Raw genomic sequence first — 548,598 nt, 5'->3', positions numbered from 1 at the left:
AACAAATGGATCATGAAACAAATAAGTCCCTTTGAGGCATAAATGATCAGGCTCAAATTATCCTCCTCTGAGGAAGACTCTGATGCAGGGGAAAGTGGAAGGGAAGGGAAAGAGAAAGGCTAGCAGCAAGGGAGATGGGCACAGTTGCAGTGGAAATGGGTATAACTTTGGAAGACTTGAAGGACCAGCTTAGGAATAGACCATCTATGTCAAGGATGTCAAACTCCAGGCCCGCGGGGTGCTTAGATCTGACCTGCAGGGCCTTCCTGGAAACAGCAAAAGTGCCTCTGCCAGTGAAAATGGAGCTCGGGAGGCTGCAATGGCTTCCTGCAACCCTCTGCCACTGAAAACGGAGCTCAGGAGGGCCGTGCGCAGTGCCTCTGCCAGCGAAATCAGCTCAGTCACCACAGGCGCCCCCCAACACGAGTGATGTCAAGCTGGCCACGCCCACCCAGCCCCCAAGATCAAACCCAATCCTGATGCGGTCCTCCATGAAGTTGAGTAGGACACCCCTGATCTATGTGGTTCCTAAAGGTTGGTGGTGTCATGATGGCGCAGAATCAGTGGTGAAGAAAAGATTATCACTGCATTAGAAGAAGAGTAATAGGTGATCCTATGGAACTTGAATAGTTGTCAGAGATTTCTTCTAGAGATTTTACCCATCTGCCCTGCTGTATATCCTTCCTTTTTTTCCCCTTTGATGTTATGAATCTATTGCATGACATCTTGAATAGTTTTTAAGCAAGTGAAATTGTGAATTGAACAAACTGTTATTACAATACTGAGGTTATTTATTTACAGACAGGAGGAATTCATTGAATCACATCTCGTTGCAGGACCAGTTGCTTCTACTTCCCAGGTAGATCTGTCCCATCCTGTTTAAGCTGTTCTTCCTCCAATCCCACCCTGTCCAAGCTTTACCCCATTTTCTTCCCTGGAAATACTATACGTAAAACCAGGTAAATATGTATAAGTTTTGCTGCCATTTTTCTGTCCATCCTCCCGGTATATACTGTTTCCTAAAAATGGAAAGCTTCTGTGGTGTATTTTTTCCTCTAAAAAACTTTATTCGTATCAATATTTCATTCAAGATACAACCATTTGGGTAGGCCTAAAGTGAACTCCTCAGACCCCAGGACCATCATATGGTTTTTGAATATCTTAATGAGACCCCTCCACTGAGATGTTTCCCAATTATATTTTTATATCACAGAATGGGAAATTATTGTATTATTAATTAGGTTTGTATCCCACTTTATAAGTAAACCAAGAGAGAGATTATACTTAATTCTTCTACAGTTCTCCTAATTCTCTTCCCCACAACAACGCTGTGAGGTGGGTTGGGCTGAGAGAGAGTGACTGGCCCAAAATCATCCAGCTGGCTTTCATGCCTAAGACAGAACCAGAACTCTGATTTCTAGGCCACCACCTTAACCACGCCACCAAATGGGCTCTCGTTATTATTAAACAAGGTAAAGTTGATACATGATAGTTATTACATATACGGTATTTTTTGTAAATTTACTTCAACTTTAAATGTACATTAATCTTCATTTCTCATCTTTCCATTACTTTTTGGAAGGCAGCTCTCCTCTCTCATCCCCCAACAAACCAAGACATCATGACTGTGGGCTCATTGCCAGTTTCCAAGGGAATAAAGATATTACTGTGGTGACCAAAAACTGCTCAGGTGTTTCAGAAAGAAGGGGATGCAGAATGGAAATTGGTGAATTGTACTATGCAAGATCCCAGCTGTCTTCAAATCCTACTCAGGGCTTTGATCAGTTTAATGACATTCTTTTTAACAGTCCTGATTTTGTGTCTGATGAATCCTTGGAGCAGAGAATTAACGTATCAAAGCTTTTCATGTATGAAATGACTGAAGCTGGATCCTAATGTTGCAAATGTCCTGGTGTATCAAATGCGATGTCCATATGAACACTTTTTATCAGCAACCAACTCTTACCTACTAAGTACCTAAAGTTAATATTTAACCTTTGCAGGTTCAAGCATCCATACCGAGATTATCATCAAAAGAGAGAGGGACGGAGGGAGAGGGAGAGAGAGTTCCTATAAGAGAAACGGAGAAAGATTAGTTATACAGACCGTGTTTAAGGAGAAGGACAGGATTAGAGGGTCAGGCAGGGGCAACGAGTTCCTCTCTAGAGATGATGCTATCAGGATAGGCTTAAATACCTTGTGCAAACAAAGAGGATTGTCTAGGAAAAGGAGATCTTAATGTCACAGATTTCTTGTTGCAAACCTTTCCAAGAAAAGGAGCTGTTAGTTTATTTTTCCCAAAGAAGGACAGATATACATGTGGGTAGAGTTGTTTCTATTCCATTTACTAGGACTAAGAAAACAAATAGAAAGCCTATTTTTCTCCAAATAAATATGGAGCTCTATAAGTGCTCCCAGCAAAAATGTCACAGCACAAAAAGACAATGTAATCCCAGGATTTAAACAGAGTCGTGAAAGAAATTTTTACCTCTTGGTTTATAAAGAAATATTGCTCGGATTGCAATCCCATTAAAAAAAATAGATGTACCACAGAGAATGAATGAATGTTTAAAAGAAACTGAAATTACTATCTTGAAAAAAGATACTAATTCTATGAAGGTTTTAAAACAAAATTTTATAAGAGAAGATCCTAACTTTTCAGGGATTGGGAAAATATTAATAAAGCTTATTTTTAAATTAGAAATAAGATTTTTTCCATTCAGCAAACTGTATCAGCAATGGCCACAGATGTGATGGGGTGAATTTTTCAATACAGCTGACTTCCAAAGCAAAAGTGGGATCCTACACCATCCTTTAGAGATTAACCATAAATGGGTAGTTATTGGCCAAGTAAATTCAAAATTATTTCATCAGAGTAAATGAAATTAATATGTAATTTCCCTCTCATTATTACTGGACCATAGTTTGTTAGGAAGTGTGTAAGAATTTTCAGGGTGCTGGCTTTCACTATCATTCACAATGGCTGTTGTTTAGGCTATTTCTGAATACAGATACTCTTCTGGAATAATAAAGGAGCCCAATAATTAGCTCTGGTGTGGCACAAATGTTTTGCATGGGTAGATTAAAAGGGAACCTAACTTGCAGATGATCTTCGTATTTCTTTTGGACATAGGTTTCAGCTGTTAATTTCTTAAACCTCTATCCAGAAGGGTGCAGGAAGCATGCCTTCTCTGTTGTGTTGCCTGTCCTTTGGAACAGTTTATCTCCAAGATTCAGATAGCTCCAAGTCCAGCATATTGGTGTTTCATAAGGCTCTGAAGAATTGCTTCCCCTTGGGCACTGGACCAGAATATGGAATGAATCTCTAGCAGGCACAGTGGCATATTGATTAGCATCCTTTTAATCTGCTTTGTTTTGTTCTGATATACATTGTTTTTATAATGTAAGGTGCACACCACAAGAGAAGAAGGGGACGGCAGAGAATGAGGGGGCTGGATGCAGTCGGCATGAGCTTAAATGGACTCCGGGGGATGATAGAGGACAGGAAGTCCTGGAAGAACGTTGTCCATGGGGTCGCAATGGGTTGGACAAAACTTCGCGACTAACAACAGCAACACACCACAGTTGTTATGAAATGGGCAGCTATCTCAAATTGACGGAATAAATAAATACATTTAAATAGGAAGCAGTCCCCTTTGAATGCAATATGCATAGTATTTGTGCTGGCCAAGGACTGATCGTTCATCTCCAGTTGAATTCAACTGTCCAAAATACTTTCACCCAGTTAGAGGGAGTTTTGACAGAGGCCAAACCCAATAACCTAGCCATCTGTGAAAACGTGTCTCCATCCCCATCCTATCCCACATTAAGGAGAGTTATGATTCCCCGCTCAGCAGGTGGTAACATTTGGTTTAAGAGAGAAACAAAGTCATGGAATCCATTACTGCCTTTAATACAGCATATCCTGTTCATTGTCATGATTAGCCATTTGTATAATAAGACTCCTGTAAAAAATAATAATACTGCATTTAAGATTACCTCAGTTAAGTAGAAATTCTGTTTGTGTCGTATCTATGGTATTGTATTCACATATGCATTTCGCTACTTGAAGAAATGAATATACACATGTGAACTAGCCTTGGGATCTGCAATCATTAAATGTATTTATATTCATAGGTATTATCTAGAGCATAAGACACCACAGTTTTAAGGTCAAGGTTACATGCAGATGCGAAGGAGAGAATTTGAAGAGGAAACTAGGTATGGTCAAACCTCACAGTGTGTAGTATATCCAGAATAAAATCGCATTTCTCCATCTTCTCCAGCATATCAAAAATCATCAGCAGGAGGAAATTCCAACATTGTACTTCTTTGTATAGAGTAAGGGTCTCCAAATTTGGCAGCTTTAAGACTTGTGGACTTCATCTCCCAGAATTCCTTAGTCAGCCATGCTTCTATTTTTGCCATTGTGCAAGAGTAAAACTGAATATAATTCTAGAAGGTTCTTACAAATGAATTGCCTCCAGTAAATATAATGACTCTAAAATTTAGCATTGAAGTAACGTCCCACTTTGGATCTCAATTTGTGAACTAAGCAAAACTCAAGATTGGTGGATCCCTTATGTATCTATAAGCAGGAAATGTCTTTTTGGAGTATCACAAGAGTCTCTCTGTTAAATGTTGATCGAGCTTAACATGCTCCCCATGTGTGATGAAGTGGAAAGTATGGTACTGCAACGAGGAAAGAAGGGAATGGAGAATTAAACAATAATGAGGTTCAGAGAAACCAATGTCCTACTGAAAAAAAGTGCACCATTAAGGTACTAAAGGAGAAAAGCTGAATTTAAAAAGAAATTCCAGTTAACAGCTTATTATTTTTCACAATTAACATTTATCAAACGTTTTGAAAAGAATTCAGCTGAGCTATATATTACCATCTAACTTTCGCATAAGTTTTTAATTTCTCAAGTGTCTTTAAGAGTCAGTTTGTTATAGCGGTCAAGTGGGTGACTTTGGCCCAATCATTCTCTCTCAGCCCTAGGAAAAAGGAAATGACAAACCAGAGCTGGAAAACCTTGCCAAGAAAACTGCAGAGATCAGTCTAGGTATTCCCCAGGAATCAAAAGTGACTCAAAAATGTGCATGCGTGCACACACACACACACACACACACACACGCACCATGGGTCTTTGCTTTATTTCTGTCTTAGATGCTTAAAAAGTATTTTTCTTGACACAACTCTACCCAGAATGTCCAATCTAATAATCATGTGAATGGTGTAAAGTCCTAAAAAGCACCTTTCAGATCTTGTAGAATTTCTGCTTGTTACAGAAGATATGGGGCCAAATTATAACATGAAACTAAAGATACTTTCTCACCTTGGGTGAAGATTCAGGTTTCCTTTAGAGATAAAAACATTAAGTCTTAATAAAGAGAGATGGACCACCAGACCAAGAGCAAAAACAAAAACAGAAAAATAACATGGATGCTATGATTATGTTGTACATTTCATTTTCCTCTCAGTTAAAAACCGAGAAAACAGAGGATTAACTAGTCAGCCTTAGCTAAAATGGACTTACATTTCCAATATAAATTGTTGTGTTTTTCTGTCATTTTTTCACTTTTCTTTTAAACATCTCTTTTATTATTTTTTTGCATCTTATTTATTTTTGCCACTTTTCTTAATTTGGAGATGTTGATATATTTTTGCCTATTCTCCCAATCCAGCAATTTCCAGGCTTTAACATGAGAAAACAGATGTACACCTCAGTGATTTGAAATGGACAATGAAAAGCAGCATCGCCTGCAGGCTAGAATGTCTCGATTGAAGCTCCAGAGTTTTGCTAATTCATGTGTTCAGTAAATCACCCACAACTGTGGCAGGAGCCCTAAAGGTTCTTTGATAAAGTTTGTTTAGGCTTCTTTTTAAAATACACACACAGGTCTCAAGTTACAGTTTTCCTCATAGTGACATTTGTCTGAACCTTTCTGTCCTGTCTGCTTTTACATTTGATGACTTGAACATGCCAAACATTGTAACTCTGACGGTGACTGTTTCTCTAGGCAACAGCTTCAATTCCTATATATGTGGCTAATTCTGTGAAATAGGAATTAGATTGACTTAAAATAATTATAATTCAAAGTGCTTGCTAAAGAATTCCATACTTTTTTTTTTTTGGTAAATTGTCTTCATATGCACTTTTTTAACTTACTGTTTTTATATGCTGCAAGTTAGATGTGGAAGGGATGGTAGGTATGAATGGAATCTAATAATTCCATTATTTTCTCCTGCCTGAATATTGACTTATGTAATAATATAATAATCTGATCATTGGCCGGTCTTGGAGATCCTTGTCTATTGTAGCAATTGTTTCTGTCCATAGTTTTATGAACATAACAAAAAACTTATTTTCCTGTTTGTTTTTTAATGCTTATATGATATTATACTTATGCCTTATGGCTCAGCGAGAATCTGCATAGATGAAGACTTCACAGAGCTGGATGCCACCCAGTGGAACGAGAAATGACTCTTAAATATGCAGAGATGACTAAATACTTTATCCCCAAAAGAAACAGAATATTTAATAGTATCAAAAACTGGGAAATGGTCCTTTAGATCAGTGGTCTCCAATTTTTCTGGCTTTGTGGACTGGCGGGGGGTGGGTGGGGGAGGAAGAGAGGGGATGGCTCCACATGAGTGGCAGGTGGTCGCCCATCCTCATGAGTGTGCACAAGTGGAACTGCACATGTGTTCGTGCTTGCCCACTGCTTCTGCAGCCCAGTTCTGAATAGGCCACGGGTCGCGGTCCAGAAGTGGGCTGTGGCCAGGGGGTTGAGGGCTCCTGCTGTAGATCCATTTCAACCTCTAATCAATGGGAAGTCCAACTGAAGGCTCCTTGGACAGATAGTAGTACACCTTCAGTTTCAACATATCCAGTGAAAGGATCCCACCACCTCTAAAGTAATTAGTTACACTGTTAAACCAGCCTTATCTAAACCATTAAACTAGGCTTATTCTTAGGAAACATTTTTTTAAAAAATTGTCTGTAAATATATAGTAGTTTCCCTTCCACATGGAAGCAGAGTGCTGATTAAATCACTTATTGGAAACTGCCTCCTTGTAGAACTACTAGACTGCATGCAAAAGTCAACCCTGTGACAAATGAAAGAAGAAATGTGACATTGCCCCTCTATGCACCTCCCGCATGGTTCATTCCAGATAAATGTGCAGGGAAGCAATCATTACCTGAATTATTTTGGGAATAGATATTAGGAAATGGTATTTGTGATCCTCCATCCTGACCCTGGAAAGTTATTGGCTCGCTTTGAAGTTAGATTAGACTAGACTAGACTAGACTAGGATAGGATAGGATAGGATAGGATAGGATAGAATAGAATAGAATAGAATAGAATAGAATAGAATAGAATAGAATAGAATAGAATTCTTTATTGGCAAGGGTTGATTGGGCACACAGGGAATTTGTCTTGGTGCAAATCAAAATCCTTGGTGTTTATTCTGGAATCCAACATACAAGCAGAATGAAGAAACGCCGGTACATAAGTACTGACATTTTCACGGGTGATTCCCTGCTCTGAAAATGCCAGCTATTGTGTGTTTTCCTTCTAATAATCAAAGCAAGTAAATGAAGACTTGCTCCCATGAACGGCTGTTGCTGCCCCGAGGCCATGTTTGTGCTGTGGGTACAAACAACAAAGTCATTCCCATGGAGCATGCCCTAGAAGGCTGGGGAGGGAACACTCTTGAGCCTGGGAGAGGCAATGTTAATTGGTCTTACAGCCTAGCCTGCGGGCAACTGGGAGTCACCCAGCCATAGCAAAGTTGTGCTGTTATCACTAAAGTGTTCCATTAATTTGGGTCTCCTTTTGTAGAGGTGATGGGAGAGATCATTGCCTGTGCTGTGAACTCTGAGATTGTTTTTGTTGACTCAATCCCATCAGTTGTCCAGGTACTTCCTTGCCTAAGGTATACATCTACCTTGATTTCCATGTGTCCCACATTTTGGCTTATTAAGGAAGAGGCGGGGAGGCGGGGAAGGGAAAAATATAACAGTGGCCAAGATGACCAACTGTCATTTGAGATGCCTAGTCTTTGGTTGAACTGGATGTCTGTTTTCAGATTGCCCTTGGAAACTAGGTGGGCCAAGGCCAGCCCAAGGTTTCTTGCTGCCCAAATGATACTTCCCAGCCACCCAAATGTAAATTAGCAGAGCCAGCCAAGGTTTTACACAAGGTAGCAAATCCTGTTTCTTACACACACACACACACACACACACACACCCCTCATGCTTCTTCCTTTGGGGGTTATGTAACAGGAAAAGGGTAAGAAAAGAGAAGCAAAAGAAAATAATTATATTTATATATATATATATCATCCTATTCCCCAATTAAAATTGACCTGATCATGTGCTAACTCAAGGCCTGGAGGAAGAACCAGGTTTTTAAGGCTTGTTTAAAGGTAGATAGGATAGGGATCATAAGAAACTCTAGGGCAGAGGTGTCAAACTGGTGGCCTGCGGGCCGGATGCATCATGTGCAGGCCACACCCACCCCAGCTCCGTGAAGGGGGAAAACTTCACAAAATGTCACGTGATGGCAACGTGACGCTGCGGGTTTGACACCCGTATTCCAGAGGGCAACAATAGAGAAGACCTATTTCCTGGATCCTGGGTCCTTCATGTTACTGCTTAACTGAAAAGATCTGAAGTAAGCCAATTCTGTTGCATTATAAGAGGACAAACAGAAGCTATGGATGGTAAATGGTCCCTCAGGTAACTAGGCCTATGCAATGTAAGGCTTTAAAGGTAACAACCAGTACTTTGAATCACAACCAGAATCTTACTCCTAACCTGGCCTTTTGGCTAAGATCAAGTGTAGTAACCCAGGGGTCCCCAACCGCGGTCCATGCAGACCCGGTGCCGGGCATGGAACAAGCCTTACCGGGCCGCTGGTTGCTGGGCGCCGCCATCTTTTTGGTAAAAAGCGCTTCTGGTGAGCTTTTCCGGGTAGAAAGCTCACCGGAAGCACTGTTCGTCATAAAAAGATGGCGGCGCTAGCGCTTCGGTGAGCTTTCCGGGTAGAAAGCCATTTCTACCGAAAAAGCTCACCAGAAGCAGCTGCGCCGCCATCTTTTTATGGGCAGCTGCGCTTCGGTGACGTCACCGGAAGCGCCTTTTCGTCATAAAAGATGGCGGCGCCCAGTTGACGCTGATACCGGGCGCGGCGCCCAGCTGATGTCGGAACCGGGCGCGGCGTCGAAAGGTTGGGGATCCCTGTAGTAACCCATGTAGCTCACCAACAGGAAAATAAAGGCCTCTGAAGGTAAAGCCATCAGAAAAAGATCATACAAGCTCAATTACCTCCAACCCCCATGCCTGGGAAAACACCAAGATCTTAAGGGATTTATGGAAAGCCAGCAAGGTCAAGGCCAATCAATCTTGAGTGGAATGGTTTTCCAAAAAGCAGCAGCAGCGAGAGAAAAGGCTGGCTTCCTGGCTCCCATCAGAGGACACTCTTTAAGTGTCACTCCTTAAGTGTCAGGGCCTGGAGCATGCTCCCCCTGTCAGATCTAACGAAATGGGTGAAAACCATTGGGAGATAAGTACTCCCTTAAATATCCTGGTCCCATGTAATAAAGGGCTTTATAGGTGACAACTAACATCTAGAATTACATCTAGAAACTGTGGGGATTCAGTGCAATTCATGAACCAAAAGTGTCACGAAAATGTTTTAAGTCACACCAATTGCTTTCACGGTATTCTTTATCAATTGCATATGTTCTGCACGGTTTGCCCCATTGCATTAAGCTAACATATCATTCATGCTGATTCTTGTACAACTGAAATGGAAACCAGAGAAGTACTTAAAATGAACTGAGTAAAACTTGAGCTTGGCAACACTAATTATTACAAGAGACGGAATCCACTCTGGGTAGCATGACATAAAATAAGGGAATGCACATAACCCATTCTTTCCCATGATTGTGATTCCTACTGAACCAGACTGAGAGACCATTTAAAGGCTCAGGAACCCTTTGCAGGTGTTCTGGCTTAATTAGCTGATTAGAGTGGGACACTTTGAGCCTAGAATATTGCACCTTTTCACAATATTCTAATTTTCTGAGATGGTGGATTTGGGGTTTTCATGAGCTGTAAGCCATAATCATCTCAATTATGACACATCACGGCTTGAACTATCTTGCTTTGCATTTAATGAGTCTATCTCATATATTAGGTTCACCTTTTAAGCTGCATTACTGAAATAAATGAACTTTTGCACGATACTCTAATTTTTCGAGTTTCACCTGTATATTGCAAAAAGCTTTAAAAGGGAGCTAAACTTATTTGAGTTTTAGAGTTTGCTTTTCTTCAAGTCTGTAAAATGTCTTTAGAGGGGCATGAGTGCCACCTGGTGGACAACAATTAAGCTTACAGCAAGAGTACCTTATGCAGAAAACGGTAAAGCAGCCTTCCCTAACAATAGTGATTTCCTTATCTTTGGTCCTGTTTACAAGAGTTCTGTATAGGTTTGACTTGTATACAGTATTGCTTGTTTTCCCTCCCTTATAGCCATATCTTCTGTTTTCCAGCACTTCTCATTTCTCATAATGCATTTGGTTTGGGTTCTGGCTGTTTTGACCACTCGAAGATCTTTTTCACCATCAGGATGCATGGGCACATATATATATTTATGAATCTTTTATTCACAAAAAAAACAATTACCCAGTTCTTTTTGGACAATTTATTTTTATTTATTTATTTTTATTTTATTTATTTTTGTCAATTGCTTACAAGATAATAGGTATAAGTAAAAACATAGTTATGAATACATGGATACCTATAAGAAAAATAAAAAAATATATAAAAGAAACAATAGGACAGGGACGGTAGGCACGTTGGTGCGCTTATGCACACCCCCTACAGGCCTCTTAGGAAAGGGGGTGTGTAGGGTCAATAGTAGACCGTCTAAGGTTAAAGTTTTTGGGGTTTGGGGAAGAAACCAGAGAGTCAGGTAGAGTATTCCAGACATTGACCACTCTGATGCTGAAGTCGTATTTCCTACAATCAAGTTTGATGCGGTTAACCTTGAGTTTGTATCTATTGTGTGCTCTTGTGTTGTTATGGTTGAAGCTGAAGTATTCATTGACAGGTAAGTCATTGCAATGTATGATTTTATATACTATACTTAGCTCAGACTGAAGGCGGCGTAGTTCTAAGTTTTCTAGGTCTAGAATTTCAAGTCTGGTGGCATAAGGTATTCTGCAATGAGTAGAGGAGTGGAGAACTCTTCTTGTGAAATATTTCTGGACTTTCTCAACTGTGTTAATATCAGATACGTAATGTGGGTTCCAGACTGATGAGCTGTATTCGAGTATTGGTCTAGCAAATGTTTTGTATGCTCTAGTCATTAGTGTAATATTACCAGAGAAAAAGCTACGTAACAATAGGTTAACAACTCTTAATGCCTTTTTGGCTATGTAGTTACAATGGGCTCTAGCACTTAGGTCATTAGAGATGAGTATTCCAAGATCCTTGACAGAGTTTGGATCATCAACAAGGTCTTGACTATTCAGCCTGTATTTTATTTTCTGATTTTGTTTTTGCCAATATGTAAGACAGAGTATTTATTTGTTGAGATTTGAAGTTGCCATTTGTTTGACCATTCTGATACATAGTCAAGGTCTTTTTGAAGGGTAGTAGTATTGTCTGTGGTATTGAATAGCTTTACATTGTCAGTGAAGAGAACGCAGTTGCTCTTAATATGAACACAGAGGTGATTTATGTAGAGTATGAAGAGAATTGGTCCTAAAACACTGCCTTGGGGGACACCATTGTTGACAGGTACAGGATTTGATAGGACGCTCCCAATTTTGACCATTTGTTGTCTGTTTGACAGGAATTCTTCTATCCAGTTATGAAGGTGTCCAGAGGTGCCATAAGATTTTAGTTTTAGGAGTAGTTTGTCGTGTACCACTGAATCAAAGGCTTTACAGAAGTCTATGTAGATTGCATCTATGCTTTTAATTTTAATTTTATTTAATTAAATAAAATTATTTATTTAATTAATTAATTATTTAATATTTATTTTTTTAATTTTAATTTTATTTTTTTAATTTTAATTTGTCATTGTTTAACCATTCAGTTGTTTTTGGCTCTTCAGGACCTTCAGTATGATCAGAATTTATGCAGGGCTGTCTCCCATTAATTGCTTCTTTAAGTCTTTATAAGCTCTTGCTTCTGTCATCAGTGATGATAGTCCAGATTTTAGTGATTCTGCCAGCACACAATCATAATAATAAATATTTGGAGATTCTGAAACTGCAACAGGACCTGCCTGATATTCCATTAGTTCTGCTGCCAGATGTCTATTGCTAAGACTGCCTGGCAATTGTAGTTCATCTCTATTGGTCAATGGGACAAGCGTAAGCACTGTGTGGTTACAGTAAGGAAGACTGTCCTTTGCTGGGAGGTTTTGTCGGTGCATTTTGTACTCGACTTGATTTTCTCTCTTTTTTTCCACCTCTAGCTTTTTTTCTTGGAAAACCGTCACTTAACTGGCACTAACTGGCACTCAGGTTTGACTGAGTGCAGGTAGTTTGTCCCTGTGCATAACTGGGTCTACTAGGAGCTACATTTAGAAAAATTGGGTGAATGGACTAATTAACTGTTTCTGGTATCTCCATAACAGCCCACTGTTTTCCCTTTGTCCCTGAAGTATGTTAAGACAGGGACGCCTTTGTATTTCCTTGGACATTTAAATACTTTATAGTGTGTGTGTGTGTGTGTGTGTGTGTGTGTGTGACATGTCCTCCTAAGCTTAGGACTGAGAGAAGATGACTGACACAAGGTTACCCAGTTGGCTTTATGCCTAAGGCCAAACTAGAACTCACAGTCCAGCCTGATATCTTCACCACCACACCAAACTGGTTCTCTAACACATGTCATAGATGGATTGTTTCATACTTTTTGTCTCTTCGGGGTTACCCTTGCTAGAAACATTCTTAACTGAAATAAGTCTCACAGTCAAGAGAAATCAGATTCCTTAATTTTACCTAATTGCATATTTAAAATTTTTGATATCCAAAAATTCTGTAATACTTTTACCTCCAAAATGGAAATGAATCCAAGACAATACTTTATTAAGCAAAGTAAAACCTGAGAGGGGTAGACTTTGAACCTTTTTTTTATCTGTCAATCCAAAATACTTTTCTACTAAATATATATATATATATATATATTTTCTATATAAATATATATATTATATATATATATATATATATATATATATATATATATATTCTATAAATGAAAATGTGAGTCTCGTTTATTTGGGAGTCAAAGGAACAAAGAAGAACTGAAGCAAGCTGTGCCCTTCTTTTGCTCTTTAGCGCACTCTCTCTCTCACTCTCTCACTCTCTCTCTCCCTCCCTCTCTCCCTCCCTCTCTCTGAGACTATGTTAAGGGGGGGGGGCAGGGTACCAGTTCTTTAATCTGTCACTCATGGCTCAGGCTGACAGGAGCTGTCCTAGTGGCAAAAAGCACTGATTGCTGATTTGAGGAAACAAAATAGCAGTTGTAATTACGGGCCTTGATAAGATAAGGCCTTATGAAGGGAGGAGGGGAGAGCCCTGAGCCATCACCAGCCATTTACACTGAATTAGCAGCTGTCACTCATTCCACCCTGAGCAGGAACACAGCGGGAGCACTCTTTTTTCCGGTAATTTATTTGTAAGGGAGCTAGAGGGTATCTTGGCCACAGAAGAATCCTCTTTTCCTTTCCAAATTCTGTACAAGTGTGAATGGTCCCACACCTGACCTATGATAAAAAAAAAAATAGATAGATGGACTCTCTCTCTCTCTCCCCCTCCCCCTCTCCTCACCCCCCTTTCTCTCCCTGAGTTAGGTGAGAGACCTTTACTCGAGTTTCACTAATTCACTGACACTCATGCCACTGCCTCCTGATCAATGGTAACACTTGCAATCTGCAGGTCCTCAAGGAAGCTACCCTTAATCTTTCTTAAGCGAGTGAGAACCATCCTCTTCCTTTCGTTGCTCCCCCCACTGCCAAGGGCTTCTCTTGTTATGGGCCAACCTGTGTTTAAAAATTAAGGGAACCATTTGCCTTAACAAGGGGACGTCTATCTTAAAGCTTTCTGAAATCAGTGCAGACCTGGATGACCTGGGATTTATCAAGTGCTGAAAGAATGACTTGGTGCTGTGCAGTCCAGTTCTGCAGGTCCTAATTTCTGCCTGAGTTGAATGGGATTAACTCCTAAGTAAGCAGGCAGAGATTAAAATCAAAGTGGTAGTTAGCTAATTAGCTGGAACCGTAACAAAAAACATTTCTCATGTTTTTGTGGTATGGCCCTCGCTGAAGTCTTCAGCTTCTCCTTTCATTTCTTGCAAGTGTTTTAATTATCAGTGCTTAGCATATCTCCATGAGGTCATTTGCCATCTAGTTCTGAACAAGATTCTTCTCTGGTTTGATCCACAGCAGGGCTTTAACAGAGAGGTTCTTGTTCAAAATGTGTCTCTTGGTATTTTTGCACTTCAATGTTTTAATGCCTCTTTGCTATTTTTTTTTCTCTCTATTTCATTTTTTACACAGGACCATCTCCTGTTGGCAAGTCTTTTTTTAAAAAACAACAACACCCTCTTCTTTCCACTTAAAAACAAAAGCACTAATCTCATACTGCCATACTGGGAAATAAGCTCCACTGAACTTGGCGAGACTTAATTCTGATTAGGTATGCCACTGATTAAGCATTTAATTTCTTGTACGTAGGCAAAAGAATACCCATTCAGCAACCAAACTTACAACAGCGCTAAACAAGTGGTAGATACAACCAGATCTCATACTTATGGCTGTTGCAATATTCTAATTAGTTGATCAGAATATAAAATAAAGAAATATAAAGAAACATGAAAACAATGGGAAAATAGAGGAAGAAAAGAAAAGGATGAAAAAGTGAAGAGGAAGAAAAAGTGAAGGGGAAGTTTCCAACTCCATTTGATGCAGTAGAATAAGGTAATAGCATACAACTCCAACTTTTTTTTCTTTTATATACTAATATATATTAACCATTTCTCTAATAACAAACTTACTTAATCAGCAAAGCTCAAAATCAAAGAATATGCAATCTTAAACATTAAAAGCCTGTCTAAAAGGAACAGTTTCATATCTTCAACCTTAAAAGAGATTGCTCCATCATGCTAGGGCTATTGCAGAGAAGTCATGCTTTCCAGTTGATACTCATTCCTCTTACTTCTGGCTCTTGAAATTCCTTTACAGAGCAGACAGACGCAGACTGGACAGATGGTCTGTTACATACACTTGTGCTGTGACATTTATGGGCAATTTCTAGTTCTGTTTGCAGTGTATATGTATCATGCTCTGTAATATGAATGGTAATTCCGTATGTGGAAGACATTCATCCCTAATCAAAGAAAGAAATCAAACCACAATTAATGTTGTATTTAAACTTTGTTTGGGTTGATATGTCTGTCTGTCTGTCTGTCTGTCTGTCTCTCTCTCTCTCTCTCTCTCTCTCACACACACACACACAGATTTGCTTACCAGCAGGAAATACTGCTGGTTCTGATAACCTGTTTCCATAATGTTTTCCTTGTACATTGAATTAATGTCCATTTCTTGTCTAGTATAAACATTGTCTATTCTAGCCACCCATCAGAAGTCTCAAAATGATGTACAATATGACTAACTCAGTAAGTGGATACAGTATATATCAAAAAAGTCTCATTTTTTAATGTTTTCAAATGATAAAATTTCTAATAGCAAAAAATACCCTAAAAAAGAAGCAAAGCTCCCAAAACACGATAAATACAAAAACAAACAAATTAAAACAGAATGATCGAGGCAGACAGTTTTAAAATGCTGCACCTGAATGAGAACAAATGAACCCACACAATGATTATTTATTTTGAAAACTTTGGAAGGTTAAATTTACACCTGCTTTTTGAAAAATGTTGAAGATATCACACAGCCCTGTTTGAATCATTGAAACAACTTCCAGAGATAAGCCAACTATACTTTTATGCTGTATGAAATATGGAGTCAGGGAGTCCTTGGTGCTCTCTGAGCTTGTTGTTTGCTGGCAGACATTTTATTACCCAACCAGATAACACCGTCAGTGCAGATGAGTGTGCGGTTTGTTCCCTATTTATACATACCGGGAGTAGCCAGTATGGCTACTAGAAGTATAGAGCCAATAAGGCTATTCCCTTCTTACTGAAATATGTGGATTTCTACTTACAGACTGTTCTAGTCAGCACAGCCCATTTCTGAGAGTGTATATATCTCAAGGATATTTAAATTGAAAAGGCTGGAGTAAATATTGGAGAAGTTACTCTAACATTTCCTTTTAATTTTCAATTAATATTAACACTCTGATTCCTCGCTGGTGTTTTCTCTAAAGAAATAGCTGGTTTAACTGTCATCCTAATAGTAACTGGAAACAGCTGAAATGTCATGTTTTTAAAAAGAAAATTATATGGCTTCACTTATATTCCTATTGGGATTAGATTTAAAATTTAAATATTTAACGCATTTTAGTTAGAATTCAAGGTATCACTAAACAGGTCATCCATTTATTTTTTAAAGGCAAGTTGATAGCAAAACTGTACAATTGAAGTTTTGCTCCTTTTATATACAGCATGTTACATGTTAAATAAGAGCAGAAGTTCAAGTGTACAATTGACTTTTTTTTTTTTTTTTACTATATCATAAACTGTCCCAAAGCTGCTTTTTCAAGAAGCAATTGGACTTTCTGGAAGGACCAGTTGCTTCTTGAAAAAAGTACCTTTGGGAGAACCATGACCTGGATGACTGAGAATTTAGACATATATCACAAACTGTTATGAAGGGATATCCAATGTGTAACCCCCCTCAAAGTAACAATGGACATCCTTAGAGATAGAATTCAGTGCTCTGAATTCACTTAAATGGAAATACCTTTCTTTTTCATTTTCTTTGGGTTTTGTAAAAGTTTGTAAAAGATTTGACAGATTAGATAGTTAGACGATAGAGAGATGATAGACAAATAGATAGATAGATAGATAGATAGATGACAGATAGAAAGATGATAGATAAATAGATAGATAGATAGATAGATAATAGATAGTTAGATGATAGATAGATAGATAGATAGATAGATAGATAGATAGATAGATAGATAGATAGATAGATAGATAGAATAGTTAGATGATAGAGATAGATAGATAGATAGATAGATAGATAGATAGATAGATAGATAGATAGATAGATATGATAGATAGATAGATAGATAGATAGATAGATAGATAGATACATAGATACATAGATACATAGATAGATAGAGGATGGATGGATAGATAGACAGATGATAGATAGATAGATAGATAGATAGATAGATGATAGATAGATAGATAGATAGATAGATAGATAGATAGACAGATAGTGATAGATAGATAGATAGATGATGATAGATAGATAGATAGATAGATAGATAGACAGACAGACAGACAGACAGACAGACAGACAGAGATATACTTTACAAATTACCTGGAATACATAGCATTTATAGAATAACCCACCTACACCCTTTTTTAACATCTGAGATTCATATGCCCCAGGTTTGAGTTTGGAGCAGAATAATAAGAAAACACCTTTCTCATTCAATATTTATTCCTTTATCCATCAGCTGTGGGAAGTGACCAAATGTTTAGATAATTGATTTGGATCAAGAGAGATAGCTGTTTATAAAGTGTTACCTTGGCAAAGAGAAAATAACAATGAAGACCTATCCTAACCTTAAAAGCTATCATTGTGGCTAATAAAAAAGTTAATCTTTAAGGCAACAAGCCTTTTATAGCTGTTGCAGGTTGACCCAATGGATCTTTCTAAGAGTTACATTTCAGTCTGAACCATTTAAAACTGAATATATGCTAGATCTGAAATTTTGGTTGTTCCTAATATAAAAAAAAGCATAGCTATTTGCAAATGCAAAGTTGTCTGAAAGAAATGTCCTGTATTTTAGATGTTTCCTTACTTTCCTCTATTCCCAATAAAATGAACAAGGCTGTCACCATTGGCCTTATCAGCGTGCTGAGCAGATAAAGTTACCTCTCAGACAGAAGCTGCGCTGCTTCTGTTGTTTCTGGCCCTCTAGCTAACTGCATCCTTGCTTGATCTTAGCTTCAGCAGACAAGAGGAATTATTACTTTGGAACCCTTTAATGGTTTTCTAGGTGTTTATGCCACCAGTTTTCTCCCTCATCACAAAATCTGGCTTAGGCAGCCTTAAAAGTAGAATGAGAGAAGTCGGGTAAGCGGATAATGAGACTTAGTACAGATAATAGGTTTGGTGGCTTATTTATTTGTTTAGTAGCATGTTTTTCCTCTTCCGAAACTCTTGTTCTTTACTCTAATCCTTTGAATGTCTATCACTTGCTGTAGGTAGCTTGTGTCGACTGTCTCAATCCACAAAACCAGATTTCCACAGCTCTATGCATAATGATTCAAGTCCAGCACCTTCCTTCAATCTGCTCCCGTGGGGTAGGAGCACCCAACCAACCCAGTCTAGGACCGTGCCAGATTCCTATCATCCTTAATCTGCACTGTGGGTCTATAGAAGGTAACGTTCAAAGCATCTGGGAGGCCACTAGAGCAGGAGGCTTACAACATAGCCCAGGTTAAAATTGCAGCTGATGTTGCCTGTGAGTGTTGAACATGGCAAGCCATTTGACTGTCAATGTGTGAACATTTCCTCCCCAAACACTTGACTGCTCTCATTATCAGAAACAAAATTATAATGGGAGGGGGAGAAAAAAAAACACCCAATCACCTACTCCAGAAAGTCACACTGTGGATTCTAAATTTCAAATTAAGGAATTGCGTAAGAAATTGTTATACAGTCATGGAAAAAAATTACAGTACATCGGAACACACCACCCCATCATTTAATGAATGAATTCTTAGATGCTTTTTATAGAATGGTCCTTTGACAGATGCTGAGTTTATCTTTTTTTTTTTGTACAATGTTGTTTAGTTCTGAGGTTCACAGCATGACCTGAGAAAGTGATTGTTAAAATATCAATTTATTGCAATTTTATTACTGTCTACAGTCTCTAGGATTGATCCATGACAAAAATCCTTGTTTCTAGCAGCCAAGCAGGGCAGTCTCCAACTTGTGCCTTCTGTTAACAGAACTGTAGTTGGATACAAGAAGATCAGATTTCAATAAAACACAGTTGCTTCCCCAGAGTTTGGGTGGTGGTAGTGGACGAGAATGAATGCAAGCTTCTCTTTTCCCAACTTAGTATCTAGACCTGTGAGACTCTTACTGTGATCAATTTGGGAACTAACTGTGTCTTCTTCATAGTTACAGATGTGTTATCTCTGGATATAGTGACCTAGCTAAGGATGGGGTTTCAGGACCAAAGTTCAAATCTGGGGGGTGGGAGTTTGCAAGAGAATTGCAGGAGATGGACACACATGTCCAGACTGAGCTGTCAATTGGCAAAGACATGTTGGGTTGCATTCTAGCAGCTGCTTGCTCTTTCCCCTTTCCCCTCTTTCTTCTGTTATACTTGTGATTGGTAAGTATATCACGTACATAGTTGCACGCGCTCCTCTTAACACTTTTGTTTTAAAAAATATATTATTTCTTCCCATAATTAAATGATGTATATTCCGAAATAATGTGCATGGCTATGTAAAAGTAGGGTAGTGGGGAGGCAGGGAGATGATAAGTTATTGGTTGCATCAGAGGTTGGACGTAATTCTTAATGAATGATTTCAGTTTTAAACAGAAGGGAACCTATAGTCTGATATTTTTGGATTCCAATTCTCATCAGCTTTAGTCAACATGACCATTGCTTCAGATTGACCGGAGCTATTGTCCAACAACAATGGAAGCATCTACATCAGGGGTCCCCAACCCCTGGTCCGTGAACCAGCACTGGTCCACAGCATGCCAGAAACCAGGCCATGCAAACAAGTGAAGCCCCACCCACAGGATGCAGGCAGCACGTGAAACCACGCCCTCCCTCCCGGTCTGCAGAAAAACATTTCTCCACAGAAACGGTCCCTGGTGCCCCAAAGGTTGGTGGTCCACTGATTACATCCCATCTTTCGGCTGCAAACAATCTGGAACCAAGATAATCGATGGGGTTCCTACATAAAACCTCCTCTTTTTAAGGATCAGCTAATGAGGGTTTCCTCTGGGTTTGAGCTTTGAGGTGGTGATATTTAGTTAAGCGTAAACAAACATTTTGATTTTCATAAGCTTCTTCTGACACGTACTTGTTTGTGCCATTTAGTTATACCGTAAAATGTTCTGCTCTTTGAGGTTGCTTTGCTTTTATTGTGGCAGGGTCAATATTGTTGGATCAATATTGGGGATATGTACTGTGAGTCAATAGTTTTGGAAAGGTAGCATATTATAGTATGAAATAATAAGAATATTTCCCCATATTCCTTTGAACTCTTTCAGAATTTACTTGGAGTTGTGGTGTTTCTTTTTGAGCAGGAGTAGGACACCTTTGGTTGGCCAAGGGCTGGGCTTAACATTTGGTTTTTGTTGTAAGATTTGCAAATTCTGAGGGACCACATTACAGGTGTGGGCAGAGCTGGATTTACAGGTGAGTTTGGGGTATTTTCTTTCTTTTTTTTAAACTTTGGGTACTTACAACTGTTTTCATTTAATTCTTAAACATAAAGGGAGGCTTCACAGTTTTCAGTAGTCAAGGCCAGACGGGACTCTGAGAGTTGCAATTGCAGGTTGCTCACCCACTTGCCTTATGAAGTCTGACCAATTCAATTTGTGGAACTACAGCTCCCAAAGTTCCTCCCAGAGTTATATCTGATGGAGATCCTCTGTTGGAGAAGACAATATGTATTGGAAGGAAGATAGTTCCCCTTCTCTCTGCTTTGTCATCTAAGAAAATGAGATCAGTCTTCTGAGTCATGTACAGTAGAACCTCTGGTCATGAACGCTTCTGATTACGACCAAATCGGGTTCCAACCAAAAAATTTTTTTTTTTAATCTGGTCACAAACACACACTCGGGTGGCAATCAAACATGATCCCTGAGCCAGAAATTCCTGAAAAGGAAACATTAGAAGATGAAGAAATTGCCAAGGTTATGGAACAAATTATGGTGGTGACCACAGGTTCTACCTCAATTGGTCACTTGTTACCTCGGTGGCTCAGACAGCTTCAATAGGCCTCAAGGGTCATTCGTTCCGGGCACTTGGTCTTCTTCAGTGGACATCTTTCTCTGCAGACTTCAGAAATTGCAAGATAATCTTGCAATAATAAAATTAAGTCATTTTAAATTGGATCAATTCACAACATTGTACAAAACCATATTGTGGTTTATTTGCTTTTGACTCAGTATGATGTGTGAATCCAATCACTATGGCTTGTTCGAGAACTTGTTTTGCCCTGATCCATTTTTAAATCCTAGCTTAGCATTACATATGAATGTAGAACATGTATGAAGTCCTCAAATTCAATTCTTTTCTTTTTTTTCTAATTACTATCTAATGAATTATTTTGCTGTTTTTGAGCCAAGGGAATTCAGTGTGCTTCACTTTCTCCCCATCTTTTTTTTTCTCCTCCTGTCCATTTAGAAAAGGTGGACAGGAGCTGCAGTTTTACCATTCTTATTGTATTTTAATCTTCAAAGCGATTAATTTCTGAAATGCAGACGCGTTCAAGCTGGGACGGAAGCTCAGCCTCCATTCTCCTCCCTGCTTCTTTCCCTGGGTTACTTAGGCATTGTTTGGTCTGTCCTGGCTTGGAAGCACTGAGTGGTTTCAGGTGTCTTATGGCTGCATACCACCATTAAAACCAACCAGGGCTGAAGGGCAGGTGTGTGTGTGTATGTGTGTGTGTGTCTGTCTGTCTGTCTGTCTGTCTGTGCGCTTGCGAAGGTTTGTGTTCCTCTATGTAGTCCTAAGGGGATGAAGCCATCGCTGGTCTTTATAGGTATTTGGTATTGCTCCACACATGCTAACTGTTAACAAAGCACCATTGGTTAATCAGGTACATAATGCGTGGGCATGCATGTTCGTATATCTGCGCTACCTGGCTTTATATGTACGTTTTAATGCTAAAAGGGAGCACGTTGCTTTGAGGAATTTCTCTGCCGGCGTTGGATGCAAATGGAGGGAAATGCTAAATATTCAGCCGCTCTTTGGAAAATCAGAAGTATCCGAGTTTTGCCCTGGCGTTCCTTCCCTTCCCCTTTTGCTTCTTCGAAGCTGCTTCCGAGACGCAACCCCGAAACCCCGGAGGAAAGCTGGCATTCCCTAGCCGCTCAGGTGACCTCTGCCCTGGTACTTTCGCGGGGATTTCTGTATGGCCTGGTCTCCCTCTTTTACTCATTTTTTCTCTGCCAGGCCTCTGGAGTACTGCCCACTTCTCCAACCGGGCAGGCGAAGCAGACGCCCGGCCACACTTGGCAGACGTTCCGCGTGCGTGCCAACGTTGGGCAGAAAGGAGCGCTCGAGCTTTTTAGCCGAGCTGTGGTGCGCGCAGTACTTTCAGCGGGAAATCCCAGCAGCCGTCTCCACGCAGGGGCTCGACAAGAGCCACCCCCCTCAGATTGGTTCCGCGCCTTTTTCATCACGGGGGCTGCAGGTGTTAACGCCGACAGGCTCGTGGGCAAAGTAGGGGACCCCAAAGCGTGTCCGTAGCTTCTTTCTGCACCAAAGGCCATAACCGCGCGCCCGAGAAACACGCGAGGCGTTCGCAAGCAGCCTCCCCTTCGGCCAAGCTGAGGGGGTGAACGAAGTTGTGTGTGTGGGGAGGGGAAGAGTCCCTGGAAGCCAGCGCATCTCGGCCAGCGGGATGCTTCCAAGCGCTGCTGGGCTGGTCCCGTCGAGAGGTGGATGGGGGACGGTCTATGTTGGGGGTGGGGGAGAGAGGTGGGGAGGACGCGGGTCTAGGGACATCCCCGGATAGATGAGAAGGGGCTGGCACATTGGCGAGCAGTACACAAGAGGAGGGACCAGGGCCGGGCTGCTGCGTACCTCGGGCGCTCCGGGAGTGGAGCGCACACCCACCCGGCCGAGTGCTTGCCTCCCCTTCCGAGTTCCGCAGCCGCCAGCCTCGAAACGCCGGGCTCTCGTGCTCCAGGCGCGGAGCTGTCAGCGGAGCCTCGTCCTTCTCCGCTTGGCCCCGAAGTCTTCTGACAGCCCAGCCGCCGCAGCCTCAGGCGCGCCGAGCCGGCCGGCCGGCCGAAGCTCCGGCTGATTCTCTGCCGCTCTGCCGGCTGCGGGACGCTCCTCAAGGGATGGGCTGGGAGCGCCCAGGGAGCCCCTCGCCCTGACCAGGGAGGTTGAGCCTCCTCGGCGGGAGACGGTCTGCGGGCAGAGCAGCGCCTGGCGAAGGGAAAACGACGCCCGCGGAGAGAAACCGAGAGCCTCCCCCCCCCCCCCAATCCCTGCTCCGGACTCGCGCCGGTTAACATAAGCCAAAGCAAACCAAGGAAACCACCCGAGCCCGCAGCGCCTGCTTCTGCGCCCGGAGCCAATCAAGTCCCCGCGTGTAAAAAAATCTCTCAGGATGAATCTCTTCTCTTCCATATTCAGCTATTTGTAAGTATTGAGTCTTGCCGCTTTCGATTTCCCTCCCCCTCCCCGAAATAGCCTCCTCGATTTTCCATCTTTATTTCTGCTCCATTTCAATGGCAAAATTCATCTCACCATCTACTTTGTTTTCCCCTCCACTCCCCCTTTTCCATTATTCTAGGCTACTGCACTTGTTTGCTTTCTGCTTGCAGGCACAGGTAAGGAATTGTTTTAATCCTTTCTAAATAAGATGCGATGGTTTTTATGATACGGGATAGAGCCAAGTTTTTCTTTTCCTCTTTACTCCCCCCACCCCTTTTAAAAACTGATGTAATAAAAGGAATCCCTGTGATTAAGAGACTAAGTGTGGGGTGTAGAGAATAAAATGCAAAATGTGGGAACCAGCGTTGAGTTGAAGTAAGAATAGATGTACGCTGAACTCCCCAATTGTACAGTGTTGAAGAATCCCCATGGGAAATTGGTGATGATCTACTTAAATCTAAGTAAACTGTTTTCCCATCCAATTTCCAGACTGAAATAAGAGCACATTCCTTCCATTATTATGCTTTGTTAAAATTATATTTAAGAGATATACATTAATTATAGGAAAGACCTTACTAATACTCTTGCTTCCTAGAAATTAGAAACCTCATTAACATATGGAGCAACACAGTCTGATACTCTGGAATTTATAACCCTTTTGGTGTGGTATTGATTGCAAGCCCAGAGAGTTAAAGCCAAATGTTTGCAGAAACATTCCCCTGCAAGGGAACAGGTGTAGGATTCTGAATTAAATTTGGAATGATCCCCTATAAAGCTGAGTAAACAAATTGAATCCAGCGGACCTGAGCGTAAAGGGGTTATAGGCTCACCGTGTTGTAATATTTGGGGACATGAGATGGAAATCAAAGAGCATTATGGCTGGCCACATGGTCTACCCATTAGAGCAGGCAGAGCAATACAGAAATGTTACGGAAAGAAATGCCAATAGGAAACCCATGCGTCCCTCTGTGTGTGCATGCACACACACGCACAACGCAACACATACAAAGGATAAGAGAGATACAGGATCAAGGGAAGACTTCTATGAAGTCTATCTTTCAGGAAGAGCTTGCTTCCCTGCGTCTTTTGGACAACTTTAGAAGCTGATATGGGGCTGAAGATGGGCGGGGAGGCAGTGAGGAGGGAGGCTTTCTTCATGCATTACCACCCCGTGAAGTTGAAAGGAACAAATCTCCTCAACATTTGCTCAGAATACGTCTTTATAAATGTCAGGGGCAAACTAAAACCCTTCAGACTTAAAAGGGGAACTGGAGACATATTGGGGGTGGAAGAAGAGCAGCCTGAGAGAGGAAGGGAAATAGACACACGGGGCCCCCGTGGCAAAGCCCAACTGCATGGTTGCAGTTGGAGCTCAAATCACCGGTCGCTGAACCTTCAGCTAACAGGTTAACGATAACTTTGAATGCGGGCGCGGGTGGGTGGGGAAACCACGGCAAGTTTCTCTGCATGGAAGGGCCTCATAAATATTTGTGAGAGGCAATTCTGAACTGCCTGGACTGCTGACACAACCGATCCCTCTTTAAGGGGATAAAACACAGCTATCCCCATCCCACCTCCACCCCCCCATCCACCAATCACTCTGGTCCAGGGCATGGAGCCACAGGACGAAACTCTCAGATGGACCAGTTGAAATAGCTGGGAAGCCGATATCAAAGCAATAGAAACAAATCCAGGAACCGAAAGCCTGATTTCCAGGCAAGTAGGACGCATCGTATTCCATGGGATTGTATTTAGGCCAATTCAGGATTTAGTCGTGTGTCTTGCATGATATCGTTGTGAATGATGGGCATCTTCATTTGCGTTTTTGTTTGCCTTGTGGAGCCTTCCTTGATTTAAAAACGTCACAAAGAGGATTGAGAACCTAGTTTAAATCTGTGTAAGTCTAGACACACCACTTTGAAACCAAAGGAGAGCCATGTTAGTACTTGATTCCGAGCCAGGATCATCTTTATTCCCCTCTCGCATACTTGTTTTCCAGTAATGAACTCCTGGGCAGCCCAGTAACTTTTCAGTCACAGCTAGAATCCTGGTCTTTACTATATCAACGCAAATAAGAGTCTCGACTCTACACTGCACCAACTTGGTGCCCTCTCCAGATACACCAGGAGCACACCAAGATAGCCTTTCTCAGAGGAGTAGAGATTATAATGGTGTGTTGTATATTTTTTAATTTCCTAAAGGTAACTGTTCAGTCCCCACCTAATTTTACACAGCATGTGAGGGAGCAGAGCCTGGTGACCGATCAACTAAGCCGGAGACTCGTCCGGACCTATCAGCTATACAGTCGAACCAGCGGGAAGCATGTTCAAATCCTGGACAACAAGAAAATCAATGCTATGGCAGAAGACGGAGATGCTCATGGTAAGTCTGTATGTGTGGGCAGGAGCATTGGGAGAAGACTGGGGGGTGGGGAGGGCATGCATGCAGCCCAGTAATTGATGATTTCCGTCCCCTTTGTTTGCCAGAAATCATTACAAGCATTTGGAATGCAGAAAGCTCCTGATGGAAGAATGTGGGGATCAATATTTGTAATAACAGTATAATGCTTTCCCTTTGCGGATTGAGTTGGAGCTTCTGTGGAGGAGATTGGGCTGGATTTTACACCTGATCACTGACCACGGGAATGGTGGGATGAATTGCAGATTTTACGAATTCAAATCATGGGACTGTGGGAGAATAGGTGTCCTCTTGCAGTATGTTCCAGACTAACAGTGCAGCGGAAATAAGGAAACTGGGAGCATGTTGTGATGTTAAACCCAGGTTTTCTAGAAGCATAGGCAAAATGTGCCTTTAGCTAAGGGAAATAAGCTTTTATGATGCACAAAATATCTTTCCCAAAGAGAAGAAGATGTGAGAATAGAAGACCAGCTTTAAAGTTTTAAGTGAGACTTAGTTTTACAAATGATCAGTTTATATTCAGTTCATCCAAAAAAAAAAAAAATCACATAAGTCCATGTTCTCCTTTCTAACTTTAATTATGCTTATGAAACACTGTATAATATTAAATGAGATGCTCCATAATTGCGTTGTCTTCAATTTGTGGTCTGTAATGCACATCCTAGTATTGAATCTCCATATCGCTACAATTTATGTATCATGACTACAATTATTGACCTCTCACATTAACCACAATTTCCCCCTCTCACATCAAACTCTTATCTGAAAATCAGGCAGGCTTGCTTATATTTAAGCTGGCTGAAGATTTTATTAACATTTTTAGCAGGCATTGGTAGTGAGGGCAATGTTTGCATGTGTATAAAGTATGCAACTTAGCTTTCAAGAAAACTGTCCCAGCCATAACTGAAATATACAATATAATTTGATTCTAAATAAAGGAAAAAATATGCATCCCTTCTTTAAATATATCATTTTCTAAAAAGTTACTTAATGTTTAAATAACAGCATTACAACACACAGGAATGAATGATTTGAAAAAGAAAATATTTCTATTAAAATGGTTAAGCATAAGAAGCAAACTCAGCAGCGATTTAAAAAGAAAGAGAACACAAGCAATTTTTCAGATGTAAGGTTTTAGGAGAATTGCAAGTCTGTAAATGTTAAAATAGAGGTTCAGGATTGTTCTATATGAATCTCTGGAGAGACCCCCATGTCTGGAAGAGCTATTAAAACTCTTCTTACTTTCACCTTTTTAAACATTTCCTGAATACTTTCTCCTCTTTGCAGTCCAGTTAGGGGATCAAGTGTGCCTCGCTGCATTTTTTCTGCATCTACGTAGCCACTTTCCTTTCAAAGTTTGAGCATGAAACATAATTTTTACTGGGATAAATCTGTCACTGAAGGGAAAGAATAGAGTTGGAACTGTTAAGCTTTCATCCCTTCACTAACAAAACCAACTTTTCACACCCCTCACATCTTATGTTATGCTTCAAGTTGTTTTGTTTTGCTTTTTAGTTATTGTTTTTCTTTCTTTCTTTCTTTCTTTCTTTCTTTCTTTCTTTCTTTCTTTCTTTCTTTCTTTCTTTCTTTCTTTCTTTCTTTCTATTTCTTTCTTTTTCTTTCTTTCTCAAAAAAGTGATTTATTTCCACCAATGGCCATTTTCTCCACTGTGACATTTTAATAGCTGATTTAAGGTCAGGTCCATTTTTCTTGGTTATCTGTCTTGATTGTCAATGTCTGACTCAGTTTTCTAATTAGGAGTGAAGCCTATGGATCTTAAAGCTTGGTATCCTTCTGTCTTGTATAGCAATCTGTAATCTGGCTTTGAATCATTATGAGAGGAAGTAGTATTAGAAATGAATGATAATTGTTGCATTTGTTTTCAGTGGTGTCTTTTAGGAAATTTTGCAACCTCAGAAATAATAATAATACATACAACTTTTATATTATTATTATTATTATTATTATTATTATTATTATTATTATTATTATTATTATTATTATTATTATTGGATTGGAATAGACGTTTTGCTAGTTTGGCTTCTTGCAAGCAGGTTATCGTTTTCTCTCTGACATTTTCTGCTCTGCTTTCACTCTGTATCTCTGTGCCAAAGCAATGCAGTTGAGGTTGTCAAGGCAGCAGCATTTCAGTGTTAGAGGGTGAGTCCCTGAAGAGGCTCGTGTGGTAAAGCTGACCAACAGGCAATAAATCAGAAAAAGGCCTTTGAAAAGGTAGAAGAGGAAAAAAGCATGTGGTGTTCTGCCTGTGTTTGGGGCTGCTTTTCTATGCCTTTCCACCAGTCAGCAGAGGAAGAGCATGAAAACTGATGCTCTTTAAATGTTAACTGCTCTCTTGATCGACCTCCCTTACTCGTGTCCCCCAAAGAGAGATAAATAAGGGAACCTTGTCTATGCAGTTCAATGAAAAGGAGTCAGGGGTCCAATTGTCCTTGGGCAAGGAGGAGGTTACAGATGTTAATATTTTATAGACAAAAAAAGCAATAAAGTTAAAGGGCTCATAATAGGTTAGAAAAAGAAGTGATGTGATGCTGGAATTTAGCAGTTTTCAACCTGGGGATTATAGTTGGCGAAGTCCGAAGCCAGTTTGGAGAAGGCTGCAGTAGTTTAATCCATATATAGCTCAACATTCACCCAGGGAAAAGAACTGATCTTACGCAGTTTCAAACAGCAAGAGTTAAGAGAGGCAAAAAGAGGTGATGAGGGTGAGGGTGATGACGTCAGGTTAGATGGCTTCAAAAAGATGGATTTATTAGGTTTATGGAAAAATTGGTGTCCAACTGAGTGGCTGAATTGGTACCATGCAGAAAATGCCCTGCATGCTTCTGCTAGTAGCATCCATTTCCAATTATAATATTAGTTCAAAAAATACAATTCATTTTGAAAGAAGCTCTCAAGGAACTGGGTAATGAAGTAGAAAAACAGAAGGCTCTTGTAAAGGAAAAAAATGCTGTTGATAAATTTCAAGTTAGCGGTTTCTGCATTATTATTAAATATCACATTATTGGACTTGGCTCACCATTATGGGAAATGGAGTTTTGTTCTAGACAGACTTGATCTGACCTAGCAGTAATTGTGGCTATGCTTTAATTAAAATAAGAGTAGAATAATGTATTTTTATTATAGAACAAATTATACTTCTTTAGGAAAGCATATAGATCACTTGGATAGGGAAACCAGACCATAGTTTGTTTGAAACCTTAAAGGGATTCCTTACCTGATCGGTTTTGTGCCCCATCCTAGTGAGAGGGCAGACTAGGATTTTAATATTCCAAGTATTTAGAATATTTTGGAGGAATTCATTGATGGGAAACCATCAATGTTCTTTTAATCTTATTGAAAAACTGCAAAGTAGTAAGACCTTATAATAGCTACCATCATTCCAAGAATGGGGTTTTCATCCCAAAAAGAGACATGCCTATATTTAAAATATGTTCACACTGGTGACTTGTAGCATCTTCTCACATCACCCAGCCACCTCATTATCTCTTTAGTGACTCCTCAATAGTTGGATGTCTCCAGAAGATGTTGCAAGTTCCTGAGGAAGATCAGGAGAAAGTTCAGTCATAGCGCCCACGATCTTTGCTCTATAAAAGGCATGGTCTACTTTGTGACTGGAGTCATTTTTTCACTTTGGCTGCTGCAAGTCACAGGATATGGCCATCATGACTATGCATTAGTTGTGCTAGAGGAGAATGGAATTCATCTCATTTTGGACTTTTGAAGTAAAACATTAAAGAAGTAAAACAAAATCTCATCAAATTGCACTTAATAAACCAATTAGTTTACTTGGACTGTTTTGTGGCATTTCTCAGATGAACATTGACATTGGAACTGTGGCCGGGGGGGGGGGGGAAGCGTTCAAGAATTCAATAAAAAGGAGCTACATGTAAGTCATATGTTGTCCATCTCTGTGACATAAAAATGGAAGAGGCAGATTTGGCATGAACTATAGAAACCTGTGAACTAACGTATCCGAAAAAGTATTATAACCAGCTTCTAGTAATAGCAAGCTTCTATTCATTCAGGATACTCCTGGGGTTATTGTCTTGATGATAACAGTATCTTGGCTCCCATTAGTTTATTTATTTAGCCCAGTAGAGTGGCAGTTTCTAGCCAACTCATTGCAGGGCTTGTATGTGGACTATGGAGCAACTGATGCAGTAAATAACAAATGAACAAGTTCTTGCATTGCAAGCTGCAAGATGAATAAAGTGAATAAAACCCAATACTTGATAAAGGTATCGAGTTTTCGTAGACACAGAAGTTGTAGAGGTTGTTTCAGTGTTAACATAGTAGCCTGGGCACTAAAATGATAATACCATGTAATCTCTCCCTCTTTCTCCTACCTGGGAAAAGTAAATGGTTTGCACTTAGTTTGTTGCATGGTGTAGGTTCAAGAAGGCAGGGCAGAAATTATTTTTAAAAAGAGACTGAAAGATCTAACACACCTGTAGAAATGTTTGTTGTTTGTGGAGAAGGCATATCATTAGGCTGAGCCTGACAGTTTAAAAAAAAAAAGCCTTCCATTGATTACTTATCAAATATGCACTCATCTTTGTTGCAAAGAGATCTTTCTTCTGCTTGAGGCAAGCATATCATATCTTCAGATTTGATAGAATAATTGATGTGGTAATTTATTGTTGCTAGAAAAACAAGGTATCCCTCCCAATCCAGCATTCCTCAGACAGTCAAAATTCTTAGAAGTTGGGAATTCTGGGAGCTGTTGTCCAAATGTATATAATTGGGCAAAGACTTTTGTAAGCAGAACAATTGTGAAATGTGGCTGTCTATTATAATGATTGGTTTAAAAAGAAGAGTTCCTCCCAAACATCATGGTGGCAAGTGAGACGGTATGGCTATGGATGATTCAACATGTGTTAACAAGAGCAAAATAAATGCAAGATTATTGGAGAGAAGGCAGAGATTAATGGTCCAGGACTCATAAATTCTTCCCAATGGCTATCAGAACTGCAAAATTGTGGATGATGCTGACATGGCAACTAAGATACTCTTTAAAAAAAAAATATCATTCAGCATTTACTAGAATTTGTAGTGCAGTTCTAATAATTTTATTTTTTCCCTTATACAGAATTATGTCTTATGTTGGAAACACAAGAAATAATTACAGAAATGATGACTTAAAAGATTGAAGTGAGGGAAAGATCATTAGGAGAATGGATAAACCAGGGTTAAACAATTTGTGCAGTTTCTCTTATGCTCATGTGTTTGCCCTTATTGTGTACTTCTATTTTTGTGCCACTGTTAGAAATAGTTTTTTTATATTGAAGACTTTAGCTGAATGTAGTATTTGGGATAAAATGGTGAGCCTCTCCAAACTTTATACCGAACATGTATACTTCTAGCTGTTCTGCTTGTCCACCAGCCTGGTTTTTCACTGTAATGCTTTGACATCCAGTCTAAAAAGTAAAATACAAAAAAAAAAAAAAGATGGTAGGGACAACAATGAGTATTATGGAAAGCATTGTGGCTTAACTCCATTGCAATTCCTCTCTTTCCCTAAAATTAATTACAGGTAAATAGTGTAGTACTACTTTTGAAAGGACCTTGCAGATAACTATTCTGCAAAGGCTGAAGTGCCATAAAACCAATCATCTGGTTGGCTGACCATGTTTGTGTTTATATTTGTCCTAGTGTGATTAGCACAGTCTCAGTGAAGTAGGATTTGCATTAATGGGTGCAAATTCAGGATCAAGCATGATGCACAAAAGTTGTTTCACTGTAGCAACATACTAGATCCTTTTTGGTAGGATATAGGTAACTTTATGCTCTCCAGATATTTGGATTGCAACTTACTTCGGTTCTAGTTGTCATGGCTATGGCAAGAGACACAGTCGAAGACTACCTGTAGTGAAACTCGTATTCAGCATTGTTGTTTCTGATTGTAGCTCTGCAGTTCATCTTTTTTATTCCTAACATATCTTATGCCTTAAGTATGGATATGTCATGTTTTAGCCTAAGCAAATTGTGGTTTGTCACAATCTCATGTCCTCTGAACTCCTGTAGAGAATTGGTCATACTGAATGTGAATGAATACCTTCCATGGACTCATCACAATCCTTACTCATAATGGCTAGGAATACAAATTTGTAGGAATTATAGGGGACAATATTTGGGAAGGATAGAAGTAGCAACGTAGAACTTTTTATATCTATATACTACTAAATCTTTTGTTATCATGACCTTTATTGAATGAAACAGTGTATCCTAAGACAACATTTTTTTGAAGCAAGGTACCTCAAATGAACTAACTTATAGAATGCATCCAGAATCTGAGACCCATGACTTTGAGGTAGTGAAATTTGGAAAAATTGTGATTGCTTCAGTGCTACTGGCTATTGCTGCGCTGCCGGGTTACTGCTGTGGTCATGTGATCTTAATTTTCAATGTTTCATGACAGTTGCCCAGTCAATCTCATAATTCCTTGCTCCCTCCCTCACCCAGCCACTTACCTGCCTGCTGAAAAGGGGAAAGAAGGATGGGGGAGGGGAGGGGAGGGGAGAAGGAAGGATTTCTGATGCTCTTGGTCATTCTGTTTCTCTGTTTAGGTGAGGAAATATCTCTGAAACCATTACCCAATAGATTGTCTATTTCATATTAAAAACAGGTCCTTCATAGAAGGGGGTTGGGGAGACTAACAGAAAAGATCAAATATGGACCATAGAAGAAGAGTTGTTTTATCTCTACAAAATATGATGGATTCCAATCACTAGTGTGGATATTGTTATAAAGTTACAAAATTTGCCCTTTGTCAGCAAAAGGCTTTGTCTGCAATGACTCAAGTATTATCAGAAAAAAAGGATGGGATGCAATTTAGAAATATATCATTTTATAATCAGAAATGGCAAGTAAGAAGTCCAGTTCTTTACAGAAATTTTGGGCACCCTGAACCCTTAATAAAAGTTCCACATAGAATTCTTTATTTCTTTCAGACACAATAATATGGCAGAGTTGGAGTGCTGAGATAGTTCTTGGAGGACAGCTGGCTCCAAATCTTGGGGTTTATGCAAAAGCAAGAAGAAAGGACAAGCTATTGATCTGTAATTTACATAGCAGCTCTATAAGTCAATCAATGCCCATTAAAAAACTGAGATTAAATCAATATACCCTCTCAACTCTCACAAAGATGAAATGCATTAAGGGGCCAGCTTTTCTCTGCAAAATCAGCAACCATACAAGGAAGGAAGAAGTGGAGAAGAGTCTTAAACTGTCTTCTGGTCCTTCATGGCCTACACAGAATAGAGATGCAATGAAGATAAGATAATGAAAGAAGAAATTATACATTATTTTTGTTGCACAGACCATACCGCTACATTTAGAAGATACCATTATTTTAGTATTTATTGCTGACCTAGATTTTGTATTAACGTATGATTTTCTTGTATCTCCATATTTTGTGCTTTCACCATTTGCACCGATTGTGACACAAGCATGTGCAGGCAATATTGGTTTTTGTGTGTGTGTATTCCCATGATGTTGCCTTCATCTTGTCTCCAGACTATGATATAGACAGGCTTAATCTCTTCTTAGATGTTCCAGTATTAACATAATATTTCCCTTTATTTCAATATTGTCCAAGGTTAGTATCAGGTTATACAAAATCTATAAGATTATGTTACTGTTACCTTGGAAGGTAGCTCGATGACTTGAAACAGCAGTATAGGGACCTGCTATGGGGACAGCTAATTTCATGGCAGTGTACATTTTTTGTTTTTTATTTCCTAAATGAAGAATGGAAAAAGAATATTTAAATTCAACAGTCATGAAAGACTATCCATCCGCTTTCTCCTCCGGTTAGTTAAATTCTAAGTTCTAAGTTTAAGAAAATATAAGAAATTTAGAATAGTCACATTTTTTGCTTTCTTTATTCTACCTTTTGGACAAAAGGCTGCTGTTACAATAATGAAATGAATTATTTTTTTTTCTGTTGCGGGGTATATACAACAGGGAACAATGCAAAGAATAAACTTGTGATGCCTTAAAAATTAACCAAGTTATTATCACCTAATTCTTCATGGGTAAAAAAATTCCCCAGTCTTTCAGTGACAAGTGGAAAAACATATTAGTGCTATTGGTGTCATTTTTTCATTCACTCCCTTACCATAGGGAAAAAGTAATCTACAATACAGCTCTTGGTTCCTTGTAAAACATACTCCTTTTTGCCTTTGCTTCAAATGGAAACCCTTAAATGAGATTTGGGTGTGGATGGACTTTCAGCAGGCAAGTTGCTCTGTGTATTGAAAAATAAATGTATGTGATTTTACATCCATACTCCAGACTTTTATTCCTTATCACAAGAACAGCACACAATCCTGGGTCCCCTTTGGCTCCATTGTCATTGTACACAATGCCCAAACGACATGGACTATCACTACTTTTCATTGTACTATAAGTCTTGCTACAACTGAAAAATGTTATTCTGTTTGGCCATTTTTTTTAATCTCTGGGACTTCTATATGATGTTGATTTTATAACTTGACTTCTTCCTTCTGTTGCCTTATTCTTTCCAGCTAAGCTCATTGTGGAGACTGACACTTTTGGGAGCAGAGTAAGAATCAAGGGAGCAGAGACAGGCTTCTATATTTGCATGAACAAAAAAGGAAAACTGATTGGCAAGGTAAGAAGACAGAAAATAAAGTTTTGGGAAGATTGTAAGAATATGGCTGAATTGGCTTTTGATGAGGCAGCAAACAATATAGCCTTATGCGAACAGGAGGTTATGTGACTGAAGCTAGAAATTTGCTCATTTGCATACTTTTATGTGTTTTGGGAAATCTTCATGCAGTAAGTTTGCCTTAACCCCAAGAATCCAGTGTTTAAAGTAGTCAGTTAAACACACTTTTAGAAGGTGGAGAAAAGAGAAGATGCTTAAATCAGTATTAGGTAGGTGACTTTTTTTGGATTAGAGGAGTATTTGGATGGACAAAAATATATAGTGGATTTCCTAACTAAATAGCAATAGCACTTTATACTGCTTTATAGTGTTTTACAGCCCTCTCTAAGCAGTTTACAGAGTCAGCATATTGCCCCCAACAATTTGGGTCCTCATTTTACCCACCTTGGAAGGATGGAAGGCTGAGTCAACCTTGAGCCTGGTGGGATTTGAACTGACAAATTGTAGGCAGCTGGTTGCAGCATAAGTGAGCTTGCTCTACGGCACTCTAACCATTGTGCCACAGAGGCTTCTTCTAAATAGTTAGTATTGGGATATAAAATTGACTATTTATAAAATGGCAAATGTGACCCCTCACAAAACACTTATTTCGATAATCCCAATAATTGTTTAGCATTTTGTTTTCTCTCTTGCTTCTCTTTCCTATGTTATTGGTTTTACTGATCATAAATAGTCAAGAAACATTTACACCAGTTTTAGATGCAGTGTAAAATATAAATGGATGGGAAAACACTGTACGTGACCTGGCAGCCATCTTATTTCATGATGAGATCTATCACAAACATGATACTTCAGGATTTTTTTTTCAACCACAGACTATTCATTTTAAAAGATCAACCATCTTAACCTTAAGTCTGTGCAGGCTGGCTGGAGACCAAAATTGTTTGTATTCTAGGCAAAATTTGTGATCTTGACCCTTGTAGAAATCCAAATGAAATATCACTGGATTTGTGAAACATCTTTTTCAGTCAACATATATGATGAGGAAAGGAGAACAGGGTTTGTTTAATTAAGAACTCTGATGAATTTAAAATGAGAACATTGAAGGGGTGATACTTCTGCTAATTTTTACACAAATTGCCCATGAAAATTCTATAACTCAAAGGTCTTTTGTAAGAAAACCTTGAAAACTGTAGCTTATCTTTTTTCTATGAAAGAAAATCAGGCTTGGTACTATAAAAATAGTGACTTGCAGAGTGTACTAATAAGAAACTTAGAATTTGCCCCTTTAGAGCCCCTTTACCCAGCCTGGAAGCTATTATATTTAACACTACCTTAAATCACAGTATTATAAAGCATTCTGTTTTTTTAATTCTCCCCTTTTTCTATATTTATATGAAGTATTTGCATGCTGTTTATTCCACTAATGTTCCATAGAAATATAATTAAAACAAAAGTACCTTTGAAGACAGATCTTAAAATGTTATTAAAACATTAAATTAAACAGTTCAGAACAATCAAAATAACTTAAATATATTTATGAATAGTATCTTTGACAGCAGTCTAGTTAGGGGCAAACTGAGTGGCACACCCAGATCTTTTCTTCAGGGTTTACAGTCTAGGCTGCCTGAGGCAGTTAGTTCAGTCTGCTTGATGGTAGGGCCAGTTCCTTCCGATTAAATCCTGAGGAGTTAGACACAACATCAGCATCCTGATCCTTGGGGATTAAAGACGACACTGGGCATGACCATGCAGCCATCAGAAAAAGATTGAGGAAGGCCTTGGCCCTGGGGCTAGACCAACCTATATTACTGCCTGAAGTAGAAGAGCAAATGCAGTCTTTTCCCAGAGAACATGTGGGGGTGGATAGGTGGGAATGAACCTTGGCCAAGTTAGTTGGCACCTGAGGCAGAAAACTCACAGACTTCTTTTTACACTTCTGTGTAAAAATACAGTAGCAATATTTTTTTAAAAAAAACAACACAAGAATTTTCTTTCTTCTCATGAAAACTATGAAAAGGTTTTCCATGGATGAAGCTAACTGCAATTCCAGTCCTGGAGAGATATTCTGGGAAGGTTTAATATTTTCTCCTGTTATGCTTTCCTAATTCAGATATGTTACAGGTGGGATAATTCAGTCTGATAGATTACATAAAGAAAGAACTTAACCTTCGGTTTCTTGTCAGAGCTTCCAATGTCCTTCAATTTTCCATTCAAATTATGAGCCTAGATTTACATAAGTAGATATATGGTCTTCCATGATGACTCTTCCTTTTCAATTTGGTCGTCTTTTAGATCCCTCACTTTTGCTTTGCATGTGCCATCTCTTTATGGTTAGAAAGGATCAGCAACAGAGATGATGAATTGATGAATCTTGTATTGAGATGCCCATCTTGGAGCCTAACTACCTCTGTCAATCAGGAACCATAACACCACTCAATCTCCAATGGATATGATGTGGTGTATTCTGTCTTCTAAATGAATCTGCATTCTTCTAGTGGCAATTATTCTTTGACATTTTAAGGGGAACATTTCATCTAAACCATATAGTAATTATACCCACTCTAGATGTTTCTGCTTTCTTTTTGACAGAAAATTTATTATATGTGGAGGACAAGAAATTCACAGTCAGAGTGATTCCTTTTGGGCCCCCTCTGGATTTGCCAGTTGGTGTAAAGGGTTTGTGTTTGGTTTCCAAACACTCCTATTTACATCTGTAATGAGTGAGGCTGCATTCAAATGAAGTGACACTAATTAGCGGCATCCCAAGTCTGCTATGTTTGTAATAAGCGCTAAGGATACTTGGCACCTTCTGTGAGGTGCCATCTTCTGCATCACTTTAGAGTCTAAGTATTAAGGCAGGGAAAGATCCACTCTATCTAGATACAGCTTTATTAACTAAAACATAATGAAAGGAAAGAGATATATACAAACTATAATTTATTCATGTATGTATATGTAAGAGAGTGAAGTAAATGGGAGAAAATAGACATAACAAGGTCATATCAAATTCCTCTTTCAGTTTCTCTAACTTTACATTTCTAGAAATATGTGTTTGTTGAATAGAGAGCCAAATGAAAATTACAGTGTTTGTGCTACTGAATACATCCAACGTTAAAATTAATAGTCTTATTGTTAACAGACTGTAAATTTCAATCCTAGTTCTTGTACAAAGTAGGAGAAAAAGTTTGAAACGACATGTAATACATATATATAGGTTTGTAGGTGGAATCTAGTTCTTAAGGCATTTAGCTGCACACATGGTGGTTGAAGTATAAACAGATTCATCACTATTCATAGAACTGTTGCTATTCTGATTATACACAGTGATTTTGTTGTGCAACAGTAAGTAAAAATGTTTGTCTCTTTCTACTTAAATTGGAGCTTTGGGTAATAACAAAAGAAAACTCATTGCAGTTGTAGGGATCAAAGGATAGTCAAAGTATAATAAACAACAAATAATCATAAGAATGAATATATGAAAACTCTATATAATTCTTATAAACTTAGTTACTATATCAGCCACTGCTATTTACTCTCTGAATTTATGAAGAAAAGATTTTTCTTCAGTCATGAAATTATACCATATCACCATCATTCTGGTATTTGCTTCAGTAAAGCTGCTTGGCATAATGGAGCATAGAAGGCTTAGGTAAATGGAAACAGGAGACACCTAAAATGTTTTATTGGAAGACGCTTATCCTCAGTGTGGGTCTGCTACCTGCCTAAAGAGGCTTTAAGGACAGCAGAGATGGGCAAGACAAAAGATCTCGGATTATTCATTCTTTTTCACTTGCAGAGCAATGGCAAAGGCAAGGATTGCGTCTTCACTGAAATTGTGCTGGAGAACAACTACACAGCATTACAGAATGCAAAATACGAAGGATGGTACATGGCCTTCACCCGGAAGGGACGTCCCCGCAAAGGCTCCAAGACTCGTCAGCACCAGCGTGAGGTGCACTTCATGAAGCGGCTGCCCAAAGGCCACCAAACAACAGAGGCTCATAGACGCTTCGAATTTCTCAATTATCCTTTCAACCGAAGGAGCAAAAGGACTCGAAACTCCAGCCCAAAGCCATCGCCCTGACCTGCCTCACTTTGTCCCACTCAGGACCATTTTCCTTTGCTGGAGGACATTGTGCAGAGACTCAGTTGATGGACAATAACTAGAGACTTACCTATGACGATGACTATAAAAGGGGATTGGAGGAAGAGGGAGAACAAAACTTGATTTAGTTGTTTATAATTGTTCTATGTTTTTTTAAAAAAACAAAAGAGGCTCTATTTTTGTATTCAAACTTGAATGCTTTTTTAAGAAAAAGCAGTATAATGTTTAAATACTCATGGAAGGTTGCTCTTCACTTCGGAAGATTTTGAGTTCTTTGGGAGGGGGCAAGCATTTTGTTTTGTTAGATTGCTTTTTAACTTGGGGTAGGGATTGGTAGGAGGTAGTTGATCTAGGCATAAGCATAGAACATGCCCTCTTCAATAAATCATACACTTGGGACCAAATTTCTACCTCAGATAAGATAAGTAACTTAAGAGGATGGAGTCCATCCCCAATTTTTTTGTACTAGGAGCTTATTTTGGTGTGTTTTTTGCATACATGTGAAATGTCTCTGATACTTGCAGATGGTAATCTTCCTTGAAGTCAAATTTGTTTAAATAAGTCTTTTAGGTCCTACCCAAATGGGACATGTTCATTGGTCATCATTTTTGTGTAATGAAGAAGAGATGATGAAAACATAGTGACTGCCCTTGCTGAAGGAGATGCTTAGGGTGCTGGTTTGCTTTGTTCTTTCAATTGTAATCATTTTTCCAAAGGTCTGAATTTTTAAAAAAGGATATTCCATAAGATTGAATACAATTTTCTTGTATACTAGGGCTATCAGAATATTTTCAGTCCCTAGGTAATCCAGCAGACAAAAGAAGCCTTCTTTCCAGAAGGTTGGCAACCTCTGAAGTCAAGTCCTTGAGGATTTTTTTCTTAGTCTTGCAATTTTGCCATTCTAGAATTTGCAATTTTATTTGTAAGCCAACTTCCCAAAAAAATACTTTGAGGAAAACTAGCAACTGAACTGATTTGTGATTATTTTTTGTTGCCATGTTGTTAGCACATATCAGTGGTTCTGAACTTGTAGCTACTGATGTGTTGGTATTGGTATTTGTGTGTGTGTGTGTGTGCTCCACATGAGGTTCAATTGACATATTTATGTCAGGTGGAAAACTATCTAGGAACATTTTCTGTTTTCATCATCTTGTCCAATTGTCACTGAACAAACATAGCTATTAGGTTATAATCTATTGGGGGTTATGGTTATGTTTTCATACAATGCTCAGATTTAAAGATGGATTTTTAAGGCAATGTTGTAAGTTTATAAGTTTTTAACAATTTCCATTATACATTAATTTGATTAAAATTGAGGGGGAGGGGGATCATGCAAGTCTAATTTCTCAAAAACCTTTCCTGACCAAGCAAGCTTTGCAACAATATTAGATTTTTCCCACTATCCTCATGACTGTTTCATTCAGAATTTACCAAGGAATATTATTTGCCATTCTGTCTTGATTAGACTTCAAATTGATTACTATGTGAGATGTTGATGTTGTCTACTTCCTTTCTGTGCCCTGGTTTAGTTCTTTATCTGGACAAAACAGGTTTTGATACAGTCCTCAAATCTGCAGTGGTCTGGAATGATATGTCCTGCCTGAACAGGGATTTCAGAAGGCTTCAGCAACTCTGTGGAATGAGATTCTATGTCACATATTTGATTGGAAAAATGTATTTTCAAAGAATCATTTAAAATAACACCAATAGAAAAAAAGTATGTTAAAAAAAGGTTGCTCTAACAACCTTGCTCTAATAGCACATTTTTCTCTTCTTGCTCCTTGAGGGCTTAAAAAAGTTTACTGTATACAAATTGAAATATGAAATTGTTGGAAATATTTATTTAATATGTGCATTAAAATTTCTACTAGTACAAATGAACTTGATGTTTTGACTGTGTGATTTACAGTAGGAACAAGGATCTCATAGGAATGGAAGATGAGACTGTGGGGAACAAATCTGCAAACAACTTTGTTGAGAAAAAAAGATTCTGGGCTCCTGATTTTGGCTCTGAGGCATCACAGCAGCTTGGCTGTACTTTCTGCAAATATTCTAACTATACTTTTCCACTCAGCTGGGGATAATTTTAATGACCCTTAAAATGTTTAGAAGAGTGGTATGCATCAGTGCAGGAAAATTTCAAATCCTTACTTTCAATAATTGAGAATTGGTGGTAATATTTTTGTAAAACTTGGTAATTTAATTTTTAATTTTTTTTCTTTTAATTTTTGGGTTACTTTCATAAATTATATTTTAAATGATATTATTTAATAGCTTGTACTATATGTGTTAAACTGAAAAGCTATACTTACTTGGAGGTAAATTCCATTTAACTGGGTAAGTCCTATAAATAAAATTACTCTATTAAAGAAGGTAAATATTCTTGTACCTTCTTTAAAACTATTGGATACAGTCATCATGCATAATTAACTTACAGATTTCACTGTCAATAGGAGACAGCTTTGAAAAACTAGAAAAATGGCTTTACTAGCAGCCTAAGTTTTTATATATGGCAAAAAAAGGGAATATGCTAATACCAGATATGAGTGGGATGGGAGTGAGAAAAGTTACTGTGTGAGAAGTCACAATAGGCTTACACAATCCCAATAAGAAACATTTAGTCTAAAGGTGTTGATCTGTGGGTCCTTGGAAGTCAAATACTGAAACACAAACTGGAGATCTAGAAAGATTAAGCAGCATGCAAACATTGAAGCCGAGATTAAAATAAGTGAAAACATATAGTAGGTTTAAAAGAAATAGTTACAGAAAAGTACTTGAGAACCTTCTAACTGAACACTTTCTGTTCCAGTTGCGTTTCAAAGTATAGTCTTCCTTTAGAATATTGCTACTGTATATCCGCTGAGATAAATGACCATCATTGCACTTAACTTATAGATGAATATTTATCTCAATGAATTCTGAACATGAAACAGGGATTGGATATAATTCATTTGGAGTGTTCTGCAGGTGCTTAATTTGGTTATTTATTTCAAAATTCTCTAGTATTTTCAACAGTGTGTTTTGTTAATAGTAAAGAAACAAGGAATAAAGATAACTCTGGTTCACATGACTTCGTTTTCCAAAGTTAAATACAAGAAATGGAGACATTTCTTCTTCTTGGCTCGCTGGATGAAGACAGGTGAAGGCAGGAACAGTAAGAACGAACTGCAGACAGATTCAGAATTGGCTCTGGGGTCCCTTTCAGGGTATGAGGGTTGATGATTGCCAAACTAAGTCCACCACCATCGGTAGAACCAGAAAATAGCTCAGTCAGTCTTGCTAAATAGTAATAATACTAGTACCTACTTTCATTAACTTTCCATTTGAAGCCATGGATTTTTTCTGATGATTCTTAGTATGTGCCCTTGATAAATGAAGTATAATAATGTACTCTCCCTAACGCTGTTTATGAAGGGCAGTGAAATAATATTTACTGGCAACAAAGATGTGAGAAAGAGGTATTACTGTTCTGAAGAATATTTCTTGGGAATATTTCTTTGTAGATACCCTGGACATTGTCTTAAACAGAAATTCTTGGAGGGAAAACTGAGATTTGAGTATGAAACTATAAATATCCTAAAGACAATTTGGCTCACTCTTCCCTATCTTAGTGTGCTACAGACTGTGAGATTCAATCTCTATAATTCCCAATTTGCAACTATATGAAGCAGTAAAAAGATCGGATGTTCTGTAAATCAAATTAAAATCAAATGAAATAATAACAAATGATCAGTTGAAGTCTTTTGGGAATTTTCTTTCCATGTTTTGTGTAAGAAAGAACACTATCATAGAACTACCGCAGAACTGGCATAATTACTATTAACAGAAGCTGATAGACTGGCCATTACTAAGATTCCTTTTCCTCTCTCCCCATCCCTTTTAAAAAACTCCCTTCGGGATGATAATTATGTGAATAACCTTAATATACAGTATGAAGTGTATTAAACTATCTGAAACAAACAATATATTGTTTGTAAGAAGAAACCATTAGCATGTTATGCTGAAACTTTGGTAGGACTACACTTGGAGTACTGATCACCACAATACAAAAAAGATGCTGAGACTAGAAAGAGTGTGGAGAAGAGCAACTAAGATGATTAGTGGGCTGGAGGCTAAAACATGATGAATGGTTGCAGGAATTGGATATGTTTAATCTAACCAAGAGAAGGATTAGGGGTCACATAATAGCAATCTTTCAATATGTGAGGGCCTGTCACAAGGGAAGAGAGGAGTCAATCTATTCTCCAAAACACCTGAGGGCAGGACAAGAAGCAACAGATGGAAGCTTATCAAGGAGAGATCCAATCTAGAACTAAGGAGAAATTTCCTGACAAGGGAACATTCAGTGGAACAACTGGCTTCCAGAAATTCCGGGTGCTCCATCACTGGAGAAATTGGACAGTCATTTGTCCAGAATAGTATAAGGTCTCCTGCTTCAGCAGGGGATTGGACTAGAAGACCTCCAAGGTCCCTTCCAATTCTGTTATTCTGTGAGATTCTGGTCTAGCCAAAGTCATATATAGATAATGATAATATTTCATATTTCCTCGTGGCCCATTTTTTTGGTGAAGAATTCATGATATTTTGAGTGTTCATTGCCTTTTGAAGGCAATCTTGCTTTCCTTTGTTACTGTACTGCCTTTAGCCCAAGCAAAGACATATATACTAATTGATTCCATCAACTTCTCTTGCTGTTTAATGACATGAAGGTTTTTCGGGCTTGACACATAACTTTTTTGTAGGCACACTGACTCACTGACACTCAGCTTCCTCCTAATGTCCTATTCTTTATGCACTGAAGCCCTTACTGAACAAAATGGATCATGGTGCCGGGACTGAAGATGGAAGCTCTTGAGTTGAATCTCCCAGGTGTCCTGACTACAAGAACAGGCCAAGAACATTTGTTTATTGCTTAGGGCTCAGCTTTCAAACATCTTCCCTTTAGTCCTGTGTGTCCTGCTCCTGCTCCATTGGCCCTCCCTAGTCCTTTAATTAATTCTAGTTACAAAGTGCTGCTTTATTGTACCATAGAGCCAAGGGCTCCCCGTGGGAAAAGTCACACCTTCTGAACAGCTTCTGATGCCATGCAAATGAAGGAGAAGTCCAGGAAACGCTTTCATCTGGGACTTGTCCAACCCCCTGCTCCATTAATTACACATGTTTCATTTGTTTGAGAGCAATTCCAATTGATGGGGGAGGGAAAGGGAGGTAGAGAGGGCTTTGGGTTTGCTGCTAATTTCTTCTGCATTTTCTAAAGGCCTCCCTCCTTTTCAAGAGCTAAAAAGGGATTGTAAAAATCCCACCTGGAAGATTCCATATTAATTCCCTTTTTTCCATTCTCCACTTCAAACTGGCTCAACTCACAAACTTTTGCCCCACTACGGCTAACTGCTAAATGTCCTGAGAGCAAACTATATTCTTAGCACCCGTCAAGATAGAACCACCAAGTAGTTCTTATCTTCATTCGTAAATTGTCACTTTTAAAACCAAGGTTAGGAAGATACATCTGAAATCAGCAGACAAATCTTTGATCAACATTAAAATTGGTGTGTGCCAAAAGTCATGAAGAGACCAGAATGTATTTCAGATAGCTTTTTAAAAAAAACCTTTCAAGGATAGTAGAAAGTGGGGAAAAAGTTACTAATACATATCTCTTGGGTGGGATGGGTAAGGGAACAGAAACTGTATTTAAAGTGGAGTTATCTGGCATTTAAACCAAAGACCAGATTATATACCTTATGCCACCAGACTTGAAATTCTAAAACTAGAAAACCTTGAATTACGCCGTCTTCGGTCTGACTTAAGCATGGTATATAAAATCATACATTGCAATGTCCTACCTGTCAATGAATACTTCAGCTTCAACCATAACAACACAAGAGCACACAATAGATACAAACTCAAAGTAAACCGCACCAAACTTGATTGCAGGAAATACGACTTCAGCAATAGAGTGGTCAATGTCTGGAATACTCTACCCGACTCTGTAGTCTCTTCCCCAAACCCCAAAAACTTTAACCTTAGACTGTCTACTATTGACCTCACCCCTTTCCTAAGAGGTCTGTAGGGGCGTGCATAAGCGCACCATCGTGCCTACCGTCCCTGTCCTATTGTTTCTCTTATTCTTTTATTTTCTTATATGTACCCATTTCATGTATTCACAACTATGTATACACTTATACTTATTATCTTGTAAACAATTGGCAAATCAAATCAAATAAATAAATAAATAAATAAACTATTTAAATCGAATAGCTTTGGAATAATATATGGATAGAGGACATTGCATTTCCCTACTAATTCTGAAGAAAACTATTATCTTCTCCCACATTATGCAAACCAACAAACAGTGATTTGGGTTTGGATTTCTTGAGCAACTAGTTTAACCCAATACACAAAAATATATATTTGCCTAGCCAGTCAAGATGCACTTTCTTTGTTAATTCCTTTGATTTAGGTTTCCTATCAAGGTCAACACCCATGTATTGAAATCCTACCCAAATCATGATCAATGGTGCTTCCATTTAGATGGTTTCCAGTCCCTAGCTCTCAAAAGATATTGGATATTTATTCCAACTACTTCTCATTAACAGATTCCCCCTCTTTTTTTTTTTTTACTTGTATGCGTGCCAAGAAAAAAGACAAAAGAAGTGCTGGGGAAATAAAGAAAAATTACAACTGAGAGATGCTATCTGGATCTCCATAAAACTTCAGGAGTAAAAGAGGTGGTTGCGTGATAACCTGCTTAGCAAAAGAACTCCAAGACTTGTTCTTCACATCCATTGCATTGAGAACTTCTGGCACTCAGAAGTTCTATTCTTAGTCTACCTTTTAGTTTTGGAAAGGTTGCTGATTGATACCTCAAGGACTAGGTACCCCTTCATAGGTCTCTACAATGTAGACAATTCAAAAAGTGATAACTTTGCGCAATTAAACTATTAGCTAAATTGTTTTGGTGCATTTTAAGCTACCTTTGTGAAAACAGTCACGTGGGGAACTTGGCCAGTGGTAGAGGGGAAGATCCAAGGAATGAGACCAAATGAAATTTCAATTAAGTATTCTCTGTGGCCCCTAACAAGTCATTTTTGTACTTGCTGGTACAAGTGAGTTTGCGCTGGCAGACAGATACAGTAGTCTATTCTAGTTAAGAGGAGTCCAAGCACGTATGAGCAAAGGTGTCACCCAGACTGGATTCAAACAATGTATATTGGAAGCTGCTTCACCCAGACTATATGTTATAATCTTTCACTTGTCCTTTCAGTTTTCTCTATTGACTAAGTTAATGTATTTTCAACTCTTTTTCACTCTTTGTCATTCCCTCTTAGTTCTTCAAAGTAAAGATGTCCTGCTATGGATTGGAGTTTTCCTGTAGATGATAGTGGAGCAGCAGGAGGCATTACAACCAGGGGATTTGATTGTTGGAGATGTTGAACACGCTGGGTTTTCACAGCCACTTTACTAACAATTCTTAGTGTTTCTAGTGTAAATTAAAAATACCACGCTATCATCATCTAATTAATAACATGATTTTCACCCTCTTCTTGAATAATGAAGGCAAAATAGAATTAAAGTAGGCACGCGGACAATTAGTTCTAATTTCTACCCATCTCATGCTCAAGTTCTAGATGTTTTCTTTCCAAATTGTACTTCTGTTACATGGATTTTATGGCATGTATTGGAAAGGTTTTCCTCTCTACTCCAGTCAGTGTATTATTGCAGGCTTATATTGGAATTTTTGTTTTAAACATTTATCCTGCTTTTTTTTCATGTATAATTCAAAGTGGTGAACCCACAACAACACCCTGATGTGAGTTGGGCTTAAGAGAGTGACTGATACAGATATGCCACTAGTAATAGAGACAGAACTCAGTTCTGTATCATTCCTATATTTCTAATTTTTTTTTTTTTTTAAAAAAAACCTGTTTACATTTTTAAAATGACTGGGCATGTTGCTACACTGAACTAATCAAATAAGCTTTCAAAAAACTCTGAATACTGGAAATTCACATTAGGCCTAAGTATCATGTAGAATCTAAGGTAAATTCTAGTGTAGAGTGTAATTCTAACACCTGCATTCAAAAATGGCTCTTAGGACCTTCTGTGGTAATAAAACATGGCTCTCATTGGGATTCTTCTGTTGCTTCCAGTGGGTTTTCCTTGTATGTTCCAAGCAACTTTGATTCTCTCCTACTGTGTGTGAGGTGCATATAGCTTGTCATTAGCCTAAAAAAATCTGTACAATCAAAGGGAGATGAAAGAGAGATGGAAATATAAAAACCAATCAATCACATCTTTGGTCCCTTTAGTTTCTTTAATTTAGGCCAAGATGTGGTAGGATCTCAGTTCTTAGAAACTCAGGTTGATGGGTGGCACTAGTTTAGTGAAGATATTGGTAGAGTATTAATTAAATATAAGCTTTTTTTATTTGCCAGTAGCCTTTCCTGAAGACACAGACAAAATGAAACAAAAACAGGCAGTTTAATAGATTTCCAAATATAGTCTTCCCTTCAAGTGGCTGGCATCAGGCCAATGGTAGACTAACTTCAGGGAAGGAAATGGGTCCCAGTATATTTAATCATTTTCTAATGCTGGACAAAATATTTTAAAGAGGCAATGCTTAAGCTGAATATGATAATCCAAAGGTGATCTTACTTGATTGAATAATCCACAATAAAGTCATCAAGCACCAGGTTCATCTTTTCTCATGAAGACATTGATTTGTTGCTTACAGTCCACGTAAAGTGATACCCAATAGGGAGAGAAAGACCTTTTGCTAATCGCTTGTGAACTTCTCTTTATTGCCTGTTATCACAGCCCTGCCTGCTAATTTTAACACAAGGTAAATTGCTGAGCATCTCATGTCTCTGTGAAGCAACTGCTGGAAACCAGCTCTTATTGCAATTAACCACCAGTTGGTTTCAGTTCAGTCTGTTAACTATCAGCCTGCTATCAGGAGCTAGTAATGATTGATTCTTCAATAGTTGCAAATGGATGGAGAATGAAGACATGGAGTGGTTTTATAGTTTTTGCCAAAATACCCTTTCCATAATTCTAACCAGAATTACCAAGTGAATTATGAGATGAATTTATTGCTGGGAGTTAAGGGGTTTTCTATCCATATAAACGGAAGCATTTTAATTTCCAGATTACACTTTTGCGGAGTTATGGAAGTAAAATCTGATATAACTGAAGAATTGCAGATTGGGAAATGTTATACTATTGAATTTTCAAATATGTATTTCTTTATCTCAGTATTTATTAATACACTGGATTTTTGTGCACCCGCTATTCTGCTAATGCAGAGCCCTTACTTTTTTTTTTTTTTAACTGCATCAGGGCATAAAAGGAAGTTTTATATTTGAACTAGAAACTAAATCAATAAAAATAGTTAGGCTCCAAGATTCAAATCAACGTTTCCTGAGTTGGTAACCTTCAAATATATTGGAGTTCAACTTCCTTAGTTCCCAGTCAGCATAGTTGGAAATGGTGGAAGTAGAAGTCCAATAAATCTGCTGGGCCTCGTTCTCTGGGAATTATGGGAACTAACAACATTGATATATATTAACAGAGTTGGAGGATATCAATTTGGGAAAGGCTGTTGAATGTGCTGGACAACTGATTGAAGGAGAAACCTTTTTCTTGGGAATCTAGATGGTGATATGAGGTCCAGGGAACATGTAGTACCCCAAATTTCTTAAGAATTATCTCAGAACCCATTATTTATTTATTGCATTATTATGCTGTAATTTTGCCTGTTTCCTGTGGCCATTCAGTCTGTTATGGTTCTGGCTTACCCAAGAATAAAATACCATAAAATTTTCTTCTTAGAAGTTTAGCTTCTTCTTTCAGTCATTTTTACCAACTGCAAAAACCCTTCTCAAAAAGCACCTCCAGGGCCATTAAATAGAGAGTTTATATTAGTATTTGTATTCATATTAATTTTTACATGTTGCATTTCTATGAAATTTCTTAGGGCTAGTTTAATTTTACTTTTAAATAATTGCCATATAGTTGTTAGAGTGACCTCACAAGATAGATTTGTATTATTTGATATACATACAACCTGCCTTCAACATACATAAACTCCTTTTAAGTGAAATATTCTTAATTAAAATATAAGACAAAAATTGATATGGGATTCATAATTGCAAAGATTGTAGTAAGGGAGGCAAAAGACACTGAATTAAAATAACTATTGTTGTTTGCTGACATAGAAATGTTCTAAAATAATAGTGAGTTATTTCTTCAATTATTTTTATCATCCTTACTACAGGTATAATCTGTATAATTCTTTTCTCTAGTTTATCAACCATTCTATAAAACAATTAGACTAAGACAGAGCAGTCAGGAGAAAATAGTTAAAAGGAATTTTGAATTCAAGTATCTCAAAGTAGTCCAAAGTTCCTGGTTTTTCATTATATTTCATTAAGATATTTGCTTGTTGGTAACCCAAAATTCCATTATGATCTTGAAATGCAATTGTTTTTAAATGGGGGGAGGGGGGGGTTGAAAATGTCCATACACCTGAGTAACTAGGTAAAGCTCTTAAATACTTGGATAATGATTATTTTGAACAAAATAAAAAACCCAATATAACATCTGAGATGTTCTTATGTTTATATTTATGCCTTTCAGATGGATTATCTATTGCATGCCAAACCCTGTTTTATAAAAGAGATGGAAATTGTGACCATCAATTGACCAAAAAAAAATAATATCAGTGTGTTAAATAGGTTTATCTCATGAAATTGCTAGAATTTAGAAATAATGGAAAATTCAGTTAAAGGATTGTCTATGTTTATAAATCAAAGATTTTCATTCTTTATTCTTGCAAAAAGAGATTTATAAATAAACAGACTTTATAGGTAACAGGGTAAATTTTACACATTTTCATATACCGTTGAAAAGGGCACTGAGCATAATAAGCTATTGGTATAATTGACCTACCGGTATGTATGAAATGTAAACGAGTTTAAACTTTCAATATATTTATTTGGAATGTGTGTATAAAATCTATATGACCAGAAACAGATTATTACAAAAGATTCTTGCAATGTTTAGGGGACAGATGTGATTCCAATGCGGTTATTTGTTTTCCCAGGCTTGTTTTTCAGAAGATACAACAAATATTACATATTTTTATTTAAATGTAAAAATCTTCTTTTAATATTAAAAAAAAGAGTGAATTTTTAATGGGGGAAGGGAACAAGGAAGCTTCTGGCCAGCTACTAATCTGCCCTAGTCTATCGCTTTTCTCTTGTCTCTAGCAATATCTGATCTATCTGACTGTGAGTCTAAAGCATTGTTTCTGGTACTTAGGAGCTTTGCTTACATGTATGATCAAAGCTTCTGGTTCAAGCTGTAGCATGTAAAGGAGTGGAAAGAGGCTGACACCTGTTTGAAAATATTTAGAAGACAGAGAGAATGTGCTACAGTGATGGAATATCCCTGACCTTATGAAATGTAAAGAGATAATGCAGATGTTCATACCATCATGACCAGGGAAAGGCTAGCAAGTAGATAATGCAAAGATTGAACTACAGTATTAACTTCTCTTTCAGGAGCTGGACTTATAGGACACTGTCTTTGTCAGCATACAGTCATGTTTATGGATCATTCTTGGGGAGAGGGAATAAATCTGCTAAGCAGTTTGTGATTTCATTTGAGCAGAAACTATTACGCAGATTTGAAAACTGCTATACATGACATGATAGCAAACCCATAGGTAAACTCAGTACAGATAAAGTGCCAATTTCTGTTAAGTCCATTCTGTGATGAAGAGAGAGTGAGTTCACTTTATGTTGTATTTGTGTGTTCCTTATATTCCCCATGACTTATTCATAGATCTTCTGTTGACAGAATGTACTGAGGTCATATTGGATTTCCAATTAGAATTTTAGCCCTCAAGAAACTATGTTTTGAAAGCAGTAAGTTATTTAATCATATGCCAGTATACTTAAGGATGAGTAGTTGAGGCAGTGCCCTTATGGAATCATATTATGGGTTAAATTTCAATAAGGATTGAAGAACACAATTTCTTCATCTAACAATATTAGCATGTATTCAAATTATTTATATCATGCCTTTTATATCCTACCAAATTGTCTTATAAGCAATACAAATCATTGTAAATTAAAATACACTTGTGTACATTTAATGAGAAATCAACCAACTTCTAGGATTCTTCCCACAGAGTAGTTGATGGCAATGGCTCTACCTGTTAAAGGTAACATGAATAAAGAGTCCACATATACTATTTAATTATTTAAAGGAGCTGCAGGGCCTACCATCCATTTTGCTTTGGATTTGATGATGTAGAAGTATTACTGAGAACTTCATACCCAATGAAACCATTGGGAGCATAAGATTTGCATTGAATGGGATTTCCTCCGAATAGAGAATGTCTGGTTTGGTCTTTGTAAAAATGCTCCCATTTAAAAATTATGTAACATAATCCTTCAGATGAAAGAGAAACAATGCAGGCGCTCATATGTCTTGGCAAGTAATGTCAAAAGGAAAGGAAACAACTGCAAGAACAGCAGCAACATGACAACTCCATAGCTTTCTGAAGCATAAAATCTTTGCCCCCTCTTTCTCTCCCTCCTCCTCATTCTGGAATTGGCTTCTTCCTGGAAAAAACAAATCTATTGGATTTCATCCAATTTTAATAATATTTGGTAACTCAACATAAATTATTATTCAAACAAATTGTGGAAACATGTTTCTAGGCAGAGAAAGGATTAGTTGAGTCTCTCAGGGATCAGCCTTCTGTTACATTCAGTAATGATATGCTGTGGAAAGAGAGTGGGCTGATATAATAGAATCCACAGATAACTTGGAAACATTACTGTTGCAGGGAAAGAGCAGGAAATTAAGCAGGATTGGTACAGATTATGTCATGAATAGGAGAAACAGAAAGCAAATGCAACCCAACCTAGTAACAAAAAAAGTAAGTTCATATCCATTTTTTCATCATTTGGGTGCTCATCTGCTTGAAAACCACAGAGCAATGAAAGTCTGTATCATTGTCATGATCGAAACATGGTTGGGGAAGAAAACCCAACCGATTGGACTCCTGATAGTTAAGCATTTTCAGAAAAGAAAATCATTTTATATATGTAGACATTTCTCATTTAACAATGCCACAGTGAGTGTTCCTTCGCAGTTATGATTAAAAAATAACTTTGTGACCAATCTTAGCATATAAAATCTTCACAGGTCTGCAAAGCAAAGCAAAGCAAAAGCTGAAGCACAATTTTAAGCACAGTTGCTATTTCACTTAGCAACTGTTTTCTTTAATGACTGAGGTGCCAGTCCCAATTGTGGTTGTTAATAAGGACTAACTAGAATGCAGTAGTAAAGCTGTGATTAGGTTCTTGTAGGCATAGTGGAACAAAATAGATAAATTCATGTGGCAAAAGACATACATAAGGCAGAAAAAGAATGTTAAAATATAATTTTGGTTGTTTTTTCTACTTTTTAATAGCTTAAATTCTTTATCTTGGATTAAAACAGGATGAAGATATCAAAATCTGTCTTGTCAATGAATACACAGTCTAGAAATGTCTCAGCAAATACAATCTTTAGATACCATCATTTTCCATTGAAGTCCCTCCCCCAGGTAGGTTGAATGGAACATAGTCTCCTAGGTTTGGAATATTGTCTTAAGGTGCTACAGTATCATTGGACCAATAATATTACAAAAGAAACAGCTACTGCTGATCAGCAGAAGACAGTAGCCCAGCAAAAAACGGCTGCACAGGACAGTGACCAACTGCTGGAGGGGAGTATGTGTGATGGCCATCAGAGCCAGTCAGAGCTGGGGTTGTTACTAGAATGGAATGAAGAGCTGGAGACCATCCTCCCTGAAGGGCTTAACATGGCTCATGTTGGCAGTTTTGAATTGAACCTGGTGAGGGCTGCTTGAAATGGATTGAGAGTGGGAGTAGTATGACATCATCTGTTCCCGAACACAGAAAACAGGGAATAGTTGACTTTCCCTTAATTTTCTGAGTTTCTGATTGGTCTACTTTGGATTACTGAAAGGACAAAAAAAAATGATTTCTTTCCCTTTGCTTTGTTTCAGGTAGCGTTCTGGTGACTTTTTATAAATTCAGTTCAAAAGAACATATTTGTGTAACTCTTTTCAAAATTCTATTTGCATTAGTTTGTTGCAGCAAAAAATAATGAATGCATAGAATTGTAAAAGTTACGTTGTAACACATTTCTTGATTTTTTTAAAAAACACCACAATATTCCTTGTTATTTATATGAAAAAACTTTTCTTTCCTGGCAGATTGTCTTCAACAAATACAGAACAAGGAGAAATTTAACCAATTATGCTTTATTCAATCTTTTAACTGTATAATTTATCCTTGTAAGAAATCTATGAAAGGAATAGGAACTCTGGAAAGGAAAGGAGATATATACTTTTTCTAAAGAAAACATTTAAAAGCAATGCATATCTCCTATTTTATAATTTACAGTAGCATTAGGGTGCATAGAAATGAGAACAACTTATTTTAATTCTGAAGAATCTATCAACTTTGTAATATCAATATATGTAGATTCCCCAGAGCACATGCTGTTTGACTTTTACATGTACACACACATCCATCATTTACCTACAACATAAAATATATCTTATGGGAACCCTATATTATTTTCAAATGCCCGTGAAAATTTTTTTGAGAATGAGAGATGCCTGTTTTTAAAAACACAGAAAATGAATCTCTCCTACTTGGTTGGTGCTAAGTGGAGATGGAAACTCTAGTGGCATTTGAAAAAAGTCAGTTATCTATATGCAGACTAGAGGAAGGACAACGGGGGAACAACTAAGCACAGAAAATTCACTTCAAAGGTAAACAAGTGTCAAAGTCTCCTGGAACGGAATGAATTCCTATGGGTGACAAATTCAGAAATTGAGCTACCAAGGGTCAGATGCCTCCAATGGGGTTTTGTATGACTGAATTTATTCACCATTTATTCAATAAGCCATACTTTCATTAAACATAATTTGTTGAATTAGTCCTAAGTGGCCGGAAAATTCTGCATCTCTGTAAGAAGGTACTGGGGTTGCTAGTGTATCCACAGATGCCTTTCTGTTTTCAATAAGGCCATATTTGTTTTTGTTTTTTAAATGTTAATAATCAGAAAATTTTCCTAAAGCAAAATTTTATTTTCAAGAATGCTCCCGGACCCTTGAGATATTCTTATATTTAAAAAATGCTAGATAATTAAAGCCTAGTTTTTTTTTTAGGAACATTGCTTGCCTGTTGGGTGAGGTGGGGTAATAGCTGAAATGGGAGCAAGAACCTTGCAGATTTAGAGAAGGCAGCCGGAAGCAACCTTACAAATGTTTTCCTCTGGTAAGATGTTTCATGGATGGCATGGTCACCATGAGAATGCCCACAACAAATTCCCAAAATTCCATTTGTGTCCACTCATCTCTAAAGTGGAAGACTTCTGTACGAAACTATAAATTATGGTCTACAAACTACATTGGTTTGGTCCTTACTATACGGCAACCCCAAATCAGCCACACATTCTAAGTTAATATAATGCATCTTATCCACTATTATAGAATGATAAAAAAAATCAAGATTGTCAACTTCACGAATGAAGGCAAATTATACATGTTCCAGGAGTCCATCTTCAGGGAACTTCTCTCTATGGACTATTCTGTGACTCGTGTTTATGTGGTGCCTTCCTATTGGCTTAGGAAAGCACCACATAAATCCACAGTATAGCCCAAAGCACATATTCCAGTAGAGAGAAGTTCCTTGAAGATAGGCTCCAGCATGAGTCTGAAAGCTCGAAAGTGTAAATTTCTGGTCTGCGTGACTGACCCAAATTCAACTGTCAACCTCACTTGTCCTTTGGTATCTAAGAGTTTGCCAGTTAGAGGCAATCTGTAGATGGATAAGTGCCAGATGGATTTTTCTTGAAAAAAGAAACTAACAATTTTATTATATATCTAGGAGTGGAGAAACAGAAACCCCTAAACTATTTATGGTTGATTACAAAGCCATTTTTGCATCCATGTCTAGCTAGAATTGCTAAAAAGTGAAGAGATAGTTGCAGGAGAAATGTTCAAAATCTGTAGTGTAAGCTTTGAAATAAGCTTGACATAGCAGAATATCCCCAAATTTCCTACAAACCCAAGAATTTCCCTACATATCTTCAGTTTCTCTACTTAGCATCATTATCCCTGTGGCTCTTGGATATCCCAGAAATATTAAATGTGGCTCCAAGACTTCAAAATATTTTCCAACCCTGTACTACAGTATTGTCTTTTTCCGTATTGTTACTGAACATAAGCAGCACAATATGAGTTCTGCCATTCATTCAATTCCAGCTGGTTACTAATTGAAATACTTGTTAGGTGAAAAGCTTATATGCTATGCTACGACAGAAAAAAGTTCCAAAGAACCTTAGGTTGCAGTCTAATGCTACTTTACATGGGAAGTGAGCCCCTTATTCAGTGGGTATCCAGGAGTACAATGAGTGCATTGTAAGATGTATAAATGGGATTCTCATATCATGCTGAGTCATAATGTAATTTGTCTGGTTTTAGCATGATGTGTGAACCAGACAACTATGGCTGATGATTTTCTATGGTAACACCAGTACCTTTGTTTTTGTTTTAAATCAGGATTGCCGAGCCTCATGAGATTTTGGCACCATAGGCCCTAAGCCATATAAAGATTTTGAGAAAAAATGAAATCATGCAAAATCTGACAAAATTGTGACATTTCAGCTTTTTTTAAAAAAAAAAAACAAAAACTTATTTTGAAGTTTCAGAGATGTCATTTGGGAATGTTGTGTGCAACATGGTGCTGATGGGCACGCATAGCCAATTCCTGAGGTAGTGGGATACATGACCCCAGCAAGTGGATTTTCACTCTTAGTTAATTTTCTAGTGCAGCCTCTCCAGTCAATATTTATTAGATATTTGTCACATCTATTTTACTATATGTTCTTGACATTTAGACTATGGAACAGATTATTGTCCACTAGTTGTTTGTTGCTGTTCTTTTTATTTATTTATTTAAAGGCATTTATGAACCTGTAGAACTCTGAAGTTTCCTTTTATTTGGAAAGGAACAGAGTTTGGTACTGGTATATACATGATGATACAAAGACATGTTAGTGTCAGGTATGAAAGTGCCATTCATCCTAAGGTAGAAATCATGGCCAGCATATCTCAACACAAAAGTTAGCCTATTATGCTAAATCAGGGTTCCTTCAAACTATCTTACCAACATTGATTAGCATACTCATCAAGAACTGATAATGGTTTTCTCACTCTAAGCATTCCTTTCTTGAAAGAAAGAAAAAGAAAGATGTATTTTTTATGGCAATCAATGTACATATCAATCTTAGTAATGCTACATGCATAAACCTGCCTCTGCCTGCTAAGAGTCATGACCCCCAGTGATTGGAGCCTTCACCCTTCCACTCAATATAAAAGCTGCATGGTTTCTCATCCCTGCACTAGTCAAAACATATCATATTATAACTTAATATGGTTTATATGAACCTAGTCAATGTTTTCCAGTGTTTGGAATTAGCTTTCCCAATATAATCTATGAAAAGCACATAGAATAGAAAGGAATGTTCTGATTCCTAGAGCTCAACATTTTAGGACTTGTCCTTTAGCTCAAATAGTGATCCCAGTAATGCAAGTTATTTCACTTTGTCTTAGTTTTTGTCTTTGTAAAATGAAATGTCAGAGAGCTACTTCCTCTAATGATGATGGAGAAGTGTGTTTGGAATACATTTTAGTGAAAATTTATCAAATTTGTTCTTTTTTATAAAGTGTACAAAATGCACCATATTTTTATTATGTGTTCATCTTGTATGCTGCTCAGAGTTATACTGAGTTGGCGACTTTATACTTTTTGAAATAAAGCAAGCCAACAAACAAAGAAATATGTAAACTATAATGCCGTTATATACCAAAATTGCCCTCTCCCCCAAATTTACGATGAATGAACAATTCAAGGGGGACAATGCACACAAAACTGTATTAGCAAAGCTTATTCATAAAGCACTTGTAATAGGCACACAAACACACATCTATTAGACAAAACTATGGTTAATAAAAGGAACACATTAGAACATATGTAAACAAAATACATGTGGATTTTCATATGGATATTTAGAAAATTCCAAAAAATGATTTATCATTGGAAAGATGAGAATCTTTTGCTAATCTCTACTTCTAGCCCTGAATCTAATACAATCCCTTCCTGAAAAATGAAGTTTAAACAAAAAAGCCTTTGTTTTTACATTCTTATGAAATTTAAGATATCTGAGCCACAGTATGAAAATAGTTTACCATTGCCATCTTCAAGGATTTTTTTTTAAATACTCCCCAGTCTAGCCTACAATCCTAGAATTTTCAGTGCACTAGGGATCCATAAATCTGATATTTCATTATTGCTCTTTCATGATAAATGTGGGGAACATTGACTCATTTTTTGTACAGTGCACATGGCAAAAAGACTGTCTGGATACACAGAAGTTGCCTTTTCAGTTTGTTCCTATTGCACATGAAACAACATTTATCCACTATTAGTTTTTCCCCTTATGATCCCTGCTTTAATATGAATGCACTCCATGGTTAAACACCATGACTATTTTTTGAGAATTCCAGATGCCAAATGGTAAAGATATATCAGGTAATATTTTTCTTAGATAGGTTTTTAGTGTAGCTGGGAGAGTATAGAGGAATGTCTGGGGAAATGAAAAACTATCTGCTAGAAATAATCTGCTAGGAAAAGCAAGAAACCAAACCAACCACAGCCATAGCTTTCTGCCAGCAGAGGGAGCAGCACATCATTAACAAATACATTGTTTTCTGCACTGAAGCTTGCAACTTGCGAAGCAAAGGCAAGAGAAATCGAGATAGACCATGAGCAAAAGACAACTGTAAAACTACTTGATTTAATGTTGTGCACTAAAAGTAGAATGGATACAATGGAAAAAGATCAGGAAAAAGAGGTGATGCTGATAGTGTGAAATGTAATCAGTTAAGCGGGAGACAGAATTTAAGACTATGAGAAACCAAATAATGTGGAACTCCCCTTTCTTAGAAACTAGTTCTGAGTTTCCTAATGCTCCTCATAGTTAGGCGCTATTAAGATAAATCTGATTCCTGGTGAATGCATGGATAAATGTTCATCATCTTGACCCTTCTTCACCAATAATTCAAAGCTCTTCCAAGGACTTTCATCAATGTTACATTTTTAGCTACATTTTACCTATAATCTATAGATATGCTGGATCCCAAAGACATCAATTAAATGTTTTCGGCTTAATAAACAATTCAAGGACTCTTTGTGATTTATATAAGTATAAACTGTATAGGCTGTACAATTTTAATAAGTTTTGGTAATTATATTATATAATTATCCAGAATAACTATATTATAGTATTAGCATTTAAGAATAATCTATCTTCGGTGTCAAGTACCAGCACACTTAATATCTTAAGACTATCTTAACAGAGAAAAACAATGTTCATGAACCAAACTAAAGATTAAATGAGACCAAAAACACTTTGTTAGGTGTTACGATTAAACTTGATAGGTTTATTGAGCGTCGTTTTGATTGCAATAGCATAGAAAAACGTTAAACAAAAAGAAAGCAAATAGAGCCATTGGGTTAAGCTATCACACTGAAATCCAGTGTACAAAAGATGGTAGAAACCTGTTGTGAAGGTTTATTTATTTCATAAATTTGACCTAAACCATATCAGAGACCTTTTCAGTGTATAATTAAATTAGATCATCTGATTCGAATTTATCTCCTTTGATACCAAAGAATCTATCACTAGGCAGCTATTACCAGATGCTTGTCTATATATTTTTTTTAATAAACCCATACTAAGATGGGTGATTATAAATGGTATTACTTTCTGCAGCCTCTTGCCTAGTGTTGCAATTAATATTTTAGTATCCATGTTGAGCAAAGATATTGGTCTATAATTTACACATCCAGTAAGGTCTTTCTCAGGCTTTAATATTATTGTAGTACAAGCCTCATAAAAGAATAGAGATTAAATGATTGATTGCAGACCTCTAACAATATAGATGCCAATTGGGTTATAAAAGTTCTGTATCATTCAGCTGGAAATCCATCTGGCCAAGGGTTTCCCAAAGTTCATAAACTGAATTGTCTCTGTAATTTGTCGTTCAGTTACAGAAATCTCTGATTTATATAGCTGAGTACCACAATCATAAAACTGAAAATTATTTAATTGTGTCAATAAATAACTGTCTATCAGCAGTCTGAATTCTAAATAAAAATTGTATTGCTTTTGTCATTTCAAATGATAAGTAATAATAACTAACTTTTACAGTTACCTTTTACTGCTTTTATTTATAAACCGCCCAGAGTCACATAGGTGAGATGGGTGATACAGAAATTTGATATATAAATAAACTTTGCAGCTTTTTCCCCCTGATAATTCAAAGTACATTCAAATTCTTCTGAGAACAATGGCCACAAGTTAAGCTTTGCTGCTATAAATGTTTGACATGATTCATCAGTGTAGGGATATCATCTTGAGTGAATCTAGATAATATTCAGAAAAGATTTACAGAACCTCTCTTTCATCAGGATGTAAAATAGGGAGATACAGGATAATCAGGTTGCAATATTCTTATTATGGTCTATCTCAACAAACTATAATTCCAATTTTGAATGTATTACTGCAATGCATTTTTCATCCTTGAAGACTACAGCTGATGTAGAATGCAGTGGCATGTGTACTTATGGTTGCACTTTAATCATAACCATATGGCACATCTAAGAAACACTGATACTCTCTGCAAGCTGCACTGGTTACCATTTGGTTTCCAGAGCAATTCAATGTGTTGTTAATCATCTATAATGGCAAGGGCCTATCGCCCCCGCCCCCCAAAAAAACACAACTTTCGTTTCTATCTGTCACTACTGTAGCCTAGTCTAGCAAGTTGTATGAAGGCAGCCATGAAACAGTCACCTAAATGAGAGGTGGCCAAACCTTTTATCCCAAGAATGAACGTAGCTGATGCACAAGATGAAATCAAAGGCATTCCTGGCTAGTTCTACTCTCTGACTTTGCAAGAGCAATACTGGATTCAAAATCAGCAGTAAACTGAGCATTCAGAGGAATGATACTACAGACTCAAAGAATCTTTAGTGGCTACACAAGACCTTTGACATTCTTGTTATTTGATCACATGGAATGTCTGGTGTGCAGATATTCTGGGTAAGTTTTCTCTAGCAGTTTCAGTTATTTGGGCCTTCACATGATCACCAGTACTGTATTACCCTTTGCTTTGATCAAGTTCCAGGAGATGTAAAAGTGTGAACAACCTAGGAGGCAAGTATCAAGATGTAGATGTTTCAAAAGCATTTTAGGTTGTCCATTGAATATTCTACAGGGTGGGGGCAATGGCAGAGAAGGCTCTCTTTCTGGAGCCTTTCAGTCCATATTCTTTAGTTGGTAGGGTTCACAACATGCCTTCCCTGCCTGATTGGGCGGGCTGGGCTGATGTAATGGGATAAAGATGATTCCGTAGGTAGCCTGGCACCATGCCATATAAGGTTTTAAAGGTTATAACCAACACCTTGGATTAGACCTGGAAGCAAACTGTCATCAATGCAGCCCACGCAGCAAAGATGTTATATATGCCATTCTTTGGGTACCCAAAATTGTCTGTGCAGCCACATTCTATACCAGCTGAAGCTTCCACATACTTTTCAAGGATAGCCCATGTAGAGTACATTTCAGTAGTCCAAAACGGAGATGATTGAATGGCGAGCCTTCCTAGCCAGGAAAGGGCATAACTGGCACACAATATAAAATCATGGCTGCCACCTGCTCTTCACGCAGGTTGGAGGTAGTGCATCCATCCTTGCCCTACTTTGACTTTACAGCTGTGAAGGATTGGTTCAGAGGATTGGGAGTTGATGGGAGTTTTGTTGGTTTGTCTCCTTCTTTCAAGGTTAATTCCAATCAGTGATGACTGTGGAGGAGGGGTTCTGCCCTCAGCTCCTAGTATGGGAGTGCTACAGGGTTACCCTTCCCTTTTAAACATCTATATGAGACTGCTGGGTGAGCTCATTCATTGCCATAGGGTGAGGTATCATGAATATGCTGATGGTACCAGTTATATCTCTACTTCTGGACGATTAAGTGATGCTGTGAAGATCTCAACCTGGAAGCTGTGGGGGTCTGGATTGAGAACAATGAGCTTCAGCTGAATCCAAGCAAAACTGAATGGCTCTGGATTTTAGGGCCTACTGCTTCCAGTACTGTGTGATCATTAGTACTAGAGAAGTACCAGACAGACCCAGTGAGTAATCTTGGGTTGTCCTAGTCTCCCAATTCTGTTTGATGAGTAGGTGGCAGTCATGACTAGGAGGGCCTTTGCTAAACTTTGTCTTGTGTGCCAGTTGCTCCTGGATCATCAGGCCCTGATTACAGTCAACACCAGATTGGACTACTGTAATGTGCTATACATGGGGCTGCCATTGAAGACTACCTGAATGGATAGAGTTTATCAGCTGATAGACAATGCAGCAGCATGGGCAGTTATGTACATTCCTAAAAACAGCATGTACAACACCTCTGCTCTAAGTTGCATTGGCTGCCAGTTTGTTTTGGGGTCCAATTCAAGGTGCTGGTTTAAACTTTAAATGCCTTTATGGCATGGGACCGGGCTATCCAAAGGGCTACCACTCCCCAGTCAAATCAACCCACCCCATTAGAACTGGCAGAGAAAGCATGCAGCAGATACCATCAGTTCGGGACCTACATTTGGTGGATGACAGGAGACATGCCTTCTCTGCTGTGGCACCTGCCTTATGAAATATGCTTCCCCCTGAAATTAGATTAGCCCCATCTCTTGTGGCATTTCAGAAGTCCCTCAAGACCCAAATATGTAATCAGGCCTGGGACTCCCAGGGAACTGGAGACATGCTACCTCCATGAGGTAGTCATTCTTAACCTCTGTCTCAGGTTATATTGTTTGTTATATTGTTTTATAATATTTGCTTTGTAATGTGTTGTTTTTATATCTGTTGTTTTACCTGACAGATTATTATTAAAACACATTATATTTTACCTTGTTGTTTTTCTATGAACTTTGAAAAATGCCTTGAAAAACAAAGAATGTTTGTTTTTTTTTATGAACAGCAATCAACTGACATTCTTTATTTGGAAAATAGTTAAGGTTGTTTCATAATTGCTTGGTCCTTGGAATTTAAGCATATACTCTATTATTTGTAAAATACTCAATTAAAGAAACAATTGAATACAGTATATGGTATAAATGGCATGGAGGATACTTAAAATACATATATTGATTTTTGCATTAGAGTGGTAATGCTTGATGATTTTTATTTTTTCCATTATTTGTACTGTATCTTGTCAGATTTCTACATAAAGAATGTTGGGTCATCAAAATGATTGTAAATTTATTTCATATTATTAATACATCACTGAAATTATAATTCCACAAGGGCAATCTTATATTTTTTTGATATTGTAAGAAGTTCTAGGAGTGTGAAACAAACGCTGCAGGCATTTTAAACAATAAATAGAAAAGACTGTTCTTCACCAAGCCCCATGTATTAGACCCTATGTAAAGATCCACTATTCTTCATAAGCCAAACTGGAAGTGAAATCAGTTGTGTTCCTTGGAAGATGAGTTCTCTCTTTTGGCCTTTAAGGCATATTGTAATTGTGTCAGATAGTCCTGGAAATAAGGCAAACAGAAAAAAACCTTTAATCTATAATTAATTAATATAAAATACTACAGATATGACTGTCTGTTTGCTAATGTACTTACATATCTTAATTCTTATATTCTATCTACTCAAAGTTGGCATAAGATTGTCTTCATGCAGCTTACATTGTGAAGATACATTTGCTTATTGTCTAAAGAGCACAAAGAAATATTTGGGAGATATTCAATTTACTGTAATTTGGAGATACATTGTGGGTTCACACCTCATACAGGTGCTTGAATCCTTCTAGTCCTCACTGGTCAGCAGTAGTTCTATCACTGTGAGAAACACATTGGATTAAATGCCCCCCCCCCCCAATGAATGGCTTAGCTTCTTTGGGTGGAAAAGTTTGTCCTAGGATTAGAGCGTTTTTTCCTACTGATTGCTGGATCAGGATAACTGTACGTTTAAACACAAACAGTGTTCTCCACAGGACGTTTGAATCTCTTTTTATGAAATACAAACTGTTTTTTTAAAATCACTTTTTAGCCCAATGATTATTCACTGGGCCATTTACTGATTCATTGTGGAACGCTTTCAGCTATTCTGGTGGGAGCATGAAACTCAGCCTGGCAGGATGGAAAAGCAGCAGACAAATGATCGTCCAACCTGACTTTTGAAAAAGAGGCTCAATTTCTTCAAGATAAAATGAGCCAAAATGAGCTGGAATGCCTTGCTAACCCCTCGAGACCATTGCTATGATAACAGTTGTTGTCCTGGAAATCTAATGCCTGCAAAAGGGTTAAATGCTGGCCAATGGGCAATATCAGTGACATGCCTCTGAATTGAACATGCTCCTAGAGTGAGACTGTGGACTGGTGTTTCTCAATGAATAGGGGCCACTCCAAGGGAGTTTTCCCTTGAATGGAATGGGGTCAGAGAGCCGCTTTGGGGAACAATGGTTGCCACCAGCAAGCTGAATTTCTTACAATCACACACCATACCCCCTGATCAAATAGCTCCTTTGTCAGGCTGATATAAAAACATGTCATACAATGATGATCTGGAAGAATGACATGGGCTAGCCTTTCATGGAGATCAGAAGGGCTTGTTATGCACAAAAGGGAGCCCCTGTCAGAGTCAAGAATGGGGGAAAGAAACAGAGAATAAAAAGGAGCGAATGGAAACAAACATTAACAGCCACAGCAGCAACAACAACAACAGAAAAGAGAGTGAGTGGGGAAGTTGTGCTTGGTTCTGCTGCAAGATGCTTTGGGGGACTGAGAAAATTGCTCTAAATCTGCTGTGGTGTCAACAGATAATTCTAGTGGGTTCGGTCCGAAGGGCTCTATTGTCATTCTGCACTGGGACAGAAAAAATTGCTGGGTGGGAAAAGGTCAGTAGGCCCAACAAACCTGTCCCAACCTTATTTTTTAAACTTTGCCTCAATCTCTGAGAAATAAGCAGTCATAGAATAACAATAAAGCTGATCAAAAGGAAGTGTTATAGAAAAAGAGGGAGAATGCATTTATTTTTTGGGTAAAAGGGCAAATTTCTAGTATTTTAAAGCCGAATATTAAATAAAAGTGAAAGTCAACATCAAGAACACAGTTGGAAACAAATAAATAATTGCCTGGGGATAGTCTGAATGTTTCATCACAGGAGATTTTAAAGAAGTCTTAAATAAGTATAATTGGAGATTCTTGTAAAAATCAATGCAACATATAAAATGGACTATTATAGCTATTATAGCATATTACAATTACCTTTGGCAATAAAGGTAGGAATGAACCATATGAATATTCTGAACTTAGTTATCCCTTTTTATTTCCTACATGGGGGAGATTACATGTGATTGCAACATTATTTGCTGATGTTTTAAAATTTCTATCCACTTTTACTTTTACTTATCTTTACTAACTTTCAATATTTTTATTTTCCTTTGTTGGCCTAATACCAGATAGTCCAATATATTTTGGCATCTGAAGCAAAAAATAAAATAAAAAATACAATGTTTCTTCTTTCCCAGTGATAAAAAATATATAAAACAACATCTGATGAATAACATTAGTTATTTATCTGATAACAATAACTTAATTCCATCAAGATGTATCAACTGCATTTACTGAACAACTCATTTTTGCACAATAGCACAATTTGACTCTTGATAACTGGGATGAAGTAAAATGTTAGTAATAAAGGTAGGCTATAGGAAGAAACCTTTTACGGGGCTGTTGTGTTGATTGCATTGTAGCTTCAAAACTAAACCTTCTGCAGATAAGGCTAATCTAAAGTAATTTCTTAATATCCATTGGATAGCTGATTGTTAACAGAAGCTACTGCACTCTACATTAAGTCTGCTAAAAATATAAAGGAATGATTGTAATTCAGGAAAGTACAACTGTTGTATAAGTATCAGGCTTCAAATTTAGTTACTGTCATTTCCATGTGTTGGGAAAGACCTTGGAGAAGACAGTACTGAGCTAGCATAATATGTAATGTTAGTTCCTACCGGATTTGCTATTATCACCTCAGGCTTCTTTCTTTATACTTTTTCCTATCTTTGCAGATGAACAAAGACTACTGCATTTTGATATCTATCTCTTCACTCTTAAGAGTATGCACAACTATTTTTTTTATAGCTGTGGAACTTTTTTTTTCATGGAAACCCATCAAATCCAGAAATATGGGAGGGCCTTTAGTGATGTGGTTAAATTATTTAAAAACTATAGTATTTATTATGTAATTGAACATATATGGGGTATATTTGCCTGTTAACGTATTAGTATACTGTGTGTGGTAGGCTAGAAATAAGGGAAAGCAGAAAATATAAATCAAAGCTGTACCATCATTTTAATACTGTCTTGTCTTTCAAAACAGGGAGCTGATTCTGATAAGTGCCATACATACCACATCGATTATAGTAAATATTTCATCCGTATGCACTTAGAAAAGGAAAGAACTAGCATCATGTAGCTAGTTGTATATAGCTGTGATGGTGAACCTATGGCACGCATGCTGGAAGTGGCATGTAGAGCCATCTCTCTGGGCATGCCAGCTGTTGCCTGTTGCTCTTCTGGGCTCCAGCGTGCGCATGCGCATTGGCCAGCTGGTCTTCTGATTTCCTGTGTAAGCATGTGCGTGAACACTCCTGTTTTGGCACTCAGTGCCGAAAAGGTTTGCTACCACCGGTATATAGTTTCAGAAACTACTGTAGCTCCGAAGTTTCTGAATGATTGCAGGGATAATGATACCCATCTTATTTCCTACCCCTCCCTTTTCTTCACTTAAATAATAAACACATTTATGTAATTAATAAATGGAAAAATCTGAAACTATAACCATGGTAGCCTAGTTAATCCAGTCATCCCAAACTAAGTTTATATATAGGTGGTGGCAGAGTAACTTTTCTTAACAAATTAGATCTGCTTTTGCATTAATACCACAGGAACAAGTTGATGGGATCACTTCCTTCCTTTCCAGGAATTGAAGAACAAGAATTCTGCAAACTCAAAATTCCTTCAAATTACCATACTATACTCATTTAGCAGAGAAATAAAAGTGAATCAGAACAAAGCATCTGAACATAAGGAGACTAGTATATTTACCGTACTTCTAAAAATATTCTCATGCTTCAGTATCAGATATGTGAGCTTACAAGTTTTAATATCAAACTGTTAGTCAAATTTAAGATCCATCCCTTGCTACTGATGCTATATCTATTATACAAAATTCCAAACTGTAAAATTCCGACTACTTAGTTCCTACAGTTGAATTCTTAATTAGATTTACTCAGAAGTCCAGTTGAGTTCAATGGTGCTTACTTTGTGATAAGTATCCCCCAAAGTTCACTGCATATATCAGTACACACATACACAGCATTGCACATTTGTATTCTTGTAACCTGGCAAGTAATTTTCTAGTAAATCTGATCTCCAGTGCTGTACCACAATGGATACCTGGTGTCATGTATTATATTAATACAAAAGCACTCAGATACCATGGTGATAAGTGCATTAGAAATCCTTAAAACAGCTGCATTCTTATTCTGCAAATTGCACCCCTCCCAACTGGGCATTTTGAATTGACGGGGCACTTGAAACCTATGAAAAAGACCTTGTGTTTTTACAAGAAACAGAAGCTGCTGGACAGTTCATTGCTATGGGGATGTAACTAAACTGGACTTGTTTAAGGCAGAGGGCACAAACTAAGAACAAAAAATAGACACAAGAGGGGGGAGAAGGAAGGAGCTGCATTGATTTCAGTCTGTTCAGGTCTAGCTAGAAAACACAATGCAATGAAACGGTCCCTTAGGCGGCAAATCTCTTTAGGGAGTTTTTTCCCAGGGTTTGAAGTAGAGTTGGAATGGTGCAACAGAGACGAGGCAGAGATGTGAAGCATGTCTTACAGAAGTGTAAAGTGCTATCTTTCTGCTTGTGCTTTTGTATTTGTTTGTTGGCATAAAGGTGAAGCAGAGCCAGGTAGATAAAGATCTGAGTCTTGTCTTATTGTAGGTGCAACTTCTAAAAGTTCTAATGCCTTTGAGAAAGTCGATAGGAAAACTGATTTGATCAATTCATGAATCCTGTTCTCTTTGTTATTCTACAGCCTGCCCCATACTTCCTTCTATTGTTTAATTTCCACTCAGATCTCCATATTTTCCTTTAATGTTTATAGTAGATGCTGTAGAATGCAATGTACCTTTCCTTCCTCCCCTCTTTTTCTCTTTGTATGACCCTTTAATCCACGGGTGTCAAGCTCAATAGCATCATGTGATGTATCCTGACATTTTTTTCCTTTGCAGAGCCAGGGTGGGGAGAGTTGCCCTTTGCATTATTTTATCCAGCCTGTGGGTTGCCAGTTTGATAGGCCTGCTTTAATCCCTTTCTTTGGGGTGGAGTTGGGGCAACTGAATGGAGTTGAGTGTTTACTAGCTGGATGCCCTTCCTGATGCCTAGATGGAGTTCACAGCAGATATTTTCTCTTTGCGTCCTGATAGAGAAACATCTGCTACTACCTAGGACTGAACTCTCAACCTTCTGAGTCAGAGGTGAGCATGTTCACCTCTTGGTCATCACATAGCTCTTTCTTTCCTCCCCTCTGCTATATGATTATTCCTGTTCTCGACACACACACACACACCCAGTATTATCAGTTGTTTTATATTGAAATGAACAATTATTTATCAGGCTTGTTTACAAAGCTACATTAGTTGAACTGACATATCATGCTAAACCATTAATGTGCTAAACCAGGGGTCGCCATCCTTTTGGACCTCAAGGACCACCAAACACATGATTTTGAATCCCATGGACCAGAGACCCTGAGAAAATCCCAAAATAAGTTTTCAGGAAAATTCCCCACCCCATTTTCCTACCGATCAATCGTTCTTTATTTGGGATCGCAGGATACCGTCTCCAGCTTTGTTCTCGGAGGGGGGGGGGAGAGAGAGACTTTTGGCTTCATGCAAGGAAAGCAGAAGTCTTTCTCTCTCTCCCCCAAACTCCATCAGAAATGAGTCTTTGCCGGCGCAGTGTCTTGGAGCAGGATGCCTTGCAGGGTTCCAAAGACTCATTTCTGGCGGAGTTTGGGGGAGAGAAAGAAAGACTTTTGCTGCTTTCGTTGTGTGCAGCCAAAAGCAGAAGTAGAAAGAAGTAGCCCTGTGGCCAGGCCAGGTGCGTGGGGCAAGTTCCCCCCTTCTGCCCTTTCCCCCCTCCCCTCACTACCTCGTGTTGTTCGCAATGCAAGCGACACAAGCCTTGTGTTCCTGCGCAGCCTGAATTAATTGCTTTGGGGGGAACAATTCTCTAAGGACCACCAAAATTTTCTTGCGGACCACCAATGGTCCCCGGCCCACTGGTTGGTGACCACTGTGCTAAACCATATATGTGAATCCTTATACTAAAACTGCTTTCCATCCAACTTTCTCCTTTGAAAGTCATAATGAAGTAAAAAAACCTGGAAATGTCTATTTTTTTTACTGGCCTTCTTTGAAACAGATAGCCATCTTCCTTTAAATTTATCTATGCCTAATTTACAGTTATGTCATCAGCTGGTTTATTTTTATTTCCTTCATCTATTGAATGAGTCAGAATGAAGTATAATCAATATGTCAATGAAACTCAATTCTGTAATTTTTATCATTTCAATCAGGGAAATCCACACCGGTATCTGGTCTCAGGAATGAGCTAAATGAAGCCAATGAATTAAAGTTAAATCCTGAGAAGATTCAAGCCCCGTGATTCACTAATTCATTTATGGAAGTTGGGTGTGCAATTTAGACAGTCTTGTGTGCACCTTGAAAGTTTGGTAGACTTCCTGGATCCAGTATTGTTATCTGGATAGAGCTGACTTTTGAGGTTCAAAGTCCTTTTATCAATCATCAGCTGATTTAAAAAGCATGTCAGCTCTAGATCAGAAGTTGTCTGGTCATATTTATTTATGCTTTCATAGGTCCTTAAGTAGCTTACAGTACTGATTAAAATATAAGTCAGAATGTTTCACTACTGTAGTATGAAATGTTTATATATATGATCAAATGAGATAATGTATTACATTTAAAAGAGCTGCAGTTGTTGCCAGGTTATTTTTGTGGCCAAAGAAAGGTACAGGTGATTTTCTTTAAAATATTAACTGTTTGAGGCTAATAATTTAAAGAAACATTTCTCTCTATTGCTGCTTTCCCATATTTCAAGACCTTCCCAAAGTACCTTTTGCTCATTATATTATAATGGCAATTTGTAAAATATTTTTTCCCCAGAGAGATATCATTGCTCTGTTAAAATCAGTCTTTTTAAACTGCCATCCTTGCCCAATATATTTTCTTGTCTTTTAATGTTGATTTGAATTGTATGTTATTTTATTGGATTTTAAAATGTTATTTTCATGTCTGTATACAAATAGAGTCTCTTGGTACAGAAGATTGGTATAGTCTTCCGATCAATATTAAACTTCACAATTAAAAACTGGCTTTGTATTTTTGATTATCTTACGTTGCTGCTATTCTTGTTGTTATTGCCAGTACTATTTAATGTTTATTAAAATTAATTAAAAATTAAGTGAAATTATTGTATGCACAAAGATGGAGCAATTCAGCATTACCCACAATGGAGAAATGATTGGTGAAGAGGATGGAATATGCAGAAATGGCTAAATTTACTTTTTTGATCAGAGAAAAGACAATGTCTACATTTATTGCTGACTGGAAACACTAGATTTTTTTTTGAATGAAAGAGGAAAAGGAAACTTATCATTTAAGGTTTTGATAACTAGACAGGAATAGATTATATGAAGAAGGGAGTGATGCTGTAACAACAGAGTAATTGGGCTTCATTGCTGTAAAGAAAATCAGGAGTTACTTCTTTGTTTTTTTCCCGTTTTATTTTTCTTTTCCTTCTTACACTTTTAGCTTTCTTTGATTTTTTCTTTTTCTTAATTTATATTAGTTTGTATTAATTTTTATCTTCTCTTTAACAGAACAGAGTTGGAAGGGATTTTGGAAGTCTTCTAGTCCAACCCATGGATGTCCAGTCTCTTCTTAAAAGCCTCCATTGATGTACACATAATTTCTGAAGGCAAGCCTGGTTAATTGTTCTCACAGTGAGTTCTTAGTTTTCCTTAGTTCTAGGTTACTTCTCTCCTTAATTAGTTTCCATCCATTGTTTTTTGTCTTGCCTTCAGGTACTTTGGAAATAGGTTGACCCTCTCTTTTTTGTGGGAGCCGCTCAAATATTGGAACACTGCTATATATCACCTTTAGTCCTTCTTTTTGCTAGATTAGACATACCAATTTTCTGCAACTGTTCTTCATATGTACAGGTGAAACTCAAAAAAAATTAGAGTATCGTGCAAAAGTTCATTTATTTCAGTAATGCAACTTAAAAGGTGAACCTAATATATGAGATAGACTCATTACATGCAAAGCAAGATAGCTGTGATGTGACAAAATAGAGATGATCATGGCTTACAGCTCATGAAAACCCCAAATCCACAATCTCAGAAAACTAGAATATTGTGAAAAGGTTCAATATTCTAGGCTCAAAGTGTCCCACTCTAATCAGCTAATTAAGCCATAACACCTGCAAAGGGGTCCTGAGCCTTTAAATGGTCTCTCAGTCTGGTTCAGTAGGAATCACAATCATGGGAAAGACTGCTGACCTGACAGTTGTGCAGAAAACCATCACTGACACCCTCCATAAGGAGGGAAAGCCTCAAAAGGTAATTGCAAAAGAAGTTGGATGTTCCCAAAGTGCTGTATCAAAGCACATTAATAGAAAGTTATGTGGAAGGGAAAAGTGTGGAAGAAAAAGGTGCACAAGGAGCAGGGATGACAGCAGCCTGGAGAGGATTGTCAGGAAAAGGCCATTCAAAAGTGTTGGGGACTTTCACAAGGAGTGGACTGAGGCTGGAGCCAGTGCATCAAGAGCCACCACACACAGACGGATCCTGGACATGGGCTTCAAATGTAATATTCCTCTTGTCAAGCTGCTTCTGAACAACAATGTCAGAAGCGTCTTACCTGGGCTAAAGAAAAAGAGAACTGGTCTGTTGCTCAGTGGTCCAAAGTCCTCTTTCCTGATGAGAGCAACTTTTGCATCTCATTTGGAAACCAAGGACCCAGAGTCTGGAGGAAGAATGGAGAGGCACACACTGCAAGATGCTTGAAGTCCAGTGTAAAGTTTCCACAGTCTGTGTTGATTTGGGGAGCCATGTCATCTGCTGGTGTTGGTCCACTGTGCTTCATTAAGTCCAGGGTCAACACAGTCGTCTACCAGGAGATTTTGGAGCACTTCATGCTTCCTTCCGCAGACGAGCTTTATGGGGATGCTGACTTCATTTTCCAGCGGGACTTGGCACCTGCCCACACTACCAAAAGCACCAAAACCTGGTTCAATGACCATGGGATTACTGTGCTTGATTGGCCAGCAAACTCGCCTGACCTGAACCCCATAGAGAATCTATGGGTTATTGCCAAGAGAAAGATGAGAGATGTGAGACCGAACAATGCAGAAGAGCTGAAGGCTGCTATTGAAGCATCCTGGTCTTCCATAACATCTCAGCAGTGCCACAGCTGATAGCTTCCATGCCACGCCGCATTGAGGCAGTAATTGCTGCAAAAGGGGCCCAAACCAAGTACTGAGTACATATGCATGCTTATACTTTTTAGAGGTCCGATATTGTTCTATGTACAATCCTTGTTTTATTGATTGCATGTAATATTCTAATTTTCTGACATTGTGGATCTGGGGTTTTCATGAGCTGTAAGCCATCATCATCACAATTATGACAAATCATGGCTTGAACTATCTTGCTTTGCATGTAATGAGTCTATCTGATATATTAGTTTCACCTTTTATGTTGCATTATTGAAATAAATGAACTTTTGCACGATATTCTAATTTTTCGAGTTTCATCTGTATTAGCAAGAACACTTGCAGGAATTAAAATGGTTAAAATATTTAACAAAGTGATATAAAAATTAATTAAAATTAGAGAGTCAGTTTGGTATAGTGATTAAGGCATTAGACTAGAAAACAGGAGACCAGGAGTTCTTAGGCACAAAGCCATCTTGACGACCTTGGACCAATCAGTCTCTTTCAGCCTTAGCAGGCAGTGGCAAAGTACTTCCAAAATCTTGCCAAGAAAACTACAGGCATTAGTCCACTGACAGGAAGGAAGGAAGGAAGGAAGGAAGGAAGGAAGGAAGGAAGGAAGGAAGGAAGGAAGGAAGGAAGGAAGGAAGGAAGGAAGGAAGGAAGGAAGGAAGGAAGGAAGGAAATAGTACACTGGATTATTTAATAGGAAATTTTCTTTGTACTCCAAATATAGCTTGCATGTAACATTATTTAAGTGATCATTTACAATTTTTTTTTTTGGGGGGGAGGGTAAAAGCTAACCTGGGTTAATTTTTCTAAGAACAGCATAATAAAACTGATCCAAATGCATGAAATAGTTTGATAAAAGAATGATGCATTGTTGGGATCAAAAAGAATAAAGAAATTGATCAATATTTAGATCAGGTTAGATTCAGTACTAGATCTATAGCATTTTGCAAATATTCAGAACAGAAACTAGAGAAGAGTGGAATAGAGCCTTACAGAATTCAGCATTCTGCCTCTGAATTTATGTATTCTTTACTGATTCAGAAGAGAGATTTAACATAGTTGAGTCTGGACTAAGAAAGGCAACCTCATTAATTTCTTTCAGAATATAATACAGTGACATACAGCACATACATATATATTAAAAAATGTGTGACCTGGCCACCCATTTACTGGATTGCAGATGTTAAAACTATCAAAAATGTAAGTCCTCGTAGTTCTGAAGAAAAATATTTACTATTTAAGAAAGGGCTTTTTAATGTAAATAAATAAACCCACAAAAATAGCATGCTTTTCTGTGGCAAGATTGACATATTACATGATGTAATCCTAACAAAAATGTTATATTATTAAGAACTCTTAAATGTACTATCAAAAATATATTGCTTCAATGTCGTTGATGAAAATTTATCGACAACAAATTGCCCCTAAAAATGATAGTTCTATAAAATCTGCATAATTTGTCATAAAGGATAACTTATTATTTAATTAATTCATATACCTCTATTTTATAGCTATAACAAAGACTGCATATCTACCAAAATTATAAAAAAGAACGGAATGCAACGTTTTTTTGTCTCTGATCATGGCTTACATAGATGTTTAATAACTTGCATCCCATTCTTACTGAAAATAACTTATAACTCTATCCTGTTGCTACTCCATCACACAATTACACTTAGTACTAATATAAATTATTATAATAAAATGCAGACTTCTCAAATGTAAACTTATTCATTTATTTAATAGTATATATTCATGTAATATAAATCAGTCTTGAAAACACAATCTTGTAAATCATAAAGTCTGTAACTAGATGTTAAATTAATCATTATTGTATAGAAAGCATAGAATAAATGTTTAAATATATGTGTTTGCTGTTGAATCTACATGCAATATTTTAAATGATACTGCCATTCTAAACACACTTATCTGGGAGCAGCCCCCATTTATTTCAATAGGCCTTACTTCTGAATAGATACACATAAATACAATGTTTTCCATCTTTCATCTTAACACATTAACTTTTTTTCTTTTAAACTGTAGAGGTTTTAAAAGAAAAGGAAAGGATAGTTGATAATATAAGCACCTTGATCAGCAAAGATTATTGTGGAGAATAAAATATATATATACTAAGATATACATTTCTAGCAAATATTGTATACTAAATCAATTTGTACCTATCATTATAGGGGATTTATTGTTTAATTAAGCAGAAAAGAATTTGTTGAACATGATTTTACATTTAAAGGACACATGTTTGAGGATAGTAATGCAAATGAAAAGCTTTAAAAGGGCTGTGAATCTTGTATGTGTGTTGGGGGGGGGGAGAGTCATATTATGGACTGTTTCTTTGACTCTTGCCTTTGCAGTAAATAGAAAGTAGGCTCAAGCAGTCTTTCTATGAAGTTCTAATTGTTCATGACAAAAGCTTTCAGCAGCCCACAAAAAATGTTCACTGAAATGGGCCCAATTCTGCTATCAAAGGAGTAGGTGGGATTTTGCTATTGATTTCTAGAAAAGCAAGGTCAGGCTTCAAGTGTGAAGGGGGGAGGCTTCTCTTAAAATAAATATCTTTGTAAGAGCCCACTAAAAAGACCCAGGATTCAAACACATTCCTTCTGGAGATCAAGGATGTCCGGCCTTTGAAGCCTGAAGGGTTGGGGCGTTTCACAGTCTGTGTGGCAGTCACACTGTGGCATTAGAAATTGTGCATTTGGAATTGTAAAGCATTTTAAATGGAATCTTTCAGAATTCCACAGCTGGCTGGTGACTGACAACCTGATATAGCCTGGGGCACAGGGAGAGATGACATTGCTTGGATTAAAGTTAAAATGATCTCCTTGAGGTGAAGAGATACTTAAGAACATTTTGGTTAAAAAGGGGGAATAAAATAAAATTCAAAAACAGGGCTGAATGTTTTGTATGGTAACAAAGAACTCTGGTACAAAAATTAAACGGATATACTGGAAACTGAGCTGCAATAATAGTAACACAGTCCTAAACATATTTGGTTAGGCGTCAGGGATATTGCATTTTATGGGATTTATAACTATCTAGACTGTTTTTTTGAATAAACCTTACTGAACTAAATTAAAGTTATTTTTGTACAGAAATTCATAGTAGACATTTCAGTCTGCTTAGTAGAAGCTATAAATTGATTTGTGGATTAAAGTTAATCTTAAATCACCACAGAAGTAATATTGAATGTACTGGATGGAGCAGATACAAACCACTAACCAATCAAGCTTGCTGCATCAGATTTTGCTACATCTCTCTTTCCTTACCTTTAAAAACTACTAATATTTATCCCTTTTTATTGTCATAAAAGAGCAATATTTCTTTTAAAATATTAAGGAGACAGGGATGCTACCAATATGGTTAGGTTTCATCTAAACTAAAGGTGGAACCATATTCACTGAACATGATTATTTTGTTCTCGTACAGAAGAGAAAATTGGACTGCAGGCATTGCTTGTCTTGTTCTCTTTATGCTTAATTTATGCTTTATGCTTCATATTTCAAACACTCAAATATTTTTTAAGGTTGCACCTAGAGGCAGAAGCTGAATAGCTGGGTGATGATAGGTACTCCTATAAGAGAAATTATATCTTGGTTGGACTAGCTGATAAGATTCTTACTAGAGTAGGATCCTCAGAGAGCAACAGTAGAAAATTACTGAACCTTTTATTGATCCAATGTTCTTTTATAGGAGTATTCCATTTTTTTTTCTTATGGTCAGAACGTGATATGTATTTCAGATTTCAAATCTGCTGTGTTTGAAAGAAAAGAGCCTTATAGTCTTAATCTTTTAATAAAGTTACTTAGATCTGGGAAATGGCTCAAAAGGTCAGAGGACATGGCTTTGGGGCTGGTTTGTGTCTTAATAGTTATAAATAATACTTTTTTTAAAAAAAGTCATAAATGCAGAACAGTTCTCACTCTCTCTTTTTGCTCTGATTTGCTTTGCTACTTCTTCAGAGTAGTGAAATCCATGAAGCATAATTTGGAGAAGACTGCACCCCAAATTCAATGCAACCTTTTTTATCCCTCTTAATCCTTTGATAATTTTTTGTGCTTCTCTAGTAGAAAAGCAATTTTGCTAATCACCTTTGTGCCGATGCCTGCATTCCTGACAATAGCGTGAACAACTTCCATCAAAGTCTTTGATGTGGGAGAGACACGCATGCACACACATATAATCTGAAAACAATTCCATTCCTCGCCACTCAATGGAGAGCACTCTGCTTTAATAGAGAGCCGATTCTGTAGAAGTTTCTAATCCTTTCTGCCAAAGAAGAGAGGGACTCAGCCAGGTAGCCCACCTTATTCAGGAGTTAAAATAACATGGTTTTGCTCTCAAGAGAAAATCAAAACAACTCAAGATCAAAACCAGATTTTCCCAACCCTAACAGGGCAGCCTCTCTACTCAGATAACTCTTGATCTAAGTGTGTAACAAGTAACTGGCTTTAATCCCTCAAAGTGATGGCGTTACAGATAAGTACCTCACTAGTATCAGAGGTGTCTTGAATTTCAGGAATACACAAAAGTGTTAGTTGGAAAGAAAAACAAAAGAGAAAAATCTCATCCGCATGTCTAGTGTCATTTGCTGAAGAGGTAAAAAGCTTGAGCAGCATAAAGAGCAGGTCTTTGAAAAATGAACTGCAAATAAAAGTGACAGTCAGGTAATGAAGAGGTAATTCTTCAATATAGTGCCTGGTGACTTTTGGTTGCGTTTTAATATCTTTCATAACTGGTTGCCCTCTGGGTATATTGGACTTGATATTATGCTAACTAGGAAGATGGGAAGCTTAAGCCCAACATTGTGAAAAGCAGATTAGGCATAAATTTGTTCCATGTTCTGAAAACCACCTTATGCAATGCATTACATAAGCGTATCTATGTAAATTCCTGAACACCTAACAAAAAGACTGGGAATCACTGACATATCCAGAGAAACCTATTCTTGAGAGATAGTTCACATACGATCTAATAACTTCATTATCACATTTATTCAGTTAGAACACATGGAGTGATTGCTCCCGATAATTGAGATTTTTCTCTCCCATCTGAAATCTTGTTAGGTTAGCTGTCCCGCCCTCCCATCTACATGTTCTATCCCATAGACCTACATGCCAACCAGAGAGGGACTAGTCCCTGCAGATGGACATTTATGCCTATCAAAAATACCTCATCTTATTTTACATAACCCGACTTTTCATAATAATGGGTTTAAATTGTATTCACATAACCTAATCACATGGATTGAGTTTGAAGAAACTTAAGACTGAACTGTAATAGGCCGAATTAAATGCAGCCTAAAAAGGGCATAAACCAGGGAATGATGGCTTGGTGTGTGTACAGAGGCAGGAAAATCTTTAATTGACACATTGCATTTACTTCCGAAATTGGCTTCAGGAGAAACACCAAATGGAATACTATACAGTATAAGGGTTTCTCCAGTCAAGCTCCATGACTTTTGTTTGAAAGAGGGCCAGTCCTACAAGAGAGAAGGAATCTGGGTCTATTCAAATTTTCTCAACTATAATTTGTAATTTGCATAACTGTAAAATTAGGAAATAATTATTTAAAAAATCAGAATTTTTCATGGAGTGTGTTTTAGGAATTCAAATATATCTATTTAAGCAGACATGATACTAAACTGACTAATAATTTACTTCTTTTCAGTTATTTTATAAAAGAAATTCTAAGCACAGACAGTCTGTTAAATGTTGAGATGTTTCATTATACAGTATGGAAAAGTCTGATGTTTCCTTTTTTAGAGTATCCTTCACATTTCAATGCCTTCCAAGTCCTGCTATATTGTCCCATTGTGGTGATGATGGGTGTTTTGGCAGAAGTGAGCACAGAACGCTGGAGTATATGCCAAGAGCATATAATGGCATCAAGGATCCTGATGCCCGGTGTATTAGGCAATGTGATACTATATAGGAAGATGTTGGGGGTAAACGATCACTTTAGTGACAAAAGCAGTAGCATCATTTCATCCTGCTTTTGAGAAGGTTATGGTAAACCACTCCTTTTTTTTAAACCAAATAATCACATGGACACACATTGTGATAGACAATATATGGATGATGAGCCGCTTACGTTGAACGCTATTGTTCTGAAGCAGACTGAGGATATTTTACAGTACTAATGGAGTTTACAACATGACTATGTTAAAATCTTTGGGACATTTAGTTGCTGATGTTGCTAAGCAGGAAAAGAAAATCCAAAGCTGAAAAGGTAGAATTAATGGGAAGAGGTAATGTAAAAATCATGAACACAGTAAGCTCAATACATTGAAAGATGAAATGAATCTATGAAACAAAGATAGCTGTTGAACTTCTTAGGCATCATCAAACTGAAAGAGACTGAAATTTGACCATATCCTTTACTACTCACAGCACACACACAAAATGATATTTCTTGGCAAGATTTTTCAGAAGTGTTTGTCAGCCTTCCTAAGGCTGAGAGAATGTGATTGGCCAAAGGCCACACAGCTGACTTTGTGCCTAAGGCAGGACTAAAACTCATTCTCCCAGGTCCTAATCTGGTGCCTTAACCATTTCACTAAGCTGGCTCTTGTAGTGTTGGCCTTAGATGGTATTGCTTTCTTATAAATACTTCTAATACTGGAAGATGAAGACAAACCAGTACTGTGGTTATTACCAAGGTAGAAGGCTAGCAAAAGGGATGAAAACTTTGCAGGAATATGGTAAACAACAGAAGAATCTATAAAGATTCTATAATCAACTATTCCAATAAATCTGGAGAATGACACAATGGTCAATTGATCTGCGTACTATTACCAAATAAAGGAGTCTTAACAGAGTGTGCAGATTATCACGCAACATCCTTAATTCCTTATGCAAGCAAAATAATGCTTAGGATCATCCGGCAGAGATACTAGATGGCTTTAAGAAAGGCTGAAAAACAAGAGACATCATTGCTGATGAATGCAATTCAATAAAGAATGAATTGAAAAAGCTAAAAGAATTCCAAAGAAGTCAGAATTTGCTTATAAAAAGGTCTTCAATTGTGTTGATGTCAAGCTGTGGAATGTATTTAGAAAAATGGGAATTCCAGAACATTTCATTGTCCTCATGCAAAATTTATACACAGGTTAGGAATCCTGTCTGGACTAAACATGATGAAACACACTGTCTATGGTTTAGTAAAGAACTGAAACAAAATTGTAAATGCTCCACTTATTTATACAACATTTATGCAGAATATATATAGAGGAAAACAAGACTGAAAGATGAGCATTGTTTAAAATTGGAGGAAGTGTAACCAATAACCTAAACTATGCCAATGATACTGATTTAACTGAAAATGCAAATGATATGCAAGCTTTAATAATAAAAGCCAAGGAGCATAGTGAAAAAAATGGATTAAGATTAAATATAAAAAAGCAAACAATTGCCAATGAAGATGCTGAACTGATTAATACAAAATCTCCTACCTGTGGATTGACTGCTACAATGAACCAGCAATCAACTTTCAGTTCTTTACATTGTAAGCCATTCAGTTACCTCAAACTGTGAGATGGGCAGCATATTAATAATAACAATTATTATTATTATTGAGTGCCTTACACCTTCTTTGGAGGAATTTGTCAGCTGTATGGTCCTCATTCATGTTTTCTCTTCTACCCTGATGTATGCATTCTGCCTGGGCTTTCAAAGTTGTTGCTTTAAACAGGTTCCATGTACTTGAAGGAAATTGGGCCTTACTAATTTTCCTCCCAGCTTTCTTTTAATCAGTTTCCTTTGTATCTTACCTGATTTCCAAAATTCTTCCTTCTCATAATAGTGAAGAAATAAAATTATGTAATCCAGGGGTATCAAATTCAATTTCATTGAGGGCCATATCAGAGTAATGCTTGACTGGGGGGGGGGCAGGATGGGTGTGGCTAGGATGGGCATGGCCAACTCAACATCACTCATGTCGGGGACGCTTGTGGTGGCCAAGTATTAAGGCAGGACTTCCCTCAGACCCTCCCTCTCATTATAATCTCCTTCCTTCCTTCCTTCCTTCCTTCCTTCCTTCCTTCCTTCCTTCCTTCCTTCCTTCCTTCCTTCCTTCCTTCCTTCCTTCCTTCCTTCCTTCCTTCCTTCCTCCTTCCCTTCCCTTCCCTTCCCCTTCCCTTCCCTTCCCTTCCCTTCCCTTCCCTTTTTCCTTCCTGATAGAGGCACCATGGGCTGGTCCTTTGCTGTTACCAGGGCGGCCCTGCAGGTCAGATCTAAGCACCCTGGGGGCCAGATGTGGCTCGCAGGCCTTGAGTTTGACATCCCTGATGTAACCAATCTGTAAATGTAATCAAATCCATTTTGATTCCGCTGGTGTGCAATAGCAGCCTGCTTTCTTTATCTGTGAAAGGCATTTTATTTCATTAGAAGGTTCCATGGAATTACTGTCCATAATGACAGCAAAAGCCCCACAAATGCTCAGTGCTCTATTAGGCCCTGTATGCTTGTCTTTAATTTTGCAGATAAAATAGAATTAATGTGTAGTCAAGTGAAAGAGAAAAAGGCAAACTTATTAACCTGAGAAAACACTTAAATAATGGCTGGACATCAGGAAAAAAAAAGGAAGCTTGCAACCACAGGAGACTAAATGCATTTCAAGTGTAGGATAGACATGATGCAAATTTGCAAAATTTGATAGCTTTTGGGATTCATTTCATTTGGAAATAAAAATGAATTTAATTAATTAGTTGTACATTTCCACCCAATTACTTGCTTTTAGACTTGAATTCTAGCATGATTTTTGGCTTTACTTTATGATAACTATGATCTAACTGGTTTGGCATTGCAGTGTATAACCAGTATCAAAACGTGGACCAGAGCATCAGTTATCTATGTCTACGAGAGTTACTTGTACAGTGCATCAAAGGCATGGAACTACAAATCAATGTAAGTTTTTTTTAAGGAGTATCAAATATGGAGACCAAAGCTCAGCCCTCCTATTATTTTAAGAACCTGACTCTACCCAAATTTTGGAGTTTTTTTAAAAAAAATAGCCTAATGTAATTTCATTTTCTGTGCTAAAGGGAAAATTCAACTATAAATTGCATCAGGAATGTGATTTCCTTTGTGGGTCAAGAGCAGATTGAACATTAGGCATCTCCTTTTATATTGCTCCTTTTGGTAGGAGCAATATTTTTATGGAATTTATTTCATGTCTACTGCTACTATTATTACTACATCATCCTAGGTACTCAGAAAATTAATATATTTTACTTCTTTTAATGGATAAGCTCCCCAATATCATTTATAAGAGGGTTGTATTCAGTGTTGTATTCAGTCTCATGGAAGCTCTTGATGGATTTTAAATGAACTTTTGTTATAAAAGATATTTTATAATAATCTAAATAATAAACATATCACAACTATGTAAAATGCATGAAAAGTGGCCTTGGACTATAATAGATATTCTAGTTTGCAAAAATAAGAGCAAAGAATGCTCTTTAATGAATATATTTCCATATCTGTGAAAACTTTATGGAATACAGCTTATCATTGTTAATTTATTTCATTCAAGAATTACAATTGTTTATAATTGTGTATCTGTTTCAAACTAACAACTTTTCAACTTCAGCTCCATTCTATAAACAAAGAGGTAATCTGTCTCAGGTATTTATTTATTGGATTACTATTCAATATAACAAGATCCCCGATTCTAATTATCACTAGATTCTCTGACAGTATGGACACTAACTGTATCCCTTCCCCTTATAGTGAAGGGGGGAAAAATTGTATTGCTCGCAAAATCTGTAGCCCATATTAACTATTGTTATTAATGTATTTCTTCCAAGCTCCAGGGATTTTGCCAACATAAAAATAGCGTCTATTCACATATCCAATTGTTTCGATGATGATACACATTTTGTTAAATATATTTTTCATTCATTTGTTTGCCCTCTCCAGCGTACATGAAAAGATATAAGAAATGAAAAACATGCAGAGATATAAACAGCAGTCAGTTATATTTTCAGATATTCTGGAGATGGTAAATATGGAGTGTCTGAGGACAAATTAAATGACTATACTTAAACATATATTTATTTGCACTGTTCCTGAAAGTGTGCTGGACTGTAATAATAAAGTCTCTCCATGATGGACAGATGGATGTTTCTGAGATGTTGTATGAACATCTGATTCTTCTTAATGCATAATAATTCTTATTGCTCTTTATGAGGAGACATATCTGGAAATATACACACACACATATAAAATTCTGTGCAGTCTGTTTCCTTTCATGACAATTCAAAATAAATAGACTAAGTTTGTAAGGTAGTTATATGTATGTACAGAACCTAAGCTGCATATAGGGTCATTCTTTAACACTTTACCTGAAACACTGGTTAATAATAGATGAGAATAATAATTCCATCAGAATATTTGCGATATTATTCTTTAAATTTAGATCAATATACTAAATTTTCTAACAGTATCCTCTGTAAAAAGTAAATATCCTTGTGCTTTTAAAAAGTTATTTCTTATGATTGTGTTATATCAGGATACAGGACAAATGAAGATGTACTACTTGCATTTTATAGTTTCATAAAATGTCTGGGATCATAAGACCTTCTTTTCTACAGGATTGTTTGGTTAAGTATTGCAATAAGGCTATATTATATTTATCATCAGTATAACACTAATTAAAAGTAACCAGATATAAGTCCTTCATTTTTTCAAATATGGCAGTTCCAAAATATGAAGTGGCTTAGAGAGAGATTTTCACTTAGGAACTAAGGACCTGGATTTTTAGTAGTTGTGATGTTCCTTAATAAGAAAGTTTAGTTTGGAGTTCAAGTGTTCAGGGATACTGTCCATAGAACAATTATCAATTTTCTTTCAAGTGCTTTCTCAATACATATAAGCATAACTTTTCTGAAATGACAATGTGGCAATTCAAGTAACACATAATTCTTTAGGAACTTTTCTACTTCTTTAGGAACCAGGAAGATACAAATCTATTTCTATTGTCTGTATAAAGTATAAGGACGTTACAATCCTGAGGAAGGAAAATATGCAGAAAACTCCTGCAGAGATAATAAATCTAGCATGAACAGTTGTTTGCGTAACATATTTACCCATTATTAATCGATCCGTTTTCTGGGCTTATGCATTAATTAAAATAAGTGCCCAGGCTAGGTTCTCACAATATGCTAGACTACGTGTAACTATCCTTGCCTACCAGCTCATTTGTAGAAGTAGGCCTACCTCCAACTAAGTCTATCCTTCCGAGAAACATATGCTTAGCCCTGGGGAGAAAAGAGTATCCGATTGTCATTTTCCATCCTGAACTCCACGCAGAGCCAGTTCAAGCGTTTAATGCACTACCGAAGACCGGTCTTTGGAGGGCCGGGCGCACTCATGTGACCGCTCCGGCAGGCGGGCAGAAACAGCCGCCCCGAAGAGCGACGGCCTACCCGGGCCCGGCAAGCAACAGCAGCAGCGTTCCCGCTGTTGATTTTGTCGCTGCCGGGCCCGGCCGGGAGAGATCACCCCTCGATGGGGAGGCCCAGCAGCCCTCCGCAGGCCGAGATCCGATCTCTGCTGTGGGCGTTGCCGGAGGAACTGCTGCTGCTGATCTGCTCGTACCTGGACGCGAGGGCCTTGGGCCGCCTGGGCCAGACCTGTCGCCGCCTTTTCCGTTTCACTTGCCGTGATGTCCTGTGGAGGCGCCTCGGCCGTTTGTGCCTCAATGCAGGCTTCAGCGCACTGGGCGCCGACCTGTAAGCGTCTAGGCTGGGGAAGGCTGGTTGGGAAAAACAGGGCGTGCGGCCTAACAGGGCGTTGCTAAGGCCCGCCCGCTCGATAAGGGAGGAGGGCTGTGCTTGAAACGGCGTAGTCGCGGGGCGGAAGGAGGGGAAGATACTGCTTAAGGTCCTGGCTTTGCTTTGTGCAGGTGGGAGTTCTCAAGTCTGGGTTGGGTCGGGTCCCGTGCTGGCTATGAAGGAGCTTTGAATTCAGTTGCTCAAAAGGGAAACTTCCCGTTTTACGTTCCCTTGGAACATACTATCCGACTATATTGGATACGAGATTGCTGGTGACTTTTATCACTCCGGTTTTTTTAATATTTCCCCTGCCCTGAGTTCCAATTAGAACCATCATTAAGGCAAATCCGAGATTACTGATTTCAGGACAAGTTTAGTTGGCTCACTTTAGAGTGAGTCCAGGGAATAAACCGTGGCAGTTCATTTTGAGGGTATACCCTGTTTTTACATACCTCTAAAAAAGATGGGGATGGCATTGTTTACTTTACCCAGTTATTTGTGAGTGAAGCTGGGATTTGCTTTTTTTAAAAAACCCTAAAAACGTTGTTTTACGAATTCTGCGGTGTTCGTATATTTTTCCAATCCGAATAATTTTAGGCTGCCCAACTGGTTCTTTAGAAGGTGTGCACAAGTTATTTGAACCAATAGTTATATTAATTTTGAAGCCTAAAAATGTTTTTTATTGTGTTAGAATGTGAGTTTCCATAGGTCTGCGGGGTTATGTGAATTTGTAAAGTTTTTAGATCGTGAGGTGAATGAAACTAATAAATCTGCATTTGTTTCAACATGTCTGAGACCATTGATGAACAGAACAAGTATAGTAGTAGCAGTGAAGGTGCTTTCTGACCTTTAGTATGACAATCACAGATACAGCATTTCTGAATTATGTTAATCTAGAAAGGAAAAAAATGGCATGTCTTCCCTGATCAGTTCAAAACTGACAATGGTTTGTCATTGCCTGCTTTCTAGGGCTGAACAAGAGCAACTGGCCCAAAGTAACCCAAAGTAACCTGCCTAAGGGAGGGTTAGAACTCACAGCTCTATCCTCATACTTAACAACTATACCATATTGGCTTGCTGTTGTTAAATTGGTAGTATTTAAATGTTTCATGGAGTAGCTGGATGCTAAAACTACTATTAACATTCTAATCAATTAACTGTAAAACAAGTTTATCAATAGCATTAAAGAAAAATTGTAGTTAATATTGGAGGAACCATAATTTGATGGTTGAATATGCAGAAGGTCCAAGTTTAATCCTTAACCTTTCAGTACATGATCTGAGCATAGGGATTGTTCAGTAGTGGGAAAAGCCCTGGGATGGGGCCTACACTAGGCCTTCTAGGGCCTCGTCCACCCCTGAGGCACCATCTAGGCCCCTTAATGATCCATGTGTTTGCTTAACAGTCAGATCAGGTGCAGCATACAGTCTGGGGCTGTTAAGCAAGGCGATCTTGTTTAATGGCCATTACCATTTGTGATTGTAATGTGGAGGCTCCATTACAGTTGTAAATTTAGGACTTCCTATATATACATTTTCGAAGGTATATTAATAGTTCCTATTTGATTTATTATATTGCTCCCCATAGTCCACAAAGAAAAACAATCTAGTTTGCTTTTAGGCTATTACAAAATCTGTTTTGGGGAAACATAATTTTCTAACAGCTAAACAAATTGTTCAGTTTCTTCACCTCTTGCTACCACTACTTATATCTCTTCTTATTTGGTGCCCGCTACATATGTTGCAACTACTTTGGGAAATCCCACAATTATGATATTACCAGTTGCAAATAGACATATTATTTAATATACCGATATAATGTAATGTACTTTATTTTGGATTACCATACATATGAATTTAGTCATTGTAAGCTCGTGGTTTTTTGCTTCACAAACATGTCATGGTTTAACTGTAGTTAAAACAAACTTAGGTTTAACTTCATGGCCTAGATTGTAGCTTAGCCAAGTCTTAATCAGTTTCATCTGTTTCAGGCTGTATTCTTATTCACTGAAATGGAGATTAGAGTTGATTATAATAGATTGTAGGAGAATTATACATTATTATTAAAACCCTCAAGCAAAGTCATTGGAGTACAAATAGGATAAATAATGAATACATTATTAAAAATGCACATTGCTAATCAATCATTATATGACACTTAGAATTATATGCCGTTTAGAATGACAGCATGCGATAAGATACTTCTTTCCCATAGGGTTAGTGTGATGTTTTAGGGTGTAGACAATGTAACATATTCATGTATAGCTTTATTCCTATAAGTATTCTAGTAACCTGAAATAAATATAGACTTGTTTATTGGGTTAATAGTACCAATATATGATGGAGATAATGTTAGCTAATAAATGCTGTTTGAAGTTACATATTGAATGAAGTGAATGAATATGTAAGGCTCAGAAATGTCAGGTTAAAATATAACGGGAGAAAAAAACGCAGAATAGTTAATATGAAAGATTCTACATTGTAGTAGTTGATCATCATTATAACAACTTATTTTACATCTATGGTTAAAGCTTATCTGTTTGAGTCTTATAATTTAATGGATTTTAACTTTTAAGTTTACAAGCATTCTTGGAGAGACCATTCCCATGAATACGCAACATACCTATAAACTACTATGTCAGTCACTATTTTTCTCCCAATAGTTTTTGCTCAGTTACTTTATTCATCTGCCATATCACCTAGATTGGAGTTCAGACATTTCTTCTGAAGGTGAAATATCAAAATACAACTGTCAGACTCCCAAATGGAAACATTTGCCTTGAGTATGTTGACATTTAAAATCTTTCATGGCTTGGGTCAGAAGTAACTAAATGACTACCTAGCAATTTTCTATGTTGCCACATATAGAAATAACCATTTCAGAGACTGTATGTATGCTGACCCTGTAGTAGTCTCCCTAGATAAGATATTCTATAGTCATCTGACTTTGATACCCATCAGAGATTTTTCCAAACTACTGTACATATGTTCTTTTTATAAATTTGTGTCTTTTTGTGTGTTTCTCAGTCATGGAGCATATAGTTGAAGGGCAAAATGTAAATAGTCATAAAATAAAATAACTCCTTTAAGGAGGGGACATATTTTTCAATTGATTCTCTGGTATCTATGTGACCAGGAGAAGACTTTTAGGTGAAATAAATCTATATGTTTTGTGTAAAGCTGATCCCATGCAGAGGAATGCAGTCAAATTATAATGGTGACAAAGTGCCGGAAAAGGGAGTGGAACTGAAAAGTAAGAATAATTGAGCCACAGGCAGTGGGGAAAGAGCTGGGAATACTGGTTTGGCCAGGCCTCAGGGCCAGGTTATACATTCTCCCATGCATTAACAGCCACAAGAGATCTTTGTTTAAAGGGGGATTTCCCCCCCCCCATCTTCTGGGCACTTTGTCATTTTTGAAACAATAGTAGTGCTTGGGAAAAGAGGTAAGAAGGATAACTGTAATTTTTCTACAGTGTCATTTAGTGGTCTTTCATGTGTCGTAGTTACAAATGTGGTCTTAACTGAATTCACAAATAAACCCTTAGTCATTAGAATATATCAACTCATCCTTTAGTAATAACAATAATAAACTATTCAATGATTATCTGATTTAACAAAGCAAGCCAAACACACAGACGTGCAGACACAAATCCAGAATACACTTATTATGAATTAAGCCCAATAAGCCCAATTGAACGTAGGATATAAATATGATCACACAGCCTATGCCACTTATTTTATGTCAAACAAATTTTCAACACAGTGGAAAGGGGTTCATTGTTAAACAGGTTGGAGATGACATAAAAAAAATCTCAAGGCCATGAAAATTAACATACAACTTTCACTGTTTTGAATTGGCATGTTTAAAAAAATACGCTATGAAATAAATATGATTTTAGTTGTCTTAAGACTTACCACCCAGCGAGCAATGCTTAATGTCCCTTTAATTCTAACATAGCCTTATTGAGACACAAAAAGAAAACTGTTTAAAAGCACCACTTTTTGTGTGTGTTTCTATTGTTTTAAATGTATTATTCATGATTTTTGAGGTCTGTCCAGTGATGCATGAAAAGAGCTTTTTCTTTGTTATCCCTCACAGCTAATGGGAAGTTAGAGATCTTCAGTTCAGCGTCATGTTTGACGGATGGAAAATCTCCAATTGCAGCCTTTTTGTTTGTTTATTTGGCAGCAGAGCCTAGTTCATGTTTCCACTCCTACTTGTTTACTTATTTACATACTTCTATGATTATTTCTGTGATTGTGTAGAGCAGGACTAGTTCTAGTATTGAATTTCCAGTTTAATAAAGAATGAAATATGTCACAGAAAACTGCTATGTATCTCTCTGCTTTAAAGTAAATCTGTGATGGACAAGGATAGATGAATTATGTTGAGCTATAAATGCTTACATTTTGTGTTGTACTTTGTAATGGCCTTGGGAAGCAAGCTTACTTAGGGTAGTGGCCTTGAAAAAGAAAGTATTAGCCACTGATATTCACTGTTGCAATCTTGTTTTAAAGGGTAAAACTAGACCATGAGTAATAGAAAGTAGATTTTTGTATAAAAATTTGTACAGAAATGTTGCATGCAGAGGTGAAGAATTGGTCTAGATTAATATTACTTTTGCTAGACTTGCCATAAAGATTCTAAAGTTACATATAATGATACGGACTCTCTCCCCTTCAGACTTACTGTATCATGGAAAATCTGAGAATTTTGGTTGAGTTCCTGGAAGGAAATATTTAGAATGATAGTGAAAAATATGTACAAGGAAAGCCTGGAATGTCAACATATTTGTCAGTGGATCAACATATGACAAAATGAGCATTATTGGACAAATATAAGTCATTATTACAAGTAATTTTGAGGCCAAAATTTAACAATAAGGATGTCCAGAATAATAGGAGAGGAAAGCGTAAAGTAAGGGTAATGAACGATGGAACATGCAGAAACACCTGCTTAAACTAGACTGTTGAAGTTGACTGTAGCTAATTAGCCTGAACTCACCTTTCTAGCTTCATGTGAACAATATCCTTTCAAATTTGTGTTAATAATAAACAGCTACAATAACTCTAGTTTTGCAGCTTGCCGGGAATTTGAGGGGTCGGTGACCAAGAGCTTGGTGAAAGAATGCACAAAGCCTTGATAAAAACATTTCTGAAGGTTATTCTCTCACTCTTATATATGCTTTTAAAAGTAGTTTGATTTCATGCAGAAGATTTAGAGCAGGGTTGTCAAACTTGGGGTCCGCGGGCCGGATACGCCACATGCTGGCCACACCCACCCCTGTTTTAGCAACGGGGAAAAAAGTTGCAATACGTCACGTGATGATAGTGTGTCATCCCGACTTTGACACCCCCAATTTAGGGAATGCTCATTCTTTACTTTGTTAGTCCATCAAGTACTAAATTTAAACTCTGACCTCTTGATAGTGCTGGTTAAACAAAACCTCCTTGATGTGTGACTGATTTTTTTCATTTTTCATTTAAAAATAAAATGCTGTTTTCCTTCCCTCTGTACTCTTTTGGGCAAGTCCTGTTTGCTCTGAACCAGTTTATAGCTTTGAGCTATAGTTACAAATGTATTCCTCTGCATGAGGATTCATTGTGAACCACATGCTTTCAAATGAAAATAAATTGTAAGCAGTGACTTGGAAAACAGGAATGAGAAATGACCAGGAAAAAAAGGTCTTAAGTTTAATATTGACCAGAAAAAGAAGTTGCCAGTTTATTAAGAAAATAATATTAAGAAAAAGAAGTTGCCAGTATATTGACCAGAAAAAGAAGTTGCCAGTTTATAATAGCCAGTTTATTAAGTGGACCCCTCCCATATATAACCATATATAACAATTTTAAGCACTAATAAGACACATTCTTTTTCAAATTCATATTTAAAACAATTTTAAATAAAGATACATCCCAGCTTCCTAAAATGGTGCACCAGAGTGTCAAAAGCATATGATAACTATGGGCAGAAATATTGTTCATTCACATTTCTAAATTAATGGAAAATAATGAGATGCATATACCAAAATCTGCTAAATTGCTGGAAGTATGTACTGTACAGTCGGTGTAATGTGTTAGAAAATTTCTATCTGGAAAATTTCAAAGAGTTTAGTTGCTTGTATACTAGGACTGCAAGTGTATTCTATTACAGTAAAGTAGATTACATTGTTTTTCTTTTCCTTTAAAAACTGGAACTGTAATAAAATCACCATGAGGTATTTAGGCCGCACGATAATTTTCATGGAGTCCTATCAGGCCCTGACTTTAGATTGTCTTTTCTTCCCACAGAGCGTTAGGAGTCCCAGTAAAAGAAAGGGTCAAAGTTTCTCAGAATTGGAGGCTTGGTCGCTGTCGAAGAATTCCACTCCTCAGATGGAAACGCAAGCAAGTGATTCCTTTTCTTTCCTCACCCTACTATCTACAGCTAGAGTTACCTTTCTTTGGAATTCATCCCATTTTTGGCCTCTATTGGGCTGTTAAGTTGAATTTGGACATTTTGCAATTGCTTATTGTAAGGCTCTGCTAGCTTATATCACTAATATTTTTCTAATATTCCAGTTCTCAATACATCCTTAGTTTTATGCTATCATTTTCCTGTTACCTAAATGCAGACAGTGGTGATTATTAATTTTAAATAGGACTGAGTAAAGGCTAGTAAGAAAATAGCCTCTTTCATTACTTCTTGCTTCCAAGAAAGGTAAAGATTTTTCCACTACAACAAATAGATGGATGGATGGATAGAAGGATAGATAGCGAAAGAAAGAAAGAAAGAATTTCAGGTAATAACAGACTTCCACAAATAATAAGACAATATTTTCTGTTTCCCCCAAAATAGGTATTTACTATTATCTGTAAATTAGGTTATCTTTTGTGTGAATCTGTGTTGGGGCTTGAAAAAATTCCATTTGCTACTTAACAATTATTCAGCTTTAAACTCATACAGGATATATTATGTATATCTATGTGTGTTTGTGTGTCTGTGTGTATATTTGTATGCCTCCGTATCTGTATTATCTTAATGCAAACATTATAGTATTAACCCAAATTGGCAAATGTATCCTTCATTACCATTTTTTCACATTTTTGGTAGTTGTATATATTTTTTTCTGCTGGAGCAATCTCCCATAATGCCCCTGATCATGTTTTGTAATAACAAAGCTGGCAGTTAGCATCAAGAAATGAACAATTCTTTAAATTGTGTTTGTTAATATAGCATAGGAAATTGAGCAATGAATCAGCAGCAGGAAAACACTATTAACTGATTTTAACTATTTCTTTCAAAACTTTCAACCAAAAGTCTTGGATATTGATTGACCATTGCCTCAAAAGACAATAATATAAACCATTTTGTCTGTAACCTTGACAAAACACTCTGGAAAAATTAGAATTTATAAGATTCAATTTTAATAAATTGTAGTGCTGCTCATGAATTATCTTCTTGGTAAGTCAATTCTTGGTAATTTGATGAATTGATTGAAAATGAATTCTGTGCTGTAAAGGGAACAGTGAACTTCATCAAGTTCAAATCCCAAATCTTCACAAAGTTTTATTAATATTCCAAGAGAAACTAGTATGCTTAGGGTAAAAGTCTTATATAATGATAATGACTTTCCCTTGTTATTAAATGAAGTAGATATGAACCATTAAATGCTATAAATAATCTTAATTGATGAGATCTATATATTTTAAAAGGAACAATTAAACTGGTCCAGACCATTTTGCGACTTGTTAGGTTGGTATATTATTTCTTTTTTAGATTACTTTCCACTTCCTATAATGAACCACTTTGTTGCTTTTAATTTTTCTTGCAATATTTGCCTTTATATAGAAGTCTTCTCTGTCACAATATTTTCCAGTATAGTTTTTTCTGCTTGTTTTCACATCTTTTGTATGGAAAAGCTCTCTTGCCTACCGTATTCACTGCTCTCTTTATAGCATAGAATATTTTGTTTTAAGTTTGCAAAATAGAAGCATGAATACACTCCTAAAAAGGAGGTTTCTTCTTAATTTGAGTTGATTTTATTGGGATTAATACAAAATACAGCATGAATGCTTTAAGAAAGGACAAATTTGAAGTTCTAAAACTATAAAGTGCTAATTTAGGATTTCGTTTCACTTGCATTTGAAATCAAACTGATTTTATGTACACCATTCAGACTAACAGCTAGATTGAATATCAAGTCTCATTCAGATGTTGTACTTTACCAATGTTATGGTATGGTTTTAGATAGAAAATGCATTTAAAGATCTATTAGTTGCATAGCAGATTACAAATATGATATATATAACGTTTGCATTCATTTTTCTACATTATATTTTTTGTATTTGGTATGAATAAATACTACATGAAACCATTACCAAGTGGAAATTGACTGATTTATTTATTTATTAAACACGTATATACGGTTACCCCAATCACACACACTGATTTCTATTTAAAATATTTTCTTCTCCAGTTTAATGCCCTGGATGCAACTAGATGGTGATTATCTCTATCTATCCCAAGCAGAAGACATCCACCTTTATTGGCTCCACCCTAAAGATACCAATTTGTTATGGTATCCTCAGACCGTTTTTTCTGGTCACCGGGAGGATGTGTGCCGTTTTGTAGTTGATAATGGCCATGTTATCAGTGGAGGAGGGTAAGTTCCTTGTTGAAGAGAAACTGGAGGAGAATGAAGATTGTTGAGTGATTAGCATTGATATATAGATGAACTAGAACAGGAAGAAGTGACTTTCAGAACACCTGAATTGTGTGATTGTTATGAAGAGAGCTTTATAGTAGCGAGCTATGTACTGTAGTTCCTTGCCTCTTCCTGTTACACCAACATTCAAATAATTGTACCAATAAATAAGATGTGTATGGAATATATAATACTGAAATAAAGGAAGATTCTGAATTTTATTGAATAGGTATATAAATAATCTGATTTTCTCTGTGCAAAATAGAAATTGAGTTTGCATAATAATGCAGTAATCTTTATTCTTTGAAAATTTGTCATCAAATGTGTCAAACTATATCTGTATAGGCTGGTAATTTGCATGAAATTAAAACTGTAGACCTGATTTTTAGAAAGAATATATACCCTGTGAAAGGTATATTTTAAGATCAATTTGTAGACATCTTTTTGTATACAGAATTTATTAGCATTTTAAATATATACTGAACAATATGTTATTAAACTTGCATACTCCTGATATCTCTACTGTAATCCCAGCTAGAGCCCGAAGAACTATTAATTCCCCTTTCTGCTGTAATTTTGTGCATATCTAGTAACTGCAGTCTAGAATAATTTAAAGCAGAATCAAATAAATTGGCTTACTTATAGAATAACAGGTCCCTCATCTGGATTTGCGCTTCATCATATGCTACAGTATTACATCTGTATGATCTTATCTGAGATGGTAATTTTCTTGCTTGTGATTTTATTTTTTAGAGATGGGAATATTGCCTTCCATAAACTTAATGGTTCCTTCAGTTTTAAGATCCTTGGGCATCAACAGGAAGTGAACTGTGTGGATTGCCAAGAGTCTATCATTGTGAGTGGTTCTCGAGACAGAACAGCAAAGGTGGGCACATCCATTATACTGTATATTTGTGGTATCAGGTCAATGTACATAAAGACAGTTGATGACTGCGACTAATATGTACTTCTTATATTTAACTTTGCAAACAAATAAAAACCCAATGCCAAAGTCCTGCTAACTCCTAGTCCTTGGATAAAGGCACCAACTGTTTAGAAACCCAGCACAGAACAGAATATTTTATTTGTTTCTCTTCCTTAAATTTCCTAAAGATGGGACAAAAATAATCAAAAATCAAAAACAGATTGGGAAACCTCCAGTTTGAAGTGTGTGCATCTATTTTATGTGTGAGAGCAACATTGTAGTACATTTATTAACAGGAAATATCTAGCTTGTTTTTTTAAAATAGTATTTTCCCAACTAAAAGAAAAGTACTGGATCAAAATGGCAATGTAATCATTTTCTTTAAGTATGAATGTATTTCTTAACTGTGACACTTAACTGTGACACTCATAATATGTTACAACATCTACAGCATATCCCTTAAGTGATTTGTATAGTCCTAAAGCTTTGAGAACATATGATGTTTTAGGCCTCTGCAATGGTGAAACAATGGAGGGGAGCAAAAAACAAGAGGAAGAGTTGCATAACATTTTCTTCATTTTTTAAAATTTCCTTCTTTCTATTTCTCCTCCCAATGCATTGAGATAATTATTTTTAGAACCAGGATTTATTTTTATCATTTCCTATATATAGATCAGAAATAATTTCTGCATTTACTGAAAAACAGTTCTGTGTAATTTGAAAGTTTCTGTATTTGTCTCCAGAAGCTGTTGTAAAAAGCATAGTTAAATATGTGTTACTGTTACAGCATTCATATGATATGAAATGGGACAGTAACCCAAACCATATAACCATATTTCTGGAACTTGTCTCAAGACAGCATACTTTAAAATGGGCCATTTTCTATTCGCAGTTCATCTTGGAGGATTTTACTGACTTAACAGAACTGTATAAAAGCATACCCAGTGTTCATGAGAAGATAGATAACTATTTAATTATGATGGATAATCCACCATGCAGAATTCTGTAGCATCCAGTGTGCTTGCTCTGTTACTCTGAAGTTGAAGGCATCCCATGACCTTGGGGGCATTTTGAAAGTCATAGAGAATTTTCCTTTAATTGTCTTCATTGTTGTTTTTTTTCAAGGCAGAAATGGAATCTGGCTCAACTAACACTCTTCAAGCCTGATCCTTATGAGCAGAGAATTGCTTTTATTTTTACCCTGACATTTTCCTTGTGTTAACTCCTAACTTGAAGGGAATCCCTATTAGGTCCCCTAATGGGAGCTGTAAGTGCATTGGGTGCTTTGGAAGGATAGTGAGTGTTGATTAGGGTTGAGCTTTGAGTAGCTGCTAATGCACATTCCACATTGATAGGCACCAGATAGCATGCTCCTAGCAATATTTTTAACCTCGATGAGATAGGGATGCATTAAAAGAGCTAAATTTTTTCTGCTGCTTTTGCTGACATTAGGTGCCAAATTCCTCCCTGACACTGAATAGCCTGCAATCCTAAGCATTATCAATGTCAACAAACAAACACAAATAATATGCCAACATTGAATACCTCTAAGATTTTGAATGGGGGGGGGGAGGATAAATGGAGTGAGGAAAAGATCTTAGCATGTGAAAAGTAGAATATCAATTTTGGAGGGTGCAGAGAAATTTTGGAATTTGAAACAAGTTCTGCAATGCAGATTTAATCTACTCTGTACCTCAATACCTGTTTTTTGTAAAATCATTCACACACCGTTTTAGACTGGGAAATAATATATAATGTGGTACAATTACTATTAAGTGTATGGCATTCTATTATTTCATTGCTATAAACAAAGTTATTCTCCCAAAATCTTGTAACTAAAATAATAGAATGGAGGTTTTACATTAATTTAAGAATGTGTTCAAAGTATCTCATTGGGAGGAATATTCTTTTTGAACACAAAATACATCCATCTTATTATGCATCATTCATTCTTTTTCTCTCTTCAGATTTGGTCCTTGTTATCGGGCAGGGCTGGGCAGTGTCTACATACAATACAGACAGAAGACCGGGTCTGGTCTATTGCTATTAGTCCATTATTAAGGTAACAAAAAGGACATTGAAAAATCTCTCTTCAGTATATGTATACCTCACATCCAATGTAATGTTTTTTGTTCATAACATTGCCTATCCTACAATAAGTAGAAGTTTAAAATATTGTGCCATAATAGAATCGATTTTATGATTCAGAAGCCTTATTTTACAGTTACTTGTGGAGAAAAAGATGTGAGTGGCTTGAACAGTATTCCAGTTGTATATATTTTTCCCCACTGAACTGAACCCTAAGATTTGAGAAATTGAAAGTTTTGATTTATTTTTTATTTATTTCATTTGAGATGGGGGTGAGAATAAACCTTGAAATAGTATGCAGTAGTTGTTTAATAAATGACCAAGCAGTCAGTTCTGCTTCTTACTTGAAATTACAAAATCAGCTTTCGTTTCAGCCTTTTCCCCAAAACCTTACTATATAGCCATTCAACGTAAGGAGTTGGTTCTCTTAATAATAGCAAATCTAACCTTCATATAATACATATAAGAGCTGTACATATTCAGAATAATTTATAAAATAAGATTAAATATGGGAAAACTATTAATACTTAGTATTGTACTCCGTCTCCCCCCCTCCCCGCCCATTATTGAACTATCTGACTCGCTTGCACAATGCATTACATCTTCACAATTTCATGGTCCTTGTGCATCTTTTCTTTTACTTCCCAATATTTTTTAGATCACTTCAATTAAGTTTGTTTATTTGTTGATGTTTATGAGTAGTATTGGATTTGCTTTAGCCAGTAATCTGATTCCTGGTAACTATTTCTAAATGATTTATGGATAAGGAAGTTGTGATTTTCTTCTGCTTTGAAGAAGTGGTGTGGCTCACCAGGCTTCTTTTAGAAGGTAAAGGTTCTATATATACCTGCAACAGTGAATAATCATACAAATGTTTTATTTTCGTTTCTGCATATTTTGATGTGAGCACACATTCTAATTGAATAAAAAGCGCAGTCTCACTTCATTTTCAAAATTCCAGCATTATTCTTATAGCTGATGTTCCCATTATAAGCACTAGTTTGAAAACACACCTTTCAAGCTCTTTCTATTTCTTCCACAATTATGATGCTATGCATTCTATAACACTTAATTCTTGTATTACGGATGCATGAAGTACAGTTCTGTATTCAATATGTCCCCATATGCAATGGGTCTTTGGAAATGGGATCTGCATGTATCAATTCTAATTGGTATCGCATTTCTATTACAATGTACTGTACTGTCCAAATATTGGATTATTTAAAATACAAATACAGAGCCTTGCTAAGAAGATGAAAGTCAAAACTAGCATGAAATGAAAAATTGCATTTGTACTACTTGACCTTAGAATATTGCGATACTAAGTATCACATTACTAATAAATATCAGTATTAATTACAATAGCCTCTAATAAACTTCAGTATTAATTGCAATAGCCTCTGTGTATATATTTTGTATTCTGTATTTCTTAAACTGACAGTATTACTGTTGAACAGTGTCCCTTCTAATTTCTAATGCTATGTGAGAAAAAAATAGTTTTGTGCAACTTGTCTAAATAATTTTTGCTTCTCAAGCTGAGAACATGACTAAATTGCAAATACATGAAATAACAATTGTTGAAGTCTTCACATATTTCTTAGTTAAAATATAGGAACTGAAAATATAATAATTTGCCACATGCACAGGTAAAAGTTGTTCCACCAAGTCATTTTTGATTCCTGGCAACTGCCTCCAGCATTGTTAGAAGTGGTTTGCCATTGCTTCCCTTCTAGGCCTCAGAGGGAATGACTAGCCCAAAGTCATCCAAATTGAACTTGTGCAGAACCAGAACTCACAATCTTCTAGTTTCTAGCCTTATGCTATAACCACTACACCAAAATATCTCTATACATACTTGCTTATAACCTGCTAGTAAAAACCTGCTAGTTACTGATAGCTATAATCAGTATTGTGCAAGTACTTACAATTGTTTTTTTTCCCTTTTTGGAATTTGATATTGTAATGAAAGAAAAAATAGAAAAAAGAAAGACATTATGCAAAAAGATTTTACATAGCTCCTTCTTTTTCATTATTTCCCCATTTTTCCTTCTTTGAATGTATTCTGAACTCACCGAAACTTTATTAATTAAATTGAAATGTTTATACAGTTAAATGATCCCAGACCTTCTTCAGCCCAAAACTCAATAGATATTAAATAAATCTTTTTGGGGGAGAGGAAGGATACAATAATTCAGTAACAGCATAATAGAGTTGGAAGGGACCTTGGAGGTCTTATAGTCCAGCCCCCTGCTCAAACAGGACATTCAACTTGTTTTGGAGGGAGGCAGGAAATGAATGCCTCTTTTGTGCATTGGAAGCTGTGTGGTATGGAGCTGGTTGACTATAAGACTGGGGAAGGACTACCTGACTGCTGTGCCAGGGAAAAAAGGCCAAGCTTGCCCACATGCCTTACTCGAGGAGGGAAGGTTGCTTACTGACTCTGTGGCATAGACCTAATGAATTTGCCTGCCACATTGCCCGTCACATGGTGTTTCCACTCAATCTGCACTGCTGCAGTGTCACGTGATAGTCACTATTGCTGTTAGGATGAGATGGCAAGCTTGTGCAGGACTCCTCACAAGTTGTGAGCTCAAGAGTTTTATATGGCTACATTTATTTAAACTTAATTTTGTGTTCACTTAATGTGACTCATAGAAGTCCTTTCTCTTTGGAAAAATAAGAGGCAGCTGGAGTTTACAGTCAGAGATATACAGGAATGGCAGGTTTTAAGAAGGAGCTCATGAATTTGTGAAACTGATCAGTTGCATTTGTTTGGCAAAATGGGTGAGGCTGGACTTTTTATGCTAAGTTGTATGCTTGCTTGTTTGTTGAGCATATGGACTTCGGTGGGGGGGGGTGCCTTATAGTTGGAGACTGATTCCCTGGTTAGATGATCAATCAATAGCTTAGTCCCAGGGAACACAGAGGCAGAAAGAGGAGAGGTAATTGGGATCTTGTGATCAAGAAAGCAAATTAGAACAAGGGTTTTAAAATGTAATTTATTTATTTGTTTTGCAAAGGAGTTAGTTGGGGCAGAAGAGTGGGGAGGAATAATTTTCTTCTGACACTAAGCATCAAGGAGTGGAGGACACAATTGCAAAATTAGTAAAAATATCATGTAGGGGCTGTCATTAAGATTAGAATTCCTAAAGAGTAAGCAAATCAAGATAATAATAATACCTTGGAGATAAAAATCAACAAACAAGTTAAAAGGATAAACAGGCACCAACAAAATGGTACAACTCAAAGAAATGCAACAAGAATGCAGTTTGGATTAAGGAGGTGAATAAGAGTAAAAAACAAGCTTAAATAAAAGAACTTATAATAATACCCTGCAAAGTAATGGGCAAAGAGGCACGATCAGAAATGATCATCAGCACCAAGTGTAGATGAACTGTGACTAAAATCCAAACTCATTTGAGGAAGGCAATTAAGACTTGGGCAATTCCAGTCATTGAATACATAGCTGGAATGGTAGACTGGATTCAAAGTAGAACTAAAAGTCCTGGATAGGAAAACCAGAGAAATAATGACCGTGAATAATGCCCTTCATCCCTTCAGCAGTATTGACAGACTCTACGAAGGAAAATAAGTGGGTATGGGACGTTGCAAGTACATCAGGCAGTTGAACATTACTAAAATACATCAGAGTACATTTAATATAACTGGATTTCTGTGAACATAGTCTGGAAATAAGCTCTAAAGAAAATTCAAATGTTTTGGTAAGTGTTTTTGTTTTTGCGTTTCTGTTATAATATGCATTCTATCATGGTAACCAGGTAAAAGAATGGTAATGCAAAAAACAATCACTGCAACTTGAATAGTGTATTAACTCATTTTTTATTTTGAATTGCAGTGTCTTTCAAAGTCAAAACTTTTGTGTAATAAACTTCTTTTAAATTTGGAGCAATGTAGAATTTTTTAAAGCCTAAATTAATGGTGGGAAATTAAAACAATGAAATACCCTGGGCTCAACAGTTGAACATTTTTTTTCTATTCTGTATTTTGGTATTTTATTATTTATTAGATTTCTGTGCTGCCAAATCTATTATTGTCCTTACCTAGGGCATAGAGCCTGGTTACTTGAAGGATCCCCAACTCCTGTACTATCTGTCTGGCCATTAAATTGGACATAGTTGATGTGTTCTGGGTCTCTTCAGTTAGAAACCTGCCTTCAGTATTGTATGCCTGCACTCTGGAATGAGATTTCTCCTGAAATCTGTGTGACTCCAATCCTGCTGGCATTCTGAAAAGGCTTAAAGGCCTGGCTTTTCTCCCAGATCTTGGGTTAGGATGGTTGCTTATTTCTCTTTTTTCATAATTATAGTAGTGTATTTTTATTCTGTTATTTCATTCTACATTGCCCATGGTACATTTGGAGTCAAATGGTGCCTAAATTGAATAATTTGCTTCCTAATTCACTTCAGTAATTCGAATTAATGAGCATGTAAGGGAGACCTGTTTCTTTCCATACTACTAAGTGAGTATTGTTTGATATTTTCTTTGAATATAGAGTTAGAAACTATCAGAGCAGCTCAATATTATTTCCAGCACCAACAGTGAACAGTCATTTAACAGATTTTTTTTTATTAGTGGCACAATATTAAGAATCTTTGAGCTGCTTGTTCAGAGCTCCTTCTAGAGTTTCAGGTGGTAAGCACTGAGTGAATTGCTATTACTGTGCATGCTCTTGGACTGCACACTGTTTTATCTTCCTAAGTGATGACCTGCAGGGCTGGCCTCTTGTCAGAACGCTAACGTCTCTCCCTGGAGTGAACACACACTCTCTGTCACAATATTTACCTAGTGTGTTTTTCCCCCCACTGGGTGATAAATGGAAGCTTGCAGAGTGGCTTCTCCATCAGCCACCAGGTTTGGATCACTTGCTTGTTTTATGAGACGGCTGATCCCATCGCATTTCTTTTTCCTTCCCACCCCCAGTATTAGAGACGATTAGCCACGTCATTAATTCTTCAATTTGATGGCTGATATAGCAAGGCCTGAAACACACTGCTGACCCTATATAATAGAACCGTAGCTCCTTAACATATTAATGATGGGAGAAGTTAATTAAAATTCCACAGAGAGAAGGTGTCAGTTAACCTATAAACCTGTCAGTTCCAAAAAAAAAAAACCAAACAAAACAAAAACTATTGCTGCTATCCTAGAAAGAAGAAACAGTTTGTGGGGTGGGGAGCAAGATTGATATCGGGTGGATTTTTCTTCATCCAACTTAGGTGTTTTGAGTAAAAAATAATTTTAAGGTGGCTAAATATCCTAATCTGGTTTTTGATTCCTGAACTTCTTTGCTCTGAATAGACACATATTTTAAACAATAAATTATTGCCTATATAATGGAGCATACATTTTAATTAATTCAAAATTGCTGATATGTGCTCTGACTGATTTTTTTTCTTACAGTATTTTAGAACTCTAAGGATTTGTGATAGCACTTCAAGTACTTCAGTAACCTTATTCTTTTATAGTAGAAACAGGTATATCTGTGTGCAGGGTTGAAATCAGAAGCACCTTGAATACCAAAATGTACACTATTGTACAAGATAAGCTTGGTTGCCTCCTTGATTTCTATGGAACAGATGGAAAGAGGCAAGAAAAGACTAAAGATCTGCTTTGGGGTTTACTAGGGCTACATGTGTCTAATTTTCATCATGTCCTATAAGAGGGGTGTCAAACTCAAGGCCTATGGGCCAGATTCCGGCCCACAGGGTACTTAGATCTGGCCTGCAGAGCTGTCCTGGAAACAGCAAAGGACTGGCCCGTGGTACCTCTGCCAGAGAAAATGGACTCAGGGGGGCCATGTGTGGGGGCCTAGGCCCTGTTTTCACTGGCAGAGGGCTGCAGGAGGCCATTGCACCCCAAAATGGAACTTGGGAGGACCACGTGTGGCTCTTGCAAGCTCCGTTCTCGCTGGCAGAGTGTTGCAGGAGGCTGTCGCAGCCAAAAACAGAGTTTGGGAGTCTGTTTACATTGGCAGAGTGCTTGGGCCACCACAGACACCCCCAACACTAGTAACGTCAAGCTGGCCATGCCCACCCTAGCCATGCCCACCCCGACCTCCCAAAGTCAAACACAACTCTGATGCGAAATTGAGTTTGACACCTCTGCCCTACAATATTAAGGCTTGCCTTTGGTTATGCCTTCAGTTTTATAATATGCTGTTAACCAGTTAATAAGAGAATGCACTATTCTATTTTATGGACTATTGTGTTGAATTTAATTTATATCACAGCTTGCAAAATTTATTGCATCACATTTTTGAAGATTCCAAATTGCACTACCAAAATTCCATAGCAAAACAATGATTTTTGGTGGTATAGTTTTTATCTTTATGCTTCTCTTGTTTTGGGATGATTTAGGATTAAAAATAAGTATGATCTTAGTAGTTGACAACACCTTTAAAAAAATGGCTGACAGTTGTGTTCCTAATCTGGCCTTTTGTTATCTCCTGTGTGGCATTATGAAGATGAACACTTCTTAAAGTGTAATCTCCAAGAAGAAGAAAAAATAATCAACTTCTGTCCTAATATTCTGAATCCTTGTGATTTATAATACCACAAACTTTGTAATGTCCATAAGAACATCTATATTTGCATCTGCTTTGTGGAACCTACTTCCATGTGAAGGAAAGCAAAGTAATGAGTCCCCATAGATCATCCTGCAACATCTAACAGAGAAGTACATGCTAGAGCTGGATCTGCTTTATTGACTTTAGGTCCACCTTTGATTCAATATTGAGAGCTAGGCTATGGGACAAACTTGCCAATTCCACCAAAGGTGGGTACTTATCTCCTGAGATATCTGCTACCTGAAAATTCTAAGTCAGTTTATTTTACCCCACGGTGTTTAATTTAAGGAATCATCTCAATAAGAGGAGTTAGTCAAGGCTGCACACTACACTGTCACAATACAGGTAGTCCTTGAGTTACAACAGTTCATGTCTTGTGCCAGGGAAATCAAAAGATCCAGGCAGATCAAATGAGTATAAAAAATTTATTTCAAGCTGTAAGTTCTCTACAAGAATCTGAACTACTGACTGTGAAAGCAAATTGGCGGTAGATAAAACTGAAAGGAATTCAAGATGGTCTGGAGTTAGATCTCTTGTAGGCACAAAGGTACTCATGACCTATGATGATTTGAACCCTCCCGTGGGCTCAACTGATCATCTATAATTCTGTCATGCTCCTATTGGAGCCCGAGGAGGAAGATGAAAAGCTGACAGGGAGTGGGAGTGAGGCTCTGTTGGCTGTGGAGGAAACTGGGGAAGGGCAAAGTCCGGCTGGGCAGAGCAGGGGAGAGGTAGAACAAGGGAGTTCAGAGGAAGACCCAGGCTCACCCCCTCTTCATCCTAAGGCACGCAGGGAGGAATGGAGCAATGTGGGTTGCGTGGCTTACAGGGGAGGAAAGGACCCAGCTGGACTTTGCCCTTCCCCAGTTTCCTCCACAGCCAACGGAGCTACAGTCCTGCTCCCTGTCAGCTGTTCGTCTTCCTCCTTGGATTCAGATTCAGACAGGGGCATGACAAATTCATTTAGTATTTGAAGTTGTAATAGCACTGAAAAAAGTGATTTATGACAAATTTTCACACATACAGTGATTGCAGTATCTCCATGGTCATGTGATCAATATTCAGACGCTTGGCAATTAACTCATATTTATGACGTTGCAGTGTCCTGGGGTTCTGTGATCACCTTTTGAACTTTCTGATAAGCAAAGTCAAAGAGGAAGCCAGGTTCATTTAACAACCATGTTACTAATTTAACAACTGCAGTGATTCGCTTAACAACTGTGGCAAGAAAGGTCATAAATGGGGCAAAATTCATTTAATAACTGTCTTGTTTAGGAACAGAAATTTTGTGCTCAATTGTCATAAGTTGAGGACTACCTGTAACATACAATTTTTACATAATTCTGTCATTGATTATCAGAACAACCTGACTCCTCCCACCCCGAATTAGTCCACAGACACTTACCCATGATTTTAAATGCTAATTATGTTCTTCTGTCCCAGATCTCAATTACACTAAAATGTAAATTCATGCAAGGTTGAATAATTAGTATTAAATTAAATTAAATTGAAAGAAGCACAAAAGTCTTCATATTTACTAAATGTCCAGAATCCACAAGTACCAATTAAATTGTCACAATATTGAACAAATCAAGACTTTCAAATATTTTGGAATTGTTTTTCCAGTGGGAGAAGTATTCACTCAGATTAAGTAATCCAAAATAGCCAAAAATCAATCTTGGCAATCAGAAATCTATGTTGATGAAAGAATTCTATCAATCAAAGATTATTCATTCTTACTGCTTTAAAGTTATTTTCTGACAAAGTATTCTCTCAGCTTCTGAATTGATGTTCACTTAGGGCCATCTGGTAATTATCCAAAATTAGAATCTACAATCTAAATTTCTACGAAGCATCTTTCAAGTTCCCCACTGTGTCTCAAACACAATCCTCTGTTGTGGGGTCCATGTAATTAAGATTGAAATAAAGTTTTGACTAATTTTCTTTCTTATTGTTTAAAATTAAAATTTCTGCCCATAAGCCTGATGCCTCTCATGCTAGCAGATAATTTTAGTGCTAGATGAAGGAGATAACTTATCTGAATACATAAGTTTCTGTGGGTTCTCCAGAAAGGCTCTCCTTTTTCTAGGTATCAACAGACAAAAAAAGTACTGACACAATGTGTGCTGGACATAGAAAAAAAATGAGATCAAGCTCAGCCACCCAAATACATTTTCTTAAGTAGTTGATCTTCCTCTTCCAAACCTGTAGAATACTTAAAGTTTCTAAGCTCAGTAGGGTTTTATTATTAGTTCAACTTAATGTTCTGCTATCTGTTGTACTAGATGGCAGATATAAAAGAGTACCTTATGCTTCTAATTATGACTTTGTGACATGGATGCTATTGAATCTACTGCTCATGTTTTATTACTGTGACAGCTTTTACCAGGATTCCAGAATTCACTTTATTTACCTTTATGTGGCAAAATATCATGCCCCCCCCTTTTACCCTAAGGCCTTTCCTTTTGGATCAGTCAGACTATTTCCTTGGATGCTACTAAATTTTGCCATAAAATATTAAAATTAGGTAGGGTTTCATTAACTAATTTGTTCAAAGCAGCTGTTTTTTATATTTTTCATGTCAGTTATCTTACTGAATATTAAATTATCTGATTCTGAATATTTGAAGGCCACATTGATCCATGATTTTTCAATATAATCAACTTTTTTCATTATGCTAGTAAATAGAGGAAAATAATTCAAACTTTAGTTATGTCAGAATTGTTATATAATTTAATAGATTTCCTTTATTAAAAAGTAGATGAGAAATGTGACTTAATGGAAATGTATAATTCTTCTCTTATTTTGATTATCCTGTTTTTTTTCTGGTATTGTAGTTTGTAAGATTTTAATTACTTCCAAGGGCGGAGGTGCTTCCTGAAAGGTTAGGAGAGAAACCTATATCTTATACCATAAGGACAAAATGCCCATATTAGTTTTTCTTGTCACCTTGATTACATTTCAGTCATAGGACTGCAGGTTTCCATTTCCAGTCACTGATCTTTTCCCTTCATTTTTCAAACATTCAAGGGGAAGAATGAAGAAGGTAATTTTCCTGGGCCATGGTCGCTGTTTACTTTTGCTTGACTGTGCAGCATGCCTTTGTTTTTCCACCTTTGATCAGTGTCCCGCCAGCAGATAATTTAGCAATTGCATCCCAGAATGGAACTGTGGAGTTAATGTTAAAATTGGCTTTCCTTAAAAAAAAAAAAAAAACAACTTTACTGGTTGAAGAAGCAGGGATTACAAGAAAGGAGGCAACAGAGGCCATAAATTCTACTACTCATGTGGCTGTTGCAAAAAATGAAGCCTTCTGATGTCTCCACAGCACTTTCATTAACATTTAAATTAAGGGTTTGTTTTTCAGCAACGAGGCCTTTCATGGCCTAAATCATGCAAAGCTGTTTTTCTAGTCAAGTACAATAGCAATCACTGTTTGTTTGTTTAAAACTCTCTGACAAATGTTCAGGTTTTTTTTATTTATTTAGCATATGGTTATGTTATATTAGCCAGGAGACTACAATGTGAGTACAAAGAAAATCCACAACAAATCTGCCCAGGTACCAAGGCAGCTCTGGTTGCTAGCTATTTTCTTACAATTAACGTTATCCATGTTCCTTGCCCTTTTCCTCTTGCCTCTGGTCTTCAAAGACTCTTTTGAGGCCCATTCGACTTGTGATTGCTTTGGGTGCATGAACATTGGACAACTTTCATGCTTTAAACAAGAACTTAGTGGGGGTAAAAAAATCTATAAGGGAAGTGGAAAACAAATATGGAACTTTCCTAATAGCACCATCTGTCCTATTTCTCTTTACCACCGCCTTTACTTTTGAATTCTTATGTTAAAGCTCTTGGAGGAAGGTGAGCTTCTGGCTAGGTGGGTGGGAATGTACTGTATTATTAAACAGAGTTAGTGGAATGAAAGAATTGGGTTTTGATGTGTTAAATTTGCTCAAGAATTTTGATCATCTTCAGATGATATTTAAACATAGAGTATTGTAGCAGATTATGTCATATAAAACAGTCCAACTTTTTTGAAAGCAGGACATTGTGTGCTCAGTGAAAATGGGGAGGGGGGGGATTAGTCCAAAGATTTAAGTGGCAGCCTATAGCATGTAGCTTTTTCTTTCCAACTTAATAATCCGTCTTATTTTCATATATGTTTTGTGTCTGAGTCCTGAAAGAAGACTCAACCTTAGAAGAATTATATAACTTCTTTTTTGAAGAATAAAAATGTCTGTTTTAACTGTCCATCATGTAAATGTTGTGGTACAAACAGCAGCATATTTAAATGATAGTAAAAAAGGATTCTACACACCCTTTTTTTACTTACTTACAGCATATATTAAGAATTGGGTATATACTGAATTTTGAAGTTATAGTTGAGTCAAGTGTAAATCATAAAGAGACTTTGAAGACATAGTGTGATGTTAAGTATGTACATTATCCTTTTTTATCTTCACCTCTTGACTGAGATGTGATAGCACTTGCCCTCCAAGAAGGTAAGTTAGTTGTGCTATGTGCCCAAATTACTTTAGTAGCTTACATGTTGCATCAGTTCCAGGAAACCTGATCAGTATTGCAAGCACTTATAGTAACAAGGAGGTGAAAGCTGCCAGCCTCTGTCTCTCCAGGTGCTAGCTGTATTGAATTGCAGGACTGCTATTAAAGCTACCCTGCCTGGTGATTAATGTAGGATGCAGGGAATATGCATTCTTATATAGTGATAACTTTCTCTGAAAGCTAATTCTCTAAATAATGTTTTTATCTGTTTACCTTGAGAAAATCTTATTGAGTATCTTTTTTCTTTGATGATATGTTTTAGTTTTTTCTGTTATATCTTCAGTGGTACACTGTTGCTGAACAATATGGGGGCATTGTCATGCTACATTTTCCATTAGGAAATTTATTTTCTGGTGCATAAAGAATTCTATGGGAGAATCTAATTCTTAGAAAAACCAGAATCTGAAGCTATGATTCTGATTCCTGGCTTATGTGGAAAAGACAAACCAAAAATCCTGATCTATACCTAACTTTAAAAAAAACTTTGGCATTCAAGATTGCTTATATGGGTAAAAAGAAACAGGTAGAAGGAATTCTTTATTTATGATAAACAGAAGTCTAAAGGGACTGGCTTCGTGTTGCATGACAAGTTAAAGCTGCCTCTTACAATTTTACGAATATACATGGATCTAGGGACTTTGATATTTATATTTTCTGGAAACAAATTATTATCTATCTGATCTAGGTATTGAAGGAATCAGTAATACTTTGAGTAAGGGATATTCACAGATATGTATGTGAGGTTCATGTGATGAGGCTTTGCTTGTTTCTGTTTTTGTCTTTCTATGTTTCTTTTGTTTAATCTTGATGGAAAATTTTGGTCACTTACAGTAGTATAAAATAATTGACGACCCTTAGAATGGATTTTAGGAAGGCTCAATCAGTATGTTAGCTTTGAACCATTGTTTTAAATTTCTGTCAAAATAGAATCTGCTTGTCTAGTATGGTTATGTAAAGAGGGCCTGCTGTGTCTCCTCTCCCAGCAAGATATATGTGTACCTCAAGTAACAGTCCTGCATGGTGACTGTCATTCTCTGGCCTACTCCAATTCCCTTTTTCTAGAAGCAAATTACTCTGGTAGGCTTTTGTCCCTTAGTTGAATTTGGGCAGCTATGATAGATGGTTTAATATTATTATTTATTGTATTAATGCATTGTATTTTGGAATTTTTATTTGCCAGTCTAGAGTTTGTAAGGCCTATGAAACCAATAATATGGGAGCTAGCAAAGGATACATAAATAAAGTTAAAGGGTGTGCTGTCAGCTATTTATGTGACTCACTATCATAGGAGAGGCCCCATCCTATTCCTCAGGACTCTTATAATCTTGGAAACTTCTGTGTTGCTGGGAAAAGAAGTAAATCTATTCCATGGTATCTTGCAATATCATCCTTGTCCAGTGGCTTATAAAGGTCCAGTGAATCTTTTATTAGATGTCATTTTTTTTAATACTTTGACCTTAATAAGTGGAAATGATTGGCAGACAGTCTTGGCCGAAAGGGTGACCAGTCCCTTTCATCTTCTGTGGTGTAGCTTGGAGACAATAAGCTCAGCATATTTTCCTTGTTGTTCCTCCTTTGAAAAGGGCCTGGTATCTCTACTAGGTACCTGTGACACGGGGGTCCTGATTGGGGTCTCATAAAGGGCTTTGCCAGTGTGTCTAAAGGCCAAGAATACAAAAGAGATCAGTGGGTGGGGGCCTCAGCTGACCGCCAAAGAAAGGAGGGGAGGGTCCTGAAGGCAGTGAAGGGAGAAGCAGACCCTGTTGGGAATTCTTCAGAAGAGGAGGGAGAGAGGAGTGGCCCATTTTTGTCCCAAACTCATCAAGCACATCTGCAGAATTGTCCCAGCTGCTGCCTCCCAGTTTCAAAAGAAAATGATCGTTTGATAAACCGGCCTGATTTGCCGCTTTCTCACAAGAGAGGGAGGCCCACCTTTGACCTCTATGATTTCACATCAGACCCAGCTTTTCTTTTCCTTTTCAGTTCTTGGAGAAACTTTGAAATACATCCTTTGCTTTCTCTTTCTATCCCTTTACTATCTCTGCCTCCTTTTTCTCTTGCTTTGTTAAAGAGAGTTGGTAATGGAGGGAACAGGCACGCAACGTTGCATTTTACATAAGTAATCAAAAAATTTCCTAGAGTAGAATAAGCTCAAAGTGTCTATCCAATATATTCTCTCTTTTGTATATGTTAGTGGGCACCTAAGAGAACTGATGACATTCTTAAATATCTCTCAAGCTGGCACCTTCTGTTTGTAGCAGGAAACAAGAGCACGTATGTGTTTTTGTATGTGTCTGTATTTTCACAGAATGTATTTTTTAGGGGAAAGGTATATGAATGAAAGACAGTAAGATCAGTTGGAAATATTGTACAAACAAACGTTTGTTTACAAACTCGATAGAAAGCAGGGAGAAAAAGAGAAAAGCGTGTATTTGTGTAAATTAATGGGAGGGGAATATTATATGGGAATTTGGGCACTGGATAATTTCACTATTTTTATGGCACGAGGATGCTCTAGTGAATCTTATTACACAATCCAATAAAGTAATTTTGTGGGCTTGAATTGCTGATGGCAAGAGTATATTTCTGCTTTCGGTGTACAGATTTGTCCTCGATTTACAGTTGTTTGCTTAATCATGGTTTGAATTAATGTCAATTTCTGAAAAAGTCAGTTATGACCTAAATTCAAACTTATGACTGTTGGCTTGCCCCAGCAATCCCCTGATCACAATTAGAGTGCTTGGCAGCTGGCTGACATTTATAACTGGTTGCAGTGTCCCATGGTCATGTCTCGTGATTGCAATTTACAATGTTTTTTGTTGGTTTCTGGTAAAAAAAAAAGAAGGCAAAACCCACTATTGGTTAAATTGGATTTGCACTTATAACCATGTTACTCAGCTTAAGATCTTGGTGTTTCAATTTATGACTGTTGTATTAATGGTCATGAAATCAGGTCTGGTCACATGATCTTAGCTGATTATCACAATGACTTATGAAGGAAATTCTGGTCCCAATCGTGGTCGTCAATCGAGGACTACCTGTAATTGTGCAAACAAAAGTGCATTAATAGGCTGTTATAGTAATTAAAATGTGTATGTTGCAACTACTGCATTTATCTTTAAGACTAGTTTTTGCCCACAAAATATTTAAAATACAAGTTTTTTGTTTACTCTGTTTTCAGAATCAGTTTTATATATCACCTTCCTGAACTTAAATACCTTACAGATGCATAAACTCTGAGAATTTGTAGCAATGTCCAGGCCAGACTGAAAATCCTGGTGTTGAAGTCTGTACATTTTAAGGTGCTTGTGGTGGAAAAGGCAGCCATATAGAAGAACCAAAGAATATTTCTACAACAAAAGAGGGCCAGGATGGAGTAGTGATTAAGGAGTTGGATTATGGATTATAAATACAGAGACCCAGGTTCTCGTCTTTCCCTGAAGCATGGATGGAAATCAGCTAGATCATCTTGTCAGTCCTAATCAACATCAGGGACTACAACTTGGACTGCTGTTTGTCAGAAATGGTGTAGGGTCTCCCGTTTGGGCAGGGGGTTGGACTAGATGACCTTCAAGGTCCCTTCCAACTCTGATTATCTATTATCTGTTAACTAGCTAGCTGAAAAATAAAATTTTTTGCTATAAGTACTTGGACTGCAGTGCAGAACAAGTATGGGAGGAACAACATTTCTTTAATGAAAATAAAGCTGAACCGCATTGAAAGGATTTGCATTTAGTTTAAGAATTTGCCATATCTAGTTCATCTAATTGGAGGAATTCCATAGAGTGTTATGTTAAATGATCAGTTAACAGTGTTGAGGAGACCCAGTTCAAATCCACTTTCAGCTATGGAAGTTCATTGGTGATTTTGAGACACTTTCTCTTAGTCCAGTCTACTTTAGCATCCTTTATGATTGGGCATGTGCAAGTTGTCTTAAACTCTGGGAGAAAATATGGGATAGAAATCTGTTAAATGGATAAAAAAAAAAACAACTCTTTTGCTTTTACTCTGCCCAGGAGGAGTCTAATGTGGCCCAATTGTATCCATCCCTATCCTGTACATACATGGGTAGTTGTGGAGAAAATAGAAGAAGGAAGGCATGTTGGCCTTGAGTTATCTGTGATACTGTTTGTAAAAAAATAAAGACGGATATGAATAATTAAATACAAATATCCACAATTCAGCTTCAGTAGAGAAAATCCTCAAACTTTGCAATACAGAAAACACTTTCAGAATAAGATACAGAGCAAGAGTTCATGTTGCTGTTTGTATAGAGAAGTAGAGTGTGGAATAGATCATTATCTGGAGGCTTCTTACAGTTCTCCGCTACTTTTCTAGAAAAAGGATAGAGTATGACTCTTGGCATAGATCATATTTTATTATCTTCGGATCTTGAAGAAAAGCACTTCTGCAGAAAGTAAAATGGGATTTTAATTAGAACATTTTTTTCCCTAATGTGTATAAATATATCCAATGAGGGCTTTTAATCTCTGTCTCTTATGTTTTTAATAATTTAGTTACAATTTTTTTTTGTTACAAATACTTTTGTTACAAAGCTGCAGTGCTACTGTGCTAGTTTGTAATCATTGTTCAATGAAAACAGTATGTGTGTGTTGGCACTTTCTTTAAAAGCTCACAAGATGATCGGGTATGGTTTTTGGAGATTTAGAAGTGGATTTTAAATGCAGCACCATGGCTTACTGTACATCATGCAAGTTCCCCCTTCTTTTTATTCTGCTAGGCAATCCATTGTTTCATACCCCAATTCTTGGACACATGGCCAAGATACAATTGAGCACAGATACAGTGGTTCCCTGTAATCTCTATGATATTTTTTTCTAAGCTGTTATAAAACTAGCAAAGTTAATAGCTGCAGCAGTGGCTATTAACTTTGATAGCTTTATAACAGCTTAGAAAAAAAATCATAGTGAATAATTATATGAATAGTCAGGATGACAGAATTGGAGACAATGTGCATCTCAGTACATTTTGAGAAATTTGAGTGAAAAAATGTTATTGATGCTAATGTACACTTTGTGGACCTACCATAGGTCTTGTCTCAATACTACGGAAACAGAATTCTAGGAGGGAGGGATCCTTCTCCGGTGCAACACAACTCTTGTGTAAACGTCATGTCCTGAAAGTAAATTGAAATTGATTAAGCAAATTAATATAATCTACTTTGATTTATGGAATTGAACTTCCCTGCCTCTCCCCCTCCACCTCCATCCCATTGGATTATTTTTAGAAGAATGCATACTTCATTTATTCTCTGGTGTATTTTAGTGCCTGAAATGATGTGTTCATGATGATTATTCAAACAATTTTTTAGCACTAACATATTGATACCACAAGAAAATTGTTTGATTTCCTCTGAAAGCAGAAGGAAGCATCAGTGATGTTTGAAGAACTTGCATTCGTTCTAGAATAGGGAATAGTTCATTGAAAGTGGCAAGATTGTGATTATATTAATGATTATTTTTCTTCAAATTTTCCTGCTTGTTCTCCCCTGTGCTCCTCTATTGGGCAGGGGGAAAAGCTTTGATTTTTGTTCAAGACAGAGGTTAGAAAGGTTGCAGGGGGCACATAGCCCTCTCATAGGGGTGTCTTGTCAGGGCGCAGCATGAAGGGGACAAACAGATCATAACCTTTAAATGAAAATGCAATGGAGGGGAGAGATGAAAGCATTGAAACAAATTAGATACATCTATAGGGAGTGCTCAACTGGAGAAAATTAGCATTTCTTCCTAATTGGTGTGCAGGGCATTCCATTTCAAGGATTCATTACTAAGGGAAGAGGGTGCCGGGCCTCTTCACAGAATGCTTTCTTTAAAAAAAAATTCATCTGAGTTTATACATTTATAAACATTTAAAAATAATGGACAAAGAAACCTAGTCTTGAGCTATCAGTGTTTATAGATTAATATACACAGATGCACAATATATGTTTTGTTCTACAATCCAGTTTTGGAGCTGTAGGCTACATTTGAAGAAGTGCATTATCCGTACTGCTTTTTTAAAGTTTTAAATACTAAGGTTTCCATCAGGTTATGATAATGCTGAAGAAAATGCTTAAAGAACTAAACAAAATATTCAGCATCCATAATCTTTAACTGAGCATTTCTCATACCTTTAGAAATGAAATAAGATAAAGGGGATTTTCATGTATCACAAATAATAAGAATGAAACTTCCTGCTGACAAACTGCAATGTATATGAGAAAAGCTTAGATCTGGTGCCTGTAATTGCCATGTATCTGAATCCCTGTATAATGTTTTGGGCAGAATTGAAAAGTGTATCAAGTCAAGAATGGGATTCATATTCATATGATGGCAGTTTTTGTGTATATGTATGAGCTATTTCATCAGAATTATCTTTCATGAGTTATATACAATAAAAGGCACAGCAATGATTAGGCATTAATTAATGTTAAATAAATTGTTTAGCATGACAACAACAACAACAGTGAACCTCAGATTTAAACTTCCTCTCCTTTTCCAGGAAAACTGGAGAATTTACATAGAAAGTGAAAAGAAATAAAAGTATAAAGCAAGCAAGCAGACAAAACAGAAAAGAGAAAGCTGAAAACAGTACAAAATATTATAATGTTTATTGCATGGAACTCAGTTTTTAAATACACATTGAACTTAGATAGAATAATAGACCATTTAATAACCATTCTACTTTTTTTTGAGAGAGAGAAAACCAGTTAAAATATAGAAAGTGAACACAACAATCCAGAATTGTAAATCCGAGGTAGTACAGACCATCATAATGATTTTTTCCAATTGAAATAGCTTACAAAGTAGTTAAATATTTGATGTTTGAGAGCCATGTGTTAAAAAAATCTTTAATAAAGTTTATGTACTGTTCCTATTTTTTACCTATGCATTATAATTTTAGTAAAAATAAGTGGGGAGACTTTCTACTCTAATCGATTCACATAACTGATTCTGGGTTAGATGGGATACAGCATAAATGATTAAGAGTTTGATGCGTGGTACAGAAAGTTCAAGTGTGATCTCAGCTGTGAAGTTTCCAGGTGTTTTTTTTTTAAATCCAGTTCTTTCATTTTCTATTGAGAATATTAAATAATCTGTTCACCCAAGGCATGCCTGCAGAAAGTGTTTGGTGAGATTCCTTACCTGCTGCAAAGTGTAGGAAGAGGGGACTCAGCATTTTTGCAGGAACTTCCTCCTATGAAATACCCTTCTGCCTGATAGAAGAACTGCATCCAGAAGGGTTTGTTTGCTTTTTGAAAATGTGGCTTTACCAGGATGCATTTTGGCACTGATGCATGACAGTTGCTTACTTGGGAGTAGGAAGATTGTTTCTGATAATGTATATGGCTAAATTTTGTGATTATATTAATAGATTATTATGATATATTTTGATGTCGCTTATGATTTATTTGTATATAATTTGGTATTTTGCTGGTTGCAAGCTGCTTAGAGACCATATTATTGAAGTGATATAAAAACATTTATAATAAATAAGCAAACCTGCTGTACAGGATGGTTGTTGAATGCATGTACGATTTTTTAAAACTTAAGATACAATATGTAAATATGAAGTATTATTCATTAGAAAAAGAAGTAATTGGATGATGGGCCTTTTAAGTTCTGGGAAACTTTGGAAGACATGGCAAAATGAGAGAAATGTAAACTCACAGAAAAGTTTTGATCATTTTGAAATACTAATGATGGTATAGATTGATGCAGGAGATAGTTTGAAAAGAGGTTTGGGGGAAAATAGAGTATTTTCACTCTGGTTCATTTCAATCTAAGTAATGTCTTCACAAGAGCAGGTGTTTTATATATATACTGTGATGTTCAGATTATTTGAATGTATGTATGTATGTATGTATGTATGTATGTATGTATGTATATATGTATATGTATGTATATATGAAAATGTTTCTTAAAATATATTTAATTCAGTTTTCTTCTTCCCTAACTCATAAAGTTCAGTGCCTGCTTTGAACACCTTTTTTCACCTGTTGAAAAAAGTTAAATGAAGATTGTTCCATGGTTGGCTAATTGGAGGAGAAGCCCATTTCCTCTGAGTAGTGGAGACTGCATAGAAGTGATGGATGGTTTAAAGATTTATTAGCAAATGTTTGGTGCTTAAAGCCACCAGCAGCAGATTATTTCCTTCAGAAAAGGAATCAGGAGTCAGTGCTTGTTACCTTTCCCCACTCCAGAAAGATAAAGAAAAAAAGGATAATTGGAAAGAGCAGTTTGTTTGAAGGCTGCTTTTCATTTTTTGACTCTCTTTTTTAGACTGATCCTGAAATGTCAAAGTGGAAGGCAGCTGTTTAATGGCACACCTGTTGCTTGAATCCTTGCTTCTTAGAATCCAACCATATAGCATCATTGGAAGATGCAAGCATTTCTTCCATTCTGCTTTATCTATGTGTTTCTGCACTGACCTATATACAGTAGGTGGGTGTCTTTTAGAATTTTTTTAGAATTTAGATATATAGCTTCAAATCTAGACAAAAACTTAGGTCTATATAGCAATAGCAGTGCTTTACAGCACCCTCTAAGTGGTTTACGGAGTCAGTGTATTTCCCCCAACAGTCTGGGTCCTTATTTTACTGACCTTGGAAGGATGGAAGGCTGAGTCAACCTTGAATCACTCAGAATCAACCTTCTGGAGTTAGCAGTGAGTTAGCCTGCAGTACTGCATTCGAGCCACTTTGTCACCACGGCTCTGTGTTAAATGTCTTGTGGATGTGCTCAGAGTACGTGGGTTATATAATGAATTGGGATGGACAAGGGACAAATCATTTCTGTATATATCTTGGGCACATCCACAAGATCTATAACCTACAAAGATCTGAATTAATTGGAAGTGTTAATGTCTCTTTGCAAAAAGAGTTTTTTGTTTATGCTGAAAAAAGGCCATATATATTTTTCCTTGTTCCATGATAATGGGGCAATTATAAACCATACCATCTCTAGTTAAGGAATTTGAGAAAGTATAAAACATGCCAACCTATTGATTTTTGCTTGCCCCATCAGAACTGTCAGGTTGGAATGCTCCTGGTTCCTTCTACTACTAAGGAATGTCATCTAAGGAAGCCTAGGAATTACTTCTTTCACTGTTGCAACACTTGCTCTATGGAACATTCCCTGAGAGAAGTGGATGGCCCTGATCCTTTTTTCCTTAAGTAATATTCCTTCAGACATGTGGCATGGAGATTAAGTCAACCCTAGTGGTAAAATTGTTTGCTTGGTCTTTATGGGTTGAAAAATGGAATGTTTTTTATCCAGGCATATGTTTATGGGGGCTCCTTTGAGCTCTGTGAGCTTGGTTGTTTTCTTGCAGATGTTTCAGTACCAAACTAGATAACAATTCATCTAGTTTGTTTTTAGATTCAAGAAACAACAAGGATCCCACAGTTCAACCCTGAGCTACAGATATTCTGTTCTATTGGTTTATGTTTATATTTAGTATGTTTATGGCTTGTTCACCTGTGTTGTGAAATGGGCAGCTGTAAATTGCTTAAATAAATAAACAGAATCAGTATATTGATTATTTGAGTCTGCTTTCATTGTACTTCTACCATAATAGTGTTATAGAAAGTTCTGCTCTCTTTCTACACTGCGTGTTGATGCTGGGCCTTTCCCATATGTATTTCAAATCTGGCAGAATCCTTATGACTAGTCCTAAGTGGTTGAGAAGAACCATCCTGATGCTTGATTTGCTTTTTACCTAATCTTCATCTAAATACAGCCAGAATCTAGCGATTGAGAGATAAAAGTGGAACCATGGTGGAGTGCTTTAGCAACTTTATAATCAGTTATGCCACCAAAAAATCCAGGAGTAACATACTGTATTTCTGAAGCTGACTTTGTGTCAAATCCAGGTCTAAATCAAGACTAGAAAAGTCAAGATAATCTGTTCAATCCGAGACTTCCTTGGATTAAAATGACACCATTTTCTCCATCAGCCTGACTAAATATGGAATGTTGATGGTAGTTTGTTAAGTATTTAATAGGATTATGATTGGTGTGGTAATTTCAGCTTTTATTTCAATAAATATTCCTAATGAATTAGATAATTTGCTAGGTAAAATTAAATGGGAAGAGTCTTAGATTTAACTTCCTTACAGTTATTTGTGGGGGGATGGGCATGCACAGAAGATGATGAACAATATCAAAATGGTGGGCACCACCAGGGTGATAGAAACTCCAGCACTGTAGATATCCTGCTGTAGAGGAACGTTTCTGATTGTGTGGACAGCTAATAGCTAAGTACACTCTTATTATATTTGCTCTTGGAGGCTAAAATAATATTTATGATTTTTGAATGTTTGAAATAGGGTAACGTAAGAAGCCTGATTTTGAGGGGTCCATTTTATTTCTGGTGGTTCTTTCATAGCTGCAGAAAAACAAAATAGACACACTTTTTAATTTGTAGAATGTACCTGCAGTCTGTACTCTGCAGTCTTAGTACAGAGAGGATGCATGCATTACTGAAGGTCACTACACACAGTGATTTCCGCCCCCGCCCTGTATGTGCGGAGAATGTACATAAGAAATCAAAACTCACTGTAATGTGTAACCAGCAATAAGGGTTTTTAAATACTACATAGAGGCATCATTTTTTAGTCTGTAACATAGTCTGCTCCTTTTACATACCTGGATGATTTTCCTAATTTGACAATGCAGCCTCTGCCATCAAATTTTGCTGGCAGGGTTTCCTGTATGCTTCTAATTGCTGCATAACTGCTAAATCTTCATGGTAAAGGAACATCTCCAAACTGAACAGAAATTATGAGCTGAACACTATTTATGAGCTGATCTTATCCGTGGGAATTGGGATTTGTCTTTGTTCCTTAGCCAGTTTTATGCAGAACTATGTACATTTTTACAATGGAAAATACAAACAAAATTGTATATATATGTATATGTATATATGTGTATGTATACGTGCAGTGTGTGTGTGTGTGTGTGTGTGTGTGTGTGTGTGTGTGTGTGTGCATCTATTGCATCAGTGATTAAAGTTTCCAAGTTTCCAATTCGCATAGCAAAATAAAAGGCAGTGAGGCAGTTGAGGTTCCAGTTGATGGCTAGGTGACTATGAAGGCATACGGAGCAGAAAAGGAGTTTAAAATGATGAAAGAGAGAGACAAAGTTGTGAAGGACACTTGACATTCCACTTTATGCTTTTTCTTCAAAAATTGTCCTCATGTTGTTCAGCATTGCACTGAAAATAAGTCCAATAAAAACTGGAATGGTCAGGATATTTTATTTCTTTCCTTTCTTTTGCCTGCATGTCTGTTTGCTTTAAATAAGCATCCCCTGTATGTGTCACAGATAATGGTAGATGGATGAGTTAGATTGTTCTTATGCATCTTTCGCATGCTGGGACTTACGGTGGTATCTTATTTGACTCTTTCGTGGGACAGATGTCAAGAATAAAATTGAGGATGATTTTTTTTAAAATTTGTAACATCCTAGTACACGAACAAATTCCTAAGGAGAAAATTCCAAACAAATGGTTCATTTTAATTTGTATGTGAAATAAACTGTTTTTCAATCTTTGGGCTAGTAGCACTTTATGATAAATTCTGCCTTGGGGTGTCAAAGTAATTAAAGTATCCTAGGAAAATAGACTTTCTAATACAACCGCTACTTTCTTCTTCATTCTGTTTTTGAGCTTGGGATAAGTTGTGTAGCTCACTCTAAAGATAGGAGAGCCTGCCTTTTGTGATGGTACCTGTGCTTCATCCTTTGCATAGAGAACTCTCTGGTTAGAGGTGCCATTTCTCTTCACTCCCTCAACATGTTGATCCCCCAAGAAGCTTTTGTCTGTATCCTGCATGCATGTCTGGCGTTGCTATTCCCATATGGGGCACCCTCCCTTGGCAAAGTCGCACTATTCAGAGATGGTGGCTGAAAGAACTTTGGCTAATTATGCCGGGCTGGAAATTACCACTTTGCCGTGCACTCCTGCTGCTGGGGCTGTTTATTCAGGGGCTGTATTTAGTGGGAACAAAGCCATCCTGCAGAGCGGGTTCAGTCCTAAGTATGAAGCTACAGGTAGAAGCTTTAAAATAAAGGGGGTAATTACCAGTGTCTCCAGGTGAAAGCCCCTCTGAACTTCAATAGCTCCATGTAGCTGGTGTTGGGGGGGGGGGCAGAATTCCCATTCCCTAAATAAATGATTCCCACCAGGCAATTAAGGGAAAATAATTTTACCCAGTGAAGGGTTAGCAAGCTGCTGCTTAGAAATTGTGGGTCTTTTTTCTCCCCTTTGCCCTTGTTTGTCATTGCATGAGGAAACAAGGTGGGAGGAATGATTCCCACATATATACCCCAATTTCCCTGGTTGTTAAGTGGCTTGAATGTACCTAGTGGGGAACAGAGGAGGGAGAGAACAAATAAAGCACAAAAAGGAATCACTGGAGCTTTACACCTGAGCAGGCTTTGAAGATTTTGACAATGCCATTCACAGCCTCTTGTAAGATATGGGTGTGAGTAGGCATCTTAGCAAAGAAACAGGAATGGTGTTCTTTTTCCACAGTGTGGAAGACATAGAACAATCCACATTCCACTCAGCTGTTAGAAACCTGCAGGGGAGTGAAGGAAAAGTGGCAGAAGATGACACATAAGAAAATAAACAGAGCTTGTTTATGTAGTCTATCACTCAGCAAGGACCATTTAATACTCTCCCTTGATTTTCTGGGTAATTCTATCGTTTTTTTAAAAAAACAGAATCCCTGATATTGTTTTTGACCAGTACTTTCTGGTACAGTACTTTCTCCTTTAAAACAGGAATGCCATATTTTTTCTCAAATTTTAGGAATCAGGAATATGCATGAATAGTATTTTGAAACAATTAAAAACTTGAATTTCCATCAGCTGTGCTAGATATAGTTATATTGTTTATACAATGACTTGACTAATTCTTCTGAAAGGTTGCTTCTTTCAAGTATTAATTTTCATACATTCATAGATCAAAGATAAATCACAGTTTAAACTATTGCTTTGTCTCAAGAGGCTGTTTTACTGTGAAAAAATTTAGAAAGCTAAGTAAATAGGAGATAAAAATATACAATGTCTGATTGATCTTAATATTTTCCTTAATGCAATTAGAGATTTTCCTTAGTTATCAATGATATTACTGAACCTTGGCCATTCCATAGGAACAGTTTATAGCAGGGGTGTCAAACTCAATTTCATTGAGGGCTACATCAGGGTTGTGTCTGACATCGGGGGACCGGGTAGGGGCATGGCCAGGATGGGAATGGCCAGTTCAATGTCATTCATCGAGGCTCCATTTTTGGCCGTGATGGCCTCCTGCAGCCCTCTGCCAGCAAAATAGAGCTCAGGGAGACCGCGCTTGGCCCACTGGGGCTCCGTTTTTGGCCGTGGTGGTCTCCAAGCTCTGTTTTCACTGGCAGAGGCACTGTGGGCTGGTCCTTCGCTGTTCCATAGTGGGCCTGCAGGCCAGATGTAAGCACCCCGCAGGCCGGATCCAGCCCCCGGGCCTTGAGTTTGACACCCCTGGTTGTCAGAATTGATAGCATTGTGTCTAAGCACCAGAACCCGAGAGAAGAGTCTTTATACCTTCTCTTGACCCAAGAGAATAGTGCAATTATAGGTCGTACCATCTCTGGCCAGCAACATTGAAAAAGTAAGTAGCTATATAATAATATCATTATTATTATATTATTATAATATATTATTATATTATCTAGAGGGTGTTAATTAGATCTGTTTTAATTGGCGATAATATAGTTTGAGGTTGTTCTGGTTTTTTTCTGGACTTCTTGTTGATCCTTGGGCATATGTACTTTGCATTATGTCCAGGGATGGTTTGGCGTCATAGTTGCTGTCTCTATGACAGTTGATGCATATGACATCATGAAAAAGCTTGTTATTTTTAACAGACATAATACCAGAGTTGAAAGGGATCTTGGAAGTCTTCTAGTCCAACCTCCTGCTCAAGCAGGAGACCCTATTTCATTCCAGACAAATGGACATCCAGTGTCTTTTTAAAAGCCTCCAGTGATGGAACACCCACAACTTCTGAAGGCAAGTCATTGTTCTCACTGTTAGGAAACTTCTCCTTAGTTCTAGGTTGCTTCTCTCCATGATTAGTTTCCATCCATTGTCTGTTGTCTTGCCTTTTAGTGCTTTGGAAAATAGGTTGATCCCCTCTTCTTTGTTTTTTATTTATTTATTTATTTTAATAGCGGAGAGGGGAAATTAATGAAGTTTTCTAGATTATAAATGCTACAGTACTCATGAATATGTGGGTGTCAGTTGCTGATCTAAGTAACTTTGTAAACATAAAAACCAGCGAAGTCACATTAAGGGATCTTACTTGAATTTTCACTTCAGGAACTGATCTTCCTATTGTTTAGATAATTCGTAGACTGTTTAATAATTGACATAGCTCATAGAATCATAGGGTTGGAAGGGAACTAGCCCACCCTGCCCCTGCTCAAGGCAACAGCCTTCATTCCATATCAAACAAATGGTTATCCAATGTTTTCTTTAAAACCTCCAGCAATAGAGCACCCACAATTCTGGAAGTCAAGTTGTTCCAGTGCTTAATAGTTCTTGCTGTCAGGAAATTCCGCCTAATGGGTTCTTAAATTATTCTATGTGATTTTTAGAAAGATCTTATTTGCTTGTTTTATTTGGAAAATATAATATCTAATATATATGTGTGCACACAGACACATAATTCACATACATACATATGCACCCACATGTGTGAACAACTATTTATATATCTCCTTTATTATTATTATAAATAGCCCAAGGCAGTAAATATACCTAATATTCCTTCCTATCTTCTTGACAGCAACAACCTTATGAGGTGGGTTGAGCTGAGAGAAAGTGATTGGCCCAAAACCATTCAGCCTGCTTTCATGCCTAAGGTTGGTCTAGAATTCGTGGTCTCTTTCTAACATGGTACTTTAACCAAGGGTATCAAACTTGCCATGTCACCTTGCCATCATGTGACGTTTCATGACATTTTTCCCATTCACAGAGCTGGGGTGGGCATGGCCTGCGCATGATGCATCCGGCCAATTTGACACCCCTGCTCCAGTCCAAACAGGCTCTTACAAAAGATAAACTGGCCCATCTAAAAGTGATGATAAAGTAAACTGAGGTAATATGTTAGAAGAAGGTTGTTCCATTTTAAATAATGGAAAGTTATTCTAATAGTAAGATCAATTTGACAAGTAGAATCATTGACCACGAGAGACTGTGGGCTCCCTTCCACTAGGTAGTAAGATCAGAGGTTGAACAGGTATCATCTACTACACTGACCAAATTAGACCTGTTCTCCTAATCAGATTTTTCCAACTTTTGATTCAACTGAGTTTTTGGTTGCTTTCAGATACAATTGTTTTAATTTGCGCATTTATTTAATATAACAAATATTTTTGTGATATGTTTTTTCACCTGTTTTGCTGTGTTCTCACCAATCTTTTCCTGATCATTCAGACACAAGGTTGAATGTGGCTCTCAGTCTTAAAGAGTTGCTCGCTTATTTTGTCCAGCTACCAACAGTTCTATCTTTTATGGTAGATAGATGTTCTCATACATATCAGCAGTTTTGACATTTCTCTTTTCTAATTTTCTTCTAACAGCCACTTTAATTCTTAGAAATATTTCCAAAGCAACCAAATTAATAGCAGATTCTGTTAAACTGAAATAATAACCAATTCTGGATAAAAACTGGATCTGTGTCCAGATAGGCATTTTTTTTCTCACATGTTCCTATGTATTGTCTTGTTCTTTATAGAATAACAATTATATATCTATACAGCTTATAAATGTTGAGTGCTGAATCTCAGAGGAATCTGTACTATATCTTTCATAAAAGTAAAGGCAAAGGTTTCCCCTGTGTCCGAGTCTTAGGAGGCAGAGCTCCTCTCTGTTTCTTAGCTGAGAGAGCCAGGGTTGTCTGAAAACATTTATGTGGTCATGTGGCCAGCAAGACTATACACCAAGGTGCATGGAACACTGTGCTCTTCCCATCTTTCATATCAAATTGAAATCATAGTTGTATGTTCTTGGACTTCTGAATATTTGTTCTGAACCTAAAGCTGTACCTGAACCTCTCTCTTCATATCACTCTTCATTCTACCAAGCAAGGGGGTGGTTTTGAGCATACTTGCAAGCATTTGTTGTATTTGCACACCCATTCTTTTTGAAGACTACTTTGTGAAAAAAGTAATTTTATTTCAAAACACTCCAGCTATTTATTTGTCTGGGCTGACTCTTCCTACGATAATACTCTCATATTTGTATTTCTGTATTCTGTGACAAGGAAACAAACTTTTTTGCAGTGGGCAAGATGGATAGAAGGAGGCAAGTCATCCAATATCTTTCAAAATGGAACAGATAATTTTAAAAAGCTGCATGTATCTTCATATTAGGTAACTAGTATATTAGTTAATTCTGCAATTGATTTTAATTATCTATGTGCACCTTCATATTAATTAGTATATTTAAGAGATTAAAGGATGAGAAATATATAAACAGTGAATGTTACCACAGCCATCAAATCTCTCATTTCCTTTCCAAAAAAACACCATCACTTTTGGAAAGTCGTACTTCCATATATTACCAGATACAGTAACAATTTTTCCATATTATAGAAAAAAAATGGTAAAGGGACTGTTGACCAAAATATAATGCATGGATGTGTATAAAAATGATGCAATGAGCTGTTGTCAGTGCACATTAAAAGTCCATCTGGAAGTAATTCAGGTTGATATTACATTTTTGAATGCTTTTATCTTAAAAAGAAAGTAAGCCAAGCAAATAGGGATATAGCCTGATAAGGAACAGAGACAAGTATAACCTGAGTCCCTGAAGTATTTTTTTTCTGCTTGGATTCTATGTGTCCATGGGTGGCAGGGAGAGAGACTATGCAAAAGAGAGGTCAGTGAACATTCTTAATAATATTCCAAAAATGCTATTGTACCACCTGTAACTAATTGATTCCTCTAAATATGTAGACAATGTCTTACTTGAGTTAGTAGCTTAAAAATTAGTAATAGTAATAGTAGTAGTAGTGGTGGTATCTTTATTCTGGGCATTAACAGCCATAATATAACATTCAAAAAATAAAATTATGGTTGTATATAATTTTTGTTGCTGTAATAATCTAATCTGCATAAGATATGACTAAAATTTAAATTACCAGCACAAGGTAAGCATTAAATATTTAAGATTAAGATTATAAAGATGATGATATGCCATCAAAAACAAAAGTAAATACAGAATAGATTTATGTAATTTTGATAAAACTATGGGATAACAATTAAAATAAAAATAGCTAGTGTGAAATATAAAATCTGCAGGCAAATTTATTAATATTAATATTGTAAATATAAAAATATAGTAATGTGGTTAAAATAGTGTATAAAGGAATGACAGTGACTTAAAAGTCTAAAGAGTTAAAATGGTTTAAAAAACACTAATATACAAATTTATGGGCATAGTTATGTCAGCCTGATGGATCTAATGACTATGGGTAAGTGAATTACATCAGTGTAATCATGGTTCATCATATATCATAGAAAAGTACCTAAACTATATTATTAGTGGTTATTAACCATCTGTGGGAGGAGTATTCACATGATATACACTGCTCAAAAAAATAAAGGGAACCACTTAAACAACACAATGTAACTCCAAGTCAATCACACTTCTGTGAAATCAAACTGTCCATTTAGGTAGCAATACTGATTGACAATCAATTTCACTTGCTGTTGTGCAAATGGAATAGACAACAGGTGGAAAGCATAGGCAGTTAGCAAGACATCCCCAATAAAGGAGTGGTTCTGCAGGTGGTGACCACAGACCACTTCTCAGTTCCTATGCTTTCTGGCTGATGGTTCGGTCACTTTTGAATGCTGGTGGTGCTTTCACTCTAGTGGTAGCATGAGACGGAGTCTACAACCCACACAAGTGGCTCAGGTAGTGCAGCTCATCCAGGATGGCACATCAATGCCAGCTGTGGCAAGAAGGTTTGCTGTGTCTGTCAGCGTAGTGTCCAGAGCATGGAGGCACTAGCAGGAGACAGGCCAGTACATCAGGAGACGTGGAGGAGGCCCTAGGAGGGCAACAACCCAGCATCAGGACCGCTACCTCCGCCTTTGTGCAAGGAGGGACAGGAGGAGCACTGTCAGAGCCCTGCAAAATGACCTCCAGCGGGCCACAAATGTGCATGTGGCTGCTCAAACAGTCAGAAACAGACTCCATGAGGGTGGTATAAGGGCCCGACGTCCACAGGTGGGTGTTGTGCTTACAGCCCAACACCGTGCAGGACGTTTGGCAATTGCCAGAGAACACCAAGATTGGCAAATTCGCTATTGGTGCCCTGTGCTCTTCACAGATGAAAGCAGGTTCACACTGAGCACATGTGACAGACGTGACAGGGTCTGGAGATGCCATGGAGAACGTTCTGCTGCCTGCAACATCCTCCAGCATGACCGGTTTGGCAGTGGGTCAGTAATGGTGTGGGGTGGCATTTCTTTAGGGGGATGCACAGCCCTCCATGTGCTCGCCAGAGGTAGCCTGACTGCCATTAGGTACCGAGATGAGATCCTCAGACCCCTTGTGAGACCATATGCTGGTGCGGTTGGCCCTGGGTTCCTCCTAATGCACGACAATGCTAGACCTCATGTGTATCAGCAGTTCCTGCAAGATGAAGCATTGATGCTATGGACTGGCCTGCCCATTCCTCAGACCTGAATCCAATTGAGCACATCTGGGACATCATGTCTCGCTCCATCCACCAACGCCACATTGCACCACAAACTGTCCAGGAGTTGGGGGATGCTTTAGTCCAGGTGTGGGAGGAGATCCCTCAGGAGACCATCCGCCACCTCATCAGGAGCATGCCCAGGCATTGTAGGGAGGTCATACAGGCACGTGGAGGCCACACACACTACTGAGCCTCATTTTGACTTGTTTTAAGGACATTACATCAGTTGGATCAGCCTGTAGTGTTTTTTTCCACTTTAATTTTGAGTGTAACTCCAAATCCAGACCTCCATGGGTTGCTAAATTTGATTTCCATTGATAATTTTTGTGTGATTTTGTTGTCGGCACATTCAACTATGTAATGAACGTATTTAAGAAGAATATTTCATTCATTCAGATCTAGGATGTCTTATTTTTGTGTTCCCTTTATTTTTTTGAGCAGTGTAGTAGAATTTTACTACATTTACAAAAGTAAAGTTGTTATGTTAATATGGTGTTTAAAATAAATAAAATTTATCAGTGCTTAATAAATTTAAATCAGACTCTAAAGTTCCTGTAAGAATGGGGATTATGGGGGATATGGACTGCATTTTATGGTACCTATAACACACAGTGCTGTGCTTCAAAAGAACTTCTATATTTCCCCTCCAGTAATGCTTTGTGGTGGATATTAAACCAGCTCTGAATTAGGGAATTGAAATAGATAAGAAGATGATTTAGAATCTGAAATGTGATTTTTTAAAATGAATATATCATGTGGAAGAACAGCAAACTGGGCTCAAGATAAACATCCCTGGGAAACCCACAATAATTCAATTTCATTAGTGTGATATCCAAGAGGATATCAAGTTGTTTGATAAAATTAGAAGAAACAAGCCAAATGGGTTACAAAGTACCTTTAGCTAAGCAAGTAAAAATATTTTACCAGAAGCTAGATTCAACTTCACAGAGAAGAGACATTTCTGAAAAAATTGATAGGACAAATTGATAGTCTTGTTGCTATACAGTCCTAATTGAATCAAATAACTTGATTGCAGTAAGTGTAAACTGTGTATCTTAGGCAAAAAAATAAAATAAATTTAAACTGCTGATTTCTGTGCATTTGAGCCACAGAATCCAGATGAGCATTTTGACTGCCACAGGCTAGTAAAATTACTGTTTAAATATCTTGACCTGCTTGACGGTATGCCCACCTAACTGCCAGATTCACTGTTTTGGGTACTAAGATATATGGATCTTGTCTTGGAAAAATCTATTGTTAATTCTGCCTTATTGCAATATGAAAAGAGTGATCTCAACACTCTTTTAACTGACAAAGATCAAAGGCAAAATTACTGGGCCAATAGACATCCTTGTCTAACTCTTCTCTTTTAGCTAAATATATATTTATTTTTGAAAAATTCAGTTTAAGAACGGCATAAAAATGTTTAAAACTATAGGCTTTTAAACTCCCAGAGATGTTAACACTAATGTAACTACCTGAAATTGTAAAAGGAAAAATAAAATTATTTCTTTAAAAAAAAAACCAGAGGCATAACAATTTATGTATACAGCCTATCAAGAATGTAGATAAAAGATTAATTGCATAGAGCTGTAAAATAATGATACAACTGAAAGAAACAGAGATGTACCATATACATTGTGAATAGCATTAACATTAAATGATCTTATAATCTTATACAAGTCAATAACTAGCAGTAGATAAGTAGTAGAATATAATTTTAAAAATCCATGCTATGCAAAAAAAGTAATATTGAAAATAAAAATACATATAAATGTTGTATATAAACAGCATACAATACTTAGCCCTGAGACCAAATCAAAGGAAAATGTAACAATACAAATGTTTTTTATTATGTTGCATTCTGATTTTCCAGAGTATCTCTCAAATATTCTTGTTGCAGTAACTGCTGGTGGTGTTACTTCCTCTTTCCATTCATAACTATATGAAAACTAGAAACTGCTCTATCAACACTAATCTGCTGATTGTATATTTGCTGTTTGTGTGAGGTTTCTCTGGAGAGAAGAATGTTTTCTCAATGTCTAGCCATCTCATGAGAATATGCAGACATATGGAAATGCTGCTCAATGCAGACACATCTTGAGACCATTTGCTATGCAATGCCTACTTCTTTCCTACCCTTGACTATGTTTCTAATGTTAGGACCCTCCTTCCATCATTTTCCAGAAGGGAGGGGGTGCTGCAAGTTTGTGTGACCTTAGCACTAAATATAACTGTAGGAATTACTTTCCATAATGATGTCAGCTGATTAGGTTAGCAGGTTGATGGCAGCTACAATAAGACATGACATGTTCTAATGACTTATTTTAGAGAGAAACAGGACCAGCATGGAGGAAGATATAGGAAAGACAGAAGGTCCACAGGTGCTGACAAAGACTTTAACCTTTGTTGCTATAATATCAGTATTTCACAGGCCAGGCGGTTTGGTAACCCACTTCCAGACCATCAAAAATTGATTTAATTGCAATTTCCCCCCAATTCAAAGTACTGAAGCTTCACTAATTGGAGTAATAGAGAGTAATAAGGCTCTGATTTAAAAAAAGCTTTCCTTTGCCTCCTTTTGTATCTTGTGTCATTGCCTGTCAGAGGTCAGGGAGCCTGCATATTCTATGAGACTGAGTTGCCTTCATTTGGACAAATTAGTTTACCCAACAGTAATTAAAATGCCAATGTGTGTTGGGAAAAGCTGAGTGCATTGATGGGCATGTTGGTGAAGGATCTGACAGCTTTGGTGGTTACTCTCGCACTAACGTGTTGGTGCAGACTCAAAGGCTGCATAAGTTTACGTCTGTGTGGATAATGCAGTTCTGTGGTTGGAAGAGGCTCTCTTGTCAGCATGCTCTGTCCCTCTGTTTCTTTTTTGACACTTAGGTTCATTCCTTCCCTATATCCAAACCCTTTGTCCAAACAGATGTTGTTAACCTACTTTGTCATACACCAGATCTGTTCCTAAGAAATAGCTTTCTCCTAGCTTTCTCTTGCTTCATTGATTCTTTATATACAGTAGTTTTGAGAATGGGACAATTAGAACTAATTTACAAGATGCGAAGATGAGAGAAAGGACTCAGATTAAAACCTGAATATGTAATCCAGATACTGTAGTCCAGTATATAAAAGACTGTAGTCTCAGATAAAATTATTGATTTAAGATGAGACAAAAACTAAAGATTTTTTAAAAAGTTATAAGGAGAACCTTAGATTTTATTTACACTCTACGACTGAACTTGCTGCTCAGTCAGGCTCTATTAGACCTTTTTAAAGAGATTACCATCCAGCCTCTGCTTGAAAACTCCAGAAAAGAGACCTAAGGTACTTTTTTTTTTTTTTAAACAAATTTTATTAATTTTACAGACAAACAAAGCATCATTAAACATTAAAGACATTGAACCTCTTTCCATTATAAATTTTACAAGGCAAATAAAACATTGTTTTATACAATACAATTCTAATATATCCCATTTCCACTTAAATATTTTTTAACAAATTTCTCATTATTTCTCTTTACTCTTATTCAATTACATTTCTTCTATATTTATCCATTTTATACTCATCATATTCATATTTCCCTCTGCCTTGTTTACAAATATTCCTCTCGCTTTCTCCCAAGGTTTTATTAAATCTCAATCAGACATACACACACAAAACACAAAAACATAAAACTTCTTTTTAAAAAGTAGCTTGGCCCCGGATTACCTCTCTTTGTATGGACTTCAATTAAATTCATGTTCAGCTTATATGCCATTACCTATCTTATTACCCTTCTATATCTTTATTATAACTTCTCCCCGCTTTCCACTCTTCTTAATTCTATTTTATTTATTTCATCTTAATTTAAATCATTATATTTATATCTTTTGTCCATTCTTTTCAATTATCCATTTATCTCATTCATATTAACAAAATATTTCTCCTGAAATCACCAATCGAAGTATGATGCCTTTCCATTGCTCCCCTACATTAACATTTAAGGTAACACCTAATTCCTTATCCAATTCTGCTTAGTACATTCTACTTACTAAAATAGTAAATCCATAAAGTAATTAAATATATAATTAAACATTAAATCTCATAGCATTCCAATTATCTATTTCAAAAACAAATACCATAATAGGTACTTTTTCAAGAGGCAACTGGAGTTTCTGGTTTTTCTTTGAAGACGTTTCACTTCTCCTTTAGCAATACATCCAGAAAATTCCGCACTTAATGTGGCAGCCAGTTGTTCTGCTGGCAGACTGTTTATAATCAGGAAATTATTTCCAATATCTAGCCTGAGCATATTTATCTATAGTTTTAACCCATTGATTCTGGTCCTATCTCTGGATAATATAGAATTAATCCACTCCCCCTTCTATATGACAACTCTTCAGATATTTGAAGACTAATATCTCTCCTTAGATATATAATTGGTAGCAAGCCAGATCTCACTCATGCTATATTTGTGCCTTTCATTTTTTGTTTGACCTAGATGTAAAGCTTACATTTCTTCTTACTAAATTCAGTTTATTCATTTCATTGCATGTCAGATCCGTAGTGTTAGCCATCCATTCTAGCTTTATATAACCTGTAGACATGGTAAGCATTCCCTCAACACTTTTGTCCAAGTCATTGATAAAAAATGTTGAGCAGTATAGATCTCGGACACAGCCCTATTGAACTCTATTTGATGACTGCTCTCCCATGTTGAAGTGGAGGCATTAATGAGCACTCACTGGGTACAGTCAATCATGTCTTCAATTTTCAATGTTGCCTTCTTGTGGGAACCACAACTTCTTGTGGTTGTTTCTTTAGTACAGTATTCTTATTTTGTTGGGTTCCATATCCTTTCTGGGCAGTTTCCTTTTTCTTACATGCAAGGAAAGGTACCGTATATACTCGAGTATAAGTCGACCCGAATATAAGCCGAGGCACCTAATTTTACACCAAAAAACTGGGAAAACTTATTGACTCGAGTATAAGCCGAGGGTGGGAAATGCAGCAGCTACTGGTAAATTTCAAAAATAAAAATAATTAATTTGGGAAACGATCTCACTATCATGAAAGGTTTAATTGATTCACTAACCCAAAAGAAGAAGATGATGATGACAGCGGGAGGCAGGAGTCACTCTCTTCCCCTCCCTCGGAGGCCCCTGAGTCAGGAGTCACTACCGCCGCGCGCCCCAGTCCTCGCCGCCTCGGGAAGGGAAAGGCAAAGCGCTTTTGCCTTTCCCTTCCCGGCTGGGGCTGTTGGGAGTCGCTGCCGCCGGAGGCCACGACTCCACACCATTTTTTTTTTTCAGAGGGAATCTGACTCGAGTATAAGCCGAGGGGGATTTTTTCAGCACAAAAATTGGGCTGAAAAACTAGGCTTATACTCGAGTATATACAGTATGTTCATGTAAGCTATACAGTAAAATAAAACACAGATAGATAACCTGATAACCGCGGTGTTGTGGATTATATCACTATATAACTCTGTAGTGTGGTCAGAGTTACTGTTAAGAACATCTGAGCATTAAGATTGCCTACATCTTATATGAGGTGGGCACAATTGTTTTCTGATTTTACCTTTCATATCTATGCTCCTAAAATTTCTTGCCCCATGTGCGCTTCTGCCACATACCTGGCTCGATGATGGGAGAGGAAAAATATTGAAAAGGGAATTATAGTTTGGATTCCTGGCACAAGAAACGCAGAGTAAAATATCTAATTAACTGAAAAGGCTATTCAAACATAGAAAGATTATAGAAATCAGCTAATGATGCTCATGTTTCCAATCTCTATTACAACAAGTTCATTTGCAATAGTTGCACAAGCTCATCCTGAATCTACTGATTCTTTGGAGTCTGAAGTAAAGGGATCCTGATTTGGGGAACAAGGCCACTGGTAGGGTTACTACAATAGAGAGATGTAGCACCCTATGCCCAAAGCTGTGGGAGGAGCTTTGAAAAATGGGAGATAAATGAAGAAAATGCAACATTAAGTTCTCCTTGCTTGTTGTTTGTTCTTAGGGGGACAGAGACAATTCTCCTTTGCTTATCCCCTACCCATCCCTAAAGGGAAACTGTGGAATGGAAAGACTTGCTGAATAAAATGTAAGTGTTAGAAGTTCTCTCAGAATCTTCTGTCTACTTTCTGTAGGAGATAAAAAATACTTTTTCCCAACCATATTTCCTTGTCAGTTGTGGAAGATTTGTCGAATAAAATAATAGATGGAGATTGAGGGATATTTCTAATTTAGAAGATTATTATTGTACCTGGAAGGAATTTGTTTGGAATGGGTTGTTCCTTCTTAAACACTTCAAACAATAATAGATGAAGATTGAGAGGCATTTCTAATATGGAAGATTAAATTAAACCAATTTAGGATTGAGCAGATATGAAAATATTTGAGATACTTATATTTTCCCAAAATCAGTTTGCAAGAGATGAGCAGGAAGAAATAGATTGATATTGATAGTGGCGTCTTCATTATCAATATATTTAGGAAGAATTAGATGAAGTGATAGTAGATATGCCATTCTTTGCATGAAGAATTTATTTGGAGAAAATTAGGATGCAGCAATTGTAAAAAGAATATGTGGATCTAAATATATCCAGGGCATGTAATTCTATTGCTATTATTCTGAAAGTTTTTAATCCCAATTTTACTTCTTCATAACAAAACAAAGTATATAATGTTAGAGGAGCAAATGACATTTTCTTCTTTGTAATTACAGGTCAGACATTTTAAAAATAAATTTTTGTGCTAACAACAAAGGTTACAGTTGTGGAAGTGAAATGCAACATAGGACCTTATATTTGCCCTCAATATTAGAAATTGTTTTTATTTGAATTATGGGGACTTTCGGATTCTTCTAGAATGGGAAGAATTTGTGGTTCAGATTCTGTGTAGTTTGCTGGAAGTGGTGCAATTTGCAAGCCAACCCACCAAGAAATTTCTAATCCCAATCACAACAGGCTATACAAGCAGAATAGCGGGGATTAGTGTTGATGGTCTCCACCCCTCTCTTCAGTCCTATTGACATACCTTGATGCTAATTTAGACCTGTGCAGCCACTGGAAGGATGTTGCATACCTTCTTCTGAAAGACCTGTGTGTCTGTGTTGAGCAAGGGAGAGAGAGAAAAAGCAAGACAGAAATCTTAAAAACTGAATTGCCCACTTCAGTGATTTCCAAGCTGCTATTATGTTTCTAACCACGGTAATTGGCTTTACCATTTATTAATGGCTTATGCTAAAGAGACAAAAAGAGACAAAATTCAGGTTTTTTTTTTTAGTTCTGGGCTCCATTGAGTACAAGACTGCTTGCTGACTTGGGGGATCAATTGATGTGCCGCCCTATATTTAAGAGCTTGCAGATGTTCTGAAGACTTATCTTGGGTAGCCCATGAGGTATGGAATGAAATCTTGTGTTTAGACATTTGGGTGAAAAGAATATGCTGCTAGCTGATGCATAAAAAGCAGTCTGTTAGCTCAGATTCTTGGCATTCTCAATGTAGATCTTAACGAAGCAAAATCCAAAAAGTTAATATGTTTATGTCCTGAAAATGTGATGGAAGACTTATAAATGTTAGAAATATGTTTGCCTTTCAAGAATATGAGAATTGTACTCCAGTACATCTAAGCGCAGCTACTTAGGGATGGGTGGTTTAATGTGTGAACGGATTACATTTTATCAGAATTTCAAGACTAATAAACATTTTGAATTGAATTTCTTTGAATTTATCTCTTAGAGAGAAGGAGGCACACTTTCTTCATAAATAGTTGTGAATATAATTTTTTAACTTCTTTAACTACATTACATTACCAGTAAAATGGATGGTCAGTTCTGATCCATATAGTGCTATGTAATATAGTCGCTTTTTAGTTTAGAGAGAAGGGCACTTGTATGTAAAAATCAGTAGTAAAGAACAACTCTATAAAATTCCATCCAAGTTATGCTTTGAGAAAGAACTGGTATAAAATGTTTTAGTGAATCTATCAATAATAGCCAAAATAGATAAATCATGCAGCAATAAATGTTGGAAGCTCCACAAAAGAAAAGAAGAAACTCCAAGAAGAAATATTCTGTCATAATGTGGGGACATATAACCCGCACCCCCACCCACCCAAAGTATTGGAGAAATATTGACAGCACTACTCAGAAAATTTTAGGAATCAAATTGGAAATGAAACTTCTTTTTTACAAAGAAATTAGGCATGGTTCGCCTTTTGATGTAGTGATTAAGGCATTAGGCTAGAACGCTGGATTCAGTGAGTTTTGGGCTGCCGCATCCACAAGGGAGCTAACTTTGAGTCAGACACTTTTTATCAGCCCTAAGAAGGTGGCAACTGGAGTGTATTTATGATGGTTGCAGTGTCTTGGGGTCATGTGATCATTTTTTGCAACCTTCTGACTAGCAGATTCAGTGGGGAAGCCAGTTTCACTTAACAGTGTTACTGGCTTCACAATGTCAATGATTCGCTTCACAACTGTGATAAGAAAGGTTGTAAAATGGGGCAAAACTCACTTAATAACTTTCTTACTAAACAACAGAAATTTGGGGCTCAGTAGTGTCCATAAGTAGAAGACTACCTGTATTATTTTTAGAGGCACTTTCATCTTTTTCTTCTTTTTTTGACATTTATAAACAATAACGTAGTGGAGATGTTGACATTAAAATTTATACTTTTTATGTAATAAAAATTTCAGTATATTCTGCATGAAAATTGTACTAATATTACATTGAGCAATAATTGTGCAATCCCAATCAAGATCTGTTCATTCATAAATATTTCTTTTGGAAATACATCTTTGCTTTAAATTATCAATACTATACACGTTTTTTAAAAAATAAAACATACAGATTGTAAGACTAAAAACAAAAATTATACAAGTGTAGTTAATGTACTTCTTCAAAGTCAGAAATGTTATAGATTTATATACAGTATATAACTAAATATACAAATATATATATATATATATATATATATATATGTATGTATGTATGTATGTATGTATGTATGTATGTATGTATGTTATTCAGCTTTGTTCGGGTATTTTCCCACGTCATTATAGTTGTGCTTTTAAAGTTGTAGCAACGTTTTGGCAGAATCTCATCTGCCATCATCAGGCTTCTGTATTGTGTTCGTCAGTTTTCTTAATTGGAAAAGGAAAGAAGATCATTGTATTAGCAGATTATATTTAGAGAGCTTAAAGGAAGTGCAACATTCCATTTAATCTTTCCAATCCAAGCTTCAGCTGTATTCCTATGTAATTCTCCCTACCAGTCACACATCTCCCTCAGAGAAGGACTCTGGCTACAAACAAAAAGGTTAAAGCATAAAAACTGAATATAAAATATTTAAAATGAAGACAAGGATTGCTAAAATTTGATATTAAATATAAATTAAAAGGCAGGGGGAGGGCCTTCAGGGCATCAACTAACTCTATCGCTGTATGCTCCTCTTTTAGCCCCACGCAGCATGAAAGGGCCAGTTCTTTAAATATTTCTGAAAGGCCAGGAAACGGGGGTGGTGGTGGTGGTGGTGTTCCTCCTCGCCTCTTGGAGAATGTCCAAAATGGAATAATGTTGCAGATATTAGGATGATTCATTTTGAAATAGTTTGCTGACAGATGCTTTCCTTGTTTTAGGAAATCGATATCATATGATCATTATAGCACAGTTATGATTTTGCCTATATTATTGTTCTGTGTGTCAGAATTGGTATTAAAAGAATAGTTTCCCGTATTCCTTATTCCAGTTCTCTCTAATCTGCTGCCCTCTGGTGATATTGGACTTTAATCTAATAAACTCAGCTAGCATGGAGGATTATACAAATTGGAGATGGTTGTCTGACTTAAATGACTTGACATGGACTTCTTGAGATTTGTACTGTTCTTTCTTTGTTGAACTGTCAGGCATGGAAACTCTTATTCACAAGTCTTTAGCATATTCATTTACTTATAGCACAGATATTTAATAGTGATACAAATCTAATATTCCTTGTTTTCTTCTTTAATAGTTCATTTGTGACTGGAACAGCATGCTGTGGACATAATTCACCTTTGAGAGTCTGGGACTTAGGGAGGTAAGAATGGCATGAATAGGAACTAATGAACTCATTTAGTTTTTCTAAATAGGGGAAGAACCCTATAGGAGCCCTGGTGGTGCTGTGATTAAAATGCAATATTACAAGCAAACTCTGCCCATAGCCTGTAGTTCGATCCTGACAGGAGTCAAGGTTCACTCAGCCTTCCATCCATCCTAATATAAAATAGTAACCTTTTCTATGCTTTGTGTCTCATTTCCCTAGTTATTGGCAATGTGAGTCTGCAGGACCTTTTTTTGTCTATTCTGATATAATGCTAACAGTTGGCTTGCCTTCCCTTTCTTTTCTGTCGAACAATTAAATTATTAGTATAAATTTAATGCCAATAATCCATTTTATTGGCATAAATGAACCTACCTATATCGAGAAGTGACTTATGCACCTAAATTTGGTTATTGCTATCATATTTGGTAACTTATTGTGGATTTTTGCCATTTAAATATAAGGAATAAATACATGACATGCTTTAAGATTTCTAATTCCCTGAGATGTAAGTGCAACGATTCACAAAAAAACGTTATGTACACAGAAATCTTTTTGCAGAGCAGTATGCTTATAAAATTAATTGATAATTCTGTGCTACAGAATAATATTATTGTTTCTTTACATTAAGAAGGCTTAATCTAAATATTGCATTTAAATTATGGGAATATGGTGTTCAGTTTACTTCATATAGCCAGCCTCCTTGCCCATGAACTTTTTCTGGGTTACTGCACATAGAAATAACAATTCTTACAAGCAAATAGGGAGTGGCTATGTCACCTTTTCTGCCTTTCCCAAGGAAGCTTCCACAGATAATAAAGCTATGTAGAAAATAGGATTAAGGTAATGAACAGGCAGGATGGAGTTTGATCTTTCAATAAGGCAAAAGCCTGACTGACAGGCAAAGCTAAAGCCTGGGAGGCTACCCAATGAGATTCTTCTTATAGTGGGTGCAAATTCATGATCCCTCCCTTTTCAGTTGTAGTGGAATGCAGTATACCACTGGGCAGCCCCTCTTGGGCCTCTCAAATGGGGAGGAGTGGACATGGCATAATTTAGATATAGCTATAGTTGGTTGAGCATCCTCACGTGAGGAATAGTGCTGGTGAAAACTGGGCCTTTACACAGAAAAAGGATCAAATTAGGTGTGTCTGTACCTCTCTATGCCATCCTTTTGTACCCCGTTTGTCTTTTTCTAAGAGTGTCTGAGTTGTTTTGAACAGGGCAGGTGGGTGAGAATCTGAAGACCAAATAAGAGTGAAGTTTGAATTTGGGCTTTGCAAATCCAAGGATCTCACAGTCAGAAACTGAGAAGAGGCTTCATATGAACTATCTTGTTCAATACTCTTTTTTTTTTTTTTTAAACAAGTTTTATTGATTTTCAAAACACACAAGTCATCATTATCCATTACATGTTTAAACCTTTTTCCCTTATAAATTTAACAAGTCAGATAAACTATAATTCTGTTTTAAACCATTTCCATATAAACATACAAAAACCTCTTATCCAATTTCCCTTTATTTCTCTTCACTCTTATTCAATTTTATTATTATTATTTCATCTATTTCTTTCTGACTTAGTTACCATTATTCTCATTCTATATTTCTACAAGGTTTTATTAATTTCCCCCCCAAAAAAACAACATAATCACACAACACACAAAACATAAAAAAGATCTTTTTGGAAAGTAACTTGGACCCAGGTATCTCTCTTTTCATGGACTTCAATAATATTCAGGCTCATCTTACATATCATTACTTATTTTATTTACCATTCTAAGTCTTCTATATTAACTTCTCCACATATTTCACTCTTCTTGATTCTATCTTAATTAATCATCTTAATTTGAGTCATTATATTTATATCTTTTGTCCATTCTCTATTATACCTTTGTCTCATTCCTTTTAAAAAGAAAGAAATTTCTCCTGAAATCACTAATCAGAGTATGATGCCTTTCTATCTCCCCACTAAATTAATCAAATTAATCTTTAAACTACCCAATCCGATTTTGCTTGGTACATTCTAACTGAATAATACATCTAAAACAATTAAATACATAGTTAAGCAATAGATTTAAATATTAAAAACAAAATACTATAATGAAAGTTTTATAATAACATCAATACCATAATCTTAATAAACTCTTTAATTAAAGTTTAATATTCTAAATCTCCCCTCATATTATATTTTCAAACCAATCATTATTAACATTCCAACATTTTAATCTCTTATCAACTCTCAAGCCATTTAAATTTTCTATTTCTGATACAATACTACAATATCATCTTATGTACCTTGCAAAATCTCTTTGAAGAAATTATACTTATCCTTTATCCCTAAAAAAATTTTCTTTTTTCTCATTTAATTTCAAAACTTTGTAGCTTTTCTCCACCTTTTCCCTTTTTTTCTTCCCCCAACAAACCTTTCTAGCCCCCCTTCTTCTAGTCTCTGCCTTACTGGCTTCTCTTCTCTGTCGTATTCCTCTTCCCTTTTGTTTACCATCCTTATATTGATTTTACACCTTGTTTTTCCCTTTCTTAAATGTTTTTTTAAATCTTAAGTCCTTTATTTCTCTTCTTTTTCCTCTTCCTTCCCTCTTGGTCGAGTTCTGAGATTTATTAAAGATGGCTTCCTCTCTTTGTTCTTCTTCTGCTGTCTTCATCTGTTGCAATGTTTGTTGATAATTAATAAGCGCCATTTCTAAAAAAAAAAAAGGCTTCTTTCAAACCAGCTTTACCATTTTGTTTTGCTTGCTCATAATCTTTTCTCAGTTCCTCGATAGAAAAAGCCATTATAAATCTTTTCTTTTCTTTTCTCTTACAACAGCCAGAATATTCCAAAGGAAAAATAAGACAATCCCAAAGTTCTCAGTCAGTTCAAACCAAGACAGAGTTCCCACTCTCTCCTCCTGGGGTAGTATCAATTAAAGAAAAAGAAAGTCCAAATCTGTTTCTTAAAATCTTATTGCAATATATTTTAGTCTTTTAATCCTTAAGGCATCTTCTCCAACAAGGTCTTAGCATACAATTTTTTTTTTTTAGTCCTCTCTTTTCCCACTCACCGCTTATAGCCAGTTTTCACCTAAAAAAAATAGGTTTCTTAATGTTCACTTTTTATTCCGTAAAAAAAGAGGGTAAGCTATCCTTTCAGCACCATTAAACTGCCGCTTTTTTCCTCTTCTCGAAGGTATCATTCAGAAAGTCATACTTTTCAGGAATTTTGTTAAATATGTCTTAGAGTCCTAGGAACCAAGAAAGACTTTCTCCTCTCAAGCACTTTCTCCACTTCCTCCTGCGCATTCTTACCCGGCTGCCAGCTTCTTTGTGGCGGCCATTACGGACCGCCGCTGCACCGTCCTGGGAAAAGGGGGTTCTGCCCCGGCCGGGAGGGGGTCTGCAACACCCCAAACCCTTCTCCGGATCCCCTACCTTCAGCTGCCCCTGCAGGGCAGCCTAGCTCCGTACCCGTCTGGGTCGGAGCCCCAAAACGGCTAGCGGCGGCAGGGATCGCGCAGCTTCGCAAATCCCTGCCGCTCGCGAAGCCGAACAAACCGGAAACTTCTTGTTCAGTACTCTTATCCTCTCCTTTTTTCAGAGATTGACCAATGTGACATGGAGCAGCCTGCCAGAAAACCCCCAAGTCCTCTCAAAAAATCCTCAGACTCCATTGAGTGTCTGGAATAAACCATCCTAATTGCTTCATCACCCTTACTGTCTTGACTAGAAAGTGCTCTGACCATTGGCAAAAATAAGACATTGCAATTTTTCATGTTCAGATTATATCAACCACATCATGCGTATTTCCACCAACATAATTTGGGGGTAGAATGACTCAGAACAAGCTTCTGGTTGTCCTTGTCTTGAATTTCAATGTCAACTCAAATTCCTTGCTCAAAGTATGTATGTTTTAGTCCCTTAATACTAATAGTCTCAGGGATTTGAACATCGTTTGTGAAATGCTGCTGTTGGGCAATAGCCCAGCTAATATATCAACCCAACTTTACCCATATAGCCCAGGTTCATATACAGGCATTCACAACCATTAAAAGTTAATGTTACTAATCACTGCTGAATCTGCCTAATGATCACAACTATCCCTTATGGTTTCTACAGAAACTTTAGAAACTGAAAAACTCAGAAGGACAAGCTGGAAATGACCAAATAAACTTTGAATCTGTATGCTGCTAAATAGGTGTAAACCAGGGGTGGGATTCAACCGGTGTTACTACCAGTTCAGTGATTATGTTTTGGTTCTGTACTGCTGCTCTTCAGATATATATATAGTTCTATAGAGCCGGGCAGAACTGGTAGCATCCCACCCCTGGTGTAAACACTTGAATATATGTGCTTTCTTCTTTAAACATCTGTGGTAATAAAACTAGCTGCTAATGAATGTTAAGCCAGAATAAATGTTCATCTGATCAAGGAGTCTTTTCTTCATACTCTATTATATACTCTGATATCATAGCTCAGTGTCATAAGGCTGCGGGCAGGACTTAAATGAAGTCTGCTTCAGAGCATGTGTGGTTGATCAAAGACCACCAGTTGGCAACTTCTGAAAGGAGTTGCATTTCTTCTTGGATTGCACAGCTGCCCTTACAATCTGAAGCAGGATCTTGGGAAAAGATGTGTTTGGTTTAAGGAACAGTGAATGAGTACTGTGCTTATGGCCATGCACACTCCAAAGCACCTTTCCTTCTCCAGATTTGAAATCCTACACATCCATCACATTTAAATGTATTAACAAAAAAATGGTTCTTTCCCATTCGTATAAATGCTCTTTTTAAAAAAAGTAGTTGTGACTGCTTTTTTTCTTTTTTCTTTGAAAAAAGGAACTCTATAATCTTTACATTTTAATTCTCAATATCCTTAATGCAGTGAAACTGGCTTCATGCCATCTGTGACCCCAAACCAATGCCTTGGCATTGCCGTGCTTCTTACCCCTTTCTACCAACAGATGTGGACATTTTGTATCCCTTTTATCTGTCCCTCTTTAACCTCTTCCTGTAATTAATTTCTCTTGTTAGTTGTGCAAAGTGGGTTGGCCTGCTACCTACTCTACCTTTTGAATCATTGTGACTGAGCACATATGGATGCTTCTGGTTTGGAAAGGTTCCACCCCACTGCTACCCCCAAGTAACAGTAGTGGGCAGAAGGATAAAGATTTCAGTTATTTTTCTTTTTCCCAATGGAAGAAGAAAAAAAGGAAATGGAATGAAGGAGAGCCTGTGTGAAGAGAGAGAAGTTACCACTGACACCACACCATCAAAAAAAAAGTACTGACAAAGTTCTGATAGCCACCACCTTCCCCATATGACTACATTTTGGGCCCTGCTAAGAAAATTGCGTGGGTTGGCAGTTGCTGGGAGTTATGACTGACTTCAAGATGCACCTGACCCATATAGAGCTAGATCTAAACATTTTCCAAATGTTTTAATAGGAATGGTCAACATGTCATATATAAAAGTGAAATCTGTTTTTCTCTCTTTTTCCTCTCCCTTTTTTCCTTTCCCTTTCTCTTCTTTCTTTCTTTTTTTCTTTCTCATTGAATATGATAGCAAATCCAAAATATAGTTATTAATTGTGGGAAATTGCTTCTCTGTAATCTTTTCTTTTTTTTTTTAAAAAACAAGTTTTATTAAAAGTTTCAACAACAAACAAATCATTACATATTGAATCTTTCCCTGTCTTTCTACAATAATTTCCCCAATATTCTCATAAAACACAAACAAACACAAACAAACATAAAAAAATCTTTTAGTAAAAGTACCTTGGCCCCAGTTACCTCTCTTTGCATGGGCTAAAATAATAGCACATATCACTCTTCACATTTCTATCTTATTTAATCCATCTTAATTAAATCATTAAATTTGTATCTTTTGCCCATTCAATTATCCCTCTATCTCTTCTTATAATAAAAAAAAATTTCTCCTGAAATCACTAATCAGAGTATGATGCCTTTCTATCCTCCCCTAAGTTAGTAAAATTAACATTCAGCATAACAAATACCCAATTTGGTTCTGCTTGGTACATTCTATCCACCAAAAATGTTTAAATACATTGTATCCTCCTTTCCTTCGATATTTTATTACATTTTAAAATCAATCATTATTAAAAACTTCAACATTTTAATTTCTTATTAAATCTTAAACCATTCTAATTTACTATTTCAAATATAAATGTTACAATACCATCTTCTGTACCTTAGCAGAATCTTTCTTACAGAAAATTATATTTCATCCTTTGTCTCTAAAAAAATCCCTCTTCTCCCATCCAATTTTAAAGCTTTGAGGCTTTTCTCCGCCTTTCCCCTTTCTTTCTTCCCCACCAAATCTTCCTACCCCCCTTCTTCTTCTAACCTCTACCTTGCTGGGATCCCTTCTCTGTTGTGTTCCCTTTTTCTCTTGTTTGTTATCATTATATTTACTTTGCATCATATTTTTCTCTTTCTCAAATGTTTTTTTAGATCTTAAGTCCTTCATTTTCCTTGCTCTCTTCCTTCCTTCTTCCTTAGATAAGTTTTGGGATTCAATGAAGATGGCGTCTTCGTCTCTTCCTTGTTGTTCTTCTTCCGTTTCCATCTGTTCCATTGTCTGTTGATAATTGACCAGCGCCATTTCTAGAAATAGAAAAGCTTTTTCCATGCCATCTTTGCAGGCTGCTTTTGTTTGCTCATATTCATCCCTCAGGTCTTCAAAAAGGAAAGCCATTATAAATAAATCTTTTCTTTTCTTTATTCCTCTTTCTTCTTACACCAACCAAATATTCCGAGAGAAAGGCAAAACAATCCCAAAATCCACAGTCCTCAATAAATCCAAGCAAGCCAAAATTCCCCCTTCCTCTTCCAGGGGTGGTATCAAACAAATAAAAAAAAGAATCCAAGTCTATATTTTAAAGCCTTATTAAGATTGTATTTCTGTCCTCAAGTCTTCAAGGCATCTCCTCCAACAAGATCCAAATTAATATATTTTCTTTATCCTCTCCCTTCCGGCTTAATTCCGTCGGGAGGGAGAGTAAACTTTCCCTTCAGCACCTCAAAATAGCCGCTTTTTTTCTCTTGTGGAAGAAATCATCAGAAAACCATCTTTTCCAGGAATTAAATTAGATAAATCTCAAAGCCCTGGGTCGACCAAGAAGAACTTTTACTTTCAATAACTTTCTCTTCTTCCTCCTGCGCATACTTGCCCGGCTGTCAACTTCTTTGTGGCGGCCATTACGGACCGCCGCTGCACGATCCTGGTAACAGGGGTTCTGCCGGCCAGGAGGGGTCTGCAACACCCCCAAACCCTTCCTCCGGATCCCCTTACCTTCAGCTACCCCTGCAGGGCAGCCTTGCTCCGCACCCGTCCGGGTCGGAGCCCCAAAACGCTAGCGCGGCAGGGATCGCGCAGCTCGCGAATCCCTACCGCTCATGAAGCCGACAAACCGAAACCCTCTGTAATCTTTTCATAGTGAACTCTTAAGTTGATAGAAGCTTGCAAGATTGTACTAACAGCAATAGCATATATATATTGATTTCTTTTGAGTTTGACAATATAATACATTATCCATTTTCAGATGCATCTTTTGCCATCTCTCTTATTTTCTTTTAAAAAAATCAGACTTGCTTCCAATTTGTGCCTTCTGGCAAACTGCAGTTTTCTTGGCAAGAGGTCTCATTGCTTTTGTCATAGATCTGAGATAGTCCTTCCTTCCTTCCTTCCTTCCTTCCTTCCTTCCTTCCTTCCTTCCTTCCTTCCTTCCTTCCTTCCTTCCTTCCTTCCTCCCTTCCTCCCTTCCTCCCTTCCTTCCTCCCTTCCTTTCTCTCCCCCTTCTCTCTAATTTGTTTCCCTTTCTTTTCCCTCTCTCATTCTCTCCCTCCGTCATTTTCTTATTTCTCTCTCTTTCTCTCTGCTTTTCTTCTCAATTTTCTCAATTTTCTGTATTTCCCCTCCCCTTCTCTCTCATTTGTTTCCCTCTCTCTTCCCTCTCATTCTCTCCCACCAGCTCTCTCATTTCTCTCCCCCCTTCTCTCTCTCTTATTTGTTTCTCTCTTTCCTCTCTCTCATTTTCTCTCTCTCTCTCTCTCCCCCTTTTCTCATCTGTCTCTTTCTCACGCGCACATACACACAAGTGAGATACCCTCCTGGGCTGGGATCATGGTGGCAGTGGCAGCAATTCCTTCTCCAGCTGCTGCCACTGCATGTTCAGGTGGGTAGCCGGCCGCGCTGCACAGGAGAGCCGGAGCTCTTCCTTCCCTGCATCTGGCGGTGGCAGCTGCTTGTCCCAGTACCCCTCCTTTCTGAGCTGACACGAAGGGGACCATGGCTGGCACTGAGCTGCCCGCGAAGGACGTGGAATTGCAAAAAGCAGCCAGTCGCAGGCAGTGCGGAGAAAACACTACGGGCACTTCAGCCACGTGGCTCTGTGGAGAGGTTTGCGCCTTCTCGGGGCAGAGAGCAGGTTGCGTGACAGGTCGGCAGGGAGCTGCAGGAGAGGAGTCACAGCTGTATGCGGCTCTGGAGCCGCAGGTTGCCAACACCCGAGATATGTAATCTTTGTAATCAATATTGTTGATAATAACAATATATACTTATTGGAATAAGTAAACCCCTACATTTATCACTATCTAAAATATCTAAAATCAGGTGCACCAGGAGCAGATTTCAGCTGCTGTTCCAAAGCATCCCATTGCAGCTCACCTATCAGACCTTGCAGCTCGTTGATTGAGCACAACAGTGAGAGTAAGAGCGACTTGAACTTCCTGCCAGCTTCTCTATTGACTTTGCTTATGGGAAGCTGGCAGGGAGCATGGAAAATCACTCCTGTTCTTTAGTTGACCTTTGCAATTACCTATCATTTTCTTGGGAAGAAGGGAAATAAAGGGAGCCACAGATTGTGAGGAAAATTGCACTCCCATCCCAGCATACCCCTAAGGTCCGCCTACCTCCAGGGTGGAAGAGGGCTGACCCATTGACCGGCAGCATCCCCCAGCCAGCCTTATCTCACCAAGAGGCATCTGAGTCATCACCTCATTGTTTGCTTGCTGCGCACTCCTGTTAAAGGATTTCAAATTTCAGCCTTGGTTCCGAAGTAGCCAACATTGCTTCCCTGTTGAACGTTTCTGCCAGTGAGTTGGGTGCGGAGGCTAGAGGGAAGCGGGGAGAGGGATGTGGATATACCCCTCCCTCCTTCCCTTGTGCCACATATCCTATGGGTTTTTGGGAAATGTAAGACAGAATAGCACCGAAGCAACCATAACATCCCCAAATTTCATTCCCACGAGAGTCATGGATCCCAGCATTTTGTAAGTCAGCTCTTTTGAGTTATTTTGATTCAGTAATTGTTACCCTACACCCAGTGATGGCAAAATTTTGGGGCTCGGTGCATCAAAACTTAGGAAAATTCCTAACTTCATTGTTACTAGCGTGTCTCTTTCATCCACAAATACACCCTGAACAAAAGAGAAACATTTGTACCTCACTCCCAATCCTTAAATAGAATTTCACTGATTTCTGTGAAACATGTTTTCAAGTAAACAAGTACTACCACCACAGCTTTAATGTGTCCTGGGGAGACTTGAACTTTCTTTTTCTTAGCTGCTCTTTGTGGCATGTAGAATTCTTTTTCTACACATAAAGAACTAGAATGCCCTTGAGTTTTCCTTGAATTAATGACTTTTGACCTCCTCCATTCTTTTTTTGGCTCCCATTCCCTTGCTTACAGAGCATTTCTATGACACCCTAAATAAATTATCTTCCACTATATATGAGAAGAGGCTCTTTGATTCATGTTTATAAAGAATGTTTTCTATTTCTTTAGATAGCAAGAGCATCACGAAGAGCATCAAAATATGGTACAAGAACATAATACTTTTTTCCTAGGTTTAGCTCAATCTTTTTCTCTTTTCTTTCTCTCTCTTTCTCTTCCTCTGAGACCTCCAAAGTGCTGACTGTTCAGAAAGAAGCTATACAGTGGCTTATTCTCACACAACTCCCTACCAATTCTCCATACTACGCTCTCCCCATTTGAAAGAATTCCCCCACCTTCAAGACATTCTTCACATTCTTTGCAGAGAAAAAGGGTTAAACGTCTGAATTTGGGGGTCACCATGTTATACAAATTGCAATCTAATAGTTTTTACAAGAACACACGTGTGCTTAAAAAAAGGGACCTTGGGTAAGAAAGGCAAGGAGACAGACAGTTTGCTTTGTCCTTTCTCTCCTGAATGTTTCTTGCCATTGTCATATTGCTGTGTGTCTCTTCCCGCTTTGCTTCTGGGAGGGAGGGAATTGGTTTGATAGTTAAATTGGCCTGTAAAGCAGAAGGACTTAGTGCCATTTCTGTTTGTTTTCCCAAATAAAAGCCCCAGAGGGGACTCTTTTGCATCATTTTGGCTTTATGTGAGGAAACTGTCTTTTTCCCATCGCTAGCTTTGTCAGTTTATCCTCTGAACTTAACCTTACGACAACCAGGACAACAAAAATCTCCAGGGTCTCAGAGCCAGGAAAGGTAAAGAAATTGTATCTCTTTATTGGATCTTTTAAAGTGTGTGTGGGCTAATTCAGAGTCACCAGAAGAAAAGAGGGCAAAGGCTTTCTCTGTCTCCATCAGTGCAGCTATCATTATGATCCTAGCCAAACTAAAGACATGTATGCCTCCAGCTGGCAAAAGGAAGCATTATAAATGAAGGGCTGTCTAGAGTTAACTTTTCTCAGAGAAGAGACTGCTGTGGAAAACTGCAGTAGTTATTGTTGTGCCCCACATTGCTTTTTATGTTTATTCTTTTATAAACAGTCTTGGAGTACTTGTTAATTCATTAATAAACTTTTAGGTAGGAGTTCATCAAAGGAATAGATTGCTTTTTCTTCTGATTTATTGTTTCTCATGAATGTCTTGTACAACCATAAGGTTTATTAGAAATAGGCATTGTAAATAAAAACAAACAAAAATGACTTTTTCTCATTGTTGACATGTGCCAGGAGAGATACGTGGTTTTGAAAAATGGCACAACATGGACATATATAAAGTGTTCTATTTATTTATATACACAGAGAGACATATGCCCCTGGAACGTGAGAGATCCTGGCTCCTGTTCACTGTTGTATTTGATGTAGAAAATACAGTGATTTCTATATTTCATGTACTTTAACTAAATGGTTCCTGCTCTCTTTAACTATACTTTCAATGTTTCTTCCTCAATACAGGAACAGGAATCATTACTAAAAAGTAAATGTCCAATTAGAATTACAAACATTAATCTATATTAAAAAAATATTTATACATTATAGTAGTGCATATGAATGAATTATATAATTACATGATTGAAAATGAATGAACTATATGATTACATGATTGAAAATATTTAAGATGTGAACTTTGGGTATGACCACACAGAATTAGCTTGGTGGAATTCTTACTCTAGTGCTTTATCCTTTAAGAAACTTGAATGAAAAACAATTGTAGGAAAAGTGATGTTGTCTTAATGTTCATATAAGACAGGTTTTGTTTCAAAACTTATTTTTAATTTTTGAAATGTTGTAAAAGAGATACATTGCTAATGTTGACTTGTTTATATCAAAATTACTATTCTTAGGTATTCACACATTAATAGTGAATTTAAATCAAAACCATATCATTGGGTTATTAGTACATCCTGATAATGAAAATAAAGAACAGGACAAAAAATATTTTTATATATTCAAAGAAGTACATTTGTTTTCCAATCAGAAGAATTGAAAGGGAGAAAATGCAGGTGACCCTCCAAAAGTTTAGAAAGGAGAAAAGGGTATCTTTCATGTTTGCAAAATTGTACTATTCATTTGCTCATCAAGATTAAATAAAAGCTGTACAAGGTATATAGACATCTCACAAATAACCCATTGATATTTTACTTGACCAACCACTGTGGGCTATCTAGAGATGTGGAATTTAAAAGTAACTGTATTAAAATAGGTTTTTGTTTGTGAAAATACATGTCTGTCTGTGAACGATTGTCAGATACTATAAGACACTCTATTAATGTTTCAGCAAATGACTAGAGCTCACCTTTACAAAATGAAGTATGTGTATTCAACAACAAAGAAATCCAGTAACAAAGGATAAGAAATCCCGTAACAAAGCTTTTACCAACTCATTTGATTCTGTTCTGGTTATGAATAGTATGCAATTTTTTTCAGTTAGCGAAATTTGTTGTTTAAGCACCATTTCAAGAAGAATACTATTGTGGCAAATTAGAACAAACTGATTCCTCCTACAGATGACTGTGTATTCAGCACTCCAGCTATTGAGCAGGCAACCTTTTGACTTTGTTAAGATGATAACTATGCCACTTAAAAAGAACTTGGGTGGCAGTGATAGATATAAGAGCTTCTTATCAACTGAAAAGAGACATTATTGGTAGGGATTCGGGTATTTTTGTAGTATTTATGAACAGAAAAAAATACTTTAAGTGTAGACTTAAGATAATTTAAGAAACTTCCCTTCCATAGACTAGTCAGATGATTTTCAACTAATATAGGATGAAGTGGGATTATGATTTGCCTCTCTGTGAGCTATAGAACTGAAGGGGGTGATTGTTTGTGGCAGCTGACCCACATGAGCACTTTATAAGTACTTACTTGAGTGGTTAAATCAATTTGTCAACTGGATCTTATTCCCAAGGTTTACTTTTGCCACAGAATACCATAATAGCTCAAAAGACAAATGGACAAGTGTCCAAAAATAATACTTTGAAGAATTGTTAGATGGAAGAAATGGCAAGCTGCTTTCTCTCTTCCATCCATCCCACAATATCCAGAGCAATAACTTCTCCAGTTCTGTTGCTCTTAAAATCCCACTTCCTTGCTGACTTAATTTTGCAAAGAAATCTCTTGGGGTTGAATCCTACCTTGTAGCCATGCATTGCATAGATCTGCAGCACATTTTGGTTTTTTTTCTTTTTTCTGTGGCTCTATTGCATATAACTGTGATTTTGGTCTGCTTATTTTATCTCTGCCCTAGTGCATTTTACATATATTTGATGAAATGGGCTCTATAATAGTTTATGATACAATAATCCTATTCCTGGAAAGATTATTGCATTTGCAGATACTATAGGTAACTTTTCTGAAATAATTTTATACATAAATGAGAGGTCTCAGGGTTAACTCTTAAGGAAATAAGTTAAACTGTTTCCATCTGCCAGCATCTTTAAATTTTATTCTTTTGCCACCTGGAATGTAGGTGAGGTGCTGATGAGGAAGGCAAGCCTGGGACACGAGAAAATAAGCACTTGTAAATGCTGCATATCTCTTGCCAGGATAAAGCAAGTTCCTGTGGACATAGTTAGTGTAGACTTCACAGTAATGGGATCTTGTAAATGGAGGAGTAGAACATACCAATGTTATGCTTCCAAACTGAAATGTTTTCCCTACTCCAGCGGCATGGCCTCTAGCACTCTAGATAACGGGTGTCAAACTTGTGACATCACATTGCCAACATGTGACATTTTGTGATGTTTTTCCCTTCATGGAGCTGGGGTGGGCGTGGCCTGTGCGTGACGCATCTGACCAGTGGGCTGCCAGTTTGACACTCCTGTGCTAGATGAACCTCAGTCAGCATCTGCCTGTCTTGTCTGAAAATAAAGAAGCTTTCTGAAACTCTCTGTCACAGAGTTTTAAAATGCTGTTTTCCTCCCCCCCCTTCTTTTTCTTTGTAAGAAAAACTCTTAACAACTTAACAACTCTTAAAAACTCTGCATTTGTGAATCTTCTATCATACCAATTCTTGCTTTTAAACCGCTTGGTAACTTGGTAACTTAAACTAAAAAAAATATCCTATTTTATTCTATTTCCTATTTTTTCCATTCTGTTGAATACTGAAAAGAGTAAAGAGTGATATTCTTTAAGCATATCTAACAGAACAACAGTGCCAACTGAAATATTTAGATATGTAAAAGGATGCCTGTTGCCCTCCTGAGATGAACTATAGTTCCCATCATCTCTAACTATTGGAGCAATTGGCTAAGGCTGCTGGGCTTAGGAGTCCAACATAAAGAGGGTCCCATGTTCCTCATCCTGGATGAAGAGGCGTCTGTCTGCTTTAGGAGCAATCATGTACAAGGCATTTTGGACTTTTTTTTTTTTTTAACAAAGTTATTTTTTTCCCCAGATTTTGGAACTGGAGTCTGGATATCTGATAACTTTCACATTTCCCCTCAGATCGATCCACTTGGTTAATTTAAGCAGATAGAAAACTGTTTTTAGTTCATCAAGATGCTTTTGCCCTATAGATAAAGAAACACCCCTATTAGTAGTTTCCCGTTTTAAGGGAATAAAGAAAACCAAGGCTAAACATTTCTAGCACTAGGCAGAGGAAGGAAGCCAGGCTGCACTAAGATAGATGGCTCTGTGAGCCTGTAGACCTGTGACCACCATTACTGGGCCTGTTGCCTAGGGTTCCTATCATGCCTCAGTTTTCCCATTTCTAACTCGATTGTAAATTTTTCTTCTTCAGATCCTCTTTTTTTCTAAAATGATGAGAATTCTACTTCTTACTTCTTTCCTGAATTATAGATGCCTTTACTTCTTGACATAGGTTTGTAAAGAAAACTGGCTATACTTCTTCCCTCCAAGAGTTAATATTTTAACAGCTTGTCCAGCGATTCCTGCCTTGAGAAATACAAAGTAATAACACAGCACCCCTGGATTCAGGTTTCAGAATGGGGGAGAGAGATGAGGATTAATTCCTATACTTGATGTTAAAGCTTGTCCGAGTGGTTTGCTTTGGGGGGAGCATTGCTAGGGCCGACTGGTCTTGCTAAATGGTTGCTAAGGCCCTGGCATTGAGGTCCAATGGAGTGGCCCACAGTCACGGTCACGGAGGGAATTACACAGCCACAAAGAAATTTGTTATTCTCTGTAATCTGCTCTTTGGAGAGTGACTGGGGGAGATGGACTGGTCCCAGCATGCTGTCGGTACTGTGATCACAGAAGCGTGTTGGCTCTAGTGAACGGGTAGGGCTCACCTTCTGATCTGGGGGATACCAGTGCTGCTTGGTACTAATCTGCTTTCTCAGCAATTTTGCTTCTCTGACACAACGGTGTTTACTTGTTTGAACATCTCCTGGGACTCTATTTCACCTATTGTGTGGTCTTTATCCCCACCCCCTCACCCCCATGGAGCTTTAGCCCAGATTACAGATGGAATTAGGCCTCTGGCTCGGGTGCCCCAGAAAGACTGATATGGGATCAAGGAGCAGAAAGTAACAAAATAACTGGGGGGGGGGGGAGTTGTTGCTTTAGGGAGTGGAGGCTGTATTGTCCCATGAAACGAAGGCCAGTGCACTAGTCTGAAAAGGCGTTCAGTGCTTTGTGTCCAATTCTGATTAGACTGTTAGGGAGGAGGAGGAGGAGAAGGGCTGGGAACATGGGAGTCTTTAGTGGCTGAATGAGCTTCATTGGATGCTGTTGTCTGAAGGTTAGTGAGAATTGTGGCAGCTTGGCTTTCTCTTGTAAAGGAGATTTGGGGAGGGGGAGGACAGATGGGACATGTTGGTTCTCAATTAGGAACATGCATCAATTAATCAGAGAATCCTGTGCCAGACAGACCTTTTAAGGAGCCTACTCAGCTGTCTTTATCCCAAATCCCCTGTTCCTTCCATTCTTTTGTTTTGCATATTCTTTGAGTCTACCTCAACTTTTTATAGTGTTGCATTCTTGATTTGCCCCGGGACATGTAAAACCTAACATGTATCCTATGTCTGACCTTTCCAGATTAAAATAATAATAATTAATAATTATTATTATTATATAACAACCATAATATCTGGCAATATAGACGGATCGTCATTTGGAACACAACATGCTAGATATTACGGTTGTCGAGGGCCAAAGTGTACAATTTATTGATATTGCTGTACCAGGAAACTCAAGTCGAAGAAAAAGAACTGGAAAAAAAAATCACAAAATATCGTGACCTGGCCATCGAAACTACACGGTTATGGATGAAACATGTAACAGTGATACCCATTGTCATTGGGGCACTTGGTACCATGTCCAGGAATTTTACAAAACATATTAAGAAATTGCAGCTTCCTGCAATAACACCAGCGGAACTGCAAAAAACTGCGCTACTCGGAACATCGTATATTTTAAGAAGATACTTGGTTGATACCTAGGATGCTGGCAGCAACCCATATCAACCATTAGCACCAGTCATTGGTATTTATGATACATTTTTAAATGTTCCGTTTGACTGGCTTTCATGTTTAATGAATAAAAGAAATAATAATAATTCTAGGGAAGAACTTGAGTGTATGAAAGAGAACACCAGGTAAAGAACTGGCAGCTATGACTTCACATTGTTGTGATAGTAATAATAAAATTAAGATTAAACATTTGAAATAAATCTTCAGGTTCTGCAATTTATGCTTTTTAAAAATGGTACAGGTAATCCTTGATTTACAACCATTTGTTTAGTGACCACTTGAAGTTACCACACTGCTGAATGGATGACTAGTACACAAAATTCTGGCCATTGATGTGCCCTTGTGATCACATGAACAAAATTTGGGCACTTGACAACCAATTCACACTTACATCATTTGGTTATGTGACATTTATGATCTTCTCTGCCGGCTTCCCACAATCAAAGTCAATGGGGAAGCCAGCGGAGAAGATTGCAAGTTGGCTGGATAAGATGCTTCCCTGCCCCACTGGCCTTTCTTTGCTCGCACATACACACCTTTTCTCGCTGCACAAATCAACTGGCACACTTGTTCCCTAGACCTCTCTATACTAACAGGTATCTTACTTTTGTTAGCCCACATGCATCTTCTACCTTCCTTCCTGGGCCTGCCTAAACTCACACACCTGTGCCTCCTTCCCCAGCCTCCCTGTGCTTATGCCACAAAACAGCATCTCCTCCCTCAACTCACATGTGGACTGTGCCACGCCACTCCAGGCCTCCCCACCTTCTTGAGGCACTCCTGCAACCCTTACCTGAGACTCCCACTGCTTCCCACTTAATGACCCACACACAACAGCCAGAGCTGACTGGATTGCTGTCACTAAATAATGTGGTTGTGTGATTGCATTTTACATCCCCTACTTAGCAATGCCATCCTGGTCCCAATTGCTATTATAACTCAAGGACTACCTATAACTCTGCGGAGAAAAAAAAGCTCTAAAAAATCCTGCAAACTTGAGCGATGTTGATGGAATCGGTTATTTGTGCCAAAATAGCTTTTCAGTGAATTATTAGAAATCCTCAAATGATATTTTCCATTATATACAGCGGGAGGACAATGGAAGGAAATTAATACTATTGATGACTTTGTTCCTTCCAATGTTAGCTTCATTATTTCTGCAACCATTCTAAAATCAATACTCACACAGGATTATAAGAAAGAGAAACTTGCTTAGGTCCTTCAAAATTCAAGTACTATAAGGGTCATCATAGTTTCTTCAGGAATGTTCAATTTGGAGAATTTGGAGGGAAAAACAAAAACAAATACTGTCATTTCTGTTGTCAATATTACATATAAGAAATAGGCTGAAGAAAAAGATTTTCTGAGACTATAGAATATTTAGAGTTAACAAACTGTATATCTGACCTTGAGCAGTGTATATATTTGAAAATGCATGGGAAGGAAAAAAATTTGAAGAAAATAGACCTTTAAAATAAGATTTTTCAGTTTTAAACTCTTAATATACATATCATCAGTGACTTCCTATCATATAGTAAATTTGATTTCTCCTTTTGTTGGTATTGATAGATAAAAGGGGATAGTTGCTTGCATTTATGCCTTGTTCTAAAGACTATTAACACAGGAATAAAATCTAACTGTTTCCAGTCTGTGTTAGATTTTATGTAGGAAATTAATGTACTTTCAATCTATTGGGGATTTTAAAAATGAGCCATTATTTGTTGAAAATTATTATCCTGAGTAAATATTATTTTCTGGTTCTGCTGCACAGCATGCCATTCATTGGGTAAATGGTCTCCCTAGTCCAGAGGCAGCATAATGGCATGGGTAAATGTGGCAGAAGAGAACTTGGAACATAATATAAATATCCAAAATAATTATACTTCTCACACATGGACTACCAGTTACAGTATAATAAATAATACTTTTATTTTCTATTTACTATATTTTCTAAATTTAACAGATCAACTTAACTATATAAGTAGTACTTGTGCTTGCTTTTCATAAAGGATGCTTAAAGCCTGAATAGTGCTAGAAACAGAACTGAGTAATGGCTTTTATAATTTTAAACTGAAAATGGATAAATTATTTGGATAAATTTATTCTCGGACACAAATTGTTTCAACTCCTTCCCTCAAAACAATACTATAGAGCACTGCACACCAGAACAACTAGACACAAGGACAGTTTTTTCCTGAAAGCCATCACTCTGCTAAACAAATAATTCCCTCAATACTGTTCAACTATTTACAAAGTCTGCACTACTATTACGATTAATTTTCTCATCACTCCTTTATCACCCATCCCTTCCCACTTGTGACTGTATGACTGTAACTTTGTCGCTTGTATCCTTACGATTTATATTGACTGTTTCCTAGTATGATTTTATTGCTTATTGTATCCTATGACTATTATTAAGTGTTGTACCTGATGATTCTTGACTCTTGACAAATGTATCTTTTCTTTTATGTATACTAAGAGTATTTGCACCAAGACAAATTCCTTGTGTGTCCAATATCTATCTATCTATCTATCTATCTATCTATCTATCTATCTATCTATCTATCTATCTATCTATCTATCTATCTATCATCTATCATACTAGTTTAACCTAATATATTTTTGTACAATTAATGATTGATATTTTTCCCTAATCCACACTTACTCTACTTCTTTATTGCTACTGAAAATATATGTGAAGATAAAAACCTTGGGTAATAGCCATGATACATAGTTAGTAAGCACTGGAATTTAATTTTTGTTTGTTTCTCTCCTCAGTGGGCAGCTGATCACCTGTCTTGGAACAGATTTCCACCGAGGAGCTGGAGTCTTGGATGTTTTCTATGAAACACCTTCAACTTTGCTCTCTTGTGGATATGATACCTACATAAGATATTGGGATTTAAGAACAAGCACAAAGTTAGTTTGGAACCTTGCTTTTCTTTTAAGAAATGGAAGTATTTATTTGATAGCTGTTTCAAGATGACTTGTTAAAAGTCCACATTAGTGACAAGAATGTCTTTGTTGGTTTGTTTGTTTGTTACCTTCAAATCAAAATAGACTCCTGGTACCTGTGTGGATCAAGCCCCTACAGTTTTCTTGACATTTTTGAAAGTATTTTCCCATTGCCCCCTTCCTAAGGATAAGAGGGAATGCATGACCTAGTTACCCAATTGCTTTGTGATTAAGGTGGGTCTGTTTCCCTGTTTCTAGCCTTAAACACTGCAAACTGGCCCTTGTCACAAGAACTGACAGTGTTTAGTGAAAAATATTCTAACATTATCTCACAGTATTTGTTACCATCAATTTCCCAGGGAATGTGTGAAGAAATGGGAAGAACCACATGACAGTGCCCTATACTGCATTAGAAGCAATGGAAATCATATGATTGCAAGTGGCTCCTCTTATTATGGAGTGGTGCGTCTTTGGGACAAACGACAAACAAGATGCTTGCAGGTGAGGCATCATCACCATATTCCCAAACGTTGATTATGAAGAGAACTGCCTTACAAAGACTAAGTGGGATAGTGTGTTCTTTTGCGTATTCCTAATGCTTTCCAAATAAACATGATGGATAGAATGGTAGATTTGGGCAGAGAAGATGTGAGTTAAGCATTCACTGGCATAAATAATGAAACCCATGATTGTGGATAATAACAAGTAGACTTAACTTGCAAGTGCAACTGGGACTGGAATTTCCATTGTTAAATAATACAGTCGTAAACTGCAATTCTATTGATAAGCAATAGCAATCCCTGCAGTGCCAGTTGCCATCATTAACTGAATCCCATGGCCATTAAGTGAGTTAACTTCCTACCGGCTTCCCACAAGCAAGGCAGTGATTAAGTTGGTAAGAAGTTGGAAGTCACAGGTGGCTTGCAAACAGGTTGTCAGGCAGGCAGGTGAGTCAGGGCAAGGATGCACAAGGGTATGAGGGGTGCAGCAAGGCTGGAGGAGGGCATGTGAAGGTGTGAAGAAAGTGCAGTGAGTGCACAAAGGTTGAGGGGGATTTGGGAGGCTTGGGGAGGGTGTGTGAGGGGACAAGGGAGGCTTGGTAAGGCTGCATGAGGTTGTGGGGGGGGGGGCTGCAAAGGGTCTACAGGGGGCTTGAGGCAGCAAGCTTAGAGAAGTGCAGCACAAGCCCAAAAGGACTGAGGGAGTGTGCAGGGGTAGGAGAAACTTACTCCAGCATCTTGCAACCTTCCATGCCAGCTGCCCTATGACTTTCTAGAGAAGCTAGCAGAGAAGGTTGCAAATTGTGTTTCTATGATTGCAGCTGCTGTAGCCAATCATGTGAGCCAGGTGTCAGGTGCCCAAATCATAATCACATGACTGAGGGTGGGTGGGTGCTAGGATGGCCAGAACTCTGAGAATCATCATAGCCACAATTGATCAGCACCATCATAACTTTGAACAGTTGCTGAACAAATAGTAATATTGAAGACTTCCTATAAACAGTGTATTCATATTCAGTGTAGCCCCAGAAATATTAGTGAAGATGTTTATAGGTATGATTGCTATTGCTTTGAGATAATTCTGTTCAGGAAATGGATTACTAATATATGCTGTCTGTTGCCTTAGCCCAGTTCTATTGCTTCTTTGCAGTAGAAAAGAATTACAAAATTTGCAATAGATGCAGCTTACAAAATTGAATTGTGAAAATGCTACAATTGCCATTTTGTCACCGATCCTATTAAAATTTTAAATAGCTTACCTAGAAATATTTTTCTTACTGCTTTTGCAGAGTTTCTCCTTGTCATCACCTATCAGCAGTCCTGTGTATTGTCTACGTTTCAGCACCACTCATCTCTATGCGACACTGGCATCAGCACTGTATGTCCTTGATTTCACTACCTCCTGACACCGATATGCTTGGACTTTGAGACATGACAGTCAGCTCAGGGAGCACAAAGAACATGTAACATCTTTGAGACAATAAAACAGCAGTTGGTAAAGAAGATCCCATTTCCGCCTTCTGGTGTCAGTAAAATCTAATGTATCTTTCTAACCAATATTTTGTACACATTTGATTTGGATTACCTTTCTTATTTCTAGAAAGGCAAAGTCACTAAGTTTTAGGAAATGCATATTCTTTGGTACCAGCATAGTTTGGGCTTCTGAATGTTGCATGTTCATATATTTCAATATGATAATTTAATTGAAGAGAAAGCAACTATAACTGGACAGTGAAGTAGAAGAAAATATTTTACTTCTGCTTTACTGACATCCAGATTTTTTCATGAATAAATATTGGGCTATAAGATTGAAAAGTTGGTTGGCTCTCTGTAAAGTATAAATATTATTGTTTGGCTCCATATAGAAACTGCTTTATTGGATTGATGCTGACAGGCCGGGCATTGAATAAATTATTAAAGTAGAATACAAAAAGTATCTTTGATTTCAAAAAGTAACTGAATAGTCACAGTGCATTTGACATGATGCATTTTATTCAGTACCATGATTGACTTTACTTGTCTATGACATACACAGCAAGCTGAGAATAAATATTCCTGAACAATTATCACAATTGTGAAGATAAAGAAGGATTTTTTTAACTTAATATTTGAAGAAACACCTAACCATGCATAATTCTGAGAGAAGATGCAAAAACATGGGGTGGTATCCTGGCCTCTGTCATCACTTTCACCAAACATCTGTATTTATAAATGATATACCATTAATACTAATACTTCTTTTTCTAAAGACAGTGTTCTGTAAACCCTACAGTGTTTCTGAACAATGCACTCCGCTTCTTGTACATATGAGTTTAAATAGGATATTCTATTTAAGGTAGGAATATCATCAAATAAGAAATTATTAGGGGACTCAAAAGTTTGCAGACACACTAAAAATAAGAAACCAGTATGAAAATATGTGAATGGAATTAGAATTGGCTGGCCAAAACAACCAACAGGAATGCTCCCACACCTTACTTTTTATTCTAATTCTAATGATTAAATTGTTAAACGGTGAAGTCTGTGTAAGACAGAACTGTGTTCTTTTTGTAGAATTGAATTAAAAAGCAATGTCTGAAACATAAACATTTCTTTATTTCAGTGTCTGATATATAAAACAGTGTAATTGAGACAAAGGGATTTTTTTTAAAAATGGGAGATGAACAAACTGGATTATAAACTCTGAATATTCTGCATGAGGGATTGGGAAACCAGGACAATATCATGAATATCTATTTTAAAACAAAATATTTGGAAAGGCTTATCACTGTCTAGGATTCAAATTTTGATATGCTATAACAGATAAACCTAGTAGGGCATTAGTATATGTAATAAAAACATAATACAAGTCACATACTGTGGTATAAAAAGTGGCTATGTAATTGTGTAAACAAGCTTTAAAAGCAGATATTAGGAGGTGGCACTCAAATTGACTTAGGGATTTACAGGTATGGCAGTGTTGACAGTGACAGAAATGGAACAGAACTTTTGAGTTATTCTTGATCTCCCAATCTTAAAACAACAGGGAAGATTGTGGTACTGTACTGGAGGGAAACTAGTTTGATGGGACTAGATTTGGAATATCAAGGGAAGGCCTTTCTCCATTAAGTGGCCAGATTGTAGGGCTTCATTGAGCTGGCAGAAGGTGGGGATTTTTAGGTCTCAGACCTAAAACAAAGAGCCAGCAACCATGTAACCCACCAAACTTGTGGGACTCGCAGGGCGTGGCTCACCCGACTCTTAGTCCCAAACCCAAACTCTAGACGTCTTGACTCCCCTTTTAAGAGGTCGTGGGGCGGAGCGCCCACGTGCCCCGTTCTTGTTTCCTTCTCTTTGTCCCTTCGTTTCCACATACCTTTTTCTGAACATTGGCTAAATAAATAAATAAATAACAAATAATAAATATATATTATTTACCCAAAGCAACTATTGTGGTTGCCTAAGAGTGTGCCTAAGAGTGGCTAGCTGGCAGAAAACAGAATGTGATGCATTCAGGTTGCTGGCAGTCGAAGAAGGGGCCTTGGCACCACACCTAAGAATAATGCAGTGGGTAATATGGTGCAGATACCAAGCTGACCATTTCATGGTATTATGGGCTTGTCCACATATTGCATCTAGTTTTTGCTTCAGACCACTTTAGATCTGGATATGGAGAGTATAACTATTATTCTCGTCATAGTCAGATCACTTCCTGGTCTAGCATAAATTGATGGCTACCCACGACTTCCAAGGTGATGCCCATTTAGAGGATCCATTCCAGGCACTTTTGGATCTGGGTAGTTTCTGGTGGGTACTTGATTTTCCCAAAGATGTGATGTGTGAGTCTATCGAGTGCCTATTTTGCTGCTCTCAACCTAGGCAACAAGCCCTCATGGGCCCTCAGTGAAACCATTTTTAAGCAGCTGCTGTTGGGCCTATCCTTAGTGGCTGATGGGTTTTGGACTGTCAGTGGGAGTTGAGGCAGCAGTGCCCAGAGAGTAGAGGAGTATGAAGAATGAAATTGAACACAATTATGTGCCCAGATTTGAGCCTGCACCAGTTATAAGAGAATAAAGCATTCCTACTTCTCTTGTTGCCTTGGCATGTTGTCATCCAGAAGCTCTTTGCAGAATGGTTAATTCCCTTTGGAGAAGGAGCCAGTTGCAAGAGTGATTGTGGTGACCAGTTAGCCATTTTGCCATAGATTTGTTCAGATTCTCCTGGCTGTGCTTTGGTATTACCTAGTGATTTGATTGGAATGTCTTGCCAGGTTAATTGGGATTCTTTACATACCCTCTAAGATGCCCTCTATTATCTATGATCTGGACCTCTGTCCCTCACAGCTGTTTCAGCTACTTATATCAATGTAGACTCTAATTGATTCTGGGCTGCTCAAGCATAAAACAATACAACAAATATGTAATGCAAAGAGAGACATAGCAATAAACAAGGTAGCGTCTCTTGTCAACAATATCTATCATACACGGGGAGGGGATCCAATCGCCTTAGTCCAAAGCCTGGGAGCATAGCCAAGTCATTAAGGCCTGCCAGAATGCCATCAGGATGGAAGCCCTCTGGATCTCAAGAGAACCTCATCCTGGAATGCAGGTGCCATGACAGAAGTCATGATCCTGAGGTTCCAATATGGTTAACGAAGGCCCCCATTGGTTGATCAAAGGAACAAGTAGTAGATTAACTTCGCTGGATTGACACCCTCCAGTAACAAGCATATTGAATTGCACCTAGAAACAAACTGATAACCAGTGCTTGGAAGGCTTGAGTGCTACTGCCACATGGGCATACTGAGGATAGTTAGGGGTAGGTGAGTCTTATTTCTTGGATTTGGAAGATTACCAATGTCTCCTTACCATAACAGGTGTTGCTGGGAGCCATAAAGTGATATATTCCCTCCTTAAGAGGCCCTTTTTGGATTTTTGCATTTTCCAGTTGGTTTTGTTTTAGGTTTTTAGATACTATTCAATGGCAGATTTTAATGTTTGCAATCTGCCAAGAGTTCTGTAGATTGTGGCAGGGTATAAATGAAATGAATGAATGGTTCCTGTTCAGCGCAATTATTTAATAAAAATACAGACAATGCACTTCACATTCTTGACTACTGTGTCTTGCAGTCTCCTTCCCCATTATTAGCAGCTTTGATCTTCTTCAGTTCTTTTTGCAGTTCCTCTTCTGCAGCTAATATTTCTGTTGGCTTTTGATACTATAGGAAAGAAAATAGCTTGAATCTCTGTAGCTCAAACATAAATGCTATTAACAAAGTGCCTCATTTGCAAAATTGAAAAAAGAAGCAAAATCATTGGAATGTCATTCTCTCAGATTCATCTTTTTCAGCTATTTAAGATATAATATCTAGAACATACAGCAATATCTCACATTCATTGTAATGCATATTTTAGTTCAAATTTTGAAATCTGTCTTATTGTATTTTTTGATCCTGTTTATCCTGCTGCAGAATGAAATATCCCATGGCAAAATGTGCACTTGAACTTTTCCAATTGTTCATTGGATACCTCCCTGTACTCTGAAGTATTTCTGTTCAGAACATCATTAAAAAAGACAATTATTTTAGGTTAGAAAGAAAAATGTGCAGTTATTTTTAAGACTTTGAAGCAGAAATAGTAGTGTTATTTTTTTTTTTCATCATAAGCCTTACTGTTATAATTTTGAATTCTTAATTTTCATCCAAAGGCCATTTCCCCCCATGTGTATTACCTCAAGTTTTATGCAGTTGGTCCTTAATTTACGACCACAATGGAACCCAAAATTTCCATTGCAAAACAAGTCAGTTGTTAAGTGAGCTGTGTCCCATCTTATGACCTTTTCTGCCACAGTTGTTAAGCGAATCACTGCAGATGTTAAATGAATCAGGCTTTCTCCACTGACTTTGCTTATTGGAAGCCAGCTGGGAAAGTTACAAATGATGATCACATGATCTCAGGACAGTGCCTGCTGTCATAAATACATGCTTTTTTGTCAAGCCCCTAAATGTTGATCACGTGACGATGGGGATGCTGCAACAGTTGTAAGTGTGAAACCCAATCTTAAGTCACTTCTTTCAGTGCCATTGTAACTTTGAGACGTAATTAAATGAATGGCTGTAAGTTGAATACTATCTCTAAAGGCAGTATAGCAAAAGAGGACTGAAAACAGTAATATGCTAATAGTGTCAGATTAGCTTTATGAGAACTTACTGTGATGATCAATGTATTATTGGCATGAGTAAAATTCAAAGCTGTGCTATCCAAAGGCAGTTGGAATCTGTCCAAATCAGGAATAGTGAATTTCTTGTAGTATCTGAAAGTAAATGTGGACATAAAAATAAAGACTATTCATTTCTTCACTAGTGGAAGATAAAAAATACCTAAAATATATTTTTACATAAAAGAAATTTCAGGACCATTCCAAGAGTTAGAAGATGAGCATCTTCCATTCAGGTTATAAGATTCCACTAAGAATTCTTTTTAATATACTCTGTAGTAAAATACATAAATACATAAACTAATAGAGTTATATTTTAAAAATCTGACTGAACATATCTCACTATTAATTTGACTAGTAGGTTTTGTTTTTAAATACAGCCATATACTAAAAGGTACAGCTACCTTAATAATTTGAATGTCAGTTTAGTTTTGATCACCTTGGTTATGCATGGTGCCTACAGTCTCATATTTATCAGGCACTTACTGCAGAATGATCCATCTTCTGCTATTTTCAGTTTAATCTAAGATGGAAGCCCAATATGCTTTCCTCCCATGAAGCATGACTGCCATTTAGTTCTTTTCGGAGGCTGGAACTTTTCCTTTATGAATTATGCTCCACCCACAACTGCTGTATGTTTGGTGCCCCAAAATGAACAGGATGTCAAACCTATGAGCAATTCTTTTCAAATAAGTTAGTTTTGTTCAGAGGTTGACTGGTTGAACTAGTGCTACACAAACCACAAACCCTTTATTTTCCAAGCCCTGCTGAAAATGCACACAAAGGCCAACCAGCCAGGGCTAACTTTGCCTGCTAAAGAAGAATGTTACCCCAGGGCTTGGAGCCTTTTGCTTATATTTGGGAAAGGTGGCAGACATGGATAATAATGGAGATGTCAAAGGTTAAACAGCAAAGATTAGATGAACACAAAAGACAAGTTAAGGAAGTGTTAAGTTCTTACTGATTGAGACAATAAAAAAGCAACTCCCCAAAGTAGCCCAGTGTTTCAAAGAGCCTATGAAGCCCACACTGAGAACACCAACTTTATCCCACCCACCACCTACCAATAGGGCTGAGGCAGTGGGAAAAATACCTGATCTGAGCTCCAAGTAAAATCTGTGAAAGATCAAAGGATCTGCTGTTTTGCCTCTTCCAGTGTAATGTTAACTGCTACCTTGTCTGCAATAATTGAATCTGCTGTGGCCATGGATGCTTTGCCCGTTTGGAAGTTTGCTTTAATGGATTTGTTTTACAGCAATAGGACTGAATCAAATCCCACTTCAGCAGCCTTTTGCTGTGGCTAGAAGGGGCATTGTTGAATGAGTAGCAGTAGGTGACAATATTTTCTTTTTAAGTTCCCCTTCTCTTCCATATTTACAATTGCAGAGTAGCCATTGACTAATTCCAGGTTTCTTCTCTTATATCTCTGAGAAAAGCCACATCTGCTAAAATTCTAATTGTCATAAGCATTATGCCGTTGTCTTCTCTTTTCCTAAAGCCAGAGTAAACAGCTTTCTCAGAATTGTAGGCCTCATCTTGCTTTTCCTACCAGCTGAAGATGGCATCAGAAGAAGAGATGGGGCCAAATTTTCAGCCTATACAGTACTTTATTTCTATCCTGAATTCCTGACCCTCACCCTAAAATCCTACTGCTTAAATATGACAGTAAATAGCTGAATTTAAGTGATACAATTTTGGATGGGTTTGGGAGGAATTTTGTTACCTAGAGTTTCCCTTCTTCCATTTTCATCTCTATCCTTAAGGGAAAAAAATAAAAATGTTGCTGAAATGGTAATTTTGGTAACCATTTTAGTAATATATCTCAGGAGGCTGAGGGAAGTACATGCCTATTTCTGCCCTAAAGGACTAACTAGAATATCTCACATGATTAAGTCACAAGCACTAATGGGAATTGAACATTATGTAATAATCGGGATTGGGAACCTGTGGGCTGGTCCCAGATAGAATGGGAAGAGGTTGCTTCAGATCCATGAGCAGCCCCGCAAAGGGAAAAAATTAATATTGCTAGACATGTCTGGAAAAAGGAGAACCTGGCTAGCAGTTTAGCAACAGATGGAAATCTCCAAGTTCCCATGTAGACTTCATAAAATCCCAGTTTTGGTAAAACAGTAGAATAATTTATGGAAGAATGAATAAAATGTAGATATACAAGTGCTGCTTCTGTTGCTTTAGCAAAAAGGACAAATATCTGAATTGAAACTATTTCATCTTCTGCCTTCCTCACAATAAACAGCATGCTACAATGAATAATGGTATATAATAGGAAAATCACAAAAGTCACATAATCCAAGTTTTATAAAGAACCTAGCAGTTTTGTGGTGGAGCAATTTTTGTTATAACACAACATAAATGAAAAAAATGTGTATTCCTCTGATAGAAGCCAATTCCACTTCTGAAGCTAATAATTGAAATGTTTTCTTAAAGACCGCAACTTATTGAAAGGCATGAAATACTCTTTGAGACATTAACTTTGTTCCACATGTGGGTGCTAGGTTTTTTGTTACAACACTTGCATTACAAATAGAACTTGGAGGCTTGGTTTTAGTTACTAATGAATTCTTGCTCTGCTCTTGATTGGATATTTAGATGATAATTTTCTTTCTGCCTTCCAAAATTTCAGTGAACTGCATTGACAGTAGCATTTTTAGCTACACCTCATGCAGATATCCATTGTTAATGGCTTAGCCTGTGAATTCACCAATTATTCAGCTTTCCCGAATTGCCTTATCAGTGAAAGGGGAAGCATATAAATTTAATAAACATATTTCCATTTAACCAATAAATCATAATTAAACCATGGCTTAGATAAACATGAGATTGAACTAAGTCTTTTGTTCCACCACCAACCAGCCAGAATAAATCATGTAAAAGCTATTTATTGCAGCATTAATCTGACTTTTCCTGGTTTCTTTGATAGAATAATTGAAGTTTACTTTAGAATTTTTACTCAATCATGTCTGGAATTTTCAACAAGCAAAGCAAATGTAAAATGTTTATGCTAATTAAGGTATCAATCCCCCCCAAAAAAAAACAACAACAACTATATAAATGTTTGTATTTTATATGCTAGGAACAATGGCATCATTGCTTCTGAATTGTCCAAAACATGTTGGACTGTCTAAAATATACTGGGCTACAGTAAACAGTAAATTATTTCTTATTGGATCTGTTACACAGTTAACACTATCTTCTTTTTAGTATTAGCTGACAGTCTCAAGGGGGATATGAAAGAAACAGTTTCTCTTATTCTCTGCCTATCAGCAACTATAATTTAGAGCTACTTATTACTATATCCTGAGTTTTTATTTAAATATTATGTCTAACAGACTGACTTGTCATTATTTAGTTCTTTTTGAAAGGCATCTTATTAGTAAACCCAGTCTATGTCATAACGGTAAAATTTATGCTTGTGTTTTTATGCAACAGAACTCTATCTTAATCTACAACAAATCAAATTCATAGGTGATCCTGATTTAAAATGAGACTCTGCAGAAGGCCAACCATATTTAAGAACTGCTCAAATCAACAAATATGAAATAATATTCCTATCTATCAAGAGCTGAACTTCAGGAACCTGATTCTGTACCTGTCAGTTCCAGTTAGATAACAAAAATGCTAAGTAGAATGACCCATAAGGTTAATGTAGTCTGGCCTTTATTGTAAAATGTTTGACAAGTCCTGACCATGTCCCTAGTTTTTTATTGTCATTGATTAATTATACTCTTTGCCCTCAGAAGAACTTTAGCCTAACATAAATGGTCAAATAGAAAATAAAAGTTCTTGCCAACAGCACCACCTCTGGGTAAATATTAGGGATTGCATAAAAATGGAAAGAGTAGGAAAAACAAATGCTCTTTGTTCCAGGACTATAGCTTGATTCATACATAGATTAAGACGTATCGATGTTTGTTTTTGATTTAGCATTGCATTCAAACCTATCCATTAAGGATTTGCTCAAAATACAATACAATGGCTTGTTCAAAAATCATACTCTTCACAGTGTTATATGTGAATACAACAAAAAGCTCAGATTATGGGCTGTTGGTTTGTCAATTCAAAGCGCAGTGACGATGTCTCCTCAAATGGTGACGAAACGTTTGCAACCAAATTGCCAAGCTTGGAGCTCAAATCAACAGCCCAGCTACCAACCTGAGCTACTAATATTCAAGTACATTTCAGCTCAGATTATTTTGCTGTTAGGAAAAGTTCAGAATATTACAATAGAGAACTAACATCATTTCCACGTCCTACAAGCTATCTGCAAATACACCCAAAGTTATCCCACCAAGAGTGAATCTGTTTACTGACTTCTTATTTGTTGTGTGGACCACACAGCAGCGCTGATCCTTTTCTACTGAAACACTGTAGACATCCTTAGGATATGGCAGGTTTCGGATCCGCCACTGAAAACTGCTTTTGGTGTCTTTGCGCATAAAGACAGGCTAAAGAAAAGAGAAATGGAATTCAGCCCAGTGTTGTTCAGCTCAACTAGACAGCAGATGTAATAATTGTACAACAACAACATGACTAAGAATTGCCAAACTTATGCGTGCAAGTGCTGGATTCTTATCTAAATTGAAGCAACACTGGTACTAGCATCTTTAAGTTCAATACCTTTCCCCATGAGCTTTTCTCAATTTATATAATAAATTTATATAATAAATCCCTCTTTTGTGGGATACACTAAATGTATCGCAGATACACAAATTATAATAATGAGAAATGTGAAGGAAAGTGCTACTAGATTTAGGAAAAATATAGACTGAAGTAAAAGATGGTTAAGGAACAAAAGTAGTCTCCCACAAGAGGGAAAAATCCATTTTATAAAACACTACAATCAAGCAAACATCCATTCAATAAATAATTACATTCAAGACACAGAATAGAAACACTGGGCTGATGTACATACATATTTCACAAAACTCTAAGAATTAGGTGATGGCACACACTGCCAGCAGAGTGATGGCACAAGAGAAAAAAACTGCCCCTGTATCTAGGCATGCAATACTGTCTTGAGGGAAGGAGCTGAAACATTTTGCGTCCAGGATGTAAGGGATCTACAGATATTTTCTCAGCCTTCCTGACCCGCGCAATATATAGGTCTTCTATGGAAGGCAGGCTGGTTGCAATTATTATTTCTGCAATCTTGACTATCCTTTGGACTCTGCACCTGTCCTGTTTGGTTGCTGTACCATACCAGACAATTATAGACTCAATAATTCCTCTGTAAAACTGCATCAGCAGCTCCCGGGGCAGTCTGAACTTTTGAGTTTATGCAGGAAGAACATTTGAAAGAGATCCTAAATTTAAGGCAGAATCATAATACAGAACATAAACCTTTTATAAAAATATTATCTAGCTCTTGGCATTTTTGGCTAAATTATAGCCTGTGTCAGGGAATAAATTGTCAGTAGAATTAAAGCATGCCTCCTCATTACAATTTAGGAAAGAGCTGGAAACATATTTACTACCCAAGGGCTTACAATTTAACTGTTTTAGCTGATGTGTTTTATATGTGTTATGCTTTATACATGTTTTTATAGGTGCTTTATTGTATTTTGGAAGCCACCCAAATTGCCCAGAGCCATAAAAAGATTGGAGAACATTTACATTCCCTAAAGCAATCAATATACCACACCAGTGTTGCTCAAACTCAGCAATTTTAAGATATGTGGACTTCAACTACCAGAATTCCCCAGCCACACATTTTTAAAATGCTGAGGATGAGAAACACAACGCAACAGTATATCTGGAAGCACACGTGATTTAATGAATGGCTACCAATCTGGTTCTAAAAGCAGAGCTACCCAACCTTTTCTGCTTTGCGGCCCAGCAGGGCGGGAGAGGGGATGGTTCTGCGTGAGCAGCGGGCAACCGCACAACTCAATTTGTGTGAACGGCAGGCACGTGCGCCCACCACTTGTACAAATGGAGCACGCACATGCTTGCCTGCTGCTTTTACCTAGCTCAAATACACCCAGTGACCTTCCATGGCTAAGAATGGACTTGAACATGACTCTCATAAAGGAGTCATATTAAACTCTTCATAATTAGAAAATGTCTCCATGCAATGTTAATTCAGCTCTTTTTGACCATAGGTCAAATTGTAATTCCTGTTTAAATTACATTGAAATTTAAAGTATGGTTGCTATCGCTTAATTCAACTTTTGTCATAAACATGTTGTGAGGAAAAATTGGAAGAAGCAAATGCTTAGGTTGAGTTAAACTTGTAGGAATGGCATGATGACACATTTAACAAATAAACCTTTATATATAGGAAAAACACAGTGCCAAAGTAGAAAGGAAGACCATAATGGACATTTCTAATATTCTGAATTATTCATGAAGCTTGGTATAGAAAGAAAGCCTCACTATTTTCTAAATGAAAAAAAAAATCAAGGTAGAAAAATTGAATGAAGTATATTTTCTCTCATGTCAAATGCTGAGGTATAAATATTGTGTTTACATTGGTATTGCTCTCCTTTATGAACTCACGGTCCAGTGCTCCTGCTGCAAGCAATGTGGGTTCTCCCACTTCAACCTCCCAATTACCATGTGCACCCAAGGCATTCTTCTCTCTCCATTTTCTTACTATACAGAAATGACAAGGATAAAGAAAAACAATGAGATATTTATTTTTTCAGGAAAATATTCCCAATTGGGATATTAAGAAACTAGCGGGTAATTGCTATACAAGTTAAGTCAAATACTTTGAATTTCAATTTATTTTTAATTATGCCTCTTTTTGCAGAAACAGAATACAGGTGGATTCTTGGCTTCTGATCATTCATTTAGTGACCATTCAAACTTGCAAAACCATTGAACAAGGGGGAGTTATATGTCCTCAGAATTTTAGCTGTTTGCAGCATCCTCATAGTCACATGATCACGATATGAGTGCTCAATGCCCAGCTCATGATTCCAATATTGCACTGGGCTGCAGTCACATGATCATACTTTCCAACGTTCCCTGCTGGTTTTTCACAAGCAAAATCAATGTGGAAGTTTGCACGAAGTCGGAAGTGGTGATCACATGAGATCCTTGCTTAACTTCTACACGGTCCTCACATATCAACAGCAACGTGAACTGCTAGGACTCCCATAGATAAGCAATGCTATCCCATGACGTCACACTTTATCACCATGTCACTTAGCAGCAGTAGTTCTGGTCCAATTGCTGTTGTAACCCAAGGACTACTTGTAGACCTTTTTACATATTAATAACATGAACATGTATTAAAAGAGCATTTAAAACTGCTGGCTTTGAGCTTCACATTATGCAACTTACTAGCTTTGTCCTGATGGTTGTGCAGCATTTCAGATCCAAAAGCAAAAGTTTGCTTCAGAACACATAGCATCAGTCCAAACCACCGCACAGAGTTGTTATAATGGAGAAAGTAGGAGGAGGAAGGAGTATTATGTAATATGTTTGCCAACTTGAGTTATTTATTTAAAAAATAACAAAAGGATAAAAATAAATAAATAAATTTGCATTTAAATCACATGAATCTTTTCCCTGGGATTCTGCCATAGTTAAATAGGGCAATTGCACTATTCTAGGAAAAGGCATAGTTGTTTTCAGGAGTCGTAGACAGGTGTTATATAAGCATACTAATGCATTCCAAAACAGTTTTTTTCCTCAGATCTGAAACATTGCATAAGCTTAGTCACATAGGCCTAGAGAGCCAAGTCATCTAGGAAGTGCGGCTAATTCATCCAGGTTTCAGTCCTATAGATACCAAAACATATTGATACTTTCCAGTTCAATTCATGCTCAAGGCACTGATTTTGGAAATGCTACCCCACAGTGTGAAAAACAGTTTTAAAAACAACAACCTGATTAGTCTAATTTGTCCAAAACAAGGGGCAGTTGGAATTTCCTCTCCCCCTCCTCCTGGATAACAACAAGCTGTTATTACAGTTATATTACAGGTAATCATCACTTAACTACCATAAGTGGGCTGGCAACTCCATTGCTAAGCAACATGGTCATTAAGCAAAACATCTGATGACTGCTCAGCTTAACAATGGCAGTCATGGCAATCTGTTATTATAGTTATAGTTATCGTTCAGTGGATCACATGTGGTCATTAGAAGAGGACCCATCCATATCCAAGCCATTCTGACTGTCTCCACTTTAATTCCCACCTCCCCATTCCCCTATTTTCTATCCATCTCTGCCCTGTAAGTCATCTACCTATCTGCTGCTACCAGCTGCCCTTGCCACTTCTTTTACGTTAGTGTAGCCATGTCCTCCTTTCACACTAATAAGGAAGATGCCCAAATAAGACCCTGGCCATCACACAAAAGAAAGCCCTGGCTGGTGTGAGAAAGAAAGGACCTGGCCAGCATGCGAAAGAACAGTGCAAAAGAAGGACTTAGTTGGTAGTGGTGCATGGTGCCACAGCAGAACACACACCCGCCTGTTCTGTAGCTCTCATCTGCTGCCTTGTGGAGTGTTTTCATGGCACTTCCTCTGCATGTGATGAGCCCAGCAGATGGAGGCAAGCAAAGATGATGCAAAGGTCAGCTGGTGGTGGGGGTAAGGCAGCAGGAGACTGGTCATAAATTCAGGCAGGCTGAATTTTATTCATTTGACCACAAGGGCATTGTGATGGCTAGAACTTCAAAGACTAGTCATAAGCCCCTTTGTTCAAAGCTACTGTATTTCAGAATAGTTGCTGAACAAATGGTTGTTAAGCAAGACTACTTATATACACCTGGGACAGAAAAGTACAAGAATTTAAAGCTTGATTTTACTATAAATAGAGCTTTGATCTACAGCAGGTGGTCAAATTCTTTCTCTCTATCTCAAAAAAACAAAAAACAACAACCAACCCCATCACAGCATTGTGCCCTGAAATTCCTGTTTACATTTGCTTGTACAGGTTTTGTCAAGAGAAGCATGATAAAGTCATGCAATCTCAGGAGCAGTACAAATACAGTAAGTGGATTAATTTTTAGTTTCATCATATACTGTAGTATAACTGAGACATCAAAGTTTAGGGTTAATGCTGTGGATAAGGAAAAAGATAAGAATGTAGCCTAGCCCTGTAGTCTCAGAGGCAAAGCCAACATTGATTTCATCGCCCTTTCTGACTATGGATCTTTTTCATGGTAAAGTTTGCTTTACTGACCCGCAGAATGTGCAATACTATTAAAGGCAAAACCTGTATTTCGAATCTACCTGGACCATTTGCATTTCCAATTTTTAACTAGAAGTAAGAAAAGTTGTCTGGCTTACAGAGTAGCTGGTGTGTTTTCAGGTCATATTCTTCTGCCATCTCCTTTCCATCCTCAAACAAGTAATGGATTTTTCGTTTACCTAAAGAGAGCACAAGATAGGAGAAATAGGAGGAAATCCCCATTTGGCCAGAGTGACTTTTAAAGACTCACAGCTCTCCATCCATACTACTCTACTAAACCAAGTTTTGATGGAAATAAGTACCAATGTTAACGGGTTGATTTCCACATGCTCCTCACAGTGGTGAATCAGTTAGAAATAAAACAGTCTCGGGAATGTTTTCCATTACTTCTTTTAAAAAAAACTTTAAAATGATTTTTAAGTTGGATCTTCAGTGTATCCCTACTAGATCGCCCCGGGGTCGCCGCATCCAAAAGCGAAGGCAGCCTCCTCGCCACTTGGGAGACCGGAACTGCACGGCTTCTCCCACTTTAGAAAGTTCCCCAACTTCACACGTTCCCCATTTGCCCAGGTCATTTCCCCAGATCGCCACTATCCCAGCCCCAGCCATCCCGTTACCATCGGCGAGCAGGGCGGTCTTGCGAGCGGCACGCAACCGCTCCAGCCAGCTGGTGCCAGCCATATTGCGGCTCCGCACGTTACCAAGGCAACGCCTCCCGGTCTTCCGGCCCTGACCCGGAAGAAAATGCCGCAAACTGGTCGCTCTTGTGTCACAGCTATACTCTCGGTAAGGGAACGTTGCCCTCTTCGGTATCGTTCTCCTCGGCCTCTCTTTGGACGCTCCGTAAGGGCTCCCCCTCTTTCTCCAACCAGAGAGGCATCGTAGGTGGATGGGTGGGTTAAGGTAGCGATGCAGGGCGGCGCGGCGCCCCTCAATCGCCTTGGAAAAGCAGCGGCGGGCAGCAGCGGGCTACAGAAGCGTCGCGGTGATTTGGTTGGCCCTGGCTGTTAAGGAGCCTTTGGCTCGACCTCATCCCACCTCTCAAATTCAGACACTCTTAAGCGGGTGGTCTCTGGACTGCAGTGAGCCGGGCTCGGATTAGAGTACCGCTCCGAAGTGATGCAAAAAAATTTCCTCTCTTGGTCTCTCTGCTCCCTCTAGGAAGGAGTCCCACAATCTGCGTTGATTTCAAGGGCTATAATCCTTGGCTGGCATATTTTGTAAACCAGAGTTTATGGGAAATGCATCTGAGTAACGCTAAATTGGGGAAGCCTGTCCTGGGTGTATGCATGAGAGATTTATTTGTAGACACTTTTATTTGAAATCAAATTAACCCAGTGCTGATACCTTTTACTTCAGCTCCTGATCAAATTGGTCATTAAACATAAAAGGTTGTGCCATTTGGTTTAAAACCTAACATAACACTTAAAAGTAACAATATTGATACTATTATTATTATTTTTAGCTGCTATACTTTTCATCTGCTGTTTTGTCACAGACTTTGATCACAGTTTCCTGGCTAGAGATTGCAGAATGCAAAAATACAAATTTGAATACAAATTCATATTCTCCAGTGAAGTATTTTCCAACTCTTTAACAGTTGTCTGTTCATTCAGCATGGCTGTTCATCATCCTTTTAATTAAAGAGGTTGAACATTGAATCTAGGATAGAAGAACCATAGCTTATAATGTTTGAGCACATGCTTTGTGTTCAGCAAATCTTAGGTTCAGTCTCTGTGGTCTTTACTAGGAAAATTTAGCCCAACAGTGTTGACACTACTGGACTAGTGTTCTGACTCATGTGAGTTCTGAATTCATAAAATACTTCCCACCCTAATGCTCATATTTATGGATCATAAATACCATATTAACCTTGTTCCCTCCTAATTTTAGGACTCCATTCTTCTAAAGTAAGGCCAGCCAGATATTTCAAGGAAAGTTACAATAAGAACTGTTTCATATATTATACTGTTCCTAAACAGGAAAACAATATACAGTTTATTACTTGTAATGTATATATGATGCACATTATAATATATATTACAGTACATTTAAGTATATTACAATTTTACTCTCAAGAAAAAAAAAATTCTATGTGATATCCTAAGGAGATCTTGTAAAATTCCATGCTTTTCTGTACCACCCATATGTAGATGACTGATTTTCTATCCCAGACCTATTCTCTCTCTGTTTCCAATTGTTTCCCCAAGTGCGTCTTTTCTAACCTTCAGTAAAATAACATTTCCAATAGCGCTAAAAGATATAAGCTGACAATGGCAAAGAGATATAAGGAAATAGTTATATATAGTTACCAGGTACAAAAATTATGAAATGCTAATTTTACCAATCTCCAAATGTATTAGATTAGGCACGATGAAAAGGGTAATTTCTGTGATTGACTGAGTGGAAGATATACTAGAACTATTAATCTGTTCTAAAATGATGGAACATTGACACAAGGATTCCTATTAAGAATTACCTGTCATTAAAATATATTGTTATTTCTTTTACTTTTCCTTCCTACATCTTCAGCAAATCTGCATTCTCCTGTTAGGGAAGGAGACATCTATGGTCCATGGAACCTCAAGGAATTGTCAAAGCTTTCCGCAAACGAAAGAAGTTGAAAGATGAGGTACACACTGCGTCTTTAAAGATTTGGAAAGAAGAAACCAGGAATCAACAAGGTGAATTTTTTTCTTTCTGACTTTAGTCATGTGAAGTTCTCATAGTGTGGCTTGCATTGCTGTTAATTCTTATTAAACCACAATTTATGACAAATGGTTCATTTCAGAGAAATGACTTAATCTTTAAAAAGTTCAATCTCTACAATGCAGTGATATAATAACATGACTATATGTCATAAAACACTAACTTTCGCTATATTTCATCAAATGATCAGATTTTCTTCATTCTGAAAATATTTGTAACCTAATCTTATCTTGCTGATCATCTTTCTCTGTGGTATTTTTACCAGGGTGGTTGGAGCCAATCACAGCTTATGTGTTGCAAGCAGGAATTGGCCAGGCCAGGGCTGAGATCTTCTATAAGCAGATCATCCAAAATGGAGGACACATCTGCAGCCAGGTTTCCCCAGATGTGACACATGTAATAGTAGATGAAGACATGGATTTTGATCGGGCTTTTCGGCTTCTCAAACTCAAAAAGTTACCTCAGGGATTTCAACTAGTTAAGGCATCATGGCTGAGTTCTTGTATTACAGCACAGCAGATCTTGGACACTACTGACTATAGACTCATCGTTCCAGAGAAGTAGGTCTCTCACTTAAATACTTTATCCAGTTTGAATGGGGAAGGTTTACGTAAAACTGATCATCCATCTTCAAAATGCAATAGAAAAAGAATTTCATTCGATATTTTTACTGTAACCGTCGGCCAGTCTGAAGTATCCTATTTTTTGATAAAGTGACTGAAAAAGTGATGGCTTTGATGATTTGGATGCTGATTTTCTGAAGTGATTTTACTGGATATTTCATCTGGGAAATGACACTGAATCTAGTTTGGTTACTGTAGTACCGTGATGGCAAACCTATGGCACACGTGCCGGAAGTGGCACTCAGAGCCACTTCTGCCGGCACGTGCGAGGTCACCCAGAAGAGCCCCACTGCGCATGCATGCACCCTGCCAACCAGCTGATTATTGGGTATCAGCCACGCATGCACGGGAGAGGCGCGCTTGTGGGAGGCGTGCATGCATGCGCAGTGGCATGTGGCGTGTGTGGGGGTTATGTGGGCATGCACAGAGGCGCACGGTACACATGTGCAGGGGGAGTGGAAATCACGCGTGCATTGTATCATGCGTGCAGGCACGCATGTGTGCGTGCACACTTTTGGCACGCAACATGGAAAAGGTTAGCCATCACTGCTGTAGTAGATGAGCTAAGAAGGTAGTCCTCAACTTACAACAGTTCATTTAGTGACCTTTCAAAGTTAAATGGCACTGAAAAAAATGAGTTATATGACCATTTTTCACATTTACAACAGTTGCAGACTCCCCATGGTCATATGATAAAAATTCAGATGCCTGGCAACTGACTTGTATTCATAATGGTTACAGTATCCCAGGAGAAGGAAAGTCAATGGGGAAGCCAGTTTCACTTAACAACTGCAATTATTTATTTAATAACTGGCAAGAAAGGTCGTAAAATGGGGGGGGAATCTCTTAATCAATGTGTCACTTAGCAACAGAAATTTTGGACTCAATTGTGGTTGTAGATCGAGAACTGCCTGTATATTGGTGGAATGTAAACTGCTATTTCTCTTGGACCTCTTGATAGCTTCTGTAGCATTGATCATGGTATCCTTCAGATCAATGGGCTATATGGCAAGGTTGAGCCTTTGGAGCACTGTTTTGCAGTGATTCCAATTCTTCCTCTTAGAATTAGCCCAGAATATGATGTGGGGACATTGCTGTTCAAATATAGATCATTCACATACAGTGTTCCATGGATTCTGTCTTCTCCACTGTTGTTTCACAGTTTAACATCTACATGAAAGCAGTCAGGGAGTTTAAAAAAATATATGCTGAAGTATAACTGGATATTTCAACAAGACAGCTGTCCAAAGCATGCTCTAAATCAGATATGTCTTTCTTATTAAGTACATATTTGATTTGTCTGTTGATTTGTTTGAAATGGGCTCCATATTCCACAACGATGAACATTATTGAATATGTGTAAGGAGTCTCAAAAATACACCATATGCAAGGAGATTAAGAATATTTCTGAACTAGAAGAAACTAGAACTAAAAGGAAGAATGGGAGAAAAATTCTCAAACAAGAATAAAACCTGCAGGAAAATATTTGGAAGCTGTAATTTTGGCCAAAGGAGATGATATAAAATATTGAAAGAAAGGACACTTAATTTTTTTCTTTGGCCATATTCACTGTTTGCTTATTTTGAATCTATAAGTAAGTGCGCATAAGTAAGCATTCACTTTTTCAGAAAAATATGTTCGACTTCTGTTACTTTATGAATTCATTGGAATTTTATAATTTGACAGGAATGCCTAATTTTTTCCACTGAATTATACCATGTATGGTTGCAATGATGAACAGTGTGACGTAGTTGAAAGGGAGGCCAATAATATGTATAGGAGGCCAAAGAATACAGCAGAAATCTTAGAATTGCTTCTGTATAATTACAAATATCTAGCTGTGTGACTAATGGAATGTAAATACATATGGTCATCTTTTCATTCCAGTATGTGCCTCTTTAATGTAAACAGTAAACATTTGGAAACCAGGATAGATTATTCACTAAAGCAAGCTCTGAAAAAAAAATCACATCTTTTGGAAGAATATATCTTAAATGAATTTCCTAGCCTTTTTTTATATTGTTCTTCATCTGCCTTTAGTTGATACAAGAAATGCTCCAAATTCAATTATTTGTTGTTTCTTAATTCTTGGCAGATATCTGGATGAGACAGGCTTTTCAGCGGAACACTCGCCATTACTGAATGAGGATAAGATTCACCCCAAAGCAGAGAGCACAATTATGGAACCGAAAGAAGAATCAAACACTGAGATCAGCTCTTTCTGTGAAACTGTACAGGTAGTCTTTGACTTGCGACCAGTTGCATATTAATTGTTTGAAGTTACAACAGTTTTGGAAAGGGTGCTTTAAAGCAGGGGTCCCCAACCACCGGTCCGCGGACTGGTACTGGTCCGTGGAACAAGTCCTACCGGGCCGCTGGTTTGCTGGGCGCCGCCATCTTTTTTTGATGAAAAAGTGCTTCCGGTGAGCTTTTCCGGTTAGAAAGCTCACCGGAAGCACTTTTCATCAAAAAGATGGCGGCGCTAGCGTTTAGTGAGCTTTTCCGGGTAGAAAGCCATTTCTATCCGGAAAAGCTCACCGAGCGCTAGCGCCGCCATCTTTTTGATGAAAAAGTGCTTCCGGTGAGGTCACTGGAAGCACTTTTTCATCAAAAAGATGGCGGCGCCCAGCTAATGCCGGTACCGGGCCGCGCCATAAAAAGGTTGGGGATACCAGGCCGCGACATAAGAAAGGTTGGGGATCACTGCTTTAAAGCACTTCTGGCCCTTGTAAAATGTTGTGTGCCTCCCTTGTAGTCGCACAATCCTAATCTGGGTGCTGGGCAACCTATTTTCACTTATAATTAGTCACCAAGGGTCCTGCAATTCTGTGATTATCATTTGCAATCTTCTATATCTGCAGGCATGGGGCAGCAGGAAAAAAAATCACAGAGCTAAAATCCTTTTCAAACCTGACCCTCTGTGCCTGCATGGCTCCCCTGTGCTAAAATTGTTCTCTGCCTGCCCTACAAATGTTCTCTCCCTGTCCCTTGGTGCCTGAAGACTTCCTCTGTGCTAAAATCCTTCTCTCCCTGCCTCTCCACTTGTTTCCTGGGAATCTGTTCGTTTAGCTACTGTGCAATTGCTTAATGACTGCACTGCAAGTGCCAGGATTGCGGTCATTGAGTGATTGAGTGGTTGTAGAGGCATCTCACAATCACCAGTGGCCAAGATTTGGGTCCCAATTTTGGTCATTAAATGGGGGCTGCCTGTCAATTTCTAGGATCAATAGGAAGCTATGCAGGTGAGCCTGATTATTCATTTTTAGGCTAAGCCAGGGATTTTCTGTTAAAGTTAGCCAGTGCCAAACTCTTATCTAAGGTTTGGAAACACCTTACTATTTGAGATTGTGAAAACAGATTGGCTGGTTTATACTTAAAAAATGATAATAATCCAAAAGTTTTTTTTTTATTTATACGTTTTAAAATTTAAATATTTAAATAAACTGAATAAAAATCAAAGTATCCTTAGGCTCATAAAACGTGTGTCTTTTATTAATGTTTGTTTTTCATAAAAATATAGGACAATAGAAAAAACAATATGTAGTGAATTGTTTCTGTTATCATGCAATCCTCGGTTCAAAGTATGTTGATGTACATTTTGTCTTTATTTGGGGGGCATTTATTTATTTATTTATTAAATTTATTTGCTGCCCGTCTCGTATTCAATGATTCTGGGTGGATTACAACGTAATTTCTGAATATTCTGGTTGCATTTTGTACATTTCCTAAACACTTTCATATAGTATCGGGATTCCACTGAATAAAAAGTAAAAACTATTGTTCAATATTTTTTCTATTCTGAGCTTCCTAATAGGGTATCCAAGATATCTTAAATGGAATTTTGGTACCTGCTTATTTCTATAGAATGTAGAGGTGATAAATACCTACTAATTCTATAACTTAGAACAAAATATTCATTATTACTTTTTACCATGCTTTAAACATAGAACACATTTACTGTGACAATCAGTTGTATTTTGGTCATCCCAGATATTTTGCCATCTGTACTTCCTAATTCTTGATCACCATTACTAGGAACATAAATTGTAGATATGAAATTGCTAGTTCAATTGATATTTGCTTTGACTCTGGGTTTCTGTGATTATTTCTCATGGGTGTTAATTCTGCTCTGTATTTTATTTTTATTTCTTTAATATAATTTTTATTGAAGAAATTTTAACAAGATAAAAGCAATACAAATATTACAAAAGAAACAAAGAAAATGAAGAATTGTGCCCCATACTTTACAGTGTCTATATATTGTTGCAGAATGAGCTCATATTCTGTGATTGGCTAAATGATCACTCAATTTCATTGCTCCCTCTTCTGCTTGTTCTGTGAATCCCAAAGAGGACGTTAGATAATGAAGAAATTGAAGAGGACAAACCTGCTGTCACTCTGGAAGAACTGAAAGCACTGAAGTCAGGCCAAGACCCGAACACTTTGTCAGAAGGCTCATCAGTGTGCTGTCCCCCTGGCAAGTGGGTTTGCGCTCGGTCTTCTGAAAGCAAGAAAACTAATCATAATCAGTGCATTACAGAGAAGCTGGAAGTGCTGGCTAAAGCCTACTCTGTCCAAGGAGACAAGTGGAGGGGTCTAAGCTACTCAAAAGCTATTAACGCACTCAAGAGTTATCATAAGCCAGTCACATGTTATCAGGTAAATGAGACAAAATTTACGAAGGATGTCTGTTTTTCTGTCATATATCTGCTTTTCCCAAGGTATCTGTACCTTTCTGGCTTAGTATTTTTTTTTCTCCAGGAAAAGTTCTAATTTGTGGGTTTTTTTTAATGTTATATAGACACATGATTTCAAACAGCTGTGGCCTGCATCCTACTTACATATTCCTATTATTCCATCCTGCTGTTTGGAAAGTATTTTGCTAATTCTACAATGTATGCAGAATCTTTTATCAAGATTATGCTGAACTTCTGATCTTTTGAAAAGAGTGCAGAGAAAGGCTGAAGCTGCCTTGAGATTCAGACAAAAGATCTGTAGGCCAAAAGTAAAAGATACAAGGGGGTGTTTGTAACGCTTGCATAGTTATCTAAATGCTAATCATAGTTTTTTTTTTAGGATGGGTCTGTATTAAAAAAAATGGGTGTGTCCTGGGCATAATGAAACACAGCATACCTAAAATACTCTTGAGTAAATCAGTGTTTGAGCTTTGCTTCGAACTAGTTGCCGTTTCATTGTTCTCCTTTCAGGAAGCCTGTAAGATTCCCGGAATTGGAAAACAGATGGCAGAAAAGATTGTAGAAATCCTGGAGAGTGGGCATCTTCGAAAACTTGACCACATAAGTGACAGTGTCTCAGTGCTAGAATTATTTTCCAATATATGGGGAGCAGGAGTAAAGACTAGCCAGATGTGGTACCAGCAGGTAACTCTATCCTCTCTTTAGCAATGATTCTGTGGCATTCCCTTCTATTTGTTCATGTTATATCTTTGCGCCAAGGCATGTGAGTTTGTATTAGTATTGCTACTTTTTTAGTTATGATTGATTTGGGGGCGGGGGGGGGCGGGACTTCCTCTGGAGATTTTATACTGTCTATATTGGACACATAATGCTAGCGTCCTCTTTTCCTACTTTATAGTGTATATAAAGATACAGTGTGTTAACTTTATTTGTATCAATCTTTTTTCCCTTTATTATCAATACCAACAGTTTATATATTAATTGTCTTATCTTGCAAAAGGGTCAAATTCATTCTGAATCATTATGTTGTTCTCCAGTAGCAACACCATGATCGTGTGTGTGTGTGTGTGAGGAATGAATGATCACATGTTTTGAACTGTTCATGAAAAAAATGTATGTGATTTTCAGGGGCAAATCAGGACAGTATTATAAACAGCGCATCACATATTACACACATTGGTGGTGGGTTCTATGATATCGCTTATGAAGGATTACTGAAAACAAAATTCCTGTAATTCTGTTATGTGTTCTGCCCAGGGTTTTCGCACTCTGGATGACATCCGCACTCGGGCCTCTCTCACCAGCCAGCAAGCTATTGGCCTTAAGTATTACAAGGACTTCTTGGAACGCATGCCACGGCAAGAAGCTGCTGAAATTGAGCAGAGGGTGAGTACCTTGTTGAAACTATAGCGAGATGTTGACAGAAGATCATAGGCTATTTTTCACCAGATTTTAATCATAAGGCTATTCCATCTTGGTTTTTCCCACTTGGCAGTTTGCCAAATAAAACCCCCCAAAATATTTTCCAAAGGGATACCATATTAGAGGTACTGTATACTTAAACACTAACATCTTTTCTATGTTGATTCCACTCATCTTCCAAACTTATTACTGGCGTACCTATTTTTGGATGTTTGGGCATCCCTCTCCCTCTTTACTATTTGAAATGCTAAAACTGGGAGTCACCTTGTCCTGCAAAGAACCCAGACACCACAGCAGGTATACATGGCTTAGATCAAGGGGTGAATGAAGGGACACTTCATTATGTAGAGTGGAAAGAGTAAGGAAGATGACTGATAAAAGTATCAATAACTATTATCAAGGCAAAATGAGGTGATTTTTTTTTTAAATCCAAAGAAACAAGATAACATTTGGAAGTGACTCAGGCAGGCACCTCATTGATTCATAGAAATCTACCAATGGAAAGAATGTGCAACCCAGACTTGAAAGGTTCTGTTATTATAGGTAATCTCAGTAAAAGTAGTTTTAGCTTGCCCATGGAGTTGATTTCCCAGTCTCGTCTTTATTCACCACCTAAGTCTTTATGACCTCATGTTCTTCACAACTGGAAAGCACTTTTTTTTCCTACTCTCAAATAGCACAGCTGAGGAAGACTGGCTTAGCTTACTTCCTTTTACATACCAACCATCCAAGCCACGACTCTTAATGAAACCTCTTATTTGAAGCAGTGTTCTTTCTCCATATTTGCTGAAAAGCATGGCTCTAATCATATCCAAACTTCTGCCTATCACAAATCAATTTCCCTTTTTAGGCACCTTTACTGCAGAAGTTGAAGATTTCCTTTTTCCAAAGTTGAAGTTCCTTACAATTGACTGAGAAAGAAAACCTCCATCCATGTTAATATATTTTATTTCTATGCTCTGCAAGCCTTTGTACCTGATCTGAAATCAATCTAATTTACCAACATCATTTGTGCTTTAATTTTTACTTATGAAGCCTTGATAAATTCCCAATATGTTATGCCAATTCTTCTCTAAATAATTCTCAGATAACTGGCAGGATGGTTGACAAAGACATCTGCGATTTTCCATTGTTGCTCTCTTGGTAAGGAAAGAGTGCTTTGCACCCTTCCAGCCAAATGTTTTTTTCCCCCCCTTGTTTTTATATTTTTGGGCTGGACCGTATGGTCTGGTTTATATATTAATGCAGCTCTTTAAATTCAGAGCTCTAAGCCACATTAAAAAAAAAACCTTTTCATTGTTCCTCCTGTACAGTGGAATTGCCATGGCAGCACTGGGGCAGCATGACGCTGTCACTCAGTCACAGTGCCTGCCCCTAAAGAATGCATAGTTGCCAGGTAGGGCATCACCCCTTACATAGGATTAAAGTTCTTTGGGGAACCTCCGCCCTTGGGAATGGGCCTATTGTGGATTTGATGGGAATGGGCCTATTGTGGATTTGATGGGATTACCCTTCTCTTGCCTACCTCGGGGAAGAGACAAGAGAAAGAGGGGATTAGCTGCTGTCTGTCGAAGATCCAAGGGGCAGTATGGGGTTTGCTGCTTTCAAGAAAACTTAATTGGGGATGCAGAGGGGGAAGATCTGCATTAGAAAAGCCATGAAGGTGATTCCAAATGTTGCAGGGCAAAGGTTAATGGGTTTATTCCTCACTAATGAAGGATGATCCTGGAGACTGACAAGGGGCACTCATCCTCTAAACTGATTTTCCTCCCCCCCCTCCCCTCTACTCCCTATGTCCTGAACCGGTAGCTGTCCTCGCTTGTTAAAATGGATGATTGGCATCATAATATTGATCATCCTGCATACCGAAATCACCTTTAAATGATGCGTTAATAAAGATAGTGTAGGAAAAGGGCTGACAGGGAACGTATCATTGGGCATGCTTATTGGATTGGGAGTTCCAGTTCTTGATATTTAACTGCAGTTCTGAAAGAACAGCCAGTTTCTTGGGATTAAGATTCCATACAGGATACCAAAGTAAGAGGTGTAGGCCTATAGCAGGAGAATCACCCATTCTCAGGCAAGGATAAATTGAATCCTTTTCAGTGTGGAGTCTTCTGTGGTTCTATATTCTAAGAGAAACAGATTAAATCTAATGGGATTTCCCTTTATTTCTATGATATTATTTTACTGTTCATTAGAAAATATTTGGATTATGGTGGTACTTACTTTTCAATTTGTTTTATTTATCAATCATGTCAAGCAAATGAAATGCTAGGTCATTGAATTACAGGTAGCCCTTGACTTATAACCATTTTTAACAGCTGTTTGAAGTTATGAGGTTGCTTAAAAAGTGACTTACTATTGGTCCTTGCACTTATCATCACATGTCCCCACGGTCATGTGATTAAAATTTGGGCACTTAGTGACTGGCATGTATTTTCAATGGTTGCTGTGTCCTGGGGTCACATGATCACCATTTGTGTCCTTCCCAGGTAGTTTCCAACAAGCAAAGTCATTGGGAGAATCCAGCTTCCTTTAGCAACCATGTGACTTGCTGAATGACTGCAGCAAAAAAGTCATAAAATTGGCAGTAACTCGATTATTTCGCTTCTTGAAGCTCCTGTCCCAATTGTGCTTGTAAGTTGAGGATTGGTAGTCTCTGAGCTTGGTTGTTTTCTAGTGATAGCTTACGATGCTAGCTAGCATCATTATCACTGACGATGTTACCTAGTTTAGGTAATGAAATGTCTGGAAGAAAACAACCAAGCTCTGAGAGCACCAGGGACTCCTTATTTCAACTCTCAGCTACAAACACTCTCCTTTATAAGTTGAGAATTGTTGTATTACAGTAAGTGGTATTTGAGAGCAGTTAATTTCTCTGATTTGTCTCTTTAAGGTTAGAGAAGCAGCTCTGTCTATTATACCTGAACTAGTTTGTATAGCATGTGGCTCTTTCCGGCGCGAAAAACCCACTTGTGGAGACGTGGATGTACTGGTGACTCATCCCGATGGATGCTCCCACCAAGGAGTATTCAACAAACTGCTCGACGTTCTTCATCAAAGTGGTATGAGAATAGTTCTGTGGTGGGGCTGGGAGTTCAGACTCATTCCTGAATGTATCCACCTTGAGAACTATTTAAAGAAAACATAAGTAGGAATACAGAAGGGGCCTAGTTTTGTTAGCTTGAGTTGAGCTTGGCACTTTTCCTAAAGCTGAATCACCGTAGACCAGTAACTGCTGCTATACTGGGAAACTATTTTCTCTTTCTTTCTTGGACTTTTGGGGATAAGGACTGGGCTATTTATTGTTCTCTAAGGTACTTGCTTAACTAGTTCTTCATGTTGGGGAGCCTGTCCCTTTTCTTTTGTTTTTAGTTAATAGCAAAACATTATGAAAAGGCAGACCAGGTCACTGTGAACAGTGATGTCCTGGTAATGTCTTGTCCTCCAGGAACGTTCCTTCCAATTATATTGATCTGGCAGGACCTGAGACTGATATAAGTAAGAGGGCAGCTTACTCCTAGTGTCAACTTACTTCTCAATCCTTTGCAATAATACTACAGTATTTGTCTCACATATTGTGCTTTCCACTCAGGCTTTCTCACGGATGACTTGGTGAATCAGGAAGACAATGGAAGCCAGCAGAAGTACCTCGGAGTCTGTCGTTTACCAGGCCCAGATAGGCACCACAGGCGCCTCGACATCATTGTGGTGCCCTACAGAGAGTTTGCCTGCGCTTTGTTGTACTTCACGGGCTCAGCCCACTTCAATCGCTCCATGCGAGCCCTGGCCAGGACTAAAGGCATGAGTCTGTCAGAGCATGCCCTCTGCAGTGGTGTAGTGCGAGGACCAGATGGCCTCAAAACTGGATCTGGGATTGTCCTGTCCACGCCTACTGAGAAGGATGTGTTTGTACATCTGGGGTTGCCTTACCGGGAGCCATATGAGAGGGACTGGTAAAGGCAAGAAAAGAAGTAGCCTCAGTTAGCTTCAGGGAGATATGGGAACTTGCATGATATTTTCAAACATATATTCTATATCCTTTGCTTCTTTTCCTTGAGGCGTATTTGCAAAGCAAAGGACTTGATAAAAGAATAGAATAGAATTCTTTATTGGCCAAGTGTGATTGGGCACACAAGGAATTTGTCTTGGTGTGTATGCTCTTGATGAGCAGTTTATTGTTTTCCCCCACTGGCTGTAAAAATCCCAAGATTTTTAAAGTCTTTTATTAGTTTTGAAAGATTTCAGTGAGAGGAAAAAACTATGGACAAATCAATTCATTCAATTATCAATTCCAAGAACAATGATTGTAAATCTTTATGATTGTAAATCTTTTTTGCACATTAAAAAATCAACTAATATCTACTTGGGACAAATGGGAAATTTACAAAATTTTACTAATTTTAAAGAGATGAATTGCAGGGCTGCTATCCTTACAGTATTTTGGAGAGTTGCCCGGAGGGCTCCGGGCTAATTACACTCTCAACTTAATCCACCTCATAGGGCTATGGTAAGAAATAGGGCTATGGTAAGAGCTTAATGTGCATCATCTTGTAGAAAGTTGGCACCCACCCCTATGGAATATCCTAGGAAATATTAAAAAGGCAGAATATTTCCCCTAAAAGGAAAGTAGAAACTCAGAGAGGCAGAAGCTCACCCCCCCACACACACCTTTGTTAATGGGCAGGCCATTAAGGCCTGGGCCAGAGTATTCTACATAACAAAGCCCTCTACCCATCTCATCACCTGGCCTGGGAAGATTGTATCAGCCAGCACTCAGGTAAAGCCATGTGGTCCAGACAAAGCCTACAAAGTTAGCTAAGACCCCCGCCCCTGGGTGTCTGACAGCCAATGGGATACATTTCTTACACAGGAACAGGAAACACTAAGGTGTGGCCCAACAGAGGGTATAAAACTAAGGGTCTCTCAGCATCTTGCCCAGGGGTGAAATTCAACCACCTAGCACCACCTCGGGAGAGGTGGTAGGGACGATTTGAATCGGTTGGCCTGCCTGCCTTCTTCCTTTTAGAGACTGAGTCCCACCAAGCCACATCCACCAAGCCACGCCCACAGAGCCGGTAGGGAATTTTTTTTTGAATTTTACCCCTGATCTTGCCCTTTCTTTTCCTTCACCCAACATCTTGAAGCAAGTGATCGTCCTTTTCACTTTGGGAGCTCCAAGCCATGTGGTCCTGCTGTCCACCATTAAACCATCTTTCCAAGCAGTCACCATGTTTCCAGTGTCTTTCTTCCCCACTTGGAACTGAACCCAGAAGGAAATTTATCCAACCATCTTGAATTGTACAAAACAAAGATGGGGTGTAAAGCTAAAAAATAATTTAAAAATTGCTGGGACTGAAGGACAGGGCTTCCTCTTTTTGTCACCAAGTTTGCTTTCTTGCAGGCTGCTAGAAATCTGATAATTTCCAGAAGAGATTTGAAACCAGGCAGAGGGGTTGCATGAAATTAGGCCAAGAATCATATATAGTTCTGGAGCTGCATTTGATCTATGGAAAGAAAAGGCGATTCATTATTTGCACTATATAATTCATTTTTTATTAATTAACATGTTCTGTTTTAAATAATATATTTTAATAGTTCTTCAAATAGTAATATCACTGAAACAGATTTCTGTATTTGCAGAGTACATACAGTATTAACCATAAAGGCTGATATGATACCAGATGTTGGAACTTTTGACTTCTAGAATTTCCTTGAGGTTAAAGATAGGGGACTAATGAAGTGAAAACATTGCAGCAAGATAAGTTTTTACTTGTCTGCTTAGATAAATTTTTAGCATCAAGAAAAATGGCAGAAATTTACAGGTAGCCCTCTTTTAGCAATCACAATTGGGACTGGCAACTCAGTTGTTAAGCAGTCACCAAGTGAAATGACCTTATTTCAACTTTTCTTTGCTTTGTTGACCTGCGAGGATTGGTTGCAAAGTTACTTTTTCATCACTGTCCTAATTTCAAACATTCACTGAACAAGACAGTCACTAATAAATGTATTTTTTTCCTCTGATTGTTAAACAGGGATAGAACAACTATCCTTTAGAATAGGTTAGGTTTCCTAAATTCTCTGACAAATAGACTCATTTGCTAATTATAGGTATGTAAATTATCCCAGTGTTGGATTCCCCCTCCCAAGAAAAGCTATCTAGACAAACATAGAACTATGTTTTTTTAAGGTATAACCTGTAATATGCCTTAAAACTACCTTCATTGCTTTATGGAGTAGAAACTTGCTGTTTCCTTTTTCTTTTCTCATTTTTAGTGGTATTACAGTTCTCCAATTTTTCTTTCTTTATGATTTGATAGAATGGAGACAGCTAAATAGGTGTTATCATGAGTAAAGACAATGTCATAGTATTTTAGGAAAGTGCACCATAGAATCAATCATTTGTTTATCTTGTTGAATATTGTCTATTCAACAATATTCAACAAGTGACAGTAGCAATCCAAAATCTTATGTGGCTGTTTTTTTCATCATATGCTGGTGGATGAAGTCTGATGATTATCTGAGTACAAAAGAGGCTATTTCATTGAATTGAGACCCCTCCGTAGTTTCCATTTTAGCTTGAACTACTTTAGCATAAGCTTGGACTAATTGTCTTTTCTAGTATCTTGCCATTCTGTTTTTATGATGTCCAGCCTTTTGACTTTAGAAACTCCTAGAGAATTTCTTTGTGTTTAATGTATTGTGATAACTTATGATAATTTAATGATAAATGCAGAAGGAGTCAGGGATTATCAGCTAAAAACTGCATGTTGACTATGAGTAAAAGATTTTGAAAAAAGCAGGTACAAAGAAGGGAAAGCTTAGAGAATGAGTGTGCAATGTTTTGGCTTGCCTGAGCTGCATTGAGTGAAGAGGAATTGTCTTGGGCCTCGTATACAATATATAATACAATAAATCACACAATGTAAAAGTTTACAATCTTGTAGGGCCACTTTACTAGCTGTCTAGGGCCTCAGGTGGCCCATAGGCTGTGGATTGGATACACCTGACTTAGAGACTTGACAGGTGCTGCTTGGTTTGGAAAAAAGACTGAAAGATAGTTTGAGCTACTTGTAAAGTACAACTTCTTAAGGTTGACCAAGAGCTTTTATGCCACAGTTGCACTAATTCCAATTATTTCTTTGCAACTGGGTGCTATACATGAACCAGTTGAGGACTGATGGTACCGATGATCATTGGAAAGGTTGCCTACTTTTGAAGGGTTTGTTCTCTGAGTTGTAATGATACTCTTTAGGAGATAACCTCAGTTGAATGTATTGGTTATTGTGTAAATTGAAAGACAATTCTTGACCCACTCAAAGGTAAGACTAGATCATCTTATGGAAGGTAATTATTTTTTCTCCCTCTCTACCACCCCTTCTCTCTTGATCTGAGTTCAGAAGGAATAACTCTTGTCCTACCTTTTGTGCTGGTGACAGGGAGCCACAATTCACACCCAGGTACTAACAATAGCTCTAAATTATCAAAGCTTCTAAACTCCCATTTTTTACAGATAACTGGAATCAGCAGTTGGGCAACCAGGTGGTGAATCATGTGAAGGGTTGGGGTCCATGGCCTGCTTATAGCTTTCGTAGACTTCAGTGAAGCCTCAGTCCTCAATTTTATGAGGGGTCTCAATTCAACTCTGATGGCTGCAATCCTCTTTTATAATGGATTCTTGTTGGCAAGAGATTTGACCTGGATTCTGTGAGAAAATTCACAGTGCTGGATCACACATAGTTGTCAAGTAATTAGCCACTAGTTGCTTTTTCACTGTACCATCAACTTTTTCTCCTTAAGTTGTAAACTCTGCTGTAGAATAGCCCCATTAATTTTATCCCAAGAAGTATATGAGGCCTAGATTTTAGGAATCAGGAGTTCAGATCTTTCACTAAACCATGAAACCCACTGAATAATTTTGTTCAATAACCACTCACTGAAAACGCACAGGGTTGTTACGGGGCTCTACTAATACTGTGATATACTGCCCTGGGCAAGGTAAAATTTTACCTTTTATGTTTGACCTATTGTGTCCCAGAAGGCTCCATTTTATTCCTTGTGCTGTTGTGTATTTACAGAAAAACCCAAGACATTTTCCTGAGTTTTGTATTGAGATGCCATCAGTACAATCTCAGCCTCACTGCTCCTTGCCTTCTCACTCCAAGGATTAAGCCAATTTTCTGAATTTGTACACTTTATTGAATCATAAACTAACCTAAACAGACTAAATTGGTCCAACTTACTAAAGTACAAAGAACAACATGGACAACCAGGGCTTTTGTAAATGCTGTCACTAGGTCTTTAACTAACCCGGAGGTCTCCAAACTTTGCAACTTTAAGACTTGTGGACTTCCAACTCCCAGGGCGCTGAAGTCCACAAGTCTTAAAGTTGCAAAGTTTGGGGACCCCTGAACTAACCCAAGTGAAACATAGAGCACAAAGGCATCCAAACACTGGTGGTGAAGAGAGAAGCAATGGCTCCGTTGGAGAGGAAGAGAGGGGAGCATCTTTTTGTGTCTGGCAACAAGAAGGAAGTTCTTTTATCAGTAGGCTGTTCCGCCACTGCTTTCACCCATAATCTTTAGAAAGACAAAAATCCTTTGACACTTAATTTCCATAAGCATTTTGCTGGTACATGTTGTAGTTCAGTCTTTGGCATTGTGGCCCATTACATTTATAAGGAGAGCCTTATGAATTTTGTGTAGTGGTTAAACATTAGGCTGGAACCCGGGGTATTATGCGTTCTAGTCTCACTTTAGTCATGAAGCCAGTTGGGTGCCCTTGGCCACTCACTCTCTTGCGGCTCTAGGAATCTTGACAAGAAAACTGCAGAGAGTTGCCTGCAGTTGCCAAGAATCAACACTATAGAGGCACACACACACACACACACACACACACACACACACACTCTCCAGAAGTGGTATTCAGCAGATTCTGACCAGTACTGGAGAACCGGTAGCTGAAATTTTGAGTAGTTCAGAGAACCGGCAAATACCACCTCTGACTGTCTCCGCCCCCATCTATTCTCTGCCTCCCGAGTCCCAGCTGATTGGCTGGGTCTTCTTTTGTTGCCCTGCATAGGAGAACGGAGCTGGAAAGCAGGTTAGTGGGGTGGGGAGGGAATGGGGATTTTGCAGTAACTTTCCCACAGGAGTGGAGAGAGAATGGAGATTTTACAGTATCCTTCCCCTGCCATGCCTACCAAGCCACACCACACCCACAGAACCAGTAGTAAAAAAAATTTGAATCCCATCACTGGCACATAAACACACAAAGTCAAGGTAAAACAAAATCAGTGTAAGCTGCTTTAGAACTGGAAGTCTTATAGACCTCAGATAGTCACTAAAACCTTTTTTGCAAACTTTCTCAAGATCATACTGCTGAAATTCTGTAGCAAACTCTCAAGCAAAAGCAGCATCCTTTTTCATGAATTTTCAGTGGGGGGAAAAAAGAAAATTGGGGAGAAAAAGAAAATTTCAGTTGGTTTTTCAGTTAGATTAATTAAACATCCTTTAAAGTGGGAAATCTCCCATAATTGTTTTGATATTGCTTTTAATAATAATGTAGTTTAGAAATTTTTATTAAAACTTCCCGAAAGAGAAAAATTGCTCGCTCATTCCTCCCCTTTCTTAGCACTTATTTAGTACACTGACATTAGGCAAGCTATAATTTAAATATTTCTAACAACAAAATAACACATAGAAACAATATCGTTAGAATAATATTTATTGAATAAGTGATTTGGGATTGATTGAGAACCAAGTACGGGATCCAAAAGTACTCCATATACTCACCCATGAGATTCAGTTTGAACTGGGAGAATTGAAGTTGAGCACTCCAACTCTCTAACTAGAAAACTGAAAGTATATTGTTTTAAAAACTTTACTAACAAAGCAAACAAAATAAGAAAAAATGCAACAACTCTTAAATTGGAAGAATGCTTTGTATTACTCAGTTCTGATCATGAATGTTCTCTAAAGTGAGAGTGTCCTCTTGTGGTCTCTTATGGTATATCATTTTGATCAACCAAAAAAAAAATGTAGTCCACTAATCTTAAACTATTTTCTCCAAGTAGGATCTAGTGGTTATTCTCATTAAAGCCATTGTAAAGTGCCACTCTTGTGTAGCCAGAATTTTTTTACGATAATAATTCTTGTAGTATATTGTTCATCAATTTACTGTTGTCCTGTGACATTTTTTTTCTCAATGCCTTTACTTGTATGAAGCTGCCAGTGGAGTATGTGGAGATTTCAAACGGCATTTCAACTATTGGGCCATTTTTTGGTCTGCCTCTCTGCTGCAGTCTTCATGACTTGTGAAAGCTATAAGAAATTTTAGAAGGCAAATATGGTGGCGAGACAATGATTATTTTGAGACCTAAAGAGAAAGAAAGACGGAATTACAGTGTAAAAAATTTCCCAATTGTGCTTGGGATTTTCAACTTTAGAGCTGTTTTACAATTTCTGTACCCTTGTGCTTTTAAATGAATGGATATCAGCTTCTCTTAGATATTTTATTGTTGCATTATCTAACTTGTTTCATGCTGCTGTTTTGATTAATTATATTTCATATTTGTTCAAAGATATTATATTGCAAATCAGTATAGAACAGGGGTCTCCAACCTTGGCCACTTTAAGACTGGTGGACTTCAACTCCCAGAATTCCTCAGCCAGCTTGCTGGCTGAGGAATTCTGGGAGTTGAAGTCCACCAGTCTTAAAGTGGCCAAGGTTGGAGACCCCTGGTATAGAACATTTTAAATAAATATAAAAATAGTCCTATGGTCAAAGCCAGAAATATTTTTCTGTATTTATTACAAGTGGTAGAAATATTAAAGCTGTTTTCTTTCTTTCAAATTTAAAGAGTGTTCAAACACATTCTAACCAATGCTAAGCAGCACCATGTAAGGATTTTTTCTTCTTTTCATTAATTATGATTTTTGAATGATAAAAGAAGCAATGTAAAACAAAGGAAATTAAAAATGGAACCTAATAGCATCTCTAAAATTTTGTACTTAAATCAAAGTCATTATACAGTTAAAGCCTCTCATAGAGGCCTGGCTACTTTTATAGATTCATTTAAACTCTAAATCTAATTGTCATGTAAGTCATTTTTATTCTTTCTAACGAAATTATATAATGAGCTTAGGATTTTGTCTGGCTATCATAAGAATAATTGTTTGAAAACAAAATGGAACAAAATCAAGCTGGAGACAGAGGCCAAATAGAAGAAGATTAATATAAAAATAGCCTGAATCTGGGCCAGAGATTGCAGAGGGGGGAGAAATCCAGAATTCCCCCCACAATGCATCCTTATGGGAAAGCAATTGCTCAGTGGCTCAGAATGTAGCTGATTACTCCGCTTTAAGCTGTTTTTCCTGGTCACCTGACCCAGAATGGAAGCACCCCGGGGTTGGAAAGAATTCCAGGGGCTTTGTCAAAAATATTGAAACTGTTGTATTTCTGGATTGATGTTATTGTATTGTTATTGTTCATGGTTCCATCAAAATTAATTTAACTTTTTTATTTGTTGAATTGTCCTGTGAAGAGTTGGCCACAGCAAGTTGGCCATGGGGACTTGGCCATGACATTCTGTACATACTGGTAGCTACATCCATATTTTCTTGGCAATAATATGCAGGCATGATATTCTTCCGATTAAAATCGAATTCCGATTTTTGGGAATCGCCCCTCCTTTCCCCCACCCCCTTCTCCTCCTTCCCTCCCTCGGAGGCCCAGTCAGGAGTTGCTGGCGCGGCTCATTTAGTCCCGCGTTGCCTCAGGAAGGGAAAGGCAAAAGGAAGAGCCGCGGCGGCGCTTGCAACGGCAGCAGAGGCTCCTGGTTTTGCCTTTCCTTCCCGAGGCAACGCGGGACTGGAGCTGCCGCGTGGGAGCTGCGCCGGCGTAGCAACTCCTGACAGCCCCAGCTGGATACCTGAGCGGAGCCCGGGCGGTGCGAGCGGAGGCCGCTGAGCGGCAGGAAAGGGAGCTGGGCCAGCCACAGACCAGCCTCCGTGCAACACGCCGCCACCCGGCCCTGGCGAGGAAAGCAGCGGGCACTCCCGGCGCGCGGCGGGGGTCTCTTTTGTCCGGCCCCGATTTTTTTCCAGAGCGGAATATCATGCTTGAATATGGAAGTGTTTTGATGCAGTCCTTCTCTGGGAATTTTTTCCCCAAGGTCCCACTCTGTTCTACAAGTCTGGGATTTCTTATGGTCTTCAACTAAGTTCTAACTACGTCTGACTTTGCTTAGCTTTTTAAAGTTTTGGGTCAGTTATTTCTTAATAACCAATCTTTAAGCATCCTGAAGAGGTTTCAGAATATATATTTTTCAATTTATTTTTTAAATGAATCCCTTTACCCTCTATGGTTTCCTCTTCTGAAATTAAATGGCACTATGATTAATAAGTTGCACAGTTTTCAGAATATGTAAATGTTTAACTAGACAGTACTTATTTGTGTAGAAATCACTTTTCTTGATAAGTTCAACTGTGCATCTTCTAGAGAGATAATGAAAAGAAATCAAATACTAAAACTACAGTTAAAGATTTAGTTATAGGCAAATATGCTATTAAATCAAATATACTCTTGCATATATAAGATATGGAAATATCCCAAAGTCCTCTTGGATATGAAAGGATCTACAACTATTAAAATTCTATGCCAGTGAAAGCTGTGTTCTGTGATCCACATTAAAAATATGTGATCAGAACTTTCCATTGGTGGTGGTGTTGCAAAATTTCAATTTTTAAAAATGTTTTTGCACAATTAGTTCTGACTTTTGCAGACAAGAAAAGGTACAAAAAGAATCCCTTAAGTTCTGATCTACTGTTCTTCATCACTAGATGGTTTATTCAACCCTTGTATTTCATTCGGCATTTTATCACTTACCATGATTTTTCAAGCATATTTTCAAGCATATTTTCACAACTATAAAGATTTAAATCACTTGACTCTACAAAAAATCATGTTCATGAGCCATATGCTTTTGTCTAGATTTCCAAGAATTCTAGTGAGGTTCTTAGGAATAACCCATACTTTGGAGTTTTAGTGGTTTATTCCTGAGAGCACTTTCTTCCCAGAGAAAAAGAAATTCCACAACATCTCTAAGAGGTACTCAGTAATGCTTTAATACTTGAGGTTTCCTAAATATATTACTGCTGCATAAACCATTGTCCTGTCTTTTCCCTTGCCACTGTACCTATGTTTACCCTTACTCTCCCTGGATACTGTTTATAAATTATTTTAATCTATCTTTGTTCACAATAAATAGATCTTTCAGGTTTTTTCCCTTGTCTTATTGCTTTTATCTCTGAATTCTTTCTAAAATGTCAATATCTACTCACAACATAGCTATCGAAGCTCAGGGCTTCATTTTCTCCCTTTCTGTTGATGGCAAAAGCCATGGTCCTTACTGGAGAAGCGGGATTCAACCAGTGTTGCTACTGGTTCGGTGACTACATTTTGCGCGCATGTGTAAAAAAAAACTTAAGCTGTGCTGCCTGGACAGCTGAAAAGTGCTGCACGCAGGTGCGCAGCATTTGAAAAGGCTCTTTTTTCCTGCTTTTTCAACCTCAGCTGTGCCGCGCAAAGCAGCTGAGGTTGAAAAAGTAGGAAATAAAGGACAGGTAAGAGCCCAGGCGGGCAGGTGGGCCAAACAGCAGCAAACACATAACCAGTTCGGTGTCTGCTACCCTTCAGAGCTACCGGTTCTTTAGAACCAGGCAGAACCGGTAGCATCCCACCTCTGGGAGAAGCATGTAATAAATACTTCCACTATAGGCTCTAATTATACAATTGTTCTGATATACTCACAAATGTTTAGAGAGGATACATTGCTACTTGATTACAAACAGATGCTATCCATCTAAAAACATGTGAATTTTAATGCAAAGAACCCTAGGTTAGCACTGCAGAAGCTGAAATTTTGAGCAATGAACTCTTGGATTATGTAAATTGACCTCGAGGGTTGAATTTCAAAAAGGTTAAAGATAGTAGGCAGATAGGAACCACAGGGTTTATGAGATTGGAGTCCTTGCCTCTACCCCTGTGTGGACAGGTACATATGGAGGAGGGTGGCTGGGTAAAGTGACAGTCATGGGCCAATGGTAAATCCAGGAGTTGTAGGTGGGTTTGGCTTATAGCAACCCTGGAAATCTCCCTGGTGACTAGTTCCACCTACGAGTAGCTCTGAACCATATCATGCATATCTGGATACCATCATTAAAATCTTTTCATTGTTAAAAAAAACATAGTGCGGAAGAGTAGGTAGAAAAGTGGGTGGAAGTTCTGCCCATGGCTCACAGATCTTTGGAGTTAACAACAGACTCAAGCTATTATTTGTGAGGGAGGGAGGGAGGGAGAGACAGGGTGCATTCAGAAATTAAGATAGGTTAAGGAGCTCATTACAAGGACTCTGATGCTGGGCTGTTCTTTTTTTCTGGGAAGCTTCTACTCCTGCTTATAGACTGCAAGTCTGATGATCCTGAAAATTAAAATTCAGCTAAATGTTGCAACAGATTAATGGGAGAGGAAACCAAATGAAATGTGATTTGGGGCTTCCTGGGGTGGATTAACAACTCTCAGGGCTCTTAGCCCTAAAGAACACTGATGCTTTCTTTTCTTTATGTATCCATCAGTAGAATTAGCAATATGCTTACACTCTATTACTCTTACATTAAATGTGTATCTATATAATGTATGTATGCAAATACATATTGTAAGGTATTTTCTACATTATTAATGAAATATTTCCTCTTTCCTCTCTTTCTTTTTTTGTAAGTTACTTAATATGTGCAGGAGGCATCACTTATATTATTATGGCTGATTATACAGTCACCATATGTTCAGATTGGATTTGGCATTTTTGTTCTACTATCAAGTCCTTCCCAAGAACTTGGGATAGGCAGATGCTGTTATTTATTATTATTTTTGGTTACACAATCAGTCCGATGTTTAGATTAGATCTGATATTTTCATCTACCTATTGAGTCTTCCCAAGGACCTTGGATAAGCAGATGTTTGATGGTGTTAAAGTTATCATAAAAGGATGTAAGCTATTGCAAGTAAAACTGCCCTTTGCAATTGACTAATGGTGATTTTACCTTCACCAGTGGTGTTCAAGTGGTGCTCCAGATGTTTTGGAATTGCACCCAAGGTGCCTCTTTTCTTTTGGTACTATCTTTGCTTTCTTTTGTTACAGTCATTCTACTTCAATTTGTAGGTCTTTGTAGTCTGTGATTTTTTTCAATTTCTTCTCTTTTATTGTGCTTTCTCCAAGTAGTGCAAATGTTATTATCCAGACTTGTTTTTATCTTTCTTGTAAACAATTGTTAAGTCTGGGGTATTGTGAGGCAGGTACTTGTTTGTTTGATTTTTTTCAGTCCCAGAGTAGTTTACCTTCTTTGTTTTCTATTATTTTGTCTATTTTGTGGTCTCACCACTTCTAGCTTGCAGGCAAATAGTATTTCTTGCAGATACTTCAATAACCATTGTTGCTACTTTGTCATGCCATTGTTTGTAGTCAATCTGTATGATCATCTGGCAGCAGCTAACTAGATGATTCAGTGTTTCTTCAGCTTCTTGATAGTGGTGGCATTTGCTCTCTGTTACTGTCTTATTTCTAGTTTTGTATACATTTGTTTTAAGGCTTGGTCTTGTGCAATCAGAATCAACCTCTTTGCCTAATTCTTCAACTTTCCTGCTCTTAGCCATTGCCAGGTCTTGTTATTATATACTTAGCCTTTAACTTTTTTAAAGGTTTGGCCATGTAATACTTTGTCTTCCCATTTCTCTTTTCTGTTCTTCATTTGGTCTTTTCTCTAGGCCAGTTTGGCCTCTTTGGGACTCAGTAAGCCTTCCTGGTCTACTAAGATCAGTGCATCTTCTTCACTGTCCTTCAGATATTCTTGCAATGGCCTATTTTCCCCCTGTTGATGGTAAAGGTGGCACATTTGTCCAGTCCAAATTCCATTGCAATATAGACAATATTGACCAACAGTTCCATTTCAAATGGTGTTTTTTTTCCCATACAGCTTCATATTGTCCAAGTAAAGAAGGTGGAATAGCCTGGCAGATGTTTTTGATGTTTGATAACCATGGCCTGGCTTATTTAGTATTGTTGACAGAGGAATGGCAAGTAGTAATGTGATACTGGTATTTCTACTGAGCCCTATTATTTATAGATACTTGATTATTCAGTCCTGTGGCTGGGAATCAAATGTATCCTTGTAATCAATCTAAATTGCATTCAGATTGATCTTTCTTCTCTTGCAGTTGTTGATAAGTAGGTAAAGGCTTGTAGTTGTCTGGTGCCACTCCTTTTGCTGGATCAGGTAGATTTTACCAGATGTTAAGCAATCTTCAACTGCAACTTCTTGCATATGTTGTTAAGATGCTTGGCAATGAGTGGGTGTAGATCAGTTAAATGTTTCAATCAGAAACAATGCCATTCATCTTCACCTGGTGCTGATCATTTCTTGATTTTCCGTGCTCATTTCTCCACTATTCTGGCTGTTATTACAAATTGTTTCATTTCAACTTGTTTTCTATTCTTATCTATCTCCTTTATTCAAGCTATATTATTGTTGCATTTCTTTCGGTTGTGCCAAAATCGTGCCAAGAATTGCACTGTTTTTTTTTTTATCAGGTATAGGAGTTGACTAGTTCACTGCATTGTCTCCATTGATGAATTGGTAGAATACATTTCTGATTTGACTGAAATTGCAAAATCTGACACTATCTTTTTGCGATAATGGCAAATATCTTTTTGGCTATGGCTGCTACTTACTGCCTTATAATTTGCAGGGCTTCCTTAATCTTCCTTTTTTCTAGGTGATTTTTTTTATCAGGTCTTTAGTCTTCTTGTTCTTCAGCTTCTTTCTTTTCAATCTGTTCCAGCTTGCTTACACTTGATCTTAACATCCTGATCTTCTTTTCCAACCTTCCATCCAGGTGATGCAGTATATGGCTCTTTCTTTCTTTCTTTCTTTCTTTCTTTCTTTCTTTCTTTCTTTCTTTCTTTCTTTCTTTCTTTCTTTCTTTCTTTCTTTCTTTCTTTCTCTCTCTCTCTCTCTCTCTCTCTCTCTCTCTCTCTCTCTCTCTCTTTCTCTCTCTCTCTCTCTATCTATCTATCTATCTATCTATCTATCTATCTCCCTCTACCATCTATCTTCATTTATCTCAAGCCGTATTTATTTACATACATACATACATACATACATACATACATATATACACACACAAATAGATACATACATACACACACACACACACATATATGACAAACGACGAACACAATACAGAAGCCTGATGATGGCAGATGAGATTCTGCTGAAACGTTGCTACAACTTTAAAAGCACAACTATAATGATGTGGGAAAATACCCGAACAAAGCTGAATACCATACATGTAAGTACTTGCGAAAACTTAAGAATATATATATATATATATATATATATATATATATATATATATATATATATATATATATATATATATATATATATATATATACATATACACATATACATACACATATACATACACATATACATATACATATACATATACATATACATATACATATATATACATCATATACATATATATGCACGCACGTACTACCACACCAAACTGGCTCTCTAATGTAGGCATCCCTTCTTACAACTCTTCCATGTCTTCGCTGTCATTCGACCATGGTATTGTTGCCACAATCCTAATGCTTTATTCATCCAATAAGTCCATCTTGCACTGCACTTTCATATACAGTAGGCTACAGTTCCCATCCTCTTTGGCAACTATGCCCTTTGAATGGAAAAGGAGAGTTTCCTCATGTGCAGGGAAAACTGCAGTTCTCCTTCTAGCCAGCTGCAGGCCCTAGAGGGTCAGCCCATCGTTCTTCGTGAGGCCAAGAAGGGTGGTTCTGTAGCTCTGCTCTGTGTGTGACGACAGTCAGATTTCTAGCAGCAGCAGAAGCCCAGATCATTCTGTTTTCAAACAGCACCGTTCACTGTGTATCCAAAGCCAGAGCTTCCCTGTAGCTAAATCCTCTCGCCAGAGCTGGACAGCCATCAATAGTGCTTGGTTAATTAATTTGATGGGAACAGCAGGGAGCGCCGTTTGCACTTAGTGAAGTTCCCAGAAACTTCCAAGCTCATCTCTGTAATTGGCCTCATAAATTTGAGGAAAGAGAGAGCTCAGCAAAGCACACGGGTAGGAGAAGGGGGAGCAGCATGCCGTAGCGGCCTTAGTTAATTTTATTGGAGAAATCCATCTTCCCTTCCCCTGCCGCTTCTTCTCCCTCCTGATTTGCCTAATCATGATAAACTCCCATTCATATGTGCACCTACTGCACAGCGATTCGCCACCTTAAAATATTGACTCATGAATATTAAGCACCCTCATTAACATGCAAAAACAGCGGATGCTATACCTTCTCTGTATCAGAGCACTTGTAATTAAAAACTGAGCCAGTATGGGGGCCTTTGATACAACAAACCGAGGGTAACTAGGACCGCCCCTCCGGGAATAACACATTTCTCACCATATCGCTGATATTCTCAAAGGCTTCGCACAGCCAGGAGCAAAGCCTGAGTCCTTGAAACTGGGGTAATTAAAGGCTACATCCCTTGTGATATTATCATATCACTGCAGTAGAATATGAATGTGCTTTAAAAACCCTAGTATGTGCATGAAAGATGTCTTTACAGGACAGTGAGAAAGTGATTATGCTGCTGCAAGATGGTGCATACCTCACTTTCGAAAACCACGCGTTTCACCTAATGTAACCTATTCTGTCTGGCACCAGGGTGAAACCGTCCAAATCCCAGGATGTTCTTTTTCCCATTTCCTGATATGATTACTTATAAATATGCAATCTTTGGCCATTACCCATCAATCACTGGGGCGTATAGGCTTATTTAAATGGGTTAAGGTTAGAGTTGCCAGTTGGCCATTCATTTCTTATGTTCCCTTCTCCAGCTACCTACTCCACCAAGCTTTCCTTGTTTCTGGAAAAGTAGATGGCAACTGGAGAGCCAGTTAAGCACCAGGCCAGTTCTCACGTTAGACCCAAGGCCAGCTGAGTGACTTTAGGCCAGTCATTGTCTCTCAGCCCTAAGAAGCAGGCAATAGCAAATCACTTCTGAAAAACCTCACCAAGAAAACTGAAGGGACTTGTAGTGCCAGGAGTCAACAGGAGCTTGAAGAGACAAAAAACAATAAAAAGAAACCAACTATGAGACGGTGTTCAAGTCCTTTTGCCTTAATTGTTGGGATGCATGTAGGCAAGTCAAAGTCTAACACAGCTTGCTTGGTCCAACAGCCCAAGAATTTATGAAGAACCTTGCCAAAGTCGTTGGCACTGTGTAAGAAGCAGTAACTTGGGAGCTGTGACTGGAGATTTGTTGTCTTAACAATTAAGGGGACTTGAGATTTTACCCCTGCAACCTTTTTAGCCACTTAACCTACTTGACCTGGCCAGCAGTGCCCAATAATTTCCCCCTCTCTTTCCTGTCTATCTGTTTTCCATTCTTGGCTCTGACAGCATGCCTACTTTATGATCAATGATTTTTCATTTGCTGGGAAAGTGGCACAATAACAGAGTTTACAGACTCGTTGCCTTGCTAGTCAAGCAAGACAATAACTCAGCATTTTGTCATCACAGGAAATGGGGCTGATGAAGGCTGCTGCAATATTTCTGATGGGTCCCCCGTCTCAAAGCAAATGTGTTACTGGGGTATCATTCTCCTATTTAGGCCGTGGCGCAATAATAAAGCTCAGCAGCTTAATGTATTTGCTGACTTTTGTATGATTATGCAGGTTTGTACACGCTCATGTGTATGAGTGTGTATTGACGCACACACTTTCATGTTTCTAGATGGAAGGATAGACTGCTAGAAACAAAGGGTCTCAATAAAACAATATTCCTTTTATTAATTCATTCAAAGTTCGTGGATATCAGCTCTGCCCCATTATTCCACCATATTTATGGCTGCTTATCAAAGTAACATCAAATCAAAGTGATTGAAAGAGAGATTATCGAATGAAATCCAGTTATTTGATTCCTTGAAACAAATCATGAGTTGAATCGAACATAACTATTGCCTGTTGATTTAGGGCATCTTTCTTAATTTCATTTGTTCCTGGAAAAAAAAAAAGATTTAGATTTGGGAATATTAAAGAGGAGATTAATTTCTGTTGAAATGAAAGTATAATTCCTGGAACTCTAAAAGAGTACCCTATGTAGTGTAGATATTAGTAGTCGTTTTATGGCTAGAGAGTTTTTCTAATTGGAAATTGTCAAAAAAGTTACCCTTTTTGGTATTTTTTTTTCAATTTTAGCATTATAGAAGATAGGGTATTAATACAGTTATTTAAATGGAGAGAATGGGAGTAGAATTATTAAACATCCTTTATTGGGGAGGTTGTTGGTTTTTTGTTTTTTTTAGTAAAATGGTACTTTAAAAATAGCTAAAAATCATATTGTTTAAAATTGCAGTGGCATTTTAAATTTTTTTAAAAATAAGCAGAAAGATATAGAAAATCATGATAAGGTGAGACACTTCTCCAAGAAATTTACTAAAGATTTGAGTAGGATAGACAATTGATACTATATTACTATATATATGAGTAGTATATATTTATACTCCTGCATGAAAATCAGTCATTTGAATTTATTCTCATATGACTTACTTATTATCATTTTGAGATTGAAATGAGTTTGGTTTTTGTTTTGGATAGCCTACACTGGAATCAATCAGAGTTCTCTGGATTTCTGAGAACCTCTAAGCAATCCTTGGCATCTTGGCAATGTGTTTCTTCTGGGGCTCCATGGAATGAGGGACTCGGCTTCCAATGTGGTGGTTGTTTTTGGACAACCCCATGAAGAGGTATTGGGCAACTGTTATTGCACCATAGGTCTTCGGCCTCAGCAATATACCAAGAACCTATTTGTGCTATTTAGTACAGTAACAACATTGTTTCTTGATTATCTAAAGTTTTCATCTGAAATATCATTCTGTCTGGGTGTTTCTTAATGCTCATAAAGTAGTAAACCTAAATTGGTGTTTACAACTGGTAAAAGGAACTGAAATCTAGATAAGATAAAACCACTGTTGACCTATGTGTCAATGAGCTCAATGTTCTGAAAGGGCTAGACCAGAAATGCCCAGTCCTTGGGGGCATCTGGAATCTTGAAAACATGATATGAGCTGCCCTTCATTAAAAAAAAAGTCTGCCATTTCAGCCTAGCCAGTCATAAACATTACTAGATGACACGCTCTTTAGTTTTCTAGGAGGCTTCCTGTCAGGCTCATTGTACATACATTTTGGATACATCCCAACGCAGTCCTGAGCTGCAGCAGCTCACCATTGTTAGTTTTCAAAGAACAGCAGTGGTGCTTATCTTGGGAATAAATATATATTTTTTCACAACAATAGTTTTCTATATCAACTTTGCAAATGAAAAGCATCTAAAGCCAGAGGAGACAAGAAAACTGGGGTGAGGAAGGGAGTGTCATCTATAAAATCACATCAGTGCTTATGAAAATAGCATTGAAGGCTGCATGTCTCATTTGCAATTTGGTAATAGCCTCACATCTATATTTTTAGACAGATGGAAAAAACATTTTCATCAGTGTTGTCTTGTTTTCTGGTATGAGCCATTCCCAGAATTGTTGGGCCTAATTTCTGACCCAATTATCAACATGTTGGTTGGAAATTGAGAATTGGGATATACGATAGCAAACTTATATCAAGGAGCATTAAAGGGAAGAGATTTAATTTAAAATGCAATGATAAAATGTTATGGAATCAGGTTATTTCAGTATTTCAAGTACTTTATGATCCAACTCCAGCCTTAAAGTGACTTGGAGTGTTTACTACCTGGTTGTGTCCTAATGTGAACAACTTTTGCATTAGACACTGCAACTGTGATTGTGTTGTTTGCAAAACTGACCCAACTGGTTTTTGCTAAGAATTTTACTTCAGGGAAGTTTGAGGTACACTATTTACGCCGATTTGTGAAATTTGAACTCAGGCTTATACATATTTGACTGACTTCTCTTCCATCCTACTCTTTCTTTCTTTTTAGTTCAGGAAGGGAGCAAAGCTTTAGACAAATGTTCCAGAAACTGAGTGACTGGGGGAGAGAGAAAACAAGAGTGCAATCAGTGTTGTTATATAGACATATCAGGATTTTTTAAAAAAAAATATACACACAGTATTTTGATATTTTGGAGTAAAAACAAAAACAAAATGTTCCTGGATGATGAGAGGAGAAGGAGGGACGCTAAGGACAACTAATGCAGTGGCTTCTTTCTTCCTCTACAAAATATCAGCAGCAGCAGATTCCCACTTGGAAGATTCCTGAAATTTGTTTATTTTCTTTTGTTCCCTCCAATCATTTCTGATTCTTGGAAACTGTCTGGACAAGTCACTCCAGTTTTCTTGGCAACGTTTTTCAGAAGTGGTTTGCTACTGCCTCCTTCCAGTTTCCGTCTTGGTGCAGTAGGCTACTACATCAAACTACTCTCTTGTTTATTTACTTTTCTTCAAGTAATACTCTGGCTTGCAATCATTTAGATGAAATATATGGTAAGATGAAATATAAATAATAATTCATTCATTAAACAATTCATTGCTGACTATAGTTCAGATGCTCAAGGGAGCAAGAGGATACTGAACATTCAATTCTTCGGAAACCTGTTGTATTTGTCTAGCTAAAGAAAATGTTGGTATTGATACAGGAAACATTGACAAAAGGAAGATAAAACTTGGTCTGATGCATAAAAGGATCGCTGGGAATCAGGTGGAATACAAATTTAATATATTATTATATATTTGCAAGTCAAGGTATTGCATTTCCCCCCAATTATTTTTCCTCAATCCTAGTATCACCCAATATAGTAGCATCAATGCCTTTCTTCTTTTCAATACCAGTTATTTAAGGCATGTTATGAACAGGATACCATTTGTCTAGACCCGTCATGGTGAACCAGCACGTGGACCAGAAGGGGCATGGAGAGTTATGTCTCAGGGCATGCCAGCCGGTGCCCATTGCTCTCCTGGTTTCCGGTGCACGCATGCGCGCCATCAGCTGGTCTTCATGCATGGATGCGTGCTAGAAACTGAAAAACCAGGTGGCCAGCACACATGGGCTCCCACTTGTGTGTGCTGTGGAGATGCTCCTGGTTTCTGGCACATGTGCGCCATAGAGCTGCTCTTCCGCTTCTGTTTTGGCACTCAATGCTGAAAAGGTTTGCCAACACTGGTCTAGACCTTCAAGTCCCATTAGATCTTGACCTCCTCATTTTACAAACCCTTCTCAACTTAAAAGTCCCAGTAGTTTTTATATTGGAATCCAAACCTCTAGCAAATCAGATAATTATTTTTAATTACACCATAATATAATTATACCGTAAGTCAAAGTCTTAATTATTATTATTATTGAGTGGATTTTCTGTAAAATTCTAATAACAAATTTTGCATGTTAGCAGGTTGCATCACTTATCATTATTACAAATGCGTGTGAATAAATGGGACAACAGCAACTTGCTGGAAGATCCCACAAACAGTATCCAACACTCTCTCTTTCATCTAACGTCTAGATCAGGGGTGTCAAACTTGTGTTGTCATGGTGGTGTCATGTGGATGTATCACAACTTTCTCCCCTTTGCTAAACTGGGCGTGGCGGTGGCCAGCATGTGACGCATCTGGCCCATGGGCCACGAGTTTGACAGCCATGGTCTAGATGAATTATAGATATATTGGTAGAATGAAAAAAGAAGCAAGCCACACAGAAGTTCTTAGAGTATTATTAATGTAGAGGGTCTCCAATGCACACCCAACTTTATTAACCTCTAGACTTCTGACTAGTTTGTAAAAGGGTAAGAATCTATCATGAAGCTAAAAGGAGATTTCTGCTCCTTCACCTCTACCCAGCGATGCATCTTGCTATGCATCGTAACCTTTCTTGGGGATTAAAACCAAATCCAAGGTGACGCCAAAAAGAAATTTCTCGCAATTTGGTGTCCACCAGAGGGAAATAGAGGACAAGGCAATGCCTAGTCAGTACTATAATAGCAACTGGCTTCTCTCAACACATCATGTTGCTTATTATAGAAGAACTAGAGCCCTTTTGATGAAAATCAAGCTGCAACAGTCATAGGCACATTTATATTATCATCAGCAGGATTATTTTGAGTGTTCCATGCTCAGGAATATAAGACAAGAAAACATGAATAATTTAGCAAGCTCGAGAATGAATCTGAAGTGGGGAAAATCAATGCCTAAAATTGGAGCTGCAAGAACCACTAAGTTTTATTTTCTTCAGCCTGTTCTCATAGGAGTTTATGGGTGTCTTCCATTTCTCTTGCGCCAAGAGCAATGCAAGTGTGACTTTGACTCTTACCAACCTGCTTCAAAGAGAACAAAAGTACCTTGCTCGTGTATGTAGCACAGTGAGCAAACAAGGGAGGCCTCTCTTCTTGTCTTTATTCAAAACAACATGTCTCTTCCTACATTTTCTCTTCCTGCATGGTTCATACTTAAGGCAGAGAATTGATATATGGCCATTATTAGCAGGTAGTAGCAAAATTCAGTTTTTTGCAGATCTTCTATCAGCAGCATCTACAGTACAGTGAATTGCAATTATGGCAAGACAATCACACATGGTGATATCATCATGTCAATGCCAGAACCCTATGCTTTTCTCCCACACCTGACACAAGTATATAAGTCATGGCATTTGTGTGATGATGGCCTCATACCTATTTTGTTATTCCCCTCTCCATCCCTTCTCCCGAGGCCTTGATGTCTACTTCAGCTAATTAGCTAGTGTGACCCAAGATTCAACCGCATGGATAAGTCGGTGAGCTTGCTGATAAATAAAACTCCTCCTCTCGTCATATATTGGTAGCTTTGCAGTAAGAACCAGGCAAGAGCAGTAAAAAAGAACACATGGACCGGTAAACGTCTACTTATTTATATCTTGCTTTTATTATTTTTATAAATAACTCAAGGTGAACTTACTGTAGCTAATACTCCCTCCTCCTACTGGCCCCACAACAACAGTCCTGTGAGGTGGGTTGGTCGGAGAGAAAGTGACTGGCCCAGTGGTGGGATTCAAATTTTTTTTACTACTGGTTCTGTGGGCATGGTGTGACTTGGTGGGCGTGGCAGGGGAAGGATACTGTAAAATCCCCATTCCCTCCCCACCCCTCGAACCTGCTTTCCAGCTCCGTTCTCCTGTGCAGGGCAACAAAAGAAGAGCCAGCCGATCAGCTGGGACTCAGGAGGCAGAGAATAGGGAGTGGGGCCAGTCAGAGGTGGGATTGGCTGGTTCTCCGAACTACTCAAAATTTCCTCTACCGGTTCTCCAGAACTGGTCAGAACCTGCTGAAGACCACCTCTGGACTGGCCCAAAGTCAGCCAGCCAACTTTCATGTCTAAAGCAGGACTAGAACGCACTATCTCCCTAGTTTCTAGCCGGGTGCCTTAACCTTAACCAAGTAGTTGGTTGACTATGAAAGACAGGTGCTGTAAGAAAAATAACAAAAATAACAAATGATCACTGAAATAATACAGAATTGGTTTAATAAACTGTATCCAGGTTTCTTTCTATTTGCCTAACTGAGCAGAAGGCAGATGATCCAAGGACATTACAGGTAGTCCTCAAGTTATGACCACAATTGAGCCCCCAATTTATGTTGCTAAGTGAAACATTTGTTATGAGAGTTTTGCCTCATTTTATGACTTTTCTTGCCAGAGTTGTTAAGTGAATCATTGCAGTAATTAAGCTAGTAACATGGTTTTTAAGTGAATCTGGCTTCCCCATAGACTTTGCTTGTCAGAAGGTCCCAAAAACTGATCACATGACCCCAGGACCCTGCAACCGTCATAAATATGAACCATCTGAATCATCTGAATTTTGACATGTGACCTTGGAGATGCTGCAATGGTTGTAAGTGTGAAAAACGATCATGTCACTTTTTTCAGTGTCGTCGTAACTTTGAACAGTCACTAAATGAACTGTTGTAAGTAGAGGACTACCTGTACTTGCCAATGTATTCTGCTCCATCCCCTCACTCAGCTAAGAAAATATCTATGTTACAAACGTACCTGAGCATTTTGTAACTTTTGTTATAAAGAATTGTGGAACTTGTAGTTTGACAAGAAAACTGCAAATTATTTATCAGGGAATGGATGTTTAACTCACAGTTCTTTTCTTGGAAAGGAGAAATTATTGTTAAGGCAGTTTATTACTGTCTTTTAGATGCATTTGGTATTTCTTGTTTCTTGTGTTCCTTTTTAGAATTATAGCAGCTCTTTGTGTACAGGAGTGACTTCAGAAATAAGTAACAAGGATGCATTTGTATTTTATTAGGAACCCTTTACCTTTCATTTTTCAAGTTTTAAAATGGAGCCGTGTGATCCACATAAACCTTTTTTTTGAAGCTTTTCTCTCTCCACAGGACAGTTTTGAGCAATGAATCACCATCAACTTGCACACTTTTCGCACTGACAGTGAAGATGCAATCCCCCATTTTGGGCTGCTTTACAAGTGACCTTCCTTCCCCAATCCCCAAATCTATTTCTCTGCAAACGTATCATTGATTTATGGAAGGTGCCAATCTACAGCGACCCTGTCTGCTGTGTAATAACCAAAGACAATTTGGGGTCAATTGCATTAGGGTTAGTGAACGGGCAATGTATGAAAATCACTAAGGTACGTACGCACTATACCTGTTTTCTCCAGCTGTTGCTCTTCAGAAATGAGGACTGCAACCCTCCCAGGCAGTATCTGGAGCTGGAGATAATGGGACATCTAGAGAGCATAAGGGTACAAAAGAGTGTCCTTCAGGAAAAGCTTTCCACTCCACTGATCTCAATGGCTTTGACTTTGTACTAACAGAGTGCTCTACAGCAGGGGTCCCCAACCGCCGGTCCGCGGACCGGTACCGGGCCGCGGAACAAGCCTTACCGGGCCGCTGGTTGCTGGGCGCCGCCATCTTTTTTTGGTAAAAAAGTGCTTCCGGTGAGCTTTTCCGGGTAGAAAGCTCACCGGAAGCACTTTTCATCAAAAAGATGGCGGCGCTCAGCGCTCGTGAGCTTTTCCGGGTAGAAAGCCATTTCTACCCGAAAAGCTCACCGAGCGCTGGCGCCATCTTTTTGGCGAAAAAGTGCTTCCGGTGAGGTCACCGGAAGCACTTTTTCGTCAAATGGCGGCGCCCACTTGACGCCGGTACCGGGCCGCGGCGCCCAGCTGATGCCAGAACCGGGCCGCGGCGTCGAAAAGGTTGGGGATCACTGCTCTACAGGACCATGGAAGGAGGCGGTGGGGACAGGCGGGGAGGTGTCAAACGATCTATTCAGTGACATATTTCCAGACATCATACAACCATGTCATAACAATTGTACATGCAGGCACTATATTTTGGGGCATGCAATACAAGCACCAATTAGGGGAAATCTGATTTCTATTTATATATACCTGAATAGGACAAGGACCCCCCCCCCCTCCCCAACACATACACCTATGTGTTTACGTAACTGCCACTTATCTGCTGGCTCTTTGGAATCAGAAATAGGGATGAGGTTATTTCAATGTGCCTCATATTTAATGTGGCACACTGATACATGCACACATATCCTTTCTTTCCCTGTCCCAGAAACACCTTCTGAACCACTTGCCTGGTCTCGTGGGCTCCTCATATACGTGGATATAATGCCTTTTTGAAAGTGTACTAGAGATAGGACTTTTATTGAACAAAGTTTTAGTGTCCTTTACCCCTAAACACCTTTCCACAATAGCCCAACTCCTTTGGAAGGACACTAAATTTGTGTTAACATTTAACAATTGTGTATTAGACTTCAGATTTTGTGTTAAAGGATTAGTACTCCCTGGAGAGAGTTGACTGTTCTCAAGGTAAGTTTAAATCAGGTAAGGCAGCTTCTGCCAGATGGGCATTGCTGATGCAATCCTAAATAGATGCACTGCATGTTATCCTTGCTTCTTCTGAAAAACAGTTTTATGTGGCTGTAGTTTCTACTGAAGTGGGCACATTTTGCCTATTTTGCTGTCTATTTCTGGGTGCTACCAGACACAACCATTCCTTGAGCATGGCGGGGAAATATATGGGAGCTGTTAAAATTGATGTATGTATGCTTGACTGACAGATCCCAGGGGCTGCAGAGAGGCATGGGATAAAAGCAGGAAGGAGATCTCCTTCTCTGGCTGATTGTAGGAGCCAGGTCTTCCTATTCTTCTGATATTGTCCATGAGAGATCTAGGGCATAAGGTCTCATTGACCATCTCGTCCCCAGTGCTATTCTGCAGCTTTCCAGGACTAAGATAACTGGCCATGACTAGCAAGGCAAAAATATAAAAGGTGGATAAGGCTATTACTTGAATCTCCTTCTTAAATATTCAAAGGCCATGAACATATAATTGCTGGTATTTTTGACAGTATCATTTGTCCGTACATGGATTAGCAAGAAGCAACAATTGTAAGTGGATTTGTTAAATCTTGGAAGTTGATTTCTCATGCTCTTGATCCTTGCTCCAACTGTTATTTTACAGTATCATCTGGAAACAAATTTGTATTAAAAACATAAAATACATCGAGATACGTTCTTTAGGAGGGAGGTCACAATTTTTAGTTGGAATAATTGAGGGGTGTAGCTTGTAGATACCCCACCTTGTTCATCCCAAACCATTATCCTGCTGTTGATGAGAACTGGAGTCTACTATCATCCAGAGCAGGAGTTTCCAACCTTAGCCACTTTAAGACTTTAAGAACGTATGCTCGGGATCAGGGTCTACAACCTTGGCCACTTTAAGACTTGTGGACTTCAACTCCACAAGTCCACAAGTCTTAAAGTGGCCAAGGTTGGAGACTTCTGATCCAGAGCACACATTCTTACTGGAATCAAAACATGTTCAAGCAGTGTTACAATTCTTCGTTTCATTGTTTTACCTACTTATACTAGCTGTTAAGAATCTGCATTACACAATTGGGCTGAAATTATGAAAAAAAGCATTATTCAATAAGCATGCCACAGAACTCTTGAAAATAATAGATGATATATTCAGGCTACTCTACTGCAATGGTAGACAAATGATGATAATAGGGAATAGGGAAATTCAGACATATGTAAAACAGTTTTTATGCATTCTTTACTGTATTTAGGGAAAAATTAAACAGGAAAGTGGGCATAGACACCAATGTGACCTCAGACACCTCTCTTGGTTACCATCAATATCCATCATCTTTGATATAAAAATATTTTTAATAACTAAAATGTAAAAAAGAAGCTGAGAGCTCTAACATCATATTTACTTGTAGGAATGTCTTGGGCCCCACAAAAGCCTCACTAGAATAGCAAGAGGGCATCCTGGAAGTGAATTCACTTTCAGATAAATAGTTGGCTAGTCTCAGGCTATGGTCATCGCTGAAACCATCTGATGGACATGGCAGCACATCACCTCACCATCCCTCAAATATATTACTGGCCCCAGATTGTTCTGTCAATAAAATATAGGAAAAAACAATGCATTCTTTTGATTCATTCTTCTTTTTCTCTCCCCTTCCCCCATAGTCTCTTTGGCTTTTGTTCCTGAAGGTAGACATATGATGACATCTTAATAACATTGTAGATTAGACATTGGTTTACTAATTAAGTCTCCACAATACCTTCTATGATCTTTAGTATCACTCTTCATAAAGGCCCCTTAGAGTAAGTCAAGATAATGGTGAGACAGAAATTTGATTTCCTCAAATTCCAAGTGTAATTACATTTCCCCCCTGATTTTTTACGTTTTTCCCATGTATTGCTTTTCTTTCCCAGCTGAACTCTTGAGCCACTGAGGTACTGATGATGCTTATTTTGGATGAGCTGGAAACAGACTTATCTCTTCTTAAGCAAAAACACAGTCCCACCTAAGAAGAACTGGAATCCCCAATGTGGTTACTATGGTTCCTTCCTTCCTCCGTCCCTCCGTCCCTCCCTTCCTTCCTGGTATGGGGCAGAGCAAGGGGCTTGTGTCCTTTATATAAATTGCTAGCGGGTATATTCATATAACTTGTAATATTATTTACCGTGGATGTTTGTGGCTTAATAGATTATGCCAATTAGCTATTGTGCTTGATTTGTTATTTAATTCATTGTATGAATTCAGAACACGGTGGCTCAGTGGCTAAGATGCTCGGTGGCTCAGTGGCTAAGACACTGAGCTTGTCGATCAAAAAGGTTGGCAGTTCGGCGGTTTGAATCCCTAGCACCGTGTAATGGAGTGAGCTCCTGTTACTTGTCCCAGCTTCTGTCAACCTAGCAGTTCAGAAGCATGTAAAAATGCAAGTAGAAAAATAGGGACCACCTTTGATGGGAAGGTAACAGCGTTCCATGCGCCTTTGGCATTTAGTCATGCCAACCACATGACCACAGAATTGTCATTAGACAGTGCTGGATCTTCGGCTTAGAAACAGAGATGTGTACCACCCTCTAGAGTCGGGAATGACTAGCACCTATGTGCGAGGGGAACCTTATGAATTTCGAAAATGGATTAATTTGCTACATTAAGAATAATGATGGCTATTTTGACTTTTTCAAGAACCAGAAACAGTGAATCATACTTTCCCTCTGCTGTGGTTTCTTGTTGTGACCCACAAGTAAGTTCCTGTCAAATTTCCTTGAAAAAGATCTCAGAATTCTTACATCAAGAACAATATTTCTTAGCTATTATGGTTTGCCAACTAGAGGTTTATGAGACAAATAAAATCTGACAAAAATATCTCCTCAGACATTTTTCAATTCTGTAAAATAGTTCCAGTCCTAATACAGTGGGCATCTAAAGTCTCTGCTGGAATCTTAGGGGTAAAAGTTAACATGGAAAAGGCTTCAGTAATGTATTATTCCACTTCAGACCATTCATACAAGGAAGAATAGATTGTAAAATGAACAGGTACTATCCTTAGCATGGAGAATTGAATTGTTTTAATTGAATGTTTGCTTAATGAAAGATGTAACATCCATAAGAAAAAAGCATGTAAAACATGCTGCATTCTGAATGAAATTATATTTTTTATGTTTATTACACATAAAAGCAACTTGCGGTAAATATTTACAGACACTCATTATGAATAGTAAGCTAATTAACAGCAGTTGAAGTGGAATGAAAACAAATGAAACAAATATCGACGAACAATGGGAGAATTCCACTATGGTAAACTCTGGTTATGCATTCAAACTAATTGTCAGTCCCCCTCCATCTGGGCAAAATCCCAGTGGTCAGTATTAGAATTTCCTGTTTTTAAATGATTAGAATCATCAACAGACCCAGAGTAAGGATCATAACCAGCATTCATGGAGTGAGGGAAGGCTAATCCTTGCCAGAGGCCTCTTTATATGTAAAATCAAGCATTCATAGGAGATAACACTGCAAGAGTGATTGTACTTTACAGCTATTCCTTTTGACACTCCTGCTGCTCCCCCAGAAGTAATGGCTGCTTAACTATAATATCTCTCCGGGTTTGGAAGATCTATTAAACCATAGCTGGACAGGATTTGGAATCGAGGTCTGTAGGAAAAAAATCAGGAGGTTGAATTGAATAACAAAGCCCAAAGATTAATGGATGATACAGGAACACATCAGAGCACAGCAGCAGCTCAAATAAAGACTGGTAGAACAGAGATGTCCTTTTAAATTCTTCCTCTTGTCCCTGAAGCTCCAATGGCTGGCCTGGATGCGTGGATCCAGTCAGCCCAAAGCTTGAAGATTCTTCACTGTGAAAGCTCTTCACTACCGTCAGGAGTGGGCTGCTGAGGGTTCGCAGGGTTTGGGAGATCCTCTAGCTAAGCCTGTTTTGGATGCAGGTAAAAGCAGGGCGCATGTGGAGGCTCGGGGAGGGTGAAAAACGGACCTCCTGGAAGTTTGGGAAGGCCAGAAATGGGGCTGTTTCCAGCTTTCAGAGAACCTCTGGAACCCGGGAAGGGCATTTTTGCCCTCCCGGAGGCTCGGGAAAACCCTCGGAGCCCAGGGAGGGAAAAAACGCCCCCACTCCCACCATGGTGCAGGAGGCTGACTAGGGTATCCACACACACCGAGTGATATGCATATGTGGGAAGAGAAAGAAATTTTGGGTCTCTGCTTTATGTTGGGTTCACAATAATGACAGCAGAATTGTCAACCGTTTCCCTTTTTCGTGTTCTACAAAGTAGACCTATTGAAGCGGGATGGGGCAGAGCAAGAGAGAGGGACTGGTGTTCTGCTTCACATGGAAAAATGCTTTTGGCCAGTGCTCTGTGTAAACGCTACGTCCACCTGAGCTGTGTCTCCCCCTCTTTTCCCATCAGGCCTGACCAGAGGTTCCTTTTCCAGTCTCTGTGCTTAGAACAGGGAGATGGGATTTAACACACGGTGCTTCTTGGGCCTTTTCCTCATAACCTAGGCTGTCATCTGTGGATGAGAGTTTCACGCAGATGCTTCCAATTTGATGTTGAGAAGCAGGTCTGCCATCTCCCCACTTAGGCTGGAGTCCTTCAGGTCCTCTCATTTGCAACTGAACTAAATCAAGATTGGTGGGAAGGAGGAATTAGTTCCTCACCAACTCAGAGTTTCTAATTTCAGATATACTGAACTACTGTATAACTCCATCACCTTCTAGACACGTGGGCTTCAACTCTTAGAATTCCTCAGTTCTGGGTGTAATAGTTCATATATTTGGAAGAGGAGGAGGTTGGAAAAAGCTATTCTAAGACTCATTGACATTTCCCACCATCTTTCTCCTCAGAGTGTTAAGTTACCTTGGATCAAGACTTTTTTCTTGTTTTGCCCTTGTTCTGTATCACACAAATTATTGGGATTAAAAAAACAAACCCAGCAAACAACCGTTTTGAGGATGTATGTTTTGAATCAGAAGAATGGTGGAGAGAGGAGAGGCAACCATTACTCACATACACACCATCCTGCCATGCTGATCAAACCTCTTTCTACTCCAGGCTCTCCCAGGCCTCCTTAAAAAAAAAAAAAAATTGATAACAGCACTGCAGATTCAAATAACAGATCCCACACTCATCACATCTACCTTACTTCTCACATAGCAAAATTAAAAGACAATTTTGAGGGTTTATGTATTCATTTATTTGCTGGTCAAACCTTTTTTTTTTTTTTTTTTTTTGTTAGCTTTGCAGGCATTAGAATTTCCACATTGGTCCCATAAAGAAATCACAATATTAAGATTTTCACGGAATTAAAAAAGTCACATCAGCAACAATAATCTTGACAAAAGCATCTCAATAATAACACTACAGACAGCTAATAACCCACATCATCCATTACCATCTCTTCAAGCAAATTACCAGATGTGTTTGAACGCTAATGATTTATTATTAATTTCTTGGGGGCAGAGGGTTTCAAAGCCTTAATGTATGAATGCAACACACGAGGTGCTTTTTTCTGCTTGAAAATTTGGCTAGAATGATATGATCTTAAAGGAGGTAACTAGGACATTCTTCCACTGCTGCTCTTTTGGTAGAAATAGAGACATTTAATTTCAGTACAATCAAGTGTCAAATCTCCCAGGGATCAGCTAGGGCTAAACGGCTTCTTTTCTTACCCTGGTGTACGACAGCATCTCCTACGGACATCCCCATGACGGATCCACCTCAAGAACTTTTTCATTCGGTGTTCTAGTGAAGCACCTCCTGGCACTGATACTTATCTGGAAGAAACTGCGTCCCCCTCTGCCTGATAGTGCCAGCCCCCACTTTCACTGTCCCTGCAAGAGACAGCACAGAGAGTGATTGGATTAAGCCCTTCACCTGATGGAGACTAATCCAGCCAGATGCAGTGGGAGCTGCCAGAAGAGGCTGAGGCAGGGGGATAGAATACAAACACATGTCACAGGCCCATCTGTGCCATTTGCCTGTCCAAGCAGCTGCCTCCAGCTCCCAGGGCACCTGTGGTTGAGAGCCCCCCACCTGGAGCTGGGAATCTCTCCAGCTGATGCATTTGTATGAGGAAGTGTTTGGTCCTGCCCCTTCAAGGTGATCTGACTTGTTTAGAACAATGTTGGCAAGGAAGGCTGGGCACGCATGCCTGGGAGTTTCTTGGGTCTCCTCTTCGCTCTTTCTTTTCTGCCTTAATTGGAACCCTCCGAGACCAGGCAAAATCGCATTAGCACCAGGCCCCAGCACACAGAGCCATCCATCTTTTTTTATTACAGCGTAATGGGGCTGCTCGGGAGGCGGCGTTCGATTTGTCACAGGCCTCGTTCGCTGATAACAGGCATTTGTCATCACTTTCTGCCTGTGTTAATGTCATCATCGGCGAGCTGACAGCCAGGCCCGTTGAGGGAGCACCAGCGACACAGCACATCCGTCAAGCTAATATTTCCATGGCTGTGGGGACCGGGCAAGTCATGGACACACATTAAAGCATTGAGAGAAGACAGGAGAGAAAAAGCACCATTGTCATTAATTAAAATGTTAGGGTGGATGTGCAGATGTGTGCAGATTGAGTGTGCCAGTGAGTGTGATGCAGTCTGAGGGAGTGTGCATTAGCGTATGGTCGCAGTCCCTATTAACAGGCACTAGCTTGGATCATGAAGTGCATTTAAAAGCTATTTGGGGCTGGGGAATCCAGAGAGTGGTGAGTAAGAAGGTCATTGTTAATAAGCAAGAAAGGGAGAGAGGGAAGAGGCTAAGCAAGCAAGAGCGTGTGAGGCTACCCATTCTTCCCCTGGAGTGTGCTTGCCACTCTATCACATTATTGTTGGTCATTCATGGACATCCTAGTGTCAATTATTAGGCTTTATGCAATCCCGTGAAGCCAAGTGGAGTTTTCAAAGGAAGTTTGGGGACATTACAAATAAAAAGAACCTTTGAACCAAAAGGTCAGGGCAGCCTCTCAGTAAAACTGGGAGTAAATTTGAATTGCAAATCACAAATTAAAATTAGTGCCACTGGCAATTTCATTCCAAGGGTTGGAATGGAGCAGGATGGGACTTCCTTGGCAGAGATGAGTAGCAAAGAAGTGTCCCATAATATTTTCAATAACACCATTCTATTTTCTGATGGTCAATCACAGCTGCCCCATTAATGTCAGTGGATAGTCTCTTGCAACTTTAGACCTTTTCTCAGGCTCCATCATTTCTGAATAGGATAATATTAAGACAATTCTGATCATGAATTAGTCCAGAGGTGGGTGTGTAGTGGGGAAGAGGGATGGCTGCAAAGAATTTAGGCTACTCCTATTGTTCAGGTCAATGGCTTTTCTGTTCTCTTTTTTTCTGTTTTTACCCTTGGTATCCCTAACTCACAGGCCTCCAAACTTGGCAACTTTAAGACTTGTGGACTTCAACTTGAAGTCCACAAGTCTTAAAGTTGCCAAGTTTGGGGACCCCTGCCCTAACCTGTTAAATCCAATTGTTATTAAGTAGCTAAAAATAGATCCACTTTCTGTTAGCAGACATCATTTTATACTTATTAGAGCTGGAGGTGATTTCAGATGAATTCAGGGTAAAATCAAGGACAGAGAGCACTTGATAAGCTCAGATCAGCAGTATCCCTCAAAAGCCAGGGTACGTGAGAGGTGTGTAAAGCTCTTCCTAGAAGAATGGAGCCAGAGGTGGCCAAGTTGCCTAGTTTTGAGAAAGGATCATTTGTCATAGGAGGTATTTCTAGTAGCAAAGAGGCTTCTTGTCATTTTTTACTCCATTCTGCCAGGTTTGTCATTCAGACCAGTAATAAAGCATGGACTGACCCCTGTGCAAGACTTTTGCATGGGCCATTTATTTTAATTATTCCACCGAACACAATGACAAAAATCTTTGTGTTTTGTTTTCCCAAGTACAGGGAGCTTCCTGTTGCTTTTCCCACCAAACGATCTTGGCCACTGAATCTGATATTCAGGATTCTTCTTTTGATCTGCCTATGACTATCTGTTGCAAGACAGCAAAAACCAGCCACAAATGCTTAGAAAAATCAAACGCTGACGGATGACTTAAATCCCTAAAGGCGCAAATAATTCCACCCACGTCTAAACCTAGCCATATTTTAAACTACGTAGCAAGTCTATGACTAGTTCAAAGACTTGAGACCACTTTATATTATTAATATTCTCCTGCAACACTGTGGGCACTTTCTTATAGTCACATTAGTCTGCATTCCCCTTGTCCTTGACTCAGGAGGAAAGTATGTCAACATAAACTGCAATGGTTTCCTGAACAGTTTTTACTGAGCCTCAGCAATAAAGCCAGCAAGCGATGCTCTCCTTACAGATTAATGCAGGGCAGCAGCGACAATTTCAGAGCAGCCACTGGCAGCTGCTTTTTCTTCCCATCTTATGTCACCTTCTGGTTGGCAAAACACCTAGTAATCTTTATAACATTTCAAAAGACCCAATGTATATAGACAAAGAATCTGTTTAATGCATAATTGCTTCATGACCGTCACCAGCTAGAAGCAAAGAGGGTTGCCTGTATTTCTTTACTAACCTCTAGTAATTGCCTGGATCAGGACTCTCCAACTTTGGTAACTTTAAGCCTGGAGGACTTCAACTTTGGAGTTGAAGTCCTCTTGGAGACCCCTGGCCTGGATTCTTCTGCCCAACTTATAGCCTAAACAGACTCACTTTCTACTTTCTCCAGGTAATGCCTGGTATTTTGCCAACCCTTGCAACAGGAGACTCTTGTACCGTTGGCAAGCCTTCATTTATCAGTAGCCTCTTTCCCTTTGGCTAAGCAAGCCGAAGGAGGCATGGCTTGGCAACTCTAGCCGGCGTTTCGAATGTGCATTCTGTGCTGCCAGGCTTTGGCAGAGAGTTCTGTAATGTAGAGGTTTGCTTTTTTTTTTTTCCAGCCATTCTTTTTCTTGGTATGCAAACATGATTTCTGTATTTTAATAACAATAGGATTCTCATCTTTTCCCCCCAGAAATAAATTCTAAAAAATTAGTAGTGTTTGATTTCAGGTAAATTTAGAACTGCAAGACTAAATTTATTAGTGAGGTATCTACCTCCTCTGACTTTGGTGATAGTTTTTGTTATAATGATCTAATCAAACAACTTTCAATTGGCTTGTAATCAACATTATTACACTATTTATTTGTTTACTGTAGTTGCTGGTGACTGTGAATGTCTTACCTACCAATCCAATACACAAAGAAGCCAAGGAGCAATAAACCTTTGATACTAACAAATAATCATCATTGAAAGAACGAACGACCTCATAATATGCCCCTCTCTTAAGCCTGTTGGAACTGCTCTAAAGCTTTCCCAGAGTACAACAGTTGGGAGATGCTGTTCTATAGAGGAGAGACAGTTGAAAAGTCATGCTTTCATGGGTCCTCGTGATGACATTATCTGAGAAAGAGAATAAGAAGGGAGCCCATTCTTCTGGATCTTATTCAATTGGCACATCCAACTGGAAGGAAGCAGTCCCAAAGTCACCCAGAGGGTTTCATCTGTTGAGGAGACATGAAGCTAAGAGATCTAGTTCCTCATTTGGAACTTCCAATGAATCCAGTGCCTTGCTAGAAGCTGACCAAGAAGACAGAAGAAGTGAAGGGAAAGTGTTCCTGATGTTTTCTTTTTTTAATTCTGCCCATAGCAACCCATTGAGGAGAAATAATATAGAGTAAGAAAAATGCTGGTTAACATTTCTTTCCATTTTAAAGTTTTAGCAAAGAGCTGAGTAAACCTAGGACCTTTCTGATCTATAAGATGACCCAGCCTACATAACATCACTCCTCATTTTTGGTGTTCTTGATATCATGAAAGGCTGACAAAATGGAGAAATGAATAGGAGGATCCAATATTGGATTTTCCCATTTAAACCTGAACAGAAAAATATTAGAATTCATGTGGACCCTGAGATCCTCTCCTAGGGCCATATGATTGAAGCCTAGTATTATTCTTTGTCAACTCAGTGAAAATACCAGCTCAGCTTGTAAAAAAAGTGGGTGGGGGACCAATATATTTATTGAAGTTATTTATTCTATTTTTATAGCCACCCAGCTCAACCAAGTGACTCTTTGATACACATGCCATAATCATAGCATCTGATTTTTAATCAGTCCTATTCCTAAAAAAAACAAATAAACAAGTATTTGTTCACCTTCCTTTGGGATTTTAAAGAAAAAAATGTAAATAAAACAAAACCATTAGGTTATGACAGAACATGGAACTTTATGTGGAGCTTTGATTACAAGGAGGTAAACTGTCAGCATTCAAAATGATCAAGGAGTTTGAATACTTACTTAGGAAAAGCTAGAGAGTTCAGCACTGTTCAGTTTTGAAAAAGATATGTCAGGGAAGCATGGAGATTTATAAAATTATCCATGACATGGATGATTATTTTATCCTCTCCGACCATTTCTCCTGGATTCCTCCTCCTCCTTTCCTCCTCTTTGTACTAGACTTGGGGTTATCCACTAAAATTAATGTTCAGGGGATTCATAACAGACTAAGAAAATGCTTGTCACATAATGCATCATTAACTACTCCAAAATGTGATAGCCATTGGCTTAGATGGCTTTCAAAGGTGATTAAATCTATGCCTCATAAATTTGTCTGTCAACAGCTATTATAATAGTAAGATGGCATGTTCATATTCAGAAACAGTTTGCCTTAATATTAGTAGCTATCTAGGAAGGGAGAAATAATGCTTTGTTTGTGAACCATCCAGGGTGCTTACCTCTACAAAGAATGCATGAGTGACTGTTTGAGATAGAAGGAATTTGGGATGAAAACATAAATATGCTGGAGAACAAATGGAATAAAGTTTGGAGATAAAGTTCTGTATTTAATTATAGTTAACTATTACATGACATATAATACACATTACTTATTGTGGGTTCTATCTTCTCCTTTAATTAATACTATAAACCTGTGATGCAATATTACAGGTATAGAGGTTGCACTGTTTTGCACGCGTGTATTTCGCATCAAATATGATGTCATGAAGGAATTAAAACATTGTAAGGGAAAACAGATTAATGCAAAAATATTCATAAGAAAGTGAATATCAACAGAATGTGTGAAAATACAGATGTTAAGTAAGGATCAAATGTTTCATTAAAAGGATGGTGGATTAAAAAATATCCGTTAGTGTTTCAAGATTAGAATTCGGAAGTAATGGGTTGGATCCAAATTTCATCATAATTGTGAATCCTACTCAGTTATTCAATAATCTGGAACTGCCATGTAGTCAGAGTGCTCCAAATAAGGCCCTCTGCTATCAAAGGTATTCCAATGGTTATTAATATTCTGTAGAAAATTATTGGGACTGTCTGCAGGGGTTAAAAACCCCAAACCCTTCACATATGCAGCAGTACGCATATGGGTTCCACACAGATCAAGACCCTGATAACATGGGGGCCTGGCTGATATGGAAGACAACCTAAATATAGAAAGCTGAGGCTTTCTCTTGCAGATATATGGATTTCATGCCAAAAAAAAAAAGTCTGAAGATTGGCATTCACGACGAATGTGTCTTCAGAATCTCTGCAAATACAATTCTTTGGGTGACATATTGAGCACTTTGGGTTAATTCTATCTCCAAACAAGAGGTTGCGAGAAGTTTTTAAAAGAAAGCATATTTTGAAGGAATTTAGTTCCAGACTCTGACATTTCTTTTTCTAAACCATGACAGGTTTCTTACTTAGTAGAAATGTTCATAAACACTGCACACCAAGAAATAGGAGAGATTGGAAGATTTATTTATTTTATCTCCATCCCCCTGCTTTTACAATATTCACATTCCCTAATTTGAAGGGAGCAGTCTTGATCTCGACAAAAGGATGCCAGTATTAATTTTAAAAAATAGTTTAATTTTGTGTTTCTGCCAGAAACATAAAAATATTTGTCATTTTTTTAAAAAAGTAAAGATGAATAGTTAACAAAACTCAGATTCTCCAAGAGAATTAAATTGTCAGTTTAGTTTGCTTGCAAATGTAACCTTACAGAATTCTATTTCAGAATAAAGAAGTTACAGCCAAGTGGCTATCCTAGTGACAAAAAAAACCCTCAGTATTGCAAATCCTATTTTGGAATTAAGTCCAAATTTATTTATTTATTGAATCAATTTTTATCTTGTCCATCTCACATTTGTGTCTTTGGACAATAAACCTAGGAATAAAAACCAACAAAAAAAATAACAATAACAAACAATGGTAACAATAATAGCAATGGCACCCAAACACAATCTGGCTCAATAGAAATAGAAATAGCACTTAGACTTATATACACCACTTTACAATGCTTTTAAAGCCCTCTCTAAGCTGTTTACAGAATCAGCATATTGCCCCCAACAATCTGGGTCCTCATTTTACCAACTTTGGAAGGACTGAAGGCTGAGTCAACCTTGAGCCTGGGTGAGATTCAATCTGTCAAATTGCAGACAGCTGGCAGTCTGCATTCTAACCACTGGGCCACTGCAGCTCCTCAAGCCACATGATCACAGTCATATCAAGAAATAACTACACTGATGAGCTCATCTAACCTGCAGATCCTGTGCCTGAGAAGAGTTTTAGGACTTCAAGGATTTACAGAACAGCAGCAGGCTTGAGGCCAAACCAATATTGAAGGGTTGGATATGGTTCTGCCTACAGGCAATGCTTAATAGATGGGACCAAGGGCAGCCCACCCACCCCCCTGGATCTAATGGGCTGGAAGCAGAAGCAATTGGAAAAAAATTGGCCTCACAAATAACTTCTCCCGATACCATTAAAATCCTTATAGGTGGCAACCAGCACCTTAACTGGCAAATAAAAGCTGACTGATTCTAATCTGATCAATCTGAGCTATTTTCCAAATCAGAAAATGGATCTCACCTAAAGTGGTCCATGCATAATTTACTTTGTATCTGACATAATGAAACTACAACTCTTATTCCAAATACAATTTCAGTAAATTAGCCATCTCTCAGGTGATCTATCAAACTCATTATATGTAGACATGACACGGATAGCACCACATCATATGCAAATACCTAGCAAATATATTTTATGTGCTGACCTAATGAAGTTAGTAGAAAATAATACAGGTAGCCCTCCATTTACCACCACAATTGAGCCTAAAATTTCTGTTGCTAAGTGAAACATTTGTTTTGCCTCATATTACAACCTTTCTTGCCACAGTTGTTAAGGGAATCATTGAAGTTGTTAAGTTAATAACAGGGTTGTTAAGTGAATCTTTGCTCGTCAGAAGGTCGCAAAAGGTAAACACATGACCCTGGGGCATTGCAACCGTCATAAATATGAGTCAGATGCCAAGCATCTGAATTTTGATCACATGACCATGGGGTTGCTGCAATGGTCATAATAAATGTGAGAAACGGTCATAACTCCCTTTTGTGGTAACTTTGAATGGTCACTAAATGAACTGTTGTAAGCTGAGGACTACCTATATTGTGTTTAAAAAGCATTGTGTATTTACTCTTTTTGACTGACATGCCATAATTAACCCAACATTTCTGCTTATCTCTGCTGAAATGATTATCTCATCAATTCTTTCTCCCAGTACTCAAATCCATCTCTTCATATTGGCTGTTTGTCCTTTCTTCACTGGATAAGATTTAATACGTGATTTCATAAACTGGAAGCTAATTGTGCTCCTTATCAAAAGACCTGTTTGTAATTTAAGCAGAGCGGAAGCGGTAAGAGAAGAGGGGTGGGGCTGAAGGAATCACCATGTCCCTGCTCTGCCTTGCATGGTGTGCTAACAAGCTGTTCCAACTCCTCCCACCCCGCCATCAAATCCGTGGAGAGGGCAAGTGTGGTGGATCCCCAGACGGGGAGTGTAAATGCTTGCTCTTTGTAAATGAAAAACATAATTAACATTAAATTGAGGTAATACAAATGAAGACAACCCAGAGCCTGACAGGATGAGTGTTTGGGGAGGCAGTACAGTGAAGTGATTCATATTTTTAATTTACTGTGCAAATAGACTATCAGGGTTTGTGTGTATGCGTGTGTGTGTGTGTGTGTGTATGCGTGCATGCAAGTGCCATATAAGTGGAGTGGGGATTTCCCCCCCACTGTTGTTTTGCTCTGCTTTAGACACACAATGACTATTAAAGTCAACTGTCCATATAATGGGACATCTCCGACATGACTGCATCCTGAGAGGCAGCTTGGTGTAGCAATAATTTATAATGCATTGTTGTCTGCCTGGCACCTAACCTTGGGACAATAGAAAGGGGATGCTGGGCAACCTTCTTGTGCTCTAAGAGATGCCTACAGAAGTTGCCTTCAGCTTCTGTCCATTGCCTAGGATGGAGAAAAGACTCTCTATGCAATAAGTCCAGACCTGAGATAAGTCACCAGCTATAGTGAAGAAACAGAACTGTTGGAAAGGTTCTTAAAATGGCACCTAGTCTTTGATGGTCTGAAATATGTTTGAATATCAGTAAGGAATGAATGAATATTTGATAGTCTTTTCTCTAGTTTCTGCTTTATGTTGACTGTCTGATAACAGCCAAAGAAACATCATACTTACGTGCAGAAAAATAGCAAGCATTTTGACCTAGAAATGCTTATTTAGAGGAAACTGTGATTGAGGCACATGTTACGAAAGATCTCCCTGTTTAATTTTTCTTACTAAGACTTGGCTGTATTACTGATTTTGTCAGAAGAACAATATCCCATTCTAAGATTCCATGACAAGCCTTTGGTTTGATTATTGGAGAGAGGAGGGGGGGATATAGAGATATGGGATACTAAAAAGGAAACATTTTACTATATGAAAAGATAATGTATTTACATGACACAGTCTTATCAAATACCATCCCACTACTACCGCCCCATCCCTACTACCACTATGAAAAATAATAATGGTATTTGTTTACATCCAGTGATACTTGGATGTAAACACATATTTGTCTCATCCAGCATTTTGCTCCCGTAGTGGTCAGGAAGATGTTTATGCCAGGAAAAGTAATAAGCAGGACAGGGGTGGGATTCAAATTTTTTAACAACCAATTCTGTGGCCGTGGCTTAGTTGGTGGGCATGGCTTGGTGGTCATGTGACTGGGTGGACATGGCTTGGTGGTCATGTTATTGGCTGGACGTGGCCAACTCAATATCACTCACATCGAGGCACGCATCTCCTCGCCTGGCGTCTCATGACTGTGGGGATGCTGCAACAGTCGTAAGTGTGAAAAATGGTCATAAGTCACTTTTTTCAGTGCCATTGTAACTTTGAATGGTCACTCCATACAAGCAAAGTATCAGCAAAGGAGGGAAAAATAACTCCAGAGACGTTCCTGAGACAGGAAGTCTAGTCCTGCCAAGAATGTAATAAAGGTTAATGGAGAGGCAGTTTCTGTAAGCAACACCAGAATGTTTCCTTCCTGCCTTCCTTACAGGATTAGGCCAGTAATTTCTTCTAACAACCGGTTCTCCAAACTGCTTAGAATGTTAACATCTGGTTCTATTGAATAGGTGCGAATGGTAGAATCCCCACCCCGAAGCAGGACAGAAGTACAACCACACCTTCCTGCTGGTGTTTCCTAGCAACTAATATTGAGATGCTTTGGATATTAGAGGTAATATATAGCCATCATGAGCACCAGACACTGATCATGTCATCCCTGATGTTGGCAGAAGTAACATGTTATTTACTATCTGCATTGGCTAACCAGAGAAGTAATTCTGCATGGGCAGTAAAGTGCATGGAATTCCTTCCTACTTAATTAGGTCAGTGCCTCTTTATGTAGTTAATATACATAGTCCTTGTGTAGCGACCACAATTGGGACTGGCCACTTGTCAATAAGCGAAGGAGCCACTAAGTGCCACCGTAACTGTTAATGAACTTATTTCAGCTTACTTTTGCTTTACACATATGCAAAGGTTGCACATTACTTTTTCATCCCTGTTATAACTGTGAATGGTTCAGAATGAGGACTACCTGTATGCCTATAGACTCTAATTTGAGCAAATATTGGGGGAAAAAAAACATTTCATTTGCTGGAATCAAAGATGGTGGGGATGGCCATCACTGTCTGAACTTCTTGATGGCTTTTGATTATGAATATAGTTATGTCAGGAGCCTTAGACCAGTGACCCCCAACCTTTTGGGTTCCAGGGACTGGTTCTGTGGAGATAAGTTTTTCTATGAACTGGAGGTAGTGTGGATTCACATGCTGCCTCCATCCCACAAATGTGTCGCGTCGAGCGACCGGTCCGTTGTTTCGATCTTCCGGTTTGCTGCTGAATTCCTTTCAAGAAGCAATTTGGCGGGACCCTCTCAAGGGTGAAGCTTAGCGGGACTCTCGCAAGAGTGAGTGCCAAGCACAAAGAAAAAGACACGAAACAAAGCAATTTCTTCAGGTGAGGAAGCACATCGCGCCTGGGGCAGATGGAATTGTCCCGGCGGCCCGATTGCTTTGCGCTGTCCTCTTTTATTGTGCTGAATCAAAGAAGGGGTGAGAGGGATTGCAGGAAACAATAGAGTTACAAAGTTAATCATTAGAACCAGCTACGTGACACAAGTAGCGAACTTCGTGACTGATACTTTTCCGGTAAACATGTCTTAATACTGAATACACATCTTTTAGCTGACACAGACTTCTGGAGTTAATCTTGTCAGCTTCTTTCCTGTCAGCTCAGTGGAATTTGCCCTGAGAGGTATACGTGCTAGGCAAGATTTGTTCTATGGAAAAATAGCCAAGGCAGAATAGCCACAATTCCTCCTTTTCTTTATTTTTGTGCTCATGATTCTAGGTAGAGTCCTTTCTCCTCCCGAGTAGTCCCATAAGGTGGCAACAAACCCTTCGGTTTGTTGATGCCTTGCAGAACCAACTCATACGAGGAAAAGTCCTCATCCCCCAAATCGTGGCTAGGCAGAGTTAACAAAACTTCTTTGGGAGAAAAGGAGTTATTAGTGTCTATTTCCTCCTCTGACTCTAGGTCAGAGTACCATTCCAGCAAAGGTTTTTGACAAGGTCTTTTGATTCAATGATAGATGTGAGAAAGCTAACTGATTTTTGAGTATTGTTAACTTCATTATCAAGTGTATTCAAACGATCCCTCAAAAATGTAAGTAAACGTCCTAATACACATGGACCAATAGTACAAGCAAGAAGCAATAGCACAAGAGGACCTATTAAAGCAGACAATAGTGTGGTTAACCAGGGAGAAAAATTAAACATGCCTTGATACCATGGCTGACCTTGTTATCGTTCATTCTCTCTATCCTTCAAACGTTTACGTAATTCAGCCATGGAATCTTTGACAATTCCTGAATGATCAGCATAAAAACAACATTCTTCCTTTATTGCTACACACAAATGGGTCTTTGTTTGTGTAGCATGCCAATTTTTGACATGCCACAGCCCAGTGCCACTCCAAGGACTAGGGATTGGGTACTCCTCTCTTAGATAAACTATTGGAAGACATATAAAAGTGACCCTGATCCAATCAATGCCCTCTTCCTTTGGAGAAATCATGTGGAACTATTTCCTTAAGCACATGGAAAACCTCATACTGCCCAAATTAATAAGTGTCCCATCAGAACTCCATTCTCCTCTTCATAGATGAGGATTATTTCCTTACATACTTATTTACTCTCTCTCTTCATTGAAAATTAGGAAAAGAAAGAGGCTCAGAAAAGAATGAAAGCAAGTACAGAAAGAAAATGAAAAGAAAGAAGTAAGAAAATGTTAAGGTAGATGGGTCTTTGGATGCATTGGAACTCTTATATTCTCATTGTTCGTTTTAGCTGGCAGAGGGTTGCAGGAGGCCATCGCAGCTGAAAACGGAGTTTAGGAGCCCGTTTTCACTGGCAGAGTGGTTGGGCTGCCACAAGCACCCTCGACACGAGTGATGTTGAGCTGGCTACGCCCACCCCAACCCCTCAAGATCAAACATAACCCTGATGTGGCCCTCAATGAAATCGAGTTTGACACCCCTGTATTAAATGCTTATTCACATAACAAATTCTGCTAGTTTTTTTTCTCTTCATAAACAGCTGATGTAAAACACAAAATCAGCTTAAGCTTCTCATATAAAAGCACTTCCTATCCTGAAATTTACAATTGTTTATATCATATTGATTAAACAGTCAAATGTGTATTGAGAAACTAAAATATAACCTTAAGCTAAATATTTTAATTCAAAGGCCTAAGTTATTTTTTTGCTTCCTTTTGAAATGATGTATAAATATATTATATGTTGTTATTATAATATTATGTTATGTTGTGTTATGTTGTGTTGTTACGTTATGTTATGATATACTATGTCTCAAACTTAACTGATTAACCATCAATCTCCCTCACAGAGGGGCTCTAGGTGGTGTACAATTCAATGAATACAATAATATGTATATAATTATCCGTATATGTGATAATAATGATAATTAAAATCCTTACTTTATAGACTAATATGTAGAGGTCTCCATATGGCAGACTTCAAAACAATATTGTGTGTGTTCAAATCATGAATGCACATGCCCAGAATAATGCTGACTCTAAAATTCCACCTTCCCCATTTGATAGACCCAATATATACCAGACTTTAACCTGTATGATTCCCAATTAAAGATCCAAAGATCCACAGACCCAGAATTTCATAGCCCTCATATCTGACCGTTCCAGTGGACATCAGGTTGCAAAGTTGTCTGGTCCACCATGACAAAACAAAACAGCTTTTGTGTGGGCAGAAGGACTATTATTTTGATGCAACTTAATGCCCACCAGATTGGTTTTGATTTTAAAAGCACTAGATCTCTGTATGAACAGGAGAACCAAGCACAGTCTCAGTTCTAATAAACATTCCTCAAGACAGGAACTTGACATCAGAAATCTCCGATGGAACCTGTATATTCTTCCTCATATCTTTCATCACTACCTTTGGGGAGAGAATTCCTCCCAATTCTCACAGGGCTTTTGATGTCACTAAATGGCCAAACAGACAATACTAGGCTCACTCTGGGAAAATTCAATAAATGAATAAATACAGTCAGCAAAGAGACCTAAAATGATTCTTGTTTGTTGGGAATGAGAGACACCAAGTGTAATTTAGGGTTTGATATTATAAAAGCTGTGCTGCTCTAAAGCAGCGGGATTCTCAGTGGCTCATTAATAAAGGATAAACTTGGAGTCTATTTACAAGGCACTTTTTGGGATTATTTATACTTCATTATACATACATAATGTTGTACATATTTACCGATTAGCTCAGTGGTGAAGAAAGGAATTTGGAAGGAGGGGTTGCTCCTCTGTTGCCCTATCTTTCTCTTTAGAGCCAAGGTATTCCAGAGAAGGACTCAACAAGAAAGGATTTGGGTATATTTTTTCCCCAAAGCAATGGAAGATAGAAAGCAGGCATATTGGCTTGATCCTTGAAGAACGTGTGACATTTTTGGAGTATCTGATTCTGAAGCACAGTATAGGATAGCATTTCTATTACAGTAATTACACACTTTTTCTACCTTCCCTTTCCTTTGTGGGAACTTCATCCACAGCCAAGCCATGGCATCATTCTCAAACATGCACTCTTTTTTCAAATTGCAGAGAAGAGGCCTAATTTTTTGGTGTGTGTGTGTGTAGGGAATTTGCATGTGAATTTTGCTAGTGTGTCTGGTGCAGCATGTTTGGGGAGTAAATAGAAAATTTCCAAGTGGAAGTATCTACTGATATTCCATGTATTATTCCCACCCACCAACTTCATTACATTTAATTTTATCTCAGAAGCAGAGGAAGACAACACAAAAATGCCCCAGGATGCAGGTTGCATGAGCCTTGAGCCACTAATAATTCATCCTTGATGTAAGTGGAGTCAATGAAAACTTGTCTGAAAATTACAGACTAATTGCAAGAAGCACTTATGGTAGGCTTTTTCACCTTTTAGATGTGTGAGACTTCCACCGGACTATGACCATTGGAACTGAAATCCATCTTGGCTTGGGTAAACTCAGTCATACCTGGGAACAACAGGGAGAGTTGTACCAAAGGTGGTTTTTCAAGAGGTAACTGGATTTTCTTGTTTTTCTTTGAAGATGTTTCACTTCTCATCCAAGAAGCTACTTTGGCTCTGACTGGATGGCAGGGAATGGAAGGATTTATACTCTCCTTGCAGACAGCTGGTCATTTGCATTCTTTTAGAAAGTTGTTGAGGCCACCAGGAGGTTTATCTATGTCAGGGGTGTCAAACTCGATTTCACTGAGGGCTGCATCAGGGCTGCGGTTGATCTCGGGGGGCCGGGGTGGGCATGGCCAGCTTAATATCACTCGTGTTGGTGGGGGCTGTGGTGGCTTGAACACTCTGCCAACAAAAATGGGCTCCCAAGCTCTGTTTTGGGCCACAACAGCCTCCTGCAACCCTCTGCCAGTGAAAAAGGAGCTCAGGAAGGTCATGCGCAGCCCTCATGAGCTCCGTTTTTGGCTGCAATGTTCTCCTGCAACCCTCTGCCAGCAAAAACAGAGCTTGGGAGCAGTGCCACAGTCCTCACAAGCTCCGTTTTTGCTGGCAGAGGCACTGCAGGCCAGTCCCTCGTTGTTTCCATAGCCACCCTGTGGGCCAGATCTAAGCACCCCATGGGCCAGATCCAGCCCACTGGCCTTGAGCTTGACACTCCTCAACTGTGTCATCAGGGTCACCTGAGAAGTACAAATGGGTATGGAGCCTTCTTGAACTGTTGAAAGGACTGTGTTGTAGAACTGGAGACAGATGATGTTCCCCCTCTGTTGCGAGAGGGCCAGTGGTGGGATTCAATTTTTTTTACTACCGGTTCTGTGGGCATGGCTTGGTGGGCGTGGCAGGGGAAGGAGACTGTAAAATCTCCAGTCAGAGGCGGTATTTGCCAGTTCTCCGAACTACTCAAAATTTCTGCTACCGGTTCTCCAGAACTGGTCAGAACCTGCTGAATACCACCTCTGGAGTGGGCTGTTCAATTTTGACATAGATGGCTTGTTTGACCCCTGTTACAGGTGTTGTTTCATGCATTTTAAAGAAACTCATCTAGAAGCTCATCTAGAAACAAACAAGATTGCCATTTAGGTGGGCCCTTTAAATTCAAGTATATTTTTGAAAGGAAATATTTGAGGGAAGAAAAGGAGCATGTAATCAATCCAATTCCTGACGCTCTTTCTATATAACACCAGAATATGACAATCCCAGACAAATAGATATAGTCTGGCATTACTAAACCAAATCCTGAATCTTAATCTGGCCTTTACTCTTCCTATATGAAGAGAACAACATTAAATTCTCTCTCTGGGGAGTCCAACAAAATGTCCTAATCCAAATCAGCAGCACACATTTTAATGGCTTAATCCTATTTTCGTCAGAAATTTGAAAGTCTAATGAGCTCAACTACATTTGTATTCTGCTGTAATGCCCCCCCAGAGAATTCCTCTTTCAATTCCCAACGGTGTTCTTGATCCTTCAGCAGCACATCAGACTTGCCAAGTTAGGATATACAAAAGAGGAAGCTACGTCCCGTAATCACAAATCACCACCCAACTCTAAGAGTCTTTCCCCACTGCTGCCTCTCCCCCTATTCTTGAATCAGCAGAAAAATAATGGGATGAAATAAGCTGTCCTCATTACAAATCCCTATCCTGTTTTATTTTATCTTTTCCCTGCAATTGAAAGTTATCTGACTTCCTTCCAAAGTAATAGGGAACAAAGCCTAGCATATTTTACATACTTTAAACCTGACTTTGGATTGTATCGGTAAGAATCTCTCTCACTCTTGAGCTGGGAAGGAGGTGGTGGCCATATCACAGAAATGTGTGAAAAAAAGAGATCTTTCCATTCAAGGAAAGACCCCAAAGATCGTAAGACTGGAAAGCTGTGGAAGGAGATGCAGATATCCAGTCTGGAGCAGATGGACAGAGTGCTGAGATCAGCCTTTCCCCCTTCATGTTATGGTGCCCTGATGGCAGGAAGCATTCCAAAAAAGGATGCCAGAAAAGAAAATTATTCATTTTAAATAGCAGAAATAAGGCTAGATTTAGGTTTAACAACAGTTATGGCCATAGTAATTCATGCTGCCAAAGGTTGATCCTCACCAATTTTCAGTGGTGGATGCTAGGTGGTTGGCAAGAAGACAGATGGAGCGTTACCTGTTTTGAACCTTAGCATGATATCAAGTTGGAGAGGCCTTGATTTTGACACTCATATCCATCTATCCATTTCCCAAGGAATCCACCAAACACTTCTCTTGCTTTCCTACAATAAATAAGAACACCACCATCTTCTTACCTTCTTACTCTGGCAAAATATGGGGTCAAAAGGACTTGTGCCAGGCTGTTTTTCTGCCAGCTCAGAGAGGCGTGGAGAGTGCTTTAACTCAGCTGTTAGAAGTGTTACAGCAGAGGCAGGTTGGCGATCGTCAATGGCACCGTCCTTCTATGCTGGCATTGTTTTGCGGTGTCTCAAAATGGCTGGATAGTACTTTAACATAGCCCACGAGCTGAACCTGAAACACACCCCATTCTAGGTTACAGGTTGTGGAAACCATGTTGCTTCTTCAGTATTGCAAAGAGCCCTTGTTGCTATGCTCCGCATAGCTCTCAAACGGATTTGAATAAGAGCGAAGCGCAGTAAGGAACTCAGATTTATGCAACTAGGTTTTATTGTTAAGCGTCCAGTTGAGGTAACTGACCAATAGGGACATCTAGTGGTCACTCATTGCAAAAATCTTCCAATCAACAAGAACAAGACAATTACAACAACCTTACAACATTATTTTTGTCTGGGTGAAATCTGATCTATAGTGTTTTTATTATTCCAGTATCTATGAAGTTCAGATCTGCCTGAAATTAAACATAAAGTCTCAATTTATCATTTTTTTAAATTTAAAATCTCTTTTATGTTACCTTTCAAAATGAAATCCTTCCAATTCAGGTTATGTCAAAACCTGAAAAGCAACTCCAAAACAACACTTGCAGATTTGTGTGTTCTTCAAGTCAACCTTGACAAGTCCATGCAGTTTTCTTGACAACGTTTTTCAGCAATGGTTTTCCACTGCCTTTTTCTTAGGGCTGAGAGAAAGTGACAGACCAAGACCACCCAGCTCAAGGCAGCATTAAAACCCATAGGGTTCCGATTTCTATCTCAGTGCCTGTAACTACTGCTTCAAACCTTTTCTTTAAAGCAAAACAACATAGGATGCTAAGAAATAAAAATATGTTTGAAATTTAAAAATGATCATACTCTGCTCAAAAACCAACAAAGTAGATTGGGCTGGTATATATTTTGAAGGCAGTCTCCAGAACTGGACTGCAGCTGAGAAGGTAAGCATTTAATACATGGCCTTAAAAACAGGGCATCCACAACAGATTGTAAGATTTGGGCAGGTTCTTATAGCTGCAAATGATCTTTCATATACCTATTGGTGCTTTTAAGATCATTATGTGCAAGGTTTCAGGACTAATCGCAGAAAATACTTTCCAAATACATCATTAAATTGGGGACTTTGCTGTCACTTGGGTGTAGTGATAGCAATAAATGTAGAAGTTTTACAATAGGACTGAAAAAATTCCAGAGGGATTGTGCTAACAATGAGTATAATCTTCATAACTGTTTGCTGTTTTGGTCATGCTCTTGAGTATTAACTGCTATGAAATAACAGTGGAAGAGGCGTCCATCTTCCTGCCTTAACTTCAAATACTTCAAATTGGCTCCCAGACTGAGAAAACAAAATTTTGGGCTTTATGGATGCTTCGGAACTCTTACATTCTCATTAGCACAGCCTAAAACTAGACAAGCAACCAATAAACTAAATAACCTTCTCTGAACTGGATTAATGATGTCTGCTATAATTTTTTTTTCTGGGTAGTTTCCCCATTGTGATGAGAGGTTTTGTGCTTCTATTTAAATAGCAATAATTTCTAAATAAGTTTCAATATATAATAACTCAATCTCCCATGCACAAAAGGCTGTTCTTTTTTGCTCTCTTTTATTAAGACATCTTATATTTTGGATTTAAAGAAACAAAGTTGTTGTCACAAGCTGTCGTGCCAAATATGTATTGCTTTCTTTGAAAATGTAGCTAGATTAATGGATAAAGGAAATGCTGTGGGTGCAGTATACTGAAACATCAGCAAGGCATTTGATAAAGTAGACCATGTCCTCCTTGATAAACTGCAAGGAAATTTGGAAGGAGAATGCCACTACCTAATGGATTTGCAATTGGCTGAATAACTATAGCCAACACATGGCCCTTAATAATGGGGTACATCAAGGCCCAGTATTTCCCAACATCTCAGAACATGAAGACTTTAGATAAGTAATAATGATGCTCCTAAAATTTATGAAACAAGGCTGGGGGTGGGAGGGATTGCTAACACTTCAGAAGACAAGGTTAAGGTTCAAAGTGATCTTGACAGACTTGAATATTGAGTCATATCCAACAAAACACTGTTTAATGACGAGAAAGTAAGAGCCCACATTTATGCAGAAAAAAACAGATGCATTTGTACAAGATGGATTACAGGTTAAACATGAGGTAGCAGTGTGTTGTAATCGCCAAAAAAGCCAATGCAGTCTTGGGCTGCATTACCACAGGTATAGTGACAAAACCTGCATTGCATTGGTTAGTCAGAACCTGGAATGCAGTGTCAAGTTCTCATTGCCACAGGACAGGAAAAGATGCTGAGGAATTGGAAAGAGAGTAATTGTGGATGCTCCATCACTGGAAGTTTTCAAAAAAAGTTTGGTAACCATTTGTCCATGTTGGCATTAGGATTCCTTCCCTAGGCATGGGATTAGACAGGAAAGTCTCCAAGATCTCCTCCAACCCAATGATCCTAAACAACACAACCCCCAACATTTAGACATCCAAGTAGTCCTTGGGTTCTGATGGCAAATGGGACCGGGATTGCTTAGTGATATCAGTGTGATATCATGGGGCACATCGCTTAACAACAGCAATCCCATCCTATAGCCACAGAATGCATGGATCATTAAGCAGGTAGTGGTGAGGATTCCAGGCAAGAAGAGTGGGAATGCTACAGAGTGTGGGAAAAGGCTTAGAAAGCCTGGTGCAGGCTGCTCATGAGTGCAGAAAGGCCATGGCTTGGCAGGGCATGAATGCAGGAAGGCTGGGAGTGCATAGTGCGGTAAGGTATGAACATTGGAAGGCTAAGGGTTTACGGCATGGCAAAGCATGAGCACAGAAAGGCTGGGTGGGGGTACTTACCAGAGTGAGTTAGAATCTTTCTTCCAGCTTCCCCATTGAGTTTGCTTGTGGAAACTGGCAGGGAAGGTCACAAGTGGTGATCACATAACTATGGGGGCACTGCGAAGGCCAGAACTTTGAGGACTGGTCATAAGTATCACTTCTTTAATGCCATTGCAACTTCAAATAATGACTGAATTGGTTGGTAATCTCCGTATATACTCCTTATAAAAATACAGGTGAAACTCGAAAAAAGAACATCAAGAAGTTGGATGTTCCCAGAAGTGCTGTATCAAAGCACATTAATAGAAAGTTATGTGGAAGGGAAAAGTGTGGAAGAAAAAGGTGCACAAGCAGCAGGGATGACCGCAGCCTGGAGAGGATTGTCAGGAAATGCCATTCAAAAGTGTTGGGGACTTTCACAAGGAGTGGACTGAGTCTGGAGTCAGTGCATCAAGAGCCACCACACACAGACGGATCCTGGACATGGGCTACAAATGTCGTATTCCTCTTGTCAAGCCGCTCCTGAACAACAAACAACACCAGAAGCATCTTACCTGGGCTAAAGAAAAACAGAACTGGTCTGTTGCTCAGTGGTCCAAAGTCCTCTTTTCTGATGAGAGCAACTTTTGCATCTCATTTGGAAACCAAGGACCCAGAGTCTAGAGGAAGAATGGAGAGGCACACACTGCAAGATGCTTGAAGTCCAGTGTGAAGTTTCCACAGTCTGTGTTGATTTGGGGAGCCATGGCATCTGCTGGTGTTGGTCCACTGTGCTTCATTAAGTCCAGGGTCAATGGAGCCGTCTACCAGGAGATTTTGGAGCACTTCATGCTTCCTTCCCCAGATGAGCTTTATGGGGATGCTGACTTCATTTTCCAGCAGGACTTGCCCACTTGCCCACACTGCCAAAAGCTCCAAAACCTGGTTCAATGATCATGGGATTACTGTGCTTGATTGGCCAGCAAACTCACCTGACCTGAACCCCATAGAGAATCTACGGGGCATTGCCAAGAGAAAGATGAGAGACATGAGACCGAACAATGCAGAAGAGCTGAAGGCAGCTATTGAAGCATCCTGGTCTTCCATAACACCTCAGCAGTGCCATAGGCTGATAGCTTCCATGCCACGCTGCATTGAGGCAGTAATTGCTGCAAAAGGGGCCCAAACCAAGTACTGAGTACATATGCCTGTTTATACTTTTCAGAGGTCTGATATTGTTCTTTGTACAATCCTTGTTTTATTGATTGCATGTCATATTCTAATTTTCTGAGATTGTGGATTTGGGGTTTTCATGAGCTGTAAGCCATCATCATCGCAATTATGACAAATCACGGCTTAAACTATCTTGCTTTGCATGTAATGAGTCTATCTCATATATTAGTTTCACCTTTTAAGTTGCATTATTGAAATAAATGAACTTTTGCACGATATTCTAATTTTTCAAGTTTCACCTGTACAGTTACTGGGCCTTGGAAATTTTTTCTTTGCCACAGCAAATGGACTATTATACTCATCTTCAGGTTCCTAGTTCTGCAGGCATAGTGCTTCAATTTATTACTAAAGCACCAACCGATACCTCAATCTGACACTTTTCTCAAATAGCTTGACGAGACGGTTTCAGTGACAGAGAAACTTTGTAAGCCTCTCAGGTTGGATTCATACTAATATGATTTGTTTGGCTTTGGCATAATATTTTGTGTGATTTTAGCCACATAGTTTTGAATTTTTCTTGTGGTTTAGCATGATATACCCAGCCACTATATTGCAAAATCTTGATTTGAGATGCAAAATTTTATTCATCAAGTGTTTGCCTTGCAAGCTAAATGACAAACTTTGTAGCAGATTTTATTTCTGAGTGCTCCCTCCTCAAAAGAAAAATCAAGAAAAACTTTCAATTTCAAATATGATGAGACCATATTAGGAGCTGAATCTTCCATCCCTTTTTATCTACATCTACACTGTCACAATATTATAGAAGTAATGGAGAAATAATTGAATGGAAATGTTGGTTGCAAATGGGCATATCTGCATGCATGTTTCAGTTGCTTAACTCAATGTATATAATTCATATAAAGATTGCATTATGCACACAATTCTGTTAATTGTATATATTTCTTTATTTAAGGGCAATTGCAATAATAAGTCATCTGTAGGGAGTTACAGCATCACCAATGCAACCTGCCCCAAATATATCTGATAGTAGAAACTGGTTGGACTTGCTTGCTTTATGATATCATGAGATGTGTTTTGTAATTTTGATGTCCTCGTGGTTAGAAATGATATATATATATCTTGTTGTGTCTGAAAGCTTTGGTCTCTATAAATTTCATATTTTCTTTCAACCGTCCAGATGGTTGGTAGCCTTCATTGCACTTCATGCAATCAAATTGCATGATTTTAGTTTGTGTGGAAAGAAAGAGTACTGCCTAAATTTCCTCCCAAAACCAGAATCCCAAATTCTAACATTATAGGCAAATGTTATATTTCCCAAATTAATTATTTAAATTTAAAAGAGTAGTATAATCTTAGGTTTGTGGGGATATGACCATTCTTTTCCCACCCCGTAATATTTTTTAAAATAATCGTAAATTCATATTTTATATTTCTTTTGAAAACAGAACAGTCTATATTTCTCCATTCTATGGATTTATTTTATGCCAAGCCATTTTATGTTAAGGCCAATTGCCTTTAGTCATTGGCCAATATACGATAGTAAGGAAAGTCATGCCTCACAAGATCTTGGCAAATTTTAAATGCCATGCAGCAAAATGGACATTTACTTAATTATGGCACCTTCTACACAGCTGCTAACTTCTCCTCTGAAACCATAATCAACTTCTGAGTGTTCTCACTTGTCCCATTGAATGTCAGGTCTGAACAATTGTGAAGCACTAAAAAGTTACTGCTATCTGATACCTCACCTCTTCTTTTTATGGAAGGGAGGGGGGAAGGGAGAAAAGGAGGAAGGTCCACCAGTCCATGGTTGCTGCAGAACAAAAGGGAGATCAAAATTGCCCCTTACAGCAATTAGAGAACAGTCGTTATTTTAAATATTTTGATTTCTACTTTGTCTTTAACAGCTTGTTTTGGCAGCTCGGGACATTTTTGTACTTGGTGGAGGTTTAGATAGGAATAAGAGGTGCCTTCTCCTTTCCAATGCTTGAACAAAATAAATCTGAAAAGTGTAACTCTGCATTCTTAGTTGGCTTGACCAGCTGTCTGCCTGCTATAAGTTCCCCATGTCTGCTGTTAGGTTTACAGAAAATAGGCATTCTATCCATTGCATTTGAAACATTTTCACCGAGCAGTTTCCTGAGAATATTATGAATTATTTTATAAAGAAATGAAAGTAAAAGAAAGTAGAACATGCTAAAAATGAGAGACAGGTGATAAGAGGCAACTTCTCTCTAGGTTGGAATGAGAAGTTGTTCTGTCTTTTTCCACAGGATCTTTTTGTATTGACCGGGGAGAGAAAACAAGGAGCCAGATCATCTTCCCTTGGTCAGGGACAGAAGACAGCTCATCAGGATGGCTTCCCCTATGCAGGGAGATAAAGATGAATTGAAGAGCCTCATGGGAGATCTGATACTGATCCAGAGAATTCCAAGGAGCTGTTTTCCAGGGCTCCATAGCCATTTAACTTGACCATCTTGAAAGAACCGGGCAAGTTAGAGAAGAAGGTAGGGCGAGAGGAGGTGAAGAAGTGGCTGATTTCCACGAATGTCTTATTTTTAGTCTCAGGGATTATGAAATACACATACAGTGCAACTAGAAAGCAGATACCACAGAAGACCAGGTAGGAGAAAGGACCAGCTGACATCTGAGATAGAAACAAGGTTGGGTCAGAACAGATTAAAAGAAACTGGCACTGGCATTCCCCACTGCCCATCACTTAATCTAGACTTCCCCATTTGGTGGCCTCCAGATACGTTTACATTTCAGCTCCCACAATTCCCAATCAGTACGGCAATAACAACATAGGTTAAGAGAGGGCGAACTGGTCCAATATAGGAAGAAACACCATTAGTACGTTGAATATTTAAAGTTATTTCCCTTTATCAGATCCTTTACTGCTTTACCAATACAGTTTAAGAAGCTAGGAAGTTCTCTTAAATCAAGTCAAATAATTAGTCCATCTCCCTTGGTGTCAATTATAGAGATAATTACTACTGTCTGGGAATCACAAGGGGACAGGAGTCTTTTTCCAGCCCTGCTTATTGATGGCCAGGAATGATTGCCATGACCAGCTCAGTTTTGTTACAAATTCTCTTCTTTGTAACTGAAGATGACTGAGCTCTTGTGATTCCCAAGAGGCTCAGGGAAATTTGCAATGCCAGATTTTGAAAGATGGAGTCTTTGCTTCAGGACTAACTTGATTGGTGCTCCACTAGCATTTTCAGCTTGGTTAGAATCCAGACAATCTGTTTCGGTCCAGATAATATATCCTGTCCCCTCTCAGCCCCAGCCAGAATTGTCTATGATGAAGGATGGTTGATATTGCAATTTTCCAACTGGGGGGGGGGGGGTTCCATTTACTAGTGGGGTTTGGGGCATGATTCCATATGTAAATGTTCTGCTCCACCTATTGACCTACTGACAGTCCCCAACTGCAGTAGTGCAGGCCAATATACTAAGGGGACATAGTGTGTGAAGCATTATCCTTGCCAAGGGAGGCAATCACAGCTCCCAGACCTATGTTACCTGCAAGAAGGGAAACACAAAGCCGACAGTGAAGTTCGAGAGCCAGTTGAGGGACCCACCCACAATATAAGCCGATGGCCGATGTGACTGCTTGAAGAGTTCAGCTGTCATCAGAAATGGGACGCCAGCTGTCAGAGAAAGACTGCACTCAGTACCAAGTAAATTAGTCAGGGTCCTACTTTACCTGGCTCTTGGGAGGAAATGTGCTTGAATCAGACTCAAAACCACCCGCTGACAAAACTGGGACTGAAGACAGAATTTTGGAGGGAGTGTAATATAATAGCATTGCTCCACAGCCAGTAGGATTGTCGGCCTAGTTGCTAAGGCAACAGTGATATGGTTATTTTTCTCTTTGTTGTCCGTCCCCCCCCCCCCAGCATTTTCACATGTTTGAGCCATCCCTTCAATAGCTGAAATTACAGAGCACTTTTCAAAGGGCATGAAGTGTCCCAAATTGTTTTACGATTCAGCTCAGTTCCACACTCAAATCATGTAATACAATGCTGGTACCTTTAAGACAAGTGTTGCCTGTGATCCTGACACCATCCTTTGCCCTGGTGCAAAAGAACTACCCTCTTTTATCCAGCCACAATTTAAACAGCACAACTGCCTTTTTTGGAAGCACAGAGAGTACTGCTTCCTAAAATGGTTGTGGGTTTTTCCCCCTCCAAGCCCTTAATAAAAAATTCTACCCATGAAGTATTCAGAAAAACCACTGAATGAGCATTGCTTACAGATCACCCAGAGTGGGAAGAGAGATATTTTTATTTTAAAAGTCAGATTCATCATTGTTTGTGAACAATGAGCCATTAAAATCCTAATTAAAGATGTAATTACAGTGAATAAATTCTTGGCCGACAATGAGTTATGGATTTGTTAGAAGCTCCACTAATACATCAATTGGGTAAACCAGCACCCAGCTCGTCCATCATATTTAGAGTGCTCTGCATTTGCCTCTTGGTTAGCAGCAGGCAGAGGAATTGCCTCTGCAGCACAAAATAAAGAAGCAGCAAAACTCAGAGAGGCAACTTGCATCTTGACACTTCAAAGGGAAGGTGTTATTGCCTTGAGCTCCTGAACAAAGGTGTGATACAAATTAAATTAATAAAATGAACAAATGAATGAAGAAATGAATGGATGAATGGCAAGATATTTTTGCCTTATTCTTCTGGTCTAGAAATATAATAAATAAAATGAACGAATGAATGACAAGGCTGGTCATATAAATTTGTACATTGTCCCTCTACGCCTGATCTTCTGGTAGTCCAAAACTACACAATCAAGGTTATAGTATGCCAATGTCAACCAATTCTAAATGCATTTAACAAAATCCTATTTAGGACAATGCACATAAAATAAAACTTGCCACTATTCATTCCATCTCTTCAACATACCAATTTATTGAGCATTTTATTAATTCTTTTCTTCTTTTTAAGTTCGATGCTAACTGCAATTCTTCTGATGCATAGTAATATGGAATAAAAGTTTTGGTATCTTATTATTCCTCAGATACTTCTCCTGCTCCGCAAACTTACCTGGTCCTATGCAAAATCCTGCAATGATTCCAATCACAAAAGCCACACTGATGTAATGCATCCAGGACACACTTGACTGCAAAAATGACATCCAATTGTTGGGATTTGTTAATGTAAAATGCAAATAGTTACTTTTCTCTTAATCACAAACCCCTAAATTGCCTATATTCCAGTTCTGCATTCTATAAGTCCTATCTGTAGACTCCTAATTATGCTAATTTTATTGTTTTTGTTTGTTTGGAGTGATAGTCAATATTCTAGTGTCCTGGATCTAACTTTTCTATCCTCCTCTTCTGTCCTCCAGTTTTGCGGCTCAGCTTTTCATATTCTGATTAATATTTCAGAAATGGTAGGATTCTTTTGCATTTCCTCAATTGTGCCCACTTTGATCTTCAGGGTGTTTTGCATTCATCCACCAGAGCTACTTTGTTTTTCTGTTTTAATTTTAAGATAGAAAAAAAGCAGCTCTGGGAGCCTTCACACACACACACACACACAAAAGTCACTACTGTCACCTCTAAAACCACAGCCTGAAGTGAAAATCGGATTCAAATTAGATTACTTGGTGTGACTCTATGCAGAAATATGTTTTTTTACCTGAAGCACCAGGGACAGGGTGATGCCAGCACAACAGATGCCCATAAAACAGAAGCCAACTATGAGGAGAGAACGACGTCCCACCTTCTCAATGGTGAAACACTGCAGGAGAAAAGTGGGCACAACAAGGACACTGGCTGTTAGATTTTGTTTCTACATGCATGTACATGCTACAAAAATCTGATCGTTTGCATTTTTAAATTAATTGATGTTATTTGCACAGTTTGAACTCCAGCACAATTTTTCTTCACATTCTACACTTTTGCAAAGAGAGCTCTCAAATTTAAAAATGTATATAGAAATGCATAGATTTGGGAAATATATATCCAAAAGAAAGTTGCATGGAAAAGAATTATCTATTAGAGAATATTGCATAAGAAATAAAAGGAAATTTTCTTGGAAATTAAATTTTTTGGCATTTTTATATTTTATATTTAGTACCGAAAGGACAGGAATACTGACTGCATTAACTAAATTTACATTGATATAGTACACACCAGGCAAGCATACTGGGAAGACACAACAGTGCTATAAAGAATTATTGCTATAGAGTAAATTGAAAAAAAAAATACTATTTTGTGCCATGCAAAACAGCCAGAATGTCAGCCTCTAAAATTGTACCAAGATTCTTTAAAAGAACAATGGGACCACTGAATTTTCTGAATGAAATATTCTAGGATCCAATATACTTACTCCCTTAAATATAATGCACCAGAATCAGGTGGGAAGGAAAGATTTAATTGAGGAAGTAGAAGTGAAAGAAACATTAGACTATTTAATGCTAGAGTTCTTTATTTTAAGGGAAACTGAGCATAGTCCTGTGTGTATCTTGGATTCCAAAAAAAAGTATATTTTAATAAACTCAAAGCAATTATAAGTAGGATCCCATGACAGGAGAACTAATGTAAAGAGGATCTCTGGTGGGCAGAAGTTCTAAAGCAAGAGGGACTACAAACAATTCCAATAAGAGAAATAATGGACAGCAGAAGCAGCAAATGTGACTAGTGAAAATAGTCAGGAAGTAGAAAGAGGGACAGATCACAAAGGAACAGATAGCTATCCAGAACTATTGTTAACCAAACAAAATCTCAGATTGAAATAAGGCTAGGAGAGGATTCTAACACTAATTAAAAATGCTTTTTTAGATACATTCTAAATAAACGGAAAAGGAAAGAATGAGCTACTTAATGAAAATGGCAAAATGCTAACAGGTAACAAAGAAAAAGCAAAATTATTCAATTCCTATTTTGATTCAGTCTTCTCCAAGAAGAAGAAATGTTTTACATCAGGAAATTGTTCAAAACAGGATAAGAGAAAGGACTGAACGCTTATTGATCAAACATATGATTCCAAGCAATGTGAGTTTCCTTGAGTAAAGCCAGCTGTCTGACCTCCCTTGAAGAAAGCAATAGTGTAGCCTCTCCTTAAGAAGCCATCACTTGGAAAATTTCCCTAATATTCTCTTAGTCACTCACGCTAGCCATCTCTTGCATGGATATGCAATGTTTTCCACATGGAGCTACCCTTGGAGTCTACTACTGGGCTACAGCTGGCCCAGAATGCATCAGTTTGAGTCGTTATGGGTGCGTCTTAGTTTGTCCATGGGAAACCATTACTTTCCAAGTTGCCATGGCTATCTATTGGCTTCTAGGTGGAATTCAAAGTCCTAGCTGTTACCATAAAGTTCTTCATATATCACACGATGGATATCTATAGGACCACCCGTGTCCAATTGAATCGCTCATCTTATAGAGCTGGTAAACTGACCATGTTCCATGTCCCAACAATAAAACAGATTTTGATGGGACCTCATAGACCAGGAGTGTCAAACTCACGGCCCACAGGCTGGATTTGTCACACGCTGACCACGCCCATGCCCAGTTTAGTGAAGGGGAAAAAAGTTGTGATGCATCATGTGACGATGGTGTGATGACATGAATTTGACACCCCTGTCATAGACTGACTCTCTTGGCCAGAAAGCATTCCCCTCTTATCCACATGGCTCTGACCTTGATGGTTTTTGGGATGCCTTAAAGCAGGGGTGTCCAACCTTGGCAACTTTAAGCCTGGAGGACTTCAACTCCCAGAATTCCCCAGCCAGCTTTGCTGGCTGGGGAATTCTGGGAGTTGAAGTCCTCCAGGCTTAAAGTTGCCAAGGTTGGACACCCCTGCCTTAAAGACTTGGTTGTCAGGCAGGCTACTTTTTTGATCCTATGGATATTTTAGTTTGGGAGATGTTTTCTTATATGGGATGTTTAATGTTGTTATTGTTTTGCTTTTAAAATGGGTTGATTAATTTACTGTATATTACCAAGACTGTTTTTGATTATGAAGGTCTTTATCATCTAGAATCTTATTTGGCTTTATGTAGAATCCACTTGGATTTATTGTATATGGGAAATAAATTACATAAATAAATGGTAAACATTATGTGTGAGTTTAATTTTCCAGTAGCACATAAATTACATCTAGGATACTGAAGGAACTAGATGATGTTCTGGCCAAGTATTTATGTATTATTCAGGAGGAATGGTAAAATGTTATGTGACAGCAGGAGAGCAAATCCTATCTTTAAAAGATCTTGCAAACTACAGATCAGGCAGTCTGAGTTCAATATCCGGGAAGTCCGTAGATCATAAACTGATTAATCTGTAAGCACCTTGGAAACAATGTATTATTTACCAGAAGTTAGTGTGAATGACTAATTGTATCTCATTATTTTGATCAGACAGTTTTCTTAATAGAATGTGAGAATTTATATTATTCTAAGATAGCTTTATTTCAGTAAAGCATATAATAAAATACTTCCTATATGCTGATTAGCTAGTTAATAAAATATGAGCTGGATGGCATGACACATAAGTGGAGACATAATTTAATTGTTTGAAAATATGACTGAACAATGCTCATCACTAGTCCTCATCAAACTTGAGGAATGTATTGAATGAGAGTGCCTACAAGAATCAGTCATGGATATTCTACTCTTAAAAATGTTTTGTTTGTATAGATAGTCCTTGACGTACAACCATTCATTTAGTGACTGTTCAAAGTTACAACGTAACTTGTGACCATTTTTCACACTTATGACCGTTGCAGCATCCCTATGGTCACACGATCCAAATATGGATGCTTGGTAACTGGTTCATATTTATGATGGTCCTGGGTTCAAGTGATCACCTTTTGTGACCTTCTGACACGCAAAATCAATGGGGAATCCAGATTGACTTAAAAACCATGTTTCTAATTTAATAACGGTGGTGATTCACTTCAGAATTGTAGGCAAAACTCACTTAACCAACTGTCTCACTTAGCGACACAAATTTTGGCTCAATTGGGGTTGTAACTCAAGGACTACCAGTAGTAACATTTTAATTGAAGTGATGCAGGGAATATTTACAAAATCTGTAGATAAAGAGACAGAAGAATGTAGGAGTAAAAATCAAAACACATTAATAAGTTAGAAACGTGACTTGAAATCAACCTGATAAAATTGATCAGAGTCCATTATAAAGTTCCTCACATAAATCAAATACCCAAGAATAGAATGACATATACTTGGCTTGGCAACAATACTTGTGAAAGCAATCTTGGTATGTATCTTGATTACTGTGTTTATTTCTGGGCCAGAGGTGGTATTCAGCAGGTTCTGACCAGTTCTGGAGAACCAGTAGCAGAAATTTTGAGTAGTTCAGAGAACTGGCAAGTACTGCCTCTGACTGGCCCCGCCCCCATCTGTTCTCTGCCTCCCGAGTCCCAGCTGATTGGCTGGGTCTTCTTTTGTTCCCCTGTGCAGGAGAACGGAGCTGGAAAGCAGGTTAGTGGGGGTGGGGAGGGAATGGGGATTTTTGTGCCACACCCACACCCACCACGCCATACGCACCAAGCCACGCCCACAGAACCAGTAGTACATTTTTTTGAATCCCACCACTGTTCTAGGCACTACGCTATACAGTACAGATGGTTAATATAGAAGCATACTGGAACAGGTTCAGAGAAAGGTAGTGAAGATGCCTATAGGATTAGGCACCAAGTGCTTCTGACTAACTGAAGAAGCTTCTTGGATGAGAAGCAAAACATCTTCAAGGAAAAACAAAGTCCAGTTGCCACTTGAAAAAAACACCTTTGGGTGTCTATTATATGTCTTCTAGTATGACAATAAATATTTAATTCCTAACTGTAGTTGTACAAACCTTGTGCCTAGTTTGTGCCTGCCTTAGGGGAGTCTGACAGCTAAAGAGACATATGAAACCATTCTTTAAATACCTAAAACATGTCATATGGAAGGTCAAGAGTTGCTCTCAACCATTCCAGAGTGCAAGATTTGGAATGACAGATTTAACTTACGGGGCAGTAAATTCCAAGTGAATATTAGAAAATGTTCCAACAGTAAGAACAGTGAAGTGAGTTGTCCAAAGCTGTGGAGGCAAAAAATCAGAAAGACTCTGGTAGCCATCTTTCCCAACCGACACATTTTTAAAAAAGGCATCATCCTGATCTCCTTCTATTGCCTCAAGCAGAGACTTGACATTCTTCTACCTGGGTTGCTTTCATTTGGAATCCTGCAGTGACATTGGAGGTGGTGGTGTGGTGTGGAGGTGTTAGGCTTGATGGCCTAAACCAGGGGTGTCCAACCTTGGCAACTTTAAGACTTGTGGACTTCAACTCCCAGAATTCCTCAGCCAGCTTTGCTGGCTGAGGAATTCTGGGAGTTGAAGTCCACAAGTCTTAAAGTTGCCAAGGTTGGACACCCCTGGCCTAAACAGTTCTTCCAAGTATGATCTATGAAGCTGAAAAGCAGCTGGGCAAAGGATGGGGAAAGGAGGGAGCCCATTTGATTAGAATTGATGGAAAGGGACAGAGAGGTAGGGATTTGTAGATATACCCCTGGAAGAAACGAACGTCTAGACAATTAGAAATGGCCTCTGGCACTATCCCACGATTGGGAAGGGATGCTAGAGTAAAGGGAGATATCCTGGGATGCTGAGTCTATATTGCCAAGTTGGGAGAAAAGAAGCTGCCAGAAGGAAGCCAAAGCAGAGAGGCTGCTGACAGCAGAAAAAATGCCTGTAATTTTATAACCAACCTCAGTGCCTCCATTGGGGGCCATTTTTGTTGGCACTCAGGAGCAATCAGGCTGATGGAGTGATGAGCCTGCCAGAAGCAGGCATTGCTGATGGGCAGCAAAGACAGTCAGAGGATGGAAGAGCTATGGGTCTGTGTAAGAGGGAGAGAGGTGTGGGTCAAACACAGCCAGCCCTCCTGGCCCAGCGGAAAAGTTGCCTCAGCTTGGCTGAAATCTGGAATCAAAGGACTAGCAGCTGTTACATTAGACTCCCCTATTATAATAATATTGGGGCTTGGATTTTCAGTAATTGATACCTCTGCTCTAGCAAAATAAACAAACCAAATTCCCACAACAGGCATGCTTTTATATTGGGATTACTAGAGTTCTCATCCAAGTTTCTCAAATATTCCAGCTCACGTATTTCGAGAATCCCATAGCTTAATATTATTTTGTTCAGCCAAGTTTATTTCCCTAGTTGTCCAGCTTTCCCAAGTTGGCTAAAAGCTCTGGGAATTGCAATCCAAACAAATATGGAAGACATCAGGTATAAAGGCTGGATTAATCCAAAAATCACCTAAACATCATTATTTTTAGGGAGAGACATTCTACCCCTTACTGCCCACACTTACGCCTATTAAGCCAGCAACAACCTCAATGGCACCAGTGCCCACGGTAGTGTAAGGGATATCAGGATCAGGAATGCCAGCATGCTCAAATATAGCATTTGTGTAAAACCAGATCTGTCAATGAAGAAGCAAAGACATAAGTATGTGTTGGTTTGATTTGTATTTAGTTTTCATAACTCTTGGGAAGTTCATCCTGCGAACAGCTCAACAGAAATAGGAAACTATTGTCCAGCCAGTTTTAACAATACATCTATTCAGCTTTGTTAATACGGCCTTCCACAAGCATTTCAGGTTTTCAGGCAGGAATCATACAAATTTGCACAGCCTGGGAAGTGAACATTAGATTTTTTGCACGCAAAGCATACGTTGTGTTACTGAGCAATGGTTTTCTTCCCCAATATAATACTTATATCTGATTACATTCCCTAATAAAATACTGATAATAAGTGGTAAAGGAGCTGAAATGGTGTAACCATTAAAAGACCAGAATATTTCCCTTACAAAGAACTGTTACAATATTGGGATCTGTTAACTGAGAGCCAAGATGGGCTATGGAGTGCACAGTAAGATGTAAGCACATTGTGAAAATATGAACAGGGAAAAAGCAATATATCTCCTTTTCACAAATACAATTATTAGAATTCAGGGAGATTTACTGAAACTAAATGAGGAAGCTTCACAAGAAAAGTATCTCCTCACTGAATGCAACATGAAACTCCTGAACATATCTGAATTACAAAATTCCAGATGACCACTAGATGGCCGGAAATAGTTATATATGCAACCTGGACTTGGTAGTCTTACTATAGTGGGAAATAGAGCTGAACTACATGATCTCTTAGTCTGATTCTGTTGGCCTCCTATGTTCTTATACACCATAAATAGAATTTTCAATCTTTGAATACAAATCAATGGGGCTTAATTAAAACAGTTTGGGACACTGGCCAACCTTAAATGCCTAGGCTTGGAAGCTAATTAGAATTGGGAGATTGGAAAACATTCTCAAAATATCCCAACTCATTCCCACAAGGTTGCTTAAAAAGCTACATGGGTATCAAATCCTCATGATTTGAATTTCAGAAGAAGAGACCTATCTGCACTTACTAAAAGTTTGTGCAGGAACATCACTCTATTTTTGTTTTGTATTGAAGTTTCGGAAATAGAAAATTGTTCTAGCACACAGAGTTATTCTGAGAATGATTACTCCTAATTATTTGAAACAGGCAATGTTAAATGGATTAATGACTTTGAGCTGAACAAACTCTTCTCAACTATCTCTCTGGTGGTCAGTGCTCTATGCTTTTCTGTCCTCACAACGAAGTTGGTAAAAATAGACAGGGACCTGAAAAAAAAGTTTAAAGAGGGAGAGAGGAGGGACAGGTCACACTCCACTTGATCCTGAAGTTACAGAAGGAAAAAGAGGATTAGCAGCACCACAGTATTGTGACTGCACTCTAATCTCAAAGATTATGACCTAGCACATTTGTTCTTACCGCATCAATTCCAGAGAGCTGCATACCCATGTTGATCACTACTACAGACAGTACTTGAAATCGCACAGAATGATCTGAGAGCAGTTGCCATACAGACACAGCTTTCACTGAGGCAAGTGAACGCTTTTCTTCTTCTATCTCCGCAATGGTATCCTGCACATTATGTTGACCAAGGAACAAGCTTAATGCTGTAGGAGGAGAACAACATGTTAGTCTATATTCCAGATGGGAGAAGGGGTTTTCTGGACCCAAGTGACAACATCAAAATCATTGATTGCTTATTTGTACCCTATGACTATCATTAAGTTTTATACCTTATGATTCTTGATGAATGTATCTTTTCTTTTTATGTACACTGAGAGCATATACACCAAGACAAATTCCTTGTGTGTCTAATCACACTTGATCAATAAAGAATTCATTCATTCCTTCATTTTCAAGGGGAAGAGGCAAAGGTTGCAACATTTAATGTTACATCTCTGCTTTGAATGCAATATAGAATAATAAACAGATTAATATAGAAATATGCAGATTCAATTTAATATATTTAATAAAAATATATTGCTCATAAACTGTGAAATTCTTACAGCTCCTCAAAATGGTGACCTTCAGATATGGATTTCAATTCTTACAATTCCCAGCCAACCTAGGAGCTGAAATTATAGGAATTCAAGAAATCAGGGAGGTGGGGACCTGACAGAATTTATTTTATTTCATTTGTGACCTGCTCTGGCAAAAAAGAAAAACAAATAGTGTTATTAACAAAAAGAATTGAATAGGTCCACCTGGATAACCTTGGGTCAGTCACCTTCTCTCGATCCTAAGAAAGAAACAATGGCAAACTACTTGTTGGGTACGAGAACTGAACATGACTGAATGAAAGGTGGGGGAAAGCTATAACTACCAACATTTCGTAGTCAGAGGTTGCACTTTGACTGAGTAAAAGGCTTATAGGACTGTAAAGCAATCCATAGAGGTGGGATCTGACATTACTAATTTATTTTATGTGTGTGATGTGTGAGTTGTTGTGGCAATTATAGAATTCAATGTAAATATAATTTATATTAATTTTATACTTACATCACATTTCAGCAAATAATTGTTATCAATGAGGCCAAATCAAGCAGTCTTTTTTGGAGTTACCAAAATGGATTAGAATGACCAGACTTTTAATGAAGCTGCACTTGACTTTAGTAAAGGAAATATAGTAGATAAAAATACATTGCCATTTGAAATATTGTTAGGCATTAGGATAGCTGTTATAATAGAATGATATGAATGCCAGCTTGAGGAAGGTTTTTTATAAGCTTTAAGATTAAAAATGAAAAAGCTGAAGGAACATGTAGTAATACTGGAAAGGGAGGTGACATTTTAATTATCAAAAAGAAAGCTGGAAATTATTGTATTTCATTTTCTTTCTTTCTTTCTTTCTTTCTTTCTTTCTTTCTTTCTTTCTTTCTTTCTTTCTTTCTTTCTTTCTTTTGTTTTTTTTATAACTTATATCTTAATAAATAAATAAATAACACCAATACAGTAACAGTAATATAATAAAACCATAAATAGTTCTATCCAGATAGAAAAATCAGTCATAATTATCCTTAAACCATTGTCAAACCGCCAGTAGATCATCAGAATCTAATATTTCATCTCAGGCATTTTTTATCACTCCTGTCTAAGTCATCAAATGCTCTTAGAAAAACCTGATTTTTCCATTCTTCCTAAGAAATCTCTGTCCCTACTTAACGTTGGTTACAGTATGGGGAACAAATAGCAGTATGTGTTCAGCTTACCTTCAGCAGCTCCATGGACATTATTTTTCTCAATAAGCAAGTAACGAGGGCTTTCAGGAAACCAACTCAGTAGCAAGAGCTGCAGAAAAGCAGGAACCACCACTATAGAGAGGAAAAGAGGCCAATAGGCATCCTAGAAAGAAAGTTCCCAACGTAAGTTTATTTATTAGCACTATTCCCCAAGCAAAGATAACATGTGATGTGGACAGGTGCTCAACAGCTTTGCCTATGATCAGCTTTCTTTCGATAGCTGCTTCCCTTCATCTTCGTTCATGTTTATCATGAACAGGATAGTATGACTGGATTACTGGAAAAGTGGGTGTGTATGTAGAAATTAGAGTGGATAGAACAGTATGTATTATTTCCGGTATGTGAAAAATAATGGTCTCAAGCAAACTACTGAAGGCCAAAGTGAAAGATGGCATTTAACTCACAGGCACACATGCGTTACATGAGAAATAAACAACCTGATGAGCAGAAACATTGGAAACAAAGGGCTTTGTGAACTACTTGCAGAAGCTCTGTATGCTTGGAGAAGCAGGCAGCATGGAAAAACAGATTTGGGCTTCAAGGAAGCCGAATCCATTTACCTTATCTAAGCCAGTGGGAGAACAATTCTGGGATAGAAAATGGTGCTCTTGCCATTTCTTCAGCTGACTTCCCAAACAGCGGAGGGATTTCATTTCATTGGGTGCTCTGCCCTACCTCATTTCATCCAGAAGGTGAAAGTATAGCATTTACCTCCCCCAGAAGCTCTGGAAGGCCCAGGACTTGGGCAGAAAAGACCCCCAGACAAATAAAGATGCTTGGAACCAGGCCCAGGAATCCCCGATGGTTCTTTGGGGCAATTTCTCCCAAGTACATGGGCACCACACTGAGGCAGATGCCTGACAGAGGGATAGAAAAAGAAGAAAGATGATGTATTTCCAACATTTTTATATTTAGCTGATATCATACAGTATTTGATAATTTAATCCCATTCTGTAAGCCACCTAGAGTTTCTTGTGATTGAGGCGACATTCAAGCTGACAACTGAATAAACAAAATAAATAATTAAAAAGTCACCTTTACAGTAAAAAGATAAAAATGTGACACCATTATAATTAGTTCATTATGGCATGTCATTTCTTAGGAAAACAGCCTAATTCAGACTGCTTTTGAAATGAATCTGCAGTCAATTACTTAGGAACATGCTAGGCAAGGATTCAATTCCTGAATTAAGAAGGTGACATTTTTCTTTTCATTTTAAGACAAGCTCAACAGGGAACTTTATTTGCAAATGAAATAGCTAGCTCAACCTTCTTCAATCTGCTATCCTTCAAATTGGGCTACAGTGCTCATATTACCTGGGAATTTTTCAACCTCTAGTCCAGGGGTGTCAAACTCGATTTCATTGAGGGCTGCATCTGGGTTGTGTTTGACCTTGGGGGGCCAGGGCGGGCATGGATGGGGTAGGCATGGCCAGCTCAACGTCACTCATATTGTGAGTGCCGGTGGTGGCTCTGCCAGCGAAAACTGGCTCCCAAACTCAGTTTTTGGCTGTGACGGCCTGCTGCAACCTCTGCCAGCAAAAATGGAGCTCGGGAGGGCTGCGCCATTTTCACTGGCAGAGGCACCATGGTCCGGTTCTTCACTATTTCCAGAGTGGCCCCCAGGCCAGATCTAAGCACCCCCCGGGCCTTGAGTTTGACACCCCTGCTGTAGTCCAATGTACCTGGAAGACACTAAGATGGAAAAGGCTAGTGTAAATGCTATTTTGTAATGGTTGCCTATTTTCTGGTTGCCAGAAGGTTCAGAGCCCCAAAACCTGTATGTGGGGTGAGAGTGGGAAAATGGATTATTTTCCATCTAACTCTGAGACCTGCACATTTGTTGCATACATGCCCATTGATTTGACAATCATTTATTATTATGCCTATAGCAATTGTCTTTATACCTTTTAGGACTGCTTTCACTCAGAACGATCATTTTGTTTACTTTCTTAACTAACTTTTCATTTGTATAATGATGTTCCTATACATTGTAACCACAGAGAAATCTGGTGCAACGCAAAAAGGGTGGGAGACCAGAGATAGGCTGCATACATCTCTCCAAATTCTGCAACAGTTTGTAGCTTCAATAAAAACATTCCAAAACCACAATGGGATTAAAAGATCAATGCTTCTATAAAAACTGCAAAAACCAATTCATGTACTTGACTTACTTTATGGAAACATAAGGGAGAAAGCATATTGATACAGAAAGAGAGGCCCTTGGTAGTCTCTGAGCTTGGTTGTTTTCTTGCAGATGTCTCATTACCCAAACTAGGTAACATCATCATGACTAGCACTGATGATGTTACCTAATTTGGGTAATGAAACATCTGCAAGAAAACAACCAAGCTCAAAGACCACCAAGGTCCCCTCATTTCAACCCTGAGTTACAAATATTCTCTTTCATTAATGCAGCAAGATCTTACCAGAATGAATCCCTATGATGAAGCGCCCCAAAATGACCATTTCAGGGGATCCCAAGTAGCGGCTGAATCCCATTAACATGCCAGCCAACAGAACAAGGAAGTTGCTACGGATCAAAGTGCCATTCCTGGTAACGAAAAGACAAAATATTTAATTGTTCTCATATTTTTCTCTTCTTCTGCCTTCCCAAAATTGTCTTACCACAACCCCCTTTTCTTCTTTATCCTAAAATAGATTGGCATTCCCCTTTCTTAATTCCCATGAGGACTATTTATCAGATGGAATAAGAAATAAACTGCCCAGCCAAACAATTCATTGTACACCGCTGTATCTAGTTTGATGATTTTGATAACAAAAACTTAGAGCAAAAAAAGGAGAGCTTACTAGAGCATAAATACAGATATTGTTCTTATGACAGCATAAATGATTCAGAGAGACTTTAAATTAAATGCAGGGCATGACTGAAAGGTGGGCAAAAAGGAACGGGTCAGGCTTTTCTCAGTATGTCAAGCTGATTAACTCAATTATCTATTTAATTATTTTCATTATTGAAATTCCTCCTTTAACAAAATGAAGTTCTAAGACAACCCAAGGACAATAAAAAGTGCTCATTTATCTTGAAAGTTAATAAACAGAAAATATATTTAAATACTTTAATATACTATAAGCAAGTTTTCTTATCCTGGTAATTTTCTTATGTGTTGTTCCACAGCAAACTTCACTCACAGACAGAATATTGGGGATATTATCCATGCAGAATGAAAATTGTAACCTAACACACTGGAGATTACAAAAAAAATGTCCTAGGTGTGGCAGTGATTTCATGGTATATCAAGTATTGCTGCTAGTTTGCATGCTCTCTATGTATAATTGAGAATCACTACCTTATTATTTATTTATTATTAAATTCATTGGTCCCCCATCTTACCACATGGTAACTCTTGTTGACACAGCTCTTACCTCCCATATTGGGTGACCAGAATTCCCACAGGAAATGACCCCACAAAGCCTCCCAGGGCAAAAATGGAGACAGTCAGGGAGTACATGAGAGTGAGAGGTCCTTGAGCCAGGCCCTGCCCATAGCGTTGATACCATGTTGCGTTGTAGAAGGCTTTGATGTGCTGCAAAAGGAGGGAAAGGAAGACTGATAAAAGAGAAGATTGCCACAATCCTAGCTCCACATTTACCATGGTCAATTTTCACAAGGCCTGGGTCAGCTGAAGGCCAGTGATGCCTGGAGGGGATAATATCAATCAAAACACTGAAGAACACTGGAAAAAAGAAGAGAGCTAGCTATCTTGTTAAGGTCAGGAAATGGAAAGGGCTTTCTGTCAGATCAGTGATGGGAAATCTTGATTGTTTCTGAATTGTAGCTTCGTAAACCAGTCCACAAACGCAATGGTGAGAAATGTTGCGAATTATAGTTTAAGAACAACAGGACAATCCGTTGCACCACTGCATTGTTCTGCTTGTTTAGGAGAAGAATAATTTCACTTTCCACCTTCTATTCTGTCTTACCACCGCTGGAGAGTTTACCACAGCCAGATTGAAGCCATACAGCATGGAGGATCCAAATGATGACAGGAGTGTAACAGCAAGAAGTGGAAAGGTCAGGTGCTAGGAGAGACAAATAAGAAAAGTCAAATCAAATACTGGTATATGATTTCTCAAAAGTTTACTGTCATCTTTAAGAGTCATCCTGAATAAGCTTCCTCAAGGCTGATACTTTTTACATAAGATGGCATTATGGTTCCCAGAATTTCAACCAGATGGAGATGGGAAAGACAGAAGATGTTATCTGAGGAAGACCTTTTCGAGCCATTATGTTTAACCTGAAATGGCACCAAGCATGTATTTCCTAGGTTGCTTATTATTGATAATAATTAAAAAAATGAGAACCAGCAGGGAAGGATGGAATTGATTTCCCAATATACTTTGATTCTATACTTTGATTATAGAAAACATGGATAATAATTTACAAAATATACCCTTTTCCCTTTAACACTGGCACTGATTAGACCAGGAATAAGAAACCCTTGTTTCTCTGGAAACTGTCATATGCTGCTGCATTCAGTACACTAGCTGGGCTTGTTTGCAGTCCAACAATGTTCAGCAATACCTGGAAAGTCACTGGATCCTTCTTTGTAATGGCAAAACCCATAGAAATCAACTAGAAGAAACTGTTGTTGATACGTAGGTCTTACATTTTAGACAAGGCAAAGTAAATCTGCAGGAGGGAAACCTCTGCAGGTTCCACTCTCAGAAAACTAGAATGAGGAAAATTTTAGACCATTCAATGTAATTGAAGATGATGGGATAGCAATTAGATAGTACAAAATATGTCAGGAGGAGGAATCCAAGTTTATTTACGGATGGAGATTAATCCACAATGGGAATTAGGCATGCCTCTAGCCAGTCTGTAAATAGAACTTTTCCATTGTAGCTAATGCTGAACATTGAATCTGGGACCTAGAGAAAATGGACAGACGCTGACTAAACCTTAAATATCATGGCAATAGATTGCATTGTATATTTAAATGTGATATTGGTCAAATATCTTAGGTAGAATAAGCAACCACTTTACAAGTGATTTAACATTTAACTTTAGTTATTTTAACCAAATGGATTTTCCACCTATCACCTGCCATCTTAATTCTGATTTTCAATCACAAATCATATTGGGAAAAATCTAATCATAAACATACACTATGAAGGTGAAACATTAAAAAAGCATCGGTGCTTCAATACAAATCTCAGCATCCAAGAGAAAAAAGAACTAAGGGATATCAACTACATAATTGTACAATAGATCAGCATGTGCTCTTGCGTTATCCTCAAAGTTTGCTGGAAACCATTTTCACTTTGTGCTGGAAAGGTAATAGTGACAAGGCAGGAAGATGACCTTGGACAATGGGGCCTGCATGATTAGAGTTCTTTATCTTTCATTCCTACCATTACACTTCAATTAGCCAGAAGACATGGACGAGATCCTCAGAATGAAGCTTGAAAAGTAAAAGTCACTACTCTGAATTGGACCCCAAAATGAGAAATAAATAATAGAAATTTTTTTCTAGTAAAATTTCTAGTATTTGTGGGATCAACCGAACTCATCAAAATATACTGAATAAACTAAACTAGATGTTACAGATAATCCTCAACTTATGACCATAAAGGACTGTGCCCATCATGGTTGTAAGTTGCAATAGTTGTAAAATAGACCACCCATGTGACTAACCTGAATTTATGACCTTCTTTACAGCAGTCATTAAGTGCACGCTAGAGACATAAAATGATTATTGTGATCCTTAAATGTACCAGTGATTTGTTATGAGCCAGTTTTGTCAAAAATAACTAATTTTTTTCAAAGGTTTGGCTTCTTAAAAATTGTTTGGTGATTATGATAGATCCCTTCAAACTGAAAATAAATATAATTTCAGAATGATTATATCATGTAATCATGTAAGAATCTGAGAGATATATGAAATTGACTTTTAATGGCTGTAATGTACTTAATCACATAACACACTGCATGAGTGTGGGCTAAAAGTATTTTGCTACATTTGTACTCAGTGTCTGATACAACTTGCTGCAGTGGCCAACAATAATCAGCCAGTATCAATGGATTCCAGTTGTCCCAATACCATTTTTCCATTATGGCAATGTCCTGGTGAAACCTTTCACCATGTTCCTCACTGATTGCATCTACATTTTTGGGCAAGAAGTCCAAATGTCAATGCAGAAAATGAATCTTCAGTGCCCTTCATGGTTTTGTATGTCATAAGAAATTTTCCAACCATCTGAATGTAGTTTGGTGCTCTGTACTTGCCAAAGCAATTCTCAATTTTCAAATATTTTCCAGGAGAGTTTCTCTAGCTCCACCAACAGATCTTCAAATTGCTTGTCATTGATGACATATCTGATCTGTGGACCAACAAAAACGCCTTCCTTAAACTTGGCATCAATTATTATTGGAAACATCTGTCTTTACAAACAAAAACCTTCACCTTCTTTGTTCATCACTTTCACAAAAATTTTCATCAGTCCATGTTTTATGGGAAGCAGAGGCAAACATTTCTTTGTTGGGTCAACAAGCAGTTCATATGCCATATTTTTCTGTCCTGGAACCAAACTCTTTTGAAATGGCCATTTTTAATAAACCAATGAAACTCTCTTGCATGGCTGTCCCATTCGCGTATGGAACAAAAGTACTTGGTATAGAGAGCTGAATTCCAAGGAGCAGAGCCACTATTTCTAGACCTCCGCAGATATTCCAGTTGTACTTGGTGTACTAGATGTGCTTCAACAATAGTTCCATGTTTTCATATGTTTCTTTCAGGTGTAAAGCATAGCCAACAGATACTGAAGAATGTACATTGCCATTGTGAAAAAACAGGAGATTTCTATAAAATTGTATGTGATAGGTTATATTACACTTATTTTTGTGATTAGCAGCCAAAAATCCATAAGATACATCCAAAAGTGTTCAGTAAGGATATTCTTTGCTGCCCAGTGAAATCAGAAATAAATGCTGTTTTTTGGCAAAACCATCATAAAATGTACTCTTGAGTGTGAGACAGCGTGAATAGCTAGAATTGTGGTCCGATTGCTGAGTGCCCCAAAGGTGATCACAAGACTGTGGACAGGTAGCCATTGGAGCTTTGGACCTGGAACTTTTAATGTAAGTATCTCCAGGGAGGCCTGTTGTAACTTCAAAGGGTTGTTAAGCGACCAGCTATAAGTCGAGGACCACCTGTACCACCTCATGAGCAATCATAACATTATCTGCCTTCTCCAATACACCCGGGAGCCATAAAAACCTAAGCTGATAGAAGGCATGCCTGACTAGAGGATCACTCAAGAGTAGCTCTAAATTGTTAGCCAGGAACTGAAAAGCAAAATGCAGCTCTATTGCACTGGGTCAACTGATCATATTTCAACACTATGTATTATTTAACCCATTTGGAAAGAAAGAAAAGATTTATAATGAGATGAAATGGAAGAGAATATCACAAAAGGAAGAAATCTTTGAACCCATTTAGCTAACACAGAACATTGGACAGAAAGAGAAGGGCCAGCTATTAGATGGGTTTAGCTAATATTTGTCAGGAAATATAGAGAGACAATATGTTTTGTAACATGTTGTGTATCACCCAATTTAATACCATGAAATTGCTGAGAAAGGTATGCAGAAACTTCCTCTAAAGCAACCTGTAGCAACTAAATTGGACTTCTTCAGTGAAAGCTGCTTTGGAAAGAAAACCTATTTTTCCCTGTGGATGGATCCCATACATGTATATACCACAAGAGTAACAATATTGTAAAGGGGACATTAAGAAAGGATTGATTATGTTTGTAGGTATAGGAACATGCAATTCAGTCAAAGAGAGATAATTAGTAAAAATACAAGAAGACAAATGAGTAAGATGATGGAAAGGAAACTGATTTCTTCTTCTCTCTTTAATCTCCTGAAGTTTTGACTTAGTTTTTTCATGCTTGCCCAATATGTCAAGCCACCAAATCATTACTACATACATCCACATTTACTCTATCACTCCGGAATTATATCAGGTTCCATTACAGGCAGCATGTTTCACAGTGCTTCATACAGCCTTCTCTAAGTGGTTTGCAGAGTTAGCATATTGTTCCCAACAATGTGAGAGCACTATTTTATCAACCTAGGAAAGATGGAAGGCTGAGTCAACCTTGAGCCAGTTGAGAATCGAACTGCCAAATTGCTGGCTGCTGGCAGTCAGAACAATTAGTCTGCAGTACTGCATTCTAACCATTGCGGCACCAGGGCTCTTATATATTAATCAGCAATATATACAAATTTAAAAAAAATCCTCCCAATGAGTGAAAGAAAATAAATAGGGGATGAATTTAGAACAAGGATGAATAACTTTCATTGGAAATTATTTCAATCAACCATTCAGCCAACTGTATGCAATGTGATTTGAAAAAAATCCCAAGGTTAGGGCATTATTTCCCCAAGACCTACTTAACAGCAATATAAATACAAATTGTTATTTCAGAGAAAGTGACCACTGCAACTGGAAAGATCTTAATTGCTCAAATCTACCATACATTTTGGTTTCAAGTTTTTCAAGCTATATCTAGGAGAGCAGGAAGCCTATTCCACACACCCCAGAATAAAGGAAAATAGCCTTGGCCTGGATTCATAGATGGGGTGTAATTAAAATTCCAGGTGACTACCGGTACTTGAAAAATGCCAGATGATAAGACCACTCCTCCTTGAAAGGGAAAAATAATTGGGCAGGTGACAAATAAAAAAGTAAAAACAACAACAAACACTTACCCTTGTAATCTTTCTTGGGAATGGGGGGCTGTTGTCCATTTGTGAAAGATAGCCCGGCATCTTATGACTTGATAATATGATACAAGCTTGGTGAAAAGAAGGGGAATTCCCTGGATGTGAGCTGCGCAATCATTTCAATAAGTCATGAATAGAATTTTTCATGAGAAAAAAAAAAGGTGAAGACAGAAAAAAATAATAGAACATTGTAAAGAAACTCCTAGCCCAAGATGGGGAGCTCCCTGGCTCTGCCAAATGACAAACAGGCAGGAAAAGTTATTTACACTGGGGCCAAACTCTAAGTAAAGGATGGGCGTAAGAAGAAAGAGGGGAAAAAAAAAGAGGATCTAATCACATGATGGGCAAAGTGAAACTTATTAGGTATTTGGAACTGCCCAGCCCAGAGCACAATTAACTATCTCTGTGCTTGGATGATAGCTGCTGCAAGGAGAAGAATGTATTGAAGCAGTTAAAAAAAAAGACATTGTATAAACAAATGTCAGACTCTCATTCTGATCAACCAAGCTTGATTAAAAGCTGCAGGAATCCATGTTTAGTCTGACCTAAATAATGTTGCAGATCCTGAAGCTCAAATACTTTGACCACCTAATGAGAAGGAAGGAGAAGAGCCTAATGCTGGGAAAGACTGAGAGCAAAAGAAGAAGGGGACAGCAGAGAATGAGGTGGCTGGATGGAGTGACTGAAGCAGTTGGTGTGAGCTTAAATGGACTCTGGGGAATGGTAGAGGACCAGAGGTGAATTCAGCAGGTTCTGACCAGTTCTGGAGAACCAGTAGCGGAAATTTTGAGTAGTTTAGAAAACCGCCAAATACCACCTCTGACTGGAGATTTTACAGTATTCCCCGTCCACACCCTGCCATGTCCACCAAGTCACACCCACAGCATCAGTAGTAAAAAAAAATTGAATCCCACTACTGTAGAAAACAGGAAGCCCTGGAGGAACATTGTCCATGGGGTTGCGGACACGACTTTGCAACAACAGCTACTACTAATGTTACCATGTTCTTTGTTACCATTCCTTGGAGTTTAAGCCTGTTTCTTGACCTGTTTCATTTGTGTATCATATATGCAAACAGTGGTATAGCATGTACCCAGTGGAATATATACACAAAGAGCACAACACCACAGCCAAATGTGAATGATGAAAATGGGGATGAAATAGTTAGTTATTCCTTAATTTTGGATCTTGGATTATTCCATTTCGGACTGTACCACCCCATAGTTTTCCAAATCATTTATAATTCCAAAGTCACATGGAATCTTCAAATCACTTCCTGGGTTTCCCCCCCCATCAACTGCAATTACTTTCCTTAATTTGGAGCCTAGGAAATTAAAAAAAAAAACCTTCTTCATAAACACCAATGTAAATCTTAATAGTCCTCCCAAATTCAGGAAGAAAGGAAAAACTCACTTCCACCTATATATGATTCAGGCTTGCCACTTTGCACCCCTGACTCACTGCTTGTCTTGGCTGGAGACACTAATTGTAAGTTTCAAAAATGTAAATACCCGGTACAGGCACAAAAAATTAGCCCACTTCTGCTTTAGATTTTTAAACATAACAGTATTATTCAATTATATATTTTGTCAAGAAAACTGGAAGATTCTGAAGAAGCCTGATACAGCCTTAGGCCAAAGGCTAGGAACCATATTTTGAAATTTGTTCCGTCCCACTGTATTTATCTGAATTATACCTTGCTATCTTAAATCCTCTGACACGAGATTATCTACTTTAATACTGAGCGAGTGGGAGGTCTACTAATCTCAAATGACTTAAATTGAGGTAGTTTTTCCCAACTCGGGCCCTCCAGATTTTTCACTTCCAGAAATTATAGGCAGCAGATCTGATGCAGCTGGGAGCACAGGACTAGAAATAAAGTGGCAATAAGTCCCTGTCCTATTGTTTCTCTTATTCTTTTATTTTTCTTATATGTACCCATATCATGTATTCACAACTATGTATACACTTATACTTATTATCTTGTAAACAATTGGCGAATCAAATAAATAAATAAATAAATAAAAATAAATAAATAAGATATTTTCACTCCACATGCTAAAGAAACTCTTCCCTCTGGCTCTTCCTCAAAGTTGATAGGGCCCCATAGTTGCTGGCATCTGTTGGTGTTGCTCCCTCTCTCATAAATTATTCCTGGTGCTTTCAAGAGTTCTTCCCCATTACAGCTTTTGATATGCTTTCCTCCCATCCTATATTGCTTGGGAAATGCAGCAGGGCCATGGTGGCTGCTTTTAGAGGGGGGAGGAGTCCTGAAACCCCATGACTGGATGGAAAGGGGTCTACAGAGGTGGCCTCAGGTGTCTCCTCCATATTCATAGAAAGTTTACATAGATTTGCTCCATTTCCCAATGGAAACACTAACGTTTGCAAGATAATCTTTGCTGGTACTAAGAAGCTCTGCTGTGAGGTAGACATCTATGCATCTCGGTATTGAGGCAAGGAAGGTGTGTACATGAGCCCTAAACATTTAACAAACACAGAATGTCTTTGACAATCATACTCGAAGCATTTGCTAACCACATGGCCCAAAGGCTTCTCGTCCATATGAACGTTGTTGTTTGCACTGGCACATTATACAACAAAACTCTTGTCCTCCCAATTTTCTGGCATTTTAAAGAGTATTTCCTGCAGGGTGTGTCATTCTGGGTTTAAGCAGCAATATGAATGGCTAGTTTCAAAAAAAATTGCTGCTTTTATATAGAATAAATTTATTTAGTTTCTTAATGCTATTTGAAAATATTCAAGCAGAAACTAATTTAGGAATCATGTGACTGTAATCAATGATTCCAGAATTAACATTTCCATTTTAGAAGAACCGACAAAATATAAAAGTAAACAGCTTTGCATAGTTAAGAAAGACTTGAGTTGATAAAAGAAAAAAATAATGGCATATTTAGAACACACCATTCATTTTGAAGTTCTAGGCAGAAGTTTCTTTATATGGAAAGTTTTGGTTGGTCCGGTCACTTAATTTCACGTAGCAGGAAGACTTGACATTTCAGCATTGAAAGAATGCCATTTCTTCCTTTCCCAACGCAGAGATTCTTCATTGTGCTCATAAAAGAATCTCTTCGTACTGTAGTTTATAGGGAGTGGAGGGAGCTTTTGCAGAAAGTGGCAATTCTGCAAAGGTAATATATTACTTGCTGGCAACTGGCAACACCTCCAGTTATTATAGCTGTCCAATATATCAAATGACAATCTGTCCTTCTTCTCTTCAGTCCCAGAGTAATTACAATTGCATGCAAACATTTACGCACTCCTGGCTCTGTTTAACTTTGCACCATATCAAGGTTGGTCACCTGTTCCTTAGGGATTTATTGGGATGCACAATTTCACAGGTGGTATCTAAACTTCCAACTTCCAGTACTTCAACATTAATGTTGAGGAATGGACTTTATAAAATAGCTTTCACTAACTTTGAGTGGTAATCTCCAGTTGTGCTGGACTTCCTCCTATCCTTAGCTTGGCATACATCTGATTTGAGTTGGAGAACTTCAGCTTGAGCAAGGCCATTATAAATTTAAAAATTGCAAAGGTTGGGAGAGGGAAGAAACACCTTTATCTGGTTTTGGCATTGCCAAAATTTGATTTTCTTCTTTATGGCTTAATGTGAACTCAGCTACTGTAGCTTGTAGTAAGAATAATATTGCACTAATAAAATGAGTCCATTGGCCCCAGTCCTTCACATGTATTCTTTTCTGATCTCGGAACGTGAAAAAGAGAAGATTGCCTTCAGTATGTGGATACCAGTTTGAAGAGATTCCTGTCTGATAATCTGCATAGGTGTGAAATAGTATGAGAGTGATGAGTGATCAATCATATGAAAGATAGATTTCCTTGTATTTTGAACGTTATTAATTCTATTTCTAATCTTCATCTTTCTAATCAACCCCGACTCTGCATCAAGTTTTCTTAGTGAACTAACTTGTAAACTTTCAGTTTTCAAGTTTTATTTCTGAGCATAAATATGGCAAGAACAATTTTATATACCGAAACTCTGCTACTATAAAGCTTTATCTCCAGGACCCTTAAATAGCACTAGTAATAGCAGTTAAGACTTATATACTGTTCCATACTATTTTACAGTACTGTCTGAGCCATTTATAGAGTCAGCATATTGCCCCCAACAATCTGGATTCTTATTTTACTGACCTTAGAAGAATGGATGGCTGAATCAACCTTCAGCCTGTCAGGATCGAACTCCTATCTGTGGGCAGTTAGAGCCGGTTGCACCCACTTCCTCACGCCCACCTGGCCACACCCGCCCAGTCGTGTCCACCCAGTTGTGCCCACCCATTCATAGTGGGCTGGCTGCTCTGAGTCATCAGACACTCAGGAAAATTCTAAAGAAAAATGAAATAAATGAGGTGTGCTATATAAAATAGAAGGAAGGGAGACTGACAAGGACCTAGAAATATATGTGATTCAGAAGGATGATCTTACTTCCTTTTTTTTGTGCGACTTTGAATCAATCTCAATTCCTGGTGGCTGGCAATTTATTCAAAAGGGTTTAAGGACAACTCACAGCAGCCAGGTTGGCTCAACCAAGTGGATGCAGATAGGTCAACATGGATGGCTGGATACGGGGAGTGGGTGCAACTAACTCGACGCTGTTGACTCAGCAATACTCACTCAGTGCGGCCAAGTGGGCACGGACAAGTAGGTGTGGCTGGGTCTCCACAGAACAAAGTGCACCAACTATTTAAGCACAAATCATGCATGCATGTGTACAGAAATCCACAGACCCATGTCTAACGAATTGTTGTACTAATGAGCTCCTATTACCCATTTTTATTTTCTCTCCTCATTAATGTCTGTAAATATCTTGCAATAGGCACTATAGGATTAACTCTAAACCTCTTAACAATTGACTTGTGCTGTATAACGTGAGTATGTTACGTAATGACCCTCCTTAACTTACGTGGCTGAATGTTAAAAATAAAACCTGTAACTTTGGACTAGAATAATTGAATTAACTGTTCCTTCCCCTTATTTTAGAAGTAGATGCTCCCCATAATAGTGAATCTGAGTGCTTAAAACTATGAGAGCTCTATTATTGGGAAAAATCATTCCTGAAAATTAATCTGAATGCATGTAGTATGTATGTTCGTCCAGACGAACACAATACACAAGCCTGATGATGGCAAATGAGATTCTGACGAAACGTCACTACAACTTTAAAAGCACAACTATAATGACATGGGAAAATACCCAAATAAAGCTGAATACCATGCATATAGATACCCGCAAAAACTTAAGAAAACAAATGTATGTATGTATGTATGTATGTATGTATGTATGTATGTATGTATGTACGTAAACAGAAGATATGTAAAAAGAGCAGTCAGGCCAAACTTGAAATTCTGAAGCGGATTTGACTCAGTGAAGATGGTTAGAAAGTATAATATAAATAATTTTGGATCTTATATGTTTGTATCAATATCATTATTTAAATAGCTGCTTTTAGGATATCTTCCAAACTAATGATATGATATTTCAGTGAAATATCCTGTAGGATCCATTTAGTCAAATATTTTCTGTTTTGAAGAACACGCCATCTCTACTTTTTCCGGACAGTGTAATAGGTTACCATAATATGAATAAACAACCTATTCAAGGGGGATGCTGTTGCAGGTCAGCATTTGGGAAACAGACCTTTCATTTAAAATTCCAGAAATAAAAACACTTAGAAGGTTCACAGCTTAATCTTGTCTTTATATTCTTTTTCTGATGAGCTAATTTAAAAAAAAAAACATTTGTTATCATGACTCTAGCTCAAGTGAACATCAGTACACAAACTACACATCACCAAAACATAATCACAAAAATTCCAAAGCACTCACCAGTTCTAGAAACTAAAGAACAAAGAGCAGTGTTACAAATAAGACCATATCTTTGCTTGTTAATCACCTGTGTATGGATTTTTTTTTTGCATTTCCTGCAGTTGCAATAAACATATATTGGTCTTCAAGACGTTTATTTTCAAATGGGAACAAGTTATTACAGACATTGCCATGATCCTGTTTTACCAGATTTGGAAGTACCATTCTATTCCTTTGTGCTATGAAAAATAAAATACAATTGACAATTACAGTTTTAGAGTGACGATACTAAAAAAAAAGTTTCCTATTATATTCTGTTTTGTGGATTAACAGCAATTTCCTTTTCCCTTAGTTAAATTAGCCAAACCAATAGATAAAGGATTGTCAGGGCTACACTTTTAAAAATTGAGGAGCATACATTACCTGTTTCCTATTTAGACAAATGAGAAGTTTGTAGACCTCATTGTAATGAATGTATAATTAAAAGCATGCAAAATGCTTTGATCAAAGAGCTTTAGTTTCTACAATCCACCTTCATGATTCTTCAGTTTTATTTTTCTGATGCAGCTCCTCACAGTCATAATAGTTTCACTATGTCTCAACATTTAATGTTATCCTAAATCCTGAATATATATGCAAATAAAGATTAAGTTTGGATTCATTAGTGATTTGATTTTTTTTTTTACTGTGAGCATTAAATGTTGTGCTTTTTATCCATATAAGTCAACCTATGAATCACATGTACCTTTTCAAGAAAAGCTCTCTAATATTCTATGTAGATATTTCTGCACCTAGAAATGTGACTGTACCAGACAATTCGCGGGCGTTCCAGAAAAAGCATCATAAAATATTACATAGCACGGACAATTATAAGGTTTATCAAAGGTCCCATTTCTGAGCTATCTGGTACCACTGAAAGGCCACTAAATAATTGTAGTTACTTGAATGAGCACTGTCACTAAAAACAGAAGAGTTACAGTCCAATTACATTTTGTAAAACTAGGCAATCTCTTTGATATGTGACTTCACTGAAAAACAAAACTGCTACGAAGTCTTAAAAGGCTACGGCTTTGAAAGCAGACAGGAACACCAACAGAAAATTTCCCTATGGTGCTCTATAAAGGATGAGTTGCATCTAAGCTTTATTCCAGTAGGCATGATATAAATCAGGAGGAAGCAAAAATTATTTTATCAGAGATGCTGCTTCCTGAATGCACATTCTAGACATTTGAACCCAGTTTGAGTCAGCATGAAGGGGACAATTGTGCTTTCATTACTATGGTTGGTTCACTTTCAGCTAGATATATAAGGTCCATGTCAGAAAAATGAAGGTTGAGGGTTACCTCGATATAGTGTCAAGAATAACTCTTTGGAAGATTTTCTATTTCAGGAAAATAATAATTTGATTATTTAGGAAGGGAAAGAAAAAAACAATTATGTATAGCTTTTAATGTTAAAAAAACATTTTCAAAAAAATTAAATAGTTTTTAAAGATTTTCCCACACCAAGAGAGCAGCAAGAAATTACACACAGACCATTATTTCTCTTGTTGATGCTGTTACTAGATGCATTAGAATTTTACTCAAGAAAGAGTAAAATCCCCAAAAATTTAATTTTGGGAAGTGTGAAATCCCACTACACAAACAGGCCCCAAAAGATTCTTATCTGTGGGACCAGAAAAGAGGAATACACAAGATGTTTTTTCCTTAGTCTCTTATTTAATCAAAATAGATTTTGTTTACTGCATAGTGGGGTGCTTATCCTATTCTAATGTAATAAACATACATAAATTCTTAATATAATTTTCAAAATGCTCAGCTTCCCTGATGACGGAACAGTGAAAATGGCTCAACATTATTACAAGGGATTCCTTTATTCAGCTGTGTCCTTAATTGAACAGTTTTGTTTTAAATAAACAACTGCAAGTATTAGAAACGCTAATTTTTATAGTAAGAATTTTTCTTATGGCTAAAATTTAGTTGTGCTCTAGTTTGCTTCCACTGTGAATATACAATTCACAATTCCAAGGTAGTATTCATTCCAAAACAAAATTCACTTTATATATGTGAGAATTCCACATTCAATCAATTTATTTAATGTTTTGAAGAGAAAAAGAAAAAAAACAAGGTGGAATATTTAGAGCCAATGAACAACAAAGCCTTAGTAAAGAGCTGTAGATTGAACAGGAAGTTTCTTTCAAGTACATGCAGGGTGAAGTTGAAAGGAAATCCTTCCTTTTGTGGCCACTTTCACGGCAATGAATGATTTAGCATTACTCTACCCAAATAGCTCAGTTTCAGCCTTTTCCTCGAAATGGACACTTTCTCTATGAAAACATATTTTATACATCAAGATTATCTGGCCAGTATTTGGTTTGTTCAGAAACAAACAGCACTGAAATGTTTGGGGGAAATGGCAGGTAGGAGCAGGACTGAATATACAAGCAAAGTTGCACTAGCCACCTCTCACCCTATTTAAAACTCCACCAGGGAGCAGGGGAAAATAATCACACATGAAAACGAACACGGACAGCATTCAGGAGAGATCGTTTTGAATCAGTGCCTCCCAACCACAGCAACTTTATAGGTGGACTTCAACTCCCGGAATTCCCCAGCAGGTCCACAAATTTTAAAGTTGTGGAGGTTGAGAAATGCTGTTCTAAAGATGAGAACAATCTCCTGATATTCTGTTCTGCATGTCGCACACATGGCAAAAGCTGTAGGCCTTGTATTTAGGAGATTAAAGGGTAATAGTAAGTTTCTAACCATAACTCAATTCTTTCTTCTCCTCTTGCTATAGGAAGTAATATGTAGTAGCAAAAAAATCTGAAATAAAACAAAAATGTTCTAGGTACACTTGCATATTGGATTAGCATTATTTTTCCCAAGGAAACCAATGTCTCAGGCTATATTTCCTTGCTGATAGGGGTCTGGATAATAGATCATATATGGGATGAACAAACATAGAGACAGAACCAGCCACCCAAATATTCTATGTTCCCATCAGTGTATGATCCACTGAGATTGCTACTAGGAATTGTACTAATTGCAAGGACTACTCTAGCAACATAAACATTTTGTTTTCTGGAATTTCACACTTAAAAACAAACCTTTGCCAACTGAATTAAGCTTGTATCATCCAATATCCCCAGTTGGTGATGATGATTGCCTAATGGCCTTATCATGGGATTACTTAGAAATACAGAACCAGTTTATTTTTATCTCTAAATCTGCACAAAACAGGTTTTCCCACTATTTCCTCTTCTTACATAAACTGGGCTTCCAGCTTAAAGGCTGAAATGTGGAGTCATGACATCAATTATTTTATTAGTTCCTTTCCAATTAGGTGGGAGAATAAAAAAGTGCTGGTTCATCCACAAATGATTCAACTAGGTTTGTAGGAAGAATAAGATATTTTTTTTTGCAAGGATTTATTTAATAAAGGTGTAGGAAAAATGTAGGAAGCTATAAGTGGGTAGACAACCCTGTAGTTTCTGTAACTTTTTGTAATATACCTTCCTTAAATATGGTATCCATCAAAACAAGGAAACTGATGATCAATAAACCTCTCCACTTATGCAATATTAGACTTAAAAAATAAAGCTTACATTTTCATTTACTAGCATCTCCCAGACTAACATTTCATACAGATAAATAAATGCAAAGGTCTTAATTGAAATCGTTTTAAACTCCCATTATGACCACTTAACTAGTTTCCGGCCACCTGGGCCTTCATTTGGCATTAACCTGGCAATTCTTTACAGTCCAAGGCCATCTTACAGTGAAAGAGAGGGGCCATTTGTATAAGTCTCAAAAGTTAGAGGTATCAGCCCGCTGTTCCTCTCTTACTTGCTCATCAAAAGGGATCTCCCAGTTGAATGAATGATGGTAATGATTTTTCTGCTTAAGAGCAAAGCAAGAAATTCTGACATGTTAAATATATTTATAGGAAGTCAGCACGGGGGATAAGAATTGTTGAGGGGATTCATTGTGAAGAGGGAAAGTGTGCACGTCAGTCATTCAGGAAAGATAAAACAAAACTTTGATATAGCAGCACCCAAGCAGTCAGCTGTGCTGAGGAGAACTTGCTGGAGATCAACTGCATGAGAACTTGGTTCCAAAAGCATCCGAGAGCCTCTGTCTCTTCAGCAATATCTGTTTTGAGGATACATCTTTTGTCCTGGCATTGGCAGATCATTTAAGTATTGCAGCTCAGTCTGAGGAAAAGAAAGACAAGGAAATAATTATTTGTCACTTATAACTTTGTAACTAGAACTTAATTTACATGCTTTACAAATTAGAGAGGACTATATCATTAATTTTATTTGAATGAACATTTATATTTCTTTTGTACATTTGTCATATTAATCATGATACATGTAATGGATGAACAGCTCTACAGAATTGAAAAAATACATTTTGGGGGGTTCTGAGTAGTTCTGTCTTTCTGCATTATAGGTAATGCCTAAAATATAGGCATTAAGCAATATATGTAATGCCTGAAACCTTTACATAACCTAAAATAAAAATCATGCGTACAGTTGAACTTGCACGAAATGAATGTAGATACAGCTCTGTGAATGAGATACAATTGTGGAGTATGGAATACTGCACAATGTACATGGAATACTGCACAATGTACATGGAATACAACACTTTTGGGTTCTAATTGTTAGTGATTTTTGAGCAGAATAGATTTCTGAGGCGAAAAAGACTGATAAACCCACAACATAAATTAATGTGTCAATAATTAAGAAAAGAATTAGAAAAGACACCATCATCTTGTGCTGCATTTATTCAACCTCTCTGTTGCAGTCAGAATGACAGGCTGAGGCCTGCAGATCCACTTCAAATAAAGGCTGTATACATATACATAGTTTTAATAGAGGCCATAAGTGACTGCTTTGGATAACTGATTATTAGGCTCCATTCTTCCATCTCCGAACATTTGAAAGTCGTAAGAGTGTATAAGTTATTCTTCATCACAATCTCTGTGATTCACACAAGACAGATAAGTAACAAGCTTTTTACCTAAAAAGGCACACTTGATCGTGAGCACACTGGAGACAGGTTGGATAAGCATCCTGGTTCAAAGCAAACCATTCTCATGTGTTTGCCCAGGGGGAGACCACTCTAAGGTGTGTATGGTTAAAGCTGCTGGTCTTGTGAAAGTGACAAAAGATATCTTATCAAAGAACTAACAAAAGAGACTAATGGCTGCAATTCTTCTAATTTGAGAAAGCTTTGTTGATACCAAGAAACTCTGACACAAATTTGATGTGTATGGTGTTAGACAAAAGGGAAAATAAAGCCTATAGCATATCCAAATGATTTACCGTAGTTCCATTCCAACTAATTGCTCATTTCGGGGGAGGGAGGGAAGTGCCAAACTGACATCTCAAAAAAGCTTTGAGAAGGAAACACCTAGTGGTAAAATGCAACAACGTATCAGAAGCAGCTCACCACAGCCCACAAGACAAAGTTTAATGATTTTGCATGTGAATGTGATGCCAATTAGAAATCCTGCCTCAACAATAAATATAAAAGGCATGAAGCCACTGGCTTGAAGGCCTTTCCATCATACCCATCATCATAAAGTTCCATACTAGAATAAAACTGGACGGGGTGAAACAACCTTTACAACCTTTAAAGAAACATCTAATAGTGGAGTATGTGGAAAATGACACCTCCTTGTAGAAGTGGCTACAAGGTTAACTCTGGGAGAAGAGTGGGAGGAGATAGGAAGAAATCTAGAATATATTCAAGGAAACAATTAATGCCTTTATAGTTACAAAATGTAAGAATCATTAACATTATAGGTTTTTGAATTTCTATGGTTTCTATGCTGCTTTCATAATCTAGTGGTGTTTGAGAGCTCAGCCTCTGTGATGCTCCCAAGTGGACACTGAGGGTTCAGATGTTAACTTTCCGTGTGTGAATCAGGGTATGGTGCACACGGCGACAATGGAATTCTGCTTAGGTCCCAAGGAGGAAAAAAGCAAACCAAGGATGAGGGAATGATATAAGGGCACAAGCCATAAAGCATCTTCATCAAGACAAAGGAAAGAAAACAGTAGAAGGGGATAAAACAAAAGCATCTGACCAACAGAATTGAAAGTGATGAACTAGAACTGATGCTGGCCCTCATGGAATTCTCAGTATTCTGACTGTTCTGGGCTGCAAACATTTCTATGTTTGCCTGTTCCCACAGTGAAGCAAGACGACAGTAACAGTTGGGTGCAGATGCTAGTCATGAGATAGCAGATGACTGACTCAATGAATCTGTTAAAATATCCTGCCCAGAAGATGAGCTGTGATGAGAAACATTTTGATTCTAAATTTGAACCTACAACTGGGTGAGGGATTTCCTAATGGCCTATTTATTCAGGTACCATGTAACTGAATGTAACTTGTTTAATGTAATTTGCACTGTCTGGTGTCTGTGGAAAGGCTCCAACATCTTGCACACTGCCAGGAGCTATAGAAGGTTGACATAAGAGTTTCTGCGTTTTGGGTATCTGCACTCCCTGGATCTGAATAAAGCAACAGTGAGCTACCAAACCACAGCAGGCATTGGTAGTTTAGTATATGCACTCGTGGTAAAAAGGACACGTCCATTACTAAGTTATGTCAATCTACCCTCCTATGGAGCCATGAATATTGGTTGGCATGGTAAGTATTTACAAGAAAAAAGGACATTGTTAAACTCTTCCAAGAAAAAGCAACATGGGTTGCTCAGCAGGAGAAAAACACTGCCAGTTTCGTTGGTAATTGTGCATCTAAAACTATGGCCAACACTATCACCCTTCATCAGCATGCCTGGCTCTACTCCACAGGTCTCATGCAGAAAGCAAAGGCATGCATTAAAGACATGCTGTTTGACAGAGAAGGACTCTTACTAGTAGAACTGACACTATCCTCAATTAGATTCAAAAACTGGCTTACTGTTTAGTGCACAGGCCTGGTTCTCAACAAGTGGGGGGTCATTAAAGGACGATATGCAGGGTACTTTCTAAAGGAGCCACTGAAAGGCTTCCATGCTTTTAGCTAAAATCTGAGATTTATGATATGTTGATATACCAAGAGGAAAATGGTGCACTTGCATCAGTTTTGATCCTTGGAACGAATGGCTTCCTATCAGTCCAAAAATTCCATAAGGTTTCTCATATCCGTTCCTTGAAAAGGGACACTATTTTTCACCAATGGGTTTAAAGGATACCTATTTCATTTTTCATCATATTCTGAGTTTTAAAGTGAAGACACAAACTTACTGGCTTTCCTTTGGATTAGGTATTGCCCTCCCCCATAGTCCTCTAAATCTGTAGCTATCATAATAGCTCATTTCAGATTCTCTGGAATAAAATATTATCTTTACTTGAATCATTTTTTGTTGTTCCTGACATATAGTGGCACCATCTTTTAAGTGTGTAGGTATAGACTATCCAATGTTAACAGAAAATTATTATTCTCTGTGTTAGATGCTTCAGATCACCTGGCACCTGGCCTATTGCATTTCTTCCATACCATTGCTCAGGCGTATGACTCTGATTATATCAGATGATATCTGTGGATAGTCTCAAAGGGAGGAACTTTTATATATAAAATATAAAGCTATAAAAGCTATAGAAGATAGACATACCAATTTCTGCTCTTTGGTTGTCCATACGGATCAGAAAGTAGATACAATCTTGGATAACTACAGTTGAAAGCCAGATATAACGGGGGAACTTATCTTGCCAACATAAAGAACATTTAAGTATTCGGGGTCTGGAGTATGATGGCCTGAGTCAAGCCTAACATCTTGGAACCAAGAAAGCATGCTACAACATGCTTCTACATTGCAGAATGGTTACGGAGGCATGACTGAGAGTTAAGACAGATGGAATGTTTCCACTTTAATCTCCCTTTCTGGGGCAATCTATCACAGACCTTGTGTTCTTGCGGTCACATATACCTTGGTTGCCAGTTTACATCCAAGGTTATAGGACAAATCACCATGAATGATGCACCTTACCTTTCTGTTTTGAACCCCAGAGCTATTTAAAATGTACTTTTTATAGCTGTACATGATTTCTATGGGTTACCAAGAGACATCTCTTGGTATTAACTGAAGAACTCTATGAGTTACCTCAATGAGGCTATATACACTGACATTAATCAATGTAATAACTGATAGCCTAAATTTCTGGCCTGCTTGAATGCTATGGGCAGCATAGTTTCTGATGAATCAACTGTGGTATCAGCTACATCTCACAGAAATGCCTTTAAGAGGGAAGAGGTGTTTCTGCAGGCCTGCCCTAAAACACAACATGCTTTTGCTGAAACAGATTAGGCAAATGAAGTTCTTCCCTGTGACTGATAATCTAAACTTGCAAAATACTGCACACATGGTCCTTCATATAAGATTAAAGTACATTTAAGTTGAAGTAGGCAGTTCCTCAGTTTAGAACTGCCTATTTTGTTATTGCTATAATGTTTGAAAGAGTATGGATGGCCCCAGAGGTAGCTATATTAAAGGTGATCAGAATTCCCTACAAAATCCTTGGTTGTACTTATGTGGAAATCAGAGTAATTACAGTGAAAAGAATCGCATATACGCTGTATACAGATTTTAGTGTATGGAACTTGGTGTCCAATCCAAATAATCTGTACAACAATCTTCTTTTAATACCCTTAGGTTCTTGGTCTGAGACATATCCCCTCCCACTATCCCTTTATAAATTCCAATTGAGAACTTTTGCTATGAAAAGGATTATTATGGCACACAATATTATTATGGCATTACATTATCTGTTGATCAACCGTCTGGATAGATTTTTCTTAGTCAGAAATTTCAATGAGAAATGGGATGGCTGGTTGGAAAAAGTGGTTAATAGGTTGCCCATAGTCATCTTAGAGAGTTCAGGAATGCTCTCATTTCAGGAATTAAATCCTTAAGATGCTGTAAACTACATGGCTATTTATATTCCTGGCCTTCCCATTACACAACCTGATGCCTCTTAGAGTTGGTTTGTCTTTACCTGTGCAACTGTAATCTAGAGTATAGTACCATTTATCTGGATATGTAAGTATACGTTCTGGATGGGGAACAGTTCGATTCCGCTTGCATAGCTGGATCATTCAGGAAGTCCCAGATAAGGATCGTATCATCATGTGAGCTGCTGACAATTTGAAATTCATCAAACTGGAGTCGAAAAACTCTGCCAGAATGTTCCTAGATAGAGAAAAGACAACCCAAAGTTAAACTTTTATAGTTATTGGATAAAAATAAAATGTATTTTGTAATTATTCTAAATTTCTAGAGGAAGTAGATCTTTGAAAAATAGTTTCCCTACTGTTAATAGGTGGCCCAAAATGTGGTTCACAACTTGCATTGTGAACATTGCCACATTTCAGGGACTGAAAATTCTGAAATTAGAAGCTTTGTTGCTTGGACTTTTAGGGCTGTGCACGTCTCTAAAAATAATTTACAAGATCATTTCAGATCTTGCATGAGCCCAAACTCATTAGATTAGCGTGAAATTTAGAATAGCTTCCTTAAAGCATTGCTTTTGAGGCTCTTGTTGCAGCCTTAAAAAAAGGAGGGTGCTTTAATGAATAGCAGAGAGACGTTACATTCATGAGAAGTCCAAAAGAATTCTTACAAATCATTTTCAAAGTCTGAATAGCCAAAGTAATAACGGCATAGTACTTATTTGCTTATCTAGCATTTACTAGTAGTTTGAGGTATAATTGAATCAGTGTTCTTATTTACAGAACAGATTTTCAAGGCATGGATTAAGGAGAAAGTTAAAAATATGTTGGCAATCTAAGCCCACTGTAAATGTGGGTATATATTCCATGCATGTGCAAAACAATGTCCATTTGGGCTATTAAAGCCCCAGCTAGTTCAGTACAAAACAAACTTTGTATTTCATATATTTTGGTTCAAGCACCAAATGAGCTCCTTTGGTTTAAGTACCAAATAAAATGGAACAACTTTGGATGAAATAATTTTGAATGCCCTGTTCTTTTTTTTTTGCTGATCTGCCCTTTGATTTCCCCAGTTTGAGGCAGTATAGCAGAAGACTTATCATTTCTCTCCTACTATTGTCTTAAGCTAAGTGATGGAGTTTGGAGATAAAAAGCAGGTATTTGTGGGCCACATAGTACAGGGAGGAAGCCATTTTACATCTGACTGTGATTGGAGAAAGATACTGCTTTCAAAGAGGAAATTACTGTGAGGGATTATTGGATTCATGCTGGAGTCGTGGTGACTGATGATATATTAAATATAACTGATTACTTGCCTTTAAGACACACTATAGTCTGAATCACTTTTAGTCAGTTTGTCCTTTATAAATTCAGTTTTGCAATTTGTATGTGGATCTCTCTAACTTTTCTTTCTCCTTGTTTTCCCAAATCAATCAATGTTTGAATATAAAAGAACACTGAGTCCTCCCAAAAAATATGGTTTTTTATTTGAAGGGAATTGCTTAATTAGGTGTGCTCATGACACATACACATATAAAGAAAGTTCTGGTGACTGTACTGGCCAGATGGTAGTAAAAATGCTATCACTACCCCTAAACACTCGTCCCACACCTGCCACTAACTGAAGCCTGAAAAGTGAGCTAGTGCTGGTTTTTATAAAGAATCTTATGGGGAATCCTGTCTTCACCTGAGTAGATTGATATGTAGGCCTTCAAAAGCAAAAGGAATACTAGATACTAGAGACAACAGTATAATGCAAATACTAAAAGTAATACCAAATGTGTTTTTGTCCCTTTGTGAGGCTGTGCTTTTCACTCACATCTTACTCAGCAAATATTATCCATTGTAAATGCAAAAAGTACAATTAGTATAAGACATGACCTTAGGCATGTGTGCATTCTGTACATACTCTTTTTCCCTGAGATTCAGGATGCATTTATATAAGCAGTTAGTCCTCATTTTCAAACAATTCTGAACACTTTGAAGACAGCAGGACAAAAGAGAACGCGCAGAATGCACATCCTCTTTTAAGTTCATTAAGCCCTTAGTTTGCTTGTCTTTCCACTCCCAAAGTGTTATGCTCAGCTATTTGAATATTAGATCATTTTGGAGTTTTTGAATAGCAATGCACTTGAAAAGTATTCATTCTTTTGTGAAATCTTTAGAGTATATTTAAAAATGTGTTACCACCGTATGCCGGATGGCCTGCTAAGCACACTATGCCTGCTCTTCGGCAATGCTGATGCGGTCTATGGTGGATTGTGCTGCAAAAGCATGTTTGCACTTAGTGGTTTGACCTGTTTGCTGCAATTCTTGTGTGTCTTTAGCACTTTTGTTTTGCTGAGCAAGGTAGTATGCACGACTGAATTTTTGTTCTGTTTACAATGTAAATGTGGCCAGTGGGGCTGGGAGAATTCTTTTGTACTTTCCAGGGCGTGGCCCCTCTCCTGGACAGCAACACATCTTTGTTTTATTAATGTTCTCAATCCACCAGGCAGAAAGCATAGTTCCTTTTTTATTTGTTTTTGGCAGCCAGCAGATAGCAGGCTGCCAAACCAGGTACATTTGCAAATGAACTATTGGGGTAGAAATTCATATTGATCATTTCATGCAAGGTTAGATTCAGATGACAATTTAGATTAAGATGAAGTTTATCTTAAAACATTTTTGAAAATTACCTCATTTGTGTCAATGGGTTGACTGGAATTCATTTTTTTTTCATAATGTCCTATTGCCCTGAAGGATGTAACTGTGTAAGGGTGTATGAAAGCTTAAGGTCTCAATAATCTTCTTTTTCCTTATTATTAAGGAAAACATTGATCTAGCCTAGTAAACTTTTCTTACTTTTCTTTCAATTATTATATACCGACTAAAAAAATAATACATACATTTGAAGCTGAGTTCAAGGAAAGCACATGGCAGCATATGGAAAAAATAATCAAACTGCTTTCATAATGGGAAATTTCAGAAATATTTCATTTCCCACCCTTTGCCAACCTTTTTGCAAGTTGGTTTGCTGGTAGCATGGAGCATGGATTGCTACATCTTATCTGTTCAGTGATTCTAGATGAAATTAAGAGAGCAAGAGGCTTGTTGCTATGACTGAAAGACTCAAAATGTATCATTTTTTTTAAAAAAAAACACAGAATCCTTAAACTGGTTCAGGTTTTGTTCCTTTGAACTGCAGCCACTGACAACAATCTCACAAAATGTAACAAAACATGTTTCCATTTTGCATATAATCATGCTTAGTATGTTGAGAGAACATTGTTATTCTGTTTCTGCATTCCTGCATGATTCCACAAGCCACTCTTGTTTTTTCAACATATATTATCAAAATCGTTATCATCTGTTCTTGACTAGCAATTCATTTTCTGCTAATGTCAAAGCATTCAAAGTATTAAGAACTGAATTCATAAGAAAGAATCCGAAGCACACCATAATAACTGTATTAACTCCTGCTGTTGCTAAAATCTTGGCCCTTTCATTGGTCTCATTCAAGAAAGCATTTGTTATATTCTTATCCAATGTACATTTTATATGGACTATTCACACGGCCTAAAATTTGAACAAGAAAATGAAAACAAATACTTTCTTCATTGGATAACACAAGTTTAATTTCAGATACTGAAGACTGTAGAACAATGGCTAAGATATTTTCCCAAATTGTGTAAACATCTAAAACTTAAAGGTTTCTGCCTATCCTTCCTTGGATAAAAAGTAGGAGACAACTTTAATGAAGCAATGAAACCTTAGGGTTTGTTTACCTTAGCAGCTTAGCCATGAGCAGCAGGATTCACAATTCAGTATCAGCTGAAGTGTGGAACATAATCACTCAAGGGTAATGGATACTGACTCCCCTAGCACCTCATTTATGCTTAATGAATTCTACTCTGCTTCCCACACATTTAAGCCTCTCCGTTAGAAGACAAAACAAAGTGGCTCTTTTTTTTTCTCTTTCACTTGTCTTCATCACTTGTAGATAATGAAAATATATTTAGGCATGTTGGGCAAAAGCTACTGATTTGGTCCATGAAATTTGACTTCTGATAAAGTGGTTTACTTCTGTACAATGACTATACATTATTCTCATCGGAGGAAGGAACTTCCGAAGAAGATGGGTCAGTTGATCTCACCATGTCGTCTGTAACAAATGAACCAAACCTAAGCACAAGACCCAGGCTAGAATAATTCCCCTCTAGCCTGCGACCATCTGCCCAGGACTTGATCTAGATTATACAGACACTCATCCTAGTTGTGTGGCACTGAACTGAATTATCAAAAAGCTGAACATAGCTATTATGTTGTAAAATAGAGTATTTTATACTAGCTCAATGTAAGTGGATGGTCTTTGCAGCCAAATCATTTTTGATAAGCACCAACTAAGTAAAAAAAATAAATAGTTACAGTCTTCCGAATAAATCTATGTGGGAGTGCCACAATACTGGAAGCAATTATTGCTTATATGATTGGCTATCCTTGCAACCTGATTGTGGGGATTCTTTCATTTATGGGCATTTCATTCTGGACTCCAAATTTCACTATTTCAAATTTTCTTATTTTGCTTCTGGAATTTGAATAATAATGTTCTTTGTGCGTGCCAGGTTGTGGGCAATCTCTTTTATAATTAGGCCTTAAATTGTACATAGTGCTTTTCCTCTGTTTAACTTCTCTAACTTCATTCCAGAACTACAAATATATATTTACTTTTACTACATGGAAGTCCCAAATTATGGTATGATGCCACCCTTCTACCTTAGTATTTTGTATCTTTTCCTCTTTATGCAGTGATGAATTCTCACATGAGGCCACTGTTATTTTATATATATAATCTCTTCTATTAAAAACTTAATCAAAATAAGTGTCATCTTTGTTTGTGAGTTTCAATCCAATTTTTTTTTTGGAACCACTGTCTTTTGGTCCAAGCTCTAATTAATCTGGATTTAGTGAATATACTGAAAAATAACATATTAGATGGAAAGGATATAGCAATTAGTGTCAGGTTGTTTCAGTCAGTCTATCTAAAACACTAAAGTAATTGTAGGTTTACATTACTTATTCATGCTTCTTTCCTGTTATTCACAAAATTCCATTTCATTATATATTAATAAAATTTCTATATACATTAATATTAGAACACAGTCAGTTGAAAGCTCTTACCACAAGAGTGCGTAGGCAGAGGGTTCCAGCAGGGGCACGGGGATCGAGTGCAGCTAACAGATCCCATACCTTAATTTTTCTGATAAGGAAAACAAAATAGATACAATTTTCTTAAAAATCAAGTGTAAGGTAAAATTAACTGCCCTCAAGCCAACCCAACATAATTATCTTCTGAAGGAGGGATATATACCTCAGTTAAAACAATGTCCTCAAAAGTACAAGACAGAAATACATGAAGTATACATTTCTTCAGAAATTTGCCTTTCTACTCTAAATCTCCCTTCTGCCTTACATGACTTACTATGCTATCAAAAAATAATAATAAAGGATGCTAAAACTTAGCCTAATGACCAAGGAATAATCAAATTGTGTAGCTGCTCCATGTAATTCCTATAATTAACCATGTGTCATTAAAAAGCCTAACTAGAAGCACCTTCAGCAACAACAGAGTCAAACATAAAAAGTTAGTGGAGGGAAACTGTTAGACTAAGACCCACACTCAAGGCCCCTCTCAGTCCTAAAGATTTATTGTGTTGCTTCAAGCCAGTTCAACCTATCTTGCATGGGTTTTTTTTGTCGGGAAAACTGTAGGAGAGAGTACTATGCTTGCTACCTTGAGCTCCAGGAAGAAAGGCAGGAGATATAAATTTAACAAATACATAAAAGTGTGACAAATTAGAATCATTTGTGTGATGGCTCTTAGTCATGATCCACATTTGATCATTCTCATCAAGTCACTGACTCAGATCATTACAACAACAAAGATATGAGAAATAATTTTCTTACTAAGAAACAGTCTGAGTTATTTTTCCTTGCTCAAAAATAGAGGGACAGACCAGGAGATATCTGTTAATTTGTTTGCCTAAGGAAATATAATATGAAATTTCTTATTTAACCTAGTTGGTTTTATATGTATAAGAAATAAAAATTAAGAGATACTAAAATAGAATAAAATAAGAATATTGGGATTGTGAGAAAACATTGACTTTTCATTATCTTGATTCTTACTCACGTGAAAAAAAACTATAGCAAATTTGCACTTTTAACCCTTCTCTGAACATGGAACAGCCTCTTCCATTATTTTAATGGTATGTAAGAATATAGAGATGGTGAATTCAAAATGATCATAGACAATAACCACTTCTATTCAAGAAATAAGGGACAAAAATAAAGCTAAAAATAATACATTTCCATTTTTTTGCAAATTCAAGTTAACTATACTATTGCATAGTACACCTGGTATGTCACCATTTCTGGTTAGTATTGATGAGAATTATGTAGGTTTTAAAAGGACATGTTTTATGTGGCGCTTTATTTATTTGTATCCCACATTTGTTAATTTTACAAATAATTCAAGGCAAAGAACATATCCAATGCACCTTGCTCCTCCTGTTTTCACTGTAATAACAACCCTGTGAGGTGAGTTGGGCTGAGAGCAACTAGCCCAAGGTCACTCAGCTGGCTTTCATGCTTAAAGTGGGACTACAACTTACAGTCTCCTGCTTTCTAGCCACTATACCTATGTTGGCATTCTATAGTAGCTTTCTGATTTGTTTGAATAAGTGTTTTGACATATAAAATTGCATGCAGTCTCTTTGACATTTTTGCCCTAGGTTAGTTTCTTCCAGATAACCTGTATATTATTTTGCTGTGCATTGTAGCTCTGACTCTTCAACAAAACAGCCTTTTTGTTCTCTGGTCCAATAGTAAATACAATGTTCTAGAAACAAGAATTTTTTCATCTTTCCAAACTCATCAAAAAGTATACATGATACTAGACTTGATGGATAGCCAGTTAGAGGAAAAACATGAGAGTTTGTTTTTGTATATGGTAGCAGCAGCAAGACTTTTGAATGTAAAAAGATGGAAAGGCCTACAGATTCTCGCAATAAAAGAATGGATGGTGACATTAATGAAATTGGCCGAAATGGTACAATTAATTACTTTTATTAAAGAAAAGACTTTGTCTAGTTTTGTTTCTACATAGAAATGACTTTTGGACTTTTTGCTTGAAACTGAAAGAAATGCGACATTAATTTTGGGATTTGACAAGTAAAATTGTTTATTATTATTATAGAAATAGGGTATATTATTGGATTTTAGATAAAAAGGTTAATGTATTTTATATTGCAAGTTTATCAAAGAAAGCTGAAAGTTATCTTTTCTTATTTTTTCTACCTTTCCTTATTCTTTGCATCTTTCCGTTCCCTATTTTTTCTCTTTTAAATTCCTTTTCTTCCCAGTTTTCATATTTTATTTCTTATAAAAATTCAATAAAATATACATCAAAAAGGTATATGAAAACTTCATGTAAATTAGGCTGGTCCACACTAATGGATCTAAGTTTAACAACTCAGAAAAAGAAAATTGTGTAATATAAATGTAAATGTATATAAATGCATTAGAATAGCAACAGCAATAGCACTTAGACTTACAGTATATATTGCTTCATAGTGCTTTACAACTCTTTCTAAGAGGTTTGCAGAGTCAGCATATCGTCCCCAACAATCTGGGCTCTCATTTTACCGACTTTGGAAGGATGGAAGCCTGAGTCAACTTTGAGCCAGTGAGGATCGAACCCCGATAACTCACCACAGCCAATTCGCTGTGGCTATCTTGCTATGGCTAACCTATTGTGGGACAATTCGCCATGCCAACTCACCATGGGACAACTCACTGCAGGACAATTTAACAATTCAATTTAATTATTTAAAATAAATAAAAATATCTTAATTTTTGTCATTCACACACCATTTTATCTCTCCTTTTACATCCATTCTTTAATTATTGTATTCCACCACAGAATATCTATTCTTTGATATTAAGGTAACTTTGTCCTGCAGTGAGTTGTCCTGCTGAAAGTTGGCTGTGGCAAGTTGGCCGTGAATTATCATAGACCTCTTTACAGTGGACAGAGTCCTCTTACAATACTGGATTCTAATCATTGAGCCATTGCAGCCCAGTTAAGTTAAAAAACTATTATTTTAGAGCAGGGGTCCCCAACCACCGGGCCGCAGACCGGTACCGGTCCGTGGATCACTTTGTACCGGGCCGCAAAGAAAATAAAAATAAAAAATAAAATAAAAATGGCGGCTTTCTTCGCCTTCGGTGAATGCTGCTGGGATCAGGGATCAAGGACACAAATGAAAGAAGGGGAGGGAGGAAGCAACCGAAGCCTGTCCTACTCTCTGGCTCAGTGGCTTCGGTTTCCTCCCGCCTCGTTCCTCTCTCAGTCGCTCTCTCGCTCCTCCACCAGCCCAGGAAGAAACTGCTTCAAAGAAGCCGGCAGGGTGGCTTTTCCTGTCGACGCAGCTCCTGTGAAGCGCCCGTTCACCCCCACCCTGCCGCCCGCGGTTCAATCCAGTGCTCCATTCTGCCTGCCTGCCTGCCTTCGTTTCTGGTTGTTTCGGAGCAGCTTCGGCTGAGAATAATAACTATTTGCCTCTTTTACTCAGCCGAAGCTGCTCCGAAACAACCAGAAACGGAGGCAGGCAGGCAGGCAGGCAGGCAGAATGGAGCACTGGATTGAACTGCGGGCGGCGGGGTGGGGGTGAACGGGCGCTTCGCAGGAGTTGCGGCGACAGGAAAAGCCACCCTGCCGGCTTCTTTGAAGCAGTTTCTTCCTGGGCTGGTGGAGGAGCGAGAGAGCGACTGAGAGAGGAACGAGGCAGACACCTGAGGGATGAGGCTGAGGGAGGGAGGGAGACACCTGAGGGATGGGGCTGAGGAAGGCAGGGCCAAGAGGCGGGGCTTCTCAGCCGTCCTGCAGGGACTTGTCCTGAGCCGCGGAGACAGCCATGGGCCGCCGCCGCCCAGTGCTCAGTTTTGAAGGCGCTCCTCAGCCCGGCGCAGTTCCTGAATTTGCAGCTGAAACCCTCCGTTTTAAATGTCCCAATAGAAGAGAATATCTGTCGCTCAGGGTTGCAATGAGGAGGCATTGGCGCTCCCTGAACTTGGTGGTTTGCTGGCAGACGTTTTATTACCCGACTAGGTAACAACATCAGATGTTACCTAGTCAGGTAATGAAACATCTGCAAGCAAACCACCAAACTCGGACTCCTCCCCGGTCCTTGAAAAAGTGTTTCTGCGTGAAACTGGTCCCTGGTACAAAAAAGGTTGGGGACCACTGTTTTAGAGGACAATGTCACAATAAAAAGCTGATTCTGAGTTGGGAAATTTGCAATGAAGTTGAATTTGGATCTTATAAGCAGTTTTGAAAGTAATTGTTTAATGGGCACAAAAAATCAGCAGGAAAACATGGAATAACAGATGCAATACAGATAAAAATTATATGAATGCAAATTAGATATTTTGAGTATTCCAACAATTATATATAAACATTACTTCATTTTTTCTTTGTGTCAATAATATGTCAATGAGAATACAAAAAAAGTTGATAAATAATAAAGTTACATTATTATAGCTAACAGTTCTGCCCAATTTGTAACATGCTTTCTTCCCATTTTTTAAATCTACGATTAAAATGAATCAAGTTGTTTTGTTTTTTGCAGTCCACATTTCAGGAAGGTTATTTTTTGATGAAGTGATTTTTTGGAAGGTATTTTTAAATTTCTAGTTTTCAGGTTTTAAGTCAGTTTAGGATAAGCAAATAAGGTATTCAGGAGATATGTATCTCATCATTACATTCTCACCCATCATAGGCTCCACTGACTATCCTCTTGCTATCGAAGCGAATGCACCTCACCAGTTCCTCATGGCCTTCCAGGACTCGCAAACAGGCCCCACATTCAATGTCCCATAACCTGTTGGAACACAAGAGAAACAACCACTATATTTTAAAAACTCTATAACTGAATGACAAATTGCAAATTGAACCTACTTAATAAACACTTCAGTGAGAGAACTTGAATATATCTAAATTTCTATTTTGTATCCAGAAAATATCAATGTTTGCTGCGAAAGCTAATTTCTTTCATATCTAGCAATTTTAGAAACAGCTGACATGATTTAAAGTCACTATTGGAGTTGCTATTAAGACTAAATGACTGACAATACATAATTGAATCCAGATAAATTGGCTAATAGTAGTCCATATAAACTTGTGATGACATTTTCATATTAGACAATAGTATATTTTTTGCTTTAAACTGAGTTTGTTAGTGGAAAGAAACTGAAATGGGAGTTTTCTCTATAGTTACATCTACAATGACTAGTCTTTCTTGAAATATTCTATTGTCAACCTGGGTAAACTTTTCAGTTACTGCCAAATTGCATTGCATGTGATGATCATGTTTGGAGCTTCTTCACAAGTGTTTGAAATTGCATCTGTTATTTTATAAGTGAAATTGGAAGAAAGTAATATATTACATCAATTGCAATGGCAGATTCATAATAAAGTGAAGGTATAAAGTTCTTATGAACATGAGTATAGTGCACTTAGAATGCTTATAGTTCAGTAGTTACTATAAAACAACTAAAAATTGACTTGTTACTCATATGAAACTGGCATAACAAAATCTATAATTAGATAGTGCATACCAGTTATTTAAAAGAGAATACTAAAATTAGGGATCTGTAATTCAAGTCTATAGGACTGTTGCCCTAGGGAGCAGGTGCTATTGTACATTTTATGACCTATGGATAAAAAGACAGTTGTTATACATTTTATGATCCATGGAGTAAATTGCTATATAACTGACTGAACTAAAAGTATCTTTTTGTGAATAGTTCATTTTTACTTCATTTCTATGCTCTGAAAGTCCTTTGGAATGCAGCTTTTAAGGTTTGTAAGGTATTGGTGGGAATGTTAAGAAGCAAAAAGAATAACTGAAAGAAACTTAATTATGTAAGAGCGATATTCAGGAGATTTTTAAGCAGATGGAGTTCAGTTTTATCAGTTGAGCCTATGGCAGAGCCATCTTTTTCTTTAGTAGTCTCTCTCCCTATAAAATAGGTTTTAACGTTGTGGAAAAATGATCAGGATATTTTTTCTGACTACAGGGCCATTTTTGCCAAAAACGCATATAGGGAAACAGTTATCATATCTACTTCAACTATTCTAAATGAAACATATAAAGATAGTTTGTGATGCTAGCCAAATTTAGTGCAGTGACATAAATTCTACTAGAGTGATTATGATTTTATTAATAGCTCATGTTTGGCCCATTACCCTGCTCTTTCAAGCTAACTGAACAGGAACTGCAGTATTAAATAACAGTGTCTAGCCATTCCTTCCTCACATTTGGCTATGGTCACTGAATTCTAGACAACTAAATTTCATTCTGCTTTTGAGATTTCAGTGTCAATTCTGTTTAAAAAAAAACCCTCTAGTACTTATTAAAGAAGTGTGAGGAAGTAATACAGAATACTGAAATTATACTCAAAAGGTTTACAACCCACTCTGCAAACAAATGTTTGAATATTAACTCTAAGAAGCATATAGGTCAACTATGTATTCAACCTGAATTCTGTTGAGATACAACTGCCAACTGCAGCAAAATTCCAGCACAAGATTTTTATTCCATGTAAGCAGAAAAATAATTGTATTCCTCTTTAAATTTATTACCATATTGACATTTATATTAGTTTATTTTACTGTATGTGGAACCCTCTAGTTGCTTTTCCAAGGTCCACAATATTTAACTGTTTCTTGGTTGGGTTACTACTAGTGTTTGTTTGTTTTTTCCAAATTTTATATTTTCAGGTTTATCTTGTTTGATTCTTTTTCCTAAATAAAAATGATAGGCAAAATCTACTGTTACACTTCCAAGATCGTAGCATCAAACAAACCTATTTCACCATATCTGTGACATTAATTACACAGGATTACAAAAATAGAAAAAGGATGAGCCTAATGATAAGAGTTATTAACAATGCTTATAATTCAATGAAATTTTCAGCTTTAGACTGCTAGCAGTAACTTTTAAAAATTGACCTTAAATATTAGTTCGAAGCGAGCTTGAAATCATGTTAATTATGGCTAGTGTAGAAGCTCTATGGCATGCCAACACAGGAAAGCACTTTTGTCTATGAAACATGACAAGGATTAGGATATTGTCATTGGTGGAAGGAAGAATACCTAAAGAGAAGAATGTTTTCCAATAATACTATCATGGTTTACATCACAAGAAAGACTGGGTTGGGGAAAACTTGCACCTTGAGAGAGGCAGTTCACTTAAAATATTAAGATAGTTTTTAAATAAGTAAATTGGTAAATTAAATTAGTAAATTGGATTGTATAGGAAGACACTGCAAAATTCACTTATGCTCTTCCCTATTCACAATCATTTCCAAGCAGTAGATTTTGCCTATTATTTGCCACCCTATCAAATACCATATCAAATATTATCTGAGCAACATCTCAAAACTGTAATATTTGTGGCATGGAATGGACTGATGCTTGGATTATTTCCAGAGCAAGTGGACTTTCTGAATCCAGGCAACTTGTTTCAAAAGGGGCTCAAGGCCAAGAGCTAGGAGAAAAAAAATAATTAGTTGGATTTAAGAACTGTATTTAAACCTCTTAGTGCAAATCCAACTTTTTTCATGCATAGCACTAAATCATTAAATGCAATCTCATATTAATGAGTGTAGCAAATGTGCCAGACACAGACAGAGTGGGAGAATATGAGTGTTCCAAACAACAAGTTTTCATACAAATAATGCGTAGCAGTAACCTAAAGTTTCCATTCATTTCTAAAATAAGATATGATGAATACAGAAAGAACCCTCATGCACATACATAGAAACTTTATGTCAAAGTAGATTTCAGTTGGGCAAAGTTGCTATTTAGATATATCACTGTTATGTGCAGGTCTGTTTGCCATGACCCTGCCCCCACCAAAAAAAGGCAGCACTAGTCAGTGCTACTCCTATGCTTCGTACCTAATTGTATTATCAGATGAACCACTGACAACTAGTCTATCTCTATATTGTAGACATGCAATGCCACGCTTGTGGCCATTTAAGGTACGAACGAACTCACAGGTACTTGTGTTCCACACCTATAAAAGAAACATAAAGAAGAAAAATGATCATTTGAAAATATTACATATATAACAGGTATGAGAAAGATTTATAGTGATAATAGAAGCAGAGTGATGAAGTTGTTAGTGTTGGACTGGGATTGAGTGTAGCAAGTGGTGGTGCAGTGGTTAGAATACAGTATTGCAGGCTAACTCACTACTCACTCCAGGAGTTCGATTCTGAGCGACTCAAGGTTGATTGAGCCTTCCATCTTTCTGAGGTCAGTAAAATGAGAACCCAGATTGTTGGGAGCAATATGCTGACTCTGTAAACCGCTCAGAGAGGGTTATAAAGCTCTATTAAATGGTATATAAGCCTAATGATATTGCCATTGCTATTAAGGAGAGTGCAACAAATTGTGATTTAGTTTATGGAATGACTTTAGGACAGTGACATATTCTTTCAAATCTTACCTATTCACTGTGTTCCTTAGTTAAAGGTAGAATATAAATAAAATAAATACAATAAATTAATACATATTCAAAATCATATTGATTTCAAGGTTTTGCACCTTTATAGTTCTATCTCCTGAGGCTGACACGATGTATTTGTCATCAAAGTCTACCACATTGACGGCTGCTCTGTGTCCAACCAGAACTCTTCGTAAAGTAATGTCTGTTGGGGAGGCCATGTCCCAAACAGCAATGGAACGATCTTTAGAACATGTCACCATCATCCCATTATGAAAGCGCAGGTGCAGTACTGCTTCACAATGATGGATCAGGGTGTTGAGCATCTCACCAGTATTTACATCCCATACTCTGGAGTTCATGACAAAAAAGAAGATGGAAAAAAGAAGGTAATGAGTTTCTTATAGTAATTATAAATTTTCTATCATTACATGAAGTATCAACAGATGTCCTGAGAAAATGTGTTACATGTCAGCCTATAAGCTTACTTTGAGAGGAATGATTTAAGTAGCATGTGTGAAATTTTAAAAAAATACATTCTTTATCTGAGTAATTTTGTGAAATAGGACATTCTTGTGTCCATTTTAAAAACATAATCATAAATAACAAAAGACCAGTGTCTAGTCAACACTGTATTGTGAACATTTGACTGAGCTCATGTTTAAATCAAATTTAATTTTCTATTAATCATTTGGGATAGCTACAGAGACCACCAAATTCAAAATAACCCCACAGTACTGTTAATACTGTACTGACTGAACAGGGCAAATGAAAACATTTTTAATTAAATGGTTTGATATATTAGTGTTTCAAGAACTCCTGTCTTTAGAACAAATGGTGAGTTGCTGTGCTTTTGGGAATTATGCTGCATCTCAATGCTTCTCTAGAAGTTGTTTTACTAGAGCTTTTATCTTAATTTTAAAAATTATTGTAGAAAAGAATACAGACAACATAAATAGATGAAAAGGATCTTCTGTACTTAGTGATCTAAACTCTAAGCATCTTATTTTGGCTCTTTTTGCCTACATCTCTCTCTCTCTCTTTAAATTCATTGCGTTTCCAAAGTGGATAGTTTAACAATATACAGAAATTTACACAGGAGGAAGGGCAGACAATAGATGCAGAATGCCAGTGAGTCAAACAGGCTTTCTTCTATTTTCTAAATTATTGGCCATAGAACAATTCTAGAAACTTTAAGTGGATGGTTAAAATTGCATTTAAAAATTGAATTAATACTTTTAATTCAAAATATATTTAAAAATATAAGTACCTAAAATATAGCATATTTTCAAGCATGTATATAAGCAAAATTTATTAATTCAGGTAATATGTAGATATTTTCTCAATGATAGTTATATTTATATGCATACACAGTGCATATGCATTGTTAAGTCTGAAACCTAGGATTTAAGCTTCTCATTTTCCAAATTATTTTAATAAAAGCATGTGGCACCTCTTTCACCTTTATAAATGCCTTCTATCTTTTTTGTTTCAGAATGAAGTTTGACTTGAAGAATCACCAGTTCAGCATAGGAATTGTACAGTATTCATAATCATAAGCCAAGTAGTCTGACAATTCAAACTTCACTTTAGACATGAAAGTTACAAAGAACTCTTTTCTCAGCCATATTGCTCCCACTCATGCCTCTCATCATATACAATACTAACACTATTGTGAAATGAACACACATGATTCTATTTTTACAAACACATGAAACTTCTTAGATTCACTCATGCATGACAATTTCTTGCTTTGATTAAACTCATGTATAAAGTAGTTCTTGACTTGCAGTGGTGATTGGGACCAAAATTTCCATTCCTAATCCATGTGGTCATACAGCACGACTGCACTCTTTGCAATGACAAACTCCGTGGTGCAAGTTGCATTGTTAGATAAGACAATTTCATGCTGGCTTCTCACAAACAAGACAGTGGGGAAGTCAGCAGGAAGTTTGAAGCAAGTGGAAGGCAAGTGACTACTGCTAAGTGGGGGAGGGATGAAAGAGGGTGTGTGAGGCTGTGAGGCAGATATGGTAAGGCTTTGGGAGTATGTGAGAGGTATAGTATGGTTCAGGGTGGCACATAGGTTTTTGTGAAGGGTTGGGGAGGACGCGTGTGTTGTGGCCTGCTAGCAGCCAGCGGAGTTGGCAGCAGACTCTGACAGTGAGGAGGTTGGGGAGGAACATGGGCCAGTCCTGGAGTCTGGGGAAGGCTCTGACGAGTACCCTGCATTGGAGGCAGAGATGGGGCCAGGTCCACCTGACAGTTATCAGCTGTTGTCAGAGATCAGTGGGGCAGAACAACAGCTGGAGCTTGTTCCCAGTGTGTCAATGTGCAGAGCTGCCAGTAAAAGGGAACAGTTAAGGAACAAGGGTCGACAGTGAATGGACTCTCCCAAAGGGAATAAAGGGGAGCGAAAAGGGAGTGGTGTTTGCAGGAGATAATTAGTTCAATTCATTAGGGTGAAGATATCTGTTCCTGACTTCTTGCCAAGTAATTGTTGTGACAACGTGGCATTTGAAAAATATTGGCCTGGCAACTCTCCAAGCTTGATAAAGGTCTGTAGTTGTGAAATCTCCTGAAAGACTGTTTGCCGGGACATTGCTGGAGAGGAATTCCCTTTAACCTAAATAAAAGGGGTTTTATCAGGACGAGGAGTCTGTTTCATGATCTTGGGAAGCCTAGGTCAGAACAGCATGAGGGTGCGTGAGTGGCTGGCACTGCATAAGTGCAGAGGGGCTGGGGAAGGTTGTGCAGATGGGGAGATTTATCCCAGTGACTTGCAACCTTCCCTGACAGCTGTAGGGATGAGGGATGAAATTGTGATCACGTGATTGCAGGACACTGCAACCAGTTGTAAGTACGAATCAGAATCAAGCACCGGATTACGATCACCTGATTGTGGAACTGTTGGAATGGACCACCAAGAACCAACTGTTAACCACCATTCATTCAGCATTTTGTAACTATAAACAACTGCTGAATGGTCGCAAATCAAGGACTACCTCTAAGATTACCACAATGCATTATAAATATAAAATATAAAAGGATGCCTATGTATAATACTTGAAAACATTAACACAATTCATTAAATCCAGGTAAGATCATATTATGTAAGTACCTCAAAAGTTGCACTGGGAACCAGTTTTCTGATCATAACTATGCTTGCCTTAAAACCACAGGTGGTACAAGATTTAGGTATCTTACAGACCACCTACTCTTTTATGGAAGTCCACTGGGTGTGCTTTTCTTTTTGGAGATCAGAAACTACTAGGGACAACATTTTCTCAGAGTTAAATGTCTAGAGGATACAGCATGTCTCCAACCAAGCTTTATTCACAATGCACCTACTGTGAACATTTTTAAAGCATCAGTTACACACTTTTGTGGCACACCAAAATTTTTAGTGGCACTTAGCTGGTGGAACCAATATAATAATTAATGTTTGAATTGAACCAGGGAGAACCAAGACCCCAAGACTCCATTTGGCCATGACATTCAGTGGATGGCTTTGAATCTCAGCCCAATGTACCTCAGGGGACTGCTATTGTTGGGATAATTAGTACAAAGTGATAGAAATGCAAATAATAATACTAATAATTCTTATACCTTCTTTGATCTGTTTTGTTTGTTAGCAGCAGACTATATTGATAAGTTGTTTTAAAAATGTTCACTCTAATCACAATGATGTAAGTTGGCATGGTGGCTTAAATTTGGTTTGAAAGACAGAATAAATATATTTTTAAATAAATAGTTAGCTACCTGACAGTGGAATCTGATGATCCAGTGATGATTACTCGCTCATCATACTGGAGACAAAGGACTGATCCGGTGTGTCCAGTCAGAATTCTCTTGCATTCTAGGGTATTTTTGTCCCAGATCTAGAAAAACAAGAGAATACTAAGATTTTATCACAAAGTAACAGGCTACACTGCTATATCGTCTCTTCTGTTTCCTACAACACAGCATTTTCTTTACTAAGGCAAACAGAACTTCTTTAAGTAGCACACGACGCACTTTGTATTCCACAGACATTTTGGAGCAATATAAACTATCCTTAATATCTCTGTTTTTAATATGAACATCGTATTTACTCTTCTCATTAGGGAACAGAAAGACTTTAATTACTGAAGGACCAATAATATGGTTAGCCATGAATATAGCACAAGAAAATGAAACTGATATTATAGATGTAACCTGCCTATTTGAAACTGATAAAGGAAAATCAATATATTTTAAGTCAAACTCAGCTGAGATAGGATATAAAAAAGCAGCTAGTTTTTCTCATGCATTGCCTCTTCCAAATGAAGTTACACTTCATGTTCTTTTGGAGAATAGGTCAATTCCATTATTAAGCTGGCATTCTCTTGCAGAATAGATTTTGTATTCAATTATTGCATGCCGGGGGCGGGGGGGACTCTCACCTTGATCGTATTGTCTCGTAGACCACTCACTATCTTCTGATCATCATACTGTAAACAGTAAACACCTTTGCTAGTTTCACTCCTGCAGTGGATTCTTTGTAAGCTGTGCCTTCCACAACGCCAGTTTGATTCTATCGTCTGGGGAAGCGAGAAAAACAAATTAAAAATGTGGAACAAATATCATAGAAATTTTACATTGCTGCACTCATGGGACAAGAGAAGTGGCTCTCATTAGATACTCCCAAATGTGCAAGAAGGACAGTCTGTTTCCTGTCCCAATCTTTAGCTTTCACAATGTATTAAATCCTGTTAAAATTTCACTGTCATTTCTAAAAATCAAAAGCATCAGCTATTTAGAATATAGTACTGTTAATATAGGGTATGCTGACTTTTACATTATTTTAAGATCCAGGTCCTTCCTCAATATCTGTAGTCTTTAAAAAAATGTAGAATATGAATGAAATAATATAAGATATTTGACAATTCTCTTATATTTTCCATTTTTTATTTACAATAAGCATGGAAGAATTATAACAGATAACAGATAATCAGAGTTGGAAGGGACCTTGTAGGTCATCTAGTTCAACCCCCCCACCCAAGCGGGAGATTATTAAAGTATATATCATTTATGTAATTTTATTCATAATTATGAGTTTGTTCTGGTTTTATATTTTTAATTTTCACTCCAATTCTAAATTAACTTCTTAATACTAAAGATGGAGTTGCATGCTGGTGATCCCAGCACAAAAAGTGGACAGAGCTAAGGTAAACTATTATTGTGATTATTTTCAAGTTTTAGTAATTTGCCATACTGACATAATAAAAACAAAATTTTCAAACATTTAAAGAGGCTTTGAGAGTTGTACTTATTTACTTAACATTTATCCAGTTTAACTCTGAGAATGCCTGGACAAAGGTTATCTGTCCAAGTTATCTTCTTGTGATCTGGCCATTCAGAATGGGACAACTCACCATGGCCATCTCACCGTGGGTGATCCAGTGCGGCCATCTCGCTGCAGCCATCTTGTCGTGGCCAACTCGCTGTGAGACAATTCCATGCTGGATAACTCAGTGTGATAAATGTTATTCACCATTGTTTCTTCTACAATATTTCCATTGACAAAAATGGAAACAATGCAGAAAAACGGTGGTAGATAACATTTATTGCATTGAGTTATCCTGTGTGGATTGTCCCATGGCGAGTTGGCTGACACAAGATGAGTTGGCCATGGTGAGTTGTTCTAGACCCTGGCCATTAGTGATCCCTCTACCAAACCACCTAGTTTTAATTTGCCTCACTCTGGACAAAACAGAATTAGATATGACACAAGAAGTACCTCCGGCCTCCATCAATGGGGGTGGGAAGATTCCCCTCAGTGCGACTGTGGTGCTGATATGCAAACTATTAAACACATCGTGCAAAATTGCCCATTATGTGCATACTCTGGTTCTTTAGATTTGCATGAAGTAATGCCAGAAAAAAATAGCTGAACTAGGTAACCTGTTATGAGGCCACTATCATATCTCTGTAGAAATTTTGTACATAATTACATGGATTTTGTGTACATGTTTACTTCTTTTTGTCAAATTTTCATCTGGTGCAAAACAAAAAGTTGCACCTAAAATGTTGAGGGGCCACTGAATGCGTACTTCTGCACTAAAGTATTTGAACCCCCTGCAGTGAATAGAGATACTAACTATAAATTGATTTAGCCTACAAGGTATATAAGTGGTTCAAAAGAAAATTAATGCATATTTATGTGAAGTAGACATGTGATCTTTAGGAAAATGTATAGGCTATATATTCCTTTTTAATTCAATGCAAACGCATGTCACATTTGGTAGGATCTAGGAAAGTAATAGATGAAGCAATCCAAATAAAAGTTCTATAACCCAGTCACATCCTTTATGTGTTTTCTCTGACTCTTACCTCTATATCTTGAATAATTTTGGGATAAAGTGCTCTGTAAAATGAATTTGGTGGTATTATCCCATCAGGTGGTTTGTTTCTAAAAATATATTGTCCCCTTAAAGAAAAGAATGAAATATTATTAATTTCAGTTGTCTAGTTTATTTTTGTACAAGATTGTTTAATATTTCAAACATTTCAACTGCTTGGTAGAGAGAAAGTTTATTATAAAAAAATAGAAAAGTTGATTTATTTTCCCTTTTAATATTGCCTTTTGAAATGGGCAATTGCACAAGGAGGAAGATACCTAAGCATTTTTCTCTGCAGATTATGAATAAAAAATTAGAGGAACTGTTGGAAAAATACCTATAGGTGTCAGTTTTGATAAGGAACACATCTCTGTTAGCTATCATTGGCCAATAGGGGAAACCATTTGTTTTAGTATTAAAACTAGTGTTGTAGGTCATAAATGTTTTAGGAGAAAGTTTCATAATGTTCTTTCCACAGACACTCTGATTTTCTTCAAGGAAACTGGTGAAATAATATGCACTATGGACAGCAACTTCCAAAGGTTAAATTCAGTGATATGCAATGCGTATATAACATATTACATCTCAGCACTTTCCTTTCAAGACTGCCTCAAGACTGAACCATTGAAACTGAGGAACCAGCTCCCACATTATGGCCACAAATGTTTCCTATTTTTAAATAAACAAACAGTACAGGTAATCCTTGATTTACAAGTTCATTTACATTATTGAAAAACTGCACTTACAACTCGTGCCTGAAGTTACAGCCATTGTAGTACTTCTCTGGTCATGGGTTCAAAACTCAGGCATCTGGCAGCCTGCCTGAACTTATGACCACAAAGGTTTTCCAGCTCCTCAATCCACCTATTTTTTCCTATGTCTGCCCTTTGGCTATCCTGCACTCTACCTTGTCGATTGGCAAACGCCCCCAGAAAGCTGAAGCCATCCCAGCCCAGTCCCAGCAGTTGCCCACATCACCTTATACTCTGAGATACCTACTGCCTTGTGCTCTGACTCCACAGCTCACCTTCTCCACTTTTTTTGTTCCCGCTGCTGCTGAGCCATGCTCGGCCTGGCTGCTGGGCCCAGTGTTCAGCTGCAGAAAGAAGGGGGTGAGAAGCCAAAAGCACTCCCTGAGTGGCAATGTGCCAAAAACACCCTTGTAAAAAAAGCTCCTGGAGCAAGGTGCACCAAAATACCCCTCTTTTCTATATTCATAAAAATCATCCCTGGATCAGGGTTAGAAAGTAATCTCTAAGCAGAGGACAGCTAGAAATTGAGAATGCCCCTTACAAGAGAATTGGAAGCCAGAAGCATTTTGGCAGGGCAACACTTTTCTTGTCTGTTGTTCTACTCTGTTTTCCTGACTTCCAATCTTATGGTGGAAGAAGCAGTAGGCTGGAGATGCATATGATGCATGGGACAGCGTAAGTCCTTGCGTGGAGAGCAAGTGAAATGAAATGGGCACTGATATTAAACTCAGCTGATTGAAGGTGTACCAGCCAAGGTGCTTTGAAGTCAGCTCAGTGTCGAAGAACAGAGATCGACTGAAGAATGTGTGCAGGGCAACTATGCCCAAAGGGACATTTTGGCATGCTGAGCCCCAGGAGTTTTTTTTTTGTTTTTTTTTACAAAAGAGTACTTTGGTGTTTTGCCACTCAAAAGATTGCTTTCAGCTTTTTTTCCCCCTCTGTATCTGAAGCCTAGCCCTGCCCAGCAGTCAGACTGGGCCAGGCATACCTTGCCAGCAACAGGAGCAAGAAAATGAAGCTGAGCTGGAATGGTGCAGCACAGGGCAGCAGGGGGCTTGGGAGTGCAGGTTAGTAAGGCTGACCGTTGCTGGGACTACGTTGGTGCCAGGCACAGCTTACTGGAACATAGCAAGCAGCTCCAGAGCCATACTATTCTGAAGCTGCTCTGAAGCTGCTTGCTAAGTCACAAGGCAGAGTGCAGGTTGGCCGAAGGGCAGAGATGAGGAGAGACAGGTGAGTAGGGTGAGTTGGAGGCAGCCTCTTACCTTCCTGAGGCTTGGGGCTGGGAACAACCAGAACCACAATGGTTTTGCCTGGGGTAGGTAGTCACTTAGCCACCACATAATTCATGATTAACAACTGCAATGGGGTTTTTCTGGGACTGCCACTGATGTGGTCACATGATGTCTTACTTTATGACTGCATCAACATATGACATCAATCCCAGTCCCAACTGTGGTTGAGGACTACTATAAAATGAATATATTGCTTCTCATGGAGTTTGCATAATAAATAACTTTAAATAAAATATTAAAACCCTCAAATATGTAAAAAGAAAGAAAGAAAAGGAAATAAACCCCCCCATGTCCTGTAATGTGCTGCTAGAGGGGATTTTTTCCCCCATTTGCAATTCACTGAGAAACACTATTCTGCAATTTTCTCTAGACTGCCTTTAAAAAAATTATTTAGATTGCCTCTATTACCATAGGAACATTTACATGAGAAATCCTAAAATGAGAATGACATCCGGAGAGTACCTTGGCGAGCAGCATATTCTTTACAGTACAGTACTGACTTGAGACCAAGCCCTATAGTAAAAATTATCAGTCAATTCACAATATTACAAATACAATGTACTGGTTCTTCTAGCTACTGGTAAACAGCAAGGCTGCTTCTTCAAACTAATTTGGTTTTGGAATGGATGCGTTTTGAGAGATCAAATTTCTCCAATGGCATAGTTTTAAAAATATTCTCATTTTAAAATTAAGAGGCTACCCAATACTGTACAGAAACAAAGAACTCTACAATGGACATTTTTATGTCTATAAAACTGAGGTGGACACAAATCCATAAGTACAATTCTGACATCTGATGTATGACATCGAAATCTCCACTCTCCCTTTTATAACTGTCTTGTAATAATTCTCAGACCAGTTTATTCCACCTATAAATCTCTTCTTCCTATACCCCTTGAAACTATTAAGAAGCGTCTTTGTATATGAGGTGGTCTGACACATGAAAGACATGCTGTTTAAAAATTACAAGAGTGGTAAAAATTTGAATAAAACAATCCACTGGAAACTTCTAATCTTAAATTTCCCAAAATACATTTTGTAGAATCGCAAGATTTTACTGATGTGAAGAATATTAGTAAACAAAAATGCTGGGATTTCCTGAGAATATATTAGTAAATAAAACATTCAGCTAGGTTACAAAATGATTTATCACCAACACATTTTCTACATATCATATTGGGAATATGTTATTTTACATCTTGGGCTTTTGACAGCTTATTACTATTTTACATTTTCATGCTGTGAAGTAGAAGCTACAGAAGACATGCTACTTGATTATTCCTTTGCAGCTATAATGAATCAGTCTTGTTAAATGTACTAACCAACTGATAAAAATATTAAAAAGATAGACTAAGGAAAGAAACACATCTGGTTTAAAAATCATATAAAGGCAACTATGGACTGTATAGGTAGCTAACGGAGAGAGAGAGAAAAAAAACACAATTTACTGAGAAATTAAATAGAATGAAATAATATGTGACACAGGGGCACTGACCCTGATCAGATTTTAAGCTGTCTGCATTTCTCTAACAAAGAATAACATTTTTCAAACCTCCATTTGTTGTATGTGTGCAGCTCAGCAATCTAAAAATATTTGCTTTGTTATATACCGTAGTAGCAAACATACCTCTTGCTTTAATAGTTGTTTCTTCTAAGGAGAATCAAAGAGGATAGTGATATAGCTTGGGTAAATATTCATTTACAACCCACTTTCTAAGGCTAAAGAAATATTTTTTTTTAATTTCATGCTTGGCACAGAACTTCAGGAAATAAATTTCTAATGTTATCAGAAAAGTATAAGAATCTGTTATTTCTGTTTTTACTGCTTGATGTCTTGTCTGCCTATCATTAAGATCTCCACAAATGGAATTTGATTGAATTCTTAAACTAAACCACATTTCCCTATGCTAAGTTTTGAAGATGTAGATAATGGTGATTGTTATGTCTGCTGTTAAAAATACCACGAAAAAAAGCACTTGCTCCTAAAACTGGGTGCAGAGTTGCATTTTAGAAAATGTAAGAATATTTCACAACCATTATTTTTTTCTTAATCTATTGAATGTCAACATATTAATGATATCAAGGCTTTTAATAGAATTTGCACTTGCAAATTGTGGCAGTATTACTATTATTGTTTAAATCAATAGAAGCTAAAATGCCTTGGCTATCATTTTGCCTTGTTTATGAAATATTTATATCCAAATATCTCACAGAAAACTATGGAGGCCCAATGAATAGAAAATTGTGTATTAAAGGGGTTATCCCAGGAGGGAAGTATCTAATAAAATGTTATTAGTAGAACATCAGATTTGGTCCTGCATATGAAATAGAATATATGATGTATAACATCTGAATTTCAGATGCTAATTGCTTAGCAGTCAGTATCCAGATTTTAGGAGCAAAGATTACATTTCCACATGAAAAGGACTTCTAAATAAACACTTGCTATCCTTTTCGTAACATAAATGTCTATTTCTGTATTCTAGAAACTTGTTTACTCATTATATAGTAATTGGATTTTGATTACTCTTTAGCTATGTGTCACAGACTGATCTTAGTTGTGGGATGGAAGAATATTATACTTGACTGATTTTAATATATACACATCCCACCACTCAAATCCCTAAAAGGTGTTACATCTCTGTGTTACATTGGTTTCAAATGGTGTAATATGAGAATTGTAAAGTGTAATAGACTCAGTTAAATCCTGTGGTGCATTCTTTGCCTTTCTGCCTCTAGGCTAGCAGATGAAATATTTCTGGAGAAAAGTGCTAGTTGAGAAGAAAAAGGTGCAGTTAAAAAAAAGGATGAGCTCTCAGGAGTTTTGACAGAACGGTGCATCTGGTATTAGACAAGTCTGATAAAAAGCTCTCTATGCCATCAATATGGCAATCCACCCTCAGTGCTGAATCCAGATTTTGATGCTTTAAGGGCAGTGAAACCTTTTCTAGAAGAGGCATGCCAGATCCTGCAGATTCTGGATTTTGAAGTGGCCATAAAGGGCCAATAAAATTTCTGTGCTAAGAGAAAATATTTTCCCACCAAATATTTGAGTTCTGGTTCGGAGAGAAACTACTTTAATGAAGCAGCAGCAGCTGAGAGAATGACCACCAGGAAACATAGGACCAATAACCAGAGAATAATGGGAACAGAGATGACTTTTCAGAGTCATCTGAAAAGAAAAACGCTAAAATTACTGCCTATATCAGAAGGAAGCAGTGCAGTGGGGACAGCTGAAGTCCCACCATAGCAATACTAGGACAGTATTGTTAAGAGACAGCACGGACGAACCTCTTATGAGGCAACATGGTAGTAATCTCTTCTGCTTATGAAGAAGTGCTTTTGTTTTACTAAAGTCCTGCATTAATCCCAGCTTGCCTTTACTTGCTGACTAAATTAAGGGTAGCTTTTGGATGAGGGTGAGGGAGAAAGATAAAAAAGAAATGGGGGCCTGAGAAATATTCATGTCAGTAGTCTTTTAAGAAAACCTACTGCCTTAAGTGAGGAGCTAAATAGCTGTACCCTGCCTCCTGAAGAAGGTGATGTGCCTGCTGCCAGTGGTTTCTGGAATGAATTCTAGAATCAAGAGAAAACATATATCCTCAGAAAATAGTAACAGGGAAAATAAGAAACACATAGCAAAAATGAAAGGGTATTCCAATTTTCAGGTAAAAAGATCAAACAATCGCTGGCAACTACTTCCCCTACTGAGCAGATGTATGTTTGATACTCTCACCATCCTCTTCGCTCTGCCAAACCCCTCCACAATGAGTCGGTACGGACCATCCTCTCAATCAATTTCTTCCACAGCATACCATCAGACGTCACCCGGTACCATTCCTTGCATACTAGTTCAACAGAACACAAAGATTTGGCATCCAAATATGATAGAATATTCTCAGCAATGTGATCCAGGCCTCGAGCTGGAAGAAAAGTAAAGGCAGTTAGTGATCCCTGGGGAGCTTACTAGGAGACCATGTTACAAACACATTTTCATCCTCATCCTCTTGTATTAAGAACTGGAATGTCTGGACAGGAAATAGTCTCATGTTAAGTTCAGGCACGAGTAGCTTCCTTTGGGTAAGAAACAGCAAAGCATTTAAGATGATAAAGAATTCAGGAAGTCATTCCAATCTATTTCTATTACTAGAGGGATGTTCTATGGAAGACTTTTCTCACTTGATGCATTCTACAAAATCTTTGTATATTAGAAACATTTCTCATTTTGCTACTACAGCTTTCCTTTTATTCTAACAGTTCAAATTCTACTTCGTGCTAAAATTAAAGGCTTTTGATGCAATGAAGTAGTATCTAGTAAGAATAGTGATGAGACTGTAAAAAGTATATGTCTATCTGTCTGCCACTTATTTAGTTTTAAAAGAAAACACAGACAATTGAACATTGACAATTGTGATGTTCTGCCATTTTGGAGAAATTGGAATATGAGAATTTTGCATATTGCTGATGTTTTATCAAAGAAAATGTAAGCAGATTACAATTACCAGTAATCTAATCATTACAATAAAAATAAATGTTTGGAAGAAACAAGTTTGACAAACCTATACATAAAATCTTTACACTGTGATAACTCTACTATCTAAATCTACAATATACCCTGTAAACAATAGCAAGGGGCTGTCTTTGCCCTCTTTTTCCTATATGTAATATCTGGGCTGAGTTGCCTCTTACTCCTCTACAGCCATTCCTTCTGGGAATCCACTTTCTTACTACATTCCATCACCCAAGGCCTAAATACAATACAAGCAGAGTATATGAATTCTTTATAGAATTAAAAGAATAGGTAGCATTTCTCAAATTTCAAGAAAGTTATCTATGAGACTTGGGTCAAATCTACTGAACATTTCAAATGAGATCAAATGCTTCATTTCCGCTCTTGTTACAACTGACCTAGAGACTGAGACTCATTGATTAGTAGCAATGGTTGAGCATGTAAAGCGACAAATATATTTTGGGATGCTCAAGATCATATGCCTATACTTAAGTAGGCAGATACATAAAAGGCTTCTATCAGATGATTCTTAACCGGATTAAGCAGGATATTATGTATCAAGTGTTTTCTGTTCAGGACAGACAAGCAAAAAAAAACAAAAAACAACAACAACACAAAAAACCCAAACAACCCTCAATAATGACCTTCTCAAGCATCTGAGTAATTTTTATTTCTTTCTGTCATGGTCTCCTCCAGCAAATTCATTAAGTGCAAATTGGGGAAAAGAAAAATTAACATTTAAAAGATAATTCCTTCAAGGCAAGTAAAAGACAACTAAAACAGTTACACTCCAGTATGAAGAAGATAACAAGGTTCACAACATGACAACTGATTTTTGCTAAATAGTATCATGTGAAGGAAAGTATCAATCTGTAGACAGTAAGGATTACTTCTGCTTCCATTAATACTGATTAACATCATTTATTACATTTGTATGTATTTATGTATGTATTTAAATGAATATGCCAACAGGTTAACTGAAAGACAATCGAACTATTGTCACAGGCTCATCAAAGAAAAAATCCAGTGAAGCATAAATGTTATGACAAGTAAGAAGATCCAAAACAACAATGTAAGCCAAAATAATTTAATAATAATTTCTGGCAGAAAATGCACTTCCAAATAAAAATGAGCGGATCTCTTTGTATGCTCCAAGTAGAATACCTGGTAATGCTGTAATGAAGTCCCTCTGCAACATAGGTTTCAAGTATGAATTTATGTGCCCATGTTGATAATGACACATCTGAGAGATGAGATGTTCCACAAATTCTACCTGGTCAGACTCTGACCACTGCTCAAAATACTTGATACAGAGCTCCTTTTCTTTTTCATAACTTGCAGACAGCTTTCTCTGTTTTGGCACAATCATGCTTGAAGTACCATTGGTAAGTTTTGTCTATGGAAGAAATGAACACACACACAAAATTAATTTTAAAGCAGCAATAATCTGTAATTTTTAGAAAACAATATTTTAGGGTACAACCAGTCAGGAGATAGGAAAGCAAATTCATCTAGTCCTTAACATACAGTTTAAACTGCTACCAGAGTCTTACAACATAATCATCTTAATATACAACTGAAATGTCTACCAGATTCTTACTGTATAATTCAATGTACTAATATATTCACATAGTTTTAATAATTCAATTTTACAATAGATGCTTTAAGAGAAACACTGGACTGTATAATACAATACACACACATACACACATACACACAAAAAATTACTTCATGTAAGTCCCCCCCCCCCAATCTTTATTACAGTTATAGGTCAGCATAAGTTACATGATAAAATATAGGAGTACCTCAACAACTAAATATTCTCTTATGTTACTACCTGGTATCTGAGATTAAAACCAGAGGCTTTTCTTGAAGAGGTTTTCTAGCCTTTTGCTGATCAATTCTTGTTTGAAAATATGTCATTTGTTAGTATGTTCCAGAATTTAACTGAATTGTTTAAAATTTTTGAATATGAAATGGCTGTAACTGACAAATCTATGTCCCCATATTTCTTTCACAGACATAGTGGTTTCTCCAAGCAGACTCTTCCAGCAACAATCCCCCATTATATGGTGTCATTCATTGGGTCATTATGAAACAAGGAAAAGGTAGTCTCCATGATTAATGGTTATTTTTCTTTCCCATGTAGCATTATTTACTTCAGCCTTGAGAGATGTGGGGTAGAAGAGTGAGGTTTTGCAAGAGTCTTAAAGAACCTATTCTCCAGTTCGGATGTTTCAATGTTCATTATGAGAATGACTTTTGTTCCAATAAAGTACACTGCTCAAAAAAATAAAGGGAACACTTAAACAACACAATGTAACTCCAAGTCAATCACACTTCTATGAAATCAAACTGTCCACTTAGGTAGCAACACTGATTGACAATCAATTTCACGTGCTGTTGTGCAAATGGAATAGGCAACAGGTGGAAAGCATAGGCAGTTAGCAAGACATCCCCAATAAAGGAGTGGTTCTGCAGGTGGTGACCACAGACCACTTCTCAGTTCCTATGCTTTCTGGCTGATGGTTTGGTCACGTTTGAATGCTGGCGGTGCTTTCACTCTAGTGGTAGCATGAGACGGAGTCTACAACCCACACAAGTGGCTCAGGTAGTGCAGCTCATCCAGGATGGCACATCAATACCAGCTGTGGCAAGAAGGTTTGCTGTGTCTGTCAGCGTAGTGTCCAGAGCATGGAGGCACTACCAGGAGACAGGCCAGTACATCAGGAGACGTGGAGGAGGCCGTAGGAGGGCAACAACCCAGCATCAGGACCGCTACCTCTGCCTTTGTGCAAGGAGGGACAGGAGGAACACTGCCAGAGTCCTGCAAAATGACCTCCAGCGGGCCACAAATGTGCATGTGGCTGCTCAAACGGTCAGAAACAGACTCCATGAGGGTGGAAAATGAGGGCCCGACGTCCACCGGTGGGGGTTGTGCTGACAGCCCAACACCGTGCAGGACGTTTGGCATTTGCCAGAGAACACCAAGGTTGGCAAATTCGCCACTGGCGCCCTGTGCTCTTCACAGATGAAAGCAGGTTCACAGTGAGCACATCTGACAGACATGACAGGGTCTGGAGATGCCGTGGAGAACGTTCTGCTGCCTGCAACATCCTCCAGCTTGACCAGTTTGGCAGTGGGTCAGTAATGGTGTGGGTTGGCATTTCTTTAGGGGGCCACACAGCCCTCCATGTGCTCACCAGAGGTAGCCTGACTGCCATTAGGTACCAAGATGAGATCCTCAGACCCCTTGTGAGACCATACGCTGGTGCGGTTGACCCTGGCTCCTCCTAATGCACGACAATGCTAGACCTCATGTGACTGGAGTGTGTCAGCAGTTCCTGCAAGACAAAGGCATTAATGCTATGGACTGGCCCGCCCGTTCCCCAGACCTGAACCCAATTGAGCACATCTGGGATATCATGTCTCACTCCATCCACCGCCATGTTGCACCACAGACTGTCCAGGAGTTGGGGGATGCTTTAGTCCAGGTGTGGGAGGAGATCCCTCAGGAGACCATCCGCCACCTCATCAGGAGCATGCCCAGGCATTGTAGGGAGGTCATACAGGCACGTGGAGTCCACACACACTACTGAGCCTCATTTTGACTCGTTTTAAGGACATTACATCAAAGTTGGATCAGCCTGTAGTGTTTTTTTCCACTTTAATTTTGAGTGTAACTCCAAATCCAGACCTCCATGGGTTGATAAATTTGATTTCCATTGATAACTTTTGTGTGATTTTGTTGTCAGCACATTCAACTATGCAATGAATGAAGTATTTAATAAGAATATTTCATTCATTCAGATCTAGGATGTCTTATTTTTGTGTTCCCTTTATTTTTTTGAGCAGTGTATGAATAAGATGAAACTAAACTGAACTCCTTCGTTTTGGAGACTTGGAACTCTACTTAAACGCAATAGTCACAATCTTTATAGAGCAAAGTCCACTTTTGAATTGTTTGCTTCATTTATAGCCCATTATGATTCTCTATCATCAATCGCCTATCACCTTTACAATAATCCTGTTAACATCTGCTTTCTGTTTCATCCTATAATAAGCATTCAAAACAGGATTCTAAAGGGTAGCTGAATTACTCTATAACAGCAAAAAGAACAAGAATCTTGTGTCACCTCTAGACTAAAAATGTATTGTGGCAATCTGCTAGGATAATTACCTCTAATGCAGGGGTGGGCAAACTTTTTGGCTCGGGGGCCTCATTGACTTTTAAAATTTGACAGACGGGCCGCCACCTGGTGTCGAAATGCCTGTCATTACAAGTCAAAAATCAAATGAATGCAATCATTCAATCATTCACATCAAACCTTAATTCTGTACCAATCTTGGCGGGCGGTTAAAAAGACCAACGGGCCGGATGTGGCCCACGGGCCATAGTTTGCCCACCCCTGCTCTAATGGATGGTTTCTCTGAACTTGTGAACAAACTAAACAGTCAGCATGAGTAGGGCAGGTTTGTTTTCCATTCCAGTACTTATCTTGCTCTTTGTGCACTATTTGATATTAGATAAAACTCACAATTTACTTGCAATATATTCTCCTATTCTGGGCCTGAATATATAGATTACAAAAGAGATAGGAATTCTATCATCCAAATTCTAGACAAATTATTCAAAGAAAACCAGAAAGCCAAAGAGAAGTCTGAACAGGAACTATCTCAGTTGATTACAGACTGTTCAATTTCTGGCTTTGGGCAAATCATTTCAGCCCTCTGTGCTTTATGGAAGATGGGATTCCTAAAATATAACTCTTTGTGACTTTTAATTATTCCTACCCATATGTACTAACACCACTGCCTATCCTTCAATCTCCCCAAAAGTTGTAAAATTCAAATTCTCCTACCCATAAAATATTGTTTGTGCTTTCAAATTAGCGGTAATTCCTGGTGACTGACTGGACACGTCCCAGTTTTCTTGGCAAGAGTTTTGGATTTTTGGTTTGCCATTATCTCTTTCATAGGGCTGAAAGTAAATGACTGGCTTTGTGACTTAAGTAGAGTAGAATGTATGGCTGTCAAATTTCTGGCCTGTGTCTTAACCACTACATCAAATAGCACACAAAACATGGAATTAGTATTATATCAGGGGTGGGATTCAAATTGGTTTACCACAGGTTCGGTGGGCATGGCTTGGTGGGTGTGCTTTGCGCATGGGGGGAAAACACACATTTTGTGCGCACGCAGAGGCATTCCTACTGACCTTCTCCTGCACTCCTGCACTCTCCCTGTCGCTTCAGCAGCTGACGTGCGGCAATCTGCTGTGCTGCGCGATACAGCTGAGTTGTCAAAAGCAGGAAATAAAGGTCAGTATGGAGTAAGGGCGGGTGGGTGAGCTCAGCAGCTGATCATCAGAACTGATCTTCAGAGCTAGTGGTTCAGCTGAAACAGGCCGAACCAGTAGAATCTCACCCCTGTATTATATGTATTTGTTGAAGATCTATGGGGAAAAGAAACAGTTTTCCTTCCAAAAATAGTTTTCTTCTTGAAGCAGGAAAGAAAACAAATTGGTAACTGTCGGCAAAAGAACTGTCTAGTTTACTTGAGAAGTAATGTGAACTTATCAGCAACGATTGTCTTGAAAAATTCTGGAATCTATATTGGTAGGAAAAATTAACTACTGTACTGAAGTATTAGGTGTATACTAACACCTAAGCAGTATATTGTGGGTATATATTAATGCTCCAATTAATATGAAAAACAAATTGTGAGAGGAAAGAATAGATTAATTTTCTCAAGACCTATCCTACTATGACGGCCTACTAAGAACAAATGCAATTAACTGATGGGGGTCGGGGGGATGTCACAGCAGAAGACATAAATGGTTGTAGAGATGCTGAATAGTGCTTTTTTCTACATCCTGCCTAATTTCATTAATATCTTTCTCCCATCTGAGTGCAAAATCAGTAGCAGTTCAAAAATGAAACACAGTAGGATGGGTGCTTCAATATCTTCTATCTATGCAACTAATTGGCAAATCCTTTTTAATGTGGATAGAATGGGATAGGACAGGACAGGACAGGAATACAATACAATACAATATTTTATTGGCCAAATCTGATTGGACACAAAAGGAATTCATCTTCAATGCACAAGCATAACATGTTAACATTAACATGTTTAACATATTAGCTTGCTGCCATCATGCATTTAGTACCTGGCATTTATATGTATTATAATTGTCCAGCTTAAATATTTAAAACCTAGCATAATTATATGTTCCATTTATGTTTCCATTTTTAATACTTAATTTTAGAAGACTACCAGGACTATGAGCAGCATAGTGCCATGTTCTACTAGTTTTCATAAAATAAGGCACTGTATTACTGAAGTATCTCATTGGTGCTATCTGGAAATAAATAGTCTTGGATACAAGGACATTATATTGATCTCAAGGAGGATACAAGAAGTTTCTGCTGAACTTTCTACAGCAAGATCTGGTAGTTAATGTGTTATATGTGCAATAGAACAAGATAAAAAGAATAAACCAAAATCAACTAATAATTTAGAAAAGGACATATTTAATAGAATAAATATTGGATACTCACATACTATGACCAAAGGATAATTAGCTTTCTTAGTGGTAAATTTCAAAATGATTTCCTGTCCCTGCCTCTTACATTAAAATATCAAATATATATTACCCCACCCCCCACCCTGGATACAATGATTGTTTTACGACAAAATCTATACTCCACGTTTTAATTGACTAACTCAAAAAAATGGCATTTGCCTAATGAAAGATATGGATTAAAGCTTTGCTGGATGTGCACAAACATTGCATGAGCTTAAAAGAATTGACCAATTGGGGACAATGTTTGTAACAGTGGCTATTAGCCAGTGCTCAGCAAAGAGGTTTAAGGCCAAATGTTTCCCTCTTAAGGTTAACAGGATGTGTGCGAGAAATGTAATGGGAATTGCTTTAGTGCAAGTTATCCATAGGCACTTATTTAAATAAACCTATACTACATACTGAGAGACAAATTGTTAAGGAGATGAGCCATACTCATTGGATAAGCAAAAAAATAAAACAGGACAAAACTGTAGTAACAAGGGAACAGGCCACATATCAGGCTGTGAATTTAACATTGGAGAAAATAGCAAATAAAATAAAATAAAATCCAAATTATTACAACAACAACAAAAGGCTCACAGTTACATTAATTGAGGGAAAGTGGGGAAGTTTTTTCACAGCAGGGAACTTCTGCTAACCATTGCTTTGCTTGGGCTGTTAAGCTGACCCTAATAATTGAAATGAGAAGCATTTTTAACATATTTCATGGAAATGTGTAAGGGTTTTATGTTCTGTTGTTGAACCACAAGGACATGCCAATACTCAATCTTCTGAGGCTGGGAAGCCAATTGTTCTTTTATTACACATATACTTCCATGCACATTTCTGACTATTGATAAAATCTGTTTGAATTATTTTAGAAAATTTATTTCCTTGTGTTTAAGAAGATTACTTAATTAATCACATTTTGGTATTCCAAAGATACCAAAATCAAAGCAGCTCAATATTTTTCTGGTTCTACAGTAAGGTGCACTAGGATGAGTTTAATAGAACATTATTGCACTAAAAATAACTCTGCAAGTGGGGAAGTCCACTTAAGAAAACTTACAGGTAACCCTCGACTGGTCATTTGTGGACTGTTCACAATCACAAGGGCCTTGGAATGGGTGCTTTCCAGTCCTCAAGATGCTTCCAGCCATTGCAAAATATCCCCCATTCAAGTCACAAGATTGCTTCTCAGGCAATCAGCAACCTATTGCGGGCGTGCATAAGCGCACCAACGTGCCTACCGTCCCTGTCCTATTGTTTCTCTTATTCTTTTATTTTTCTTATATGTACCCATTTCATGTATTCACAACTATGTATACACTTATACTTATTATCTTGTAAACAATTGGCAAATCAAATAAATAAATAAATAAAATAAATTTGCATTTATGACCAGCTGTCAAGTGCCTGAGATCATGTCATTTCTATTTGCAATCTTCTCTGCCAGCTTCCCAAGAAAGTCAATGGAGAAATGAACATGGAAGGTTGCAAAATGGAAGGAACGTTTAATTAAGGGAGGTGCAGGCTTGTGACTTTTAAGTAAGGAAATTTGCTATGTAGATGGTGACTAAATATTCTGTCAATTACAATCACTGGTTTCTTCCATTGAGAAGTGGAGGAGGGGGTTTAGGGTGAGAGGGCATTAGAAATTATTTAGTCCCAAAGCTGTCTTTAGTAAAGGTTCTAACATAAGCAACAACTTCTAGGACAAATACAGAAAATGCCTGGGAGTGGGAGAACTAGAATCAGAAAGCCAAACCTGGCAGGGAAAGTGCATAGAAATGCATCAAGAATACTTTATTTCTTTTCAGGGCTGTTTGGCTCAGTCTGGATTGTGCTACATCTGTCCATATTCTTCAACCTTTTATTGGTCTGTTCCCAAGTTGAGGATTGCCTGCTTTGGTATGCAAAATACAACCTCCTGTAACTTGGTGCAGCTAGCCTGCATCCTTTACTTTCAGTCAATCCGGAGTTGGCTTTGCTCCAAAACTACTTGGACTTTGTAACCCCAGTTAAAAGGAGACCCTTCATCTATTTATTTCAAAGCTTATTTCTGGGGAAGAGGACCCCCCACTTATACCCTAAGTGAACTCCCTGTTCAAAAAACAGCTAGTGGCATTGTAACTACCTGCTCGGTTAAACTGTTTTCCCAGGAGGAGCAACCATACTCAGAAACCCTTGAGCTCAGGCCTAGCGGATGAGACAGAGGAAATTCTGGGGTGGGTGTGGGTGGGGAGAACCTGGTGGGCTTTTCTTCGAGTTTACAATAGACACAGACCCTTCTCCTGCTACCCCATGTCTTAGCAGTAATGCCCGAGGATATATTGGGAGCTCATAAATTTTGCTCTTCTATGATGCTCTTTATATCACCAGCTGTATGGCCTCAGTGGTCAGTACCGTCTATTCTAATTGATAACTGTTCTTCCGAGACTCAGGCAGCGAGGTCTTTCATAATCTCCACCACCTGATCTTTCAATTGGAGATATCAGCATAGGATCTGATGGGAGGTAAGTGCTCTAGCACGGAATGCCCTATTTTTGGAAGCTGTCTAGAGCTAGTGAATGGGCACAGTAAAAATGATGTAAAAATGAAATAAAACACTATTTGGTTGCATTATTCAACTATTCTGCTGCCATAGTATTCAATTAGGGGCTGCACTGCACACATAAGGGCACCATGTTTTCTTAAAAAATCTTTTACACAATTCACCAACTATAGGCATATATCCAAGAGCAGCAGAAGACCGGGATCCGGGTGTTCAGGTGATGCCAGTTCTACAAAGCTCACATAAGAACAACAATATGGAGCAACAATCTATATAAACGCCAAATATTATTACCAACACCAGCAAGCAAGCAGTGTCCTAACACCAGCTTTGAGACCTCCTTACAGCTTTGGCATCTTTTCCCACCCAGTGTCAGCAACAGGGCAGAAAGGTTTCCCACTGTCCTCTCTGCGATTTTTTATAACAGCTTTGATTCCTCACTAATAAACTTGCTGATCTTTCTACAGCTGCCTCAACAGAATTTTTGTTTGGGCCCAAGTGAAAGGAATTGGGGTGGAGTACAGGGGAGAGCGGACATAATGTTTAATTATAAGAAATGATTGAAATAGGCACAGACATACCCTGGGTGCCTCTGCACTGCAGCAAGCTCTAAACTTGTTATCCTTAATGGTTTAAATTTCACTGTGCTAATCATTTCAGGACACAAGCCTTTCTTGATAATCTAATGAATTATTCCAACATCCTTCAGCAAAAAAATATCCTCCATGACAGCACTAATTACAAGACGTTTTCCCAGTGCTTATGCAAAATATGACAGAGCAGCAGCTTAGGGAATTGCTAAAAAAAAAAAAAAAAGAGGGAGGGGAGAGAAACCCACCCTAACATTGCTTCTAATTTCCACTGAGAAACTGACAAACACCTCTCTTGCATCTCTCCCAGCTCTCAAGTAAGATTTAACTTTCTCATTTAGTTAATTACCGAGTGAGGATCATCATTTTCCCGGATCGGAGCAGCACAGAGCCTTTATCGTGTTAACTTGTGAACTTGATCGATGGCTGCTGCTAAAACTTAATAACTTCACCCCCTGGCAAATTGTAAGATAAATATAATAGGAGAAACTCTGACAGTAAAAACCTGCCAGAAATGAGTGCTGTGTTTATGTTTCTTTGCAGGCACCAAAAGAAGAGATTGGGAGGGAGGGAGAGAAATTGGGGGAGAGAGAACAAAACAAAACCCAACAAAACAGGAATAAAAAAAAAGCCAACCAACAGTTTATTACTGGATGTGTGTTACTTGTATTTAAAGAGACCAAAGGCACTAATACCCTAGGGTCTATGTACTTTTCAAACTTAGGTGAATACATAAAAGGCAAAAGCAAAACAAAGCAGGGAGAGATACAGAGGTGGGATGGAAGGAAAGATGATAGGCAAAAGTGTTAGGTAGCCAAGTGTATTTTCTTAAAGTGCTTTGCTATTTACAACAAATGACCAACCACACTAATCAGTTTACCTGACCTAATAATATAAAAGACTTTGATATTATACAGATTATTGATTGTTGGATTTATTTCCTACCCTTCCTTTAGCTGAAGTGCTGGTACAGTGCTGATATGTAATGCTTCCTTCCTGCAATTTCTTTAAGTCGGAGATAGTGGGTGGGAGGGGACGGACAGGATGAAAGTGGGGACTGCCCCCAGAACCTAACCCTACCCACTTTCTACTGCTTAGTGCAGAGTTGAATCTGGGTCTCTTTAGTCCTAGTTCAGTAACTGCTTCATAAGACAATCTGAACAATGAAGTAAGAAAAGGGGACTCAAAATTATACGCAGGCTAAATTCAAACTTAGCAAGATGGAACTGCAATTTGTCCACAGCATTTCCTGGTCATTCCCATTATTTCCTCTGCTGATAAAGGTGCCAGTTTACAACCTGGGGTGTTTCTGACATTACAACTGTTGCAGGAAGGCTTTGCCCAGTTGCAGCTCACCTGGAATGGGATGAGATTGCCATCATTACCAGATCCTTATTACCCAAGACCAGGGGTCCCCAACCACCGGTCCGCGGACCGGTACCGGTCCGCGGAACAAGTCCTACTGGGCCGCTGGCTTGCTGGCGCCATCTTTTTGATGAAAAAGTGCTTCCGGTGAGCTTTTCCGGTAGAAAGCTCACCGGAAGCACGCTTTCATCAAAAAATGGGGGTGCCAGCGCTTCCGGTGAGCTTTTCCGGGTAGAAAGCTCACCGGAAGCACGCTTTCATCAAAAAGATGGCGGTGCCAGCGCTTCCGTGAGCTTTTCCGGGTAGAAAGCTCACCGAAGCACGCTTCATCAAAAAGATGGGGCGCCAGCGCTTCGGTGAGCTTTTCGGGTAGAAAGCTCACCGGAAGCACGCTTTTCATCAAAAAAGATGGGGCGCCAGCGCTTCCGGTGAGCTTTTCCGGGTAGAAAGCTCACCGAAGCACGTTTTCATCAAAAAGATGGCGGCGCCAGCGCTTCCGGTGAGCTTTTCCGGGTAGAAAGCTCACCGGAAGCACGCTTTCATCAAAAAGATGGGGCGCCAGCGCTTCCGGTGAGCTTTTCCGGGTAGAAAGCTCACCGGAAGCACGTTTTCATCAAAAAAGATGGGGGCGCCAGCGCTTCCGGTGAGCTTTTCCGGTAGAAAGCTCACCGGAAGCACGTTTCATCAAAAAAGATGGCGGCGCCAGCGCTTCGGTGAGCTTTTCCGGGTAGAAAGCTCACCGGAAGCACGTTTTCATCAAAAAAGATGGGGCGCCAGCGCTTCCGGTGAGCTTTTCCGGTAGAAAGCTCACCGGAAGCACGCTTTCATCAAAAAAGATGGGGCGCCAGCGCTTCCAGTGAGCTTTTCCGGTAGAAAGCTCACCGGAAGCACGTTTTCATCAAAAAAGATGGGGGCGCCAGCGCTTCCGGTGAGCTTTTCCGGGTAGAAAGCTCACCGGAAGCACGTTTTCATCAAAAAAGATGGGGGCGCCAGCGCTTCCGGTGAGCTTTTCCGGGTAGAAAGCTCACCGGAAGCACGTTTTCATCAAAAAGATGGGGCGCCAGCGCTTCCGGTGAGCTTTTCCGGTAGAAAGCTCACCGGAAGCACGCTTTCATCAAAAAAGATGGCGGCGCAGCGCTTCGTGAGCTTTTCGGGTAGAAAGCTCACCGAAGCACGCTTTCATCAAAAAAGATGGGGGTGCCAGCGCTTCGGTAAGCTTTCCGGGTAGAAAGCCATTTCTACCCGGAAAAGCTCATCAGCGCTGGCACCCATCTTTTTTTGATGAAACGTGCCCGTGAGCTTTCTACCCAGAAAAGCTCACCGAAGCACTTTTCATCAAAAAGATGGCGGCGCCCAGCTGATGCCGGTACTGGGCGCGGCGCCCAGCTGATGCCGGTACCGGGCGCGCCCAGCTGATGCCGGTACCGGGCCGCGGCGTAGAAAAGGTTGGGGATCACTGCCTAAGACCACTGCAATAGATTCTTACATGGGAACTGCCTTTAAAGAACACCTGAAAATTGCAATGTGTCAGGATCCAGCAAGCCATTTGCTCGTCTTGCATATAATACATATACCTGGGAACTTGTACTGGCTCCCAGGAATTTTTCAGGTGGAATTTAAAGCACTGCTGCAGATGAAGATGTTGCCTTTTAATACACTGCTCAAAATAATAAAGCGAACACTTAAACAACACAATGTAACACCAAGTCAATCACACTTCTGTGAAATCAAACTGTCCACTTAGGTAGCAACACTGATTGACAATCAATTTCACATGCTGTTGTGCAAATGGAATAGACAACAGGTGGAAAGCATAGGCAGTTAGCAAGACATCCCCAATAAAGGAGTGGTTCTGCAGGTGGTAACCACAGACCACTTCTCAGTTCCTATGCTTTCTGACTGATGGTTTGGTCACTTTTGAATGCTGGCGGTGATTTCACTCTAGTGGTAGCATGAGACGAAGTGGCTCAGGTAGTGCAGCTCATCCAGGATGGCACATCAATGCAAGCTGTGGCAAGAAGGTTTGGTGTGTCTGTCAGCGTAGTGTCCAGAGCATGGAGGTGCTACCAGGAGACAGGCCAGTACATCAGGAGACGTGGAGGAGGCCGTAGGAGGGCAACAACCCAGCATCAGGACCGCTACCTCCACCTTTGTGCAAGGAGGGACAGGAGGAGCACTGCCAGAGCCCTGCAAAATGACCTCCAGCGGGCCACAAATGTGCATGTGGCTGCTCAAACGGTCAGAAACAGACTCCATGAGGGTGGAATGAGGGCCTGACGTCCACAGGTGGGGGTTGTGCTGACAGCCCAACACCGTGCAGGATGTTTGGCATTTGCCAGAGAACACCAAGATTGACAAATTCGCCATTGGTGCCCTGTGCTCTTCACAGATGAAAGCAGGTTCACACTGAGCACGTGACAGATGTGACAGGGTCTGGAGATGCCATGGAGAACGTTCTGCTGCCTGCAACATCCTCCAGCATGACTGGTTTGGCAGTGGGTCAGTAATGGTGTGGATTGGCATTTCTTTAGGGGGCCACACAGCCCTCCATGTGCTCGCCAGAGGTAGCCTGACTGCCATTAGGTACCGAGATGAGATCCTCAGACCCCTTGTGAGACCATATGCTGGTGCGGTTGGCCCTGGGTTCCTCCTAATGCACAACAATGCTAGACCTCATGTGACTGGAGTGTGTCAGCAGTTCCTGCAAGACAAAGGCATTGATGCTATGGACTGGCCTGCCCATTCCCCAGACCTGAACCCAATTGAGCACATCTGGGATGTCATGTCTCGCTCCATCCACCACAGACTGTCCAGGAGTTGGGGGATACTTTAGTCCGGGTGTGGGAGGAGATCCCTCAGGAGACCATCCACCACCTCATCAGGAGCATGCCCAGGCATTGTAGGGAGGTCATACAGGCACTTGGAGGCCACACACACTACTGAGCCTCATTTTGACTTGTTTTAAGGACATTACATCAAAGTTGGTAGCCTGTAGTGTTTTTTCCCACTTTAATTTTGAGTGTAACTCCAAATCCACACTTCCATGGGTTGCTAAATTTGATTTCCATTGATAATTTTTGTGTGATTTTGTTGTCAGCACATTCAACTATGTAATGAACAAAGTATTTAATAAGAATATTTCATTCATTCAGATCTAGGATGTCTTATTTTTGTGTTCCCTTTATTTTTTTGAGCAGTGTATATTGTAATACTTTTGGCCAACTCTTAAATGCTTATTGAGTCACAACATTTATCACTGCTTAAAAAACAAGTGGATAATTCAGATCCCTCCCCCTTTTCCCCCCTCTCTGGATACATTTAAAGGTAGACTAAGCAAGACTACTACTTAGATAATAAATTCTTAAATATTTAAAAATATAAGGCTAAAGGGTAATGAAAATGCATATATTTTTTACAAATGAATAGACTCATTTCTTAGAAATCATTATTAAACATTTCTGTTACTGTCTGAAATCAGGTTTTTTTTTTTTAAAGGAATGTTTTTTTAAAAATTGTCTAAATATACATTTTTGTAAATTTAATTTCTCATTTGCATTTTTACTATGTTGCTGCATACTGCAATCTTAGGAACTGACTCTTAAGGGGAAGATAGAGATGACTGTTCTGGGTCTCTAAAGAGAATCTGCTGAAGGTCCCAATCCTTGTAAAGTTCATGAAATGTGAATATGTGACAGGCCTTCTTGGTATCCTTTCCCCCATCTCTTTGGAATATTCTCTTTCTGAAGGTTCAGCTGTCTCCAAACTTCCCTCCATTTTCTCACAAGTGAAAACCATCTTGTTCGGTCATTCTTTCATGGAGCTTTGTGGTTATTTTTTTCTATTTATTGTATTCTTTCATGAAGCTTTGTGGTTATTTTTTGTATTTATATTTTATTCAATGGTTACATGTCTTCAGTCCATCAAGATTGGAATAAGAAATAAATACTAGAAAATAGACAAATTAAATGTTATGAACAATTCCATATTTAGAAAAAAATTTCATTCCTAACTGCATCTTGAACAATGCTACGTTCTTTTCTTTATGACCCTTTTATAGAAACAATATATCCTAAGAATTGATTACATTATCTTCTGTCTTTAATCTATTAACTCAAAAATAATTGAAAATATATTTTCTTAAAGTGGAAGTTTTAAGAATATCCCTGTCCAAGAAGACTTGTACTTTGTTTTTTAACTTCTGATTTGGCAAGCTTGGCTGGAAGAGTTCAAATGTCTTTCATACCCTTTGCACGCAATAAAGATACTTATCTTTTATTGATGAATTTATCTTGCTAACATGTGGTTGACAGACTCAAACCAGCAACACTAATTCTTCAAGCCACTCAGTCCATTTATTTTTATTTCAGAAACTGAAAGGGACCAATTTCCCTCTCTCTCTAGAAGCCCAACTTGTACAAATTCATTCCAGGGGTTTAATTGATGAAAGACCTGCTCAACCAGTGCTGAATCACCCTCTCCACATAGTGGGCTCACTGAAACATTTAGAAATCCTGTGCATCTTAGCAGTAAATCACCTGAAGTGTCAAAACAACCACTGTGAAAGAATGTCAAATATTCATTATTAGTTATATTCAAATATAAATACTTAATCTTGTTGGGCAAAACAGAGAGAAGTTAATCTTGTTCCTATTCTTCCCAACAAGACTTATTTTGCACCCACACATGGCTTCCAATTATGCAGTAAGTTTTGATGAATGATGCATCTCAGTGAAATCTTGCAGGCAGGCTGTTGTAATTGGAATGAAAGGACTGAGTTATTTGAAAACTTCAGCCTTTGTCTTCTGTTTTCCCATTGGTTTTATTGTGTCCACCTCTACCTCTGTTACTTTTGATGGTGGCCTCAACTTTTGCAATAGTGTCAGTTTTTATAGAATATGTTAGCAATATACAATCAATTTTACAAGTATTTTTCCCCTAGATAGAAGTCTGGAATTTCATTCAAGAAGCACAGCATGAAAACCTAGGTCGTGTTCAACATACAAGATGTAGCTGCCCTAAGAAATAGATAAACATCTTGCTTTAGCATTTTTTTACAGCACAGTCCTATCTATAGTCTGATATGCTGAAACCTGACATGAAATCACAACCATTTTTAAATATATTCACAGAGAAAAGTATACTTAAAGAATAAACTAAGTTAAATGGTCTTTTTTTTTTAAAAAAAAATACTGCTTTAAAGTATTCAAAATTATATCTTGAAAAATATATATGAGCTAATACAATCAGTCTTTTTAATTAAACCAAGAACCAATGAGCTGTTTAAAATATCTCTTGGGTTACACACAATCTATATTATCTTTTGCTGCCCAAACAGGTGAATTCCCCCCCACCCCAGATTTTCAATCAAGGTATTACAAACATCTTAATTACATCTTCCTTTAGCTATATGTGGTCCATGTAAAGCAGAGTTTGTGCAGTGATAAAGAAAATGCCTGATGCAATACTAAAGGCGGAATTCTCCCACATAGGTAAACAGCAGAGGAGCAGAGAAAGGAGATGGAAAACTTAAAGCGGTTATACTTTATGTTTCAAATAGTCTAATAAAGTTTAATTGTCTGGAATGTAGTATTTCTTCCTGTGATATAGGCCTCCCATTTGGTTGTTAAATGCTGGTGGAACCACCAAAATAAAACTTCTATGCCAGCATCAAATTCATCTTCGAAGACTGATCTGATACAGAATACTTTATTGCTAACACAATAAAGAATGCAGCAAAGAAAATTAAGAGGTAGAAGAAAAAACTGCATAACATGCTGATATATCTGGATGAATTTAGTGAATTGTTTTAAAAAATAAGAGACAAATTATTTGCCTTAATTGAGGCAAGAAAGGAGTGTATGATGCTTCCAGTTTGGAGATTTATTTTACATAGTTGTATCTTTTTCAATGCAACTGCCATTCCAAGTAAGAATTACATCAAGAATGCTTCATGTAAATTTGACTCTTTAAATATATGAAATAATGTCCATTATTGTGAAAGAAAACCTTGCTAATAAGCATTACACATACAAACCTTGATTTCCTTATGTGCAAATGCCTTGTATGAATGGCCTTAAAAAGAATTGCTAGGAAACAATTCAGTTCATATGGGGGTTCATATGAACCATCCTTCAAACTTGCTGAATTGTGACCATAATTCATTTTAATCAAGTTCAGATAAGAGTAAATGTCACACAACCAAGATACACTGGTATCAGGTACAAAAGACCAGGACCACACCCAAAGTTCCAATTAAACAGATTTATTGTTCATGCCTTTGCATGAAGTCTGTGTTGATTTGGGGAGCCATGGCATCTGCTGGTGTTGGTCCACTGTGCTTCATTAAGTCCAGGGTCAATGCAGCCGTCTACCAGGAGATTTTGGAGCACTTCATGCTTCCTTCCGCAGACGAGCTTTATGGGGATGCTGACTTCATTTTTCAGCAGGACTTGGCACCTGCCCACATTGCCAAAAGCACCAAAACCTGGTTCAATGACCGTGGGATTACTGTGCTTGATTGGCCAGCAAACTCGCCTGACCTGAACCCCATAGAGAATCTATGGGGCATTGCCAAGAGAAAGATGAGAGACATGAGACCGAACAATGCAGAAGAGCTGAAGGCCGCTATTGAAGCATCCTGGTCTTCCATAACACCTTAGCAGTGCCACAGGCTGATAGCTTCCATGCCACACCGCATTGAGGCAGTAATTGCTGCAAAAGGGGCCCAAGCCAAGTACTGAGTACATATGCCTGCTTATACAGTACTTTTCAGAGGTCCAATATTGTTCTATGTACAATCCTTGTTTTATTGATTGCATGTCATATTCTAATTTTCTGAGATTGTGGATTTGGGGTTTTCATGAGCTGTAAGCCATCATCATCACAATTGTGATAAATCATGGCTTGAACTGTCTTGCTTTGCATGTAATGAGTCTATCTCATATATTAGTTTCACCTTCCTATTCTACATGTTTTATATCCCAGATTCCCCAATTAAATGCCCATAAATATTACATCATAATAACTGTTTTTTTTTCAGATCCTCTTATTATTTTAGTTTTTATTTAGGTTCAGTAAATTGTATTGAACTAACAGGACAATGGATATTTCTTAAACCTGAGTCTCTTTTAAATGGCAGGTAGGATTTTACTCATATATAAAATGAAGAATGGACACTCTTAGAAGAATTAATTCAAAATTTAGAATAGAATAGAATAGAATTCTTTATTGGTCAAGTGTGATTGGACATATAAGGAATTTGTCTTGGTGTAAATGCTCTCAATATACATAAAAGAAAAGATAAATTTGTCAAGAATCATAAGGTATACCACTTAATAATAGTCATAGAGTACAATAAGCAATCAAATCATACTAGGAAACAGTCAATATAAATCATAAGGATACAAGCGACAAAGTTACAGTCATACAGTCACAAGTGGGAGTGAATGGGTGATAACGAGTGATGAGAAGATTAACAGTAATAGTAGTGCAGACTTTGTAAATAGTTGGACAGTGTTGAGGGAATTATTTGTTTAGCAGAGTGATGGCTTTTGGGAAAAAACTGTCTTTGTGTTTAGTTGTTCTTGTGTGCAGTGCTCTATAGTGTCGTTTTGAGGGAAGGAGTTGAAACAGTTCATGTCCGGGATGTGAGGGGTCTGTAAATATTTTCACAGCCCTCTTTTTGACTCATGCAGTATACAGGTCCTCGATTGAAGGCAGGTTGGTAGTAATCGTTTTTTTAAAATTCTTTGAAAATTCTTTGAAAAATAAACAAAAGATGTATTTGTAAAACAATCTACCAATAGAATAATATTTCAGCATTTCCCCCTAATGCATAGAATCAAGTAGCTTCCAAGTATTTATTGGGAGAATATCCAAATAATAGTCTTGTGTTTCTTATTTGGTATTGAAAAAAATGTTCTGAAATTGTGAACTGAATGAAAATCTTTTATGATTCTAACTTCACAATAAGCAAATAAGGAGATGGAAATATCCAAGTAGATATAAAAGCTAGAGGACACTTTTATTATCCAACTCTCCTAATAATTTCAAACTTAAGGATCTTCAGTGTTCTGAAATGAAAAACCCTACAAAACCAGAGTCAATGGAGAACTGGGCAGAGAAGGCAAAACTGGCAGATGATGAAGCTTCCCCAGAATCAATAGGGAAGTGGGCAGGCAAGGTTGCAAGTGGAGGGGCCATTGTATTTGAGGCCCATTCTCCCAGTGTGCCAGGGAGGTTGTGTTCCAGTTCCTCCTTGCCTGTTTCATTGCATGGAGATTCCCAGAAAACTTTGGAAGTGTCAGATAGGGCTGCTAGGGTCATGAACAGTCTATTTCAGTTCATTGTTCTTTAGGTCAACAAAGTCCCTGACAGGATCACTGGCTCTGGCTCCATGAATTCCCTCATAAATATTCAAGAATCTACCACAAGCTTCTAATGAATCCCCTCTTCTACAACTTCACCAGATAACAGTTACTGTGACAGAAGAAAGAACCATAACTCCTCAACCACACATATATCTAGGTCATTTCCATTTCAAGCTAAGCCAAAACCTAAGTTGAGGGTATGTCCCACCCTATGCATTAATCCAGTAAATTGGAGACAGACCCACAGTTGCCATGGAGTTCATCAAATTCCAAGCTGGCCATGGTAATGAAGCTTTAGCATTGACATTGGGCAACTGGGTGAATGTGGTATACCAGCAGTATACCTTGTCTGCCTTGTTGAGCTAATATCAAATACAGGATCTATAGCTTATCCTAGCTTGGAGAGGCTTACTGGTGAGCAAGATAATATTGATATGGACCACAGTGACTCCCCCGCCCAGCAAGCTCCCTAGTTTGAGTAGATGCTACATTGAGAAACCAGGGAAGAATAGTTCACAATGTTCTAAGACACAATAATAATTACCAGACACATTTTACGGAAGAAAGAGATTTTACTGTAAATTGTCTTGGCATTTAACAGGATCATGCTACTATGTATCTATAAAAGAAGGAAGGAGGTAAAGACAATTAACAACCAGAGGGAATGACAGCTATCTAAATCCTCTGTCTGGTTGTTTTACATCTTTATCTCTTGTGTTATTTACTACTATCTGTGAACTGAACAGCAATTGCTTGAATTGAGGCAGTATGCTTTCCTCTTTCTCACTTCCTACTCTATAAACTTTGCATACATGCTAGCATAGAAAACAGAAGAGGATTACAGTTCCACAGAATACATTGAAAAACCACCACTGAATCACGAAATGCAAAGGGAAATGAAATCAAGAACAGTGACCAAGCTCTCACTTTAGGGGTATACCTTGGCAACTCCACTCTCTCACTGGGGAAACTCTCAACTCTTATATGGGAAAACTCGGGTACAGGCTATGGTCAGTCTTTAGGAAAAGAGAAAATAATTCTCAGGACAATAAATGTAGGACAGAAGCTGGCCTAATAATATTTAGAAGCTCTTCCTTTTCCTGTAGTGGAAGAGGAAAAGGTAAGTATGACCTTGATATGTGATCTTGTCCGTTATTTTTTATCATTACCTTTATGCCTTTTCTTTTATTATAAAACCATTATTGCAGAAAATTCTCCAGCATTTTATCTGTTAGAGTATTTTAGGCATAGAGCAATATTATAAAATATTTTCTTTCTTCTTATTCCTTGCCAGTTGGAACATTGACATTTGTCATACAGGGAACCAATACTAATAGCTCCAAGCTCCTTAATTGAAAATGACATTTTCTAAAAGACTCTTCCTAAATATGTTATTTAAACTAAGTCAGTAATCTTCTCGACTGTTGAGCTCCCTGAATTCCAAAAGCCAATGATATGGTTTATTTTTTATTGCTGAGGCTTCATAATTCTTCCTGATAGACATGCTACATTCTGACAGCTGCTTTAAAATCAATACCAATATGAAACCAACTAACAAATTCCTGGAGTTCAGAGAAGTGCCCTAGAGAGGTAGCACTTTAGCAAAGTTACCTTACTTATCACAGCAACTTCAATATTTAACCAACAGGGGACTTCCAAACTTTGTTGAGTTTTTTGAAGTTAATGATTATTTTGTCTGTCATCTAGAGAAAGATATATATACTGGGTTGTGTTAGGATAACTGCAATTACATTTTTCTTTTTTCCTTCCCCTTTAGAATTTGAAGCAAGAAGATGAGTGACTGAAAACAGCTAAAATCAAGCCTCCCAGGGGCATTATATCAGAAACAATGAAAACTTTCTTTCACTGCATTTAATCCTGAATTAAAAACACACCACTTCTTCCAACATTTCTCATAAACAAAGGTTGTTGGTTTTTTTATTAACTAAATTTAAAGGGGTTAATTGAGGGCAATTCTGAGTTTTCCTACAATTTGAGAAAGTTAATGCAAGAAGAATTCTGAATCAAACTAACCACTGCTTTGGCTTAACAAGATATCCCTGTCTTTCCAGTTTATAAATAATATTCCCCCCCTCCTGTCTCAGTGAATAAATATTACACAAGAAGAAAATACTCATTTGTTTAAACAATATAGAATTAATCACTTTAAGATTTTCAACAAAAAATTCTTATAAATCAATTACCATACCCTGCCTCTGAATAAAGAAATCCAGATCACAGGTTACAATGCATTTAACTTACTGTGAGGTTTAATTGCATTTTTTCTCTACACAGCCATCAAATGTACCCCACCTAATCAATATTGAAGAATATAAATCATGACTTCAAATTGAAGTGACAGTCTTAAATTAACAGCACAGAGAAGCATTCTAGTTCAGTTATATGATTTACTTATTTTACTCAGTTTTACAAAATCTCAAGCTTCACAGTGGCATTAATTAAACATGTTTATTATTTTTTATTGAAATATTATCAGTCAGCTCCACTAAGGAATTATAAGCTTCACTCAATTAACAACTTAGATTTTTTGGTATCATTGGTAATTGAGTTATTTTTCATTTTTATATGTTCTAAATGATTGTTATAAGGGAGAATTTTGTCCAAGCACACGGGCAATCATTAATTCTGAGGTCAGGAGAATCAATTAGTAAAATATTTATTAACAGCGTTTAAAATATGCTGTTTTTTTTAACTCCAAGGCTGGCACTTTTATTTTTTTAACCTCAATTCAGCATTTAATATTTAAAATTGTAAATGTAGGTACCATCGTTCTCCTGAAGTTGGCATTTGTAAGTACATTTGCTCAATTTAGAGTTAATTATTATTCATCAAAACTATTTTTATAGATTGAGAATTTTTTTACAGAATTTGTAGATCACTCCAATCAGAGAAATTCTAGGCCATGTACAAAGTGAACGAAGATTATGTTAAAATGATTTAAAAATAAACAATAATAATATATGGATGCCCCTGATCACCGAGGTCCTAGAGTTTGAAGGTCCCCTGAAAGAAGATAAGCAAAGCACTGAATTTGACCTTTGTTCATTTGCCACACACTGGGTTACCATCTTTAACCGAGCTTCCAGTACGACATCTGGAATGTTTCCTTGGTTATTTATTGGAAGTTCAAACCTCATTAGTGTATACGTGAAATCAGTTTAGTTTGTCCCAATCTGCACTACTTAGCATATATCTTTATTATACTTTTAATAGGGGGATACAAACACCTGAAGCACTAGCAATGATTTTACATTGGTGGCGATTAAAATAAACTAAGTATTTAAAAAAACTAGTCGAAGAAAAAGATGAAAATCAAGACCTTGGTATTTCTCCCCCATAGTATTAATATAGAATTAAATCAGTATTTGAGGTTATAATTATATCTATGGCAGGTGGGAACATTGCTTAATTTTATAATTTTTAGAACAAACAGACTTTCTAAAAATAAATTACAAGCTCATATCCTGCATCCATTCCTTGGTTTTGGAGGATAAATGTATTTCCATTTATGTAAATCTTATTTGCTGAGATTCAGGTTCAGTAGAATAGAAGTTCTACATAAATTCACCAATTCTATATTTTAGGAATATAATTTAATATTACATCATTAACCATTTTTATCAGAAGATATACTAACATATACTATGATTTAAACCAAAATAAAGCTATGGCTGGACTAAAACAAATCAAACAGTACAACTTTAGCAGTTCTCTAATTTCTTACAACACAAAAAGCCTGATGTCCAATATATTAAACTTTCTTTGAAGGATCCAATTAACACAAAACAATATCATCTGATAAATGAATTATATTCCCAGGTCATAAGAAGTATGTTTTTACATTTCTTCAAACAAATCTGGACCTATTGATTTTCCAAGATTGGGTCCTTCCACAGTTCAGACATGTAACTGAGAACCATGTTCATTCTATTTTTTATTCCTTATAAAATTGAATTGTTGGTTTTGCTTCAAGCATTTAACAATTTAAGGTTCCTAAAACCAGAAGTATATTTGAAACTGCTAAACCACAAGGACTATACTTTTTAGTCACTATAGGTTTTGACTGTATATACATCTAGGGGGATGCTATAGTTAAATCATATTGAGAACACAACCTGTCAAACTTAAGCCTTAAAACAAATAAATACACTGATTTAAGATATTTTCCCCTTAGTTTTAATCTTGGTGTTCCAATGAAAAATCTTCTCATCAATCTCCAAGTCTGAATTATCCTATAATGCCAATTATCATATGGTCTTGATCAAAAGTTCATTGGTTATCTTCTAAGAATCACATACTATACGTCTAGCAGCTTTCAAGGCTGGAAATGAAGTTCTCCAGTTAGTATTCTTGGACCCTAAAACTTACCAAGATTTCAAAACATAACATACTTGCTCTCTAAAGAAACCCTAAGAGGACAATGATAAAAAAAGTTCTCATTCCAGAAAAATATATGTGTTAAAATGAAAACTCAATTATATAGTTAAAAATCTGGTAGGTTAAAGCTGCCTTCACCATAAGGCAACCTCAGTTTGGCCTGCCACAAAAAAATCTCATTAGTTTGTCGATCTATGTAAAGTATCATATGAATTATTAACATTGGAATCTCTTGTAAAATATACATTAATCTTGATGTAGTATTCATTTTAATTACATTAATTTTACCCCGGAGACTTAATGAAGTTTTTGCCATTGAGTAAATCTCCTGAAATTGCATCTATACATTTAGACATATATAGTTCAACATACTGATATATGAAAAAATATAAACCCAAGTACTTCATGGACTGTATACAAATTGTAAATTTTAATTTCTTACAAGTCTACAGATCTTAAAGAAAGCAGATTAGACTTTTTCCGAATGGCTGGCAACCAATATATAAACCATATCACTTTACACATATTTAAAACTGAGCTCCAGTTGCCATTTGGTTGACTATTGGCAATTTAAGGAGATCTTTCTGGAGCTCTTCCTCAATTACTTTATTTTCATTGTCCTAAACAAGCCCTAGTTGTTCATTTATCAAATGTAGACTGTTTACTGTGTAAGAATGAAAAATAATCTAGACAGATGTAGCAACTCCATGCTAATATTAGAGGTCAAGAAAAATAGATTTTGCTTCATTAAAGCAATTTAATTAATGATTCTAGATTTAAGCAGATTTAGGAAACAATTAACAAAAAGAGACTACTTTTGTACAGATTCAAGCAAGATTCACACAGTTTTATTATTTAAAAATGAATCTTAAAAGCTCACCCCTCATTTATTCATTAAGGGGGGGGGGATCTCAGTGAAGTGTCTGGATTCCATTTCTTTCCCATATTGAAGGATCAATGGCTTTTATCAGGTATGACTGAAGTACAGATCTACTCCTGGCTATATTTGAAATACTCCCTTTTCATCTCAGTCTCTGAGGGTCATCTAACGTTTGTCCTAAAGCAAGGGGATTGTGACTGGGTTCTTCCCGAGTTCTTGGCTCTTATTAGATCAGCAGGTGGAGGCTGTAGTCAAGAGGGATGCTGTTCAGCTGCAGCCCTTTTTGGAGCAGAATGCTGGTGACAATAACTCAAGCCTTCTAGGATGCTCTACTTGGGACTGCTTTGAAGAATGCCTGCTGGCCTGTATGTTGGTGGGGAAAAGTTGCTGTAGTAGAGTAACACTGGTTCTATGGATGCTACATTGGCTGCTGATAGGTTTCTAAGTGCAATTCAAAGTATTGGTATTGACTTATAAAGACCAATGTGGCATGACTTTCAGTTACTCTGGGGGATGGTCTTCACCAAACAGAATTGGTCCATCATCAGAGTCTTTCTAAAATGGGATATTTTGGATTCCTGACACTCATAAGCTTAAGAACACAGTTTTAGAGACAGCCCTCCGCAGTTGCAGCCCCAGTGTCATGGAACAGCCTATATGCCCAAGGATTATTTTCATTCTTTAGAAAAATGGTTAAAAATATTTTGTTTTGCTAGGCATTTGAGTGATGCTTATGTGATGTCATCCTGTCTTCAGATCTGTTTTTGTCTATACAAGATTTTAAAAAATATTGTTAATTAGAGTAGTGGTTTTTATTTATTTTATTTTGTTTGTCTTGTTGCATATTGTAAACCACCAGAGCCTTGAGTCGGAGACACCATACAAATGTATGATGTATGTATGTATGCATGTATGTATGTATATGTATATACACACACACATGTACATATCCGTGTATTTAGGCTCTGTGTAATAAGCGCCTAAATGACTAACTATATGGATGTATTAATCCAAAAAAGATGAAAGATATTGGATTTCAACTTCCCCATTTGAATGTATTTTTAGATTCAGTTTAGATGTTAACACTATTAAAACTGTAATCTATTGCAAAATCTCTTCAAAAATCTTACCAGTATCTTGGCAGTATGTGCCTTTATTATAACTTAGACTTCTATGATTTTCTGTATATAGACTACTAGCTCGATACCCATGCTTTGCTACAAAACTATGCGGTTGGGATTAGTTTCTGGGGAGGTAAAATAAGCGGGGGAAGGGGGAAATTCTGCCTCTGCCTACCAGCATCCATTGGTATTCATCTGGCTAGCATCCTGTCAGTGTGAGAGGGTTGAGGGCTGTTTGGAACAGTATTTGTTGTGTAAGCAAGAAGGAGCCTGGGCGTGGCTTAGCTCAACTGTTCTGTACTAAAGCTGCTTGGTGCTGTGAAATTAAAACTCCTCTCCTCTGCTTGTGTTTTGCATTGGAACAGATTTCTTTTCAGGTGGGGAGGGGGAGTAGAACTCCTTATAATCAGAGCATGTTAATAATAATATACAAAATACTAATGCTCTGATTGTCATTTTGAAAAATCCTTTCTTAGTGAGCACCTAGAAGCCAAGAGTAATATATGTGCGAAATTTCAAGTTTGTAGGCTTTACAGTTCTGGAGATTTTGTGATGATGCATGAGTGGCATTTAGCTTTTATATATATAGATTAACTTCATTTTGTTGTAAAATCTAACTTATGCCTTGAATGTGACCAATAATAACGATCACATAATATCCTTACTATAATAATTTTCGTAATTATTAGTCAATGTCTGAATGCAAACTGAGGTAGTGGTAATAACTGAGATAGGCCATAATGACTTGGGAATGTAAAAGAAAACATTTTATTATCTGACTCTCTCCAGGTTTTAAGGATTTTTCCTGCTGTCTGTCTCACCTTTATTAGGGCCATTTTTGGCAGAAATACATAAAATAAAATGAATTAGGGTCTGGAGTTTCCTCTTAAGAATGGATTTACTGGATAGCATGCTGGAGAACATTAGTAACTAGGCTTACATTTCCATAGCCCAATCCTGTAAAAACATAATTTATAAAACAAAATGTGATATAAATGATCAAGAACAAAGGGCACTTCAACGAAGGTGCAATCACTTCTTGGGACTGACACAATTACTTTGCTAGAGAGAAATTTTAGAAGTCATTCTCTCCAGGAACAACTGCAAAAGTCAATCTCTCTAGTGGAAACTACAAAAGTAATTTAGGTCTCAGAATGTAATCATCACAGCTGAATTTGGCCAGAAGAACATCAGGGTTAATAACCTCACTCTTGCGATAAGCACCAAGGGATCCTTAATGACCAGTATAAATTGAACTCCTTTCTTACTCTTTATTAACATACTATGTGGCTGATTCAAACCTACAAAAGCAAGAAATTAAGAAATGAAACTGCTAAACTCACCCTATAGTGCGTATATGTTGAAGTACCAAGACCGCCTACTGTTGTGAAAGAATCTTTTAAGATGCACAACCTCCATAATTGCATGTTGAAAATGAATGAAATTAAAAGTAATTTTAGAATTTATTTTTGTAAAATGTATTTTAAAGAAAGTGAGTTTTTCTTGTTTTGCTTTACTAGTTCAAAAACTTGTAGAACATTTTAAGAATGGGACAATGTCTAAGCTTTATGTTCTAACTGTATTTATTTATTTAGCATATGGCACCATATATAATAGACATGCTATGTATCTTAACTGACCAGTGGTCCCAAATTAGGTGAAAAGGAGAAGAATATACAATACCACAGAAAATTTAATTAGATGATTTGACATTATGGTTTCCCATGAAAATTTAGGAAATACTGCTCTCATGGATGGATCAAAATAAAAATGCTGCTAGGGTTATTTCTTAATTATGAAAGTTGCAAAGCAGCTGTTCAGCGTCCACTTTAAAATGGTGAGACATCTGTCTTTAAGTGACAGACTGTAGAGGAAAATCTTTGTTATACAATACAAACACACAATTTAAGTAGTTTTTAATAGGATGCTATGTTGCTATTATACTAAAATTAGAGCTCAGCCATTCATAGATATTAACTTTAATACAGAGCTGTTAAGCAATCCATTAAAACATTTGAATTTCTTAATTTGAAATTGCAAAACTAATTAATAGCAGCTAGAAATTGGAAAAAACATTAATTCACAATTCTCTATTTGCAAAAGAAAACTTAGAGGAGGAAAAATATCAACCATGATCCCTGAATGTGGTACCTCCAGATACGGTTTTGTTCCCAACAAGCTTCATTCCATGTTTCATTTAATATTTTAAAAAATAAATAAAGGGAATAATAGCATTTGGCAAAATAAAGCAATGTCTTCAAAATATAATCATTATTCTGTCACATATGTATCTTCAAAGCATAATTTGAAAATAAACATGGTGGGGAGTTGCAATTTGAAAATGTGCCCATATGATAAATGAGTAGCCACTTTGTAAAACTGTTCATAGCATGCTTTAAAATTCCACATGTGTTCACTGCCCCCTCCCAAATTGGGATTTGCTGAATTAGGCTGTTAAATAGGGCATTGGCTTAGCAGAACGTTATAAAAGGCAGAAAGTTTTCTAAAAAATAAACTAAATCAAAATAGCAGAGTGACAAAAATAAATAAATAACTTCACTTAGAAATATTTTTTTCCAGATATTTTTCACAACCCCACAAATACGATATACAAATGCAACAACTACACTAATTTTTTCAAAGAATAATAGTTTCCCCATCAGACTGGATCAAATGACAGGGCTTTTTTATTTTTTGTTTTTAAAAAGCCTTTAAAAACTTGAAAAAAGAACAGTCCAGCTCTAATCCTTGAAACTGTAAATAATTCCCTTTATCATAAAGAACTCACATGATGAATAATGACCGTATATAAACATATTATCTTAGGAATTCCAAGTGCAACTTCAATATGTCATGAGTTAATGTATTTAACCATGTATTTGTAAAACCTGACTATGGCTTCATAAAGTGATTTGTGAATAATAATCAAATATTTGTTTGATTACAGTTAAGAATCTTTTTTCACAAACACCCAAGGTATTAAAAAGTTAAAAGAAAATTATCCATAGAGAAGCAGCTGAAAAACCAGCTGTCTTTTTGAGATTGGTTTCTACTAGGCAATCTTAAGAATATTTTTGTATTTTTAAAAAATCTTTTCAAGAGGCAAAAGTTCACATACCAACTTATTTTTCTCAATGTTTTGTCCAAATAACTAGGTAACTAATATATTTCTGAAGGATACATTCCAGTTACATGTTTAATTTAGTATTTTCACAATTACTACATTTAGTATGTTCTCTAATGATTCAGTTCAATGCCCGCAATTAACAAAGATTCCAGTTTTAAAAAACAAGACTCTGCTTTGTATGATAGAAATTCCAGTTTAGAATAAGAATGTGGAATAGTTAGTAGAAATAAAACAAAAACAATCATGTGTTTGATAAAGTATGTTCCAGGAAAATATTTAAATAACCTGTTATCAAAGATTAATGACAGATAATTTCAATTAGTATTATTTTCAAATGCCTGATATATTAAATGTGCCTGAGTCCCCTTTTCATTGCAGTCCATTTTTTTGTTTTACATTGTAACTCCTAAATGAGATTTTGGGACAGGAAGTTACTACATAAATACTGGTAGAGTGGAAAGATAAAATGTACAGAAGGATGGACTTGCCAAATGCCAACACCAAATTCCACTTACTCTTCTCAAGCTGTCACACAGCACATTACTCTTTTGATTAAAAACAACAACAACACACCCTCTCTTACTATAAACTGCTGTAAAGCAAAAGGAGCACAAAAGCCAGGTTAAGCAATGTAATTATATCTCCAACTAAAAATACATCAGAACTTTCAAAAATCAAGCATTTTAAATAAATTTTAAACAAATGAGCTATTGTTAGGAAAAGCTTTGTTTACACAAATCTAGTGGAAGCAAGCATTATTTGCAGAGCTCTTTAAAAAAAAGGGTTCAAAACAAAGCTAGACTGCTTCTGGGCGAGAAGCAGCGGAGAGCAGAGTAATTTACAATGCATGTTTTTCCCTCCCCCTTTGCAGGAAGCAAGGCTGTCATTGCGCAGCTGTGCTTCAGGCGTCATCATTCCCTCTCCTCTGTCTCCCATCTTGCTAATTAAAAGGTTGATCACAGAACAATGCTCTTCTCATTAATTTCAGTGTTCCGATTGGGCAAGATCCCCGATTGCTCCGCCTGATCTTTTCCATGCGATTGAAGTTAATGTGACAGGAGTCCGAAGATAGATTACCTGCTGCCATATTGCCTTTCACATCCAATCAGGAGCTATCTGTGTAAACTGATTGTTCTAATTTGCTCTCATTATTTTTACAATATCAGGAGAAAATAACGCACACAGCTCACTGTCAAAGCCATGAAAATCAGTCATTAGTTAAACCGAGTGGCTTTATTAGGACACTGCAGCTTATTGATGTGTAGCTTCACCAAGCTAAAATAGCATCTTTCCCCAAACAGGTACAGAGTGTCTTTAGTTGAAAGAAAATATTTATTACGCTAATTCAAGGAGCAGTAGAAAAATTGCTGCTCTGACATAGTTAATTGGCATCATGATATGTACAGCTGACTAGGAACAATGAAAATGTTTCAATTCAGCCTGCATCTATTCTAGATGTCAATCTGTACAAAACCTGAGGGCTGTAAGCCTTTTTGTTTAAGGATTCACTCAACTGTTTCTTTAAATTGAATAACCAACAGCAAACGAACAGATATCCTTGATTCCTAACGAAGCAGTGTCTAAGTACAGAGAAGACATAAGAAATATTAACAATTGTCTGATGTTTTCTCAAAGTGCTCCCAAGGTCCAGTATTTTGTCGGAACACCCAAAGGATTTCTCATTCAATAAGGGAGCAACCTGGACCTTCTTTCAAAGACGGTACCGTGCTGCTATCCAATTAAAAGGATCCTCAGAAGTTAGAGAAGAAAATGCTTTTTTCCTCATGATATCATTTTCTCTTGTACTCGGAAAGTCCTTTTGAAACCAGAGTTTAGTTGATATATTTCCATAGCCAACAAATATGGATGCTCAAGCAAAGCAAAAAAATTTACATGCCAAGCATGCCAATTTTAGTAACAGTCTTGCCCTTATTGTAACAGAACAAACAGGACACAGCAGACAAATATACACAAATAACTAAATTCAATTAGCTATTCAGAGGCCTGGGAAAAACAGTAGGGAATGTACACTGTTGAGCTAAAAAGTGAAATCTAATGAGAAAATGAAATGTTAACAGTTCCATTGACGGATCTATGCATAGTTAGAACAACTAAAGAAAAGAATTAGGAAATTAGGTCCTTTGTCCATCTTGTTGGCTTACTTATCAGCTATTATTCCCTAATTTTAAAGAAACAAAAAAGTGTTTCATCTTTTTTGCAGTTGCTTTTTAAATAATTTTAAAAGTGATTTGACTTATTTGCAATTCTGGACAAATAAGGACTGTAGGATTCTCTAAACTGTATTGCCCTTCTCTCTACAGTCGCCTCCTTTCAGAGAACCTTAGCCAGGTTTTGCTCTTCAGGATTCTTGCATGGAAAATGGTGCACCAAGCCACAGTCAGAGAAACGTGCTGATGGCACAAATTACAAGCCCCCAGCCGAATGTTCAGCCCCCACCATTCGGGCAGATTTATGTGGGCTCTTGCCGACGTTATTACAAGTCAGAGTTTATTGGGAAATTGTTACATTATGCGGAGTGTCTAACAAATTGCTTATGCTGCTATAATTGGATTACAACAGCCGCTTGCTCCCACCGGTAAGATTAGGCAAGTAGGACTCCTGCCGATCTCTGAGCGTTAGCAGTAATTTTATTTGCCTTGCCTCTCTCTTTCCTAACAACATGCCTCTCTCCCTGCCAGCTGTCTGCTGAAAAGGCACAGGCTTGTTCCTTGGCCCTAACAATGCAATTACAGCCCTGCAGATCGCACTGTTTGTGCATTAACTACAGAGCCAAAACGAGGCGAATTGATCGTTTGACTTTTGGAGTGGTCACGTGATCCCTCTGTGTGTGTGTGTGTGTGTGTGTGTGTGTGTGTGTGTGTGTGTGTGTGTGTGAGATCTGGCATGCATCAGCAGGCAATGCTGCAGTGCACGCCTGATGAAGAACTGGCTTCTCATTATTACCCCTCCTGGGGACAAAGACACAAGAGCTTTTCTGCGCTGACCCAAATGAATGTAAATTGATTTTTAGTTTAGCCAAAATGGTTAAGCAAAAGCAGAAAAGGGTTTCAGTTATAAAATTCTTTTGCCGTATTATTTAGGTCCGGTATTGTTATGGTCTCTGGCTGTTATCTAAAAAGGTCACTGTTAGTTTTAATATGATTCCATTATATACAAGATATTCATTACATTTCTATGAAGTGTGCCATTATTCTTCCCATTTCATAGATGGAAAACTGAAAGAAACTTCTAACAACACATCTGCTACTATTTAGTGATAACATTGCTCAAGCGAAATTTAAATCCAGATTGTGGAATCAATGGTCTTAACACAATAAGAACCTGATATTACTAGAACATGCATAAGAATCAGATTTTTTTTATTATGTTTGTTTCTCAAACATATGCAAGAAATGAACATTATTTACACTTCTATATTTAACACAAAAGAAAATAAATTATACCAAATTATTTCAGCAGCAAAGGATATAGAATTCCATAAGATTCCTAATCTATATCTAATCATATAAATTGGAAAATGTATCAAGCTCATTATTTTGATTCCTCATTTATTAATTCAGTGCAAATATTATTGACTATACAGTAATGGTCAGGCCCAGAATTTAAAATGGCCCTGTCTAAAAGGTGACTTGCCAGAGACACCATAATTTGTGGAAACAAAAAGATATACCATTATTTAATTCATGGTGAATCCAACATACAAAAAATAGCTTCCAAAACAGAAATAAAGGTATGGTATGTGGTGTGGTTATAACAGAGACTAAATATGCCTGTTAAAATGTAGTTTAACACTCAAAAAGAAACTCTGAACAGCTGAAATATCTTATAAATAGCTCAGACCCAGAGGAAGTGCAAACGTCTGCATTGTGAATTGTAGATCTTAATTACAGACAATGGCTGGTACAGCAAGTACTAAGGAAAAAAAAAACACCAGTGAAACAGTTGCACTGTTCATAGCTGGCAATAACTCTTCAGGAAAATATTTACTATCAATCAGTTATGAGAAAAGGGACTCCACGCTCATAAAACAGCACGTTGCTTCTCACACCAGCACTATTTTGATTCAGCATAATCTGAATTTAAACAGCTTGTTTCCTGTGGATATAATTTTGGAAATAAATAAAATATGTTGTCTATCAAAATATGGAAAAATGTGATTTGAGTAAAGGGAACAAGAATGTTAATATTCTTGCTTCAATCCATTTTCAAATAATTTTGACAAATGCTGGAAGGAGGAGTGACTAAGAAAGTGAAAAGTATTTCAGATTAGCACAGAATAATCTTGTGATGTTGACCTCACAAAGATAATAAAAACATTGAACATATTCAATATATTAATTATGTCTTATGGTTGTAGAATATTTGAGTAAATTTGGATTTATTTTCAGTTAATAAATGTGTGTTTTTATTCTAAAGTATTTATTGACATTCTTTTTCAAGAGGAAAGATGTATAAAAAACAAAGATGTTTAATTCCTCTGTTCAAACCCCAATTCTGGGCAGAATAGAAATGCATCAATTCCTAGAAGGCAGCATTAGCCATGTGTTCAACCATCATTACAAAGAAAACATGTGGATAAAGTGCAGAGTCCACTAAACTCTGATAGAAAAAGCAATGAGAAATAGTATTTAATATAGAAAGATCACAATGCATAAATGGTCTTTCACTATTAACTATATTGACAGAATGCCTCTAAAGAAATTCCCAATAGGATTAGAGATGCTCAACAAATCTCATGTGCAAAATAAGGGCCTTGATCCAAGATCACTAATGCATTTCACAAACTTAAAATTTTCAAATACGATATAGTTAGATAAGGGTTCCCTCGCACATATAGGCTAGTCGTTTCTGGCTCTAGGGGGCGGTGCTCATCTCCATTACAAAGCTAGCGCTGTCCGAAGATGTCTCCATGGTCATGTGACCGGCATGTCTAAACGTTAAAGGCGCATGGAACGCTGTTACCTTCCCACCAAAGTGGTCCCTATTTTTCTACTTACATTTTAATATGCTTTCGAACTGCTAGGTTGGTGGAAGCTGGAACAAGTAATGGGAGCTCATTCTGTTATGTGGCGCTAGGGATTTGAACCGCCAAACTGCTGGCATTTCTGATCGACAAGCCCAGTGTCTTATCCACTGAGCCATCGCATCCCCTAAAATACTACATATCCTATTCTAAATTATCCTATCACATCTTTTTATTCCCTAAGCCAATTAACTGCTCTCTATTGACTTTGCAGAGATTCTTATGTGCAACATAGGGTGCATGCAGTCTACCAACATGTCAAAAAAATCTAGATAGGAATATTATCTCCTGATCTCCTAACCCCTTTGAAACAACTAGGACAGTGATGGCGAACCTTTTATGGACCGAGTGCCCAAACTGCAACCCAAAACCCACTTATTTATCACAAAGTGCCAACATGGCAATTTAACCTAAATAATGAGGTTTTGTGAGGAATTTCAATCACTCTTTCAAAACTTGACTTCTCCCTGATGGCACTGGATTTTTTTAACAGCACAACTCAGGAATGATGGGAGTGTAGTGCAGTAACCTCTGGAGGGCCATCACATCCTTCTTTCTTTCTTTCTTTCTTTCTTTCTTTCTTTCTTTCTTTCTTTCTTTCTTTCTTTCTTTCTTTCTTTCTTTCTTTCTTTCCTTCTTCTTTCTTTCTTTCTTTCTTTCTTTCTTTCTTTCTTTCTTTCTTTCTTTCTTTCTTTCTTTCTTTCTTTCTTCCTTCCTTCCTTCCTTCCTTCCTTCCTTCCTTTCCTTCCCCCCTCCTCTGATTTTACCTTCCTTCCTTTAATCCTATATATTATGGTTCATTAATATTAGTATTTATTAAAAACTTCTGTGTAGCTTAGAAGCTCTCAGGAAAAATAACAGCAGCTGTTGTTTGTGGCTGAAGCTACCCTGGGCTGTTATTTACACACACACACACACACACACACACACACACACACACACACACACACACACACACACTTATTTTTATTCCACTTTCCCTGGGTCCTTGGAAAAGGAATGGCATCTTTTCCCTATCTCCATCTTTAATAAACTCTAACCCTAACTCCCCTCGCAGCCTTTTAGCTACTATTGTCCCACCTTGCTTCCCCCTCCCCTTAAAACGAGGCTAGGGAAGAAAGCTGGGAGGGGGGAATCTAAGGGGGAGGGAAGAAGAGACCCAGGCAGATCCCTCTCTGAATAGCCTCCTGTCCTGATTTTGACTGATTTCCTCTTCGATCCTCCGATGAACAGACCCCACCCCCATTTTTGGACTCTGGACCGCCGGGCCTTTATTTTCCCTATTTATTGGGGGAAATTGGATTTTTATTGGGCCTTCCCCCCACCCTACACCAAAAGGAAAGCCAGCTGGGCTTCTCCTCCTAGAAGCCCCCTTATCCTTCCCCCCTGTTCCCTTGCCCCTATCCCCCACTCAATCCTACTTTGGGACAGAGGAGTGTGTGCTGGAAACGTGTTGGGGTGACGTTGAAATGCGCCTTCTGACCCTTCTTGACCTGCAACTTTCCTCACTCCTCCAGGCCCGGCTTGCTGAGGGGGGGTGAAATGGTGCTGATGCCTCCGCTACCCCCCACCCGTGGCCCCAGCCATCGCTGCGCGGCTTCCTCAAAGGTGTGGCACATTTCAAAGGCAGCAGGTCACATCTGAAGGTGCCAAACAGTGTCCCACTCTGAGAGCTGGCCTCTCCACTGTCTGACTCGCCAATGGGGGTGTTTCTGCTGGGCTGGGTGCCCCGCCCCCACTTGACTTTTGTGCTCGCACTCAGCAGATGAGGGGAGCACTTCCCCACACCACCCCCTTCTTTCACTTGGCCTCGCTGACGGGGTAGGAGGAAGGCCATGCTTAGGGGACGGCCCCACCCTTCAAGATTCACCTCTGCTGTTCTCTCCCATCCCTCTTTGCTGGTGGTAACAGCAAATTCCACGACAAAGGTGGAATCCTGTTGCCACGCAAAGCAAGTACAGGGGCACTTCACTCCCGCATCGCCACTGCCACAACAGGGCAAAAGCTCCTTTGCTGTAACAGGACCACAGGGAGCCGCAGCAGAGGGGTGAAAGAGACACATGGGTCTCATTGTGATTCCAGGTCATAATGGGCTTCAGGAGGAGGAAAAGATCCTGCCTCTCCCACCTGGAAGCGTGAAAAAGTTCACTCAATCAAGTCCAACTTTGTGAAATCTTTTTCTTTCGTGGGAGGTTGGAATTGAGTGAAACGTGACGGAGAAACGTGATGGAGAAATGTGATTGGAGCTGGGGCCATGGCATGTGTGCCCACAGAGAGGGCTCTGCGTGCCACATCTGGCATGTGTGCCATAGGTTCACTATCATGGAACTAGAAGAATACCACTGAAACAAAGCATAATTTCCCAAATCAGGAATCATTTGGGAAATTATGGATGATTGAATAAGCGAGGAGCAATAGCTTCCATAAATTTAGCCCTAAAGAAATTCAAGCCACTATGGAAGGAAATTTATTTCTGCCTCAGTATTCCTGCATTTCCTGGAACTTTCCATCCTTTTGGATGTCCCAAAAGTACTTTTTCAAGAGGCAACTGGACTTTCTGAAAGTACAGTTGCCTCTGGAAAAAGGTATCTTTGGGACAACCATGACCTGGATGCCTGAGAATCTCCATAGACATCCTTTTTGACAAGACATTAATAAGTACTTTTAGCACCCTTATACTGCAAAATCTCCTCTATTGCCCAAAATATCCACATGGTATATACTTAGAAAGTACAGCTTACAAAATAAGGGAACAGCTGTAGCTTGGATGACTTTCAATAAGCCTCATTAAAGCAATATCTTAATTGTCCTTGAGCTCAACTAAAAGTTGTGAAGATGTCTCACTAAACTTATTGGACCAACCTTAGAAGTGTACACCTATCTATAATTGAAATATTAGAAATGAGACAATAGTTAAACAAACCTTATTAGAATACTTGTTTACATATCTGGCCACATTGATTGTATCCTTCTAATAGCTGATGGTAATCTATGTTCCTAATATGCTGGAAATTTTTTAGCAATTTGTAGGTACACGTCAATTATCAGAAATCAGCTTAAAACCCATCTGAAGTTAACTGTCATAAGTTATGGCAGTTCGTTTCTGAGCTCTTTCAAGGCACATAGCCATCTAGTTCTTCCTTATATAGCACTGCCATGGTAATTTGCTTTCCACGTATGCAGATATAAATATAAACATGACTGCCCCAAAACCTACCTTTCATCATCTCTGAGTAGAGGTGCTGCCTTCAAATACAGAATAGGTTCAGGGCAGTAACTGATGGATGTCTGGAAGTCCTTTCTTCTCCCCCAACAGTGACATTCAAATGGTATGAAAAATCACTGCCCCAAACGTGTCATGGTGAAGATCCAGAATTCCACTTGTCATATTCACTGCTTAATAACAGCAAAATGAAGAGGAATCCTGGGTAGCTAACTTATTATTAGATGATTTGAACCTTCTTATGGAGGTTCAAATCATCTAATAGTGATATTCCCTTGACAAAAACTTAAGTAAATATTCTGTGCTTTCAAGCTTTGGAACGTGAATCCTCTAATAGGTTTCCATCCTATTTTGTTCTATAAAAACCCTAACAAGATAACAGAGGTTTATTATATGCAACATACAGCATAAGGGCTGCCACTATATAGGACTGATAGGCAGAAGACTAGCAGAGTGCATACACCAACATGAACACCAACTAGCATTCAAAAAACACAATAAAAACTCTTTAATATCACAACATATGGATAGACTCAACCACAATTTCAACTAGAAAACTGAGCATCCTAGGGCTAAGCTACATCCAAAAATGCTAGGGAATTCCTAGAAGTTTGCATTAGATAAATCAACCATCAATAGACACAGAGATAAACAACATTCACACACCAAGAGACAATTTTAAAAAAGCTAAGGAAAAAAAAAAGCAGAATACATCTCCTCTAGCAACTAAGATGCAGAGAAGCAGGAGTTAACATCAGACAAACAATCAAGTGAAAACGAATAACCTAATCACGGAACTACCAAAAAGGAAACCATGTTGCCACCAACACTAGCATATAAGCTACTGCATATAATCAGGGCCCTAACTACATAGTCACTAGCACTGACGATGTTACTTAGCTAGATAGTGAAATGTCTGCCAACAAACAACCAAACTCAGAGAGCACAGGGATTTCACAGTTATTATAAGCTCTATACTGGGGAATCACTACTGCTGAAGTACATCCAAATGTCCAGGTAGATCCTTCCTTCAAATCTTCCATCCAATTTGGTTGCTGAACTTTTCTTCACAGCCTTCTTAAAACTATGACACACAAAGCTAGAGGTGTTAGGTTTCCCCGTTTCGAGCTTTCAAAAAAAAAAGTTAGTTATTGCAGCAGAAGTATAGCCACCTCTAACCTTCTGGATTTTCCCAACTGTAAGGTTAATATTAATGATGATGATGATGATGGAGGAGGAGGAGGAGGAGGAGGAGGAATAGATTGCTACAATGAAATGTCTAGTTCTTCTGGCAGTCAGCAAAATAAGCTTTAAATCTCCAGCAGCAAGGTAAGAGGGCATAATCCTGCAGCAGACCAACTGGACTATCACCGACCTTCAAAGGCTCTTCCTCCATGCAACGTACAATGTCTGCAGGAGAAGTCTTCTGTTAATAAAGAATGGATAATTCTTTATTCTTGCAGAAACAACAGCAACTCTCAGCAATTGGCTGGTAATGGGGCTGTGGCTTCACTGTGAGAAAATACCCTTAATGAATAGAAAGTAGGGTGTTTTTACAATGTAGTAAACTAGTTGTATGGATGAGTCCATAGAAGGACAAGATAATGTTCATGAAAATAAAAGAGAATAGCTTCTTCTGAACAAAGTAAAGTTATAAAAGATTTATGTTTCCATTTTAACAGGATAATACAAAGACTCTGTCAATGTGTATATTCATATTTCCTAAACTGTGCAAATTTGTTTATTTAGTATTCAAAGGTATATGGTAAACACTGGTTTAAAAACAAGAAAGTTTTGAGACATATATGTTACACACACATATTCCCTTGTAAAATCTAGCAAAACCAATATATTCATACACACAAAACACGCAGCCAACTATAAAAATCTTAGTGATATTGTGATGACCTGGGGTGTGGCACAAAGGCAACACAGTCAAATAAGCAAGAAAAGTCCCTTTAATACCTCCAACTTTGCCCCCAGTGTCCAGGTTATCTTCGGCTGGAAAAAAAACTCTCCCAAGAACAGTCTTTAAGTGGAGAAAATTCAGTCCAAAAACAAAGTACATACAAACTGTAAATAAAAATCCACACAAACCACGCTGCAGTAATTAACTTGACAGGGCAGGAGAAGGAATTGCAGACTTGAAAGCCTAGCAAAATACACACAGTTGGGAAGATGCCAGGAACCCGGATAAGCCTCAAAGATACCAGATAATTAACGATTTGCTCCCAACAACTTTGCTATGTGCAGCTTCCCTTTATAAACACTGTGTTCCCAGCTGCAGCTAATGCAGGGAATCAGGACCCTTTCCTCCCCTGTAAGCCACACAACTCACATTGCTCCCTTCTCTGTTCCTCCCTGTGTGCCCTAGGATGAAGAGGGGGTGGGCCTGGGTCTTCCTCCGAATTCCCTCTCCCTTGCTCTACTTCTTTCCTGGTCTGCCCAGCCGGCCTTTGCCCTTCCCCAGTTTCTTCCACAACCAACGAAGCCACACTCCCCACTCCCTGTCAGCTGCTTGGCCTCCCCTTCCAAATCAGATTCTGACAGGGGCATGATAGATACAGTGCTAGAAAAGAGGGATTACTCATTATTTTCTGTCATCATTGGCTTTTTTCTCATGGATGGTCCCAAAGATTCTAGGCAGAATAAATAGCGGTCTAATTTCCATAAGCACACTTTTATAGGTGCTGCAAAAAATAAATAAAAAATATTCGCCTCATGTCTCTCTACCAGATACTTGTAACTTCTGGTCAAACCAATGAGCTCTGAATAGAAAAGCTTACTGCTGAACGAATTGCATATTGCCCAGCTTTCTTGTACTCCCAGGGTGAAACTCAAACCAAATTTTTAGAGGGAATTTTCAAGCAGAGTCTAATACTGTAGTAATTACAAGAAAGAATTCCCATTTGTAGAAGATGGAATCATTTCTCTAATGCTCAGATCCAGCCTGATCATGTAATTACCAACTGTAGATAAGTGAAACTATGGATAATGAGGCTGCTGGTAACAAGGACTACCTTTTCCAGTGATGTTTAAGAGATCTTGGCTATGAAATTTATACAGATTTAGCATGCTCATCATGGAAGATGTACAGTACAAAAATAAATTCTACATAATAAGGTGCTAATTTTCCTATCAAAAATTACCTTGTGGTTGGAAAATGTGGGAGCATCCATAAATGCTAACCTACAGCTGCATGCTCTGAATCTTGCAGGGCTACCCTGAACTTTCTTCTAATGAAAACATGAAGCTTAAGTAAGGGGAAAGTGCACCCACATTCCAGTCATTCACAATTTCTCAGACCTAGTTCTTATTTTACAACAGTTACATTTGGTTACAGGGAAAGCTAAGACAATATACACATCTTGTCTAAGAATGGTTCTTGTAAAGTGGAAATATAAAAAGACACATTACCCATTTACCATTATATGGCAATTTTAATATCACAGAGTTCTGACTTCCCTTCTATTTTGTTAACAGAAGTCTCCAAAGAGAAGGGTGTACAAGTAAATCTGAGTTTTTATTATATGATGGTGGCCAGCAGAGGGGGTATGAGAGTATCACTTCTATATAAACTTTACTTTAGAAAATAGAGGATGATAGCGGCATTGAGATTCTTGGGTTACCTGTTTAAATCAAACATGGGTACTTTCTTTACAAGAAAGTAGGAGAAAAATAAATCAAACCAACATACAAAAAAATAAGACCCACACTAAAATCAAGGAGAACATCTAGGATATATTTTGTTAAACTGGCCTACAAAATATTTTAAATAGGTTTTGGCTTTTAATCTTTTTATCTTTCAGCTTTCTGAAAAGGAGAGGAGAATATTCTTAGAACTAATGCTTTAAAAGGGCATCAAAGCCAAGGGATTATAGGTAGGATGTCAAATGCCCACAAGGGCATACAGTCAAAGTTTTACTTACTTTGGCCACACAGTTTTCAGTCTTCATTGTAGTACCTAAGCAGACTGTGTCTTGGTTTAAGCAAAGTCTGGTACAGTTGTTATAGGCCTGTGAAGATAGGAAAACGTGATAAAAATAGAGATACAACATAGTAAGCATGTATTTTTAAAAAAAATCCTACAAGGGCCTTACCCTAAAATAACATGTAATATTATTTGCAAAATTGTTTTGTGTTAAAAACTCAGAAGAAAAGCACAAAATACCTCTGAAACACTATGATTTAGTGATTAAAGAATTTAACTGGAACAGTGTTGAATAAAGTGCTAAATAAAGTTTGTATCAATCCTCAAGTATGAAAGATCAGTGATGATATTGGGCCATGGTCTCTCAGCTGCTGAGGAATAATTGGAGGATAATAATCCTTTGTATGTCATCTTGACTTCCTGAAGAAAGTTAGGATATAAAACAAATAAACAAATGCTAATTTTGTGATCACCAAAATCCTGCATTTACTTGAGACAATAAATTGAAAATACATTATGTAAAGGTATGTAAAGGAATATTTACATGTAGTATACTCCTCCCTTTCACCCACTCTCCCATGTACTCTTGCTATCAGAAGTCCATTAACCTCCTGCAGATCTGGGGATTCCTAACAGGTATGTATGTATTCAGTAGGCAGAATCTACTCCAAAAGCATTGCTATTTTATCCTAATAGCAATTGCAATAGCACTTATATACTGCTAAGAGTGTTTTACAGCACTCTTGAGTGGCTTACAATGTCAGCACAATATATTGCTTCCTACAATCTCTGTGATTTTACTAATCTTGGAAGGTTAGAAGACTGAGTAAACTGAGTACACATCAGGATCAAACTCCTGGCTGTAGGCAGAATTAAGCTGCAATACTGCATTCTAATCACAGCACAACCATGGCTCTTATCTTAAAGATATCTAATGTCAAAATATACTTCAGTTTACCCACAGTAGTCCTCAATTACCAATGGTCTGTGGTTAAGCAGCATGGTCATAAAGTGAGATGTCATGTGATCGTGACAACTTACAACAGCTGTTTTGGTAGTCCCCTTGCCTCTTTTAGGTGAATCCCGCACAGTTACAATATCCCACAGCCACATGATTTCTATTTGTGATTTTCTGCTAATTCCCCATTGACTTTGTTTGTCAGAAGTCAACAGTCAAGTTTGCAAATGGTGAGAATATTACTGCAGGATGCTGCAATGTCATAATTGTGAGCCAGTTGCCAAGCACTGGAATTATGGTCATGAGCTGCAATGGCTGCAACTTCAACTGGCCCTAATTCCCCCTTTTTCAGCACTGTTGTAACTTTGAATGAACAATAAAGTTCTTAAATATAGACCACCTGCATTCTTATTTTAATATATTTAACTAGGACATTGCTCTGCACATGATACAACACTGGTGTTCTAATGATTGAGGTCTAGGATTATGCACCATGAGTCTGAACACAGAATATAAAACTATACAGTCAGAAATAGGAGAAGGAAGGTGTATTGGACATGTTCACTGACTTTAATTATTTGTAAAAATAAAGGGGGGATATAAATAAATAATATAAACTGAGTAGTTTATTGTTGAAGCAAAAGGTATCCTATATTAAAATAAGGTTCTTCGTCTGCTCTTATATTGGCTTTAGAAAACCAGAATTTTTAAAGATACTTAACAGACAACATCTTTTGGGAATGATGCTGTATTTGTTTGAGCAACTGTTTCATCAGAATGGTGATAAATTTTAAAAATAGTGATAAATTTTATAGCCCCAAATTTTTCAGATCCTCCCAAAATTTTCTTTAAGAAGGGGTTTAAAGAAAGACCCAGAGCTAATTTTTGTTTGTTTGTTTAAGGCACAAATACCTTCCATTAACCAAAACACTTTATCTTCAATTTTCAATGAAAACAAAGATGGAAGAAGAAATTCTCCATTTTCATTTAGATGCTTTTTTGCAACTCCTCCCCAATTATTTACTAACTTCGGACACATCTTTTCATTTAAAAATGTTAATCCAGTTAATTACAGAAACATAATAAAGTCAATAATCATGTAAGCATGTAAGCAAAAACAGAGAAAAATCACCTTGCATTCAAAGCAACAAAACCCAGCATCTACAAATATCTGTCTGCTGAACATCCAAAAGTAAGAAACTAAGTATGCAGTCCATAGAAAGTCATCCCACAATAGTTTGCTACACAAACTATTTCTGCTTCTCCTTATTCATGATCTTTGAGAGGCTTGCACAACTGCTTTCTCGATTTAGGGGATTACCCTAAGAGTAAAGCTTGAGAAATCTAAAATTCTTTCTGCCATGAAGACAATGTTACATTTTCTGACACTGCTTTGGATTTGTTCACAAAATACAGAATGGCGTGTTAATGAGAAACAACAACTTGTGTTTCAAACAACAAAATAGTTTAACCTTGCAATGTTAGACCAATGTTTTCTACATACCCATTAATACTAAAAATAGTTTCTCTTTGATGAGGTGCAAAAACAACGAATATTCAATTTTGGATTGATATTTGAGGTCAATATGGACTGTCATTTTTATGTCATTTATGTCACTTTATTTTACCAAGATATTTTTATATGCTATATTTTAAAGAGCCAGTTTGGTGTAGTCGTTAACGCATCAGGTTGGACACTAAGGACAGCATGGATTCTAGTCTTGTCCTAGATATGAAGCCAGATGGGCAACCTTGGGCCAGTAAGTCTCTCTAAGCCCTAGGAAGGAGGCAAACCAATCCAAAGAACCATGCTAAGAAAATTGCAGGGACCTGTCCAGACAATTGCCAGGAGTCAACACTGACTTAAAAGGCAAGCATGTAAACACACATTTTAAAGTATTTTAATTTGGGGATTTTATTTGATTTTCCATTTTTCCTTTTGCATGTATTCTCAGCAGCACAAACTCTGTTACCTGTGAATTGGATCTGTGCCCCTCCTGGATTCTTTGAGTATCTCACAGTGGTGCAGTTCAGTTTGGGAGATTGTGAATGACAATTTAAGGGAAACAGTAATGTCCCCTCTCTTAAAGAAGCCAGTTTTTGGTGTCACTGTGTTAGACAACTTTCTCCCGGTCTCTAATATTCCTTTTCAGGAAATTTTTAGAGAAGATAACAAAACTCCAATTACAAGGGATCCTAGATTATCAAAATCCAGGATTCAGATCTGGATATACTGTAGGAAAGTACATTGGGGACTATATAATTTACTATATAATTATTTTACTCTTCAGACTTAGTAACTGAACTGTTCAAATACCTCCTCCCCAAACACCAAGAGAAACCCATTTCTGGGCCATGAGAAACTGTCTGAAATACTTGCCTGATTCTGTGCCAGAAGTAGCTAGCCTTGGAGTACTTTAATACAGTTTTATACTGCATATAAAGAATGCAAGCATAAACCAGTTTGTTGAAAACTACCCTTTTGGTGAAAGCTTGCTATAATTCTGAACAAGTTTTCAATTTCACACTGCTGCTAGGGTAAAACATTTTAAAGAATTTAATTTTTACAGTGCCTTCAATGACACAGGATTATCTAACAAAGTAATGGCTAATCAATAGGGGTTTAGTTGTCAGGTGAAACATATAACACACTAAAAGGGATTGATTGTTAGACTCCTTCTTATTTACTAGGAGGTATATATTTAAAATGACACAAACTTGTTACCAAGCTACATTCCTTTAACCTTGCAAAGGCTGTTTGAGATGAGTGTTAAGCAGCCTATAGCAAAACACACACTAATGGAAAAGAATATCAAGAAAACACATCGCTGCTTCAAATCATGTCAAGAGCAGGAAATACAATGAGGGTGACTAGGAGATACAAAGCTTAATCTGTTTTCAAACTGCCATCTCTGCTGGTACACTAAAAAAGAGAAAACTCTACAATAATTGTCAAAATTACCCATCTTGGAAGACTTATATGAATCACAATTTATGGGTGGTGGGTTTAAATAACTGCATCAATTCAGAATATTTTGATATGGACTGTAAACAGTAAATAAAAAAGATGGACTAAAACACAGAAAACATTACAAAGTTTTACCATAATCTGAGTTTCAACCAGTATTGTAAAAATGCCCCACATTTTTGTGCAGCTGTATTTTTTACACTAAAAGAAATCTTTTTTCAATAAAAAATTACATAGTTTTAATTTTATTGCTTTTGATTTGACAAGCATTTTCAAGTTCTCATAAGTTACTTAATATACAATGTATTGATATCAATGTGACAAACAGGGATCTTCAGAGAATAAGAAGTAATTACAAAGTTCTTAATGTATATGTAATGCTGATATCACAATGTATCAGTCTGTCACTTTTATTGTACATAATCATAGGTTATTACAAGCTAAGTGATGTGTAAAACTGTCCTTATGTTACCAGTGTGAAGTAAGGTTAATTGTCAAAGAGAGCCCTTGAATCTCTGAGAGATTTCAAGCTTCCCATTTAAACCAATTGAAACCTTTTGCAATTGTATGGTCTAAAGAAAATGTAATTTCCCAAGCAATTCATCCAAAAGATCACCATCTGTGAGTAAAACCCCATTTTTGTCAGGTGTGGCAACCTAAAGTTCAGTAAGAATGCTTTCCCTACCAATTAATAAGTACATGATTTATCAGAGAAATATTGTAATTAAAAATTCTAAAATACAACAGCTCACCTTGTCCTGCTATTTCTAGAGACGTGGTTGTTAAAGGAATATTTGGGAACAGAAATGCCAGATGGTTAAAAATATATATATTAGATTTTGAAGAACTCAACAGATTTGAGAAGTTATAGATAAATCACTTCTACAGTTTCACAAATACTATTTCCATTTCAAGTATAAAGGCCTTAGGAAGCTTCCATTCTTTGTGTTTAATACTTTTTGCAGAGAGGGATACTTCCAAAAGTATTAAATACTTGTAAATTTAAAAACATTTATAAACCATGCAATTAAAAATGAAATTTAAGTTGAGCTGCACAGTATTATTACATTATATTTCAACATGCAACTAGTATTTCCAAATCTATGGTTAAATCTATTTCCATAGTCCAGAATATTTATAATTCAAATTTCTAAGACTATATATATCTCAACAGAAATGCTGGCTCTGAATAAATTAATAAGAGAGGCAAGAGAAATTTGCAACATAAAATCCCAATATAGCTCAATCCAAGTAGGCACATACCTCATACTGCCTCAGGACCTGAGATAAAAGTTAGGTATTCAATACTTGTTTAAAGGATAGCTGTGCTGGGGCTGTTCTAACCTCCAGGAATATGCTGTTCCGGGGGACAGCAATGCAATAGGAAAGCCTTACTTCCTAGTCCCCCCATCAGGTGGCACTGCTTAAGAGGCGATGCATGAAGTGAGACCAATATGTCAGATCATAGAGGACAGGCCAAAAGAGTGGTGGGGAAAATGTCCCTCAGATAAGCAGGCTGTATCCCATGAAGGACATTGTAGGTGAAAACCAACACACTGAATGGAGTAGTTAACAGGATTATATGGGCATATCAAGTTATGGCCTTTATTCAGCTATATTAAGAATGTATATGGCTGCTTTCATCATGTTTGGAACATAATTGTTTATACCACTGCATTTTGGACCAGCTGTAGCTTGAGTGGTCAAAGAACAATGCATAGCGTATTTCAATAATCCACTCACAAGATAACTAAAGCATGGATGACTGTGATAAGAATCTCCCAGTCCAGAGACAGCAGTTTTGAGAATCCTGTCCAGTTCTTCAGTCTCAGAATCACTTTCCAGGTAACAGGCAAGGATATGGTTAAATCAGGGGTGTCAAACTCATGTCATCATGTTAGTGTCACATGACATATCATGACTTTTTCTCCTTTGCTAAACCAGGCGTGGCCAGCATGTGACACATCTGGCCTGTGGGCTTCGAGTTTGACAGTCCTGGCCTAAATAATTCAAGAGTTATTCAGTTGGAGCTCGGTTAAGTTTAATATTCATATCTTTGCCAGAATTCAGTGCTGCTTCTTTGAATGCTCATCACAGTGGCTGAAACCATTCCTTTTGAGGGAGATGGGTGGTTCAGAAATGTGAAAAGTAAGATGAATTTTCCTGTTGTAAATCAGCACATGCCGATTGCCAACTTTCCAGATGCCACAACTCCTCCATGCTTGCTACACTGCTTAAAATGGTGGACACAATGTACGAGATCAATCATGGACAAACATCCTATTTGATGGCCCATCTCATCATTCTTGGAAAGCCAGGAGTTTGTTCCCAACACTTATACACAACTGTCCTACTCTACTCCAACCACCACTCTCAGTTAAATAACTGAAGTCATCAATTTCAAACAAACCTTTCTACCCACTGGCTGGAAAAACTAGTAAAACACAATTTTCTCTGTGGCTACCAATATTCAACCTCCCTTGATCACCATCTTAAAGATAAAGACATAAAAAAGAAAAACATTTGGCAAAGCACAAACTAGATATAAACTAGATATATCAAAACCCTTCTCAGAAATATTCCCACAGCTGTTTAAAATACTGCAATTAGAACTTTCTTGCTGTGGAACCCAGAGAACCTAATTTTACCACTAGAGGGAAGAATTGTCTTGGTACAGAGACATAATACATAGAAATGATTTTTTTTTAACAGTTTCTGTAACAAAAGTTCTCTTGACTAGATCAGCCTTCTAATTACATAATTAGAATAACTAATAAGTAAAAAAAAATCAAGGCTCCCTCCACATTTTCAAAAGTGTAGTGATATTATCTGTTCCCATTTTAACCTATCCCCAACCCTGAAAGTTACCCAATAAAGCTCTATTGACAAAAGCCAGGAGAAATAATTGTTTGCAAAACAAAATCTGAAATAACAAAAACAAACAAAAGAGAAATGTCATGGTATTTAGCCATCTGGTATTAACCTGTAAACAAACTGTCCTCCAAAGAGAGCAGAAAATACATTCTGCTAAATTATGATTCAAGCACACATATTTTAAAAACGGATTAGCTAATGTTTGGAGTATTTGCCAGATTCAAATAGCATTCTTAATGTATAGGCAGTCTATTCCATCCCTGCCTCATATCTTGGCCATAAAAACATGCAAAACCCACTTTTTCTGGCTTTTCTGTCTTCCATTGCTGGCCTGCCTTAAATTCTGCTCATCTTCAAGTATTCAAATTGTTCATTTTTAAGCCTAGTCATTAAAAGGGAAGATGGCAACTAAGGCAGTCATTTTTCTTCCCATTTACAATAGGTGACATTTCTCCAGCAGTGCACAAGGTGTTGAAAACCTGGCAGCTGTTACCTCCTGGGACAGAGCTCCTTTTTTATCCTCCTCTTGACAGTTTAACTCAATGGGTCAGCACCTTTAGAGACAGCAAAAGTATCAGTGAAGTAGATGGCTAGAGTTGAATTACTGCACCCTCCCTAATCAATGGAAGCCCTCACTGCAGGTGAAACTCTTCATCTATAGAGGTGCATGGGGGAGGAAAATGTAATGCCTTAAGCCAGATGGGTTTCATCTTGTGGTGTTTGATTTTTGCTTTGTCTTTTAAAAAAAATGGAACAAGCTAACAAGCGGACAGATACTTTGTTAGCTTCTTGGCCTCTCTCATGGCTCTGAAGCCCCAGGGTTCCAGCCACACAAGAGAAAAGAATTCAGCATACACGTAAACACTTAAAGAAATATAACTAAAGGGATGGCAGCATGCTGTTTTCAAAGAGTTGAAAGTCCTGTTCACAGCTTTATTTATCACTATGCACGTTCAGTAGGCTGTAAGTGGACAGAGAAACAAAAGGTCAGAAGAATAGGCAATGCTAGACATTTACTCCCTTAGAGAGGAAGGCAGAAAAGCAGCACATCTGACAGACATGATTAGTATTAAAGTAAAAAGTCAATACAAGTGGGCTTTAGTGTTTCAGGATAATATTTTTGGCATCAGCCTTGAATTCCTGTTTCATTTACAAGTTAACTCATGAAATACTAAAAAAAAAAACTTGCGAGATTATTAACTGAGGGAGGACAGGAAACATAAATGCATTGTTTTAGGAATATTTTTAAAAACCTTGCTGGTCATTATTGTTAAAGGTCAGGTTAAATCAATCATGTTGATTCCAACACCCCCCCCTCAAAGATATGCATTCAATTTTAGGTAACTATATTTTTTTTACTGTTTTTCTTTCATAAAGTTTGCCCAAAATTGTAAACATCTTATGGTTGGGGTCAGCAGTTTTTCTGCTTTCCCCACACTATATCAGAGGGCTTGTAAGTCCTTCAAAACCTCTGAATATTGTAGCCAGAAGACACATTTCAAAACTGCTGAAGAAATGGCTTACCAAAATATGTTGATGGCATTGTATAGCTATTCTAGCTGGGGAATTCTAAGAGCTGGAGTCTATGCATCTAAAAGTTGCTGAGATTGAGAAACACTGATGTAGAAGGAAGGAGAACCATTTTAGTTGACAGAGTCAGGGATAGCTGCTTCACTTTTATTCTGTCTGGAAGCTGTGCACTTCAATGCAAAAACTGCCATGCATATCATCTCAGTGATGCTGCTATCAGCACTTCCCCCACATGACCCCTTTTGACATAATTTCCTCTCTGCAAACACTATCCAAATTCCCTCCACCCGCAGAGCGAGTTTTGACAGGAAAAAGATACTTCATTAATACCCTATTTGAGCAAAGGGGAGTAGTTTTCCTTAAATAACCTGTGCTGAGCCAATCTTTTTTCAAAAAGGCAGGAGTGTAGCAGCCCTGGACAGCTGCCCTGTGACCTAGGCCTGTTGACCTTTGCTATTCATCATTTTCCTTTAGAGTAGGAGGGCAGACTCTTGGGGAGTGACTTCACAATAGACAGCTACAATCCAACAATAATATGGTGCTTACAAAAAGAAAGGGAAAACCCAGATGGTATTGCAATAAATTTACAAATCTTCATTCATGGCTCTGTTTAACACAGCCCAAAGCCAAAAGACACAAAGGTCCCTGGAGAGATTCCCCCTCGTTGGCTTCTAAAGACCAGATCTCTTTTAAGGCTACTAAGACTCAATTCTTCACAGAGGTAGAGCCCTTAAAATAATAAATGCTTGACCCAATCAATCTACCATTCAGATCCAACACTAAACTATGGGTACTGAAAACTAATTATGTTTTTGGCAAGAACGTTGAATTTAAAATAGAAATACACAGGTTAAAAAGGACACTGAAGCATTTGAGAGGCTCTTTCAAAAAGGCTGCACACATGCATAAAACAGGATTCAAACCAGGAGTTTCATTCCATAATTCACACATTTATTTTTAAAATGAATCAGATTAGCCCCATGTGTGACCTGCTGGTCCATCTGTATTCACTGGACTTAATGGGCATTCTTTTCACACTAGCTTCAGTTTGAAGTATGAGACAGATAAATTTAGTTTAATTTTCAACAGATCAAGCTATCAATTTTCCAAACAGACCATCTGGATCAGCCTATTAAAATTAATTTATAACTTAGCAGAGAAAGCATTTGTTCGTTAGCTAAACATAGTTGCCAAAAACTTTGGGCCCATGTCATTGTTTTCTAAAACTTCACACATACATGCACACAAATCATATGCTACATAACTGTATACAGATTTTATCCCTAATCTTGCCCCCACAGAATGAACTACATGTATTTTTTCTACTTTTAAACTAATTATTCCTCTCTCCTTTATTTCTTCTATTCAAAAGAAAGTGAAAGCAGTCAAAATGAAGTCCCTCAAACACTATCTTTCAACTTTTAATATTGTTAATACAGGGTGAACAGTGGTAATTCTTGCCAGAGCAAAGTTAATAGAATAAATAAAAGGTTAATAGAGTAAATAGGATCCTTATGACTAATCTAATTCCTCTATTTTGAATGCCTTTATTATTGTAGATTGAACAGCGGTAAGGGCTTTCCACATTATTTAATCACTCTTCAACATAAGATAAATATTTTTATTTTAGTCAATTAACCAACCCCTTCATCAAGTAATCTTCCTGAAGAGCTTTTGTTTTGTATGTAGCTTAGTGTTGCATTGTGAAGTCTTTGGTACTCCCTGAGCACTGATGTGGTAATGAAATGTCTGCAAGCAAGCAACCAAGCTCAGCGAGTACCAAGGACTCCACATTTTAAAGAGCTCTAGTTAAAGAAAAAGCCATATTTACAGGGCTGATGTGAAAAATATATCAAGTAACGTTGGTAGTTAGGATTATTGGCTATATTTTAAAAATATGTTATTGCTGGTTTAGTTTGGGTTAGATGAGCTCTCTAGCAGCAAAAAATGCACAGTAAAATCTATAATTTGGGGGTTAGAATACTGTGATTATTTGTAAACTATAAAAGACAAAATTGTATGTTAAGTCTCCAAATAGATTGATACACTCAGGTTGCCATATAATTTTTTCCATTACATTTGCAACAGTAACAGCATAAATATGCTGATAATATAAATTGTATATCCCTCATTTAACTAATGGTTGTAGTGCAGACAGAACACTCTCCTTTCTATATTGTAACTCTCTTTTCTATATTCTTTCCTGAATAAAGAACTCAACATACATCCCATCTATGGCCTGGATAAAAGTAGAATTATTTTCTCCAAGAGAACATTCTTCTTTACTACTCCTAGATCAGCAGTACTCAACCTTTTTGGAATCAGGGACCAGTGTTGTTGAGAGTAATTTTTCCACAGACCAGAGGGAATTGTTTCATTGTCACTCACTTGCCCGTTGCTCATCTCTAGCTCTGTGGCCCAGTTCCTAACAGGCCACAGACTGGTACCACTCTGTGACCGGGGACCCCTGTCGTAGATCACACTGCCTTTCAAAGACATAGATTGTAGGCAAAATTAAATTAATTTTACTATTCCAAACAGTTTAGTCAAATCATAATTTTACTTTCATGCAGTCCTGAAATTTCTCAATAGTACTTCAATAGTAGTAGGTATGTAGCCTCACCAAACGCTATGTTGCTATGTATGTAATATAGTCATTGAAGGTTAAAGATATAGCATAACTATAGATAACCTGAATGCATTGTGGTCACTTCATATTGAATTCAAACTGGGACCAGAAATATGTGACATTTTACTCTGATGTACCTTTAATCAATATATTGAATAATTGAATGCTAATTGTTCACTTGACCTTTGTATGAGATAATCTTGCTGTTTCCTAAGAGGTTAAATAGGTTACAGAAGTCTGAATGGCTTATAGCATAAGATGGGAGACTGTTGCCAAGTGAAACTAGCAAAGAAAATGACTATATTTTTATCTGTCCAATACATAAGGCACTGCTTTTATAGACAGTACTCAACCAGGTTAAATCCACAAGGAACAACTCCCAGACTGCTCTATAAAGATTATAGGTTATTTAGACATAGATTAGCTCCTAAAAGTCAGCTTCTGAAGAACACAGAATTGCTTCAAAATTAGTATAATGTTTCAAATTAAAAAGTTGTAACAAAAACATGTCTATTTGTATGTTATAGCTTGTCACATTCCAAAGTATGTCAGAGAATCCGAGCTGTTTCAAGTAAAGAAGAGGAGAGTATCTGTGAGTTTGAATCAATTTCATACCTGCCTGAGTGCATTCTTCTCGGGAATGATCTTTCTGGGAGGCTCTTCATTATTACAAGCTTCTCTTTCAGAGGAAGTCTATAGAGAAAAGGAAAAAAAATAGTTCAAGTATTCCATTAAGGTGGTTATCCACATAAATAAACAAGCATTTATAATATAGGAAGTCCTCATTTAGCAACCGCAATCAGTTCTAGTGGCAAGGTTGTGAAGAAAATCATGTGACTGACAAAAAGAGATGCTGCAAAGATCATTGGTTGCTGCTGCCTCATTTAGCTAAAGTTCTCTCATGTAGTGATGCCAAAATTACTCTTGTTCTAGTGTGCATTGTTGTCAATAGAAGAAATTGGGCACAAGTGCATGCACTGCTCCGAAAATTATTTTTTACTAACAGTTATCATATTTGGAAATGCTCAGTTAATAAGGCGATTGCTAAATGAGGACTACCTACCTGTATGGCAAATGTAAGCTTGCTCTTCTAAATTTCCACAATGCAAAACACTTATTCTTTTACATAACTAAACTTGTATGTCTTATTCTGTGACAGTACAGGATTTAGTACACTGAGATTTCTTTTATGAAAATTAAATGAATGTAGCAGTGTGGACAGCCTGTAAAACTGAGATTTGCTTTTTATGTAGCATTTGTAGGGCTCACAGTCCAGTTTTTTTGTTCACCTAAATGGAAGAGTATTTATCTGCCTTTTTTTTTTCAGAAATAAAATATACTCTAGTAGGCAAAATAACCATTAAAAAAATAAAACTCTTGTTTGTTTTGCAACCTAGAACAGATATCTCCAACTCTCTATGCTTGCACGGTCTCCATCAATATAGTCATTAAAACATGCAACTGCTCTGATTTTACTAGTATTAGGTCAGCTGGTAAGAAATATCATAGAAGTTACTCAGAACAAATACAGTAGTAAAACTGGCACTCTAGACTTGTAGATAGTAACAGATGTTCAGAAACCTCTATGATCAACCATAGAGTCCTCTCAATTGCCACTGTGATCGTAGCAATAATAACAAAGATAATAAAAATATTAACATTTATTATAGCAGTATAAATTATGATGGGCTTCAGTGTTGGTTCTTTTCTGCTCTTATTCCACCCTTGTCTGAGGATAAGTACCTGGCATTATGTTAAACATTGACTTGAGTTCCTAAACTGAAAAATGTTCTCTACTCATGATTTTTTTTATTGAAGAATGAATATGCATGTAAAAGAAATTGAACTTCAAGGTGGTTTTACTTAAATGGTCTGCTTGTTTGAACTAAGCTAGCTCCTATAATGGAGAACATGTTTTATACTTCCAAGCCAAGACACTGCTCCATTTATTTTAGTACTAGCTGACATACTGGCTGTACCTAGTTCTTTCTTAGCTCTGCCACCTGATTCTGTGAAGATGCCACAAACTGAACCAACTTATGTTTTACCATTTAGCTTCTGTCCTTCTCATACATGACACTAAAATGACAATATGATTATTTCTAGTCACATATTTCCTAGCAGCAAATGTTTGTTATCTAAACGATATTAAAAAGTCATGAACAATTATAATTAACTGACTTATGCTGATTTTGTTTAATAATCTGAGAAGCCACATTTTAAAACTTTTCTGGTGGCTAAAAGTGAGGTTAACATGTTTGTAAATAACTAAGGTATATACTAATTCCTACCCAAACTCCTCATTTGTACTAAAATCAATAGATCAGAGGTCCCCAACCTCTGGTCCCCGGACCAGCACCAGGCCACAGCATGCCAGAAATTGGGCCATGAAACAAGTGAAACCCATCCATGGGATGTAGGCAGCATACGAAACCATGCTCCCTCCAGTCCATGGAAAAGCCTCTCTCCATGAACCAGTTCCAGGTTCCCAAAAGGTTGGAAGCCGCTGCAATAAGACAACATAGTGTCTTAGTCATGATTCTTATACTTCTAAGGATAATCTTAAGTCAGAAGAAAGGTGACTGCTGACATCGTTCCATAAACACAGAAAATATCGGAAAGAAAGAATCAGATAGCAAGTAAGATATAAAGGATGGAAAAAGTTTACACATTACATTTTTAGGTTGATATTATAGTGTTAATGCAACTAGATTTTTTTTAATCTTTAATTTCGGATCCTGTTTTGCTTTGATTCCTTCTAAGTTATGTTACTGAAGGCCCTGAAATTCTATTGCCTTTATGTTGCCCACCCCAACATGCTTGAAGTTTACCAATTTCATCTTGAAACTAAACAGCTAATTTGAAGCCTTTGTTTTATTCATTATCTTTATAGGTGGCAAGACTAAGAGGTTGGCTGAACAAAGACCAGACAATGACTGCCAAGTGCATATGGTGGCTCACAGCTTGCTGTCACCCTATTCTACTGCACCAACACAGCAGACTATTAAAGAGGAGCGCTGCTCATGCACTTTTGTCAGCAAGTTAAGTTATGCTTGGCAAAGGCTGAAAAACTGGAAAACATTAAGCTCTGTAACCGCAGCAAAGATGGAACTCATTGCTTAGAAACTAGAAATCTTGGTGGACAACAAGTCTTAGAATATTCCTGATATATATTTTCTATCGTAACCAATCAATCCCAAGACAAAAAAACAAATTTCAAATGCAAATTGTTTTTTCGGTCTGTTATGCACCCTAAAAGTAAATATGGACATCTGTGATCAACACTTTCCACTGAATTGCTTTTTGACTTTCTTATATCAATTTAAGAGGGCCAGGGCTAGATTTCCGATTCAGCAAGATGATTATTCTTGAGAACCAAAATTAAGAGATTGTTACTACCTTCTACTCTGCTGATGAGTAAAGAGATGCTTTGCAGTGAAGCACAAGTAAGTTCCAAAAATTGTGATTAAATTATTCAATATATTTCTGTTACTAAAACTTTCATCGTTTTGAAAGTGCAATTTAGATAGAAAAAAGTCATTTTGCTATTGCTATTCTTTAAAAATTTAAATCAGAAATTATATTCTCTCTAATGTATGGATCATATGACATCATGAATTAGCAAATCTTTTGATTCAGTTAACCATATAACACGCTGGTCTTTTGCTATTTTCCCCCCCACATTTAACAATTCAGAAAAAAATGGCATCTATGAGTAGATAATATTCTGAATAATTCTATAATTGCTAAATGATACTCAAGAAAGCAATGGGATGGTGTGGTTGATATTTTTATCTGCTTTAAGGAAGGCCTGGATAAACAAATGTAATAGAATCATAACAAAAACAGAGAACATCTTTAGCCTCTCTTCTTGGAAATTTTGTTTTCTGATTTCAACCCTAACCTAGTACAAGATTAAAGATAAGATAGCATAAGAAAATTTAAAGCAAGCTAATTTTGTGGGAGACGTGTTCTTCATTCATCTCAGTAACCAGTAAGCAGGCAATACTTAAATGGCTACTTGCAAAGTTTCTTTTTGGTAACAGTGACCTAACAGGAACAGACTTTTGAGAAAAGTCATTTGTTAGAGAATGCTTTACCTTATAATGAACACAACAAATCTGCCTAGCATGCAAGCACCTCAATAACCATTGTACACAGTTCTCTCATGACATTCAGTCACACATCTCCAAAACATCCCTACATAGTTACAATGAAGAATCTGAACATGATGATGCAAATTGTTACATTAAATTCATCTGCTAGAATCAGAGGCAATGGATGGATTAAAAGCCTTTCAAGATTATTAAAAATGCCTCTTGTCTCAAGCAATAATCTTGCCAATGGAAGTACTGGGCTTTTATTTCCTGAGGATGGGAAAAGTGGAGGCTTGCATTTGTCAGCACTATTAATAAACCGTACAGATGCAGCACTTTTTGAAAAATCTATCCGCGTGTGAAAGCGAGGAATCATATATACACAGAAAGCACTTCTTTATGCTTTCAAAACCTTAATCCTGTCTGGAACTGTCAGTGGGGGTTAATGGTAGCTTTGGATAAGAGAATTCCAATCTGGTTGGCAGATGGATAGGTTGGTTATAGCTGCATAACTATGTCTTGCCTACAGGCACAATTCAGAACACTGTTAAAGCAATATAAAGTCACTGTCAAGCTGAACCATTTGGATCGGTAGCAAGGAGAAATAATAATAAAAGGAGTTCATTTCTGGGCCTTGTGTATTCACGCTAGTATGCAGAAACTGATTAATTGTCATCATGTGCTGGTCGGCTGCACCTCAGATTCCTACTTCTGGAGTAGATTTTGCATGCTAATGTAATCATTTCCCCTCTTGAGACATTAGCAAATAATCAAATGAAAAACTGGATCATAATTTACTGAGATTCAGGCAATTCTCTATGCAAATTTGACTTGTTATTGCTGCTGCCTCGTTAATCTGAATGCCTTTGACAAACTCCTTTGATTTATGAACTCATGACAACTCCAATGTGTGTATATTTTGCTAGATTGACATTATCATTAAGAGTGGGTGGACCGAGCTCATATGAATGGCTGATTTTATTCGCTGGTTGTCGGGCTGCTCAACAGCTGAGCATCTCCTTTGCACAAAGCCCCCAAGCACAAGGCTCTTCCCATCTACCCATCCATTCATCATCTCGATGTTAATTGGCCCAGGCTTTAAGCAAATTTTCAACACGATTTAAAGGCATGATGACACTGATTACTGACCCTCTGCCATACGGTGTCTATTGATTAACCTGACAGAGAGAGAGGATAAGCTTGAGGGGAAGTAAGTGTATGGGGATTTCAAAAGTGTCTGTGTGTGTATATATACATACAGTATATGTGTGTATGTGTGCACACACAGACACACGCACACATATTCAGTCACATGTATACAGATACACAAAATAGATAAAATGTTTGACATTATCCCAGGAACCAGAATGTCTGTAAAGCCTTTAAGGACTTCACACACTAATTAAAATGCAGGCTGCTTTCAGATAATAAAGCCAGTTACAAACATCTTGTCAAATATCATATTAGACTTCAGAAACAGGCAAAGCTAAATGATAGAATGAACTGTGTCTAGTCATCATGAACACTATTGGTATACAGAAGTGAAAATCAGCAGCAGCACAATCAGATCACAATTAATTCCTTAAGTAACTCAAGGACAATTAAAGAGATCAAGTACAACATTCCAGACACTTTGATAGACTCACATTTGGTCTTTCAATACAGAAGAGGCTTTGGGGGAAAGAATCCAAGTTGGATTTCACCATCTTATGGGACAGCATAAGTAAGGACTGGGAAATTCATTTGAATTACCTTGTGACTCTGTCCACAGCACATATTTAAGAGGAAGGGGAAATAAATACTAGTATAATAGTTGCAGAAGAGTAAAGCTCCAATAGCCTTTGTAAATGATAAATTAAAGCAAGAATCTTGTTACTCTAAAGCAGGGTGTCCAACCTTGGCAACTTTAAGACTTGTAGACTTCATCTCCCAGAGTTCCTCAGCCAGCTTTGCTGGCTGAGGAACTCTGGGAGTTGAAGTCCACAAGTCTTAAAGTTGCCAAGGTTGGACACCCCTGCTCTAAAGGGACCATCAACCTCTCAGTTTCTTATGTGAGCTTTGATAGTTTATAAATTTCAAAAAATATTGACCTAAAAAACTGATAGATGTGTGATACGAACAATTTTTTTCAATATCCAAATATCTCCTACTCCAAAATACATTATTTTAAGGACATAATCTCTGGACGCTGCTTGAAATTTCCAAAGAATAAGAAAGCAGATAAAGCATCTACAAGTCATAAACCAGTACAAGTTATAAAAAATGGTTGGAACAGCGGATTTCTTCAGTGAGAACTTGTAAACAATATGTAATGCATTATAATAAAGTATGATAAACCCCAAGTTTGAATTGTGAATTGTAAAATCAAGGGGAGTGGGAGAGGCAGGAGAAAATGTTTTTCTCTGAAGCATTTCTTTTCCTTTAAAAACTGAATAAATTAAGAAATGTTACTAATATTTAAAAATTATACATTAAAGTATTACAAGAAGTGTCTTACCTTACTATCCAGCCCTTACTACCCAAACTAATCTCTGAAACTATATAATGGAAATGTTTTGTGTAAACCTATTTACATAGAGACTCCTTACAATTCATAGTGTATAATCATTTATTTATCCTATGGATATTGAATGTTAATATACTGCCTAACGTATCTCTGAGTGGTCAGAGATAAACATAGAATATTGGCTTGAAAAGAGTCACTGCATTACAGATCCTAGCTTGTATAGACCAGCAAGAAGATGTTTGGGGCAAGACTGAGCTTGGGCTGCACTTGTGGCATACAAAACAAAATGTGCCAAATGTGTCCTCATAATTATCAGGGAATGCTGACCTTGGCAAAGACATATCTGAGGCTGCTCCCCTAGTCTGCCTAACCTTCTCTATATTACTAAAAAGTGTTATTAAAAGTTTAATTTCCCAAAGTCATGATCGGTAATGGAAGTCAATGATCTGTCACCCAGCTGATCAGCATGGCACATGAAAGACTGCAGCTTAGAATGTAAGGAAAGTAAATGAATTGATCTATGGAAAAAAATGAAAGAACAAACTGTATATAACAACTGTATAGAAGTATAGAATTGAAGAATACACACAGAAAACTGAAGGTATAGGTATAGTTATAAAATAAAAATTTATGATAAAATATAAATTATTATCAATTAATTAATTCCGGGATATATGAATGTAAGAATCTATTGGCTTTTAATAGAGGTAATCCTCGTCTTACAACCATTCATTCAGTGATCATTCAAAGTTAATACTGGAAAAAGAAAGTTATGACCGTTTTTCAGATGTACGACTGTTGCAGCATCCCTATGGTCATGTGATCAAAATTCAGAAGTCTCAAAGGTGCTTTTTCAAGTGGCAACTGGACTTTCGGTTTTTTTCTTTGAAGACGTTTCGCCTCCCATCCAAGAAGTTTCTTCAGCTCAAGACAACCATGATTTGGATGACTGAGAATCTCCATTGACAAAATTTGAAGCTTTGCAACTGGCATGTATTTATGATGGTTGCAGGTTCCCAGGGTCATGTGATCAATTTTTGCAACCTTCTGACAAGCACAGTCAATGGAGAATATATAGAGCCATATAATGTCACTGACTTTTATTTACATAAGTAAATAAGAGTCTTAGAATATAATTTTCCACAATTAAGCAAAGAACATTTGCTTTCTGTTATCAGGACATTTAATTATTTTTGTTTATTCAGACAACTGTACTAGAGCTGTTTCATAATATTTCTTAATAAGTGGTTAGATTACATCTATAAAAATTTAAAGGGCATTAAAGCATATCAGCTTCCAAAATGAAATATCCTTTTAAAATTCTCTTCATCTTCCATTTGCTTTCTAGCTTTTTACTTTCTTTGCAGAAGGGTATATATATTCTATTTACCAGTATTTATTCAAAATCACATGCGGGAAAAGCAAAAGCCCCCCCAAAAAAAAAAAATATCTGTTGAATTTAGTTACTACTATTGTAGGTAAAAGTGCAAATACCTAAATCCCACTTTGCAGCTTAGTTTAAACTTGGAACAGTAGTAATACAACAATATAGCAAATCAATTGGAAATGTTTATTCATTTGATCCACTGCAATTATTCTGCATTACAAATCAGTATTTTTAAAATGCTATATCCTAGCATATAGAAGAATAAAATTTTAAAATGGAATGCAATGAAATTCAAGACTTTTTCTGAGTATTGACAAAGACACATAGGTTGTTTTTCTTATATAGCAGAAAGCAGGATTAAGGATCTATAGTACAATGCCAAGAGACATTCAAAAACATTTTTCTAGAATTAACAAGAGGCAATAAGATTCAAGAGGCCTGGGGAAACTTAACAAAAACTTTGTATTAGCATTCTGTAGTCACAGGTTCATCGTCTCTTCTTAGTATTTATTATGGCTTCATCTGCAGGAGAACAGCAGGCACTCAATTAATGTACTCTAAGGTTTGCTAGTTTCATTGCACCTTTTGTGTCATATTCACAAAGACTAGTTAACTTTGATATTATATGACCTTAGACTTGATTCTCTCTTAAAATAACTGAACCCTCATTTCCAACTCTATTTATAAAATATATAATCATAGTTCACAGATAATGGTAATCCATATGATGGTTTATCTCTAGCCTATACAGTACACAAACCCTTTCACTGTGATTTACAAAACAAAAGATTTGCACATCATACTAATTAAAACACGCCTTATGTCTTACGATTATCCTATTTTTGAATTCTCATGACCACTGAACAAATGCCAAATGATCTATGTAGATCTTAATACATGCCTCATGTCCCAATATTACTCCCCACACATGTAAGATCATCTTTATTTATTTATTTTTATTTATTTATTTGATTTGCCAATTGTTTACAAGATAATAAGTATAAATGTATACATAGTTGTGAATACATGAAATGGTTACATATAAGAAAAATAAAAGAATAAGAGAAACAATAGGACAGGGACGGTAGGCACGTTGGTGCGCTTTATGCACGCCCCCTACAGACCTCTTAGGAAAGGGGTGAGGTCAATAGTAGACAGTCTAAGGTTAAAGTTTTTGGGGTTTGGGGAAGAAACTACAGAGTCGGGTAGAGTATTCCAGACATTGACCACTCTATTGCTGAAGTCGTATTTCCTGCAATCAAGTTTGGTGCGGTTTACTTTGAGTTTGTATCTATTGTGTGCTCTTGTGTTGTTATGGTTGAAGCTGAAGTATTCATTGACAGGTAGGACATTGCAATGTATGATTTTGTATACCATGCTTAAGTCAGACCGAAGACGGCGTAATTCAAGGTTTTCTAGTTCTAGAATTTCAAGTCTGGTGGCATAAGGTATTCTACAGCGAGTAGAGGAGTGGAGAACTCTTCTTGTGAAATATTTCTGGACTTTCTCAATTGTGCTAATATCAGATACGTAGTGTGGGTTCCAGACTGATGAACTGTATTCGAGTATTGGTCTAGCAAATGTTTTGTATGCTCTGGTTAGTAGTGTGATATTACCAGAGAAAAAGCTACGTAGGATTAGGTTAACAACTCTTAATGCCTTTTGGCTATGTAGTTGCAGTGTGCTCTAGCACTTAGATCATTAGAGGTGAATATTCCAAGGTCCTTTACAGAGCTTGGGTCATCAACAAGATCTTGACTATTCAGCTTGTATTTTATTTTCTGATTTTTTTGCCAATATGTAAGACAGAGCATTTATTTGTTGAGATTTGAAGTTGCCATTTGTTTGACCATTCGGATACATAGTCAAGATCTTTTTGTAGGGTAGCAGTATTGTCTGTGGTATTGAACAGCTTTACAACATCAGCGAAGAGAACGCAATTGCTCTTAATATGATCACAGAGGTCGTTTATGTAGAGTATGAAGAGAGTTGGTCCTAGAACACTGCCTTGGGGAACACCACTATTGACAGGTACTGGATTTGATAGGACGCCTCCCGATTTTGACCATTTGTTGTCTGTTTGACAGGAATGCTTCTATCCAGTTATTCAGTTGTCCAGAGATACCATAGGATCTTCAGAAGAACAAAACTAAATAGGCACCAGTAGGTTTGAAATGGGCATCATTGTAGAACTTAGAAACGTCTAAACCTCATGATTCAAGATCAGGCGCCTATTTCAACTTGTTCCTAATCAATATTACTCCCTTGCACAGCTCCACATTTTCTTATAAATTACTTGGGGAGCGGAGGGGCTTTTCTTTCAGATTACAATATTGCAAGCTCCTTTAGAATGATTCCTGGCTATCCCACTCTTTCAATTCTTTTTTGTACGAAACAGCTGAATCATAGTGGAAGCTGAAATCTGAAACGCTGTCCTGAATAGCATGATGGTACAACCTAAATTTGATCTATAGGTCCCGTTTTTCTTTTCAATTTGAGATCCTCTAAACAGATAGACTTGCAGCCATCTTCCTATTCAGTTCTTTTCCTACTAAGCAAGATTATCTTTTTCCTTTGTAAAAGTTACAGATTTCAAGTCATTATCAGCCATCACTGAAGGAATAAAGATATGTTTGTTGCTTACTGGTATGAATATCAGTAAGCAGAAAAAAATACCATAAAGTTGTGTCTAGATCAGGGGTCTCCAACCTTGGCAACTTTAAGACCTGTGGACTTCAACTCCCAGAATTCCTCAGCCAGCTTTGCTGGCTGAGGAATTCTGGGAGTTGAAGTCCACAGGTCTTAAAGTTGCCAAGGTTGAAGACCCCTGGTCTAGATAACTATATAGAGACTCCTATAAAACAGGTAGTCTTCAACTTACTTGCATACATTCATTTGGTGACTGTTCAAAGTTACGACTGCCCTAAAAAGTGACTTATGACCATTGCAGCATCACCATGGGTACACACTCAAAATCTGGGCACTTGACAAGTGGCATGTATTTATGACAGCTGCCCTGTCCTGGAGTCCTGTGATCCCTATTTGTAACCTTCCCAACTGGTTTCCAACAACCAAAGTCAATGGGGAAAGCCAGATTCATTTAACTACTGCACCATTCACTTAACAACTACAGCTCAATGACTGTGGCAAAAAAAGGTTGTTAAATGGGGCCTAACTCGCTTAACAACCTATAGATTTGGACTTATAGATTTGATACCTGTTCATATTAACAAATATTGGGAACGTAAGTACTGAAAAAGTATTATTAAAATACTGTAACGGAAGTAAGAAAACTCATTAATATAACTAGAGGTAGCTCTCTACTTAGTCATTCTTGTAACAACTATCCAAAGTTATGACAGTGCTGGAAAAAAATCACTTACAACTGGTCCTCATACTTACAACCATTTGCTGTGTCCCTGTGGCCATCATGACCACAATTCAGGTACTCAGCAACTGGCATGTATTTACGGTGGGATCATTTGGCCACAATTTGCAACCTTCCCCGGGGGACTTCTGACAAGCAAAGTGAATGGGGGAAACCGGATTCACTTAACGACTGTCCTTCCAGGTACACCAGATGAGAAGCATATGAGCTAAATCTACTTTATTGTAGGGTGCCATTAACATAACCTTACAAGTCTGAATACACAAAATGCCCTAGTGCTTGCTGCTTTGAACTGCTTGATCCATTAGAGCAGGGTATTCAACCTTGGCACTTTAAGACTTGTGGACTTCAACTCCCAGAATTCCTCAGCCAGCAAAGCTGGCTGAGGAATTCTGGGAGTTGAAGTCCACAAGTCTTAAAGTTGCCAAGATTGGACACCCCTGCATTAGAGCAAGTCCTTTCTAAGTTTCTTTCTCTGACTGTTAAGCCATAAAAGGGTGTGTGTGTGTGTGTTCTTTCTTCTCTCATCTGATGCTAGGCAGCATTTCTTCCCTCTTTCTTCAAGGTCATTCTCACATTCCATTACATTGATTCGCTTAACAACTGTGGTAAAGAAAGTCTTAATCAGGCATGGCTCACTTAATGACAGTATTGCTTAGCAATACAGATTCCAGTCCTAATTTTGTTTATAAATTGAGGACAACCTGCATTGCTGCACTAAGACAACTTCCTACTGTTCAAAGGAGATTGCTTCATGGAATTAAGTGGCCGTTGGTCTTACCTATCCAAATAACTATACCTGAGTATGAACAAAGATTACCACCACAGTGTGTACAGGAATACACCAGTGCACACATGTAGTGCCGTATGAATGATTCTAAAAAAAAATCAGTTCAAGAAAAAAATAATTATCTTCTTCTTCCTAGTGTATTCCCGCAGGTGCAGGAAAAAAATAATTATGATAATATTATATTGAGCATGGAACAAGATCCCATGTTAATCAAATAATAGTAGCTATCCCAATCACTTACTATCATAATCTTACAAATATAAACTTTGAATCACAGAACTCTCACTTTGGAATCTTCAAGAGCTGGAAGAGCAAACAGAGTTTCCTCATTAGCAGTTTTAGGAATAAAAGTTTTTCTATGAATCCTTCAAAGAACTGCAGTAAAGGAGGTAGAACACAGTAGTTCTTACATATCAGTTAGATTTTTAGTTTCTATCAGAAAGAAAATAACGTTAAGCCATGGTGTACTGAAAACTACTATGCACTCCCTCTTGCTTGGACCTGAATGGCCTACTAAATTTACAACATCTCTCTTTTAGTTAACTTCTGAGCAGGGAGGGGACCCGGAGAAAAGCAAAATGTACTTAAATGCTGGGCTCCCTTCCCCGACTTGGGCTGAATGCCTTTCATCCAATAAGACATTCAAAGCAGTGACCCAGCAAATAGATTGAAAAAGCAATCTTCCATCTGAGTGCCACATTATCCTTCCTATTCAGTATTCTCTATGAGTGATCTCAATCAAGTGGATGTGTGTGTAAGAGACAGCGCAGCCCATTGCTGGGTTAATTAAACATTTGACTTTAACACCATCCCATCATTAAGCAAATAAAAACAGATAACTCAAATCACACTTCATATACAAAATACACAACACGCATCAGAAATTTAAGAGAACCCCTAATCCCCTTGAGAAGTTTTGTCAGGAAAATAATCAGTTTAAATCCTTGCTGGTTTATCAATTATTCCATTGATTAAAATAGGACAATTATGCAAGAGACTAGATTGCCACATGGGATCAACATCAAAGAAAGGCTAAAAAAAATAGTTTGGAAACATGAAGAGATCAATGAGCTATTATAAACTCACTTGAGATACACAAATTGGGAACATTTATGTTTTGCTTGTTTTGACATACCAGAAACATTGTGTAGAACATAATTACATATTTATTTTAATTATTTTTGAATGCATATCATGCATTTTGAAGCTAGGCATGTGTTTCTACATTTTCATAAAGAAACAATATTATATTTTACTGACAATGATTAAGCACTTGAGCAAGGATGCACATTTTCACATAATTATTTATTTATTGAAGTAATGTATAAACAACTTACATGAATAAGAAATTATGGCCACAGACATTTCATCATCATCATCTACATAACTTATAATTTGAAGACTAAGGCATCTATGGAAATATGGGAATAAGGACATTTATTTTATTTTCTGAATTCTCTTATTTTTGAATGGTTATTTCTAGGAAAACATTGTTAAAAATTCATACTTCAAACTTTTAAACTCAGATAATTATTGAAATAAATAGATGGCTGAAAATTTCCTTGAGTTTTTGGGATACAATACATATTTTTTTTTTAATGAAAAAGTTTTATTATTTTTTAGACAAACACAGACAAATACAACATAAAAACATCAAGCCATCGTCCACATATGTACATACAGTGTGTTGGTTGGTTTACAAATTGTTTTGTGCATCCACTTCATAGTCATCAGTTACAATTACTTGTATATGTTCTCATATTATCTATCAAATATTCCTAAATACATTGATATCATTATTAATCAATCATTTGACTATACTATTATTCATTTATGTTTTGCAAGATAATCCATATTTTAATTGATTTATTTTATGACAATTCATATTATCATCCCAAATCTATCTTATAATTATATTATGATTTGATAAAAATACATCTTTACATATTCTTTATATTCTAAAAATCTACATATTTCATTACCATGTTTTATTGTCTAACCATTGATAAAATAAATCCCAAATCTTATAAAATTGTTTATCTTCTTGTTCTTTGATTTCAAAAGTCAATCTACTCATTTCAGCACATTCCATTATTTTCTTAATAACTTCCTCCTGCGTTGGTATTTTCTCATTTTTCCAGTTTTTAGCAAATACAATCCTAACCGCTGTTAATACATTTACAATCAAATATTTCAATTCCTTACTGTATATTTTGGATAAAATTCCCAATAAAAATATCTCTGGTTTGAAGTCTATATGTTTTTTTGTCATTTTTTCCAACCATGTGTGGATTTTAGTCCAATATTTCTTTGCGTCCGAACATGTCTACCACATATGGTAATATGAGCCAGGTATCTGATGACATTTCCAATATTTTTCAGATTTGTTCTTGAACATTCTTGCTATTCTTGTTGAGGGTAGATGCCACCTGTAAAACATCTTATACAAATTTTCTCTATATGCTGTTGACATTGTCATTTTATAATTTTGAGACCACAATTTTTGCCATTTCTCTAAATCAATCCCATATCCAAAGTTTTTCCCCCAAGCAATCATTGTTTCTTTGACTTATTCTTCTTCTAGCTTAATTTCTAATAAATATCCATACAATTTTTTAATCACCTTTTCATCAGTACCTGTCAAGATCTTATCTAAATCAGTCTATTTATCATAGAAACCTTCTGTTTTAAAATCTTTATCATATCTAGAACGTATCTGTGCATATGAAAACCAATTCATCTTTATACCTTGTTCCTCTAGTTTTTGCATAGATTTAAGTTCACCCTTTTCATTCAATATTTCACCATATATAACTGTTTGTTCCTTTTTATATATTATAGGATAAGAAAATGCTTCAATAGACAATAGCCAGATTGGAATTTTCAAATAACATTGCCTTTTAGTCTTCTCCCAATTTAACCACAGACACTCCCGTATATAATGCCTTCTAAAGTACCCCTGTGTTTTAGTTCCATTGTACCATAGGAAAGCATGCCACCCCAACAATAGATCATGTCCTTCTAATGTCAGCAATCTAGCATTTCTTAATGTTATCCATTCCTTAACCCACATCAGATTTGTAGCTTGGTAGTACAACTCCCAATTAGGCAAACCAAATCTTCCTCTTATTCTAGCTTCTTGCAAGAGTTTGAGTTTTATTCTCACTTTCTTACCCTGCCATATATATTTCAACACAATTTTATTTAAATCTTCAAAGTAATCTTTTCCTAGCCTAATTGGAATTGTTTGAAACAAATATAAAATTCTGAGTAATCTTGATTGTTGATATTCTCCCTATTAATGATAAGTTTTCCCATTTCGCCAAATCTACCGCTATCTGTTGCTTGAGTTTAATATAATTATTCTCTTTAAGTGTGCTACATCTTGCTGTCAAATGTATCCCCAAATACTTGATCTTATTTGTGACCTGAATTTTCAAAACATCCGCCAATTCTTCCTTTTGTCTTAATAACATATTCTTTGTCAAAATCTTTGTTTTATCTTTATTTATTTTCAAACCAGCTACCTTTCCATATACCTCTATCTTTTCTATCAGTTTTAATGCTGTTTCTAATGGATATTCTAAAATGAAAACCGGATCATCCGCAAATGCTTGCAATTTAAATTCTTCCTTTTTAATTTTCATCCCTTTTATATCCTTTTCTTCTCTAATGTTTCTATTTAGCACTTCCAAAGTTAACACAAACAACAGAGGTGACAGTGGGCAGCCTTGTCTTGTTCATTTTCTTATGTCAATAGAATCCGTCAATTCTCCCTCTATCATTACCTTTGCCGCTTGCTTATGATATATGGCTTCTATTGCATGGATGAATTTTTTACCAAAGCCCATCTGCTCCAACTGTAATAACATAAATCGCCAATTCACATTGTCAAAGGCCTTCTGTGCATCTAAAAATATCAAAGCCATTTGCCTCATAATATTCCAAAGTGTCCAAAATTATTCTCATATTGTCTTTGATTTGTCTCTTTGGCAGGAATACATTTTGATCAGGATGAATAAAGTTATTTAAGTATTTTTTGAGTCTTTCTGCCAATATTGAAGCAAAAATTTTATAATCTGAGTTTAGTAGGGAAATAGGTCTATAGTTCTTGATTTGTAGTGGGTCGGTGTCCTCCTTTGGGACAAGTGTAATATAAGCTTCTGACCATGATTTGGGTATCCTCTTCTTTGACATAACTTCATTCATAACTTCTAACAATGGGAGATTCAACAATTCTTGTAATGTCTTCTAAAATTCCACTGGAAGTCCATTTGGACCTGGTGCCTTTCCATTATTTTGCTTCTTAAGTGCTTCATTTAACTCCATCATCGTTATATTGCTTTCTAACATTATTTCAATCTCTTTAGGTATCTGGGGTAGGTTAGCATTCTGTAAGTACTGTTTAACTCTTTCATCATCAATATTCTCTTGTGTGTATAGTTTCCCATAATAATCTTGTATGATTTTCTTCTTCTCTTTACTTCCATAGCAAGCTTGGCCTTGATCATCTATTAATTGCAATATTTTCCTTGATTCTCTCTCCTTTCTCAGTTTATATGCTAACCATCTACCTGGTTTATTTGCATCTTCAAAATAGTTCTGCTTCGCACCTCTGATTTTCTGTGCTAATTCTTCTTTTTCCATTAATCCCATTTTATGTTTAATTGTATCCATTTTTAACTTAATGTCCTTTTTCTGTGGCATTTTCTGTAACTCTTTTTCAAGTCCTTTATACTCATCCTCTAATGCCTTAGAGGCTAGTCTTTTTGTAATATTTCTTTTTCTTGTGTAGACTATTATCAAGCCTCTGGCATATGCCTTCATTGTGGGATACAATAGGTATTGTTAAAGAATAAACATTATATTGATATATTGTATATCCCAAGAAGTGCTTTTATGTAAATTTGCATTAGATATGTAATTATGAAGAAAAGTTTTGAAGATATATAAATTTCAAGGAATTATCTAAACTGCAATTGCGTGGTGGATTTTTTATTTATTTGTTTTTAGGGTTTTTTTATGTTCAACTTTATCACTTTCACTTTTCTTTTTCTTTTGGGATTGAATCCAAACAAATTTTCTTCAAAAGACTTTATGGTACAAGTAGAAAATTATTACCTGATCTCTTTTATACCAAAGACCTGATTCTTCTTTTAGATGGAATTCAGTTGTTGGTTTTCCCCCCCACCATTTAAGGATACAAGACATATTTGAAAAATGTGAAATTGGACCTATAGATTTGATACCTGTTCATATTAACAAGTGATACTTTGCAATTATTCTAATTTAACATTTACATGTAAATGTTTTTCTGTGATTGCTGTTGAATATTTGGGCAGAAAATTGTATTAAAATTCTTGTCTGGCTTACAGGTAATCCTTGACATATGAGCATTCTTTTAATGACAATTTAAAGTTAATTAATTAATTAATTAATGCTGACAAAAGTTACTTATGACCAATCCTTATAATTATAATCATCACCGTGACCTGGTAGTCATGTGATCAAAATTCAGGAATATGGCAACTAGCATGTATTTACAATGGTTGCATTGTTCCAGGTCATGTAATTGCCATTGTGACTATCCCAGGCGATTTTGCAGCAAGCAAAGTCAATGTAGGAAGTTGGATTTGCTTAATCTTTAAAAAAGTTGTAAACTTGGATGTAACTCAGTTAACAACCACATTGCTTAGTTCCAATTGTGGTTGTAAATTGAGGACTAACTGTATTAATGATTCCTTGAAAAATGTGACTTTTTGAAAGAATTTTGACTGTCTAAAACTAATGAAAAGACAATGTATTCAATTACAGCACCTTCCGGTTTCTCAGCTTTGGAACCGATAGGTTAGCCTCTTCTAAAACATCAAAAATAGTTTTGAAAGTATTTTGTAAGAGTTTAAACTACAGTTTATTTCTATGGATGGCTGATGAGTATTATAAGGCACAAGACCGTGACCTGTTGAGTCATTATTTCAAAGGTATCTCCATACCAACATACCCACACATCCTCTCTAACCCAAATTACATCTCTAGTGCATCCTCCCGAACTTGTACAGTGCCATTCACACACACACCTGCATACTTGTGCACACTTCCTAACCCATGCAGTACCTCTCATGCATCCCTTGCACTCTTGCACACCCTTGACTTGCACAGCGCTTCTTGAACATCCCTGTGCACCCTCCATGGCCATGCAATAACTCCATGCACTTCCTCTTTCCCTTGAAAATCCAACAAACTCCCCTTCATCCCCATCACTTTGTCTCCCACCCAGCAGCCACAGCTTATCTACCTGCCAATCTAGTTACAACTTCCTTCTAGCTTCCCCACTGATTTTCCTTGTGGGAAGCTGGGAGGTAGCATTGAAAATAATGATAATGTCACCACAGTAGACCACAAGTAGACAACTTTGCTAAATTTCAATTCCACATGAGTGAAAGATCCCAGATGCATTCTGTAAGTTTTCCCACTTTTCCCATTGTAAAACATGGATAATTTTGTAGTTTGGAGAATATTCATAATGTTTCTAAAGATAAGACCAACTCATCAAAATATTAGAGGTCTTCAAACTTGACAGCTTTAAGACTTGTGGACTTCAACTCCCAGAATTCCTCCTCCAGTCATGTTAGCTCAGGAATTCTGGGTGTTGAAGTCCACAAAGTCTTAAACTTGCCAACTTTGAAGACCCCCTATCTTTATACGTTCTTGCCACCTAAAAGGATGTTTAAGAAGGCCTAGATGTTAACCTTTTTATAGCAGAGATGTCATACAAAAATATTTTGTGTTTTCACCCAACTTTTTTGAGATCTACTGTGAAGAATTAACATTTGAAAAAAATGGAAAACATATATGTTAGTTAATAATTTGAAGCTATGTGCCTGTCATGCATGGATTCCAGTTAACAGCAAAAATATGAGGTGTAACGAAGCCATCTCAAAGAATACACTAGTTTATATTGGCTTTGCTATAAGATAAAATATTTCAATCTTCATGAATCAATGCAACCATTTTTCTTGACTCCTATATCTACAAATATGCTTGCTGACTCCTTATTCTCATAAAATTTGGGGAAACCTACCTAAGAGAATAGGTAGGCTGTGGGTTATGATGGTTGGGGGACAAACATGGTTGTTGTAGAAATGGCTAGTATTTATTAAACTTCTCAAAGTAAAAAAAAACACGAGGCTGTAATTCTACTTTGTATTCTACTGCACTGAAAAAAGTTGGATGTCAATGCTTTTTTTTTTTCCTTTTATCCTACACTTCTTTGCCTTTCTTTCCGTTCCCCATTTCTTTACTATCTTTATTTTCATTTGTATTTTATATTATGATTGTGTATGAATGAACTCTCATTACACATCTTAAATGCATTAGTTTATTACTGCATTATTTCTTCTCCCTTCCCCCAAATGTTCTTTACATTAACGTTGCCAGAAATTTTACAGTCACTTTAAATTCAGCTAAGCAACCCTGAATAACATAGGTCGCATACATTTCAAGCATATCTGCTTTCACCATCTCTGTTTCCCATAGAAACCTCACTTGGGATAGAGTTTTCATTATGACATTCTAGTTTAAAAATTAATTTTAATGCTAAGAAAAGAAACCCCTTAGAAATAATAGCAGTTTTTACTAGGGTTGATTCAACTAGTCTCTTTAGCCATCACATGTATACAAAATCTGATCATTAGCTCAGTTAACTAAAACAAGCAGTGAAAATAGTATCACACAGTAACATAAAATATCTATAAGATCTACATGTATGTTGTAATATTAAATAAAAAACCAAGCTGACAATAAAAAACCAAGTAATTGACTCAGATGGAACTGCCATAAATTAGTTGTAAATCTAAAGGAGAAAAAAATCATAAAGAAAACACAAAGAAAAGTGTATGTTACTGTACATAAGTTACACATATAAGGACTACATGCAAATCCAATTGTACTTTAAAGGGTTTTCTCCCCTTCAGATCTCCCATCTTTCATGAGCCATCTTAAAAACAAAACAAAAAGTCCCCTTATATTATTAACATGCTGTATTTTACCTTCACCGCTAGAAATACTAAGGGTACGATTTGTAATTGTATTCTTTTAAGAGGTTTGTTCTCTGCAGCTGTTTTCTGCTTGCAGTGTATTTTGTGTAATCAGCACATCATCATAAATACATTGGCTGTTCCCCTGAGGGGAGCTGTCAGTGTTTAATTTACAGAACAACCTGGCCAATGTGAATTCTAACGTTACATCACTAAAGCAAAGAGTAACCATACACAAGGAAAACGGGAGGGGAAAAAAGAGGTTTCTATGAATTTTTATGTCAAGAGCTAGTCCCAGGACAATTTAGGTTCAGAAATAGATTGTTTTAAAAAGCTTTCTGCACAGTATATAAAATGGATTCTTTATTGCCTATAACTTAACACTCCCCTGCAGGCATTAAGGCAAGTTGGCCTTGCTACAAAAAAGACTTCTGTTTCCAATCAGCAGGGGGCAGTAAGAAAATAATGCTTTCCAAAAATTAATGAATGATATTAAAACTCATTCTAGTCTCTTTAGTTAAATATGATGATGCGTTAATGTACTTTGATTAATGCCTTGTCCATCAATTTCTGATATTTTGAATGCACTCTCTAAGAGTAAATGTTGTAAATATCTCTTTATCTTTTTTTCAATTGCTTTATGGAACAGCATGCTAAATTTACATTTCAGCCTAATGACCAACAAAGGTCTCCTGTTCTAACAAGCACAGCACAATCCCAATATGGAAAATGTAGCTATTAATACACTTCTGAATCACTACCGTGTTTCTCCAACAATACGGCCTCCCCCAATAGGAGGTCCCAGCATGTTTTATAGGCATAAAATGAAATTAAGCCCCTCCCCCCAAATTAAGGCCTATATTAAAACATGCGAAATGGGGGGAAATGGCGGGGGGGCTTGCCGTTAGGAAGTACTTTTGTTGCACACCCGGATATGGTACTGCCTGCGTTGACCTCGGCATTGGTGGGGCACTTCGTATCGGGAGACCTTCTGCAACTGTTGCTTTCCCTTCTCCCCATGCTACAGTGGGGAGACCCCAAAGGGGCTACCAGGAGAGGCTGCCCGAGGCAGTGATAGTGCCCACCTGTCCACGGACAGGGAGGCAAGGTGACGGCAGCGGTGCTTCCCTGGCCGGCGGGTCCAATGGAGAGAGCCCAAAGCCACCCATCCTTTCCACCCCTCACCCAGCCGGTCCCCATCCCCACGCATCTCCAAACGCGCCGGCAGCTCCAAATGCTGCAGTGGCATGGGCATTGGGCAGAGGTGCTCACTCGGCGGGGCTCAGCTCAGAAGATGCAGCGCGGGCCGTTGCCTTGCCTCCCTGTCCACGGATGGGTGGGTGCTATCACTGCCTCAGGCGGCATCTCCTGGTGGCCCCTTTGGGGTCAGGCTGGAGGGACTTGGGAAGGAAGCCAAGCTCGGGTTGGCCCGGCTCTTTTGCTTGGCAGGCGGGCGCGCACCTGCGGCTCACTTTCCTGGCTCTGCCCAGCCCACCCAGGTCTGGTGCGGCCCTGGCAGGATGAGCGGAGGGCCCGGCAGGAAGGTGCTCACTGCCTTGGCCAGACCTCTACCACTGGGCAGGAGGGCCTGCCTGTCAGCTGCGCTGGACACCCCAGGCAAAGCTCTTCGCGCTCTGCCCAGCACCAGGCAGGGATGGCGGCTGGGTGCTTCTTCCGGGGTGGGCCGATCCTGCACTGCGGCCCCGGGAGATTCACCTCCCCACGTGGGCTTGGGCTGCCCTCTCAGGCAAGGGAGGCTTTGTCGTACCAGTAGTAGGGCGTCGTTTTTAAAAGAATGGGCTTTTCCTTTGAATGATGCCCGGGAAGGCGGCGACAGGAGCGCCTGAAGCCGAGTGTCTTTGCCAGGCTCCGGTTGCAGGGAGGAGCCCTAGCCAGCTCCGCGTGGCTGTGCCAAACGCCACCGCGTTGCTCCAAATGCCACAGCAGCATGGGGAGAAGGGAAAGCAACGGTGGCGGAAGGTCTCCCGATACGAAGTGCCCCACCAATGCCGAGGTCAACATCCAAGCCATCGCTGCCTGCCTGCCCGAGGATGCAAGGGGGGGAATTAAGTCACCCCCAAAGATGGCCTAGCCATTTTTTCGGGGCTCAAAAAAAAATAAGACCCGGCCTTATTATATGAGAAACACGGTATAAATATCTGGACATCCTTCAAGCTGGAAATATCAAACACACTGAAATCAGAAAGGAGGTTAGAAGTGAATACATCATGGGTGAAGAAGAAGTTAAAGTCCACATTCAATGGAGGAAATACCACCAAGGCAATTAACACCTGGGCAATTCCAGTCATTAGATACAAAGCTGGAATAGCGGAATGGATTCAAGCAGAACTAAAAATACCTGGGTAGGAAGATCAGAAAAGTAATGATAATGAATCGTGCCCTTTATCCATGCAGTGATGTTGACAGACTCTACTTACCAACGAAAATAGGTGTGGAATGTTGCAAGTGTCCCATTGGTGAAGAAAAAAAAGGCACTGGAAGAATATCTGAAGGACAGTGAAGAATATGCACAGAAGCTAGTATACCATGAAGGCCTAGTGAGTACCAGAAAGACCAAAGTGGTCTACAAGAAGGACTAAAGGAAGAACAGAAAAGAGACTTGGCAAGGTAAAGTGTTTATAACCAATGGGGGGTGGGGGAAACACAGCAAAGCCAATAACAAACACACCTGGTAATGACTAAGAGCAGGAAAGTTGAAGAAAGAGACAGAGGTGCTAATTCTGCTGCACAGGACCAAGGCTTAAGAACAAATGCACACAACGCCAGAATTGAGAAGACAGCAAAAGATAGCCACTTATGCAAAGAAGCTGAGGAAACCTGGTTAGCTGCTGCAAGAAGATCACAGACTGACTACAAACAACAGCATGACAATGCAGTAATGCAACAATGGTGCATTGGATGATCTGCAAGAAAAAACATTTGCTTTTAAGCAAGATCTGATAAGACAAGAGATAGAAAATGAAACTAAGTGTTCTGGGCATTTAAATTTCAAACAGGTACCTGCCACATAACACCCCAGATTTAATAAACGGTTGATAATAAAGACAAAAAGGTTTGGATAGTGGACTTGGCAATACCTGGAAACAGCAGAATAAAAGAGAAAGAACTGAAAAAGATATCAAAAATACAAAGACCTGCAAATAGAAATAAAACAACTGTGGCAAAAGAAAGCAAAGGTAGTACCAATAATCATATGGGTCTTGGGTGTGATTCCAAAACAATGGAGCATCACTTGAACACCATCAGCATTGACAAAATTCACCATCAGTCAATTGCAAAAAGCAGCTTTACTCGGAACAGCTTACATCCTGCAATGATACCTCTAACACCATCAAACATCCACATCTCTCTATCTCTGGTTCTTGGGAAGGACTCAATGGGTGAATAAAAATGCCAAATCCAGTTTGAACATCTGGCTGACTCTGCAACGAATCATATACACTTAAGCAATATTTGGAAAAGGTAATTTATTGGAATTAAATTAGAAAATTGCTGTTCTCTTAATAGTTCCATCATTTTCCCCAAACCTAGATCCACAAACGCAATCTTTTAAGAACCTCAATAGTTAAATTTTCCTTAAAATACCATCCTAAGAAAGCTCTCAGTATTTCTCTTACCAGTGAAATGTAACAGCTATTATCTAAACACTTTCAGATATGCATATTTAGAAGTATGTTTTGCCAACTTAAATATTTTCACCCAAGTTAATAAAGACAGGGTCAAGTCTCATTGGAGTGATTAAGATACATCAACCTTGCACCTCCTTGAAAAGGCTGCACTGATAATAATGTATTTTAGTATTTATTTGATTTGTCAATCGCTTACAAGATACAGGTATAGGAATAAATATAGTTTTGAATACATGAGATAGATACTTATAAGAAAAATAAAAAAAATAGGACAAGGATGGTAGGCACGATTGGTGCGCTTATGCACGCCCCCTAAAGGCCTCTTAGGAAGGGGGTGAGGTCTATAGTAGACAGACTAAGGTTAAAGTTTTTGGGGTTTGGGGAAGAAACCACAGGGTCAGGTAGAGTATTCATAGAGTAAACATTGACCACTCTGTTGCTGAAGTCATATTTTCTGCAGTCAAGTTTGGTGCGGTTAACCTTGAATTTGTATCTATTGTGTGCTCTTGTATTGTTATGTTTGAAGCTGAAGTATTCATTTGCAGGTAGGACATTGCAATGTATGATTTTATATACTATATTTAGATTGGACTGGAGGCGGCATAGTTCTAGGTTTTCTAGGTCTAGAGTTTCAAGTCTGGTGGCATAAGGTATTCTACAATGAGTAGAGGAGTGGAGAACTCTTCTTGTGAAATATTTCTGGACTTTTTCAATTGTGTTAATATCAGATACATGATATGGGTTCCACACTGATGAGCTGTATTCAAGTATAGGTCTAGCAAATGTTTTGTATGCTCTAGTTAGTAGTATGATATTACCAGAGAAGAAGCTATGTAGTATTAGTTTAACAACTCTTAATGCCTTTTTGGCTATGTAGTTATAGTGGGCTCTAGCACTTAGATCATTTGAGATGAGTACTCCAAGATCCTTGACAGAGTTTGGATCATCAACAAAGTCTTGACTATTCCCTGTATTTTATTTTCTGATTTTTTCTGCCAATATGTAAGACAGAGCATTTATTTGTTGAGATTTGAAGTTGCCATTTGATTGACCATTCTGATACATAGTCAAGGTCTTTTTGGAGGGTAGTAGTATTGTCTGTGGTGTTGAATAGCTTTACATCATCAGCAAAGAGAACGCAGTTGCTCTTAATATGATCACAGAGGTCATTTATGTAGAGTATGAAGACAGTTGGTCCTAAAACACTGCCTTGGGGGACACCACTGTTGACAGGTACAGAATTTGATAGGATGCTCCCAATTTTGACCATTTGTTGTCTGTTTGACAGGAATGCTTCTATCCAGTTATGTAGGTGTCCAGAGATACCATAAGATTTTAGTTTTAGTAGTAGTTTGTCATGTACCACTGAATCAAATGCTTTACAGAAGTCTATGTAGATTGCGTCAATTGCTTTGCTCTGATCGAGTTGCGTAGTCCATATGTTTTTGCAGTGTAAGAGTTGCAGATTACATGATAGTTTTTTCCTGAAACCAAATTGTTTATTAGAGAGTAGTTGTTTGTTTCTAAGTGGAGGATGATGGATTGGTTAATAATTGATTCCATGAGTTTACAGGTGATGCAGCATAAAGAGTTTGGTCTGTAATTTTCAACTAGGCTGGGGTCTCCCTTTTTGAAGATGGGGATGACTGTGGCTTATGACCATAGTTTTGGCAAGAAGCTGGTCCTGAACGATTTTTCAAAGATTATGCTTAGAGGTTCGGCTATGGCAGTGGATAGCTTTTTTAAGAAGTAGGCACATATTCCGTCCGGTCCAATAAATAGGGATGGTTTTAGATTGCGCAGTGCTTTTTCAACAATGTCTTCTGTAAAATCGATATGTATTAGATCATTGTAGTTGTCTGTGGTTTGACTAGGAAGTACTGGGCTTGATCCATTGCTTTTTACAAATACTGAGCCAAAGAATGTGTTAAAGATGTTTGTTTTGATGGTGTTGTCGTTGCAGTCTTTGTAATTAGGTCCTTTCAGGGGTGGGATGGACCTTGAGTCTTCAAGTTTGTTGTTTACAAAATTGTAGAAAGCACGAGTGGAATTTATGCGTAGAAGGTTTTCCTCTTGTTTAATGTGATAATTCGTGCATTCAGTTTTTATCTGGTGGCATAGATTTTTGTATCGGCTTTTGAAGTTGGTAACGTGACCAGATTTGTTTTTTCGCCAAAGTGATCTCTTTCTGGATTGAAGCTTCCTTATTGTTATGGGTAATCTGTTTTTCCTGGCTTTGGGAGTTGTTATTGGTACATATAGTTTGATGGCTCTTTTGATTTCTAGTAACAATATGTTGTAATGGTCTTCAACAGTATTGCATCCAGTGAATAGAAATTGCCAATCAAGGAAAGAGAGATTGTTGATTATAAGATCATAGTTGCCTTTTTTGAAGTTATAATTGGGGATTCCGTTGTTGTGATGATTTTTGTATGGACGTATGTTGAGACAAATCGTGCTGTAATCACTGTTGGAAAAGGGTTCTTTAATTTGTATTCTGTAAATTGAATTCAAACTATTGCAGAAGATGAGATTGAGGCAGTTGTTAAGCCTAGTATTGTTGGTTACTAGTTGTTCCAGTCCCAGATTTGTTACAGCATTGTAGAAGGTTGCATGTGTGGGTTAAGTTGTACATTCGTTTAGGGTCCAGTTAATATGAGGTAGATTGAAGTCACCAAGAAAGATAAAAGCATGTGGGCAGGATGCTGCCCATGTTAGTAGTGTATTTAGATTGTTTACATGTTCGATGTCATAATCAGGGGCTCTGTAACATAGTAAGAACTGAAATGTGATATTTAAAGTGAGTTCACAGATAATGGTCTCAGGAAGAGCAAGCTCTTGGGTAACTTGGATGTTTTTTAGATGTAAGGACTTTTTATAGAAGATGTGCTTTATGTGCTTTAGATATTCACAACTATCCACCATTCTACTTCTTTTTGAGGAAAACTATATTATACAGGGACACAAAAAACCCTAACCCTTACTTACAAAAAAGAGGTATTAATTAATGGCAAAAGACAAAATAAAACTGTATCTAATCTGCACCAATAAATGTAATATTATCTCTCCAGCTACATTTAATTTTGCAAATCATCCTTCCTTCCATTCACATATTGCTTTTTGTTCTTTAAACTGTCACCTCTCAACAATATAATCCAGCCACAACATTCTCAGTCTTTCTCTCACTTCATTCATTCTTGCTCCATGCGTTTGTTTTAAGATTCTATTTTTATTCATTTTTTCCATATGACCAAGTAACTCAATGTGCATATTTTATAATGGTTACCTTTTCATTCAATTAATTCTGTACCTATTAATTCTTTCTATTATATGTTATTATTTTACCATAAGGCCTTCTTACATAACCAAGTCCCAATACAACAAATTTTTGTGCTTTCCAAACATATCTTCCTTTTACTTCCATGTATCAACAAAGCATACGTCTATGCAAAGTCCTTTTTATTTCTTTCAACATACAATACTAGCAACAGAGCAAATACTGTTCATCAGTTTTCTAAAGTGCTTACACATCTATAAATTCACAATCCTTTCCCCCATAATTAATAGTCTACAAAATTACATACATTTCTTTACTTGTTCTAGTTTTTGATATTCATGTATAACTTGGAATAACTCAATTTTCCCTGTAAAATACAATTATCCTGAGTTTTAATACAACTTACCTGATGTTCCTCACTGCAACTCAATATTCACAAGAAAACATTCCATAATATAGGTAGTCCTCAACTTACGGCAACCACTGAGCCCAAAATTTCTGCTGTTTAGTGAGACATTTGTTAAGTGACTTTTGCCCTATTTTACAAACTTTCTTGCCATAGTTGTTAAGTGAATCCCTGTAGTTGTTAAGTTAGTAACAATGTTGTTTAGTGAATCTGGTTTCCCCACTGACTTTGCTTGTCAGATGGTTGCAAAGGGTGATCACATGACCCAGGACGCTACAACCTTCATAAATATAAGTCAGTTGCTGAGCATCTGAATTTGATCCCGTGACCATGGGGATGCTGCAACATTTGTAAGTGTGCAAAATGGTCATAAGTCCATTTTTTCAGGGCTCTTGTAACTTTTAATAGTCACTAAATGAACTGTAGTAAGTCAAGGACTACTTGTACAAGTAGATTTGTTTTACGTACGCTTTACATACTGTATAGAAATGTGCAATAAATTTTCTGACATAGCTTCGTGACAAGGAAAAACATGGCATGCACCCACTGCCATATTTTGCACAGCATAAAATTGCTTTGCCCTTCTCCTCCCAATTTGCTTGCTGTCACCTCCCAATCAGTGTTCTCTCAATATTCTTCTAATTAACACGTACATATTTTCATATGCATTAATTCCATAAGCAAACCACATTAAGATTTTTTTCAGTTTTACCATCTATGCCTGCAGCCTTAGCATTTTACAGTAACCACACCATATTCATGCTTTCCATATATTTTTAAACTGGATACTACAGGTTTCTGTTTTGCATCAGTTCCACTCTTCAGCATATATCAGTCTCATATACATCTCTAAAATATTCCTTCCAGCATAACCTCATCTCAGTTTCATCCCAAATGATTGTATTCATTTTATTCTCACTTTCATTCTTTTTTGCCTTGTTTACCCACTTCATCACTTCCAAAATGATTGCTATCATCATTAAAATTAGTCCACATTTCCTCTACTTTTAATCTTAAAAGTTCCATCCCCTCCCTTGGACTACAAAACAGTTATCTAACTATATACATTATGATTATATACAATGATGACAACTTAATGACAACTATAATTGCCATTGCTTAAGTGTCACTGTCATGTGACATTGCACTTTATGGCATCACATAGTGATGGAATTTCTGGTCTCAATTGCTGTCATAAACTAAACACTACCTGTATACATATTTGGAAATATCCCAGGGGCTACAAAGTTGGGAAACAGACTTAGATTAATTTCAAGATTAGTGCCCCATTATGTTGCTTAAGAATTTTCAAAACCTAATATATGCTCGACCTTTTTTCCCCTCAAGCTGTTAAGATGTTTTCTAAGAATCTGCAGGATCAGACCTCCTGGGGGAGAAAGTTAACTTTAGGAAAATAGTCCCAAATTCTAATTTCTTAGGAGATAAAGCCCAACTCTAAATATAAAATAGCATTCTTAATGCATCTAGATTTTTCCACAACATTTCCACAGCTTTTATTATTTCATTTGCATCATTTTTCTTTGGATAGTAACATTTATCATATTAATTTAAATTTCATTTGTCAGCACATTATTTTGAATCCCACACAAATCTTTCCTTCCAACATTGCATTTAATGTCATTAAAAATAATTTCACTATTCTTCATTCCATTTACTTTGCTGGATGTTTCCCATTTATTCGTCTTCACAATTTCTAAAATAATTGTTTATTTCCTTCAAGACGGCTCTGCATTTTTTTCTGTGTGTTCTTGATTTTAACCATTCTTTCTTTTCATTGACTATATTTCTTTGCAATTACTTATCCAAATGAGATTTAAATATCTCTCTCATCTTCATTTTTTTTTGCAGCTATCATTCTCTCATAAGTACTTTTTTTCCATCCACAGCCTCTTTCTCTTCATTATTTTACCAAACATTAAATTTCATACTTCCTACTAACTTAACTCCATATATTACTGCAGTATGATTCTTTTTTTCTATTTCAAGCAGCTTCCATATCTTTTCTTATATACCATTCATTCTGATTCATTTTTGGGAGGGGAAGATGAATCTTCTATATTTTTTTTATACAGGACTTATTCTTCTTCCTGGAGTCATTCTATTTTCTCTATTCTTTTACTCTTGCTTTTTTTTCCATGTTCATTTTCTCCCAAGATCTAATTCTATCTCACATTCAGAACTTCTCATCACTCTTGCACCTTTTAGTAATTCTCTTACTCTTTAATAATACACAGTCAAATTAGCAGATCATACAATCTATTCCTTTGCTGTGCCTTATCTATGATGAACAATTTATATGTGATCATCTTCAAAACAAATAGTTCCCTTTCTAAGTAGGTATTGACTGAATTAACTCTTCTCATTCATTCTTGTTTTGAAGAATAATCTTTTCACTTTTTTGTCCTTTTTTTGTTTCTTTTCTACCTTCACATCATGGAGGATTGTTGTTTTTTTCTTGGATCACCTCACTTCACATCATGGAGGTTGTTTTCCTGGATCCCTTAATTCAGGTTGTGGATCATATTTACAGTTGTCCTCAGAATATATCTCTGGATAGCCAGATGTGATGTTTAGTGATTGAAGTAGGGTTCTAGGGGCCAGATGGATTTGCTTATTGTTATACCAAGCTCCCTGCCGTACAGCAACACCCTCCAATGAACTGCTAAACTCTGTCAATGGTTAGTGGTGGCGACCATTAATTTTGAGAGATTTCAACGGACCCTTGTTTGGCAGTGAGTTTGAGCTCATTAAGAGTTCCTGTCCATCTGAAATTGTCCCCAATCACAGAAGGCCTAATTCACACAGGTGGCCATATGCTAGATCTGTTTTATGTTTTAGGGCAACTGCAATGTGATCTGAAGGTGGAGAACATAATCATCCTCTGACTGACTTCTCTGTGTACTTACAGGCATACAATAAATATTTATGCCCTTTTTGCACAGAAGAATCTTAAGCCGACAGCTACATTTCTTTTAAAGTTTTTTTAAAGAATAGATTTGGGCTCTGCAGGAGTTTGTAGCCTGGATTAACAATTCCAAATATTTGAAGTTTGAGCCTATTGATGTAGAGCAGATCTGGGCCTTTACAGCTGCTGGGCCACATCCAGCCCTTTGGCTATCCCCAGCCCATGTGAGGTTAGTAGCAAATTACAAATCAAATGTAAATAAGTATGCCACAAGGGGAAAAGTTGAATCAGGTCCAGCTCTGCGCAGTTGCTGTGCACTTGTTGTCTGCTGGCAGCTGCAGGAGGGCAAGGAAAGAAAGTACACCTGTGCAGTGGTCATCCCTCACCTGGCACAGCCAAATGAAATCATTGTGTGACGGGACCTGAGCCCAGCAACCCACTGCAGCCTGACAGGCAAGTGGCAACCGGAAGCTAGCAGCCATATTAAGCAGAATGAAGTTCAGTCTATTGATTTAGCCCCCCAGAACAGTCCCAGTTTCTAATATTAAATAGAAAATTAAATGCCCCAATGTAGAGGTAAAACAGCCAACACACTAAAATACACCCTTGTTTAATACTAGCAGCTGGAGTTAGCAGCTATATTTTAAGAAATGAGCAAACTTTTAGTTTTCAGACAATGGTCAACATTTTTTTGTAGATTGAATATGCATCTTCTATGTGGCACATATTAGAACAATTCCCTCCTTTGAAATGTAAATAATCTGTGAATATTTACATTCTCTATACCTAATAAAATATAGCCTATTACTATATTTTTGAGAAGTTGGCATGAAGAGACAGTAAAAAACAATGGTAGTTTGCTTAGTAGAATCTGTGCTCTAATTGGTCACTACAATATCATTTATTTTACTTAACTAAAGAATATATTATCCCTTTAGAAGTCAGACAGTACCAAGAATTGCCATTAGGTAGCAGCAAAGGATACTCTATTTCCTAATTCCTCTCCATTTTCTTACTTTCTCACATAGCTCTGGATTTGCTAATTTCAAAACATGCATGCATATCCACACCCATACAAAAACTGGCCCTAATTCAGTTAGTGTAATGTGCAATTCAAAAAAAAAATCAATTACTACATTGTGTAGCTTTCCAATATCATTAAGCTGATGTTCACAAGCCTCAGAAATGTGGGATTAACTTTAAGAATATCTGTATTCCATCCAGTTGTTCTTACATATGTCATTTGTCGTAATACCTATGCATAACTTTCTATCTTATAACAAAGAAAGGAAGAAAATCTATATTTGGCAGACATGGAGAAAATAGGAAGTAAATGGCTCTATTTTTTGTTAAAGAAATTACAGACACTTATTTCTTTGGAATTGCTATGTTATTTTATCAGTTGTACTTTCCCCTCAATCATCTGTGTGTGTGTGTGTGTGTGTGTGTGTGTGCTCACGCGCATGCATGCGTGCATGTTCATGTGTCAATACATACACGCACTCATTCAAGCCAGTCTATAAAACAGCGACTAGCTCAAAATCATTCAGATAACTTTGCACATAAGGCAAGACTAGGCCTCAAGGCCTCCCAGTTTCCAGCCTGGAACCTTATTCCAGCCTGGAACCTTAATCACTACTAAGATGTCTCCTGTGCTCCCCCACCCTCAATTGTTCTCCTCTGATCATGATGGATTTCACCAGAGACGATGCCATTCAAAAATTATAAGGTATTCTAACACAGTGTTGTGGCCTGCCAGCAGCCAGCGAAGCCTCAGACAGTGAGGAGGTTGGGGAAGAACATGGGCCAGTCCTGGAGTCAGGGGAAGGCTCTGATGAATGCTCTGCGTCGGAGGCAGAGATGGGGCCATGGCCAACAGCTGCCTTCGGAGGCTGCCAGGAGAAGGGAACAGTTAAGGAACAAGGGTCAACTCAGGAGTAAAGGCACAGGTGGAAGGTGAATGGCGCCTCCCCTAGGGAATAAAGAGGAGCGAAAGGGGAGTGGTGTTTGCAGGAGACAATTAGTTCGTTTAATTAGTGTGAAGATTTATTTGTGACTCTCAAAGACTCCTTGCCAAGTATTTTCCTGCGTTGTGCTTGGAAGCTATCGGCCTGGCAACTCTCCAAGTCTGATAAGATCTGTGGTTGTAATTCACCCTTGAAAGACTGTTTGCCGGGATTTTGCTGGATGTGAATGATAGGAATTCACATTAGCCTAATAAAAAGGGGTTTTGTCAGGACAAGGAGTCTGTTTCATGATTTTGTGAAGCCTAGGTCAGAACACGCATTGGAAAGTAACTAGCTTGGGGAGACTGCATGACATAAGCTTTTCCCTTTGTATTATTGTATCTACAACATATGAACTTCAACTACATATTCCCTCAGATAAGATGCTCTCACTCATTCCACTACATAGCAAAATGCATAGTCAGTTTCACTGGATAGCTAATAATTGGAAAGCTAAGCTTTATCCACAACAGATGCATGTAAATATGAATATCAAATGCTTATTTGTTTTCAGTATTATCTGTCACTACATTTAGCTTCTTTGGGAATTGATAATGAGAAGAAAAGAAAGGCCTTAAAGAACTTTAAATATATGTAATTTTTAAGACCAATGTTTAAAACTGAATGCCAGAAGTATGGTGGTTCAATATTTCATAGCCAATACAAGAAATGTGCAATGCCACTGCAACTTTAAATCTTGATAAATCCCCTTTGTCAGCCTCTCCTTCTCATTGAAATGCCAGAGGGAGCAGCAATCAGAGAGGAGATGTTCAATGTGATAGAGGTCAAGACACTGGTGGATCAACGTACAAGGAACACGACCTTGTTTATTTTTTTCTCCAGTATTATTGTTTACAGGGTGCTTTGTTCATGTACCTTGTGGTTCTTAGCTAAAAGATGAAATTACAGCCTAGGATGGTGCACTCAGGCACACATCCAATTTGTGTTTCCATCTCAGAAAACAAAAAGCTTTGGAAGCCCTCAGGCTGCCATTCAAACTTGGAGAGGCTGACATTTTTAACAGCATGAACCAGAGACTGGCAGAAGGAATGATCGAATGCATTTCTAACTTGTCAATCAAAGATCTCACCTCTGCTGTCTTGTAAACAGTTGGGAGCCATCTAAGTACATTCATAAATGGGGACAAGTACATTCAGTTGGGGGGCTGAAGCCATGGCCATAGATTGCTAGCACTTGAAATCAGAGCCTACTATAATAATCTCAGCACAAATAACTTGTAGATTTTTAACAGTGCTGCCACAGCAAATCAGAGTGGACAAAGCTATATAGACTTCAGACAAATAAAGGCCATCTTTTTACTACCCTGATGGATATTCTGCTCAAGGAATACTTCCAATTATATACAGGAAACTTCCAATTATATGCAAGAAACATCCTGTATTAATAGAAAACTTTACTTTTTTTATCAAAAGATGTCACTTTTATTGCAGATGCTAAACTAGCTACATGCCAGAACATGACTTGTTTCATTAGTAACAGTATTTTTTTTGTATTAAATATGAACAAGAAAATATATGAACAAGAAAAGAAAAGAAAAAAAAAAAAAAGAAAGGGACAAAATTATTGCTTGAACGCTTATTGCTTGAGCAAGTTCACTGGAAAAGAAAAAATTAGGTGCTCTCCAGAAGAATAAATAGTAAACAGTGTGCTAAAAATACAACTATCCAATAAAAAATTATGGACAATGATGTAAATAATTTCACAATCAGCAGGGATTAAGCAGCCCTCGAGGTTGCAACTTCTACAATAACACGAGAAAAGTCTACTGATACCCTTCATGCCCTTAGCATGTATTAAAAGAAAAGCTTAATCCCTGAGAGTATCTATGCTAAATTATTGAAAAAAATCTTATTTTTAAGAGAGCAAGACAAAGAGTGTATGACTAGAGGGTCGGAAGAAATAAAAATGTTTTTAAATTCATCTCTAAAACTTGTTTCAATCCACAACCACATTCAAAATAAGCCAAGAGAACAAAACTCAATCTCAGGCATTTCTAATAAATAAATTCATTCCTGTCCTGCTAAAATTGCATCCCCCCCCTCCTAAAAACTGACAATTTGAAGCTATCAAATCAAAAAGGAATTTTGCAAATTTTACTTCTATGTTTCTGAAATGCTCAGGGATTGTTATTAGTATGGAGGTATCACTTTGCCATCTTGTTCAAAATCCTAAGAAAACTTGTTTGAGCAACAGATTAACTGCAAAAAGGTTCAAAAAGCAGGTATAAACCATTAGCAACTTTTCATACTTTAAGCTGAATAAAGTTAAATATAAAGTGTTCTCATCCAAGTATGCAAAAAATAAGACTTTAAACAGATATCATTTCTGTCGACCTGCCATCATTTATGACTTAAACTCTAATGTTATTGTAATGTAAGCCTCCTAGAGTCATCTCACCCGTGAAATGGGCAGTAAATAAGTTTAATAAATAATAAAGATAACAATAACTCAAGTATTTGCACTACCTAAATGGCAAGCTCAATTCAACCAAAATTTTAAGGATATCTTACTTACTCCAGGAACCAAACGACAAAATCTTATGTTTAACCGTAGTCCTTGCATTCCCAGAATCTGTTACCTTCTTTAGAATCTTTTGTAACTATCCTTGAATCCAATGCTCAGAAAATTAAGTGGGGGCTGGCCTTCTATTACAGCAACTGGTAAACTACCTAATACAAGAGAGTTAAGATATCTGTATGCAACAAAAGATATCTTTTGTTGCATACACATATTGAGCAAGCAACACCATGCAGAGCAACAAAAATGTAACAAATAATAAGACAAAAAAGTTATATTAGATATACTTATAGACTTAGACCATGCATTGATCATTATAATGAAATATGGTAACTCTTCACTGAAATATTTGCATAAACTTTCTATATACAGTGTTTGAAGATGTATTTGAAATGCCCAAATAGTTGTTTTATTTCCCTTTTGCTTTCCCCACCTCATTTCTTTTAACTAATTTAAGGCAGGCATACTTACATATCTGTATGAAACACTTGTGAAATAAAGAATCTTCTCCTAAATCACATCACTGTCCACAAAATTCACATAAGGATTCCTAACATGGAATTACCACAAACCTGTACATTACAATTTTCATACATACCCACAACACAGATGATACCAATCTATACTTCACTAGCATATATTTCATTTTTTTTCATTGAGAATTAAGCCTATCCTTGTAAAGGGTAAGGTACTGTATATAAACAGAGGTCAAACCCTTCTAGCACTAATGATATTTACCTAGTCAGTTAATGAAATGTCTATAAGCAAACAACCAAGCTCAGAGAACACCAAGATCTTCACAATTCAGCCATACATATATTCTCTTCTATTAACCCTTCATATTTGTAATCTTTTTAACCTTAAGCTTCTCAAGTGCTCTTCAGTTTATATTTTATCTCTTAGAGATAAAATATAAACTGAAGATATATAATGAATATCTACCTTACAAAGATCATTTATAGAAATTAAAAAGATACAAATCATTTAATCTATTAAAAATCATTTATAAAAAAGAGGTATCGAATACAAATAATTAATGCTGTCACAAATTGCCAATCAACTTTCTAAAACTAGAATCCAGACACAAATACAATCTTGGATTTATTCAATCTATACAAATCAAGGCAGAAATATATGAAGATAATTAAATTCTAGCCTATATTTCTCCATATTGAAAAAGAAATAAAATGTCCCTATTTCTTTAATTAATTTTATTGATAGATATTAATTTTATGTAATAGAAAAACAATGCAAATTTAAGAAAAAGAAAAAAGAGCACAGAAAAATGGTGAATAGATTTTATTTATTTGTTTGTTTATTTATTTGATAAATGTATACACTCCCCCCAACATACCTCAAGGTAACTAAATAAAGAAAAGAAACAGAAAAGAAAAATAAAGTATAAAGAAGTGGCTTCTGATCATCTTTGCAGCAGTTACAAATTCTCCCACTTTAAGGTTGCATCATGATTCTTCCTATATTTTATCCTTTCCAATCATCAATCCTATAAATCACCAGTTCATTTCCCCCCCAGAAAGGTCCAGAAAGGGTTTTCAGTCACTAATAAATGTACTTGTCTTTTCCCTAATCAAACAAGTCAAATTTGCCATTACAGTTACCATGTATAACACCAATTTTGCATGAGACATATTAATTCCCTATTTCTGAAAGTTGTGCCAGATAGCCAAGTAAATGAGCCGACATCTTAAAGTCTATCAGTGCTGAATACTAGCTCAACTATAGGAGCTTCCATGGAATGATCTAAGATGCGTCAGCATTATTTTCACATCACTCAAGGCAAGAAGCCAGATTTAAAATCAAATCAAATCTTGTATTCTTGGCCACAATCTATGGATTTACCCAACTAACTGTCACAATGATTCATGAATGTCAGAAACATGATGAAGCAGCTGTTCCATGAGGTTTCCCCAGGTACTGATGGCACAGATTTCTGTTACCACAAATTTATTTAATGTTCTGATACATCATGTCTCACATATTTCTCTTGGAAGCCAACATATAATCATTCAGATTTTCTTGCTTTCATTTGTAGCTTATAACTCATGCTTATAATTCTCCTAAAATAATAATTTCATTGCACAGCCTTATATTTAATTCAGAGGTTTTAAAACAAAAAACTAGGATTGTGAAAGGAAATCAAGAGTGTCATTTTGCCTTATTAATTAAAAACTAAGGAGGAGTGAAAACGCCCAAAATCAATTAGAGTCTATGGGAAGATTAAGACTATCTTGTGGGAAACTGCCTTTTTTTTTAGACACATATTATTTTATCTTGTTTTGCAATAAATGTAAAAATAACCTCAATTACTTCTAAATTTTTCAATTTTGTGTCTCTTGGGTAGACAGATTCTTATAACAAACAGTTATAAGAGGAATCTCTTTCATATACATACCTGAACACATATATCTTTCAAAATGAGAAAATGGAAGAAAATGATATATAAATTGACATATAATGCATATCAATACTTCCTACTGATATACATTACATATAGTACAGAGACTCCTCAATCTACAACCATTCATTTTATGACCATTTGAAAGTTACAATGGCCCTGAAAAAAACAATTTAAAATCGGCCTTTGCACTTGCAACTCCGCAGCATCTGCATGGTGGTGGGATCAAAATTCAGGAGCTTGGTAACCAGCATGTATTTACAATTGCTGCAGAATCCCAGGGTACTATGATCACCGTCTGCAACCCTCCAGTCAGCTTTCAACCAGCAAAATCAATCGGGGGAGGGGGGGTGAATTTTATTAACAACAGCTTGATTCATTTAACAACTGCAGCTGTGGCAGAAAAAAAAAAAAGTTGTAAAATTGGACCCAACTCACTTAACAGCAACCTTGCTTAACAATAGAAACTCTGGTTCCAACTGTGGTCATAAGCTGAGGATTAGCTGTATTGTACAACTCCAGCTAAACACAAATACACGTATTCCCAGGCTTAGCATCATTCATTCAGTGATTAAATTACAGATGGAGAAATATGAATCACAACTGATACCTCAAGTTTTGGCCGTTGCAGCAACACCATGGTCACGTGACCAAAATGTGGTGCTTGTTAGCACTTACAACCCCAGGCGTGTTGTAACTCCACCCACCTATGCCCTTTTTTATGAGGTGTAGCCACCCTGGCTGCTTATGCGTTGAAAAAGAAATACTAAAGACAGCCCTTCAACACCCCTTTTTGCCAGTTTCCTGGGTGGGGCTGGAGCTGGCTAAGGGGAAAAAAAGGATAGGCAATCCCTTAGCCCCAGTGTCTCTATCAAGCCCGAAATTGACATATGTGTAGCTATTTTAGTTAGGTTTAGTATATATTATTTTTCTTACTTTCACTGCCATGGCGGGAAGGGTTTTGGGCTTGCCACATTCCTAAATGGGGAGGAGTGGAGATGGAGAGAGTTGTTTAGGCTAGGTGATTTTTCTTCCTGTGGGAAAATGAGCTGTCCATGCTTAGGCCCCTTGAGGTGGAGATTTATGACATCAAGTAACGTTGAATTACTTCTATTGGAGAATGTGACTTTTGGGGGTTGTTTCTAACTTCTAATAATGGGGTAATTCTGGGTTGTGTCAAATCTGGAATTACCACAGACTTTGCCAATTTGATGCTTTCCAAAATAAAAGAAATTGTCCTGGAAGAGGGACTTTGTTTTATTCTTTTTAAATGGATTTCATAACTTGGAAACCTGACATCCTCTTCACTTCATTGCAATCTTCTACTCCTTATGCAATTGGGACTTTTATTCCTGGCAACCAAGGAATTTGCATGGAAACCACTAAATAGATTGCTAGAGGTGAGATCTCTTGATTCCACAGGAGATCTGCTTGGTGCTTTTAACCCTGAGGAAGTCAAACCAAAGCCAAGAAAGAGTCAGCTGTTGCACTCAATTGCTCTTTTCTTAGCTGCTGGACAGTGACAACCATTGGATTCTTCCCTTCTTGCAGGAAAGTGCTCAGGTGCTATCCATTGGGAGTTTTGCTGGAAAAGGGCATTTCCTTGCAAAGCACATGGTTGCCAAGGCATTTGGCATTCATTTCCCACAGGATTGCTGCTTTATACACCACTATGGAGGCTTCCCAGGCATTTGGAGTATGGCTGCTTTGTGTTGCACCCTGGAGCTTCCTAAGCATTTGGCACTTCCAGGCATGGTGTGTTTCATCATGCTGCTGGGCTAGGCTGGGACTGAGGCTTCTAGGGTTGGCCTGGCTTATTTTCAAAGCTTTCCTCTGCTTTCATCACACTATAATAGCATCCCAACTAGCATGCAGCCTGGCAGGGCCTCTCCCTACCCCTGAAGCACTCCTTGGTTCTTTATCTGGGACTCCATCCACTTAATGATCCACAATTCTCACTTAACAACAGCAAGGAGGAATTGCTGGGTTGTGATTGGTGAGTGAAGCTGTCAAGTGACACCTCACTTAACAACTGCTAGTCCCAATGGTGATCCTAAATTGAGGACTATCTAAAAGATCAATTTGTAAATTACAATATTTGCCTGCTCATTATAGTATCACTTAATAAAGTCTTGATCTTCTGAATAGTATAATTTGTCCTGAAAGCTCTGCATTTTTGTATAAATTTCATCTGAATATCATATGACTCTTATTTGTAGAGTCTCTTGAATTTCACATAACATAAAGATAAAAACCCATGATCACGAAAATGCCATGGTAGAAATATGTTTCCCAACAATGCTGGCACTTTAGTAAGCACTGATAAGGTTGGCATTTATGTCTGCTGATCTTTTGATAAATAGAAAATATCTTACGACATTTATATACACTGATTGGACATCATGTGTTCAATGTATACTTCAGAAATCAAGAAAATATAACTCTCCTACCATATTGTATTTCGTTATTGTTATGATCGTTAAGATTGTGTTAGTACTGTTTTTATGATTTATACTCTGGATTCAAGGATAGAATAAAAATTAAGATGAATAAAAAATTCTCTATTTTCATTTTTGCACTTTGTTTATAATAAATTTGGTTAGGGATTCAAGAATAAATTCAGACCATGTATATCTCAATAGATTTTTATAGATTAAGACAGACTTGACTATCATATCTGACCTGCAAAACTCCACATAACCACATGATGACAGCAAACATCAGATAACTCTTTGTTATCATCTAGTGCATATACGGATTCTTATACTCCCTATATATTTCCATTTTAATGACAATAAAAGAAACTGTAATCCAGGATATCAGTATGTTTAGAAACACCAGGTTGGAGAAGAGTGCTTTAACCTAGCTGAAAATGATTATGTGAAAAAGCCATATAATTAAACAGTGGGATAAATTGAAAGTCTGAAATATCTAGGAGCTGCAAACCAAGATTTTAAAAGTTAATGTGAGGTCTGCTTTTTTATTTCCTCAAAGAATTATTGCCAGATAGAAATAAAGTTTTTAATGTGTATAAGAATTACTGTGTTTCTCATATAATAAGGCCGGGTCTTATTTTTTTTTTGAGCCCCGAAAAAATGGCTAGGCTGTCTTTTCGGGGGTGACTTAATTCCCTCCCTTGCATCTTTGGGTGGGCGGGTGGCGATGGCTTGGATGTTGACCTCGGCGTTGGTTGGGCACTTCGTATCGGGGTCAACTCAGGCAGCACCATATCCGGGTGTGCAACAAAAGTACTTCCTAATGGCGGTACTTTTTAATGAAATAATGAGCTATAATATATGATGAGGGATATAATATATAACTATGGAAAATAGGGCTCCCATAAAAGTATGTGATTTAATTGAAAAGTAACGATTTAAATGTTTAAGATATGAATGAATATTAATACTAATGAATAGATTTGTATTATTTTTGATAATATAGTATAATTTTAGAATGTACCAGACAGAATCCCAATATATGTCATGTGTTTTATATTAAGTATTATAAATGTAGGGGAAAGAGATAAAGGCATCATACTCCATATAGTGTACAGGAGAAGTTTTTTTTTTTTTTTTTAAAAAAGAAGGAAAATAAAGGGCTGGCTGGAATAGAACAGACAAAGAATAATAAATATTATGATATGAATTGAGAGGAGATAAATAAAATAAAATAAAATTGAGAAAATTTAAAGGAGAGGAGAAGACATATAGAAAACTGAAAATGTTAATAAGATATGAAATGGTATGTAAAATGAATATGAATTTGAATTTGTGTCTGTACCAAGAGTTTTAACCCGGGACTAATCAACTTTCAGATAAGAGATTTTTTATGCTTTTATGTTTTGTTTTATGTGTATCTATGTATTGTTTGTCTTGAAAATAAAACTTGTTTAAAAAAAAAAAAAGTACTTCCTAACGGCAAGCCCCCATTCCCCCCCATTTCGCATGTTTTAATATAGGCCTTAATTTGGGGGGAGGGGCTTAATTTCATTTTATGCCTATAAAACATGCTGGGACCTCCTATCGGGGGAGGCCGTATTGTTGGAGAAACAGGGTACATAGAAATAAAGCATAAGGTAAACTAGTAATTTAGGGGTTTTTTTAAGCTTCTCATTAAGAATGTTTTAATTTCAATCTCAGGAAAGGCAAAAGCCGCTCTCCAGAAATGTTCCTTTGATTCTGTGTGCAGTAGGGGTGTAAATAGAATAGGGGATAGACAGAAGGGAGAGAAGTAAAATATTCCAGAACTTATGACCATTAAGAGTATCTGTCTACCTTCTTCCATTATCAATACACCACTAGGAAAGCAAGAATAACAGCACAAGCCAGAAATCAGACAGCTTGAATATGAAGTACCAATTCTTACCATATTTTATATTCTAATCTAAATATCTAATGGCTTCCTGTCCTCCTCAGAAGAGGAAAACCAGGCCAATTTTTCTAAACTATACCTAATTTGCAAGGGTCAGCACTGTATCTTCTTATGGGATCTTAGCAAAAATATTTCTATCTGAACCATCAATCTTTCTGTGTTAGTGGCCAACTCTGGATATGTGCAACATGAATAGCTGGAATGACATACTTGCAAAAGCACTAGCACTAGCAATTATAATAATGATGAAAGAAGTTATGAAAACGAGCAGGAGCACAAACCTCAGACACCCAGAGAGAGAGACAGAGTGAGAAAGTACCTGGAAAGTTGTGAGTGTGCCAGTCCCTGGGTTATACAGGCATCGCAGTGAGGGCATGCTGTCCGCCAGGCTGGAGCAGCCCAGCCAAAGAGACCGGGGCATAGAACACTGCAGAGAAAGGACAACTATGAGATGGGACTGTATGAAACAGGATGGTACAGAATATAGGAATTTCTATGTCTGTACAGGTAGTCATTGACATATGACCACAATTGGGACAGGAATTTCTGACATGAGTTGTTGCAGTCATAAGTCAGTCAGACCTAATTTTTAATAATGGTCATTAAATAAATCACTGTGGTAGTTAGGAGATCCAGTTTCCCCATTGGGTACTTTTTGCTAGAAATTGGCAAAAAAGGTAACCCTGTGACTGCTGGAGACTGAAATCAGTCATGATGCAAGCCAGTTATCCAACACCTGAATTACAATCACATGACCATGGTAAGTGTACAATGATCGTAAGTGTGAATATAGGTCATAAGTCACTTTTTCCAAGGCTGTCGTAAATTTGAACCAAGTTTAATAATCAGTCATAAGTTGAAGACTACCTATAACTTAAGTTCTTAGCAAAATTACAAGTTAGTGTTAAGAAACTGGAAAAGGTTCCACACACCCACACATTAGTGACCTTAGAGAAAAGTAGAAAGGAGGGCAAGGTAGGAAATACCATACTACTTGCACACACAATTAAGGCTAATTAAATTTCTCATTAACATTTCATACTATTTTGTTTGCAAATGTATTCTAATTCAAAAGAGTTAATTCAATGCTTTTAGTGGAACTGAATTACTTGTTCTTTTAACCCATTAACCAACTAATTAAAGCAAATATTATAAAACCTAATTCACTAACTGATTTTTCCTTCATAGAAATTCACCTGGCCCTTTCCCTGTGCATCTTAATGGCTAGTTTTCATAATGGCAATATCTTAACTATTGTTAATATTTATCATCTATTTCTACTCAAGGGTTAAAACAGATTAGCAGTAAATAAAATTAACATTTGTATCAATATGCTGGAAATTGAGACCAGAGATAGAAAGGTCCCAAAAGCTGAAGGCTGAACAAGTTTTCTCTTCCATTCATAACAATATACTTAGGTTAAACTAGTTACCAGTATAAAAGCACCTGACAATCTTTTAAGATGAACCTACACATTACATTACACCAACCTTAGACATTTCCATCTCTATGATACTCCTGTACACATTTCCATCTCTATGATACTCCTGTACACATCTGAATTGTTGCAAAAACTGACCTTGATTACTTGGCCATAACTAACAGGTGGGCCTGTTACCTGGTTTGTATACTACAGCATGCAACAATTTGATTGTCTTCTACTTTGAACTCTACCTGTTCTGTGCATACAGTTACCATGAATTATAGAATATGTTTATAATTAGCACAAGTGTGAATTCATACAAATGTAATTTATTCAGCAAACTAGATGTACTACAAAAGTTAAACTCAGCTTCAGTCCCCTCCTATTCATCTAGCACTTAGACTTATATACTGCTTCACAGTGTTTTACACCCCTAAGCAGATAACAGAAAATCAGAGTTGGAAGTCATTTAATCCAATTCCTCAAGCAGGAGACCCTACACCATTTCTGACAAATGGCAGTCCAATCTCTTCTTGAAAGTCTCAAGTGATGGCGCTCCCACAACTTCCGAGGCCAAGGTGTTCCATTGGTTGATTATTCTCACTGTCAGAAGGTTTCTCCATATTTCCAGATTAAATCTCTCCTTGTTCAGTTTCCATCCATTATTCTTTGTCTGGCCTACAGGCGCTTTAGAATATAGCTTGACCCCTTCCTCTCTGTGGCAGCCCCTCTCTGTGGCAGCCCCTCTGTAAAGCGGTTTACAGAGTCAGCATATTTCCCCCAACAATCTGCATCTCATTTTAATGACCTTGGAAGGATGGAAGGCTGAGTCAACCTTGAGCCGGTCAGGATTGAACTCCTGGAGTAAGCAGAGAGTTAGCCCTGCAGTACTGTCTTGTAACCACTGCACCACAACGGCTCTTAGCACCCATACAGATAAAATGGGGATCTTAAAAAATTATCATAATATGCAAAAGTAAAAAGCAGGAATATTAGGCATATTCACCATTATACATAAAAATGGAATAATAATAATAATATAATAAAACAAAAAGGAAGAAAAAATGAATTAGAGACTTTAAAGAAATATATAACACCTTTACTATTTAACATGCTATGTGAAAAATTCCTTAGCAAAAGTTATTTGTCCTAATAAATTTTGTAACAATTTAGCTACGGCAGTTTACAAAAGCAATCAAATGAAGGTGCAGGATCATGAATAAACCAGAGTTTTAGTCAAATCTGACTTGGTGTTTTATGCAAATTTAACTAACTAATAATCCTATTTGCTCTGCCTCTGGAATAGGTAATTTCTAGTATGCAATTATTTTGCATGAGGAATGGAAGAAGATGGTTTGAAATTTGATCACTCTTTAAAAAGTAGGAGAGCTATGTTAATCTGATACCAAAAAATCAAGAATCTGGTAGCACCTTTTTCAATCAACCATTTTTATTTTATTTTTTTAAAAATAAGGCTTTACCATTCTATTCATCTAATGAAATGAAGTGCAGACTACTAAATTTGTTAGTGAAATAAAAAATATTATCAGCCTCTTTATTTCTAGGTCTTTAGCAAGTAGCATTGAAAGGTCATAGTATCTATCAAGCCCCATTTCCATGATTATACCCATCTTCCTTTTTCTAAATATTATGTTATCCGCTATATTTTTCATTTGTGTCTGAAATTGCCACTTCCTTGTTTCTCCCTATCTTCTTTGATATTTGTCCTACAGCCCTACTCTTGGTAACCCTTTGTCTCTGACTTTATTTCAGCATCTTTTGGGGAGCAGCATCTTTTTTATAAATAGTTCGACACCGAGAGCCACTTTTAAATAATTTTTAAAAATCTTAGGTTTTTTTCATCCCACTCATCATCTCACTTCCAGCAAAAGATCTGTGTTCCAATTTTAATGCAAAAATGGGAAATATGTCTAATGAATTTATACTCATAAAATTATTGTCAGGAAAATATTTTAATTACTACTCCAGTCTCATTTTTCTTCACTTCTCTGCCACTTCAGTACTATAGTTTGGTCTCTTGTATGAGCTCCTATGCTCTAGACCAGGTCTATCAAATTCCCGGCCCGCGGGCCAGATGCATCACGTGCTCAACATCCAGTTCAGCGAAGGAGGGAAATGTCCCGATACATCACATCCTGCAGATGTGACGACATGGGTTTGACATCCCTGCACTAGACTCAATGCTGAGTAGATTTCATGTCTGTGACAGCTCCATCCAGCTTGCTGGATCCACCCAGATAGACCAGCTGAGCACCAAAACATTAATATAAGGCAGTCTTGATCCCAGGAATTTGTTCTGAGTAGTAGACCTAAACAAAGCTGTTTCTTTTCATTAAAAAAAAATCCTTGCCTCTGAAACATTTCAATCCATAGTTTTATTTCATGACCATCAGAATTCCCCCTAGAGACTGATCTCCATGTACCTTAGAATGGACACAAATACCAATGGCTGCTGCAAACTTTCTCCTTCCCTTCTTCTGTTTTTCCTTCTTCTGAAATCCCATTGGATTTAGTTCTAAGGACTTATACAGCATTTCATTTTTTATCTATAACTTTTTCTATCTATCTAATCTACTTCTCCAAAAGTATTCTGATATTTGACTTAAGTGCTCCTTGGTGCTCTGTCTACTCAATTCCAAACACCTCACATTTCTTTTCAATATCTGTGCACTCCATTGTTTCTTTCTACTTATGTCCTCCAAACAGCTTAACAGGCACAAATCTCTGGTTTTCTCCTTGGTTCTTCTGTTCCCTCTGCCCTTGCTGAATCGTTCAGAAAATGATGCTTCTCCCTCTACAACATTCTAAAATACGATTCCCCTTTTAGTTCATTCTCCAAACATTAAAAAAAAAAAAAAGATTGGTCCCATTTTACTCTTCCTTTGCATTCATTCATCCTTCTCCAGCATTCTGTTATCAAAATCACATACATATTCTGACCACATAATATCCTTCCTTAATTCTAAATACTGGTATTTTTTTCATTTCCAAATCCTACACCAATTTCTTCACTTTTGTATTTGTCCTGTGCCTGGTCTCTTTACTGTTAAATCTCCTTCAGCTACCTGAACATTTCTTATTTATACCACAGTGCCTTTTCTCCTGTTAGTTATCTAAACAATTATCTCTCAGACTAATCCTCACTTTAGTTCCTCCAAATTTATCCTAAAAACCTATGTTCTCTAACAGTTTCTATATCCTTATTTCCTCTTTAAGTGGTTTTGGCTGGGAAGATAATAATTAAACTAATGAAGTGGCCTCTAGATTACCAAAGTTCATGCTGTAATACATTTTTCATCAATAGCCTACAATAGCTATCTCTAAATTAGTGCAAATGTAATGCAAACTGTGGGTAATCTAGATTCCTTTGAACATCCATCTATCTATCATATTTGCCTGGAAGATGCTGCCAGAAACCAGTCTATGGAAACTAACAAATAATTTTGACATTATAAATAAAATCCTAAAAAAAACAAAAGAGCCTTAAAACTTCCTAATACATTTTGTATAGCAAATTCACAATTATGAAATAATAAATACTTAGAAGGCTTGAATGTAGAAATAAATGATTAAACTCTTCTTTAAACAAGAAGAATTAAAACAAGCCAGAGATTAAGTAATCCACATTTCTAAGGGGAATTAGAAAGGGGGAAAAGCCCCAAGAAAAGCCTTGCTCTAGCTCACGTGTGTCAAGCTTGATCGTGTCACGGGATGTCACATGACGTATCACAACTTTTTTTTTGCCTTTGCAGAGCGGGGTGGGTGTGGCCTGCACTTGATGCATCCGGTCTGCAGGCAGCCAGTTTGACACCCCTGCTCCAGCTGATCTGAAGCAGGCCTCCAACATTCAGGACACAACCTGCAAAAAAATCCTTAGAAAACTATCAAGACTATCAAGACAAGGTTCACAACCTAGAAGGGAAGAGTAGATCCTTCAGGTAGGCAGGATCTAAGCTATTTAGGAATTTCAATGCTAATAAAAACACTTAGAATTTAATATGGAATTCTACTTTCTAATCTGCGATATTTGTTCCTGCAAATGCTGTGGTCATAAGTGTGAACCCATTACTCTGAATGAGCACTTTATGCCAGAAATTGGTAGAAATTCTAGAAACTGGAAAACAATGTCACAAATCATAGTCACATGACCACAGGACATTGCAATTGGTCATAAAGGCAAGCCAGTGGCTAAGCAGCCAAAATGTGATTGCATGGCCGTGGAAGAGGTATGGCATCACATTTTATGATGACCAGAAGTGCATTACATTACACTTGTTTTGGGTCCTTCATAAGTGACCAATCAAGGATTACCTGTAGCACCAAAGAACTCCAACCAGAAGTCATTCTTGAGAGCATCTGACCGTATGCCAATTGGTGTATTTTCCTTAGCAAGAAGTCTACTCATACTCCCATTTTACTGTATTCTAACCTTGTCTCTTTTAAAATCTTTGCATTATGGGATAAACTGTCAGTTCATTGCAATAAATCAGTAATAATCTTTTAGATTTTCCAAATTGTTATGTGCCAGATGTCTCAAAATATCATTTAGACATCTTCCATATACAGACCTTCACATAGGTTCCCAATTTTTCCAACCAAACATATGGTTGTGGGGATGATAAAAGCTATAGCTTCAGCTCATTTGAAAGATAATTAAACACATTTATGGTTCCAATTCTAAATACACTTCCTAATGTGTATCTAGGATTGGAACCATAAATGTGCTTAATTCTAGAGAACTTGCCATGCTGAATAAAACAGCTAACTTCAGAATAAGTAAGGAAAAAACTGCTGATTAGATACAATGACAAGAAACAGTACAATAAGTACAAATGTTAGCTAAGTTTGCTATTTAAATCCAATATAACAGAGAAAGAAAGCAATGGTTAAATCACTTTATCTATGAAATCTGAGGAAAATATACCTAAACTATAAATTAACGGGCTGTTTTGCAAGAAGCTGCGTTTATCTTTCTGAGTTTTGATGCTCCCATTCCCATCTTTATTTTTGGAGGAAAACGATTTTAGTTCAAAAATTCTCACTTTGTTGTTAAATAATCTCAGATTCCTTCAGGGAATAGCTAAAAATTCATATATCTGATCATTAGAGCTCCTAAAACTGGAAAAGTATTATTTTAAAAAATTTTCTATTCAACGATAACTGAAGTGGTTAATATAAATAAAATGAAGCCAACTATTAAAATATAAAATAAGATTTTATTGCATTTGTAAACATTCTCATTTAATAATCACAATAAATGTACATCATACAACATGTCTGAACTATCATTAAATTACAATATTACAATACAAAATCCTCTACAGAAGAAACAAAAACATCAGATGGAGCTAAATTTCTTAGCAAATATATGGTCTGATTGGACACTATATTTAATATACCTCCTAAAGTAGTTAATTTTAAGCTCCTCCCTCAGACTACTAACTCTGGGCACTGCCAATGATCACCACTATAATCAACTCAGTACTCCAACAAAAACATATGCTTCAAGCCATTTAGGGCCTTAAAAGCCAACACCAATACCTTGAAAACTGACAGTCAGTGAAGATCACTAAAGGTAGATACAATCATAAATAATTCCAATGATTAGGATGAAAAGGTGAGTCCATTTAACTTGTTTTCCAAAGGCAGAGAGAAGACACAAATGTAACATCTAACAAAAAGCATTTCATAGCCTACACTGTTCTAACTTAAGATTATGCCTTTCTCAATGGAAACATCTAGTGTTAAACATGACAGACATAGTAGAGGATCTTTTGGTACTGAAACTAGCAATCAAGTGCATAATATATGAATGCACAAAGGAGGAAAAAAATTGCAGAATAAAAAGCCAATACATTCTGAATTAAACTAATTAACAAGCACCCATTAAATTGCCAAATAGGAAATCCACCAGAATTAGGAAGACACACCTTTTCCTTTGTCCTTGTAGGTTATAATAACCAATTAGGTTATAAAAATTGTCACCAAACTGTTTCTATTCTCCATAAAGTTTATATAATCCAATGGGGTTTCCTCTCTTTTTTAAGTTTTTAACTCTTGTTATAGTTAAAAATATGAGCCACATTTTAACATAAAATAATGTGAAATATTGTATTTTAATTTGAAAAGGAAAAAGGAAAAAATCCAGAAATTACTAAAGGGCTCAGATAAACACTGATAAATTGACATAGGAAAAATAAATAGTCCTATCCAGTGTTCATACAAAGAATTCCTTTTTATTCTATACTGGTCTCTGTGGTAACAACAGGGTGCCTGTATTGTTGTTATAACTGCTTTTGCCTTTATAGAAGGACAAAGGTTAATTGCTTTTCTGGAGGTCACCCAGCAAGCCAACATTGGAGTCAAAAAATTGGACCCAAACTTCCTTATTCCAAGGCATTATTTAACTATTTCTTTGCAGTTATTTCTTGTACCTACAGCATGCTTTAGAATCCATCCAGAGTCTCAAATCCAACAGGATTGACAAATCCCTTAATCCCTGCATGGAAAAGAAAGTAGCATAAAAATAAAGTGGGGTTTTAAATCATGCCTTGGTAAACTACCTGCTGTATTATAGATTCCATAAACTGAAACACAAATCAACAACAGTTACTTTGTTGCAAGCACACCATTCCATACATATTTGAATGACAATAAGGAATTTCACAGAAAAGCCATAACCTGCCCATAATATTTTGAGAAAAACCTCTCTTTCCATAAATACTAGAACTATTCAGAGCTCCACATAATTTTTCTTAACGCATTCCATAACTAGTGAAATTTAGGAACAAACTTTAAATATAGTGCATTATCTAACTAATCCAATCTAGAAATCTTTGACATGCATTTTACTGGATTTATCTTGAACCCCCATAATCAATTGTCAAGATAAGTGCTGTTCCCCCACCTTACTTGAATTGAACTTCAATTATTTCCAATCAGTTCATCTAAAGCAACTTTCAAGCACTTGTCAAGGGCATCCATCCTCTTCCTCACTGGAATTCCAATGGAAGATAAAATAAAGCTGTACATCATCAGTTATATAAAACCACAAATGAATCCTGCCAACGTTTTGCACAGATGTTAAGCAGCCCAAGTGATAACAACTTAAGAAATTTCTCTTATCATCAAATTCTGGATATTTTACTTCTTAAACAGTATCAATTAAATAATTCATAGGCAAAAACAAGAAAAGGCTCCCAACAAACAAGCTTGCAGTCTAAACCCAAGAGCTGAGAGGGGTGGGGGGGACGAAGGACACAACAAATGTGAGATAAAGGGAATGGTTACTACTCTTAAGGCCTCTTAGAGAATTGTTGTTGTTCTCAGCATTTGGTGTGGTTTTTTGTTTTTTTTTAAAGTTCAACTAGATTTTTGTTCTAGTACTGCATTTTTCCCTGATTAAACTAATTATCCCTGTGGAAGTATTTTCCAGGCACGTGCATATGCACTCAAAAGATTTCAGAAGGGCCTAGAAGCAGACAGGCTTAGCCTACAAATAGCTGCTTTGAGAAACACTTCACTGAATTATTTGCATAGGCCCAAGAAGCCTGTTTCTTCCAACCTTCTAATAGGGGCGGGGCCTTTCTCAAGCATGCTTCATATGAAATTGTCCCTATTACTTATGAAATAAAAGAGAAGAGAGGATAAGTGGTTATAAACTTTTATGGAAATATTCACCACAAAATATATTGTGGATTTTTATCTAATTCTTCAGTTGACTCACAACTACATTTACTAATCCCTCTGATAATACTTTTTAACTGATAGTATAAAGTTGTGGTTATTTTTAGTCAGTCAGTGCTCACAATATCTAATTAAAAACAACTAAACTCAAGCCCTACCAGATTGTCTCAACCAAATTACAATCCTTTAGTTCTGCATTTGCTGAATAAAATGACAATGTATCATCTACTGGATAAAATATTGCAAAAAGGTATTAAAAAGCAACATTGTATATCACATTCTTTTAAAAAACTACATAATTTTTACTCTAGTTACTATATAATTGGAGACTTCTATGGACATATTTGACTAAACAGGTATTTTAAAAATGTGACATACTATCATGCTCAAAGTTGTGCATGGAATATGAACACAAACACATTCATTCAGTGGGATGCATTTACTCAAAACTGACAGTTTTATTATCTTTAATTAGTGAAAAAATTCTCCAAGTACAATATGCAGATTTGGTGACCTGTGGAAAGTATACAGGTAGCTCATTTAGCTACCACAACTAGGATTGGCAACTCAGTTGTTAAGTGAAGCTGTCACTAAGTGTTACTGCAACTATGCTTATGGCCTTACTTCAGCTTTTCCTTGCTTTACAGAGCTGCATGGGAGGAGTGGTCACAAGGTTACTTTTTTTTTCAAACACTAAGTGTGAGGGAGAATGATGCAATTTTAGCTGAAGGGGGGAAAGGACAGAAAAATGGAGGAAACAGAGGGAACAGGTGATACAAAATTGATCTGCTAACTGGAGGGATAATATGCAGAGAATTGTGCCATGTTGGAAAAGTTGGGCAGCAAGGATGGCAGAGATGTGGAAAAAGGAGAGTATCTTTCAGGGAAGCATGGTGATCTGAGAAGCCACAACTGGAAGAGAAGCTGGAAGCCCAAATTTGTTCTCTTTGCATCCCAGACTGTGATCCAAAGAAGAGGACTGAGAAATATGCTCGTGCATACAAAGACAGAAGGAAATATATAGATGGGAGTAATTAAAATCAAAACTGCGGGAGAATGTCAGCAAGGGCAGGCAATGGGTGAAAGCAACTGCTCAGCTAGTGGGTAAGAGTTGAATAAATGAAAAGAGTTTTGAATGGGAGGAAGGAATAAATGAACAGATTTAATGTTATTGGAAATTGTACGATACAGGGAAGCAATACCAGACTAAGATGGCCTCACTTTTAGTGGAGCTGACAATCAAGGTGGAACATGGAGCAGGTGAAGGAACTGGCTCCCCAAGACAAAAGAGAGGACTTTGGATTGATCGAAGTGCTTCTTACAGATGCTCCCTATCATGAGCAGTTTCCAGAGGATTTGAGAGCTCTGGGAGTAAGGAGGGAGAGTTTTGCCCAAGCCACAGTTCAGAGCCTTTCAAAAGGACACTGAGTTAGTCCAATAACCTTCTTCATCACTTTTATTGGAAACTGCAAGTGTAACCTGCTTTTTGGACCTTAAGAACCTCCAAGAGGACAAGTTTTATTACAATGGGTAATATTCTTCCAACCTGCAGCAAAAGAAGATTTATGTTCGTTTAAAACTTAAAGAAAAATGTTTCTTAGAAATAAGCAGTGAAAGAGTGACTAGAATGTTGATTCCGGAAAGTTTTTAAAATGGACTACAGGGCCAGATTGATTAGAAACAAGGTTTTTGAAAAGTTATAAGAATACTTCCTGCCCAATAGATATGAAGATTTAAGTTTAAGTATAAGAAATCTCTTCCTGGGAAAATGTTTTAGATGAGAGCAAAGGTTGATGAGATTTTGAAGGTTAGTTACTAGAGGAAGCCATAAAGACTTAAAAGCTTGTATTGAAGGAGAATTCTCATTCCCTAAAATGATGAGAAATATTTTAATTCTGGGAGAATTTGGCAACAATGTATCCAAAACATAGCCTTAAGAGCATGGCTGTCCAACCTTTTGGCTTGCCTAGTCTGCACTGCGTGAAGAATTGTCTTGGACCACGTATAAAATATATAAAATAGTTACTGTATATAAATATCACTAAAAGATATTTCTTTTATGTATACTGAGAGCATTTGCATCAAGATAAATTCCTTGTGTGTCCAATCACACTTAGCCAATAAAGAATTTTAAAATCACAATAATTGTAAAAGTCTATGATCTTGCGGAGAAAGTTGGCCACCTCTGCTTTAGACTTTTTATACATAAAAATGGAAGAAATACCAGAGCTATCGCTGTTATAACTGAGAATCAGGGTGTTTTGGGTATGGATTTAAAACTGACATGATACAAGAATGATGTTGACAAAAATGTTATACAGGAACTACAAATGAAACCTGCTGAGGTTTTAATAGTTAAACGGTGAACAAATAATAAACTAGAAGAGTGACTTGGATATGTGGCTTTTAACTCAGAAAAGTGACCTTGACAATTTTTTTACTTTGGATTTACAAAAGAAATGTGTTATATTATTTCATGAGAAAAGGAAAAAAGAGAATCTATCAGCTTTTCCAACATTACCGAAAAGGAATAATTAAGACCTTTAAAACAAAGATTTACAAATTTGCCTTATTCGATCAAGGTATATATATATGATCCTTTTAAAAAATAGGTTTTAATGGGTTTTCTTGACTACAACTGAATGGTAAAATTTTAAATATTTGTTTATAGACAAATATAGGAAGAAGCAAGCGATAATAAATATCACTTTCATATTAAATTATATTAGAATTGAGAGATGATGAGAAGAAATTTGTGGAACATCACTTGAAGGGATTAAAGATTAATATTTTTAATTGATTGTTTTAGTAATTCTTAATGGATTTTTTATCAGTGATTTAAAGATTTATTTAAAGATACAAGATGAGATGTGGAATATTTTCTTTCTTTGGAGAAAATGATGAGATATTGTGTAAAGTACAGTCATCTCTAAGCAAGAGAGGTGGCATATAAATTTAATAAATAATATAAAGGATTGAAATATATATATTTTCCCCTCTGGAATCTCTTAATGGACTTTTGCTGATTAAGAGTGACAGCTAAGGCTTTATTATTTGCCAACAGATAAAACAGGAGATATGGGATGAAGAGATTTTTGACTGAAATATTAGAAAAGATGTTGAGTTATTGAAAATATTTTTACTTGTTTTGATAAAGAGGGAAGAAGATGTTTCTATATTTCTTTTATTTTGCTTTGTTTCCTTTTTTATACACTTTCCCTTTGCCCCTACCCCTCTTCTCTTTCCTTTTTGCCCTTTTTTCCTTCCTCCCTTTTTTTCTTTTTTATATTTTTGGCCCATCCAAGGAAAAAAATGTTTGTTAGGAGACCTCACATTTCAGAAAGTGCAGTAAGAGATGATTCAAAGGCAAGCACATTTTGTGGGAGTTTCTCTGCAAAATAATTCCCTCCAACAGATAAAAGAACTGCAATCACATATTTAATATTGAAAAAAACATGTACAATATGGCTTTTTCAAGAGAAGTAATTCTTTAGAGCAGGGGTATCAAACTCAAGGCCCGCAGGCTGGATCCTGCCCATGGAGTGTTTAAGTCCGGCTTGCAGTACCTCTGGCAGCTAAAACGGGCTACACGTGGCTCACCCGCACCTCCTTCCATGGCCTCCTGCAGCACTCTGCCAGCCAATAACAGCCCCCCAAAACGGCCTAAAATGGCCCGGAAAATGGCCGGCAGAGTGCTACAGGCCATGGACAGTGAAAATGGGATGCAGAAGGGCTGCAAGTGGACCCCCCCATTTTGGCCAACAGGGTGCTGTAGAGACATCCATCCCCCCCCCACCCCCGCCAGCCTGCAAAGAACTACAATGCTGATCCAGCCCTCAAAGAAATCCAGTTTGACACCCTGCTTTAGAGGTATCTGAATGGTAAGTTTTTTCTGATAAAGTGCTATGCTTTATAATTGCTGGATTGCATTAATTTATTTTTTGTGATTTTTGACAATTATATTATTGTAATGTTGTATTTTGCTGTGTTGTATAGAAACAGAGCATAGCAGCACCAAACATTTGCAATTAGTAAATAAACTAAATCATGGCTCAATACATGACGAATGTATCTTTTCTTTTTATATACTCTAAGAGCATATGCACCAAAGACAAATTCCTTGTGTGTCCAATCACACTTGGCCAATAAAGAATTCTATTCTAATAGAAAACCTTATTCTCCAACCTCATAGAAATCAATTTAATATGTTTATTTTCCTTTCCATAAAGTTGCAAACTTTGTTGTTGTAGTAATATCTATAACTGAGATGTTTCCATTCAAACATCATATTGAAATATAATTAGTACTAATTACGCTCAAACCATTGTCATTTTTGCTTGTTGGTAATCCATTCCACTCTATTGATTCAGACATTTAAAATTAACAATAGTTGAATTTCATTGATTATCATGTCTGTACGAAACCTATCATTTAATAACTTGACAATCAGGTTTTTAAATGATTGGGCAAAGGAAAAAGCAAGCACCTTTTAAACTATTAAAAAGCATTTTTTCCAATGGACATTATTGTTAATAAAGACTGGTATCAGCATGCTGAAGATGGAATGTTATTGGTCAATGGACAACATCCATTGGAAGGAAAAAGTCGAGATCAAAATCTTAAAAAGAAGCATGGACATCTGTTTCTTTCCAAAACTTGTGCTCATAAAACAAAAGGACAAACTTTGTTCACCAGTCACAACTATTCTTCATTTCAGTATACCATTCTCTGTAAAAGCCTACTAAGGATTGTAATATTAATATGACTGACCCCTCACAATTCCTGCTTAACGGTTTTTCTGAATTTAGGGGGCTAAAATTATTCAAATCTATTCAGTTGTTTTTAAATAACATTGTCAGCTTTATTATTTCACTGAGTGATCAACCTTCCAGAAATCCATTTTGTTTCATTTTTATTTATAATATAAATTAGTTTAACATCACTTTTACTAAGGTTCTTATATTTAATGTATAAATCAGACACTAGATCGATAGAAAGTAATGCAAAAACTACTGCCAGTGAAGAGACAATTTGGAAGACAGTTTGCACATAAACCAAGACTTTGCTAAAGGCTTTGTCAAGCTGAAGGATTTGCTATAATGTTACTTTTTAATAATATTTTCTTTTTAATAATATTTTCTTCATATCATAATTCAATTCTCCTAATTACACCTTGCCACGTAATAATTTAAAAAATAATGCCAACTGAAAGAAGGGGACAAAGAACAGGTATACAAGAAAAAGCAACATAAATATTTATTTTAAAAACACAAGTGAAAAAAATTGTAGTCATTGTTGAAAAATACCTGAAAGAGGAAAACTATTCACACTGCAAATAAAATACTGCAAATAATTTCAACCTTACTTACTCATTTATTTTAGATCAATATGTGGACTATGTCGAATCCTTAGGGTATTGTTTTCTCTCTAGCTATAAATACAACTCCCCAGAAATACTGCATTTAATACAGGTAAAGGTGCATAAGTTACTGTCATTACTCAGTCATAAGGAAAACACACATTCAGCTGTAAACCATGCATTAAAGATTCTATTAAGCATTATTGACATATCAACAAATTTATTTTTACAAAAATAACTATGTGCAGTATATATTTAAAAGAAAAGTGAATACATTTAATTTTTCATCAAGCAAGTTATTTGTATTCAGATTAAATACAGAAATTGGAATGGAACAGTTTATAATGGTGAATGGGTAAATTCAATGACACCTATGGTACTCTTACAAAAATGTAGCTTAAGCAAGTAATGTGATCATAAAGTCAGAAAATATAGACATCAACTGTGATTTAACCTGATTAATTTAAACAGGCAAATTCAAACTCCATGTTTTAAGCAATTTTTGATCCAACTGATTTATGCAACAATAATCTTGAAAAGAAATAAGATGACTAATTTATTACATGATTAACTCTTAGCTACTCTATCCTAGTTATAAAATAAAAACATATTGACTAATAAATTTGTTTCTTCTGTACTATAACATACTGTTTCAGTTACTTAATGATTATGTGCATTATGGCTCAGCAGGTGGCAGCACCTTGTTGAGAAAGTTAAACATGATCAAGCCTGGTTAATTCTTGACTAGGACTTAGTTAGGGAACTCCAACTGTATGCTAGACTGGGATGCTGACAAAATGCCCCAGACAAACATAGTGGTAAACTACTTCCTGTATTGTTACAAAGAAAATAGCAGGGACACATCCATGTACTCATGAGGAAGTGAGCTCAATTTGAGGGTTTGTCTATCTTTTAAGGTATATACTTCATTTAAATTTTATTACTACTAGGTAAATTTCATTACTACCTAATATTCCCTTGGCAATTCTTCATAACATTCCACCAGATTTTACATATTCAATAATTGCATCTTCAGTCTATTCTCCTGATTCTAGAGCCACATATAAAAAAATAAAATAATCACTGAAACACTCAAAACTCTACCCTTTCTTTTAAAGGTTTATTTTATATCCTCATTCTTAATTTAATGGGTTTTTCAAATCAGTTTGCTTTATCAGAACTCCAAAGAGACATTTATTTCAGCACAATGTTCACTACTCTAACTACAAGCATAGTATGTAGTTTATCTTCATTGTTTTAATTTTTCAATACCATGACATAATTCCTACTTTCAACAAAGGTGTAACTTTTTGTCTCTACTGCATTTTCCCACAAATATTACTATCACAAGCATGCATGTGTCACACATGCAAAGTTTAAAACAGGATTCTTTAGGGAGAATTGTTATACTAGATTTGTTTTAAGATGCTGACAACAATTGCTAGAGCCAGAGTGCCGAAACATCTAAAGCTTGGCCTTTAATAATCACCAAAGTAATATAGCAGTAGACTACCTCTGAGCAGGGACTCCCAATAGTGTCAGATTGTGTCAAACTGCAGGATTGTTATGGGATATGAGCAAATGTCCACACTTGTTTTACCCAATCAAATCTGAATTAGGCTCTAGATGTAAGTCTCCTGTGTATTAACCCATTGCCCTCCCTGTTATATCACCACTACAGATCTTCACACTTGAAGGTTAATTTTAATTCAGCAATTTAAGTTGTTGTTTCCCATCTTTCTAGGTATTGTTCCACTCTCCCTTCTGATGATCCTTGTTTGAACTTTTACTCATGAGAAGTGGAAATGTACACAGCATGCAGACACAAAATACACATAAATATAGATATGGCACTGGTATTTGATTACAGAATAAGAGTTGAATTCTGTATATACTTTACTAATGAAACAAGCACATGTTTCTGGTGCAAACTCTAACCATAAATAAGAAACAGTAATACAGTCCAACCTGCTTTAGCCATGCTTGGTATCCTGAAGCTGTAAGTTGGAATCCATCTTTAGGCATGTGTATTCGTGGCTAGGAAAGAATAGACATAAAAGACCTCCTTTTATATTGAGACCTGGCTATCCTAACTTTTGTTCCAGGTGATAATAAACACCAAACATATATTCTGATACAATTTTCAAGAAAGGTATAAGTGCAAAATACTGTACCGTAACAGTACTATAGTTGCAAAGAAAAAAACACCTTAACTTTCTATAAAGGCTCCATCCCAACAGATTTATCAGTATAGCAGACTAAAATATTTAATAAAATATAGTCAAGGGACATACAACTCTCCACCTCAACATACTCTGCATCTGATCTGATTTGGAGCAAACATTTTAATTCAGGTTATGTCCCTAATGAAACCGCTTCATGGGTTTTGCAACCCTTTAAGTCTTTTTCTGCTCAGTACAAATGTAACTTTCCCCCCCAAAATGGCAGCTTCTGGATTGGCTGTGGCTGCATCGGCTCTCTAAGTTCTAACTTGATACAGGTTATGAAAATTGATGTTCACGTTGCTCTAAAATATGAAAATATAGTACCTAAAAATTTCAACAATGCATTAATGATGTTTGGATGTATGATATGCGTGGCAATAGAATAAATGGTAGTAATAGCACTTAGACTTATATATTGCTCAACAGTGCTTTACAGTACTGAGCAGTTTACAATGTCAGCATATTGCCCCCAACAATCTAGACCCTTATATTACCAACCTCAGAAGCATGGAAGGCTGAGTCAACCTTGAGCCTTGTCAGGATCAAACTCATGGCATTGGGTAGAGTTAACCTGCAACGTTGCATTCTAATCACTGCACCACCACCAAGATAATAGAAGAATCTAATACCCATACATTTGGGTGGGGAGGAAGTAAATGCATTGTGACCTCATGACTCAACGTTGTCTATATTTGTATCTGATGAAAGGGTGAGCTGTGATAAATTGGGATATACTTTTCATCATTTTTTTCTCATCACAATCGGTATCTAAGGATTGAATGAATCTGTAGTACATAATAGGAAAGTATACTTTGTAAAAAAAATAGCCATAACCTTAATAAAATAACAAATTAAATGAAAAAGCCAACAATCTTCAGTATACTATTATGAAAAGCAAAAACAAACAAACACCCAATTCTTAAGGTAAACTTTCCCCATTCCATTACTGTTTTATCCTATCTTCTAACAGGAACCATAGGTCTATTCTGAGTTTTCAAAAATACCCTTATTCAGAGACTTCTCAATGGACTATACACTGTCAGTACAGAATTACTGTATATTACATCCAACTATCCTATTGCTTGAGTGGAAAGCCAAGTTTTTAGTGCTTTTGAGAAGGCTAGAAGGCTAGAGGCCTGCTGGAATTCAGAAAGAAGTCTGTACCATATGGCATGGGGTGCCATGAAAAAGAGGTGCCTCCTAGCTGCCTTAGGGTGGCAATGTTTAAGGGAGCGGACTAAGAGCATGGCTACCCTAACTAATCTGATAGAATGGATAGATGTTCTTACAGAAAAGGTAGTCAAGCTAGCTCTGGGCCATATAGAATTTTAAAGGTAAAAACAAGAAGCTTAAACTGCACTCTGAAGGAAACTGGAAACCCATGCAGCTTATGCAATAGGAGTATTATATGGGTAAACCTAGGGGCACTCATTACTGCGTTCGCCACTGCATTCTGGACAAATCCTAACTTCTGGGTGATCTTCAAGGGCAGCCCCACATGAACACACTGAAGTTGAGCACACTGCTCAACTTCACTGCCCCGTGAGCAGACTGAAGTTGAACTGCCATGGTGTGTCAGTCAAAATCCATATTGAATCACTCATTTGATTCAATCTGCCAGTTTGATATTTAAAAAGTCATCAGATTCAGCACCACTCAGGTTGATTCAATTCACATTTCCCAGATAATGTAGAAAAATTGCTCTTATACATGCACAGAAATTGTCTGAAACTCATAAGTACATATATCTGTACATATATCTGTGTCTAAAATACTTAATCATCATAAATAGACCATGTCAGGAGATATTGTATCGTGATTCTATCTTTAAGAAAAGCAACAGAAAATAGACCAATAGCATTAATTTCATTTTAAAAGGAGATGGCTGGACAGAGTTTTTTTTCCAATTGTCAAGATTGTAAAGCTTCTTGCCTATGTTATTCCCATGTATTTATTGTAAAAGTAATACTGCTAACTGATGATGTTTTAAAATCCCAAGATAACTTGACAATTCCTCAAAGTTTCTTAACCATGTCAACATAATTGTTTTGTGCAGAAATTGAAACACAACCTTTCTACAAACATTTTACAAGCATGATTCCATTTATCACCAATACAATGCAGTACATTATCCAGCTGAACTACCTTCAGCATTTCACTTTAACACTAAAACTCAAATCTTGTTTTGAATATTTTACCTGACTTCTAAGGTTGCCTTCCCAATGTTCTCCCTCCCAGTGTTCTAAAGCCATTATCTCACTCTGATTTCATACCGGTCATCATTTTCCTGCAATCTTTAACGGATCTTTTGTTTTATTGCCTTCCTTTGCTCCTTCTTCCACAGTTAAGTTAATGGATTTGAGTAGTCTCTAGTGAGATTTGAAAAGGCTGTTTTCTCAGAATGAGTCAATATTTTAAATTCTATGGAATGCATTACTTTTTTCTCCTAAAAAATGCAGTTTTTAAAAGACAGACATTAAATTACAGGCCTCAGTTCCTATTTTCTAAGCCTAATACAACCCCTGAAGGCTTACAATATTTGAATCACAGCTGGAGCCATGGTTACCATACAGTTTAAATATCAGCTTCTTTACTGTGCAATTTGTTTTAAAAATCAGATCAGAGGTTGTGTCATAAACAAGTGCTAATTATGTAGCAAGAAAGAATAAGGCTTTTTGTGCAAGAAAGGTTCTTAAATATCTACCTCTCCTCCATGCATAAAAAGGAGAAATAAAAGCAAGCTGAGAAAATTCTGGGGCCAACTCTGGCATCACATATAGAGCAAAAAAATGTGGCTAACATTAACCTTGCAGTGTTATTCCTTTGATATGAGAGTCAGGGGGCTACTGATTATGAAAAATTTCCTGCTTTAGGTGAACAATGTCAAATGAACATAGCAATATGATTTTGATCATATAATTCTTTAAGGAAGTCTAGTCCCATCCAGCAATCTTGCTTCAAGGCTCTCCATTTCAAAGCGACTGAATTCAGAACTGCAGCTTCCTTTTGGTACCATAGAACTACTGCTGGGATGGAAGAACATTTATTATTTTTATGTGGTCCTTTGCACAGACATATTTGTTAACAACAAGAACACAATAATTTATTATTATCCATTATTTGTTAAATTCATTTATGCTTAGCTAAATACAGTTTTTACAAACACTTGTCACCGCTTCAGCATTGCCATTTAGTGAACAGGACTGATGTATTTTCTCAGCAGGGGGTGATATTTTAATGATGCAATGCTGTACTTCCTAGAAGACAGACAAGCCTCATGAGGCAGATTATAGGACTAAAGAAACTCTAATTCCATTAAAAGCAGACAGCACCAGACCATTTTTAAAATTAATTTTGTTTAATGATAAAATTATAACAGGTGGGTAACCAATTGTAAAATTAACCAAAACATAGTTAGAGGAACAGAAGAATGCTGGGAAAGCAAAGGGTATTTTCATTATCAGTGTATTTAAGACTCCGTAGAAATATGAACTGGTCTCTTCCCTCTTGCCTCCTTTTTCCTATCTATAAAGCATCCATGTTCTTTAGTAGCCAACTGATACTTGACAACATAGCTGAAAGTTTCAATTGAGAGGTAATCTTGCAGAGTGATTTGTTTAATTACTGATGTACTCCTATAAAATGTTTGAATATTTCCAAATGGAATGTAGTAATTATTTCTGGCATGAAAATAATCAGTAATATGTTCTATTAACTAGCTTATGTGTTGCTTGTCCTACTTCTGTGGAGTATGTACAGGATTCTGCACATTCCATCCCATTTTCCATTTGTTGGTGTCTTTAATTATATGGCTGTGACTGCCAATGATAAAAACTACGTCTGAGAAAAAAAATGGAGAATTAGGTGGCATTGTTTGCATTTATTAAAGTGGGAAATCTAAATGGCTGCCTTGGGTTCCCCAAAACTGTTCTAGTAATGTTTTATTCTTATTCAATAAATACGTGAAAAGCTATAGATCTTAACTACACCAGTCAGAAACAATCATTTTAGGACAGGTTACACTGGTCAAAAGGTAAAGATTAAGCTAGAAGAAATAGTCTGTTCTGCAGCATATACTGTACATTATCATGTTCAAGATCTGGAATGTTTAAGAAAATTCATAATAAATTATCTCTGACAAATGCCAAGTGCCTGATTCAATTCCCCACACAGTGCACTTTGCCAATTATGAATGACAGCAAATATACATGTCCCAGGATAATGTTTCAGGATCCAATCTGAGTCAATGTCTCACATTCTGGTGAGAGAGAAGTTCCCTGAAGATGGGCTCCAGCACGAGTCCAAAAGCTTGGAAGACTAAATCTCCAGTCCCAGTGACCGCCCCAGTTTGGCTTCTTCCAGTTGTGCCTGGATTAGCTGTAGTTACAACAACCTTTTAAAAAACAGTCCCGCCGAAAGCAAATATGTTTTGCAAAGGTATCTAGAGGATGATTGGTTGCACAAGCAACAGAAATACTTTCAATTAAGGTGGAAAACCTGCTTGCATAAACAATACAACATTACAATATATGTATGTTGTATACATATATTGTATATGAATATATTCAGTATATATGAATGTTCACTCTGGTTCATTAAAATAAAAAAAAGGCAACTCCATAATTGGGCAATATTTGCTTGCAAGAACCAACATTCCCAATTACTCTTGAGTTCTTTTCAGCAGGCTAAAAACTCTTTTCAGCAGCCTAAAAATTCAAAACCCAAGGAACAAAAAGGTCTGTCACAACCATGAGATTTGCCGTTTAGATTTATTTTGGAGAGGTGACATGTTATACAATGATTAGAAAGCAATATTTTAGTGCCTAAGATTGAGGGGAGGGGAAGGGAGAGAGAAAAGGAGATATAATTGATTTTATACCCCAGTATATGTTTCAAATTACACAGCATTTACCAGCAAAATAGCAAACATCATCCCCTCCCTTCCCATTTCTGAAAACTGAACAGTTCACTATAATTCAGATGTGTTTCTTACCTTATATGATGTATAGAGATTTCTGACTAGGATCAGACCTTTATTTTTCTTCTCCCAACCCTTTCTTTTTGTATCAGCTAGCCTGATGAAGAATTACAAAGTCAAAAAAATTTGAACACTCTTATTCGCATTTTGCTTACCTCTAATAAAAATATGTAATTCACCTCTTTTATAATTCTAATACAAATTAACCTTGCAGTAACCTGTAACCTGTCCCTTCATCTATCTATCTATCTATCCATCCATCCATAAAACAAAACATAATGATATCTTGGAATAAAGAAAAGAAGCATTCTTTTACAGATCCAGTCATAAAAAGACAGAGGTAGTCTTCTATCATTTGCAAATAAAAAAAAACATAAACAATTACTCTGGGATCACTGACCACTTTCCCATCCCACACAACCATGAATGTAAAGCCTGCCCAAAGCAACTGTGTGCTCATTTTCAAGAAGTCTAGACTACTTCTTCCAGGTTCTTCATTCACACACAAAGGAAACTCTACAGTCCTCGACTTACAACCACAACTGACCTCAAAATTTATGTTATTAAGCAAGGCAGTTCTTGAGTTTTACTCCATTTTACAACCTTTTTGCCACACTTGTTAAGCAAATCACTGAAGTTGTTAAGTGAATCATGCAATTATTAAGCAAATGTGACTTTCCCCATTGACTTTGCTTGTCAGAAGTTGGTTGTGAAGGCTACAAATGATGATCACATGACCTCGGGATAGTGCAAACTGTCATAAATACATGCTAATTGTCAAGCACCCAAATTTTAGATCATGTGATTGTAGGGATGCGGCAGCAGTCATTAGTGTGAAAACCAATCATAAGTCACTTTTTCAGTGCTGTCGTAACTCCAAATGATCACCAAACGAAGTGTTATAAATCAAGGACTACCTGTATTACCTTCACTTTCCCTCAGTCTGATCTTGTGCTGTCTCTCTATCGCCTCTGCTTTCCCATCACTCCTACCTAGTCAAAAGGTTAGCATCCAGTATTGTTTTGATTTCCTCCTTAACAAGAACTATAATTTAGCACTAACTACTCATGAGAAATTATAGTGCTGCTGGCTGGTGAATAATTTGCCAAGGAAGACTCGCTTAGCTATATAAAATAAATATCCACCTGCATATACTAGCACTAATCAGGGCGTGAAATTAAGCTTTTCATTCAGTACAAACTAAATGCTGCAAGGCGGCGATTTAGTGGAAACAAATATTAAGGTCAACCTATTCTTCCTATTTCCTATAGTATAGATGCTAAAAGAGGGCATGGAGCACTAATTCCACTTTTCTCAATCCAAGAAGCTAAATACTCCAATGATGTGTTAGCAAATTCACCATTTGCTTTTTACTAATTGCATATAGTTAATGAAGCGAATGAAACAAAAGCCTCCAAAACATTGTTAACTTGATCCCTGCATTTCCTTTGTACTGCAGCTCAAATAGAATAAAAATCCATTTGCAAACCTTAGAACGAAGATACAAAACATTTATTATTTAAATTTTATATAAATTCTGAAACCAATAAGGAACCAATAAATGCTTTGTAGAACTTCAAGGCACTGGAAAACATCCTTTCAGTTATGACGGTGGAAGGCAATTCTTGTACACAGCTGAAAAAGTTCCCTCCAAAACAGAACTCCCCAAATGTGCAAAAGAACAATATATCTACCTCACACATAAACAAACAAGGATCTGTTTACACTGAGTTTTCATCAAGTGTTACTGCAAATAACCAAGTAATACACTGCTCAAAAAAATGAATGGAACACAAAAATAAGACATCCTAGATCTGAATGAATGAAATATTCTTATTAAATACTTTGTTCATTACATAGTTGAATGTGCTGACAACAAAATCACACAAAAATTATCAATGGAAATCAAATTTAGCAACCCATGGAGGTCTGGATTTGGAGTTATACTCAAAATTAAAGTGGAAAAAAACACTACAGGCTGATCCAACTTTGATGTAATGTCCTTAAAACAAGTCAAAATGAGGCTCAGTGGTGTGTGTGGCCTCCACGTTCCTGTATGACCTCCCTACAATGCCTGGGCATGCTCCTGATGAGGTGGCGGATGGTCTCCTGGGGGATCTCCTCCCACACCTGGACTAAAGCATCTCCCAACTCCTGGACAGTCTGTGGTGCAATGTGGCGTTGGTGGATGGAGCGAGACATGATGTCCCAGATGTGCTCAATTGGATTCAGGTCTGGGGAATGGGCGGGCCAGTCCATAGCATTAATGCCTTCATCTTGCAGGAACTGCTGACACACTCCAGCCACATGAGGTCTAGCATTGCCTTGCATTAGGAGGAACCCAGGGCCAACCGCACCAGCATATGGTCTCACAAGGGGTCTGAGGGTCTCATCTCGGTACTAATGGCAGTCAGGCTACCTCTGGCAAGCACATGGAGGGCTGTGCGGCCCCCTAAAGAAATGCTACCCCACACCATTACTGACCCACCATTACTGACCCACTGCCAAACCAGTCATGCTGGAGGAAGTTGCAGGCAGCAGAACGTTCTCCACGGCGTCTCCAGACCCTGTCACATCTGTCACATGTGCTCAGTGTGAACCTGCTTTAATCTGTGAAGATCACAGGGCACCAGTGGCGAATTTGTCAATCTTGGTGTTCTCTGACAAATGCCAAACGTCCTGTACGGTGTTGGGCTGTAAGCACAACCCCCACCTGTGGATGTTGGGCCCTCATACCACCCTCATGGAGTCTGTTTCTGACTGTTTGAGCAGCCAGATGCACATTTGTGGCCCGCTGGAGGTCATTTTGCAGGGCTTTGGCAGTGCTCCTCCTGTCCCTCCTTGCACAAAGGCAGAGGTAGCGGTCCTGATGCTGGGTTGTTGCCCTCCTACGGCCTCCTCCACATCCCCTGATGTACTGGCCTGTCTCCTGGTAGCACCTCCATGCTCTGGACACTACGCTGACAGACACAGCAAACCTTCTTGCCACAGCTCGCATTGATGTGCCATCCTGGATGAGCTGCACTACCTGAGCGACTTGTGTGTGTTGTAGACTCCGTCTCATGTTATCACTAGAGTGACAGCACTGCCAGCATTCAAAAGTGACTAAACCATCAGCCAGAAAGCATAGGAACTGAGAAGTGGTCTGTGGTCACCACCTGCAGAACCACTCCTTTATTGGGGATGTCTTATGCTTTTCTGCCTATGCTTTTCACCTGTTGTCTATTCCATTTGCACAACAGCATGTGAAATTAATTGTCAGTGTTGCTACCTAAGTGGACAGTTTGATTTCACAGAAGTGTGATTGACTTGGAGTTACATTGTGTTGTTTAAGTGTTCCCTTTATTTTTTTGAGCAGTGTATATGACATTTACTCATTTTCAAAGCTCTGTGATAATATTGTAATTTTTGCTTTAGTACTACTGTGCTAAAGCATATATATTTACAACCTACTCTTTCCTAAAGTTTGCAGGAATAATCAAATAGAAAACAAGAATAATACTCCCATTAGAGTTACAACTGTGGCATGTTACTATTTTTATTTGTAAACTGAATAAAATGTTTCAAAATATTTTTAATTGGCTGAAGAAATGTTAATAGAACATACAGACTGTTAATACATATATGGACTATTAAGACACCTCTGATAATTAATCAAGGCATGTTATAATTATCTACTTGGTCAAATTAGGGTTGTCATGCAGCTTAAACCAATCTGGCACTTTTGCACTCACCTGGTCTATAGATTGCCAGAAATGAAGACAACAATAACACTCATTCCTTTTCTCCAAAGCCCAGTGTAACTTTCTATTCTGGTCATGGAAAAGAAGAAATTCCACTCATATCCACCACACAAAACAAATAGAAAGGCTACATGCAACTATTCTATTTTCTCAGCGCTGTCCAAAGACATCTCCGTGGTTATGTGGCCGGCATGACTAAATGCCGAAGGCATACTGAATGCTGTTACCTTCCCACCAAAGTGGTCCCTATTTTTCTATTTGCATTTTTACATGCTTTTGAACTTTTAGATTGGCAGAAGCTGGGACAAGTAACAGGAACTACTTTTTGAAGGAAGTGAGAAAAAAGAAATAGGATGCTCCATAAATTCATAAATGTAAAGTCTGTGAAATGGTAAAGGAAAATGTATGACTGTAACTTTGTCGCTTGTATCCTTACAATTTATATTGACTGTTTCCTAGTATGATTTGATTGCTTATTGTACCCTATAACTATTATTAAGTATTGTACCTTATGATTCTTGACGAATGTATCTTTTCTTTTATGTACATTGAGAGCATTTGCATCAAGACAAATTCCTTGAGTATCCAATCGCACTTGGCCAATAAAGAATAAAGAAAGAATAATAACCTAAGAAAAATGCTTCTGGGGTTTTTTAATCTCTAGAAATTCAAGAATTTTTGTTGTTGACTTGATTATTTACAAACCTTCAATTCAAAATAGAAAATGTGAAACCAAGAAGTATAATTCATGTCTTCCAGTTAAATTATCCACAACTGTCTTTTTTAAAAAGGAATTCAAATATGATAAAACTAAGACAAAAGAAGCCTAACAATGAATTGTAAAGATATTTTTAATTAAGCATCTAAACAAATGTAGTTTAGCTGTGTGCACTGTTAATTAATTATGTAAAACCTGAAGTAGCTACTGGCCCATTCAAGAAAACAGATGTTGAATCACAGAACTTTGATATCTTTCTTAAATACCTTTTAAAACAAGGATCAGAAAATATGAACTCTTATAAAAAAAGGCTTTATTGTATTTTTATAGCATATTACATACCTTGTAAAAATCAGTTTGTTTGCATGAATGTCAGTTTTATTTTCTGTCCTTCCCTTTTTCCTGGCTATTTACAAGCTTTGTAAGAAATTGTTCTTTAATTAAGTCTAAGATAGTTTTATATAAATGGATTCCTGGAATTAAAAACATTCAGACTTAAGAAATGATTGTTATAAAGACTGTAAGAGGCCGTAAAAAAAAGAATGCCACTTTAAACAAAGATTTCTCATTTTAATTAAAAAGATAATCATCACAACATTCCTACATTTAGCAAAACCATTTGAAGCTACTTTAGAAAAAGAAATTCATTTTTGATGCAGTCACACATAAAAAACTTTAGGACTTTATTTAGTCAAAATTCTGGCTAATCCATTGTGCTTTTAAGAACCATGGATGCCATTTGAAAATTAACTCATATATACACACTGACATTAATCTCATTCATACTATCCTTGCAAAATATAGGTGCAACTTATGTCAAAACAAGTTTAGGAAATTGTTCTAGGTTTTATGGATTTCTTAAATACTTCAACATAAAATATTTTGGATTAACTATGAAACGTTGATTGGATTTACAGTGTACATATTGAGCACAGCTGTTCTAAAATTGTAAGCATCCATCTTTTAAAAATACATTGAAGAAACCGATATGCATATCATCCTTACATACTGAAAGATGCTTCCACTATAATTATTACAGCTGTATAAAAATGTGCTCAAAGATATTCAGAAACACATAAGAAGCATTTCTATTTGAATAATGAAAAGTAATGGGAACTTTTTTCCATAATTGCACAGCTCTTTCAGAAGCTGTTCCTGGCTTTCTTTGTATGCAAGCTATTTTATATGAAAAATGCAAGCTAAAGAAAATATAAAATGAATGTCCAGATTGGTAAGATTTGAGCAAAGATATAAAAACCCCATTCCTATCACTTTTTCAACATTGTTAAAAGGAGGAATTTGGATAAAGATCAAATGTGTAGGGAGGATTATATACATAATAATGGAACCTAACTTTACATTCCTAACAATAGACACCTGCCAAATAAAATAATAATAATTATTAACAACTATAAAATACATTAATTAATTATCAGATATTTTTCATATATCCATCCATCTAAGTTGGTAGGCAGATCTGAGAACGTATTTTGGCTACCCAGACAGAATCGTTGTCATAGTGAGCGTGGCAATCATAAAATATCAATTTGCCAAAAAGCAATCAGATGGCTCAGGTTGCTCCTTATCATTCCATTTAGTTCTTCCGGATAATACCTACCATCTTAACTTCTTTGAGGTTTTCAGTTAAAAAAAAGCGGGCACAATTTAATATAAAATATTGAGCTATGCTTATCCCTTTTATTTTCCCTCTAAAAAAAACCATACATACCTCCTCACACATACTGTATTTTAGCTTCCAATTGTTTAATTAAACCATTCTGGGTGTACCAATTCACTAAATATATCTCCCTACCAATTGGTGATATGCAGATATACAGTTAGTCCTCAACTTTCAACCACAATTGAACCCAACATTTCTGTTGCTAAGTGAAACATTTGTTAAGTGAGTTTTGCCCCATTTTAACAATCTTTCTTGCCACAGTTGTTAAGTGAATCGCTGCAGTTGTTAATAACACAGTTGCTAAGTGAATCTGGCTGGTTCACTGACTTTGCTTGTCAGAAGGTTGCAACGGGTGATCACATGATCACAGAACACTGCAATGATCATAAATACAAGTCAGTTGCCAAACATCTGAATTTTGATCACATGACCACATGACACTACAATGGTTGCAAGTGTGAAAAACAGTAATAAGTCACTTTTTTCAATGCCTTTGTAACTTCAATGACTAAATGAACTGTTGTAAATTGAGGACTATCTGTACTGCCTTGCAAGGGCTAATCTAAAGAAATGCTATTGTACATATTACCACTAGCATGTTTGTGCTAACACTGGACTTTGATTAAACTTAGGGCACACTGACCAAAATGTGCCAGAATTAAAAGATATAACCTTATGATCAGTAGAAATGTATCACAGATACAAGTAACCATGTTCACACTTTATTTCTTAACTCCTTTTCAACACACAGTCATGTTGCTTATCATGAAAGGAAACAATGTGACCAGTATATATTAAACAACATGTATAGGTATGTGTATAAGTTTTATATTCAGGAATCTTCAGGAATATTCAAAATAAGGGATAAGATTAGGTGAAGCATGGAGTCTGACAGAAATTAAATAATGTATCTGTGGGGATACTGGGCAACATGACAAAGCAGATCTGAATGCATATATACATACATACATATACATATACATATACATATACATATACATATACATATACATACATACATATGTGTGTATGTGTGTGTGTGTGTATATATATATATATATGTTTTCTGAGGTTCTCGCGGGTATTTGTATGTGGATCTTTGGTTATTCGGGTTTTCTCCCGCGTAAGATTCAAAGTATCTAGGCAAGTATCACTCTGAGAAGTCAGACTTTTACAGTGGTTTCAGATTTAAATTTGGAGCAGCCTATTGCTGTGCCAGAATGTTTTTTTCTTCATCCTGATTGGTTGGGAGTCTTGGTCTGTGTTTATTGGTCTCGGAGTTTGCTGTGTTCTGCTTGATTGGTGTCTCTAATATCTTCTGTCTGTTTTTGGCTCTTTTGTATCTTGATTGGCTGGCAGCATTGTGTTACTTTAATGGAGGTCTTTAGTGCAGCTTGGCTTCGGGTAAATGGACGGCTATCATTAGTTAGGAAGCTGGGTTTCATCTGGGTGCCTGGTTGAGATGTGTTTGAGCTGGAGGTATCAGGGGGATCTGTTTGTGCCCAGGTGTTTGCCTGGCTTGTGGTGTGGAGATTTTTTGTTTGTGAGTGCAGGCTTCCAAATGATTGACAGCCTGGTGGAATCATCTCTTCTGTTCATGCTTTCTGGTCTTTTTTCAATCTCTATGGCTTCTCTGATGATTTTGTGGCTGGAATTTTCTATAGTGGCTAGGGTTTTGGTGCCATTGAAGTTGATGCTATGACCTGTGGCTTCCATGTGTTGGACTAGTGAGGAAGTGTGTTCCAGCTTTTTGACTGCATTTTTGTGTTCATCCAGGTGGGTGCTTATTCTTCTATTGGTCTGTCCAATGTATGTGGCCGGGCATGATGCACAGGGGACTTCGTATATGCCTTGGTTTTCCAGGTCAATTTTTCTTTGGGGTTTCTGAGGATGGCTGCTATTTTTCTGTCTGTTTTGAAGGCAGTCTTGATGTGGTGTCTGTATAGTATCTTACTAATTTTGTCTGTAGTGCCTCTTATGTAGGGCAGGACAGCTGTTCCATGGGTCTGTTCATCTTCTGGGTCTCTATTATGTCTCAGTGTGTTTTTGTGGATCAAGTTGGTGATTTTGCTTTTGTGGAAGCCGTTGGCTGTCAATATTTTAGTCAGGGTGCATAGTTCAGTCTTAATGTGTGTCTTGTCTGCCAGGCGTTTGGTTCTAGTAATTAGTGTTTTAGCCACGGAGTTTATCTGTGCTGGGTGGTGGTGGGATTGGGCGTTGAGGTAGCGGTTGGTGTGTGTTTTCTTCGGTATATGGTGTGTCCTAGTGTGCCATCTGTTTTTTTGTAGATTAGTACATCTAGGAATGGTAGTTGTTTGTTTGTTTCTGTTTCCATGGTGAACTTGATTTTGGGGTCTGCGCTGTTTAGGTGTGTTAGGAAATTGTTTATGTTTTCTTGTCCATGGGGCCAAATCACGAATGTGTCATCGATGTATCTTAACCATAGTTTGGGTTTAAGTACCCGCGAAAACTTAAGAAAACATATATATATATATATATATATATATATAAATACACACACACACACATATGTATGTATGTATGTATGTATGTATGTATGTGTATATGTTTTCTTATGTTTTCGCGGGTATTTACATGTATGGTATTCAGCTTTGTTCGGGTATTTTCCCACGTCATTGTAGTTGTGCTTTTAAAGTTGTAGCAACGTTTCGCCAGAATCTCATCTGCCATCATCAGGCTTCTGTATTGTGTTCGTCTGTGAGTCAGACTTTTACAGTGGTTTCAGTTTTAAATTTGGGGCTAGCCTATTGCTGTGCCAGAATGGTTTTTTCTTCATCCTGATTGGTTGGGAGTCTTGGTCTGTGTTTATTGGTCTTGGAGTGTGCTGTGTTCTGCTTGATTGGTGTTTCTAATATCTTCTGTCTGTTTAGTGGCTCTTTTTGTGTCTTGATTGGCTGGCAACATTGTGTTCCTTTATTGGAGGCCTTTAGTGCAGCTTGGCTCTGAGTAAATGGACGGCTATCATTTGTTAGGAAGCTAGGTTTCATCTGGGTGCCTGGTTGGGGTGTGTTTGAGCTGGAGGTATCAGGGGGGATCTGTTTGTGCCCAGGTGTTTGCCTGGCTAGTGGTGTGGAGATTTTTTTTGTTTGTGAGTGCAGGCTTCCAAATGATTGACAGTCTGGTGGAATCATCTCTTCTATTCATGCTTTCAGGTCTTTTTTCAATCTCTATGGCTTCTCTGATAATTCTGTGGCTGGGGTTTTCTATAGTGGCTAGGGTTTTGGTGCCACTGAAGTTGATGCTATGACCTGTGGCTTTCATGTGTTGGACTAGTGAGGAAGTGTGTTCCAGCTTTTTGACTGCATTTTTGTGTTCACAACACAAAAATGTGTTCAAAACACAAAAATACAGTAAAAAAGCTGGAACACACTTGTTTGGTGCGATTAACCTTGAGTTTGTATCTATTGTTTGCTCTTGTGTTGTTATGGTTGAAGCTGAAGTATTCATTGACTGGTAGGACATTGCAATGTATGATTTTATATACTATACTTAGATTGGACTGAAGGCAGCGTAGTTCTAGGTTTTCTAGGTCTAGAATATTGAATCTGGTGGCATAAGGTATTCTGCAACGAGTAGAGGAACGGAGAACTCTTCTTGTGAAATATTTCTGGACTTTGTCAATTGTGTTACTATCAGATACATGATATGGGTTCCAGACTGATGAGCTGTATTCAACTATAGGTCTAGCAAATGTTTTGTATGCTCTAGTTAGTCGTGTGATATTACCAGAGAAGAAGCTATGTAGTATTAGATTAACAACTCTTAACACCTTTTTGGCTATTGATTTAGTGAGCTCTAGCACTTAGGTCATTTGAGATGAGTACTCCAAGATCCTTGACAGAGTTTGGATCATCAACAAAGTCTTGACTATTCCCTGTATTTTATTTTCTGATATTTTTTTTGCCAATATGTAGGACAGAGTATTTATTTGTTGAGATTTGAAGTTGCCATTTGTTTGACCATTCTGATACAGTCAAAGTCTTTTTGAAGGATAGCAGTATTGTCTGTGGTGTTGAACAGCTTTACATCATCAGCGAAGAGAACGCAGTTGCTCTTGATATGATCACAGAGGTCATTTATGTAGAGTATGAAAAGAGTTGGTCCTAGAACACTGCCTTGGGGGACACCACTGTTGACAGGTACAGAATTTGATAGGACGCTCCTAATTTTGACCATTTATTGTCTGTTTGACAGGAATGCTTCTATCCAGTAATGCAGGTGTCCAGATATACCATAAGATTTTAGTTTTAGGAGTAGTTTGTCATGTACCACCGAATAAAAGGCTTTACAGAAGTCTCTCTCTCTCTCTGTGTGTGTGTGTGTGTGTGTGTGTGTGTGTGTGTGTGTGTGTGTCTTGGCATGTTTGGGTCTTTTCCTGTGTAAGATTGAGAGTATCTTGGCAACATTTCGATGAGGTCACACTCACCATCTTCAGGCTGGTGCTTTCGGCTTTGTGCTTGTGCGAGCAAAGCGTGATCGGAGCTGCCGTCTCCCTATATATATACAGCCCATTACCCAGGTCATTACAACATAGGAGGCTGATAGACACACAGCCAATACCTCAGCCACACATGTTCTTATGAAAAAGCCAGCCAATCTTCAAACATCAACTCCATCAACCAATCAAGAAATGACAACACAGCCAACCTCCCCACCAGTATATATAGGGAGACGGCAGCTCCGATCACACTTTGCTCGCACAAGCACGAAACCAAAAGCACCAGCCTGAAGATGGCGAGTGGGACCTTGTCGAAACGTTGCCAAGATACTCTCAATCTTACATGGGAAAAGACCCAAATATGCCAAGACTTGCATACTTGTACCGTGAAAATCTACGAATATATATATATATATATATATATATATATATATATATATATATATATATATATATATATATATATATATATATATATATATATATATATATATATATATATTCATTCTGAGGTTCTCAGGTATTTGTATGTGGATCTTTGGTTATTCGGGTTTTCTCCCGCGTAAGATTGGAAGTATCTAGGCAGCGTTTCGATGAAGTCTCATTCATCATCTTCAGGCTTCTGTCTTCAGCTCTGTGCTTCTCAGAGTGATGTGAGCTTGCAGCTGCTTCTTCCTTTTAACTGCTAGTGGGGGTATGACTTGATTGGGTGGGGCTTGGCTGTGTTCTGATTGGGTGGGGTGTGTTCTCATTGGTTGGGGGTTTGGCTGTGTTCTGATTGGTTGGGGGTTGGCCATGTTCTGATTGGCTGGAGGTGTGTTCTGTTCAGGTGGGGGCTTGGTTGTGCTCAGGTTGGTCTTAGTTACTGGGGATTTGAGCTGGTGAGCTGTGATCTTGCTGTTTGGCTTCGAGTTCGTGGTCGTGCTGCATCTTCATGGTGGGGGTCAGTTCGCTTCATGTATGGCTCAGAGGGGTTTGAAGTGGGTAGTGATGCAGCTGCAGTGCGGCTTCTGGTCTGTGGTCGTGTCTCATCTTCTGTGTGGGTGTGAGTCTGATTTTTACGTGGAAGTGTGGTGGTGGCATCTCGTGTGGCCTCGTGGGTGTGGGTCTGGTGTCATTCATCATGTTAGGTACTCATCTGTTCATGAGGGCGGGTTTCCAAATGGCTGGTAAGCGGAGGTGTCATCTCTTTTATTCATGCTGTGTGGGCGTTTTCTATCTCTATGGCTTCTCTGATTATTCTGTTGTTGAAGTGTTCGGTTTTGCGATAGTTCTGGTATTTTTAAAGTCAATCTCATGTCCTGTGGCTTTGAGGTGTTGGACCAGGGAAGAGGTCGATTCTTCTTTTTGATTGAGTTCTTATGTTCTTCAACGCGTGCACTTATTCTTCTGTTAGTTTGTCCAATGTATGTGGTGGGGCAGGCAGTGCAAGGATTTCGATACTCCTTGGCTTTCTAACTCGATTTTGTCTTTAGGGTTTCTTAGGATGGTGGATATTTTTCTGTTTGTGCAGAATGCTGTTTTAATGTTGTGTTTTTGGAGGATCTTGCTGATTTTGTCTGTAGTGCCTTTTATATATGGGAGGAGGGCTTTGCCGTTCTCTTGTTCTCCTCCCATATATAAAAGCCTCCTCCCATATATAAAAGGCACTACAGACAAAATCAGCAAGATCCTCCAAAAACACAACATTAAAACAGCATTCTGCACAAACAGAAAAATATCCACCATCCTAAGAAACCCTAAAGACAAAATCGAGTTAGAAAGCCAAGGAGTATACGAAATCCCTTGCACTGCCTGCCCCACCACATACATTGGACAAACTAACAGAAGAATAAGTGCACGTTTGAAGAACATAAGAACTCAATCAAAAAGAAGAACCGACCTCTTCCTGGTCCAACACCTCAAAGCCACAGGACATGAGATTGACTTTAAAAATACCAGAACTATCGCCAAAACCGAACACTTCAACAACAGAATAATCAGAGAAGCCATAGAGATAGAAAAACGCCCACACAGCATGAATAAAAGGGATGACACCTCCCGCTTACCAGCCATTTGGAAACCCGCCTCATGAACAGACGAGTACCTAACATGATGAATGACACCAGACCCACACACACGAGGGCCACACGAGATGCCACCACCACACTTCCACGTAAAAAGCAGACTCACACCCACACAGAAGATGAGACACGACCACAGATCAGAAGCCGCACTGCAGCTGCATCACTACCCACTTCAAACCCTCTGAGCCATACATGAAGCGAACTGACCCCCACCATGAAGATGCAGCACGACCACGAACTCGAAGCCAAACAGCAAGATCACAGCTCACCAGCTCAAATCCCCAGTAACTAAGACCAACCTGAGCACAACCAAGCCCCCACACCTGAACAGAACACACCTCCAGCCAATCAGAACATGGCCAACCCCAACCAATCAGAACACAGCCAAACCCCAACCAATGAGAACACACCCACCCAATCAGAACACAGCCAAGCCCCACCCAATCAAGTCACACCCCACTAGCAGTTAAAAGGAAGAAGCAGCTGCAAGCTCACATCACTCTGAGAAGCACAGAGCTGAAGACAGAAGCCTGAAGATGATGAATGAGACTTCATCAAACGTTGCCTAGATACTTCCAATCTTACGCGGAGAAAACACCAATAACCAAAGATCCATATATATATATATATATATATATATATATATATATATATATATATATATATATTTCGAATAACCAAAGATAGATAGATAGATAGATAGATAGATAGATAGATAGATAGATAGATAGATAGATAGATAGATAGATAGATAGATAGATAGATTGATTTCGTAGATTTTTACGGGTACAAGTATATATATATACGCGTTCAGGTAGGTTTCCTTCATTTGGTCTGACCAAATGAAGGAAACCTATTTTCATAAATTTGGATTACAACTTCCACATTCCTTCAAACTGTTGGCTGAGGACTTCATTATGTAAAATATCTGAATGGTACTAACTTTGTTACTCTTGATAGACAAAGATAGTCTCTTAAACTTTTACCACTGTAAGAATTAATGGCTACAACAGCACTTAAAATATCTTTAAAAGTTTCTATTTTTCCTAACCAAATATAATGTATGAAAGGAGTCATATAAAAGAGCTCAGGACTCCATCAGCAGGACAATTCTAATCCATGAAGGTCACCTAAAATATTTGTTTCCAAATAATGTTTAATTGGGAAGGTCCTCAAAATATTTGAAGGGCAATGCTAGTGATCACCATTATTGCTAAGGATTGATGCCGAACAACTAATCAGAGTGAGAAGTTAATGAAGAGATTCCTTGAAAATGATTCAAAATGAAGGAAATGGGATAGGGACTTTTTTCAGGGAAAACATCTCTTCTCAAAGGTTACCAAAAGATTCCAAGATCCAATTCAGGTTAAGTTACAGAAAATACAAACCATCTATGTTATTTTCCTTACATTTGCATAAGCTTTGAAAATCTTTTCAAGCCACTTTACAGTTTTTATTGCCATATGATAAACAAATATTATAGATTTTATTGTAAAAAAGCTGGAACTGCCAAGGCTATATCCTCAGAATATCATTTCCTTACAATATATTATTCAGTATTTTATGTTTAATTATACCAATTAAAACTGGTATATACAGAATATGTATACTCAATAGTAACTATTCAAGAAACTATTTGCTTAAAAATAGCGCAACCTGAAATGATTTAATATTGTATTATTGTTAATGTAGTATTTTTATTATTGCTTGTGGCACTCATATATTACATACAATCTGCAAGATCAAGGAACCAGAAAGCACAGCTTTCTTGACCAACAATTCTTATGCTTACACAACATACCTGGAATCAAAAGAAAAGTACTTAATTTGGCATTGCATTGTAATAGGAATTCTCTACTGAAAAACATTTTGATCCAACTCAAATCTATCCACAAAACTAACATCTGGACAAATACCACAAAAAGTCAGCAGTTATGTTTCTTTTGAGGACATAACAGCAAGGATGGTTGGTTATCTTTTATCTAAGTCTGTTCAAGGATAGTTTTGTTCCTTTCATTTAGCTTTCTTACTTTCTCCTTCCCCACCAACTCTGAATGAAAGTCTTCTTGCATGGAACATTCATCACATTTGTCTTCTTCTTAGAGGAAGATATTATGACCTCTACAGTTCACAGTTTAGAGAGAAATTGAAAAGATCCATACAGAAGCGTATGTATTCACACCAGTGAAGAAAAGATCAACTACCAGTTTCTAGAATGCAAGGGAACCTCTGTGAAAATGCCCAGAAGCAGCAAAGACAATGAGGGATAGGAAGAAAAATCACTTGAGTCCCTACTGGCTGACTGAAGATGCTTGTGAGTTTACTGCTGTCTCCATCTGCTCTTTTCCACATTCCTGATTATAGTATTCCAAGCAATATGGGGAAAAAGCAAGCAAGAGTTGAAGCAATCTGCACCTCTACTGCATAATTAGAGAAAGTAGTCAAAAGTGATCTGTTGTCCCATCAGAGGAAAACATTTCTTCCCCAATAACCACAAATATCCTGGGAAAGGGAAGAACATAGTGTTGGTCAAAAGATCCCCATTCACCAGCCTGTGTTCATAGCCATCCAACAGGGGCAAAATTACCCTATCGAAGTAAGGAACAATTCATGTCCCATTTAAATAAGAGCACCAGAATATAGCACGGTTGTGTACTTGGAAAGTTTTTCAAAGGAAAAAAAATCTGAGAATGTTCTTTCAGGTCACATTTACTAATCTTGCCTTTCAGTTAACCATTTGTGACTGCTCTTCTGTAGGCAGAATGACCAGTATTTTTACTAATAATGATTAACAAGTGATTGTATGCAGAATCAGAAAACAAGAAATTGTCATACCCTAAATCAGGGGTCTTCAAACTTGACAGCTTTAAGATTTGTGGACTTCAACTCCCAGAATTCTTCCTCCAGGTCATGTTAGCTCAGGAATTCTGGGAGTTGAAGTCCACAAGTCTTAAACTTACCAAGTTTGAAGACCCTTATCTAAATCTTTAAATCCAATGTCATAAATTGGTGAAGACGTCAGGAAAAGTTCACAACTAAAGCTATAATGGTAACCCAGGGTTGATCAGAGATTGATTTAGCCTGGTGGTCTTCCAAGGACCAAAAGAGGAAAGAGTAGAGTGGCTGCTTGTGAAATGATTTTAACTGTTAGGTAAATTAACTTTTGATTAGTATTTTGTTGATCAGGTATAGCCAATACAAAAATGATGAAATATATAGCACTTTGGTTTCCAAAACCATTTCATCAAAACCATTTCAAAAACCAAAGATATTCTAATTGTAGAATCTATAGTCTTCCAAGTGATTCTAGCTTTAAATTACAAAAAATACTTGGAGGTCCTTCTTCCCACAGAAAAAGCCATTTTTTCAATGAGTTTTATGAAGATAAACACAGGTATTTTTAAGAATACATCAAATCTATAAGGAAAATGGTATTCAAAAAAGAAAGTAGGTCAGGCAGAAGTATCTAATATCTTTTCCCTCATTAATGATAGATACAATAGCCAGAGATGCAAGAAAACATAACTCATATGTTCATATTCATTAACACAAATATATCACAATAAAGGCAGTATATTCTAGACTACCAAACTCATATCATGCCCTTTCAATAAATACAAGTTGCATATTCAAACATGAGTAACAAAAGACATTTTGGCTGGAATCGATTATTTGCCTCTAAAAAGGTATTAACTGGACTGGGCAGTAAAATAGATTTTAGCTTTCAAACCTCAGCTTTCAAATATAGTGACACTGAAAACTACTTTTATATTACATATCCTGGCAGTCTTTCATCAATCACACCCTACAGCTGCAATAGTTTAACATACTGTAAATTTATTCAGCTACTTTACACGTTCTGAAATTGAGACTTATCTCTTCCCTCTTGTTTTCAATATGAGTACATACATTTTTCCTTGCCTGCAAGGATCAGCTGACTGTACACACTGCCCACCATAATTCCACTGCCTTACAGCTTGTTTCTCCCAAATTTTGAGATTACCTTTAATAATATGAAAACTAGTAAACACGCAACACCTGCAAGCTTTATAGGAAAAATATATGTCAATAGCACTAGCTCCCATGGAATTAAAACATTGCCTATTGCTTTGCCATACAAATACACATAATTGGAGGGTGGGAGGGAAACAGATCCTTGAACTTACAATCTGTCTTTACATTTTTCATCTTTTTTCTGTTAATGAACACTATTGGAGGGGGTGTCAATAAATTCAGGGAGTCTTATGATTCAGGCAGATGGACCACTGATTAGTATTTTGGTTTGGGTGAGCTACCTTTCTCCAAACTCAGCAATTGGCAGTACTAGTGCACTTATTGGATAAAGTGGTTATTGGATAAATTTATTTATTTGTATCCACCTTTATTATTTATACAAATTACTCAAGGCAGCAAAAAAAATTCCACACACCTTCTCCTTCTATTTTTCACACAACTTTGTGAGCTGAGCTGAACTGAGAGAATGTGACTGGCCCAAAAGAGATGCCTGGGAAATGCAGACTTCTTGGCATATCAATAAAAGCAGGATGAAAGCCTTCAGGCCAACAGGGAAGAAAGGTGTATCAGGTACAGTGTATTTAGGTACACTATAGTGTATCAGGTATAGTATATGTTTCTATTGCTTTAGAGACAATTTCGACTCAGAGATGGCTCTACTTACAACACATTACAAGGTTGGAGGTGGACCATATGGTTTCAGAGATATGCAGATGGAAAGTTACTAGTTACTACACAAACTCACCAATTTGTGTGTACCTAGAGAAAAGAATGTCCTCATAGCTTTTTCTGTCATATGACACCAAGATGCAATAAGGAAAGGCAGCAAAGAATGCTCATCATAGAATAACAGCCTTAAACATATACATCACAGTAGAGATTATATTCCTTGGTTACATTTAGCAACCATGTATCTAGCCTTAAAAAAACCCTCTTACAAATAGAATCTTTTTCCAATGCAATGTAACTAATCCAAAATTCCATAATACAATATAACACAACGCAGCATTTTACTGATAAAAAACCCTATCGTGATCTACTTTGTAAATTGCAAACCTCTTTTGACACCAAAGACTGCATAAATTCTTCTGTACCTTAGTTAGGCTTGCTAACCATCTTTTTTTTAAAAAAATAATTTGTATAAAATGCTTCATGCCCTGTGTTGCTCACAGGTGCAAGTCTACATCAAGCCCCTCAAAAAATAAGCATTTTCATTTTCCCTAAACCCCATCACATCTTTCAACATGTACTCCCAGCCTCACAATGTTCTGATTCAAAATTCGGCCTTCTGAGCTTCTTCGTTATAAAAGCCAGGCCTTCAGTCCAGATTTTTATAAAATCCATTAAAAAAAAACTAAACAGAAAAATCCACATCAGGGAACTTCTTTCCATATCAAACCCGCTACAACCGAGGATCAATTATATGGAAAAGGAGAAAAAACCTGATGGAGAAACCTATGACTTGCTTGCTTTCTTTTATTTACTCACTACGCCGTAAGAATCTCAATTGCCAAATATTTGTTTGCTTTTTCTTCTAGACTATCTAAACTCATTTAAAAGATAACTGTTGCCCTTATGAGTTGTAGTAAACCCGCATAAATATCTCCTTCTCCACAAGTCCCCATCCTCTTTCTACTACCATTACCAGCAACAGCCATTGCCAACCCCTTTTTTCTTTCAATCCCCTCCCCACTCTTTTCCTTCTTACCATGAATTTCAGGGCTTTCTCTTGCACCACAGCCTCGGCGGGGTCCATAGCCTCGCCAATTCGTCTCTGGTGTAGCTGCGGTGTCTCCGCCAGCTCCGGGCCTCAGCCGGCCTTGGGCCTACGCCGCCCCTCCCCCAAGCCTATCTCTTTCTCACTTAGTGCAAGGCCGCAGCCGGCGCTATGAGAGAGAAAGCTCCCTTGTTCTCCGGCTCATGGAAACGGGAAATGTAGTTTCGGGAACTCCTGAGAAGCAGCCCAGAGTGTCCAAAACACTACACTTCCCAACAATCCCTGCGTGAGAGGAAATGCTGCACTAATCGTTTCTTATGGAGCACGAAAGTGGGGGCTGTTAGAAGCGGTTGTGCTATCGGCTGAGTACGGTAGCTGAAATAGGTAAAGGGGAGGAGGAGGAGGAGATTTCACATTTAATCTTACTATTCCGAGAGAGAAAAAGCTCATGAAAACTAAAGTTTTTTAACGAGCCTGTGTGAATTCTCGTAAGGTCACCTAAAATATTTGTTTAATTGGGAAGGTCCTCAAAATATTTGAAGGGCAATTCACCATTATTGCTAAGGATTGATGCCGAACAACTAATCAGAGTGAGAAGTTAGGACAATACTGTTGGGCTTTTCTAGATTTTATTGTAAAAAAAGCTGGAACTGCCAAGGCTATATCCTCAGAATATCATTTCCTTACAATATATTATTCAGTATTTTATGTTTAATTATACCAATTAAAACTGGTATATACAGAATATGTATACTCAATAGTAACTATTCAAGAAACTATTTGCTTAAAAATAGCGCAACCTGAAATGATTTAATATTGTATTATTGTTAATGTAGTATTTTTATTATTGCTTGTGGCACTCATATATTACATACAATCTGCAAGATCAAGGAACCAGAAAGCACAGCTTTCTTGACCAACAATTCTTATGCTTACACAACATACCTGGAATCAAAGAAAAGTACTTAATTTGGCATTGCATTGTAATAGGAATTCTCTACTGAAAAACATTTTGATCCAACTCAAATCTATCCACAAAACTAACATCTGGACAAATACCACAAAAAGTCAGCAGTTATGTTTCTTTTGAGGACATAACAGCAAGGATGGTTGGTTATCTGTTATCTAAGTCTGTTCAAGGATAGTTTTGTTCCTTTCATTTAGCTTTCTTACTTTCTCCTTCCCCACCAACTCTGAATGAAAGTCTTCTTGCATGGAACATTCATCACATTTGTCTTCTTCTTAGAGGAAGATATTATGACCTCTACAGTTCACAGTTTAGAGAGAAATTGAAAAGATCCATACAGAAGCGTATGTATTCACACCAGTGAAGAAAAGATCAACTACCAGTTTCTAGAATGCAAGGGAACCTCTGTGAAAATGCCCAGAAGCAGCAAAGACAATGAGGATAGGAAGAAAAATCACTTGAGTCCCTACTGGCTGACTGAAGATGCTTGTGAGTTTACTGCTGTCTCCATCTGCTCTTTTCCACATTCCTGATTATAGTATTCCAAGCAATATGGGGAAAAAGCAAGCAAGAGTTGAAGCAATCTGCACCTCTACTGCATAATTAGAGAAAGTAGTCAAAAGTGATCTGTTGTCCCATCAGAGGAAAACATTTCTTCCCCAATAACCACAAATATCCTGGGAAAGGGAAGAACATAGTGTTGGTCAAAAGATCCCCATTCACCAGCCTGTGTTCATAGCCATCCAACAGGGGCAAAATTACCCTATCGAAGTAAGGAACAATTCATGTCCCATTTAAATAAGAGCACCAGAATATAGCACGGTTGTGTACTTGGAAAGTTTTTCAAAGGAAAAAAAATCTGAGAATGTTCTTTCAGGTCACATTTACTAATCTTGCCTTTCAGTTAACCATTTGTGACTGCTCTTCTGTAGGCAGAATGACCAGTATTTTTACTAATAATGATTAACAAGTGATTGTATGCAGAATCAGAAAACAAGAAATTGTCATACCCTAAATCAGGGGTCTTCAAACTTGACAGCTTTAAGATTTGTGGACTTCAACTCCCAGAATTCTTCCTCCAGGTCATGTTAGCTCAGGAATTCTGGGAGTTGAAGTCCACAAGTCTTAAACTTACCAAGTTTGAAGACCCTTATCCTAAATCTTTAAATCCAATGTCATAAATTGGTGAAGACGTCAGGAAAAGTTCACAACTAAAGCTATAATGGTAACCCAGGGTTGATCAGAGATTGATTTAGCCTGGTGGTCTTCCAAGGACCAAAAGAGGAAAGAGTAGAGTGGCTGCTTGTGAAATGATTTTAACTGTTAGGTAAATTAACTTTTGATTAGTATTTTGTTGATCAGGTATAGCCAATACAAAAATGATGAAATATATAGCACTTTGGTTTCCAAAACCATTTCATCAAAACCATTTCAAAAACCAAAGATATTCTAATTGTAGAATCTATAATCTTCCAAGTGATTCTAGCTTTAAATTACAAAAAAATACTTGGAGGTCCTTCTTCCCACAGAAAAAGCCATTTTTCAATGAGTTTTATGAAGATAAACACAGGTATTTTTAAGAATACATCAAATCTATAAGGAAAATGGTATTCAAAAAGAAAGTAGGTCAGGCAGAAGTATCTAATATCTTTTCCTCATTAATGATAGATACAATAGCCAGAGATGCAAGAAAACATAACTCATATGTTCATATTCATTAACACAAATATATCACAATAAAGGCAGTATATTCTAGACTACCAAACTCATATCATGCCCTTTCAATAAATACAAGTTGCATATTCAAACATGAGTAACAAAAGACATTTTGGCTGGAATCGATTATTTGCCTCTAAAAAGGTATTAACTGGACTGGGCAGTAAAATAGATTTTAGCTTTCAAACCTCAGCTTTCAAATATAGTGACACTGAAAACTACTTTTATATTACATATCCTGGCAGTCTTTCATCAATCACACCCTACAGCTGCAATAGTTTAACATACTGTAAATTTATTCAGCTACTTTACACGTTCTGAAATTGAGACTTATCTCTTCCCTCTTGTTTTCAATATGAGTACATACATTTTTCCTTGCCTGCAAGGATCAGCTGACTGTACACACTGCCCACCATAATTCCACTGCCTTACAGCTTGTTTCTCCCAAATTTTGAGATTACCTTTAATAATATGAAAACTAGTAAACACGCAACACCTGCAAAGCTTTATAGGAAAAATATATGTCAATAGCACTAGCTCCCATGGAATTAAAACATTGCCTATTGCTTTGCCATACAAATACACATAATTGGAGGGTTGGAGGGAAACAGATCCTTGAACTTACAGTCTTTACATTTTTCATCTTTTTTCTGTTAATGAACACTATTGGACGGGATGTCAATAAATTCAGGGATTCTTATGATTCAGGCAGATGGACCACTGATTAGTATTTTGGTTTGGGTGAGCTACCTTTCTCCAAACTCAGCAATTGGCAGTACTAGTGCACTTATTGGATAAAGTGGTTATTGGATAAATTTATTTATTTGTATCCACCTTTATTATTTATACAAATTACTCAAGGCAGCAAAAAAATTCCACACACCTTCTCCTTCTATTTTTCACACAACTTTGTGAGCTGAACTGAACTGAGAGAATGTGACTGGTCCAAAGAGATGCCTGGGAAATGCAGACTTCTTGGCATATCAATAAAAGCAGGATGAAAGCCTTCAGGCCAACGGGGAAGAAGGTGTATCAGGGTACAGTGTATTTAGGTACACTATAGTGTATCAGGTATAGTATATGTTTCTATTGCTTTAGAGACAATTTCGACTCAGAGATGGCTCTACTTACAACACATTACAAGGTTGGAGGTGGACCATATGGTTTCAGAGAAATGCAGATGGAAAGTTACTAGTTACTACACAAACTCACCAATTTGTGTGTACCTAGAGAAAAGAATGTCCTCATAGCTTTTTCTGTCATATGACACCAAGATGCAATAAGGAAAGGCAGCAAAGAATGCTCATCATAGAATAACAGCCTTAAACATATACATCACAGTAGAGATTATATTCCTTGGTTACATTTAGCAACCATGTATCTAGCCTTAAAAAAAACCTCTTACAAATAGAATCTTTTTCCAATGCAATGTAACTAATCCAAAATTCCATAATACAATATAACACAATGCAGCATTTTACTGATAAAAAACCCTATCATGTTCTACTTTGTAAATTGCAAACCTCTTTGACACCAAAGACTGCATAAATTCTTCTGTACCTTAGTTAGGCTTGCTAACCATCTTTTAAAAAAAAATCATTTGTATAAAATGCTTCATGCCCTGTGCTGCTCACAGGTGCAAGTCTACATCAAGCCCCTCAAAAAAATAAGCATTTTCATTTTCCCTAAACCCCATCACATCTTTCAACATGTACTCCCAGCCTCACAATGTTCTGATTCAAAATTCGGCCTTCTGAGCTTCTTCGTTATAAAAGCCAGGCCTTCAGTCCAGATTTTTATAAAATCCATTAAAAAAAAACTAAACAGAAAAATCCACATCAGGGAACTTCTTTCCATATCAAACCCGCTACAACCGAGGATCAATTATATGGAAAAGGAGAAAAACCTGATGGAGAAACCTATGACTTGCTTGCTTTCTTTATTTACTCACTACGTAAGAATCTCAATTGCCAAATATTTCTTTGTTTTTTCTTCTAGACTATCTAAACTCATTTAAAAGATAACTGTTGCCCTTATGAGTTGTAGTAAACCCGCATAAATATCTCCTTCTCCACAAGTCCCCATCCTCTTTCTACTACCATTACCAGCAACAGCCATTGCCAACCCCTTTTTCTTTCAATCCCCTCCCCACTCTTTTCCTTCTTACCATGAATTTCAGGGCTTTCTCTTGCACCACAGCCTCGGCGGGGTCCATAGCCTCGCCAATTCGTCTCTGGTGTAGCTGCGGTGTCTCCGCCAGCTCCGGGCCTCAGCCGGCCTTGGGCCTACGCCGCCCCTCCCCCAAGCCTATCTCTTTCTCACTTAGTGCAAGGCCGCAGCCGGCGCTATGAGAGAGAAAGCTCCCTTGTTCTCCGGCTCATGGAAACGGGAAATGTAGTTTCGGGAACTCCTGAGAAGCAGCCCAGAGTGTCCAAAACACTACACTTCCCAACAATCCCTGCGTGAGAGGAAATGCTGCACTAATCGTTTCTTATGGAGCACGAAAGTGGGGCTGTTAGAAGCGGTTGTGCTATCGGCTGAGTAAGGTAGCTGAAATAGGTAAAGGGGAGGAGGAGGAGGAGATTTCACATTTAATCTTACTATTCCGAGAGAGAAAAAGCTCATGAAAACTAAAGTTTTTTAACGAGCCTGTGTGAATTCGTTTTTTAGGACAATACTGTTGGGCTTTTCTATATATATAATTACATATATACATTGCTATCTACGTAATTGTACCATTGCACAGAATGGGCTTGCAGTGCCCGACCAAAGAATGCATTTTGGTCTTAACACCTCTTATGGATCAGCCATTGTGATCTATAAACATATGTTAATATATTGTGTGGCTTCAGCTGTGTTTATTCAGTAAGCATTAGCTTAAATATGCCGCTTAGCATGATATATGGACTTAGTGAGGGAATTAACATTTTTAATTAGCTGCTCAATAAAAAAAGTGACTCCAATATAGTACTGTGTGTGGTGTTAGGATTGTTTTTAACACACATACATCCACCATCAAATAATTGCTGAGGCTCAAGTAACTCAAGGGAACCAACTTATTGAATAGCTCCTCAAGACCAGCACTTTGATCTCTCAAAAGAAAATTATGTTGCAATAGCAGTCCTTTGTTGTGACTCTTGTTTCCAATTGTAACCATTTTAGTCTCCTGCCCAAAATAACTGGTTGTATATTGGTACTCATTTTACTCATTCACCTGTTTTCTTTGGAAGATCATGAGGAATGGGGTCTTAAGTTACCGGAAAGTAAATTCCAGTTGAATTTTGGGGAAAAAATTTAACAGAAAGACCTAATTCACCAGATCAACCACAGAACTAATTACCAAGGATGTGATGGAATACATTAAATTTGAAATGCTTTAATTTGAATTTTTAAACAGATTTGCAGATTAGGTTTGTGGACCAAAGTGCATCTTACACCTCAGTGATTTTTATAATATATCAGATTATAAAACAAGCTGTGACTTTTCTCTGACTGACAGTAGAAGACTAATTAATAATTACTGATTATAATTATATATATATATATATAATAAATACCCGAACAAAGCTGAATACCATACATGTAAGTACCCATGAAAACTTAAGAAAACACACACACACACATATATATAAAATTATAATCAGTAATTATTAATTAGTCTTCTACTGTCAGTCAGAGAAAAGTCACAGCTATTCCTTGGAGAAGTAGGGATAAAACAAGCAAGGTGTGATATCAAAAAGCCTGTCCACTGCCTCACTATCCACTGCCTCACTAAAATCAAAGTGCTGATGGGTACCTTTAAGGTTTTGGATGGTTAAAGGTTCTAGCAGAATGTCTCCATCATCAATCATCTGTATAAATCTAATCTCGTGTTAGTTTATGATTCAGCATGTTGTGAAAACCAGAAAGTTGCATTAATAAATCATTCTTTTTGTTTCTGATTCAAATTGAGTTGTGTTGGGGGGTGCACAAAGGGAGGCTCAGCCAATCTCATTGTACACATGTTGTATTCTGACAATAAAAGTAATAATAAATAATCAATTGATCATCTATTCAGATTTGCAGGTGCCTGTAGGTGGTACTACGTGAAAGTCAAGCTAGCCAATAAAGAAAATGAAAAAAAGCAACATCCAGGATCTACAACTATGCACCCGCAACCCTGTGTCCATATCTTAGGTTTGAATTTCCCCAGGACACTAGCTATCCCACGGTTTTATAAATAAACCTATGAAGTCTCCAAAAACATTTACCTTGTTTGTGTCCCTTTTCGCTTTAGCTACTTATTAAGTTTAGAAATATTAGTAACTCACTAAAAACTTGGGAAACATATATCCTACCAGGAATCTATACTAGGACTGCAAGCTAACATCATTTCAGAACAAAATAACAGAGCTGGAAGAGACCCAGTCAAACCTCCAGCTCAAGCAAGAAACCCTAAACAGTTTCAGACAAATGATTGTCCAATCTCTTCTTGAAAACCTCCAGTGATGGAGCACCACAACTTCTGGAGGCAAGCTGTTCCACTGATTAATTGTTCTCTTCCCTGCACTCTTTCTAAGTCTCAACATCTTTTATATAGCATGGTGTTGGAAGAAATGTCCATCTGGGTTCAGTTCTAAGTTGTAAGAAAGATACTGGAAACATGGAGACTGCTTGGAAGGATGGTTTAATGGTGGACAGGACACATGGTTTTGAGGTCCTGGGCAAAAAAAAAAAATAATGAGCACGATTGAGAGAGGGAGAATGATTTATACCCTCTGTTGGGCTTTGAACTTGCTTCCTGTTCCTGTGGTAAGAAATGTATCCTGATTGGTTGTCAGACTTCCATGGAAGGGTAACTTTGTAGGTTGTCTTGAGTCCCAGGCTTGGTTGAATCTTGCTGGGTGATGTAATAAAGGGGTGCTGGGCAATTCCTGTTCTGATGGCTTTGTCCTGGTTAGTGATTGCTCTGAGTTTTTCCTTCCTGCCCCCGATGAACTAATCCTGTTTCAATCTTTTGTCTTTTCCTATTTTAGGAATTAATCTTGTCGGGGAGCAGGAAAAAGGGAGCTTCATCTTACTTTGGAGAGTTTATTTTTTAGCCTGAATCCCCTTATCTTAATGGCTCTACTTAAGTATTTCTGTGGTCAGCTTTTGTTACTTTTGTAACAGCCCTTAGCAGGCTGCTCTTGAGTTTTTTTTTCCTTTAAGCTGGTGTTTCTTGGTTTTCTTTAAGGCTGGCTTGAGTTTTCTTGGCACTGTTTTCTGAGGTTTCTAGTGCTGTGCAGTGCTTGGCACTGTCCTTTTGGTGACAATGGTGACCAAAACTGGATGCAATGTTTCAAGTATGATCAATGTGACCAAGACATTATAAAGTAGTACTAATGCTTTACCTGATCTTTATTTTCTCCCTCTGTTGATGCAAACTAGGACTGAGTTGGCTTTTTGACAGCTACAGCTCACTTCTGGCTCACATTTAAATGATTGTCATTAGGACTCCAAGATCCTTCTCACAGTTACTACTACTGAGCCAGGGACCACCTATTTTATACCTATGCATTTGATGTAGAACTTTACTTTTTTCATGATTGAAATTCATTTTGTAGATACACCCTTTGTATCTTAAACCTACTTTCAAAAATATCCTTCAGTATGTCTAATGTTAGAATATTTTGCTTTATTCTATAATTGTAAATCAAATTCTTGTGTTCTCCTTTAATTGTAACCTTTAGTTCCTTCTACTGTCCCAATTTTTAAAATCTTATCTTGCTATGTTTTTTTCACAAAAATTCAAAACAAAAGCATTTTTCCACAGGAAAGATTCTTTATAATTAATTCCAAAATCTTATGTTAAATTTATCTGAACTCTTATTCTGTTTATTCTGAACTCTTATTCAAAAAACCCAAAACTCTTTTTTCCCCTTAAGGATTGAAGGAAACCTACAGGGTGCTGTCAGACTTATCAATCTGAAAGTTTCTAATAGCTGAAAAGCAGTTTAACAAGCAATTTCTGAAAATGATAAGAAAAGGAAGTGCACAAATTTTGTATCCTTTCAGGTGTGCTGATCATAGTTTGAGCAAGATGGCTATTATCTTGTCTCCCAGAGCTCTAAATCCATTGCATACCACTTTTCGTGCAGCCTCTTCATAAGGAGCAACTACCTGGAGTACTTCTCAAAAGTACTTTCAAGTCCTCTTTTTGTCCAGATTGGTTTCAAAGAGCTGGTCTACTTGATGATGTACTTGCTTTCCTGTCCACTACGGTCATTGACTCCACTTTTCACACAGTTGCCTTCAGTCTTCCAAAATAATATTGTAACACTCACCCTAATCCCCTTGATCAAAACAATGTCACAACAAATTATTTAGTGTAAATTTTATCAGCAGAAAACTGATTTTACTATCAATATCAATTATAAGTTATACCAAACAGATATGTCATCAAGAAGCCAAACAGATTAATTGAACAGTGTGTGAATAAGTTATTTTATTTAGAAAGTTATTTACTTGGTATAGTGCAATAATTAAAGTGCTAGATTGGCCGCAGAATATGTAGGTTCAAGTCCAGCATCAGCCACAGAAGCTAATTGAATTAGTTTAGTCTACTTTTTCTCAGTCCAATTTATCTCTCAGAGTTGTAAGGAAAAATGGAAGATGGAAGCACTGTTTACATTTCCTTTGAACTTCTAAAGCAGGAGTGTCAAACTCAAGGCCCGTGGGCCAGATCTGGCCCATGGGGTGCTTAGATCTGGCCTGCAGAGCTGCTCTGGAAACAGTGAAGGACCACCCCGCAGTGCCTCTACCAGAAAAAATGGAGCTTGCGTCCCTCCTGAGCTCCATTTTTGCTGGCAGAGTGTTGCAGGAGGCCGTTGCAGCCAAAAACGGAGCTTGGGAGTCCATTTTTGTTGGCAGAGCACTCAGGCCAATACAGGCACCTCCAACACAAGTGATGTCAACCTCACCATGCCCACTTCTCCCCTCCCCAAGGTCAAAACAACGTTGATGCAGCCCTCAATGAAATCAAGTTTGAAGTTCTAAAGGAAAGGTGAGATTTACATTTAACAAAATTATTAAAATAACAATGAAGAAAGATTTTATGGCTGAAATATAGTAGCAGCAGGAAAAAAATATTTACAGTGTGTGGTTTTTTTTTTTATCATACAGTCTTCTTAAGAATTTCAGGCCCAGATAGGAACACCTGCTGTTTCCCTTAGGAGTTCAATATATGCTATACAATTTAAAAGCAGCTATAACTGTCGGTCCAAGATAAATTAAGGTGTCTAGTTCTGGAATGATCATATAAACATCTGTAACAGCACAGAGGATCCTTGGATAAATCAGGAGAGGCATCTGCATGACTGACAAATAGAGAAATCAGAGTTGTTGAAGCAATTATTGAAGATCTGTGATTACTTTTTTATTGTGAATGAGGTTTTTTTAGTTTAACTTAGGAAACTATCCACACCTAAGGATCTTGTAATTGTAGATATCAGTTCTACCTATTTTTATTTTGGGAGAATTAAAGACAATCACATTTTCTGCAGGTTAACAGTTATTTGTTTTTCTTGTCAGAAAATTCAGCTTAATTGACTAAAAAAAAGTTGAAAGGCATGTTTTTAAGCCAATTTATGATGCTGCAAATAATCTTAACACTGACAAATGTTGTGGAACTCTTCCCTCCTCAGCTCATTTTCCAAGGGCCATATTACAGGATGTTCTTGTTTCAGATGGAACTACAGATGAATGTTTGGCTATCACACAAACATTTTTTTTCACACAAATATTACTAAAGACACAGCCACATAACCTCTACACCAATTCAAAATACCCTTGCAAAATATTATTTAAGGGTGCTTCCTCATAATGCAATATTCTGGTCATATCTATATCTAAGGTCAGCTAACAGCTAAATAACATGTATCATGTTATTCTTTTCACAATAGCAAATTTTTTAAAAAATAGATTCCTTTTCTTTGTTTTAAATAAAGGGAAATAACTATGAAAGAGAAAATTGAGAAGAAAGATGGTAGTTTAGGGGAAAAAAATTCATTATTTCCTCAAAACTTTTTTAAAATATAATTTTATTAAGATTATAAAAAATGAGCAAAAATTAACACAATCTAAAATAGAATGAAGAGGGGGAAAAGGAAGAAATAAAAGAGAAAGCTAAAGTGCAAAAAAAAAGAGAAAAACAATAGAAAAGAAAGAAAAGGGGTATAAAGAAGTGATCGGAAACCCCAGTCTCCTTCCAATCAAGTGATTGGAAAGCCTTTATGGACTTCTTGTGTGTACAATATAAAAAAATGAACTTAGGATTCTTTGCTGATTAGATGGAATTGATTATGTGAAGAGTATCATGATATAACTTTAGAAAAAGAGGTAAATATACAATTGTATTTACAATTGGTACAAAGAAGATCAAAAGTCATTTCATTATCTCCTCAATCCTGACTTTACTACTCACTGTGCTTATCTTCACTGACGTTTCCCCCACCATTTCCCCCCTGCTACCATCTAGTCCAGGGGTGTCCAACCTTGGCAACTTTAAGACTTGTGGACTTCAACTCCCAGAATTCCTCAGCCAGCAAAGCTGGCTGAGGAAGTCCACAAGTCTTAAAGTTGCCAAGGTTGGACACCCCTGATAGTCTCATAGAGATGTTTTAAAAAATGCAACAGTGTTGTTGTTGTTGTTTGCCAAAGCAGATTCTAGATATGTTGTTACTATAACAGACATAAAATCCAAACAGTATGTAACCACTGAAACACGTGGATGTGTCTTTAGAATCTTCAAACCTGGTTTTTTTTTTTTTATTCTAAGGGGCGTGACCCAGTAAACTATATAATTAATTAAATTCAAACTTTATTTACTCATTAACTTACTTTTTTTAAAAAAAACACCTATCCCAATCTTTCAAAACTGGAACAACAGAACGATGCAGACAATAAATATAATTTTAGGTCAAGTTGTTTTTCTGGTCTCACCTAGTTTTTTGTCATAGGACCACCTACCTTTTTGAAATATCAGACCCAGCAATGCCAGAGTGACCAATAAGGAAGAGATGGGATCGACATACTGAGAGTAGAGATGAAGAGAATGTGAGAAGGCAAGAGTGACAAAGCAACAGGAAACCAATGGAGGGAGAAAGAAGAGGTGGGGAAATGTAAGAGAGTAAAAAAGACCGAGTGGATCTTTCAGATAGACAAATGAGATGGGACACAGAACTTGAGCTCCAAGCTGAATGAGAGCTTCTTGGTAAAGCAGAAGAGCCCCACTTATCTCCAAATCAAGTTTTGACAGAGTACTAATTCTCCTGTCTGTCAAAACGGTACTAACTCTACCCACATTAGCAAAAGTGATGGCCGCTTGTTTTTCCTACAAGGTAGGTGGGAATGGAAATGCTGGTTGGAAAGAAAACAATGTTAAGAAAAGAAACACAACTATCAGTTGTGAAGATGGAAGCATTCAATGTAGCTCCAAGGAGGGTACCTTTCTACCATTCTGGGATCCCAGAGGTATGAATGACTGCCTGTCTGCTTTGGAGACAGAAGTCCATAGAATGACACATTTAGGAAGTTGCAATATTAACCTTGGACACATTTGGGAATTTTTATCATTTTCATTCCTTTAAGCTTTTACTGCCTAAGCTTTTACTACCTGAGATAAGCTCTTTTAAATAATAATGATGATTTTAAATGATATTTTCAGGTCTACTATCTGCATGCATTCAGATTTGATACAATCATTTCAGGCAGCTTCTTGTATTACTTCACTGCAGACTGAAGTGAGGAGATGGAAGGACAGTGAGGAATAGGAAGTAGTAAGAAAATTTGTTGCAATACCTACTATGAGAAGGTGGCATTAATTGTTGAGAAGGCGGCAATCTAATCAGTGTAAAATATCAAATAAATTACTTCAGAATTATGAAGAAGGTAAATTCATTTATAGATGAGTCTACACATCACTTTCAATTTTAAAAGGAGGGAGGGAGGGAGAAAGGGAGGGAGGGAGGAGAATGACTTCTTGGAAGTTTTGAAACTGTTACAGTCTCAAAGCTGAAAGAGGTTTCGATGTCATGAATACATAATAAAGACTGAGATAATGAAAGGACTGAAATTCTCCTGGAAATCTAGACTTGCCTGTGTGACTCACCTGCTGTGCCTTCTACTGGTATATATAAAACAATCCCCATTCACCAAAAGTTTGGTGCCTCTACTTCAGGAAAAACCATTCATGCTCAAACTCACCATGTCCACATATATGCACACATGGCACATAAGATGATAGCATGTACATTAAAGTGTTGCTGACTAAATTACTAAGATGCATTAATGAATCATTCTGAACATTAATTTATTGCATAAAGTGTGAATATTCTATTATTCTAGTATATGTGCTGCCGAAGCGAGCACTGAATATTTTATTATTCTAATCAGTCTAGTATACCTCCAATATGAAACAACTCTTCTAGTCTTCAAACTAACTCCAGAATCAGACATGAAATATTCTGGTTGAATGGCTGGCACCATTTTATAGCCTAATTCTTAAAACAAGTTATATAAATCCTTAGGATTATCATGGTATATCCAAATTAGTTATTAGAGTCACTTGCAATGCCTACTCTTCTTTGCACATTTCTTTAAAAGTGTTTTTACCATGGCAGAAGAGTAATGGGAACAAACTCTCTAAACTCATGGAGATTTTCAGTTCTAATATAGGAAGAATGCATCATAATTTAACCTTGCACATTATGTGTGCATTGTTCCCCACTGCCATAGAGTACTTCCCACCTCCACATTAAAGAATGCTTTAAAGGTAAATATTCAGTTGTCTTCTTCTGTGGTATATTAATAATAACGGGCAGCTAAATATAGGAATATTTATTAGAAATTGGAGTAGCATGTGTACATAATAGATGGTAGTTTTACTTGTCAAGTAACGAACTGAAACTAGCCCTTCCAACATTGACTAATGTATGATATAGAAATATTAAATAAATAAATAAATCCATTACATTTAACATTTAGAAGAACTGGAGCAGATGAACTAGATTGCCATGACAGAAAAAGTTAAATTCTTCACTTTAGTTTAAAAGGGATCGAAGAGGGAAAAAAAGCTAGCTCAATTCAACAGCATAAAAACAATCCCAACAAGTATCTTAGAGCCAGAAGAGGCATTTTAAAACCTCATGAATATTTAGCTTGTCCTCACGTAAAATATATGACTTTGGGTAAGGATCAAGCAAAGGAGGAGCATGATTTTTTTCTGATTTATGGACCCAGTGACGGATTATTCATAGCAGAGCAGCTGTGTGGAAAGATTCATCCACTGCAAAATGTGATTGTACATCAGGCAGTCTGAGAGAATGGAACTATGACTAATGGCTACTTTACATATAAATGAGAAGGTTTGTCCTAGGTATATATACACACAGAGAGAGAGAGAATGAGAGGGAGGGAGGGAGAGATACCTTACTGAAGACGCCTACTGATCTCTTTGATCTGTGTAATAATTGGGACAACAGAAGAAAAAAAAACTGCCTAGCTAGTCTTATTCCAATCCAAAACATGTGCTTAGAAACTAACTGCAAAGTCAATCATTCTTTTTCTGCTCAACCATGAACTGATGATATTTCAACAGATTCAGCCAAATGGAGTAAAGAACTGGCAAATCTCTTGCCTATTCTTCATTGGACCAGCCTTGGAGAGGAGCCAAGCCACATGTAATCTCACCCTAAAATTTAGTGGTCCATTCAAATACTAGCTTCAAAAAAAAACTTTTGGTGGAAATAGAAACATGATAGGGTATAACATTTTTCAGGACCAAAGTATAAAGATTGTTATATTTTGCTTCATAGGCTGAAACTCTAGAATACTAATTTGAAAATAAGTACTTATGCACAATAGATTTATATCTGAGCAAAGATCATTAATATCATTTTAAAGCATAAATTGGAATGAATCCAATTCTGATGTATTAATTAGAGCTTTTTTTATAAAAAAAAGTATTAAGTGTCAAGGCTGTACTAGAATAGAATAGAATAGAATAGAATAGAATAGAATAGAATAGAATAGAATAGAATAGAATAGAATAGAATAGAATAGAATAGAATTCTTTATTGGCCAAGTGTGATTGAACACACAAGGAATTTGTCTTAGTGCAAATGCTCTCAGTATACATAAAAGAAAAGATACATTCATCAAGAGTCAAGAATCATAAGGTACAGCACTTAATAATAGTCATAGGGTACAATAAGCAATCAAATCATACTAGGAAACAGTCAATATAAATCGTAAGGATACAAGCGACAAAGTTACAGTCATACAGTCACAAGTGGGAAGGAATGGGTAATAAGGAGTGATGAGAAGATTAATAGTAATAGTAATGCAGACTTTAGATTACTAGATTTAATAGCTGTATAATATCTCCTGATTTGAAAGCAGAGATTTTTAATATGCTTGGAACTGATAATAAAGGAAAGATACTACCTACTTGTTTATTGTTTGTGAGCTTTCTGAGTGCCTCCAGTTACCAATATATGATTCAAATTATGGGATAGACAAGCCCTTAATATGATCCAGCAGAATTCTTGCTATGTCTTGGTTGGCCTTCTTTGTGTTATAGCTTCCACTTGAAACAGTATGTTGGACAAAATTCTTTCCATTCAACTAGAAGCAGAATGGAACTGCCTTCTAGTAGCTTCAACAAGCACTAGCAGTAAGCAAGACAAAATCTGGTTAAGAGGCAGTAACATTGTGAGAAACATTTCCTTTGATCAGAAATTTTCATTAGCCAGAAGGTAAACAGTGACCAGTAAGATGATGTTAATATTGATGACTGCCTGATTTACAGTGGAAAGTTCCCTATTCAGGTGCAGCCACAGAAGGCTATTTATCATACCTGGCTCAATCAAGCCTCCAGACACAGAGAAGGGCTTTTCCATTATATTACTGGGCATTATAGGATGTATAGAAGGAAGCAGCCTTTACCTAAGATATCCTGGGCATTAGAAGTTAGTGAATCTAAGTTATAAATGTTCTTCAGTTGTATTATAAATGCAATTAATAGTACTTATTTGCAACAAAGACATGAAAATTTTTCAGAGATGAAAAACTCATCCCAATGGCTAATTCTTCCAGTTCTTTTGTGAGCAACATACTATAGAATAAAGTTTAAAGACTGATAATAGGATTCAAGGGGTTTAAGGAATTGATAGACTATTTATGGCCATTCCATTTTTTATAATTGGCTTACAGAAGACAGTGAAGTGCTTAAATGAAATAATTGCATGTCATTCCTTTTAATGTCCTGACTAAAGCAGTGTAAAGAAGGGTTACTGAAAAAGTCCACTGTTAATAGATTCTATTTAATCTGATCATCAATTCAGAAAAGAATCCAGAAGCTTGGGAAAAGTTGAAAGACAAGATGGCACCATTGAAACCAGAAACTATGAAAGTAAGCTGGGAAATAACAACTTGAGTTATTTATTCAGTAATGTCTGCTAAACGTGACAATAGTAAATAGCTGCCTGGCTTCAAGAAGTAGAAAATGTTTGAAGAGGCTCTGAAAAATTTTAACACTTTTGATAACTGAATTTGCTTGCTTATATTCTAGTCACCAAACCTCTGAGCAGAAGACCTTCAGCAGTTATCCCAAACAGAACTGACTGAAAACATGAACCATCAATATGTTTTATTGGGTGTGGTGGGGGTGTTTTATTTTTTTTTTTCCTGAGGGTGAGGGGGAAAAAGGTTTTTCATGTCTTCATGTGAATTTTCACATCTTTCAAGTCATGACCATGTTTTATCCTCTGTATAATTCTGGAATACCTGGGGGGTGGAGCTTGGGAAATCATAATTGGTATATAAGTTGCATTTAGGAATTTTAATTGATAAAATATATTGATAAAATATAATCTTGTAAAAATTAATGTATACTTTATAAATAATTATTTAAAATATTTTGTTTTATGTTTTAAATAGTTATTTGTATCAATTCTACATTGAAAGCCTAGTATCATAATATTGCTGCTATTCTTAGGGGAATATTTTATTAGGGTTTTATGATGACAGATTTTAAGAGAAAAGTATTAATTCATTTTAAGAGAGATGAATTAATAAAATAGTCAAAAGAAAGATTTGTAGCCAGGTTTTTCATTATTTGGTGACAGTTTCATTGGAAATTTAAGAAACACTCAAAAATTTCCCATATTTCATTGTAAAGATTATATAAGTACCTATTGTTTTCACATTTCATTATATAACAATGGCATAATAGGATAAGCAGTAATACCAATACATTGGATTGTATGCCTAAAGAAATTGATAACCACTTTTAGGACAGAGTTGTTATTGTATAGTCTGAAATAATTGCTGCTTCTAAAGATTCTTCAAAGAAAACCCATGTAAATAGATTGTAATAATCCAGTTCTTAAGTAATTGAAGCATAAATCACAGCCTCTAATTGTTTTTATCTAAAATGGACATTTGGAGCATCAGCTGGTTGGACAAAAGATCTCCAAATCACAACACCAGGTTGATTTTTTTTTATTTCCTGATCAGAATCGTATCTGTTTTATCAGGATGAAGTTTCAGTTTATCAAACAGCCTGGGGAAGAATGTAGAATTCTTGAATTACCATAACAGATTTAAAAAACTGGACATATTAGAGAATATCTCTCAAGTCCAACCTCAACAGGCAATTTAGGATGATAGCCACGATCAATGGCATTGTTGTAAGTTCCAGATGAACCAACAAGGATATATCCTCAACCAATATAGCTCTCAACCAAGTCCTTTCTTCATACCATCTCAATATAAAATGGTTGGATCATTCAGTGAATGTACAATGAGGAGATAAATATTTGTTACTATCATCACATGGTATAATAATATAGCCATAAAGTGATAGCTTAGATCAGGGCTGTTAAACTTGTGGCCTGCAGGCCGGATGCGTCATGCACTAGCCATGCCCATGTCCGGTTTAGCAAAAGGGATAAAGTCACGTGACACCCCTGGCTTAGATTGTTTTTTAGTTTTCTTTCTCTGTTAAAATGTTAGTTGTTTCATTGCCCTGAACTTCCAAAAAAATCAAATCACTTTCTTAACAAAACCAGAAGTCAAATATGGTCAGGAACAATTGTGTCAACTACAAGCTCATTTCCCCCTTTAGAGTCTGATTAGGTTTTTAACAATTATCCAGATGGAGTAATAGGAAATTTCCATAAGTCAGATAGGGCACAATTTAGATTTATCAAATTTGTATGGCCACTCATCTCACAAAAAGTGTCTGATTGATAAAATAATAAACATATAAAAACAGCCATTATTAAAAATGCAAAAAATTCTTTGTGGAGAATGGAGAACAGGGATTGCAAATACTGTATTTGCAAAGATATATATAAATAAAATGCTGAAGCTGAGTTCAGGAGCTTGAAAACTTGAGTTGTACTGATAAATTCTTCCAGGAAAGATTAAAACTGCTAAGGCAAGAGCCAATAGTTCCCAAATTAAAAAGAACAGTGAATAAGCTTTTATCAGTTACCTACAGGAGATTAATCAAGTAACTTGAATCTAGAAATACAGAAGGAAAAAGACTCTAGAATTTAAACATGGAGCTCAAACAAATCAACTGAAATATTGTAAGGTTTTAAAACATCTAATCTAACTAAGTCACATATGAGAATCTTCACCATATCGAGCCATGTGTTGAATATGGAGTTAAGTGTCAGGAGAACTGATATTGACTGCCAAGCCCTGGTGTGAAATCTTCAGCAAATATACAGCAATAGAGGTGCCAATAACATGGTGATTTGAAAAAAATTCTGAAGGAGACAGGAAGATGCCTTGTCAAAACTGGCATTAGATGGAATTTTCATGGTGTACTAAATAAATTATTGTATTACCTCTGATTGTTTAATAACTATAGGCCTGATGAATAAACTGGTCTTTGCAGTTGTCAGTTAAGAGGAAAAATGGTTCTGAAATATTAATGTCATCAGTATCCCCCAACACACATCAAAATGGAACAGGATGCTCACTGTATCAGTTTATACTTCAAACAAGATTCAGTTTGCTGCTTGTTTGCTGCTAAAAATGAAAACTTCCAACATTTCCTGTATATCATTTAGTCTTCCTGGTCTATTTGGAATGCAGATTGTGTTCTTCTGGGACATTAAATGAAAGTTAAAAAGCAAACTAAATAGGCTTACCAACATTCTACTTTTAAAAATTAAAATGGTCCATTTGCCTATAAAATAAAGCAATAGAAGAAAGTTGACTTTAAAATGTCTTTCATTGTTAGAGGAAAGCATCACTGATTAATTCAAAGTATTATTATCCAAGTTTAAAGTACTTAAGAAACTTCTTAACCACAAAACTTTCATCATGCAGGAATATGCTCAGGCAAAAATGCTGCCTGAATTCATTACAGGTTGTTCAAGATGTGTCATCAAAAAGTAGTGAGGAGAAGATATGCTAGATTGCTGATTAGATGATAATTCCTATAATAGAAATGTGATGTGAAGACCACTGGATGGAGTTTTAATAACAGAGCTAAAGTCATCAATGAAAATCAGAATTTGCCCTTGAGTTAGAAAGACTATTATTAGTATTATTAGTTATTAGTTGATAACAGACTTAATGGGTGGTCTATATTTATTTATTTCACTAATTCTTTCCCACTTCAGTATAAAGAAGCATATTATATTTCAAGGTCCAAACGCTGCTAACACACATTATGTCAAATACACAATTTCTTTCTTAAAAAGGATTAATAACTTGACTCCTAAAATTATATACTGATATATATAAACTTTACTTGACTCCCATTTTACTGAAATTGGTATGTATTGTATTTTTATATGATTTTTATGCTTTTATCTGTAAACCATCTAGAGTCACTCTGAGTCAAATGGGTGGTATCTAAAATTGAATGAATGAATGAATGAATGATACCTGACACTTAGACAGAGAAAAGCAAATTCATTTCCAAATACGTTTCAAAACAACAAAATGAAATGTTGAGATAGAGTTTAGTGCATTCAGGGGGGTTGACAATTAAAAAAATAGTTTATATTCTATATTATATAAGATGCACAATATAAGAGAAAGGGAACAACATAGAAAGAAGGAAATAAATTCAGGTATGCACTCTTGTACAAACAACTTTAAAGATTATTTCTTTTTCTGTTGAGGGAATTATTAGATCAGAAGCCTGTGATCTATTTTATTTTTTATATTAAAATGGACATGTATTTTGTACTATCTAAAGGCCTTGGGCAAATTGCAATGTTCATTTTAAAAGTGAGCAGAAAAGAAATTCACACATAAATAGCTGCTTTAATACGGCTTCTGCAGTTTAGTATCTATCTTTGAAACTCAATTCCCAATCTGAAATATGGGAAAATTGGTGATTTAGAGCTTCCCTGCACCACTTTGTGTATTAAAAAAAATGCTAATTTATTTCTCATTTGAGGTACAATATTCAGATAGTGTCTTGGGAATGGTTCTTCATTTCCCTTAAATTCACATGTTTGATTCCATTTTCTGAATTTATAATATATGGAAACATCAATACACAAATCTTTTACACATTTACTAGGGAGTTGAATTTGGTAATTGTTTGTTATAGTGGACCCATATATAATTGCAATTAGCTTTTTTCCTTGCCCTTTTATACCCTTTCTAGAGCAACTCTGCAAACTTTGAATTTTTATTCTGATTATTTAGAAATTGCAATGTATTCTCTTCTTTAATTTTATTGTAGAAAGCACAAAAATAATCAAGTGGTCTAACCTGGTTGTGTATGTATAAAGGGCAGACATTTAAATACCAATAATTTGATAAGCCCCAAAATAACTATTTTTGTTTTGCCTAGTAATAAGTTGTGATACCAATTATGGCAATTTTTGCTTCCCCCCCTCCCCATAGCAAAAATATGCTACAAAAAGAAAGTATAGCAAGAATGCTCTTTTTGCAAAAATGGTTAAGAAAATTTGGGGAAGGGAAATGAAAAGAATATTCAGGAGGTTACTGTATACTAAACTTTTCCTTTTAAGTGAGAAAAGCTATTAAATGCAGGAAAGGACAATGTACTATCACCAGTAAAAAGAGTCCTTTCAAACCTTGCTTATTAGAAGATCAGATGAAATATTTGCACAGAAGAATAGATTTTTGTGGGTGTATTTTCTTGGGCAGGGTGAGAAAAACTGTGCCTGCAGAAATATGAAAGGTACTCTCTCGCCCATTGCTTCTAAGCCCTTGACTTGAAGTGACTACCATGTGCTTGTACTATAACTCAAAATGACCTTTTGTACTGACATTAATATATTAAAGAATGAATTAAATAAATCACTGAAAAGCACTTTGCTACTATTAAAATGTAATGTAAACCCTAACACCTTAAGTATGTAGTCAAGATTCTGAAGCAACCAGCCAACTCAAGAAAAAGCCAGGAAATTTCCCTCCTTCCCCCACTTTTTATTCATATGTCTTTGTCAATAGGCTGTACTAGATTTAATAGTTCGGGAAATGAGATATAGTAACAGCTCACACATATTAGAAATATAAAGTGTCTCAATCTTTTTGAGGGTCGGTTTGTTTTGTTGTTTGTTTTTGGTTTTTTTGACCTCCCATGGAGGAAATGGGGTTGTGGGCTTTTAGTGGAACTTAGCAGGACCCACTTCTACCCCCTTTCAGCTCACTCATGCTATTTCAATTAAGCACTGCAGAATTTAATCTCTTGCTCTTAATAAAGTTTATTGTTGTCTTGCCAACTCGCCTCCGGACACCAAAATGCTATTACTCCTAACGCAACGGGAAGGGCTATTTTACTGCTGCAAAGTTTCTAACTGAAGAGTCAGGGAAGAGAAACTCCCATCCCACAGCAGGCTGCAAGCCATTTGGATCCGGGGAAATTAAAGGCAAGGAAATGTGCAGGAGGCTACAGGAGTGAGCCAGAGGGCAGAAGGGTACTGCAAAGGCTGACACATCCACATGCACAGATCATGATTCAAATGCACAACCCGCGCATGGCTAATACACAGATATTTTCTTTGACAATCACATCATGTCCCAATATGCAACTGCAGAAGTGAACTTGTTAAATTCATCTGAATGAAAAAGAATATGCTCCTTTCTCCTCAAAGTGCTTCTGCTTTCTCTGACATGCTAGCATTTTCTGTTCTCCAGCATGACTTTTTTCCATACTGAAAGAGATATATTTAATATTCATTTCTAAATTTATTTCAAAGCTATAGCAATTGTATTTTCATTCCAAAGGGGATTTCTGTGGGATTCCATCATTACAGACACTTCTTTTCTTGTGGGATAATATAATTTCTCCTCTCTGATTTAAGAGGAAGAGTTCAACTATCAAGGAATGCAGAGAAATCCCCTTTTCAAAATTCAGTGGTGATCCTTCATTTGAGGAAAATCTTTCACAGCCCATATGCCAATAGAGCAAGGCTTTACAAACCCCAGGATAGGAAAGCCCCAGAAAACAGCAAGACTGCTTGAAGAGGTGAAGTAAGTCCTTGATAACAACAACAGCAGCAGCAGCAGCAACACAGACTCTTATTTACCAAGGTGGGCATGAAATGTTGCAAATGTACTAGACAGTTGAAGTACCAAGGACATTGGAAGAATATCTGAAGGACAGTGAAAAAGATGCACTGAAACTAGCACACCATGAAGGCTTACTGAATACTGGAGAAAGCAAGCTGCCCTACAAAAAAAGATCAAATGAAGAATTAAAAAGAGCAATCTCAAGGCAAAATATTACATAGCTAGTATATAAACAAACAAGCAGGCAAAACAGATAACAAAACCTGGAAATGGCTTAGAGCAAAAAAGTTGAAAAAAAAAGAGACAGAGGGGCTAATTCTAGATGTATAAGTCCAAGCCTTAGGAATGAATGCATGCAAAGCCATAATTGAGATGATAGCAACAGACATCAAAAGCTGCCTCTGCAAAGAAGCTGAAGAAACACTAGCTACTGCAAAAAGTTCATACAGATGGATTACAAAACAATGGCATGACAAAGTAGCAACAATGATGCACTGGAATATCTGCAAGAAATACCATTTGTCTGCAAGCGAGAACTGGTGGAATCACAAAATAGGCAAAGTAATAAAAAGCGAAGAAGCTTCAGTGCAAGATCACTGTGCAAAAGGTAACTTCACTTGAAACAGTTTACATCTTGCAATGATACTTTTAACATCATCAAACATCAACATCTGCCTACCTCAGGTCCTTGGGAAGGACTCAATATGTGCACAAAAATGCCAAATTCAGTCAAACATCTGGCTGACTGTGCCACCAATCATTATAATAAATTACCATATAATTATTCTAGTTGCCCTACAACCTGATGTTTCCCTTTAGAATCTTGGTCATTTTCTTACAACACTTTGTTGTGTTTTTCTACACAAGTAACAAGCAGATCATCACAAAGCTGTATTACATCTGCAAGGTTATATACAATGAGTTAGGTTATGCTCTCACAAATAAAGCAAAGGAAAAAAAGCTAATAGCCAATACTGTCATCTGCTCACAATTTATATCTATCTCTTTACCTGCCTGCCTGCCTTTCTTTCTATCTGTCTGTCTGTCATCATCTCTTTTTCTCTGCCTCTCTCTTCTCTCTGTCTCTATTTCTATTTCTATCTATCTGTATCTTTAATCTATCTAATCTCAAGACTTTTAAAATGGTACCAGGTGATAAGTAGTTGCCTACTTCAACTCTCATATTTGCAATATTAGAAGAAAATTACTACTCTCTTCCTTTTTAGTTTGATTTGCACTGAAGCTTATACTCATATATGCATACACACAAAGTATCAATTTATTCATATTCTAAGTTCTCATAAATTCTATGATTTGCCTCAGAGAAACAAACATATTGTCCAGTTCAAAGAATTCTTGTCCAGTTTGCTTATACAAATACAGTTTTAACAGAAGCACCGGTTACAATTATTTATATCTTTTCAGATGCCATACAAAGGAATCCAGAACCATGAGAAATAATTTATGTGAATTGTTTCCTCTATGAAAGACACATCTGTCATATCCTAGTGATTGTAGGAACTACAGTATCCTACCCTCATATTGTGTTAAGGAAAGCAACCTACCCGTGTTCACCAGTCTACATAGACATGGACAATTTCCACTCGGGTGGCCTGTTTGCACACCACTCTTTATCCCTGACAGTCAACTTCCACATCAGCTCATCCCCCATTCTTTGTCATCTATAAATTCCAGAGATTCCTCTCTCCCCTCCCTTCCCCTTCCCTTCTCTTCCTTCCCCTCCCCTCTCCAGGCCCCTGCTCAGCAAAGCAGGCCCCACTTCCTCCACTCTCCTCTGCCTGACAGATGCCTCAGAGCCTGGGGCCGCAGTTAAGGTGACAAGATGCAGCCATTCTTTATGAACATTTCATTCCCGCTCGCTACACGATGTAAATTAGATTGGTGTGTTACATTCGGGCGAAAAGCAAGCGATGTCACTGCTGAGCCGGCCCATTGGATGGAAGAGGCTAATCCTGCCGTGAATTTCATTATAGCTTTTATACCCTCAGAATTAGCCGGGCGGCAGTGAGCCTGATTGCCTTTCACTAGGGGTTGCTGGGGAGCTGAGCGGATTCTACTTCTGATGGGGGAACGCTGCCGAGTGACCCCCAGCTCCCAACCACTTTGATGACTGTGCCTTTCCTTGAGAGAGAGGGAGGGAGGGAGGGAGGTTTATATCTATCCCTCCCTGGCTGCACCATAATGGAAGTGGAAATGGAGCCCCTCTATGAGAAATGGTCAGAGCCTAGTCAGGGGTAATTGCTCCCTGTGGGGGTGCAATATGTCAGTGGCTCCTCTACCACCTCACACTTGCAGTCTTTAACTCTAGAAACTCTTTCTTTTCTTTGATTGTTGTTTCTCATTTACACCTTAAGCACAGCATGGTAATTTTGTTCAGAATGCTGTGGTTGGAAGGAGAGGCTTTGAGACTTTATATTAACCACGCCAACTAGTAACCACCATCCTTCTGAGAAGCAAAACATCTTCAAAGAAAAAACAAGAAAGTCCAGTTGCCTTTTGAAAAAGCAGCTTTGACACACCTATTTGCTTCAGTTTTTTACTACATACATACATACATACATACATACATACATACATACATACATACATACATACATATATATATATATATCTTGCAATTGTTCACTCCATTTTCCCTGTTACATGTAACTGTGCTATTACCGGTATTGTTAGATTAAATTTTAAATACATATAAACTCTTAATGCATCCTGTAGTATAATATTTGCCGAAGATCATTTGAATTAAATCTATATAGACAAATACCTGCACATTCATATCCCTGATCTGAATAACAGAGTTGGAAGGGGCTTTGGAGGTCTTCTAGTCCAACCCCTGCTCAAGAAGGGGACACTATACCATTCTGGACACATGGTTGTCCAATCTCTTCCTAAAAACATCCAGTGATGGAACACTCACAATTTCTGGAGGCTAGCCATTTCACTAATTAATTGCTATGAAATTTATCTTTAGTTCTAAGTAGGATCTCTTCTTGATAAGTTTCTATCTATTACTTCTTGTTATATCCTCAGGTGCTTTAGAGAATAGGTTGACCCCCCTTCTCTGTGACAGCTCCTCAAATATTGGAAGACTGCTATCATGTCACTCCTAGCCATCTCTTCATTAGACTAGACATACTCAGTTCCTGCAACTGTTTCTTGTACACTTTAGCATCCAGTCGCCTAATCATTGTCACTCTTCTCTGCACTCTTTATAGAGTCTCAGCATCTTTCTTGTATCAGGGTGTCTAAAACTGGACACAGTATTCAATGAATAGTCTTACCAGTGCATTATAAAGCAGTACTAATATTTCCCATGATCTTGATACTATCCCTGTGTTAATGTAACCTAGGATTACATTGCCTGTTTTGGTAGTTGCAGCACACTGCTGGCTCAAATTTAAGTAATTGTCCACTAGGACTGTAGAACCCTCTTACTGTTACTGCTATTCTAATCACCTATTCTATATTTGTGCATTTTTTTTCTTGCTCAAGTATAAAACCTTACTTTTCTCACCACTGAATTGCATTTTGTTAGATACAGTGGTGGGGTTCAATTTTTTTTACTACCGGTTCTGTGGGTGTGGCTTGGTGGGCATGGCAGGGGAAGGATACTGTAAAATCTCCAGTCAGAGGAGGTATTTGCTGGTTCTCCGAACTACTCAAAATTTCCGTTACCGGTACTCCAGAACTGGTCAGAACCTGCTGAACATCACCTTTGGTTAGATAGAACCCAATATTCAAGTCTGTCAAGACTATCTTATAAATTGTTGGCTATTCCACCAAGCTTGCTATCATCTGCAAATTTGATAAGTTCCTCTTCTGTCCCTTACTGAAATTGTTTAGGAAGATGTTGAAGAGTAATGGACCTAAGACAGAATCTTGCGATAACCCACTTCATACTTCCCTCCATGTAGATGTAGTTCTATTGAGGACTACACATTGAGTGTGGTTTGTCAGTCAGTTACAAATACATCTGGTAATGATGCAGTCTATTACATATTGTTCTATCTTACCAAGTGGTAGGTTGTGGTCTACTTGTCAAATGACTTACTGGACCACTAATTTAGACATTTTGTTGAAGAATGCAGTAAGATTTGCATTCACCATGGTGAGGCATTCTGACATACCATTTATAACATGGTTTCACATTCACTTTTTGACATATCACTGTCTCTAAAATATTGATATCTTGCCTTTGTGTATTTTGATTTTCTTCTATCTTAGTAATCTTTTCAATTAGTCATATATTACCTTGGAGTAAGTGTACTTATAAAATACATATCCCACATTTTCCTATTTTTAAACCAATGACATCAAAAACTGGGAAGTACTTATGAATTTTCAGAGAACTGATATGGCCCTTTTTGTAATCTTGCCAAAGCAAACATAGACACATAACAGCTACAAAACACTTAACGAACACCACTGTACTTTTAGCAGGGAAGGAGATGGGTGACAGAAAAGAGTAAGGGTGAGTAGGAGTGTTAGGATTCAGATGAAATGAAATATAATTGTAATTGGTTCATTTTGTCACCCAAGCAGTTTAATTGAGGGGATGGAAAGGAAGGCAGTCTAAAAGCAATGTGATGATTATTTTAAAAAATCCTCACCCTCTTTCTGTACTTTCTGATGTCACCCAAAATGGAACTTGCAACATTGCAAAATTGACAAAAACAACATTCTGTGTTGTGTGGTTTTATTGAAGTAAAGGTTGCAGTATTTGATCATTAAGGTCTTAGGTAAATAAGGTCTTAGGTAAATAAATAAATTATACTAGAAAACTTTGATAAAAATCCAGTCTAAAAATATTTATATTAAATGTTTCTATTTTGTGTTCTTTTCCCCACTGAAATCCACAGTTTCTTCTTTACAATAGAGATAACTAATTGACAGACGGAAGCTGCAAGTAGCACCCAAAGCGATGTTACTGCTGATCCTATCAAAAAGCTTTTAAATTGTTAGCAGAAAAAAAATATTATGTGATCTTAGTTCTTATTTCTCTGTTTGAAAATTGAAATGCAGTATGTAACTGAATATATTGTTGTATTAAGCATATATCTATGGAGCATGCTGTATAATGCTAAGCCTTCACTAGCTTTATGATGCAGCTGATTATTCACAGCTTCCAAAACTACTTCCTGGAAAATACTGAAGAGCAGTAATTGGAGGTGGCAGAAATTGTCACTCTCTAATTTAGATTACCTTGCCTCTTTCTCTTGAAATAGATAATTGCTTTTTTCTATGTAGCTATTTCATCAAATATCAATTAGACTTTTGCAAGCAACCCTTTAATATGACAATCATCTGAGTTTACGCTCTAATCACTGATGCAGAAGGAGAGGAGATTGATGAGTTTCTATGATCAAGTTTGAAATCAGCAGAACATGCAAAAAAGATGTGCTGCTTGTGCCTGGAGATCGGAATACCAACGTTAGAAATATCAAGGAGTAAAATGTAGTTGGACTGTATAGCTTCAGAAACCAAAATGAAGCAGGAGAATGACTTCTCTATTTCTGTCACTCCAATAACTTCTTTAGTTGTTTTCAAACAACCCAAACAATGCCTATATACATGGATATCACCAGATGGAGTACATAACAGTTACATTGATTAAAGTATTGCTAAAAGAAGGTGGAATTTATTTTATCAAAGATATGGCCATAATGTGATATTAAGCATATGCCCACAATTTTCATCAGGACTTGCTTTGAAGTCCCAAGCCTCAGTGATAGAGAAACAGAGGAACTGTGTGATGAATATAAAGATATTGTTAAGGATGAATGTGACAATGATGCAGAAGAAAACAAAGTAGATGTCACAACAAACCATGGAAATTGTCAAGAAGAAAAGAGAAGCCAAAGCCAAGAAAGACACATATCTCAAGAAGAAAATTAACAAAAGCTTTCAGAGTTGCTAGAAAAGACAAGAAGCAGAATTACAACAGCATTTGATTCTATACAGACATTGGAAATGGAATTAGATTTGTAAAAACAAGGAAAGTCTTCCAAAAGATCTTGGAAATCAAAATGAGGTTCTAACCTCAACTTGGAATGCCATAGAATACCAATGGTGTTTTAAACACTAACTTAAAAAAAATATCAAAGGAAGATGGAAGTATACTGAAATATTATACACTAGACGCCAGCATCTAAAACACTTTAGGAAATATTCCCAATTATAAGAATCTCCAATATTAAAAGATAAGGTAAAACACCAGTAATTTAGTTCTTACCAAGTGCATTCAAACACTGCACAAATACTGAATAGAAGTGATGTGATTTCTTTCTGTGTAAACTCTAATATTTGGTATCTCTATTTAAAAGGGAAACAAATTTGGAATTAATGTAAAACATTTTTGCCCAAGATCTTGGAGAACTATCTATGGCTGCTGCCAGTAAAAATAGATAGGAGTGGTTTAGATTAACAAATATTCTGAAGTGGTATATAATAAGACAACTGTCTTTAAAAGTAAATTACAATAAGCCATACTGAAAGTAACAATATGAAGTATGCATAAGGTACATAGCTTGACTCCACAAAATTACATTTCCTTATCTTTATCCTACTTTTGTAGATTACTAAACTACTTACATCTACGTAGCAAACAGGACCTATAAATCTAGACACCAGAGAAAAGGTAGTTGATTCCTTGTCCTCCTTTTCACATTAAGTATACTTAATTATTTAATTTTAATTCAATTTCCAGTTTACTTGTATAACCCATTATTGGGGGAAAAACAATCATGGCAAGAATTTTAAGAATATAATAGCTGATCAGATCCAGATAGTCTTGAATAAAATAATTTCCCAATTATATTTCTTCCAAGAATTAATCCTAGCTACCATGGTTTGTAGTAAAGATGAATGAAAGGAGTGCAGCCTACTTGTTTTTTTTGTAGTCTTTGTGACATATGATTCCACTGACTACTGCATTCTTCTAGACAGGTTGCCCAAGTTAGTATGGTTTAAAAAGCTCTAAAGTGGTATTATTAATACTTGGATATGATGAAATGAGTCTACAAACGGGGAGGTGATATGATGCACTACAGTAACACAGCAGGTACTCAGGAAAAAGTGTTGTGGTTAGCCGGCAGCAGGTGCAGAAGGTGGAGGAGAGCGAGGACTTGGATGAGGGGCCGAGACCATCAGGGAGTGGACTGCTGCCTTCAGGAATTGTGGGAGCTGGCAGCAGTGATGCAGGCGGTTCCCGAGGAGCCTGTGCCAAGTGTGTGTGGGTGCGGGATGATTCGTAGAAGAGAACAGCTGGAGCAGCACAGGCAACACGGTAGTAAGGATACAACGTAATGGCCCCTCCCTCTAGGGAATATAAGCCTGGTTTCAAAAGGTTTTTGACTTTGCAAAAGCGAAGAAGGCAAAAGGCAAAAATGCTCAAAGGACCCAGCATTGTGTGTAGAGACTCCGGCTTATCTGAAGAATTCTGTCAAGGCTTTTCTGGTTGGACTAATTGGCTGCAAGCCATCTTTTATCTACAAAGAAGTTATTTGTAGATTAAAGCTATGAAGGTTGGAGTTGCTGCATTTTTTTGAGATTTTCTTGCTGGTAACAGGGTTGGATCAGAACAAAAAGGAAGCACATTCCAAGAAGTGGACAAGACAACAGAGCACAATCCAGAGTTAGACCATGGGAAGAGATTTAGGACAGCCACTCCCTAGAATCTCCAGGTTATATTTATTAGTTTGGGATAGCATAGGTTTAGTCTGGCAAGATTCTGTCTATACAGTGCAAACAAATAAAAAAACTGAACTTTGGCAGAATTTTGCATAGTTCTTGGGCTAGGGCTGATGTTGGATGACCATCACTAAAGGGTCATACTTGGAGATTTCTGCTTCACTTCATGGGTGTGAGGTTCCACAGGGTTGTATTTCATTCCTCGTGCTATTTAATATCTACATGGATGAGATCATTCATGTCTAGATTATACTCAGACTCAGCAGTAAATCACACATCTGCAGAAATTTAACCCTTAATTTAGTTCTTTTATAAAGACTTGCAGACATAAGTAAATAAGATTAAAAATTGATTGCAAAGATGAATCTAGCCTCTAATTCAACAGTTGATTATCCTCTGCAGAGCAAATATTTCTCTCTCACAGACAAATGTGAGTGAAAGCCAATGTGGTGTAATAGTTAACATGCTGGTATAGGAATGGGGCCAACTAGGTTTTCATCTTCCCCTAGACATGGAAGGTGACTGGGTGACTTTGGGCTATTCATTTTCTCTCAACCCTAGACTGGAAAGTTAAAGTAAGGTCTATTATATCTACCAACCTTAATCCTACAGTGGATTAATTTGGTTAACAATAACTATAAGAGATTATCTGTAATAGAATCACTGTTCAATACTATGTGAATATGCCACCAAAATATTGCAGTGAGGTTTGGGCTAGGCAAAGGTGCCATCCTTACCACGAACAAGAGAAAAATATTTAAAACTGTGGGAATCAAGATGCCCTATTGAAGTAACATCAAGAATATCAAAACAAAAGCAAAAAAAAAAAAAACACCTCTAACAGGCAAAATAGATGAAGCATCTTTTACCAGCTGAGGCAGATGCACTCAGCTTTAGCTACAGCCCCACTTGGATAAAAATACCCCTGCAAAAGAAATCTACATCCTGGTAATTTCATATTTAGTTTACTTTAATGCATTAGATGTACAACTGATGTTGAAGGAAGTTTGAAAATTACCTTTATCAGCAGCATGTTCAACAAGAGTACTGATTGGAATTGGACAATATAACACACCAGTGTTTCTTTTAAATGATCTTCCATGGTTCCTAGTTTATTTCCAGTTCCAAATCAAGATGTGTTTTATAGGTTGGCACCACAATATCTGAAAGGATACCTCTTCATTTACCTTTCTACCTATAATCACCTTCAGGTGGCCAGATTTTTGTGTGTGTGCCAGACCAATATATTTTTATTCTTCCAACCTTTTAGTAATAAATCTGCTGTGATTTCAACCCCTCTCTGCTATTTTTCATTGTTAGTGCTTTGATGTTTTATTCCTTATTTCATTGTATGTAGGTTATATAGTATTTTGATGAAAATATCATTAAAATTCCTGAGTTTGATTCTTAATGACTTTCAGTTTTTTTAAATAAAAGGTGGTATATTAATAATTTAAGTAACTGAATGTTGTTGTTTACAAGTATGACCCTATGGTGATATAATTGTTGCTATTTAAACAGTCCCCCAAGTTACACTCCTTGAGGTGGACTGCTTCGCTTGTCTAACAGTAGGGACATCATGGACAACATTCTCTCAATTATTTCACAGAGAAGGGGTGGGGTACCCATTAGGCCAGTGCAAAGTGAGTCATCTTTACTCAATGAGATGCTTCACAAATCTGGAAGTGACACAGTTCTCCTTAATGAAACGTTGCTGTTCTGGCAAGGTTCTCTGTGTATGTATTGTTGGAAGAAATGTCCATCTGGGTTCAATTCCAAGTGGGAAGACAGACATTGGGAACATGGGGGCTGATTGGAAAGATGGTTTAATGGTGGACAGGACTACATGGTTTGAGGTTCTGGGCAATAGAGCCCATGGGTGAGAGAGAGAGATTTATACCCTCTCTTGGACTTTCAAACTTGCTTCCTGTTCCTGTGGGAGAAGCATGTATTCTGATTGGTTGTCAGACTTCCATGGGGCCATGCAGGGGTAACTTTGTAGGTTGTCTTGAGTCCCAGGATTGTTTGAACCTTGCTGGGTCATGCAATCTTTCCAGGTGCCATGTGGTGAGATGGATAGAGGGCTATTCCTATTATGTCCTCAGGGTGAAGGTCTTTTGTTTTGTAAATAAGCTGGCCCAGCCTTTTGTCTTGTAGATAGGATGGGACCAAAATATCTGCTGGGGTTGAGTTTCTGTGTCCCTATTTCACTTTTAGGGGAAATAGTCTGACTTTTTAATATTTCCAAGAATATTTCATTCTTTTAGCAGAAGTGTAGGTGCTAACTTTCTACAGTACAGAAGATGTTTGTGGCTATTGTAATTGTCAGTGCTTCAGAGTAAAATAACAGGGCCACTTTGTTGTTTGAAATGGGAGACTGAATGCCCACCCTTTGTCCTGAGCACTGTCCAATGCTTTTCAGCTAAGTGGAAGGTTTTACCAGAGAGTGAGTGGGAAAAGAGAATATAGCAAAGCCAGCCTCCCTTTCTAAAACAAAAACCAAAAAGCATTGAACAACCACTTAAGAATTAGAAGAGGAAGAAAAACTTCACAGTTGGGCTTCTCTATTTTGTCCTGTTAAGTCTTCTGTCGTCTCTAAACTGGCTCCAGGTGAGCTGTGCAATGCTGACAGATGACGCCCCTCTCTTCATCTGGGGCAGATAATGCCAGAAGAACAGTTAAGTCGCTATTAGCATGCAAATAATGTGAGGGAGCTGAAAGACAGAGAAAGTGAAAGCGAGAATAAGAGAAAATGTGTATGTGTGTGTGGGAGAGAGAGAGAAAGAGAGAGAGATGGAAGGAGGCACTTGTTTTATTCATGGCTGGTGATATTACAGACTGAGTGAAAATCACATTATCGTAATGGGAAAGTTAGAGTTGCTGAGACAATGCCCTGAAGCCTGCACACTGATTGGGGTGTGATTGCTATCTGTATTTATATGTAGAAAGCAAAGTTCACTCTCAGTTCAAGATGGTGGTGCCTGCTTCTTTCATTCCATGTTATTCTTCAACAGAAAAAGGTGGAAGAGAGAGGAAGCAAATGAACCTAATCAGGTGTGGGGTGGGATTTCAAAATTGCACAGTTAGTCTGACTCTCTATGCTTTCCACACTGCCCTGGTTCATACCTAGGTAAATCTTTAAAAAAAAAACAGCTGCCAAAAAGCTGCAAGAGAATGGCAGTACAGCTTAATTGTAAAGAACCTAGAAGAAAACACATGTTGGAGGAGAAAATAGCAAGACTGAATGTGCAGAAAACCTTGTGAAGTATTTGCAACAAATCTGCAGCAAATGCAATTCAGAAGGACCACAATCTAAGTTGGCCACCCTTGACTTAGTCTCTATTAGCAGGGCCATTACTAACCTCTCCTGAGGGGTATTATTAGAAATGAATATACACAAGGGATTTAAAATATTTTTTCTTTGCTCTCCTCTGAAGATCATCAACTGATCTAAAACTAGGGGAGCACAAGGCCACAGAAAGACAATATATCCTCCTTCCAAGAAGAATATCATGGCAAAGAAAAGACCTCTACGCCCATCCTTAGGCTAGAATGAAGCAGCTGTGCAAAGCTGCATCTCTTTCATCTCTCTCTGCCCAAAATTGCTAGTTTATCCCAGACTAGAGACCTAAAATGATGCACATACCTTGTGCCATAGTTCTAGGAGGCTAAACTCATTGGGTGCATGGAGGTATGGAGAACATCAGTCTGGTCCATAGATAAATTTTAGACAGGGGAACTATAGAAGGAGATTCTCTTTCTGTCCTAGAACAGGGCTGTCAAACTCAAGATTTTCTCAAGATAGCCAGGGTGTAGCCTAGGAAAAAGACAACAAAGATAGTCAGGCCTGGCAGTACAGGATTCACATCTGAGAAAGTTAGCTGCATTAAACTGCTATTCACTAATGGTTCAGCTGGCAGAAACATATCCAGGCATAAACTATGCTTCCCAAACACTGATCACTCCTCTTCAATAGAAACAGGGCTGCTGAAGACCTATCGCAGGCCAAGTTAAGAAAAGGAATTAGTTCTTGTGACAGTGTGCTACACTTGTGTTAAAAACACAGCTTGATTAACAGACAACTGATTATTTGTCTTAAGGATTAGCTTTCTCCGAACTTTTTCTATTGATCTCATAAGTTTAGACATGAAGAGCATGTTCTGGTCTGGATCCCATTAACACAAGAGTGTTGTCTTGTGGCTGCCTGGAATTATCTCTGTTGCCTTCCACTAGAGCCACCATCTGGCTTCAACCATGCTATTCTATAGTAAAGGTGGCCAGTGCGCATGCATGCACTGGACACCAGAAGAGCAGCCGCCCAGCGCACACGTGCACACCAGGTGGCTGCTCTTTCTGTTTCCTGCACGCATGCGCATGCTCCCATTTCAGCACTCAGAGCCGAAAAGGTTCACCAATACTGGCTTAGAAGTCTGAAATGGTATCTGTTAGATTTATATCTAATAAACGTATTCTTCAGAAGCAAAGAATGATATACATCAAGCTCCCTCTTTTCATTTTTACCAACAACAAACTTGTGGAAAAGGTTGTGGTGAAAGAGAGTGACTGACCTGAAATTATTTAGTGAGTTTCCATGAAGGCAAGAGTGGACTTGAACCATGGGGGTCCCCAGAAGGCATCGAACATCTTAACCATTGCATATAGTGCCTGTCTTAAGTTGCATCACTATGGACTGGGAATGAGATGAGCAAATTTAGGAAGGGAGGGTTATCAGAGCACAATTATGCTGTGATAAAAGAGACACAAGGAAGGACTTTTGTCACCCATGATGCTGGAGGAAAATCAAATAATTACAGCAACAATAGAAGCAGAATAGAATAGCAAATGTCAGGCTGGTACAATTTTCTTCTACATCAAAAATAGTATTTCAACTCAGCATTAGTTGAAGATCATCATTTTCTTGCAAAGGTCATCTCCAAGACTTAACACTTTGAGCATTCACTCCTACACATATTTTGTAGTCCTTAAGCTGGCAGGCTCAAATATGTACTGAAATCTTTGAGCAATAGAATATAGTCTATATTGTAGGAAGTCAAAAGCAACTAAGATAATCCTTCCCTGACCAGGATCTTTCAGGTATATTATAGCTGCCTGAAACATTATTTGAAATCCTTGTTTACTTTATTGGTAAGGATGGAGATGGGGACAATTATCTGACTCTTTTAGAATGGAACTATTTTAAGTTATACTGCTTTTTCTTCTGGTGAACTGGTGAGCCCTGGTTCTTTCTGTGCATTTACTCAGTTGTAGTTCTGTCCCTTGACCTGGTTGTAGCACTCTGGCACTAGTACAATGCAAGTGTAAATCCATCGGGTTAGTATATCTTTGTGTCGTACCAGGCATAAGTGGATTTAGAAGTAATCTTGTCTTTGTCCATGGGCATATCACTTGTAAAGCTAACAAACTCAAGATGTTTCTCTGTGGACCTCCCTTCCTGCCCATGGCTAATCATTGAGTAGTTAGCATTTCCCCCCAGAGAAAGAATCTTCACTATTATTGGTTATGCACTATATGGTACTAAATAAAATCAACTTCTTTTGACATACAACTCCAGATCCTTCTCTCACTTGAGCATAGATTGATCCCTCTGCAAAACGGTGATTTAACTTCCCTTAAGGCTCTAGATGGGGTGGGGAAACACAATGATTTTGCCACAACAGCCGCTCTCACTTGAAAGATTGAACCCTCTGCAAGCGGTGATTTCTTAAGTGGTGGCACAAAGATCCCACCCGGGCCCCCCTCTTTCCCACGCAAGAATCAGTAGTTGCTGATTCTCTCAAATGGGGACCAATTGTTAACTCGTTTCTTCTTCTTCCTACACCAGGGATGTTGGTTTCATTGAGGGCCACATCAGGGTGTTTGACCTTGGGTGGGGGTGGGGGGGCTGGATGGGTATGGCCAGCTTGACATCAGTCATGTTGGGGGCGCCTGTGGCAGCCCAAGCACTCTGACAGTGAAATCAGAGCTTGGGAGGGCCACAGTTCTCCCAAGCTATGCTTTTGCTGGCAAAGAGTTGCAGGAGCATGTCTCAGTCAAAAATGGAGCTCCATTTTCACTGGCAGAGGCGTCCTCAGGCCTGTCCTTCACTGCTTCAAGGGTGGCCCTGTGGCCAGATCTAAGCACGCCATGGGCCAGATTCATCCAGCGGGCCTTGAGTTTGATACCCCTGTCCTACATCATAAAATCCAATTGTGCATCCTTTAACTCTCTGATACTTTGATTGTACAGACTTAGCTTCAAAAATTCTTCTTCGCTCTCCCCATTTTGATTTTTTTTCTGTTTTTTAAAGTATCATCTTATCCAAGATCTCAGAAACAAAGCAGTGTTTAATTATTTTCTAAAACTTCTGTTCATATACTTAAACACATTGAGTTTTTCTATTAATAGGGGAAAAACCCCACAATTTTCTCATGGTTTTTACAATAGCATTCATGAAAAATATCAAAACTACAGAGTTTAACAAAAACAAAGATTTGACTGAACTGTAATATTTGGGTTGGAGACAGCTTGCTGAAATATACTGTCTCGGTTTGCATCTCCTGAAGAAAAAGTGTAGGTTATGGCAGCCAGAGAAGCTCTTCTCTGGATGTTACTCATATCGCATTCTGCTCTGTTATTGACAATGAACCTATTTGCCCAAAGATAAATTTGCAGCGCTTGACTCTGAATCTTGCAATCAATTCACTTTTGCATCTGATAAATTTGCAACAAAGCAAGCCAGAAGGGCGGTGGGTGGTATGCAGAGGCAACAATGGGAAATCTGCATGACTGAACACATGGAAATGTATGGAAATTAGACATGGCTAAATACTTCCGCTCTTCCCCCCCCCCACCCCTTCCCCTGCAGGGTGGTAATTCTAGCTGTGTACAGATGGGGATAAATATTAATAATGATTAAATCCATCAGTACTAGAATGTGTTCACTTACATTAACTTATTGAGATTTGCCCATGAAATAGGTGGCAGTTACATAGGAGATGGTTGAGGTATTGTTGTTACATTTTTATAATGACATTTTATCAATGTTGCTTTAGGATGTTCTTTTGTGTTTTTATTAGTGTAAGTTGCCCTGAGTCTCAGATGAAGTGAGTAAGTGAATGTAAATAAGAAAGTCTATATCCTTATGTAGGTTTTTATGATCAGCTTAAATTCAGATTTTATTCTAATATGCAGCATGGAGAAGAATAAAGAGAATTGTAGATGAATAGTTCCAATGCTGAACATTTATAAAATCCAAAAATCCATATTAGGACAAAGGTTGAAAAAAATATTTCTGAAATAATCCATTCACTAAGCCAATTCAAATGTCACAATTTTTAAAAGATCTCTAAAGTTTAGAAATGCATTAGATTATGCTACCCTCCTTTCCTGCTTCCCACCCATGCAAAAAAAAGAGAGAGAGAGAAAGAGAAAAGATTTAGGAGTAGAGGAAGAACCTTACCTGAAATTACTGGAAGTCATGAAATCTCTATGGGTCACAATCCCAATAAAATTATCTACAAATGTAGTAGATAATAATTTTCAAATTAGATCTTTGGTCTAAGACTTATTAAACTCAGAAATAGTTCTAGAAACATCGAGGTGAAGAAGGAAATAATTATCAGTCCTGCATTGTTTAAAAATATAAAATCCAAAATTTACTGAGTCTAGTCTTCACTTTAGGTAAACCAGCAGGTTTCTTTGTAAGTAGAAAATTCTTATGACGATGCAGAAAGTTTAAAAAAGTTTTTAAAATATTGATGAGGGTGAATATTATTGCAAGCCTGAAGCAAGCAAAGAACTAAGTCATTTTTAAATTCATCCTGGATTTGAGGTACAGGTAGCACTCTTGAATGAACATTTGTTCAGCAATAGTTCAAAGTTATGATGTCACTGAACAATGATGGGTTATTGTAGTTGTGGCTTTCATAGCATCCCCACAATCATTTGATCACAATTTGATTTTAATTAAGTGCTATGCTGAAGCAATATGACACAGTGTGTAGACTGATGGCACATTCTTTTCCCTGCTTACCTTATCAATCAAATTAAAGCAAAATCTGAAATAATTTAGATGCAGTTTTAGACCCACTAAGTGCTTCATGACCATTATCTCATCCATCACTCATGTTCCTAGTCTGGTACCAACCATAAGAACCGTGGTGGCACAGTGGTTAGAATGCAGTATTGCAGGCTACTTCTGCTTACTGCCTGTTGCCAGCAGTTCAGTAGTTCATATCTCACCGTCTCAAGGTTGACTCAGCCTTCCATCTTTCTGAGGTCAGTAAAATGAGGACCCAGATTGTTGGGGACAATATGCTGACTCTGTAAACTATCTATATAAGTGTAAGTGCTATTGCTATTGTTACCATACTTAAAATAACATCAGTCAAAATTGTCCAGAAGCAATTTTAAGCCTGTAAGTGTAAAGAAATGTGCATGTAAATGAAATTTCAGCCATATCTTTATTAAAAGATTAACTTTAAATGATATTTTTAAAATAATATTTGCAGTAGTTTTGTATTAAAATCTTTCAGTATTCCATTTATGATTTGACATTATTTGCGAAAATATTAATTTCACTGCATTTCTTTTTATTTCCTTTCAGTAGCTGTCAACAATGTCATTGTGAGGCCAATTCTGCTTGGCAGTGCAGCCTTGAGATGCTTTATTATATACAAGGGTAGAAATAATCAAGAAAAAAAACATGCTGAATGAACAAACACTGCAGAAATTGGCTAAAGAATAGAACTGGGAAAAAGTGGCAAATAGTGTGTTATCAATGGGAGGATTTCCACACTACTGAAATGGGTAATATTACATCATCCCAAAATTGCAAATCCAAGTTTAATTTGAACAACACTTCATGGAGTTGTTTTTTTTTTTTAGAACATTTGGTCATTGGTGGGAATTTGCATTCACCAGGGACATATTACTGTGACACTTTATCAGCCCTTTTCCTAATCTAATGTGATGCAATTTGGAGGGAAACCATTAGCAAGTATGAAGGGAAGGTGAAATATTGGGCACTTTTTTCACATCATAGTTGCAATGGGAGCGAGGAATTCTTGTATTTTCAACATTGCAAAATCCACTGCAATGAAAACGCTTGCATATTGGTATGAAACTTTCATAAGGATCTAGGAATGAAAGTAATGGCAGTGTTTAATGCCCCCAAAGCACAGACTTTCCTCTGCCTTTTACAGTGGTCTACCAACTTCTCCCATTTTTTTCTATTCCTCCCCCCTTTCCCATCTAACTTCATTCTCTGTTTCCATGGTGTAAACCAGACTCAGCAGCTTCTTACACCTGCTGCTACCTGCTTCGCTGACTCTGCTAAAGCCCACAGATGTGCCTGTGTGATTAAATGCAAGAAATGGAAGATTAGTGAAGAAATGCCACTGAGGGGGTCCTTACAGTAGTGGAGCAAGCAATACAGCTGGAATAAGATTTCCCTGTGCTCCCTTCACTGTTGTACATGAACACTGGGGGATTCAGGGATGGAAAGAACCAGAGAGGAGACAGATTAAAACAAGGTGTTAATCAACTTGCTATAGAAAAATAATGTGAAGGCTTTGTGATTTGTTCTGCAAAGAATGAAATGGAGTGTCTCTACTAAGGGTATCTGTACTATGGGGAAAAAATGAAGTTAATAATTCAAGAAGCCCTGATTGGTGCCTAGAGACTTGAAGATCTGGATTGGGGTAAACAAGCTGAATAAATCAGGTCAAAGTTGCTAGTCATTAGGACTAGCAGCTTAGTAGAATCAGTCCCAGTAATTATTCTTGACAGGGTTGTGCTTCTCTTAAAGGAGCTGTTCATGATTTCGAGATTCTCATGGACTTTTGTAATTGTGTCAGAAGCACTGAAGCACTTCGGGATTGGAAGGACTAGTCGGTGGTATTACCATTGCCCATGGGACACCCAGTTGTGGGGTCCTTTCATGTCCCAACAGGGGCTAGCAGCAGCAGCACTCAGGTCTTGAATGCGGGCTTGCTAATCTTCAACTCAGCATTCTAACCACGAGAACCACCATGCTCCCACTCCGGGACTGAAACAAGGGAAATTATGTTTGGGGTGTCTTCTACCACTTACACCTAATGCACCAACTGTGACCAACTTGAACCAAAATGCCCTGAAAAAGAATCCATGCTCTGATCATAACTTGATCAGAGTACTGTATTATGCTATACATTGGGATGCCTTTGAAGATGGTCTGACATCGGAGGAAACAACATTTGCTAGCTAAAATAAAGACTTATGTGAAGTCATGGCACTGGTTGCTAGTTAACTTCTAGGCCCAGTTCAAAGTGCTGGTTATTACCTTTAAAGCTCTTTATAATGCAACTTTGGGATGTATCAGGCAAACCAACTGTCTAATGCTATCACCAAAGCAAAGACTCTTTCAGATTCCCTCTCCCTGAGAGATGCAAGTGCACAGCAATAGGCCTTGTCAGTGGCAGTGCACGTTGTAGGAAAGCCTCTCCATGTGGAAGTATAGTTGATTGGGACCCATTAGGCATTTATAAAAAAAGTAAAGTACTTTAGCTGAACTCTTAGATTGGGATTGGGATTCGATTAGATTAATTTTAAGGATGATTTCTTTGGATTTTTAAAAATGATTTACTGTAAATGCTGATCTTTACATTTACTTTTATTTTCAGTTTTTACACTTGACTTGTACTTTTCCCAGTGTTTGTTAGGAGTGGGACAGGGTATAAAACAGAAAGGAAGGAAGGAAGGAAGGAAGGAAGGAAGGAAGGAAGGAAGGAAGGAAGGAAGGAAGGAAGGAAGGAAGGAAGGAAAAGTTTTCTTTGAAAATAAATTCCAGTCCATTCCATGAAACTTGCTTCGGTATATAAATCCTTAGGATTGGGGTGCAAAATTTTTGTTGGTAGATCTGCCTGTAATATTGGAATCGTTGGTCAACAGAAATTTTAAAAATGGTTTAGGATTTCTTTAAAAAGGACTTTTGTAATCTAATAATTATATTGAGTATTTATACAATGCTTTAAAGCAGGGATCCCCAACCTTTTCGACGCTGCGGCCCGGTTCCGACATCAGCTGGGCGCCATGCCCCGGTATCGGCGTCAACTGGGCGCCGCCATCTTTTATGACGAAAAGGCGCTTCCGGTGACGTCACGGGCGCTGTTTCGTCATAAAAGATGGCGGCGCCAGCGCTTTCTGGTGAGCTTTTTCGGTAGAAATGGCTTTCTACCCGGAAAAGCTCACCGAGCGCTGGCGCCGCCATCTTTTATGACGAAACAGCGCTTCGGTGAGCTTTCTATCCGGAAAAGCTCACCAGAAGCGCTTTTTACCAAAAAGATGGCGGCGCCCAGCAACCAGCGGCCCGGTAAGGCTTGTTCCAGCGGCCCGGTGCCGGTCCGCGCCCGGCGGTTGGGGACCCCTGCTTTAAAGTATTCAAGGAAATATTTCATCTTTTCTTTCTGTGGTCATAACCACAGCTCTTTATGATTTCTTGTTATAAATCAGGGATAGACAACATGGTGCTGCTATCAGCCAGTTTTGGTCAGCTCAACGTCATTATAGCATTTGTCCATTGAATGCATTTGTCAGCAGTATCAGGTTTCACCTAATATTCAGGGACTAAGTAATTTGAGACCTATAATTTCCATCTTGAAACAGATGGACTGATTGACTTTCATTATTATAATATCTGGCCTAACTTGGGGGCTTTCATTCTTCCTCATCACCTGCTTTTTCTGGAAATCTGGAAAGCTTGCAAAAGTGCTTACCTCTTGCTTAAAACCAACAAGCAACCATGTGGCAGAGACAAAATTCAAGCTGGAGATTTCCAATCACTGCACATTATGCCAGTGACTGGCTAATGCCCCTGAGCTTTAAATGTCTTATTATTCTCTGTGACAGATCCAATGACTGTTAAACATAAAGTAAATTATTAATCATATTCTTTACTAGGGGAAAAAAAACATACAGATAGGAAGTTACAAATAACATATGCAAGAAAGAGACAATGATATGAAAACAAAAGAGGCAAGGCACTAGCCAAGAAGATAACTGTCATATGTTAAAAGACTGATGACTAGTGTCATCGTCGTCATCATCAGCTCTAACCAAGGATCAAATAAATAACAGAAATAAGCATATAGATTAGCATTTATGCTACTTGAGGCAATGCCTGTTGGTATGTGGGTATAAAATGTCCAAATTCAAATAATGTTCCTCTTTTCATTTCCTTAACTCATAAGCAAAGGTCATGTTGAATATCATATCAGTCATATATATATTTGCTAGCTGAGACTTATTTTGAGTTATTTCTTTTTCCTATATTCTATGTCAGCACCCCACTATTACCTTCCTGTGGTGCTGGCGGCTATAACTCAAAGCCAAGACAATATTATTGGGAAGAGGCTTTCATTTACTGGTAATTTTTTAAAATCTATGATCAGCAGGTGGATGGACTTAGTTATAGGGTCAATAGGTGCACTGTTGAAAGACCCGAAAGACAAGGTAAGGGACAGATCATCATAGCAAAAATCTATTTATGTCAGGAGTCAAAAATGACTTGATGGCTCATAATTAATCAGTCAGTCAGTCAGTCAGTCAGTCAGTCAGTCAGTCAGTCAATCTCTTTGTTACCCAAGGGCATGGCCTTGCCTAATCTTTAAGAAGCAAAGCAGTGTCAAGACCAAAAAAAGTAACATGAAAGTATGTTACCATTGCTTGTTCTGAATCCTAAGTCAAAGCCTTCAGCTTTGTGATTTTCTCACAGTCCATGTACTAACCTGCTCTGGCCTTGCCAGAGCTTAAGCTTGATTTAAAGAAGTTTACCTTTAATCTTTCCCTCATCATAACAGAATGCATGTTTCAAAAGTAGATCTTATAACAATCTCTGAGTATTTATCTCTGGCTGTGCTCTAAGCTCAACACAGAGAGTAAGTTGGGCTTTCAATAAATAGCTATCTATTTATCATCTAACCATTAAGAACTGCAGTAAGACATATGGTTCTTTTTCTCTGTATAATCTTTATAATCTCTTATGCAAGTCCTCCATTTCCTCTAGCTTCAGGTGCCCTCTTGCATACACCTTTTAGTATGAAAAGTTATCTGCCTCCTCCCTTCTTCTGTGTCCTGCATCTTCCCACATATCATAAATCTTAATTGCATCTGTGATTTTTTCCCCCTGCAGCATTAATTAATCATATTTAGGCCTCTTACCAGCTGTTGCTGCAAACTAGCCTCCTCCCAGCCCAAGGCAGGTGCCTATTACTGTGCAGAAGCTCAATCAGTATGAGGAAGGGGCGCTTCTCCCCCTTCCCCTGCCATACAGAGATACTAATTCATCTGGCTTGCTTGTCAAGACCCTGCCTTCTCTGTCTTTAGATATCTTCCACTGTTACTCTCCTCTGAGAAATTTCAGCTCACATGATCTAGCTGAAGAATCAGCCATTCAAACAATACATTATGACAAGAACGAATGTTTAGAACAATAATAGCAGTGTTAAAATTGCACAGAACTCTTCTTCAAGTGATCAAAGTAATGACAAATAGAAAGTTTTCACATATTGAGAGAGGCTAATTTAACACAGGATAATTCTGGAAGGAAAGACAAAAGGCATTGAGCAGCTCTTCTCTCTGTTCCTCTTCAGTGGTTTTTCCTTTGGAAAGAAATACTGTAAAAGAAGTCACGAGAGAAAACAAGAAAGGTCCAAATAAATGATGCCACCCACCCCCCTTGCAGAAATGTGTGAATAGTAAAGTCCAGCAATTGCACCATAAACTTCCATCTGGGAATCTGGTTGATACAACAAAACATTTTAAAACCAAACATTGAAAATGTTTATGCTCAATAAATTAGCCAATCCAAATAAGTTTTATTGGAAGAACGATAATAAAGAATAATATAGTACCTTACTCATGTGGTAATAAACATACTTAGTCTTTAAGTTACCACAGAAGCCAAGGAATAGGGGATAGATATTGAAGTATATTAGCTCCACTGGCACAAGGCATTTACATATCTTCTTCATGAAGCAAGAAAACAAGTAATTTCTATGAGATATAGGAAACATAGTACAGACATAACTATTTAAAATAATCATATTAATCTATTCAATCAAGAAAATATTCACAGTTCTATAGCTCTTTCTCTTGTCATACATGTAATTGAAATGCTAGTACACTTAAAATAAGTTTTGAATGTAATTTGCTGAGGCCATATTGCAAAATCTAAAGTCCACAGATTCTTTCATTTACTCTCTCTGTTTTCTTTCTCTTTTGTCCTTCTCTTGCGCCTTCATCTCCCTCTCTTGCTTCAAGTTAGATAGCTACAGAGCGATCATATTTGTCCACAAACCATTTAAAAAAACGCACCTGAATGGTTTCTACTAAAAATGACAGAATGAAAATAGCTTTCTGTTTGCCAGTATTTTAGGAATTGTTCCTGATAATAATCTGATGTCAGTCCTCTCCTCTCCCACTGAACATTTGGCAAATTTGTACCTACCTTCTCCTCTAATCCTCAAATGATGTGCGGATGAAGGAAATCTATAAGCATTTACTACATTAAAAATGTAATGAAGAAAGGTGGGGATTGCAACAAGGAGACAAAAATCAGTCATATCCTGTCTTCCCTGACACAAGGCTCTGAAAAGAAAATCAATATTAGGCAACCGGGACAAAGTATACAAATAAACATTTATTTAGTCCCCAAATATGTGCATTCTACTTGCTAAATTTATAGATGCTGTTAGATGATTTCACATATACATTTTTAATTAACTGTCTATATCTAAGGATTGGGTTTGAAGTTTATCTAGCTGAGGGAGCTTTGGGCCTTACTTAATTTACTCTTTCTTACTGAGGTTAAAGAAAACGACTATCAAAGGGAAAACCAAAAGCCTAGATTGTTTTAAATGTTCAGGGTGAAGATGATTAATTATTACAAATTACACGTGGGGCTAGCATTGTCTGCTACTGACTGACCCTCTGTCCTCCTTCATGACAGGGAGGTGCACTTCTTTTTCTTAACACTTTGGTATGACTGACATCCTCCTGGCCATCCAAGAAACAGGGAATAGCTCAGATTTTACATAGCAAGCAGTTACATTGCTTGGATAACAGAACATCAGCCATCTCAAGTGGGATTCCATGCACATTGAATTGGAATGCCAAGGGCTAAAAATATATGCCTTCTATAGATCTGTTTCAATCACCTTTGTGTTCTGGGTAACTGCAATTCACTTGCTTGATGTACTTAATTGTGTGCTCATCACTACAGATGGTCAACCTGATTAAAATGGCTAGTTAGAATGTAAGATGTGAGCCAGCATCATGGTTCGACAATTCCATATTTTTGCTACTCCATACAGTTCCATGGGAAAACCAGCATATTGGCAGAAGTATTTATACTATGCCTGAAAGCAGTCATGCCACCTGCTGTTCATGTTACCACTTTACTTAAACCTGCTGATTATGACCTAGGAATCTGTTCCAGTAGCGCTCTACCTCTCTGTCTCTGCCTGCCTGCCTTTTCTTCACTCTCATTGTTTTCACATTGTACCATATGTTCTCTTTCCCTCATAAATATTGTGCTATTGTTGTAGCTATTCCACTGAGTTACTGCCACGCATCCTATTCTTGGGCTGGATTAGCCACTGAATTGAGGAGTTGGAATGAAGCTTTCTAAACTATCCAGTCCTTTGGCAGTTGATACAAATTCCTGGCACATATTGTGTTACACTATTTCCATTTCCATTCTTAGGGAGTTTCATTCTGGAACAGGTATGATTTCCTGAAATCCATCCTATTCACACCCCCACAGAGCTTACAGCACAGTCCTTTCTATTTTTTGACTTCTAACACATTAAAAGATGTTGGAGCTTGTTGTCACATACTTCGCTGATGGACTGTACCCATTAACAGCATTTTAAAATCTGTATTCATAAATTCTCCTCTTCAGTGTTGCAGGCTGAAGCATAATATGCCTAAGTATTCCTAAAATTGGAATCTGGCTTGAGCCATGATTAGTGAAGGAGATTTTTAATAATAACAGAAAGGAGATTTATTGGAGGAAAGACATTATAGGTCTGTGGTGGCTAACCTTTGTGGGTTCCTGTGCCAAAAATTGTGCACTCGCTTGCACACTCATGCTCGCGTGCCAGCACCCAGAAGGCAATGTGCGTACCCCCCATGCCCCCTACGCATGTGTGCGCAATCCCACCTCCACCCCCCGCCGTCCCCTTACCTGCACTGTGCCTCACAGCTGATTTTCGGCTGGCTTGAGGCCTTTTTTGGCCTCCCAAAGGCTTGATGAAGGCTTCTGCAGGTTTTGGGAGGCCGAAAACTAGCCCCGTTTCGTCACTTCCAGTATTTTTGGAAAAACAGAAAGTGATGAAACAGGGCTAGTTTTCGGCCTGCAAAGCCTGCAAAAGCCTGCAAAAGCCTGAAGAAGCCTTCCTCAAGCCTTTGGGAGGTTGAAAAAGGCCTTAAACCCGCCAAAAATCAGCTTTGAGGTGTGCACATGCGAAGTGAGGTAAGTTTGCCTGCAACTCGCGTGCTGGCACAAATGGATCTGCGTGCCACCTGTGGCATGCGTGCCATAGGTTTGCCATCATGGTTATAGGTAGTCCTTGACCTACTACCACAATTGAGCCCAATTGAAATAATTGTTAAGTGAGTTTTGCCCCCTTTTGTGACCTTTCTTGTTACATATGTTAAGTGAATCCCTGTTGTTAAGTCAGTAACATGGTTGTTAAGTGAATCAGACTTCCCCATTGACTTTGCTTGTCAGAAGGTCACAAAAGGTGATCCCATGACCTCGGGACACTGCAACGGTCATAAATATAGAGCAGTTTTTCAAGCATCTGAATTTAGATCACATGACCATAGGGGTGCTGCAATAGCTGTAAGTGTGAAAAATGATCATAAGTCATTTTTTTCCCCAGTGTTGTTGTAACTTTGAATGGTCACTAAATGAATAGTTATAAGTTGAGGATTACCTGTATAGGGATAAATATAGTCTAGCATATTGGTCACTACACCTTACAGGATGAAAGGAAAGCCAAATAGCATGTGTGGAAAGAAGGGCAGATTACCATATCCTAGAGAAAAAGAAGCACAGGGTAAATTCTTAACTTTTTATCTGCACCTGTTGACTCCTTCTGGAATGCCAAAAAGTCCTCATCCCTGGCTTTGTACCTCCAATATTTAGCCAATATTTCCCAGTATTTGGAAAATGTAGACATACTCTTTATATATGAAGAATATATGAAGAAATTAGATGAGTTAAAAATTAGCTATCATCCTCTGAACAAATGAGAGTTTTAGAATAAAGTGCAGAAGGTGTTTTGAGCTTTCAAAAAGATGAAAAATAACAACAGATGATGCCTGTTATAAAATGAGTAATTCTATGATTAATTTTCTGATACCATATCTTTTAGATAAAATGAAACCAAATCCTATATTCCAAATATGAAGTAATTGCAGACAAAACTTTTCACAGTTATCTTTGTTCTTTCATGAAATGTCGCTTTTGCAACTTCCCTGTGTTTTCCCTTTCTTTTATTTTATGGGAAAGTATTTTGAGAGGGGGGGTAATAAATCCCTTCACAAAGCATTTTGATTAGTAGCACTTGAAGCCTGCCATCTGGGCACACTGTTCAAGACTGAAGGGTTTGGAAAAAGGTAAAATAGGCAGGCAATGTAGATCTGAGCTTTTTAAATATTCTTCAACAACTTTCTTTTCAGAAACAGGGTTTTTCCACATCAAAACCTTAAGCCATTTGATTCCTAAGCATAAACCAGCTGGAAATAAAGTTGGCGTAAGAAATCCTTCACTGGATTTTACATTCTTTAGTACAGGGATGTCTTGACTATGCTTATCATAGTCCCTATCTGATAGATTCCTTGCTCTTTACTCTTCCTTCTGGGTTGAGGAAGCAAGGATCCATCACTTTCTTTGCTATGGGGACATCTTTAATGACATGTAATTTGTACCGATGGACTTTTTGTATGAGACCCTCTGCAATGATACTTATATTTGACACCTTCCCCTTTGATGCATCCCCTGATGTAATGATTAAAAAAGGGAAGGAGGGAGTCAAGGAGATACAGTTTTATCTGTCAGTTGGGTTAGAGAAAGAAAGAAAGAAAGAAAGAAAGAAAGAAAGAAAGAAAGAAAGAAAGAAAGAAAGAAAGAAAGAAAGAAAGAAAGAAAGAAAGAAAGAAAGAAAGAAAGAAAGAAAGGAAGGAGACCGAGGGAGGACTTTCATTTTACAGGGAATTTGCAAAAACAAAATGAAAACAAAGCTCAGCCCTTCATTTTTTTCACTAGTGATCTTGTTAACCAAAAGGATCCAATGGTTGGAGATCATGCAGAGGAAGGAAAGCATCCTAGTAACCCAGAACAAAATGGCCAAGAAAAACAGCAAATGGTGATGGGAGAAAGGCCACTTATGCCGCAGAACCCAGTAGCAGTTAGAACAGAGTCTTTTGCTTACAATAAAAGGAAGTGCAGCGACCAAACAGATAACAGCATCTGTGCCAGCAGAACTGAAAACATTACTTCTGACATATAGTAGCAAAAGACAGATGAGATTGCTTTCTAGGTACACTGGGAGTGGATAGAGGACAAAGTTATGTGTTCCAGTCCTTAAGGAATGTTTCATTATGTATGTTATTGAAGAGCTTAATTTCAGCAAAATGTTTGAAATATAACCTTTGTTCTACAACAGCTTCCTTAATTTCCAGAATTCCTGGCCAGCATGGACATTGCTGAGAATTTTTAAATCCCTTGCCATTGTTGGAATGGGGGAGGCAGGTTAAGCAGTGGCTTAAGTTCAGTCAAGGCAAGAATCTTTTCATGAACACTTGTTGACCCAATAACTGAATTCTTAAGAGCAGTGCTTTCTTGTATAAAAGGCATGTCTTTGATATATCTATGGCAATTCCTAATGGAGACACCTGGTAAGATCTCCTCCTCTTTGTCCTGTCTCCCCAAAGCTCCTTTTGTTTTTTAAATCCAATCTTTATTGTCATAATCTTTTTCCTTAGAAAGGAAACCAACTTTCTTGAGGGGATCAGGAGAAGAGATATATTTACCTCAAGAACTGCCACAGCAACATTCTAAGAGGTGTGTTAATTAAAGACTGTGGGATGGATCCACATATAAGCTATTTCCAACTAATGATTTACAGCATCCTACAGTGTCACTCAGCACTGTTGTGGCAATATAAAGCCTATCTTCATTAGTGATTTATCATATCATTGATGGCTGGATGGAGCTAATATTGCATAAATCATTGGCATGGAAATGGCTGCAGTCATAGTTAGAACAGAGCCTTTGAAATCCCATGGAGTTTTACAGTATACCTCAAGGCGTCAAATGTAGGTGTTTACAAAACCTGGAAATAGAGAAGACCTTGTTTCCTCCCTCTTCTCTTATTACCCATGATCTCCAATTGATAATAGAAAAACCTACAAGGACATTGTCAATATGTGCAAATATGGCAATTCACGTTTTTTGGGTTCCTTGACTGCACACGATTTCCAGTACCTGAGCCATTGAAACTGCATTCAAGTAAACTCAGTTATAATTTGACAGCAAAAAAAAAAAAAAGTTTGAAATGGATTTTCAAAGCTCCCTTCCTCACAGATTTGTAGAATACCTGCATCAGCCTAAATCTGTAATTGACACAACAATTTCTCTTTACTACATAAAACATATAATAGTCCATTCAGTGATAATCTTGAAATGCATTATCTAAATCAAGATATAGACTCAGGTTATTTATGTCAGCAGTGAAATTCTTTGCAAGGATCAGTCCAATTAAACTGGAGTAATTTAGTAAAATTAGTACTTGAAATTTGTAATTAGTATGTTAAATAATTACACTGATTTATAAATACTAGAAAGGTTGATTGATTTTTCCATCCTGACATAAAACCACATAACAAATTATTCTGTTTCATATTATGTACAAAAGGATATTTTATATGGATACCAATTACATATGCAAAATCAACATCTCATGAAAATATTCCCTCAAAATAAGATCTAAACATGTTCAAGTAGTAAATCAGGATGCCAATATTAAAACAATTATTGTTGAATGAATAGAAATACCTAATCAGCAGTGTTTTAAAAACCAGTTTTTACCTTATTTTGGTTGAAAATAATATATAGCTACGACCAGTTCCTTATATATACATCTAAAAATTGGCTGATGCCTTTGGTGGCAATGCCCTTTTCCCCCCTTATAGCTCCAGCATAATTCTGCACCAAGTTTACTACTGTAATATGGAAGTTTAATAAATTACTATTATTACAATATTCAAAACAATGGAGAAAAGTTGTTCTTATGTCTCTTATGGGTCCACTGAAACCTTGTCACAAGGAGGAATTATAAACTCAGCTTCATAGAAAACTAAGTAATGGGGTGGGGAAGGAAAGGAGAAGAAATGGGAATGGAATGGAAGAGAAACTTGGCGGTATGGCAGGCAGAAGGTAGGAAAGCAAAAGGACCTTGCTTCACCCAGACTGGTCAGAAATCAAAACATGAGCACCTAGGGTTACAGAAAAAGATTATAAGAGAGAGGGGGGAGAGGGGAAGGGGAGGGAGAGAGAAACAGCACCTTCCAACCAACCAGCAGAGAAGCCCAGAAGTCCAGGGTGATATGGCTGCCCACAGCAAAAACAGATTCTGGAAGAGAAAAGGTGTACAAGCATTGCAGCCAATCAGAGCTCGGCCAGTACTAAAGTGCAGCAAAATGCTAGAGACCATCTGGCTCAGGTAAAAAAAAAACTCAGTTTTGAATCCCTGCTGGAAAATGTAAGTGTGGAGTGCATTTGTAGTGGGCCGAGAATTGGCGGAAGATGTCAATCATCCATTCCTGCATAGAAAACAGGAAGTGTCCCGTACTGCCATTGGCAAGCAAAAGGTGAGAATCTGTTCTTAATTTCCTAAACAATATAAATCAATATTTAACGTTGGTCCTCATTACTTTGTGATGGGGCAGTTTCTCTCAAATAAAATCACTTTTTGGAAACGATATGGGACATAGGAAGTCAGAACCTCTCCAATTCTCTTTCCCATCTCACTTCACATGCTGTTTAGACTTTAGTTCAATCTTCTACCATAACCACAACTGCTGGCTGAGGTAAATGGAGTTGTTGTCTAAAACATCTGGGCAGGATGGAGGGCACTGATTTGGACAGGGTCTCCTTTATCACATTCTGCCTTCATATTTTCATGTTCTCCCCTGCATCAATAAGAACAGATATTTGCTTTTCAAAGAATGATATCAAAACCTTCTTGGGTCTCTATGACACACATCTATGCTATGACGGACGATTTATTCCATGTTTCACGGTGCAGTTGCACAAACATCTATTCCCAAATGTCCCTGCCAATAGTATCTGGGGCCAGGAGATGTACAGGCAGATTGGCAGTGGAATGAATGATGACCTTCCATCTTTATACCACTGTGGGCAAAAACAACAGGTGACAATAGGCAGCTTCATGAGAAGAAGGGGAGGGTATTACAAAGGGCAGGGACATCCAAAAGGTAGAAGATGATAGACGCTGTGTCATCACAAACTTTTCCTCTTAGCCTCTTGCTGAACCCAATTACCTTAACTGAAAGGAATATGTTGTAGTATGACAGAGTTTTCACTTTGATTAAAGACCTCCAGCCTCTTTTGCAGGTGGCACATTTCATAATTCACTCCTGGAGATGGCTGGGTTTTATAACCAATGAATGGCTAAGCTCTTTCTCCTCTCATTCCCCGCCTCTTGCTCTTTCTCTCTTCTTCTCTTTCCCCTCCTGCATCTACTTTCTAGTCGAGACCAAACTGGGTTTAACTAGGCCTGAATAATTTAAGAGAGTTATTATGCTCCTGTGTTTTTCCCTTACTGTCAACTGTAAAATCCATACAGTAGCTTCGGGAAATGGGGGTAATTTGAATTGATAATAGGAAGCACTGGAAAAAGTCATCTATTGCTGTGCAATGGTGGAGCAGATGCGTGCTAAATCTTGTATAATGAAAGAATATGCCGATGTCAATTATGTAAGAAAACGACTTTACAGTGGTTTGAGGCAATGGGTTAGCATTCTGCCTGATATTATCACATAAAGAAACACCCATCAAAAGCTCTCATAAATATGGAACGGCAAGTAAGATTACATTATAAATTTGAATGTTATGAATGTGTATGAGGAAGACAGATAGAGACAGGAAGAGAAGTCCACTTCACCACTGAATAGTAAAAAAGGGCTGTATTTTAGAGTTTACATTAGAAGCATTACGAAGAATGCAGTGAAGACAACAAAACCAATCCTGTAATCTTGCAAGTAAACAAAAACATAGCTCTTAAGAGTTGCTATTTTCATATTGCCCTAATAAGCAGTCAGGAGTTCTGCTTTGTGGTTCAGGGGCCAAGGGAGATGAAGGTTAAGTTAAGGTGTCATTCTCTAGTCCCTTGCTCAGTTTTCTGAATCTAACTCTGCTGCTGTTTCTTTTCTCCCCTCTTTATTCATCATATTTGCAAAGTTGCAATCATTGTTTATTTGTGGAGAAACTGTGGAGGCTGAGCATTTATTAAGTGGTCTGCAACTTTTTTTTGACAGCGAGCTGCAACTAGTCTATCAGTGTCACGACAGAACTTATATTTCAAAGGTAACTGAGTCCCTAGACAAAGAAGTAGATGGGACCAAGATAGGAATAAACTTTGATTTACTGTAATAGATATTTAAACATAATGTTAATTTTAACTGAATGCAATTAATATGATTACTTCCCATGTGTTTCACAATTTTCCTTAATTCCTGGTGCTAATCTTAAGGCACTGTACTTATGGCTATACTTACAGCTTTTAGGAGGCTTATCAGCCCTGTGTCAACCAGACTCTATTTGCCTAACCCATATTAAAATATAGAAGTGGAAGTAAAGTCTAAGCCTGAGCATGGAGTGGGTGGGTGTGGAATATTTAGAAACACTGCAATGTTCGTGGGACAAAGCTAATTTTAGATTTACGACCCAGACTCTTTGAGGAAAGAGAATGTTAACACTTTGGAGATCTAAACTTCATGTAGCCTCCTTAATAAGCACTTGGATTTGGAACATCTCATGACAGGCCAGAACAGCAAAACTTTCAGCCACCAGTTAGCTTACAAATGCAAGTAATGTTCATCTGTCCACCTGGACATAATAATGTTTAAACTGCATTTTCTTGCCTAAAACCAATACAAGAAAACATTTAGATGTGAGAAGAAATTGCACAAAATCACATCAAAAATATTGCAACAAAAGGATTTAGCATTTGATCTGAGTGCTTGATAAAAATTAAGAGACTTGCAGAAAAATATAGATGTCTTACTGAAGGCTTCTGCAACTAGGCTTTCTTTAAAATTTTGTTCAGAAATAAACTCCTTATAAGTATTTTGCAGTAATTCAAAAGCAGCTCTAGATCTGTCCAATGTCCCCAAAGTGGTTTGAGAGCTGAACAAATTTATTATCAGATTTGCACCAATTTATTTCAGTTCAGATCTAACTAAGCTGTTTTTCCTCTTTACAACACCATAGCCACAGAACCTGTGGGTAAACCATTTCCACATTGGCAGGAACATTATGGTTCCCTGGATTTAAGACAACTTTTGTTCCTTATCTGCTTGTCTTAGTTCTATCAAATCTCTTTATCATGTTTCTGCTCTCTGTCTACACATGGTTTGAATCTCCCCTGCAACCAAAATAATATCAGCAATATACAATATCAACCTAAAATATACTAACTTTCAGTATACTGTTATTTAATCTTCACGGCTTGTAAGAAATGTTTCAATGTATGAAGATTGGTGTCTCAGTCAACTGACCAATCAGGATGACAATCAAACCACCAAATAAATGTATGTAATACAGTCTTCATTGATTGGTTGCCGATGATTGGTTCAGGATATTTTCTACATATTTTTAGTGTTTTAAAATCTACAGAAGTGAAAAAAATTGTAGATTGTAGATTCATATTTTGTGAAGGATTTTGGAGTGAAAACAATGGGCAGGGAAATATTCCAACACCAGCAATCACAGAATAACAAAATCTGCCATTTTACAGTTAAATAACTAGTTGAAAAACAGGAAACAAAGATATGACATGGCCCTGAAGCTTGAAGCTTTGGACTTTATAAACTAAATGGTGCCATTCATCCTGTCACTTGACATTTGTTAATGTTACCTGGCTAAAAGAAAAACAAATCATCATTTTCATCATTAGTGAATGTTTTTAAAAAGTTGTCATAGCGTTCACCAAGATTCAGTGATCAATAACTCTTTATAAGAAGGCATAGTCCAGAAATCCAGGACAAAAGGGCTGGCGAGGATAGTGAAAAGTGACCAGAGAGAACAGGAGCCTTTGCTACAGTGCAACTGAAATACTGTAGAAGGATTTGCCTACATATAAATGAAGTATAGCTTGCAAACTAAATAGCAGATTAACTCAATGTTTAGGGTACTTTACTACTTTATGTAGCTGTGTATTTCCTTGACCTCACAGCTCCATGAGCTAGTTTTCTCCAATCTGGCAAGCTTTGGTGGCTGAGAATTTAAGGGGTTGAATCCCAAAACTTCTGGAGTTTGCTAGGTAAGGGAAAGTTTCCAGTCAATGATGATTACCAACCCAAGTTAGTTTTAGGTAGGCTAAAGGGCAGTGGGATACAAAATCTGAGCCAAAAAAGGCTCACATATAATATAATAAGAGACTTCATAATTGGTTTAAATACAGGTAGTCCTCGACTTACAACAGTTCATTTAGTGACCGTTCAAAGTTACAATGGCTCTGAGACAAGTGACTTAGGGCCGTTTTTCATACTTATGACCGTTGCAGCATCCCCATGGTCACATGATCAAAATTCAGGTGCTTTGGCAATTGGTTCATATTTATGACGGCTGCAGTGTCCTAAGGTCATGTGATCAGCTTTTGTGATCTTCAGACAAGCAAAATCGATTGGAAATCCAGATTCACTTAACAACCATGTTATTAACTTAACAAATGTAACGATTCACTTAACAACTATGACAATAAAAGTCATAAAATGGGGCAAACTCATTTAACAAATGTTTCACTTAGCAACATAAAATTTTGGCTCAATTGTTGCCATAACTGGAGGACTACCTGTATTAAAGCCAGTTCTCATCATTCCATCCCATTCTTTCCATAACTTTATTTATTGTAGTATTATTGCAAAACAGAAATTAGGAAATAATTTTATAGGTAAAATTGCAAATTTGGTTCTGAAATTGGATTTTATTTCTGTCCTGGGATTGTCCCAATATATTTGCTTACTTTACTCATTTAGTTTCCTCTCATCCTAATGGAGAAATGTTAGGCCAAGCACTTGAGAATATTGTCTGAAACACTAAGTTTGGGTTTGACTTGTAAACCTTTATAATGGATGGAGTCAACATTTATTGAGATGGACATAAAAGTATGGAATATGTCTTACTATGCAGATTTGTAATTATAGAACTTCTTTATCACATATACAATTAAATTCATTGCACCACTGGAATAGGAAAGAATATTATTTCTGATTTTTTTTTACAGGTGTCTAGAATTAACCACGTTAACCATTATTTTCAGAATATTCACTGGGGATAATCCAATGGTCTAATTTTAAAAGTGCAACTAGTTATTTTAAACTTTTTTAAAATGGGATTTTATTAAACATGGTACCTTGTAATCAATTCCTTTGGGTGAGAGACTTTTGCTGTTGCTATGTGCGAGTCAGCCATGCTCTAGCTCAGGGGTCCCCAACCGCCGGTCCGCGGACCGGTACCGGTCCACGGAACAAGTCTTACCGGGCCGCTGGTTGCTGGGCGCCACCATCTTTTTGGTAAAAGTGCTTCCGGTGAGCTTTTCCGGGTAGAAAGCTCACCGGAAGCACTTTCATCAAAAGATGGCGGCGCCAGCGCTCGTGAGCTTTTCTGGGTAGAAAGCCATTTCTACCGAAAAAGCTCACCGGGCGCTAGCGCCCGCCATCTTTTCGTCAAAAAGATGGCGCCGCCCAGTTGATGCCGGTACCAGGCCGCGGCGCCCAGCTGATGCCGGTACCGGGCCGCGGCGTCAAAAAGGTTGGGGATCACTGCTCTAGCTAACACATATTCAGTATAAGTCTGATGCTTGATTGGGCAAGGCTGGCTATATGAATCCTTTTAGGTTAACACTTTAGAGGAACATAAATGTACACGGGGGTGACGCATAATTGATGTGGTTGACTGGCTGGGTATATTCTTAGAAACCACTTGACATATGCAGTGATCAGGTTTACAAAGAGACATAAAGTGAAGAGGGGTGAGAAAGAATTTAAAAATTTGTGTCACAATATGAAAGTAGGTTTTTAGGAAATGTTTCCAGCAAATGTGAAAAGTGTAAGTTCAGGAAATACCAAATTATAATGGCAGATGAATATGGGAATACCAATTAACCCAGTTTACTGGGTTACCAGTCATCACCTGTGAATTAATACCAGAGCTGAGGATAATACACATAGCATCCCTGGGCTTCTTATATGAAAAGAAAAGGGGGAAGGGGGAGGAAAAGGAAGAGGGAAAAGAAGCATTTTTCGTATGGCTAGTGACACGGATATGAACCCATCATTCAAACTTGTGAGATCTTCATCTATTTTTTTCTGTATCAATTTAGAATGTCTTGTTCACATTGTTCTCCACATTTAAGCCAGGTAAAGTTTCATTACAAATCTTGATGCCCGTCTCTCTGCTAAATAGTCTGAATTTCATATCCCCCAATCATTCTCTATGGAAAGCTGCTATCCCAGCTACGGCCATTTGCTTTTCCAGGACCCAGGACCATTCTGACTTGCAAGGCTGACAAACAGAAGGTAACTTTAATCTTCAACTGTGACAAATGCAGTAAAGGGAGCTATTTAATGGTGAAATACAAGAAAGAAAGATTTTACCAACTTGTAGTAAAGGAAAGGTTGCAAGAGTCTGTCAGAACATGATTTGTGCCAGTCATTGGAAGAAAAGGAAGACTGTTCTGGCTCCCTCTGGACCTCTCCAAGCAGATATCCTTCTCTGATAAAACAAAGATGTTGGCTCTTAAATCTAGCTATCTTAGGTGGAGAATGACAGCTTATCTACCAGGCTAACATATGACCTCATGCAACAGTTATTGCCAGAAGCACAAGACTGGATAATTTAATATTCTAATAGAATTCAAATAGCCTTTAAACTAACAGGGATATCCACTCTATTAGCTGCTATATAAAGGCAGCCTTTGGGAACTATCCAAAGATTCATCAAATTCTGACTTTGATCAAGACAGCCCCATTACCAATTCTTTATCCTGGTATCTTTAATTTCTTGTCACAAATAAAGTAGTGAATAAGAACAGGAACATATGTTATAAAATGAAGATACAATATGTGGAATACTAAGAACTAAATATAGTTGTGGTTTACAGTTGGCATCAATTTTTCTTTTTAAAACAAAAATCCAGTCATCTCCAATTTGCTTTGGCTTCAGTTCCCAATGGTCACACTGTGTGTGGTAGTCTCAGCACATCTAATGGTGCCAAATTGGAAGTTACTGCAATAAACTTTTGCCTGAAGAGTTTGTTTCCTCTATTAGATGGACATCTGGAACAAGTTCTCTGATGCAAATTGTACTTTATTGTAAACTGCTAGTGCAAGACAGTGATAGCATTCTGATTTTGGCTGAGAGATCTGAGTTCAAAGCCCTGATCCACTTTGAGCAAACCATAGATTGCTTATACAAACCTGTGTGACTGATAAATAAGACTGAGTAAGCCCAATATAGAGCTGAACTCTCTCTTAAGCTAACACCACATTCAGAATAAGAATAAGCTGGGAATGGCTAGAGTTGCTGTTTTCTGGAACAAGTGTCCAGGAAAGCATGGTAGTTTTCTGGGAGCGAAATATCATCTTTTTGTCATTAAGTCATTCTCTCTCTCTCTTTTCTCTTGTTACCTTTGGAAAACAAAACAAAACAAAACACCCTTTTGTGCTCATTACCCTCTGCCACACCTGTTTTTGTACAGAAATAAAGTAGTCATATCGTACAAGGAGCCTGGTCAGACAAAAAGCATAAATAATGCAAAATATAATAAGTGCATGCAAATTCACTAATACACACAATATGTTTTAAAGAATGGTAATGGATTGCTGAATTTGGATTTGGGGTAAGAGGGGAGACCGCAGGGTGTAATAAAGGAGGATGGAATGGATGAAAATGATATTGTTAAAAGCCTTCTGCCTCTGAGTTGCCAAAACAGGTCATTGCCTAGATAGGGCTATAAAGATTGTGCTATAAAGACTCTTGCATGAGAAATAAAATTGTTAATAATGTCAGCTTCAGCATCATCACTGCTGAGCATCTATATTAACCCTATTATGGAGATGAATGGGGCAGCTTATGTTCAGACATATTGCAACACACTCTTTGAGGACACACACATTCTAGGTCAAGCCCATTAAACTAAATCACCGCTTTTAGCTGTGGCCTGCAAGGTGCAAATGATGGAGAATCTACTCCCATGCTATGCCAGCAGTTAATCAGAGAGACAGAAAGAAAGGTGGGCAAGTCATTTATCTGGCAATATTCCCATTGAAACTTTAAAAAAAAAAACAATCTTTGAACTCCCATAAAACATCATCAGAGTATAATCAGATTTAATACATATTCCTTATTCAAATGAATTCACATCTTGTTTCGTTCTATTTGAGTACTGTAGCACCAAATACTTCAGTCTTGGTTTTCTGACTCTTCAACAAGTTATTTTTGGCCCTTTAAAAAGCTCTGATTTTCTTGCTTGTTTAATTTTTTTTTAGACTTTCATATAATTTCTATATTGCTGTTTTTGAACCTTCTCCAGATGGTCGTCCAAATGAAAAAACAGTAATTTGTAGAAGGATTATTTCTTCTACATTTTATGAAGCCCAGGATTGTAATAGGCTAGGATTTTCTGCTGTAGTTTCTAGATGGCCACTTTAAAAATATATTTTCTGGATCAATGGATTCCAGTCACTTAATTCTGAGATATTTATTTGTTTCTGAATTCCTGATATGATTATGAATAACATCACATTTCTACTTCAAATAAAAATTTAGAGTTTTCTTTTTAATAGCAGAAGGACTAAGAATAGATCTTCAAAAAGTAAAGCAGAATCCACTGTGATGCTCTCTACATGTTTTGAACTTCACATCAGCTTGGGGAAGCCAAATTGGAGACAAGAGATTATTTTTCATATTAGCCCTTAGTTTGGGAAATCCCTATGTGTTAGGATTTTTTAAAATTTATATTTTATCTTCAGGAAACATGGTGATTTATACTTAACTTAAATTTAAAATAGGTTATAGAAGTTGAAACTTTATTATTTTAAAAAAATCCTTCTCTGTTCCTCTGTAAAAGTATTTGATACATGGGAGCACTGATACTTGCACATGTAATGAACAGCTACTATTTGACTCCAGAATCGATATCAGATAATAATTATTCTTTTGAGTGTATGTATTTTTCAAACAGATGAAGAATAAGAGAATGAATGAACTAGGCCTTATACAAAACAAAAATAGAATTCTGGTGTTCATTTTGAAAAGCTCCAATGCTATTAATTGGACACCACAGGCCTATCTTTTACCTTTTGATGGGCATCTATTGCTCTGATTGCCATTTGTTTTAATGGAAGTCTAGAATTCTGGCTGAAGGTTAGAAAGTTGCAGCCCTAAACAGACAGATCTCTGCGTTTCTGCACAGCACCCATAAATAAAGGAAACGCCACTGGATGTGATCATTGTCGTGCCCCAGGGAGGAAACAGCTATTAGAGCACTTACCGACATAGTGGTGTGTTACCTTGATAAGCCTGCTGGAGCTAGCAGTGGCTACAAGAACCAGAAAATTGCTGATTACTTCCTTCCCGCTGGGGCTGTTTGGAATTATCTGCCAATGCATCCTTGCAGTGTAGAAAGTGCTGCTGCTCTGCATGGGAAAAAAGAGGGGTGAAAAGGAGGAAAATATTGTAGCATCCTTTCTGTGCTTCTTTCTGTGATGAATTACAGAAGACCTTTCCTTGCTGTTCAGGCTTGGTAACGCTTCCTCCTATAGGGCACTGCAGTCCATCAACTCTGAAGATAAGCTGCATGTTCACTCTCACCTAAGGGCAGGATGAAGTTGAATCCAACTGAAAACATTTCCTGATTATTAAAAAGGAAAAGAGAAAATAAGCACATGGCTGACAACATGCTGTTCTTAGCAAGTCCCAATCCAGCAATAGTATAATTTCCTGTCCCCATGTAAAGGATAGATAAAACAGAACTCATTATCTTGATAGCTTTCAGGAAGACATGATTTTTGCTATCAATTTCTTTGGCATGAGAATACCTGATGATAAGGGAAGGAAGATACCAAGATGCTCAGTACCTACTAGGGATCCCTCTTGGCCTAGTAGGTGACCTTGATAGATGGCATTTGCTTTGAAAATACTTCTGATCTTAAGATCAAAGCTCAGCCCTAACCCCCTTACACATTACCTTAGCTCAGTTACTGTGCTGCCCCGCTCCCCCTCACATGTATGGCTTCTACAGCTCCTCCCCCGCCCCCCCAAAAAACAACAACAACAGGCTCTTGGAAATCCTGTTGCACAGGTCTAGTTCCAAACTCAGTACTGCAAGAGTCAGTGGGTAACTGAGTCCAATGGGCACACATAAAGTCCAGGAAAGCAGTCCAGGAGTCAAACAGGATACACAGCATGAGCGTACAAGGCATAGAAGTGGGCACATTGCTCCAGCAACACTCCAGTCCTCAGGGCAAGGTTAAGTAGCAATACCACTGCAGCCCTTCAAGATAGGTGAGGTTGCCTCCTCATGAGTAGTCTAGCTGACCACTCTCTGCTCCATGTGTCTTTGGATCAGGAGGAGGTGTGGACTCCACCTCCTCCTCATTGCTAATGACAATGATCTTCCCACTGAGTCATACAACATTGTCTCCATCAATGAAACACCTTTAAATTGTTACTAGGTAAAATGATTTTAAAGAAATAGTTTCCCCATTAACCTGGCATTTGCATTCTCAAAGTAGGCCAACATGTTATCTTGGAGAACACATTCAGCTGACCAGCTGTGGGCATGACTACGGTTGGCAAATATGGGTGTATCCTTTCTCCTCTGGTTAATAGTCATTTTTCTCCCAGCATTTGCATTCTCTATTAGCATTTCATTTTCAGTTCTCTTTCACATATATCACCTGGGATTTAGTTTCTACCCCCAAATTAACCCGTTTTTAAACCAGAACTCAATCAAAATTGTTTTGGTACTGTCAGATATACATTTTCTTCAATAAATGTCAGTGTACATTTCCCTATGTCTGTGCTGTCTTCTGGTGTGTGGGTAAGAAAAGGGACACCCAAGTGACATCTGAAAATGTGATCCAGCATTCTTCAGATGGCCACTTTCCAAATCTGCAGGACCACAACTCCCAACATTCCAATTCATTGTGACCTTTGTTCTAGAGGTTTTATCTTCCAGACTGGTTGATTTCTTTTTTTTTATTTACACTTTCTCCAATAATGGTTGTCTCTGATTGGGCCCTCAGGTACAAAACATATGCTATATGGACAGGAGAGAAAAGAAAGAAGAGATAGACATCATCGGTACTACTGTATCTGGATCCTCTTCTTTCATAGTCACAGATGGTCCAGTGGAAGGGCTGAACAGAACGTGCCAGAAAAGTTAGTTGTAACTTTCTTTTTTTGCCTGCCTTAATGGGCAGCTTCTTGTGGGAAAGCAAAGAATGTAGATAAGTCATGACTGCAAAAGCCTTTGGAACTGAGCTGCAATAGAACAGATGGCTGAAAATGGGAGCAGAGCCTTGGTCTCCTTCTGTATACAGGAAATGTACAGAACATATTTGCTAGTAAGGCTTGCAAGATTGACAAAACAAGAGAAAAGATAAGAAGAAGTATTATATCCATGTCTCCCTTCAACCAATCAATCCAACTGTCACCTTACAGATGGCACAATCCCTTCAGTCATACATCTCAAATTAGGTCTTGAGACTTAATCCAAGGCTAACGTTTTGATAGCTTTAGATATTTGGATATTATATAGGGTAGGCATTGCTTAGATTCCTTCCTAGGAAAGAGTGGTTGACTATAGGATAGGAACTCAGTTACCTGGGGTTCTCTAAGGTCTCTCTTTGGTCTTTCGGATGGATGTTGACATTTGTGGGATTTTTTTTTCTGGTTTGAGAAGGCTCAATTTTTGACATTTTGAGGGGTTTTGCTAATGTGGTTGGTTTTGAAAACTAAACATGCAGCTCAGAAAGCTCTGCTTGTTCTTTTTTCCTCCTGGCACACACACTCATTTCATCTTTTTTTTCTGAAACGATGCCCAGTTTTGGCACCTTTGCTAAGACTATAACAATACAAACAATAGCTGCTTGCACTTACCTATAAGAGGTAAAGTCTAGCAAAATATACCACCATACGAGCTTGAATTTGTTTAGAAAATGCAGTGGTGGCCAAAGGACCAGAAAGCATCCATTTATATTCCAATACCAAAAAAGGCAGTACTCAAAATTTTACATTCAGATTTCAGGAAATGAGATGTCAACTACTTGAAATAAAGTCTATGATAGATCCAAAAAAAGAAATTGAGGCACAGAGACTTTATACTGACCACAAAGTATGTTTTCCAGACCATGGTTTGTTTGGTTTTTTGCATGACTAAGAAGGACAAGAAACAGGGAATGGGCTAATCTGGTTTTGCAGTGGCTGCAGCCCAAATAAACCTAGCCTAATTCTATTGCCAGTTCACTATAATCCAGATTAGAATTTCTGGGACTGAGGTAAGAGACATCTGAGACATCACAGGAGACAAGTAGTTAAGGCTGCAGTACAGAATTATCCTCAAGTCAGTTAAAGATCTAGGGGCTGCATTCACTCTATGCATTAAGCTTGGTTAGCTTTAACCTTGAATTTTGTTTTCTTTTTTATTATTTGCTTTTAATTTAATTAGGTGCCTTAGCAATAGTTGGCATCCCAGCACTTTTGGTTGGTTCAATAAATTGGTTAATGTAGATAACCACGTTAAGTATTTCTTCCCGCCCAATAATAAAGTACAACAGATGCTTCTGCCTCCTTGCTTAACCATACATGGTTGCTCATCAGCCATTATCCTTGAGCAGTAGAATACGGAAGGAAAGGACCGTCTGCCTTCTTTCTCAATGGTTTTCTTTTGCATCTAGGTAGAAGGGTTAGTCACTTGTTGATGAAAATGAGAGCTACACTCAGGGCCTTGAAGCCAAGCACATCACCCCATTTTCATCCAAATTGTAGCAGGTAGGTGTCCAGATCTTTCAGACCAATGAACACATTTGGAATGGTGTCTGTAACGGATATAGCCAATAACAAAACATCCTATAACAAAATAAAGCACATGATTGCAGTCCCCTACTTTTTATTTTCTAAAAAAGGCACCATTAGGAATGTAAATAATGCTTGAAACTGGTGCTTTGCTTTGTGGCATGATAGCTTCCCATTGGGTACTCGGGGAACCTGATGAGCATGAAGGAACATTGTGTTGCTCCTGGTGTGATACTGGACTCAGAAAGTAGCAGATGCTGATGCTAGTGACAGAAACTTTGGCCCCATCCATTCCTTAGGTTGACAAAGACATCTCATCACAATGAGAATTCAAATTAAGTAGAACAATTTAGAGCAATATCAAGCAAGAAAATGCAAAATTAAGTTTGCAATCCCAAGTACTTCCCAGAAAGCAGGTTTCACTTAATAAATATTCATCAGTAAATACAGATTAAATACTTGTTAGGTTGGACTGTAATTAGGAATTCTTAATTTAGTGTTCAACAATAACTCCATACATAAGATTAGTTATGAAATCTTTACCTATTCACTTCCTAAAAAAACACTGTGAGGTCTAGAATATCCTTACAATATCATATAGATTTTGTCACAAGCCTTTGGTTTCCCATTCTGAACTATTTAGTTAAGCTTGTTTCTTAGACAGAAGCCAGTGCGAATTTGATTCTTTCCAGAGGATGGTGGCCATGGCATATGAACACCTCCCAATGCATTCTACCCCATAGTGTGATATCTGTGGCCACCGTGTGGCAAGGTGGTGAACACACAGTATCACAACAGCTTTTCTACTGGACTGAATTACATATGTTTAAGTAAGCTCATCACATCTTGATACAAGATTTTAAATCAAAACGGAAAAGGAAAACAGACACAAAGGCAAGAAGTACTCTTAATGAAACCCCAAATTCATTTCCAAGCATCTGATATATACTGTTTAGACTGGCGAAGTACTAAGCATTTCAGATGAAATAGAACAACAAAAAACAATCCAACAAACTAGTAATAGTTAAGTAATAGTTCAACCATAATCTTGGTGATTAATTGTGTGTTTGTGTGTACCATGAGTTCGTTTCATGTTTATCTAACTTTCAGAGTATAAGTATAAATATACTATATGTGCCTCTTAGCAAACAGAGTATGAATATGGGTTAGAAAGGCTCTAATGCTAAGCGAGTTAGAATAGTTTATTCCTCCATCTCTCTAAAATTGCTCTAATTGATACCACAGTAGCTCTCCAACTTCCAAACAAAAGTCTTCCATATCATCTGTTTTCAAGGTCTTATTTCTGGAGATGCCAACGACTGAAACTGTATACGAAGTACCTACTCTCCTTATTGAACAATGGCCCCTTCTTCTATGGCGGCTGCTGTTCTTGAACATAAGCCGTGTTGTGTCTAGCAAACTCACTTGTGCCAATGAACCACATTTTCCGGGCCACGATAGCTGTCAGTTCTGCACAATTGCAAACCATATACATCAACTGTTAGTGGTTTCTACAATAGCCAATTTAGACAAACATGTACCTGGATGCATCTGTATAAAATAAATGTTTTGTTGGCATTATTTATGGATGAATTACAAGAATCTTAAAGTGTCTTATAATATGGCTCATCATTTTAATAAAAGCCTATCCTTATTTTTTTTACATTGCTTTCCTTAGAAAAACTACTATCTACTAAAATAGCAGGATCAGATATCTGAATCCTTGTTTGCACTGAAAGAATGAGAAACACCCACTAGCTTTTTAATACTTAATTAATCCAATTTTGTCCATAGTGAGATATAGTGGTTCTAAAGAAGATATGCAGGTCTTTGAATCTTTTCAAACTAGGATCAGATATTTCCTCTGACCCAGCATATTCCAATAAAACCTGGAGTATATTAGTTCTGGCAACACATGCATGTAGGTTTCTGGCACATGCCATACCAGAATAACACCATTGCAATCAAGATAATCTGTAAGACTTTTAACATCCTCTAGAGCATGGGTGGTCCATGGCCCAGATGTGTTACGCACTGGCCATGTCCAGCCCCAATTTAGCGAAGGGGGGAAAAGTCATGTTATGTCATGTGACAACAATGTGTCACCACGAGTTTGACACCCCTGCTCTAGAGCATGCCTCACCTTCCAAAGCAGTCTCCTGGAAGCCTCTGTCATGTGCAAAAAGTCCTCGCGTCCACCTCAAGATCCATCACTCCTGCCAACGGTGCACTAATATTCTCGGATTTGGGCTTCTGCCCTGTGACAATGAAACCACCAGAGTGAAATGCAGCAAGGCAGATCCAAAAGTAATAGTTTGAATGTGCATTAGAATGAATAGCCACTACAAACAGAATGTTTGTTCAAATGCATATTGTAAAAAGAAAAAAACCCATCCGGTTTGGATATCTCAGCTTTACCCCATTGGGGAGACTTATCAGCATATCAGGACTGCAACTTTCAGAGCTCCCAGCAATGTGGATGGTATATACAGAAGTGTGAGGATTTTTTTATTATTTTAAAATATTTATAGTCTCTTACTGTATTAGTTGGAATCTCATTGTATAAGCAAAATAATTACGTTTAAAAATGGTGCTGGAACAAATTAGAATGATCAGTGATTGTAAACAGGCATTTAAAGAGTGCAAGAAGCTCTGTAATAAGGCCTTTGGTGGGTGCTGTTTACCTTGATTACATTCAAGGATAAAATTCTGTAACACTTCTGTTACACATAAGGAAAAGTTTCACGCATCCAAATGAGCTATTTCAGAAAGTAAATGCAAAAATAAATTAGTTAAGCTTTAAGGTGGAACCCGACATTGCTGATTTTTGTTGCCACAGAGCCTTCCCCAGATCATCTTTTCAAAGTAGGATTGGTGTGTGCCCTGCTCTTATTTCATTTATGCCGATCTAGCAGGAAGAGTCACCTAGAGACAATCTCTCCCCCTGAGGCTGAGGCTGCCACAGTGCATGTCAGTGATGATTTAATCAGCAAGAGAGATATAGAAACTGCCAACATTGACGTTAGGGGACAGGTAGAGGAGAGTGAAGAAGTTAGAAATAAGAGGTAAAGGTATAGCTAGACTCTATCAGGGGGAGAAGCGCCAATCTGGGGACAGATACAACCACAGCTTTCCACAACCTGGGACACCTCACGTCTGGAACACCTGGAATTCCAGATCAATATGGTCTTGTCTATTCCTGACACATTCAGAGGATTCCGGTTTGAGATAAACTGATACAGGCTCTGGCAAATGGATGCAAGGGAATAAATGCTAAGAAAACTCCACGGTTATTAATAAGGGTGTATAAAGAAGCTCAATTCTATGATTCCATTGTAACTGAATTCTGAAGTTTGCATTTAAGTATGCGTGTATTTTCTTTGACAGGCAGTCACAGCAATGTTTTGCTTGCTGCCATTATTAAATATAATAATCAGTATACAAATATACAATAAATACTGTGAACATTGTTTCTAGAAAAAGAAGTAAACATTCATAGGAGATATGGAATAGAGATGAAAATGGGCAACATATCCAGTGTTACTGAACTCTCCAAGCAAATAAGGAAATAAAATGAAACATTTTGCTGTTGTTAAACACTTTCCCTTAAATTATTTAATTATAGAAAATCCTATATTTTAATTAGAAAGTAATTACCATTGTTAATCAATAATGAACAAACTCAAACTATAGCTGATTTCAGAACTTATGAGTATAGTGATTCTATGGGAGTTATAGAACACAAAGCTGGAGAATAGCATTGACTGATAAATAATGACCCTACTGCTGAGATTAAACTCAGGAATTGGACATTTTAATTTAGTCTTTTCCTGGTTTTGTCACTTTGGGAATTGAAATCAACATCATTTTAGTCTATATCTCCAGTATTTGGAATCTATTAACCTCAAGAATTGTGGATTTTGGAGACATGAGAATTAAGTTAAAAAAAAAAAAAAAAAGATCATGCAATACTAGAAGAACAAAAAAATCTGCACCTGATTTGTAGCAATTGGTTGTTTTTATTTTATTTTATTAGTTTATTTTATTTAAAAGAAGTAATATGGCTGCCCATTTTGAGCAACTCTGAGTGGCTCACAACAATAAAACCTTAAAACAATCGGAAAATAGTAAAAACAGTAAACAATGGTTACAATGGCACTGAAAGAAAGTGACTAATGACCAGTCCTCATGCTTAGGATTGTCGGAGTCCGTACAGCCACTTGTTCGAAATTTGGGTCTCTGACAACCAGTGTGTATTTATGACAATTGCAAGTCTTGGGCCAGGGGATTTTGCCATTTTGCAACCTTCCCCCAGGACTTCCAACAAACGAAGTCAATAAAAGGGCAGCCAGATTTGCTTAATAACCATGTGGTTCTCTTAACAATGGTGGTGATTTACTTAACAACTGTAGCAAACAAGATTGTAAAATCAGATGTGACTCACTTAACAACCACATCACTTAACAATGGACATTTTGGTCCCAATTGTGGCTGTAAGTCAAGAATACTTTATTTAGGATATGCCATCATTCTTTTGGACTTTCTTTATACCGTAACATAATTTCCAGAAATTTTCTTTCTTTTTCTTATTTCCCTTTATTATCATCACTGTTAATTTTGTAATTATATTGTTTTCTTAATACTTTTATATGTCTCTTTTTTTCTTCTTCTATTAATTAATACATTTGGGAGATACAACAGATTCACAATGACTTCTGCAGTGATATGGCAACAGCCGAGTATCAGTCAAATCTTTTGCCCATCCAGCTTTATATTTTTTCAAACCAAAACAGGGAATCTCCAACCTATCGACTTAACTTGATCCCCAGAAGTCCTGGCACTGACAGCTGACTCCCTTTGTTTATGATCTGAATTTCAGTCTAAGTTCTTGTCACAATCTAGCTTGCCACGCACCTTTCAGCAACTTGCTTTCCCCCCCCCACTGGTTCTTGTTTTAAATTTCTATAATACACCAGTATTAACTAGATAATTTCTGGGAAATTTGTAACTTTCTCCAGTCAACATATATAAAAGAATGCATGGGGCTCAAATATTCTTCCTTGTTTCTGAGATATTTATAGTGAAAGGAAACATGACTTTGTGAGTAGGCAGATAATCAAGAGTCATTCTCTTTCTTTCCTCCGTATCTTGGCTGTTTGCTTAAAACTTGATTTTTGAGTTACTTGTACTGAAAATTTTTATTAGAACTCTGGAATGTTTTCTTTGCATCCTAAGCTAATGACATAGTCATGGTATCTCAGTTTCTAGGTCAATAGGATTTGATGATATTTATTTTGGAAGTGGATATGGGTAGTATAATTTTCTATTTTAATCTCAATTTAATGGGATTTGCCTTTAGTAGATATGCATCAGATTGTATTCTACTTTTTGAAGTAACTACTTCAACCAGATCTGGGCTGGTAAAATCTAGCTGGTCACTAGATGACTTCCTTTTCCTTTGTCTTGCCATACAAAGGTCATCTGGATGTTTATAACCTAAATACGGTAGCTACAGATTCCCTGATTCTTAAAATTCTGGAACGTTCTCCAAATTAGAAATGGATTCTGGAACTGAACAAAAGTTCCCCTAGCTTGGCTTGCATAGATTGGTGTCAGCTTTCCACATGAGAGACCTTACATATTCAAAACTTAATTCTTAATTCCATATGCAGATCATGTACTCTGCCATTGATGTTCTACCCATCTTTTCAAAAATGATAAAGGCAGTCGAAGCAAATTGAATTTCGAAGATCTTAAAAAATGAAACTATTGACAAACAATGGAGGCTTCTATTGAGATTGTGCTGTGTTATTTACATCTTTGCATGTATGTAGATTCTGTCACTCTAGTAAATAAAATAACATGTCTACATTATTTATGGGGTCGCTGAAGATCCTGATTAGTGATTACAGCATCTTCTAGTCTTAATATTGATTCAGTGATGGCTGGGTGGTGCTAGAAGATGCTCTGAGTAACCAGGAGAGATTCTGTCAAAATAAGACAGGGTCACTTCTGGAATAGAGACGGCAGGATAGGAGAGAACTGAAGGGGATAGCTGTTCAGTATTCATTTCCTTTGATAAGTCTTTATTTGTCTTTATTTTTTTCTTCTCAGTGCTATCTTTTATTTTCTCAGGAAATCCTTTTTTTCTTTTAATTTTTAAATTCAAAGGACAGGTTTAGCTGTGTGGCCTTGAGGAAAACTTAACCTCTTTTAGCCTCTGATTAAAAAAAGAGAAAAGGGAAGTGGTGTGTGCACACAGTGCACAACAAACCAGAAATTCTCTGGAGGGCAAGAAATGGGTATATTAATCCCACCCAGGCGCAGGCGTGTGCAACACACACACACACACACACATGCGCATCATGCATCCCATCTCTCTGTCAAGTTCCTTTTGTGCGGTTCTCACTCATCCTTATACCTCCTCTCTGTCTCCTTGCCTTTATTTATACTAAAACTGCTGCCAGAATAAAACATCCATGTAAAATCCAATTTCCTCTGAATCTCTCTCAGAGACGAAGCCTTCAGACTGAGTAGGTAACCTCCACAGTAATTGCCTGAACCACTCCTGTTTGCTGGAAAGGTGAGATCCATTTTTCAATTATCTATCTGCTGTGACAGCAGCCAGCCACCCAGCTAAGAAGAAAGGGAGAGAGAGAGAATCCAGCCAAACAAGAGCCGTCTGTGTCAATCCTAGCAAATGGGAGGTAGGATAGATGCGGTCACAGCTCCCACCATCAATATCCTCTAATATAAATGTCAGCGATGCCATTTTACCCACACTCATTTCCCACACTGCTGATTACATTATCGTCTAATAGAGGGGGCGCCGGTCTCACTGCTTTCTCTCTAACCCTCCTTGCGGTAATGTGTCAATAGCCTGCCTCCATGAAACAAGTCAATTTTCTGCAGGCTTGGCAGAGGAATAAATCTGACGGATATCTGGAGAGCTGGAGATATTTATACATGCCTGACTCTTGCTCTTCTCCCGTGTGTGTGTGTGTGTGTGTGTGTGTGTGTGAGAGAGAGAGAGAGAGAGAGAGAGAGAGAGAGAGAGAGAGAGAGAGAGAGAGAACGCATATTTGTGTCCTCAGCAGAATTGAATGATTTTCAGCCCAGACTCAATAAGAAGAGAATTTAAAGCAGTCCCACAGCTTGGCTTCCAGTAACAGCCCTACACGTTTATTTTCTTTCGCTTAACCAGAAAGAGAGAATTATGGTGGATTTATATGACAAGGGCAACACTGCACAAATGCTTTTTTCTAAGGAAGGAAGGAAGGAAGGAAGGAAGGAAGGAAGGAAGGAAGGAAGGAAGGAAGGAAGGAAGGAAGGAAGGAAGGAAGGAAGGAAGGAAGGAAGGAAATAAATAAGGGAAAGGCTAAAAATTATTTTTCAGGTTAAATAATGTATTTTAATCAAAGGATAGTTAAAAAAAAAAAAAAAAAGAAATAGACTACCAGAAGTACAGCTACATTTACAATAAAACAAAAGGCCAGTAGCAAACCTTGTATGATTTTCCTTGTATGGATTAGCTGGCAAGCATTTGATACTATTACAGTTTTTATAGCTGGAAAAAGCCATAATAAATGCTGTTTAAGGTTACAATGTAGAAATTAAATTATTTTATGTAGCATTTGTTACCTTACGAGATAGCTTGGGTGCTGTCTTTGTGCTATGGTTAATGAAACAACCTTGTCTACATTTGAACAAATCCATTTTGGAAGTGTCTAGCTTGAAAAATATTGTCCTTCCATTTTTTGAATGATGAAACTCCTTAGCATCACTGCCTTGAAATTTTGTACTTGCAGTCCCAATTTATCTATGAAACTCAGGTGGAAAAGACTGTTTCAATACATGACATTAGCAATCATGTACAATAATGAAGAGTAATCCTTGGAAGCTATTATGCAAATAAGATCCTAACTTTTTTTATAGTCTTATTGGAATAAACTCTGAACAAATTGTCAAACTGAATTTACCTATCCTTAAGCTTATTGCCTCCTATTTTGATCCTGTACATTGAAAAGATTAGTAATTGAGCCCAGTCACATGTCAATGTTATGCTCTGGCACCCTGAGCAATGATTCTTTCTTGAATAATATTCTCTGATAATTTTCTTTCAAGCATGCATTAAGGAGTATGTGGTTACCCTAGGAATGGCTGAGGTGAAGGTGTTTTCCTACCATTCTTACAAGAATTGCAATTTTCATTATAAGTCAGGGTTATCTTTTCAAGCTAGGTGGGGTGATAAGTAAATGGGTGGGGGTACACAGTACACAACACAAAGGAAGGATTTCAAGTGACATATCAATGACTATCAGCTTTTTAAAATTATCTGAAAAATATTCATAAAGAATAATACAATCAGTCTTGATGACTGCCAGTATGCTTTGCTAACTGCCAAGGATCGATAAAAGTACTGTAGACTGTTTTCAGCATTATCAGATTTAGGTTGCAAACATTCAAAAGGCCACAAGGTGGAAGCAGAGAATTAGTTTTATGAATGATTTTGCTGCCATCCAGTGGCGATCTGCATCTTGGCAGCTCAGATGAGGTAGCCCTCTAACTTTTCTCAGTACCTTATCAGTTTCCAGGATATACATGTATTTGAATAATTACCTTTTGACTCACAAGGTAGACTTCTTTGCCTTTGGTCTGGTCCAGTAGTACTTTTATTGTATCCTTCTATTTTCAAGAGAAATGTATCCATCCATCTATCTATCTATATCTATCTATCTATATCTATCCATCTATATCTATATTTTATATCTATATCTCTCTATAGGTACAGGTATAAATAGATAGTTATAGTTATAATTATAGATCGATATAGACATAGATAGATAGATATAGATAGATAGATTTCTCTTGAAATATATATGTTTTCTTAAGTTTTCGCGGGTCGAGACGAACACAATACACAAGCCTGATGATGGCAGATGAGATTCTGCCAAAATGTCGCTACAACTTTAAAAGCACAACTATAATGACGTGGGAAAATACCTGAACAGAGCTGAATACCATACACACACACACACACACACACATATACACACACACACACACACACACACACACACACACAATATTATTTGCTACAATAAGTTTGCACAATAACAGGCCATATAGATAAAGCTTTTTTTAAAAAAATACAACCACTGTATTTGTAAATACAGACTTTAACTACTTTTTTCAAATAATTTTAAAAGAGATTACAGTTAAAAAGGTAAAAACTACAAAATATAAAATATCATATGGATGAATGGATAGATAGATTAGATAGATAGATGATAGATAGATAGATAGATAGATAGATAGATAGATAGATAGATAGATAGATAGATAGATAGATAGATAGATAGACAGATAGATAGATGATAGATAGATAGATAGATAGATAGATAGATAGATTAGATAGATAATTAGGATCTATTAATACTAATGAGAAAGTGTCTACAATAATTTGAGCCAATAAGTTTGTACCTATAAATAGATCCATCTCTCACAAACATGCAAATAAATGCCTTCTTTAGAGCTACCTCCTCTAACCAGGTATCCTTTAGATACAAGGGATTTTAATACTCATGATTCTGACCCAAAATAGTATTTGTTTTCTACTGATTAGGAATTGGGGTGGGGTGCGGGTGGAGTTGACGTTCAGCATATTCAGCATAAGGGTGCCAGGTTGAAGAGGTTTGTTCTAGCATCCCTCCTCTTGTCAAGTGAATAGCTCAAATCACTAATGTGGTAAAGAAAAAGTACCAAGTTACATCATGTGCAACCAACCTAGCAACAGCTGCTGCTGTTAATGCTCTCTTACATCTATTCAGGAAAAAAAACTTTAGTCGACTTTTCTATTTCTATGAGAGAATAACTAGAATAATGATTGCATCTATTGTCCACTTTCACCATTACAGGTGGTTTACAACTGACATGACAAGGAGAGAAGGAAGCAATTGGCCTATCCCCCAATTATTTCCAGGCCAGATTTAGTCTCCTGCAATGCCACATCAGGCTTTCCTTCTTTTCCTTCTAAAATAGCAAAGGTCTGTCTCTTTGCTAAAACAATGGGTCAAACAATGGGTCGAAGCAACCAGCTATCAATTAACAATTACTGGTTTCCTTAATTACAAATAAATATTAGCAAATTTTGAGCAGCCAAGCCCTTCTCTACTTATAAGCTTTGATAAGCTAGAAGGGAGTGAGCATTGCTTTAGCCAAGCACTGACAGTTTGCCATTATATAAATTGGTCTTCTCTTAACTTGGGAGCAATGTGTGCAATGTAATAAGAAGACATGTGATCAATAAACACCCATGAAATAAAAAGATGATTTCTTAATGGTTTTAAAACAATTATCTTCCATTACATTCTATATTGAGGTATAGAAATATGGGGTATTTGCCCATATTTTAAATAATTCAAAATTTATATTTTTATATCATAGCTTTTCCCAATCTGATACACTCTAGAAGTGATTGTCTGCAATCCTAGCACTGCCAGCTATCATGCACAAAATTCTGGTGTAAAACGTCTACAGTTGACATTGAGGGGGTATGGGGAGGGACAGTGAAGTATTAATCATAAGCTTCTGACGTTAAAAAAGAATTTTTTTTTTACCAATAATTCTTTCAGACATGGTATTCGCACAGTGACACTGTTATCCTGTGAAACAGCCAGAAACATTTATTTTATCACCCAGAAAGAAAGTCAACATGAAGGATGCTGGCTAGGCTAGGGAATTCTGAAAGCCCACACATTTGCCAAGTTTGAAAAGCTTGCTAGCTGAGCTAAACCATTGTTGAAAACTCCCACCCTTGGCATCTCCTGTGTCAAATACCATGTCTACAGTAGCTTTCTATCCCTTTTCTAGATTAGATGGGGGACTTCTCAAGTGGTCTGTAGTTTAGCTGATTATGCCAAATGATATTCTTGCAAATCAAGAGAGCAAACTGAAGCTCATGCAGAAAATATATAAGGCCCTAATAGCAGATTGTTCTTACCAGGATGATTTGCTTTTAGAGATGCTAACATTTCCACAAAACCCATAAAGCTATAATGGGTGCAGTCCCATAAAACCATTGGTGTGGTTTCCAGAGTTCTCCAAAGCTGCTGAATTGTGATTTTTATTATCTGTGAAAATTATTAATTACATTATTTGTATTTAATTAACTTTTTCTATTGTTCATACTTATCACACATACACACACACACACACACACACTTTGCCAACCACAGCCTTCACTCTGGAAAATATTTCTCTTCCTTATCCTAATGGATTATATGTACCACTCCTGGATCTATTGCTATAATTAAAGGCTTAAACGCCTCTGGTTCATGGAGCATTTTTTACCAACTTCAGCTAGTATCACTGCTATAATGTCCTCTAGAAAGGGGATAATTTAGTTTTAGGGGTCCTTCCTCTAGCGACCATTTGCTCAGATTACTGTAATATATTATACAAAAGGCCAAACAAGTCAAACAAGAAAGTTCAGCTGGAATAAGACAGCAAGAGTTCTAATTCCAATAAAATATTGTGAACGAATTATCACAAGACTGTGTGAAGCATTGATTTCAAGATTCGGTTCAAAGACAATTCAATTAAATCTCTGAATCTACTTGATTTTCCAAACTGGAGCAACACTTTGGATTGAATCATCAAAATGAGGCATATCTTTGAGCTGATTTATTTTGCATGAATCAAGGTTCTTTTTAAAACTAAACCAAAATTGAACCAATCTGATTTGACTATTTGAAGCATCAAATAAAATTGATTTAACACACTGAATCAAGTAAATTATTCAAATAAAATCAACAATCTCACCTAAGCTGATTTGATTATTACATTCCTCTCTAATCTTCATTGGTTTCTAATTCACCCTAAATTCAATCTGAAGTGCTAGATTTGCCTTATAAACCAAATATTACAAGGAGCATATCTTATTGTACCTCCCTGTTCTCTTAGGTCTTTACTAAAAGAACTTTACTTCTTTTCCTCTGAAATGCAAATATTGATTTAAAAAAAATAATACTTTTCCACTTCCACTTCCATTTCCTTTCTCTAGAGAAGTTTGCCCATATTAATATTATTTCAGGTTCATTTTTAAAAAAAATTCCCCCAGTCTCTTAACATTCCTTTGATGTTTTGCATTTAATTGTAATATCATTTACTAGCATGGAATTCTTAGGGTAGCATCACACTTATGGAGTAGAGCAAGTAGCACAAATCTGGTTAATATCTTTATAGATTGTTCTGTTTTTATTAGTCTTTGCTCTTGAGGGTATCTGATGGTTGCAAGGGAATTTCTCTGTGTCCCAAAGCAATGAGAGAAATGGGGTTCTCCTAAAGTGAAAGTGACTGGCTGCAAGGTCCCAGGTACACAAATGAAGCAGGAAAGGAAAAAGAAAGAGGTTGCATGGCTGTTTCTACCCTATCACTCTGGTAGCAGGAGTAAGCCCTTCAAAGATCCCTCCCCTTTGCTTACTTTTACCCTCCCCTCCCATTCAGAATTCAGATGCTGAAGGGGGCAACACTCAGCTCTCCTTCTTTCAAGATGCGCCAAAATCTTTCTTTACTTGGATATGGCTGGGTTGCAAATGCCTGGACCACCACTAGAGTTGAGAGTGATACTTTGCTCTCATCTAGTGGTCAGTTCAGGTTTTGCATCCCTGAATATTTGTTTATTGATTCACTAATATGATTGAGTAATAAATATGAATAGATGCCAAGAGGTTGCTGAATGGGGCACTTCTGCCTGTGGGTCCAAAACAGCTGCCTCGCTCGCCTTTGCTTTCTTTTACACCATTGGCTGGTTCTTGCTGTTGCTGTAAATAGCTTAGCAGGGGTGTCCGATCCTTTTGCGGGTTTAGTTCCTTGTGCTGCTTGTAGATATTTGCTTGCTATAACAATTTAGCTTTTAACCTGTCAAAACAATTTGGGTTGAAAGGTAGGTAATAAATATAAATGCTTAATGCTGTGGAGATCGGATCGTGGCAAACTGGTCCCTGAGCTGCTTTGGTTTGGTCTGGTCTCTCTCTGCACTGCTCTTGATCATTAAGGCAGAAGGCAATTGTGACAGGAATCTGCCAGCATCCCTGCCACTGCCTCCCAGCACACAGAATGCTGACATTTCCTTTTTGTTCAGGCTGACAGCAAGCACCTGGCATGCTGTGTGCAATATTGCTGCTGCTGCTGCTTCTGTTATTCTCCCCACCAACATTTTGCACGTGCACGTGCTTGCATGTGCACACACACCCATACTTCCCTGCAGGTTTAAATAAATGCAAACATATGCTGTCATTAATAGAAGAATCACTGCTGTAAACATGAGTTCTTTTTCATTCGTCCTTTTCCCTCACCTCCCCTGCTAAGTCCACTGGGAGAGAAGGGGTCAAGTAGGGACTGCTCTTCTCCTTTTGTTTAAACCCTCCCCCCATTTTCAGGGCCTGAGCAGGCAAGAGAGAAAAAATGAATTAAGCTAATTGGTGTGCAAGGGAGTTGGGACAATGGCTGGCTGTGTGTGCTTCTGGGGGCTCTCCAGCTTTCAGAGTCTTCAGCAAATCAACCATACAGACTTTCACTTTCCTTCACTGGGTTTTTTAGATCTAAGAAATAAAAGGCATAATGCACAAGGTAATTCTTTTGCAGAAATATGATCCAAATGAAAAGGAACAATTTAGTTACTAGCCAATGGTGGCAAAGGAATGCATTAGAGCAAAGGCACCAAATATTTCCATAATTATCAATCATTGTCTGAAGCTAGAAGTTTGAATTGAGTATTTTTGGCTTTCTTATATCTTCCTGAAAGGTTTTCTTGCACTGCTAGTTCTCTTAAAGGCATAGGGGACATTGATAAGAAGAAATAGCTGAAATGTAATTGATGAAATACTTATTGTGATTATGATTACACTGTGAAATTCTAGAGTTGGAGGGAGGGGTAGCACTTTGAAACTGGAATGAATGTGCAGACTGGCTATGGCGAACATATAGGCCAAGGATTAATCTAGTTACCAATATATTCAAATTGAATAAGGAGCTAAAGAAAGCTACCAGGCAGAGCAAAATCTAAATGGCCAAAACTAAAGATAAAGTGAACACGTTATCATAGCCAAAAAAGATTATTTGTTTATCATGACTAACTTTATTAATGAATAACCAAAATAGCAAAATTCAAAAGGATATATTTTTGCAGTGTGCTGCAGCTGCCAAAAAAGCCACAGTCCTAGGCTGCGTTAACAGAGGGATAGAATCAGGATCACATGAAGTGTTAATAACACTTTATAATGCCTTAGTCACACTTGGAATTCTGCTTCCCGTTTTGGTCACTACAATGTAAAAAAGATGTTGAGACTCTAGAAAGAGTGCAGAGAAGAGCAACAAGGATAATTACAGGACTGGAGGCTAACAGATATAAAGAAAGTTGCTGGAATTGGGTATGTCTGGTTTAATGAAAAGAAGGGCTAGGAGTGACATGATAATAGTGTTCCAATATCTCAGGTGTTGCCACAAAGAAGAGGGAGTCAAGCTATTCTCCAAAGCACCTGAATGCAGGACAAGAAAAAAAATGGATCAAAACTAATCAAGGAGAGAAGCAATCTTGAACTAAGGAGAAATTTCCTGATAGTTAGAACAATTAATTAGTAGAACAACTTGCCTCTAGAAGTTGTAGTTGCTCTGACCCTGGAAGTTTTTAAGAAGAGACTGGACAACCATTTGTCTGAAATGGTTTAGGTTTCCTGTCTGAGCAGGGGGTTTGTTGAGGTAATTCCCCGTTAGGAGAATGAGCGCTTACAGGGAGACGTATTTGAGAGAAGTGTTTGAATAATATAAACACAGTACACAGATGCACTGTACAGTAAATGTAGGTTTTTACTTCCAGAAAGGTTTAAGCAAAGTTCAAAATTAGCAATCCAAAGTCATTCATAAGTAAATCAGTCAGTTTTCAATCCAGGGATAATCCAAATATCAAAGTCCAGTGTCAAAAAACAGTTCAGTATCAGACTTACATTAAATCCATGAATATCAGTCAATTAGGAAAAATGGAGGAACGGCAATACTTTCCAACAGAAAGAAACAGAGGTACACTCACACTCTCTTCTGAGACTCAGACTAAGACAAACCAGGTTTCTGGCTCCATCTTATGGCCATTTGAGAAACCACACCTAATTACAGTTTTGCATGTTCTTAAAGTTACAGTTTTAAAATGTTTATCCTGGTTTATATATTTCTAACCCAAATAGCTGTTAGGTGACTCATATTCCTAACATTCTCCCCTTTTGGGTAAGATAATATATACAACCTTACATTCTAAGTCCATAATCTTCACAGCTAGCCTTATGCTTTATAGAGCCTTGGGCCTTTGTAAAATGATCTGCTATATTGTTTTCTGACATACAGTATTCTAGCTTAATCATTTTACTTTGCACACATTGTCTCACATTTAAATATCTTAAATCTGTGTGTTTCGTTCTTGTTTTAACAGCAATATTTGAAGCCATCTGTATTGCTGATTGGTTGTCTTCATAAACAACAATAGGATCTTTTACATCAATTCCCATATCAATCAATAATTACTTCTACAAAACTAAATCTGTACATAATAAAGACAAACATGAGAATTCAGCCTCCATTGTTGACAAACTTAGATGTTTCTGTCTAATAGATCTCCATCCAATCAATGCTTTTCCCAATAATACAGCAGTACCCGATGTAGATTTTTGTGTATTTATGTCTGTAGCAAAACTTGCATCAGCATATGCAGTTAAATTCAGTTCATCTTTTGGCTCCAAATACAATGCATAATGCATTGTCTATTTCAGATATCTTAACACACGTTTAGCAGCTTGCCAGCGCCTTTCAGTGGGCTCAGCATTAAATCTCGCTAATTGATTAACACATTATGCAATATCTGGCCTTGACCAATTACTGAGATAAGATAAACTACCAATCAAGGACTGATAAATGTTCTTATCAAAAACAGGACTTTGAACATCACTATGGCTAAACTCCTGGCTCATTGGTGTTTTAGCCGGCTTACAAAGTTCCATTTTAAAACTTTTTAGTAATTGGTTAATTTTATCTGCCTGTGAGATTTTGTATCCTCCCCTAGTTCTATCTATCTTTAATCCAAGATATTGTTTAATTTCTCCTAACTGTTTTATCTTAAATTTCTTTTCTAACAGTGATATTATCTCAGTAGCTTCTTGTTCAGTTTTGGTGATTAATGCTATGTCATCTGTAAATAATAACAATAATGACATTACACCATTACTTTCTCTTTTAAACAAACATGGATCAGCCATGCCAGCTACAAAACCTATCTTAGTTAATTCTTTAACTATACATTGGTTCCACTGATATCCTGATTGCTTCAAACCATAAAGACTCTTTTTCAATTTCCAGCAATCATTATCAGTATTATCATTTTTGAGACCTAAAGGTTTCTTTAAATATATAGTGTGTTGCAACGGTGCATGCAGATATGCTGTCTCTACATCCAAATGATTTACAATGTATTTCTCCTTAGCTGCCCACACTAATGCTGCCCTTAATGTAGTAGCCTTCAGACTAGGTGCAAACACCTCATCATAGTCATTTGCTGTCTGATTAAACCCTTGTGCTACTAACCTGGCTTTATGGGTAACAGTCCCATCTACACCTGTCTTAAGCTTATATATCCATTTACACCCTATGGCATGTTTACCTGGTGGTAACTTAACATTTTCGTATACCTCCAGTCTTTTTAAAGATTCTAGTTCCTTATCCATTGCTTTCTGCCAAGCAGCCTGATCCTTAGCAGGATACAGTTTTAGTTCACTATAATTACTTGGAACTGTATTCACTTGGCATACAACACTAGCCTGATATCTATCAGGTGGTCGTGTTACACGGGTTGAATATCTTGGTATTACAGGGCTTACCGGTGGACTCACCTGTGCCACCTGCTCCTGTTCTTCTACCTCCTCCTGTGCCTGTTCTTCTATTTCCTCCTGTTCTTCCTCTTTAATGGCTATTTGGGATTTACTGATTTTATCTTTAGGGACTATTTGGGTGTCAATAATAATATCATTGCTGGATTCCTGTTCCAGTTTATCCCACCCAACGTGCTCAAGAAATTTTGCACTAGCACTACAATAAACATGAGCTGTGCCTTGATCCCAAAATCTAAATGATCTATGGTTGGCCTCATAACCCACAAAAAATAATATCTTAGCTCTATGTTGCCTTTCAGTCTTACTTGTGAGGGAATATGCACCCATGCTGGAGCTCCAAATGTGTGTAAATAACTTAAATTTGGTTTTCTGCCATGCCAACTAGTGAATGGCAATTCACCAGTTGTTGTATTAACTACATTGTTTAAAACATGGTTACTACACATTATGGCCCCACCCCACAGTGTTTCAGTTAAACCTGAATCAGATAACATAGTGCGAGCCATGGCTTGTAATGTTTGCCCTCTTCGTTCTATAAATGAGTTATGTTGTGGTCTGTAAGGTGCAGAACGTTTATGCTCAACACCAGCCAATTTCAACATAGTTTGGAATCTTTTGTTAGCAAACCCAGTCCCATTATCAGTAACTAAAGTAATTACTTTACTTTTCATTTTTCTCTCAGTAAACCTTATCCAGTTAAAGAAATGTTGGAAAGTTTCTGTTTTGTTTTTCATAAGATAGCAGAAACCATATCGTGAGTAATGGTCCATAATACTCAAAATATAGCAGACACCTCCTAAACTTGGTTTCTTAGGACCAATTATGTCAGCAAACACAACCTCTTTGGTCTTAAACCCATTAAGTCTGTTTGCAGGAGTAACCTTACTCTTTTCTTGACTACAAGCATTACAGTGTAAATACTTGCTACAGGGTTTCAATTTTACTCCCTCTGACAATTCAACAGTTTTTTTGAGCATTTTGAAATTAATGTGCCTTAGACGCCTATGTAATAACTGTATACATTCATCATGTGGCTTAACATTGCTATAAACTGAGTTAGCCATCTTGTCATCATGTATTACATATAAATCATTCTCTAGATTAGCAGTAACACTTTTACCCTCTTTCTCTATTATACAGTTATCTCCCCTAAAGGTTACTACATAACCAATATTAACTAAAGCTCTTACTGATAACAAATTAAATTTCAGTTTAGGTACATACAACATAGTTAAATGTTCGTTTATACAAGAACAATATGCAGTACCTTCACCTGATGCTTTAATCTTCCATCCATTTGCCAATGATACATGGTGTTTACTCGTGGACATCTTTATAAACCTGTTTTTATCCTTAGTAATGCATTGTGATGCTCCACTATCAACAACCCACAAATCATGGTTTATGGTTGAATTGCTATACATAGCTAAACTAACATTCTTTTTGGCCTTCTGGTGTTTGCCAGTATTCTGTTCTTTTCCCTTCTTACAGAATTTAGCTATATGTCCTCTAGCCCCACAAGAAAAACATTTCCTAACATTATAGGCAGTTGAAGATAAATCCTCTTCTTGTGGTTGTTCCTTCCTCAGTTGGTCCCTATCCAGCCGTCTTCTTGTTTCTTCTAACAATCTTCCAGTTATGTCAGTCAATGTCAGTTTATCTCTGGGCAGTACTTCCAGTGAAGATACATAATCATCATAACTTTCATCCAATGAGGAAAGAATGATGTAAACTTGATGCAGCTCTGAAAATATCAGTTCTTTTTCACGTAGCTCTTGAAGAGTTCTTTTCATGAAGTTTAAATGAGCTAACATATCTCCACCTTTCAGAAGACGTGCTCTAAACAGTTTACGTGTAAGATGTATGTGTGCACCTATACTGTCACGAACATAAATCCTCTTCAGATTCTCCCAACACTTAGCAGCAGACTCTTCTCCATGAATATGGACTAGCTGCTGGTCACTCATTGTTAGTCCAATTATACAAAGAGCTCGTTCGTTGTTCTGTTTAAAGTCAGCAAGCTTCTTGGCATCATCCTCATTTTCTGGATCCCAAGCATTTACATCTGGTGGGTCTTGAACTACATTCCATAAACCTTCTCTACGCAGAAGTAGACTGCACTTCATAGACCAAGAAACATAGTTTGTTCCATCCAACCGAGTTATCAGTGATAGACTTGTTGAAGTGCCTTGTGCCATCTTTACCAGGATAGTAAACCACAATTAAACAGTAAACAGCTGTCTGTATACAGTACTGTACATTCACACTAACTCTCAGTTATCTGAGCCTGGTATGGCCTGGGCCCATAACCAGTGTTGAGGTAATTCCCCGTTAGGAGAATGAGCGCATACAGGGAGACGTATTTGAGAGAAGTGTTTGAATAATACACACACAGTACCCAGATGCACTGTACAGTAAATGTAGGTTTTTACTTCCAGAAAGGTTTAAGCAAAGTTCAAAATGAGCAATCCAAAGTCATTTACAAGTAAATCAGTCAGTTTTCAATCCAGGTATAATCCAAATATCAAAGTCCAGTGTCAAAAAACAGTTCAGTATCAGACTTACATTAAATCCATGAATATCAGTCAATTAGGAAAAATGGAGGAACGGCAATACTTTCCAACAGAAAGAAACAGAGGTACACTCACACTCTCTTCTGAGACTCAGACTAAGACAAACCAGGTTTCTGGCTCCATCTTATGGTCGTTTGAGAAACCACACCTAATTACAGTTTTGCATTTTCTTAAAGTTACAGTTTTAAAATGTTTATCCTGGTTTATATATTTCTAACCCAAATAGCTGTTAGGTGACTCATATTCCTAACAGGGTTGGACTAGAAGACCTCCAAGGTCCCTTCCAACTTAGTTATTCCATTCTGTTCTGGAGTCCCTCTTTGTGAAGTGTGACTGGACTGGAAAAGGGGAACTTAGTCATTCTTGATAAATACGCCTCAATCTATAGTGTTGATGGCCTTACTAATTCATTTCAGCCTGTCTACAAGGTTGATCCTACCATTAGGCAGAGTTAAGCAGGAAACAGTTTTTGAACTTATGAGAGAACTGGTACTTGTAATTTAATTTATTAGCATTTTATTTTTATTGCCAGCTATGGGTAAGATGCTTCTGAGATTTCCTGCAAAAAAACTTGGTTGGATTTAAGTTCTTTGTCTTTTTGAAACCTGGATTTACTACTTTAATAGGTTGCTCCTATGTACCAAATGTACATGCCGTCCCAGCAAGATCAGTCAATGCTATAATATACATTTCTAATAAAGAAGAAAAGGAAGGTTTTACCTCACTTTATTCTTGGTTAAATTGAGCTTTGACCATGCTAATTAGATATTATATTAATTGCTGCCCAACTTTACCTGAAGAGGACCATGTTTGGGAAGACTATCCACAAAGGATGCTTTTTATGTCCTAAGCTCATTTATATGCTTTCAGATTCCTCATTAGCATTTCCAAATCTTAAATGCCTTCATATTCTAGAAGTTGGAGTTCTAGCACATATGAAGGGGAAGCTTGGTATAAAACATCTTTAAGATAGGAAGCCAAAGATAAAAATGTTCATTAATATTTAAAGGGCTGTATAATTGGATGGAATTAATTTTGCAGCAATCAAAATAAATCTGAGTCCTAAAATTACCATTAAAATTAGGAAATCAACCCTAACTTCAGTGTGTCCTGAAACCAGTACAGCACCTTAACTACTAACCATGCTGATTTAGCATAACTACTACATGTTACAATGTACACATAACCACTGTTACAGTGACTGGGTCAAACTGGGATCCAGGTCCCACTTGAAGATCAAGAGGCCTAAGAAGGCCTTGAAGGTACCCATATCAGTATCATTATAAGCAAGGATAGTGGCTTTGGGGTCTCCACATTTTGTGAGACATGACATTTAATATTACTTGCTAGTTTTTTCCAGTTTGGTGCCATCCAGATATGTTTGGCTTGAATTCCTATAATGCTCTAGCTAGTAGAACCAACAGTGTATAACAATAAGTGTTGAAGTCCAACTCATCTGGAACTCAGTACATAAATCTAGAGGACATCAAGCTAGGGAAGCTGAATTAAAGTAACTATTTCTACATTTCCATTTAGCCATAATATTAACATACACATATTTGCTTTGTGCAAATTTATATCCTCTTTTATTATCTGTTTTGATGATGTATTTCCTATTTTTAATAATATTTAAATAACTATTGTAGATAAGTGCTGGCAAATGTATTGAGCTGAGACATTAATTAACAGCCATTAAGGTTTTTGCCTTTTTCTAGTATTTTAGTATTTTATTTAACCCATCATTTCACCCCATGGAAGTAACTTCCAAAGAACAATATTGCTATAAAAGGAAGCAAATATTATCACACATATTTTATCAGCTAGAAGAAAAAGAAAGAACCTTCTTCACTATTGCATTCCTTTTTTTTGTCCATTGTTAACTGCTCTCCATTTGTGTTTTTTATAATAAGAAAGTGAGGTGGAAAGGAGTAGCTAATTGATGTGTTAATTAATCCCACACAGCAAAGGGCAGGCATATGCAAACCAAGTGTATGTCAGGATAGCAGCTGCTAGAAACCACAAGTGGGGCCAGAGGGAAACAATGGCCTCTTTCACAACACACTTCCTGCAATCAGTGCTGTCATTACAGCATCACCAGAGCCTTGCTGGATCACACAAATTGCCCATCTAGTTCACCAGTCTATTACCAAGGTCAGCTATCTGTTGGAATCCTACAGTCACAACGTGAAGGCAACATCCTTCTTTGCCCATAATAAAGTCCTTCAGAAGTATACTATTTCTTCATTTGTTAGATTTATATAAGTATTTTCCATGAATTTTTCTGAATTTGATGTTTTTACAAAAATCATCATCATCATCATGACAGTCATCTTTGTCACATCTTGTAGAAAAAAACAAATCAAGAGACAGTTCTTTATCCAAGTCTTAAGCAACACTTAATAAAAGTACTAGACCAGGGGTCCCCAACCACCGGGCCCTGGACCGGTACCGGGCTATGGATCATTTTGTAACGGGCCGCAAAGAATGAAAGTAGGGCCTACTTTGCTTGGGCGCCGCCATCTTGTTTCGACGGTGCTTGAGAAAGTGCTTCCGGGTGAGCTTGTCGGTCGTTGGTTGGAAAGCGGCGTTTGGGTGCTGAAGGAATCCTCGTGCCTTAGTTTCGTCGAAGGGGGGGGCGGCTTTGAACGAAGAGCCGTCCCGATGGCGGTGGAGTCTTGCATTACTCAGGAGGAGATTAAGAAAGAGCCCGAAAAGCCCATCGACCGCGAGAAGGCACAAAGGAGGAGTTGAAGGTGGCGGGGAGAAGCGGGGGATGGCTGGCTGGCTGGCCGGTCGCTCGGCTCGCCTTGCCTTGGTCGTGCATGCTGATGCCGGTACCGGTCCGTGGATCATTTTGTACCGGGCCGCAAAGAATGAATAATCGTGAAACTGGTCCCTGGTTCAAAAAAGGTTGGGGACCACTATATTAGACAACTCGTTCCCTGTTGAGTCATCATTTCAGAAATATTTATTTAAACAGAGAAACAGAATGACCACCTGTGGGCAAAAAGCAGTAAGAGCAGGAGCAACTTTTGACTTCCTTCTGGCTTTCACAATGAATTTTCTTGTGGGAAGCTAGAAGGGAGCATCAGAAACAAACCCACCCACCTACCTACCTACCTTCCCTCTCCTTCCCTCCCTTAAATACCTGCCAGCTTCTCCATTTATTTTGCTTGTGGAAGCTTGCAGGGGGAAAATCAGTTGTAGAAGCCAACAGGAGGCTGCCAATTGAAGACCAGCAGGGTGATCAGAAGCTGCTGGTGGGTTGGGGAAAGGAGTGAGTCTATACAATGCAACTTAGATGAACATTTCCCTTCTCTCCTACCACACTTTTCTGAAAAACTGCCCTTCTGCTTAAGAGCAAATTTTGGAAAAGTACCATCTTAGGTTTTTCAGTTATTCATTTTATTCACTATACTGACTAATTTTGGATTGTCCAGAAACAAAACTAAACTGGCCACCTCTCTGATTCTTGATAATTTATAAATGTTAAATAGCATTCAGTCAATATAGCTCCTTATGCAGCCTTGCTGGCTCCTTTGCTCCATTTTGAAAACAGATAATTTACTTGTACTATTGCTTCCTTCTTTAAGACAACCAGTTGCCAATCTCCAGCAGAAGTGATCATCTCTGGAAGTGACCACTTTGTATCCAAAAGTCTTCATTCTGAAATAAGTTCAAAATAGATAGTTCAAAAAAAGCAAAGTAATTGGAAGCTAAAAGTAAAAATATAAAACTTCTGAACAAAAGTTGGTAGAGAAATATTGCATGGACTGTGGAGCAGACTTGAGATCAAATCAATTTGTAAGATCCATAGATAGTTCAAAATAAATTTTGAAGGTTTGTTCTGTGATGACATCCGGATATATAATCCAGGATGAAGAATGTAATCATTTGCAATGTCTCTGCCTAAAGGAGACACTCCACAAGATATAACTGTTGCAGGAAGAGTTCATGAGAAATTACTTATTTGTGATTCTCTCTAGTTTTCTCCCTGACTGAGCTGGACTCTATGCAGCCTGAAAGCAAAGCTTTTGTTAAATGTAAGTCCCAAGATATTGGCATATGACAGCAATTAATAATACTCACTAAGTTTTTGTTGCTGCTGTACGCAGAGTAAAATTCACCCATGCCTTTCAAAACCTTTGTTACAGAAGGTCATTTAATATGTTATGGTGTAAATATATACCCACAATCTTTATCTGCACATATACAGAATGTGGGGGTGGAGGTGATGGTGGCAAGAACCATAGATGACAAAAATTACATTAAGTAATAAACAAATGTAAGATGCAATTTGTTAAAGTAGATTCCTTCTTTAAATTCACACTCTCAGTTATGTGTCTACTGATTTTGCATGAGACCCATAGTGAGTGTTTAGCTATTCTTGGCTTATCCCCAAAAGCAGACATGAAATAGCATCAGATCTGCTTAGAATCTGGATGGAAAGATGATTTGGATATTGCATGATTGTGAGTTAAATCAGGAGGTTAAAAAAAAACACCCAGATAGTGGCAAATAACTTCTGTATAGTGCTGCTGGCAAGACATGTCCATGTAATCTCCAGAAGGTCTTTACCTTCTTATGTGATTAACAGCTTATACAGTTAGAACATCTCAAAGACTCTAATAAGATTCAGAACAGGCTGATTAATTTATTTTATTGTCAGGGTACAGAAGTGGTGACATTAGCAGTGGGTATCAATATGTACAACATTAACCTGTGAGCGTCTTGAAAGAAGCCCACTCTTCTGAAGGGCAAATTTAATAGTGTAGAATGAAAAGAATACAAGGGGGACTGAAGTCTCTTCCATGGTGACAAGGATCATTTGTATAAAAGACTATGGTCCTGCATAGGAAACTATGCCCTTTAATTTGCCCTTAATAGACATTTAACATAGGCATTAAAGAGGGCTAAAGGGAAATACATAAATAATCCTTGGTTGTTTGGACCATTTCACATTTGCACATCAATGTGATGAAGAAATTCCACTGCTCCTTTTAGTTAATATGGTGCTTGTTTTCACACACCTGCTGTTTAGTGTGGCTGTTATGCAAAGTTTCATTTTCTTCCCCCACCAAGTCCTCTGCTGAAAGTCCTTCTTTAGTCTTTCATTTCTAGACCTAGAGGTCTTTCAGTCTGGGATGCCTGACTCCAGCTGTGAGCATTTGGAAAACCAGCCTATCGGAGAACATTTAGATGCATAACTCCAGATCCTAAATGACACTTTGGCAACATTTCCCTGATGTTCTTCCTTCTCCTTCCCTGGGTTTTTATAATGTGTCTTTGCACTGCTCATTGCTGGTAATGAGGCCCCGCCTAATTGCCATTCAATAAACTCCAGTTAAATTAACAGCTTCATCAGATGAACATCAACATCTGCTCTGTGACAGCTACAGCTCTCCCCCATCTTCCAATCCTAATGCCCATGATATTCAGTCATTGATTGACAGCCAACAAATCAAAGCCATGTGTTACGGCTTGGCCTCAATTGTTATCAGTTGAGCAAAGAAATATAAACAAACTTATATGTGTTGAACAAAAGAGAGATTCTAGCTGTGTTTAAAACCAATCATAAGAATATGGGCATATGAGTGAATTACCCATAGCTAAAGAGGTTAGCCTCCTAGATCAGGGTTGAAAAAATCTGGAGGACCACAAGGTGGTGTGATAGACATGAGAATATTCTAGCTACACTGGCTGATTAGTCACTATCTGACTTTTAGCTGTCCAAATCTGGTAACCCTAGCTTAGTAATTGAGTACATCCATTCAAAAGGGTAGGTTGGGGAAAAAGTATGCATGTATCTTCTTAGAACCAGATCAGTCCTGTGTATATTTCTCCCAGTGGTATGTTTTTCCTTTAAAACAACAATGACAACAAAACAGAAGTAGACTCAGAGGAGGCCTGCTTAGCTAGATAAATTGCTGGTTGAAGAGAAGGAAATATGTCCACCCTTTCACATAACAATGGCTAAATTTGACTTAAATACTTATAATAAAATAACATCCTCTATCATATTTGAGCACAACAGATCAATTAAGGAATCAGGAAGGCTATGTCAGGGGTGTCAAACTCATGGTATCATGTTGATGTATCATGACTTTCCCCCCTTTGCTAAAACAGGTGGGCGTGGCCAGCACATGACGCATCTGGGCTGCGAGTTTGACATCCCGGGCTATGTGATATAAGGTGAGAGCCAATGGGTGAAAGTGTTACAGTGAGAGATCCAAACTTGAAATAAGAAGAATTTTCTACCCATGAAAGCTATTAAGCAGTGGAACAATTTGCCTCCTCAAGGGGAGGTTTTCAAGAAAAGATGGGACAGCCATTTGTTTGAGATGGTATGAGGAATTGTGCTTTGGGCTGCCTTCCAACTCCATGATTATCAGGTAGACCAGACAGAAAACAAAATCGGATAAACTAATTCTACTGTATTGCAAAACTAATTAACAGAATCTTGCAAGTCTGAAAGTACAATTCTCCTGACATCACCTTTATAGCCTAAGAATCTACTGTAGGGTGGGTCCATTATGAGCCTCTTGCTCTTCTCACTATGAAGCTGCAAGTAATAAGTCTCTTATCTGACCATTCCTTAGGCAGCATGTCTTGGCTCCATCCTCCAATGTCACTCCCACATACTATTGCAATGATGTTATGATGATTTCTCACCATTCTCGATAATTTCTCACCATTCCTGTCCTTCAACTGGACAGGGATGGCAAGAATGCCATTATACTCCTCATACTGTGTATCCTGCCCAAAATTGTTGTATCATTCAGCCCAATTTAAGTAATAGCCCTACCTTGGACTTTGCTATTTTATGCTAAAAATAATCCCATTATTAATTTATTGCTTATGAATAAAGTATGAGAGATTAATTCTTTTCCCCCTCCTCATAAATATACATACATTTACGTTATGTTTTGGACTGGAAGCCCATAAAGGTAAGAAGCTTAATTGTAATTTAATTTACAACTGTGTTGTTCATATACGTAAACCATAGTATTATTTTTCCCAAAACCATGTAGCAATGTTTAAGAATCGGTCTTGTTTCTGATTCTGTGATCCAAATAACCATGCTCTGTGCCATATATGGATGATCTTCTGAGAGCCAAATACATCAATTAACATGGGGTGAGGGGAGTTAAGATCTATAAAATGGGAGAGTCACATGACATAGAGGTACAGATACAGATTAACAGAGTTGGAAGGGACCTTGTAGGTCATCTAGTCCAATCCCCTACCCAAGCAGACCCTATACCATTTCTGACAGATGGCAGCAGGGGTGGGATTCTACTGATTTGGACTGGTTCGGGTGAAGCCTTTGTTCCGAAGTTCAGCTCACTCCGAACCAGTTTGCTGCAACAAGGAAGCACACGATCGCAGAACCGGTTATTATACTGGTGGAATCTCACCCCTGGATGGCAGTCCAGTCTCTTCTTGAAAGCTTCCAGTGATGAAGCTCCCACAACTTCCGGTTGTGGGAGCTCCGATTGTTCTCACTGTCAGAAAATGGAAGCTGTTCCATTGGTTGATTGTTCTCACTGTCAGAAAATGTTTCCTTATTTCCAGGTTGAATCTCTCCTTATTCAGTTTCCATCCATTATTCCTTGTCTGGTTTTTGAGTGCTTTGGAAAATAGCTTGGCCCCTCACCTCTCTGTGGCAGCCCCTCAAATGTGGGAACACTGCTATCAGGTGTGGCTTATTTTTAGGAAAAACTGGGTTATTTTTACTGTGATATAATTGTTACAGAGCTCACAGTATTCTTTTTAACTTTACCTGAACTTGAAAAGGCAGGTTTTAACTTTCATCAGCCATGGTCTGAGTCAGTTTAAAGAGATGCTGAAAGGAATGTCCAGGACAGCATGTAGCTTTTTAGTTTTTGCTTAACCTTGTTTTATGTCAGTGAGTTTTATCCTCAATGTTTAAATCGTTTTTTAAAATAATTATGGAGGCTTATTTCATTTTTGCCAAAATAATTTTAACCAGTGATTTTTAAATGATTTCCTTTTATTAATTTTAAAAATTATTCTCTTCTATCATTAGCCAACTTTCAGCATCATTAGACGTAGAAGAATATATATAGATATATGATTACTGTTACACTTTTAATTTCTGTACTGGAATATATTTGATATATTGTTTTATGGATGATTAGTTTGCAATTATTAATTGATATAAAGTTCATTTACATATACTTTCTCTCTACTGAGCTGGCAGTCCAGTATATTTACAAGAAATATTACCCATGCTACACAAGGATGGATGGCACTGCCCCATTAGGGGGGAAAATGCATCTTGCTTCTCTCACAGCTTTCAACAGGGAATGTCTACATTTTAATTGCAGCTGCATGTCCCACATATTTGTAAATAAACTCTAGATAATATTAAGAGAGTGCTTTGTGCATAGGAAGGCCAAGCAAGCCATTTTAAAAGGTCACCTACATTATCAACTCCAAATCTAATTAGTTACTGCTTATCTGTAATGAAGGCTTGTTCCTGGAGAGCTCTAGGGGAGAATGAGCAGCAGTTGCAAATACTCTTAAAATTTCCTCTGGAACTAAGAAGGAAGAATAGAATTGAAAGTATAGTTTTCATGTCCTTTTCAAAAAATAGACTGCAGTTTTACTAAAAAATAACTTGTGGACTATTACTGTTTTAATCTTAGCAACTGCCAGTTGAAATTTATAAGCTGAATGTTTCAGGCAGTTTGCCATTTTAATTATCAGAATTTTTTTTTAAAAAATATATGATACTTAATAAACTTGTTTTGAACAAATCTGACAGTCAAGATTGATAACGAAGAACAAAAATGCAGTCTCCTCTCCTTAATTTTTTTTCTCAGATGTTGTTGTTTTAATAACCTGTATCAAGAAAAACAACTCAGTATTATATTCAAGGCATCAAGGCTTAAGTCTTCAGGAGGTTTAGCCTATCAGATATATTGACAAAACAGAGATAGGCATATCCAAGACCACCCAAAAACTTCATGGTTCATTTGGAATTTAAATAGTCCAGGGCATTCTGGAATAGCTTAATCCAGCTTTCCCAATTTATATAGTAATACCAAGTGAAAATTAGGGAACTGGAATCCAATAAACAGGAATGGCCAGGTTGGAGAATATAGACTTAATCAAATCATCTCTTCCTAGAGCTAGATTAAATCATGAGGCTATCATAGTATTGTTAAAATAACATGCTAACATCAGTAGTAAACTAAACTCAGCACTACTGTGTAGTCAGAATAATGGTTCTGGGGAGGAGTAACCAGTTTTCAAGATCCCAGTTGAGAAATTAAGCAACACTATAAAATGAAAGCATACCTTCCTCTTCAGTCAATCCACTTGGATTCTAAAATCAGATCAGTTGCAACCTAGCTCAGCTGAGACCTTTCTCTGCTGAGCCTAAATTGCTAAGAGATGATTTGAGTGGTAGGCTAAGAAAATAAATATTTTCTTCCTACAGCCATCCATGTAAATTCTAGTCTATCGTTGGCTTGCTCTATGCCATCTTACTTACCAACTAGTCATGCAAAGAGTCCATGGGCATTTCCTCATTCTCACTTCTCCTCGTCAGCTAAGTAATTTATGATAGAAGCTAAATGTTGTTAGTGTGGTGCATTCTAAATTCCCTTGTTCGTTCTTCTCATAGCAGGTGGTGTTATCGTGAAGGGGAACATGCTTAAATCTCTCACATGGTGTTTTACAATCTCCCATCTGTGGCAAGACACAGGTGGACAGCTTTGCAATAACACTTTGTGCAACCCTATGGATTTTCACAGCAATCCATTTTCCTGTAATCCAAAAGTCTGCAATGAGATGGTGTATCTAGCATCTGCCTTCAGAGAGGAAGGATACACTTTCAAATAGACACCCATCCATTAAAGGAGCAGCCTGCACACCTGGGAGCAGCTGTGAGATATGTGTGTTGGGTATTTGTCAGAGGAAAGCCTGAATAAGATAGAGACATAATGAGAAGTGGAGGCAATCAGAGAATGGTAGACTGAAACTGCTTGCCACTTGTAAATGTTTAGGAAAATGTCTTTTCTGTTTAGAAAGTGTCTTGTACAAAGTCAAATTCTTTGTCCAGAGCCTCAAGCAGAGATTTTTTCACATCATCTACAGACATCCATGGGCTGGCTTTGCTGGAGGCATGAGGCCCAGCATTGATAAGTGTCCGAAAATGCTAGGAATTGAGTGTATTCTCTAAGTTATAGGCTTCCCCTTGCAGGAAGTTTTTTTGTGTTTTTTTTTCCACTAAGAAATGGGTTCTGATAATAGCTTTGAATAGACTCATGTAGAACGTTTGTCATTTTTTTCTAGTTCTCCAATCCAAAGCAAGTAATTGCTGTGCAAAAGCCTTTGGTTGTATTGTGGGGTTAAGATTTGAAATAGTTAACTTGTCCTGTGTGGAGAACATTGCTGGATGGCAGTTAGCAAGCTTTTCAATCAATCATTCTTAAACATATATATTTGGTATTGATGTAATACAGTATCATAGGATTTACTGCATTGTTTTTTGTTTATCTATTATAACATTTCTTGATCATCCCATTGCCAAAGGACTCTGGGCAGAAAACACGAAAAGTGAAAATGAATATAGTGAATTATAATAAAACATCAAACTTATTGTGGTGCTTCCAGACAATTCAGACTGAAGGCATGTTGAAACAGAACACTTTTCATTTCCTTTTGAAATGCAAGGAGTGGAGGGACCATAATGTCATCCAAAGCAGAAAGTTTCATAAGGTGGAGGCTACTATTGAAGAGATCAACCATCTCACCTATATTTCATAAAGCTTGTGAGGAGAAGGGATTCTAGGTAATGCAATGCTGCACCATGATAGGACTTTAAAGGTAATGGATAAGATTCTGAAGTCTACTGCTCACCAATGGAGCAATTTTAAAATAAGTACTATTCTAGATTGATAGATTTGTTCCACCAACAAGATCATTGCTTCAGTTTGTATCAGCTGCTATTTCTGGGTTATCTCCAAAGGCAGCCCTATGTACAGTGCCTTTGAGTAGCCCAGTCCAGTGGGGATCAAAACATGAGCTACCATCACCAGGGTATCTTTTTTAAAGCTAGGGTTATAATTAAAAGTCCCATATTTGTTACTTATTGTCTTTTATGAGGTTTTTAAACTGTTTCTTATTCTATTAACTGCTCAGACTCATATGTTTTGAGATTGGCATCCTTTTAAATTGTGTAAGCAAATAAATAGACAGATAGAAAGCCATGTTGCTTCATTCACTGCGGTGGATTCTGCCCAACTTTCAGCCACTCCCAAATAGACACAAACAATTTTATTTTCAAAGAAACCCGAAAAATCATTTTGTGTACTAACCAAAGTAGTCTTTTGCACATCTTATCCTTATGGGGTCCAGGTAAATCCTGCATAGAATTTCTAAGTAGAAATCTGCAGGTGTATAACTGAAGAGAAAAATTCCCACTTTACTGCTTTTATAGCCACTGGATTGGCCTGGATCTGAATTCTTGCTAGTGTTCAGCTGTGACAGCTATGTGCTAGGCATCTTTTTAGACACTTCATTTCGTTCAGCAATTTAGAGATCCAAAAGCTGTATTGGACCAGCATTAGGCATCAGCCTTTGCACTCGATAGGTCAACCAGGCTGCTAATAGTTATCAAATACTAGACATAGCATTTTAATTTCCTCCAAGTATAATTCAGCTTTTTGTGCTAAGAGTTTTCCTCAGTTGTAATATTTAATTGCTAAGCAACATATTTGATAAAAATTTCTCCATTTGTAGCTCTCCCAGTCAACTGGCAATTCTAAGAGTAACAATTTTAAAATCTGGAAGCCACAGCCATATGTTTTTATTGTTACAAACTGTCTGCTTTTCTAAATAATTATTGGACATTCTTGATCATCACCCCTTTCATGATAATTTGACTTTCTAAGACATTGTATTTAATTTTGTTAAATGTAAGAAAATACAATTGTTTCAATGGTAATTTTAGAAAAGTTTTGAAATCTAAAATAAGCGCTTTTTAAGAGCATATTAGAACTAAAAATTAAAGTCATATTTCAATCTTGTTTGTTTATTAGTACATTTCCTTAGCATTTGAATGAGAAGTAGATACTAACCTACTAGTATGAACTCTTTTTGGACCAACCTGATGGCAGCGCAAAACCATTACATCTTTCCTCTTATAAAACAAGAGACAGAGGAGGCAGTGTTGGTAAACAGTCCATTAACACAGAGTCACTTCATTAACTTCTAAGAGTAAACATCTCCTTTATTTTTCCTCCCAGTCTTTTACAGTGGAAATTGTGAGATAGGATGGTATCCAGTGCCAGTGATAATGATAACAAATAGCACTGAAGAAAAGGAGGTACTAAATAAAATCCACATCTTGAAATTCTAAAATATAAAATGCTTCTTATATGATATTCAAACACTGTATTTATGTTGAAATACAATCTTTGTTTGAAAACTGGAATATTGGAATTTGTTTTCCATAATACTCACATTTTTTGCAAAAGTTGATGCTACAGTATATTTGATGAGTCTCTGACTAATCCTATGTTTAGTATGTAATGTTTCATAATACTACACAAAGCAGTTACTAGTCATGAGTTTTCAGATGTCATTGTAGCACAGACCATTTTTTGCTGTGAGTTTTATCCCCCATATTTTGACACGCAGTCTGAAAGCAGTTTGTGCTCTACTTTGAACTGCTGAGAAAGAGGAATTAAAATCATGGTCTCAACCAAGAAAAACCCACTCAAAATAAAAGCGAGGGAAAGAGAAAGGATAAGAAAAAGAAACAAATAAAACCAATCTGGTAAAAAATAAAGAAGTGGATCTGCTTCTTTTCTGTGAACTGAACTGCTGCAATAGAGCTGCAAATCAATCATGTGAATCATTTCTTTTCAAGACTTGAAGTTCAAAAGCCAATAAGACTTTAAAGAGACCTGATGCAGTGGTTAATTTTATCACAGTTGTAAAGATTCCCTTCAGTTGGCCTGAACACCTGGAGACATCTTGGACATGGCCATCTCCTTGCTTGGTCACAATACAAATATGATACCAATATCTTCTTTCAGATTTTTTTTAAATTTTCACAATCTAATGTAGAACACTATTATTTTCCGTCCAAGTACCATCAAGGCTAACCTTGCATAACATTTTGAAATCAGCCAAGGTTGATTTGCCACGGTCATCTAGCTGTCTTCCTTCCTTTCTTCCTTCCTCTCTTGCCCCTTTCCTCCCTTCCAAATCTGCCAATGATTCAGTTTAAAAGTTACATTCACAATATAAATACAATTAAGATATCCCTGGTAAATAACTTAATTAAAATAATCAATGAAGCCTACCTATAGTTAGAGTAATAAACTGAACATTAGCAACCAATCCAACAACAACCACAGCAATAAATATAACAATGGCAAAAAGTTAATTACAAATGCTCTCCTTTGGCATCTTCCAAAAAGACATTAGGAAAGGAGTCAACCCTGTTTGTAAAGGAAGGCTATTCCATAGAACTGGAGCCATAATAATAATAAAAAGTGCCTCCTAGCCTTGCGTGCCTCCCATCATGAAGTGGGAAATAATCAACAGCTTGGAACAATCTTATAGAAACAGGTCAGTTCACATAGGAGAAGACAATCCTGCAGCTGAGCTGCAAATAAACCAGCTCAGATCTCCAACTCTGCTAATGGTTAAGGTTAATGGAACTGTAGTCCAACACTTTCTGGGACTCCAAAATTGGAAATTACATAAAAACAACTTACATGTTTTCTTCCATTTTTCATTGCAGGTATGGGAGATCACACTTTGGCCCAGGTCACAGGAGAAACTGTTCTTTTAAACTACAGTGGTATCTTGGTACTCCTTGTTAATTGTTTCTGGGAGGCATGATTACCAAAAACAATGAGTACCAAACATAACAAATTTCCAATTAAAAATAATATAAATAAATTTAATGAATTTCCAAACCAAGACAATGTACATTTTAAGGTGATATGTAAAAAGATAGGGTTGTATATCATTACAAGAGTAATAAACTAAAAACTAATACTTAAATAAAACAAAGACTTCACTTTACCTGCACTGATGAGAAAAAAAATGGAAAAATTCACAAAATGGCCCCAGAAGTAAGATAAGACTGCAAGGAGATATGCACACGAAAAGAGTTAGCATGTGACTAACATGTGAGCATTTGTTTCAACTGGAAAGGGTAGTATGATGCAACCAACAAGTTCTAATTTGCATGTCAAGTGCCGTGACAAAATTTTCTCATAAAAATGTGTCAAGAACCAAATTGGACGAGTTTCAAAGCAGTTAAGTACCAAGGTACCATTGTAATTAATTAGAGAAAGAAGTCCACACTTCAGGCATATTACAAATCACTTGTTAATTTGTCTGATTGCAGGCTACATTAGATTAAATTTCTTGTGGCTGGAATTCTGGCAGTTACAATCCCAACTCATGTGGATGAAACCAAGTTAATGAAGCTTGTATTACTGTAGGTAATAGAGGATATAGTGGATTATATTTATATGTATTAATATAAATGATGATAGTTTATAAAGATTAATAGACCCAAACAGAAATACATATTATTCCCCACAGCAAAAAGAAAAAAAGTTGAGATTATTAAATTGATTGTTTTATTCAAGGAAAAGAACATATCTAATTTTGTTTCCATTTGGAAATCGCTTGTGGATTTTTTGCTTGTGATGGGGAAAAATGAAACTTTGATTTTGGTTTTGCTGATTAGGCAGGTTTATTATAGAAATAGCTAGTATGTGTTATTAAGTTTATACAATACAAAGTTTATACAATACAAAGCTATAATATTATCTTCTACTGTGCTAAACAGTGTCAGAAATCAATGCCTTGTTTTTCTTTTCCCCTTCTACCCCACATTCTTTCCTTTTCCCTTTTCCCTCCCTTAATTCCCATTATTTTATTTTTTTCTGTATTTTATATTCTGATAAACTAATACAATATTTCAAACAGGAATGCAGGAGGGAAATTTTACATGTATCCCATTCACACAAAAAATCCTCATAGCTTTGCCTGAACGCAGCAGTTCCTTCCATTCTAGCATTTCCATGGAGCTAGAAATACTAACAGGAATAAGAAAATACAGAAGCATTTGTGTGGGCTGTTGTTGGGCCTGAGAATATGAAGCACTAAAGAAATACATCCCTGATCTTATCTACAGCACTCCTTTGAATTTTCCATGGCAGTAAATGGCATAACAGCAAAATAAAATGTTTTCTAGACTGTCCATGACAGGACATAAAATTCCATCCCTTGAATATTTCTGAAGAGTTGTTTGAAAACTTGATCCAAGGCTTAGGTTTCATGACTTCCCTTAGCAAACGTGACTTTTCACAGGGAAAGTGACAGAAGTGCACTTTCCCTTTGTTTCTGTGGGAATTGGCTCATGCTTGCAACCTCTTTCACGCCTTATGCACGTTATCGGATCTGACATGAATGCCTGTGGTTCAGTCATTTGATCTCTTCCAACATGGTTAATTTGTTCACTGCTGTAGCCTTTTGCTTGTTGAAATGTAGAGATTTTGATCTATTTATGAAGATCAAAATTAGGCCATGGTACAGCAGTGTCCAGCTACACATATACAATATAATTAAAGGGTCACAGTAAAAAAGTGAAAGTCAAGAAATTATCAAAAGCTAGACCGATTGTTAATTCTGAAAGCAAAAGAAGAAAACTGAAAGCTTTTACAATAAATCTTGCAAGGTTTATTGAACAAGAGTATCAACAGTATCCTAATGTAACTCTTAGGATTAATGTAACACTTTTAGGATTAAAATAGGGTATATAAAATAATAGTAACCTAAAGTCAAATGATTAATAGGCAATTATTTGATTCTAATTTTTATCTGTGATGGAAAAAATATCTGAAAGGTCTTTAATTTGATTCCTTTGAATTGGCAGAATTCCACAATCCTCCTAACCATCCAGAACAGATGTTTATCCAGCCTGTTTTCCTTAATATTAGCTGATATCCCTTATTTCAAAACAACTAGCTGGTGAGGCGTATTTTTGATTATAAAAAAATGCAACTGCAACTAAATAGTACAAATGAACACATTTTAAGCAGGGGACAGAGGAGTGTGGAACTTTCAGTGGCTATGAGGAACACACACTGGAGAGGCACCAGTGTGCAACAGGTGGGATGATAATATAATGAGGGGTAAGTTATGATTGCCATTTCTTCTTAAATTTTTATTTGCTTTTCCAATGGGTTACATTATTTTCACACTTTCGTTACAATTTTTTGGTGATCTCCACCATTGCCCTCAAAATGATGAAAAATTATGCTGCAATTATAGTGCAATTTTTGACAATTGCACTGCAGAATCATTGCAATACACCCAGATATGGCCCTTCGGCTGCAGGTTGCCCATCTGCATTTTAAAATATGGTTTTTTTTATTAGCATCTATGAATAAATTATGAACATATTCTTGAAGCAGATGTGGAAGCCAAATCCTAAGATCGTACTCTGACTCTCTGAGATATCGCACAAAGACCTGATAGGAATTAGGAAGATGCTTGACTGCCTGCAGTTTGTATCATGAGTGGTTGGGAGGGTGTCTATACTTGCCCTATCTCTTCAATCAAAAGCTGAAGATCCTTTCTTATCTTGGTTTTCTGATAGAGCATAGCTCTAAAATTAGAGACAAATACAGCTTGTCAGAACAAAGAGCTCAAGCTATGATGGATGGCTGCTGAGATGACTTTGGCTTCTTGTTATCTCTCGCTCTGCCTTGGCACTCAACAAGGGAATGATGCAGTGGATTGCTATCAGCCGTGGAAACAGAGACCTGATCTAAATAGTTTGCTTGCAAAAAAAATGAACTTTCAAGCTATATAGTCTGTTACTGAAGAGATCAAGCAGCATAGGAATGCCATTTCATAAAAGAGACCATTATAAAAAAAATCCCAGTAGTGAATATTTCTCGTAGTTCTTTACTCTTTACTCTAGTAGAATCTTTACTCAGATTTTCATGTGCTGTGGTTCTGCTCCAATCTCTTTAATTTTTTAAGGTGTCATCCTTTTTCTTTTTCTTTTCCGATCTTATTTCTTCTCAAAGAAAATGTTATTAAAAACTACTAATAATGCAAAACAATAAAATATAGTAACATCTTGCTTCTTCCCCCTGTATGTTGATCACACTATGGCAGTGATGACTAACCTTTTCATCATTGCATGCTGAAAGTGCATGCGTGCGCACAAGTGTGTGTGCACTCATGTCTGCACCCACAATGCAATGCGCGTGTGACTCCCCCAGCCCCCTGCGCATGCATGCACACCCTCTGTGTGTCCCACCCCCTGCACATGCACAACAGATACCCAACAATCAGCTGACTGGCTGAAGGCGCACGCATATGTGCAATGGACCTGATCTGAGGCGATGGCTCACATGCCGTCAGAGATGGTTCTGGTGTGCCACTTTCGGCACGCTTGCCATAGGTTTGCCATCATGGCTATATGGCATTCAGTACTGAACAATAAAATAAAAATATATCCCATTACCAATAGTATTGACAACCCAAGCATTTATATAAAACTACCAAAACATGTGCCTCTGCTGACAGGTTGAGTAGACATTGCTTGGTATTTTGAGGAAATCTGAACACAATCATGTTTATATAAAACTATGTTTATATAAAACCATGTTCATATAAAACAAAAGGCTTAACCTTCTTTCAAGTGTTTACTAAATGCTCAGTCAGATGTAAGAAAATACAGAAGCATACCCCCTGAAGAAATTATAACCCAGGATTTCCAGTTCTAACAAGGCACGATTTTGCCCTTTTCCTAGACTAGCCAGGAAAAAAAAGTAGAAATACTCATTTCAAATATCTCAAAATGAAAGGAAGTAGAAAATCAGTAGAGTCTAAATATTACAGAAATAGTAATATTTCTTAAAGAATAGAACTCATCTGCAAACGCTTCAAAGAAAAAATAATAAATAGGGTAGATCAGGACAGATCAAATCTTTCTGAAGAATTAGCTATAGTGTTTCCTTTCTTTGCAAATGAAATTTCTTCCCCTTGCTTTGGTGTTGGTGTATCCTGTCTATGCCCACCACCTGCATCACCCAAGATGGCTGGACTATAATGCAGGCTGTACCCAAGCAAGATTCTTTTGTGGAACTTTACTGAGTGGCAGCACAGCAGGAGAAGTGTGCAACTGAAGAGTGTGCCTCTTGAGCTATCAGACGTCTCATATATGGGAGTCGTGACATCCTGGACACCTTCCAGCTTGGGAAATTACCTTCTGCCTCCCTGAATACCCCCTGCAGTTTAAATTAGAAGCAGCCTTCTTCCCTCTGTCTCTTCCAACTGCTCCATAGGGTTTTTGTGATCTGTAAAACAGCTGCTGTCAAAAGTAGGAAAAGTAGTGAGCTGCTGGCAGTATGGGACAGCAAAGACTTAAATGATCACACACCTGCTGACTTGTCAGCAGCATTGTCCATATCTTTTTTTCTGATGGATCCTTTCCATGAGAATATTGACATGTCTGGTAAATACAGTTAGGCCATCTCTATTAATAATCATAATCTTAATGGCAGCACATTTTCTAACAGATTTTTATTATAGATAGCCCTCACTTACCGACTGCTGATTCAGTGACCATGCATAGTTGAAAAAGGAGATTTATGATGAGTCCCCAAAGTTCCAGACATCACATCATCCCCACAGCCATGGGATGCCATTTGCAATATTCACTGCCAGCTTCCGACAAGCCCAGTCAATGGGGAAGCCATCAGGAAATCCCAAGCCCCAGTTATGTGATGTGTTTAATGACTCTGGATAGTTCACTTCACAACAACACTTGACTTACATTATCAGTTTATCTGTTCTATTCCAGGGGAAGGTTCCTGCTACAGAGAATACCTATCATCAGGCCTTGCTTTGGCAGAAGAGGGTTTCAGAGATGCTTCCTAGTTGTTTAGGTATGATTGGCACAAACTACTGGGGAAAGGTCATCCCTAAGTTATCCAGGTCAGAGGTGGTATTCAGCAGGTTCTTAGAACCAGTAGCGGAAATGTTGAGTAGTTCAGAGAATCATCAGATGCCACCTCTGACTGGCCCTGCCCCCATCTATTCTCTGCCTCCCGAGTCCCAGCGGATTGGCTGGGTCCCCTTTTGTTGCCCTGCACAGTAGAACGGAGCTGGAAAACAGGTTAGTAGGGTGGGGAGGGAATGGGATTTTGCAGTAACCTTCCCCTGCCACACGCACCAAGCCACCCCCGCCATGCCATGCCCACCAAGCCACGCCCACAGAACCAGTAGTAAAAAAAAAATTGAATCCAAACACTGATCAAAGTCCTGAGCCATTTAGAGCTTTATGGGGAGTAACCAATACCTTGAATTGCACTAGGAAACGTAGAGGCAAGAGTAATTTCCACAGCAGAGATATAATGTGGGAGTACTGTGACTGATCACTGAGCATATGTGCCACAGCATTCTGGATGACCTGAAGTTTCTAATTGGTCTTTAAAAGCAACCCATATAGAGCAAATTATAGTAATCTAACAGAGATTAGCAGCCATTTTCATGACATCCTGTTCCAGGAAAGGCCCACAGCATGTGCACCATCCTAAAATGTGGAAAAGCCATCCTGGCTATGGTTTCTATTTGCTCTTCAGGGGTACTATTTGATTTACAATCTGTTTGTGGGCTTCCAAGAGGCATCTAGTTGGTTACTGAAAAGAAAGCAATGCCCCTTGGCCTGGCCCTTCTATGCTCTTGGTTCAATAACCTGAAGTTGTATTAACCTGAAGGAAGTTTCATTGACAAATTATTGCTAACCTTCAAATCAACAAGGTAAATTTTGTCAGATTACTAAAACTAAAAACTTCTGCTTTTTCCTTTTTTAAAAATTTCCGTTTTTAGTAGTTAAGACATGTCAATAATTCTCAATGTTTCTCCATTTTAATAAGCTTTTCTTCTCTCCTTTTAAACCTAATTAATTTATAAAAAATCAGAATGACACTTTTTCATATCCATACTGATATTACCAATGAAAATGCTGTCATAGAAATGCCAACATTTCCCCAATCATGTGTCATATATTTCATCTGGGTGCAAGAAAACAGAGATATAGAAAACCTGTGTGAGGTTACTGATACCATAATGGCAAATCAAATACCCTGCAGGCTTTCTCCTGAAGTTCTGAAGCTTGTGACGGATAAATTCATGTAGGTTAAATAGCTTTTAGCTAAACCTACACACAGCATTTGGAGCCTGTCATTTCCTTATGCCAGAATAAGCCATATGCAAAAGATTAAAAACATACCTTGGTCTGACATAGTAGACTATCCAACAGATTCTTATCAACTGTGAGGTGCATTCAGTTGAATTATCTTTGGGACAAACAATTCTCTGGGTGAGATGTTATAATTAACTCATTTTCCCTGAGAGACAGCCTCCCCCTAGAGTCTATGTGCCAACAGAACCTCTTAATTCTCTTATCTTTTTGGGTAGTGAAAAAAGGGGGGAAATAACAAATGAACCTTAGCAACTATTTTACATATTTTCTAAGCTAGTGTTTTACAACTTATTATTCTATTCCCAATCCTCTGAATGTTTATTATTGAACAACAAAACTGATGTGCACTTTTCGCTCTTACTCTCTCCTTTATTTTCTACATATTTTCTCAACTTTCAGGACAATTGAGAAGCCTCCTCAAGGTAATCATAACAAGACACTAGGTTTAACTCAAAGATAGGAAAGGACCTTTATGTGAATATTTTCTGCAGTAGAAAAATACCTCTTTTAATACATGTATGTGTTGAAGTATATTAAAGAAAGGGAATAAAAATCTAGTCAGAATGAGGGCACTACTTTTCATACTCAAATCTTATGGGTAGCATATTATAATAAGTTCATCCATCAAGGCCCAGTTCCTGATTTTGGATAGACTATGATTGTGAAGAAGAGAAAAAGAAAGAGAGCCATAGTAATTGGAAGAAGAAAAATGGAACCGAAGAAACAGCATGTTAGAGCTGCAATGGCAGTGGGTAACACAAAAACAATCACTACAACAAATGAGAATTCTTGTCAATGTTTTCTTTGGGATGGAGGAGAGAGAAGAGATTTTAATCCTCCTAAAAGTGCCATGCTTAGCTTGCTAACCTAGGTAAATTTTTAGTATGACTCTAAAAAAATTTTTAGAGCTTTTTTCCAGTTGACCAGAGCTGGAGATAGGCATATGCTTCCTAGGAAATGATTAATAATGGTACTTTGCAGATTTTTAGAATTTGTAGCTCAAGTTCCCCCCCATGAAATCTAGAAATGCTGTTGATTAGTTTCTTGAAAGAATGTACTGTATATTGATGGACTGAGGGGAGAATCAATGACATAGAAACCTTCCTGTTCTATGATGCATAAGTTGGTGGATGCAACAAACAGCCCTTCCTTGAGGCCATTGGAGAATCACTATTCTTTATAGTCAAATAATCTGCTCAGCCTAATTGATTCATACTATAAAGGATCAGTTATTGCTGGGTTGCTACTTATTTCAGAGGAAAGATTTTCCTATGCTTTTAAAAGCAAGCAAACAAGCAATAAGCCAAAAGAGCTATCTTCCTAGTACATTAAAACACATTTTCTGTCTACTGAGCCATCTTCTTGGAATTCTGAAAAAGAAGAAAGTCACCTGTATGGAAACTATAAACATTAGGTTTAGGCAATAGGGAAAAAAACACCATATTGTTGGTCTAGAAAGAAACAAAAATTAGTTTTTCACCCCACCCCCACCCCCAGAAACAGCAACGCCTCTGTACACTGTCAGACTGAAGTCCATGTTTTCCTAATGCATAATAAAAAACGGATGAGGTTCAGTGTGCATGCTGACAGCGTCAGTGGCATGGACTGTGTGTTTGATTTTCTTTTCTCCCTGTCTACCTCCTTTGCTCTTCTGTAGCATGATACTCATCTATCACAATCATTTTAAATGCAAGCACACTGCTGAATTTGTCATGCTCCCCGATTTCCTGCTCATTGCAAGGCTTGGCCTCATTCATCCACCTTCTTGTGTTTTTGCCTGCTGAAATCCTGTAATCCTCTATTTGGTTTAGTTCCACATGGCTTCGTTGTATATGGATGAGAGAACCCAATGGGAGAAGAGTAAATTACACTAAATAATAACAGGCGGTTTGCTCTGATAATTTTTGTAATGACATGGGCATACACATACATACATTTATTCATATGTGCACACATCTTCCTGAACTATTACAAGTATCAGAGATAAACCTGAAGTAATCTCATGGAAAAAGGAAACCCAATATGTTAAGTCTATACCTCACAACTGTAAATTTTAGGGAAATGAGTAATCCATATATATAAATTTATTCATCTACATTTTCATTCCACTTTTATGACTAGCCTAAAGCAGAATGAAAGATTTTCTTGTCTAGTTCACATTTATAACAATCTTTCAAAAATGGGTAGTTATCTCCTGCATTTTACAGATAGAAAAATGAGACTTGGGGCCACTGTTGAGTTAAACTGCAATCTTATCCATAGCAAACCTTTATCCTGTCTCTCTTGCCTCTGTTCTGACTCACTGCCAAATGATGCTGTCCTGATAATGTGTGTTCAACTTATGGCAGGCAAAATGATTGGCAGAGTTTTCTGGCTTGGCCATCTTTGCTTTTCTTCACCTCATCAGCCGGTGAGAAAAGCATCTTCCAATTACAGACCTACAGGAGGAAGCAGGGCCGGCCTGAGTGTGGGACTCTGCTGTCTCTAGGTTCCTCCCTCTGCCTTCATTATGTTGTAACTTGGGTTGAAATCATTTTAAAATGTCACAGAAGGAGCCGAGTCATAAGCAGTATTTTTACTTGGGATTACTATGTAGAGAATGTGAAATGGTGACCTATGTATTATATTTGCTATGTGAGTTGAACAGTGGTGGGATTCAAAAAAAAATTTTACTACCGGTTCTGTGGGCATGGCTTGGTGGGTGTGGCAGGGGAAGGATACTATAAAATCTCCAGTCAGAGGTGATATTTGCCGGTTCTCCGAACTACTCAAAATTTCCACTACCGGTTCTCCTGCTGAATACCACCTTTGGAGTTGAAGTATCTTTGTGGCAATTGCTTTCGGAGGAAGTTAAAGAGAAGCCCTGAACTAAAAAACATGCACATCCACCAGGAAAATCCAAAAGATAATCAGCACATTTTCTCTCTCTATAGCTTTGGTTATTGTATTTCCATTTGTAGATTCGGATTCAAGGTCTCAGACTCTAGTATTAATTAGGTGTCAATCCAAAGTAGCAGATGGACTCCTTCAGACACCCTTTGGATTTATGAGAGGAGAAACCAAGTTTGCTATTTGTCCCAACAGATTTAAAGGTATAAAAGATAATTACTCTTGGCCCACTATCTTTTCTAACTCTTTTGGAGAATGGAAGCAGAGGCTGGGTTACTTAAAATCTGGAACAGCATGGCAGGGATAAATCATGTTATCATCTCACTGTTAATTTACCACTGAAGCAGCCTTTTGTTGAGTTTCTCTATTGTCATTTCAAAAATACCCCAGACTCCATGTGACAGAGATACTGTTGAAAAGAAATGTTTGGAAAGAGGAATGGGCTGCCAGGAGAAGCAAAGCACAACTACATGGAACAAAGCAACTTTTTCCCAGTTTCCCCACCATCCTCTTACCAACAAATCTTCCATTTCCAAATGCCTGTTTTTGTCCAACCTACAACTATACCTATCTCCTGACTTTAAAGAAATAGTTTATTTTAATTGTAATTTGTTTTCTCAGCATGTGTCTAAAATAGAGGGGGAGAGAGAGAATTATTTAAAAGGAAACCCCTTAGGTGGCAGACCTGAACATTTCTAATTATAGAAAGCAGAAGGTGCACCAGTGCTGAAGGAAGAAAAGTGTTTTTTTTCTCAGATAGAAGTTGGGATGGCATTATGTGCCTCATTTAAACTATAGGAGGCCTAATGGAAAAGTTGGGGATTGGTCACATTGGGATGGAAGTAGGCCTACAGAGAATCATCCTTAACCACTGGCAGGAAGGCAGATCTGTGGAAGGCCTGAGGCCTTTTGCTCGGAAGAGCCAGTTAGTTATGTAAATTGGAGCTAATGAAATCCAACCCAGGTGGCATCATTAATTAGAGTAAATCAGCCTGTGTTGCCCTGGTGCCAAAATAGGGATGCGATTGTGGGTGGCCAGGGGATACAGGGCAGGACTAAAGAGAAAAGCTTGAGGAAGCCTAGATCCCAATAGGCGAGAACTCTGTGGGTTCCAAATTGAATCAATGAGGGGGATTGTTTCAGGGAATTATATGAAGTGAATTTTCCAGAAAGAACAAACACCCATTGTATTATACAGTGACGTATCACTAATCTGACAAAGTGGGAAACCTCTTAAAATAAAGAAAGAAGATGTAACTATTTACATAAGGGGGCAGAAGGATATCCGGTGACAAGTGCTATTCCAAAAATCGGTCACCGTATATTTTACCTATTTCATTCAAATTGCTGAAAAACAATTAGCTTTCAAAATTTCAAAAGAGGGGAATTTTAGTTAAATATTCATGGGATGGAATTAGGTGTTGAGACTCTAGAAAAAGTACAGAGAACAGCAACCAGGATGATTAGGGGACTGGAGACTGAAACATATGAAGAACGGTTACAGGAACTGGGCTTGGCTGGTCTAGTAAAGAGAAGGACCAGGGGAGACATGATAGTGGTCTTCCAATATTTGAGGGGCTGCCACAGGGAGGAAGGGGTCAAGCTATTTTCTAAAGCTCCTGTAGGCCAGACAAGGAATAATGGATGGAAACTGAACAAGGAGAGATTTAACCTGGAAACAAGGAGAAACTTTCTGACAGTGAGAACAATCAACCAATGGAACAGCTTGCCCTTGGAAGTTGTGGGAGCGCCATCAGTTGAGACTTTCAAGAAGAGATTGGACTGCCATTTGTCAGAAATGGTGTAGGGTCTCCCGCTTGGGCGGGGGGTTGGACTAGATGACCTACAAGGTCCCTTCCAACCCTGATTATCTGTTAATCCTTACATTTAGTTGGTTAAGAAATAGCTATGGGGTATATATGTGTGTTTCTCTTCCTCAGTACAATAATTTGTCCACTAATCTGCAGCCTTCCAGATCTCTATGCATCTGTTAAATTCTAAAGGAAAACATTCAGGAAGGAATTGGACTTTGGGGCTTTTCAGATTGGGAAGTGTGGGCCTGAAAGGATGGAAAGAGATGTAACAGAAACGTTCTTTGTTAATCCAGTAATAAAATAAAGAGGGAAAGCCACCAGTAAGAGAAATGCAGAAGAAGTTTCAAGCACTCTGAGAATGAGATATAAAAAACAGAGTCCTTTTATGCAAAAAAAAAATCCCTTCTGAAGAATTCCAAGATAGGTACATTATTTAATTAAATCCTACCCTGTTTAGAAACTGATGAAATTATTTTTCAGGTATCAAGATACAGAATGTAGCAGTATAGCTTCTTTGTAATTCTCAAAACCATATATCAGCACTATCCTCAAATTATCAAGTATCAGAGATGGAAGGAAAAAAATATCCTATGCTGCATGCTTTCTATTTTTTAAAAGTATACATTCAAAGTAGCTTAAGCTTAGTCTCTAAAGACTGCATCCGTGTGACAAAGGTGGGTTTTGCAGATTTGAGTTATCATACTGTATTTACAGGGAGTCTTTGACTTACGACCAAAATTGAGAGCCAAATTTTGATTGCTAAGTGAGACAATTATTGATTTTACAACCTTTCTTGCCACAGTTGTTAAGCGAGTCGCTGTAGTTTTTAAGTTTTTTAGAACACAATTGTAAAGTGAATCTGGCTTTCCAATTGACTTTGTCAAAAGGTCACCAAAAATGACCATTTGACCCTAGGACACTGCAACTATCATAAATATGAGTCAGATACCAAGTATCTGAATTTTGATCACATGACCATGGGGAAGCTGCAATGGTGGTATGTTGCTTTTTTCAGTGCCATTTTAACTTTGAATGGTCACTAAACTAAAGGTTGTAAGTTGAGGAACACTTGTATTAACAAGATTGGTTAAGCTTATTTCTGAGTACATACCAGTGGCAAGCAACTGGTTGAATTTTGTTCAATGTGCAAAATGAGTCAACGTTATTTCTCTTAGCATGTAAATTTTAAGATGCTAAGATAAATCAGCCAAACAATTGCACTATTTTCTTGTGGTGTAGCTGGATGCCATGTTTAATCATTGCACTGTAAGAGTATGGACTAAGAATGATTATGGATCTCTTATCTCAAGGATACAACTGCATGGATGTGTCTAACAAAAAGAAACATTGCTATACAACTATATCAATGTCCTAGCAGCACATTTTTTGCTACCTGATTGCCATAGTGCACAGCCAAATTAAACACTTATGATGTTATACATTGATAGTAAATATTGTATGAGCAACCAATGCAGCTTTTTCCAAAAGAATCAGAAGGACTACAACTCTGAAGGAATATATCAGGTTACAGCTACAGTCAAATAGTTAATTCACCTTACCTCTCTTTTATATTTTTCCTAAAAATTGGCAAATTCTTGTTATTCAGTCATTAATTAATTTGAAATAGATATATTCCATTTTTAGGTAATTTAATCAAGAAAAACTGAAGGTGAGAAGCAATCTTTTTAAGGTATTCTATATATACCTTAGGTTTTCATCTATAATTATCAAGATCTTCCGATCCAAATAAAGTGCTGTGAGAATCATAACTTTTTCCAGAAAGTCTTTAAACCATTTGTGAGGTCTAGTCCTCATGGACACTAAGAGGAATAGCAGCATTTAAACTGGAATTAATATAAAACATTGTCTCTAAATACATTACAAATTAATTACTGTAAGACAATGAGATGTATCTAAAACAAAGCTGTGAGGATGAATTATAATGAGTCTAGCCTCAAATTCAACCATAGTCTCTGAGCCTTCTTTCCTACACAGGACATTTCACTACTGAAAAAAATTCCAACTAGTCAACTTTCTTGGCACCATAGCAGTAAAATAAGATTTCATCTATGCCAAATGATACATTTTAAGGTAATTTCTTATATGTGATCTCTAATATTGGTCACACATCTACTTCCTGACCACAATCATTTCATAACTTTCTATGCCTTTGAAAAGTTATCTATTTGAGGTAGCTTGGAAGTAATTCAGTTAAAAACCAGGGTCACTTCTTTCAAACTGTCGGGTAAACTAAGAAATTTCCCAAGGGACTTCAGGAAAACCAACACCTCTCCTTTTATTTTCAAGGACAAGTCACTACAATTGGTGCATCATCTTTGTAAATACTAAGTAGCCAGTACATGAGATAATTACCTAATAGTAATGGTGTATTTCTAGTTTTCCACAACCATAGATCATTGTTGGCTCAAATAATGCAGAAAATCGGTTCCTACGTATTTCACTGAGATATATCTGTGATTGTCCAATGGCCATGAAATCCTAATTTACCTTATAAAGCTGTCACTAGTGCACAAGCTGAAGTTCCTCAAAACTACAAACTTTGAATCACTTTATTTGAACTACCAGACTGCAAGAAAGATGGAAAAGTTGTGATGAAAGGACAGAGGATGAGATTGGATGCAAGCCTCTTTTCTTCTGCCATGCTATAAAGCCAATAAGCATTTGCTGTTTCCCTTCAGTGTTACTAGTTCTCCACAACTTTATATCTCTTCAGTCTTTCTTGTTTTGCTCCCAGGACTATTAGCTGTCACTTATTTTGAGGAAATGCCCTTATTTCAGAACTGTTTTGTACCAGAGAGACTTATAAAACAAGCACTCCTCCCAAACACACACAGAACATCAGAAGAGTCTTATATTTGGGAAGTTTCATCAGCTACATGTAACACACTTTCCTCCCTCCCTGTTCATACAGCTGTATAGGCATCCATACATTGACACTGGCCAAACAGATGGAACGGGGAAATAATGGGTATACGTCAGCTGCATCCAGGCCAGAAGTTGATCTATAAACTAATCCCACCCTGATCTATAGCCTAATTCACCTAAAACACAATTACAATCTGGAAGAGAAAAATATTGATCTCAAAATTGCTTTTCAGCTGGAGGAAAGGAGGGAGGTGTAGAATGGCAGTGAGGAGGGAGGGAAAGGCAGACAGCAAATACTGAGGGGACTGCAAACCTGGATAAGATGGCTTGCCAGTTTAAGGGGGAATGCAGCAGGATATAAGGCAAGCTTTGTTTCCTTATATATTCAGTATCAGCAGTTGGAGGCCTCTGGTCCAAATCTAACCAGAGAACATAACAAGGGATGAGTGGAGGGTGGGAGTGGAGGTGGACTAATGATAGAAGCAGCAACTGGAGCAATGAACCTCATTACCAGCAATACTTCAGGAGGATAACTGGATGACAATGGTCAGAGAGAAGAAAGTGTAAAAAAAAAAAACACATTGATGATGAGAGGAACTCCTGATCTAAATGCCAACCTAGCCAAAAAGATTTTGGAAACATGTATAACAGCTCTTCTACCTGGCAGTGGATCAAGGCAGGACATTTGTTGATTTGAGCACAGCCTGGATTAGAGAACACTATAGAAGTCATTACCCCATCATGTCCCAGTCAGTGACCACTTAATATATAATTTATTAACTGAGTTGTGCAAAAAGAAATGTAATAAAAGCACCATTCAGACCATATTACCTTCTAAGGGAGATTAAGACTGAGGTCAGACCCGAGCAGATACCGAATGACTCATTTAATTGGTCCAGAATGAGTCAAAATGATGGAATATTTATTCTGATACAGTGCAATTCTTTGTATGTTTGCTCTAAATTCCCACCCCGCCCTATTTGGTGAAATCATTTAGCAGACCACAGCAGGGTTTTGGATCCAATTCCAAAAAAAAAAGAGCTTTGGAAGATGCAGGAGTGCAAACAGAGCATCTGCCTGAAGCATCCGTGTGCTTCAAAGCACCTTTTTGGAACTGAACATGAAGTAGTGCTCAGCCTTATTATTTTGTCATTAGATTTATATTCCCCCTTTTCCTCCAGGCATTCAAGGGAGGTAAGTTGGAGCGTGGCTGAGGCTAGATTTGAACTGAAATACCTGTTCTAATTTAACATCCTAACTATTGACAACGGATTTTTTTGGGTTTTGACTTTAAGCACTTGCTCTTTCAGCTCCAAAGCTGCAAAAGCTGTAACTTTATCTAGCATTTATGGAGGAAGCTATAAATGCCTAGGAGTATAATACCTCTAGAAACAGCTTTGGAGTCTATAGAATATTACAATATAGGGCTACATTAGAGGTTCAGATTGTTTTCTAGTTCTTCCTCTTTCCCTTTCTGAAACTGACCAAATTTACTAGTTCTGGGGGTTCTTAGCAGAGATGGGTGATCATCCTTTAGTAGCTTCTAGGAAGCACCTAGGAATAGGTTGTTCAGTGTTTGTGGGACAATTGTCTGGACATATCCCTCATTTGCTATACAATCTTGTTCATGTGGGCAAGAACACCAGTGTGCAATTTATTCACAGGAAACTTATAACAAAAAGGACCCCAAAGCAGAAATATAAGGAAAATTGTGATTTATATAAAGATGCTAGTTTCCATCAACGAGAAAACCAGTAGCTTTAATAATACAAATTATTTTGCAATTCTTAAAAAAAAAAAACAGTTTTTCATTCAGCCAATGTTGGCTGTGTCCACACTCCTGGCAGCAGCATTTGAAAGGATGATATATGACATTCAAAAAGAAGAAGGATACGTTTCATGGCAGATGGAAGCTTCTATTGATTACTCAGACAAGATATGAAATACTATCATTGCTTACAGAATTTACTAAACAGTTATGGAGAGCAGTGGAATAATCACACAACAATATTTTCTCTTCTTAGGAAAGTACTTAAATGTTCGCTGGCTCCCTTCCCCACCACCCAAGAAACATTCTCTGTTTATTCCAAACTGCCTGTTTGCTGTCTTATTAGATAGAGTGGATATTAGAAGGCTACAAGCAGTGTCAATACATGGGCTAGATTGCATCTTGTATGACAATTAAGGCTAATAGGACTTCTGGTTCAGCATGTCTACCATGCAACTAGATGGGAATGATGGAAAATGTAGTTTACATATCTGGAACAATATCTATAGCCTAGATTTTCCTGTACATTTTCTTTATAATTTCTTTTGGAAATTAAAATGTGCTATTCAAGGCTTAATTCTTTGGTAATCATTCTGTTAAGACTGTTCATAACTATCTGATTTTTCTATTGCAATGAATTCCACAAAACAGCTATAAATGACATATGTTAATTTTGTCGTTCTATTGTTTTGATAAATCATCAGATCACTTGGAATTCTTGCATTGTGAGAGCAGCTAAATAAGGTCTCCGGGCTATATTGGTTCACATTATTTGTAATCTTGTGTCCTATCATTTGCCAAATGTTGCAGGCTCAGTAACATATAAAATGCCAGCTGAAGATTCTGGTAAATTTTATTTCACATTCTGCTTCTGATTGTTTTAGCCTTTTTATCATGCCTATCAGTATAGTATCATTTCATCAAGCAAAAAGATTGAAATGTGGATAGCACAGTATAAAGGTGGCAGCTGGTAATACAACAGCATCAGATGCATATAATTTCTTTCAAAATTAGATTTATTGAAGTCCTGTCTGGTGGAAATCATTGTAGCATGGAACACTCAGCATATGGATTTGATCATTGACTTATGCCTGACTACATCTTTCATTAGGGGAAATATTGGCTATGAATGTTTTGACCTCATAATCTTTGTATTTTAAACAATAATCAGAACAAAGCCAAAGTGGGGAGGGGGGCAAAACATTTTGTTTGAAGTGTTCTGCTAAGGATGTAAACCCCACTGTCAGAACCCAAAAGGAAAGCCCATACTGTAAAAAGTAAAAGCCAGGAGAAAAGGAAAAAGAGCTACTTGGCCCAATTGCCAAAAAGCAGAGAGAATAAAGCAGCACCATGTTCAACAGTGGCTAAATAAAGGGTGTACTTGACTCTATGTTCACTGGGACAAGAGATTAAAGAAGCTAAAGCTGGCATAAGAAGAGATCTTATCTGAGGATAGAAAGAAGTGGTTTAATTAAACAAATCAGACATTTATCCAACTACTTCTGGCACACTAGTTCTTATATTAAATGGCAACCTGCATGCCCAAATGTGCATATAAATGTATAGTCGTCTATGGTCATATGTTCAGAAACCTTTGGTAATAGATCTAAAAGATTGATTAGATTAGAAACAACTCATTCCTTTCTGTTTCAGAATAACTGGAAAGTTATCTAATGATACATTTATGATATGATAGTTATGAGTACCATAGAATATGGACTGCTTACCTGGCAGTTCAGTTCTGTTCAGGATGGCCTCCTGGAGTAATACCTGAGGGTCAACATCCAGTTTGACTAATTAAGTGGGAAATATTAAACACAATTACTGAATTAAAAACTTTAATTCGGGAAATTTACACAATAGAAAGGATATGTTTCTGTTTCTGTTAAATATTACCAAATATGGCCATAGAGTGAAGTTTATAGAAATAAAGTCCCGTCAGTGGCTGAACCTTTGGACAGCGCCGGCTATGAAAGCTGGCGCCTGCCATGGATCAGCGGCTTTTTACTTAAAATTTCAATAAAGACTTCTTTACCATTCCTGCTGTGTCCTGCCTCATAATTCCGTGGATCCATATAACAGTTTCCACTGGCTGTTGGATGAAACTTGCAAAGATCACATAAAAATTGGCTTTCATAATAAAAGGCATACTGAAACCTGCCCCATCTTAACCCTAAGGTAGAGATTTTTGGTTGGGGAGTCCAGTAGCATGTGAAACCAAAGTTCTTGAATTCTAAGGTCCAGCACACCAAAGAATTTGATTGATTCAGTTGGGTGATTTGTGCTTAATCCTGACAAACATCTAAAGGTTTCTCATCAGCTAAAAAAAGGACTAAGGTCAACATTTTTGACCACATTAAAGTGACCATGACTGAATACAACCGTTTTTATAGCATCAAAAGGAAGTGAGATCATATCATTGTAGTCTATTCGGCCACATCAAACTGTGTAAAAGATAGTTTTATGACCACAGCTGAGAAGTTAATAAAATGTACTTTCTATCATACAGAGTTTTGTCCTGTTTTTTTGTGCCGATTCATTTGCTACCAGTGATGAAATCCTCAGTCTGTGTCTCCCTTTTTGACAGCATTGGCTTGCCTTCTGAGTTTTAGCATTGCCATAAATTACTGAGAAAAAATATTTCTGTGATTGTTGTTATATCTTTTTTGAAAAAAAATGGCTCCAGGCAGCATCACAGAAGCAAAGAAACAAAATACCCATGAAAAGAATTAATCACAAATGGCTAATTACTTCCTCACCACTATCCTCCTTCTCCAAACCATGAAATATTATCCCCATGAAAAAAAGAAAGTGTATCTTCAGTCATGATCTCTTCATGGATTTTATGCACCTAATCAAACTAGAAATACTTCCTACTTGTCTCTAATCATTATAAAAGCAAGTTAGTAATTCTTGCAGATTTTAGATAGCAGAAAAATAGCTTCTCTTTTATTCCTCTCAGGATGGCCCTTAACATTAAAGCCCTTTCCAAGTTCAGATAAAGTTTTGTGATATATTGTAGTCTGAATATATCATTTTTCAATTTCTGAAAATAAAGAGTTGGTGAGTTTACACTCTGATGGTTACCAAACAAAAAACAAAAAAACAGCCTTTTCCATAAGATGTTTTCCATTCTCCCTCACTTTCTGGTTCTCTCTTTTCCTATAGCAGAGTGTTAAAATGTTAGAAGCTATTCAGTTTTATGATGTGTCTCCTACCCTGGTACACCACAATTGGCATATCCACAGTTGTTAGCTGCTTTGTTGTCTGGTGTAAAAAAAAACCTCCTCCTCCCCTCCTCTTTTTCCATGACTGGCCAGACAGATTCTAAAATAAATTATAGCATACTAGGTACATTAGACTTCAGGTTCCATAGACCCCAGCCAAGAGAACTGATATGGAATAGAAATAAATGGGCAGAGACATATTAGATCACTCTTATGTCCACCTAAGCCACGGGTGTCAAACTCACAGCATCCTGTTGCTATCATGTGACATTTCATGACATTTTCCCCCTTCGCGGAGCTGGGGTGGGCGTGGCCTGCACATGATGCATCCAGCCCGCAGGCCGCCAGTTTGACACCCCTGACCTA

At 37.5% G+C, this 548,598-nt stretch overlaps 6 protein-coding genes and 5 long non-coding RNA genes across 47 annotated transcripts; 3 read left to right on the top strand and 8 right to left on the bottom strand.

Moving 5' to 3' along the window:
* The first annotated feature begins 23,549 nt into the window (after positions 1–23,549).
* On the top strand, positions 23,550–38,755 carry FGF8 (fibroblast growth factor 8). Its single transcript, XM_026667588.2, has 5 exons — positions 23,550–23,581; positions 23,736–23,772; positions 25,798–25,978; positions 34,565–34,671; positions 38,468–38,755. The coding sequence occupies exons 1-5, from the start codon at positions 23,550–23,552 to the stop codon at positions 38,753–38,755; spliced, it is 645 nt and encodes a 214-aa protein (XP_026523373.1).
* A 23,475-nt stretch (positions 38,756–62,230) lies between these two features.
* On the bottom strand, positions 62,231–83,362 carry LOC148130894 (uncharacterized). Its single transcript, XR_015749431.1, has 2 exons — positions 83,222–83,362; positions 62,231–62,531 (listed from the first exon to the last, which is right to left on the bottom strand). It is a non-coding gene; the product is annotated as an uncharacterized LOC148130894 (long non-coding RNA).
* FBXW4 (F-box and WD repeat domain containing 4) lies at positions 82,801–156,765 on the top strand. 2 transcript variants are annotated; one of them, XM_026670553.2, is made up of 9 exons: positions 82,803–83,355; positions 89,690–89,785; positions 91,858–92,043; positions 92,839–92,971; positions 94,978–95,072; positions 135,008–135,073; positions 154,023–154,163; positions 154,559–154,700; positions 155,989–156,765. In XM_026670553.2, exons 1-9 carry the CDS (start codon positions 83,132–83,134, stop codon positions 156,103–156,105), a joined length of 1,200 nt encoding a protein of 399 aa, XP_026526338.2. In that variant the 5' UTR covers positions 82,803–83,131; the 3' UTR covers positions 156,106–156,765. The 2 variants fall into 2 exon arrangements, with proteins under 2 accessions (XP_026526424.2, XP_026526338.2); XM_026670639.2 differs by lacking the exon at positions 135,008–135,073 and having other exon boundaries at positions 82,801–83,355.
* Positions 156,766–159,734: 2,969 nt separating this feature from the next.
* Positions 159,735–170,781, bottom strand: DPCD (deleted in primary ciliary dyskinesia homolog (mouse)). Its single transcript, XM_026670758.2, has 6 exons — positions 170,678–170,781; positions 170,159–170,239; positions 167,382–167,506; positions 165,224–165,357; positions 160,888–160,990; positions 159,735–159,896 (listed from the first exon to the last, which is right to left on the bottom strand). The coding sequence occupies exons 1-6, from the start codon at positions 170,739–170,741 to the stop codon at positions 159,792–159,794; spliced, it is 612 nt and encodes a 203-aa protein (XP_026526543.1). The 5' UTR covers positions 170,742–170,781; the 3' UTR covers positions 159,735–159,791.
* Positions 170,779–183,788, top strand: POLL (DNA polymerase lambda). 7 transcript variants are annotated; one of them, XM_026670343.2, is made up of 9 exons: positions 170,779–170,846; positions 172,593–172,744; positions 173,035–173,329; positions 175,488–175,629; positions 177,743–178,051; positions 178,600–178,773; positions 179,347–179,475; positions 182,411–182,579; positions 183,110–183,788. In XM_026670343.2, the coding sequence occupies exons 2-9, from the start codon at positions 172,636–172,638 to the stop codon at positions 183,472–183,474; spliced, it is 1,692 nt and encodes a 563-aa protein (XP_026526128.2). In that variant the 5' UTR covers positions 170,779–170,846; positions 172,593–172,635; the 3' UTR covers positions 183,475–183,788. The 7 variants fall into 7 exon arrangements, with proteins under 7 accessions (XP_026526128.2, XP_026526052.2, XP_026526219.2 ...); XM_026670267.2 differs by having other exon boundaries at positions 170,802–170,903; XM_087964664.1 differs by lacking the exon at positions 170,779–170,846 and adding an exon at positions 170,852–170,941.
* Positions 176,861–182,579, bottom strand: LOC148130893 (uncharacterized). Its single transcript, XR_015749429.1, has 2 exons — positions 182,439–182,579; positions 176,861–177,893 (listed from the first exon to the last, which is right to left on the bottom strand). It is a non-coding gene; the product is annotated as an uncharacterized LOC148130893 (long non-coding RNA).
* A 4,126-nt stretch (positions 183,789–187,914) lies between the features above and the next one.
* Positions 187,915–220,004, bottom strand: LOC148130891 (uncharacterized). 3 transcript variants are annotated; one of them, XR_015749427.1, is made up of 5 exons: positions 219,848–220,004; positions 213,129–213,290; positions 206,257–206,338; positions 189,731–189,836; positions 187,915–188,587 (listed from the first exon to the last, which is right to left on the bottom strand). It is a non-coding gene; the product is annotated as an uncharacterized LOC148130891 (long non-coding RNA). The 3 variants fall into 3 exon arrangements; XR_015749426.1 differs by lacking the exon at positions 187,915–188,587 and having other exon boundaries at positions 189,225–189,836; XR_015749428.1 differs by lacking the exons at positions 187,915–188,587; positions 206,257–206,338 and having other exon boundaries at positions 189,225–189,836.
* LOC148130892 (uncharacterized) lies at positions 210,491–212,529 on the bottom strand. Its single transcript, XR_015749430.1, has 2 exons — positions 212,467–212,529; positions 210,491–211,090 (listed from the first exon to the last, which is right to left on the bottom strand). It is a non-coding gene; the product is annotated as an uncharacterized LOC148130892 (long non-coding RNA).
* A 14,737-nt stretch (positions 220,005–234,741) lies between the features above and the next one.
* LOC113412831 (solute carrier family 2, facilitated glucose transporter member 5-like) lies at positions 234,742–257,544 on the bottom strand. Of its 2 annotated transcripts, none has more exons than XM_087964662.1 (12): positions 257,223–257,544; positions 252,425–252,523; positions 251,867–252,027; positions 250,909–251,033; positions 249,192–249,337; positions 248,451–248,583; positions 246,661–246,848; positions 245,171–245,281; positions 239,477–239,578; positions 238,880–238,955; positions 237,404–237,472; positions 234,742–236,463 (listed from the first exon to the last, which is right to left on the bottom strand). In XM_087964662.1, the coding sequence occupies exons 1-12, from the start codon at positions 257,280–257,282 to the stop codon at positions 236,381–236,383; spliced, it is 1,353 nt and encodes a 450-aa protein (XP_087820788.1). In that variant the 5' UTR covers positions 257,283–257,544; the 3' UTR covers positions 234,742–236,380. The 2 variants fall into 2 exon arrangements, with proteins under 2 accessions (XP_087820788.1, XP_026524468.2); XM_026668683.2 differs by having other exon boundaries at positions 237,345–237,472; positions 257,223–257,541.
* Positions 257,545–262,955: 5,411 nt separating this feature from the next.
* Positions 262,956–447,907, bottom strand: BTRC (beta-transducin repeat containing E3 ubiquitin protein ligase). 27 transcript variants are annotated; one of them, XM_026669627.2, is made up of 17 exons: positions 432,535–432,736; positions 414,161–414,242; positions 408,911–408,979; positions 392,773–392,880; positions 351,275–351,352; positions 339,699–339,785; positions 299,695–299,926; positions 297,757–297,943; positions 291,966–292,062; positions 290,036–290,173; positions 289,374–289,492; positions 285,713–285,962; positions 285,061–285,179; positions 281,868–281,978; positions 277,216–277,294; positions 272,132–272,296; positions 262,956–267,299 (listed from the first exon to the last, which is right to left on the bottom strand). In XM_026669627.2, exons 3-16 carry the CDS (start codon positions 408,965–408,967, stop codon positions 272,135–272,137), a joined length of 1,824 nt encoding a protein of 607 aa, XP_026525412.1. In that variant the 5' UTR covers positions 408,968–408,979; positions 414,161–414,242; positions 432,535–432,736; the 3' UTR covers positions 262,956–267,299; positions 272,132–272,134. The 27 variants fall into 27 exon arrangements, 26 of the variants coding, with proteins under 26 accessions (XP_026525412.1, XP_087820771.1, XP_087820777.1 ...); XM_087964645.1 differs by having other exon boundaries at positions 272,103–272,296; positions 432,535–432,735; XM_087964651.1 differs by lacking the exon at positions 414,161–414,242 and adding an exon at positions 397,582–397,756 and having other exon boundaries at positions 272,103–272,296; positions 432,535–432,555.
* Positions 316,826–318,583, bottom strand: LOC148130890 (uncharacterized). The gene is made up of 2 exons (XR_015749424.1): positions 318,521–318,583; positions 316,826–317,364 (listed from the first exon to the last, which is right to left on the bottom strand). It is a non-coding gene; the product is annotated as an uncharacterized LOC148130890 (long non-coding RNA).
* Positions 447,908–548,598: the final 100,691 nt, after the last annotated feature.

The sequence above is a fragment of the Notechis scutatus genome, chromosome 4, assembly GCF_049901735.1.
Source record: "Notechis scutatus isolate UNSWTSFEM ecotype Mainland chromosome 4, rNotScu1.2, whole genome shotgun sequence".
Classification (NCBI taxonomy): Eukaryota; Metazoa; Chordata; class Lepidosauria; order Squamata; family Elapidae; genus Notechis; species Notechis scutatus.
Note: the sequence above shows the minus strand (reverse complement) of the source record. Positions and strands in the feature narration are given on the sequence as shown.

What these genes read in the sequence shown, in the direction of transcription:
- FGF8 (XM_026667588.2), top strand. Translation starts at nt 23,550, where the DNA reads ATGAATCTCTTCTCTTCCATATTCAGCTATTT. An exon ending in CTTTCTGCTTGCAGGCACAG is followed by an intron (nt 23,773 to 25,797) that starts GTAAGGAATTGT and finishes AATTTCCTAAAG; the next exon opens with GTAACTGTTCAGTCCCCACC. An exon ending in AGAAGACGGAGATGCTCATG is followed by an intron (nt 25,979 to 34,564) that starts GTAAGTCTGTAT and finishes TATTCTTTCCAG; the next exon opens with CTAAGCTCATTGTGGAGACT.
- FBXW4 (XM_026670553.2), top strand. Translation starts at nt 83,132, where the DNA reads ATGGGGAGGCCCAGCAGCCCTCCGCAGGCCGAGATCCGATCTCTGCTG. An exon ending in CTCGAGACAGAACAGCAAAG is followed by an intron (nt 92,972 to 94,977) that starts GTGGGCACATCC and finishes TTCTCTCTTCAG; the next exon opens with ATTTGGTCCTTGTTATCGGG. An exon ending in GACAAACAAGATGCTTGCAG is followed by an intron (nt 154,701 to 155,988) that starts GTGAGGCATCAT and finishes CTGCTTTTGCAG; the next exon opens with AGTTTCTCCTTGTCATCACC.
- DPCD (XM_026670758.2), bottom strand. Translation starts at nt 170,741, where the DNA reads ATGGCTGGCACCAGCTGGCTGGAGCGGTTGCGTGCCGCTCGCAAGACC. An exon ending in TAAAGGAGAGCAATACCAAT is followed by an intron (nt 165,358 to 167,381) that starts GTAAACACAATA and finishes TCTTTTCTTTAG; the next exon opens with CCTGTCTTTATGCGCAAAGA. An exon ending in GTCCACACAACAAATAAGAA is followed by an intron (nt 160,991 to 165,223) that starts GTCAGTAAACAG and finishes ATTTACTTTCAG; the next exon opens with ATACTACAAGAAATTCACTA.
- POLL (XM_026670343.2), top strand. Translation starts at nt 172,636, where the DNA reads ATGGAACCTCAAGGAATTGTCAAAGCTTTCCGCAAACGAAAGAAGTTG. An exon ending in AGCCAGTCACATGTTATCAG is followed by an intron (nt 178,052 to 178,599) that starts GTAAATGAGACA and finishes TTCTCCTTTCAG; the next exon opens with GAAGCCTGTAAGATTCCCGG. An exon ending in CTGCTGAAATTGAGCAGAGG is followed by an intron (nt 179,476 to 182,410) that starts GTGAGTACCTTG and finishes TGTCTCTTTAAG; the next exon opens with GTTAGAGAAGCAGCTCTGTC.
- LOC113412831 (XM_026668683.2), bottom strand. Translation starts at nt 257,282, where the DNA reads ATGCCGGGCTATCTTTCACAAATGGACAACAGCCCCCCATTCCCAAGA. An exon ending in TCCCAAGAAAGATTACAAGG is followed by an intron (nt 252,524 to 257,222) that starts GTAAGTGTTTGT and finishes TGTCTCTCCTAG; the next exon opens with CACCTGACCTTTCCACTTCT. An exon ending in CCCTGTCCCTGGTGCTTCAG is followed by an intron (nt 238,956 to 239,476) that starts GTAAAAAAACAT and finishes TCATTTTTGCAG; the next exon opens with TCAAGTGTGTCCTGGATGCA.
- BTRC (XM_087964644.1), bottom strand. Translation starts at nt 411,419, where the DNA reads ATGGCTTTAGAACACTGGGAGGGAGAACATTGGGAAGGCAACCTTAGA. An exon ending in CTGAAAACTGTGTGGCCAAA is followed by an intron (nt 299,927 to 339,698) that starts GTAAGTAAAACT and finishes TTTCTTCCATAG; the next exon opens with ACAAAACTTACCAATGGTAC. An exon ending in TTGGCAGAGCGAAGAGGATG is followed by an intron (nt 292,063 to 297,756) that starts GTGAGAGTATCA and finishes CTTTTCTTTAAG; the next exon opens with GGGACAATATATTTTTAGAA.